Source organism: Balaenoptera physalus (assembly GCF_965194825.1).
Source record: "Balaenoptera physalus genome assembly, chromosome: 2".
NCBI classification, from domain to species: domain Eukaryota; kingdom Metazoa; phylum Chordata; class Mammalia; order Artiodactyla; family Balaenopteridae; genus Balaenoptera; species Balaenoptera physalus.
The window spans coordinates 140457023-140923227 of record NC_138883.1 but is presented as its reverse complement, the minus strand read 5'-3'; the positions used below and the strand labels follow the sequence as shown (position 1 = coordinate 140923227).

At 47.1% G+C, this 466205-nt stretch overlaps 1 protein-coding gene and 1 long non-coding RNA gene across 6 annotated transcripts; one reads left to right on the top strand and one right to left on the bottom strand.

The window, feature by feature from the left end:
- The first annotated feature begins 48957 nt into the window (after nt 1-48957).
- Nucleotides 48958-440037, top strand: NTRK3 (neurotrophic receptor tyrosine kinase 3). 5 transcript variants are annotated; one of them, XM_082450914.1, is made up of 19 exons: nt 48958-49844; nt 123498-123572; nt 124088-124159; nt 161187-161255; nt 170587-170744; nt 171531-171673; nt 172312-172453; nt 172947-173243; nt 181391-181414; nt 182843-182907; nt 183721-183823; nt 276931-277119; nt 367317-367447; nt 374033-374205; nt 377225-377468; nt 415225-415383; nt 418399-419092; nt 419284-420456; nt 433939-440037. In XM_082450914.1, the coding sequence occupies exons 1-17, from the start codon at nt 49597-49599 to the stop codon at nt 418582-418584; spliced, it is 2478 nt and encodes an 825-aa protein (XP_082307040.1). In that variant the 5' UTR covers nt 48958-49596; the 3' UTR covers nt 418585-419092; nt 419284-420456; nt 433939-440037. The 5 variants fall into 5 exon arrangements, with proteins under 5 accessions (XP_082307040.1, XP_082307043.1, XP_082307039.1 ...); XM_082450917.1 differs by adding an exon at nt 390252-390326 and having other exon boundaries at nt 418399-420456; XM_082450913.1 differs by having other exon boundaries at nt 418399-420456.
- LOC309655590 lies at nt 282543-347752 on the bottom strand. The gene is made up of 3 exons (XR_014260902.1): nt 347239-347752; nt 288122-290785; nt 282543-285781 (listed from the first exon to the last, which is right to left on the bottom strand). It is a non-coding gene; the product is annotated as an uncharacterized lncRNA (long non-coding RNA).
- Nucleotides 440038-466205: the final 26168 nt, after the last annotated feature.

Here is a 466205-nt window from a genome sequence, read left to right as displayed (position 1 = left end):
CATGCTGGGGAGAGCCATGATTAGATTTCAGATTTCCTCCATTTTCGATTTCTTCTTTGCCTTCTCTCCTCCTGCCCCTCTTTCTCTCCCCCTCTCTTCCTTCTCTCTAAATACACTGTTCTGTATATATGCAGCTTGAATTTGTGTTTAGATAGAAATGTTCAATGTTCTCTCTGTGAAAATACATTCTGTTGTTTTGGATGATGTGGGACAGAGTTTGGAGACGCAGAATGTCTTAATCTGGCCTGGGGCTACTGAATGTTTTAATTCCTTTAGACACAGCCCTGCCCCAAAGTGCCACAGGAGGTTTTTGGTAGACGGAACCTTTAGTGTGGTTTAACATTCTGGTTCCATTTCCTTTGTCATGATGTTCTGCTTCTGACAGAAACCGCCAACTAGGTCAGAGAATGTTCCCGGCCACGCCGTCACTCATCTACCATTTATTAAGTGGTTCCGATGTATGAGGGTGATGTGACTGTCCTTAGGATGTGGTCTTGGCCTTCAGAGGTCCATAGTCTAAGACAGAGGCCCCCGGCTGGGTGTGGATTCCGCTGGTGGGCACTGGGGATAACTTAAGGTAGGATATGAACTGGCATTGAAGAGCTGAATCACACAGTGGGAAAGAGTGTTCTCTTTTGGACTCTTTTACAATCCTTATGATTATTTTAAGGTGAAAGTCTCAGTGTGGCATCGGTGTACTTTTAACACTTCCCCAATACTTGCTAATCTCCCTTTTAAACAGAGAAAAAAATAGCAAGTCTCAGGCTCAGAGCCTAAGACAGGCTGCAGATTCCAGCTGGACTTAAATAAAATTGTTAGGTCCTAATTGCATTTATCTTCTATTTGTGGCAAGTGTGATGGCTACTTTCATGTGTCAACTTGACTGGGCCACAGGGTGCCCAGACATTTGGTCAAACATTATTCTGAGTGGGTCCAGATGAGACTAACATTTGAACCAGTAGACTCAGGAAAGCAGATTGCCCTCCCTTCCATGGGTGGGCCCCATCCAATCAGTTGAAGGCATGAATAGAACAAAAAGGCTGACCCTCCCTCAGATAAGAGGGAATTCCCACCTGCCTGACTGCCTTGAGCTAGGACATTAGTTTTTTTCTGCCTTTGGACTTGAACTGAAACATCTGTTCTTCTGGGGTCTCGAGGCTGCTGGCCTTTGGACTGGAACTTATACCATTGTCTCTCCTTGTTTTCCAGCTTATCAACTATAGATCCTGGGACTTGTCAGCTTCTATAATTGTGTGAGCCAATTTCTTACACTCAAGCGCTCTCTCTCTCTCTCTCTCTCTCTCTCTCTCTCTCTATATATATATATATACACATACATATATATATATATATACACATGTGTGTGTATATATATATATATATATATATATATATATATATATATATATATAATTGGTTCTGCTTCTCTTGAGAACCCTGACTAATACAGAAAGTAATACTAGTATTCCATTTAAGAAGCTACATAAAGTGTCCTTATTCAATACATTTATTTAAATAAAAAAGGAGTCCATTTAAGGAAAGATATGACATAAATGACAATGGAGGTCACATATGGATTTGGCAAAAATGGTGAAAAGGGTTTGGGAAATGCAGAAGTTAGGACAGAGATGCAAGAGCCACAGACCTAAGCAGGAATGAGGAAGGTTCAAGAAGAGAGGCTGAAGTCCTGGCCACTTGTCCCCCCGCCATCTGGGAATAGGGAGGGAGGTACAGATGACAGGCAGCGGTGCTGGGCTCTGTGTCTAGAGCATTGGACAAGTGAGTTGTGTTGGGGGGTGTTAGGGTCTTCTAACTGCTGTTCCAATCAATCTCAAATCTCAGCAGCTTACCCAGCCAAAGGTCATTTCTTGCTCACTCACATTAGCTCCTGTAAAGGGCACTTGAGGAGGAGGAGAGGATTCTGTTCTGAGCCCTTATTCAAGGGCCAGACTTTGCTCAACAGGGGTTCCATGGAGCGGCACCGTCCTAGAGCTTTCTGTGATGATGAACATGTTCTGTAGCCGCACTTTGATGTTGGAGGACTTGACGTGTGGTCAGTGCAACTGAAGAACTGAATTTTTAATTTTCTTTCGTTTTAAGTAATTTAAATTTAAATAACTACATGTGGCTAGCTGCTACCATATTGGACAGTGCAGTCTGGAGCCTCATCCTTATTTGCAATCATCCAGGGGGGGAGAGAGAGAGGGAGAGATTGCAGAAGAAGTTTTATGGGCTGGGCTTGGAGGCCAAGTACAGAAGTTCATCACTTTCTCCCACATTCCTCTGGCCAGAATGCAGTCATTTGGCTGCCCTTTATTCCTCAGAAGGAAGTCTAGGTGTGTGCCAGGAGGAAGGGGGAGTGGGTTTGGTGAGAATCTAGCCAGTCTGCCGCTACGGATTTGACAGAAGAGAGTGATTTACCTGGAAACACGCAGTCTTGAGGCAGGCACTGGGCAGTGACATAGTCAGAGGGCATCAGACAGGTTGGGTCCCTGGTGGCAGAGTTCTCATCCTGTGACTGCGGTTCAGGGTTGGGACTGTAGTCTCTGGGTAGAAGGAAGCCAAACTGTGGAGGACGTGGAGAACTGGGCCTACAGGTACATTTGAGACTTGAAAAGGGATAGGTTTCAGGGTCAAGGCAGAAGCTGACCAGAACAGAGGCAAGGATCGGAGTGGGCCCTTGGCAAGCTGACCCACCCCTGAGTCACTGCCTATAGGAGGGCTGCCGTAGGCTCCTTATATTTCCTTCCCTTCTGTTGTCACTTAGAGGTGGGGAAGGGCGGGGAGGGCAGGAGGGGCCCAGGGGTTCTAGCAGTGGCGAGGGGCACGGTGGGAGGTGCTGTGAGGGGTCAGGCTGCTTACCTCAGAGTGAGCCAAGGGGGGAGAATACACCACTTATTCAGCAAACATGTGGAAGACATATCACGGGGCAGGCAGAGGACAGGAGATCTTGATGCACTAGTTTCAATGGTGAAACATTTTGATGCACCGCAAAACCAAACTTTTATACTCCCAGCTATTTTCCAACTAAGAAATGTACACATCAGATATCTGCACCTCATCTCCCAACCTCACCCCCTGGTCAACCCTCACCCCTAGGGGGAGTATCAGGGATGGGATGGGAATTAAGATAAGCTGGGACTCTGGGGTTCTAAGCACAAACATGGCTGAGCCAGATCAGTTGCATTGCAAAGCCTGCGTCAGATTGGCCATGTGAAAATGTCTCGCTTTTCCCAGGTGCTAAGTGTGGGCAGTTTTGTGGAGGAGGTGACACCTGAGCTGGGCTTTGAAGACCAAGTGGGATTTGACAGGTAGAGATGGGGGGGAGGACACTCTAAGCTGAGGATTTGAATGAGCAAACTCACAGGAAGGAGGAGTGTGGGTGTGTGAGCAAGAGATGGGGAGTAGACCAGTTGGCCAGAGGGTGTGTGGGTTCTGAGAAAGATCCAGCTGGAAAGATTTGCTGGGACCAGATTCAGAAAGGTCTTGAATGCCTGGCTAAAGGCACCACCTTTATTCTGGGGGCCATGGAGGGCCACTGAAGGGTTTTGAACAAGGCACTGGTGTAACCAACCTGGGCTGGACCAGCGGGGAGAGATGAATGGTGTGAGATGTGATAGGAGGCTGTTGCAGTGGTCTGGAGAGAGGCCTAGACACGAGTGTGCTGGCCTAGGCAATGGAGAAGTGTGTGTGTGTGTGTGTGTGTGTGTGTGTATAGGGGAAACGGGGAGAGGGGTTAGTCATTCAAGGCCCTAATGCAGGATTTGCTTTGACATCTCAACAAATATGCCTTTATGCCCATTCTGTGCTTGCTTGGCCGTCCCTGGCTCTTGGGTATGTGGACGGGTCAAGAGAGTGGAGATTGCCACATAGTGCTATCCTTCTTCTATAAGAAAAACTCAAGGAATGTGCTGCTTGCTTAGGGGGAAAAAGGTGGGTCCCGGTGATTTCTTGTAAAAGAGCCACCTCAACCTGAGAGAGAGAGGCTGCTACTGGGATGAAAGTCCCATGATTCTGTGTCTTGGGGGATTAAGAAAGGGCAAGGATGGAAAGTACTTTCTCAGCGTGGGTCCCCATGGAGATGAGAAGCAGTTGGATGGAGAGGCTGGGAGGGAAACGGAGCAGCAGCCCTGAGCCAGGTGAAAGCACCGTGGTGAGCAGGTGAAATCCTCCCGGCTGCCTTGATGCCTGAAATGGCAGCAGAAACATGGTAGAACTGGGTGTTTTGCATCACATTACTGGACTGCCTGTGCAGGAAGCTGTGCTTTCGAAAGGAGAAATTTGGTGGTTAAATTTGAATCTATGACAGCAACCTGATTCTTTTTACCAAGGCCAGCTGGGGACTCGGGGAGAGTGACTTTCTTTGCCACCAAAGACTTTCAGTGTGGAAACCCAATTTCACTCCAGCAGGAATAACAGCCGTTCCGTACAGGATCAAGAAGGAAACAATTTCCTCATTGTGTGTGTTTCTGTAACGGCTGGGAGAAGCCCACATTCCCGCCTTAGATAATTGCCCAATTAGAGAGATTTCAAAGAGGGAAAAGTCTTCAAGGTGCTTGGTTTTCGGGGCCTTTTTGATTCCGTTTTTCTCTTCTTTTTTTTTTTTCACTGTGGTTTTAATCCCAAATGGAACTGGCACGAAGAGGCAGTGTGTTATCCAGGCAAAGTTTATCTCCTGCTCATTACAGCACAGGGAGAAGCGGTTCCTCTCCTTCTCCAGCGTGAGTGGGTTATAAATGCACCGGTTGGGCTGGAGCCACCCAAGCACCTACTCCCAGATTTGCAGAGAAATCCTGGACCAGTGATCAGCAATGCAAATAATTTTACCTCCAGCTTCTGCAGCACTCTCCCCGCCTCTGGACCCACAGCGATGAGCCCAGACCTCAGGGCAAGTTCCCATAAATATCCCAGTGCCTCTTGCTAGGCCTTCTTCAGCCTTCTGCTGCCACCTCTCAAGGATTGACCAGTCAGAAATCTGTGACTCGTCATCATCCACAGACGGGTCCCTGGAACCCGAGCTCTGCTCTGTGACTTTGAGAAATTTGCTTAGCTTTTCTAAACTTCAGTTTCCTCACCTGTAAAATGGGGGTCTTTAACAAAAATCCAGTTCCTGGAGCTGCTGTGAAAACCAAATTGGTCCTGGGGTGGGGTGGGGGGTGGGCAATGACCTTGAAAGTTGGGCTTTGGCGAGGCTGGAACCTCCTGCAGAGTGACCTTGATGGAACGGGGCAGACACAGCCTGGGATGGCTCTTGTCTGTAGCGCCTATGAGCTGTGGGACTTGGAACAAGTGATCTCAGCTGCAGGAACTTAATTTTCTTCCTCTAAATAATGGAAGTAATAATGGTACCTAAGGCATAGGGAGGTGGGAAGATTGAATGAAGCAGGTAATGAGCAAGAGCAAGGGGAGCGAACACAGGAAGCTTAGCACGTGCGAGGCGCGTTTCCATCACTTCCATACGTGGCCAGTTGACCAGGCAGACATCCAACCTGTATTATGCACCTGTGGCACACCTGGCGCCATGCCAGGTGATCGGGACCGACTGGGAACATGGTGATGTGGTCTCTGCCCTCCCATGTTACAGTCCAGGCGGGGAAACAGGGTGATGGGACGCATCCATGAGGAGTGCTGTAGTGGGGAGCATGGGCGCTGCGAGGATGCAGAAAGGGGACTCACTGTATCCGAGACACACTCAGCCCAGAAGAGAGGTTAGAAGGATGGAGTCTTTCTGGGAGCAGCTGCCATCTGCCTATGGGGTCTGGGGTCCTGCCCAAGGGGAGCTGGCCAGCGAGGGTGGAATGGGGCTGCCTTTTGAGTGCGATCTGAACTGAGAGACAGGAGCACCTGAAATGCCAGAATCTGACGCCAGGAGTGCATCTTGGAGACCTCAGTTTTCTTGGCTCAGGGGGTCTTGTAAGGAGCTGCTAGTTGCCCAAGCCTTGCCAGTCCCAGGGAAGAGTGGGTACAAGAGCACACCCCAACACCCCTGGCTGGTGGGCTGCATCTCTCCTGTTAGCCTTGGGCAGGCGTTTTGTAGCGGACATCTCTTCCCATTAAGTTTTCCCTTCCAGACCTGCATTCCTGAGCAGCTCAGCATATGGGCGGAATCCGCAGGAGGCGGAGGGAGTGGGGAGGGGTGTCCAGCCCCAAGCATGTCGCAGATGCCCACGGAGAGCTGGGGAGGATTAGAGCGAATCATTAATTGCCATTAATATGCTGGGGCTTGACAGCCCGGGTTTATTTTTACACCGAAGCCCAGACGTGCCTTGCACATGTCCCTGGGTTCTGGGCTCTGGGAGAGAAGGGAAAACTGGTTGTACTTATCATCTGCCAGGCTCTCTGGGATTGGACAGCCTGCTTTCAGCTTGGCTTCCTGGTCTGGAAGAAACCATGGCTTCCTAAGGTCCCCTGCCTTCCTTCCCTCCTTGGCTTTCTCCCCTCCCCAGAGAGACTTCCTGCCAAAGAGGACCTAGATCTCCAGAGCTCATGGACTTGTCTGCCAAGACCTTAGGGAGGGGGAGGGAGCCGTTCAGAGAGAAGATGAATGACCTCACAGGGAATAGCATTCAAAAGGTTAAACTGCCACCAAGAAATGCATTGTTTCAGAAAGAAAATGCTGTACAGCAAGACTTCTAGAGATGCTAGAAGTCTATGGGCAAATGGAACTCTACGTTGCCTTTCCTTGCAAATAGTTATTGAGAATCCATGTTTGACTCCAAATTTGATCTGGTAGCCCTTAGGAAAAGCGGATAGTTCTAGTGCAAGGAGCTGGTGGTGTCACTGCAGAGACACTCTGTGAGCCCACACTGTCCTGCGGGGCTAGAGGCCCCACAGGGGGTCACTGTGGGGTCCAGGAAGCAGTGAGAAGCAGTGTTGAGCCTTTACTCTGTGCCAGCGCTGAGCTGGGCCCGAGAGCTAGTCACTCTCCGCAAAGTGAGATGTGAAATGTTCCATCAACAAAGAGCAGTGGGGGCTACTCTCCCAAGTGGTAGGGGACCTGCCGTCTCTCCCCTTTCAATCCTTCTGCCAGCTTTCCTTCCAGTGCTGTTGTCCTTTCCCCTTTGTCAGCGTTTGGGAGAACTTCATCAGTTTCTTGTATTAGTTTCCTATGGCTGCTGTAACACATCACCACAAGTATTATCCTGCAGCTCTGTGGGCTAGAAGTCCAACTCAGATCTCACTGGGCTGAAATCCAGGTGCCAGCAGGGCTGCATTCCTTTCTGGAAGCCCTAAGCGTTGAGTCCGTTTCCTTACCTTCTCCAGTTCCTAAAGACTGCTGCTTTCCTTGGCTTGTGGCTCATTCCTGCATCTCCAGAGCCAGCAATACTGCCTCTCTGTGCCTTTCTTCCATAGTCACAGCTCCCTCTGACTCTACTCTCCTGCCTCCCTCCTCCGCATTTAAGGACCTGTGTGATTATACCGGGCCCACCCAGATAATCCAGCATTGTCTCCCTGTTTTAGGTTAGCTGATTAGCAACCTTAATTCTATTTGCAATCTTAATTCCCATTGCCATGTGACTTAGTATACTCACAGGTTCTGGGTTTAGGGCGTGGCTATCTTTGGGAGGCTGTTATTCGCCTACTACAGTGGTGCATCGATAACCATCACTTGGCAGCATTGCTAGCCCCTCCTCTGTGCACAGGTGTGTGTGGATGCAGAGGTCCTGGCACCGTTAGGGCAGAGCTGGAAGAGCACAGTCATGACCTGGAGAGGGAGTCCTGCACTGGGCAGGGTTGAGAGCTGGTGCCCTCTGAGACCCCTCCAGCTCTAACGGCTATGATTTGATGACCCTTTGCTGTGGACTGAATTGTGTCTCCCCCAGATTCCTTTGTTGAAGCCCTACCTCTCAGTGTGATGGTATTTGGAGATGGGGGCTTTCAGGAGATAGTTAAGGCTAAATGAGGTCATAAGGGTGGGGCCCTAATCCAATAGGACTGGTGTTCTCATAAGAAGAGGAAGAGACCCCAGGGATGTTCATGCACTGAGAGAAAGGTTATGTGAGGACACAGCAAGAAGGTGGCCATCTGCAAGCCAAGGAGAGAGGGCTCAGGAGAAACCAAACCTGCTGACCCCTCAATCTCAGACTTCCAGCCTCAAGAACTGTGAGAAATACATTTTTGTTACTGCAGCCACCCAGTCTGTGGTACTTTGTTATGGTAGCCCTAGGAACCAAGACACCCTGACTGGTACAATGTTCATCTTAGTCAACATCGCCATCTCGCCTGTCTCAGTGCCCAAGGAAAAGGTTTCTCACTGGCGTGCAACCTAATGGCTCCCTGCCCCCTCCCTTCAATCTGTGTTCTTGCAACTTCCTTCCTCCAAAGGTGATTCTTTGGAACAAACATCACTTTCTCAGCCTGCATTCCTGTGGGTTACTTTTCTGGGTTCTGGAAGGGTTATTGTGACCCGTTTGAGGCTAGCCTTGGTGAAATCAAGAACTACACATATCTGGGAGTATCCTGGACATGGTTTATAGTGGGAAGAGTCAAGAGACCATCGTGAAGGTCACTTAAAACACTTACGACACAAATTTACTTTGGATCTCACTTTTCTTACCTTGAAGCAGAGGCAAGATTAGATCAGGGATGGCAAAGATCAGGGATGACCAGTTCTAATGAATGCTGAGTGACTGTGTGGCACTAGTAGGAAAGAATCCTGTAACCAATTAGCCATGTCTGCCGAGGGTTGCTGGAGGAGAGAAAGGTGGTCGGTACGTCAGGGCTGCCATCCCAGAATCAGATGAGTTTTAAGGTCTCCTCTAGCCCCAAGTTTCTAAGACCCTTGTTAATCAGAGGTTCATGCAGACCTAGGATACAAATGTTCCCTGATATTGTGGCTGCAGTCACGTCCCCATCCTGCTGCCTTGGACCACCCAGGCCCTTACACTACTGCCGCTGTTGCCCTTTCGTTGGCTCTCTTTCCCTGCTGGCACCCTCACCAGGTCCCAGGGATGCCCACTGCAAATGTCCCTCTCACTGCTAATTAGGGAATTTCTACTGAGCCCTGTTGTTTAGCAACTCACATTGCTCTTCATCCCACAGTCCCAGGTTCCCACTGGAATCCAACTCTGATTTCATTAAGATTTGCTCTGTTGCCGATGGCCATCAGCTGAAGATCAACCTTTGGGCTGGAACACTGCAGAACCCCTTTGAAGTTTATCTTCACCACAAATCCAGTCGGGGAATGCGGGGGTTGGATTTTTTTTCTCTTTTTTTAAAGGAAAGAGTGATGTGTGTATACGTGTGTTTTTTTCCAAAGAAAGCATTTCAGATGCTCATTAGGCAAAAATATCTATTTTACATACACTGTAATTGTTCTACCTAGGATGAAATATGTTATTTTTCTTAACTAAAGCTACAGGCAGTTTATTAGCAGAGCTAATTAACCCACAATCAGCAATTGGCTCACCTCTAATCACAACCTGCTTGCATTCTTTGCAGGCAACGTGGTGGCGCTACGGCGCTTATATTTATAAATATGTGCAATGCAATATGAACTATATTCATGCAGGTGGCATCCATTTTTTTAGCCACAAAATCTGACCTACCTAAAACAGATGGCAAGAGGACTGGACTGCAGGTCTGAGGCTGGAGGCTGAGGCCCCTCATCTCGTTAGCCAGAGTCCTTCTTTTTTTTAACCTTTCAGCCTGTTAGGTTCCTTTTCCTCCTAACAAGTATTCCTGGGTGAAGGGTTGTCTTGTTCATAGCCTGTTGCGAGCTGGCTGTCTCCTTGTGGGTGGGTGTCAGCCTCTTCCACGCCTCCCTCATTTTCTACTGCAGGGGATGAATAGAGGCATCCTGGCCAGGGGAGTTTGTTGGAGGAATGTGCACAGGTCAGCCGGGGCTTGACCAAAGGTCAAGCCTGAAGGAATTCCTCCAAGCATCCAAGGAACACGGCAGGCCAGGCAGAAGTGTCCCGTTGGTGGCACATATGAGATTAGAGTTTGATGGTATATCTGCCAGAGACCCTGGAATACTCATGTCATGACTTGACAACTATCCTTTTACAGGATTTCAAGGTAATGGATGGGAGTGAAGAGCTAAAGGGAGAGAAGAACCACTTTACTGATGCTGGGCTGATGCCGGGCTCTATGGTAAAGAACGCCTTAAAGCCCAAATGCCCATCTTAGGTGTTTACTACCTGTGGCCAGCTGAACAGAGACAGGCAGTGGAGAGAGGGACAGCCAGGGCCCAAGAGAGGCCGCTGCATAGACCGGAGGGAAGAGAGACCTGAGTGTGGACTCACAACCTCTAAAAACAGTGACCCAATGCATGTGGCCCAGTTGATGCTCTACGCCTGGACCAAGCAGATGCAGATCTCTTTCTGGGGGTGGGGTGGTTGAGAGGCAAGCAGGAAGGAAAATGCCGTGGGAGTCTAATCCCTCCATAAATTATGACTCATTTGAAGAGAAAAGGGAATGAAGGAAGGAAGGAAAGAAGGAAGGAGAGGGGAGGGAGAGAGAGAGAGGAAAGCAAGAAGAAAGTGATATTCAGAACCTACAGCATGTCAGGCAATATGTCAAACACTTCTACACTCACTATGTCACTTACTTCCTCAACCCTTTGAGTAGAGCATACTACCTACATTTTATGGAAGTGGAATTAAGATAGAAGAATCTTAAAAAAGAAAAATCAACCTTTGGACTTGGGTTCATCCAGACCTCTTTCTACTTCTCATTTTTCATGTGTCCACTTAGGTGGGACATGTCCGTTTTATTATCATGTTGGATAATAAAACCACAAGGTTCTCAGTACACTTCTAATCCAGACTCTCATTTTTCACATCAGTGGGGCAAAACTTACCCATCAATTCAATCTGGGGAGTGTCAAGGTCTCACAGAATTTTTAGTTATATCACACCTGGCTCTTGGATGACCAGGCGATTTCACCTAAGTTAAAAGGGAATGTCAAGTATTGCATTGATTTTCTAATAGACAAGTATGGACATACTCGGTCAGTTTGGTTTTAACTTCCTGGCTAAGCCAAGGGGTGTCCTGTAGGGACAGGAGATAGGGCATGGGGGTTTCACTAGCCTTGCGTAGTGGAGAGAGACTTTGGTAGAATGGAATGGGAACATTCCGTAGAATGTTTGTGCCAGGGTTTCCTGTTGTTCCCCTGTGGGCCAGGGTCGGGCAGGTGGGAGAACTGACTCTCTGGCATAGTGTCCATCCCCGTTCCCTGGCCTTTTATTCTGAGAACTGAGACTGGAAGCAGCTGGGCTCCAAGGGTGAATGCGGGCAGTGCATGGGGCCAGAGCAGGAGTCTCAGAAAACTGTCTGAGGGGATGCCGTGTTAGGGCTGCTGAAGCATCTACAAAGTGCTAGGGGCCTGAGACAAGGAGTGGTTCCAAGCTGCAGTAATAACTCACATAGAATCCAGAACAACTGGAGCAAGAAGCAGTGACTCAGAATGGATGATCTGGAAAAGTTTCACAAGTGAGATCCAGCATCCTCTGATGGAGTTTCTGTATGAGTGTGTCCGTGGGTACACCTGGTTTGCTTTTTCTTGTGGGAGTCTTAGGAACAAAAGCTCAATTCTTTTTAAGGCCACATGAATTCACTCAGATAAGGTTTATTTTCTGAGACTGGGGCAAGGCATCACAGTCACCCTGATGATACCTTCTTTAAATCAGCATCCTCCAAACTTATGAGGTTGGTTGGAAATGGGAGGAGAGAGAAGCAAATCAATAGGTAGCTAAATTGTTCTTTGGGTCCTGGGACTACCTTCCTCTATTTGGGGAGGGAGGGTGGTTTTCTGGGTGGAGTCAGCATCTGATTCCTTGTTGTTTATCAGAAAAGGATTTTAAAAGGGAGGCTTACAGCTGTATGAGGAAACAGCAGCTCAGTCCCAGGAGTATTAATTCAGGTCTGCTGGAATTTTAGGGTGCTGGACCTATATTTAGAAATAGATATTCTCTTCTCTGAAGTTCACCTTCCCCAGGTGTGAAATAAAGCAGGTGAGTTGGCCATCCTAGTAAGAACTGAAGCTCCGCAGTTAGTAGGTATGTCCACAGAAGATCTCAAAAGCTGTGTTGCATGGTTGAACCTTAAAAACATGCTCAGTGAAATAAACCAGCCACAAAAGGACAGATATCACATGATTCCACTCATACGAGGTACCTAAAATCGTCAAATTCATAGAGACAGAAAGTAGAATGGTGGTTGCCAGGGACTGGGGAGTAATTGTTTAATGGGCAAAGATGTTCAGTTTGGGAAGATGAAGAAAGTTCCAGAGATGAATGGTGGTGATGGTTGCACAGCAATGTGAATGTACTTCATGCCACCGAACTGTAAACTTAAAAATGGATAAAATGGTAAATTTTATGTTGTATATGTTTTACCACACACACAAAAAGATGAGCTGCCTACAGTGGGGCCACAAGGTCAAGAGACCCAATTTGCAGAACTGAGACACGTTTGTGATTAGGTGCATAGGTCAACCCCTGTCCTAGACAAGGCTAATCATGGCCTAAAAGTCACTTACATTTCAAAAATAGTGGTAAAATCTTTTTCTCTAAAAAACCAAAACTTTCTTATAGTCCCATTACATTAAACAGGGAACAGAGTGGTCACAGCTTAGTAGGGTGAGGCGCCATGCACAAAAGTCAGTTGCACAGAGCAGGATGGGATCAGCATTTTGTGCTCTAGGGGAGTGTACCAAAGGGGAGAGGCCACCGCTGCCATGCGAGGCTGGACCCCAAACACTCAGAGAGTCCCATGTTGGAAGGGGACATACAAGAGGCTTGCGTCTGTAACCCTTGGCGTGCAGCCTGGGCTTCCATCAACTGCGTCTCTCCGGTGACAGGGAGGCAAGACCAGGCGACAAAGATGCAGTGAAACCCCCTTCATGGCCCAGTCTGCTGGCCCCTTTGGCCTCCCATAGGATGCCCTGTGGAATCAGCTCCAGAAATACTCGGGGAAACCTTTCATCTAGCTAATGGCCTTTCTGCTTCCCTAGTAAGGTACCTGGTTGGCATCAGCTAGAGATGACACCCTGTTTGGTCCTCTTTATTGGAGTATCTGGGTGAATCAAGACCCTTTGGGTTGCAAGTGACAGAAACTAAACCCAAAGTGGCTTAAACCCAAAAAAGATGTATCGGCTTGCATAACTGAAATGTCAGGTACAGCTGGCTCCAGGGGTTCAAATAATGCCATAACTCACTCTCTCTCTCTTTTTCTCTCTCACTCTATGATTTCTTTTCCATTTGTCTACTTATCTCTCATTCAGGCCCTCTTCACATGGTGGACCTTTGGTAGCAATAGGCTTATGTCATGCTTTTGGCAAGTTTGTTTTTCTCAACAGGATTTACTCTCAGGCCCATCCATGGAGCTATTGGCATGGGCAGGGGGATGGAATACTCTGATTGGCCAGGCCTGGGCCACTTGCTCACCTCTGAAGCTAGAGGTTGGGGCCAGCATCTACCCGCCTCCCACCCCCCACCCCAATCGTGGGCTGAGTGTAGGGGAGGACTTGTCCCCGAAGGAGAAGGGAACGCCATTACCAGAGCAGGGGGTGGAATCGGACCAGGCAGTGACAACAGACTCACCTTTCAAAGCCCATTCATGATGTGTGTGAGGTGGGCAAGAGAGCTACCCTAGGCGTAGGATTTCTCCCGCACGGCCCTACCACAGGCAGTGTCTCTCCCGGTTTCTGTGCCTCATTTTAGCTTTTCTCCTCGACTTCTGCTCTCTCTCTGGCCCTGGGGTTGGTGACCCCATTTCAGATCGTCTGGTCTGGTCTGTAGCCAACCTCCCTCCAGACAGGCCCCCAGTGCCTGCCCTCTGCATCCGGGGCTGTGCCCCAGTCCAGGCCACCTGACTCAGGAGGGCAGTCCAGCACAGGGCCACAGGGATGGCGCCCTAGTTTGGGGGAATTCACCCTTTGGAGACTTCAGGCTCACCTCCCTTGCCCTGCCAAGACTCAGAGCCTTAAACTTTCTTTCCCCCTTCCAAGTTATTTTCTTCACTTGTCAGGTCCCTGTTGTGATGTATGGCGTTTGTTGTTGGGGGGTGTTGGTTTGTTATTTTCACTCTGCTCTGTGCACTGGCACTTCCCAGAGGTGCGGGCACATTCTAAAATAATGATCTCTCCGTGGTCAGGAGAGCCTGACCCTTCTGCAGGGGTTGTAGCAGCTCTGGTCTGGGGGAGGGGCCAGGGGTTTCACTTGGGCCCCAATATGGGAGGGGCTGGGATAGAAGAGCATGTACAGTGCGGGTGCAGAGAGCCTGGGCTGGAAGGTGGAGGGGAGGGGGAAAGGAGTGTAACAGGTCTCGGTGCTGGGTCTTAGAGATGCTGGTCTGTGGGGACAGTACCTGGTCCCCCTCCGGTGAGCTCAGGGTCATCGAGGGCACCAGGTCCTGAGGAAACCTGATGTCTCAGCTCACCAGCTGGTCCCGAATAGCAAGGCTGATTGACCAAGGAGGGTCTGGGTGGGGAGAATGGGGTGGGGGGCCAGGAGCTGGAGTCCCAGGTCATGAGTGCTCGCAGGTGAGCCCCCATCTTGCCAGTCTCAGGGTTCAGGGGATCACTCTACGAGTCAAAGGTGGCCCAACGTCTGTGCTGGTGGCATCTGCTCTCCCAGATCCAGTTCTTGTTGTGAGCAGTTTCCTGACACCAAGGGGTCCCGTGTGTCCTCGTGTCCTTACCTCAGGCATTTCCACGGCTACCGGCGAAGGGCCTTTCTCCATTCTGGGCCATGTGCATGCCATTCTGGACAGAGGAGGCCCTGGGACTCTTTAAAGACACCCCCCGTTCTTCCTCCCTCCTGCCAGCTCCCCACAAGGCCTCCCTCCCCTGGCTGGTTCTGGCCATGGCAATTCACTCTGTTTATAACTCAGTGGTATCTTGTTTAACATGCTACAAATCCCAAGTTTAAGATGAGGCTTCTTGGATTATGAAGAAAGATAGCAGAGTGTCAGGATGAGGATGGACATGAGCTCTGGAGTGAGATGGACGTGGATGCAAGTCCTGGCTCCACTCCAAGCTGAGTGGCCTGGTCTAAGTTATTCAGCTTCTGCAAGCCTTAGTTTCTTCATCAGCACATTGTGATGACAGAACTGTCTTCCTTTGAGGGCTGCTGGGAGGATTAAATAAAGCAAACATTTATTCCCTCAATAAGTATTTGCTAAGTGCCTAGTACGTGTCAGACACTGTTTTAGCTCTTTGAGACACTGAAAAAATAACAGTTCTAGTGGCTGTAATGCATGTAATGGACATGAACAAACTTGCAGACCAGCAGAGCCTCGATGAAAGAAAGAGGGGCACCATGATCCCACCACACAGCAGGCCATTGCTTTTGGAAGGGTTTCCATTGTTGTGAAAGCTGTTGGAGACCCTGATGCATTCCTGCCCAGAGGCTTAATGGGACAGGCTTGCCCCTAGGCGTGGGACAGAGTCTGCAGCCCTCCCACTCCAGTGTGCAGACAGCCCTGGCTCCCCAGGACTCCCTGAGCCCATGTCCCACAAGCCTTTGGGGTCTTGTTCTTCAAACCAAAGCCAGGTGAAGATGACAGTGAGTAATCCATCAGCTCATGGCTGGGCAGCCTGCTTCTCTCCCAAGGAACGGGCTACAGTTGACTCCTGCAGCTTGACGCTTTGGTGCAGCGCACACACACACACACACACACACACACACACACACACACACCCTATTTCCCACACTCGGGCCTACGCTTCTGTAGTATGGTCATCTCTGTGGATGTAGCACTGACCATGACCTCACAGCTCAGCCAAGGATGGCCAGCTCAGGTACTCCTTGGGGGAAGCCGGGAGGCAGGGAGGGGGACGCTGAGAGGGAAGTGGATGCGAGGGGCCTCCAAATTCAGAGAGAAGGAGAACCAGTTGACTAGCGACTGAAGATTCCTTTTGGGTTCAAAGCAATGGAGCAGGGCCTGGGGGGCTGCCTCCACCTTGGGGCTCCTACAGGCGGCAGGCTTACACCTACTCCTTACCCAGATCGTCCCCACCTCTAAGGCCTTACTTTAGAGGCAGAGTCTCAGGACCTGCCCTCCCCCGCTTCCCACCAGGAAGGGAGCAGAGGTGCTAAGGGGTGAAGGAGAAATGGAGGATGTGTGTTGCCAGCGGGGCAGCTTGGCAGGGAGGGCACTGCCCCCCTGGGACCGGATTTTCCTGTTCTTTTTACGTGCCTCCCTAGGAGGCAAGGGGCAGCCCTCTGACCCAGGAGCACTGAGCTCCTCTCACAGAGATCAGGCCTCTCCGCTGCCCTGGCTTGTTTCCCTGCCATGGTCAGAAATTCAATTTGCAAAGATTTTCTCTGGTCTGGGCTATGACTCCTTTGCCTTGTCTCTCTGGCTACTGCTGAAACCGGCCCCTCCCTTCCCTGTCTCCTTTCAGATTTCTTGGATGAAATTGATTCTCTTTAAGCTTTTCACCCCAATGCAGCTCAGAGCGGTGGGGCCAGTGAGCATTTTCTTCAGCAAACTGTCTTCCTCATCTGATGAGCAGTGTCTATTAAACCCTCAGATCTGGTGTGTGTGTGGGTGTGCCCGTGTGCGCCTGTGTGATGATGTATATGAAGGGTAGGAATGAGTTGAAGGAAGGAGCACAGCTCTCTTAACAGAGGTGAATGTGATGTCCCCAAAGACAGCTGCTTCCCCTCCAGGACTGGCCAGGGCAGGATAGAGCAGCAGGTTCTGCTGTGGTCATCTGCGTGGGCTGCCCTTTTCCCCAGAGATTGATGGAGACAGGCAGAGGAAGTTTCCATCCTCGGAAGACCAGGAACAGATATTTCTAGGCAAAACTCAGGCTTGAAATGTAAAATCCCTCTCCACTTCTCTCCTTCTCTCTCTTTATCCCTCAGAGGTTGTTGATGGGGTATTTCTAATGTCTGTGCCATTGGTGTCTTTTTGGGTCCCATGGCCATGAGCATCTTACGTGCAGGACTCCACATGCAGTTTGTTGCATTAGGCTCCCAATAGGACCCTTCTCCTCTTCTCTTTCATCTTCCAATCCTCCAACCACCCAGGATTTCTACAACCTGCCACCTTCTTGCTCACCTGTGCCTTTACTCACTCTACCCTCCCGCCTCCCCTGTCCTTCCTGCATATCTGAGTCCTCTCCTCATTCAAGATGCTGGTAAAGTTGTGCCCTCTCCATGAAGCCTCTGTGGACCATCTCCATCAAGGTCTCTACTAGTAATTTGCCTCAAGTCTGCAACCTTGAGTTGTCAGATGGGACAGCATGGACTTTGGTGCATTACCACTTACTTACCATGTGATGTAGAGCCAGTTTTGTTTTTTGTTGTTAAGTTGTCTGAGCCTCAGCTTTCTCATCTGGAAAAGGGAAATAAAAGTACTTACCTCATAGAATTATTGTAGGAAATCCATGAAATAATATACATGACGATCCTAGAACAGAGACTGGCACATAGTAGGGGCTCAGTTACTAGAGGTTCCTTTCCCCTCATGGATATGTATCATTTCTCCAATGAGATTGTAAAGTTCTAGAGAGAAGCCACTGGATCCTATTTTATCTTCGGGTTTCCAGTGCCTAGCACAAAACTTACTACAGAGTAAGTGCTATGGACTGAATGTTTGTGTCCACCCCAAATTGTATGTTGAAATCCCCAACGTGATGGAATTAGGAGGTGAGGCCTTTGGCGGAGATTAGGTTATAAGGATGGAGCCCTCATGAATGGGATTAGTGCCCTTTTAAAAGAGACCCCAGAGAGCTCCCTTGCCCCTTCTGCCATGTGAGGACACAGTGAGGAAATAGCCATCTGTGAACCAGGAAGTGGGTCCTCACCAGCCACTGGATTTTGGAGTTTCCATTCTCCAGAATGATGAGAAATAAATGTTTGTTGTCTAAGCCACCCAGTCTATGGCAATTTGTTATAGCAGCCTGAACTAAGATGGTAAGTGTTCAATAAATGTGATTTGCAGTCTTTGATCTAGCTCCTGCCTACCTTTCTGGGATTGTCTCTCACTGGTTCCTCTTCTCTTCACACCAACCATCCTGAACTATCTACTGTCCTTCTAGACCAGATTTCTCAGTTTCTCAACCTTGGCAGTATTGACATTTGGGCTGGATAATTCTTCTTTTGGGGATGGGGGCTGCCCTCATTGAAAGATGAAAGATGCATTGAAAGATGTTTAGCAGCATCCCTGGCCTCTACCCACTGGATGACAGTGACATCTCAAAGTTATGACAATCAAAAATGTCTCCAGACATTTCCAGATGTCCCCGCAAGGGCAAAATCACCCCAGTTGAGAATCACTGCTCTAGAGCTTTGTATTCTCTCATGTTTTTATGCAACACATGCAGTTGCCTCTGCTTAGCACTGATTTCCCTTGTTCACCTACTAAACTCCTAATCACCTTTTGAAACCCAGGCCAGATGTGAGTTCCTAGGAGAAGATCTGTGATCCTCACTCTGATCCCCACAGAAGCCCTTCTGTCCTCCTAAATCCCACATCTCTCCCACTATGCCATCCCTCATTATCCCCTATTGCAGTTGCCTATTTTTGCATCACTCTCTTATCCATTGTAATTTGACCTCTTCAAAGCAGTCTGTGATTTTTTTCCACCTTGTTATCTTCAGCACATAGTATAGGGTCTGGTGGTCAAAATGTGTTGAGTGAATGAATGGAGGAGTTGATGAATGACTGGGTGAGTTGATGGATGGGTGGATGGGTGAGTTGATAGGTAAACTTGTAGGTAGGTGGGTGCGAGAGTAGTTGCATGGAAAAGTGAATTGGTGAATAGAAGAATGGATAGGATTTATGAATACATTAATAAATAGATGACTGAATAGGTGTGTGATTTGATGAATGGATAGGAGGATAGCTAGATGAATCGGTGCATGGAGAGATAACCAGGTGTATAAATGGATGGGTGATTAGATAGATGGGTAAGTAGATGAATAGATGGATGAATGAATAGGTGGAGGTTGGGCTGATGGGTATATGGGTGAATGGCTGTCCATGTGGGTGGATGGATGGAAGGATGGATAAAATTTATGACTGAGTCAATGAATGGATAAATGGAGTGCGTGGTTTGTTGAATGGATGGGAGGATAGATAGATGAATGAGTGAATAGATAGGGGAGTAAATAGTTTAGTGGGTAGATGGATGGGTGTGTGGGTGAATGGATGTATAGGTGGGTGGATAGGTAAATGTTTGAATGAATTAACCTAGTTAAAGGATAAAAGGAGTGTATAAATGGGTGGATGAATGGGTGGAATGAATGGAATGGGAGAATATGTGAATGAATCAATGTGAAGAAGAGAGCACATCCTCCTGTACTTGTCTCCTTATTCAGACAGCCTGGAGGGAGAAATTGAATCAGTGGGACGGGGTGGGGAGGGCATCCTGAGGATCTGGAATCATGAGGGAACCCAAAATTCCAATGTTACATATATAAGCAGTTTTTCCATATAGAATCTACTTTTGAGTTTCCTCTCTTTATAATCCCTTGTACATTGGGTTAAGACAGGCTTTTTTAAGAAGGGTTCTTTTGTCGCGTTTTAGAGATGGAAATTGAGCCATAGAGCAGGTCAAAGCCATTGGGTATGGATTCCAGATTTCTAACTCCCAGGTTGCTACTCCCTGGAAAAGGATTCCCTGCCCTCTGCCTTTGGGGCTCAAGACAGCCTGGCCAGGGACTGGCAAAGTCTCTATGTATAATAAAGAAGAGCCTGAAATAATGGCCAAGAGTACAGTTTCTGAAGTCAGAGAGCCTGGGTGTGATTCCTGGCTCTGGTAATATCTTGCTGTGTGATCTTGCATAAGATGCAGAGTTTCCTCATCTGTAAAACAGGAACAGTATTAGTTCTCACTGATGTAAGGGTGAAATAATATAATCCATGTGAAACACAGCACAATGCCTGGCATGTAACACACTCTCAATAAATGTTAGTCTTCTTTTTTGACATATTTTTATTAATATCATTAGCATCTTGGTCATGGTCATGTTCATTATCACCTCCTTGTATAAAGGATCCATGTCCCAGTGTTGAATGATGGAACTGAATGGGGATATGAGAGGTCATCTGGTCCCGCCTTCCCCATAATGCAGACCCCAAGGCTTAGAGGTGAAATGACCCATCTAGACCCATGCAGCTGGTGAGTGACAGAGCTGGGGTGCTTAAGACTCTGCAATCTCTTTCCACTGCCCCCCACCCCACTACTGCCTCCCCTGAGAGCCCAAGCTGTGCTGTCCTGGGGAGGAGTAGTTACTTCTGTTAGAGTGAGTGCTTCCCCAGGAGTTAAGAGTCCTGAACTACAGTTCTCCCTTCCTTCCCGTGGGGTTTCCATGGTGCTGCAGGCTGAGGTCTCATCCTGCTCACCTCCAGAACGCCCCTTTGGTCTCCTGAGTCATTCAGGACTCAGTTGCTCCTTTTTCCTGAGCTAAATGAGGTCTAGCAAATGAATAGGGGCACAGGTGACCTACTGAACCCACCAGTTTCAATTTCCTCATCTGTGAAATGGTCACAAGGATATTTCCCAGGGTTGCCTCGAGGATAGAGACCTTAGCACAGCACCTGGCACATGGAAGCCGCTCAGCGAATGTTAGTTCCCTTTGCTTTTCTGAGAGGCTGGGGCCTGGGAGCCATGAGATGTCTGGCCGACCATCTCATTCTGGATTCAAACGGGAGGAAAGCTTCAGGACTCAAGGCTGAGTACCAAGAGGTGGAGAAGTGAAGAGACAGATTCTGGAAAAGTCAATGGCAAAGAAGACTGCCCAGCATCAGGGAGCCAGAGCCAGAACCTCGTGCTGGACCCTCTGATGACAGTCTGCCCACCCAGCCAGGCTCCGGTTCGGGAGTGAAGGTGTTAATCTGCCAGAATCAGCCATGCAGGACTCAGATCCATTTGCCAGGCTCAAGGCTCCCAGGAACCAGTTGAGGAGGAGGCTTCCTAAATTAGAATCAGAGTGCAAAGCTGGGGTCACACCTCAGAGCAAAGGTCAAAAGGGGGAGCTGCTTCAGTCTGCAGGCCGGTGGCTCAGACAGGCTGCTCGGGCGCAGCCACCTTTGCCTCTGTTTACAGAAAGCAGGCTGGAGACCTGTGACCCGGAGACCACACGTGACTCAGCCTAGGGACCTCACCCAGGCCTGCCCCCCCCACCCCACCCCCGCATCCCCCTCCGCAGGCCCCTGGGGCGTGGAGCCCAGCCCATTTAGCTTCTTGTAGAGCCAGAGAAGAGGGAGTGAAGGAGGGAGCCAGGGAGGGGCTGAGCTGAAGAGGGAGTGAAGGAGGGAGCCAGGGAGGGGCTGAGCTGAAGAGGGAGTGAAGGAGGGAGCCAGGGAGGGGCTGAGCTGAAGAGGGAGTGAAGGAGGGAGCCAGGGAGGGGCTGAGCTGAAGAGGGAGTGAAGGAGGGAGCCAGGGAGGGGCTGAGCTGGGGGGACAGGCAATTAGGCTGCCTAAGCTGCCAGCAGCTGGGATGCACATCCTCCCCTCCAGGCAGAGAGGGCCCTTCATTAGCTGCTGGGCTGTTGCCCCTCTCCAGCTCCTTTGCGCGGGCTTGGGAGCTGGGGAAGGAAGAGCAGCCTCAGGTGGCATGGTTGCTGATGAATAAAAACACATGGATGCGTCTGCTTCCCACTAGCTATCTATTTTACGTTTGGTAGTGTATATATGTCCATGCCACTCTCTCACTTTGTCATAGCACAGGGAGATCAGCTCAGTGCTTTGTGACCACCTAGAGGGGTGGGATAGGGAGGGTGGGAGGGAGGGAGACGCAAGAGGGAAGAGATATGGGAACATATGTATATGTATAACTGATTCACTTTGTTATAAAGCAGAAACTAACACACCATTGTAAAGCAATTATACTCCAATGAAGATGTTAAAAAAAAAAAAAAGTAGTTAAAAAAAAAAGAAAAAGGAAAGTTGGGGAATACAGATGAGGGATAACTACTATTATGACCTGGTGAATATCAGCTCCATTTTATACCTAGCTGGAGAGTTTTGTTTTTTCCTGTGCCATTAAATATTATTTGACATCAAAAAAACAAAACAAAACAAAACAAAATACATGGATGCCGCGCAGCCGACGACTCCAGACACCCAAGCCTCCTCCAGCGCCGTGCCCTGAACGCTCGGTGCCCGCCCAGGGCAGGGAACAGGCTGTGGCTGGAAACCAGTCCCCTGCCCAAGTCGGTTCCCTTCCCCAGCCCTTTGGCCAGAGCCTGAGGCACCTGGGCAGGCTTGGGACCCTGGGGAGTAGGGCTAGAGTTTGAAAGAGGAAAGGGAGCGCTGGAGGTTCTGGTTCTAATTCCACAACAAAAGACGTCTGATCGGTAGGATCTGTTTCAGAACTGAAGACGATTTTGATTTATAGTCTGTATTTTTGAGGGATATTCAGGTTCGTCTCTTTTGTGCCCATGTGCCTTTATTACTATTCTTTGGCAATCAAGTTTAAAGGATATTAACAGAGCCCTCTGCTTGATATACCAGTGCTGTGATAGGTCTTCCATGTTCCCTTTTATCAGATACCCTGAACCCGACACAGGGACTGGTCACTTGAAGGGGTAAAAAGAAACCTGGCATGATCCAAGGGAGCCTGGGATGTTCCAGAATGGGGGGCTGTTGGCTCTGGTCCCCGGGGAAATTTGGCTGGAGTTTAAACTGCAACTTCACATCTGTTGGCAGACAGGCGACACCCTCTGTGGACAGAGTCTGAAGATGGACTTGTGTCCTCCCAGCCCCCGAGGGAGGGGATGTGGGAGCCTGAGGGCCCAACGCCTCCCTCAGAGGCAGCAGCCCATCCGAGGGTCCTGTCTCTCCAGGCTGGGCAGGGGCATAAAGAAGTGAGCCCTGGGGGCCCTGTTTGAGGTGCAGAGAATCTCAGAGTGGGGTGGTGGGAGCTTCGAGACCTCTAGCTGTTCCTCTCCATTTTATAAACTGGGAACATGGACACCTGATGCGGTAAAGAATTTAGTGATAATCTAGCAGAGCCCAGTGCAGAGAAGAGCCTTATGGTGAGGCCGAGGCCTTTAGGGGACCTGGGAACCCCTGAACATGGAGTACAAAATTAGAATGGGTGTATGCATTTCCCCGGGGAATGGTTCTGGGGAGCTTTCTACGTTTGCAAGAAGCCTGCATCCAGGCTGACCTCACAGTGGACCCCGATCTAACGGGGGGCAGGGAACAGGGATGGGAGGTGTCCACTAGCACAAGGCTGGGTGGGAGGGCACCTGCTGCCTGCCAGGGGAGGGATGGGGGCTCGGGAGGCAGCCCCACGTGGTGAGAGCCCCCCTCCCCACTCTGAACAGCGCCCCACCTGCTCCCACCCTCTGAAGAAACGCAAGGCCCCAACTGATGAAATGTGTTTGTGGCCAGACCAGAGCCCTTTTGTTAAGCAAGCACAGTAGTCCTCCATTTAGCAGAAATAGCTCTGGAGCAAAGAGAGAGTGAGTGTGTCCACAAACCCATTTGCCGTTTAGGTGTCAGAAATAAATTTTACCACTGGAGTCTGTAGCATCTGATTAGTGAATTATTCAGTTGGGATATTGCGTTCCCTCTGACCTCATTAGTAACCCTGAGGTGAGAGGGATGCATTAGAGTAACCACCAGGCTGTCGCGGAGGAGCAGAGTGGGGGCATTAAAGTGGATTAAAGTGCTTTACCAAGAACTACAGCACAACTCATAAAAACAGCGCATTGTTAAACCAGGGCTCAGCAAATAAACAGGCGGACGCCACTGGGAGGGGGGTGGTGGACAGCAGGGCCGGGAGGGGGAGGGTGACAGCTTTGTAGCCGTGTTGGCAGTTCTGCCTGTCTGGCTGATGGCACTGGGGACCCGAGTCGGGGACAGCGTCCTCTCCCAGCCCAGTTGATTTCTGTCTTTGTGTTAAGCCCTTTCTCAAAGCACCTGACTTCTTCCATGGTCATTCTTTTTGCCCTCTTTCGCCAATGGGTCTGAAAGTGCTGGAGAGTTGACAAACTCAACGAGACTTTATTGCACATCTACTGTGTTCTGGCCTCTAACTAGGAGTTTTCCATTTCAGCAAAACCTCCTGTTCCCTCCAGTTGATACACAGTCAGCCGGCAGAGCTAGGAGGCTGGGCAGGTCCTCCCAGAACTCCAGCTTTCCTATTTACCTGCAAAGTGGAGAGATCCCAGCCCCCAGGTTCTGGAAGGTGTGCTAGAAAGATCTGGCTGGTCCATGGATCAAAGGGAGGCATTGGGTGGGGATGGATGAGCCTAATCTTTTGCTCCTGCTGAGGAATTCAGATCCCCTCTAGGAGTTCCTTGAGGCTTTATGTATTCCACACCCTACTCTTGGCTTGCAAACCCAGCCTAGTTGAGCAGACTTTTGGGTCCAGCACCTTCCAGAGTGACTGGAGGATGGAAGGGAACATTGGAGGACCAGCCCCGCTTCTGCTTATCCAAATCAAGGGCTCTCCAGACCTCCTGGCCTTTGTTTCAGGGGGTGGAGCCTGTTGCCTTATCCTTAACACACAGAAACTGTGCCTCCCTCCAGCAAGGGAAACCTAAGCCATGGATGGATTAGGTAAACAGGATCTGATTCTGAAAGCTGATATCTAAACAGTGGCTACTGAGACAGCAGAACCCAGGAACTCATCTCTATTCACGGCGAAGCATTGCTTATGGAGCAAAAGGTGTCGGGGGCTCCTTGGCAATGGGACGGGAACATGAACGGGGAAGGCAAGGAGATGGAGGGCTGCAGGGTTCCAGGTCTGGATCTAGCTACAGAACCCAAGACAGGGCTGCTGAGGGCACATCCTCTCTCCTTTGTTTGGGGATGGGGCTCCGGGCTGGAGTTCAAGGCTGTCTCAGGAGACCCAAGCCCCAGTTCGTGACCGGTGTGTTTGCAATTGTTTGTTCAGCAGCAGTCGCAAATGGATGCTAAAAGGCTTTGTGGTTCATTGATGGTCATGCTCCTCTCCAGCTCATTCTTCATCCATTTCTTAGGTGAGCCACAAGCCCTCCACTGGCAGCCCTCACTGCCTCTTGCTTGGCGCTGGGTCCTAAACCCTGCCTGCTCCCGGCCCTCTGTGCCAGCAATCCTAAGAACTGGATTCCTCCATGCCTGTGTTTTGGAGACCCTCAGCAAGGCTAGGGTCTTGCTGGCTTTCCCCTGAGATCCTGGCCTCCTCTCTGAGCTCGTGGTAACTGGTGGGACAGGTTCATGTGGGAGAAGGTATGGTCCAGTGTAGTAAGTGGTTCATTGAAGACACCCACGGGCACTTAATCACACAGGGAGGGATGCCAGAGAGGGGGCTGTTGGGAGCTCCATTTCTCATTTCGCTTTGGAGTGTGGCCCCCAAATCTGGGATCCCGTTGCTGATCCCGCTGCAAAAGTCATAGGTGGAATGACTGTGGGGGTGAAGGCAGGACCCCCTTTTCACATGCCAAGAGCATATTCCCCACAATTTGCAACAGAGGTGAGGGAAGCTGGAAGGATGTCTTTGGCTTAGTGTTATCTGCGCATCTACTGCAACACGGATGAACCTTGAAACCCTTATGCTAAGTGAAAGGAGCCAGTCATAAAGGACCACATATTGTATGATTCCACTTGTGTGAGATGTCCAGAATAGGGAAGTCGATAGAGACAGGAAGATTGCTGGTCGCCAGGCATTGGGAGGTATGGGGGACTAAGCAATGATGGCTAAGGGGTATTGGGTTTCTGTTTTTGAGTGATGAAGTGTTCTTGAATTGACTGTAGTGACGATTGCACAACTCTGTAACTGTATATACTAAAAATCACTGAATTGTATACTTTAAGTGGATGAATTGTATGCTATGTGAATTACATTTCAATAAAGCTATTCAAAATAATCGATGCACCTTTTTTCCTCTCCCGGTGGGTATTGCCCCTTTCCCTTCTCCCACTGAAGTACGTCCCTGGCTCTGTGCTCCTTTCCCTAGGGGAGAGATGGTGGGAAATGTGAAAGGCCTGAAAGTCTCACAGGCTTTTGTGCTTCAAAAGCCTAAACCCTCAGCAAAGTTAGATGAGTTATGGAGATGATCTCAGGCAGCCTCGGCCTGCAGCCTCTTGAAGCAGGGTTTTGGTTCCCAGCTGAGATTGAGGTTGGGCCACGGCAGTGAGAGCGCTGAATCCGAGCCACTAGACCACCAGGGACCAGTGGCCAGTAACAAGGCCCTGGCTCTTCGGCTTTGCAGAAAAGAATTCCCACAATGACGGAAAGTAGTGAAACAAGTAAAGTGTTTATTAGGAGGAAAAAGGATACAGTACATGTGGAAAGATACACGAGCGGACTCGGAGAGAGAGTCGCGCCCTCGTGATAGTTTGAATCACTTATGTGGGGCATTTCTTCCAGGTTTCCTTTGGCTAATCATCTTGCTTTGCCTGGTTCTGAGTCCATATTTAGTTTATCTCAGGGTCCTCCCCTGTGTGCGGGTGCATCTCTTAGCCAGGATGGATTCCAGCGAAGAGCCCTGTGGGTAGGTTGACATCACCTACTATGGGATGGCACTCCCTCCCTTTTTGACTTTCAAGGACCTGTATAGTTGGGAAGGTCTCCTTGACCTCAAGAATGAGAAATATGTGGTCTCTATCTTTTATCTGGGCAGGGCTCAGCCTCTCCTATCTTCATCTTGGAGTACAAACTCCAGCTGCTCAGCCTGGGGCCCATCTATCTCTTGCCTCACAGACATGAAAGGAAGAAGGAAGAGATGGTTGGGTACAAACCAAGTGTCTTGGGGGAGCAAAAAGGAAAGCTAGGCTTTTCACCCTGGACTGCAAAGAGATCCCCAGGCAGGAGCAAGGAGGAGAGAGGTGTGCAAGTTCCAGAGCAGTGAGGACTCCTGCCCTGTTTTCGGAAGAACCCCCAGCAAGGAGGCATCTGCATGGTGATGTTCTGGTGGGTGTTCCACCTACTATTGATACATAACAAACCACTCTGAATTTTGTAAAACAATCACTTTGTTATGCTCATGGGTCAGGAATGCAGAAAGAGGACATCAGAAATGGCTGATCTCTGTTCCATGAAGTCTGGGGGGAGAGTCGAAGGCTGGGAATGACTTGCCAGTGGGAGACTGGAATCATCTGAAGGCTGTTGACTCCCACGTCTAGCAGTTGCTCCTGGCAGTCGGCTGGGGTCTCAGCTGCGACTGTCGGCTGGAACACCCACGGGTGTCTTCTTTATGTGGCTGCTTGGCCTTCCTCAGAGCATGGTGGCTTAGGATCCAAGAACAAGCATCCCAAGAGAACCAGTGGCCATAGCCACAGGACGTCCACCTCTCGATGGGAGGAGTTTCAAAGTCACACTGTAAGAAGAACGTATGGGACAAGATGGACTAAGATGACATTTCTCCCAGCCAGGAGGAAAGGGGCTCAGGACTGGAACTTAGGCAGAGTGTTAGAATTAACGTTTGCAAAGAGCTTGCACACTTGGAGTTTGTAGCATGAGCTTGGTTCTTGCTCTGCATTCATTCATCTCTACAAAGAGCTAACCAAGGGGACAAGGGAAGACACCCAACATGGAGGTAGGGTTAAGGGCTAAATCAGCCTTTCAGCCTCCCCAGGTTTCAGTCCCTCCCCTCCCCCCAGCATGGCGAGATTCCATGATGTGTGATATGTAACCCATGGGATGCTGTCTCTAGCTCCGTGCCCAGAACAGGATGAAGCTCAGTGTACAGGAGCTGTCGTCACGTGACTGTCCTACAACCCAAAGGAGCCCAAGGGAGTCATATTCCTTCCCCTAGAGCCTCAGAAGTTGTCCAGAGCCACCAATCTCTCCCCTGTCACTTGAAATCAACCTGCCCATTGTCAAGTCAGTGGTCCTCAATGAGAGGCGATTTTGCCCCCCCCCCAGGGGATGCTTGGCAACGTCTGGGGACATTTTTCATTGTCACAACTGAGAGGGTTGCTATTGGCATCGAATGGGTGGAGCTCAGGGATGCTGCTGAACATCCCGCAGTGCCCAGCCAACCCCTCAGCAAAGAATGATCCAGCCCGACATGTAGATCGTGCTGAGACTGAAACCCTGGTCCAGGGTTCCCAATAAGAAATAGATCTTTCAAGGAACTTTGGGAAACATTTGTCCGCTTTTACTCTTCCTATCAGAATGGCATCCCTGCCCTCACCCCAAGGTGGTGACAGTTTTTTTACCATATTCCAGAAGGAAGCCCAGCCAGGCAAAGTTCCTTGGAAGTATGAAATTTGAGTCAGTGGGTGATTTCTTTTTGCCTTTTGCAATCCTTCTTATGCTAAATATAATTCTTTATTTTTAAGGCATCATGAAATCTGCCTTCCTTATAGACCAAAACGTTATCCAAGGTAACAGTGAGTTTTATAAATGGGAAAGATACGGTGGCTGGACAGGAAAAAGATGGCAGGACCAGGGTCCAAGCCACTTTACCCTGAGGTCAGGGATAACGAGTTTGGAGAAACTGAAAGGGAGTGAGTCGTTGATTCTGGTTGCAGGGATTTCCAGGAAGGACTAGTCAGAAGAGGCTGACCGATGGACAGTGCAGGGAGACAGAGGCTTCAGGAAGGGAGAAGGGCCAGCTGGAGGGGGGCAGGCAGTGCTGTTCTTGGGCCAAGTGCCAAGGAGGAGACTGGTCCTGGGAACTGCAGGGACCAGAGGTGGAGAGGCAGGTGAAGGGTGGCTTTGCGAAGCTCAGAGTAGACAGAACTGGAACGTGGATGGGCTTCCTTGGGGATCCGAGCAGGATTGGAGACGGAGAAAGAAAGGCAGAGAAAGATGGAGAAAAGAAGAGAAAGAAAGAAAGAAAGGAGAGGGAAGGATGTGAGGGGAGAGAGGCAGAAGAGGCAGAAGACAGAGAGCGTTGTCTGGAAATGGAGATGGAGCAAAGGGGTAAAGTGGGTGAGCCTGTGAATGACCCAGCTCCCCGTTTCGTTCCAGGTCTCTGTACACATAGCCAAGGAGCTTTGTGTCCCAGACTGGCTGCCAAGGGGTGGTCTTCTTGCAGGGACCCCTACAGAAGGGGCAGAAAAGGAAGCAAAGACCTGAGGTCAAGGTCAGGACATTTGGAAGAGAGCTCCAACCCCGTAGAAGTCTGGGTGCACTCAAGGGTGCAGCCTAGGAGCCTCCTGCCCCCAAAGCCGATTCCTTTGTGTTCAAGGATGGAGCCGTTTTTCTAGGAGACACACAGAGACATGGCAGAACCCACCAGGGTACCCTCCCTTCCCCAGGGGATCGGTTGTCAGAGCCTGTCCCTCCCTGGGCGGAGGGGGAGGGAGGTACCTGCACAGAGGGAGGAGGGCTGGGGGCAGGGAAAGGCGGCACCCCTCCCCAGCGTTTGCTATTTCGGACCCACCAAAAGTCAGTTCCTCCTGGGTCTCTGCTCAAACGCAAGTGACAAGACTCCTCACAGCGATCTCTTTCCTTAACCCCTTTTGCTGGGCCATCTGTTCAGAACACTGATGTGTGTCTCTCCTCGGAGCCGGCATCCCATTATTCAGGCTCCTTGCCTGGCACAGACTCTGTCCTTCACAGCTGCCCCTGCCCCACACAATAAAACCCAGCCACTTGCTCACGTCCCGAGTGACAGGGTTGCTCGCGGGTCCGTGGGCGAGCAGATCACAGTTGAACAGAAATCCCGGAGGCCCGTTCCCTGCTCAGCCTTCCTTCAGATCTTAGCTTGTGCCTCACCTCCATCCACTCCCCAAGCTGGCTTTAAGGAATGTCCGTCCTCTGCGTTGCCGTGGAGCCTTGCGTTCCTCCATCATGGTCAGCGGGGAGCTGGGCCATTTCACATCACACCCTGATCCTGCTGAAGAGCCTTTGAGGGACCTGCCTTCCCCCATGGGTTCTTCAAGCTTCCATAGAGTCTCAGTCTCCTGGGTCTTTAGACACACACTCTTTTTTCTCCTAACCCTTGTCTCCCTTGATAATCCCATCATCAGGACGGGCTTCCTAGAGCAGCATTGTCCAACAGAACTTTCTCCTGTGATGGGAATGTCCTGTATCTGCCCGGTCCAATATCGGAGCCACTGGCCACATGTGGCAATGGAACCCTGAAATGTGGCCAGTGGGACTGAGCAACTGGATTTTTAAATTGTACTAAATTAAATTTTAATTGACTGAAATTTCAACTGACGTAGTCCCAGAGCAGCTGCCGCAGCTGCAAACCTAGGAACTTGCTAGAAATGCAGAATCTTGGGCCTCACCCCAGACCTCCTGGATCAGAATCTCTAGGGCTGGGGCCCAGCAACCTGGGGCCAATTTTAACCTGCCCTCCAGGTGGTGTTTACGCACAGAGGTTTGAAAAGCACTAATCCAGAGCCAACTCACCCACGTCACCTGGGCCTTGGGAAAGCCAGGGGTCTGGAAGTTGGCTCCGACCCAACTTTGGGGCTATGCACCGGGTTTGCTGTCCACACCTCAGGCAGAGAAGGCAAAACTGGCCTCGGCTGGTGCTTCTTACCCACCCTCATAGCAGGTGCTGGGCTGTGGGAAGGTCTGAATAATGAATGCAGCAGAGAGGGGCGCTGGCTTTTTCCGTTCGCTTGCTGCGCGCCTTTCCCCGTGGGTGAGGTGTGCAGTCAGCACCCACCCAGGAGCAACCTTCCCCGTGAGAACAGGCCTGGCCCCCGCCTCTCCCTCCTCGCCCACAGGAGGCTGGGAGCTGGCTGGGGGAGGCTTCAAGCCCTGCCTGGGAACTCCCAACAAGGGGCCCCAAGGTGCTCGGAGACAAAGTGGCCTGGGTCCTCTCTTTCCTTTTTTTCTAGCCAATGTTTATTGAGCTCATCATCTAGGTCCTGTGCTAAGTGGTTGGTAGTGTTTACCCTTTACATCAGTCCTATGAGTTGGCATTATTGTTCCTATTTCTTTATTTTTTGACCGTGCTTTGTGGCCTGTGGGATCTTAGTTCTCAGACCAGGGATAGAACCTGTGCCCCTTGCATTGGGAATGCGGAGTCTTAACCACTGGACCGCCAGGGAAGTCCCAATGTCCCTATTTCTTAGAGGAGAAGCCTAAGGCTCAGAGAGGTGAAATGATTTGCCCAAGGTCAACAGCTGGTCTGTCTGATTCCCAAGCCTGAGCTTTTACCTACAGCCCTATATGCTCCTCCACAGGAAGCAGGTCAGGTGTGGGCCCCTCTTTGGAGCCCCAGGAAGAAGAGGGTGCAGCTTCTGTTAGTGCCCAGGAAGCTCTCTTCTCAGCGGAAATTCCTGAGCCAGTGATTCATACCTGAAGGATGCTTACTTGCAATTTCCTCTTCCATAGGGATCACTTAATATCAGATTGTGTTGAAACCTCCACCCCTGTTCCTTCTCCCTTTCTTGTCTCTTCCCAATCTTTTAAAATTTATTTATTTTTGGCAGCATTGGGTCTTCGTCGCTGCGCACCGGCTTTCTCTAGTTTCGGCGAGTGGGGGCTACTCTTCGTTGTGGTGCGCGGGCTTCTCATTGCAGTGGCTTCTCTTGCTGCGGAGCACGGGTTCTAGGCGTGCAGGCTTCAGTAGTTGTGGCACGCGGGCTCAGTAGTTGTGGTTCACGGGCTTAGTTGCTCCACGGCATGTAGGATCTTCCCTGACCAGGTCTCGAACCCGTGTCCCCTGCATTGGCAGGCAAATTCCCAACCACTGTGCCGCCAGGGAAGTCCCTCTTCCCAATCTTTGTTGCTTTCTTCCAACTCATAAGAGTGGGAGCTGGGCATCAAGAAGGGTGCTTCCTGACTCCAGAGGTGGGCCTGGGAGCAGCGTGGGCTAGTGCAGGCCTGCTTGAAGTTAAAGGCTGGGAGGAGCTGCCCAGAACGTTCTGGGGCAAGAGGAGTGACATTGTCTGGCATGAGGGCACCTTTTGTCACCTGGCCTGCAGTGGCCGGAATGTGACCTTTTCCCGGGACATCAGAATGCCCATGAGAGCTTAGTCCTTCCTTCCCCAGGAAGACTCCATGTAACCTTCCAGCACCTTCCCTGTCTGGTTGTAACCCTTGTTCCCTTTCCTGCTCTCCCTTTTGTCCCCTTTCCCAGCTCCTATCCTGCTCTGCCCTCTTGGTCTCATTTCCCTCACGTTTCTGGACACAGACTGTCCCGGGGATTGACAGCTCCAGCTGTCCCCGTGACCTCCTGTTTCCTTCAGAGTGTCCATGTCACCTTTCAAGGTTGCCTTCTGCCTTTGGGATGGAGGATAGGGGTCGGAAAGTGATCAGGGTGAGAAGGGGTGTGACAACCAGGCCAGGAGTGACTTCAAGGAGCTTTTCCCTGTGTGGCCAGTAGGTGGTGCTAGATGCCAGCCGAGGCCCTGCTGGAGCGTTGGAGCCAACCGCAGCCCTGGCTTACAGGAAAGGGCCCTGCCTGCCCAGCAGCCCTTCTGGATGGGATGCCAGGCACCGCGGGCTGGAGAGCTGATTCGGGACCCCGGAGGGGCTAGGAGAATGTAATTGTGCCCCTTGTAGGCTGGTCTCCCCTCTAGGAATCAGAAATGAGTTGAAAAGAACCTGCCTCACCTTTTCCTCCCCAGAGAGGTTAGAACAGCTGGGATACAGGGACTTGCCTGCACACTTGCTCAAATATCACCCCCTCTAAGTGCAGGTAGGCTCTCTTTCCTCCGGGAGCTCAGAGCAAGCTTTACTTCACCCTACTGGGGCACCTCACACATGGCAAAAATGAGTTGTTTCCACGGCTCCCTTCTCCGGGAGACTGTCACCTCCTGGAAGTCATTTCTAATCACCCCTCTATCTGCAGCACCTATCCAGGGCCTGGCACACAGCACATGCTCAGAATGCGGTGCATGACTGAGGGAGTGAGTCAGTGACAGCACGGAGGCTGTACTGCCCCTCCCCCTTGGAGGTCTTTAGAACATGGTAGTTCCTCTGCCTCGGGGTTTTAGCAATGATGGCCCAATGGAGAAACAGTGGGAAGGATGCTTTGATGGCCTTGAAGGCCATTGGAAGCCAACGCGTAGCTCCGAACTTCACACACCTGTTGAATATGCTTTATTTCCCTTCATCTGATGGACATCTCTCCAAGCAAAGAAGCCTCCTCGTATCTACAAAGAAACCTCCCCACATCCTCAAGAAGAGGAATGACAGGTAACCTGGGCACTGGGGCTCTGAGACTTTGGTCTTAGCTCCCCAGGTGCACAGACCTTGGAGAAATGCTGGACTTTGGGGGCTGGGCAATCAGAAAATGGAAAGAGAGGCCATCCTTGGGAGCTCTGCTGGATAGGAACTGGGCTGGTGGGTGCGTGTGCACATCAGCACCCAGAGGGAGGGGGATACTGTGTAGGCAGGGACATGAACAAGGATTGAAGTGATCCGGGTGGGCACTGGCTCCTCAGACAAAGTTCTTTTTCTCTGGCTGAGACTCCAAGTCGGCAGAATGTGCAATTTGATTGAAGACTTGGATAAAGTAAGCCAAACAGACTTGTAACTGACCTGAAGTGGGAAAGGGGTAGGTGATTTTCTGGATCTGCAAAGATCTGGACGGACAAGAACAGAAGGATGAATCAACGAGGTGTGAACTAACAAAGATAAAAGTCAAGTTCTGCCCTAAAGACCAACTGGATGCGAGAGGCGAGGCTTCAGCGTTGCTCGCAAGAAGGCTTCGGTGCTTCTAATTGATCCGAGTCAGCCGTGGGATGGGAATGCAGCAGAAATGAATTCGTGCTGGGAGAAGGTTCAGAGTGAAGTTCCGAGCTCTGGTCTGCTCTGGTCAAGCACTCTTGGTTGTTCTGTTCAGTTCTAGGGAACATTCTATGTGATCCATTTCATACCAGCTCACGTTGAAACCCTCACCTCTGTTCCTTCTCCCTTGGTCACTTTCCAATCTTCATTGCTATGACCCAATGAAGAAGAGCCAGAGCTGTCTTTTAAAAGACATGATGCACTGAAACAGACACCAAGGGGAACAAGCAGGACAAAGAGACTCAAAACTCGAGAAACCACTGAAGGAACCCGAGCTCTTCATCGTGGGGAGAACCAGGCCGGGGCGGGGGTGGGTGGTGGCGGGCACGAAGCCGTGAATGAGCCAGTCTCCTTGGCTTGTGATGACCGCGGAGCAGACGTGACAACAGGAGGGGTTGAGTTCCCTGGAGGTTTGCCAGCCCAGGATGGGGTTGAGTTTGAAGCCCCTGAATTTCCCTCTGGGCCACAGAGACTAAACAAGTCTCTCTCCATCACTCTGCACCCGGGGCTGCCTTGGGGCCACTTAGCCACAACCTGAAGCAGCTGTAAAGGTCAGTGGCCTCACAGCTCTGTCTCTCCCACTGGCCCTGTGGCTGCACCCAGCTCTTTGTTGAGCCTGGGATTGCTAATTGTGATGAATTCTCTTGGGTCTCAGGATGAGGACAAGGGCCATCAACAGAGCTTATGTGCTCCTAGGTCCCAGAGGCGGGACAGCTCAGATACGAAGGTTTCTGCTGCTCCCCTCTTGCCCCCTTCCCAGCAAGGAGCTGGGGTTCAAATTCTAGCTCAGTGATCTGGGTCAAGGTGACCGCTCTGAGCCTCAGCATGGGCACTGGCTGGGTGGTGGCAGGTACCCCCTACATTGGCCATCCTTAGGAACCACCCTCTCTACCTCCCAGACTGTAGTACGAGGCCCCTACCCAGAGTCTGTTGTGTCCTGGCCCAATAATATCTGCTTGGCTAGAGTCAGGGTGACCAACCTGCCTGGTTTGCCCTGGAAGGAGGGCTCCTGGGATGCAGGACTTTCAGTGCTAAGACCTGGGAAGTCCTGGGCAGAGCAGGACCAGTTGGTTCGCTTAGCTGGAGCCAGTGATTCTCTGAAGGACAGCTTGGGGCCGACGTTGAGGACTGGTGCTCTGTCTCTGCACCCAGCGCTGCCTGAAGTCCCCCCACAGCTCAGGGACCGAGGGCAGCACCTCTCGCGCTATGGGTTTGCCCTCCCTTTCTTGTTTGCCAGCTCTCCATTTTCCCCTGGAATGTCTAATGCATCTGGAAATGAACCTGGTTTTCCCCCTCTGGTCACCCCATACTGGGAAACAGTGCCTTGGGGTGTCCGATGCTGGGGATAGGGGGAGGGGCGGGAGGAGCTACACGCTCAGGCCGACCTTGCAGGGGGGCAACAGCCTCCGCTTTCTGTAGCCCTGTAAACACTGGTGGCCATGTGGCCTCTAGGTGCTGGGGTCTGCTTCTGGCAAACACCCCTTCTTCCGGGATGGGCAAAGTTGACGTTGGACTCAGTACCTGACTTTCCTTGGAGCCACGAAATCATTGTGGTCACTGGCTCTGTTCTCAGATACGCTGACTTCCTTTCAGGTGTCCTGAGGTCCTGTAGGAACGTGAGGCCAGTCTCCCACTGCCCAAGAGACCCACATCTCTGAGGCCCCATCTGTAGAAGCACAGTCTGTAACCTCACACGGAGTTGGGAAGGGCACTCAGCCCCACCTGCCTTCAACTTAAAACTCTGTCAAAAGACCACACTGCCCAGTGTGCAAGTTTTGTCCCTGGGAGCCCAAGAAAGATTCTGCTGGGGTAGAAGATGGGAGAAGGGAAAGAAGAGGACACATTCTTTTCTGGTTTAATTTTCTAGTTTAGTTCAATGCATATTAGATCAACACAGGCTCTGTGCAAATGCAATAGGCCTGGTTTCAAGGCACCTATAGTTCCGGAGGGAGGCAGAAATATGCATGGCTGTCTCGGAGCAGGGAAGGCTCTGATCGATGCTGTAACAGATGCTGAGCCGGCACTCTCTGAACATACGGGGGCAGAGAGGTTAGTAGGAGAACTTGGGGAGGCTTGTTAAGGATGTCCAAGGCTTTGAAATCGAGGCAGGATCTTGACAGGCCGAGGCCGCTGGGCCCCAGGAGCAAAAGGGCAGAGGTGAGTGCGAGTGAGGAAGGTGAGGCAGGAAGTGAGCGGGAGCTGGGCATGGGGACTGGGCAGTCTGGGGACCCGAAGGCAGAGAAGAGAGGAGGCCCAGATCCGGGAAAGCGCTGGGTGCTGGGCGATGGAGCCTTGGAGTCCTGTAGGCGGTGGGGATCCACAAAAGGTTTTAAAGCAGGAGAGAGCTGGTGATCCAGCCATCTCTCAACAAAAGGTCAGCCGCTCTGCCACTTCCACCCCCTGCTGGCTTTGCCTTTTTATTCTTTAATGAGGAGCTGGACCAGCCTTCCCCCAGACCCCAACCCCACCCCCGGCCCTAGGGAGGGTCTGGCGAAGGGCTCTGCTCCACTCCCAGGCCGGGAGCATGAAGAGGGCCCGGGGCTGGAGTTGCCTGTTCTCTCCTTGCATCTGACCCATATGGAATGGAATCCACGCCTAGAGAGACGTGGAGCAGGAAGTCCGACCTGGAGTGGGCAGGGCTCCTGAGCCCTCACCACCCTCCCTCACCGCCTCTGCTCCTGCCTTTCTTCCTCCAGCTTCACCCCGCCTGCATCCCCTCCCTCTTCTAAATCCTCGGCCTTACCTTCCTTCCCCTTATCCTGACAGCAGGGACCCTCCTCCCTGCTCCCATCCCTCTGTCCACTAGATCCCACTGTCCCTAGCCACGTAGGAGGCAGGGCCTTGAGGTCAGACCGACTCAAGCTCGTGCCTGTCCTCACAGCACGACTTCAGTCTCAACCTCTCCAAGCGGTTCTTCACCTGTGGAGGTCGGATCAGGAGAGCGAGCTCCCTGTGTGGTTGGAACTCCGCTGCCGCCTGCACTGTGGGCGTTGATCACCTGCCCTCCCCCCGCTTCTCTCCCTGTTCAGGCCGGCTCTTGGCCCTTCAGGGGGCAGGTCCCTCTGGCCGGGGAGCAGTGGGCAGCTCCAGGTGGTGTGGGACTCCTTACTGGGCTTCCTGGGATGCTGCTGGCCTTTTCAGTTGCCTCCCTGTCTCTCTTACAAGATAACAAGGCCATAAATCAGGATCTGTCAGTGTTCATTTCCATCCTGGGCGTCCTCTCCTAGCGAGGCTCCAGGCCTGTCTGCGGAGGACCAGCCAGGGAGGATCACGGGCCAGGGCTTCGGGAGTCAGTTCAGGCCAGAGCCAGACCCCAGGGGGTCCACAGAGCTGCGTGAGGACGAGCCGGCATGTGCCATGACTCCCACATGTGTCCTCCTGTCGGGCCCACCCGTCTGGCCCACATCAGTCCTGGGTCAGAAACCATGAGCTACACACAGGTGGAGACTAGAACCTTCTCCCCAGAATGCCAGGCTGCCGGGATGAGACCCCTAGGCTTTCCAGGGACTGTCTCTGCCAGAAGTGGAAGAGGGAGTGTCTTCTACCAGGAGCCTTGGGGAGAGAGAGCCCAACAAGGGAAGCTGCCCCTGCTGCGTCTCCTTCTAGGGGCTGGGAGGGGGCCGGAAGCAAGGCCAGCTCTGAGAGACTCAGCGAAGATAAAGAGGGATAACACAGAACTTCAGGACTTGGCAGGAGTGCCCTGAACTTCAGCCAGGCCCCAGCTGGCTAGCTGTCCCAGCTGGGAGGAGTTTGTGAAATCCCCCAGTTTCAACTGGCCCATTTTACAGATAAGGAAAATGAGAGCGGGCAGTACCAGACAAGGTGACCAGCATCTTATTCCCAAAGCAGCTGCAAAGGATCTCAGTACACAGAACTGTGTACAGCAAACAGATGAATGAATGAATAAAAATAAAGGAAAGGACGGCTCTCCCCACTCAGAATTAACCTCTTCTTCATACCCCCTGCTGTTTGCTTCCCACCACAGGTGACAATCTGCTGTCCTCCTTGGCTGGGCTGGCAGACCCTGAGTTGCGTGAGAACAGAGACCAAGTCTGACTTTCCCATGATCTTGCCTGGCCTGCGGCTTGCTCTCTGTCAAGTCTCGGGATGGTCCAGGGTTCTTCTTTATCATTCTCACTGGATCCATCTGAGGTGAGGGATCCTGGGAGTGAGAGGATATTCCCATCCTGCCCCACTTCAGCCCAAGAGTCAGCTGGAGAGAAACAGGCGGCCTTTCTGCTCACTGGCCCCCAGCATGGAGTCAGCAAATTGGCTATCCTTAGGAAAGGTCAGCTGAATCAGCCACCACCCCCCCATCCCCCACCCCCAGCCCCACCCCCCGCAAGAAACGCGCTTGGTATTTTTAGAAGCTTTTGCTCCTGAGCTCAGCAGGAGGCACTCAGAGCCTTTGTCCAACCAACCCCAGCCCCTGCCCAGCCCCTGCCTCAGCCCGCTATCTCACAGCTCAGGCTAGTGAAGGTAGCTGCCTCTGTGCAGAAGCCGATACAGTCATTCAGCGAGGGCTGGTGAGTAAATCCTGACCTCCTTTAAACTGTATAATACGTGCCTGCGATCCCGTCCACGTCACTGCCCCAAATCTATCTTGTGACCTTGAGAAAGTCACGGTCCCACATTATTCCCACCTGTACGATGGAGAGGTCATCATATTTACCTGCAAATCCATTTTGCAGAGGAGGTGAGATAAATAGGAACCCAATAAACACCCAAAATTGCTGTATTCTGCTGAACTCTGGGAGATTGTTGTAAGGCCCGGGTGTGGTGGTATTGGAGAATTTTGCGTTCCTTGGAGAAGGATGCTTAGAGAGATGATGTCATAAAAATCTGTCATAAAATGCTGTTGTGCTAAAAAGGTAGCTATCTGGTTGGGAAGAGAGGTATGTGGTCCAGGAGGGGCCAGCTGCGTTTGGGACATGAGGTTCTGAGAGCTCTAGCCTAGAATCTGTTTTTTGTTGTTGTTTGTTTGTTTGTTTGCTTGTTTGAATGGCAAAATGGATGCCTTTAATAGAAGCCTTTGGCTCTGGTCCTAACTGGCTCTGTGGCCTTGGGGACATAACTTAGTCATCTTGGGCCTATTTATTCTACCTATAAAATGACAGGGATGGGGGAGGAGGGGCTTGGACTAAATATGTGCTTCCGAAAGTGGTAAGTTTCCACAGAGGGTTTTGGGTCAAAACCCCAGGGGTCTCTGAGGGCCCAGGAGTAATACACATGACATGTACCTTCCAGGGTCACTCATTTTATTCCATGGAGAGATTTTAAAACATTAGTTCACAGCAAAACACACACAGACATACTAGGCTGTAGAATAACACACTCGCTCAAATTTTGAAAGTAACGTGAGACTTCAAAGAAGTTTCATGCCTGCTGCAGCCCTTCCCCCAACTCCTCCTTTCCCTCCGCCACCCGTGGTGAGGGGTTCATTTTCCTCTGGGCTCGGGGGTTCTTGTTGGAGAAACACCAGGCTGGTTGATCTAAGGTTTCCTTTTTTCAGATGTCAGCATTCTCTAATTATAAGGTCTGCTTTATTATTATGGTTATTATTTGGGGTATGTGTGCCGGAGGAGGTGGGGTTCATGATAAACCGACCTGACAGAAGATGACTGAATGTTTTCTTTCTTCTTCCCATAGTCCCAGGACTAGAAACTTCCAGTGAACTTAGAAGTTGAAGGGAAAGTGAACTGGCTTCCTCAGGCAGCAGGGATTGATGGGAGAAAAAAGTGGGAGTCAGGAAGGAGGGTTGCTATTTAAGATGTTCTATTCCGCAATCTTCCTATCTGAGAGCTAACAGATTAAAAGCACGGCTTCTAACCCAGTCTGGCACAAGGCAACGAGGATCCCCCCAGCACCCCTTATTAAGCAGCCTCGTCTGCCCGGGCCCAGCAGCTGCCTTTACCACCCACCCACCCAGCCACGCCCCTCGGCCCCCCCCTTCCTCCCCCCCTGCACATATATGTGCGCGCCCAGCACAGTCTAAACGTTCGCCCACCCGCCACCCGGCTCCCCCGCGCTCAGCCTGGCCCTCACAGATGCCCCCATGGGCTGGAGGCTCCTGCGCGTCCTCTCCCGCCCACCCCTCTGTCCACCCCTCCTGGCCCCTTCTCTCCCTTGCTGCCCACAGCCTCCCCGCAGCCTTCAAGCACACACTCGTTCACCTCGTGGAAGATCAAAAATAAACTCTCTCTGGAACCTGTTCAAAGGCTAATGTGCATCCTCTCTTAATTATTGATTTGTTTATTACAGACGCTCGGGTAGGACATTCAATGCGGCCTCTGTGTCAAAGGGTCCACCTCTAGAATCCCTACCCTTTGCCAGGAGAAAGCTGGGGCAGCGATCTCCTCCTGGGAAGGGGTTAGTTGGGCATTAGGTGAACCCACCCATGAGGCAGGTGGCAGACTGATCATCCCCTGCTCCCCCGACAAAGGCCGCCTGAGCCCCGGCCCAGCCCAGTGATCACAGCTGGAGTCTTCCTTCCCTCTGTCTCTTCCCTGTTACTAGGGGAAGACAAGGACTAGGAGAGGGCTGTCAGGATGCAAAAGGGCAGGGTGGGCCCTCTCCCCTGCAGAGGGGCAGCCTCCCCTTTCCTCCCCGCCTCACCAGGGGCCAGTCTAATGTAAGCGGTGGTTCGGTGCAGTGGGTGTGTGGTTAGAGTTTAAAACCGGGCTCATGCCACATACCAGCTGAGTGACCTTGGACGAGGGATGTAACCTCTTCAGTTTGGTTTTCTCATCTGTAAAATGGGGTTTGTGAGGATTCAATGAAACCGTGCCTATAAAGAGCGTAGAAAAATGTTACATGTAGAAGCCAACGCGTTGCGGTTGCAGCCGTCACCATCTTCATGGTCAGCATCATTCTTCTCACCTTCATCCCTGGAACCCCAGGATCAAAGGAGGTGGCCGGCTACGGTCCAGGGTGAAGCTCCCCTTTTAGTATGGGGGTGCAGCCTCTGGGTGGCCCCTGCTACGTGTCAACACAGTGGGGCACGGAGCAAAACCATTAACTCTGCAGGAAGAAGCTGGATCCTTCAGACCAGCGTGCTGGGGAAGGTTGTCCAGCCCTGGGCGAGTGGAGGGCAGAGCTGTCACTGTGTGCAGAGGAAGCACAGCCTCAGGCACACTGGGAAAGGGTCACGGCCATCCATCCACAGTGTTGGGCTCCTGGGCTCTCTTTCTTGGAGTCCTGAGGATGGCTCTAGATCTTGACACCAGGAAGCGGGCATCCAAGGGGAAGACCAAGTGTCCCCGCCTTTAGAGGGTCATCTGGCTTCTACCCGTTGGATGAACTCATGGTGTCCCCCAGGTCTGCCTCCAGGCTGGGTCTCTGGGACCCCCTCCCCAACACCGCACCCTCACCCCATAGCTCTGGGGGTCCGATTCCGGCGCACCAGGGCTGGTTGCACCTTCCCCACACTGTCACCTTCATTCCGTGTCCCACCCCCATCCCGGAACTCCCTGGGCTGGGCTTTTGTTTCCTCGGTTCCCAGGCAGTGCAGCTGGTGCTGTGGGCTGGGGAGGGGGTGGAGGACATGGCAGAAAGCCCGTGGGAGGGAGCTGTCTCTTAGTTTCAAAGGCGAGCCTGGCTCCTCAGGCCCCACCCCCCCATCATAACGCTTCCCCCAAATTCCCACACTGGTGTCTCAGCAAATAAGACTAATTTTTTTTTTTTTTTTTTTTTTGGTTTTCCACGTGCTCTTGATACCGACTTAAGTGTGCGTGCGTGCGCTATTCCCAGTCATCAGCAGCACCAGAGGAAATTGGAGCCAATTTGCTGATTTTTTGCTTTGAGTCCCCGGTATGCTGGCAATCTCTTCCTCTCTGGTCCTGAGGACTTTGAGGGGTCACCTCTTCAACCCTCTGAGCTGCTGGAGATCTGTGCAGCTTATTTAAAGAAATAGAAGCCAGGGTGGCTTCTAGCCAACAGGCAGGGCAGAATTTGTGAGTACCCTAATATGGGGTCTGAACCCCCTGGTAAAGGTTGGACACCCCCCCCCACCCCCGCCAAGGGAGAACAGAAAGAAAAAGAAAGGAAAGGATAGCTACTATATGCCAACCCCTGGGTTAGGTGCTTCACGTACATTTTATGATTGCATTCCCGAAACTACATCACAGGGGAAATATCCATGAACAATACCCAAAAGTACATTTTTTTTAGGTGAGGAAGATGAGGCTCAGCAAGGCGATATAATATGCCCAGGTCTCCAGCTAGCAGGTGCCGGAGCTGAGGTCTGAATCAGATTTGCCTGGGGCCGACACCCAGGCTTTAGTTGCGCCTTTGAAGAGGGAATGTAATGTGTGGTGTGGATGGAAGCTGTTGCCTTGTGTTTCCCTCTCTCTGAGATCATCTGGTTGATAATTGCAGGCGGGTCAGGTATGAAACGCTGAGGGAGTGTGCAAAGGTCCTGGGGTCCTCTGCCTGGTTAGCAGGAACCTGTGTCTGTCATCTGTGCAGTGTTCAATGTTCATGAGCTGTTTTCATGTGTAACATTTTATTTGATCCTTGGGATCCTTGGGCCCCCAAGTTGCAGAGGAGGAAGTGGAGGATCAGAGAAGTTAAGTAACATGCCCAAGGTGACACAGCCCAATAGGCTTTTGATACTAAATGAGCGAATTAGTGCAGAGCTGGGTTTGAAAGACAACGTTCTATGAGTCTGAGCCAGGCCAGGGGAGGGTGTGACATAGGCTGCTTTGGTGATAAGCAGGTGGAGAAAAGGGCACCATGGGAGGTGTTGAAGGCATAGCAGCAGCCTGGGTGCTGAACAGGAGTGGGCTGGATTGGTTAAGAAGGACAATGGGATATAGTGGGGCCCTGGAGCTGGGGAGAAGGATTTGGCTTTCTGCAGGACGGAAGCCACAGTAATGGGGCTGCTGGGCCTGGGTGAGGGGGGCCTGGTGAGGGCCCAGGAAGTCTGGAATTGCCCTATAAGCTGCTATTGCCAACTTTCTCCTGACTTAGGAGCTGAGAACAGGAGCTACTCATATTTCTGTTCCCAGAAGCCTGTTGCTATTTGCCCAACCAGGGACAAGTCTGTAGCCGCAAGTGTAACTCTGGGGTGTAGAGGAGGTGGTGAGCTCAGAACACCCACTTCTGTCCCAAACTTCTCTTGGGGATACACATGGGGTTTGGGGCAGCAAAAGTGTACATTAAATCACCCCCAAAATGTGTGGTGTCTACTCCTGAGCTGGCATTGAGGTAGGTCCTGGCTCTCTCTTGGTGCTTACAATTCTGGGGAAACAGACGCCGAACCTTCATTTACAATGTGGTGAGTGGTTCAAAAGTGCAGGGCGTTGTTTAATAAATATGTACAGAGCATCTATTATGTTTTCAGTGTCGTTTCAGGGGCTGGCAAATCAGTAAATAAAACAGGCAAGGTTCTTGTCTTCAACGAATTTACATTGTAAAAGCTGATAACAGGAAGAACATTCCCTTGGGAATCAGAAAGGCACCAGATGTCTTTGCCTCCCACCTTGTCAATTTCAGCTCACCCCTCTGCCAAGTGAAGGTCATGGCCCCTGGCTGCCCTCTGGTCAGTAAATAGGTAAATGGTTGGGTATTGTGCAGAGTGGGGTGTGATGTAAGTTACTGTGGAGAGCTTATCCGGGAAGGCACGTGAGGGCTGTGTCTATGGTGAAGGTTGGGCGTGAGGGTGCGTCCTGGGGTTGCGGGAGTGCGGTCCTCCCTGCCAGTGATGCTGCCTGAAGCCTCTTCCGAGCACCTTTCAGGTGCTCGCTTCTCTGGCTCCCTAGATGCCTGCTGACTCCTGGCACCTTGATTTTATTCTTGAATCCCTCTGACTGCTCTGGACCCTGCTCTCTGCAGGATGTGCAGCTGCCCTGCCCTGGGAACTCCCATGTGCCAGGACGGGTGCCACACTGAATTCCCAGCCCAGCCCAACTGCTCCCAGCCAATGGCGACTCAGCAGGGGTTACCCCAGTAAGGGCAGACCAAAGCCAGCACCACCCCCTCCCACCTCGCCCCACTCCTGAAGGAGCAACAGGCTGGCAAGGGAACCAGGGAGGGCCGAAGGGTTCTTTCTCAATGGAGACGTACCCCAGCTTGGACCAGCGCCTTCTTCTGCAGGGACCTGGGACTTGGACCCTCGCCATTCACGACTCTGGGGTCTAGGCGTCTGGCTGAGAGCATCCATGGGCAAAGGCTGAGCTCCTCAGCCCAGCACGATGCAGGAACTTGCCAGGGGGCACTGCTCTGCACACATGCAGGATGAGCTTTATGGGGGCAGTGTTTTTGGCTGTGAGTGGACAACCAGTGCTGGGGCTTCCTGGCCAGGGCAGCAAAACCCTCTGGGAACCTCAAAAATGGAAAAATGAAGTTAATACCCACCAAGTACTTACGGTGTGTCAGGCACTGCTCAAAGTGCTTTACTGCATGATCTTACAATAACCTTGTGAGTTAGATGCTGTTAAACCCCTATTTTGCAGATGGGGAAACCAAGGCACAAAGACTTAAGTGCCTTGCCCAGGCTCAAACGCTAGTGGGTGGTAAATTCAGTTCATGACACCCTATTTAGTCCCATTAGAGCTGCTGACTCTCTTGTCCCCAAGGTCAGAGCACCAATAGCCTGCATGATTTGGAGTCATACTCTAAAGGGGCTATTGACAAACCTGAATGCATCAGGAATGACCAGAGTGGGGAAGGACCAGAAAGCTGTGCTTTTGAGGTACAGGGCAGGAACTGAGGATATTTTGCTCAGAGAAGAGGTGGATGTGGGCAGCCTCCTGATTGGCTTGCAGAAAAGAGACAAGATTTTCCCCTGGGCTTCTAGGTGGCAGCACTAGTACCAAGGGTGGAAGCTTCAGGGAGCCTGGCTTCATTCTTTCAAACTGAAGGCTATTCAAGGAATAAAGTTATTTGAGGACAGAATGGGAGGCCTTGGGTGGTATGAGCTTCCTGTCCCTGAAGGTGTTCAAGAGGGAACAGGCTGGATACTTGGGGATGTTGTTGAGGGGATTTCTGCCTCCGGTGGTGTTGCAGGTCGTTGGCGGGAGTCCTTTCCAGCCCAGAGACTCTATGAATCCATCATTCTGGGTGAGTAGAATAAGTGGAGAATCACCTGGGTAGCATCACTGGTCCCCCAAATGCCTCCAGACACTCCAACCAGGGCAGGAGAGGAGAAGCTAGGTATCCTTCAGGGAATCTTTTTTAATGGACCGGAGTGAGCAGTAAGGGGCTCTGACCCCTGGCAGGTAGTTCCAACCCCTGGCAGGTGTGTGCCCAAAATCTTGGGACTTAAATCTGGGTCCTGAGCTGGGACCTCCTGTGGTTGGATTTTCCTGCTTCCTTGGACCACCGTGGTGCTTGACTGTCTCTCTTCATGGGTGGGATTACATTCTCCATGTACAGTTGAAATTCCCTCCTTGGCTCCGGGCCTTCTGGATACCATTACATCTTCTCAGCCTCCAAATGTGCCTTTTCCCCTTGCATCTCGAGTGAAGGCCACCCAGGAAACAGGACTTTCTTTGACCCTGCCAGCACAGCAAATTCTTCAGGGCTCAGTTTTCCCTTTGTCTTCTCCTGTGCTCCCCCCTCCCCACCCAGTCACCACCCAGAACCGCAGTTCCCCTCCCAGCTCAGAGTTAAGGTGTTGGGTCCTATTTCTGTTCAAACTAGAAAGTTCTGCAGCATGGTTCTTGGATTTAGGCTGACATCTTAGGAGTACGGCATGGCAGGTAAATCTGAAATGTCTGGGGTCTGGCCTGCATCCCAATAACGTGGCCACTGACGCGGAGGTGTGGGTTCATTGGAAAAGGGGAGGTGGCTGGGTTAGAAAGGTAGATGTGTGAGCAGCAGGCCAGCAGAGGTGGCACTGGGAGGTGATGATTCCCCAGGCGGCATCTCGTTTGTTATGCCTCCTGAGTCTCCACTCCCTTCTGCCTTTTCGAGGTGGCAGAAAACTTGGCTTTGGGAATATCTTATAAACAAATAGTCAAGGAGAAATCTCAGGTGCTCACGCAGCTGGTATATGCCCTTTGGAATAAGATGTGTTCAGTTTCTCTAGATGTCAGGAAGGTTGGATCACTGTGCTCTGGAAGGCAGCCCCCATTCTGGCCTGACTGGTGGGCGACCACATCCAAATCTTAGTAATGTTCCTGTCTTCTCCATACCTCTGGTATCAGATGGCGACTGCTCAGCTGTAAAAGGTTTCTAAAGCTTTACTTACTGTTCAAAAAAAACTCTGCCCATTCCTGCTTCGTATTGATCAGCATGGGATCCACTGGGAAGTTTCCTCCTTTCTAAGATGCTAGCTGTAAGAGATGGGAGGGATTATCCCCTGATTGGCAGGATGCTGAGCTGGGTCACGATCTCTCTAGGACCCAGTGACGGCTGGAGACTGGGAATCACGATGATGTGACAGCCATTCTTCCTTGTCAACCAGGGCATTCTTGCCAAGCAGACAAGACACCTCAAATGTTCTGTACCCCTACTGACCAAGAGGAGGGCATCTATGCTGGACACTTTCTCCTGCCCCCTCATCCAGATCTGGCTGTTCTCAGAGGTTAAGAATTAATGAAGCATCAGGATATTTCCCTTGTGCTTGAAGTGAAACTTCACAGGTCTGTTTTTTGACAAGGTCCTTGCATCTGAAACACCCACTTTTTGTCACCCTGAATAATATTCTGAGAATCTACATCCCTGAAACCTCTTTTTTTCTCAACGATCCCTCCCACCCAGGTCCATGTAGAATCAGAGACTATTCAAGCTGGAAGCGACTATGGGAGTCATCTCAGTACTTCTCAAACTGTAGTGTGCTTATGAATCACCTGGGGAGCTTGTTAAAATGGATATTCTGGTTTAGTAGGTCTGGGGTGGGGCCTCGGATGCTGCATTTCTAACAAGCTTCTAGGTGATGTGGATGCTGCTGGTCAGAGGGTCAGGCTTTGGGCAGCGTGGACCAACCTAGTCATTTTACAGACGTGAAAGCTAAGGCCCAGAGGCTGAAGTGATTTGCCCGCGGTCCCAAACAGAACTCTGCTCTTGCCACCCCCGGCCCATCATCTGCTTTAAAAAAGGCCTTACTCCTTGTAAGTTGCCACTTCCTGCTCAGGCCCAGAGCTCTAGCATAAACATAACATAATGTCCCATCTTAATTCCCATCTTATTGTCAGGATGGAAGACTGCTTGTCCCATCAGGGCCCCTTGCTTCACAGCTGCATTTGTACCATCTCCAAAGGGGTTTTACAAGTTTTAAAATTTGTTCTGATTTATAGATGCCTCCCCTTCTCTCCTGGAAGTGTTAAAAATCATTTCTTTCTCAAAACAAGTGTGTTGGGCACCTTTAAGACACAACCATCTTAGTTCCAGGCTGGAGAACTGATGCTGGGCTAAATCCACATGGTGTATTGGAGTCTTTACTTGGGCACACACCTGCCAGGGGTTGGAACTACCTGCCAGGGGTCAGAGCCCCTTAATGTTCACTCTTGTGCATTAAAAAAGATTCACCCTGCTTATTGGAGTCTCCCCTGACATGGTCTGAGAAAGGTTCTCTGTGTTTCTCTGCCACCACCTGCCACCTCCTGAAAAAGGCCAAGTGACAGCTTTGACTACACCTCAGTTTCCCTGATTCTCAAACATATTCCAGAGCCAATCACGGATTGGCACTTGCGGTGGACTAAGGCTATCAGAGATGGCCTTGGGCCAGTAGGAACTGGTATGAGAGTCTAAGGAGGTCTCCACTCTCTGTCCCCTCCTGCTGGTGGGAGGGCAAAATGCCAGTCTGACAACAAGGCCACACTGGCAACAGGGGGTAAAAGTCTCACTGAGGCCAAGGGAAGGTGGAATGTAAGGGGGAATCGGGAAAACTGCCTTTTACAGACACGTTCTTTTCTTCCTTCTTTCCTTCCTCCCTCCCTCCCTTCCTTCCTTCCTTCTTTTCTTTTTTTTTTTTTTTGCTTCCAAGTTTACTCACAGCGACAGTGCCACTCGCAGGCGCCCAGCCAGTCTGTGATTGCGCCCGGGGCGGGCCAGTGTCCCCCCCGCATACCCCTTCCCCCATCTTGCCCGCAAGTTGCATGACCTGCATCGGAATCCACAGGGGGGCGGGGGAGAATCCTTTCAGATACTGGATGCAGTTGAATTCAGTGTGTTCGCTTCCTCGCCTGCCCTCCTCCAAGTCGGCGAGGAGAGCTGTGCTTTCTTCTGCGTGTGAATGCTGTAGTGTGTCTGCCTTCTCGGACTTCCCTAACCCTTTCTTTTCCTTTCCGGGAGCGAATGCTTCCGTGTTCTCAGCAAACATCTCACATTTGGCATTCTGACGTTTTATTAAAAAGAAATATCTCTACCACGGCAAAAAGCGGGGACTTTCCTCCTCTCCCGACGGAAACTGAGCTCGCGTAGAAGGCTGCACCTGCTTTGCGCCCCTACCAGGAAGGGGTGCTTGTGTGGGAGGAAAGGAGGGAGGTCCTGCGCCCCCGAATCCGGAGAAAGCAGCCCGCCCGCCCCCTCGCCCGGCAGCCAGCTCAGCGCACCCGAGAGAGCCGAGCCCGAGAAGCCGGCCTCTGACGGTACTGGCCTGGTGCTTGCCAAAAAATGCCCCTTGCATCTCAATTTCCCCGGCGGTTTCTCTCGCACGCGCAGCTCGCCTGGGGCCACCTCGGATCTGCAGCGCAGCCCTTTCGGCGCTAGTTCCTTCCTTCCCCGCTCCCTGTCTGCCCAAGGACGCAAAACCCACCGCCAAGAAGGCGCAAGGGGCGCGGGGGCACCAACCCAGCCGTGCCCCGCAGTCCCCTCCCAGCCGATCCTATCTCCCGGACTCTCGATTACGGGAATGAGTGTCATTTAGACCGAGGACCGCGGTCCGCGGCCCCGGTCCCCGGCTCTGGGTGCCTCTCTGGGGGTCCTGTGTGCTCCCGTACCCCCGATCGCCGTCTTCAAGCCAGTGCCCCCCACCCAGGCTCGGGAACGTTCCCCGATCACCTCGGCCGCGTTCATTTCACTTCCTCTCGCGGTCCGGATTGCAGCAAAACCGGGCAGCGCGAGGGCCAAAAAGTGGAAAGGAGAGCGCCTTTCCGCGTCGCGCCGCCAGCTCTCCAAGTCCCCCTCCCCAGTCCAGACCCTCGCAATCCCAACTGCAACTTTTTCCCTTCCGTCTTGCTTTCCTCTTGGCTGCGGCGAGCGGGCGCCGGGCCGCTAGGCTTGGAGCAGGCGGGCGGACGGCCGCGCGGCTGCGGGTGGCTGTGCGGGCGAGAGCCGCGAGCCGGCGAGTGGGTGGGTAAGGAGGAGGGGAGAGGGCGGGCGGGGAGAGAGAGAGGGATGTGGGGAGGGGAGTGGGAGAGGGAGGGAGGGGGGAGATTCCGCTCTCTTGCCGCTCCCAGCCGGGGCGGGGGACGGGGGGAGGAGGCTTCGAGGAGGGAGGGGAGGGAGGGAGGGGGAGAGGGAGGGAACCGAGGAAGACGCTCGGATAACCCGTGCGTTTCGTAAGGCTCGGAGCACTTGTACATTTCTGCAGGCGCGCAGCGAGCCATTCGCGGCGGCTGCTGCAGCTCAGACCGCTTCTTCCTCCTCCTCCTCCTCCGGGCGCCGGGTGTGTGGATGTGTGAGTGTGTGTGAGTGTGTGTATTTTGCAGGTGTGTCCGTTTTAATTCTGCCCAGTAGGTGGGACTTGGTGACTTTAGCACCATATTTTCCTTTTCCATTTTTTTTTCCTTTTTCTTTTTTTGCCTCCCCACCGTCTGTTGCAACCCTGCAAAGTCTCGGAGTCGGAGAGCGCGGCTCGCTTCCCGAGCCCCCGGACCCGGCGAACCGGCGAGCGCAGAGCCGGCCACCATGCCAGGCAGACCGCGCCACTAGGCGCTCCCCGCGGCTCCCACCCAGCGGCGGCGGCGGCGGCGGCCGCGATGGTTTCAGACGCTGAAGGATTTTGCATCTGATCGCACGGCGTTTCAAAGGCAGAGGGCCCCCTCCCCCTTCCCCCCTCCCTCGCCGTCTTTGTTTCCTTCCCCCCCAGCTCTCCCCACTCCCCCCACCCCACCCCCCTCTCCTCTCCTCCTCCTCTTTTTTAGAAGCAGCGATCGGAGATGGATGTCTCTCTTTGCCCAGCCAAGTGTAGTTTCTGGCGGATTTTCTTGCTGGGAAGCGTCTGGCTGGACTATGTGGGTTCTGTGCTGGCTTGCCCTGCAAATTGTGTCTGCAGCAAGACTGACATCAATTGCCGGCGGCCGGACGATGGGAATCTCTTCCCCCTCCTGGAAGGGCAGGATTCAGGGAACAGCAATGGGAATGCCAGCATCAACATCACGGACATCTCAAGGAATATCACTTCCATGTAAGTCAGGCGGCCGCTCCCCAACCCGCCTCTCCCCTCGCTCCGCGTCTCCCTCTCGCCCGCCCGCCGACCCGCAGGGCGCGCGTCAGGCTCGCTGGCCCTCCGCCCGCCCCAGCTCGCCGCTGCCCGCTGCCCGCTACCCGCCGCCCGCCGCCCGCCGCCCGCCGGGCGCGCGTCAGGCTCGCTCTGGCTCGGGAGATGCTCTCGGGCTGCGTATTCCAGGTGACTCCGGCCTTGGCGAGGCGTGATCTGGCGATGCGTGTGTGTGCCTCTCCCCCGAGAGGACCCCAGCCGGCTGGGGCACGCGGGGCCCGGCTCCCGCCCACGCTCCCAGGCGCTGCGGCTCGTTTCGAGGGTGCGAATCGGGTTCTTTGCCCCCCACTAAATAGCAACAGTTTGGCCACGCTCAAGTGGAATAAAGTAGACGAGATTCGATTCCCCGGCAGCGGTGCCGGCAGCGACAGCGGTGGCGGCGGCAGCGCTTAACCGGGAGGGAAGGTGACAGTTAAGGGACTGCTCGCGATCCAGCCCAGAGGTTTAACTGTTTCCTTTTGGAAACAGCAAAACACGCTGTCAAGTAAACAAGTTGGGAGTTGGCTGCTCGCAGGGAGACTTTGGACATGTCGAGGCCGTCATGGACGCCTATCTCTTCCCTTTCCTTCTCGCCCGCCCTCTCCAACCCCATTTTGGGCATTTCCGAGACACCCCCCCCCCGCCCTTTCCCACCCTCATCTGCATCTGGGCGCCTACAGATCCTGTTCCTGTTTGAGCTTTGATAACTGTTCCAGTAATTCCGAGTCAGGATGGTGAAGGGAGGAGGGAAGGCTTGCGTGTTTCGGGGATGGGTCTTCTTATACGATCGTGCAGATCCGTTTATTTGGAAAATTGAACTCTGACTAGCATTTGCTTGGTTCTGCCCTGTCTGAGTGAGACCTGTGGTGGCCTGCTCTTCCCCCTACCCGCCCCGGTTATTTTTCTTCGGCAGGGATGGGGGTTAGAAGCACGGGCGGAGAGAGAGAGCCTGTCCAGATTTTCTTCCACTGACCTCAGCCAGGTGACCCCCATCCCATTCTGCTATCCAGAGAAGGGTGTGGATGGCACTGGGAGTGTTCAGGGGGTAGCTCTCACCTGTCTCCCCCCAAGGTCCCCACCCCTTGGAGACCCCTGAAGTGGGTGGGATGCTGAAAAGGGCTGGCACTGAAGTCCTGGCTGGGGTCTGAGGCAGGCATTTGGGCAGAGACTCAAGAGGGGCTGGATTCTGCCGTGGGTGCTGCTCTCCCAGGCATCGGCTCTCCCTTCACCTCGGCCCCAGGGCGATGGGGCTGTAAAGCCTGGAGGAATTGCGGTCCTGCTCCCTCCAAAGCCCACCAGCCCTCTTGGCTTAATGGAGACTCTGCTCGCGTTCTTGCAGTGAACAGTTTGAGGGGAGTGTGCAGCCCAGGAGGTGTCCCTGACTCCTGGCCCAGGAGACAAGCTTGACCCATATCTTGGCTCGACCGTTCACCCCCTTACCGCCTTCAGCCCGGCTGGCCTGGGGTGACAAGATCAACAGCCAAGGGTGGGGTGGAGGGGAGGGCAGGAGAAACAGGATGGACCCAATGCAGCCTCTCCCACCTGCAGGCCACAGCATTCCAGCATCCCCAAGGATGCAGCCAGGAGGGTGGGAGTGAGATTGTCAGGGAACCTCTGCCTTGGACATGCACGGAGGGCTGGGGGTAGGGGTGTGTGTGGGACAGGAGGGGGGGGCCTAGCAGTGGGTCCAGGAGCTCAGGAGCTGGACCTAGGGATTTTCAGGGGATCGGGTGGGCCGGGGTTGGAGGGATGGTGCCCCAGGTGCCCAGTGCGGGTCTCTGGGAGCTGGTGAGCCTCAGCCAGCTTATTCTCTGTTCCAAGGATGTGTGTCCCTGTAGGAAGCCGGTGGGAGGCGGGGAGGGTCACAATCTGTAGGCTTTTTATGGCGACGCAGAGGTGTCCCCCCTCTGAAAAGAAAGCTAGGGGAAGCAGTCTGATAAGGAAGAGTTGGGTTGAGCCTTCCAGGCAAAGGGTCCAAGGTGGGGCTGCTGGGACGGTAATGATGGGAGGGGATGGGGTGGCTTCTTGTCTCCTTTGCCATTGAAGGACCCCAGAAGGGCAGCTGGGGAGAGGTAATCCGGGAGTAGATTGGGAGTCCCTCTGTGTGTGTCTCCATCCTTGTTTCAGGACTCAGACGCTTTGCCAGGAAGTCAGGACTCCTTTCCTTGAATCCACCCCAACACCCAAGAGCCAGGGAACTGGATTCCCTCCGGAGCTGTGCCGAGTGGCAGGTGGGGGAGGGTCAGAGGTCATGGGTGGGATGACCCTTCCTCATCCCATCTTGTCCCCAGTGCCCTGTTATATCTATGACTGGTATTGACTTAACTAGGGAAGGTCCCAGCCTTCTGGCCTGGAGGCAGAGCAGAGAAGGAGGGGAGTCCTGCTCGCCCTGGGAAGCAGGTGTCACCATCCCTGTCTTACCTCATGATGGAGGCTCAGGCTGCAAAGTAACTTTCCTGGGGGCACATAGCCCCAGCAGTGAGCCAGGCTTAGACCTTTGTCTGTTGGACCCCAAAACCCAGGTCCCGCACTCTGCAGGGCTACCCATGGAGGCGGGCTGGAAGGAGGGGCTTGAGGACAGAGAGGAGCCCTCCAGGCAAAGGAGGGGGCCTTCCTTTGGTGGGACCGGGAGGTGGGGCTTCAGTCCAAGCCTGGGCTTTGCTGAAAAGGAATGTGTTCTTTAGATTTCTGATGCTATCAGAGATTTGGAGATCAAGGGGTCCCCCAGCCTTCCATCCGCCTGAAGCTCTTGATGCTGGTGTGTGTCTGGGGGTGCAGCTTGGGCAGACTCTGGGGGCCGAGGAAGAGGCTGGGGCAGAAGCTGGAGTTCCAGCGGGCCTAGCTAAGGGAACCTGGGGTGACCGCCACCCAGCTACCCTCCTGTTCTAGGGGCTGTGGAGTCCTGAGGTCTCTCCCTCAGGTGCTGAACTGATCACCTCTGAGTTTTCAGAGGGACCAGAGATTCCCTGTGGTCCTTCCTCTCAGGGGTGGCGTGTTGGGTGGCTCCTGTGTCCCCATCGGAGGGCGCCTCTGATGGGGTAGGTGGGTGCCCCATCAGTATCAGGAGGAAATCGGCTGCAAGGCCTCAGGGCAGAAGTGTGGGTCTCACCTCCGCCCCTCCCAAAGTGCCTTCCCTTTTGGCGTCTTTCTGTTCAGGAGGCCAATCCCTCTGCCATTGGCGCTCTTGATACACAGTAACCTTACCTAGAAGGGTCCATGTGCGGCCGCACCCAGCCAGGCTCTGACGTCACAAAGGCAGAAGGGTGGTGGCTGGGAGGGGGGCCGTCTGGCATCTCTAGGCCAGGCCTGCCTGGTTTGGGTTGGAATAGTACATCCTTGGACTGCTAGAAAGAGAATCCAGGGGGGAAGATGGCATCGCTGGGCTGGGTGTTCCTGGGCTTGTGAAGACCGTGGGCTCTTGGCTGGGACCCTGAGCTGCCAGCTGGGTCTCCACACGAGCCACCACAGGGTCCCTGGTGTTTACAGTACTCTGGTCCCTTGATTTCCCCTGTCTTCCCTGCAGGCCCTCCCCTGGCTGGGTGAAGGATCATCTGGGGCTTTGGCTGCTGTACTGACTTCTTGATTCTTAGCCTTTCTAAGGGTCAAGGGGAGAGCCAGCCTTGACAATTACCAGTGAGAGCTGGGTTGCAGGCAGGGGTGTGATCCAGGCCCCAAGAACATCATGGGGTTCAATCAGGAGCCCCCCACATTGGGGCTAGGCCTGAGGGAGGGAGGTAGAGTTGTGAGGGGCCTTTGAGGTGAGATTTAGAAGGGGAAGTGGTTATAGCCCTGGGGAAAGAAGTACTTCCAGGATAAAAGCTGGGGACCCTGGACCGAAGAGGCCCTGAGATTCTGTATGGAGGCCAGGCTGTTGGTGGGTGGATTCCAGGCCTTCCCTGGAGGACCCTCCCTGGAGCCAGAATCCTCAGCCCAGGTCAGTCTCCCAAGGCACACCCGGAAGCCCAGGGCATCAGCTCTGCAGCTCCAGGGGACCTGAGCACGTGATGGGTTTGGGTAAAACCAGCCCAGCCCGACCCTAGCTCTGAGAGTTTTTGGCCTGGCTACCGAGGGCTGAGCATCCTGCAAGAGGCTGACCACTCTCCTGCGAAGCGGAAGTGGAAAGAATGGCTGTGAAGAGGGAGGGGCCTGACACCCGCTCCCCTGGGCAGCTCTCCATCCTTGCCTTACCTGTCCCTGGCGGCTGACTCCTCTCTGACTGTAGGGCTGGACAAAGCCCTCCCTTGGGCTGGCCTTTGCCAGTATTGTGGCATCTCTGCTGCTGCCTGGGCTGGGGTCCCCATGTCGAGGGCTGCGTTCAGTGGATTGTACTGGGATCACAGACACCCTCTCCAGCCTCCCTTTGGGGCCTCCAGTTGGCCACTGGCAGGGTAGGATTAGAGAAAGGGATGAGACACATGAGTCCCACCCCTGGATTTACCCCTTATCCTCTGTGAGCCATGGTAGAAGACTGTAGTCTTTCTGAGCCTGGAAATTCAACTGTGAATTGAGGCCATGGAGCAGTGTCCTTTCCAGCTCGGACATATGCCATCCTGGGGCCCAGGGAACATCCCCAAGGAGGCTCGGCTAGGCCACTTCTAAGGGCACCATCCTGGGGCCTGGTGCTGACCCTTGTGGCGCCACGCAGAGGAAGACAGCAGGCGCTCCCTCGCTGGCCATTGGCCACTGGCCATTTTCCCTTCATTTCTTCCCCTCCCACCTCTAGAGGACTCTGGGCCACCCAGTTTGGAGTCCACTACCCAGACCAAGTGCCACCCCTAGCAAGAATGCGCCGAGGCCTGCAGCCTCTCATTAGAGGCTGGACACCCAGCTTCGTGGCTCGTGCCCTTGCCCCCCCTGTACCGTGAGCTCAAGGCAGGGAGACGTCCTTCTGCAGAGCTTCAGCTCATTGCCAGAGCAGGGCCTCTGCTGGGTGTGAGAAGAAAACCTTAGAGCTTCTATTTCAAGTTATTCTTGTTGAGAAGAGGGAATATTTAATGTTTAATATATGAATCGAAGAAGTATAAGCATATAATTTAATAAATAGGAGTGTTTGGGGGTTACGAGATGAATTTTTATTGCTAAAGCATGCATAATCAAAAAAGCTTGGTGCCCAATGTTGTCGTGGCTGGAAGGGCCTGGGCTTGAGAGGGAGCCGGGTTGACGGTAGGAGAGGTGGTCCTGAAGCCCCTGGCTCCCCTTCTTGGCTCTGTTCCCAGGAGGGGTTGATGAATTGGGAGTGGGGGCAGAGGCATGTGAGGAGGGAGCAGCCTGGGTGGCAGAGGAGATCAGGATTCCTAAGTCCCAGGGCCAGGCCAGTTCTCAAAAGACGGTCCCTAGTAGCCCTCTGGGTCCTGCCCTTTGTCCCTTGTAGCACATCCTTCACCTCCATGAATCCCTCCCCCCCCAATTCATTTCTTCCTGCTCTCCAGTTTACAGTTGTTGTGTTTATTACTTTTTTAATTAATTAATTAATTTATTTATTTTTGGCTGCGTTGGGTTTTCATTGCTGTGCGCAGGCTTTCTCTAGTTGCAGTGAGCAGGGGCTACTCTTTGTTGCGGTGCGAGGGCTTCTCATTGCGGTGGCTTCTCTTTGTTGTGGAGCACGAGCTCTAGGCACGCGGGCTCAGTAGTTGTGGCTCGCGGGCTCTAGAGCGCAGGCTCAGTAGTTGTGTCACACAGGCTTAGTTGCTCCGCGGCATGTGGGATCTTCCCGGACCAGGGCTCGAACCTGTGTCCCCTGCGTTGGCAGGCGGATTCTTAACCACTGCGCCACCAGGGAAGTCCCTGTTGTGTTTATTTTTGCCACAGCTACTTGAAGTACCTAAGCAGGGATTATTAGCCCCATTGTCCCGATTAACAAAACAAACAAAATAAAGAACAGAACTTGAATCCCAGTGGTTGAGTGTCTCACAAAAGGAAAGATCTGGAAGGGTCTTGAGGCTCCTCCTCTGATGCTCCCTTCATGGCCTCTCTGGTTTCCTGGACTCCATTCTCTCCCCGGCTTTAACCCTGTAGCTGGACACCCTCTGGCTGCTGGGAACGGAGAAGCAGACTATTTTCATCCAGCAAGTTCCTTCTCTCCCAAGGGGCAGCGCTATGGGAGCGGCCCATCCACGAGGGCCTTGTGGAGGGCAGCTGAGGGGCCTGGCGGTTGGGTCTAAGCGTGGCCTGAGTGGAGGCTGGACTCGGTCCCCCAGATCTATCGATGACCAACTGAGCTCTCAGCTCAAGGCATCTGTCATCCCCTGAGCCTTGCTGGCCTCCACTTTGGGAAACACAAACACTCCTGGGGGCCGGGCATGCTGGCAGCTCCTCTTTGATGGATTGGACATCAGACCATCAGGAATGAAGACTCCAGAAGCTCAGTGCCCAGTGGAACCCCCATGAGGATCCTCAAATTTCTGCCTACTACCCCCGAGGGCAGGGCTCCCTGGAATTCAGAGCTGGAAGGGACCCCTGCAGTCAGCTCCTCCCTCACCTTACCTGCGAGGGCCCCAGGAGAGGCGCAGAGAGAGGCAGGGACTTGGGGGTCCTCGGGCTGCTGGAGGACGTCCCTGCCCAGGTGCCAGCACCGCCTTCTCCTACTCGGCTCTGGCGCCCTTTCTGGGCACTCTGTCAAAGCCAGAGCCTCGCCCACGACTGTGTCTCCCTCTGGGGCAATGATTCCAAATCTGGGGTCCCCAGAGGCAGCAACTATGCAAGGCTGGCAGCCCCAGGGCTCTTTGCAGCCTGCAGCCCATGCCAATTAAAACTGCTCTTGGCGAGGTCTCTGCTGAGCTCTGTTTACACACAGGGCTCAGGGATCTGTAGGCGCAGCCAGTTTGGAGCCTGTCCTTTCTAACTTCACTTCTGCCCCTGTCCCCCCATCTGGCTTGTCCCATCGTAAGTGTCCCCCGTCTGGGTGGTGGAAGATTCAGGATTCTGTCCCCAGACAGAATCATCCAGCAGGGAGAGGAACCTGTCCCCAGTAGGTCCTCCAGACCTGGCCTTTTCCTAGCTTTGGGCAAACCCCTTCCCTCCTCTGGGCCTCAGTTGCCTTCTCAGTGAGATGATAATAATAACAACTATCTTTAGCAGCACTCTGAGGGTCAGTGGCCTGTGTCATGCCGGGTAAAGAGAAAGCTGTCGATACATGATAACTCATGGCAGCTGGCGTTTACTGAGCACTTACTATGTTCCAGACACTGTTCCAAGCACTTTGGAGGTAATATAACCCATTACGGCCTCACACCAACCCTAGGAGATAAGTACTATTATTCGTCCCATTTTACAGATGGGGAAAATGAATCCAGAGATGGAATGTGACTTGCTTCATTTCACGAAGCCAATCAGAGGAGTCTGACATTTAATGTTAAGCTCCATTGCCTATACTCTTTCGCTATATTCTTATGCATGTGAATATATACTGTTATACACACACATTCACGAATCTATGACCATCAAGATAAATTAATAATAAAATAAAAGGGTAGACATGAAGGTCTAGGAGGATCCTTTATTTTATAACATTCCAGTTCCCTAGCTGAGAATTCCCCTGGCTGGGTTTGGAGAGGAAGGCAAATGAGACAGTGGTGGGTCTGGTGTTGGCCAAGCAGCCCTGGCCAGCACTGTCAAAGCCAGGCTCTAATGATCGGGAGGCTTGGGGTCTTCCTGACCTGCTCCTAACAGCAGCCTCGCGTGAGGCTCGTCCCAACCAAGCCCTCTTCCCAGGCCTCCTTGACCACCCCATGACGTCCTGGTTTCTGAGGTCAGGTCAGCTCCCCCAGGAGACCAGGTGCCAGCTGAGGCTGGCGAGTATTCAGGAAGCTGGCGGCTGGGCCCCAGCCAGCTCCACTCTGGGCTGAGACACGGTCAGCAGGACTGTGTCCCCAATTGCCCGTGGCCAGTGAGAGCCTGGATGGGAGAATAGAGGGCAGGTTGGCTTCTCCCAGCTTGAGTTTTGGAGTTCCAAGCCTGCCACTGGATGTAGAGTAGAAGGGGGATGTCTGATGTGTCCACCTAGAGCTGGAAGCGGATATTTAGAGCGTCTTTCCTGGAGGGTGAATTCTAGTTCTTCCTGGCCCTTCTCTTGCCTCCTCCTCAAATGAGCAGCCTTTACTCCTCTCTACCCTTCCTCTTGCTCCATCTCTCTTCCCCCCTTGCTCAGGGAAGCTCCATCTGTCTCTCCATAGGGATGAGCATGGGGGATGGCTACAGCTGTCCCTGCAGAGAGAGCTGGGGTACCCAGCAAAGTGCTACGATTGCAGGGCAGGAATTTGTGGAAACACCCCCTTTTGCTGCTTCTTGGCTGGAAGAGTTCACCACATCCTAGAGCCTCTCTGGCCTTGGTTTCCCCTTCTGGGATTTGGCATCACCTCTGGGAATTGGAGTTTATCTCCCTCTCAGGGTCACTGTCAGATCAAGGTGATCACATACTCGATGGGCTCCCCAAGCGGTAGGACCCCATGTTGCTTATTTACATTTCTAGACATCTGAGAGTGTTTTTGAGTTAGGAAAAAGATCAAGACTTTGAACCATAAATCATCTGACCTGGAAAGGGGCTCAGAAATAATTGGGGCCAAACCCAGTTTTACAGAGAAGGAACCCAAGGCTCCAGAGAGGTGAATGGACTTGACTCAATCACCCAGCGAGTTCGTGGCACAGTGAGACCAGAACGCCTCCGAGGCCGCCTCCCCAGCTGGTGTGGCTCTCATCCTCCCGCCCTCTGCAAGCGTTTGCTCTGGGGCTGAGGGATCTGGGCTCTTACAGAGGCAGGGAAAGGAGCCCTTAGCCTCCTGCAAAGAGAGAAGGAGCAATCTTAGATGCGCAGTCCTAATCTGGGCTGCTTCCCGCGGTAAAGTGGGCTGTGTGCGTGCATCTGGAGGCGTCTTTGCGCACCCACAACTGCCATCTCTTCTGTGTTCCATGCACATCACGACTGAGGTCTCCCGTAAACAAGCCCTGAAGCCTTTGGCTTCCTGCCTACAAAGATTGTCTGCGTCTAGACTCCTGGTGACCACAAGAGGGCAGTGCTGCGCACGAGACTGACCGAGGCTGGTGGTGGCTGCCTTCCCTGGGAGCTGGGGATGCGGCTCCCGTGTGGTGAGATGTGCACTGGCTGACCTGGCTTTCAGAGCCTTTCTTGAGCCAGGGCTGAGCAGGGGGATCAGCTCTCCCCTAGGCGGGGCCTCTCGCAGCCCTCATCATGGGGTCCTGCCTCCATCATGTCTGCAGCCCAGACATGTGAGTGTCCTGCACCTGAGCTTCCCAGGAGGCGGCTGGGAGAGTGCCCTGGGTGAAGCCAGAAGTGGGCTGCAGTGCTTTCCTTCCCACCAAGTTTGTCTCAGCAGCAGCAGGAGGGGTCAGTGCATCTGCACGAGGGTCATGGAGATGAATGAACGGGACGTCGTTCCTGCCCAGGAAGATAAGTCTTGATGGGGACACAGAGAAGTTGACAGACGGCAGCTACACTGAAGAGTTAGTGTCATGGGAGAAGGGAGCTTTATGAACTCCCTCAGGCCATTTGATATGCCGGTCCAAGTGTGGAGGCATCTCTCCCCTCTCTCTCCCCGCTGCCCCCAACCCCAGCCATGCCAAGCTTGGTAATTACTTAGACATCAAGTAGCTGCTCAGGAAGCACGGAGTCCTGATATTTACCAGACGTGAGAGCTTGGTGCTGTCTCTCAACCTCTCTAGACCATCTCCGTTCTGAGAGACACGCATCTAAATTGATGGGTATCAAAGTGGCTTGCAAACCAGGGTCCTGGACCCTGCCTGGACTGGCTAGTTTTGACTGTTTCCTTTCTGTGCGTGCTTTGAGCTCTTCTCTGGCTGTTCCAAGCAGTCTCGTATTTGAGCAGGTGCTGTCTTGTTCTTTGCACTAGTTAGTTCATGAAAGAGCCTTGTCCCACTAACACAGCTATTAGTTTTGGAGACGGGATCTCCCTCTTTTGTAGTGGGTCCTGAGCTCTCAGATCTGGGGCCTGCAGCTCTGCCCTGAGGGCCATCCCCTGGCTGCTGGACCCAGGGCTGCAGGTGGGACCCTCTCTGTTGTGGTCAGTCTTTTCCCACCTACTTATTTCTGATACTTTTTTGAGGCTGATCCCTGAAGAACAGGGATGAACATAACATTTATGGCTGTCCTACTGGGCTGGAGATCATTTGCGTAGACAACCTTGCTTATGGATGGCACCTACTAAATGAAGCTTGAGTTCACAACTCTGCCTCTTCCCAGCTGTGTGACCCTGGGCTGGATACTTTTTTGATTTCCATTTCCTCATCAGAAATAATACTGATAGTACTGGGTTATTTTAAGATTTTGATGAGAACATGCACTCCTGTCTGTGTGTATAAAAGTCTTAATGCTTGTCTCTCCCTCTCGTTTTCTTCCTCTTCTCATTACCACTCTCCAGAACATCATTCCCACAGGTGTGGTTACTTTTTATGACCCTCATCTGTTCTTCCTGAGTCCAGCCTCTCCTACTTCCAGCTCATCCTCCACATCTTGACAGATTAATCTTTTAAACCAAGGTCTTCCATTAGAACTATTCCTGGGCCCCAAGACTTTCAATGGTTCTTTTGCCTCAAAGGCAACTCAGTGTCATAGGAAGCATAGTGGCTTCATTGGCCAGACAACCTTCAGTTTAAATCCTGGCTCTGACCCTGTGTGAGCTTAGGCAAGTTACTTAACCTCTCTGAGCTTCTGTCTCTTCATCTGAAAAACTGAGCTAACTAGATCTGTCTTCCTAGAGTAGTTGTGAGGATTAAATGAGATTATAGTAAGTGCCTGGCATATGATGGGTACACAGAGGCCAAACTGGCAAATGGTACAATAGGAGTCTCTCAGACGTGAAGGGCAGGGGCGTTTCTGGGTTCTTGAAGAGTGGGATGAGAGGGGAGCTAGGACCTCCCCTAGGGCCAGAGCTCAGGGAGGCAACAGAAGGACTAACATGGTGTGTATTTGGAAAAGGTGACAAAGTGGCTGAGGCACATGTCTGCCCAAGAACAGGGAGATTGTAATGGTTGTTACTGATAGCCTCAGTTGGGAAACCAAGTGGTAGTGTCCAGGCAGAGCCTTCCTGCTGCCCGCCTCCCCCCCTCCCCAGCCTTGGGAGTTGGGATGCCAGGAACCTGCATGCAGGGTGACTCAGGAGCACCTAGCCCCTTGCAGGTGTTGTTCCATGTGGTTTTACTGCTCTTCTTGCTCTATGTAGCTTCCCACTCACTGGATGATTCTCTTCCGGCTATTGTAATTGACTAGGACTGTCAGCTACAGTTGGGGCTCCAGGACCAGCCCTGGGAGAAAGAATGGACGAGTCCAGTGGGAAGGGGGTGACCACTCAGTCCCTCCAATCCACCCTTAAGAGCCTCCCATGCGCATTCATTCCAGTTCTATGATCAGCCACAAGAGGGCACTAGACCATGATTTCTGCAGGAAAGGAGGTGCTATTTATCCTCCCTATTATGATTGTGCCTTTGAACAAAGCTGCACGTGGTTTTCTCCCAGCACCTCCGAGGGTCATGGCAAACCAACTTGATTTAACCAGAACCCATAGCACAGAGTCTGATGACTCAAGGGAGACTAAAGTATGTTGTGAAAAGGTCATGGAATTTGATGTCAAACTCGAGTTCCAATTCTTGCCCTCCTCCTTGCTTGTTTTGTTTGAACTTTGAGTAAATTGCTTAATTTCTCAGGGTCTCATTTTCTTCACCTGCAAAGTCAGGTGTTGTTGGGAGGTGTTGCTGTGAGGATTAGTTTATATGATGTGTGGAAAGTGTCTGGAACATGATGGATGGATACTCCATGATTGACCATCTGTCTCTTTCTGGAGGAAGGATGGAATTAGGACACAGTGCAGGGGGTATGTATGGGATCCTGTTGGCCTGGTAGGATCATTTTACTTCCCAAGGAGCCCGCTACAGTTCTAGTTTGTTGGGGGCAGCAGTGACACCAAGTGGCCAGAATGGAGAACAGCAGTGTATTCTGATCTGGTGGGGTGGCCATGGTGGGCATTGCTGAGGCAGATGAGACTGACTCGGTGTCAGGCTTCAGAGGATCCGTCAGCTGTATTTCTCTCCCCTTCAAATGTGAGCAGCTAGAGATGATTCTCTGAGGACACGAGTGTGATGATGGCCGTTGGGAGTGTTTGTTGCTGGGCCAATGGCATGAGGCCACAGCTGCAGAACACACGTGTGCACCTGACTGACTTCATTGTAGCCAACCAATCCCGGCATCTAACAGCCAGACCCTTTCTGGTATTTTCCTTGGGTATTACTCTTCTTGAGATGCTTTAATCCCCAGCCTATCTAGTTGGCCTCAGCCATGAGACTCAAGATCTCTGAGGCTCAGTGTGTTTATCTGGAAAACGGCGAGGGGAGGGTTGGGCTGGTCGACGGGGAGGGCTCTTCCAGCTTAGATTTGAGTGTCAGACATCATTTCATATCCTTTACTCAGTGTGTGCGTGTGTGTGTGTGTGTGTGTGTGTGTGTGTGTGTGTGTGTGTGTGTGTGTGTGTGTGTTTGGGGGTGTGGGATCACATAGGAAGGAATTACTTTAGGCTCTACTGGTGCAGAAACTCCAGCCCAGAGAAGGGAGGGGCCTTCCCGCAGCAGAGGCGTGGCTCTGGGGCTGGAATTGGGGTGCCTCTGGCTCCTTATCTTCTGTAGCTTCTTTAGGATCCACCTGAGATCCAGGAGGGGACCTTGGCAGACGTGCCAGGCTCAGGAAGTTATTTAATATCAGTTTTGCTCCAGATTATGTTTCTGACTCCTTGCCACCTCTTAAGTGGCAGTCATTTTAACAAGTGTGGCTATAAGACACCAAGTGGGAAATAGCATGATAGATGCGGAAGGGGGAGGGGCGTGGAGGAGGGGTGTAGTTCTATACCCTTGGAAGAAACCTTGTCTTTGAGGCCCTTGGAGGGAGCTAGGGCCCTTCGAAGCCCCTGGCAGTGAAGGGGAGGGCGTGGAAAGAAGTGCCTGGCTCCTAGGGCATGTGGCCTATGGCTGAAGTGTTCCCTCCTTCATGGGAGGGCCCTGTGTCTTCTGGGGGCCCCCGGCTTCTGTCCCTGGGGCAGGAGTTGAAGGGGAGGCCTTGTATTCCATTTGTTTTCAAAGGATTGTCTTCCAAGTGTGTAACAGACTGCTAACGGGGGCCTGAAGCTGGCGGTGTGTTCCCCCCACCGTGGATGCTGAGCTGCATCTGGCCGCCCGCCTCACTGCCTGTCCAGGCCTGTCCCAGCATCTGGACTATTGGGGAAGGGTGGCCAGAGGCGCTAGCTGGGCTGGCCGGGTCCTTCTCTCTGCAGGACAGGGAGAGGAGGGGGGTCAGCCCTCTTCTGTCCCAGCTCTTGGCTCCAGCCGTGTGCTAGGGATGGTGCTAATCCTTGGGACACGATGCTGCAAAAATAAAAGGCCATGGTCCCTCCCTCCTTCTTGGAGTTTAGAGTCGAGTCGGGGTGGCCAGTATTATTAGCCGAGAGATCTACAGCTGGAAGGGCCGTCTCAAGAGAAGCAGGGACAGAATTTTAGAAAATGTATCTAATGGGAAATTGAAAGAAAAATGTATAGATATGAAAATAGGGCTTCCCTGAGGAGGAGAGGGTGCAGTTTTTTCTAAATGGAGATTTAAAAATTCTAGATTTACCTGCTTTCGAGTTCGTCTGATTGGAAACAGTAGAGCTGGTTGTCAGGGTGTGGTCCTGGCCGGCCGTGACCTTGACTCACCGTCCTGCTGCTGGTCCACAGAGGCCCCGTGGTACCTTAGCAGATGCAGCATATCGAAGGCGAGAGAGGACGATTGTGTTTCTTCTCCTGTCACTTTCCAATTGTAAGAGACAAAGATTTGGGGGCCAGTGCCTTATGGGGAAGGTGACCCCGGGCAGCCCGGAGGAGGGAGCAGTGAGACGGGGAGGGAGAAACCCAAGGAACAGCGGGTTCCAGGTTCCAGAAGATGTCACCGAGTCTCTTCAAGGCCCTCGCTCATTTCCCTATTTCTGCATTTATTCAGCATGTTTATTTGAGAGCCTCTGTTGGGCCGGCCCCTTTGGTGAGAGCTGGGAAAACATCAGCCAGCCGGACAGACAGATCTGTGTTCTCCCCATAGTTACAGGACGTGTAAGGTCAAGCCCCTTTCTTTTGCCACCTGGAATCTACCTCCAGGCTGTGCGGGAGGCGGGCTGGGGTGCTGAAGGTGCAGCCAGATTCCCTGGGTCCCCCAGGCCAAGCTCCTGGGAGAAAGTTCCGTCAGAGGGTGACTTGGGCCGGGGGGTCAGCCTTCCTCCGCCATGTGATGGGGGGGTGAGCGCCTGGGCGGGCAAGCAAAGACTGGCTGCACGTGCTGGTCCAGGGCTGGGCCCGGCTTCCCTCTCCCAGCACCCAGCAGACCCTCTGTCTAGCCCGCTGGGGGCCTGCCCCTGCCCTGGCTGCGACCGAGACAGGCCTACCCTCCCTCTTTTTAGTTCAGAGCAGCGCCCTGGGACCTGGGGCAGCCATGGTGGAGGAGGAGCAACCTCATCCGTCCCTGACCCTCATGCAGGCGTCACTGTCCAGGGTCACGTCCTGTCTCCATGGAAATGACTGGTCACTCTTCCCTGCTTCCCATCCCACCTCCCGCAGTCCTGGGCCGCAAGCTGTGTCCCCACCCAGGCGACTTGCCTGTTACCTGGGCTCTGATCAGGCACCTGGCCTTGAGGCTCCACTCTGCTACCTTCCCAGGTACCTGTCCTCACCTGCCCGGGTGGGTCGCTGGCCAGAGAGGGTAGCTCCGCCAGCATCTTAGTCCAGGGGAGACTCCCTGGGGCTGCAGCCACATGCCCCAGGTGGCGTCAGCCTCCTGGATGTTTTTGTTTTCTCTCTGTGCGGTGTGTCAGAGGCAGAGACTGTGTTTTATCTGGCAGCCAGCACTTCACAGGGACTCCATAGAGACCTGCTAATAGGAGGGGCTGATTTCAACCAGCATATCTCGCAGACCCACCGCAGAACCCAGCTTGGGGACAGTGCATGCACCTGCCCGGACTGCCGGGCACCTTGTTCTCATGGCTCCCACGCCTCTGTGCGCCTTGGCTTTGCCTTCAGTGGAGCAGCTGCTGAAGGAATCTTCTAGGGAACCTTAACCCATCATGGGGACAACAGACGCTGTGCTGTGACCGGGTCCCACGTGCTGTTCTCAGAACAGTCTTATTTTTTTAAATTTATTTTTTATTGCAGTAGAGTTGATTTACAATGTTGTGTTAATTTCTGCTGTACAGCAGAGTGACTCAGTTATACACACATATACATCCTCTTTTATATAGGACAGACTGATTTTAACCATCTTGCATTCTCAGCACAACCCGATGAGGCAGGGACCATTAGCATCCTCATGTTAATGGTGGGGAAACCGAGCACATAGAGGCTACGGCACTTGTCCTGGGTCACGCAACCAGGAAGTGGCAGACATGGGGTTTGAATCAGCAGGTCTGCTCCAGAGCCCCTGCTCATGCCCCCGCCCCGTGTCATAGATGCTCTCAGTTCCTGCCCCCCGCCCTGCAACCTCTCGTCTCTGCTTTTAGTCCTGGGTCCAGCGCCCTCCCACAGCTCCCACAGGGCACAACGGGTTCTGTGCTATTCTGTTTTTGACACTGATAGTGAGAAGGAGGGGGGGGCAGAAGGGGTCCTGGGACCCAGTGGGGTTTGGCATCCCTGAATTTCGTGGGCACAGGTATTTTTGGCCACATCCTGAGAATGTCCTCTAAGTGAGGACACCAGGGCAGGAGGGAGTGACCTGTGGGGTCTGTCCTGTCACTGCCACCGACCTACTGGGTGATTCTGGGCAAGGCACTGGCCATCTCTGACCCTCCGTTTTCTTACATTTTATTTTTTTTTAAATTTTTTTATTTTTTTAAATTTTTATTTATTTATTTATTTATTTATGGCTGTGTTGGGTCTTCGTTTCTGTGCGAGGGCTTTCTCTAGTTGCGGCAAGCGGGGGCCACTCTTCATCACGGTGCGTGGGCCTCTCACTGTCGCGGCTTCTCTTGTTGCAGAGCACAGGCTCCAGACGCACAGGCTCAGTAGTTGTGGCTCACGGGCCCAGTTGCTCCGCGGCATGTGGGATCTTCCCAGACCAGGGCTCGAACCCGTGTCCCCTGCACTGGCAGGCAGATTCTCAACCACTGCGTGATCAGGGAAGCCCTGTTTTCTTACATTTTAAAAGGGGCCTGACCAGGTGATCTTTGAGGCCTCTTCTGGCTCTGACCTCTCATACGTGTAACGTGGTGGTTGGGGACGGGGTGGAAGGTTGGGGGGCGCTGAGGCTGCAGGAAGATGTCTCTGGGGGTGGAGCCTCTGTGGGGGGAGGGGTGTGGGATCAGACCCTGGTGGTCCTCCTACTTGCGTGCATCCCCTTCATCGGGAGGCCTGGCTAAAGCACAGATTGCTGGACCCCAGCCCAGAGTTTCTGACAACGATTTGTAGATTTGTGGTGGGGCCTGAGGATGCCATTTCTAGTGAGTACCCAGGTGAGGCAGGTGCTGCTGCTCCAGGGGCCGCGCTTCGAGCACAACGGTCGCGTTGGCAGCTTTCCAGCTCTACTCCCTGAAGTGAGGTCACAGCTGGTGTGGTATCCTGTGTAAGACGTTTATGAAGTTTCCCAGGCTACAAAACGTTTGAACACCCCCATTCCTGAAGAACACTACCTGCTCCCCAGCACGTTCTGACAGCGCTCGCCCAGGTGCTGAGTTCTCTCTCCATTTCCCTTTTATCTCTTCTCTCTGCACCCCCCAAAAAGATGCCTGGCTCCGTCCTGACCTTGGCCCCCGCTAACCTTTCCCCACAGGGCTGCACTTGACCGAACGTGCTCTGACCTATGTCATCTGATATGCAGTTGAGAAATGAAAGCACAGCTGTTTTTTAGAATGCCCTCCAAGACTCAAAGTTGATTTTAAAAAACTATTTGGGTGGCAGGGTCATAATTCGGTAACTGCAGCTCAAGAAACTTAGTTGGGTCCTAACTGGTCCCGGGGTAAAATTCAGCCTTCGGTGATCGTGTTGTGGCTGCAACATCTCTCTGGAGGCTTGCCTCCCATGATCCCCACCGTGGGAACCCTCTGCCCCAGCCAAACTCATCTAGTGGGCATTCCTGAAACATTCCCAAGCATTTCCCACTCTTAGTCTTCTGGTCAGGCCACTTCCCTTGCCTGGAAGCCGTCTGGATTTCATTCTGTCCACCTGAGTCCTACCTGTCACTGGTCCCATTTCTGAGATGGTGTTTGGTGTCCAGACTTGTGTTTATTGATTGTTCTATCTTCCCAGTCTCTGGAGCGCACAGTAGTAGCAGCGGCTGGTTTTGAGCACTTGCTCTGGGCCAGGCAGTTTATGTGGCATCTCATTTAATCCACACAGTCGTATGAGCGGAGAAGTGCTCTCATTTCACAGATGAGGAAATTAGGCCCAAAAGATGCAAGAACTCGTCTAAGACCATAGCTGTCAATGGCAGGGTTAGGATTCAAACCCAGGCTGACTCCAGAGCCCGCTGTTCCACATTCATCGCAAAATGATTGGGAACCAGCTCACATGTCTTCAGGAGGGCAAGGGGTGAGGAGCCATGTATGCTGATAGGCTGGAATCCTGCATAGCAGTTGCTTTGAAAACCTCGTTCTCTGTGCAGTAACAGGGCTGTACTTTGAAATAAACAGGTTGCAGAATGTCATGCCACGTATGTAAGGTAAAAAACACCACGATCTATATTCAGCATCCTGGGATAAACTATAATGGAAAAGAATATTAAAAAAAAGAATGTATATATAGGTATAACTGAATCACTTTGCTGCACGGCAGTAATTAACACAGCATTGTAAATCAACTATACGTCAACTAAAAAAAACCTCAATGACCAATATAATGCAGTTTATGCACATAGATATATAGTAAAAAGATAAAACCATTGGACTGGATACAAATCAATTTCATGAGAGGCTCCGCTCTAGGAAGAGGGGAGAGGAAATGAAGGTAAACATAAGGCTCTTAACTTCACCTGTGATGTTTTCCTTCCTTTTTTGGAGATCTTAGCATCTGACAAAATGGTAATAGGTATCAATTCCACGTGGTGGATAAATAAGGTGTTCAATATATAATCCTTTGTTTTTTTCTCTATTAGAATAACCCTTTAAAAGCTTTAAGCAACAAAGAGATGACCACACTCACCAGATTTGTAATTTAAAATAAAAACAATGTTAAGCCTTTCTTCTTGGTTTGCAAATGGCCAATTCCTCCCTGTGTCTTCACATGGTCTTTTCTGTGTTTGTTTTATGACCTCAGTCATAATGGATTAGAGCCCGATGACCCCATTTTAACTTAATTACCTCTTTAAAGACCTTATCTCCAAATAGAGTCACATTCATTCAGAGGTACTGGGGCTTAGGACTTCAACTTATGAATTTTGGGGGGGATACATTTCAGCTCAGAACAACGGTAAGACAAAAAATTTGCATGTCTGCTGAAATGAAAATAGAGTCTCTCTGAGTGCAGAAACCTGCAGAAGTTCATCAAAGCTGAATTGTCCTCATGTTTTGGGCTCTCTGGCTGCTGGTGCCTTACACATATCTATCTGCTTGTTTGGCCCTTGTGGGAGGAGCCAAGGAACCCTATCGGGGAGGTTGCACATTCGCAAGAGAAACCGAGGGGTAGAGGGAGGGACACACACAAACCAGTGCAGAGTCTGAGAAGGGCCCCCGAGGACGGCTGTCTGATGGTCTGATGTTTAGGAGATTGCAGGTGGAAATCAGAAGACAACTCATCTCAAATGCACTATGCACTGTCTCTCTTATTAATTAACTAATTAATTATTTCATCAATTACCGGTGAGCATCTGATTTGTGTCACCACCAAGTTAGACACCCCAGTCGCCCCACCGAAAATGTCAGTGGTCTGTGACCACAGCCTATGGGGATCTGGTTAGCAGTGAGGAAGAACTTCCCCAAAGAATGGGCCACAAAATAGGGCTATGAAATTGCTTTCCTTGGGACATGTAAATAAGGAGGATTCTCCCAATTCTGCCATTTCATCATGGAAATTTTCAAGCATACAGAAAAGCTGAAAAATTTACAGTGGACATCCATATACCCACTCCCTGGAATCTGCAATTAATATTTCACTTTCTTGCTCTGTCATAGGGTCTGTCCTTCTCTTTGTCCCTCTAGCCACTTATACCCACCTTGTTTTTCTGATGCATCTCAGAGGAAATTGTAGGTGTTGGTACACTCCCCCTAGACACTTTAGTATGTATATCATTAAACTAGCATTCAGTATTTGTTTTCATTGGAGGTAGTGTTTCCAATCAATGAAATGTGTAAATTGCAAGTGTATATCCTCTGAGTTTTGACAAATGTATACACCTGTGGAACCCAAACCCAGAAAGATCGAGAGTATTCCCATCTGCTCAGAAAGTTTCCCTGTGCCCCTCCCCAGTCTCTGCCCCTGCCCCCCACCTCCCCAGAGGTAGCCACTGTTCTGATATTTTCCTACAATAAATTACTTTTGCCTGATCTACAGCTTCATATAAATGGAAACATACAATGTGTATTTGGCAAAATGTTTTCGAGGTTCATCCGCGTCGTAGATAACAGCAGTTTGTTCTTGTCTACTGCTGAGTAGTACTCCACGTTATGAACTACCCGAGTTTGTTTAGTCTCCTAGCTGTTGGAACCCTGACTGTTCCCAATTTTGGACTATTATGGGTAAATCCACTCTGCACCTTCGTGCACAGGGCTTTTTGTGAACAAACACTTTCACTTCTCTTGGGTCTGTCCCCAGGAGTAGAATTCCTGGATTGTATGATATTTAACTTTACAAGACACTGACAGATCTGTTTCCAAAGCGGTTGCACCAGTTTACACAATAGGGCTGCTTTTGATGAATCTGGATTAGGATAGACACATGTACATGACTCATCGAAACAGGTGCTATTGTATCTTTGTCTTGCAGATGAAGAAATTGAGGGGGACAGGGGTGGCAAGGTCACCCAGCTGGTAGGTGGCGGAGCTGGGCTCCTGTCTGACTCAGAGCCTGTGGGGTTTCTGTTGTGACACGCTGCTGCTTGCAGGACCGGGGCTGAAGCAGGCAGAAAAATCAGGGTGCTGTTCTTGGGGGCACCTTCTGGTGTCTGCAGCCCAAGGATGTTCCTGGTGCTCTCAGAGCGCCCTTTTTCTCTCTGACACTGTGAAGCCAGGGCCGGGGGTGGGGGCATTTGATGCTCTCTGGCCTGGGGTTGGCCTCTTTTCTTTGTGTTCTCCATCACCCTAGTCATGTGGCCCCTCTCAGGGCCCTGGGCTGGGTCCTGTGTACAATGGACAGATAAAGGCCAGACAACAGCCCTGGTTCCGCATCTCCGTCCCGAAATGATGTAACCGAGAGGCCTGCTTGCTGAGTGCTCAGACGTGGCGTATGGGGGAGCCCCAGCCCAGCGCGTGTCCACTAACTCCTTCTCAGTCTGAGGTGGGTGCTGAGTGCAGGGCTGTGGAATCAGCCTGCCTGGTCCTGCCCTCAGAGCCCGAAGTGAGTGGCGGGTGGGGACGCAAACAAGCTTCATTCCTTCGCGTTGGTGATGCCGTGATGCACAAGACAGATGAAGTTTCTGGCCTGGAAATTCAGTGGGCAGGGGCCATCAGTGTTGATATCTGGCACTCAGATAATGTCAGAGAGCCATAAGTCCTAGGAAGGAACCAAGCAGAGAGGTGTGATGAGAAGCCTACCCGGGAGGTGGGAGGTGGGGACTTCTCCTGGCAGGGGGCAGGCTCCAGGAGGAGATCGCAGCCCAGCTCTTATCTGAAGCATGAGCAAGAGGCAGAGCTTCGGGAATATCCCCGAAGGTAGAATTTTCTGTCAAGCACCGCCCTTTTGAGTTGGGAATGGACTAGATGTTGTTGGCATGGAAAGGAGGCTGGAGGAGCATAGGGGGCGATGGAGTGGAGTAAACGAGGGGGAGGGATGAGGCCGGTGAGGTTGGAGAGGTCTGCAGGCCATGGGAAGGGGATTCAATTTTAATCTGAGTGAAATAGGAGGCTCTGGAAGGCTTTTCCTTTTAAACAGGAGATGATTCAATTTGTATCTTAAATGGGTGCAATAAATGTGTTGGAGAAATCTCACTGGCTTATAGGATCCTATAGCTGGGGCACGCGGAGGAGGTCCCTAGAGGAAGGGACTGCTAAGTTGAAACCTGAAGGGTGAATTAGCCCCATGGTGGGGAGCACAGCCTTGGATGCTACTCCAGGGAGAGGGGACAACATGAAGAAGGCCCTGGAAGCAAGGGAACCTTTAAAGAGCTTGAGGACGTTCATTCTGGCTGGAGAGGTAGGGAGGGGCCAGGCCAGGCCAGGATGAGGAAGGTGGGCTTCTCCTCGGGACAGTTGTGAGCTTGTTGAAGATTGGGGTCCCGTCTTGATTATCTTTTTCTTTTGCTTTTTTTTGAAAAATTTTTTTTTATGAAAAAGATTATTTTTTGTTTTTTTTGGGTTTTTTTTGTTTGTCTTTTTTTGATGTGGACCATTTTTAAAGTCTTTATTGAATTTGTTACAATATTGCTTCTGTTTTATGGTTTTTTTGGTTTTTTGGCCCCGAGGCATGTGGGATCTTAGCTTCCCAACCAGGGATCGAACCCACACCCCCTGCACTGGAAGGGGAAGTCTTAACCACTGGACCGCCAGGGAAGTCCCTTGATTATCTTTTTCTTTCCTGTGCTCAGCATCTGCCTGGCTAAATCAACGCTGGGCAACACGTGAATGAATGAATGAATGAGGGGACCTGGGGGGGGTGGGACTTTTTGAAGGTCAGGGGAGCTGAGAGGGAGCCTTGGGTTTTGAGAGGGGCAGATGTGGGTTGGACAGGGGTGGAGCCCATCACCCATGGATGGTAGGTCCGGGCTGCCTGACCTGACTGCCTGGGGAAGGGGCAGTGATCCTGGACCTCATCCACCAACACGTCGGTGGCCCACGAGGAAGGCCCGGTCCCGCCTGGAAGGCCCTGAGGTGTGCGGTGGCGGGAAGAAGCTCCGACTCAGGAATGTCACTTGCTAAAATGTATTTGTTTATTCAGAGATTTAATTAACATGTTTAAATATTAAAGAGTAAACAACGTGTGTCTAGTGGGACTCAACACTTACCAACAGGAGTGCTGACTTATTTAATTATTTGTGCTTTCTAGGCCCTAAGGGTCATGTTTCCAGCTTTGTTCAAGGGAGGCCTTGTTTCTCCCAGGAGGAGGCAGGGAAGTGGGCTGAGCAGGGCTTGAGGGCTGGAGTCGGGAAGGAGGAGCAGGGGGTGGGGAAGGAAGAGGGGGGAGGAGAGAGAGGAGAAGAAGGAGGAGGGAGGGGGAGGAGGAAGAGGAGGGGGAGAAGGAGGAGGGGGAGGAGGGGGGAGAAAGGGGGGAGGAGAGAAGGATGGAAGAAGTAGGGGAGAGGGAGGAGAAGGAGAGGGAGGAGGGGGAGGAGGAGGGGAGTTTTGTGAAAAGGTGGAGTTGTCCAGGCCAAGGAAACCAAGACGCTGGATTCGGTGGTTTGTGCAGAGGGATGAGAGAGAGTTCTGAGTTTCAGGACAGTGAATTAGGGAATCTTTGAGGGAATCTCTATGTCTGGGGGATTGGAGGGTCTTGGGGTTTCCTCTGTTTTTGTGTGCTGATGTTTGCTGGGGGGCAGCTTCTCACAGCGATGCCTAAAGGGCCTCGCAGCCCAGATGGGAGCAGCCCTTAGTTGGTTGCCTTCGCTGGGAGGGACGGAACCGGGAAGGTGATAAGACCCCAGCTGCCACAGCAGGTGGAACTCTGAAACCAGAGGTGTTTTACAAGTGATCTGCATTATAGTATCTTTGCAAATGAAGTCCTGGATGCTGAGAGATTACACTGGGGGTTATTTATTGGCAATGCGCTCTACGGTTTTAATTTTTTCTTTTTACTTATTCAGGCTTTAGCTGCAGAGGAAAATAGCCTGAGGTGGCTCCGAGATAGATTCTCTCTGCCCCATTAACTTATTCAGTGAGTTTAATGGTCCTTTTTCCCCTCAGCCTTGAGCCATCATTAAAAGGCAGAGATTTATAAAAGCAAAGACACTGAGCTTTAGTCAAACTTCCACTCTGGGCCGGGGGAAGGGCAGGGGTGGGGGCAGCCGAGCGCCTCCTGGGCCCCTTCGCTGTGGGTGCTGCCCATGAGTGAGGAGTGGGCAGAATCCTCAGACAGAAGCTCGAGGCTGGATGGATGGTTTCTGGGGGCTTGGGGTAGTGGCATCGCCACATAGCAACTCTTTAAGGGTGAGTGTCCCCCAGCTTTCCCAGCTCTCCCAGGGCTGGGGTGTCTGGGAGTGCTTCTGAAGAGTCACTGAAGGGCTGGGGTTGAGCTTCCCTGGTCCTCAGGGGCCTCTGCGGCCTTTGCGAGATCCGTCCCCCTGCCGCTCGCCGTCTGCTCTGGTCAGTTCAACAGAAAATCAGGTCACTGCATGGAGGGATCAACTTGTCAGAAGCCAGTCCCCCGAAAGCCAAGTGACAGAGGGCCAGTTGCCCAAATGACCGAGGAGCAAATGGCTAATTTGCCTAGAGGCAACTCATTGAAAGCCTTACTGAATGCACAGTTTGCCAAATTTACGAAAACCTTGTATTAAGGAATAGAGCTATTGAATCAAGTCAAGCCAGAGCTGTCCAATTCGGTTCAATCCAATTCGATCCGCTTCACTTGCTCCATTATTTGAGCATCTGTGGTGTGCAAAGCTAGGTACCGCAGAGGCTACAACAGAGGGATAAACTCTTCTGGGGGGAGGTCTGACTAGTGCACCAGCTCTTCCAGACAAAGTGGATATGGGGAGTGGGGTTGCCACAGAACGGGATGTAGTGGCGGTGGAGTGGGGTTTAGGAAGACTTTGGTGAAGCAGCTGATATGGGGGTGTCCCCTGACGCACAGGTCGCATCTGGATTGGGAGGGAAGGGTGGGGAGGACATTTCGGGCTGAAGGTACAACAAAAGTGCCCAGTGCATTAGAGGAAATGCAAGGTTCCCATTCACGAGTATGGAGGGGTGTGAGGGACACAGACAGATGTGCCTTGAGACCCACTTGGGCAGGGCTTTGAATGCTGGACTGAGGCATCTGGACTGTATTGGGTTAGTGATTGGAGTCATTGAAGGTTTAGCAAGACAATCTTAAATAAAAAAAGTTCAAATGGCTTTAAAAGATGATAAGTATGTTTGCTAATGGAAAATTAGAAATAACCCAAAGTAGAAAATAGACAAAGAAATCACTCAGAGTCGCAGCAACCTGGAAAAAAACCCATCCTTTGGGGTGGGTTTCCTTGAAGTCTTAAGTAGGGTTGATTCTAGAGTCTGCATAAGGCAGAAAGTGACCTCTGAAACTCTTTGTGTCCACTGTGAGGGGCACACAGGAGCTGGGGCCAGCCATTGGTACAGTGGTGGATTCAGAGCTTTGTCTGACAGAGGCCTTTATTGAGTGATATGGGGGCAGAAGCACCAGCATCTTAAAAATAGTTATTATTTTCCTTCTCACTCTTTCTGGGTGTGTAAGCTAAATTTGCATAAGTTCAGTGTATGGAAGAAAGCAGGTCATTTTGATGTGTGTTTTAAGAAGAATAATCGGAATGCCACGTGTACCACGGCTTGAGGAAGAGGAGAAGCAGATAGTCGAGAAAAAAGGCAGGAGGCGAGTGCAGTAACTTAGGGATGGGTGATGGAGGCAGGAGGCAAAGGGGATGGAGAGGGAAGGGATTTTGAAGACTCTACAAACATTTCAAAGAACAGATTACACCTGTTGAGTGAGTGATGGAGCTGTTAAGAGGCACTGAGGTTTCCAGAACTTGGGTGAGGGGAGTGAAACAGGAGGGAAGGGGGCAGGGCACAACCTTTAAAAGAATGACATAGCCATAGGACATGACAAAAACTGGTTAGAACCAACTAAGTCCAAGATGGCGGAAGGTTGGACTTCCAGTAGGCCTTGAGCCTCATTATACGCTCATTGTAATACATTAGCATATGCTAAATGACACACCAACCAGCACCATGACAGTCCTAAGGCTGACCATAAAAGGCCAAAAAGAGGGCGGTGGCCCAATTCCTGGAAATCCCCCGCTCCTTCCCTGAAATAATTAGAATAATCCTCCCATTCATTAGCCTATGAAATTACCCAGACCATAAAAACTAACCACGCCATATTTCAAGGCTCTCTCGCCTTCTGAGATGGCCCACACTCTGTCTGTGGAGTGTTTCTCTCTAGATAAATCCACTTCTTACCTATCACTTCATCTCTGAATTTTTTCGCAACAAGGCAAGAACCTTAAATTCACCAGGAACAGGAGGACATTGCTGCCTTGAGCAGGTAGAGGTGAGGGTCTGAGATGGTGACTTCTGTTTGGGACACCTGAGTCTGTGGGACTTGGGAGAGATGATTAGCATAGGTCGGGAACCAGAGCAGGACTTGGTGTCTCTGATCGGGACCCTTCTTTGTGAAGTCTCACCAACTGACAAAGCAGCCAGGATGCTTGTTAAAGAAGGGGCCATGGCCACCAGGCAGCCTTCTTGATGGGTGTCCGACCAACTGGCATTTCTTCGGGAGAGGGGCTTTCACCTGGGAGAGCTTTGTTAAAAACGGTGACTCCAGAAACATCTTACCTTTTTGTCTTTATTTACGAGGTCCTTTTGGCTTCTCTGCCCCTCTCCCCCTTCCACCCCTTGCCTCACCGCTTCTGCAGGTAGGATCCTGCTTCTTATCCCAAACAAGTATAACAAGGTAATAGGAGGAGGCAAGATGTTGGCATTTAGGTAGAATAACAAGGAGCTTGGTTGCTAGATGGGTATTAATAATCATGGGGAAAGTTCAAATGATAGTTATTGACCTACACTCAAATAACTTTTCACAATCACTTTTTACTACTCTATGAGGAAGGCTGGCTAGACCTTATCATTCCATTTTCCAGAGAAGGCAAATGATTTATCCAAAATCCTCTGTCTGTTAAGAGGGAAAAGAATCCTTTCCACAATTTCCAGTCTTACCATGATCATATTCTCTGACTCCCAAATGGGAACATGTGAGCGTACTTACGGGAACAAAAGGATCCCATATGTGAACTTTGAAAATCTGGACATTCTCTTATTCCCTCTGATCAGAAGAAGTCCTTATAAATAATGATGTTGATGTTGATAATGATGATGATAATGACGGTCATAATAATACAATCACCCAACCTTGAGTGCTTACTATGTGCTAGGCTCTATGCTGAGCACTTTTCATTTGATAGCCTTAATCTTCACGACTGAATGAGGTAGGTATTATTGGTCCCATTTTCTAAATGAGGAAACTGAGGCAATGAGAACTTAGTATATATGCCCAAGATCACCCACCTAGCAAGCAACTAAGTGGGTTGGAGCTCAGGCTCCCACTCCCACCTTTCTGGATGACAGCCTTGGCTGGCTCTGGACTCCCCATCCAGGCTACACCCAGGAGTGCTGGGACCACCCTTCACACCCCAGCCCCGTACCTCACCAGCTGCCTTATAACTTGGTTAGATTTTCCAAACAAACATCAGTTCAATGAGAAGTTCTGCTCCATGCTCCCTGGGCTACATTGATCCATTTGCCTCAAATAAAATAACTGTGTGGGGAATGAGATAAAATATTTGTACCATTGATTGCTTCATTTCATGTGGATGGGAGGTGGCGGGGAGCAAGTGCCCGTGAGCAGGTGAGGGAGGCTGCACCTGCCTTTGTGCAGAGAGCAGCTGGGACAGAGCCTCAGGACTGCTGAGGTCCCCCGGACATTGCCTGGTGTACCCAGATCGACTCTGACGAGGGACAGTACTGGTTAGAGACCACATTAGCTGCTGACCAGGGCACCTTCTTTTGGATGGGGAGGGATGAGGGCACCCAGCTGGAGGAAGTTATAGCCCTTTCCCACATCTCTGAGGGGGGTCCTAAGGAGGAGGATTTGCTAAGTGCATAATCTTTTTGCTCCTTGAGTCACTCAACAAACATTGAAATATAGCATGGCGAAGCAGGTCAGAAAGAGACTGGGTTTAAGAATCAGGCAGATTTGATCCTGATTCACTCACTCTTGGGCTCTGGGATGTTGGGCAAGTCACATAACCTCTCTGAGCTTCAGTTCCTCGTGTGAAAAATAAACGACCGCCCTGCAGGGTGGCTGTTAGAGTTGAATGAGATCACATGTATGATCTTGCATTTGGCTGCAAGTAACTGAAAACCGACTTGGGTGATACCCAGATTTCTGTGTGCTCCAAAGGTGGCCAGGGTGGCCGAGCGAGTGAACATGTGGCTCTCAGGCCTCTAGTGAGAAAAGGCAAGGGAGACGGTAGTTGAGAGATGTTTCTGGGAACTGGAGGACGGTGTGTGCCACCATATCTAGAGGGCTTGTGAGCGTGCAGATGCTTTAGTTCTCCTTCTTACCATGCTGAGGCACCACCCGAGGCGTCGTGGAAGTAATTTTGAGCATCACAGTGATGCCCTGTAGGCAGCTGTCATCCAAGGGAGGAGGGGAAGAGAGCCGGGGTCGGGTGCTGTGGGACTCCTGGGGAGGCTCTGGTCCTGCCCAGGGGAATCAGGAAGGACATGAATGGTGAGTCACACTGAACAAGAGGAAGCAGGAGGACCAGGGCCAGCAATCGCCAAAGCTCTCAGGGCGTTGGGTGCAGGCCGGGGGGTGGTGGTTTCTCTATGGACCAGAGGCCAGGGCCGGGGCAGGCATATTGATCTGATAGCAGTCAGAGACGGATGCGGAGCAGCGGACACCTGGGGTGGGCAGACTCATTGGAAGACGGAGAATCTTCTCCAGATGGAGGGATGAAAATCAGACTTAGGAGGAGGGCATTTAGGGCAAAATTGAGGAGGGCATGGGAGAGAAAATGACGTGGAGGTCAGACTGGCAGGATATGGGCCGAGGGGGTGTGGAAGGAGTCAGAGAGCTGGGCTTTCCAGTGAAGAGCCTGGGAGAGAGAGGTGTGATTGTCAAGAGACAGAGGAAGATCAGGCTGAGAGTGGGTTGGGAAGGAGAGGGATGCCTCTGGGTTCACACATGGGATTTGGGTTTGGCTTGGAAAATCCAGAGGCATACATCTGGCTGGTGGTTGGAATTTCAGGGCCGGCCTTGGACTTAGCTGGAGATCTGCAAATTCTGTGCCTAGAGGTGAGAGCTGAAGCCAAGGGTGTGAGTGAACAGTAAGAAGGGACAAGGGCCAGGGAGAGAACCTGGGCTGTCTCAATTTGGAGCTAGGAGTAAGGAGAGAGGCCAGGGAGGGAGCACGCTCGCAGGGAAAAGTGCATAGCAGCCTCCAGGGCGAGAGAAGTCCTCAGCCAAGTCCATGGCCAAGTGAGGGTGGGCTGTAGGGAAGGGAAAGGAACAGGCACGTGAATCAGTGATGCAGATCCTTCCTTTGAGGGCTTTGGTTGCCCAGGGACGGCCAGGGGTAGGTTGGGAGGAAACACATTTTTTTTTTTCAAAGGATGGGGAGACCTGAACATGCCTGTGGCCAGAATGGAAAGAGGCAGTGGAAAAGAGAGGCTGATGGAGCAGGAGACACTGGTCAGGGAGGAGACAGGACTTGCGGAGTTGAATTGAGAGAGTGAGGGACACAGACGAAGCTGTGGTTCCTGGAAGGCTGGACACTGGTTTGTGTAGCTGAGTCTGCCGGGCCTCACACAAGGCTGGGTCCTGAATGAATAAAAGGAAAGGGACCTTGTTTCTCCAGGAAAGAAGGGCAAGTGGAAAAGGTAAATATCCAGATTCATTAGTAAAGTGAAAATAGATGAGAAAGATCAAATCAGATGTCCTAGATCTTCTCAGTGAGTTATGTAACCTCTCCGAGCCTCAGGTTCCTTGTCTCTAAAATGGGGATAATCATAGCACCTTCTTAATGGGTTCTTGGGATGATTAAGTTAGATAACGCCTGTAAAATGCTTGACACATGCTGAGGGCTCTTTAAAAGTTCTGTATTATTATTATTGTTACTAATTTTATTAAAAAATATTTTTTCACATCTTTATTGGAGTATAAATGCTTTACAATGTTGTGTTAGTTTCTGCTGTACAACAAAGTGAATCAGCTATATGTGTACATATATCCCCATATCCCCTCCCTCTTGAGCCTCCCTCCCACCCTCCCTATCCCATCCTTCTAGGTCATCACAAAGTACCCAGCTGATCTCCCTGTGCTATGCAGCAGCTTCCCACTACATTTGGTAGTGTATATACATCAATGGTACTCTCTCACTTCATCCCAGCTTCCCCTTCCCCCTCATGCCCTCAAGTTTGTTCTCTACATCTGTGTCTTTATTCCTGCCCTGCCACTAGGTTCATCAGTACCACTTTTTAAAATTCCATATATATGAGTTAGCATACGGTATTTGTTTTTCTCTTTCTGACTTACTTCACTCTGTATGACAGATTCTAGGTCCATCCACCTCACTACAAATAACTCAATTTCGTTCCTTTTTATGGCTGAGTAATATTCCATTGTATATATGTGCTACATCTTCTTTATCCAGTCATCTGTTGATGGACATTTAGGTTGCTTCCATGTCCTGGCTATTGTAAATAGTGCTGCAGTGAACATTGTGGTACATGTCTCTTTTTGAATTATGGTTTCCTCAGGGTATATGCCCAGGAGTGGGATTGCTGGGTCATATGGTAATTCTATTTTTAGTTTTTTAAGGAACTTCCATATTGTTCTCCATAGTGGCTGTATCAGTTTACATTCCCACCAGCAGTGCAGGAGGGTTCCCTTTTCTCCACACCCTCTCCAGCATTTATTGTTTGTAGATTTTTTGATGATGGCCATTCTGACCAGTATGAGGTGATACATCACTGTGGTTTGGATTTGGATTTCTCTAATTAGTGATGTTGAGCATCTTTTCGTGCATTTGTTGGCCATCTGTATGTCTTCTTTGGAGAAATGTCTATTTAGGTCTTCCACCCATTTTTGGACTGGGTTGTTTGTTTTTGTGATACTGAGCTGCATGTAAATTTTGGAGATTAATCCTTTGTCGGTTGCTTCATTTGCAAATATTTTCTCCCATTCTGAGGGCTGTCTTTTTGTCTTGTTTATGTTTTCCTTTGCTGTGCAAAAGCTTTTCAGTTTCATTAGGTCCCATTTGTTTATTTTTGTTTTTATTTCCATTTCTCTAGGAGGTGGGTCAAAAAGGATCTTGCTGTGATTTATGTCATAGAGTGTTCTGCCTATGTTTTCCTCTAAGAGTTTTATAGTGTCTGGCCTTACATTTACGTCTTTAATCCATATTGAGTTTATTTTTGTATATAGTGTTAGGGAGTGTTCTAATTTCATTCTTTTACATGTAGCTGTCCAGTTTTCCCAGTACCACTTAATGAAGAGGCTGTCTTTTCTCCATTTTATGTTCTTGCCTCCTTTATCAAAGATAAGGTGACCATACATGCGAGGGTTTATCTCTGGGCTTTCTATCTTGTTCCATTGATCTATATGTCTGTTTTTGTGCCTGTACCATACTGTCTTGATTACTGTAGCTTTGTAGTATAGTCTGAAGTCCAGGAGCCTGATTCCTCCAGCTCTGTTTTTCTTTCTCAAGATTGCTTTGGCTATTCAGGGTCTTTTGTGTTTCCATACAAATTGTAAAATTTTTTGTTGTAGTTCTGTGAAAAATGCCATTGGTAATTTGATAGGGATTGCATTGAACCTGTAGATTGCTTTGGGTGGTATAGTCATTTTCACAATTTCGATTCTTCCATTCCAGGAGCATGGTATATCTCTCCATCTGTTTATGTTATCTTTGATTACTTTCTAAGTACAGGTATTTTGCCTCCTTAGGTAGGTTTATTCTTAGGTATTTTATTCTTTTTGTTGCAATGGTAAATGGGATTGTTTCCTTAATTTCTCTTTCTGATCTTTCATTGTTAGTGTATAGGAATGCAAGGGATTTCTGTGCATTAATTTTGTATGCTGCAACCTTAGCAAATTCACTGATTTGTTCTAGTAGTTTTCTGGCGGCATCTTTAGGATTTTCTATATATAGTATCATGTCATCGGCAAACAGTTTTACTTCTTCTTTTCCAATTCGTGTTCCTTTTATTTCTTTTTCTTCTCTGATTGCTGTGTCTAGGACTTCCAATACTATGTTGAATAATAGTGGCGAGAGTGGACATCCTTGTCTTGTTCCTGATCTTAGAGGAAATGCTCTCAGGTTTTCACCATTGAGAATGATGTTTGCTGTGGGTTTGTCATATATGGCCTTTATTATGTTGAGGTAGGTTCCCTCTATGCTAACTTTCTGGAGAGTTTTTATCATAAATCGGTGTTGAATTTTGTCAAAAGCTTTTTCTGCATCTATTGAGATGATCATATGGTTTTTATTCTTTAACTTGTTAATATGGTGTATCACATTGATTGATTTGTGTATATTGAAGAATCCTTGCATCCCTGGGATAAGTCCCACTTGATTATGGTATATGATCCTTTTACTGTGTTGTTGGATTCTGTTTGCTAGTATTTTGTTGAGGATTTTTGCATCTATGTTCATCAGTGATATTGGTCTATAATTTTCTTTTGTGATATCTTTGTCTGGTTTTGGTATCAGGGTGATGGTGGCCTCGTAGAATGAGTTTGGGAGTGTTCCTCCCTCTGCAATTTTTTGGAAGAGTTTGAGAAGGATAGGTTTTAACTCTTCTTTAAATGTTTGATAAAATTTGCCTGTGAAGCCATCTGGTCCTGGACTTTTGTTTGTTGGAAGATTTTTAATTACAGTTTCAATTTCATTACCTGTGATTGTTCTGTTTATATTTTCTAATTCTTCCTGGTTCAATCTTGGAAGGTTGTACTTTTCCAAGAACTTGTCCATTTCTTTCAGGTTGTCCATTTTATTGGCATGTAGTTGCTTGCAGTAGTCTCTTATGATCTTTTGTATTTCTGCAGTGTCAGTTGTAATCTCTCCTTTTTCATTTCTAATTTTATTGATTTGCGTCTTCTCCCTTTTTTTCTTGATGCATCTGGCTAAAGTTTTATCAATTTTGTTTATCTTCTCAAAGAACCAGCTTTTACTTTTATTGATCTTTGGTATTGTTTTCTTTGTTTCTATTTCATTTATTTCTGCTTTGATCTTTATGATTTCTTTCCTTCTACTAATTTTGGGTTTTCTTTGTTCTTTCTCTAGTTGCTTTAGGTGTAAGGTTAGATTGTTTATTTGAGATTTTTCTTGTTTCCTGAGGTGAGCTTGAATTGCTATGAACTTGCCTCTTAGAACTGCTTTTGCTGTGTCCCATAGATTTTGGATTGTCGTGTTTTCATTGTCATTTGTCTCTAGGTATTTTTTGATTTCCTCTTTGATTTCTTCAGTGATCTCTTGGTTATTTAGCAGTGCACTGTTTAGCCTCCATGTATATGTGTTTTAACTGTTTTTTTTTCCTGTAATTGATTTCTAATCTCATAGCGTTGTGGTCAGAAAAGATGCTTGATACGATTTCAATTTTCTTAAATTTTCCAAAGTTTGATTTGTGACCCAAAATGTGATCTATTCTGGAGAACGTTCCGTGTGCACTTGAGAAGAAAGTGTATTCTTCCACTTTCGGGTGGAATGTCCTAAAAATATCAATTAAATCTATCTGGTGTATTGTGTCATTTAAAGCTTGTGTTTCCTTAGTTATTTTTTGTCTGGATGATCTGTCTATTGGTGTAAGTGGGGTGTTAAAGTCCCCCACTATTATTGTGCTACTGTTGATTTCTCCTTTTATGGCTGTTAGCATTTGCCTTATGTATTGAGGTGCTCCTATGTTGGGTGCGTAAATATTTATAATTGTTATGTTTTCTTCTTGGATCGATCCCTTGATCATTATGTAGTGTCCTTCCTTATCTCTTGTAACAGCCTTTATTTTAAAGTCTATTTTATCTGACATGAGTATTGCTACTCAGCTTTCTTGTGATTTCCATTTGCATGGAGTATCTTTTTCCATCCCCTCACTTTCAATCTGTATGTGTCCCTAGGTATGACATGGGTCTCTTGTAGACAGCATATATAAGGGTCTTGTTTTTGTATCCTTTCAGCCAGTCTGTGCCTTTTGGTTGGAGCATTTAATCCATTTACCTTCTAGGTGATTATCGATATGTATGTTCCTATTACCATTTTCTTAATTGATTTGGGTTTGTTTTTGTGGGTCTTTTTCTTCTCTTGTGTTTCCCACTTAGAGAAGTTCCTTTAGCATTTGTTGTAAAGCTGGTTTGGTGGTGCTGAAGTCTCGTAGCTTTTGCTTGTCTGTAAAGCTTTTGATTTCTCCATCGAATCTGAGTGAGATCCTTGCTGGGTAGAGTAATCTTGGTTGTAGGTTTTTCCCTTTCATCACTTTAAATATGTCCTGCCATTCCCTTCTGGCTTGCAGAGTTTCTGCTGAAAGATCAGCTGTTAACCATATGGGGATTCCCTTGTATGTTATTTGTTGCTTTTCCCTTGCTGCTTTTAATATTTTTTCTTTGTATTTAATTTCTGATAGTTTGATTAATATGTGTCTTGGTGTGTTTTTATTTGGGTTTATCCTGTATGGGACTCTCTGCACTTCCTGGACTTGACTATCTCCTTTCCCATGTTGGGAAGTTTTCAACTCTAATCTCTTCAGATATTTTCTCATATCCTTTCTTTTTCTCATCTTCTTCTGGGACCCCTATAATTCGAATGTTGGTGCGTTTAATGTTGTCCCAGAGGTCTCTGAGACTGTCCTCAATTCTTTTCATTCTTTTTTCTTTATTCTGCTCCCTGGCAGTTATTTCCACCATTCTGTCTTCCAGGTCACTTATCCGTTCTTCTGCCTCAGTTATTCTGCTATTGATTCCTTCTAGAGTATTTTTAATTTCAGTTATTGTGTTGTTCATCACTGTTTGTTTGCTCTTTAGTTCTTCTGAATCCTTGTTGAATGTTTCTTGTATTTTCTCCATTCTGTTTCCGAGATTTTGGATCATCTTTACTATCATTACTCTGAATTCTTTTTCAGGTAGGTTGCCTCTTTCTTCTTCATTTATTTGGTCTTGTAGGTTGTTTTACCTTGCTCCTTCATCTGTAACATATTTTTTTGTCGTTTAATTTTTTTTTTTGATGGGTGGGGCTGTATTCCTGTCTTACTGGTTGTTTGGCCTGAGGCATCCAGCACTGGAGTTTGCAGGCAGTTGGATAGAGCCAGGTCTTGGTGCTGAGATGAGGACCTCCAGGAGGCCTCACTCTAATGAATATTCCCTGGGGTCTGAGGTTCTCTGTTAGTCCAGCGGTTTGGACTCGGAGCTCCCGCCACAGGAGCTCGGGCCCGACCTCCGGCCCGGTCGCTGGGGGTTCCTCCCGTCCCTTTAGGTGTCCATGGTCCCCCACTGGTGCCTGGTAGGTGCCCTAGTTGTGCCTATTGTTATTAATTTTATTGGTAGTGGAATGGGAAAGAAGGTCCTTTGCTGATGTGAGTGTGGGAACAAGGGCAAGGATGGAGGTTTGCTGGAGATTTGCATCAGCCACAGGTTGTACACAGAGATGGCTCAGTGCTGCCCTGGGTGCTGAGGGTGGGCCTGAGAGCAGGGAGGAGGGCCTTCTGAGGCTGAACATCCCAGACCCCAAGATCTCCTGTGGTCAGAAGGACCCTGGGCAGCCGACATCCTCTAGGAACTTCTGTCCACCCACTAGGGGCCACATCTGGAACAACTGTGTATGGAACTGATGGAGCCAGATAGTATATTCTGGGATGAGAATGTGGTGAAACTTGCAGTCCTCTTACCTTACGCCAATCCCATGCCTCCCTGGACATCTTAAGGCTAATCACATCCACTCACACCGTCTACCTGGGACTTCCCAAGATCTACCCTGAGGGCTCCTCTGGTGGCTACGGCCTCTGCAGAGGGGAAGAGAGCAACCTTAGTGGTATGCTCAGGGGCCAGGGGTGGGGGGAGGGAGGGAAGGACACGGGAGGGGCGCTGTGCTGCCCTGGGGCAACCCGTGTGCTGCTTGGGTGTTAGGCCTCTCAGCCTCAGAGCTGGGGACCTCGAGATGGTCTGGTTCTCTTCCTTCAGTCCACAGATGAGGAAAACTGGGGACCAGAGAAGGGAGGTCTTGCCTGGAGCTACAGTGCGGACACGACAGGGTGAGCACTCACACCCGTGCCTCTGACTCCATATCCAGTGCTCTCTCGACTTCTAGGTTGCCTCCTGGGGTCACACTTGGCTTGTCACATCTGCCCTTTCCAAGGGCCATCTGTCTGGGGTAGAGGGGCTCAAGGCTGAGGCAGAGGCAGCCGTGTACATCAGGGCAGCAAGTGACCACTGACTGCAGCCCAGCAGGCCCCCGGGGCGGCATCTGGGCCTTGTTGTTCTGGCCCTTACCTCAGCCTTCCAGGGCTCCACCCCCCACCCCCTTGCCTTCCACGGGGTGTTGCGTGCCAGGCCGTCAGGAGCCCTTGCGTTTCTGGAGAGGGCTGAGGATCTGGTCTGCGTGGATCTGTGTGGGAAACACTGGCACTGTCAGGAGAGGGGAAGTGAGCTGCCCCTGGCTGGTTCTGATCTCTGTGATCCTGCTTTATGAGCTGGGACTGTGGGATGACTTACAGCAGAGACGTCGAGAGAGAGGCCTTAGCACACGCTGCAGTGCTGCCCCAGCCCCTCCTGCTTCTTCTCCCTTTTCCTCTCCCTCCATTCGCTTCACACTTCATTCATCTGCAGCTCACTTCGGGGGCCTTCTCTCAATAGCATCCAGGGGTTCCTCCTGCGGAGACCGGAGCATTCTTGGGATTTGCAGAGAGGAGGCGGGGGGCGTGGCCTCTGTAGGTTTCGGATCAGGCAGAGGTGCAGCCTCTGGCCTCCCCAGCCCAGTGGAGAACCCACATCTGCGTCAGCCCCATATTTGACGTTTTCTGTGCCGAAATGGCTTCTCTTACTCAAGTGAAACCCTGACCCATACTGGAAAGAAACCCCGTTGGTGGAGGGGGTAGAGACCCACTGCGGTTTCTTGGCGGGTGCCCCTCAGTTTCATCTTGAGGTTCCGTCCCTCTGATTCCCAGGAGCGTGGCCCCCTACACAGCCCCTATGAGAAACCCCATCTTTCTTGAGTCCTCTTGGTGGTACTGGCTGACATTTAAAAGAAAAAAATAAATGACTAAATACTAAGGGAGAATAACTTGGGATAATTATAGGGAAAAAAAAGAGCAAACATTATCAAAATAGTCAGCGTTTTAAAGAAAAGGGCTGCAGTTGTGTACTTGGTAACCCTGCTCCCCGGGGCTCGGTGTCTTTCTGTAGAGCCCGCCCCCAGCGGCTCCCCCTGGAGCACGGGGGCTCCTGCAAACCTCTGCCTGGCTCCGTGGTGCAGGACTGTTTGCGTAGAAGCCCCCCCAGCGAGGCGGGGACTCCTCAAGGTCAGGGCCAGGCCGGTCTGAGCAGCACTTGCCTTTTCAGCATCATAGCTCTCCTTCCTCGTGGGCGCCTGGGCCTGCATTCCTATTCAAGAAGGGGCGTCACTGGCCAAAAAACCTAACGAGAATAATAGTGACGGTTGTGAGAGCTACTGTTTATTGAAGTCTTTATATGATCCAGGCCCTGCTACGCACTTTACAGAGATGATCTCAGGAATTATTACCACGTTGGTCTGAAGTGGGAATTAATAACGTCATTAGCTCCATTTGACAGATGAGGAAACTGAGGCTCAGAGAGGTTTGTGGGTAACGTGCCCCAGCCAGCTGGGCGGTTGGGGAGAGAGTCCCTGGACCTGGTTTGTTCGGGCCCCAAAGTGCAGCCTGTGAGGGCTTGTCTACAGTACTGGCAGACAGGGGCTTGCAGATTCCTAACTACTTGCTACTGGGGCCTCAGACCCTGACCTCCCAGCCTGCCCTGACCCTCCCCTTCAGTTCTAGGTCCTGAGCTCTGGTGCCCGGCGCAGGGGCAGCCCCCAAACCTTGCAGGTAGAACCCTAATGTGAACTTGGGGCCTCAATCCTCTGAGGCCGGATGCCCACACAGGGGCTTGACACTTAACGCTGCGCGGTCTGTGGCGGGGTTGCTCCGGGGCTGTTGTCCTGCAGTCTCTGCACCTCGGAGAGGCGGAGTCTGAGACCCGAGCTAGGTGGGCACGTGGATATGTGGGTGTTGCCGGTGTCCCGTTAACCCTGCAGCTCCGCGGAGTACACGGAAGGAATGCGCCTGACCGCTCCGTCCTGCTTGCAACTCCACTCCCCCTGCCTCTTGTCCCTCGGCCCTTCTGTCCTCTGCCCATGGGGCATCGCCTCTGTCTCCAGTATCTAGGCCGTAACTTTCCACGCCTTCCCCTCCCACCCCACTGATCACAATAACGACCACCTGTATCAAGCACTAGTTCATGCCCAGAGCTCTTGGTGCGCAACGTCTCATTTAACCCTCCCATGGCCCAAGGAGGCAGATGCTCCCATGATGGCCATTTTACATGGAGGGAAATAACGGAGATGCGGGGGTCTGGCTACCTTGAGAGCACACGGCGGGGCAGTGGGGATGCTGCCTCCGTACACAGGGCCTCCCCAGCCCTGCTGCTGGGCACCAGGCCACCCCACTGCCCCGGCCGCCCTCTTCGTCCCTGGTGCAACCCTCCGCCTGCCAGCTGCTCTTCTGCCTCCGAGGTGTGTGTGGCAGGGGCTCTGGGGAGAAAGGGAACAGGGCTGCAGCAGGGGCACAGCTGTGACACCCCCCCGGGCACTCCTGCCTGGCGACACAGGCCAGTGAACCCTCCTGGGTGGCCTTGCTGTGACACTGTGCCCTGGCCAGCTGGTCAAGGACAGTCCTCTGGGCTGATTCTGGGGAAGGTCACTGTGTGCCATGGGGCCCGTGTTCTGGGGGCGTTCCAGCTGGAGCTGCTGACATCTGCCTTCTGCTGACCGAGCCCCGGCCCCCTCCCCGCATGAGGGCCTTCTCCCCTCCCCTTCCCTCCCCCCCACTGCTTGCTCTGAGCTCAGGGGGCACTGAGTGCAGGGGGTGAGGCAGTCCAGCATCCCAAAAGGATCCCGGTGGTCCCACAGTGACCCTTTAGTCTCACTCGGCCGCTGCCTGGCCATGGGATGTTCATCAGGTCATACCCCCTCCCTGGGCCTCGGGTTTCCCTGTCTGCTCTTAATCACAGCACTGACCTCCCAGAGTGGCGGTGAGAATGCTAGGTGCCTGGCACCCAGCCCTCTAGAAGTGTGTGCTCCAGCTGTAGATTATGACTCTTTCCTCCAAGAAGCAGTCAGTCAGCATCAAAGTGCTGATAACCACTTTTGGTCCCCATAACGGCAGATTTATACAGTTCCAGCCTAATAACTGGACAACCTGAACATTACAAGCAAGTCTTTGAGTACCAAGCGTCTGCCTCCGTTTCCCCACCTATCAAATGGGGTCACAGGACATATCATGAGACGGCAACAGGCAGCTCTGTGTGAAACGGCATGTGAATGTGCTCTGTATACTGAAAGAGATGAGTCCAAGGAAGGGGGTGTATCATTATTATTTTTTAAATTATTCTTTTATTATTGAAAGGCCATTTCAGAGGCAAGAGCACAGGCTGACACCTGCCTTAATTTGAATCCTAAGACAGCTCTTGGCCAGCTGTGTGAACTTGGCCATCATGGAACCTTTCTGTGCCTCAGTTTCCTGGTCTGTAAAATGGGGATAACAGTGGTATCTGCCTCATAGGCTTGTAGTGAGGTTTGAGCGCCGGTTGTGTGCCAGACTCAGGGCCAGGACATGTTGGGAGAATGTGTAGATTCGTGTGTGTGTGGGGTGTGTGTGTGTGTGTGTGTGTCGGAATTGGGCTCTAGGATCCGTACCAGTGCCTGTATGACAGAGGATGTCTGGGTCCCAGCTGGCTACCACGCAGCCCCTCCCTACGGCCCCACCCTGCCTGGGCTCAGAATTTTGCTTTCTGGTTCCTGCTCTGAGGACTGACTGGCCAAGAGATTCCGGCTGCATTTAAGGTCTGCAAGAAACCCTTGCTCAGGTTGCTATCTCTCCAGTGTCACATAAACTGTATTGATAAATTAATCTTATATTGTTGGGACCAAACAGCCCTGTAATTTTTCTATTGTGCAGCCTAATTGGTCTCCAGGACTGTGTCATTAGCTTGTTTGTTTGTAATCTGACTCCCTGAGCTGGCCCTGTGAGACAGCCAATAAGAGGACTCCAGCCTTGCTCGCCCCCTTCACCCATCCCTGGGGGGGCTGATCTCGGTGCCTCTTCATCCTGGCCTGGACTCCTTGATAAAGTGTGACAGTTGGGGGTTGGCAAACTCCTTGGGTGAAGGAGTGAGCACAGAAGTAGGATCATGGTACCTGGGTCCCGGCCCTGCCCTTGGCATTCATTAGCTACTTACCTTGTTTATTTACCATGTTTAAAATCTCTCCATTTTTTCATCTTTATTGATTTTTCCTATGAATTTGTAATGACATTATAAAACACTTAACATAAAATCTAAGTGAAGGAAAGCTAGGGTTCAAGTTGTATATCCATAAGTATCTCATCTGCTCAAGAATGAAGATGAGAGAAAATGCCCCCAACGCCGAGGGTGGTTATCTCCGGGTGACGTGATTATGAGTGACTAATTTTCTTGGTATCTTTTCATTTTTCCTCCAAACTTTCTGTAATGAGTCTCTATTCCTTTACAACCAGGAAAAGAATAATTGAAATTCATCAGTGTTAGGTTTAGCAACGATAGAGTTTCTTCATTTATAAAATGAAAGTGTTGGACTGTGTTCCCAGCCCTGGCTGGCTGTGTACCAGAATCCCCAGAAGAGCTTGCTAAAAATTCGAGGACCGAGCCCGACCCCAGGGACTGTGGCCCCAGGAGTTTCAGCTGTGCATCTAAGGTTTAGAGCCCCGGATGTGTTACTCTCCTGGGCCCTTTCTGCCGTGATCACTCCCTATGAATGCGTTGTCTTAGACCTTGGGCTGGGAACGGAGTCCTGTGGCCAGCCTCGGTCCTCTGGCTTGAGGGAGGTGCCTTTTGAGTGTTCCTGCTCCAGCTGGGAAGGAGCTGGCTCTGGCATGTGTGACCACCGGCTAGAGATGGGTGGTCCAAAAGCTGCGTGAGCTCCCGGCACTGCCCGGAGAGGGGGCCTTCGCTTAGCCAACATCTCCTAAGAGCCTTGCAGGGCTGAGCCATTTCCCATCTCTGGTCATATTTCATCCTCAGTGACTCACACACTGGGGGTTTTCTCCCCGTTTCCCAGGTGTGAGGCACAGGAAAGCTAAGTGACTTGCCCAACATCACACAGCTACTCAGTGGCAGAGCCTGGATTTGAACTGCCATCTGTACCTGCACATTTTTTTCTTCCCGCAGGTGCCACTGAGGGCTAGCCCACGGGTCTCTAGCTTGGGGGTCTTTGAGGTCCTATTCATCCCTCTGGGTAGCAGAAGCTGGGGTTTTATTTGTGGGCTGTCTCCCTTCTCCTTGCCTCTAGCTGGACCCCTGCCTCAGAGATCTACCCCCAGCCCAAATGCTTAAGCTGTTGGCTTGCTTGGGGAGATTTTGCAGTGTCTCTGTGTGTGGCCCAGTGCCACTGTCATTCTCATTGTCATCCCTGCTGCTGGCATTCTTCTTCTTACTTCATTTATTTTATTTTCTCTTATTGTATTTTGGTCTTCTGATGACATCTTCTCTTAAACCCAAGCCTGCTAAATTGTAGCCAGATTTACTTGGGGATTTTCTGCAGGCATTTGAAGCTCTTCTCTCCCGGCAGCATACAGGTGACATTGTAGGCTGGGAGGCAATAGAGTGGGGGAGGAGGTGAGGGCATTCCTGGGTTTGAAAGCAAGTTTCGCAGTGATTGCTGTGTGACTTCGGGCAAGTCATCCCCGGGGTCCTGGTTTCATCGTGTGTGCAGTGGGGTAATGTCATCCATCTCAGAGGGGTGTGCAGAGCATGATTGTAATTTACCCAGTTGCAGGGCCTGGACCCGGAAGTGCTCGATGTGTGTCAGTCACTGTCATCAATGTTCTTCTAGTCTTGATTTTGACCTTAATCACTCCTGGAAGCCCGGACAAGTCACCACCCCAGGAGCTTCAGTTCCCACCAGAATGAAGTGCTCTGTAAATGGAAATGCCCTCACAGTGGGGCTGGTGGAGGCCTGGGCTTGGTCAACCTTGTCCAAGGAGAATGATGACTTCTTGCAGAGTTCCACCCCGGGCGAGGGGAACAGGATTGGTTCTAACTCCTAGGCTTCTGCTGGGTTCCATGGCTGCAGAGCACTGAAGCCAGGAGGCCAGCCTTCTGCCCCGAGGGTACAGCCTCGAGTGGCTCAGGGATCCCAACACAGCTGCAGTGTTCTAGCTGCCAGCCTGGGCTCCTCCTCCCTGCCCGGGATCCGGGTATCAGGGAGCTGTCAGTTAGGAGCAGACAGCACAGTTATATCCGAACAGCCACACAGCTGGCTGGAGAGGATTAAACTTAATTTGCTGCAGATCAAAGGGATTTCCAGGCTCCCCTGTCCCTTTCCCATTGATTATTTCCCTTCGATGTTGAAAGGGAAGTTGAACTTGGCTAATGGGGCTCCCTCTGTGCCCAGGCAGGTGACGTCCCGCACGTGTGTGCTCCTCTGGCCCTCTGCAGCCCTTCCTGCATACGTGGCTGGTGGTTGTTTACAAGTTTCCCATCAGTCTGTGTCCAAGAGGTTGTCTCCTGTCATCGTTGCTAGGGCTGTTGCTATGGCATCTGTCATCCAGGCTGTGTTGTGAGAGAGACCAGGTGGGTGATCTCATGCCCTCTTTGGTATGAACTGTTCTTGCAGCTGGGATGGAGAAAAGCCTTGATGGTGGGGTGCAGGCTGGGTTTATAGACAGGTGGGTTTGATGAGAATGAAGAGCTCTTAGGCCAAGGGAGTCCCAGGCACCCTAAAGCTCCTCCTCTCACAAGGGTTAACAGAAAGTCAGACCCCTGTGTGAGGGGAGCAGACGCTGTGCCGATGCTGGTGGTGACGTCATCGAGTTTCTGGTCCTGGTGTGGGACACAGAAGCAGCACAGTCACATGTGGCCTGGGGGTAACACCTCCCAGGGACCCCAGCCCTGCAGTGGGCTGTGAGCCTGAGAGCAGGCACGTGGTTGCTCTGACTGACAGCACGGGTGGTTAAAACTCAGAGTAATCACCATCAAAATACCACTTATTGAGTGCCTTCTGTGTGCTAGCTACTCAGCAAGAAGCATCTCTCATCCTCAGAACAGCTCTAGTTGATGAGCATTATTTTCCCATTTTACAGAGGAGGAAATCTAAGCTCAGAAAGATCCAGAAAGTCGCAGAGGGTCACAGAGCTAGGAAGTGGCAAGGGCAGGTTCAAATCCAGCTATGGCAGGGTTCCATAGCCTGGGTCTCCTCCACCAATGACCATGGCCTTGTAGCAAAGGCCTGCTTATTTGCTCTGAAGCAGTTTTCTATGCAGGCTGCCTGCAAACGTCCACAAGAGGCCTCAACAAAGGGCACCTGCTTGTACTGAAGGCAAATTCCCTCCTCCTGTTTTACAGGTGGGGTGACATGTGACTTGCCCAGTGATGTGCAGTGGGTTGGGCTAGATTAGAAATGACTCCTTGGGCACAACTGAGTCCAACCTGGGGCCTGAGATGTTCTGGACCCCCAGAGGCCTTTGGGAAGAGCCAGTTTCCTGTCCTCCAAGTGTCCTTCCAAGGTGGCGGCCCCTGAGGCAGCCTGGAGGATGGGCACAGAGTTTTGTTTTTCTTTTTTGCTTGTGGTAAAATACATAAAACATAAAATTCACCATCTTCACCATTTTTAAGTGTGCAGCTCAGCAGTGTTAAAAACATTCACATTGTTGTGCAACGGATCTGCAGAACTGTTTACCTTGCAGAACTGAAACTCTGTACGCATTAAACAATAATTCCTCATTCCCCCTTCCTTACCCCTGGCAACCACTCTTCTACTTTCCGTTTCTATGAATTTGACTACTCTAGGTACCCCATATAAGTGGAATCCTACAATATGTATCTTTTTTGTTACTGGCTTATTTTACTTGGTATAGTCTCAGGTTTCCTCCACGCTGTAGCGTGTGTCAGAGTTTCCGTCCTTAAGGCTGAGTAATATCCCATTCTATGTATACACCACATTTTGTGTACCCATTCATCCCTTGGGTTGACACTTGGGTTTCTTCAACCTTTGGCTATTGTGAATGTTGCAATGAACATGGCTGTACAAATGTCTTTGCAAGATCCTGGTTTCAAATTTTTTTTTTTAGTATCCCTAGAAGTGGAATTGTTGAATCATATGGTAATCTGATTTTTAACGTTTTGAGGAACTGCCATATGGTTTCCATGGTTGTACCATTTTACATTCCTACCAACAATGCACAAGGGTTCTAATTTCTCCACATTCCTGCCAACACTTGTTACTTTCTGTTTTTTTTTTGATAGTGGCTGTCCTAACGGTGTGAGGTGGTGTCTCATTAAGGTTTGCATTTCCCTAATGACTAGTGATACTGAGCATCTTTTCATGTGCTTATTGGGCACAAGAGTCAGGTTTTTGAAGATCTGTCAACTTCGAACCCTAAACTGTTGAGGTTGCCTCACTCCACTGGTACTTTGGAGTCACAACCAAATATAGTTCTTATTCTGAAGGCATTTGTGGATAAAGATAAGTGGAGCTTGAGGCTATTCCACAGACAACTACAGTAAGGCCGGATGAAGTACATTTCCCAAAAGGGGGGCAGATAATGGATTCTGAAGTTCTTGGAGCAGGAGGAAGATGTGCATTTGAGATGAGCCTGGGCTCCCCTAAGAGGGGGTGAGAGTAATTCCCCAAGCAAATAGCCACCACCTTTCTGGGTCACTCCCGGGGATGTGTCTCCTGGCGTCCTTTTCTAGGGGAGGATGGATGAAGTGACAGAAGGCACTTCCAGCCGCTGAGCTTGGATTAAGGAGACAGCTCTCCCTCTGGCTGTGCCCATGTGTTTCAGCCCTCTGCCAGGTCTCCCTGCCAGTTTGGGGCTGGCAGAACTTCTTCCTCTGCCCTGTCTTGGTGCTGATGGGGCCAGGCGCTCAGGCTGGGCTGGTGAGCCCTGGGGAGGGCTGTTTGGGCGCATTTGATTCTGTAACCAGGTGTCTCTCCAGGTACTCGGGATGGCCCCTCTCTGAGCTGGGACAGGTGCCTGGGGCCACCCTGTGCGGGTTTTTAGTACCCAGCCCTGGTGTGACCAGGGTGTTGGACCTTAAGCTCCAGGGTATGCAAATCAAATTTAGGAGGCTTTTTTGATATGCCAGCAGTTTGTTTCTCTGGGATTGGGGATCAACAACTCCTGCCCTCCTTGCCCCAGGTGACCTAGAACACGGCAGCCTGCCCCCACCCGTCATTTGATCCTGGATTAAATGGGAGTGCTGTGAGGTGGGCCCGCTAGCATCCCTGAGCAGACGTGGCACAGGCACCACCCGCTTTGCATACATTTCCTTATTCAAGTCTCACAACCTAATGAGGGCTGGGGTTTGTTTCCTCCCTGTGCTGCACGTCTTGCGGGATCTCAGTTCCCCGACCAGGGATGGAACCTGGCCCTGGCAGTGAAAGCCCAGAATCCTAACCACTAGGCCACCAGGGACCTCCCTCCTCTACTTTCTGATGGAAAGGCATAGAGGAGGGGTTAAGAGCAAAGACCATTTGCATGAATATTTACATTTTTATTTTATTTATTCTTGGCATATGTCACACTTTCTGATTCAGTATTCAAAAGGTACAGTGAAAAGTTGCCCTCCCAGCTGCCAGCTCCCTTCCCCTGAAGCAATCGATGGCAAGTTTCTTACTAGAAGTGGTCCACCTTGCATTCAGTTTGCAAAATGCCTCTGTGCAGTCTATTGCTAGCATTAGAGCTGAAATTTCCCGATCTCTCATTCTAGAGTTCCTTAAGCCTCGTTTCTTCCTCTCTCTCATCCCTGCACTAGCCTAACTCTGCTGACAGCTGCCTCTTGACCCTCTGAGCTTCTCTCCCAGTAGCTCCCTCCCAGCATCGTGGGAGGGAGCAGCCAGCACTGAGCGCTGCAGGGGGAGTGGGGAGGGGTGAGGAAATGACGGTGTCAAGCAGGGTGAATGCGTGCACAGCGGGGAGTAGCAACTCAAAGCGGGAGGGGGTGATGAGGACCAGGAGAAGCTGTGAGGGGCCTGCGTTTACCCTGCGGCCGGGCCTGCCGCTCTGGCCCCTCCCTGGTGACAGCTGCTCTCCTTCCCGACCCCCGAGGGGTATTGCTCCGTTTGAATTTGGGTTTGTCAGGGAAGCTGTGAACAAACTGGGAAGTTTTCCCTCTGATAAACTGCCATCGCTGAACTTCAGAATTGCTTCCTGAGCCTAAATGCTGGATGAGGGAGGAAACCGGCACGGGAGTGGGGAAAAGAGAGGCTCAGAAAGCCCTCTGCTCTGCACCCCTTCCCTGAGCCCCTGTTGTGCACCAGGAGCTGCTCTGGACACCAGGCCGTGAAGGTGAGCCCTGGGAGTCCGTCCTTAAGGAGCTCACCTCCTCGTGGATGGGCAGACCTGTGCCCAGCTGGTTATGAGGATGGGATGGCAAGTCCCTTCAAACTGGGATCCCACGGAAGTCGTGCTGGGGAAGCTGGTCTTACCTGGGAAGGATGCAGAGTGTTCATTGGGGGCTCATTTTCTGTCTTGATTCTCTCTGGCTTCATATTTTCCTGGCTCAGGGAGATCCTGGATCTAGTTACTTTTCCTTCTAGAAACACTGTAGCATGGTGGTTCTACTGGGTTGAATAATGTCCTAAAAGTCATGTCCACCCGGAAACTCAGAATGTGACCTTACTTGGTCTTTGCCGGTGTAATTAGTTAAGATGAGGTCATACTGGATTAGAGTGAACCCTAAATCCAAAGACTGGTGTCCTTACAGGGGACTATACTCAATATCTTGTAATCACCTATAATGGGAAAGAATCTGAAAAAGAATATATATATATTTGAATCACTTTGCTGTACACTTGAAACTAATGCAACATTGTAAATTAACTATACTTCAATTAAAAAATAATAATAATAAAAAAAGAGTGAAAGGAGAAAAACTATGTATTAAAAAAAAAAAAAGAAGGCCATGTGAAGACCCAGACACAGAGGGAGGAAGGCATGTGAGGATGGAGCCAAGACTGAAGGGATGTAGTGACAAGCCAAGGAATGTTAAGGATTGCTAGCAACCACGAGAAGTTAGAAGAGGCCAGGAAGGATTGGCCCCTAGAGCCGTCAGAGAGAGCACGGGCCCTACAGACACCTTGGTTTCAGACTTCTAGCCTCCAGAACCGTAAAAGAATTAATTTCTGCTGTTTTAAGCCATCCAGTTGGTAATACTTTGTTGTGAGAGCGCTAGGATACTATACAGTGGCTCAGAGCATGCACGCCCAGGCCATATCACCTCAATTCAAACCCTGATTAAGCTGTGTGACCTTAGGCAAGTTACCCGGCCCCTCCCTCTGTGCCTCAGTTTCTTCTCATAAAATGGAGATAGTAGTAGTATTTATCTCATAAGGTGTGTGGGGTGACAATAAGTTAATGACTACCAAGCATTTAAAATAGTGTCTGGCAGAGAGTAAGCCTCATGTGCCGGCAGTGATTATTTGAAATCCACCTACACATCTGCTTCTGAACTGCAGAGCTCTCTTCACACCCCAGATGATGCCAAACTGCCTCGTCTGTCTGCCTGGACTTTGCAGTGTCAACTTCTGCGAGAGAAGGGCCAGGACAGACTTGAAAGGAACCTCACGTGTGTGTGTCGGCAGCTTGTCCTTGTCCCTCCCTCCGTTTCATTCTAGGTTTCTTTATGTGTCAAACAGGAAAACAGGAATGATGCTCTGACGTTAGAACCTTGCGGGGATTGTGTGAAGTGAGATTTACTCCCCCAGGTCGTAGGTGATCAGTAAATGTTCCTTGCTCTTCCCTGCGTGTCAGAGGAGGAGCCATGCAAGAAAGCCAGTCCTGCTGATGTCTGGCCCACAGAGAAAAGGCATATTTTTACTACAGTGTAAACCTGCGGCAAACAGGTGCCCAGGGCAGGCCACCTCCCGGCCCTGCGGAGGCTGGCCACGTGCGTCTGTGTGTGTGTGTGTGTGCGGGGGGGATGCTTCTGACCCAGGACGGGGTGAGGATGGAGTGGCGCCCCACCCAGTCTAGGGGCCCTGACATCTGCCCTTCAGGCACTGCTCTCAGCCCAAATATTTGGAGGTTTGCCTGCTGAGTTTCTTCTTGGCCCACAGCAGCCATGGGAGTGCTGACTGTAGGGGGCCTGGTGTGTGTGTGTGTGTGTGTGTGTGTGTGTGTGTGTGTGTGTGTGTGTGTGTGTGAGATGCAGTAATCACAAATAGCTTTGATGAAGCTTGGACCAGGTTGGGAAAGAGGGAAGAGGTGGGAGAGGGTAGAGTCGGGGGCAGCCAAGCGCAGGTCCCAGTAGTAACATTGTTGGGGGGAATTGGGGTTCATTGACATAGAAGCTTCTGGTAAACCCATACCTGAATGACTGCTTTCCCTCTTGCTTGTCTCATGTCTAAGTTTAAGGTGTTCCTTGTAACCAGCTGCATAAAATATCTGCATCACAGGCACGTGTTAAAGAATCCGTGTGTTAAAGAGACGTGTGCTGAAGAAACCAACTGTTAGAGATTTTCATGGATGCTTCAAGGGTTATTTCTTTGGGCTGCTTCACGTTTGCTTCATGTATTAAACTGGGCATTTAGAAAGCAATGTGTCTGGGCTGTATTTTCTTAGCCTTATCCTGCAAAATTGGCTTTACTGAATTACAGTTGAAATGTGGTCACGATCCATATAGAGTTGATTAAAAAGAAAACAAAACCACTCATTTGAAGAACACTTCTATATCTTGCAGAAATATATAGAATCCATTTTCTACAATGTCACAAACAATCTTTTATACAAGGATCCGGATTACGGATGCCTTTCTGGATTTAATATCAGGGAAAAAATGTTTATCTCTACAAATGACTTTTGGTAACTTGATTTGTTTCCCTTTTCACTTTAGCTGCCAGGAAACCCATGGCAAAATTTAGTGCTTGATCGTGGGAATTAGTTCATCTTGGATTCCTGTTAACATACACTCCTTTGTTCCCTTTTAAGTGTATGTTTTGCTTATGTACCCAGATTTGCTATTTCATATTATATCTACATTATGTGGTCCCTCAAATCCTTTGAAAGTTAAGTGGAATTCTGGTGTATATACCCAAAAGACTTGAAAATAGATATTCAAACAAACACTTAAACATGAATGTTCATAGCAGCACAGTTTTAAATAGCCAAAAGGTGGAAACAACCCAAATGTCCATTGACTGATAAAGGGATAAACAAAATGTGGTATATCTCTACAAGGGAATGTCATTTAGCCACAGAAAAAGAATGAATTTCTAATACATGCTACAACATGGATGAACCTCAGAAACATTATGCTAAGTGAAATAAGCCAGAAACAAACATCATCATATATTGTATGATCACTTTTTTTTTTTTTAATTTTATTTTATTTTTGGCTGCATTGGGTCTTTGTTGCTGTGCGCGGGCTTCTCGTTGCGGTGGCTTCTCTTGTTGAGGAGCATGAGCTCTAGGCTCGAGGGCTTCAGTAGTCGTGGCACGCGGGCTCAGTAGTTGTGGCTCACGGGCTTAGTTGCTCCGCGGCATGTGGGATCTTCCCAGACCAGGGATTGAACCCGTGTCCCCTACATTGGGAGGTGGATTCTCAACCACTGCGCCACCAGGGAAGTCCCTGTATGATCACTTTTATATGAAATTTCCAGAATACGTAAATCCATAGAGACAGAAAAGAGAAAGGTAGTTGCCAGGGAGTGGGGAGAGGGAAGAACAGGAGTGACTGCTTATGGGTACAGGGTCTCTTTTTGGGGTGATGAAAATGTTTTGGAAGTAGATAGGAGCAGTGCTTGCATGACATTATGAATGTACTAAATGCCACAAAATTATATACTTTAAAATGGTTAATTTTATGTTATGCAAATTTTTTTTCAATAAAGAAAGAGAAAATATCTCATTGAAATTTTAAAAAATGAGTGGAGTGTAGAAATCCAATTGGAATCTAAGTGAAGTGTTGGAGATCTGGATGGAACATCTGATTGCTCTGGGTCGCGGGCAGGGCATGTCCCCCTCATTCACTGCTCCAAGTCTCCCCCCAAAGCTGTGTCCTTTGCAGATGGCACCTGCCCCTGGTGCCCGGTCTTTGGTTAAAGGCGTGGTAATGGTTGTACTCACTGCTACAATCTCAGGATGAGCTTTCACGGCCATTTGCAAACAAATAAGCCAGAAGACTTTGGTGAGATTGGCTGTGGTGAGGGCAGACCTGGGCTTTCTCCTTGAACTTGAAAGAGATGCACTTAGGGGAATTTCTAAATAAAACCAGAGGCAAGTGGCTCTGGGTCTCGGTGGCCTTCTGGGCCTGAGCAGGACCCGGCAGCGCCCCCTTCAGGGGCACCAGAAGAGTTATTGCTGCTCTGAGCTTTCCCTCTGGCCAGTTTTTCCATTCCAAACCATCATGGTGCAAAGCCAAGAAAGGAATTTAGGGGTCACAGAGCAATAACTGCTTGAGCTACAGAACATTCTGCAGTGCCCCCTAACTTCTTTTTTTTTTTTTTAAGATTTCTTTTTTTTTTTTTGATGTAGACCATTTTTGAAGTCTTTATTGAATTTGTTACAATATTGCTTCTGTGTTACGTTTCGGTTTTTTGGCCGCAAGGCATGTGGGATCTTAGCTCCCTGACCAGGGATCGAACCCGCATCCCCCGCATTGTAAGGCAAAATCTTAGCCACTGGACCTCCAGGGAAGTCCCCCCCTTACTTCTTTCAAAACTTGAGGGTGGGGCAGTTTGGGGTTTCATTTGGAGAATTTCTTCCATCTTCAGGATTCCACGAAGAAGACAGGGCAGGCCATGCTTCTGCTTTGGAACCAGTTCCCTCTTGGAATTGCTTCTCTACTGGTGCTCCCAGGTGGTCTGCACAGTTCAGTGGGTCTGAGGCTGCCTCACCTTGACAGGCTGTCACTGTTCTAGGAGAAGAACTCTCTCTTCCTAGGTGTGGCCTCCCTTTAATCCCTCTTTCTTAACTTTTTCTGAGAGCAGTGCTTCCCAAACATTTGTGCACCATTGCACACCGAGAAACTGATCATACTTGCTAGCAGCGTGGGGATAAACGGGGAGGGTGTTTGCAGCTAGAGGTAGTCGGAGTCTCCCCAGCCCCCGTGTGGACAGTGTCTTCAGGACGTTGGCTGGGGAGCTGAGCTCCAGGCCAAGATGGAGTTTTAAGTGTAGGAAGAAGGGATTGGGTGGGGGGGGGGTGGGTATCCTCAGCCTGCTTTGGCCAGAGGGCCAGAATGAATCTGTCATTTCCCTGTAAGTGCTCAGATCCATTCCCTGCCCTTCGGGGCCTGACCCCTGACGGCTACATCTCCCAGCCTCCTTTGCCAGCTGGCTCTTGGCTGGATTTGACTAGTGGGAGGCACTGATTGAGCCGGGGGGGAGGGGGAAGGGAGAAGGCCGGCACGCCCCCCCGCCCTGGGTATCATCTTTGCGTCTTTGGCAATGACTGCCTCTCTTAGTAGTTCCGGCTCCTGCTGGGCGGTCCCCACTGCTGCCAGCTCCCACCAGCCGCCTCTGACCCTGGGCTTCATGACACCACCTCCTCCTTTCATCCCTTCAGCCTGTGGGCTTCCTGCGGTTGCTCGTCTCTGGGTTGCACTGTGGTTCCCTCTTTGCTTTTTCAGCCACTTTAACATGTCACTAGTTTCTCCATGAACTTTCCTTTATCAAGTAGAAGGTGTGGGCTCTGTTTTCCTGATTGGACTCTGGCTTCAACAGCATCCTGGCCGCTCCCGGCGGCCTTCTAAATAGCACCAGCCAGTAACAGAGAACGTGCATTGGATTGACCTTGTACTTTGGGCTACACCTTCCTCAGGTACCTGGGGCAGCAGTAGGCCGCTGGCCCAGAATACAGGACCCTGGGTCCTGGCCTCACATCATCCCCTTGTGGCCAAGAATGGGGAAGAACAGAAGTTTGGGACAGCTGCTTCCCTTGTCTGCCTAGAAAACTCCTATTCAGGCTTTAGGGTCCAAATATCACTACTTCTTGATCTCTGCCTTTTTTTTTCCCCCTCTAATTTCCCCTAGACTGGATCAGTTGCTTCTTCATCTGTTATTCTCAATACAGCTTAGCTGAATAAGCCTTTTATTACTTTTTCCATTAGAGTCATGAGTGGACCTGTTTCCCGCATTAGTGGACACAGTCACCGAAGGTGGGGACCTGGCTTTGCTCAATTCTTTGTGCCAGTGTCCCACTCAGTGCACGACGCCTGGCTCGGAGCAGGCAACGACACAGTTTTCCTGAATTCAGTGGGACCCTAAGCAGGCTTCATATTAGGATCACCTGGGAAGCTTCAAAAAATTCAATCAAAAAAAAAAAAATTCAAATGTCCAGGCTCTACCCTAGACCAATGATGTCAGAATCTCTGAAAGGGGGGCCCAGGCACTGGCATTTTAAAAGGCTCCCTGGGTAATTTTAATGTGCAGCCAGTGTTGCTAGCCGTTGGTTTAACTACTTCAATTTATCACTTGCTGTTTGTTAATGATTTCTACCATTAAACCCGGGTCCTCTTACGAAGTAATCCAACCTAACAAATCTTTTTGAATGCCTGCCTTGGGCCAAGCTTTGTGTAGACAGACTCCTGCTACTCAAAGTACGTTCTGTGGACCACCAACATCTGCATCACCAGAGCTGATTAGAAGTGCAGATTCTTGGGCCCCACCCCCGACCTGCTGAGTCAGAATCTGCCTTTTCACCAGCTCCCCAACTGGCTTGCATGCATATTACAGTCTGAGAAGCAGTGATGCAGGTATCACACAAACGTCAAATTGCTTGCTCACCGTGCATTGCGCTTCCTTTCTTATCCATCCTGCTTTGCTTCCCTTTACAAGGGTATCATCTTACATTCCTTTCTCCAGTTCAGATGGCACGTCCCAAGGAAATGGAGACCAGGCAGGAGTTAGATGAAGTGATGGATCCCCCCAGTGTGGAGGGGAGACGAGGAATGGGTGGTCTTTGAGAGATGGAAGCCTTTCAGGGCACACTGAGCACCAGTGTTTGGGAGGCCTCCGGATAGGCTGTTTGGAAAGAAAGACTCCCATTTCCGACATTGCCATTTCCTTGGGAATGATCCAGGCGTGCTGGAGGGATGCTCTGGCTGTGCCGGATGGGGGACTGCAGTAGATCCGATTGCCAGGGAGCGGATTGGCATTGATGCAAATAAAGCAGCCTTGCTTGCCTCGTGCTTTTGGGGTCCAAGCACAGTAGGGAGTTTCTGGAGGTCGGCTTATCGAGATCCGCAGGGTTACCTGTTGTTCCGGTTCAGATGGAACACGATGATCTGTGTCCACAGGCGGGGTGACTTTTAAAGGTAACCTGGAGCGGGCAGGACTCTTTGCATATCCGACTACATCTCTGCTGTCTCCCCAGAGCCCGGTGCCTCTGGCCACAGTGTGCATTCAGGCCAGATTGGAGGGTAGTGCTGACGGCGGGGCCAGGAAGCCAGGAGGGACAGTGACCTGTCTGGGAGGGCAGTCTTGGCCGGGAAGCTGCCTCTTCTGCCTTTGTGCTATTGCACCGTCGGTGCCGGGATTAGGTCGTGGCGATAACACATAACGTGCTTCAGAAGGACCGCTGTGTGTTATCTCGTCTTGAGCTCTTCAGATACGTTTAAGAGATGCCCCGAGAGAAACCAGGATTCATTTGAGAAATGATGTAGTACCGGGTGTGGTTGGACTGTGGGCAGGAAGACAGGAAGTTGGGGTGAAGGGCATCTTGCACGTGAAAAATGGCTCCACCGCCTAGCTCACAGGACACAACATCACCCCGGGGACGGGTGCTTGGGTCGTCCCTCCAGGGAGCTGAGGCCACTGTCCCAGCAATCACCCTCCTGTAAAACTATCCCGTGTGGGTCAAGCAACTTGGCCAATTTCGTTGAGCAGACCTCGATGGACCCACAGTCGAGTAGAGGAGATACACGAAACCAGTGAGTACAGGAGGAACTACAAGTGCTCTGAAGAGCATAGGTTTCTGTGATAATGTAGGTCTGGGGGACCTAGCCTAGTCCTGGGGGTCTGGAAGGGCTTCTCTGAGGAAGTGCATGTCCCCTGAAACTTGAAGGAGCTGGCCAGGTAGGGAGGGGTGTGGAAGGATCGTCTCCCAGGCAGGAGGACTAGTACACAGTTGTGAAGGCCCCGGGCAGGAGGGCCCTGTGGCTGCAGGGCAGGGGTGAGGTGAAGCCTGGAGAGAGGGGCTGAGAGACGGGCAAGGTCCAGCCCCACAGTGCTTGGCTGTGTTAAGGAGTCTGGGCCTATCCTCAGACCCTGGGGCCCCCATTGAAGAGTTTTGCTAGTGTGCTTCCGGACCATCTCCCGCTGCTGTGGAGAATGGATGAGAAAGGCGCCAAGCAGGTCCTGGAAGACAAGGAAGGCAGCCACTGCAGCTGGGACACCTTCTTTAAGCCGTCTCTTCCCACGGTGCCTTCCGGTCTACGGGCGAGGGCAAGACCCAGCCTCTAGACTCCTCATGGGAGGCCCTTGGCACGCGGCGGGGCGGGGGTCTGGGCAGGCTCAGCTATGGTAGGTCAGGGTCGTGGGGGACATCTATACAGCCTGCGCACCCTCCCATCCCCAAACTATCCAGGATCCGTCTCTTGCAGTCAGGATCACTCTTATATTTATTCAAGGCCTGGAGAAAGAGGAGGGATCAAATGGGAGTGAGAGGGCTGAGCCTGGGGCCACCAGTTCAGGGGCTTAGGGTGGCCATTGCTCAGGAGGGCTGTGTGTAGCTGAGTCACATGTTGGGGCTCTGGAAATCAAGGGCTCTGGCTGGATACATTTCCTGGATCCCGAGGAAGACTGCCAGAGCTCATGTCTGTGGAAGTTCGCAGCCTCCTATCTTTGGCAGATCCGATAATAAGTGTGAGTCCAAGTACGCATCAACGCCTTGCTGGACTCTCAGTCCCCATGGAAGTTTGGACAAGTGCTTGCAGGAGAGTCCCCAGAGGCCTCACTGACGAGGGGGCCGGGTCCGAGAGCCCAGATCCACGTCAGCCACTCTGGACACAAGACGTGTCTTGCTGTTGCCCATGTGCTTCCCGGGGCCAGAGAGGTCTGTGCCTGCCCCTATTTCTCACCTTACAGGGATGCTAAGTCATCAAAACTCCAGCTGAACCGTGTCTCAGAACCTGCATCAAAATCTGTTGTCTTCCCACCATGTACAAAACCACATGCTAAGTCTAGCAGCAGGGAGAGAAAACCCCTCTTAATGAATGTTCCGTGTCATCCCTGAATTGCTTTCTCCTTTCCCTCAGATTTCACGGCGCTCCTGAGGAATGCTTATTTCCCTGTGGGAAAAGCGTGGGTGAGGGGAGATATCGCCCAGATTATAAACTTAGTTTTTCATTAACAACGAATCTCAGAAATGCATAATCTCTGCCATCACCCCCTCCTCTCTCTCCCCTCACTTCCCATCAAAATGGAGCCCAGAGGGGCAAACTGGGTTTGATCCAGCGGGACAGGGGCTGTGTCTCCTGGCCCAGCTTGTCCTTCTCTGCTGAGAGGTGACTCCTGATGAGTGTGTCAGAGCCAGGGACTGTGCCCAGCAGGTCGCAGGTCCTCGGTGGATATTTGCTCAGTGCCTGCAGGCTGCTTGTCTTTCTCAGCTTGTGGGTGTGTGCAGGGACAGCACCTGGGCTGTGCGGGTTCCCACCATCACACCTCCATATAATTGATCAGTTCATTCAGCCAGGATTTTTAGTACATCCTATGGTGCAGGCAGGGGGCAGAGAATGGGGCCTCCTTAAGGGGAGATGAGATGCACCCACAGAGATCTCCCCCACCAACCGGAATGTGATAAGGCTAGAAAGAGAAGACCGACCAAGGGTCAGGAGATCAAGGCAAGACTTTGTGGAGTGAGCAGCATTGAAGGATAAGTAGAAATGATCAAAATATGACTTCCTGACCTTCCCATAATGTGTTATGGTTTCATATGGTTTTAGATTTTTTAATATTGGTCCTCTTAATAACTGTGAAACAGGCAGGACATATTTTTAGCAAGGAGATGTGGGGAGGGTAGACCAGAGAGAGGGGGAGTACAAGGAACGGCGGGAGGACCACGTTGACCGGGTTGCTGAAAGGACAATAGAATGTCGGGAATAAGAGCAGCTGCTTCAGAATGCAGCCAATGAGAGCTCACATCTGCTTCACATTTCTTAGCTGCAGGACATTTGGGAAGGTCACCGAACCTCTGGGAGCCTCAGTGCCTTTGTTTATGAACAAGAATGACAAAATCATTTTGTTAGGGTGGCTGTGAGATTAAAGTGAAGTCTTGGGGGCAAGTGCAAGGCTTGGCACACAGAAAAGACCAGACAATATGGCTCTTTATTGTTTTAAGTGGATTGTTGGGGTCCGAGTGTTGTAGGAGGGACAGCTGGAAAGGCAGATGTGGGTTCCCGTGTCTAGTGGCTGATGGGCAAAAAGGTGTCTTAGTTTGGGAACCCCTAGAAGCAGACTGAGAAAAATAGTCAAAGGCAAGTAGTTTATTTGGGACACAATCCTAGGAAACCTAAGTGGAGGGGATGGGGAGCTGAGACAGGAGGCCAGAGAGGGTGTGATACCAAGCCAGCAACCACTACGGGATGGCTGGCCTTTAATCCCAGGAGGAAACTCTGGGAGGTGGTGTAGAGGACAGGCCTCGGTGTTTTCCTACCTGAAGGAGAGGCAGGCGAGAGATCTGGGCTATTTGCCCACTGTCATCCCTAGGAGGGTGATTCTGGGATGCTCAGTCCCCCAGACACTTGGCCTGCCCTGGAGAAAGCTCTCAGGCAGAGATGCAGATGCTGGCCGCTGGGAGTCAGCCAGCAGCATGAAGTGGGACGGTCCCAGGGACATCAGGGGGCACAGGACACGTAGTGTAGTGTTTGCTCTGGAAGGGCTGCAGTGTCTTATCCAGCCCGTGCCTGACCGTATTTTTCCTGCTAGCTATTTCCATGTGTATCTCCTAGTCTCTCATCTTTAAGTCTGTGGTCTTGAGCTTTGGCTGTTCTAGGCTTCCACCTCTGAGCTGAAACTAGGCCCGTGGTACCCGCCCAGCCTCTTGCAGACACAGAGGCCCGTGGTACCCGCCCAGCCTCTTGGAGACACAGGTTGCCTCCTGCAGTTGCTAGGCACGCTGCAGGCAGGGACGCTCTCCCTGGCAGCATCCTCCTGTCCAAGAAACATGCTGTTGTGAGAAGGGGGACTGGACCAGTGATGGAGAGGTGGCCCCTGGAGGAATTCTAGGGCAGGGTCAGGTCTGGGGCCCCAGCTGGCCACACCCTGAAGATGAGCTTGGATGGATCTCTTAGCAAAAAGGGTACGTTTAGCTATCCGCACCCCCCCACCTCCCCCACCATGACAGTCCAGAGGGGCCTGCTGGGTGCGTGAGGCCTTTCGGAAACACTGACTCACTCTCTGGGTTCTCTGACGCTTCTGCTTTAGAGAATGGGGCATTCTGTCCGTCACCGCCAAGTATGATTTCAGACTGCACAGATCAGCTGGCTGGGAGAGGAGATGAATGACTAAAGGGAGAGGAAGCCAATGAACTGGGGGCAGGGTGGGTGTCCGACGGAAGCGAGGTGGGGAGAAGCTGGCAAGGCTGCCGAGAGGCAGGCTGGTGGTGGAGAGAAGCTTCCCCCGCCTCCCACCCGGGGTGAGATTAATTAGGAGAGACCCTGGAAGGCGAGAAATGGAGAACCTGGAGGGGAGCTCCTGCAGGTTTGGGGCAGTAGTAGTCACCTGGGGCAAAGCCATTAAGGGGTGTTTGGGAATGCTAATCTGTGGACCCCTGACCCTCTTTGAATGCAGATAGATTTGCAAATTTCGACCCTAGTGTGATCTCTTTTCAGGAATCCAGACCTCTTGGAAATGTGTTATCTTTTACAAAGAAAAGAAGGAAGGAGGGAATAGAAGAGGTCAGAATAATTTAGAGCCCCACTCACATTTATTTTGTAAAGCTGCTATCCCTAAGAAGAGCTTGGTGTGCCCTATGCAAATGTTTACCCCAGGGAAATCTCTCAGGACTAGATCCAATGGACTGGGCCCTCTTTAGCAAACAGGCAGTTTCCATTAAGAAAAAGCCCAGCCTCTTGGTGTCCTGTCCTAATGTTCTGAAGGGTTGGGGCCCCCAGGCACCGTCAGGCAATGGCAAACATCTCACAAATTTAAGCACTGGGCCTAACAGACTCAGCACCATCTCCGCCTTGGTGGGCTGGCCAAAGCCACCCATGAGTCCAGATGGTGTGAATTGGGAGTGTTTGTTTGCCTTGAGCTCATTTGTACCTTAACCCCTCTGTACACACATAGCCTCTAGGAAGTACCCAGGAAGTGAGAGTTTGGTGTCACACAGTTTCCTTGAGGGTCTGATCTGAGTACTAAGTAGTTTTTCTCCTTCAGGAAATGCACAGGCAAGTGCTGTGCTGGCCTGGGACTTGCATTCTTGAATTGCACTTGGTGGTTGTGAGGCTTGAGTGACCCCACCATACCCTCACACACCCAGGGACAGGGCCCTGGGATCCATTGGTGGTAGATGCAGCTACTGGGCATTTCAAATTCCCAGTGCCATGCTGGTGAAGGAAAGGAAGAAAGCTAGGGATAGGGGAGTTCAGGTTTAAGGGAAAGTGACACAGCTGTTGGGCTGGTCCCCAGAGTATAGCCAGCATTCCCTTTCCAACCTGTCATGGCGGAGTAGGGTGTGGGGGCCTTGGGTCTGATCTGGGCTGGTGTGGCTGACCGTGGGCTCTAATATGGGGGGTCTGGGCAGCAAAGCTATTGTTAACAGGAATCGATAATGCTGCGATTCCAAGGGGTCAGACAGGAGTCCACGTGATTTGAAATTGGTCCCATGAGCCGTTAGCAAGGTGGTGATGAGAAATCGTGAAACCTGGGCCCATCCGCTGGGAAAAGGAGGCTGATGTGTCCTTTCTGGGTCGTTGGGGCCCAGCTGAGTGTCTAGAATTTGGGCAGGACCCCCAGCATCTCACTGAAGTACCAACCAGGACCTGGGAAGAGCTTCTGTCCTATTGATGAGACACAGTGGGCACGAGGCGGTGACCACGGCTTGGTGCCACAGGAGGCCTCTCGGGGTACCCCAGATGCTGGGCGGAGGCAGCTGGTGCATAGTGGGTCCTTCATAAATGAGTGACTGCAGTGGAGTTCCAGCCCCACCTGTGCTGAGGTTCGGCTCTGCCGCACCAGCCTGAGAAGAGCCCGCAGGGTAAAGGTGCTCCAGGCAGCCGGAGACATCAAGTCCTTCGTCGTGGTGCGAGTAGCTGGGCATGGTCCAGCCCAGCAGCAGAGGCTCTGGTCAGTGCTTAGTCATGCTGTCAGCTTCGTCACTGTCACCCTCCATCCCGACAGCCACGGGCTCTGTGTTCCTTTGTCCTTGTGCACGGCTTGAGAAGGGAGCTCAAGCTCTCTTGGGGTGTGCCGGGAAAATCCCGTGTCTGCTGCCTCTAGCTCCCACCCCAGCTTGCAGATGTTCCTTTCCCGTACTCACTGGGCATTGCCGCTACTTTCTGTCCTGCGCCATTTCTCCTGGAAGGGGGAGCCCGGGCGGTCCCGCGGCTGAACTCCAGCTGGGGAGCCTGCAGTGCAGTTCCACATTGCCAAGGCCCTTGGTGTCCTGAGCAAACCCCGCTGTCAGCAGCCTGGAAAGGAGGAATGCCTGCAGGGGCGGGGCCAAAGGCTGGCTTCCCGAGATGGTTCCCCCACGTGTTGGAGGTGGAGGCCGAGGCACCACCTTGACCTTGGGATTTCTATACCTCCAATGAGAGGGTTAGTCTCCAGGGAGTGTGCGTGACCAGGATCCCTAACAGAGCACCACTGGTGCCTTTGTGGCGTTCAGTTTTCCTGTCCTACAGGGGACTGGAAAGGAGAGCTCCTGCCGCATCCATGCCACGTTTATGGAGGGCTTTTTAGAGCCGGGCGCCCGTCTTGGTGCTGGGGATGCTGAGATGAAAAAACACAGTCCCTGCCCCCAAGGATCTCAAAGTCTTGTGGGGAGACAGGGGTGTCACAGGGTGCAAGACAACATGGTGAGTATCCTGTGAGAAGCACAGCTTCTGTGTGGAGCTGATACTCTGTCAGCACATGCCAGCTAAGGTCGGGAGGTTGTTAAAATGGTGAAGTGCTTCCATAGCAGTGGTTAAATACCTGCGTCCTGAGCTCCCTTAGTGATCACACCCGATTCTCCAGCCACCCTGGCCCCTCCGGGGTCCAGGAGCTAAGTAAGCATCGGTACCGGCCTTAGGAGGAGGCCCTCGGGGCCCTGATCCAGCCCTTTGGCTGGAGTCCTTTTTGGTCGGAGTTTGTGCTCTACTAGTTGTTACCTATCTTGAGTATCAGCCATGGTTCTGGGGTGGACAGCATAGCCAAAGCGCTCAGGACCTGGAAGGGGAGGACCAGGGAGGGTTCCCAGAAGGAGGGTCCGTCTGAGCTGAGTTTTGAAGGAGGAGCATGGGTCAGCAACATCTCTCCTCAGCCCTACGTTTTGTGCTTTTCTGACCCTTGACGTTGGACCCCAGCCCTGCCCCACACCCTAGGCAGCTCTTCTCTACCACAGGTTGGAGCCCCCCTGGTCCCAGTTTCAAGGAGAAGCTGCTGGGAACCTCTGTGGGCTGTGACCACTTGGAGGACAGAGCCAGCACAGGGCCAGAGGAGGGCAACCAAAATAAAGACTGCAGCGGACTTTGTTGTCAAGGAATTTACGCGCCCCTGAGGGAAGCCAGGCAAATGATGCTTCCACGTGCAGGTGACAGGGTCACACACCTACACCAGCAGCCATGCAGACACAAGTCCCCAGTAACTGACGGGTGAGGGGGGATCACTGATCATTGCAACTGGGTGAGGATGGTTTGATAAAAGCGTAGTGGAGGGAGGAAGATGCGGCATATTGGCACCCGAAAAAAGATGTTCAGCTTCACGGACATTCGTTGGGTACCCAGGGGCGGGCTGGCTGGCAGACAGGAACAGTAGCTCAGAGGAAGCAGGAGGGAACCAGTCCCAGCGGCAAGTGCTTTGTTGGGCTGACTTGTAAAGTGCAGCCTGTGTCCTACTAGAAGGCAGGGGGTGCCGGGGGGAGAGATGGGAAAGAGGGTTTCACACGACATGCATGTCACAGCCTCAACCACTGCAGCTACAAGCACGGTCACTCTCCTGTCCAAGGAGGCCCCAGTTCCTGACCTCAATGCCTGTACAATCCAGTGACGGCTCGAGAAGAAAACAACTCACTTCTTTTTCTCTGCTCTCAATACAGTTCTTCACTCTGGCCATCAGACATGTGATTTGCCCCCATACTAATCAATCCTGTAATTCTCTGTGGTCACTGAGTGGGTGTCCTATGATTCAAAGCAATTCTGACACCGCCTACCTGGAGTGAGTGTCGGATCCCACAGGGTAAGGACTTGGTCTCATAAGACTACATCACCCCACTACTTCTGATGCCAATCACAAGTCCAGGTTGTCACCTGAGCTTCTGACTGACCAGCTATAGATCAGAGGTTCCCAGGACCCCCTCCTTGGGTTTGGTAATTTGCTAGAGTAGCTCACTGAACTTGGGAAAACAGTTTACTTACTGTTTATTATTACCAGTTTATTATAAAAGGATACCACTCAGGAGCAGCCAGATGGAAGAGATGCAAAGGGCAAGGTATGGGAGGGGTCACAGAGGTTTCACACACTCTCCAGATGCGCCACCCTCCCAGCCCCTCCACGTGGTCATGAACCCAGAGGATCCCCGAACCCCACTTAGTATTTGTATGGAGGCTTCATTATGTAGGCATAATTGATTAACTTCTTGGCCTTTGATGATTAATTCAACCTCCAGTCAGGTGGGGCTGAAAGTTCCAACCCTGTAATCACCCAAGGTTGGGTTCCTTGGCTACCAGCCCCCATCCTGAGGCTCTCCAGGAGCCCCCAGCCATGGGCCATCTTATTATCATACAGAAAGACACATCACAAAAAGACACAGCACTGGAGATTCCAAGGGTTTTAGGAGCTATGTGTCTGAAAATGGGAGCAGAGACCCAGTATATGTATTTCTTATGATGTCACATTGCTTTTCTTTTTGGAAGGGAAAATCATCATTCTTTGGGCTCTGGCATATTCCAGACAATGTGCTACGTCTTGTCCAAACACTACTTTAATTCATCTTTATGATGCCTCCATAAAATTGGCATCACTATCCCTATTTTATAGATGCAGAAATTGAGGCCATGGGAGGTTACCCAGCTAGTCAGTGGCAGGCTGGAGATTCAAGTTCATTGCTGACTCCAAAGCCTATTATTTTTTATTGCACCAAACTGCTTCCAAAAGTCTAGAGAAGAACTAGGGAGGAGAAGGATGGTGAAGCTTGACAGGCTGGCTTCTCTTGTTGAGATGAGCACACCTCCCTCATACAGCCTGACTTTTTATTTTCTGTGACAGAAGCATGAGGGGATATATGGAGGATATATATGGAAGATGAGAGTTACAAAAGCCATTCATACAAGTCCAACTCGCAATCCCCCCTTCCTCTCAGCTTTGGTTTGGAGTTGAGCTTCAGGGAAGCATTTCAACAGTGCGATGGGTTAGACACAGGAAATAGAGAAAACGTTGCTTCTTTCCTCAAAGGATCTGTGACCCTTTGTCCAACCCCTTCTCCTCAGCTACAGCTTTCCCTGCAGACTTTAGCTTCCTAAGATGTTTTGGTTTGGCGTGAGAAGCATTTGTTAGCCATTGGAGGGTCTTGAGCCTTTAAGGGACAAGTTCAATGTCATCATTGGGAAAGTAGAGCCTAGAACAGGCTGGAAGCTGAAAGGTCTTCTACGAGGTTGTTGTATCCATCTGGACATGAGGCTCTCTCAGGTAGGGGCTGTGGACATAAAAAGATGAGGGGAGCTACTAGAAATATCAGTGGAGGAGGGATTAGTAGGACTTGAATCTGAAAAGGAGTGAGAGAAAGATATCAAAAGTCTTCTTGGATAGATATGGTTAATAGATGGCATTTATGTTGCCCTTCTGTGTCCTGTGCCCAGGGCAGACATCACTAATCAATCACAGTTCTTTTTTGGGCTCAACCACAGACTCCTAAACACAGCCATCTGTGTTAACTCTCACTAACCCAATGGTATTGCACATAAGTTGAAATCTACTCTATCTCTGCTCTAATGTTTCAAGTCAGGAGGACTCAGCAGAGGTAGTTTGGGAGAATTCAGGAGGTAAGAGTAAGCTGTTCTGTCCATATTTTTGTTCTTAGGTGTCCAGGGGAATGTGTATTGTGAGAACGGGAAGACAGGACAGTGGAGAGGTTAGGCATTAAGGGTAGAGCTGTAGAGCTGGAATTCATCTCTAATTAGGCAGTAATTGAAGTCATGTGAATGGAGAGATGTCTTCCAACAGGGTGAGTAGATGGGGAAGAGAACAGACAGCTTATTGCCAGAGGATAGGAAACTGCTCACGATGCTGAAGCAAGAAAGTGAAAAAAGTTAACAAGAGAAAAAATTGCGTTTCCTTCACCGAGTACGGAAGGCCATCTCTCCAGCCCCCAAAGTGGAATCCTTTGGAAACTTAAGGAACTGAAGTGCTGGTTTCCTTACAGATTACAGGGGTTAATGCTGTTGATGCCTTCCTTTTAGGTCTCGGATATGAGCCAGTGTTTCTTCCAGCAGTGACACTTTAAAGGAGCCTCTCTCCCTGCAGTCTCCCACTCCACATCCTGTTTCCGGTCTTGGCCCAGCTCACCCTTCTTCCTTTGTCCCGTGACTTCTCTCTTCTCTGTAGCTTGGTCCCATCCCAGCTTGCCATGCAGAGGGAAGGCTAGGTACCCCACTTGTGATCTTGTCTTCCTGATGGTTACCTTAACTAATCACTCTGACACCCTTAGGTTCTGGGGATAATTATTCCCACAAAGTCAAGGACTCCCTTTCCTTCCAGTGACCTGGAATTACCCTCTCGCAATGAAAGCACCCAGAGCTTTGGAGTGACTTTTCCGCATTAACTCTGAGGCCGAGTTGCAGCGAGGAAATCTACCCTTTTAATAGGGGAAAATATTGCCCTCGTAAGTCTTTATGCAGCGCACTTGAGCCTAATGCTCTCTTACCAATTCGCCTTTATAACTTCCATATTGAGTGAATTAAGTCCTCCATACGGGTAGTTATTAAAGAAGTGATAAGTGCTTTATAATTCAGTAAAGGGTGGCCTGGCCATTTCAGAATTTCCTAAGGAAACTGGCCACTCGAAGGGCAGCACTTTCAGGACCACTGGGGCCAGCTGCTGTTAGGCACAGAGCTTGCACTATTGGATGACTTTCAAGCCAGCTGCTCTGGCCTAGACTAGACTTTCCTTCTCACTCAGACCTTCTCCTCCAACGCCCATCGGGGGGAAAGGGTCAAAGCTAATGTGTCTCTCCCTGCCTCAGGCTGTTTCTGCTCTTGATCAAAGACCTCCTCTTTCTCTCCTAGTTCAAAGCTGAGATGTCTAGTAGGGGCTGGTGGGTTTATGATCAGCGTGGTTTGAGTCTCATCTGTAGACAAGAGGGGACTGTCTCCAAGGGGCCATAGGGCTGTGCCTCCCTCCCCAACCCCCCAGGCACAGCTTGCTTCTTTACACCTTTGTCTCTTCAAATAGTTGGAGAAAATGCTGGTCCCGTCAAGACCTTGGGAACCATAGCATTTTCATGACTTGCTGCAAGGTCCCAGGGTTCTGAGGAAGTACAGTCATTTATTAATTTGTTCATTTAAATCTTCTACCTTGTACTAAGAACTGGGCTGAGTGTTGTGGATACAGTAGTGAACAAGATAGGTTGCCTGCCCTCAGAGAGCTTGCATTCTGTTGGGGGAGAGACACAGTCAACAAGTAAACACATACATGAGGTAATTATAGATTTTGTCAAATGATATAAAGGAAATACCTAGAGTGACATTTCTCAACCTTGGCACTACTGACATTCTGGAGGGGATAACTCTTTGTTGTGAGGGGCTGTCTTGTGTTATAGGATATTTAGTAACATCCTTGGCCTCTACCCACTAGATGCAGTAGCCCCGCCCCAGTCATGACAACCAAAAATGTCCCCAGACATTGCCAAGTGTTCCCTGAGGGCTTAAATCCACCCCGGCTTGAGAACTATTGATCCAGAGGAAGGTGATATAGAATGTCTTTAGGTGGTTGGTCAGGGAAGGCCTCCCTGAGGAGGTGACATTGAAGGGGAGTCCAAGTGCTTTTAAGGGCAAAGCCAAGTGCAAAGGTCCTGAGAGGGGGAAGAGAGCTTGATGTTTTGAAGACTAAAAAGGAGACCAGTGGGACGAAAGCCAAGTGAACAAGGGTAAGGTTAGTCTGAGCTGCGGAGGGAGGGAGATGCGCCAGACATGGAGGATCTTGCTGGCTGAGGTGGAGTCTGAATTCCATCCCAAGTGCAGAAGCCATTGGAGGTTTATTTTTGTGGGGAGTGGGTGGGGGAGGGGGACATGATCTGATTTATGTTATGAAAAGCTCATTCAGGCTTCTGTGCGAGGACAGGTTTAGTCAGGTGGGAGTGGAAGCAGTGGTCATGCTTTTGAGGCAGTGGTCTTTGTTAGAGGTGATGGTGGCCTGGGTGTTAAGGGGTGATAAGAGTGGAGGTGGTGAGGAGTGGGCAGAGCTGATGATCTCCTGTGGAGGTGGACTTGCTAAGGGGTGGCTACTGGAGGGAAGGAAGGGAGCAATCAATGATGAAGTTTGACTTGGTGGTACCAGTGCCATTTACTGAGATGGAGAAGCCCAAGTGGGAAGACAGCAAGGGCTGGTGTTGGACCTGCGGACGTATCAGGGAAGAGCCTGGAGCTCAGTGGAGAGGTCTGACTAGAGACACCTTTGGGCGCTTGGATGGTGTTCGGAGCCAAGCACCTGGGTGAGATCCCTGTGGCCGAGTGGGGGCAAAACCTGGAGACTCCACCACTGAGGGATCAGACAAAGACTATGGAACCAGCAAAGGAGACTAAGAAGGGCTAGCCAGGGAGATAGAAAGAAACCCGGTATTCTTAGAGAAGAGAATGTTTCCAGAAAGAGAGAGTGGTTAACTAGGTAAAATGCCACCAAGAGACTGGGAAACTGGGTGGCAGAGAAGAATTTACCAACGTGGAAACCACTGGTGACTTGACAGTGTAGTTTCAGTGGAGTGGCAGGGACAGAAGACAAATTGGGGTGAAGAATCAAAGGGAGGTGAGGAAGTGAGGCCTGGGAATATAGACAATCCTTTTGAAAACATTTGTCGTACGGAGCTGGAGAGACATGAGTTGGTAGCTGGAGAACATGGAGTCCAGGAGATTTTCTTTGAAATGGGCTCTCCTAGGATGTGTTTGCATGCTGATGGAAAAATCTAAGAGGGAGAGAGTGAGGGGAGAGAGGAGAGAGGGAGAAAATAGGAATGAGTCCTCGAGAAGGCGTCTCGAGGGGTGAGGGCAGGGGAAGGTCCACAGGGGAGCTGGTAGAGGGCTAAACACTTAAGCTCTGCTGTTGATCACTTCGGGGTTCATTCATTCATTCATTCAGTCAGTCAGATGTCACTGAGCATTTGCATGGCACTGGGGACACAAACCCCCGGTCAGTGCCCTCAGAAAACTCATGTTCTGGTGAAGGTCATCGTCACCTGGGGAAGGGAAAGATGGAAAAGCTGAGCTCAGGGATCAAGAGCATTCCCATCTCATCCGCTGCCATGTTTGGTGAGAGGAGGCCCTGCCCTCTCCCCCACTCCTGACCCCCATGGTGGGCAGTAGACCTGGCATCTGGTCCTGGGGGGGAGATCTGGTCCCTGGGCCTCCTGAGACCTCTGGGATCACCCCGTTTCTGGGCTCTGTAGTGATGCCCCAAGTTGCCTGTCCCCAGTTGGGATGTTGAATGGTGTGCCCTGGGCCACATTCCTCCTCAGAGATCAAGTTCAGGGTTCCTGTGGGATTGGCCCAGGGCTCTGGGCTGCTCAGCTGGGCCCAGGGTGAGGACCGTGCCGGTGCTGAGCCTGGAAAACCTCTGGCTTGAGTTGGGGCATCGAGGTGGCTATTTAGCACCAACCTGGATGGCTTCCCAGGCATGTACTTATCCTGGGGTAACTGCCCTTATTTGAGATTCTGGAGGTGAGGAAGCGGGGAAGAAGACAGATAGGATCTCTGTTCTCATGTATCATAGTTCTAGAGACACGACAAACATGTAATCAAATAATCAAATAAGACAATTACAGATGGTTATGAAAGGCTGTGAAGGACATAAACAGGGGCTTGCGTCAGAGCAGCTGGCAGGGAAGGGAGGGTGGGCTCACAGAGGAGCCGGGGCCGGCTTCTCTGAGAAGGTGACCTTGGAGGGGAGACCTGAGGGATTAAAAGGAGTCAGGGAAGAGCGTTTCATGGAAGTTCTGATTGGGAATAAGCCTGGAAGGTTTAAAAAACAGAAGGCACGCCAGTGTGGCCAGGGCCTAGAAAACCAGGGGAAGGTGTTCAGTGAAGGGACTATGGAAGCAGCTAACAATCAGCTCATGCGGGACCTCGCAGGCCACGGCCCGGGTTTTAGATTTTATTGTAAAGACCAAAGGAAGCAGTTGGAGAGTTATAAGCAGGGGAGAGGATGATCACTCTGGAGGAGAGACTGTGGAAGGAGAAGAGTGAAAGCAGGGAGGCCAGCCAGGAGGCAGTGGCCGTTTGCAGTTAGAGGCGGTGGCTCCCTGGTGTGCGGATGTGTGGACAGCAGTGAAAATAGGGAGAAACAGACAGACTGGTGATGGGCAGCCCAGTCTGATCACAGGCTGGGACCCGAGCAGGGCAGCTTGGACTCCCCAGTGAGCTGGCTGAGTTCCAGATGTGTGCCCTTGACCTTTTCTCTGTTAGGAGACGCAGCATTTCAGCACCTGAAGGGCACAGGTGTGCACACAAACATACCCCGTTCGTTCCTGGCACGAGCTTTGGAATTGATCGGGAAGCCGGCACAGATGCTGCCGTCTTCCATCTGTTCACCGCACGATCTGAATGTTCCTTTCTGCAGTCCCGGGGGTGTCTGTGATGTGGGGCTGGTTCACCGTGGTCCTTGGCGGGCAGCTGCTTGTAGAGCTGGTGTGCTCACGTGCTGGCATGCCGGGGTTGCCAGCCCAGGAAGGCTCCCCAGGCTTCTAGTATCCCCCTTGACAGCTGTCAAGGGAGGGAGAGCCGGGTGACTTGGCTGGTGTGATCCGATGCAGCTCTTCTCCAGCCCCCTGGTGCCTGCGCTCCATGGAGCTGTTGCTCCAGACGGTTTGTTTATAATGCTAAACATATCAGATAATTGAAAGCTAATGCTTCTGTCTGGATCACTAGACATAATATGCCTGGATAACAAATCAATTTCCTCCTTGCCCTGCAAGGCTGGGAAGTCAAACACCCGGCACATCCTTTGTGTGTGTGCAAGCATGTGCGTGTGCGTGTGTGGGCACGCTCATGCATGTGTGTGCTCCAACGCTGACTTATTAGAAAATGAAATTCCAGGCTAGTTTCCCCAGGCACCCAACTCTGTCTTAGAACAGGATTCAGGTGAGAAGGTGATGGGAGCCTCAGGTCTGACAGGGGACAGGGACATCTGGTGATGAAGGCAAACCCGTCGAGCCTTGTTATCCGAAGCTCTTATGTTCTGTGTTGGAGGAGTGGAGTATTCATATACAGAACATCTGAGAAACACCAGTTTCAGCTACCTCCTGCCAGGATACAGCTCCAAGAATGAATATACTGAATATAATATACTAGTGATGGTGCCACCAGGAAAATGTGAATTATGAATTACCAACAAGAATGCTTACTTATCTGGCAAGCTCAATTATCCAGAAAGGGAATGCGAAACAAAGTAAGAAAACAAGGGCAAATATCTACTTCTCTCTCTATGTATGTGTGTGTGTGTGTGTGTGTGTGTGTGTGTGTGTGTGTGTGTGTGCACGCATGTCTGTGCCTGAATTTTTTCATATTCCCTTAAATCCTTATTCAGATTCTTTTTACTCTTACTGAAGGCACAGTTCCAAAGACAGTCATGGAATCAGCTATGCTTTGCACTAGTGCTAGGCGTCACAGCCGAATGGAGGACGTGGGCATGGCCTCATCGAATCCTCACGGCCTCTGGATTTCCTATTAGGGAACTGAGGTCTGGAGAGGCTGGAGTAACTGGCCCAGGGCATCAGGCTTCTAAGCACAGAGCTGGGTGTCATCTCCAGCTCAGCCTACCTTCAGGGTGCCTGCTCTTGACCTCTGTTCTCCAAGGGACTGCAGAGCAGACTGGTCTCAGCATGTTGGAAGGTCCCCAGGGGCACAGCCCAATAGCAAAGAAGAGCCAGAAAACCGTTACAAATGAAGGCAATTGCAATTAGAATTCAAGAGTCATTTCAGGGTAGGACCACTTTGGGTAGGGGCGCAGGTTCTGCTTACTTTGAGAGCCTCTAGGGGTGTCACTGTGCTACAGCTCAGTGGGCTAGGTGGGTTGATCACAATGATCCAGGATCATCAGGAAAATATAAGCTGTGTTCTGTTTACTCTGCTTCAAAAGTCAAGGAGGTGTGTAATGCATTTTCGGGGAAAAAAGAAACATTCAGCAAGGAACTTGAACACGCAGAGGTTTTTTTTTAGTAAATTTATCTATTTAATTTATTTATTTTTGGCTGTGTTGGGTCTTTGTTGCTGCACGCGGGCTTCCTCTAGTTGAGGCAAGGGGGGGGGCTACTCTTCATTGCTGTGCGCGGGCTTCTCATTGCGGTGGCTTCTCTTGTTGCGGAGCACGGGCTCTAGGCACGTGGGCTTCAGTAGTTGCAGCACGCGGGCTCAGTAGTTGTGGCTCACAGGCTCTAGAGCGCAGGCTCAGTAGTTGTGGCGCACGGGCTTAGTTACTCCATGGCATGTGGGATCTTCCCAGACCAGGGCTCGAACCCGTGTCCCCTGCATTGGCAGGCGGATTCTCAACCACTGCGCCACCAGGGAAGCCCCATGCAGAAGTTTTGCCTTTAAATTTAGTTGTCTGGAAAATTTGGTTATGAAGAACAGCTCATTAATAGCAGTGAGGAATCACAGTGAAAATAACAGCCACCTGACAGCAAGGGAGGAGAGAGAAAAGCTTGGGAAAACGAGGAAATACTGGGCCTGCCACATCTAAAGGAAGGAAGGATGTTCCCTTGTCCCACCAACCAGTCCTTGTCTTGCTGATTACCCAGGTGAGGAGGAAAGTTCTGCCAGGTGAAGGGTGCCTTGCCCCTCTCATGGGCCTCCCCAACAAACTTAGTCCCCTGGTGTTGGATGGACTTGGACGTCTCAGTGTTCTAGGGATTTCTGTGTTTAGGATTTAAATATTGGAGGTATAAGCAACTCTTAAACGTATCCACGTGGCGTGTTTTTAATTAAAATAGGGACCACAGTCTGTACCGTCTAATTTTTATATGCTTGGAGATTGCCAATTCATTACCATATTGGCCCAAGCCAAACAGAAGGAGGAAGAAGCAATGGTACAAAAGCACAATTGGATTTAATCTAGCACAGAGGATTTTTACATTCTCTGTGAAAGTATTAATTGATACTTCATTTGTGTCCTAGCTCATTTCCACAGGGGTCCGAAGCAATTGGGGATTGGGTTTATCTGCTCCAGGAATGGTTGCTGGGTGAGCCATTGGGAGTGGCTCCTTTCCTCCCAAGTCCACCTGGAAGCAGCTTGTCCTTTGACCATGGGGCCCCCAAGATCTCACTGAAGTTTGCTGAGCTGTAGCCCTTGGGAGCTCAGTGTTGTCGTGAATTAAGCCTCACTTCCTCCCTCTCTCTGGAACAGTGTTGCATATCGTCTCCTGGCAGAGAGTCATGATTCTGGGGTGTCAGGGAAGGGCAGTGGCGAGAGGGCAGGGACAGGGCATTGCGCTGACTCTCTGGATGGCACATTTCATATTTCCATGCGATGACGAGGCCTTAGAAATGCAGAAGGATAACTTTCAGTGGAGGGACAAGGCACTAGGCAGTGGATTCCAGCCAGAGCTTGGTGAAAAGAGACCATTATTGCTTCTAGAATGTGTAACCTGGCTTGGGCCAAGGTCCGGTGGGCCAAACACCCCTCATTTCCTCTCAAGTAAAGCCCTTGTCACGGGAGTGTCCTGAGAACCATGGCTTTTGATTTTCTTCTCTCACCTGGACCCTGTGACCTAGAGGCAAGCTTTTTGGTGTTGGCCTGGGGCCTTTTGGTGTTTGCTGCAAAACAATCATTTTCAAAATTATGTCTGAAGCCATGAAACTTTTTCTTCAATGGAATTTTCAAATGACAAAATCAGTGCTCCATGAAAACAACCTGGACGACCCAGAAAAGCACACAAAAAGAAGTCACGTGTAATTGTACTAGGCAGAGGGAACCACTGTTTACCACAATCCAAACCAAAGCAGACTGCTCTCATACTTTATCTATTTATTATATGTTTAGAGCCTGCCTTTTAAACTTAAAACTCATGGCCTCCCTATTAGCACAAAGCAGCCAGCAGAGTTACCATAACTGACCCCCCGGGCTGGTACCAAGTGGTGAGTCATCGAGAAAACTTGGCAGGCGCCCTGCCCACGTCAACTGCAAATGTCAGGCTGCACCTTCGCCGCCCTACTCTTCCCTGGGAACCCGCTCTGCACTGCCGTCTGTGCATCCTCTGAAGCTGTTTATAATTTCTGCTTGAACAGTTTTCCTGGAGGTCATGAATGACAGGTTTACTGTCCCTCCACCCTTCTGCCCCCGGAGTTTTTAATCAATGATTGCTGAGAGGTGACAACTTCCAGCAGAACCAGCTTGCCCTTTTTAGCTTGAAAACTGAGAAAAGATTGCTCAGCCTCTACAAAACCCAGGTTTAAAAACAATCATCACAGGCACTACCTGAAGACTTACTGTGAGTCCCAGCTGCCGAAGGGCTTTTTAACATAGCCTTTCAATCTTCATGTCCTTCTTATGATGAAGGTATTTCATTGATATTATCCCCATTTGACAGATGACGAAACTGAGGCACAGACAGGTGAAGTAACCTGGACAGGGTCACATAGTATCCTGGCAGCCTGGCGCTACGCAGGGGTCAGCAACCTTTTTCTGTAAAAGGCCAGAAAGTCAATATTTTAGGCGAGTCTCTGCAGCTCCATCTCACCTCCACCTTTGTGGGGAAAAGTGGTCACAGACAAGAGTAAAAGAGTAGATATGAAAATGGACATTTATATTTCATATACTTTTCACATGTCACAAAATAGGATTCTACTTTTGATTTTTAAAAAAATGTAAAAATGATTCTTCTTTCTCAGGCTGTACAGAAATGAGTGGTGGGTTGGAATTTGTAGTTTGCTGACGCGGCTCTGGAGCCCCAACTCCTAACCACACTGTTGCACCGTTGCTGTAAAAGTGCTATTCCCCCATGTAGGAAAACTCAGACCCAAAAGAGGACGCAGGGGCCATATGCTATTGACCAGGGAGTCCTTTGCACCAAGGACTTCAGCCATTGTCCTGCCATGTCTCGGTGTGTGCCTATGCAGGGGAAGGGTCATTTGTGGGCATAAGAACAGGAGGGCTGAGAGGGGTAAAGTATTAGAATGCAATAATGACTGACAACTCAGCCATAATAAAAACACATTTCTGGAATTCTAATGTGGGCTCGGAAAAATGATTTCATTTATTTAAACAACTTGATGGACAGCTGCTCGTTGGAAGTAGATTCTTGTCTGAAGCTGGGCTCCCATGAATGAATGGCCGCCTGCAGAAACACTGCAATCTACTTGGTGGTTTACATGGACCGAGGGCCCAGTGAATACTCTGGGTGGGAGTGGGGCTGGCCCAGGTCCTTCTACCACTTCTGGCCTTCCTTTTCATCTGACATGGAGCCAGGGTCCCTGCCCTGGCGAGACCAGACCAAGCGAACTGTCCTGGGGCCATGAGGCTTCCAGGGAGAAGGCTTTGGAGTTGGAATTCAGTACTGGCCTGGCCACCTGGTCCATGTCCCCAGCAGATGCCAGTGTGTCTGGCTGCTTAGCAGGGGCTCCGAGAGAATGTGGTACAAAAAGGGCTCTTGGCATACCTTGTCACTGCGCGACTCTGAAATGCTTCCAGAGGCCCTGGCCACCACCTCCCTGTGGCCTTCCTGGCTCCGGCTCCACTTGGTGGCAGATGACAGAGCCACGGGTGGGGTGGGGCTAGGGAGGAGACGTCTGGGGAAGGTGGCTGCCACTTTTCTGTGCCTCGGGTAGCTCTGTCCCAGGGTGAGCTGTCACTTCTTTTCCCTCCTTGCAAAAAGCAGGCTTAGACTTTGGGGGCACTGACAGGAGAGTCAGATCCCAGGAGGGCAGCGGGAAGCCTTTTCCCGTGGCCCCTTGAAGCTCCTTGGGGTAGCGGGTGTGTATGAACGGTCTTTGCTCAGACAGCTCTAGAGCTGGGAAGGACCTTGGTAATCAACAGTCTGATGGTTCTCCACCTTGACACCAAAAGCAGTAACGGAGGATGTTTGTCCCTGGTGTTTTGTCAATATAAAACAAACAAATAAATGAACAAACAAAGGAAATCAAATCCATACCCATGATAAGCCCTTCCATGCTAACAGTACTTTCAAGAATTCATTTGCTTTGGGCTGGAATTTATCCACTGGGTGAGTCAGCGCTGGTTTATGCCTGTTGATAAAAAGCTCTGGTTAACAGTGATTTATATCTTGGATTAATAAATCCGAGAAGATGAATTAATTATTACTTAATAAATGTGTGTGCTTTTTCGACACATGTTTAGGGAGCTAAACATCAAGTCTCTTGGGAGAAAGTTCTAAGAGGAGATCTTTGTGAAGAAATGGGGGAGAAACTGCTGATCTGGTGCAGCCTCTCTCTTTGCAAATGAGGACACCAGAGGCCCAGAGAGCTGAAAGCTCATGTTCAAAGCCACGGCTGCTTAAATCACAGAGATGAAGCTGGAATCAGGCTCCTCAACTGCCAGCCTCATGTTCTTTCCATGACACCCAGGCCTGTGGTCGCCCCTCCTTTGTGGAGTTGATTCTGCCATGTCAAGCCATTGATGTTCTTGAACTCCAGATGGATTGGGCCGTGGTCACCCAAAGGGGGTCATCAATGTCTGGCCCCTGGGGGACCCTGAGGAGGTGTGTATTCCTTCTGGGCTTTTCCACCCCCAAGCTATGTTCACCAGCAAGCCCCCCTACACACCCCCTTTATTTAAACCACGTCATCTGTATTGTCTTTATGGGCAGGAACTTAAGAAAACAAGCCTGTCCTTTAAACAGTCCTATAGATGGAAAAGAATGAAAGAGAATGGAAAGAAACTAAGTCAGGAAGACCCACAGGGAGATTGGATCTCAAGAATTTAAAGAGTAGTTTTTCTGGAGCTGAGGGGGGAACGTTAAATGCTGTCCATGAGTTTGGCGCTTGGGATCCCACAGCGAGCCCATCAGCCAGGTGGCACGCATGACACCACACTGGGGAAGAAACCGGCTCAGAGATAATTGGCGACTTGGTGGAAATCCTGGCTCGTGGGTGGCTGCTCCAGGATTCGAACCCAGGTCTCTGGCACTAAAGCCAGTGCCTTTCCCGTGGCCCCTCTGCTGACCTGAACCCTGCCTTTCCTCTCCCCTGCAGACACATAGAGAACTGGCGCGGTCTGCACACGCTCAATGCTGTGGACATGGAGCTCTACACCGGCCTCCAGAAACTGTGAGTGCACCAGCTCCCGGGGTGTGGGGGGAGTGGGATGGGCTAGGGCTCAGCCCGTAGTTTGGGTTTCAAAGCAGGACCTGAACCCAGGTCTCCTGGGCTAGTGTTCCTTTCTCAGCCCTGTGCTTGGCTGATGGTCCCCGTGGAGCAGGAAATTTGCGGTCACCTCCTGCTTTGGATTCAGTGCAAGTGGCTGTGGGAGATTTGGGGTGGGGGAAGGGAAGAGGCACAAAGCGGGCTGCAGCACAGTAGTCGCTGGACCAGATTCTTACCCACTTGCCAGGACGGGCACATCCCTCACCCTGACCCAGGTCCCAGTGGGGTGTGAGCCCAGATGCCTCCCTCTGAACCCCCTCAGTTGGATCACCCAGTGATGACTGATGATGAAGAGATGCGTTCAGTTCACCGGGCGGCTGCCGTCCAGTCTTGGCCTCACTGGCTGTCAGCCTCGGCCCAGAGCAGAGATGTTTCTCTGCTCCATAAGCTCTGCTGAACATCTTTTTCTCTCTCTCCAGGACCATCAAGAACTCAGGACTTCGGAGCATCCAGCCCAGAGCCTTTGCCAAAAATCCCCACTTGCGCTATATGTAAGTAGAGCTGGGTCCCGGGCCTCAGAGAGTGGGTGGGTGGGTGGGGTCATGGGGCGGGGGGAGAGACAGTCCCGGGCTGTGAAGCCCAAGGCCCGAGATCTGGACCCGGCTTTGCCACTCTGTGTCCTGGGGCAAGTCCCTTCACTTCTCTGGACCTGAGATTTTGCCTCTTAAAACAAGGGGTTTGGATTTGATGATCTCTAAGATTCCTGTTGGTTGGAAGAGCCTAGGACCAAGGCTTAGCTGGAGTGTCTCTTCACTCCCAAGTTTGTTCACTTCTGTGATGAAATTTGCAATTGTATTGGAATGTAAATAAGAGGAAATTCCCCATATAAGTGTAGTGTGTGATGTGAGTACTATACTTCTGAGACCATGTGTAGGTCCATAAGTGTGTGTGTGTGTGTGTGTGTGTGTGTGTGTGTGTGTGTGTGTGTGTGTGTGTGTGTGCTGGGGTGGTGGCGTGGGGTTTGGAAGGGGGAAAGCAGGGCCAGGCCAAGTGTCATGTCGAAATAGATTCTGGGTTCAGTGCAGAAGAGCTCTGAAAAGCAGACACCTGTATATAAGGTTACACAGCTTTGGGACAAGCTGGAGGTGACATGGCCCTGGTGGGATCCCCTCTGTCTGTGCCTCCCTCCTCTCACCTCTCCCCTCCCACCACTGCCATGTCTGATGGTGGAGGGGCCTCCTGACAGTCGGCTCTGTCTAGACCTGTAGGGGTGGAAGCACACGAGCTTGGTGCTTCCTCTCCAAGCCTAATTCTGAGCTGAAGACTCTGGGATTAGACGGGAGGACCACCATTTCCTGGGGAGAGGTGGGCTTGAAAAGAAGCCTAGGGCCAGCGATTAGGGGAAGTGCCAACACGCTGCACCTGTTGGGGGTCCTTGCTGTTCGGTCAAGCCTTCTTTTCGGATGGTGACCATTTTGGACATCTGCTGGGCATGTTCTCCAAGAACAGAGATTCCATAGGAACCAGGGGGATGGAGTCTACTGTATTTGGGGAGAAAATGGAGGAATGGTGTGCAGATGAATCTTTCCTTTGGCCGCTTGAGAGTTGCACTGGCCCAGGCACTTGGCACTTGAAGGGCATCCCGGCTGCATAGGAGTCTCACAGGAAGAGTCACAGCATCCAAGGGAAGTGGAGGGGAGGCAGAGAAAGAGAAAAGTCGTGGAGAATTGTGGTGGGTGAGTTGTTTCTCTTCTGGGGGGTCCTGGCCTCACCCCCGGGCCTCTGTGTGTTTTCCCAAGCACGTAGTGAGTGCTTGGTAAATATTTTTTTAATCAGTTATGGCCACCCCTGCTTTGTGCTGAACTTTCTTTCCTTTCTCTGGACATAGCACACTGTATGGCCATTGCTCAGGGCCTGATGTAGTACCTGTGGGGGACCGAGGCCTCCCCTGCAGCTGTCTCATTTAGCCATTGCCCCCTTGCCCTAATTGAGCCTCTGTGGTAGGATTCTCCTGATGTGTGTTCTTCGCAGCTGGGGGCATAGCTGGGACCAGAGGAGGGCCTTGGACCGTATGTTCCAGGTGTTTATTTTATTGGGGATTTGAGTTTCAATGTAAACTATCCCAGGGGAAGAAGCTTTTGACCTCTGAGAAGTCTCCTTTTCATACTAACTCATACAAGGGTCACAAAGCCAAATGCCCACGGTGGAGCAGGTGGGGAGAGTGGAGGCTGGGGACCACGTGTTCCCCCCGAGGGGCAGCCTGTAAGCAATTCCAGCTGACTGCTGCCATGAGGAGGCGGGGACTTGGGTTGCCAGATTTACTGCTTTTTTTTTTTTTTCAAGAAGAGCTGGAGGTCCAGTGAAACCTTTCAAGTTTTAAATACTGGCAACTAAAAATAAAACCTCTCAACTCATGGGCCAGGCAGAACTACTCTGTGGGCAGAATACGACATATGGAGTGCCAGTTTGTGGTCTAGGGTCATACTTCGGACAGAAGCTGCCAGCATAGGGGAGGCTCTGTCCCTTTTGACGACAGTGGCTCGGTGCTCAGAGCCTGCTAGGGCACTGTGTCACCCGAAGCTCGTAGGGCAACTGAGAGGGCTTCCGGACCCATCATGTTTCCGTGGGCCACAGAGGTGGGGGGAGATGCATCTTGGGTTAAAGGTGTCTCTGAAGTGGGTTGTACTAGAACCTGTCTTTGAATTACCCTTGAGATCCCAGAAGAGGGCTGTGACCCACCATCTCTTCTGAGATGATCTGGGTCTGCTGGCTGGTGACAGTGACGGGCTGGTGGGGCTTTGCAAGATTCCCAAGACTTTGGGGGCAGGAAGGGTCTGGGTGGAATAGGTTCTGATGACACCAGTGAGCCTGCCCATGACCTTGGGCACTGTTTTCTCCTGGATACATTGGCCGGCTCTTGACAAAGTACTTGCTGTTGGCCACAAAGGGATCAAGAGTGAGAAAGATGGGTCACCATCAGTCCAGCCCCAGTTTGGGCCTGTCTGCATACTGGGGGCTAGTTGGATGCTCAGATCAAGGCAAGAGGGACAGGGGCTCTGATAGGCACGGTGGGGCTGCTGGAGGAACCTGAGGATCGCAGAGAAGTGAGTTAAGAGGTCAAGGCATATGCACTGGCTTCATCGATGGGTTGGTTTATTAACTTTTCCCATTTACGAAGACACACCCCAAATCCTGACTGAGTGAATTTCCCAGCAGCTTTGGGACATTTTCTCCTGGCAGATGGGCCAGGTTTCTCTGCTGTCTCACAACATCTTCTATTTCTGTCCTCTACATGCATTTACAAGTCTTCAGGCCCCAGCTGAGCAATCACAAGATGATCACTTACTCCAGCACTAATTGCCGAGCCCTGGCTTGGCGGCTTTTGTTTTCCCCCTTCTTCTTCTTTTTTCTTCGGGTGATGGCTGAGAAATCTTTTCTTCTCCCCTCTGTACCCAATAAGAAGCCGGAAGTGAGATCATTGCCTTCTGTACCAATGTCAAGTTATCCAAATTGTTCTGATTGGTTCAACTGTCTCCCACCTCTAAGCTGCTGTTGCATTAGTCAGTGTAATTCTTTCCTGTGCCAGAAAAGGAGCCAACGATGTGAAGGCCAGGTGGTCTGCCACAGAGAAGGCTGGAGATTAGGACTCTTCAAGGTTTACGAGTGACTGACTATCTCTTTTTGACCTCTTCTGTTTTCTCTGTCTTTTCTGGAGTGTGAAAAATGAAATACTGATTCCTACACATCAAGGGAAATACTTTTTGAGAGACTGGAATATTCTTGACCCTATATCCTTTCCCTGATCTTAAGGATTTCAGATTAAGGATTCTTTGTTTTTTATAATTAATTAATTAATTAATTTTTGGCTGTGTTGGGTCTTCATTGCTGTGCGCGGGCTTTCTCTGGTTGCAGCAAGTGGGGGCTAGTCTTCATTGTGGTGCGTGGGCTTCTCATTGAGGTGGCGGAGCACGGTCTCTAGGCGCTCAGTCTTCAGTAGTTGTACTCATGGGCTCAGTAGTTGTGGCTCGTGGGCTCTAGAGTGCAGGCTCAGTAGTTGTGGCGCACAGGTTAGTTGCTCCGCAGCATGTGGGATCTTCCTGGACCAGGGCTCGAACCCATGTCCCCTGCATTGGCAGGCGGATTCTTAACCACTGCGCCACCAGGGAAGTCCCAGGGATTCTTAAGGATAGGGATTTTCCAGGTGGGTAATTGGAATGGCTATTTGCTAATCTGTAAAATGGGTGTAAAAATGGTGCCTGTTCTGGTGATGGGATGTGATAAAGATTAAATGACACGAGGCACATACAGCACTTAGCCCAGTGCCTGTAAATAATCAGACTTTAGAAATGGAAGCTGCTAATAGTGACGTAATTATTGTTATTACTGGTGGTGGTGATCGTGGAATCAAAGAGGAGAGATTAGGTGGCCTTGACAGGAATTCTGACCACTACTTTATTCTGGAAAAGCTGGATTCCTGTCCTGCATCTCTCTGGTGACTAGAATACTCCTATCTACAATCTCTCTGATGACTTTCTTCTTGAATACTGATGAATAAACCCTGATAGATTCTCTGTGGTCTCCTTTTAGTCCCCCTTGCTCTAGACTGTATGTAGACCCCTCTTAGCCCTGGTAGTTTCAGAAAGGATCCACCCAGAGGCAATTGACGAGCTTACACTTTATTTCCATCTTGGGACCACACCCACTAACACTAGTGAACTTGGATCGTTTGTTGAATCTTCTACCCACCCCCCCCCACCCCCTGCAGTTGACTCATCTCTTCCTTCCTGGGGTTTGTTTTCTCTGGGGTGTCTCACATAGAGACCAGATCGCCACAGTCTGGGGTCCCCATAAGTAGAGTCATGGCGACGTGTAACTGTGAACTGCACTCAAGTGATGGTACTCCCTTTCATCTGTAGAGCGCTTCATGGTTTCAAAGTACTTTCTTCTATGTTATCTCCTTTAATCTTCTTACCATCCTGGGTTGGGGAGTGCGGTAGGTAGCCTTTTTTATAGCCCAGAAGACAGGTCCAGAGAGGGTCTGATTTCTAAGTAGCAGAAATACAACTGCACCAAAGTCCTCTGATTCTCTTTCCAGGAATCTTTCTACTGTAGCTCATGGGCCAGAAGGGACAATGTTTTTCACTGAAACAATTAAAAAATATTCTTAACATTTTTACAGAATTGCATAAAAAATGCAGGTATCTGAGGAGAAGAGGGAAAAGCTAATACTGATTGAGAACTTTACTACGTGCCAAGGACTGGACCTGGTGCTTTGGCAAATATGATCTCACCCCTCAGGGTAACTGTAAGTTAGGGTTCCCCTATCCCCATTTCATAGATGAGAACACTGAGGCTCAGAAGTCATAACTGATGTCCCCCAAGGTCACATAGTAGTTAGTGGAACAGCCAGGATTTGGACTCTGATCCTTTTGACTCTGAAGTCCCTGGACTTTTCTACTTCCTAGGCAGGTTTTGTTTCTCTGTCTAGTTTTCACAGCAAGAATTCCTTATGGGGTGGGTGGAGGAGGGTCTTTAAAGTTTTATTAGAGAGCCGCTATTTCCCCTGGGGGATTTAGCACCATCCATCCTCAAAGAGCTCTGTTGAGAAAACTCTGTTTCATTTCTTTTCCTATTCAGGTCAAATCCTATAACAACAGCTACATTACGACCTGAATATCTTTGCTGTGAGAAATTTCTTAACGTTAGCCTGTGGCCCACTTATTTCCAAGAATATGTAATGTAAGATTCCAGCAAGCCAAGAGAATTTATTTAATCCCTTAGAGTTGTTGTGGTGGGATCTTTCTTGTGTTCAGTTGCTTGATTTCTCTCCCTACGTCGCACTAAGTTATCCCTCTTTGTTGTAAGCAAACATACACGAGGTCTTCAGCTGAGAGAGCCAGCCCAGAGCTTACCTGTGTGGGAGGGGAATGGGGTGGGGAGGGGAGAATGTCCAGATTTGGGCACAATTGTGTCAACTGTGTCATGTTCACAAGGAGAGAAAGTCAGCGACACTGGGCAGGTAGGAAAAGAGGAAGTGGCCAGAGTCCCTGCCCTTTCAGGTCATGACTGAGTCGGCAACACATTTCTCCTGAGACCACTGGGGTGAACATGTGGTGAGACTGATTTATTATGCATTGTAAATTACTTGGTGTTCTCTCTCCTTGAAACAACCACCCCATCCTGGGTTCCAAGACAACGTGTAGATATTGTATCAGTAGACTTTTGCCTCTTCTTGCCCCTTACCTCTGCACTGATTTTTCTCCAAGTCCCAAAGGGGTTGTAACTGGCACACTTGTCCCGTGACCTTTTCTTCGCACGTGCCCTTCCTCCTCTGTCTTATGTGCAGCACTCAGCCATTGAACGCTGTGTGGCTAACAGTTAGGAGTGTGGGCTTCGGAGATGGAAAGGCCAGGGTTCAAATCCTAGATTTACAAGTCCATGTCCTACAGCTTCCGTGAGCTTTGAAGGGAATATAATAGTTCCCACTTCATGAGATTGTTCTGAGCTTTAAATGAGACGATGCTCGAAAAGTGCTTAAGGCAGCGCTTTACGAAAGACTCACTATTTTTGCTGTTATTAATGACTTCGCCCCTGCTCATTGGTCTCTGATTTCACAGAATCATAGATAGTTAAAGGTGGAAGGGACTTTAGCGCTAAACCTGTAAATTTATATTCCTAGCCCTGTTCCCATCCTGGCCCTTTGGACTCATGAATCAAACTGCTTCCCTGGCATCTCTACTTGGGTGGCTAAGACACAAGGCAGACTTGACTTGGCCAAAACAGAATTCGTGGTTTCATTCCACATCCTCACTCCAAACCCTCAGTGTTTCGTGTTTCTCTAAGTGGTACCATCCACCAAATTGCTGAGGCCAAAACCTTAGGAGTCATTTTTTACTCTTCTCTTCCCTTTCCCTGCCTTCCTCCACCCTTCCACCATTCAATTCATCAAGTCCATAGGATACTTTATATCCATCCACTTCCCTCTCCCTCCACGTAGACTGTCTTGATCCAAGCCACCTGGCTCTATGATAATGGCCTCCTAACTGGTTTTATTGCCTCCGCTTTGTCCCCTACATTTTATTCCCAACACAGTTACCAGAGTGATATTTTAAACACATAAATCGGATCGTGTCATTCTGCTGCTTAAAGCCCTCCAGTTACTTCTCACTTTATTTATAATAAAAGCTAAACCTCTTACTGTGGCCACGGGATTCGAGTTGATTTGGTTTCCATCTCCCTCTTGACTTTCCTTGCTCTCTTCTCCCTGGCCCTCTGCGGCAGCCTATGAACCTTTCTTTCAATCCCTTGAACACACCAAGCTCACGTTCCCCTTGGAGGTTTGGTGCTTGCTGTTCCATCCAACCCAGATGAATCCCCTGCGCCAGATCTCTGCAGGGCTGGGCCCTTCTCTTCATTCCCTCCAATGTCTCTCTCAGCAAGGCCTCTCTGGCCTCCCAATCTGAGTGGCCTTTCTTCACTTCACTCTTTGCTACATCATTTCCTTGGCCCTTATTACTTTTTTTTTTTTTTTAAACCATTATCGGTTTATTATAAAGGATATTAGAAGGGATACTCCTTGGCCCTTATTACTTTTGATAATCTGAAGGTATGTCATTCAGTTACTTGTTTATACTCTGTCTCCCCCACTAGAATGAACTTCCTTGGAGCAGGGACTTGGGGCCACTGCTGTGGCTCCAGCACCTAGAATAATGCCTGTCACATGGTCAGTGGTCCTTGGCTATTTGTTGAGTGTGTGAGTGACTCTGCTATGCCATGATCATTCTATGGAGTTTCTTCCCATAAGAATCCTCATACACACATGCATACGTCATTTCTCACGCATTTTCAGGGATTTACAGACTCCCCTTGGACCCTGGGTTAAGAACCCTTTCCAAGGATGTCCTAGAGAGAGGTGTGTGGTTTCTGGGATGTGAGGTATTATACCTAGCAGGTCTTAGCCATTTAAAAATTATTATACCAGATGTGACAAATGAGATTTATATTATGCCATATTCTCATGGGCATAAAAGAATGCCTTCATAGTTTATAATCTCCAGTATGGTAAAGATAAGTCAGGAATATACTGGTATGGGGTTTCTTTGGGGGACGATGAGAAAACATTCTAACATGGATTATAGTGAGGGTTGCACAACTCTGTGAATATACTAAAAACCAGTGAATCATACATTTGATCAGATGACTTGTATCATATGTGAATTGTATATCAATAAAACTGATGTGTGTGTACACGTGTGTATGTGTGTGTGTATCTCACATCCTTCCTTAGCAGAAGCTTTCAGGGCCTGTGTGTGGTCCATCGTGTCTTTTTGCCCTCTGCCATGGGACAGAGGATATTAATGTTCCAGACAGAGGCTGTTCTATTAGCCTGAGTCTCGCTGGGGAGATTATGGGAGCAAAGCCACAGCTGACCTTCTGCGGACATGGAGTATGAGAAAGAAATAAACTTTTGCTGTGGTAAAAAAAGAGAAAAGGGTAAACCAGGAACGACGGTGGCTGTAATCAGTGCATGGGGTGGGTGGGCTACCAAGGAGTGCATACTGTACTCACTCTTGGTGTGCCTTCGCTGCCATCCTATTCCTTTCAATCCTACTCAAGAGAGGGTCTCAGAACGCAAGTGAGAGGGATGCTACTGCAGGATGGCTTTGAACCTTCTCTAATTTATGTGTATAGAAAGGAAAATCGTAAGCAAGTGGCAGTTCTTCATTAGAGCTTGTGGGTTATTTGTGACAAAGCTGTGATGGCTCACAACTTTGAAGCACTGTACCTTCTCCAGTCTTCCAATACAAGGCAGTGGAGGGGCCACTGGTTTAACCTGTAAGTGTGACAATGGATCAGCGGCGGAGCAGCCAAGAAGGCTTCATGGAGGAGGTGGCTGTGGGGTTGGGCATTGTAGGAGGTGTGGGTTTGGATGGGTGGATGGGCTGCTGCTCACCGTGGGATGAGGACAGCCCTTTTCCTATTTTGGAATTTCTCCCAGAGCTGTGTAGACACATGTTCATGGTTCCAGGCTATCTAGTCTGGCCAGCAGGTAAATGCTGGAAGAATTCCAAGGGAGCAGGACTTGGAAATTGAGCCATGTGTCAAGGCGGTGGGAGTTTTGCAATCTAATGATGTGGGACGCTTGAGTCAGGACTACGTGCAGTGGAGTATCTGTGTGGTACTCAGGAAGGGAGAAGATGCTGAACTTTGGGTCCACGTGAGTGTGGGGAGGGGCTCGGGCCCTGATTGGCTGTCAGTTGTGAGAGGTACTATTTGGCTATGACAGTGCTGGATGATCACACCTTACACATGGCTTTGCTCTTTCTCTGGGTTATCTGTGACCCTGGATAAGCTGTGTAGCCCATTTAATCTGTTTCCACATCTGTAAAGTGAGGTCGTGTTACCAAATGGCCCAGACCTGGCCTCATTGGATTTTGGGAAATTCTTCCTGGAAGAAAAGTGGCATCTGGGGCCATCAAAGACGAGGCCAGAGGAAAGCTGTTTTCAGCTTATTTTGGCTGTTGCCTCCCCACTACTTCCCTGGTAAGCATTCCAATGCAGTGAGTTCCAAGGACATCTAGAAAACACTGATTATATGCCAGGCATTAGCCTATATGCACATTATATGTCATTTTATGTTCATAACAGCAAGTGGCCACCATCGTTGTCTCCATTTTACAGATGGGGAATTAAAGGCACAGAGAGGTTAAGTGACTTGACTACATTTACACAGCTACTCAGTGGCAGAGACAGAAGCCAGCCCTAGGTGGGCTGCCTCTAGAGCTCCAGAACCTGTTGTCTTCATAACTCCACTCTACCATCTGTTGACCGTGGCCAACTCAGGTCTGACCAGGGCTGGTGTCAGTTCTCTGGAACCCAGCTGGAGAGGAAGGTCAGGCAATAAGCTTCAGAGCAGCACTTCTCAGAATGGGGGAATATTTTGGCAGAAGGACTGTGGGAGACTACTAAGGAAGTCCCTGAAACCAAGTCCTTTACACGTGGTTGCCAGCAAGGTCTAGGGGAGCAGGCAATGCCCTTTAGCCTACTGGCTGGCACTCATGAGGGCCATTTGCAGGTAGTCACATAGTATGAGCGCTCAACAAAGAGAACAGAGCAGGTGGAGATAAATCCACACTTCTGTGCCTGCAGGAGCACCAGACTTTCAATCTGCCCATTTCCAGGAAGCATGGGGCTGCTTTGCATGTCACCAGCCCTGATTGTGTTTGGCCCCAGTCCCAGGTAGGACCATATCTGTAGGCGGCAGACCCCATTACAAGATCTGGGTATGGGAGTGGGAAAGGAGGGGATGTGGACCAGATGATATGAACTCTGAGGCCCGAGCTCGGCCATCTCGTGATTTCGTGCCAACTTTTGCAGCTTCAACACCTGATACCTCCCAGTGCAGTCAAGTGGTGTTATTTCGCCTGGATCCCTGCATTCTTCCCATATCCCAGCTCCTGTGACATCTGATGACTTCAGACAGGGCCTTTGTTGTCTTTTAAATGGATCCTTTTTGGTCCTATTGAACCCAAAATGTGTTTCGTACCCTAGAATTCACCAAGCTCCAGATTTTCAACTTGGAATTTCTTAGTCTCTACTCATTTATTTGCTGCCTCCAAAAAAAGTCAATTTCCAGCCCACTCACACCCTCAGTCTCCTGGGTGATTGCCCCTCTGGGACCCTGGGAAGGATTTGCTCCTTGGGCCCTAGTGAGGCAGGTGGCAAGCTTCCTAAATTGAGTTTCTTTTTTTCTGTCTTCCATTTGTGTCTCTTCTCCAGACTCCCTGTGGTCCTGGGATTACTCATGTCTTCCTTGATAATTTCTGTTCACTTTGTGTTTTTTTTTTCTGGAGGATCTATTTATTTATTTATTTATTATTTTTTATTTATTGCTGTGTTGGGTCTTCATTTCTGTGCGAGGGCTTTCTCTAGTTGCAGCAAGTGGGGGCCACTCTTCATCACGGTGCGCGGGCCTCTCACTATCGCGGCCTCTCTTGTTGTGGAGCACAGGCTCCAGACGCGCAGGCTCAGTAATTGTGGCTCACGGGCCCAGTTGCTCCGTGGCATGTGGGATCTTCCCAGACCAGGGCTCGAACCCGTGTCCCCTGCATTAGCAGGCAGATTCTCAACCACTGCGCCACCAGGGAAGCCCCTGTTCACTTTGTTTTGTGGACAACATTCTGATCCACGCGGGGCAGACCCAATGTGACCCAGACTGTGTGGCCATGCACCTCCCTTGCCGGCCATTGTCTGTGATATTTATTTTGCATTTTTTGTAGTCAAAGCCCTACATTCAATGTAAGGGTTGTGTTCTTTCTGATTTCAGGTATTTCCATTCTCTAGGAGCCTCCAGACTGAACTTTAAGAGTTTTCTGTAACTTCATCAGCTTTGCCTTTAAAGACTCAGTCTAATGCTGAGTAAACACGCTGGCCTCTGGGCTGCGTGTCTCCTAGCCTTGGGGATTAGACCATGTGCCCGTATTTTCCAGCCTTGATTATCCTAGATTTTCTTTTCTTTTCATCCCCCCTCCCCTAAGGCTTCATTACTTCCCATTTGTCCACATCTCTCTTCTCCGTTTTTCTTGTTAAGGACAAATTTAGAAAATGAGATTAGTCTCGTGGCTATTTTGGAGTCATCATTAATTTTTGTCCCTCTTCATGCTTTAGCAGGCTGGTAGTCTTGTATCTCTTCCTGGTTTCTTCTCGATGGCTTTGCGAAAGTCTCTTTTATTCCTGGGTTAACCCTTTTGTCTCTCGGGGCTTGCCTTGGTTTTGAGGAGCCTCTGCATTTTCTGGGTGGCCTTCTAGGTGATGCCGCCATCGTGACTATTCTGGGTTGGAAGGGCACTGGGTCTACCAGAGCAGGGGTAAGCCATGTGCTACCCCTGACCTAAGCCATGGCAGTCCCCGGCTGCCACTAAGGGCTGCTCCCCACATTCACCTTGAAACCCACCTGAGGAGTCCAGGTTAGACCTGAAATACACTTTGGAGAGGTATGTCTCTCCCCCATGCTGTGCAAACTCTAGGTCTTATTACATCATGCTTCTTTCATATTAATTGCAGGTTTGAAGAATGAATGAACAAATGAATGAATGAGGGAGTAAATGAATGAGTGCAAACAGCATGTACTTTGGAGGTGACACTGAATCTCCAGCTTTGCCAACTCTTTTACTTTGTGTCCTCGGCCAAGGAATTACGTCTCAGTATCCTTCCCAGGACACTGGGAACGAATTCCTACCCTACGGGCCTTTCTGTGAGGATTGAAAGAGTGAACATACAGCACGTCCCCTAGTGGCTGCCCATGGTAGGTGCTCGGTAAACAGTCTGTCCTTATCCTGGAAGCTATTACAGAAGCTCAGAAGTTCAGTCCTTGTTTAAGGCATTTGGAAGCCCAAGCTCTAAACAGGTGGATCTTAGGCTTCTCTGGAATTCTAACCCAGTATGTGGGGAAACCAGAAACTCAAGGGTAAGGGAGTTAGCAAGTTGTGTTGAGATGCTGGTTGGAGCCAGTGGATGCCACCCCAGCCCCTGTCTTCTGGGGCAGTCTCAAGGCCATGCACCCTTGCCAGCTTATAGGATGTATTAGTATAATGTTATTGCCAGGGAGGGGGCTTTATTAGTGTTCTATTGCCATTCTTAACAGAGGAATTGAAACAGAAAAAGGGGTGGTAGTGACGTGGGGTCAGGCACGTGGGGTGATGTAAGAGCCGGATTTAGAGCATGTAACTCTCTGGATCCTAAGTCTCCATTGCTGCTTCTTCAGCCCTGTGTCCCATCCTTTTCCCTGATAGATGTTTCCATGGGTCTGTTCATGTCTCCACTGCAGAGTTTACACCTGCATCTCTTTAATGTGGTTAAGACTCTGGCTTGATTTGTGATTTTGAAGCCTCTGCCCAGAATAACTCCTATCCTATTTGCAGTTATTCTGGCTAGTTTGTTCAGCCAGAGGAGCAGAATTCTCTCGAGCTCTGCCCATGCCTGTGGCGTAAGGCACCCTTTAGGGCCACGTGCTTCTCTCTGCAAGACGGTGGACTGTTTGCATGTGGCTGCATCTGCCTTGCCTAAGCTGGGGCTTTTGCTAACAACTGGAGTTACCCAGGGTTGGGCTTTGGGGAGGTCATTTCAGTTCATTTGACTTTACAGAGTGATGAGGCCCCAGGAGTCCTCAGGGACCCTATGATGGGCCTGATGGGAACCTGAACCCAGAGCCCAAGCCTTCGAGGGTGTGGTGGTCTGGCCCTTCTGCTGCTCCTCATGCCCTGGTGATGGTCAACATATTGCTACAAGGAAGTAGAGCTAGCGCAGAACTGTTCTCTTTAGATAGCAAACAGGAGACCTCCTCTTCTACACCTGTATCTTCGTCTATAAAATGGGTCCAATCCTGCTGTCTGCATGTCCCCCCAGAGGGTTATGGTGAGGGTTGAGTGCATAGTGTTGGGAAAGGACTTTGACGAGAGTGGAACCTGAGCGTCTGACAGGATATTCAAGGGGACGTTGTGTCTGTAATTGATTTCCTGGGTTTGGACAGATGATACTGGGTTGTCGTCTCCTTGCCAACCTCCTGGGAGCTTGGGACCATGAGCAGATGCTGCCGTGGGATGTGGTGAGGGGACCTCACCCAAATACCAAAATCTGGGAAGACATGACCAAAACACTTTATCCTCTTGGGTTTAGCTAAAAATGGAGGCAAAAAAGGAACTCTGACTCGGTTTGGTGATCACGTTATAAGGATTTTGTAAAGAGTGTTGCAGACGCAGATGACGTCAGCCTCATCCCAAAACAAGCGACCCTGAGCCTGGCATTTAACCACTGATGTTTTGTGTCTTAGAGTCCCGTGAAGTCCACTCCCACAGGGTTATATAGCATTTTCCCAAGACATGCATTCATTAATTCCCACCAGATATGTCTGTTGAGGTCCTACTGTGTCCCAGGCAAAGCTGCCAAGGTAAATTACACTTAGGTCTTTGGCTTCCGGGGGCGAGAGAGAGAGGCAAATGGTAGAGGCAGTTACTCTTCAGTGTGATGGGGACTGAGGGCTCCTGAGGAGCATTTGGCAAAGGCAGGTGTTGCATCTTTATGCGGGGCAATTGTATCAGGGAAGGCCCCCTGGGGTGATGACAGACAACCTGAAACCTGAGGGTAGGTGGGAGTCAGCAGCTGAAAGAGCTTGGTGGGCGGCTGGGTGGTGGGGTATTGGGCGAGGACTATTCCAGGCAGAGGGAACTTCGTTCTGTACGTCCAGAGGCTTGGCAGTGAAAGAGGAAGTATGATGTGCTTGCGGGACCACAGGCCCCCACTGAACCTGAAATCAGGCTCACAGCATGACTCCCGCCATCATCTTGCCTTCTGGGCCTTAAGTAGGCAGTACTAAAAGGTTAGAATCTTGCTTCCAGCTCTCCTGTCTCCCAGGGTGGTCCTCTGATCTAGGACCTCTGTCGCTAAGGCAGCAGAGCTCTGGGGAGTTGTTCACGTCAGGGTGAGGCAGAAGAGGAGGGGAAGCCAGGGCTGCAGGACAGACCCCCCCCGCCGCCCCGCCCCGTGTTCCCCATTTGCTGCCAGGCAGTAGGTGTCTGATGCCTCCTCACCTCCTTCCAGAGGGAGGGCTTTGTGCTTCCCTGCCCAGGGCCCCAGTCTCTTTTATACACCAGTGTCCCAAGAGGTCTCCCCAGAGCTATCATTCTTCACCCCATCCCAGATTGTTTAAATATTTCAATCGGATCCTCATGAACGTGCCTCTGATGCTCCTGGGCTAAGAGCCAAATCCCCTCAGTCTACCAGGTGAGCATGCAGCCGGGACAGAGACCTGGGTGGGACAGCGCGGTACAGGCCTGGGACCAGCCTCGGGACCTGTCCCAAGGGCTCTCCACCAACATCTCCCACGCCACCTCTTCTGCTCCCTGCTCCCGCTGCACTGCGCTTCCCTCCAAGCCTCCATCGTGCCACGCTGCCACCCTTCACGGCCTTTGCCTGTGCTGATCCCTCGGGGTTAAAGGCTTTCATCCCACCCCCAGCCTCTTTAGTTACTGCCTACCCCTCCTTCCAGTTTCAGCCCAAGGATCGGTTGAAAGCTTTCTGTGACCCCCCACCAACCGCCGCCACAGATGCTGTTCCCATCACTCTTCTTAGGTCCCTGTTCTTTTTCTTCCATGGCACCTGTCTCACAAAATGTACGTTTGCATTTAATAATTATCTTTCAATTATGTGATGTTTGTTGTCCCTGCTGGGCTGAAAGCTCCCTGAAGATAGGCATCCTGCCTCTCTCCTCTGCCACCCAGTACCCAGTACTTGGCAAGCGCTGGCACGTGGCAGACACATCAGTGGATGAATGAACGGGTGACTCGATGGAAGAGCTGCACGGTCGTTTGTTTCCTTTTTCTCATTGGGTAGATCCGAAGCCCAAAGGCCTTCAGGGCAATAGAAAGTAGGCTTCTGCCTTTGAGAGGTTGGACAACCTCCCCTGATGCTCGTTGAGTTTGGTTCCATACCGTGTCCGTGCCGCTCAGAGCCAGTTGCCCCCAGAAATGCCTGCTCCACAGGGGAAATAAGGGGCTGACCTCACTCACCCACCCAGCCACCCCAGTGTTTTCCTCCAAGAATGAAAGGGCACCTTAGTTCCTCATCCTTTTCCATACCTGGAGAGCCTGGCTGTGGCCCAGGGGGCAGGTAGCTTATCCCTTCCAGGTGGCAGTGGGACTGCCCTTCTGAGTGCCAGCTGTCCGTCTGCGATCAGGAACCTCTGCCGATGCCAGCAAGGGCAGTGTTTGCAAAGATCAACTGTGTGCTCCTTATTTATTGTGAGGAAAAGAAAACAACTTAAGGCCTTGTAATTACACAGCCAGGCATGTTCTTAAATAAAGCTTAAGCATTCAGAACTCCATTTAGAATATTAACAATTGCATTCCCCAGCAGCCTTCTCTGTTTCTACTCTTTCCCTCTCCTCCCATCCTTCCTTGCTCCTTTTCCCCTCTGTCTCTCTCATTGGTGCAGGTCTCTGCTGGGACCCCAGCAATCTCTGGAAAGCCTCGCCCCCCGGCTATGACTGGGCATACTTGCGAGTCCAGTCTTTTTAAAGATCATCAACAGCATTTCTTTCCTTTCTTGCTTTCTTTCTTTCTTCCTTCCTTCCTGCCTGCCTGCCTGCATTGGGTCTTCATTGCTGTGCGTGGGCTTTTTTCTCTGGTTGTGGCGAGCGGGGGCTACTCTTCACTGCGGTGCGTGGGCTTCTCATGGCAGTGGCTTCTCTTGTTGCAGAGCTTGGGCTCTAGGCACGCGAGCTTCAGTAGTCGTGGCACGCAGGCTCAGTAGTTGTGGCTCACGGGCTCTAGAGCGCAGGCTCAGTAGTTGTCGTGCACGGGCTTAGTTGTTCCGTGGCATGTGGAATCTTCCCGGACCAGGGCTCAAACCTGTGTCCCTGCATTGGCAGGTGGATTCTTAACCACTGCGCCACCAGGGAAGCCCGACAGCATTTCTCAAGTGATTTCAAAAGGCATGGGGCTGTGCTAAGATTTTCTTGACCACGCCTCCCCATCCCCATTTGTGTTAAGCCTTGAGAAGAGGGTAATGTTGTGTTGAGGACACGAGGATTGGAGTCATTCGTAACTGGGCTCCATTCCCAGCTTGACTGCTGACCAGCTACAAGACTTTGGTCAAGTTCATCTAATCTCTTTGAGCTGATTCTTTCTCTGGCGATAAAATCATCTCCATCATAGGCTGGTCTTGGGACTTGGATGAGGTCATGCATTTGAAGTCCTGTCATATAGCAAGTTCTTTCCAGATACTAGGTCTTTTCTTTGCTATAGCTCTAGATCATACCAGAATTTTATGGAGTTTATGTCTGTTGTCCTGGACCCACACTTTCACTGATGTACCTAGAACATGCTAGGCACCTAATAGGTCTCCCCAAGTATCTGTGAAATGAGTTGGATCTGTCTTTGTGGGGCCCTGAAGGTGGACATAGAAAAGGGCTGTCACTGTTGTGCACGGTTTACTGTTATGAGAGGCCCAACGACATGTTTCCTCTTATGACTACTGCCCAATTCCTTGAATAGTATGCTCTCATAACCAACATGGCTACAGGGCTTTATAAACCACTTCTCAAAAGTACCATGTCATTTAACATGCAGTGTTAAGGTGAAGTAGCAATTACTGTCATCCTCATTTTATTGCTGAGGAAACAGAGAGTGGACTACCCAAGGCCACATAGCTAGAAGCAGTGAAGTGTGGATCAGGACCTGGGTCTGACTCCAAGCTCTCTGTCTTTCCTGCTACACTGGGCTGTTTCCTAAGTCAACGCTGACCCCCGGGTGGGGACTCACCTGGTTTCTGGACCTTGGGGTCTTGATGCTGCTCTGAGACTTACCATAGATTCATCACCACCTGCTCTTTCTTCTAGTTTCCTTTCCTGTGACATGGGAAATACATACCTACACTGGTTTTACTGGCAATATGATAGTAGTTGGATCATTGCCAGAAACCAACTCCAAAGTAGTTTGAAAACATATAGGTTAAAATATAGGTTAACATATAGGTTTAACATATAGGTTAAAAATCTATATTAGATGATTGTATGGATGATGCTATGAATGAAATGCAGGTAACAGGTGCTCTGGAAATGTCTCCCTGTGGCCAGTGCTGTGACTTGGGGGAGGGAGGAGGAATGGAGATACTAAGACAGGACTTGGTCCAGGGACAGTTGAAATGTTCAATCTAGTTGGGAAGATAAAATTAGCTTTCTTAGGCCAGAGATGCCAAAATGCTAACATCTGCTGTTTGGTGCTGAGCATACCAGGCAGAGAGATTCTTGTGTCCCAGGGATGCTGGGGAAGGATTCAAGAAGGACATGGGTCTTAAATATGTCTTTGAAGGAAGACATACAACATTATATAAGAAGAGGGAGAAAACTCATAGGGGGTGTGTGTGTGTGTGTGTGTGTGTGTGTGTGTGTTTGTGTGTGTGTGTGTGCATTTGCAAGCAAACAGGGAACAAAGCCAAGAGAAAAAGAGAAGAAATATTTATCGTGCTAAACTCTCTACTAGGCACTCTTCCAACAGTAATCCTGCTCAAATAAGTAATATTCTTCCTGTTTCAAAAATGAGAACTCTAGGGCTCAGAGAGGTTATATATCTTGTCCAAGGTCACATAGCTAAAGATATGGACTCATATCTATAAATTGCTTCTGAACTCATGTTCTTTTTGTTGTATCATGGTGCAAAGGCCAGGTCATCTATCTGAGGGTGGCCAGGAGCCCAACTTTCCCAAAAAGAACATAGGAAGATTGTTTCTTCTTGTCAGAGAAACTGGTATCTCACAACCACTCTTCTTGTTTACCATGTTCTCAACCTCCATGTGCCACTCCCTGGGGATTCAGCACCATGGCCAGAGCCCAGGGAGCCCTCTTGGGTACATGGGCTGTGAACAGCTCTCCAGAGAGAAGCTCCCGGTCCCTGGCTTCCCCCTTATCTTCTCTCTAGCAACATCACAGCCGCTGACCTGTGTCCTTAAGAGCCACGTGGCACTCAGGAAGAGCTCAGTACATGTGGTGGACAGGTGGCCTGCTCTCAGCCATCCTGCCCAGTGGGATCCAGATGTAAACGGGAGGGGATGTGAGAAAGGCCTGCTCCTCCAGCCTCCTCCCCTCCCAGGCCCCATACAGAGGGCACAGTGATTTATGACTGGGTTGCCCTCAACTGGGGCATCATCTATGACCATGAAGTTGGGAAGGGAATGGGAAGCTGGAGTGGGGCTCTTTCCTCCAGGGCAGAGCCCCCAGGGTCTGTGGTCCAGGATTGCTGTGCTCAATCCCTTTAGCCAAGACTGTTCTGTTTCTGTTGAATGGGGGCCCTGAGCAAGTGCATTTGTCATGTGCTTTCTCAGAGGAATAGTCAGGGGGGACAAACTGTGGGAGAAACAACAGAGCAGGCTGAGTTATGGTGCTGGTGGGTTTGTCCTTCGAGATGATGTGCCTTCTTCATTCTTGGAAGGCTTTCACCTGAATATACAAAACAAAGTCCCACCTGGAGAGCAGGACAACTTCCGGCTGATGAGTGTGTGGATCTGCACAACTCATACAACACACACACGTGCACACTATGGTAGTGTGTTACAGGCATGGATGCTGGAATCAGACATAGTGATTCAGGCACTATTTTAACATTACCAGCTTTGTGACCTTGAACTAGCTACCTAACTTCTAAGCCATGGATTTTTTTAATCTGTAAAATGAGAACGAATCATAACAATAACGTGGACCATAAAAGGTTTTGGGGAAGATTCAATGGACTAACATCTTTAATATCTAATATCTTTAGTATTAGTTCCTATCAAGCACTCAATAAATGTTACCTATTATTTCTATTTCTCAGAAAATTATTTCTGTATCCCAATTTTCTTTAGTTTATTGACACGATTGTTGTTAATGATTCTGGAAAAATTCCCATAGCAGGGAAAAATGATTAGCAAGTTAATAAATTGTTTGCACTTGTCTTTAAAGCTCGTGGTTTAAATTAAGCTGAGGTCAGCCATAGTAGTGCTGGGATAAGAAAGAATTAGTTGAGTTTGGCACCCTGATCAATGCAAGATTTGTGAAATTCAGACCCTTCGGTGAAATATACCTGCATGCTTTCATTTAACTAACAATGATTGTGATCAAAGTGCAAACTACGTCTTCCGCTTTGTGAAAAGAGCTATCAGCAGAAACACAGTTCACAAATGCTAGTGTGGCTGGTCACCCCTGGGAGTGCCAGCCTTTGTCAGGCCCAGGCACCATGTGCTCTTTCCCTCTGTTTCTCTCTCTCTCTCTCTCATTTCTCTAAGTCTCAATTTAAAGTGCCTCGTCTCTATAGGCAAATGCCCTCCCTTCCCAACTGAGATTCCATCCTCACGCAGCCTGGGGGAAGGTGAAGAAACAGCTCCTTGGAGGCTGTTCCACTCTACGTGAAACCAAGTGGAGTGAGGGGCAGTTCTGGGTTCCATAAATTCAAATGAGATAAGAGTTCTTGTCTCATCTCTTCCTTCCATAAAAGTCCCCATGGACTCGGCCAGGTCTCTGCAGGAGGGAGGCCATGGGGAATAGGAACGAACGCTGCTTTTCTCAAACATTTTGCAGAATTGGACAATAGAGACCAAAAGACTGTGCATGGTATAAATTACAGAAAACAGTGGTGTAATGACATTGTTTGGTGAATAAATTAAAGCCCTGAGTCAGGAGGCCAATAACAGAGAGTGAGCAAGCAGAGAAGTCTAATTAAAAGGAGAAAAGAGATGTTTTCAGCTGATACTGGCAATGAGACCAAGATGGGGGTGGGGTGGCTGGGTGGGGGCAGCTGGCCTCTTCCTACGGCTGTAGCTCAGCAGAGAGGATGTAGCTGTAATAGGTAATCGCACAAGGTGAGAGACGAGGCCAGTGCTTCTGAAACCGAGGAGGAGGGAGAGTGGAGACTCGGAGAATTTTAGTAGAAGGAAAGCCACATGAGCTTTGGAAATAGAGAGAGCTGTAGGTTCCTGAACTTTGCAATGATTTAGAATCAGTGGGGATGGGAGAGGTCTGTGTGAAGACAGATGAGAACCTGGGGAATGAGGAGGGGGATCAGGAGTGAGGCTGGGTAGCTTCGGGGTCACGGGGTTCTGGGTCTCATGTATCTGCAGCTCTGGGCTATCTTGAGAATACCCTCTGACTTGCCCTTTCTAAGGATTAGAAGAAACAAGATACTTTATGCAAGGGCACCCGACCTGGGCCAGCTGACGTACATGGACACGGGGGCCGTGGCCAGGCTGACTGCGTCTCACCACCCCGTGGGACCAGAAAAGGTTTTAAGCAATGGAAAAAATTCAAATTCTGAGCCACAAGCAAACCTTTTCAGACAGGTCCCCTTCCCCAGATTCTTCCAGAAATGTGGTCAATGAAGATGTTTCCATGGAGGAACGTGTCTTGTTACCCCCTGCACCAGTGCCTAGCATTGCCTGGCATAGGCTAGGTACTAAATCAGTATGTGTTGAATGATGGAGGAGGTGGCGTTTGCCTTTTAATAGAGTAAAAGCTGGGATGAGACTAAAACTCATTTTGTTTAGAGAATTTGCTCATCTCTTTTGTTCTGTGCTGTAAACCAACACCTAGAAGAGGGCGTGGCACATAGTAGGAATTCATTAAAATTATTGTCCAAACTGGAATGCTCTGAGAGCAAAAGAGGAACTAACTAGATGGGATTCTGGGACCACAGATATGAACTGGGACTGTTTGGGCACACCTGGCCATGTGGTCGCCTGTCATCAGTACTTACTGAATGAATTAATCTTGTATCCATGCAGATATTTAAGGGAAAGTGAAGGTTTTGTGGGTTTTGCCTCCTTTTAGCCAAATGACTTCCACTTATCCTTGGGTTCATTCAACAAATATTTACTGAGCACCTACCAGGTATATACCAGGTATTCTGCTTGTATCAGGGACACAAAGAGACAGAGGAAAACCGTGATTTTACTCTAAGGATGCCCACTGTCTAAAAGGAAGCCAGACTGTTAACAGACACGTTATTTGACGCTATGACAAGTGTTAAAGTAAAGGGAAGGACAGAATGCTCTGGGAGCCTGTGCGTGGGGAAACCAGTCATCTGGAGGTAGTGGTTAGGAAAGCTTCTTAGAGGAGAGATATTTCAGGGAGTCATGGAGGATGAGGAGGAGTTTGCGAGGCATTCTGGAGAAGCCAGATGTCAAGGAAGGCTGTCCAGGGCAGAGAGCTTATTCCAGATGCTGGGAATAGAATTGTGACTAAGACAGTGGGCCCTTGACCTCACAGACCGTATGGACTGTGTGCCATCAGATAGAATATCATCTAATCCATCAGGGCTGCGACGGGGGAATTATGGTGTGAGATGGGAGGCTGGAGGCTTGCTAGGTGCTGACCCTGGCAGTGCACTAGGTAGGGAGAGAGGCTTCCAGATCCTCAAGTAGACTGTGAAGGGGGTACTGATGTGCCCCTTTCAGCATCCTCCCTGCCCTCCTTCCTCTGCTATTGTTGCCGGGCAAACAGAGTGGCCACAGGGCTGGACCAGGGCAGCCACTGTCCGTGTGCAGAGGTGGGAGGTCCAGAGGTCTCCCTGGGCTGCCTGGAAGTCTCAGGATCCAGAGGAAGAGGCTGGGGGGGGAGGTGGTGGGTAGACAGGAAGCCAGAGCAGGAGGGAGCTGGGGCGTTGCTTAGATAAGGCCCATCTGCCTCCCCATCCAGAGCTTTTGAATGTAATATTAAAATGTTCCTCATTATTTTCCTTGGATGGGTTTGCTATCCTGATATTAATTATTCTTAAAGGTCAACAACGCTCTTTTGAATCCCCTTCTGTTCTATCATGTAATCAGTTAATTAATTGGAAACCATTTAGCAGCGTCTGCCGAGCGCGTTGTTGGGTGCGAGTTTTCTGGTTTTGCTGCTCCCGCAGTGATGGTTCCCTCCATGTGCCTGTTTTCTGCCAAGGATTTGGGAACTTGAGCATGGGCCGCACTCTTCATCCCTCCCTCACCTGATGGACCCCCACTTTGCTCACAGTAGCTTCAGAGGTGTCATGTCATCAGCTTTTGTCTTTGTGAGTCTCTGCGAGTAGTAATAGCTCATTTCCATTGAGGACCTGCATACGCTGGGCACTGCAGGGAGTGTCTGTACGTATTATTTAATTTAATTCTCACCATCTAATGTGGTAGAGGTTTTGCTCCCATTTCAGAGCTCAGCGTGGTGAAGTGAGCCATCCAAGAGTTATATAGCTAGAAAGCGGCTGAGCAAAGATGGGACCTTCTAGAAGCCTTCTATCCTTGTTTGCTAGGATGCTGGTGCTTCAAGCATCTGGGAGAGGAGACTTGGGTTGTTGTGGGAGAGTCTTAGTCGCAGGTGCTGCTGGTTCATTACAGACACAAGCATTTGATATGAGACTGGAGCCCTGTTAGTTCTTTACTGAGCTTCCATTTTGCTTGCTGTCTCTAAAATCTGATGTATGCAGAGGGAATTCCTCAGCAGCTTGAGGGCAGAGCAGAAGTGGGAAGCAATGCTTGTGGGTCAGAATGCATCCAGCCCCTGAACCCTGTCAGCCCCCCAGCACTATGCAGTCACATTGAAAGGCTGACCTGTGCTAGACTCATTGGCAGCTCATGTCTGTTCCAGCTCCGATCTCCTGCCCACGTCTCTCCTGGAGATGGGTTCCAAGGTGCTCCAAGCCTGGGCGTGTTATCATGTGTATGACTCTACCAGCCCCCTCCCTGCCTGGGCTCTGGGCTGCCCCTGAAGGGGGAATACAAAGGTCAGCTCTGGTTGACGGTTCCCCATGCTTTTCCCTGGTGCTAGCAGATGGCTCTCCATCCTCTATGGCTTTCACACATAGTCTCAGTTAGCTCAGGGGACACAATGGGAAATTGGACTCGTGTGCAAAACCTTCAAAAGCGCAGGCCCAGAGCAAGGACCACTGGGCGTGTGAGCTCCTATCATTACTACCGCCTGCAATACCTCAGCCACCCCAGCCAAGCACTGAGTACCTACTCTGTGCCAAGAACTTGTTTTGGGCACATGTATGAATTCATCTTAATCCTCCAAGCTGCTCTTTAAGCCTTCTGCTTATGACTTCTGTGGTTAGGATGCAGAGACTGAGACCTTTTTCAGTAACTTTTTCAGGGAGGGTCACCCAGTTCGGGGCTACCAGAGCCAAGCGTCTAGCCTGTCTGTCTGGCCCCAGAGTCCGGGCTATTTATCCCTACGCCAGTGGTTCTCACACTCGAGCCTGAGTCAGCATTCCCTGGAGGGCTTGATACAGCACAGGATGCTGGGCCCACCCCAAGAGCATCTGACTCAGCAGGTCTGAGGTGGGGGTCCTGAGAATGTGCATTTCTAACAAGTCCCCAGTGATACTGATACTGCTGGTTGGGGACCACACTTTGAAAATCTCTCCCTGCCCGGCACGATGCGGCTTCGCAGAGCAGTACGGCTGGGACGTGATTAGGTTCTCCATCACATAGCCTGACCGGGCTCTTCCTGCACTAGATCAGCTGCCCATGCACTCCTTAAAAATTCATCTGTTACCCAGTTCCTCACATGATCTCCGTGTCTGAGCCTCCTGGCCAGTCGGGGCGGAGGAGAAGGCCCCGAGCGCCAGTGGCATTCATGTGTCCTCCTGGCCTCTGCCAGGCAGCGTCCAGCTACGGCTCTTTATCCCTGCAGACTCTGGTCTGAGAAAGGGGCGGGACAGGGAGGCCTGAGCTGCTCCGTTTCAAAGGCACCCAAAGCCCTCAGGCCACTGTCAGCAAAGTTGGCTGTGTTCTGCCCTGGCTACTCCAGAGAGTGGCCTCAGTTAACCTTTTGGCCCTAGTTGATGACACTGTGCTCCAAGCATCTCGCGGGGACCCCTCCTCGGGCAGCCAGGAGTGTGGCCTTTGTCAGGAGGGCTGGGCACCATCGTTTCTCCCGGAGTGTGGTCCTGGCCCGCTGTTGCCATGTGCCTCCTCCCTCTCCATTCCCAGCACCGCCCTCTCTGCCCTTGCCTGGGTGACCCCTCTACTCGCCAGGCTCCCCGGCCCCAGCCTTTGATCACACTCATTGGTTTGGAGTTCTGGTCTTACTATCTCCATCGCTCATCCGCTGCTCCCTTTCCACAGGTCCGTTTCCCCCACGGCAGCCTGGACTTCCCTCGCTGCCTCTCCCTTTCTCAGATTCCTAACCCTCCTTCATCCTCCGGCCCTCCAGACACAGAGTTCCAAAGGGCCCCCTTCCTGGAGGGACCCCCCACGGGTTTCCCTAAAACAGTCTCCAGGTGGTAACCCCGCGTCCTACACTCAGAAATCCTGCTGAGGAGGGGCCGGGTGGGGTGGGGTGAGGGAAGCAGACAGATTCATCCTGCAAATCCAGGAGGCACTTTGGGCAGCCAGGGCCCAGTTTGTTCACTTTAGTCAATTTCCAGTGTGGTGACAGCCCTTCTCCAGACTTCCTGGTGGTACCTTCCCATTGGCGGTCCTCCACCAAGTTTCAGCCGGGGATTGCTAAGTCCCCTTCCTAGCTATGAATAATGACATTTGTTCCCAGGAGCCGTTGTAGGAATGCCTTAACTCCTGACAGAGTGCCTCTTTACATTTGGACACGTGACTGTTTTATTCTCTTATATATGTAGGATCGTGCAACCTTTTAGGACAGAAGGATTTGATAGGAACCAAAGTAAACTCATTTACTAGATTTCACTAGATCTGTGGTTCTTGAAGTAGGGTTCCCAAACCAACAACATCAGCATCCCCTGGGAACTGCCTAGAAATGCAAATTCTAGGCCAGACCTACTGAATCAGAAACTCTGGAGGGAGGTGGAGCCTGGCAGTCGGGTTTACAAGCCTCCGGGTGATTCTGATACCCAGAGGTGGAGAACCTCTCTGTGATGCTGTCCTCAAATCCACACTTGGCCTGTGTTTCTTCAACCACTCATCTTGAAGGAGGGTTGGGATGCAATGTCGGCCTAATCAGATTTCTTTATAAAAAGGCCCGAGGCAACTTTCTGCTCACAATTTTGTCATTTTTAAGAGAGCCATAGATTTTCCTTGAATCCCAAGAGTAGATCTCAGAATGAGGACAGGTGCCTGGCCTGGCAGACAGGTAATTAGCAGGATTACGCTTTCTGTATCTTGAAGAGCAGCATGGCACTCCTGCCTGTCTCCCTCCCTACCTGCCTTCCCTGGACTCAGGTTTCCCCGGTCCTGACAGCACCCTAGGCAGTTGTCTGAGTGTGGCCTGCACCAGGCTCACCTCTGGTTCCCTCTTCCCTCAATAGTCCCCCCATCACTTTTAGTCAGTAGGGTCGTCTTTTGGTATCCTCTGGGGGGATTGGTTCCAGGACTCCCACCAGATACCAAAATCCAAGGATGCTCAAGTCCTTTATATGAAATGGCGTAGTACTGTCTGCCCTCCGTATGTGCGGGTTCTGCATCCACTGATTCAACCAACTGCGGATTCTATCCACGGTTAGTTGAATTCGAGGATGCGGAACCCGCGGATACAGACGGCAGACTGTCATTGTGGTTTCTCAATTTTCCCACGGATGCTCTCACAGATGGTCTCTGCATCTTTGTTTTCCTCTTGTCACGACAGCTCTGGAGTAAAAAATGAGTGTGAGGCTTTGGTCCCATCACCACATCATCCTTCATGTACCAGAGCTTCTCCCGGGGCGGTAGGCTCCCCGAGCCAGGCTGGCTCACTCTGCCCCTGAGTGGCCACTGCTGGGAACACCCGCGTCTGCCAGGCTGTGCCCTTCTGGGGCTCCAGAGACAGCTTGTGTGCTTCAGGGCAATTAGCTTTCGGTTAATTTGTCTGAAAAGAAACTCCCAGGGAACAAAACCCCCAGAATAATCTCAATAACACTCAAGGTCTGGTATGAAGCAGGCGAGTGAAGGAACAAAGTTAACTTTAAGGACTTTTCTGGGGTTTGTGGCCTGGCAAGTACCCAGATGCAGGTTGATCTCTGACCAAACCTCTGACTCTCAGGCCTCGGGGTGAGGGCTGCTTCTTCCCTGGACCTGTGGGGCCTTTGGGCTCTGCCCAAGCATGTGAAGTGTGGGCTGTGATGGGCAGGGGCTTAGACACCAGCATGTGTCCAGGGGAGGAGATTACCTGTTACCTGTTCTCTCATTAAAATGGGTTTCCATATTATTTTGTTGAACTGAGATTTTGTCAGTGTTGAATTAGGGGGCATTGCCTGGGCCTCTGGTATTTGTTTTAATAGGCTTGGCCTGTTGCAGCTTTGGTGTCTGGAGATGAGCAGATAAGGGGAGAGACGCCATCCATGAATGATGATAGATTGTGTTCATTGAGGGCCAGGCCTTGTACCACCTGCTTTCTGCACCCCGTTTGCCATACCGCATTTAATCCTCACCACAACTCCAAGGACTGAGGCACAGAGAGGTTAAGGAACTTACCCAGGGTCACAGAGCATGGAAGTGGCAGTGGTAGGATTGGCCTCCAGACCCATGTGATGCAGAAGTTTTGTGGGAATTTTCAGGTGAACTTGCTGCACATTTACTGAGCACTCACTTACAGGATTCCAGGTGCTATCAAGGTTATCACACTGAAAAGAAATGATTGCCTTCAAGAAAAGCAGTCTGATGGGGGAGGCTGACACGTGCACAGCTGCCATTCAAAGCTGGCAGTCTGAGACGTGGGCTGTGCTCAAGGCCCAGGAAGAATGCAGTGGGAGAAGGAGGAGGGAAGAAAGGTTTCAGAGTGCATGGCGCTGGCCATACGTAGAGAGAACCACTTAAATGTACCTGAAGCTGGGGAACAAGAACACGAAAGGCGTCGAAAGCACGGGGCAGTGCCAGGAGAGAGGGAGCAGTGCCAGGAAGCTCCAAGGGTACAGGCAGCACGCTGGGTGATACCCTTCTGTTCGTGGTTGGTCTTTAGGGTTGGTATGGGGAGGGGATGAAGGATGGGGGAGGGACTTGGGTGGTGAGAGAGTATATGGGAACAGGAGGTTGAGGTCATCGTCTGAAAAGATTTGAACTTCAACGTGGAGTCTGGACCTGATTAGGTGGGCCAAACATTCTAACAGTCCAGTAATCTGTGCCCAAGTCTGGTCTCCCATGTGTCCTTCTCCACCCCCCTGCCCCCCAGCACGTGGCAAGTCCTGTCCCCTCTTTCCCTTCCTGTCTTGAGCTTCTCCAGCCCGAGAGGACACTGGTAGTCCCTCAGGGATGTCGCCGTGTACTTGAGGACAACCGGAGTGATTTCTTTCCGTACAAGAAGCTATGTGACTGCTTGATTGTGGGACAGATTGGCATCTGGGGAAGAGACACCTGATGACCTCGGTGAACTTACAGTTATATTTCTCCACCTGTTGGCTGCTCCTCTCCACTGAGGACCTCATCAATGCCTGGCTTTTATGGATGCTCTAGGCCTGTACCTTCCAATATAGTAGGCTTGGCCACCCATGGCTATGGAGCACTTGATATGTGGCCGGTCCAAACCAAGAAGTTCTGTGAATGTAAAATACACATGGATTTCAAAGACACAATACAAAAAAGAAAAAAGAATATGAAATAGCTCATTAGTATTTTTTTATATTGATCACATGAACTGATGGTATTTTGTATAGATTGGGTTAAGTTAAAATATATGAACACAACGAATTTCACCTTTTTCTTTTCACTTATTAAAATGTGACTACTAGAAAGTTTTAAAAAGTATGTGTGGCTTGCGTTATTGGCGAGTGCTGGTCTAGCTCAGGGATTGGCATACTTTTCGTAAAGGGCCACATACTAAATATTTTAGGCTTTGTGGGCCATTTGGTCTCTGTCACAACTGTTCAACTCTGCTGCTTTAGTGCAAAAGTGACTTGTATTTGTTTTCTGTTGCTGCTGTGACACATACCATAGACTTTGTGGTTTAAAAACACAAACTGCGTGTCTTACACTCTGTGGGTTAGAGGTCCCACATGGGTCTCACTGGGCTAAAATCAAGGTGTTGTCAGGGCTGGGTCCCTTCTGGAGGCTCCAGGGGAGAATCCGTGGCACCGCATCTTCCAGCTGCTAGAGGTCATGTGCATTTCTTGGCTTTTGACCCTCTTTGCCTCTGTGCTTTCTTCTGTGTCTTATCTCTCTCTGACCTCTCTGCCTCCCTTTTCCATGTTTAAGGACCCCTGTGATTACTTTGGGGCCACAGGATAATTAAGGATAATTTCCTCATCTCAAGATCCATACTGTTAATCACATCTGCAAAGTCCCTTTTGCCATAGAAGTTGACATATTCAGAGATTCTAGGGATGAGGCCGTGGACATTTTGGAGGACTGTTATTCCACCTGGGCCATAGATTTAGACAACGTGTAAATAAATGGACGTGGCTGTCTTATAATAAAACTGTATTTACTAAAACAGAGTGCTGGCCCACAGGCCATAGCTTGCTGACCTTGGCACCCAACGATTAATGAATCTGCACACAATTCCAACGTGAGTTTTTTCCCCACACCACCAAGCAGTTCTGGGACACCAGCTGGGTGTCTCACAATTCAACTCAATTTTGACATTATCTGCCCAGAGATAGCATCAGACTCCGCAGGTTAAGGGCTCAGTCCCACAAGACCACCCTCTACTACAGGTGCTAATCGCAGCTCCAGGTTGTCACCTGGGCTTCTGACCAACCAGCTATAAATCAGAGGTTCCATGACCCCATCCTTGGGTTCGATCAATTTGCTAGAGTGGCTCACAGAACTCAGGAAACTCATTTACTCACTAGATTACTGGTGTATTACAAAGATATTAAAGGATACAAATCAACAACCAGATGAACAGATACAAAGGGCGAGGTCTTGAACAAAAGAGCCTCTGTTCCCGTGGAGTTTGGGGCCTGACACGAAGGGAGGTGTTCTGGTTCCCCAACCCCTGTCCTTTTGGGGCTTTATGGGGGCTTCATTGCCTAGGCACAATTGATTAAATCATTGTCCATTGGTGATTGATTTCCTTTCCCCTCCAAGTAAATCGAGGGGTGGGAATGAAAGGTCCCAACCCTCTATTCATGGTTGGTTCCCCTGACAACCAGACCCCCATCTTTAGGGGATTTCCGAAAGTCACTTTATCCTCCGAAGCAATTTTAGGAACTGAGGACAGGACAACGAGTGTTATAAGAAAAGGTGCTCCTGTTGTTCTTATCCTTCAAGAAATTCCAAGGGTTTTGGGAGCTGTGAGCCATGAACCGTGGATAAGGACCAAATATATACTTGTTATCACCATGATCATTTCTCTAAGTATATTATGTGGGGTGATATTTTTGCTAGAATTCCATGGTGGAGGTTCTGTGAGCCAATAAGCTTGAGAGATTCAATGGGTCAGATCCTTCACTTAGTAAAGGCTCTGAGAAGTTCTGCAGTAAATAAGCCTGTTTAATTTTATTTAGTACCACATTTTTCAGGCAACATGAAACTTCTTCCCTTGTCATACCCATTAATATACGGCAGATCTCAGATTCCTAGGAACATTCTCTGGGAAACCCTGGTTTAGCTCAGCCCAGGGCCTTGTGGAAAAGCTGCCTGCAGCCTCCTGGTCTAAGGTCAAGACACCAGTCACGTCACTTGAGATTTGATTAGAGAAAGCATTTTGGCTTCATTAGAGTTCATTAAATGAGCCATCCAGTGTAATTTAGCTGAATAAAAATGGCTCAGATGGCTTTAACCCACACCCCCTCTTACAGCAATTTAATTGAGGGAAAAGCAAATATGTCAATGATGTAGAAAAATACTTCTTGGCCTCCAAGAGGGGCACAGGGCAGCAGCACCTGCTTCCTTGTCACAGGCGCTGGATTTTAAGGGGTTGGCTCAGGGGGGCCCCTCGGGGGCGGGCAGCAGGCCTTGGTGGAGAGATGGCCTGGAGCCTCCTTCCTTCCCACTGGTTCAACCTGAGGAGGTTGATTTCAGCCACCCTAACTGCTCCTCATGGGGGGCTGCAGGCATCTCCGGTGTGGGCTGATATGCACAAAGTCCCAAGTTCAAGTTCCTGACGTGTAAGTTCCCTGGTTCTTGGAGAAGCGGGGAGGAGACTGTCAGCCTTCCCTGTCTCCATGGTTTGTTCCTTTTTAGCAGCTCTCTGTGGGGTCAGTGCTGCATGCAGGAATTCTCCTTTCTTGACTTTTTTTTCCAGATCCTTCAGAAATTTCAAAAGAATCTTGGCGTGGCATGGCAGGGGAGGGAGTTGGCTGTCTTCAGGAAGAACGAGGAGAGAGTTCTTTCATGGGGCAAGTTAGAAGCGGAGAGACAGACAGCTGAGGAGGTGTTGGGTCTTCAGGAAGGAAGAATTGCATCTTTCTAATGCTGCCTTCGTGGATGGAGGAAATCAGATTTACCTCATGATGTTGGCAGCCAGCAAGCCACAGCCCCCATTGGAGCTTGTGAAAGCAGGAGGGTTTGGACCTTTGTTGTTCTCTGTGGAGCCATGCTTGCTGCTCTGAGCCCATACGGTGCTTAGAATAGCGCTTTCTGCAAGCAGCAGCGTGAATCCTCTAGGAAAAGTCAGCGACCATGCCATTCACCATTAGGATGCCAGCTGAGCACACCCCTGGGTCTCTGTGTTCTCTCATAACCATCTTTTGCAGCAGGAGACTTGCGTATGCCCAGCGGGGAGCTGACTGAGTGGACGGATGCCATGTTGCATCTTCATGGCTGCACCCTGATTGGGAAGCTGGTTCCCTAGAGCGATGGGACATAGGCAGAGTGAGGGAGGGACTGAAAATCATGACTTTGGAGGCTTTCAGGAATCACAGTTGGGCAGCCAACTGTCAGGACCTTGGGGCAAAAGAGGGGCTGAGGACAGGTATACTAGTTTGCTAGGGCTGCCGTAACAGACACTGCAGACTGGGTGGCTTAAACAACAGAAATGATTTCTTCACAGTTCTGGAGGCTGAAAGTCCAAGATCAAGGTGTCAGCAGGGTTGGTTCCTTCTGAGGCCTCTTACCTTGGCTTATAGATGCTGACTTTTCCTCATGTCTTCACATCATCTCCCTCTGTGCATGTCTGTGTCCTAATCTCTTCTTATAAGGACACCAGTTATATCGGACTAGGGTTCATTTCAATGGCCTCCTTTAACCTTAATTACCTCTTTAAAGGCTCTGTCTGCAAATACAGTCACATTCTGGGGTCCTGAGAGTTCAGACGTCAACATATGAATTTTGAGGAGACACAGTCCAGCCCATCATAACAGAAGACAAAACCCAAGTGAGAGGGACTAAGGAGATGCAGAGGTGGAGTGAACGTCCAGGAGCTGAAGTGGGAGCGGGGCCAACCCAGCAAAGGTCTGTGGTGTGGACAGGGGAGATGCCCGACTGAATGGCGCCGGTGGGGCAGCCTGGCTTAATAGCAAGGAATGATGGGGCACCTGCATCCAATAATCACTTACACACTCCTCAGTGTCCTAAGACACTTAAGTCCTAAGACACAGCCTGTCCCTGGGCCTGCCTCCGCTGGTACAAGAGGAGGTACTTCCAAAGTCAGCCGCACCCTTAATCTGGGAAATCCATGGTACCTTCTTCAGGATCACTTTGTGGATGGGAATCAGTGTCTCCTTCTCAACTCTCAGCCCCAAAGGATGCAGTGTGTTTGGGGGAACAGAAGGATTCATCTGGTCGGCTTCTCTTGGCTGCAGGGTCCATCTCGAGTGACCCTCTTGTTGGACGGTAGGGTTCCCAGGGTAGAGGGTGACATCCTCCCCAATTGTGGGGCTCCATCCTGCTGCAGTTGGGCACCCCCTTTAGGAGAGTCATGGGACTGCTTCCCATCCTGAGGTTTCCCTTGTTCACCACAGGGCTAATGCAGGAGGGGCCATCTCAGCCTGTTGCTCCTCAGGTTCAGAGTTTGGCCATCTGTGTGTCTGGTTCCCTGTTTCCAGAGGACCCAGTAGCTGCATTGCCATGGTTCATTACTCTGGGCCCCAGAGTCAGGGCTGTGAATGAGCCAGTAGCGCAGGACAAAATTAATGGCTTTGTTTGGTAGTCTCAGGTGAGGGATACGGGGGCGAGGTCATGGAGCTTGATTTTGGGGAAGTATTTGATGCATCATCTCATAAAATCTTGCTCACCAAATTAATTCCAACGGTCAGGTGACTTGGAAACTGGCCATTGACTCAAGCACAAGTCAGAGACGAGTGATAATGGATCTGTAAGGGAGGAGGCTCAGGGCTGCGGTGAGGCCCAGAGGCAGGATGGTTCTTAATTAAACCTTTGTCTGGTGAGGGGGGTAACGGCCCATCAATAACTGATGACAGGTGAACACAAGTGAGGCATCAGCTAGAAGGAAAATCAGGGGAAGTGAGTTCTGAGTGGGTGTTAAGTCGGTTAAAGCCCCCTGCCTCGTCTTTCCCATCTGCCCAGCACATGAGCATTTATAAATGCCTCTGAAGGCAGGATGGTCAGAGGCGTGCCCGGATTGCCTTGTTGGCGGTGTATGTTTGCCTTTCTCGTCTTTTGTGTGTTTGTCTCTGTGGCTGGATGCTTCTATCGTGTGTCTCTGGCAGGGTGCTGTGTACAGTTGCCCAGGTTGTGCGCACTGCTTTCCTCCTGGGACTTGTGCAGCACAGCGTCTCTGTCTCTGGGGACACACACTGGGTTGTGTGTATGTGTACCTGGGCGTTTACATGTCTGTGTGTTGGTTGCAAATGTTCCTGGGTATGCCTCTTGTGGCCTGTTGTTGGAGTCTTCACGTTAAGGCTACTCAGAGCTGTTCAACTTTCATTGGCCACCTCTGAGCCCCAGTTTCCTCATCTGTTGCATGGAGATAATAGCAATACCCGTCTTGTAGAGTTGCTGTAAAAAGTAAATGAGATCATGAATGCAGAAGTGGGTAACACAGTAGCTGGTGCTTAGTAAGCCCTTGGTGAATGGCAGCTGTTGATTGTGAGATGGTGCAGGGGGGCAGGAGGGGGTGAGAGAAGGAGAGTATCCGGACTGCAGAAGGAGAAGGTGGTCTGTGCACCACTGGGACCGTCAGGGAGGAGGGAGGGGACAGGGCAGTCGTGGACAGAGCCCACGAGTGTTGCTGTGGCCGCTCCATCTGGCCAAAGAACTGGAGGAATCCGGAGGGGCCCTTTCTCCTCCAGGTGGGGCTTGGTGGGTGGGGGGGAGGGTGGGGAGAAGCTGCAGATGAGACACCCCTGGGAGAGCCGGAGCCCACCTCCCCCTTACCAGGTGTCCCAGGCCCCCTCTCCCCTCTAACTTGTAATAAGGAGATAATGCTATTTCTTATTCTTTATTTGCCCAGAATGCCTGTTATTTTCTTTCTTTCAGAATCCAATTTTCTCTTGACATTTCTGCCTAATGTAGCAAAACATGACCTTTGTGAAAGGACATTGCTGGCAACCTGCTCCCTGCCTCGGGCCCCCCAAGAACTACTGGCACACCCCTGGGTGGCTCCTCCCTCGGAGATGGGCAAGGTTTCCACTTCCCCTGGACCGCTCCTGCGTCCCCGCCTCCTCCTTCCTGCCGGGGCGGGGCGGGGGCGGGGCCGGGGGCGGGGCGTGTTTCCCAGGGCTCAGTGCGTCTGGTGTTCCTGGCGGCGCCTCTCACAGGAGCTGCAGCTCAGCTTTAGAACCGGGGCCTTTGTTCCAGGCTGCGCTGGAGTCGGGCAGAGAGGTCAAGGCCCCTGGGCCTTGTCTAACTTCTTCTGCCACTGATGCTGTTGTGCGTAGATAGTAAACCAAGAAAAGCAAAACAAAACAGAAGACTTCTGCCTGGACGAGGCACTCACCTTTATTGAAACATCATAGCGGCTCATGGTAATGGAGACACATAGAGTGGTGCTGTGAAGCCTGTTATCCTTGACCCCGAGTTCCAGCTCCTGGTGTAAGGTCAGCGCCTTTGATGGGCATACGTGTCTGATCCCCTGCTCCTCCCTCCCAAGCAGGAGTTGCTCTGCAGGGAGCAGGGTGCCTGTGTCTTCGAGTGGCCATCATGCAGTTCTTCTGTCACCCTTTTCCTTCCGATCAGGGGGGAAGGAGGCCGTTTGTAGGAGTAAGATGTGCCATGGTTAGGGGCTTTGTGAAGCTGAGCATGTGGATGGGTTGAGGTTTATAGGCTTTTAGTGAGAGCCTGTGTTTTCACACGCACCAGTGCTCTACAGTCCTGCAGAGAGGAAGTGGGTGACAGTATGGGGCTATGGGAGGCTCTCCTAGCAAGGGCTGTGGGCTTAAGGACTCTGAAAGGAGAGAGTGCTGGGGGCTGGGGAGAGAGTGGGACAGTAAACTTGGGTGATACCTACTGGACACCTTCCCTTTGCCCCAGTCCCCTGCACCCCAAGAATGGGGTCTGCCTCCCCCACACAGTCATGGGCTGTCACCAAAGGCAGAGCTGCCTCAAATGAGAAGGGGAAGCCCTATTCCTTAGCTTATCCTTGTGTTTGAATATCTGCTCCTGTAATGATCTGTGTCTACTCTCTGTACCTCACCCAACCTGAACTTCTCCCCGGAGCTCCAGACCCGGGCATCCAACAAGCTATCTCATCTCTCTTTTTTGGACGTCTAACAGGCATCTCAAACTTAGTGTCTGCAAGGAGGAGGCTCTTGATCCCCACGCCGCTCCTCAGCTGGGACCCCTTTGCAGCCTTCCTCGGCTCACTAAATGACATCACCACTCTCCTGGTTGCTCAAGTCTCCCTCCTCTGCCCGATCCAATCCCATAGGAAGTTCTGGCAGCTCTCCCTCCACCACCTAGCTTGAATTCCATCAGCTTAATTGTCTCTACTCTCTCTTTTTGCCTGGAATACTGCAGCAGCTCCTAATTGCTCTGATGACTTCCAGTCTTGGGTTCCTATTTTAAAAAAATGGCAATTAGATGATGCCACGTCCCTACTTAAACCCAGCCAGTGCCATCCCGTTGTTCCTTAAAGTAAAATCCGGGTGGCTTACATTGGCCAGCAAGGTGGGTGTGGCGGGTCCCCTCTCCTGCTTATCCTAGACCACTCTTCTACTTCCTTCCTCACTGGCCCCTTTTCTGGCCCCTAGTCCCTCTCAGGCCTTTGCACTTGCTGCTCCCACTGCCTGGAACACACCTTCCCTGGCGCTAGGCTCACTGTCACTCCTCTTCTCAGCTCCGACATCCCCTTCTCAGAGGGCATTTCTGGAAGCATCTTCTGACGTAGCCCTGTCTCTCTCCCACGTTGGTTACTTGCCCCACTTTGCTTATTCCCTTCCTTCTGCTCATCACAAACTACACTTCTCTTGCTTATTCATTTGTAACATGAACATAAGCTCCAGAGGGACCTTATCTGTCATCCACCCCCTCATTCCTTAGTGTAGCCTATATTTGGCTCTCAACAAATATCTGTTATGGAAGTCCTCTAAATATAGGTGCACCTGTAAGCATATGCATATGTGTATAAGCAGGAGTCTGTGTTTGTATTTATTACCTACATGTTTAATGGACATAAATATGCACGTGCTTATACACACGTGTGTGCATGTGGATAGGTATTTACCTAGGTGCAATTCTTACTGCTCTCCTTTCTCATCACTAGATAAGTACATGGTTCTTGGGGTGCCACTTCAGCTCTAGCCGTCTCCAACGGCTGCCTTGAAGGGCTGTTACCACATCAAATGTTGTTTGTTGAGCCTGGCAAAGTAATAACCGTGGGTGTGTTTCTTCTTTTATTCAGAAGACTAATGACTCCTCCTTTCCCCCCTACATCCTAATGAAAAAAAAAATAGCCATTAGGAGGAGAACAGAAGTGTGAACAAAAAGGCTGATGTCTTGATCATTGATGGACAGGATTGCTGAGGGAGGGACTGGCTTGAAGGAATTGTAGGTGACCTTCAGAGTATTTTCAACTTGTGTGAATGTTAAGAATGTTTGTTGAGGGCTTCCGTGGTGGCTCAGTGGTTAAGAACCTGCCTGCCAATGCAGGGGACATGGGTTTGAGCCCTGGTCTGGGAAGATCCCACATGCTGCAGAGCAACGAAGCCCATGCGCCACAACTACTGAGCCTGCGTGCCACAACTACTGAGCCTGCATACCATAACTACTGAAGCCTGCACGCCTAGAGCCCATGCTCCGCAACAAGAGAAGCCCACGCACTGCAACGAAGAGTAACCCCTGCTCGCCACTACTATGGAAAGCCCATGTGCAGCAATGAAGACCCAACACAGCCAAAAATAAGTAACTCTATTAAAAAAAAAAGAATGTTTGTTGGTAACAGGGCACAATAGTTTCACTTATGCAAGGTGAAGAAGTCCTAGATATCTCTAGTACAGAATAGTGCATAGTTAACAATACTGTGTTGTACACTTAAAAATTTGGGAAGAGGGTACATCTTCCATTAAATACTATCACCAAAAACAAAAAAAAAATAGAGAGGGAAGAAACTTTTAGAGATGCCAGTTAAGTTTATGGCACTGTTTATGGTGATCATTTCATGGATGTATATTATCTTCAAACTCATCAATACATATACATTAAATACATACAGCTTTTTTGGTAAGTCAGTTATACCTCAGTAACTAAAAAAAAAAGGGAGGGATAAATTAAGAGCTTGGGGTTAGCAGATACAAACTACTATATATAAAATAGATAAGCAACAAGGTCCTACTGTATAGCACAGGGAACTATATTCAGTATCCTATAATAAACCATAATGGAGAAGAATATGAAAAAGTATATGTATATATATATATATATATATGTATAACTGAATCACTTTGCTGTACAGCAGAAATTAACACAACATTGTAAAACAACTCTACTTAAATAAAAAAAAAAAAGAATGCTTGCTGGTTTGTATACCTTATACTCTGAGAGTTCTCTGTCCTCCTGTAGGAGGGTGGGTTTAAAAAGGCTGTCTGAAATTTTATTGTGGTGAGAGCATATGGGAGAATGACCAAGAAATTTTTATTTATTTATTTATTTCATTTGATTTGTAAAACCTTGCCTTTTAAAAGGTCTCAGCATCCTCTCCAGACATGATCTGTAGCCTCGACTAACTGTCAGATGTACTGTTAGCCGAAGGGAGCAGTGGAGAAGAACAACAAAGCCAGGCTCCCATGAGATGACCACGCTTACTACGGAGGCATGACATGCCAGATTGTCCTTTAATTTCCTCTTTGTTTGTCAATCTTGCAGAAACCTGTCGAGTAACCGGCTCACCACACTCTCGTGGCAGCTATTCCAGACGCTGAGTCTTCGGGAATTGTAAGTTCAGTTTTGAAGACTATCCAAGTTGGTGGAGTGGTGGTCAAAGGTTGGGTGGAGCCACCTGAAGCTGGGAGTACACCTGAAGGGGCTCCTTGGGTAGGATGATGTGGGTGTACCATGTTCAGTGAGAGTGAGCCACCCCATCCCTTGATTTCTGATGCTCCTTCTGGGCGCAATACATTTCAGAAGATAGGAATCTCATCTCTTAGCAGGACCTAGTTTTGTGATCTGTTGGTAATTAGTAATAACGTTTATATTTATATATATTTATAATAATAAAGATAATTTATCAATTTATAATAACATTTGCAATATATAAATAGATTATTAGGTGTGCTTTCATTTACATGACCTTTGATTTATCATCATATGTCATGGGAGGTAGGTATTATTATACCTCCCATATAAAAGGTATCTCTACACTTTAAGGTGAGGGTTCTGAGCTCCAGAAAGGCACGTGAAACACAACCAAGATCACATTGCTAGGGATTGGCAGAACCAGGACTTGAACCCAGGCCTCTGATTTCAGATTGCAAGTATTTTCCACTTCTCGTGATCTTCTGTCAGCCTATTTGGCTTGAGTATGGGCATCCTGGAGGGACTAAGCCCATATATTTATTCAATCTGCTTGTGGACTGCTTAGATTTGCTGCATTCCGAGGCTGATCAATGTACTCCTACCCCAGCCAGCCATTTTGCACAAAAACACACACTGGATGGATGAATGAAAACTCGTGACCACTGCTGGAAAAAATAAGTCATGTTGATGTGTGAGTCATCAGGCTCATCTCTGTGCATGAAGGACGGCATATTATGTTGAGGGGACAAATCAAGGAATAAATTGAAAAGGAATTGAGGCATGGATGGAGTTAGGGAGTCACGGTTACAGAGACACTGCTCATGTGTCTTCCCTTTTACTTGATGACTCAGATCCAAATTCACTGAATGCAGATTGCTTTCTATCCTTTACCAAGAGGCAGTGAATGGCCTTGGATCCCTGCCCATGCTGTTGGCCTTTCAACTTGTTCTCCCTCCACCTGGTAAGACCTGAGTTCAAGGATGCATCATAACCTTACCTTTTCCGATCCAGTTGGTCAGGAAGGGGAATATTTACATCTCCATGACAGTCTTGTACATACCCTACTCATCCTCATGGACGCAAGTGCCTACATGTTGCTTAAAAATGCCATTCCAAGGATGGGAAGTACAGAGATGGTCTCTGACAGTGTTGGAGAGTTTAGGACAAGACTGTTATGGGTTGCTTTCCTGCTTTAGGATTTTGCCCCTCCCACCAGGCTTCTCCTCTGCTATGAGCACAATAGCTCTAGTGATCAGAGTTCTTTAGTCATACATGGCTGCCATCCAGCTGTACTCCAATAAAAACTCCTGCCTGAGCTTGGAAAAAGGTACATATGTACTTATTTTTTTATAAAACACTGGAAAACTGGACAATGTCACAGACATCTCAATGTCAAACTGCTACACTTGATGCATTGTGTTCATTCCCTTCTTTGTAGGTGGAAAAGACGTTAGAGGTAAATTAACATGACTGCTTTGATCACCACTAACACTGATTTCTGAGATCTTACTCTGGGCCAGGCAGTGTGCCAAGTAATCTATCGAGTTATGAAAGTTATTTAATCCTTACAACAATGCTGTCAGGTCGGAATGGCTACTGTCACTTCAAATTTGGGGACACTGGGGTACTTAGCAAGGTTTAGTATCTTGGTTAAGGTCACCCATTAACTAAATGGTAGCACGTGGACTCAAGATCTTGACCACTATGCTTCGCCATCTTCCAACTTTCTCAATCTGTTTTCAATCCAAGGATCTGTTCTACAGTAATTTTCTATAAAAATGCACAATTGCAGTTTTTCCTTACATTGCTCTAAAACTGACCAGGGACCCTGCCCTAAAGGAGCTAATTGGAGTCTTTCATCCAGTTCTCCTGGGACCCCTGCCCCTTCATCTGTGGGAGGCCAGGGATAGCATCTCTCCAGGGGACATCTGGGTCTACTGTTGGCTGAATTATTGCGAAAATGTTCAGTGCTCCTTCTAAAAAAATCACTGGCTGCGAAATCGATGGTGTGCTGCCCCGGTGACCTGTTTCGTGGAGTTTTAGAAACAGTTGTTCCATGGATATATATTTAAAGAAAATGTCAGATTTCTCCCAGAGGATCATGGGATTCTGCATTCATCTTTGCCTGGGAATCAATACACCAGTGAGCTGGATGTGACTTATGGGGGAATGAAGACGTTCCCTCCAGGGTGAGTCAGTGCGTGAGAGCCACCATGTCCACGGAGTATTTTATTTCTGTCATATTGTTAAATAAGTAAAAAATTATGTTGGAAAATAAAGAAGCCCCCCCCCCTCTAAGGAGCAGTCACCCTGGTAGGGGTCTATTATTTTGAGGAAGAATTGAATGTTGAGAGTGGAAAATTTATCTTTTGGCTGGAGGGGCCGCGTGTTGGCTCTTAGCTGTGGCTGTGATTAAAATCCAAACAATCCCAGTTCCTGGCAAATGGGAGAGTGGGTCATATTTTCTTGTCTGACTTCCTGATTAGTCCACATGGTGCCATCTGCCACGAGCCATCTAGACTGCCAGGGTCTGCCCAGTGGAGCCTGTGGGCTGGGGTGTGGGCATGGGTCGGGTATTTCCAGGAAGAAAGAATTTTGGCCCTAGAGGAGAGAGGCCAGAAGGAGATGGCTCTGTGAGCTGTGGCAGCCAGAAGATCACAAGGGCAGAAGTGTGAGGCTTCGAGCGACCTTCTGCAGGAACAGAAGGAGCAAGCTAGGGCATTCAACAATTTCTTAGCATGTTTTATTCCATCACTGAGGATCTCTGCCTGCCCCAAGCAGCCCCTCCTCTGATCCTTGGTAGAAGAACTAATGCTGTTGGGATTCCCCATCAGAAGGGCTGAGTGTCTACAACTTTTCCAGTAGCAGAGAAGGAGAAAAAAGAGGTGTATATTGAGTATCTAATATATACGAGGTCCTGTCTCACCCCTGGAACAATCCCACAGAGGAGATATGCTTAAACCCAGTTTGACAAATGAGGGATTGGAGGCTTGGCCAAGTGAAATAACTGGTCCAACATCACATGGCAAATAAATGGGAATTAGTATTGTGATTATTAGCATTGCCACCATCCAGGTCTATTGTTTTCAAAGACCAGCTCTTTCCTTACCCAACTCAGCACCATAGCCCTCATGCCTTGTGTCCCCTTCCAGAAGCCACACTCAAGATGGTGGCTCCCCTCAGTGGAATCAAAGGGGGAAAAAATCCGAACAAGTTAGCATCTCAGAGCCCTTGCCATGTGCCAGAGACTTCCTTCACTCATTTCTCATTTACTTTTGTGAGATGAAGGGTGTGGTCTTGGCCGGGCACCTGGCCTGCCTGTCACCTGTCCAGGCTGTGTTTTTCTCTTACTGATGGAACCGGAAGCATCTTTCAAGACTGGCTTCTGAGTAGCCGACACTCTTTCAATGGCACGGGTTTGGAGAAATTTGAGTTGGTGTTGCACAGTGCTCTCCAAAGCTTCTGGTTATGGCAAGATGGTGTTTTCCCTTTACCGAGAAGATGGGAACAGTCTGTCCAGAAAGCTGAGCAAGAATCAAAGAGATTGACTTAGAGGTAAAGAATGAATTGGAAAGAAAAGAAGCTTGGATTCTGAATCCCATGATACCATTTAGGCAAAGGCAAGAGGCACCAAAGGATATAAACTCACAGCACAGAAACCCTCCAGAAATACCCTAAGGACCATTAGTGTATCTCCAACAGGCTTCTCTTAATACCCCGCACGCACAGAGCAGACATGATTAAAATAGATTGGAATATTTCATTTTCTTAAAGCAAAGTGATAATTACCTCTGGTATAATTTACAGATTTAATCGACTTGGTAAAATATTAACTCAGTTTTGGGGATGGGTTTGTGCCGATCCTGTCACTTTCCTTCCCCCATTCCTGGCCCTGACCACTTGCCACGGCTCTCAAAATCACTCAACAATCATGTTAATGATACTGTTATTATAATAATAATTTTGGGCCTCTTTATAGCCCCTTTTACTTCACAAAGCACGTTAACATATATTATCACTAATCTTCATAGTAACTGTGAAGAAGGCAGATTGAGCACAATTACCCCCATTTTATAGACGTTAAAACAGAGCCTTGGAGAATTCAGGCTGAATGAATACTTGCTGTATTCATTTCCTAGGGCTGCCTTAACATATTCCCACAAATCTGGGGGCTTCAAACAATAGAAAGTGATTCTCTCACTCTTCTGGAGGCTGGAAGTCCAAAATCAAGGTGTCAGCAGGACTATACACTCTTCCGAGGCTCTAGGGATAACCCTTCCTTGCCTTTTCCAGCTTCTGCTGGCTCCTGGTGTTCCTTGGCTTGTGGCAGCACCACTCCGGTCTCTGCCTCCATCTTCACGTGGCCATCTTCCCTGTCTCTTCGTCTTTGATCTTTCCCTCTTTTCTCTTATACGGATACCAGTCATTGGATTTAGGGCCCACCGTAATCCAGAATGATCTCATCCATGATCCTTAACTTGATTATATCTGCAAAGGCTGTATTTCCAAATAAGGTCACATTCACAGCTACTGGGGCTTAGGACTTTGACATATTTTGGGGGGCGGGGGAGACACTATTCAATCTACTATAGTTGCCCCAGGTGACACAACTGGCTCAACTCAGATCTTTTGTTTGGATATTTTTTTTTAACCACAGGACTGTTGGCATCTCCAGGGTGCCCTTTGGGCATGTTTTCTTCTGTGACAACAGATTTGGGTCCCTTCCCCATATTTCGCTACCTGGCAGCACTGATGCTGCGGAGGGAAGAAAACCGGAGTGATGACTAGCGGGGAATCAGTGTTTTTTAAACACTCAGTCTTGGCCTTGGCTGTTCAGCAAAGTGTCTTTGTGCGCAAACTCGGATGGGGCTGAGTTAATCTGTGGGAAGCCCCAAGGGCCCTACGATTAGGCCCTGGGCCATCTTGGAGGAAGGACTGGGTGTTGGTAATCTTTGCCGTGAAGCAGCTGCTGCTGTATTATTCATGGGGCCGCCTGCATTATTGATGGAGCAGGGGAAGGCTTGCTTTCGGCTCCTTGAGTCTGTCCCTGAGGCCCTGGTTGAAGGCCCCTCTGCTCCAGGCCTGATTTGATGGGAGAATGGACAGCATCATTTAGACCCAGGACTTGCCCTTCTTTGCTCCTGGTCCACCTCACTGTTTGACCCCTCTTGTCAGGATATGAAGACGAGAGTGGATTTGCTCAGTGAGATGCCCAGGGCATCTGTTCTGAGACTGAAAATGCTTTCTGCCGTATGTATGTCTTGCTGTCCAGGAGGAGAGTCCAGAGGGATGGGGGGAAGAACTCAAAGTTCTTCTGCAGTTTCCAGGAGACTCTGGGTTGGAGGAAAGGACCAGATCTCACGGTGCATGCCTTCTGGAGGAAAAAGACGGAGGGAAACAAACAAGCTTTTAGCATACCCATGCCTGGCAGGGTCTAAGACGCACCCCACATATCTCACTGGATTCCCCTGCCAGCCTCAGGACGCTGTGGCACCGTCCACCTTTCTGGGGGACCCCTGAGATGCTGGGATATGCAGTAGTGCAGGGCTCAGACAAGAGGCAGAACTGAATAAAGCACATGTGGCTTGAAGCAGCCTGGCCAAGACTCTCACTTGTCTAGTATTTTCCACCCAGGTGGGTAATTTGTATTTTTACAGCTACTTAATAATGAATGACCACATCTTGTCAAGTAAGCAACTGGGAAAAATCAGGCTGACCTGGTTCAGTTTGCATGTGTTCCGGCATCTGGACCCTTAGTATCCTTCCAGCAGGGCTGCCAGGCCTCTCCTCACAGCCCCTCCCACGTGACTCCCAACCACTGCTACAACTCCCTTTCCCCAGAAACTCCGGGCAGGGAATTTGACCTCCTGTGTTTCCTAAGAGAGCCCTCAGAGGTTCCCTTCCCCTGCTTCCTCCTTGTTGTGAGGGTCAGAGGGGGTGAGGCATGTAAGGCCTTCAGCATAGTGCTGGGCACAGAGTAAATGCAATGCAAACGTTATTATCCAATTATTTTTATGACTTCCCTCTCATTTTCTCCTGTCTACCTTTTCTCTCTCCTCTCCCTCATTTCTCAGCTGCAGAAGCATCTGCCTTGACCCCAGGGCAAACCCCTCCAAGGGTCCTGGACCTCATCCGTCACTTTCCTGCTCTAGGACCTTACCTTCCCCTCCTCACCCCCAGCCCTGCCCTGACCTGATTCCTAACATGTTTCCCCTCTTCCTTTCCACTGGTTTTTCTCTTCTGTTTTCAACCAAAGATGCTTCTGTCTTTCATTGACTTCCTGTCCCCTGGAGCTTAAAATCTTGGGGTCATCTTTTACTCTTTCCTTTTCTTCTACCTCCAAGGAAGCACCAAATACCACCTTGTCTTCCTTTATGATGTTTGCTCCATCTTCCCCTTCCCTCTCCCCAATTTTTACCTCTCTACTCCAGGCTCTTAGTAACTAGGTAGCCGTTCTCTCACGGTGGTCCAGGGTCCCATGGGGATCCCCAAGACCCTTACAGGGAGACCAAGAGGTTAAATCTATTTTCATAATAACTCTGAGACATTACTTGCCTTTTTCATTCCCATGTGCAGTGGAGTTTTCCAGAGGCCACGTGACATATGTTAACATCATTCCTCTGATGCCTGATGGAGTTTGTGCTAATGCATTCTTGTGTTTTAAAATTTTCTCAGTTTTAATTTCTAATATGGTAAATCGTGATAGATATAATCCACCTAAAAGTTCTTTGAGACCCTCAGTCATCTTTAAGAGTGAAAAGGAGTGCTGAGACCAAAAAGTTTGAGAACATTGACCTGGAGCCTGCCAGCCTATATGGTACCTATATGTGAATGAGAAAAGATGCCTTTTCTGGGTGGATAGAGCCCCATGCCAGGTACCAGGTCTGGTCAAGGGTATGCAGGCTGGATTTCATCCCCCATTCATCCCTTTGGCTGGGTGCATTGAGACATGCACGAACTTCAGCACTGTACACGGTGACCCTGTGTTTATCAGACATCCTAACCGGGGTCCCAGTCTCCGGCTCTCCTCCTCTCTGGTTGATCCTGTTCAGCATTGCTGGATTACTCTTCTTACAGTTTTGTTCACTTCATTCTCCAACTACAAGGGCCTCGGTGGTTCCCACTGCCTCCTGGATGCATTTCAAGCTTCCTGATGCGGCAGTGAATGTCCTCCAACATCTGGCTTCCACTTGCCCTTCCAGCTTTATTTCCCGGTGCTCCTGCTGTAGCACAAGCTTTCTTTCCTGTTTTCACAGTCCAGCGTACCTCATCCCTCTAACTCTTCCCCTAGTCTTTCCCTCCACGAGCTTCCAAAGTTCAGGGATCCTGCTTACTTCTTCTAGAATCTCCCATCTAGCTATGCCTTGCACGTGATAGATGGCGGGGAAAGTGCATGAATTTTGGAGTCCAACAGGCTAAGCTTTGAAGCCCTGCTTTGTCACATACCAGCCGAGGGACCTTGAGCACGTGACTTGACTCCTCCAAACGTAGGAGGGGGTCCCTCTTGTGCATGATGATGAGAGACTGGCTGACTCTGAGTGCAGCTGTGAGAGGCAGATGCTTGATGAAGGTTAGTTCTTGTCTCCTTTGCTGAAAGAGTGTGGTGTGCAGAGCAAAGTCATGGGCACTTTTAGACTAAGAGGATATCATACAGGGGTGTTTGCTGTCCTGTTGGCTAGAAAGCACTGATTCCTCCCCTCCAAGGGCCTCACTTTTTTCTGAAAACTGGTTAATGCTGATGCGTGCTTCACTACTTTGGAATTTGCCAGTTGTCAAAACTATCCTGGGTCTTAGTGCAGTTACCCAAGTGGCCCTCCCTCTGGGCACCAATAGAGTCATCCCCTTACTGGTCCAGAAAGAGAATCATGTTCCCCTGAGTGATCCTGGCATTCAGATTTATCAGGTGCCCTTGACTTTAAGAGTTTTACATCAGCTTATGCCCTTCAATTGTCCCCCTAAGGAGATAACTCCCTCTAGAGGGGAGGTGATGCCCTCTAAGTCACAAGGAAAATGAGTGGAGAAGGAAGGCCTTGAACTTGACTCTTCCTCCATCAGACAGTCTTCTTTACCAAGATGAGTGCTCCTGGAAAACAGGGACTGATTATTCATTTCTGTTTCAGCAACACTCAGCCCACAGCCAGACATGGATGAGGTGCTTATTAAGGATTTTGTTGAATTTATGAAGGAATAAAGCTGGTCCCAAGATGGGCTTTGAGCAGATATTGGAAACAGCGAACCACCTTCTCCCCAGGGAGAATAGCTCTTTTCTTCCTTCTTCCCTCCCTCCCTTCCTTCCTTCCTTCTGCCCTTCCTTCCTTCCTCCCTCCTTTTATTCATTCAACAGGTATTTATGTGCCAGGCTCAGTTATAGGTACTGGAGATATAGCAATGAACCTAATAGGCAATGTCTCTGACTTTGATGGAACTTAATTTTTATTTGGGGAGACAGATAATAAACAAGAAAGCAAATAAATATTTATTTTAAAATTTTTAGATTTATTTTATTTATCCGTTCTATATATACTAATTTGCATCTGCTAGCCCCAAACTTCCAAGCAAGCAAATAAATATTTAAAGTGATGCTGGGCAGTGACAAATACCAGAAAGAAGAAAATAGTCAGGCAAGGGACTGGGCAGTGTGAGGGCAGGGGTTGGTGGTAGCTTTCCTATAGAAGTGGTCAGAGAAGGCTATATGATTCCTTAATGAAGGGAGGGATTGATCTAGCAGGTATGTTCTGAGTCCAAACTCTGTAGGCAGAAAGGACAACAAGTGCAAAGGCCCTGAGGCAGGAGCATGCAGGTCATCCTCGTAAACTTGACACACAGCAAGGTCAGAGTGGCTGAAGAAGAGGAGGAGAGGGTGAGGCAGGCGATGAAGTCAGAGAGGTGACAGAGGGTGGTATAGATCCCGTAGGCCTTTGACTTTGACTTTCAAAGAGTTGGGAGGCCACTGGAGGGTTTTGAGAAGAGGAGCTTCCCAAGACAATGTATCTTAAAGGTCTCTTTGCCAGGTAAGTTCAGTGGAGTGGATTTTTTTGGAATGAGTTTATTTGTTTAAAAACTAAATAAATTCATGGACTTCTATAAGTATTTTTTACTTCTTTGGAGACCTTGCTAAACCCTTCTCTTAAACCCTTCTCTCCTTAGTCCCTGAGGAGCAGGTGGGGGCCCACGCATGGCCTCACAGCCCTGGGAGGGAGCTGGGTCACCTTCGTTTCAGGGGTTCCCTTCCCTCGCTTCTTGCCCACAGGAGGTTGGAGCAGAACTTCTTCAACTGCAGCTGTGACATCCGCTGGATGCAGCTGTGGCAGGAGCAGGGGGAGGCCAAGCTGAACAGCCAGAACCTCTACTGCATCAGTGCCGACGGCTCCCAGCTCCCACTTTTCCGCATGAACATCAGCCAGTGCGGTGAGTGAGCCGCCCGGTCCCAGCTGGCTCCACGCAGGCCTCCCTCAGACACCAGGGGCGGTGCTGCGCATCAGCCGGGAAAGCCAGCGCCTTCCTTCCCCACTGCCCTCCCAGCCTTGAACTCTGCACTGGGTGCAGATCCAGCTCCCCTCTTACCTCCTTGCTCATTCTTGTCCCTTCATGAGCCAGCCGTGGGAAGGTTGGTTCCAGGGATGCAGAAAGGGGTTAAGTGTGCTCTTTGTCATTGGACCAGAGTCCTTTCTCTCTGTCAGTTCCCTGTTAAGCAAACCTGAAGGAGTGTATGTCCAGGTGTGGTCTCTGGATCTCCTGTATCAGGAGCATCTAAGGCACTTTTAGAGAAGCAGATGTCTGGGTCCATCCACAGACTTATGAGATGAGAATATCTGGGGATGAGTTTGGAAATCTGAATTTCTAGCAAGATCCCCATGGGAGTCTGAAGCGGACCAAAGTTTTGAGAACCAGTGCCCGAAGTGGAAGATGTCATTTGATGCCATTGTTAGAGCTGCATTCCTTCAGCAACTGTCCTCCTCACCAATCCCCGCTCCGCAACCACCAAGTCCAACTGCGTGGGCTTACATCTTGAGTTCTACCGTCTGCTTGGGAGGTGGTGTGAAGCTTCTGGGACTTGGGGGACTTCTGAGAGGTCAGGCAGGTTTTGTGGAGTCATTATTGGACAAAGCGAGCAGTGCCACCATTGCCCCCATGGACAAAGTTTTGGTAGCAAGTATTTGCCTATTTTTTCACCCACCCTGTCCTCCCTCCCAGACCTGCCTGAGATCAGCGTGAGCCATGCCAACCTGACCGTACGGGAGGGTGACAATGCTGTCATCACTTGCAATGGCTCTGGATCGCCCCTGCCCGACGTGGACTGGATAGTCACCGGACTGCAGTCCATCAACACCCACCAGGTAGGCGTCCGAGGCTTGGGCCCTATCACCTGTTAGTCTTAATGAGCTAAAATCATGAATAGAAGCAAGAGACGTGAGAATAAGGAAGAAGGAGAGGGGAAGTTTGTGGTCCTATTTCTATAGGAAGAAGCACGTAGACTTGGGTTCCACCCAGCTGCAACATTTTCTAGCCAACTTGATCTTGAACATGCTATAAACATCTCTGTACCTTACTTTCCTCATCTGTGAAATGGGTATAATGCTACCATTCATCTCATGGGATAAGTGTGAGTGTTACCTGAGCTCTTGACTGTAGAGAGCTTGGCCCTTGGTCAATGTGCCTTCACCAGCAAGGCCTCCTTCACCTACTGCTCAGCTTTCCTTTTGATTCCTAAAGGTGTTTGGGGGTTAGGTGGGGGAGCCATCCTTGTAGAAACTGTTTGATTGTTGTCTTTTTTTTGTACCATCATCTAATTTTTCTTTTTTCTTTTATCTTTTCCTAAATTTTTATTGTGGTAAAGTATACATAAATTAAAATGTACAGTCTTAAACATTTTTTTAGTTATTATAAAATATTAGCTCTATTCTCCATGTTGTACAATACATCCCTGCAGCTTATTTTATAGACATGATTATTGTTTTTTTTATTGGGTTTTTAGACAAATCTGAACTGGACCAATGTACACGCCATCAACCTGACGCTGGTAAATGTGACGAGTGAGGACAACGGCTTCACCCTGACGTGCATTGCAGAGAACGTGGTGGGCATGAGCAATGCCAGCGTCGCCCTCACTGTCCACTGTGAGCAGATGCCCTTGTTGGGGGCGGCTGGGACCCTGGGGATCTCAGCACAGGAGGCTGGGGCCGGGCAGAGCTGCTGCAATGGGCCTGGTCCACCAGGAGGGGCAGAAAGACTCCTGTGGGGCAGGACTGAGCAAATCAAGACAGTCCTTGGCTAGTAACCCCAGAAAGGGTGTCCCTGTCCCTCAGAAGATGATGTGCCTCCAACTCAGCTCTGACTTTACTCCTAAGTTGGCCCAAGTCTGCCTTTTGCTAAACCCCTAAAAGGTCATGAGAGGGAACCCTCCAGCTGTAGTGGATCCAGGAAGCTTGAGTGAAGACAGACATCTCTTCCCCTCTTTGGGGGTGGTGTTGGGGGGGAAACCTCTGATTCCCTCAGGTCTTTTTAGAGCAGGGTGGGGAAGAATTGGGTTGCCCACCCCAGCTCCTGGAAGGCTGCTCTGGGACACCAGAGGCTCTGTGTTCTGGGCGTCAGCTGGCCTTTCCCCGGCAGACCCCCCGCGCGTGGTGAGCCTGGAGGAGCCTGAGCTGCGCCTGGAACATTGCATCGAGTTCGTGGTGCGCGGCAACCCGCCGCCCACACTGCACTGGCTGCACAACGGGCAGCCGCTGCGTGAGTCCAAGATCATCCACGTGGAATACTACCAGGAGGGCGAGGTCTCCGAGGGCTGCCTGCTCTTCAACAAGCCCACCCACTACAACAACGGCAACTATACCCTCATCGCCAAGAACCCCCTGGGCACAGCCAACCAGACCATCAATGGCCACTTCCTCAAGGAGCCCTTTCCAGGTGAGGGCAGGGCTGCTCTGGGGTGACTGATCCCCTCCAGGAGCTCAGGGGCACGGGGAGTGGGGGCTTGAGAGGAGAAGCAGCATCAACACAAACGCCGTCATCAACGACAACCAGACACACTGGAACATATTCAGCCATCACCAGAATTTTGTGCAAACTAGATGAAGTCTCTGATTTCCAATAGCAGTCACAGTGAAAACCAAGACCCCCTCAGAAATACACAGCTGTACATATAAGGGCATATGGTGTTACGGTAGAGAAAGTGGGGACTTGAGAGGTGGATAAGAATGGCGGAGAATCCGGACCCAATTCTTTTTCTTGTTGGGGGACTCTGGGCTTGATCGTTGCCTCAATACCCTCATCTGTGAAATGGGCATGATTGTACTTCTCCCATAAGAATCTCGTGACTTTTAAATACCGTAAAGTAGACAAAGCACGTATCACAGGCTTTGGTACCTATCGGTGGTTTGATGACCTTCCATTACAAGGGGCTTCAGGGTCTATCAGGTTCAACCCCCCATGTAACAGACAAGTGAACAGAATCTTTCCACTTGCTGGGTAGTAATAAGGCCTTGGCTGGGTTTCCAGGTCTGTGGCTCTTTTCCTCTAGCTCCGTGGTGAGCTGATGGGTGGAGGGTACCTGATGCTGTCAGCCTGGATGGTGCTGATTCTAGTGGACGGGGTCATTGAAATGATGAAAGAGCTTTGTTTGAGTATTTGGGAGGGGAGTCTGTCTTTCTCTGTCTGGGCTAGGATGTTTCAAATACCTTCCTGAAGTTAGAGGAGAAGAAAATACTCCCAAGAGTTTAGTGAAAGTGGTTGCAGCATCTCTTGGGGATGGTTTTGGTAGCTGATACGTTTCTGTCAGTGAAGCCATGTATCTCTGGTGACCTTGGTGATGTGTGCTGGGAACAGGCTAGATGACCTCTTGGCCTTCAATTCCTGGAAATCCAGGATTCTAATGAGATAAAGGGGAGTGTAAAGACTGATCTCGATCTCTCTGTCTCTCTCTGCCTCTCTCATACACACAGACACACAGGGCAGTGGATGCCTAGCGCCGTGCAGCATCTGCTTATGTGAAGGTGATTTCACAGCATACAGATAATCAGAGGGTAGCAGTTCCAAGAGGCCTTTTTAATCTTAGTGCAAGGAAACTCAAACTTTAGAGGCTTTGAGAGAAACTCTGGAGAGACGTGGCTGCCTGGGAAGCTAAATTCTTGCCACTGAGGGCCAGGGGATGGTGGAGCCATCACTCAGGAGAGGACTGAGAACGTGCCGACGTTTGAGACCCTGGCCATCCCATATGGTCCTACATTTCCAACATCATTCCCAGTATGCCCCGTAAGAGGCCTCAGGACACTTCCCACCGTGGGCCACACGGGAGCTGGAAGAGTCGCGGCTCGCACTGCAAAAGCAGCAGCTTTTAGATGCAGAGATACTTTGCTTTTCGGGGCCAAAGTCAGGCTAGGCTTTGTTGGCATAAAGGGCTGGAGTGGCCCTTTGCCCTGCTTGTGCCCATCTGGTGATTAGAGAATGGAATCTGTTTTTAAAGAGGAGAGTCGACACTCCCCGATGGGCGAGGAGTGAAGCCTTCGCCAAAGTAATGCTTCTGTTTCCAAAGGGAAGCTTCTGGGGCCTGGCGAGAGCAGGGAGCCCTGGAATGCTCGGGAGGGAGGGGGAGCCACCCTGGCTTCTGCACGCAGAGGGTGTCCTGGCCATGGGGCAGCAGGAGCAGTGGGCATGGCTTTTCCTTTGTCCTCCCTCCGCTTGGGAGGGAAGCAGTTCTCTGCACCCTTCCAGCCATGCAGACACCTCCTCTGTCCCCAAGAGACACAGCTGCCCCTCCTCTTCATCTCTGGATACGCCTGTCACCTTTTCAGGTCTCCTCAGGCCAGTGGTTCTCCAAGAGTGGTCTCCAGACCAGCAGCCTCCGCATCACCTGGGCAGGTGTTAGAACTCAAATCCTGGAGCCCCACCCAAACCTACTGAATCAGAAACTGTGGGGTGGGGCCCGGCAGTCTGTATTTTAACAAGCCGCCCGCCCCTGAAAATTCAGACGCTCCCTCGTTTGCCATCTCCTGCCGTGGCATTTGGTGGACCCAGGAGGCCAGAGGGAGGGTGAAGTTACAGAGGAACTTGAAGGGAAACAGCTCACCTGAAGTGGGTCCCTCAAACCCATCTACACCCTGCCAGGGCCATCCTGTGCAAAGGTTTGCTTGTTTGTAAAGGAATCAATGGATGATGGAAAGGCAGTGACAGGGAAAAGATGGGCCAGCCATGTCAAGAGACAAAATATCTAGGCATCAGGAGAGTAAATTATCCAGGGGAGTGGACAGTAAACCTCGGACCTGCTGAGCCTGGATACAAAGGCTCTCGGTGGACTCCTGCTCTTCTCTTGCTTTGGTGTGGGGACGTCGTATTTGTCATCTGTACCCCTCTCGCTCCCAGGCAGCAAAACATAGACATTAAGAGCAAGGGTTCTGAAATCAGACAGATGGAGGTATTATCCTATCTGTGGCCCTACTGGCTCCAAGAATGGGGCTTAGCACATGGTTGGCGTGAGGTGAAGGATGATCACTGCTCAGTGCCTCTGTTTCTTCATCTGTGAAATGGGAATGATAACCAGAGCTCCCGCCTAAATTGCCCTGAGGATGAATGAAGTGATGTCCACCCAGTGTTTAGCTCTGTGTCCGGACAGAGGGAAGGTTCAATAGCTGTTGGCTACGACTAGGATTCTAGGTGGAGAGTTTAGGAGTTGAATTTAGGAGTTGTAGATCTGGTTGTCACTCTCTAATCAAGCTGGTAAGTTCTAACAGACAGCCTTCAGGTAGCTTACTAGGATAGTGGTTATGGAGTCACAATGCCAAGATTCAGATTCTCATTCAATTGCTTATCAGCTCTGTGATCTCAGGCAAATTACTCAATCCCCTGCTTCTGCCTCAAAGATTGTAGTGAAGATTAATTCACACATAGTGGATTAATCTACCTAAAATATTTCCCACAGTGCTTGGCACAGAGTAAGCACAGGATTACTGTTTGTTTTTATTATTATATTTAAAAAAAACCCACCCGGGCTTCCCTGGTGGCGCAGTGGTTGAGAGTCTGCCTGCCAATGCGGGGGACACGGGTTCGAGCCCTGGTCTGGGAAGATCCCACATGCCGCGGAGCAACTGGGCCCGTGAGCCACAACTGCTGAGCCTGCGCGTCTGGAGCCTGTGCTCCGCAACAAGAGAGGCCGCGATAGTGAAAGGCCCGCGCACCGCGATGAAGAGTGGCCCGCGCTTGCCGCAACTAGAGAAAGCCCTCGCAGAGAAACGAAGACCCAACACAGCCATAAATAAAATTAAAAAAAAAAAAAAAAAAAAAAAAACCCACCCAAGGGCAACTGAAAAGAGATTTGTTTTGGGGGAAAAACAGAGATCTGAAGGTGAGGGTCTCCTTTCCTGACTGTTCATGGGCTGGAGACCCACGGGAGAGATTTGATTACATTGAATATATTCAGTGGAGCCGTCTGCAGATGCAGAGGCCTCCATTAGAAGGATTTTTTCAGAGCAGGACACTGAAATGAAAATGTTCTGGAAAAGCTTTTTGTAAACTTCACATGCTATACAAATGTTTGTGTTTCCTTCTGCATTTCCAAAGAAGCACTAGAATGTTCAGCCTGGAGTTCAGCCTTAGTGTAGGAACCAGTCCCTGGAAAGGGAGATTTGCTCTAGGAGCATGGAATCCTCTTTGGTGTTCCAGGGATCTGGGCCTAAGAGTGGGGTCCATGAGGAGTCAGGGATCTGAGTGTCAGGGGAGGCTGGGGATCATGTTAGGGTCGAGGTGGTACCTGGAAGGTCACCATTTGGGGATCCTTAGATGATGATGTGATAGAAGGAGGAATGTTGCCAAGGTATGTGTGTGTGTGTGTGTGTGTGTGTGTGTGTGTGTGTGTGTTTGCCTGCACATGTGCAACAAATATCTGAGAACACTTGACAGAACGTTTAGGAATAAGCGAGCTGCCATAACTCTTGAATTCTCATTTCTTTTTACCTGACTGGGAAGTCTCTTCATCATGATCTTGTGACAGCAGAAACCAGAATTCCGTCAGGGCCCTGGGTACAAACCATGGGGGACACCATTGCCCCAGTGCCCCTAGCCGCATCAAGGCTGGTTTCTTTCCCCAAAAAACTTGTTGAGACTAGAATGTGGTCCCAACCTGCCAGTGCTGGGGGAAAGGAGGCGGCAGCAACGTGTGGCCTTCTGTGCTGGGTGGGCAGAGCATGTGGACGCCTGGCACAGCTCCCTCCTCCCTCCTCACACCTGAAGCCAGGGCATCTCTTCTCGTTATCACGTCTCTGTGCATCTCTCTCTATCTGGACGCAAGCTGCTGCCTCTCTTCTCCATTCTCTGGATCCCACTGGCTTTTCCCACTGGGTTTTTCTTGAGGCATTTTTGGGATCTGGAGGAGACACGTGCCTTGCTTTCATGCCCAGTTCCTGTTCAGACTCAGATGCTGCCTTGGCACACTGGTCCGGTTGTCCTCCCAGCCTGCTGGTGCGGGCTGAGGTGAGGACCACTCTTGGGTACCATCCTTTTCCAGGGTGAAGTTCTGAGTCCTCCCACAGGTTAGAGAGAACCCAGGAGGTCTGGCTGTTCCAAGGCTTGTGTGCTTCCTGGGTGTATAAATGTTTCCAGGCTCTTGCAAAGGAGATAAGCATTCATAGGCTGATTGAGAGATTACAGGGTTTATTTCCAGATTCGGCCAAAACATTTGGCTGACGTGAGCATATTCTCTAATAAATGAGAGCCTTATGAGAAATATGCAAATTGGTGTTAACTAGGAATTGATCTGGCACCTCTCTTTTCTCAGGCTCTGAAGCCAAGGCTAGGGCCCCCTTGCCTCCATTCTCCTCCCAAATCAGCCATTTGGTCACCTGAAGTTTAGAAGAGGGTGGGGGGCCTGAAGGGCACACTCAGGAACCTGGAGAAAGCTGTATTGCTCTCCCGCAAAACAACACAAAGTGAATGATGAACAAGCAACCTATTAACAGTGAATTTACTGTGAATACCTATTAACAGTGAATTTACTGTGAATAAGACTTTCTCTAAGGGACTCCTTCCCAGAAAGCATCCATTTTCCCCGCGGGTAGTTAGGGAAGAATATTTGCTGGCGCATACTTGATAGAGCTATGACTACAATGACTGTGAAAGCCTAGCCAAGGGCCTGATAAATGGAAGACCCGCGGTGAATGAATGAACGAATAAGTTGTGCTTATTTCTCAGGGTGTGGTAGGCTTGTGCCAGGAGGAGACGGAGTAAAATGCAGTGGTTCTCAAAGGGACCAGCAGCCTCCCCATCATCTGAAAACTTGTTCGAAATGCAAAATTCTCAAGACCTCCCCCAGACCTCCTGGGTCAGAACCTCGGGGGTGAGGACCAATAATCCATATTTCTTTAAAAATTTTTAAAGGATTTTTAACTTTTCATTTTGAAATAGTTTGAGATTTACCGAAAAAGTTACCAAATAGTACCGTGAAAGCTTCCTTATACTGTTCACCCAGCTTCCCCCAGTGTTACCGTCTTACATGACTACAGGGCAGTGATCAAAACCAGGAGAGTGACGTTGATACAACCCTATTTCCTAACCTACAGACTTAATCTAAATCTTACCAGTTGTCCCACTGCTGTCCTTTTCTTCTCTGAGATCCAATCCAGGATTATATTGATACATTGTATTTAGCTGCCGTGTTACCTTATTCTCTTGAAATCTGGGGCAGTTCTTCAGTCTTTCACGATCTGTGCACTTCTGAAGGATCCTCACTAGTTATTTTGTAGACTGTCCCACAATTTGGGTTTGCCTGATGTTTTCTCACAATTGAATGCCAGTTAGGCATTTTTGGCAGGAACACTGCAGAAGTGATGCTGTGCCCGTTCAGTACGTTGTGTTAGGGGTACACGACGTCTGTACTTTTTTTTTTATAATTATTTTGAGAATGCTTGTTCCTTTTTTTTTTTTTAAATTAATTTATTTATTTATATATTTTTTGGCTGTGTTGGGTCTTCGTCTCTGTGCGTGGGCTTTCTCTAGTTGCGGAAAGCGGGGGCCACTCTTCATGGCGGTGCGCGGGCCTCTCACTATCGCGGCCTCTCTTGTTGCGGAGCACAGGCTCCAGACGCGCAGGCTCAGTAGTTGTGGTTCACGGGCCCAGTTGCTCCGCGGCATGTGGGACCTTCCCAGACCAGGGCTCGAACCCGTGTCCCCTGCACTGGCAGGCAGATTCTCAACCACTGCGCCGCCAGGGAAGCCCCGTCTGTACATTTTATTACCAGTGATGTAAACTTTATCACTTGGTCAGGATGGTGTCTGCTAGGTTTCTCCACTGCAGAGTGACTATTTTTTTCTCCTCTGTAATTAATAAGCATAATATTTTGAAGCTTGGTAAATATCTTGTTTCTTATCATTCTTTCACACATTAGTTTTAGCATTCATTGATGATTCTTGCCTGAAACAAATATTAGTGTGCCATTTGTCAATGGTGATTTTTCTATTTCTATGCTTTTCCTCTACATTTATTAATTGGATTTAATTGTAAGGAAAAGCTTTCTTTTCTTCCTCATTTGTTGATTAAATTACTTCTTTATATCAGTATAGACTCATGGGTATTCATTTTGTTCTATGAATTATAATCCATGTATTAACTTGCTAGGGCTGCTGTAAGAAAGTGTCAGAGACTGAGTGGCTTCAACAATAGCAATTTATTTTCTCACAGTTCTGGAGGCTGGAAGTCTGAGATCAAGGTGTCAGCAGGGTTGGTTCCTTCTGAGGCCTCTCTCCTTGGCTTACAGATGGTTGTCTTCTCTCTGTGTCCTCAAATAGTCTACCCTCTGGGTATGTCTATCTATGTCTTAGTGTCCTCTTATAAGGACACCAGTCATATTGGATTAGTTCCCACCCTAATGACTTTATTTTAACTTAATTACCTCTTAAAGACCTTCTCTCTAAATGCAGTCATAGTCTAAGGTACTGGGGGTTAAGACTTCAACATATGAATTTTGGGCAGATATAATTCAGCTCATAACAATCTATGACTGTCATTATATTGTCATTATATTTAGTTGCTCAAATCATCCCCAGTTTGGCCATTGGAGACCCCTTCGTACTGGCTCCTGTGTCCCTTCTTCATGCCCCCATTAATTCTTGAGCACCTTCTTACTTTCCAGTACTGCAAGATGTTCCAAGCACATCTTGTACTTTCTCTGCCCCAGCCCTGGAATTAATGCGTTTCTCCAAGGAGCCCTCATTCTTTTTACTGGAGGATGGTAGTGATCACCTCCTGGATGGTTCTGTGGCATGCTAAAGTTTGAGAATCTCTGATAGAGTGGTTCTGAGCCCAGACTTGGATTTGAATCCAGCTCTATCCCTTCTTAGATGAGTGACATTCAATTAGTTACTTAATTTCTATAAGTCTGTTTCCTTTTCTGTTGAAAGGGGATAATGCTATCCACCTCCTAGGGCGGTTATAAGGATTGATGTATTACATAAAGCATTTTGCACAGCCCCTGGCTCATAATCAATGCCCAATAATGATTGGCTTTCATTATTAGGTGAGCCATTTCTAAAGGCCAAAGACCAAATAACACATTTTCATCTGGGGAGTGGGCAGATTCTAGAGGGATTCCCAAGAACGTCTCAATGACCTACTAGAATAAACTCTACATATCGATCTGAGGAATTGTGTCTTGAGATCATAGCTGGCATTTTCCAGGAAGATCCATGGAAGCCCATCCTGCAGCATTTCTTCTTGGCGCTAATGTACCACCAACGTTCCCAACGCTCTGGGCACCTGAGGGCGGGAGGGATGAGGGTGAGATGGTGAGTCTGGATGTAGTTCCTCATCTCATAGTATGGTTTCTAGTCTCCAGGTGGACCAGGCCACCTCCCTTGAAACCAGGAGTTTTAGCTCTTATTCCTCCTCCATTTGGAAGACCACCTTCTAAAGAGTGTGGGGGAGGGGTGACAAGCCAAGGATTTTAGTTTTCGGTTGCCAGGGCAACAGGGGATCATGGTGAGTGGGAGAGATCATAGCTATGAGAAAGACAGAGTGCGACTGTTCTGGTTTTTTATTACGTTTGTTAATGATCTCTTTGTCTTTTTTGCAGAGAGCACGGATAACTTTGTCTCTTGTAAGTCTCTTTTACCTTTTGCTTTGAAAGTGATTTATTCTGATACTTTTGGTAACTACTGAGTCCAAATAGCCCTCTTTCGTATTCTACCAGCATCCTCAGGCTCATGGCCGCTGAGAGCACCTGAGTGAACTGTGAAAGGAGAGTAGAAATACTTGAGCGGTTCCAAGCCCACTCCTCTTGGACAGTCACTTACTGCCTCAGTTTCCCTGCAGTTTTCTAGGGTCTGACCATGTTGTGGGTCTTCCCACCCAGACGGACAGAGGTGGTGTCAGGAAGGATGTGGGGTTCACGTGCCCCAGTGGACCCCTGTTGAGCATCTCAGTTGTTCTTGCAGAGAGAATGTGGAGCCTATAAACATGTTAGTGTTTGTCACCTGCTTTGAGAGCCAGGACCTACCTCGTGTGGAGCTGTGATTGACAAGGTCTCCTGATAGGTTCCCCTGTCCTCAAATGAGATTATTGAGGCTCAGGCTAGAAGTGATTCGGGGCCAGGACTAGACGATCCCCAAAGGATTTGGTGTTTCGCTCCTGGTCTGTGGGGAAACCTATATTTATTTGTTTTCCTTTTGTCCCCTGTGGGAGAGGAACAGGGGCGGCTGAGGCCATTTCTGCTCCCTGTTCGGCCTGAGACAGTAGACAGTCCTGTTTAGAACGCCCCTTGTTGTTTGGCACAGATGTAAATATAACCTGGATTCCTTTGTTTGTCCTCGGTCTTTGAGGACTTGTCATCTCACAGGATGTCCCTCCAGAGAATTTTGAACCGGGGCTGTCTCTGGACAAGGAGGTGATTCTAGAAGTAGGACTAGTGGATGCTCGGCTTCCCATCCAGGCCTTGGGAAGAGCAGATGTTTCCTAGTCAGATAAACTTGCTGCCAACTGAAGCTGCCATTGTGGTCTGAAACCTGCCGTAGGGCAATGGAGAGTGGGTCGTTTATGGGGCCACAGGCCTCCTGGATCTCACTGAGGAGTGAAGAGGGAACGAGGAAGGGCATGGAGAGCCTGGGACAGGATAAGGGGTTCAGAGAGGAGCTGAATGTCAGCAATAGCTACCATCACCCACGAAATTGGCCGAATCCAGACCCTGGCTGTGATCCCATTTTTTTCCCTCTTATCCAATAGCTCATGGCCCACATTGCCCAGGTTACATTGTTTACTCTGGGATGGGGACTGGGGGACGGGAGCGAAGGTTCTTTATACCTATGGAGTCTGTCTTTGGGCCATCAGTACCCACCAGGTAGCCACACGGGGATCCGGTCTCTGGGGACCCCTGAGAAGCCTGGGGAGGCCAGGCAGTCAGAGTCTGGCTTCAAGGGGATGTTCTCCAGCAAGAACTTTCAAGAGGGCTTGGGAGTTAGGCAGGGACTGTGGCTGAGGCTCTCGTGGCCAGGAAGCTAACTGCTCTTCTCTATTTATGTTTGGTTTTCAGTCTACGAAGTGAGCCCCACCCCTCCTATCACTGTGACCCATAAACCAGAGGAAGACACTTTTGGGGTGAGTCACTTCTTGGTCAAGAGGAAGGTGTTTACTGCTGCAGTAGTTTTTCAGTCTTCTGTTTTAGTAGCTAACTTTTCCCAATACTGCCTTATTTGGAACTCTAGCATATGTGGCATAGAGAAGCCGTGATGAATGACCTCCTTTCAGGTGTTTAAAACCTTCCTTGTTTGATGAGAATAATTCATTGTTTGAGGAAGTCTTTGAGGATCTGCTTTAAGCCCTAGGGCTCAGGAGGAGAACAGTTTGAAACTTCCCACTCCATTAGGAGCCAGCTGGGCCTGATTCGAAGGGGCTGCTCACTGTACAGGCTTTTACAAAAGTCAGAGTTGCCCAGGGAATCTTCTTGGGTGGGAGGTGCCCCCACCCCACGCTCTCAGAGCCTGAGGTTTCTCTGGGGAGAAAAGGAAAGGGATCTTTTTAGAATCTCCTGGATAAGAATATTATGCAAAGAATGTCAATGTGAAGATGCAAGATTTGCTTGCTAATTAAAACCACAACGGAACAACAGGCAGAAGCATCTCTGGGCTTCCTCCTGCATCTCTTAGGATGGTCCCCAGGTGAGAGGGCTCAGAACACTGAATCATGGAACTTTCTCTAATCAATCTGGGTAATTTATTTTTTGATGTTCTTAGAGTCTCATAAATTACATCTTCTCAAGACTTTACCCAGTCTGAGAAGTTCTGAAGTTCACTGAAGTTCTGGGAGGGCTACAGTTGCTACTGTAATGGGATGTTCTCATCTGAGCATGCGTGTTACTTCATACTCGGGTTTTCTGTAACTGCTTGACTGTCTGTTTTTGGCTCCCGATAGGTATCCATAGCCGTTGGACTTGCTGCTTTTGCCTGTGTCCTGTTGGTGGTTCTCTTTATCATGATCAACAAGTATGGTCGGCGGTCCAAATTTGGAATGAAGGGTAAGGTGGGATTTTCATTCGCAAGGGTCTCATGGGGGAAACATGGCTCCTTTTGATCAAAAGATGCTGTTTTAATCTCTTTGCTCTCTGAGAGGGCTTCAGGGTGGTGGGCTTAAGTGGCCCTGGTGGAGACTCCCATCTACACGTTTATTATTGGTAATGATGGATTGAAGGCGGTGTTGGTGTGAGGACCAAACTGTGGACCACCTGGTTTTTCCGTCATGACTGAAAACATTGCTTCACTGGGCTGGTACAATGAGGATGATTTGGGAAAGAAGTTGGATTTGAGGGCAAATGAAGAGGACTTACATTTCTTTTTATTTTTGGTGGGTAAAAGGACTCTTTGTTTGAGTAACTTAGTTTTTCTCTTGTCTGCACCCATCCTTGGAGTTGTGATGAGAAGGTATTAGCAGAACTAAATGTAGGATGGTAGACTGTGGCATTGAAATGTTGCCCATGCATGGTATCTCAGCATGTAGCTCTACACAGAGTTCCAGAATGGATGCCAAGAGCAACGTGATTGCTAAATCTGCTGGCCAGTTTCCACGACACAGAGTACTCAACCCCATTACAGCTGGGGTGGGATGTGAGACGTGGCTCTCCGCCAAGGCTTGGGAAAAGGGGACTGGCACAACAGGGGTTAACATGGTGAATTAGCATCCATCTGCCTGGTCCCAGGATGGATCTGACCAAATGGCTCAAGGGAGGCTGGATACCAGTGCTTAAACAGAAACATGAATTTCAAGATGTACTCCCAGCTGGGATTTCCATTTATGGCTGATGTTAATAGGAGATGGGTGGGGAGGGAGTATGAAGTGTTTGACAAGCAGTCAGGTTCCTGAGCTAGGATTCAGGTTGGAGTCTTCTGGTGAGATTATGGGATCCAGAAAGATGAATTTCTATGACTTCTGCGCACGAACTGGTATCTGTGGTTGGGGTCTTGACCTGGGGGCTCAGGAACTGAAGGGGAAAGCATGGATGAGATTCACAGGGATAGTGGTCCCCTGAACTTATATGTAAATGTTTAATTGTTTGTACATGGTGGCAGGGGGCGGGTTTGGGAAGGAACTAATCCATCGCTTCTATTATATTGTCAAAAGAGTCTGTGACCACCCTACAAGTTTAGAACACTGATATATAGCAAGGGATAGCCATAGAGAACTAGAAAGGCAGAAATCATGGGGGAGGACTGTCTGGCTTCCCAGAAGCCTCCTGCCTCTTTCTGCTCTTGGTTGAGCTGAACAAGTCCCAGAAAAGCAAACCAGGTTTTCTTGAAGCATATGAAATATTTTGACCAAGAGAAATACGTGTAAAGGCAAATTATAAAACTTCTCTCTATATTAGAAGTTTGGCCTGAAGCCAGATGACTTAAACAAGAGGAGACCACGGTCAGCCACCTTGGCTGGAGAGGTTTTATCTACCAGTACCCCACGGGCCAAACAGGGCTTCACAGGTCTGGAAGATCAGTGACCACCATGCAAGCTCTGAGCCTTCAGTCTTAGCATCAGCCTTGGGCTCCTGGCTTTGAGGACCTGACACTAGTACTCGTGCAACATTTTCCTACCATGGGAGGAACTTTCCTAACTCTTCTCCCTCCACCTAAGAAAACAGCAGGGCCTTGACCAAAGGGAAGGATGGGGCATCATTTTCCTACCATGGGAGGAACTTTCCTAACTCTTCTCCCTCCACCTAAGAAAACAGCAGGGCCTTGACCAAAGGGAAGGATGGGGCATTATTGCTCTCCCCATCGAGAGGCACACCACCAGCTGAGACCCTGCGACAAGACCGGCACCACCATACGAGCAGATTTTTCCTCTTAATTGTCATCTGTTTTCTGGAACAGCGTGTCCCCGTGTTGGATGGATTAGGCAGCACCCAGGGTGGTGCTTTCCCCTCAGCTGTCCTTGGAGCCTCTCCCAACACCCACTCCCCTCTCCCGGGCTGAGCTGCCTTCATTGGCCCTGGTTGGGCTACAAGAACACGTCCGTGAGTTTGGAAGTGAAATATTCCTTAATTTAAAGTCAGGCGACCTGAAGAATTTGGGCTAGAGTGAGAGGCAAGATGGGATGTTGTATCCAAGGCTGACCCTGTTTAGATTTAAGCCTGCATCTTTCTGATCTTTGTTATGCCTGATTGTATTTAGTTCTCATCTTAGGATGAAACAGCAAATGCCCCAGGCTGCATACACCCTTGATCTTTTATTAGCAGCGGGCCCCCCAGTCCAGAGAAAAGAGCAAAGTTGCGGGTACCAGAAGTCCCCCAAATCTGACTCAGGCGAACCTCCGTCTCTTCAGACCCACCCCTTCCTCACCTTTGAATTTTCAAATCTGGGTTAAAAATCTGTGATGCCACTTAATTGCTCTTTGTTTCCAGCAAAGTTACTTAACTTCTCACAGCCTCTATTCCCGCAACTTCAAAATGATGGAATGATACCACCTCCCTCATTGCATTGCTCTGAGTGTTGAGATCTGTGTGTCGTTGACATTTAAAAGGGTCCCTGTGGTTGTCGTTTTCTTCTTTTCTTTGTGTATAAGCCTTTCCAAGCTTCTTTCATTGTCCTTCCAGGAAGGGCTGCCCTCCCAAGACTTAATCATGCCCTCTTTTGTCCCACACAATATTTAGCAAAAATGCTTTTCTCCTACCCTAATCCTAGGGCACTGTCATTATCTTGCTCACACATCATCTGTCCTGTTAGACCAGGAGTGACTTGTTGCAGAAACCCGCAGTCACTCAGCTGAGTATGCCTGAAACTTTGCACAGTCTTTGACAAATTGTTTCTGAACTTAGAAATGAATGACTTTAGTTTTACTCAGAAAACAAGCACAGCTTGTTAATCAGTAATGGGCTAGTTAGGGCTCATTTGGAAATCTGAGATGTCTGGGCAGTGGAGGTAGAGCAGGGATGATCTGGGAAACTCATAAATAATTCCCACCCTCCACATCTGAGGGCCTGGAACACGGTGTATGGATGAGGAGGACTTATTAAAATGAACTTCCTTCTGAGAAATAAAAATATATATAGAAAAATACGGACATTAGTGTAACAAACACTCATATTCCTGTCACTTAGAATAAGTAGCTGAAGCTGTCACTTCTGTTGCATCTAATGTTTTATTCCTATTACTGATAAAACAAAGATGGCTTTCACTGTCACCCCGGTCCCATTCCCGCTCCCCTTTCCATAGGCAGTCATTAGCTTGAGTTCACTGTGCATCCATCAGTCCACTTGTTTTTGTCTCTCTCCCTGTATCTCTGTGTCTCCTTCTCTGCTGTCTCTGCACACCCGCCCTTCCCGCCATGGCTCTCTCCCAGCTGACCCCATACCCTGCAGACCGCCAACTTAGCAACTGCCTCTACTCTATGGCAATCCTAGTGGCCAAGTCTGGTAACCAGCTCAATTTTATAATTCTACTTATGTATATGTATATATATGTTTTGTTTTGTTTGTTTTTTTCCAAATCACAATTGCATTTATTCATAGACATCTAGAAGACAATCAAAAGTATATTTGTCTCTCATAGACCTTACTAATAAATTTTATGTGGATGAGAGAGCTTGTGTCCCGAGAGTTTTAAACAGCATGATTAAAGACTGTAACACTCCCAAGAGTGGTCACAGATAGGTACAGGATGTGAAGAAAGATATACATATATACATACACATATATATGTCTACATAAGTGAATACATTTACAAGATGCCTTACTTTGTGTATGTTTTAATTTGTACACGTGTTTATACTCTAAGCACCCTTCTGCATCTTCTTTATTTGCTTGTCATGTGTTAGAGATCTCTCCATGTTGGTACATATAGGAATTCCACTGGGGACCTACTTTATGGAAGTTGAATGTATTAACCAGAGTTTATAGAAATGAACTGAAAATGCGTTGTCTCAGACACTATTTTACTGTTATCAATTGCCATCTTGTTGATCAAAATTCCGGCCTGGGGAGAGGTCAGGATTCTGCCCTGTGCAGGCGTTAGGATTCGAGCTCATCTTCTTTTATAATCACAGAGTTTCTAAGATGGGGCTGAGCGTCCAGTGGGCTTTCTTTGGACTGCGGATGAAGCCCCATGCTTTAGAGTGGCAGGATGATCCTGAAGTGTTTGGTGTGGTGTGGGCACTGACCAGTCAGAGCACGTACTACCCTCCTGCTGGAGCTGGCACCCGGGGGCTCCCTGCTGTGCCAGGTGTTAACTCATAATCATGCTGGATCACGGGGTGGTTGAGTGGTGGGTGGTCGGGAGGTTCAGGGCAGGGGTCGTTTACTGGGAGGGACAGAAATATATCAAAATATGTCAGTATCTTAACTAATTATATTGTGCCGGTGCATCCTGGGCCTGGAAGTGACATGGCTTAGAATTTATTCCATGCTCATCCTCATAATAATATTTTAAAATTAGACATCGAAAGATCATGACAATGATCTAGCCGGGCCCTGCAGTGTCATTATTTAGAGATGAGAAACTGAGGCATAGGAAGCCCAAGAAAGGAGGTGACCTGCTGTGGTTTTCAGTCTGGTTAAGCTGAGTTGGTTCCATAACGGACGTTCTACCTTGCATTCTCAGTCACTTCTCATGGCAACTATCAATAGAATGACCTGACTCCTTGGTCTTGGCTGCCCCACCGTGAACATCCACAGTGCATCTGCCATCTTTATTTCACGTGGTTGTTAGAACGATAACCAGGTAGAAGATGCTAGTGTGTCTTTAAATACTTAAACATGTCCTATAGTTTTCATATCAGGTGACTATCATTATTATTTAATGGAGAAAGAAGCGAACGTGTGGGGTTTCTGCAGGCTGTAAAAAGGGCATACATTATTTGGTCTCTCTTGTCTGACTACGTCTTAAGCATCTTTATATGCGTCTAGATCAGAGATACTGTGGGAGTGAACTTCATACTTCTTGGCTCCCTCTTACTGTCACAGAGGAAACAGAATAATGGTTTATTAGAGTTGAAACAGACCTTAGACTTATTAGGCAAATGTCCCCATTGTACAGGTAAGGAAGCAGACCCAGAGAAATGAAATGGCATGCCAAAATGCACGGCTAGCTAGAGCAATGCTGGCCTGCTTTCCCACCTGCATGCTGTATGCAGAGAGCCTGGGAAGGTCTGGGAAATGAAGCCGGATTGTGAATAAATCAGGTCTGCTCTTCCAATACTTTATCTAATTATCTTTGAATGCTGTCCTGCTTCAAAGGGGCTTTCAAACATGTCTCTTATTAATCCTCTTTTCTCAAGCTGGGACGCACCTGGCCTGGGGAAAAGGTGGGAGCTGATGGAGGAGTCTTGCTTCCCAGGCTTCGAGGACTTCCTTTGCCTCTTTCTGGACACGCTGGGGACTTCATGGCAAGGCAGCAGAAGCCAGAAGGCTGGGAAGGACAGGAGTCTGGAAAGGCTGGTTGGGCTTCCGGTGATACCTTAAGTGCTTCTTCTGCTTGCCTTCCATCCTAATGGTTGGACGTGTGCTGGTGCCTCTGATGGGCCTGTGGATGGGCACTCCAGGATTGTTCCATTGTGAATTAGCATCAGCTAATAGGTACTTAAAGTGGTTGCCTGTTTGATTATGATTGGGGGTTATTAACATTTTTTTTTCCATAAACAGATGGTAACTCCTCTCCAAGTGGATTGTCAGAGTCAGATTTGGAGGGACTGATTGGCTCCTGCCAAAAGATCTTGGGGGTGGCTGCCTGCATTGAATGGCCCTGTTATCCCTCTGGTTTAACTGCTTGGTTAACGGGAATGATTAGACTTGGGAAGGAGTCATTTCTGCCCGCTCTCCTAACCTTGGAACATTGGACTGAGAAGGGTTTCTTCCAGCTGGATGGAGGTAGGGCTGGGATCCTGGCCTCCTAATGTTTGATGCTCTAACTGGCATTTCTTCTTCAGCTGGGATAGAGGGTCCCTGTATCTATAGCCGTGAGCACAGAGCCAGGGAATTGATACAATGAGTGTGGGGTAGAAATAGAGAATTCTGAGACTACTGAAAGGTGACCTTGACCCTGGATGAGGTCACCATTAGTGCCACTGATAAGGCAGCTTTTTTTGCCCTGAGAAATACACTTATCTGGCCTTGATTTAATGGGGCGTCAGAAGCCAAGAGCAAGGCAGAAGTGAAACTGAGTGGAGGACTTGGGTTTCCTGACTTCCTGAGATAAATCTATTTTTCCTTCTTGCTTGTTTTTCTTTCTTGACTTCCTTTTCTATTTCCTCCTCTGAATTGAGGTACGCAAGTGAGGAAGGTTACCTCTAGCCTTGGCAATGACCCTGTGCTTGGGATTCCTGGTGGAAGATGCCTCTTTGAACATAATTTTGAGACTGCTGTTATCCTCAGGTCCTTGGATTCTCCTAACAAAAGTTTCTATGCCCTTTCCCTCTTTTCAGACTCCTTGAGAGACCCTCCAAGCCCAAGGAACACTCCTAGCATTCGTTCAGGTCTAAATAAAATAGGTTAGGTGTGTGGCCAACCCACAGGCAGGACATAAAGTAATCAAAGCCAGGAGTCTTCTGCTTCTCTTCTTCTGCTTTGGACTTCATTTCAAATTTCTGGTTGCAGATGCAGTCCCATCCCACTTGGTGACAGAGTTCTAGAATGCGGTGCCCAGAGGGTTGAGAAAGCTGGAAGGCAGTGTGCGTTTTTCTGGCATGCCTCTGCTGCTCTGTCTTTGTGGGATCTTTGCAGGTGTACAGTGAATGGTCCTGGAAGTCCCCGCACTGTCACCGATGGTTGTGTTAAGGCCGCCCTGCTCCGTTCCTCTCTCTCAGGGCACCAGGGAACCAGCTGTTCTCCAACACCGACTCTTCTATTTGAAGAGAAATCCCTGGAAATAGAGTCTGATACAAAATGGTCCTCCTCTGTGGCTACCTGCTCGCGCGCTGTTCCTGGCAGGCCCCTGCCGCCTGTACAGCAGGACCAAAGGTGGCCAATATGCTGGCTCCATAGCCAAAGCCATTGCCCCTGATTCATTTGATTTTGGCAACAGGACAGTTCTTACTAATTCATGCCATTGCAGCAGGTTCCCACAGGGTTAACAGCCCTTTGATACCTCAGGTTAGAAGTTCTCAGCCTCTCGTCCCCCACTTTACATGGGACAGAAGACTACCAGTCACATGCCTTATACACTCCTGCAGGTGTAACCAGGCTTTTAGACAAATGCTGGCCCTTGCTGTAGCTTCGCACCTAAGAAAAATATATCCGCATACAAGTTAGCAAAAGAGATTTTTAAAACTAGGAATAAAATCGAATCCGTACTAATTTTTATTCTTAAACAATTCACAAACTTTAGTATTTCATTATTCATCGGAAGTCCTGGTGACACACTTCCTCACTGACCCAGAAATCTGACTGTATCCTGGCACCAGGATGGAAAACTAAGAGGGGAAGGGGCTGCCGGCCTTGACTTTCTCGCAATGTTCTTGGCCCGATGTGGTTTGCACCCCTGCACAGTCAAGTTGCAGAAACAGCTCCAACAGAATCTCCTGTCTTCTTATGGCACATTCTTTCCATCTCTGTATCTTCTTCTGTGGGTCCTGGGGGCTTTCACTTGCCCAGAGGAGGAAGGACCATGGACTTTGGTTAATGAGAAGCTTCCACATGGCTGCAGCGCCTGAGCCCTGGGTTCACACAGACCATTCTCCCCTGAACTCTGCAGAGGCGTTAGGATGTCCAAAGAGCGGCCCTCGGAACCACAGGCAGCAAAGCAGAGATCAAAACAACTGCTGATGGGGAAACACGATTTTGGACTCGGGAAGAAAAACCACCTGAAAACAACGTCAAACAAGCAAACTGCTGCAAATCCCTGGCCCCAGCTCCTCCTCACCCCGTTGCCCTTTGTGCTGTGCATCCATTGTGAGGGATGAGCTGGATGGGGTGGGGAAGGAGTGTGCTGCAGGAGGAGAAAGGGGAGCCTGCATCCGGCTGGGGCTCAGCCACCAGTGGTGTCTGCCACTGCCTCCGGCCCCAGAGCAGCCAGAGGAAAGACAGGAGCTTCCGGTTAGTCTCTTCCTGGCTCTTTCTCTTAGAGGGTTAGTGACACCCTCTCTTCCTCCCTTCCCTGATACCCCCGTGTGTTTAGTTTAGAGAGAGATTCATGAAGTCACTCTGGTGCACACCCGTTTATTCTTTTCTCTTGTATTAATTCTGCTGCCACAAGCCAGAGAGGGATTTGCTGGCATCCTTGCACTGGTCTCCAAACCAGCTTCCTTCCTGACAGGCCCGGCTGCCTAATTTATGGGACCCAGTGCAAAATCTTCCAAAAGCACTAGAATTACAGGACAACTACAGCAGAGACTTATACCCCAGTCGTGGGGCTCTTCTGAGCATGGATTCAGGGTCAGGCCCGTGAAGCCAGCTCTGCTCCCTGAATACACATTCCAATGTGGTTTCAAGCCCTAGCGCCTTCATTTTTTTCATGAATGGTGAGGAAGGAAACCGATATTTCTATGCTTCCTGTTTAGAGAGGAGCTGGGATTTGGGGTAAAGATAAGAGTATCAGCTGATTTTTCACTTCTAATCATAGCAAGGAAAGAGAATAGGGGGCATTGGGCATTTATTGAGTACCTACTGTGTGCCAGACATATATAGGCACATATAGGCATATCCGGTCTAATATACCTTATAATATTTAGTCCTTATGAGTGGCTGTTCTCCCCATTGTAAAGGCAATAAAGCTGCTCAGAGTGGTTAAATTGCCCCATGTCATGTGGCTGGTGAGTAAGAAAACCAGGTTTTAAATGAGGTCACTCTGAATCAATGGTTCTCAATCTTCACTGCACATTCCAATCACTTGGTCAAATTGTATGACTCCCTCGGCCCAGGCGGCACCCCAGACTGATTAAATCCGATTCTAGAGGCGAAACTCAGGCATGGGCATGCTTTTTTCAACATCTCGGGTGATTTCAATTGTGCAGCCAAGGTTGAGAACCAGTAGTGTAAGGCCAAGATGCAGCTGCACGTTTAATTACTTGCGCAGGTCATGTATGCAGTCTGTAGACCAGTATATCTGGTCACCTTGGGAGCGTGTGAAATGTGTAGATGCCTGGGATCACTCCACACCCACTGGGTCAGACCTGGGATGAAGTAGGGGAGATTTTTGATGCTCACTAAAGTTTAGGAACCACTGCACTGAATCCTGGTGGATGCTGGGTATCTTATGAGAAAATGCAGATTCTGGAGAAGGACTGAGAGTCAGTGTTTCTAACCAGTTTCCAGAGGACGCTGCTCCGGGGCCCAGAGTTCAGGGAACAAAGGACGAAGTGAAAACCTCAGGCCTGTGACCTGGGGACTTAGGTCACATCTCTGTGTTCCATTTCTTCCTGTGCATCATTAGCAAAATCAGCCAGCCTCAACCGCTGACTCTGCTAGTTGGAATAATATGACTATACGATTACAAAATAGAACCACGACTTCTAAGGCAATTTTAGTTCTACCCTCTTTGGGTAAATAAGCCTTGCTTCTTTCCTAAAGCAGTTCTGCAGTGGCTTCCTTGGTTCATACCGAACTGCCACCTCCTTCCACACAAGGGCCCTTGTAAAGCCTGCTGCCTCTGTTGATCTTAGCACAAGCGTGAGGTCCATCAACACAAGGGCTGGGGGCAGAGCCCCAGGGAGGCCAGCAGTCAGTGGGCGGGCAGCATTCCCAGCCCAGAGTCCCTTGTGTAGCTGGGCAGGCATTCCTCTCCTCTTCTAGAAACTTCCACGTCCTGTTTCCTCTTCCTTCCATAGCTGATCTTGGAGGTAACGTTGGGAGCTCCAGGAAATGGGAGCAGCTTGGGCTGGCAGGCCCTGAAGTGGATCAGGGCGTGTTGTTTGGTGGAGGAAGCCTAGTGGGTTAAGTCAGTGGTGGCCCAGGGCACCTGCCAGCCTCAGAGGCACTGCTCTTGGTGGCTGGAATTTTGTTCTCCTCAGTCCTGCTGCCCCAGTGGTATTTACATTGGACACCTGCCCTGCCCTCCCAATTGACTGTGGAATAAGAACTGCATAGTTGGCCGAAGACTGGAACGGTTTCCTTAGCAGTCCCGGAAATGCTGAGCCTCCCTACCTGACGGGGATCTTGAGTTCAGAGGGGCCTCTGTGCTTTAACAGCGATGCACACCTGTTCCCAGGTGGGGGAGAAGAATGCCAGCATCGGTCTGTCTGCCAGCAGGTCTGACATGAAGCCCCGAGGACGGTGCCCAGGTAGTTCCAGGAACTACCTTTCCAGGTGAATCCTTCCGAATCAGTTGAGTTCAGTGGGTTGGCCTTGGGCCAGTGGAGGGGTGCCAGGGGGCACCCCCATTGTTGGCTTAGTCTTTAAGAAAATCAGGCAGGATTTGAGTACTGTTATTGACCATGATATGTGGAAATGGCTCCAAGTGTCCCAGCCACTGCCTGGGCTGGCTTTGCGGGGCTGGAGGTGGGGGGCGTCTGGGGGACACTCTGGCCTGATTGGGCTGTGTTTGGAGCTGGAGGCCTTCTAAAGAGAAGCACAGTCAGAAATGAGGGGCTGTCCGAGGGAAAGGGAAAATGGACACTCAAGTTTGCTGTTGCTGAGTGTGTGGACCGAGCCTCCCTTTCTGGAAAGTGGTTTGGCAAATTTTATTAAAAGGCTGAAATCAGAGGAAGCCCATGTCCCAGAAACTCCACTTCTGAGAATTTAACCTCAGGTAGTGATCACCAACGGCTGCCCATATTGATGTGTGTGGGCGTTCATCCCACCGTGACTTATACAGTCAACTCGATCAACTAAAAATTGCTTAAATATAATAAATGGTTAGTTGAGCACACTGTGGTTCCTACAAATGATGTAATTTCAATGAGGACATTAAAAATGACAATTTTTGGGGACTTCCCTGATAGTCCAGTGGTTAAGACCCTGTGCTTCCCATGCAGGGGGCGTGGGTTCCATCCCTGGTCGGGGAACCCAGATGCCACATGTCGCCCAACCAAAAAATGAAAAAAGAAAAAAAAAAAAAAAAGAAATGACAGTTTTTAAAAGCAAATTTTTAATATTTCTGTAAGGATATGCATGCAAATAGTAAGAAAGCCCAATAATGTAAAAGATAATGGAGTAAAAGTTACTCTCAATCTGCCTAATTTCCTGCTTCTGAGGTAATAACTATTTAGAGGTTCTGTGTATCCTTCCCGAGATAGTCAGTGCTATACAAGGAGAGATGTTTCCCGTTGCTTTTATACAGATGCCAGCTTGTATTCACATTGTTCTGGACCACATTATTTTTGGTAACTATCTTTGAGATTATTTCATATTAGTTCATAGAGATCTACTGCATTCTTTTTTTCTCTTCTTTCCAGCTTTATTGAGATATATTTGACACACAACAATGTGTAAGTTTAAGGTGTACAGTGTGATGATTTCATACATGTATGTATTTACTGCATTCTTTTTTTAACAGTTGAATATCAAGAATGATATTTGAGAGCAATATTTATTGACATGTGAAAGTGTTCATATGTATACATATTTTTAAATTGGGGTATAGTTGCTTCACAATGTTGTGTTAGTTTCTGCTGTACAACGAAATGAATCAGCTATACGTATACATATATCCCCTCCCTCTTGGACCTCCCTCGCACCCCACTCCCCCATCCCACCCATCGAGGTCACCACAGAGCACCGAGCTGAGCTCCCTGAGCTATACAGCAGGTTTCCACTAGCTATCTATTTTACACATGGGATTGTTAATCCCAATCTCCCAATTCATTCCACCCCCTCTTCCCTCCCCACCGTGTCCACACATTCGTTCTCTATGTCTGTGCCTTTATTCCTGTCCTGCAAATAGGTTCACCTCTACCATTTTTCTAAATTCCACATATATGCGTTAATACACGATATTTGTTTTTCTCTTTCTGACTTACTTCACTCTGTATGACAGACTCCAGGTCCATCCACGTTTCTACAAAGGACCCAGTTTTGTTCCTTTTTATGGCTGAGTAATATTCCATTGTATATATGTGCCACATCGTCTTTATCCATTCATCTGTTGATGAACATTTAGGTTGCTTCCATGTCCTGGCTATTATAAATAGTGCTGCAGTGAACATTGGGGTGCACGTATCTTTTTGAATCATGGTTTTCTCAGGGTATACGCCCAGTAGTGGGATTGCTGGGTCACATGGTAGTTCTATTTTTAGTTTTTTAAGGAACCTCCATACTGTTCTCCATAGTGGCTGTATCAATTTACATTCCCACCAACAGTGTAAGAGGGTTTGCTTTCCTCCACACTCTCTCCAGCATTTATTGTTTGTAGATTTTTTTGATGATGGCCATTCTGACTGGTGTGAGGTGATACCTCATTGTAGTTTTGATCTGCATTTCTCTAATAATTAGTGCTGTTAAGCATGTTTTCATGTGCCTCTTGGCCATCTGTATGTCTTCTTTGGAGAAATGTCTATATAGGTCTTCTGCCCACTTTTTGACTGGGTTGTATGTTTTTTTGATATTGAGCTGCATGAGCTGTTTGTATATTTTGGAGATTAATCCCTTGTCAGTTGCTTTGTTTGCAAATATTTTCTCCCATTCTGAGGGTTATCTTTTCATCTCGTTTATGGTTTTCTTTGCTGTGCAAAAGCTTTTAAGTTTAATTAGGTCCCATTTGTTTATTTTTGTTTTTATTTTTATTACCTTGGAGGTGGGTCAAAAAACACCTTGCTGTGATTTATGTCAAAGAGTGTTCTGCCTATGTTTGCCTCTAAGAATTTTATAGTGTCTGTTCTTACATTTAGGTCTTTACTCCATTTTGAGTTTATTTTTGTGTATGGTATTAGGGAGTGTTCTAATTTCATTCTTTTACATGTAGCTGTCCAGTTTTCCCAACACCACTTGTTGAAGAGACTGTCTTTTCTCTATTGTATATTCTTGCCTCCTTTGTCACAGATTAGGTGACCGTAGGTGTGTGGGTTTATCTCTGGGCTTTCTGTCCTGTTCCATTGATCTATATTTCTGTTTTTGTGCCAGTACCATACTGTCTTGATGACTGTAGCTTTGTAGTATAGTCTGAAGTCAGGGAGCCTGATTCCTCCAGCTCCGTTTTTCTTTCTCAAGATTGCTTTGGCTACTCGGGGTCTTTTGTGTTTCCATACAAATTGTAAAATTTTTTGTTCTAATTCTGTGAAAAATGCCATTGGTAATTTGATAGGGATTGCATTGAATCTTTAGATTGCTTTGGGTAGTGTAGTCATTTTCACAGTATTGATTGTTTCAATCCAAGAATATGGTATATCTCTCCATCTGTTTGTGTCATCTTTGGTTTCTATCAGTGTCTTATAGTTTTCTGAGTACAGGTCTTTGCCTCCTTAGGTAGGTTTATTCCTAGGTATTTTATTCTTTTTGTTGCAGTGGTGAATGGGATTGTTTCCTTAATTTCTCTTTCTGATCTTTTGTTGTTAGTGTATAGGAATGCAAGAGATTTCTGTGCATTAATTTTGTATCCTGCAACTTTACCAAATTCATTGATTAGCTCTAGTAGTTTTCTGGTGGCATCTTCAGGATTTTCTATGTATAGTATCATGTCTTCTGCAAACAGTGACAGTTTTACTTCTTCTTTTCCAATTTGGATTCCTTTTATTTCTTTTTCTTCTCTGCCATGGCTGGGACTTCCAAAACTATGTTGAATAATAGTGGTAAGAGTGGACATCATTGTCTTATTCCTGATCTTAGAGGAAATGCTTTCAGTTTATCGAAATGTTAATGTATTTTCCAGTGAGTAAAGACTGCAAACAGTTACACATTTGTTTTTGTTGTTAAATAAAGAGAAAATATTTTCATATATATACCTGGGAAAAATACTGGGACCATATAGACTGATAGGTCAGAATATAAATGGTAGTTATCCTTGGATAGTTGGATTATGGAAGCTTTTTTTATTTCATCCTTTCTGACTGTTGTTTTCTTTGTCTTCCAAGTTTTCTGCATTGAACTTTAAAACAAAGCAGGCAGCTGCTGGGGAAAGGGGGCACAGGCTGCCTGCACCTCCTTACTAGATGCAGAGTGCTGACATTCTCCCCACCTAGGCTCCATCTGCCCCTTCATGGGGACAGCCGGGGCTCTGGTGTCACTTAGCATTGCTGATTGCACAGACCAGGGTTCCTTCCAATGTGTCCTTGGGCCACTTGCATCAGAATCATTGATGGTGGTGGGGGCTGATTAAAATGCAGGTTCCTGGGTGACGTCTCCTGAATCCAGTGCTCTGGTGGTAGGCCCTGGGAATCGGTATTCTTAAAAAACACCCTGGGTGGGCTTCCCTGGTGGCGCAGTGGTTGAGAGTCTGCCTGCCAATGCAGGGGACACGGGTTCGAGCCCTGGTCTGGGAAGATCCCACATGCCGCGGAGCAACTAGGCCCGTGAGCCACAACTACCGAGCCTGCGCGTCTGGAGCCTGTGCCCCGCAACAAGAGAGGCCGCGACAGAGAAAGGCCTGAGCACCGCGATGAAGAGTGGCCCCCGCTTGCCACAACTAGAGAAAGCCCTCGCATAGAAACGAAGACCCAACACAGCCAAAAAAATAAATAAAAAAAAAAACAAAAAAAAACACCCTGGGTGATTGTGATGCTCATTAATGTTTGAGAAACTTTAGTGTAATTAGAAATTGGCAAACTTTTTCATTAAGAAGCCAGATAGTAAATATTTTAGGCCTTGCTGGCCATATGGTTTCTGCTGTAATCACTCATGTCGGCTGTTGTAGACACTTTGTAAATAAATTGGTCTGGCTGTGTTACAATAAAACTTTACTTACAGAAATAGGTAACAGACTGGATTTGGCCTGTGGGCCATAGTTTCAGATCCCTGGTGTAGACTGACCTAGTACCCTGAAAAATTAATCAGAAGATGGAGGAGCCTGCCAAGAACTCTTTATATTTGAAGAAGCAGGTCATGTTATAAATAGGGACCATTAATAGAGTGCTTATTATACGCCAAACACTTTTTCAGACACATGCTAAACCTTAAGACAATGTTGCACAGTAGCTATTATCTGTAGTATCCTGGCAAGGCAATTGAAAGAATAAGGAAGAATAAGAATTGAAAGAAAGTGATTAGCCCGAGGACACGTGGTCAGTGATGGCAGGTCTGCAAAGCTGAGGAGGAAAGTTGTAATGCTACAGTCATATTTCTCTCTAGCCTTTGGGAAAGAATGTTTTCAAAATTTGTTCTCAGGGCTTCAGATGTCCCCAAGTCCCTCTAAATTTTCAAGCTAAGGAAGAATAATCACAGCTCTGTCCTTCGTGGTAGTACAAGTCCTGGGATCACTCTGCACCTCACAGATGCCTCAGTAGAGTGGGGTCCTGAGAAGTCTTGGGATCTGCCAGGTTCTGTGGGCATCAGGAGACTTTTTAAAAAAAATAAATTTATTTATTTTATTTATTTATTTTTGGCTGAGTTGGGTCTTCTTTGCTGTGCGCGGGCTTTCTCTAGTTGCAGAGAGTGGGGGCTACTACTCTTCCGTTGCAGTGCGCGGGCTTCTCATTGCGATGGCTTCCCTTGTTGCGGAGCATGGGCTCTAGGCGCGTGGGCTTCAGTAGTTGTGGCTCACAGTCTCAGTAGTTGTGGCTCGCAGGCTCTAGAGCACAGGCTCAGTAGTTGTGGCACACGGGCTTAGTTGTTCCGCAGCATGTGGGATCTTCCCTGACCAGGGTTCAAACCCGTGTCCCTTGTGCTGGCAGGTGGATTCTTAACCACTGCACCACCAGGGAAGTCCATCAGGAGACTTTCTTGTGGCCCTCCCTCAGTGCAAGTTTCCAGATGGCTAATGCTAAACTTGCTCGGAGCCCATGGAGATAGGCTGGTACCCAACCAGTCTGCAGCAGGGCTGAGCAAGAGGGAACAGTGGTGCTGGCCAGCAGATGGCCTTTTGCCATCTGGGCCATTGCTTTCCTCCTCCCATCTCCCTATCCCAGCCTGCCTGAGCCTCCACCACTTCCCTGACTCAAGGGGAAGCAAAATCCCCTCGGCTGGGGTCAGCCTCTGAGGCTGGTGGTTCAGCCTGATGGCTTTGCCAGTCAGCAATATGGGTGGGTCGGTACCCTCTGAGGTTATTCTAATAAAAATACCAATAACTACCATCTTTTTTTAAACTTGCTATTTTATATTGGCATATAGTTGATTAACAATGTTGTGTTAGTTTCAGGTGCACAGCAAAGTGCACAGTTTTTTGTCACAAACCAGTGACAAAAGCTCCCCAAAGTGTATCTGAGTATCTATTCTTTTTCAAATTCTTTTCCCATTTAGGTTATTACATAATATTGAGCAGAGTTCGCTGTGCTATACAGTAGGTCATTGTTGGTTATCCACAATAGCTACTGTCTTGCGAGAGCCTAGTTTGCCTTGAGATGTTGGTTCATTACATAAAATCTTGAAGGCTTGGCTTATTCACTGGGTGAACTGAGATGATATATATAAAACAGAACCCATAACCTAGAACCCAGTACCCAAAGCATAGTAACTGCTCAACCAAAGAGCTAATTATATAATTCTTGCCATTATTTTGACAATCAGGAATGCTCTGAGATCAATATTATCATCCTGAGTTTTACAGATGAAAAAAATGGAATTTTGAGAACGCTGATAGCGTCACTGGGTCTGTCTGACTCCAAGGCTGCATGCTCTAAGCCACGATTTTGCTTTTGAAAGTCAGAATAGAAGAGGCTCTAGGGCCGCTGAGAGCTTTGGAGGGTCCCCATCCCAGAGAACTGCAGAGACCCCTTGACAGATGGTCCTTTCCTTCCCTCCATCATCTGAGAGCCTCCTGCTTGCTCACAAACCAGTGACAAAAGCTCCCCAAGCTAACAGCTGCATACTTTCCTCTTATCAGTTCATAAGCTGCTTATCCTGCCTCAGGCGGACACTTGACTGCAGGTTAATGGGGTCTTTTCTGGCCCTTTAATCTCAGCCCCCACTGCTTTCTGCTCTCTCTTCCTCTGTCTCTCCAAGTATACAACTCCCAGAAACAGCGTAGCACACCCTGGCAGAAACCCCACTTCCAGATTCTACCTGAGGTCATAGTGGAGAGCTTGGTCCAGGTTCAAAGAGGTGGCTGAGACAGGTGAGAAAGCAGCAGTTTCCGTAGATGCCTTGGCCATCATGCCCCAAACTGTACTCGGGGGCAAACCCCCATCATTTGTGTCACAGTGAATGTCCCATACGCTGGAGATACAGGAGTCATCCATCCTTGGCACCTACCTCTCCTTATCCAGGCCCCGCCATCCACCCCTGCCTGCTCTGACACAGCCCTGGTCCTGTCCATGTCACGTCCTACATAGCCCCTGAAGCCGTCCCCCACCCCCTGTCTTTGTACACTGCCCCCTCCACTCTCTCCAGGGCTCCCACCTCAGCTTTCTAAGCAGACTTCCCACGACCCTCTGGGCTTGGCCCTTTTGCTGTGTTTTCTACACTGCTGTCTAAGGATCAGAGTCATACTTTGCAGTGGAAATTTGCTCGTGTCCCGTTCTCTGCTCCAGACCCTCCAGGCTTCTCCCGGCTCTTAGGAGAGATGCCGACATGCCTGACAGAGCAGCCCAGGCCCAGCATTGCCTGGGCCCTCTGCTACCTCCCCAGCCTCACCTTGCTATGGGATTTCCAGTCCTGCCATGGGGGCCTTGCCTCTGCTTCCTCAATGTTTCACTCTCCCTAAGGCCGCAGTGCCTCCGCCTGGACGGCCTCAAAGCCTCCCCACCCCACAGCTTCATGGGTCCCCAGTTCCACCCCCTTCCTGTTCCAGCCCAGTCTTCTCTGCCCAGCCAGGCCTGCCCCGGCCACCCAGAGCCAGGGGAGCCCCTGTGACCCCCTCTTCTCAGCATCATGTGCTTTCCTTCCGTAGCATCTTGCACCGTTATTCAAAGAACGTTTGGTGATCGCTCGCCTGCCCCAGTAGATGTACGGTGATGGGCTAAGTCACACAGCTTTATTAATGCCGGCAGGCTGCCTCAGGCAGAGGGGCACGTGAATGTCCTCTGGTCCCCCCGAGCTTTGCCTCTGAAGGGCTGGAGCCTAGCGCTCCTCCCCTGACCACTGGCGCCCCCGGTTTTGTGGCTACTGTGATGGGGCATGTGATCTGGATATTTTCTTTCGGTGCCTGTTGATTACGTGTAAGCTAGAGACAGGAATATTCTCCTCCAGCTAACAGCTCTTCCCCTGCCTCGCTTTCCTGCTCCTACCCCATGGCGTTCCATGGGCAGGAGGATGCTGGATGGACCTGCCTTCCCCTAAGATCACACGTGTTCACCTACTCCTCCCTCTCCCTCTGCGTCTCTTCCTTTAACTGCCACCTTGTGTGGAATCAGACCCATTGTATGACTCCTCCCTCCGTCTGCGTCACTGAGACCTCTTCCCTAGCCACGCGCCTGGTGCCCGTTACAGCTTAGAGTCAGACAGGCCCGGGGTCGAACCCTACTTCTGCTGCTTGGGAGCTGGGGCACTTACAGTGACTCATTAACTATCCTGGGCTTCCGTTTCCTCAGCTGACAAATGAGAGGGCTAATTCTTACTGTACAGGGTTTTGTGAGAATTAAATGAAAGTATGTATATAAAGCAATTAGCTTAGTCCCTGGCCATGTAGTAATCACTCAGTGAACGTGGTGAGGGGAGAAATAATTATGACTTTGGCTCCATTCAGACAAGCAGCGAGTAATCCACAGATCCCATAATGGCTGTGGTTTGCAGCCTTGGTCCTACGTTAGAATTAACCTGAGGATCTTTTACAAATTCCAGTGGCCGGGCTGCTTCCCACACCAATTAAGTCAGAATCTCAGTGGACAGGACCCAGACTCTGGTAGTTTCTAAAGCTGCCTAGGTGATCTCAGTGGGCAACCAAGGCTATGAAGCTGCCTTGCGACCTCCCCTGCCTCTTTCTGACAGAGTACGAACACTTTGGGACAGAAGGAGGTAGGGGGATGGAGGGATGAAGACATGGCAGGGAAAGCTCTTGTTTATTGGGCCTCAGCTATGTGTCAGGCGTTGTGCTTGGCACTTTATATGTTCCCATTTGCTTTTCACCGTGAACTTGTGATGCACGAATCCTTGTCAAATAAGACCTGTTTCTTATATGAGCTTTAGGAAGGATGAGTGGCTTGTTTCACGTCAGGTATCATCTGGCTTAAGGATGAAGGACCAAGAGACGAGGGTGGGACCAGACTCTCTCTCCTTCCGTTTTGGCTTCTTCCCTCCCTCCTTCAGTGAGGTGGTGGAGGGGCCCGGTTCTCACCCCGCTGCATGGGGGCCGGCTGCCACATCTGTCCACCTGCAGTATTTAATGACCCAGCCCTCCTGTGGCTCCTCAGGGCTCTCGCAGGTGATCTGCCACCTGTTCTTACGTGTGTAGTCAGTCGTGCTGTTTGCTTAACGGAGAGATTTAACTGCCTCGCAGAGGCTCCCCACGGATAAGGGGAGAAACATCCACTGACTAGAAAGGGGAGCACTGTTGTTTTGGTTTTTATTGCCATCAGTTTCCAGGCCCTCTCTTGGGTTGGGGAAAAGTAAGGAGTGGGCTGGGCACAGAGAGCGAGGGACTCTTTCTTGCCTGACTGTAGATCAGAGGGAGAATTCTCTCGTTCAGAGTGTCTCCAACTTTGCTGTGCATGACAGCACGAGGGCATCTTGGTAAAATGCAGGCTCTGACTCAGTAGGTCTGGGGCAGGGCCTGCGATTCTGAATTTCTCAGCAGCACCCAGGAGAGGCTGCTCCTGGTGTTCCGTCAGCCACACGTGGCTTAGCAAGGCGCTAGCTTCCATAACGGACCCTCAAGTCTATTTTCTGACCCCCGCAATATTTACTTTGGGAAGTGTCATGGGATAGTTTAGAAATCTGTGTTCTAGCCCTGGCGGTACTCTAATTTATCTTTGGGTACCTTATGAACTTCACTTTTCTCCTCCATAATAGGAAGGATTTGAATTAAGTGGCTTCCAAGGTCCCTTGTCCTTGTAACATCCTATGATTTGTCAGTGGATTGGGGAAGGGAATCAGGGTAGATTAGAGGGAGCGTGGAGTAAGGAAGGTGAGGATTCCTTGGGAGATGGGAGTTGAGAGGAGTGTACGTTGCCTAAATTGGTTATTCCTTTAAGATCAGCAGGTCTGAATCATGAGAGGTCAAAGGTTGAGGGAGATGGGCAATGAACTTTCTTTTGTGCTGTGTGTCCACAGCCCCACGGTAGTCTCTGAACTCCTGGCAGGTAGGTGTGGTGGCTCGTGCTTCCTCACTCACATACTTGGCTTCTCTGAATGGCTGGAGTATACTTTGGGACACTTCCCATCCATAGGCAGAAACCCAGGGTTTCTGCCTATGGGGTGCTGTTGGTTTCTCCTGATGCCGTGACGGTTAGCCCCTCGGACCAGCCCCTACTTGCCTGCCATCACATCTCTAGGATGTCACTTCCCCCCTGCATTGGGTTTCCCCACTGGTCTACGCTTGGGATGTTCCCCAGTTGCTTTCCTTTCTCTATCTAGTTGATCTATTGGACCCCAGGTGGCCTTTCCCACTGCCAGCTGGGACTTAGTGATGATACTGCACTTTATTTGGTGAGTTCAGGTCTCAGAGTATGTGATGTTTTCACTTCACTGCTTCCTACAGAAGGTTCTGCACACTTTATCCATTCTTCCCAACTGGACGTGTCCATCTGTCAGTGGATGGACTCGAGCTCCTGTGTCTGTGATTGCTCTTGGCAGACCTGGGATGGGCCCTAGTTGGGTCAGGGAGGCCAGGGCTGCTTTCAAAGCTGGCTGTTGTCTGTGCCTGGCTTTCCCCAGGGAGCCTGTGAAGTTGTGGACAGAGTCTGCTGTGATGGGATGGCGGCTGTCACCTCTGGAGTCTTTCTGGACCAACAAAGGCCCTGGAAACCAGGGATCCCAGTCACATTGTAGCCCCAGGAAGGCTCACACCTTTATTTTTATTTTGTATTTTATATTTTAATTTTTATAAAGGGAGTATAACTCCATCATGGAAAATCTAGAAAATACTGAAAAAAAAATCAGTGACAATCCCGTTGGACGTGAATACACATGCACACACACAGATACACCCAGATCTATGTAACTACCGACCTATATACCTAAATATCTATATTCACATTTATATTTTACACATATATTTCAATGAAATTAGGCTTGAACAATCCATACAGTTTTTTTGACCTATTTTTTCCACTTAATATTTCTTAAACATCTTTCCGTGTCATTCAATAGACCCATGTCTTTAGCTTTTCCAATACTCTGCAAAGCTTATTTTTCTTTCTTGCTTCCTTTCCTCTTTTCACATTGCTTGCTTTCACATTTCATCTGGTTCATTCAGAATTTAATCCACTTTCCCTGGGGCTACATGGCAAAGGGGCAAAGGCTGCATTTATAAAATGTGAATGAGTGTAAGAAAGACACAAGCCAGGCCTTCTCAGTTTCTCAGCTCCTCTCAGCTCCCTCTGTGGGCGTTTCCAGCCTGGCTTTGTCCAGGAAGCATCAGGTATGAGAGGCTTGGCAGTAGCCAAGCTAAGCTTCTTCTGTTGGCAGTGGCATCAGTCCTTGATCATGGGTCCCGCACTGTGGGGCATTTCAAAGGCCTTGAGGGACACGGCTGAAATCAGTGTGGAAGCTGGGATGCACTCAAATGAAACATGTCATCTTAGTGACAGCATCCTTAATCGTATGCATGTACACACTCCAGCAAAGGCTGAAGGGTTGAGATGGGGGCTGCGGGAAGCCATGCCTCAGGGCACAAGCTCTGGGCTAAGACTGGAGCTGGAGTCCCAGACTTGACACTTGATGTGTGTCTTGGGCGAGTCCCTTAGACTCTCTGAACCTCATTTGTCCTCATTTGTAATGTAAATGTATAGCACTGACTTGATACTGTTTTGAGAGCATTAGCTGGGATTCCACGTGGGAAGCCCTCGGTGCAGTGACAACCACGTGGGCAAAAAATGGCCGCTGGCATGTTTTCAGGGCTCTCCTAGGTGGGAGGAAGGCAGTGCTTCTGCGCACGCGCACGTGTGTGTGTGTGTGTGTGTGTGTGTGTGTGTGTGTGTGTGTATTTCCACTCATGAGGTCCCTTTCTTTTGATGAACGTAAAGTACTTGATGGAGTTATTTTTATTCAACCTCTGTGTGAACCACAGGGCAAAGATATAGCCCTGCTCTCATTTTACAGAAAGATAAAGGCAGACCCAGGGAAGCAGTAGCGTGTCAGGGCTGGTGGAAGAGTATCAGACCAGTTTAGGGAGGTGTGGGTCCTCCTACTGCCTCTGGTACCGAGTGGCTGTGTGGCCTGAGCGGTCACTGCTTTCTCTGATCCCCATTTCCATGACTCAGAGTGAGCCAACTGCTTGGGCCACCTCATCGCTAAGGCCTCTCCCAAGCCCAGCCCTCTGGCTCTAAGAGGCAGTGACTGAGTCAGCTGCCCCACCTTGAACGGTTCCCTCATTCTAGGTGGACGTTTCTGAGGCATTAAGAGTGGACGGTCAGGCCAACACTCACTAGCACCCAGAAGAGCCCCGGCGGTTGCCTGGACCTGGCAATGTCCAGCATACACTGGGGGAGCTGTGGTAACCGTCCCTTCCACTGCCTCACTGCAATGTGCTTTCTCATTCTAAGTGTAGCTCAGTTTGAATTACTTATGATGATCCTTCCTAATCATTTGGGAAGACCAATGAAGTCTTAGTAATCAGAGCCCTTGCACAGTCTTCTCTTGGCTAGTGTCCATTGAGACATCAATCCATCCAGAGTGCCAGGACTTGAAAATTTCAGTCTTGCCATTGAGTCGAGTGAGAACCAGCAGTTCTCCCAGGCTAAGCAGTAGCCCAACCTGATGAAGCAGCGTAAGGTTACGGACACATTGTGTTCTAAACATAAAAGGGCAAGTGAGTCGAGAATTGACCCCTTGGCTCTGGCCTCGTGGCCCCTCCAGGTAGATAACTCCCCTGCCATTTTCTCTTCTCATCTCCCTGCCAGTGCCTGTGAGCTGTTTAGGAATGCTTTATCCTCACTGCTGCATCCCAGTTTCCGGCCCTGCATGGAGCTGGCCGTGGGAATGAGGAGACAGTACAGTATGGAGATGCAGGGCCTCAGACTGCAGAAAGGGCTGGGAGAGGACAGTCAACCAGTAAATGAGCACGCACGCGTGCGCGCACACACACACACAACTCAAAACAACTGAATTTCTGTGTTGATAGCTGGGAAGCGATAACAGCATGAGACTGTCAAGGGCAACTCAGCCAAAGTCAAAACATGGTGCTGATGGCAGAGTGGGAAGCCAGCAGATCTAATTTTCATCCTCGTGAAAGATTGTTAAGGAAGGAATAAGTGACCAATCATTATGGAGACACTATCTCAGGTTGCAATAGGGAAGACAAAGATTGTTCTAAGGAAACGCACATCTTCATTAGAAACAATAGAATGGATTTCAAAAGGAGATGAGAAACACCTTTTACGTATAAACTGTAACCTACCCATGTCTGAGTTGGAAAGAATCTCATGCAACAGTTCTCCTTGACACGCCTGCAAGCAACAAAAAGTCGTCATCTTTCAGTGTTAAAGATGAATATGTGTCATACACCTCTCATCAAACCTTGTCTCGTTGAAACCAGCGATCCTAAGTTAGTGTTATTTGTAGCTAAGATATTCTATTGGAGGCAGGCTAGGCGTGTTCCTCCAGATATCTGGCTAGCTGGGGAAGGAGAGGGTCTGTTATAGGAGGCAGGCTAGACTGGGGAGGAAATTCAGTAGCACAACAAACCTAAGTCAGTAGCCAAGTATATAGGAAGTGTGTCTGTAGTCTAGAATTGTCCATTGGTGTCCCATGGCATGGAGCTCAGGGCCTCTGGGATGCATCTAGAATCTCTGTCTGTACTTTGACTCTTAAATGGGATGGAGCCCCTTTTCTCTGGTTAGGTGGGGGCTCCCTGGGGGAAGGGAGGCTGTGGATGGATTTCCACATGCCTGCATCCCTCACCTTCTCGTGGGGAAGACTTATGGCCTGACCACTGAAGACTTGGAGCCTTTGAAAGTCACTGTCTCCTATGATTTACCTCCCAGTGGTTTTATAGAGAGTGGAAGACTGTCACGGTGAGATGGGCTTTTGACGCCAAGAAGGGAGGAGGTTTCTGTCTTTGTATAATCTAAGGTCTTTCTGCCTCTTTAACTCATGGGCAGTATTAAAGCTGCCCCATCTTTTCATCACTCTTTCGAATCAGAAAAATCACACTCTAGTCTGCCTTCCCACACCACTAGGAGATCTGTCTCTCTCTCTCTCTATTCATCCTTGAACAGCATGAGTTTGAACTGCGAGGGTCCACTTATACTTGGATTTTTTTCAGTAGTAGATACCGTAGTACTACACGATCCACAGCTGGTCGAATCTGTGAATACAGAACCATGTATGTGGAGGGCCAACTGTAAGTTGTATGGGGATTTTTGACTGTGCAGAGGGTTGGCACCATAACCCTTGAGTTGTTCAAGGGTCAATTTCTGTGTATAAGTGAGTGCATATAAATATATATATATGTACACGTATATATACATACAGCAGTCCCCAACCTTTTTGGCACCAGGGACCGGTTTTGTGGAAGACAATTTTTCCACAGACAGGGAGGGGGGGATGGTTCAGGCGGTAATGCGAGTGATGGGGAGCGATGGGGAGCGGCAAATGAAGCTTCGCTCCCTCTCCCACCGCTCACCTCCTGCTGTGTGGCCCGGTTCCTAACAGGCTGCGGACCAGTAGCGGTCTGCGGTCCGGGGGTTGGGGGCCCCTGTATATATATGTGTGCATGTATATATATATACACATATGTAATTATTTTAAATAATTGGCTCATGTGATAGTGGAGGCTGGCAAGTCTGAAATCTGTAAGGCAGACTGGTCGGCAGGAAACTCGGGCAGGAGTTAATGCTACAGTCTTGAAACAGTTTCTTCTTCTCTGAGACACCTCAGGTTTTTCTCTTATGGCCTTTCAACCGATTGGACCAGGCCCACCCTCATTATTGAAGAATCTCCTTTACTTAAAGCCAGCTGATTGTAGATGTTAACAACATGTATGAAATTCCTTCAACCAAAACCTAGACTGAGGAGCGATTGAATGAGTAGGTACTAACCAAATTGACACATAAAACTGACCATCGTATTGCCTAACTTCCTTGAACCTCAGTGTTCCTTATCTGTAGAGTTGTAATATCTATAATGTGGGGTTGTTGTGAGGATTAAATGTATTGATCTCTGTAAAGTTCTTAGTCTGTGCCCAGTAGGCACTTACTAGTAGGTAGCTATTGCTTTTAGTATCATCAGCAAAGACCATGAGAGATACACCGGGGACCATCAAAAGGCTCTCCATCACCTGTGACTGGAAGGTGGTTATAACTTTGTGCAGCAGGACCTTTGAGCCAGTGTAGACAGACTTTGAAGGGCTGTGGGATTCTGGAAGGAAATCCTCAGGCAGGTGTTGGAATATCCCTCAGCTGACTGAAGGATGCTGATGGAAATGCAGTTATTGGTGGCATCTTCCTGGAGAGGTGTTGGGGGAATGGCGGTTTCTTTTGGTAGGCTTTACGCCAGTTCTTTATTCCCCAAGTTTCTTTTTGCTTTGTCCTTTCCGGCTGGTCTATTTATAGAAAGATTTTTTTTTTTTTTGTATAACTAAATAGAGATGCTTAATTCAGGTCTAGCAGCTCATGAGAAGTTAGAAGCATCTTCCTGAATGCCTCGTATCCAGAGAACATCATGAAGAACCACTTCTGCTTCCTCTGTTAGCATCCTCTCCCCATCCATCGATAATTCTGTTGCATAGGACCAAGGGAGATGCTGTCCTGAAGCTGGCCCCAGAGGTCACTGTGGTCCTGGGCAGGTCCTTGTGCTGGTGGGTGGGGATCCCCCATCTCCTCTTCCCCTTGCCAGCCACTATCCCAAGCCAGGAGGATTTTCTAACCTGATGGAGAGAGCCCTGGGCATTCATTCATGGGGTCGTGTTTTGCTAGTGAGCAAGTTTCTTGTGCCTCAAAAGTCAGTACCTATGTGGTGTACTCTTCCTTATGACCTTCTTCTCTGACATAATCCTGGCTGGGTGTCTTTTTCTCTTCTACCTGCTTCTGCCTGCTCTCAGGTAGGTAAGTTAGCCAAGGCCTACTTAATTCACAGAGGGTGGAGTTGTAAGCTCTGTTTGGACCATCTAAGATTTACCAGAACTCTCCACTTGGGGCAGTTGGCTGCTGGCTCAGTGATTAACCACATGATGCCTGCTTCCCCTCTGCCCACTCTTTCTTGCATGAGATTCTCTAAATGGGTGCCCTGTGGGGAGCAGGGGTAAATGGTAGGATCAGTCCTTTTTGGCTCCTTGGTTATAATTTACTTACAACAGCACCAAAACCCCTTGAGTTGTTCTCTGGAGCAGTGCTTGCTTCCTGTTTCACCTCTTTGCCTTGTCCTTTCCCAACAGATTCTGGGGAGACCTTGGTGTCTGTAAGGGGGCCAACCTTGGGGCTGGGGATGGTGGGACAGAGAGGAGTGAAGAGTGAGCCTCAGGGAATTCAAAGTTAAGCCTCCATCCTCATCACTAGAAGAATAATTCAGGGGTCCACACAATCCACAGTTAGGCTTTGTCTGCCCGTTGCTGCCTTGGGGGAGTTCCCAGTTGTAGAATTCTCAGAGGGCCAGAGAAACACCCAGTCCTCCTGGCCAACTCTGTCCTCCCCGCCCCAGATCCTGAAGCCTTTTCAGTTGGTGCTTGTGGCATTACATTCCACTTGTGATTTGTCAACAAGTGCGTGGGTCACCCCGTTATAGCATCCAATCTCTGGTTTCCATGTTTATTCCCTGTTCATATGAACACTTAATAACTCTTAGATCAACCTGGTGATAGAATAAGAGACACATGGTTTTAAGTCCTCTCCCCCACCTCCTTTTTGCTGCAACATTGGAGACTTGGAGAGAAATCAAGTGACTTCTTGGAGAACAGTGTTGGTTGGGGCAGAACCAGGCTAGAACCCAGTCTCTTGACTCTTGATGCTCTGTTCCTTCCACTGTAGCATTTTGTACCTCTTTGAGCTTAAATTCTTGGCCTCTTTGTTTCATAAATCTTTAAGAATTTCAGGGAATACTTGGGCAACTAAGGGATGAGGTAAATCAGGAAAATTAAGGACCCAGATTTTGAATTCCTGTCCTTCTTTGGAATATTCGCCTCCAAAGGCTTTTCTCTCATCCAGCTCCTGTGGTTATGGACTGTGTCAGCTTTTAGCAGCTACTGCAACCAAGGCTCCTTGTCTCTCCCATGTACCTTCTCCAGATTGTCTTTTTTTTTTTTTTTCTTTTTATCAGCTGGGGCATGTTTTCCCTTCCACTTCCAATTTCAGTCATGCTTCACATTTTGACTGCTTTCCCTGGTTCTCTGAAGTCCCTCCAAGTTGCTGCCATCTTTCGGCTAACAAGCTGCCCAATATGCTTCCAGTGGTCACCTCCCCAGAGCCTCTCACAGCTTCCTCGATGGTCCTCGGCCCTTATTCTGGAATGTCCAGGGCTTACCCCACTCAGTACATGCTCTGCTCTTTCCACCCTGTACTCTCCCGCTGGCCTTTGCTCTTATACCTTGTCATTCACACAGAACCCCTCCTCTCTCCTGAGTGTCTTTCAGCATTAAAATTAGGTGAGTGAGGCTTTGGGCACAAAATTTAAGAGGATGCCAAACCCCCCAGTAATCAAGGTTAAAAAAAAAAAGTCAGTGTTTTTTTTCTGCATTAACTTACATTTTTTTTAGACTATTACATCATGCTATTATTTCTCTTGATTACTGAGCCTTTGGGCACCTCCTGAAATTTTGTGCCTGAGATGAGTGCCTCGTTCATTTCACCCTAGACCAGACCTGTCATTCATACTCCATCTCACTGTGTTCCTTTTCTCCTGGTTTTGCTCCTAGCCATCCTTTCCTGTTATTCCTCTAGCCTTCTGGTCCTTGCTGATTTATTCCTTGTGAATTAATGTTCTGTTTACATCTTTTTCCAGATTGTTACTAAAGATGTTAACACGTTCTCTAGGCCTAACTCCAACCTCTCCCTAGCCTGTGCACTAACTGGGGCCTTTTGCTCAAGAAAAGAAACTGCATTTTATCATCAGTTCTGTTGTTTACCGTCTCCTGGTGAGTGTTTCCATCTTACCCAGGTCTCTGTTATCCTCATCCAAGTACCTTCATGGCTCATGTTCAAGACTTGCTGAAGCTCCACAAATGGCTTGAGAGATAAACCCCTGTAAATAAAGCTTACGGTCCTTGTGAATGATGGGAGCTGATAGCATGCATATTCCAGCCAGTTTGGTTAATTTTTCAAGGAAGATTTGGGTAGAGGCCACGTCAGTGTCTTCTCTGAAGTCCCACTCTCTCACCTCGGCTTCAGTCTCCTGGGCCACCTGCTCGTTTTGGTCAATCAGGAAAAGACATTGCTGCCGTTGTCAGGTGTGACTTGCTCTTTATAAACCAAGTTGTTCTTCCGTGCTTAAAGGCTGCATTAAAATGTCCTCCTCCTGTTGGCCTGCTTGTTTCAGAAGCACCTTGAACTAGATCTACCTTTGTTTCTTTTTGTCAGAGGAAAAGATAGATTTTATAACATAAATTTGGCAAAATAGAAGGATACTGTAGTCCATGCTTTTAGCAGCTCACATATTAAAGAAGATGGTCATTTTCTTTGTTCTTCATTAAAGCAGAGAATGCCTGTAAAACGAACTTGGGAAATAGAGAAAAACATTAAATCATCCTTGTCCTAACACCCTCAAAATAACCACAGTTTACATCTTGATCCATTTCCTTCTTGCCTTTTTTACATACTTATTTATGCTGTAGATCAGTTTTATATCTTTGCTTTCACCTAGCGTGGTATCAATATTGTCTCCATATCATTACCTGATCATTATCACCATCATTTTTAAGGATTGCCTGCTTTTTAATCCACATAAATCTATCTTTTAAAAATGTAGTCACTTGCCCTTTATTGATCACTTAGGTGATAAACAACAATGAAGTGAACATCTTTGTGCATATCATTTTCCTTGTTAGGATGAGTCGCCTGGCTTAGATTTCTGATGATGGAATTATTGTGTTAAGAGGGAGGATGAACATATTGCTAAAATGCTTTACAGAAGAGTCTGACCAAGCGACAAAGCCACCATCAGCATATGAGAGTACCCCTTCCTAATCCCGTTCTTGTACTGAGTAAAAGTAATTTTTAATCCGTGAGTTACTGTTACCCTGGGAGTTCCTCAGTTAGACATATAAATAATCGTGGCAGTCTTTAGAGTCCTATGGTCCGTTCAGTTTATCATGCTAACAGCATCAATGATAGTAGTAATAACATCCCAACTGTTAGACCTGACACATTCCTCCCGCCTGTGCTGATAGAAATATATTCAAGCCATGTATATATTGTTAAATGTTCTAGTAGCCATATTTAATCAAGGTAAAAATCCAACAAGTGAGAGTAACATTAACACTATATTTTATTTAACCTAATATATTCAAAATATTATCAGTTCAGCTTGTAGCACTAGCCACGTTTCAGGTGCTCAAACACAGCCTTCCACAAAGAAGCCTAAAGGCTCTGTCAGATTTTCTCTTCCTTCATTTAGGTAGGCTGTTAAAGTCTTTTCTGTGTTTTTAGTCTTGAGTCCAGAAGCTGACTCTGAGACAGGGACTTACTGTGCAGGTAGTTTATTTGGGAGGTGATTCCAGGGAGCAGAGGGGACAATGCTGCAGGGAGATGAGAAAGCCAAGAGCTGGTGACAATGAGCAGTTCTCGCTGTGGGTCCCTAGAGCATAACCCTGCTGGGAACCATCTGAGAATCTGGGTGGGGGACATGCCTCAAAACTGCTCCCATGACAGTCGAGGGACTGGGGCATCGACTCACTGACCCTTGCCCTCCCTTCATTGGTTATGCTAGTCCCCAGGGGCGTTCACTCCCCTGCACTTCTGGGTTGTACCTGCTTGGGGCCAAGCGTACTTCCTGGTGCTGGAGAGAGCCCTCGGGCAAAGAAGAAAGATGCAGGCTCTTGAGGGGTATGGAGACTGTCTGCATAATTGCTAGTAAACCCAGGTGGGCCAGGGATGTAGGGTGGGGCCTCAGTAGCATCTGCCCTTGAGTCTATGTCAAGGTACACTGACATCTTCTTGAATGGGCATGACCCCAGTCAGGTCATTCCCAGTTGATAGTAATCATAGGTGACTCAGTCTGCATTCTTATACACAAGCAACGGAAACGGATTCTGGCTAACCAGACAAAAGGTAATTGATAGAAGGATGTTGAAGACTCTCAGGAGGTAACAGGACCAAGGAGGAGGATGCTGGCCAGGATTAGACATGTGATGGAATAAGATTTTGCTCAATAATGTGTGTAGTAAGCTGGCAGCATAGTTAACATCTTGTAGTGGAACAGAATTGTTAAGATGTCCTGTAGTCCCCTTGTTTGTTCTGGGACAGGGAGAAAGGTCACTCTGGTTTATTTTCAGAAGGGCACCATCTAAAATTATCCTCCCACTATACTATACACAGTGGAAGAAAGATGATGCCCCAATAGGAAATCAAGTTGCTATTAGGGAATAAATGCTGGGTAGCTAAAAATGGACAAAGGACACTGCAAAAGGGGATCGGGCTTTCTGGTGAAAGCTGAGTAAGATTGTGCTGATCAATTTCCTGGTTTTGATAATGCACTATGGTTATGTGAGATGTCTCCACTGGGAGAAGCTGGGTGATGGGTATGGGGGACCACTCCTGTACTATTTTTGCAACTTTTTGTGGGTCCATAATCATTGCACAATAACCAGTTAAAAAAAAGAAAAAGGGAAGGGGAATTGGCTTGGAGATTTAGATCCTCCTTTGGAGTAGAATTTGGAGAAATTGGAGTGTCCTAACTTCACCTTTACTCCCAACCTCATCCTCAAGGGTACCAAAATCACCAGAGCTAAATCTTTAGACCTAAGCGTACTCTGCAAGCCTTCTAAACCTAGGAAGAGTGAAGCACCCATTTATTTGGATTCCAATGGGTTTCTTGTCCCAGCCAATTTCTTATGTTTTTTGAAGTTTAACTTTGAAGATTTGATGTTGATCTACAATTAATTGGGTAGGATAGCAGACAGGTCTGAAATGGAACTGAGGGTTTACAAAGCTGGGTTTGTACACCTCTCAGTTCTGCTTCAGTAAGAAGGGAGTGTAGCAAGACCAGTTTTGTTGAGATATTCCTCCAAACAGCAGCTGTTTCTTCAAGTGGCTTCCCAGCCAGAGCATATTCTGAGGGGATTATTAAGTTCTAGAATGTGACCATTGACATGAACACAGTCAACCCCCTAGAGAATGTGAGATGTTTCCATCCTTTCTTCTTACAGTGGTCTAATGTCAGTGGAAGTAAGAGAGTCTGGGCCCTTGGTAACAGGTACACCTAATGCTGGCTCAGAGTGCCATCAATTTGGGGTATGTCCGCAACTCTCAGGTAATGGGTACTGGGGAGCCCATCTTGTCGAAACAAGATCTATGAGACCTCCACCCTCATTTAGCTGTTAAAATTTCTACTAATAATTCTGTAAGAAGCATTTGGCCAGTCAGACTCATTCTGTTATGATGGGTTTAGACATTTAATCTAAACAATAATAATAATTCATAATGATAGAAAACACTGAGCTGTAATCTTCCCACTGTCTAAGTTATCCCCTGGGTGTAAATCAAGTGTTTAGGGAGGTGCATTCATGTCTGCAGGGCACTGGGGCTTTGCTCAGTCAGTGAACACTGCCCGGGGCTGCAGGTGGTCCCCCAGGGCCTGGTTTCCTAATCTGTGCCCCACCCAGCCCTGGAGTAGGGGTGAGGGGCTCACAGTTTCACATCATCCTTCTTCCCGGGAAGGTGGAGTATTTTATGGGTGTGATCTCATTCTTGCTCCCAGCATTCTCTGGAGGCTGGGTGGGATCTGCTTTGGGGTTGCTGATGGAAGATTCCTTCTTTCTCCCAAGACCACTTCCACAGCTTACTTTCTTCTGAGGGCTGCAGCAAGAAAAACCCACTTTACTGGCTTTTTCTAAAGAGTTTCCAAGGAACTGCACAGTATCTACGCAGAGGAACAAAAATGCATACTCTCCTTGTGTCAGGGGATTTGGAGTTGGGGAGGGCTCCCTATAATCCTGGCTCCACCAGGATGGTAACCTTGCCAGGGCTGTTTGCCCTCCCCAGGCCTCAGTTGCCTGTGGAAATGGGAAGAATGGTACCAACTAGTGCTGTCAAGACAGTCAGTGAATGATAGCTATTTACACAAGATAAGCAGAGGGCTCATATTATGTTAACTTTATAACAAAAATACTGAAGCCCAGAGAGGCTTAAAGGGATCCGTGCTGAGTCAGTAGCAAAAGCCCTGCCTTCTAGTGCAGGGTGCCCATAGCGGGTGATGCCTGCACGGTCATGGTCACGGCACTGCCTCCGGGATTGGATTCCACCGTTGCCCTTATGATAATCACTTGCATCACCAGAGACAAGATATACTGTGGTGACTTTTAGATGCAGACAGAGCACGTCTGTTCAAATCCTGACTCTGCCATTTATGAGCTGTGGGATCTGGGGAAGCCACTTGCCTTTACAGGGCTGAGTTTCCTTATCTGTTAAGTAGAGAAGTGGATTCCCACCCATAAGGAGAAGAAGAGTAACTGCAAATAAAGCACCTAGCAGGCTGCCCGGCGTGTAGTAGGTCCTCTAGAAGTGTCCCTTCTAGACTTTTCCCCTTCCCTACTCCCCAGTCATGTTGCCCATCTGGTGGTTATGTGAGAATATCCTCCCTTTTTTCCTCCTTTGTTTCTTACTCCCTTGAGGATTGACTTTTTCCAGGAGAATAGATGTTTGACTTTGTGATCCAAAAGGAGGTTCCTCCTGCCAGAAAATGCTTCCCCATCTGTTTGAGATACCTTATCAAGGGAAAAAAAAAACTATGTTTACACTGAAGTACAGTGACATTTGGTTTTACCTTCTGTGGTAGGCAGAATAATGCCACCTTCACCTCCATCCACTTCCCCCCCACCAAATAACATGTCCTCCCCCCCCCGAACCTGTAAATGTTACCTTCTAAGGAAAAAAGAATCTTTGCAGATGTAATTAAATTAAGGATTTTGAGATGAGGAGATTCTCCTGGAATTTCCAGGAAGGTCCTAAGTGAAGTCATGTATATCCTTGTAAGAGAAAGGCAGAGAGAGATTTGACCCTACGCAGAGGAGAAGGCAATGGGAGGATGGAGCAGAGAGAGATTTGAAGGTGCTGGCCTTGAAGGTTGGAGTGATGTGGTCACAAGCCAAGGAATGCCGGCACCCACCAGATGCTGTAACAGGGCAAGACCAGATTCACCCCTATAACCTCGGTGACCAGAGCTGTGGTCCAGCCCTTAAAGGTTATTTAACACTGCAGGGCAGCATTGCTGGTCGAGTTTCATCTGACCTGTCTGTCCTGATTGCCTGGGGGAGGTTGTCTGTCTGTTGAGGAGCTTGAGGCGGGGTCTGGGCTGCAGACAGGAGCTGCTCAGGTGGCCGTGCCTTGGCTTGCTGTGTCTATGCAAGGCAGGATGTCTTAGATCCGTGGTTCCCACTTGCCTCCTTGTGATGTATGATCCACTGTGAGATGGGATGCACGTGACTTGTTAGCAATATTAAAATGCCGACTTTTGCAGATGATTTACTTTGTTCAGTAAATTACCACAGATTCATGGTGCTTTCACTGGCTTGCATTCTGAGGTGCTCTCTTGAGTAGGGCAGAAAGGGGTGGCGTTTTAGTTAGCACACTGGGAATTGCTCACAATTTAGGGGACATTCATCTGGCAGGTGAGCCATGGAGATAAAAAGAGTCTGGGAGCCATGCCCAAGGACCACTTACCCCTTCCTTCCAGTTCACAAATATGGGTCGGAAGTATGTGATCTCCTCACCCTTGTGCCTGTGGCAGACGTCACTAATTGATCACAGCACTATTAGGTTTGAATTCAGGCACTGAATCCTTCTTAACACAGGGCGTTAGTCATCCACTGCCAGTTGATCTGGGTTTGATGTTTGAGGTGACATACATTTGCCATTCCTGCTAATTCTTTCTCCAATTTTAAGACATCACGAATTTGCCCTAATTCCCAGCAGGCATGCTGTTCTTTCCAAAGTCCCTTTTAGGCATCCATTTAACAAGAAGTCTGGCCTCTTTCTTTGATCAGGAAAAGCTGCAGGTAGTAAAGCCAGTTCCCAATTTACCCCGATTTCCCTTTCGGACCCATGGCAGATGTCATAGTAGAGATCGTGCCTCTGGCTTTTCTCTGGGTCACAGATCATAGAGGAGGCAAGGGCACTAAATTTAGAAATCAGCAGCTCTCCTGTGATGGGTGTTGACTGATTTTTTTTTTTAAGGTGGGAATCTTGGTCAGATGCCTTGAGCACCACTGTGCACCAGGCACCCAGAGGGGCGGTGAGAGGAGGTGTGTATACAGGTTGTCCTGGAAACAATCCTTTCTGCCATCATTTAGGGCTGGAAGCCATGGACTGGCCGCCTGAGAGGAGGTGATAGGAAGGGACAGCAGTAAGAAAGGAGGCTTTGCCAGGGGCTGGTGCCTGGGACTGTAGGTGGGTCAGCTGGCTGTGGGGGTGATGAGGGCCGAGGAAGGAGGAGGAGGAGGAGGAGGACAATGTTAAGTCTGAGTCCTGGACATTAGCAGCGAGTTGGTTTGTGAACTTATTTATCTGTTTGGCATTATACCCCTAGGAGTGGCTGGAGAGAGATCTGGGATATGTCATTGCTAGAGGGAAAATGACCATGGCTGGATTTGCATTAAGGATTTCCTGCTGGGCTTGCCCAGTGATTTTCTGATAGAGATTCTGAGCAGATCTCACTCTTTCCCCTTCTTTAATTAATTTATTTATTTATTTATTTATTTTTGGCTGTGTTGGATCTTCGTTTCTGTGCGAGGGGTTTCTCTAGTTGCGGCAAGCGGGGGCCACTCTTCATTGCGGTGCGCGGGCCTCTCACTATCGCGGCCTCTCTTGTTGTGGAGCACAGGCTCCAGACACGCAGGCTCAGTAGTTGTGGCTCACGGGCCTAGTTGCTCTGCGGCATGTGGGATCTTCCCAGACCAGGGCTCGAACCCGTGTCCCCTGCGTTGGCAGGCAGATTCTCAACCACTGCGCCACCAGGGAAGCCCATCTTTCCCCTTCTTTATGTAGATATGGATGGAAGAATGCTTGTCTGTGAGGTCTAGGGGTCCCTGCCTCCCTCCCTCCCTTCCTTCCTTCCTTCCTTCCTTCCTTCCTTCCTCCAACATTTTTGAGCATCTGCTGTTCACCAGGGTCTACTTTACATATTACGATTCAGCGGTAAATAAAAGTCTCTGCTCTCACGAAGCTTCTGTGCTAGTGGGGAAGGGCAGGAGGGACAAACAATAAACCCACAAATATAGATATAACCTGTCAGGTTGTGATAAGGGCCAAGGTGGAGGAGACTAAGGTTAAGAAGAAACAGCCTGGTGGAGGGGCTGGGGAGCTCTTCAGGGTAGGAAAGCGTCTAGAATAAGTGCCATCTGAGCAAAGAAGGGCACTCCTTATAGACATCTGGGGGAGGAGTGTTCCTGGATAAGGAACAAGAGCAGAGGCCCCAGGGTGGCTCCAGCAAGCTTGGCAGAGGTGACAGGGGGTGATCTAGGGGGAAGTCAGTGACAGGGAGGGCTGATGATGAGACAGGTCTGGGTCTGGGGATGGGGCACAAGGACAGGCCTCCACCCCCGGGAGGATTGGCAGGACAAAACAGGGTCTTGGTTCTGGAGAAACTGGAGACAAGCAGAGATTTTGGTTTGAATTTTATAGCTAAAAACCGACATCACTTTATTCTCTGTTGCGATTCCCCAAGTGATCCGGACACTGACTTGCCTTCCCTAAAGTGCCATGTCTGCTGCGGAAAGAGGAGTTAAAACTCACCAGCCACCATGTGGTGAGGTCTGCTTGTTGTACCCATGGAAAACCAGTGCCGTGGCTTTTCTTCTTCATTTTGAAGGCTAAAGTAATACACAGTCATGGAGCAGTTTTGGAAAATACTGAGAAGCACAAGAAAAGAGTAACAATTCTGTGGTTTTTACCGCCCTGAGATAATTCCTATCACTCAGTTGCTTTATATAAAATCCACATTGGATTCTACTGTGCCTACTTCATTCATTCAACAGAAATTTATTAAGCACCTATTATGTACCAAGAACTGTTTTCAGCACTGGGAACATAGCAGTGACCAAAACAGACCAAAAAAAACCCCTGCCCTTTGGGGATCTCACTTTAGAGGAGGGAGAAAAGGACAACCCGATACATAAGCAAAATACATAAAATGTCATGTGGTGATAAGTGCTAAAGAAAAAAATAGAGTTGGGAAGGGGGACAGAGTGTGTTGGGGGGAGTCTACAATTTTTGATAAGGTGGCTATAAAAAGAAGTCCTGATTGAAAGGATGTCATTTGAATAAATCTGACAGAGGTGAGGGAGGGAACCCTGTAGATATCTGGGGAAGAGCATTTCTGGCAGAAATGCATAGTTCAGAGTGAAAGGCCAGTGCAAAGAATAGCCTGTTCAAAGAACATCAAGGACAGTGTGGCTGGAGAGGAGGGAGCGAGTGGGAGAGTAGCAGAAGATGAAGTCAGTGAGATTACATGGGACCAGACCACACAGGGCATTTTAGGCCACAGTAGAGACTCTGGCAGCCATTATGAGTGAGTAAAGAGTTTGTGGATGGTGTAAAGCAGGGGAGGGACGTAAGCTGACTCGTGTTTTAGGAGGGGCTTCCATGTGGGAATAAACCCCAGGGGAAGCAGGAAAGGCTGCTGTGTCCAGTGGTACAGGTTGCACCCTGCTCAAGGGCAGAGAGTCGAGGCTGGAGATGGTCAAGCGGCAGGGTCCATCAGAGGGGAGCATCTTTCTCGAATTCATCCAAGGTACCCCAAGGCTAATAGTGACCCAGCTAGTTTTGTAAACCACTCTTTCCTCTTAATAAGATGTCACGAACATTTCCCCCGTGTCTTTAAATAGTCTTTGACATGTTTTTTTTAATGGATGAACAGTATTACATCGTTTGGATGCACCATAATGTAATTAATCTCCTATGTTAGACATTTCAGTTATTCCCAGTTATTCACTATTTTAAAAAATGTGCCATTGGATGTCATTGTATATAAATCTCTGATTATTTCCCTGGGCTAAATTTCTAGAAATGGAGTGGTTAGGTTAAATAATATACATTTTTAAGGCTCTTGGTTATTAAATTATTTTTTTAGATAATGGGGCTGAGGTCAGGAAGGTTGAGTAACTGGCCTCCAGGCGTGCAGCCAGGAAGGAGCAGAGTGAGATTTGAATGCAGGCATGTTGGCTTCTGGACCCATCTTCCTCCCATCACATCACACTAAGGAGAGCTCAGATGTCACTCAGCCCACAGCCACGGGCCACGTGGTCTCAGCTTTGATGCTGAGGAGGAGATACAACTAGCCAGCTTTCTTTAATCAACTCTGTGCCAGGAACTGTGCTCAGCATGGAATGTGAATGTTCCCACTGGCTCCTCAGAGGAACCCGGAGAGGCAGTAGAATAGATTTAGCTCCATTTAGCTTACATGGAGACACTGAAGGTCAGAGTAGGGAAGCAGCCTGGCCGAGGACACACAGCTAGAAAGTAAGGAAGCCAGGATTAAGCCCTGTCTAATACCTGCATTCCCAACCATCCTCTGCTACAGGGCCTTCCAAGACAGGAACCACATCCAAGTTCCTTGAATGGTAAATCCTAGCTCATGTAGGCTGCCCGTTCATTTCACAGCCCACGCTTGGCCTGACAGCTTCCATGCTGCTCTAGCTTTAACAATAATAATTGTCACTAACATAATTACTACATTGCTTTTATTTTATTACTGAATTTTATACTATTATGATAGTATGTTATCTATGCTGATATGTGTATAATATTATCTGATGTATACTAACATTTATGTATATTATATTACTGTTAGTACATGCTGTTACGATTACCGCTGTTACTACATTATTACTACTGGTACTGTATTACTGCTATTACCACACTCCATGTTTCTCATCCTGGGGCCCCGGCTGAAGGGACAGAGGATGCTCTTCTCAGGGCAGATGGCAGGGGCACAAGAGGATGAGCAGAAATCTGTCATGCCTCTTAACTCATTGCCTCATGGTATTGCTATACTTATTATTACTATGATAATCTTCATCATTATTATTATTACTATACTTACTAAACATAGGAGCTGGTGTTTCCAAGCCAGTCACTGGGCTGTGTTTTGCCGGCTTTCCTCACAACCACCCCGCGAGGCAGGTACTCTTATTGTCCTTGTTTTACAGTTGGGGCAACCAAAGCCCAGAAAGTTTCAGGACTTATCCAAGGTCTCACACCTCAGCATTGATATTTTTTAAAGCAGCTTTATGGAGGTCTAATTTACACACGGTAATCTGGAAGCACTCACAGCGTGCGACGTGAGGTTCTGGCATTGTACCCACCTGTGAAACCATCACCACAATCAAGGTGGTGATCGTTCCCCGAGTCTGACGTCCCTGGGCTCCAATGATGCTGATGCGGGGTGTCTCCTTTTGAGACTTCCCTGTCAGTCTGTGCACATTGCCTGGTTTGGGTTTTCCTCGTCTGTCCCGTCGATCCCAGGAAGAAGGTCTCGGAAGGGTCCAGGCTTTCTCCCGTCTGTGTCCACTTCCGTTTCCTTCCTCCTGTCCCCACTTTTTGTGGCGCTTTCTGTGGCCAAAGAGCAGAATTCTTGAGTGACAGCAGAAACTTATTTCAGGGATGGTGCCTCTAGCAAGGGGGACTCACAGCGCAAGGAAGATGAGACCCCGAGAGGAGCGCAACCCCTCCCGGGAACGCCCGCACCCGACACTCCCCCCTGCGGCCAGCTGGGGAGTGGAACCCGCCCCTGAGCGACCCTGCGGAGCCTCCCCCAACCTCCCGCTTTTCAGCTGCTGAACCCTGCTGGCTCTGCAGGACCAGCTCTTTTGCTTCCACATACACAAAAGTTTCCTGACTCCCTGGGGCCCACACTTTGCCTCTGGGGAACTTGCTGTGTCCAGTTAATTGTTATATGACCTTTACATGGCTGGCCCTCAGTTAATATTCAAATGAACTGTGTGAGCAGAATGATTGTAAGTTGTGTGTGTGTGTGTGTGTGTGTGTGTGTGTGTGCGCGCGCGTGTGTGTGTGTGCATGCGCGTGTGTGTGCGTGTGCATGTGTGTGTTCCATTGCTGGAAACCTCTCTGTGACCAAATAACGTGATGAGTTGAGTCTCCTCAGGTACAGAGAGGTTAAGAGCCAGGAAGTCGGGGGACTTCCCTGGCGGTCCAGTGGTTAGGACTCCGCGCTTCCAGTACAGGGGGCACAGGTTAGATCCCTGGTCGGGGAACTAAGATCCCACATGCCGCGGGGTGTGGCCAGGAAAATATTAAAAAAAAAGAGTCAGGAAGTCGGGGAGTGCAGGGCTGGGAAGGGGGCCTGGCTGTAGGTGAGCTTAGGCTTGGCCTCTGAAAAAACACTTTCTGGATGGCCATGGACGTGTGTGAGGTGAGGGACCGGGGCAGTCAGCCCACAAGAGTCCCAGGCGAGGAGAGGAAGAGATCCGAGAGGCCAGCCATCTGCCCTTGAGGACCCAGCACGTATTTGTCATAGTCGACGGTGACAGATAGTGACCATGCCTGTGTGCCCACTGGATGACAAGAGGGCTGTGCCTTTTCCCTTGCATCTTGCTAGAACAGTGGTTTCTGCATTTGTCTGCACGTTGGAATCACCTGGGGAGTTAATAAAATACTGATGCTCGGGTGCCACCCCTGACATTTGATTTAATTGGTCTGGGGGGCAGACTAGGCATTAGAATTTTTAAAAGCTCACCGGGGGATTCTCCTGTGTGGCCTGATTTAGGCCTAGAGTCTAGCATAGCACTGTCTTATTGAAATATAATGAGGGTCATGTATGTACTTTTAAGTTTTCTAATAGCCCTATTTTTTTTAAAAAAAGGAAAAAGAAACAGGTGAAATGAATTCTAATAATGTATTTTATTTAACCCCACACAGCCAAAATATTATCATTTCAACAGGTTTCCGATTTTAAAAATTAATGAGACGTCTTAAATCCTTTTTTTTTGTACTAAGTCTTTGCAATCCAGTGTGTTTTTACAATTATACAACACATCACAACTTAGACTAGTCACCTTTCAAGTGCTCACTACAGAATCAGATAGTGCAAGTCTGGCACATAGTAGGTGCTCAAGGAAAGTGTTGTGAACATATGAACAAAAGAAGCAGTCATGGCCAAATCTATACTAGTGAAACTGGGCAGCTGCTCCAAAGGTTTGGAAAAGTGGGGTTTGTTGGCAGAGCTCTGCACAGAGAACAGTCTCTCTTATTTCTTAGGATTCAGGCCTCAGACACCAGTCCTACCATGAAGCCTTCCCTGATCACCCTTTGTCCCCCTCCTGCACTTCACTCCAAACCTTACTTAGGTGTACCTCTTAGATTGCAGAGCTTCAGTATCCTAGGCTTGTTCAGTCATTGCCATTGTCTCTCTACTCTGTGTGACTGTTGTCATGTAACCTATAAGCTCCTTAAGGCCATGGATATGTCCTAATTAATCTCTGTATTCCCAGTGGCCAACCCAGTTTAATTCAATAGACGTTTGTGGAATGATGTAATAAACTAATAATAACACAGTGATCCTACTGCCATGGAGACCAGTTTTAGGGAACGACTGGCCCAGAGCAGGTCTTATATAGAAGGCAGAGCTGACCAAACTGCTTTCTCATAGTCTGGTCGTTAGAGATTATAATCATGTGTCTTAGTCAGCTATTGCTGCATAATGCTGGGTAATTAACATCCCCAAACTCAGTTGCTTCCAACAAGCATTTATTAATAAGGAATAAATGCCTGTGAGTTTGCTAGGGTTTGGCTAATTCCAGCTAAATGCAGCTAAGTTTTGCCCCACACTGTGGGTTAGGTCCTGTTCCGTTCCACATTTCTCATTCTGGGGCCCCAGCTGAAGGGGTAGAGCATGTTCTTCTCGTGACAGATGGCAGGAGTGCAAGGAAACATGCTGTGCCTCTTAAAGCCTTGACTTGGAACTGTCATCATCACTTTCTCTGCATTTCATTGACCAAAGCAAGTCACCTGGCCAAGCCCAGCATCAGTGGGCAGGGAGAGAGAGGGAAGAGAATATTAATAACCCAACCTACCCCGCTGTAATATGCTTCCCTGGCTGTGGGTGATGGTGTTCCTGCTTCTAAAAGCCCCATCCCTTATCTTGGTGATGTTTGACTTTAAGTCCTTTTCTCAATGTAGGAGGAGAAGAGGATTGGGGGTTTTATCAGCCATAGCTTCTCTGCTGCACTAAAGTTGCCTCTGCTTTATTTGACATTGACTACCTTGTTTTCTACCCTTTTGCCCCTAAGAATTAGTTAACATAAGCATTCACTCTAAATTCTCTTCTTGCTCTCTAGGGAAGCAGTCAAGGATTGACAACCCCTGAAATAAAGGTTATCCAACTGTGCTGTGTGTGCAGACCATGTGCATTCCCATACTGGGGTTTGCACATGCTTTGATTCTATGGTCCCCTTGTTGAAGAGAGGATGTGGCTGGCCACGGGCCGGCCAGAGCTTAAGGTGGCCCCCAGCACATCTTTCTCAGGATCCCTGCCTACATTTAAAGGCTTATCTGAGGTTTAAGGAAATCAACCCACTCATTTTTCATCGCCTTGATAACCTTTGGCTCCGCTGGGCCAGGGACGGAGAGACATCTTTGTGTATGTGAAACCGCAGAGAAAACTCAACAAGGTGAGAGAGAGCACACAGAGGGGGAAGGGGAAGCCAGAGCAGAGTGTCATCCTTCCATCCATCTGGTTTGGACCTTCCAAGTTCACTGCCGTTCCAGAGACCTTGCCAAAGCCCATGACTGAGCTCAGCGCCAGGTGCCCCGGGTCATTTCCAGAGGAACGTGCTTGCAGGGATTCTGTTTTGAGTAAAGATGCTACTTCTAATGAAGCAGAACAGAGCTCCTGGCCGGCTTTCTCTCCCTCCTGCAGGCCTGCAGGCCTCTGTAGGCTCCGTGGAGCGTGGCCTTGCTGTGAACGGAACAGTGTGACCTTGACAATAGCCCAATGCTGCTTCTCTCTCCTGGCTTCTCCTGCTTTGATTTGGCTGCTTTCAGGTTCTCTGCCTCCCAGAGAGGTGAGGGGGGCGAGGGGGCAGTGCATGCACTTCCAATTGGTTGGGGTCTCTGGGGAAGCAGCAGCTTTGAACCCAGTTTGACCCTCTCAGGGTTCAAGTTCCTCTTCTCTTGGCACAGTATGATTTCCCGTTTTGAAGAAAAAATCCGGGGTTTTAAGAGCTTTTTTTTAAAAAAAGGCACTTGGACATGAAATGGCTCTTACAAAACAACATGTTGATGAGTTTAGTATAAATGAATCAGAGACGTATGGACTAAATTTCCCTTGCAATCCATAGGGGCTTCAGAATTAGGGGAAGAGTGTTTGTCAAAATGTGTGTCTATCTCCCGCCAGGGTCTGGGGCAGAATCAGAGGCTGTGGAGGGGTTGGAGAAGCCTTGCCCAGCCCCCCTTCCCCATGCGCTTCCCCTCTGATGCTGGGGCTTAGAGCCATGGGTGTTACGGAAGTCTTAGGTTTGCTCTTTTCAATTCTCAAGCCTGCAGTCCTTTTGCTCTTAATTGAATTGTTCCCCACCCCTCCCCTGTGCCTTCAACAGGTCAGTGTCTGACTTCTGCAAAGACCCTGAACTTGTGGAAGGAAGAGAAATTGACATGAGCCACCTTGACAGGTGGGATGTCGGTGCCACTCCTTGACCATGGCCACATTGGCCGTCCTATCTTAACCTTTCTTGGCAACATACGGATCTATTATTGTTTAGATGTGGCCATTAGAAATACCACCCCCCGATGGCCAGGATAGGGGCTCCATAGCAGGGAGTGGGGTGAGGGTTGGCAACCTATGTCTTAGATTTCCCAGATCCCATTCTTGCGGTCGGAAGAGGCTGGGGCTGGAACGTCTTCTGTTCTCATGATAAGAATAAGGATACTTGAAGGAGGATGGCCTTTTTTTAATCACCTGGAATCATCCAGGTACCCAAAGTGTGTTGACCTTGGTGTTTTTATCTACCTTCTATCTCAATTTTTGACCAAGGAGCAAAGAAACCCAGTGTATTTGGAGAGAACCTGAGCAGCTTCTATAGTTGCATTGTTGTTGTTTGGCCTTAGAACTCTGGTAGGCAAGAGAAATCTTAATGGAAGCCCTCTGTGTGAAACAGATAAACAGCTTCAGCAGAGGAACCAGAGGGTAGCTCACTCCCCACATTATAATCTCCTGCCCCTCCCTTCCCTGCTGAGTGGGAGTCATAGGTCCCCTTGGAACACAGCTTGAAAGCACAAGCAATGTTCTCGAATAAGAATCACTAAATTCTTTGCCCTTAGTGCCAGCGGGGAAGTTAATAAATGTCTCACAGACATTATGTTGAGTGAAAGAAGCCAGATGCAAAAGAGAACATGCTATGTGATTCCATTTATATGAAGTTCAGAAATAAGCAAAACGAATCAATGCTGATGGAAATCAAATGGTGGTCACTTCTGGTAGTGATTGGGAGAGGAAGGAATGAAAGAACTTTCTTGGGAAAGGTTTTGTATTTAGACTTGGCTGGTGGTGACACAGGTGTACACCTGTATCCAGATTTCTTGAGCTATACTCGTAAGATCAGTACACTTGATTCTCTTAATTGTATACATATGATGGTAAACTAAAAATCAGAAAAGTCATCATCACCTTCTTCCCCCGCTAAAGTCCGAGGGCACCACTGTCAGGTGGACCTCTCAGCGCAGTGATTGAAAGTCTGGGCTTGTAGATTGTTGGGGCGGGGATGAGGGTAGAGCCCGGGCGGAGCACGGCCTGGGGAAGGGTCAACTCAGAAAGCACAAGCAGGGTCTCCTGCTCCAAGCAGGGCTTGAGTGACAAAGACGGCCATGGTGGAGCTGGGGGAACCCAAGTGGGTTCTGACTGAATAGCCTCAGCCTCATCACAAAGGTGAAACTCAGTGAGGCTGTGGATGGGGGCTTAGCGGGCCCTGAGGGGATTGCAATATGGTGGCCACGTGGGCAGGGGAGCCAGCCCCGCCTCAGGCACTTCTTGGCAATCTATAGGGAGGGATGACCTAAGCCCCTACCTTCACCATCTTGATATGCAGAGGAATCTGGGGGCTCTGAGGATAGGGGGACACTGCCTACACAGCCCTCACCGCCCCACTCTTTCAGATTCAGAGGGACTTGGCAAGTTGGAGGCAGACAAAGAGAACAGAGTGTCCACAACCAGCCTTCCAGGCTTCCAGAAAGGGGCTGCGCCTGTCACAGACAGTTGGAAGGTTGCTTGAAGAGATGGAATTAGCCTTGTCGGGCTAGCATGTCTGGACTCTGGTTGGGAAACTGAACAAACCATTGTCAGTGGGATTGAGGAATGTGGCCTGGACGAAGCGTGGCAGCAGTTTGCAGAGGGTCGAGGCCCTGACGGGAGTAAGGGGGCACGTCGGGCTGTTCCCTGGTGGTCCAGCAGGTGTGGGACACACCTCACCCCACTCTCCCATTCCCTCCCCTCCTGAGCCTCCACACCCATCACTGGATCCAGGCCCTGAGGCTTTCGGTCCCCTTTCTAGGGTCCCTGTGTGGAGGCCTGAACCTCTGCCAGGCCAGGCACACTCGTGCAGGAGGGAGATTTCAGTTCTCTTTTAGAAAACAGTTTTCTTTCCAACCTAAGCAGCTGCCCTCTGCTAACAAGTGCTAGAAGTGAACTATGTACAGCTCTGTTTTAAAATCACCCTCCCGGCTAATTCATCCTAGCCCCTTTTGGTTTAGTGTTAAGGTAGGGAAACCAAACACGGTAATTCTCAGAGACTTATGCTGCCATGTATTGACACTTTCCTTCTTGAGAGATAAGTCCTTTTTTGGAACTTGACTGGTTGGACCAAGAGGGCCAGTTATATCTGTGTGTGCCCACTTCCTTTCCTTTCTATGGAGATGCCAAACGTCTGCCATATTGAGGCCACAAATGCCGTGCTTGTATCCCCCCCACCTGGCCTACTGCTCTCCACCTCTGGTTCCCAGCTCCTCCCTTCACCAACCTGGGGTCCTTTGGCCCCAAGTTTGGAAAAGCCATGTCATTATGGGATTTAGCTAAACATACTGGGACTTGCTCTAAGTGATGTTTGGTTCTCAGGCCCATGGTGGCTTTTGGAGTAACTTTTCCTTGTAAATTGCCTGTGGGTCTAATAAGCTCTCAAAAATCAGCATGAAGAAGACAAACAAAAGGCAGCAACAGGCAATTCCCAGAATTAAAAAGGAAAAAAAAGTAAAATGGCTGATAAACATATGGAAATTTGTTTGGCTTAAGTAGAAATCAAAGCAATGCTAATTAAATCAGTCACAAGATTCTGCTTCCTCCTATTAAATTGGCAAAAATAATAATACATGGTGGTTTAGATGCGGAGAAATGGGGGCTCGCATTCCCTGCTCTGGGGGTATAAATGGGTACCAACTTTCTGGAGGGCTGTTTGACAGTAGTTTTCAAAAATTTATAAATGGATATTCTCTTTGACTCAGCGATTCCGTGTCTTGGCATTTCTCTTACCTTCAGGAAATAATCAGAGATGTTCATGAAAGTTCATGTACAAGGTTTTGTATTGAAGCCTTACTTGTAATGATGGAAAATTGGAAATGACTGAAATGTCCAACAATACGGAATCTGTTATGGAAATCATGGTTCATTTAAATAATGAAACACCATGAAACCATTAAAACATGTCATAGAACAATGTTTGATGGCATGAAAAACATATACAATATTTGCTACATAGAAAAAGTCAGATTGCAAGTCAGTATATTCAGTATGATCCCATTTTTATATCAACAACAAAAAATTCAAATAGGTGCATAGAAAAACAAAGTTAGAACGGTATATGCCTGCAATTTCCTTATGGTTATTTCTAGGTATGGATATTATGGTGAATTTTATTTTCTACTTTTGCCATTTTCAAATTAGGAACTGAATGCATCCTTAATTGTTTGAAATTTAGATTGCTTTCAATTTTCCATTATTGATAATGCTTTGGTGAATGTCCTTTTACTTAAATGTTTTGCACAGACTCCTGTCAATTCATATAAAGTAGAATTTGGGGGTCAAATGTCATGCCCACTAAATTCGTGTAAAACAAAATTGAGTCGTCCTTGGAGGGTTTTGTACTAGAATATCCTTGCCCCTAGTCAGCTCTGTGTCAGCGGGCCATACCCTCACATTTGCTCTCCTTTGAAGCTGTGAGCTGAGAGTTTGTGACTGCCAGTGCTCTGGAGACAGGATTTGCTGATGACATGGGCTCTGTCACTTTTTTCCTCGCGTTCTCTCCTTTCCCGTTTGTCTCAAGCTTCTGGAACCAGGAGGCATCCTGGGTTCCTGCTCCTTGAGCAGCGTGACTGCTGGCAGGTGGGGTCAGGAAGGGAGAAAGGCTTGAATGTGTATTGAGCATCTGCTTTGTGCCAGGTGCTGGCCTGGATGTTATCTAAGCCCTGGGACATCTTTGACACCTTTTCTTACTCCACGTCTAACCCAGTCCTTTTAGCTTCGCCTTCAAACTGTGTCACGAGTCTAACCACTTCTCAGCATCTCCACCAGTACCTCTACCTCCTGCCCCATCACTTCCTGCTACATAGTTGTAATGGCCTCTTCTCGGCCACCCCTGTTCCCCGCATTCTAATCTCTACCCAGCAGCCAGAAGGGCCATTTTGGAACACACTGCAGATCTCTCTGCACTGCCCCAAACCCACGGTGGTTTCCTATTTCATGCAAACACCCCAAGGCCCTACATGTTCCAACCTAGACCGCTGCCACTGTCCCCGTTGCTTGTCCACCAGCCGCCCTGGCCTCCCTGCTGTTCCTCAGACGTCCTGAGAACATCTTCCCTTAGGACCTGTGCCCCGTTTCCCCCTCTGTCTGGAATGTTGCGTCCCCTGCCTCCTCACTTTATCAAGGGCTCTGTTCTGAGGTCACTTGATTGCAGAGGCCTTCTCTGGCCTTGCTTTCCCCTGACCCTGCTTTATTTGTCACTGTAGTACCTATCGTGACTTGCCACGCAAGATATCTGTTTCTTCTTCCCCAGTTAGAATGGAAGTGCCCGACAGCAGGGACTTAGCTGCGTTGCTACAGCTCTGCCCTCACAACCTACCATGGAGGATGAGTTCTCACAAGAGTCCCTGAGCCCCATGCTAGGATGATGAAGCCGAGGTTCGGAGATGTTAATGCACCCACCTGTTCAAGGTCATGGCATTAGCATGTTGCAGATCCAAGCTCTAATTCCTATTAGAGGTTTTCTCTCTCTTCCTAGAGGCACGGCCCCTGGGCTGGGGCTGCTGTCCTGGCTGCCTTTCCCAAAGCAGTGGTAACTGCGGGTTGGATCCCTGAAGCCCAGGTGGCCTGTAAATCCACATCAGGGTGAGCTCTGAGATGCCCCATTGGATTCTGTCTTTCTCCTTCGCAATCCACATGGGTCTGTCCTCTGTCCGCATTGCTATGTGTTTGTTGTGCCACTGTTCCTACATCACGGTTGTCTGGGAAGGAGATTTACCTGCTTTTTATCAATGGGGTAAAGTTCCTTGACCCCGGGTGACAGTCTGGCCAGGGCTCTGGTTTCAGGATGCTCTGAGACACAGACTGAGAATGAAGCCACATCCCAGATCTGCGTGCAGGAGGGCCATTTTTTGCAGTATTTTACCCAGTCTTCCCACTTGCTGCCTCCTCCCCAGGGTTATTTACGATTTGTTGAGTGCCCCCGCTGACAGCGCTCTAGGAGACAAAATTCTTGTTCTCGGCCTGAGACCTTGCCGTCTAATGTAGCCAGACAAATGACTCCAGCATAAGCCACCTTCCCGGGGAAGGTGCTTACCTCTCCAAGGCACTGGGTTTCTCAAGGTTTTCATCTGCACGTGGCTTTTCATTTTTAAACTTCCCTTGAAAGAAGTGGAGACAACTCTGGCAGGGCTGGGAGGGCAAAGTGGAAAATGTTGTCTGCGAAGGGTTTTTGAGAACAAATGGCATTCCAGGAGGCGTTTCCAAGGCATGCAGTTCGTGACTCAAGACAGCTTTGGGGTGGGGCTAAGATGATGTTGAGAAACAGAGAAAATGAAGGCAAAACCCCAGTGAACGGAGGCAGGTACGGGAGTGAGGGACCAGAAGCCAAGTTTAGTAACTGAAGGTGTAGCAAAAAGGTTTACGTCCATACAGCCATCCATCCCTTCATTAATTCAACTAACCCTTAGAACATTTTCCATCTTAGCTGGAAACTCTGCTAGATCATGGGAACTGGTTCTTTGCCTGCCCCTCCAGGAACTCAAAATCTACCTGCAGAAATGCAGTTTCATCTTCGGAAGTATTTTAAAACCTGTGATTCTCGGACTTAATGAGAATCTGTGATTCCCTCTTCTACTTTGGACTCTTCCACCATCGCATTCATTACAATTTTAAATGCTTTTGAGTGTGTGGTGTGTATGCTTATTTGTTAAGTATTCAGCTCCCCTTCTGCAACCTTTATGAGGATAAGGACCTATCCAGTTTCTTCATGCAACCCCGGCCTGAGGGTAGTTTTTGGTGTTTGGTAGGCATTCAGTAAATACAGGGGAATAAAGCAAATGTAGTGAGGAATCAGGAAAGGACTCGATGGAGGAAGTACCACTTAATGATGCCTCCTATATAATAACAACTATTGCACCATCAACAACAAAACCAGTTTTCCCCATACAGTGAGCCAGGCTCTGAGCTAAATTCATCGTATACATGATCTCATGTGAGGTGAGTGTGACTATCCCTGTTTTGTAGGAATAGAACCTGAGGCCCAAGGAAGCTGAATAATTTATCAGTGGGCACGGACATTGTCCATGGGCTGGGATTCTCATATGACCACCCCCCACCCCTGCCATGGTGCTCAAGGTCCCTCTACTTTATTGCCTGTAAATTGGTGTCAACTGTTCTTGCAAATACCTATCACAAGATTGAAGCAAGAGAGATTCCAGCTGGATTGAGGAAGCTTTGGGGTGTATGGATGCTCTTCAAGAGCGAGGGAGGTGTTCCCTTTGGAGACTTTTAAGAAGGGAATGCAGAGCGGTTAGTGTCAAGTGGTTCTGGTGGGGTCCTCTTTAGGGACAGAGAGGGGCTAGGGATTCTCCTGGGGTTCTGTTCAGGGCTGTCTCTCGGGACCATTAAACTGCTCATGGAAATTGATGGCGCTTGACATTTGGTAATTAAAACATCCAGTGACTGGATAATAACTTTTTATTGACACTCTTACTGGTGAAGGCAAAATTAACTTGATTTTAGACATCCTCGTCGTAGACTCGGCTGGACGGAGACCACTGTTGTGTGAATGGAGTTGTTGGCCCTGTGGATGGCAGGGGCGGCCTCTCAGGTGTCCAAGCACGAAGCAGCCGGTGGGGTCCAGCCTGTGTGGGGAGAGCCGGCTGATTCAGGCAGCTAAGGTGCAGCTGCTGGGTCCCCTGGGCTGCGGGTGACTGTGCAATTGCTTGTGGATTCTGGATTCTGACTCTAAAATGCGTTCGGGGAAATATTATTTAAGGCGGATATGTGAGGTGCCTTATCGTCCATGAATAGCCAGAACAACCCCCGGTGGTGGGAGGCTTCTAGACCTTAGAGCAATCATGTAGTGGAGTGTGGGTTTAGGGGGTAAGGATGTCAGGAGATGGAGGAGGTGCCTTACATTATACATCAGCTCAGTTCATTCCAATAACCGTCAAAGCTAATTATTTTTTCCTCATTTTTACAGATGGGGAAATGGAGGTTCTAAGAAATCAGTAGTTTGCTTAAGGCCATCCTCCTATTTAAGGACTAGGGCTAATTTGTGACTAAGACTGGCCAACTCTAATCCTGGGAAACCTTTATGACAAGATGAATTTCCCCAGTGTGATGGTGGGACGGGGATGCCCCAGGAAAAGAGAGATTTGCTTTGTCAAAGCCACAGGAAAGCCAGGTCACGTATGGCCATTGACATCACCATTTACCAGCAAGGGGATGCTGGGTGAAGGTGACCTGGGCAAAAGGATGTTTTGCCACTCTGTTCTGTGACCAGGGCCTGTCCTAGAATTTTGTCACCAGTTTTCTCAGAGCTTGAGTCATCCAGAGGACAAGGATCAACTTGAAATCCGAGATGGGACTCACCATTGGTCTAGAGCTGCAGCCTCCAATACAATGGCCACTAACCACATGTGCTTATTTAAATTAATTAAAAGTAATTAAAATTTAAAAACCGGCTTCTCAGTAACACTAGCCACTCTTCAAGGGCTTAGTAACCACACATGGCAAGTGGCTACCATATTGGCCAAATATTTCCCTTGTTACAGAAGTTCTCATGGACGGTGCCAGACCAGAGGCCACTGGCTGTTTCCGACAGCAAGGTGAGTGTGGGTCCTATTCCTCACTTTCAAGTTGTGAAGCTTTGAGTAAAATGCTTACTTTCTCAGAGCCTCTGTTTCCCCCATTATAAAAAGGGAAGGCGGGACTATCGTGAGATAAACCGATCGTGTGTGAAAAGCATGGCCCGTGGTGCTGGGCATACAATCGGTGGTCATCAGAGTCTGGCACTGACTTCGTATTGATGAGAGACAAAGACAAGCCCTTTTGGTCTGGGATGTTTCATCTACAGACCAATTTCCATTTGGTGAAGTTACCTGAGGTCTTCAGTCTTCCTGCTATTTAATCCTAATTGCTTCTGGAATAAATATCATCAGAAAAGAGAAAAAAAAACCCTCATTGGAGGCACGCTACTTTTTTCTCAATCTTTTCATGTGAGAATGGCCCTGTTTCCATCATGGCAAAGCTGTTTTCCCTTCTGGAGGGCTGCAGCCCTCTGGACCTTGCCCTGGGTCTTGCATCTTCAGATTTTTCTCTCTCATCTCCTTATCCACCTGCCCTCTATGCACCTATAACAGATTAAAATATTTCATTCCTGGAGCTTGTTAATTAGTGACAGAGTGCCCATCATTTTGCACTTGGACAAGCTGAGGGTGTCTGTTTTCGTCCCACTTTGCTTATGAGGAAGAGGCAGCAGAAGGTGAAGTGGTTCTCAAACTTGGGTGCGTATCGGAACCACCTTGGAGGGCTTGTTACACTAGTCCTGGGGGCCCCACACCCTGAGTTTCAGAGTCGGTAGGTCTGGGGGTAGGGCAGCAAGAACTTGCATTTCTAATGAGTTACAAATGCCGCTGGTCTGGGGACCACACTTTGGGAATCTCTCTTTTTAGGCCATGCTTGCCTGTACGCTGAGTGCCCCTGAAGAAATATCCGTATCAGCATTACCTGGAGGGCTTATTGAAACACAGATCGCTGGGCCCCCTCCCCAGAGTTTCTGGATTCATTTCTGGGGAGGTAGATAGAGCCTGAGAATTTGCATTCTTACCAAATTCCCAGGTGAGGCTGATGCCATTGGTCCGGAAACCACACTTTGAGAACTGCTGGTGTCTTTATACCATTGTTAGCTCTGGGATTTGTCAGATGTGAAGTCAAGGCCGGTCTCTGCCATTCTTTTTTTTTTTTTTTTTTTTTTAACATCTTTATTGAAGTATAATTGCCTTACAATGGTGTGTTAGCTTCTGCTTTATAACAAAGTGAATCAGTTATACATATACAATATGTTCCCATTTCTCTTCCCTCTTGCATCTCCCTCCCTCCCACCCTCCCCATCCCATCCCTCTAGGTGGTCACAAAGCACCAAGCTGATCTCCCTGTGCTATGTGGCTGCTTCCCACTAGTTATCTATTTTACATTTGGTAGTGTATATATGTCCATGACACTCTCTTACCCTGTCACATCTCACCCCACCCCCTCCCCATATCCTCAAGTCCATTCTCTAGTAGGTCTGTGTCTTTATTCCCGTCTTGCCACTAGGTTCTTCATGGCCTTTTTTTTTTTTTTTTTTCCCTTAGATTCCGTATATATGTGTTAGCATACTGTATTTGTTTTTCTCTTTCTGACTTACTTCACTCTGTATGACAGACTCTAACTCCATCCACCTCATTACAAATACCTCCATTTCATTTCTTTTTATGGCTGAGTAATATTCCATTGTATATATGTGCCACATCTTCTTTATCCATTCATCTGTCGATGGACATTTAGGTTGCTTCCATGTCCTGGCTATTGTAAATAGAGCTGCAATGAACATTTTGGTACATGACTCTTTTTGACCTATGGTTTTCTCAGGGTATATGCCCAGTAGTGGGATTGCTGGGTCGTATGGTAGTTCTATTTGTAGTTTTTTAAGGAACTTCCATACTGTTCTCCATAGTGGCTGTATCAATTTACATTCCCACCAACAGTGCAAGAGTGTTCCCTTTCCTCCACACCCTCTCCAGCATTTATTGTTTCTAGATTTTTTGATGATGGCCATTCTGACCGGTGTGAGATGATATCTCATTGTAGTTTTGATTTGCATTTCTCTAATGATTAATGATGTTGAGCATTCTTTCATGTGTCTGTAGGCCATCTGTATATCTTCTTTGGAGAAATGTCTATTTAGGTCTTCTGCCCATTTTTGGATTGGGTTGTTCGTTTTTTTGTTATTGAGCTGCATGAGCTGCTTGTAAATCTTGGAGATTAATCCTTTGTCAGTTGCTTCATTTGCAAATATTTTCTCCCATTCTGATGGTTGTCTTTTGGTCTTGTTTATGGTTTCCTTTGCTGTGCAAAAGCTTTTAAGTTTCATTAGGTCCCATTTGTTTATTTGTGTTCTTATTTCCATTTCTCTGGGAGCTGAGTCAAAAAGAATCTTGCTGTGATGTATGTCATAGAGTGTTCTGCCTATGTTTTCCTCTAAGAGTTTGATAGTGTCTGCCCTTACACTTAGGTCTTTAATCCATTTTGAGTTTATTTTTGTGCATGGTGTCAGGGAGTGTTCTAATTTCATACTTTTACATGTACCTGTCCAATTTTCCCAGCACCACTTATTGAAGAGGCTGTCTTTTCTCCACTGTATATCTGCCATTCTTAAGCTTGGACTTAAGCTCTCTGGGCCTCAGTTTTCCCATCTGTCAAATGGAAATAAGGGCTAAGGTTGTTGTGCGAATCAAACAGACCAAGAGTAGGTGCTAAATAAAAGCTTGATTTCTTCTCCCCTAAACGTGAGCTGTCTTGGCTGGGCTGCCGTGAGGCTGCTAGGAAACAGGACATTCGTAGCTCTGGATTTGCCCATCTATGGCTTTCTGCCGTCCCCCAACCAGTGCTGCCTGCCCCTCACCCTGCTCTCCAAGCCTCGCAGTCCTCATCAGCCCCCTCCCCACACAGCCAGGCTGCCAAATCTCCCAGCTTTCAAATGCCCACCACACCTCCGCCCTCTCGCTACCACTTCCTCAGATTTCCCAACCAAATTGTGTGTCCCATCAAATTGTGCGTTAACTGTGTTACAATAAGAATAAATTGTGTTTATTTCCAGATGACCTGGAGTTTTTGGCTGCCTTGCCTGAAAGTAACTAAAAGCAGTTTAAAAAAGGGAGGAAAGAATGGAAAACAACAACAGGAAGGAAAGGAAAGGGCAACTCTAGCCTGAGGCGAGATTTGGGAAAGTGGAGTTTACCTGCCCCCCACCATCTCCCCTCCACCCTGACCCCGCAGTAAATTACTAGCTGCTTTGCAGTGCCCTACGCTGTAATGGATCCAGAGAAAACCCGGAGCATCCCTGAGCTCAGCCTGTCGGGGGCACGTGGCCTTTCTCTGGGGCTCTCCCTGAGGGGAGCGTGAGATGGAGGGTGGTTTTGTCTTGGGGTCTGTGAGAACGAAGATAACCATCCCAGGATGCTTCGTGGACAGGCTACTCTGTGGGGGCAGAAACCGTCAGGAACTGAGGCACGGAAGCAGGACTCAAAAGCCGGGCAGAGGCTGGGAGTATGGGGCCCTGCGGCAGAGCAATACAGAAGCAAGGATTATATGTCTGCCAACGACTGCTTCTAGCACAGCCCTGGTGCTTTGTGCATAGCTCCTCAATCCATTTTTTTCTGGCATCTTCTCATCAGGCGTGTCAGTGCTTTCCAGCTCTGTGATTTGGAGTATGTCATTTAGTCTCCCCCAGCTTCCGTTTTCCTAGCTCTAGAATGGGCCTAATGACCTCTTAACTTGTCCGGTGGTTGCTATTCAGACTAAGTGAGAATATGCATAAAACCAGACAGCATGGAGCCTAGCGTATAGTAGGTGCCTGGTAAACATCGGTTCCCTTTTCTTCATCTCAGCTCTATTGGAAGCCCTGCTCCAGATGTTCAAAGATGAAGGTGGTGATCTCGAATGCAATGGCTTGTGCCAACCCGCACACCTCCCTGGCATTCTGGCCTCGGCCAGCGAGGACAGAAACACCAGAAGAGAGACCCAAGCAGAAGGGACAGGTTGAAATCTTCTAAGCAGCGGGCACTGGGGTTCCCTCAGTCCCCACTGCGTCCCGTGCTCAGGCACAGTGGCAGGCAAGCCGGAGAGGGCTCCCCAGGCAGCCTGCTCTGCAGAACCGGAAGGCAGCGCCCACCCCTCGCCCTCATCCCTAGGAGGCAGCGAGGCCCTGGGCCTCAGGTGCAGGGCGGCGTGTGCAGCCCGCGGCTCACTGGGCACTGGACTTAATCGGAGCCGCCTCGTGCATGACTGAGGTCCATCTTCAGGAGGCAGTTGAGACTCAGTGAAGATGAGTTAGGACATGAAGAATGCGGTAGGATTAAACCCTTATCAGATCATTACTGCAGCGAGAGAGAAAAAAATCATGCCAGGCCAGGCTGATGTCTCTGTCTCTATCTTTTATTTCCTAATAGCCTGTATTTATCTATTTTTCTGCTAGAGGATTAGGAGTCTTCCTTCTCTTCCTCCTTTTTATCTGGTTCTCCTTTTCTCTCTCCTTGACTTTTAGTAGTGGCTTTTCTTCTTGGGTCCCAGTTAAAAGTGGTCCTTACACCCCTGGTTAGTAAACGCATCATTCACTGACTTCCAGTTCAGGATGAGAAGAGACATGTCGCTGTGGCCCTGGTCCAGGTTCCTGCTCCCAGGCAGCCCTGCAGACCTCAGGTGGATGGGCTGGGGTTTCACTGGGCCTAGGGGAGTGGTGGTGGGCATGGGGGAGGATGCTGGTGATCAGGGAGGTGGGGGACAGTGAATACAGAATGGGAGTTAGAATAGAAAGAGCAAAGAATTGTGGGAAGAAAAGGATTAGGGCTGATTTTTGGCCATCTGAATTTCAGCAGTGTCCTAGACAAGACCCTCTTAACTGAAGGGACGAAAGCTGAAGTTCTCCCTCTGCATCCCTTGTCATATTTCTCTGCCCCTCTTGCCACATCTGGATCATCTGTGATGATCCTGTATGTCCCAACCTGCTTGATGGCTAGATGGAGTGCCCACAGCTACCTTAGTGCCCCTTCCTGTGGGTATCACCTTGCTCTCCTTCTGGGCTCAAGTTGGTGGATGATCAAGGCAGGACTCGTGCAGTCTGTGGCACGCCTGGCACAGGTAATTCTAAGGAAGCTGCTCCAGGCTGGTAGACCCCAGGGCACCTGGAACTTCCCAGTTCTCCTTCTAGTATTAACCTTTTCTCCTCCTACTTCCTCAGACTTCTTTTTGGAACAGTATTGCCCATGGAGGCCAGTTTTCTGTTGAATTTGCCGATGGGGTCTTTATTTTTCCCACTGACGGCCCTGCATCACATGGCAGCACTAAGAATGAAGGGAGGAGGGAAGAAGGAAACAGGACAGAAAAAGCTGCAAGATGGGTTGGTGGCAGCTGAAGCTGGTACACGGTCTATGGTAGTGAGTATAGCTCTTGCTATGGCATCCCCGGATTTTTCAGAGATCTCTCTAGACTCTAAACAGTGCCCTGTGACCTCTGGCTTCCTGGGCATGCGCCAGAGAGAAGGCACCTTGCATTTTTTGAACTGTTTGAGTGCTGAGGTCCCTGACCTATTCACCAAACCCACCTGCCTAGGTGAGGTCAGCAAATGTATTTGGATGTGTACCATGTAAACAGTGAAACACTAAAGGAGAGGATGAGAAGAGGTAGATGGAAAGCTGTTGCTGGCATCTGGCAGTTTGGAAGCAAAAGTCTGCAGGTTCTGTGCCAGCTTCCTCCGTGTCGTGGCCCCATCTGTCTGCCAGCCCTGTGAACATGGGCCTGGGCTTCTCTGGGTCCGGAGTGTCAGCATTCTGCTTCTTACTAGTCATCCTCTGCCGTTGGCATTACTCCACAGGGAGCGTGCTTCTTCATGGGAGGAGCCAGTGTGACTCTGCCTGCACCCAGGCTGCCTACATACTTCGCTCCCTTCGATACCACTGCACAGTCATTGGAATGCCAGGTGTTTGCACGTCACCTCAGTTCTCTGCCTAGGCTGATAGATTTGGTGAGCAACTTTTGCTCCCCTCTGGGGAAACTTGTGCAAAGTTGACTGTGACTCATAAAGGTTGTAGCAACACCAGGACTTGGAGTAATCATCACAGATCTTCAAGGTGCTCCGCCATGAGCTCAAGTAGCCTCCTTCCTGATAGCTTCTTACTTGTGATATCATCTTGGATAGAGGAGGCAAGTGGGACTTGCCCAGAGGTTGTTATGATGGATCTCTTTCTGCAAGGTTGTTCTAAAGTCTCACTCTTCTGCTGTAGAACTTGAGAGCAGCACTGAAGTTCTGAGATCAGACACAGTGCTGACGACCCTTGACATTCTCCTCAACCCGTGTCTTTTTTTAAAATTAATTAACTTATTTATTTTTGGCTGTGTTGGGTCTTTGTTGCTGCGCGCGGTCTTCCTCTAGTTGCGGCGAGTGGGGGCTACTCTTCGTTGCGGTGCGCGGGCTTCTCATTGCGGTGGCTTCTCTTGTTGCAGAGCACGGGCTCTAGGCACGCGGGCTCAGTAGTTGTGGCGCACGGGCTTAGTTGCTCTGCGGCATGTGGGATCTTCCCGGCCCAGGGATCGAACCTGTGTCCCCTTCATTGGTAGGCAGATTCCTAACCATTGCGCCACCAGGGAAGTCCCTCTCCCCATGTCTTTGACCCCTTCCTTATCAATGGCCTTCACTTCCTCTCCATTTCAGCCATGCAATAGCAAGGCCACTTCTTGGCTTGCCCTATGGCTTGGAATTTCTCTAAGATTCAGACCTACCTCTATCTTTCTACCTTCCTTCTTCCCACTGTACCTTCTCTTTAGAGCCTATCTTGACGTCCAGTCTCTTGGCCCCCTGTGACCTCTGGGTGCTCTTGGCTCCATTTGCTTCCTCATCCAGACCAACCCCATTGTTAGCCATTCATGGCATCTCCCTGGAACTCTAGGCTTCCCCAACTCTTGTTCTTGCTCTGCCTGCTTTAACAACCCTTACTCTGCTGACCCCCGTCGTGTGATTTTTTTTTTTTTCCTGTCCTGAGTTGCTGAGCAGGACAGCTATAGACTCATACTAAGTGGGTCCACTGCAAATCTGGCATTCACACCCCAGCAGGACCCCCACTGCTTTTTGGCAGGCCTTTGATTTGGTTCCTGCTCACCCCATAGTAGCGGTTCCAGGCCTTATCTACCCCCTTTTAAGCTCCATAGCTCAGCTCTTTACCTCTCAGTGAAATGTCTGGCATACTTGCTTGAGCTTGAAGCTGCCCAGCGCTGGCAACTTGCAGTTTTCCTCCTTCCAAACCTCACTCTTGTTCTGTATCTTCACCTTTCCTCTCCTGTATCACTTAAAGTGCCTGGGTAGGTTTGTTCATTTATTAAATGTTTATCTGTTATCCACTATATTCCTGAGCTAGGAATATACATATCACTAAGTCTGCATCCTAAGACAGTCACAGCCTATGAGGCGTTGATGCTCATAAAAACTACCAAACAAGGTATCAGAGCATATTGAGAAGAATAACAATAATTATAAGAGCAGTCATTTTCACTAATGAGCACTTACTCTATGTCAAGCCCACTGCCAGGAACTTTTCATGTATATCACACTTCATCTTGGCCCCAAAGCCTATGAGTTAGGGACTTACAGGATTCTCATTTTATCAAAGAGAAAACAAAGGGAGAGCTTAACTAAGAGGTAGAGTTGGGATTTGAAGCCAGAATGTGCCTCCAGATTCTTCCATTCTTCCCCTCTTCTATCCCATTCTTCTTCTTTGAGGGTGGACTCACCCCAGGAGGGTCTCAAGAGAGCCTGTAGCCCCCTCCCACATCCTCTGTGCCCTCTTGGCTTTCCAAATCCATGCCTTTCCGCTGAACAAGCACTGCTGCTCCGACCCACCACGAATTTAGCTGCTGAGCACGTGTAGAATCACATCGTGCTTGTAACTGCAGGCAAAATCCATCCCCTTGGGAACTGTCCCAGTTTGAGGGTTAAAAAAAAAAAGGCAGTCATGTTAAAATAGAGATAAATACTATAGACAGAGAGAGACATGAAAATAGATCCAGGAGGGATGGTAGGTACCCTATCTAAATAGATCTCAGAGATAAATACATGGAAACCATAGATAATTATTGTAGGGAGTAATGCTCCATGGGAGGCTCTATGGAGAAATATATAGACCAGGGATAGTGAAATAATTTAGAGGAAGTGAAACGAAAACAGTGCATAGGAGTCCACAACTCTGAGAGCTGTGCTGAATGGGCCTGAGCCCTTTGGAACCGCGCATTCAGTGGAGTTGTTCCAAGATAAGGTCAGAAACCCGTGGGCGGACTGCAGACTTCCAGAAGCCATGCAGCGTCCTGGGTAGAGTAAGAGGGGGATTAATTGACAACTGTGTGATTGGGGCTGGGAGTGGGGTGGGAGATGCTGAGGCCGACTTGGGGGAGTGTGTCATTGGGGTGGGCCTTATAAGCTGACACGGGGATGTTAAAGCCGAGAGGAGCCCAGGAGGAAAGGGGCTAAACTGGAAAGGGGAGTGAGGGCCAGGCTCTTCCCAGAGACCCATGGAGAGAGGTTCAGGGCTCCAGTCCTTGAGGGCGCCCGGAGAGGAGAGCCAAGTTCCCCTTCCAGTAGGTGAATCAGTGAAGCAGGCTGTCTGCACAAGCGTGGGACATATGTCTGGAGGCTGTAGCTCAGTGTCATAACCACACAGAGAAAAATCCATCCCAGGGTAGCACTGTACCTGTGGTTGATGACTGTGGTTCTGTGGTGACTGTATATGGACTCGTCCACAGGTAGCCAGGGAAGATTATGGAAAGCTGGGGTGAACTTGGGACAGACAACCTCTCACATCTTCTCCCCACCATGGTCCCTGCCGTGTTCATCCAGAGCTCTGCAGTTCTGTTGGACAGATATTCCTGACTGTGCTGTTTGGCTGTAGAATTTTCTATTCAAGGGCATACAAAAGAGGCAGGAGGAGGCTGCGATTCAGAAAGGTGGGGCAGTGTTCATCTCTTTATGGACCTTCCGTTGTTTCTTAGAATGATTGACTAGGAAGAGGATCAACAAGCATCAGGTGAGGACTTTCACCCTGGCAGTGATTCCATCTTTACATCCCACCCCCCTTTTCCAGGTAAAGAAGGAAGTAAGTGTTCACTGTCTTTGAGAAAGACCTTGCCTTGATAGTCAACGACCCATGGTTCTCCCATGTATGTCTGGGGTATCCACTGATTCTCTTGCCTTGTTCCAGGGTGGGTTACAGGCTGTGGTGCATAGGAATGTAAGGTTTTTACCTGCAAGGGGTTTGACATCAGAAGAGTTTATGTCAGAAAGCCAAATTGTGGTCCTCTCTGCACTGAGGAGAAAGAGCCCAGATGGTTGTTTCTTTTATATCTGGAGTTTTGCCTTCGATGCATGATTTAGCTGCTCTGGTGTTATTTCAAATGTCATAAGGCCCAGATGTCCTTTCTCAGGGATTAGCCTTGACAGTAGGCCATTCTGGTGAAGTCAACTTTCCTCTCTGAATCAGGGTCTCTCTCCCCCTGTTGGATAAGAATTATGGTGGTGTGACTCATGTGAGGGTGTCAAAAGGATCAGGCAAAGGATACGCTGGAGAAATCCAACAAGTCCTAAAGCTGCCCGATGAGAGAATTTTAGTTCAGCAGAGAACTTGGAGTATGGAACTTCTGTTGGGTTAAAATTCCTGCCCCGTTTGTAGAGGAGAGAGGTTTGCATAAATAACAAGGGAACAGTTCCAAGGAGAACTTTTCCAGTAGGAATTTGGCTAATCAAGTCTCTAGCTGGACTTGTCCCCAGAGGATTCATGAGAATAAAAATTGAGGGGACAGCCATCCAGATGGCATCTGGTAGGGGTGTAGGTTGTGCTCCAGCAATATTCTGGGGTATCTGCCCAGTTCTGGCCGTCTGGAACACCCTTCCCTCCATTCCAAGCAGGGGGGGTGGTGTCCTAGAGAATGGGCAGCCCTGAGCAGCCATCTGGTCACCGGGCAGAGCCTCAAACCACCTGACTTAGGGACAGGGACCATATGGGCTCCTCAGTGTTCTACCTTGCTTACTTTTGACTTTAATCTTAAAGTCCTCTGAACTGGAAACAGGACTCAGTAGAAAGTTTTCTGCTGGAGAGCCAGAGGCTATGATTGCCATGGAATTTTTTTCTCCCTGGTAACGGAATGGTCAGACTGATGGGCAGGACGTTGACCCAGTAGACAGAGGAGCGGGATAGGGCTGGAGACACTGGGCTTCCGTGCCAGGTTGGCTGCTCATCAGTAGTGAAAAGCTAAGATGACCTCCATCTCCTCCCTGTAATGGGTGGAGGAAATACAGTCATGGAGCTTGAGTCTGTCAAATGCATGGACACCATTGAACCATGGCATTAGAGTAGTTATAGTTACGTAGTTTTCGTACCCCCTTGATTCAATACAAAAAACCTTTCTCAAGCGTAGGTTACATGCCAGGTATTGGAGAGCCAAGAAAAACAAGATGAGGTCCCTGCACTTAAAGAGCCCTCAGTCTAAAAGACATTTTTCTCATCCATGATTCCTCCCTCCTGACCCTCAGGAAACCATGTGGTCCATTGTTGTGGGTAGCGGTGAAGGAGACATTGAGTCCCAAAGTGAAGGAGTTACACAGACTCAAGGATGGGACTTGGGGCTCAGTAGCAAAAACCCCAGAAACCTGTTTCGAACTAAGTTTTTGCTCTTCCTTAGGGCTCTGGGGTTCTTGATCTAGACATTGAGTCCCACTGCAGTGGAGGGGAGACCGGGAGAAATGACAGTATAGTAGTAAGGCACATGGAAGCCAGACTTGAGTGGGAGTCCCAACCGTGCGCCATGGAGCAAATGACTCACCTCTCCAAGGCTTAGATTCCTCTTCTCTGAAATAGGGATAATGATAGAAGCTACCCCCAAAAGGCCGGGGGAGTGTTTAACGAGGCAACGCATGTGTCTTCACTGGCATTTTAAAAAAGAAGAAAAGAAAAGATCAAAAGCAGAGGATGTGGAGGTTGTGTTATGTGAAGTTTAGAGCTCGGGTAAGGGAGTGTGTGGCCTTGAGGGACTGTCTGTAAAATCAGCTGGTCCATCCCTAGGTGATTGTATTAGTTTCCTGGGGCTGACATAACAAATTATGTAAACTGGGTGGCTTAAAATAATGGAAATTTATTCTATCATAGTTCTGGAGGCCAGGAGTCCAAAGTAAGGTGTCAGCAGAGCCATTTTCCCTCCCAAGGCTCCTGGGGAGAATCCTCCCTTGCCTCTTCCAGTTTCTGGTGGCTCCAGACCTTCCTTGGCTTGTGGTTGCATAAAACCAATCTCTGCCTCTGTCTTCACATGGCCTTTTTCTCTGTGCCTCTCTGCATTCTTTGCTGTCCCTTATAAGGACACGTGTCATTGGATTGAGGACCCGACCTAATTCAGTATGATCTCATCTTTAGTCTTATCTTTATTACATCTACAAAGACTCTATTTCCAAGTAAGGTCACAGTCTGAGGTTCCAGGTGGACATCTCTCTCTTTGTTTGGCAGCAGGGGATGGGTTTACTGTTCAGCCCCCTACACTGACCAAGGCAGAAGCAAGGGAGGTTCTTTCTCTTTTCATCCAACTCATCCATTTCCTACTTCTGGGTTCCTGGTTACTTGGACTTCCATGACCAGAGAAAAGAAGCTCTAGGGAGCAGTTCATTCAGCCCTCCGCCCATGTCAACATGTACTTGTTGAGCACTGGTACATGTGAGATGGATGCTATGCCAGGCATTGGAGCGTGAATATAAACTAGGAGAACAGAAGCATGCTGCTAATGATTGGGGGTCAGCCAGGGGCTGTCCGAGTGCCTGGTGCTGGGTACAGATGTGAACCACATGCTCCCCACCCTGGTAGGACTCACAGTCTTCAGGGGAAGGGGAGGCAGGTCATGAGTTGAGGAACAGCCAGAGAACTGAGAGTTCTGGCAGCTACCAGCCCAGGGCTCTGGGGACACAGCAGAGACACCTAACGGAGCATGGGGTCATCCATAAAGGCCTCCCAAGAGAAATGGCACCTGAACTCAGGCTTCAGGGACATGGCAAATCTAGTAGCTGGAGAAGCTCTTTCCAGACAGATTGAAAATCTGCAAAATCAGGAGACTTGAGAGAACAGGCCCGTTCAGAGAGCCATCAACAGCTCTGTCTGGCCATGATGTGTTCGTGAGTTGGTGGCAGGGAAGCGAGAGAAGAGGCTGGGCAGGTGGGCCTTATTCTCACCACTGTTGTCATCATTATCATCAACATCGCTGACATTCAGGGAACTATGGAACCTGGCTTTGAGCCCCAGTCTAAGGAATTTGGGCTTTTCCCCCCAAAGCAGTGGAAGTGTGTGTGAGGGAGATGGAAGGTACCTCATTCCCCAAACACCTTTATATGCAGAAAATAAGAAAACAAGAAGTTCTAAATGCCTGAGATTCTGGAAGTGGAGGAGAATAGGGGGCCTTGGGCCTTTGGCACAGGGGGGATGACAGAGCAAGCACATGGAGAAAGAAACCCAGGGCTGACCTTCAGTAGCCCAAGGAAAAGGAGTTTCTTACCTCTCTACCGGATATAATACTGATACTAATGATAGACTTAGTTTGGCTATGAGTAGCAGGACAACCCCCCCCACCCCAAATAACAGTGGCTTTTAAAAAACCGACATTCATTTTTCTCTTGTGAAAAAGTAGTCTGGATGTAGGCAATCCAAGGTTGTCATTTTGGTTCTGTGATCCTCAGGGTCTTTCTGTTGTGCTGCTTCACTATCTTTACCATGTTGCTTCATGGGCTAAGTTGGTGGCTAGGGCTCCAGCCATCACATCAGCCTTTCAGGGGCAGAATTCCTAGTTGTCACCAAAAACTTCTGATTACATCCCATTGACCAAAATGGAGTCAAATGACCATTCCTAGCTGCAGGGTGAGCTGGGAAATATAGTCTTTATGTTGGGAAAACATTTGCCCAGCTAAAAATAGGATAAGAGGTGAGCAACTATTAGTTAATGCCCCATACTATTATCATATATGGGATACTTTCTGTGAAAAACCCTTTCATTATTATAAGACACTTCTTTGGAGATACCCCATATTATTGGTGAGGAATATGAGGCTCAGAAAGGAAATAGAGGCCACACCATGAGGCAGCGGCAGAGCTGAATCTCAAACTCAGCTCGGAGTGTCTCCAAAGACTGCAGGCTTCCCCATCAAGCTCCTCTGCACCACAGCCAACTCCAAGAAAGCGGTTCGGGTGGGGCCTTGAAGCCCTGGAACCAGCCCAGTCTGTGTGACGTCCCCTCTGGCCTGGATTCTCCACCCTGCCAGGCACCAGCTGAAGAAGCAGGAAGTGGGGAGGACTGGCCTTGTGGGCCCTGGCCCTGAGGGGGAGTGAGAGTGAGTGGGCCCTGTCTTTCCCGACCGGGCATTCTGCCATGAATTGGGGCTGCCACTCCTGCCCTGGTCTGTGGCTCTTAGTCAGTATCAACTTGTTCGGATCTGTTGTGGGCGTTGAGTGGAGGGCATTCGAGATGCCACAGGCTGAACCTCCCCATGTGTTAGGGAGGGAGGCATGAGCATTCTGTGTTCCTGTGACCACTGGGGGTCAGGTAGGGGGTCGGTCAGTGATGGGGAGGCCTTGGTAGGGCTTTGTTCTCCGAGCCCAGTTTAATCATCAAGGATTCAAACTTGACCGTGCTATTTTACCTTAGCAAGTGTGCATTTCATGGTCGGGTAAAAGTTAAATTTATTCATTTATTTAATCTTTATTAAAGGCATCTCTAATGACTTATTGATTTTTTATTAGTCGGGGGAAGGGAATGCTCACTTTCTTGGCAAGCAAGCTATTACCTGACACCAGGTTTGAAAGCCACTAAACAAGGGGTCTGTTTTTGAAATATTAAAAGAAATATTTCAACATAAAAATCAATAAAGGGACCTGAAACAATTGAATTGGACGAACAGATTAAGAACAACTTTTTTCTCTTAATGAAGAACATTTGAAATGTTAAAAAAACAACAACAACAATAAAAGAAAGGAAAGGGAAGAGAAGCATCGCAATCATTTGTCTGATACCCAGATGCAAACATAAACCACTGTGAATATGCTGAGAATAAATGTGAAGATGATAGCAGTGGCTGAAGGTAAATATTCTTGAATGAAGATAACTTCTCCTACTTGGGTTATGCCTTCATCTTTTCTTTTTCTTGCATGATTGAGATAGCCTTTGGATGGGGCTAATGCTTTGACTTCTCCTCTGGACCCACAGTCCCTGTGCACAGAGCAGCCCGGGTGATCCCGTGTGAAGCACGGTCAGATTGTGCCAGCCCTGGGTGTCCAACCCCCGATGGCCTCCCAGCATGTGTAGAACAGACAGCACACTCTTCCCCACGATCCACGTGGCCCTGCCTGGCCGGGCCCAGGGTCGCCCCTCCGACCCTCATCTCCCCCTTCACTTCCCAGCCCCACCAACCTCCGTGCTATTCCTGACCATGCTGAGTGCGCTGTTTTCTTGGGGAACCTTGCACATGGGGTTCCCTCTGCAGGAACTTGCTTCCCCCAGCTGGTCTCCCAGCTCCTTCTTATGGTACTCCGGCCTCTGCTCAGATGTCACCTCCTCAGCGAGCCTTCTCGACCACCCCTCCACCATCACACCTGGCCCCTTACCCTGCTTCACACAGAGCTTAGCAGTTCCTCACCGTGTGCTGTGGGTTCCCTCTTTCCTCTTTATCATGGGTTTCACCTGCTAGGATGCAAGCCTAGAGAGGGCAGGGACTCGGGCTTTTGTGTTCCCAGAGCCTGGCGCCTGGAAGGTGCAGCAGCATTTGTTATATGACCTGGCAGGTGTTTCTCCCCATTTTATCATCTCATGGAGCCTCAAGTAACCCTGGGAGGTGGCCAGGACAGACATAACTGTCTCCACTTTTCTGATGAGGAAACTGAGGCCGAGAGCATTCATGGTCAGCAGCTGGGCGGGCCCGGGACTAGACCCAGGGTCTCTGATGCTCAGGCTGGTTCTCTTCCTGCACGCCCTGCTTGGGACGTCATACCAGAGACCTGAAACTTCTGCTGTGCCCGCAGCAGCCTTCAAGGGACAACTTGTGGGCCCACACCCTGTACCTGACGGGAACTTATTTGGCAGGCCCCTGGCTAGAAGCACCAGGCATCTTCCAGCACCTCCCAGCATGGGGCCTGGAAAAGAAAACAAATGCAATCAATATCTGTGCAACCGAATGGAACCTAAATTATCGTAGTGATTAAGTCAGGGGCTTGTGTCCCAGCTCATCGCTTACACGATTCCCTTAAATCTCTCTGAGCTTCAATTTCCTTGACTCTAAAAGAAGGACAGTAGCTGTACTTACTTATATAGATAGGATTGTTGGGAGCATTAAGTGGGGTAATGGATTGAAAGTGCTTAGCACGGGCCTGGCACGTTGAGCGTTTCAAAAAATGCTAGTCGTTGTATCGCTGCCCTTGTTACTGTCCTTCTGTGGTCTTTGGATGCTCTAGGAATGCTCAGACCTTGCTGCTGAGTTGGGCTCGCATATGCAGTAGTAGTTATAGGAGCAGCAGCAGGAAATCTCTGATAGTACGGTCTAGTTGGCAAACCTTTTTAACATCCATGTGGCCTTTGGTGATTACACCATCAAAGACTGGAAGGGTCCTGCAGACAAGTGTCCTTGTGCAGAAGTTGACCAACATTTACTGATATAGGCTGAGCCCCCTCTATGGTGGCTGTGTGACACCCCGAGCACCAACTGCCACCTGGCTTCGTGTGAGCTAGGGCTGCCATCACAAAGTACCACAGACTGGGGGGTTAAGACAAGAGAAATTAATTTTCTCCCAGTCCTGGAGGCTAGACGTCCAAGGTCAAGGATGGTTTCTTCTGAGGTCTCTCCACCTGGCTTGTGGATGGTTGTCTTCTCCCTGTGTCTTCACATGGTCTTCCCTCTGGGTGTGTCTGTGTCTTAATTTTGTTTTATAGGACACCAGTCATATTGGATTAGGGCCCACCCTAATGACCCCATTTTAACTTAATTTTCTCTTTAAAGACCATGTCTCCAAATACAGTCACATTCTGAGGTGCTGGGGTTTAGGACTTCAACATATTTTGAGGGGACACAATTCATCCCATAACAGGCTGTGTCCCGCCCCCCTCCCCCCCCCTCCCCCGCCACTTCTGCTGTAGTTTAGAGTGAAGGCAGTTCTCTGAAGACAGGGTGGGTGTTCTGGAAGATGGGTGCAAGCGCTGGGGTGCTTGTCCAGGGCGTGTGTTTATACAGCTGGAGCTGTGCACAGCATGGAATGTGTGTGAGGCGTGTACAGATGTGGGATGTGCATGGGCCGTGTTTCTGTGGGTCTGGGATAGTGTGTGTTTGTCCCAGGCAAATCACTGGGATTTGTGCCTGTCACTCAGGGTTTATAGGTGATAGAGAATAGCGACCACGAAATGAACACGCAGGACATGTGCGCTGCTTACCAAGTGAAATCCCCAACTCTCGGGAGACAAAATCATTCTACATTCTGGACTCTTGTCTTCCAGCAGAGCCATCCCTGGTCTATCTGAATTACAGATAAACTGGCACTGAGGGGACATCAGAATCCATTTAAATGAATAGCTCTCTAATTTATTAACGGGCTTATGTATGCTGCTGGTATCAGATGCTCATCAAATTCTTGGAGTGGCATGGGCCCCTCTCCTGCCCCCCTGACCCATTGCTGCTGGAATATTTTATCTTCTTCCAGGAGAGCTGTAACAAGCCTCAGACAGAGGGTATGAGTGCAATAAAGGGGCCGCGCACCTTCCGTGGGCTTGCTGGGTCTCTTGTAGATTAACAATTAGCTTGCTGCTCGTGAGGAACATCTGAATCCTTGGGAAGAGGCCAGAGTCCTGCACTTTTCTCTGCTGCTTGGAGAAGAGAATGCAGGGGGCGCTTCCCTGACAACCAGACCCTCCGCTTAACATCATCCTGTGTGTTGTGATGACATAGAGATTTCTGGAATCTGACGCAGAGCTCTCGAGTTGCTCTCCTGAACATGACTCCACTTCCCTTTTCCAGCCCTGTGGTTTAGGTCAGGTTGCAGAAGGATGGAATAGTTGAGGACGGCTGCATCTGAATATGCAGGAGGCCTTCTGCTGGGTTAGCTGGCTGGCTCTTTTCTCAGGAAAGGGCACTGGACCATCGTGGGGTTCATGGTGCCAGGTTTGCTTGGGGGTGGGATTTTGGGAAAAGGGGTAAAAAATGGCAATGCTAGGAGTCCTTCAGGAAAGCAGAGAGTCTCAAAGACAGAACTCCCCATGTTTGACCTTAGACTTTTGTTAACCTTTGACCTTTGGAAGGAAGATATTCAGTTCCACTTATGATAATAACCTAATAAATGTTAAACACTTTTCATTTAACCCTGGGTTCCGCTGTCTTATCAGTACCATTATAAAATGGTACTATAAAGATGGAGAAACGGAGAGAGAAACTCAATAACCTCCCCAAGGCCACTCAGCTAGTAAATGAGAAAGTGGGATTTGAAGCCAAGTTCAAATCTGTCTGATGGCAGAGTCCTTGTGCTTCACTGCTGTGCACAACCCTCAACCTTTCCCCTCTGCCCAGAGCGACCTGAGTTCCTGCACACTCGCTCCAGACACCATCAGAATCCAAGGCCCGGGACTGTGCTCTCTGCCATCTGCTGTCCCTGCCACATGCCAGGGAGAGGGACAGACTTGCAGAGTCGCGAGGTCTCGCCCTGGGAGAGCGAGCTTTGTCATCCGTGGCTTCTGGGGTCAGAGCATCTGCTCAGCCCTTCATCCCTGGCCCTTCCTTTCCCTTTACAGGTGATTCACTGTGTCAGTGGTGTGTCAGCCCCAGGCAGGCAGCAAGCTTCTCCCCAGCACGTCATCAGAGGCAGAGCAAGAGCAAGATGGAAGAGGTCAATCTTATTCTCCCAGAAAGATAGTGGGAGTCATTTTGAGTGGGCTTGAAAAAGGGCTGGGCGGTAGCTCAAAGGTGTCATCTGAGTGAGCCTGGGTGCAGCCCTGGTTTGCTGGAGGTGAGAGTCAAGGTTGTATCAGCATCTCACAGCCCCCAGGGGGCACAGCCCAGTGCTGGGAGGATAGACCATGCTTCCCAGGTGCTCTCCTGAAGTTGTAATTGACAGGAACATAGAAACACCTTTACCTTTCCTTGAAGGTGACCGTGAGTGTCCTGTCCCTCCAGCTTCTGGGACTGGCCAAGGAACTCAAATAAGTGCCCTTGGTCAGGACACTTCTTTCTGCTCCTGATGCCACGTGAAGGAGGCCACCACTCAAGTGAAGGTGATCATCAGAAGGGGCTTGGTGCCTCCCTGAAGCCCATCAGCCCGAAGGCGAGCTCTCTACCTTCTGTCCAGGGAGGCATCGCAATGGGAAACTAGCAGGAGAGGGGCCACAGAGTCTCTTAATTAGAGATTTTCGAACGCTGAGGAAGCATGCTAAGGTTTTGTGCAGGTCGGTGAGGAGTGAGTTTTGCATCTTCGTGAAAATGCCGTCTCTTTGTCATATTTGAAATTTGTGTGAGATTATTTTAATTCTTGAAACAGGTTTCTTCCCAGCTCCAAATTATGATCTCATTGTCAAGTTGAAGCAGTGCATTTGTTCCCAAGCGGAACCAAGGCCCTGAGGCAGATGATAAACTATATAAATATTGCCAACTATAAGTAGAATATTTACTGTATTTATTTTTCTAAATTTGGACCATGAAGAAAAAAATAGAGAAATGTTATCATCTCCCTTCATCTCTAATCTTATGCCCTAAACATTTACTTATTATTAATATTTAAGAGCTGTCACTTCGTATGAATCATTGGCTATAAAAAGATATATATTTTGCTCGATTTCCATTTTATACACATATTTCTTCAACTCTCTACCATATGACGGAGGTTCCACATTAAAAATACATATATAGGAAAAGGGTCTGTGCTTGTAATGTCTCCCGCACCTTGTCTTAACCGATTTGTTCAGTTGAAAGCTCTAGGAAAATTTTACCAATGGAACTCAGGGGCCTGCCACTCTGCTTTTTTTTCCCCCCCCCGTCTGCCTGCTTTCTCTTTAGTTTGACCGCAAGTCATACCTTAACCTACATCTAATGCCCCTCTGCTGCCAGGGCACTTTTCTCTGCCCATTTCTGGCTTCTGCAGTTTGGTTGTCTCATTTCAGTGATGCTGGGGAGATAAGATATGAGCCCCTTTCCGTCCTGTCCTCCCTTTCTTATGGAGGCAACCTGAATTCAAAACTTGTTCCAGCTGCTGGGAGGGGGCGATGTCTACTTTGGGTTTAACGAACTTAGTGACTGCCCTGTTTAATGCCTTACCCCCTATGCTGGGTATTTTGCAGCATGGAATCAAAGCATAGGAGCACGAGGTCAGAAATCCTGGCTTCTCATATTAGCTGGTTGATTGTGCGATCTTGGGCAATTCACTCGGTCTTAGTTTTGTCACTGGTTAGAAGGGCAGGACGTTACCTGCCTTATCTCTGTCGGGGAGTAATTGGAGAGGGAAGCAAATGAGCCAGTGAATGTGAAGGTGCTTGGAATCTTCCAGTGCTGTGCACACGTAAGGTCTGAGACACTGTGATGAAGATTATAAGGACGATGATGATGATGCTTCCAAGGGGCATTGGTTTAATATATTTTGTATTTCCAGGAAGTATGTTATTTGGTTGTTCTTATAAAATTGCATTATGAGAGTCTGAGCTTGAGCCCGGTCCAAAAATTGGGAAGTGCTTTCTCTCCCAGAGCTGCCTCTGATTTCCCCAGTGCTATTGGTTGGATGTGGTCACTGAGACACCACACGTCTCCATCTGCTTACTCCTCCCGCTTTAATTTTTTAAGTGGTACAGATTTCCTTTAATCTCTTTCCTATAGAGAGATGGGGAGGGCTGAAAAGGATGGTTGGCAAAGAGCTTTGAGTTATCTATAGAATTAGGAGGCCCTGGGGCTCCACTGTGGGGCCTGGGATGTGCATTTATAGCCAGAATCTAAGCTCACAGGATGCATCACACCCTCAGCCATCCCTCCTTCCCTGACCCTCTGCCACCTCATGGCTTTGTAAAGCACAGGAAGTGTTCAGGCTCTAGACATATAGACGTTGAAATCCTAGCTCTGTGAACTTCCATCTGCTTGATGTTGGGCAAGGGACTACATTTCTCTGAGCCTCAGTTTCTTCATCTGCAAAATGGTGATATTCATAGTACCTAGCTCACAGAATTGTGGGAATATCCAGTGAGGGGGGAAATGCCTGCAAAGAGCACAGTGCCTGGAACATAGTAAGCACTGCTATATTTTCAGAAGCCAGGGGCAGCTTTGTGTATCCTACTGACCCAGGAGGAAATGGAGCCCCAGGAATATTTTGGCTGGACCCATGTGGTTGCCACCATAATGTCAGCTACCAAGGACTTTGCAGAAACTCCAGGGCTGAAGTATGGAGGTGCCACGCTCTTTTGCAGTATCCATTCATTCAGTTTATTCATTGATTCTAACCATATTGGATGCCTGTTGATGCACTGCTCATTTTAAGGACATGGAAATGGCTCTAACATGTCCCTGCTCTGGAGGGGCCTGCAAAGGCAGGGCACCTAAGGCCCCATAATTAGCTGTACGGCAGGATAGACTGTGTACCATACTCTGGGTTTGGAGGTGGCGATGCATGCCAAAGCAGGAGGGGTCCCTTCCCTTGGAGCAGGGGCTGGGTGAAAGTAGCGAGGGGCTCAGACCAGAATTCACAGAGGATGAGGCTATGAGCTGGGTCAGTAGGATATATAGAATGTCACGCCTGGCTTATATTAAGTTCTCAACAAATGGTAACTGTTAATGTTATTATTTAATGCTTTACTCACAGCTAGCATTCAGTATATTTTTAGGATTGACTGACTGCCTAACTGGCAGTACAAACAAATGAGGCAGGTTTTATTATTCCCATTTCTTTTTGCCCAGAAGGGCCTCCGGCTTTTGCTGAACTGATGCGCCATCAGTTGCGGGGCCGGGGCCTGTGATAGCTCCATGCATTGAATATTCTCAGCCTGATTTCCCCTCCACAGCAGGGCACATGCCATCTACCTTGGCACAGAAGGGGGCAAACCTTCTTCCGTCAACTTCCTGTAGTGTCAAATGAAACAATCAGTGCCTTTCTGCAGAGTTGGATCGTAGAGACGAGAACTCAGGGCAAATTGCTAAAGGACATGAAATTCCAATCCTTAGCAGTTCAGTTAATCACAGCCTCTCATCTCAACATATCCATACATGTATCCCCACTTAATAACGCTATTCATAACAGCTCCCATTTATTTAGCCCCTTCTGGGTGCCAGGTACTGTGCTAAGTATTTTCCTTCATTTCTCCATTTAATTCTCACAGCAATCTTAGAGTCTTGTAAGGTAGGTGCTATTATTTCTCCCATTATTCAGGTGTAGAAACTGAGGCACAGGAGAGGACAAATAACCCACCCAGCTGAGGTCCAAAGAGCCTGGACTTGAACTTGGACAGCCTCCCGCCATAGTCCTTACCCTGAACCAAAGTCCCTTATGGCCTTGCTGGATGTTGGGAGTCAGATTTATGGTTGGCTTGCTTTTGACAAACTCAGGGTGAATGGCAGCACCTGGGGTTACAGGTTTCAAAGATTGTTCCTGAGAAGTACCCTTTGCACGATCTTGTGTATCAGTCCCAGGAAACTGCTTAAGCCCTCCCCCCAAAGCTCAACACTTCCACTATTTACGAGGTTCCAGGCCTCCTGCCTTGCTTACCTCAAGGAGCACGCATGTGCTGACTGCAGGGCAGGCCCTTTGAACCCACTGGATCCTATAACCCTCATGACCATCCCATATATAAAATTAGCTTCCATCCCTCTCTGCCCCCACTTGCATTTTATGGCTCTTATTCCTTCCTGACGTGTATTTATTGACTTACTTATCCACAGTCTGTCACATCCCGCTGGAAGGTTAACTCCCCATGAGAGGGGCTTTGTTCCGCTCACTGTATTCCAGTCCCTAGAACACAGTGCGTGGCACATAGTAGATGCTTAATAAATGTCGAATTTGGTGAGTGGACTGTCTTAGGAGGTAGACTTATTAACTAGTTTTACTGATGAGGACACCAAAGTTCAGAGAGGTTAAGTAACTTATTTAAAGTCACACAGCTGATGAGGCCCCCAGATTTTGTCAGCTGATACCCTTGGGCCCAAAGTATCTTTAATTTCCAGCTCCTTGGTGGTCAGATACCTGGAGTCTGACAAGCTGTTCCAGGAGTGAGTGCTTCTGTTGCTGTGACACCTTGGCTGTCGTGTCTGCTGGCAGCTTTCTGCACGTACACTACCTTCCCTGCCACTTCCACTCCTGACCCCATTACCCAAAGACTTTTCACTTTCCCTTCTCATTGCTCATTGATTTATTAGCATAAGCCATTTTTAGCTCACTATTATAATAAATCTATTAATTCCTAGTGATTACAATCAGCATTAATTACATTTAACCTACAGTATCATACAATGCATGGTTAGAGAGGAGACTCAGCTTTTTGACATGATGGCCCCTGAGACCTCTGGCAGCAGATGCCCATGGGCTCTAATATGTTGGGGTTACGGCAGTCACGTGCCTGCACAAAGACTAGAGATGTGGTTTTTAAGTCTGACAGATGTGGGTTCAAATTGACCTCTCCATTTTCTAGCCATCTGTGCTTCCCTCTTTGCACCACAGTTTCCTGTCATTGGGAGATGAAGAGATGCCCCCTATGCTCATCCATCTCCCGGCCTCTCCCCAGGACGTGATATGGGATGAGGAATCCCTTGTCAAGTTCTGTGTACTTCCTGTCCTGTTCTTTTAGCTATTTCAGATGAACACCTGGAAATATTTATCACATCCCTTACTCTGCACTTCCTCTTTATGTATGGAAATTAGGGAACTATGTCCATCCCGCATAGAGGGCAGCGCTGCCCTTTAACATTTATTGCATCCCTACCAAATTCCCGGATGGGTGAAGAATCAGGCTGAAGTCCATGCAAGCCAAGAAGAGTTGGCCAAACTGTCAATTCAGATCCTCTTTTCTATCTCTAACAAAGCTCATTTCTTTTTTTGCATCATTAAGTACTCTTTCGTTGATCAGAGATGAGAAGCATTGGTTAATTCTAATTCCCTAGCATGGAGTGGGAGACTTTCAGAAATGCAAATGCTATCATTAGCGGCCATATTAAAAAAAGAGGCTCTCAAATCAATAATTAGTGCAGAGGTTAAAAGTATCAACAGCAACATTCTTGAGTTAGCTAACTGCCATCTGTTTTTGTTTTTACTTTATCAGTATTATTATTAACATTTACTGAGCACTTATACCAAGCCAGGTGGTGTACATAAATATTTAATTTAACTCTAACAATAGCCTGATGAGGCAGTTACTATTATTAACCCCATTTTATAGATGAGGAAACAAATACTTAGAGAGGTTAAGTGGCCTGACTAATTTCATAGTAGTTAAGACAATGGTGGGAGTCCGCTCCTGACCTAGACATCCATCATGATAAGCTCTCTTGTCTTTTCTCAGTCGAGAGGAATAAAAAGATGGCATCAGAACCAGCCCCTCCCTTTTTTAAAGCCTTATCCTTGAGTTGCAGAGGATAAGGGTCAATAGAAGGAGACGAGGAGTGACAGGGAAACCTTGGTTTTCAGAAGTGCTGCAAGAATTTAGAGAAGGAAGTGGCCAGGTGGGCTGGATGGGGGGAAAGCAGAGGGAGAGGTAGCTTCAAGAAAGGCTTCAAGGCAGCGGTGGGAGTTGAGCTGGCTCCTGGGAAGTGTGGGGTCTGATGGGTGGGCTGGAGGCATCAGGGCGAGTGGCTTGGGCTGGAACACAGGTATGACTGGGATAGAAATGTAGGTCGTTTATATGGGGAATAACACAAAAGGAATTTTTACTCAATTAATAATAGGAGTTGTGGTCGGGAGATAATTAGATACTGACAGGCTTTGAGAATCAAGCCTAAATTGTATATGTGATGAGTCAGGACACACCTTAATAAAATTTGAGAGTGAATTTGATGGAGATTCTGCAACAGATCCAAGGGAAATGTTAAATATGCTCTCTCATTCTTCATATTGTTTTTTTAGGTTTTCTTAAAATGATAGTGTGTGGCAGACTATGTTACAGGATGAGTACCGGCCTTGGCATGAGATGGTCTTAGATTTGAATTCAGCTTCATCGTTTATCAACTGAGGGACTGTGGACAGGGTGATAAAATAGTTCTGAGCCTCCGTTTCTTTGTCTATAAAATGGAGATGATCATTGCAAGGTTATGAGGGTGAAATGAGGCAACATTTACAAACTGTTTGGGATAATTCTTGGCCATAATAGATACTCATCCAAGAGTAGTTTATTAAATGAGAAAATACAGGAAAGCACAGGCCAGTGCCTGGAGTGCAGCAGATTCTCCATAGATAACATCTAGTTCATTGGTGTGTGTGCGTGTGTATGGTGTACGTGTGTGTATGTATACGCACACATATATGTAGTATCTATGAATCAATCTACCTAGTGAAACTTTGAAAAGACACATGTATCACATCTGAAATCAAAAACATTCCACTTACAGACCCTCTATGAACCCATGGGTGTGCCTAACAAAACTTGTTTACTGTCTAGTGTATTTCGACAGTTTTCTCCAGCCATTCAAGAGATGATGAACCATTGATTCGGAACCATCTTTGATTAGCGGGAACTTCTAACATGTCAAGTTTCTCTGCCCCCAGCCCCTCTTCCAACTGGTTAATGACCTTAAAAAGACCCTTAGCTGCACTACTGTGCCTTTAAAGCGTCTTCTATTTGAAGGTATCTTGGGAGGAATCCCCTGATTCACACATTTGCGTATTAGGGCAATGTTCTGAGTGTGTTTGGGAAGTCAGCAGTTCCAGATAATATTGACAACAGCCTTCTGGCCAAGGTTGACATTATCCAGCTCAGGCTTGCTCCATACTGGTCTTTCCCATATGTCATTTTGCTTTGCATCACCACTTAAGTCAGTGACAAGATCAGCTAATTAATATTGGTGTCCGCTAACCCCATTGACACACACATATTCTGAAATGGACACGTTACACTAAGGTGAACTTTAACTTCCATTATGAAACACTGTAGGGTTTTTAATAGAATGCTAACAAACAATATGGTTAAGCAATTAAAAAAATAATAAAGCAAACCTGCTTAAATAGCTATAATCTCAGGAGCTCAAAATTATGCCTTCTGTCCTGGGACCATAAGCTCATGAGAACTAGGGAAAGTAAACTGTTAAGCCGGAGGATTTAAAATAGTCTAGGCATACTAGAAAAGTAGTTTGACCATCACTTCCATGCTCCTTGCACATGGTTCACTTAGCAGGAGACAAGACTGGCTTTTCTCTCTCTTCAGTCCCACCATCCACTGCATCCTCAGCTCCAGGGTTGCTTCTGTGCGTCTTCTACCAAACACAGAAAAAACAACAACAACAACAGAAAAACAATTTCTGCACACATTGCTGGGTCTTAAAGAATCTCTGATCCCTCTGTTGCCCTTGGCACTCTTGGCATTTCATTTCCTCTCAGTGCTGCCGGGCAGCAGGAGGTTATGGTTGCCCTTATGCGAAGCATTTGAAGCCCCAGAGAAATGACGTGACCAGTTCCTGATTGCTAACTGTTGTATTCACAGCAATGCTGGGCTAAGAACCCGGATTAGAACCTGGGACCCTGTGGCCTCCAACTGTTGCTCCTGTCTTCCTTGACAAATCTCCTCTCCTGCTAGGATGATTTGACTTTTACAGGATCTTGATTTCCATTTTAATAATCCCAAGACATCCCTTGACTCTGCAAAGGAATTAAATTTAAATACATAGGCTACATTTTATCTTGACATTTTCTTTAGAAGGCAGGAAAAAGATAAAAAGGAAAATGAGGGCCAGGTATTCATTCTTCCCATCACGAGAGCAAAATCCTTCTCTTTCGTTAGAATCATTTGCTCAGATTCTCTTGGGACAGGTGTAGGGCCAAGGGCTGCTCTACAAGCCTCCAGCCTCTCTAGTTACCCCTGGAGACACCGGGAAAACTCTGCATCCAGTATTCTAAATCTCTGTGGGGAACGTACAGTGTCAGCATTAAGTGATATGGCTTAAAGATAGGCTTGTCAGTCTAATTGATCTTGAGTCATTGCCTTTCCTGTCAGAGCTGTCTGTCTCCTTACCCATAATCCACATCACTTCGATAGCCCGTCAGGAATATGGGACTTGGCCCAGCCTTGCCTTCATCCAATAACATTATGAAATTGATACTGACACTTCCATTGGCACTAATTTCTCTAAGAGACTGGAGCCAGAGGACAAGTGGTTTAGCTTCATGGCAGTTAAGTTTTCCAAGTAGATCAAGATGGCCTAAGATTGACTGACCTGTACCCTGAGGAAGGGGGGAAGGAGGAGGGAACAGAGGGAGAAGAGGGAATGGAAAATCAATGGCTGCATCATCATTATCATCAAGTGATATTTATTGACTGTCCAAGATGGACAGTGTCCTGTATGGATAGTTTGAAGATACATGCCAGGTCCCTCCAAAGACTGCTTCAAAGGGAGTTTAAAAAGTTAGGAGGGAAGCAAGTTGGCTAGAGTGGTTCACTGCTTCACTTGTGATATCGCCCCCTTGTGTCTGGAGTCTGAAACAGCAATTGATTCTACCCATGACCATCTTTTCTCCAGCCTCCACTCCCATGCACAGGAGGCCCAAGGTACTTTTATTAGGGAGACTATATCATTTATCATCCAAACCAAAGGAGGCACTACTGATAAATATCCTGGAACAACAGGTATAAACAAGGACAGTCCTGGGAAAATCAGGATGTATGGTCACCCCTTTCAGTAATTAAGAACAAAGCATATCTGAGCTAAATGAGGAGATGCTGTCTCTTTGACAGGGTTTAATTCCTTACCTGAACCTCCTTTAAGTTAATGGATTCACCAGGAAATAGAGTTTTGATGAGGAGGTACCGTGAAAATAAGAAGTTTTTATGAACTGGGAGGTTTAATAATATTACCTAATCTGGAAGTCAGTATAAGAATAACGCCTTAAGGTGGAATAGGGAGGGTGAGAGGGAGACGCAAGAGGGAGGAGATATGGGAACATATGTATATGTATAGTTGACTCACTTTGTTATAAAGCAGAAACTAACACACCATTGTAAAGCAATTATACTCCAATAAAGATGTTAAAAAAATAAAAATAAAATAAAGTACTTTTGGCTAGGACTAGGATATGGAAATCTGTTTTCAGAATTCTGTTGCAATAGGATGTGACAGGTAATCACATAGAGGTGGGAGAATCTGACTAGTGAACTTAAGGTTTAGTCAACCATGTCTTTTTTTTTTGACTTCTTTTTATTGAGGTGTAGTCGATTTACAATATTGTGTTAGTTTCAGATATACAGCAGAGTGATTCAGTTATATCTGTATCTATATCTATATATAGATAGATATATAGATAGATAGGTAGGTATATACACACACAACATATATATTTTTTTCAGATTCTTTTCTTTTATAGGTTATTACAAGATATTGACTATAGCTCCCTGTGCTATACAGTAAATCCTTGTTGTTTATCTATTAAAAAAAAAAAAAAGAATAACACCTTAAAAGTGATTTCAGGAAGTCACAAAGTTGAAGAGGAATGTGCGTTTTCAGATTAGATGGTTAGATCTTTGGATTCCTTTTCCTTTGTACCAATCTGGCTCATGTGTCCATCTTTAGAAAAATTAATGGCTAACTCACTACTGCTAGAATCTCCCTCACCACCCCGTTTCGGGGTATTCGGTTTGAGTGCTTGATGTCCTTGGTATATTATACTTTAGTACAGTATATACATTACCCACAGACATACTTTGGTGAGATGGAGAAGGGGTGAAATTGTAAAGAAATGTAGACCTTAAACACCTGTTTAATGACCAATAAACTGGTATTGCTTTATGTGTGAGTTCATACGTATTCTTGCTAGGAGTGCATCTGTGTGAGCACGCATGGGATTTCCAGCATGTTTATGAGGGTCTGGTGGGAAGCATGCATGCGACATCATTCCCTTGCCCTGTGTGACTAAAGGGGCTTCTTAGAGAATGTGGCACTCTGAGTGCTGGCCTGGCCAGTGGAGCCCTTGCAGGGGGCTGGAGGGCAGGTGTGTAAACAGTCACAGATACTACAGTATATAAAGCGTGCCATACAAGGGAGGCGATCACAGAGTTGATATGATGTTATTTTGATTGATTCTGGTGTTGTGTTTATACCTTCACATGCTGGAAATCGATGGATCCTCTGCACCTTCCCCAGTTCCTGCGGCAGCACTGCTTGAATGAAATGCTTATATCATTTTTACGGCTTTGTGAAAGGGATGAGTGAGCCAAGAGATTAATAGGGGCCGCGAGGCCCTTGCTCAACTGCTGCCCAGGCATGTGGGGAGAAGAGGCAGTGGCTGAGGTTCAAGGTGCCTCGGAGGTGATGGTCACCGCACTAGGGGAGAGAGTGTCTGTAGGGCAGGAGGGAAGGGGAGTCCCCTGGGGTGAGGCACTGACTGTTTGCAGGGATGAAGGGTGATGGACCTGAAAGCTAGAGCATTTGTGGGGCTGGGGATCTTCCTCTGGGCTGCCTTCCTTTCTCTCCTGCCCTGGTTTAGTGTCTCCTATGTGCCACCCCACTGCCCTGGGCACATCTGTAATGTGGTCCTCATCACCTGTGCCATGTCCCCTGGTCTATTGTGCGCCCCTGTTGTAGACCTGGGAGTCTCTTCTTGGCCAGGCGGCATCTTCTTTTCCCTCCCTAGTGCATGGCTCAGAGTCTGGCACAGAAGGCAGTATTTGGGAAGGATGTGGGTGGGAAGGGCTGATTCAGAAGGTGTGGCATGAATCAGGAATTCAAATGTTAGGATTCTGGAACTAGCTTAGTGCTAGGATCCCTGGGAACTTGCCCCTGGAAGGTTAAATGCCCGTGACGTGCGTTCCCAACTCAACCCAGAGCCTGAGGTTTCTCCAGTTTTATCACCATCCTTATAATGCCCTTTCGTTCCTTATGCCCGCCCCTGCCATTCAGACCCAAGCTGAGAGTGAGACAGATGGGAGATTTGGTGGTGTGAGTTGAATTGTGTCCTGCAAAAAGATATATTGAAGTCTTAACCGGTACCTGCAAATGAGATCTTCTTCGGAAATAGAGTCTTTGCAGATGTGATTACGATGTGTGTTAAGAGTAGGTGATACTGGAGTAGGGTGGCCTTATAAAAAGAGGAGAAGAAACGTGGAGACAGACACACACAGAGAGACGAAGGCCACATGATGACAGAGGAGTGATCCATCGACAAGCCAAAGAATGCCCAAGGACTGCCAACCACCAACAGGAGCGAGGAAGGGGCAAGGATGGATTCCACCTAGAGTCTCAAGAGAGAGCATGGTCATGTTCAGGGATTTCTGGTCTCCAGAACTCTCAAAGAATACACTTCTGGTGTCTGAAGCCACCCAGATTTTGGTATTTTGTTACAGTAGCCCTAGGAAACTAAATGCACTCGGGGCGGCAATGCTTACTGATGCCTGAGATAGCACGCAGACAACACGTATTTTCTAACTGCCTGCTGTACTAAAAGCATTTTACTAGGACCTCAAAGAAGTTCAAAGACATACAGGAGAGAGTTCTTGACGTTTAGGAGTTTATGATCTAGAGACTTCAGGACCAGCCGAGGAGCTTGAGTTAGGATGAGCTAAGAAATGGGTCAGTGCTGACCCCAGGATAGTCTAACAACAGGACAGTTCAAATGTAAGGGACAAACAGAGATATGACTTCCTCACAGGTTTCTAAGGACACAGTGTTTCTAATGAAAATCATAATACAGATGATCCCTGACTTAACAATGGTTCGACTTAACGATTTTTCGATTTTACCTTCGACTTAACGATTTTTCGATTTTACCGTGGTGCAAAAGCAATATGCATTCTGTAGAAACCGTACTTTGAATTTTGATCTTTTCCCAGGCTAGCCACACTCGGTGTGATACTCTCTCGTGATGCTGGGCAGCAGCAGTGAGCTGCAGCTCCCAGGCAGCTACGCCATCAGGAGGGCAAACAACCGATACACTTGGAACCATTCTGAACCCATGCAGCCATTCTGTTGTTCATTTTCAGTACAATAGTCAATAAATTACATGAGATATTCAGCACTTCATTATAAAATAGACTTTGTGTTAGAGAATTTTGCCCAACTGTGGGCCAATGTAAGTGTTCTGAGCCCGTTTAATGTAGGCTAGGCTAACCTATGATGTTCGGTGTAGTAAATGCATTTTCAACTTATGATATTTTCAACTTATGATAGGTTTATTGGGGTGTAAGTTCATCATAATTCAAGAAAAAGCCATACTGGTCAATGGCATAACTAAGTTCCAAAGTAAAATTTCAAAGGACAGCTCAGTGACTTGTCCGTGGAGATATCCTTGCCAAGGATGCAGGGTGAAAGGCTCCTATCATAGGACCCTGAGTCCCGGGTGTGTAATCTTTTTGGAGTTCCTGCCTTGCAGATAGCTGGACCTGGGAGATGTGCCAACCAAGGCGGGCAGGTGCCAACCCCTGGTCCAGTAAGCAGTAGGTGAGAGGCCACAGAAGGGCCGGCAAGCACCAGCAACTCCCCATCATCTCTGCCTCTCTCCCTGCATCTCTTCCTGCATCTCTGCAAGGGCAGGGGATATGGTCCCACAGTGAGAGGGTGCAAGGTTCAGGGCATGCACAACCTTCAGCAGGTCAGGAACTGTTGACCTCTGTGGGCACCAACAGAGAACCCTGGGTCCCCGTCTGGAGACCACAGAGAAACGTGGGCATGTCTTGACAGCCCTGTGTCTCTTCCAGTGACAACCACAAGAATCTGTGTTCTTTGGGATAGTTTTGCTGGACACTCACAGCGCTGACTTTGACCTTGTACTGCCTTTTGCGAGGCAGGGTCTCCTTTTGTCTGGGTTTATTATGCTTCTCTTTCACGTGCGTTGGCCCTGTGGTTTCTAAGTCAGTCTTATGAGTTTCTAATTTTAGAAGAAGAGATTCACAGCTAAACTCATGAAATCTCTGGTCTTCCACAAAGATCCATCTGGTGGGGAGTCCTCGCAGCTCCCAGAGACGCCACTTTGGATCTTACTCCCTAGATGGAGAATTGCGATTCATGGCCACCCCTGACACTTCTAGAGGAATTAAGTTTGATGTGAGCTCCAAAGAACACTGGATGGGGAGTCAGAAGAGCTGGGTTGAAGTCACAGCTTTCCCCTGAATGTGCAGTAGGTCATTTCAACAGCTCTGAGCCTCAGTTTCCTCATCTGTAAAATGGGCAATGTAGTCTCTATCTTGAGTATCCCATTGGGTTGCTGTGGTAATTGAGTCCATGGATAAGAAGGTGCCTTGGAGCAGTAAAATGTCACACAGATCCGAGGGTTTCCACTGCTATTAGATTATGGAGTTTAATGCACCAAATCATGAGATCCCCATTCTAAAAAGCTCTAGGGTCTGTAACACTCATTTTCCTCACTACTTGGGACTCCTAGGAGGCCTCAGACCTTTCCACTGAGCATTTTCTAGCAAAGGGAGAAATGTCTTTTTGTCTGATGTAAGGCGATGGGCTCTGTACCAAGCCCAGGGAGAGCTGCGTGTGAACACTCAGGGCTTGGGAATGAGTTTACAATCTCAGACTGGTCTCGAAGAAGCTGTTGGACTTTCACGGTTTCTCTCCAATCTAAATTCAGGCCTCATTTCAGCATCTTTGATTTAGGGGCATTGTAGTTCAAGTGTTTTCATTCTAGACCTCACTGATTTGAGACTGTATAATTATGTACCATAAGGTAGGTAGGGGGGTGATTAAGATTATGGTCTCTGGAGTCCAACAGCCAGCTACAACCACGACGCTGTCACCTACTACCTGTGTGACTTTGGGCAGACTACTCAACTGCTCTGACTCTAATTATAGGACCCACTTCCCTGAGCCACTGTGAGCCTTGAATGAGACAGAACAGTGCCCGCTGGTCAGTAAGTGCTCAGCAGACATCAGCTATTTTTACGGTGTTTTGTTTGAGCCTATGAGGCCATCACTCTGCAGAAGGAAGCAGGGTTTTCTATAGGTGGCACTATGCCATGGCATCACTCCACAGGTACTTAGAAATACCAGGCAAGGGGTTTCCTCCTGACATACCTTGGATAAGCTATTGCCTAGAAAGCAGTGTGGCGGGACCAGGCGACTGTGGGAAGCTTTTCTAGTGGGGAAGCCCCCCCTGTGAGCCAGTGCCTGTAAGACCCCAAGTTTCTCCTGAAAAGAGTTTTGTCTTTATCTCTTCTAACTAGTCATGCCTCACTTTAATTTAAAGAACCTCACAGTGAAACCATCCACAGGTCAATGGATGGGGTTTTAGATATTGTTTCCCACTTGTGAACCAGGTCAAGTCAGAGGCATCTGGGCTTAGCCCCCAGGAATTTGGACTCTCATTCTCTTGGTCTTGGTGTTGAAGTCAGATTATGCAATATAGTTAGGGGAGTGGAAAAAGTGACATGAGTGAGTGGGTGAAGGACCTGCAGACATCGGTGATCCAACATGGCAACACCTAGTACAGCATGCTTCCATTCACACACAGTCCCCAAGACGATGGGGGGAATCTATGGATAATTCTTTAGAGGAAATAAATGTCTCTATTTTGGGGTAACACTGACTAGTACAGTGGCTAATGCTGAATTTAGAAAAGTTGAGATTTGAGCTATAATCTTTGGACAAAAACACCAGCATACTGTACTCCATTTGGCTTATACATGCAATCGGAAGGCGACTGCTCACTTCCTGTTTGTGCCTGGGATGTTCTGAAATACTATCTGTATAAAGAGTGTTTGGAGAAAGCTGATGACAATTGCCTTCCCTCCAGGCTGCGTACTTCTACCTTCTCAGGCCCCTTGCTGCCTGCCACTCTGTCTATGAACTCCTGGTTGCCTCTGCCAGCTACAACCTGGTGCATGGGTTGTGGGTCTAAAGTTCCCTGGAAATGTCATGAGCTGCCTCACTCAGTGAAGCCAGTTCTCTTACAAATGAGTCTCAAGGAAGTAAAGATTGAGCATGGAAAGGAGCTGTGGCTGAGCCATCATAACTTGTCCCAATAGCAGAAAAACAATGCTGGAGGATCAGGCAGCATGATGCCGTGAAATGAGCCCAGACTTTGAAGTCAGATAGACGTGATGAGTCTGTCTACCATTTATTAACTGTGTGACCTTGGGCAAATGATGAGACCTTGAGCTTCAATTTCCTCCACTGTGTTACTGGGATAACAGGATCTAACACCAGGGTTGTTGTGATGATTAACCGAGATAAGGGAAATCAAGTATTCAGAGAGCTAGTCCTGCCTTCCCTTTCCTTAAATGTGTGTTCTCTGGCTGCCTATTCGGTAGCGTCATTTTCATTCTCCAAGCAATACCTCCAAGCTATGAATGCTTCAAGGCATGAACAAAGCCTTTGGTCCCTGTAAGAGGCTGGGAGGGAATTGGAGCCAGAGAATAAAGCTTATCTTTTGGGAAAAGATTCAGAGAGAGGAGCGCAGAAGTGAGGAGGGCATGCCTTGTTGGGCAACCTGCAGGACCTGGCGAGCCCCAGAGATCACAGTGGCAAAGACTGTTAGGAAGCTGGAAGAGGCAGAGAGGGGAGGGACCATAGGAGCTGGTCCAGGAACAGACAGTTGGTGACTTGTCCCCAGGTATGCTCTTGGGCACAGCCTATGTTCATTTGGCCTCTGTCCCACCTCTGCCAATAAAAATTAAGAAGCAGATTTTCTTTTGTTTGCCTCTGAGGACTAAGCCCTTTTTATGAGACTGTAAATGGAATCCCTCTCTGAGCATGGCTGGATTTTTAATGGTGTTTGTTGTGCTTTCACTTATTTTGTTTTATGAGTTCCGGCTCTCAGATTTGTTGATGCAAAGCTCTCACCCACCAGGGACACGTCAATGTTTGATTTTTATCAGTAGGAAAAGGTTGAAGTTTTCAAAAAATCATTTTCTTAATCCAAAGGTTGGCTTGTTTGCTTCATTCTGACACATTAAAAAACCATGAGACCCATCCAGGTTTGTTGTTTTCTTATACTTCCCAAGTCAGAGTGAGGTAGGGCGGAGTTTTTTTCAACAAAGGAGGCCATGATCTGGCTCTTAGTGGAACTGTATTAGATTAGATTAGAGCTTAATTTGGGGACAGATAGTTGGGAATAGGCGTTTAAGATGAATCACATCATTGAGGACAATAAGCCCATCCTTTTCATAAGACACTTTTGTAGAGATTTGTTGAGGATGGTGTGAAGCATGCTCATTGTCTGAAGGAAAGGATTAAAGTAAAATTGTTAAACATGAGACGACTTCATTCCTGTATTAGTCAGCATGAACTGGGTTATGCTGATAACAAACAGCACCCCTGCCAATCTCAGTGACTTAAAACAACAAAGCTGTATTTCTCACTTATGTGTACCAGGTGTTGGCTGGAGACTCCAGCTCTATGTCAGCCTCATTCAGGGCTGCCTGGCGCTCTGCCTCATGCTTCCACAATTGCCAAGGCAGGAAAAAGAAAATGTGGCAGATCACACACTGGATTTTTAAAAAATTGAGATGTAATTGACATATGACATTACATTATTATATTAGTTTCAGGTGTACAACATAGTGATTCAATATTCGTGTGTATTGTGAAATGATAACATCCATCACCACACATAGTTACACATTTTTTTTCTTGTAATGAGAACTTTTAAGATGTACTCTCTTAGCAGCTTTCACGTACACGGTACAGTATTATTAACTATAGTCTTCATGATGTACATTATATGCCCAGGACTTGTTTTTGTTTATTTGTTTGTTTTTTATGATTTCACATATAAGTGAGATCTTACAGTGTTTGTCTTTCTCTGATTTATTTCACTTAGCATAACGCCCTCAAGGTATTTTAATGTTGTTGCAAATGGCAGGATTTCCTCCTTTTAGTGGCTGAATAATATTCCATTTGATATACATATCAAATTGGTTGATGTATACCAATTCCATTTGGTATATAGATACCACAGCTTTATCCATTCATTTGTCAATGGACACTTAGGCTGTTTCCATGTCTGGTCTATTGTAAATAATGGTACTGTGAACATAAGGGTGCAGATATCTCTTTGATGTAGTATTTTCATTTCCTATGGATATGCAGTAGTCCCCCCCCTTATCCATGGGGGATACATTCCAAGATCCCCAGTGGATGCCTGAAACTGAAGATAGTACCAAACCTTATGTATACTATGTTTTTTCCTATACATACATTCCTATGATAAAGTTTAACTTATAAATTTGGTACAGTTAGAGATTAACAACATTGATAATAAAATAGAACAATTATAATAATATACTGTAATAAAAGTTATATGAGTGTGGTTTCTCTCTCTCTCAAAGCCTCTTATTATACAAATTTAATGCCTTTTCCATCTTAACTGAGTATTTACCATGCACTGTGGTAGTAACTTTTGCAGTTTGAGGTGCAACAGCAAAACTAGCATGAATTTCTTTTTCCTTCTTCACTATTTTACCGATAGAAGATTGGTTCTTACTGTAGATCTTAGCAACCTCAGTGTATGATTTTTTTCTTTCTTTACTAAGTCGAGAACTTTCACCTTTTCAATTAAAGGAAGCACTTTACAGCTTCTCTTTGACATATCTGAATTGCCAGCATCTCTACTCTTGCATTAGGGCCCATTATTAAGTAAAATAAAGGTTACTTGGACTCAAGCACTGTGATACCATGACAGTCGATCTTTTAACCCAGCGGCTACTAAGTGACTAATGGGTGGGATGTGCTGGACAAGAGGTGATTTATGTCCAGGGTGGGATGGAGAGGGACAGTGTGAGATTTCATCACACTACTCAGATCGGTGCACAACCTAAAAGTTATGAATTATTCATTTCTGAAATTTTCCATTTACTATTCGGACCACTGGTTGACCACCAGTGACTGAAACCACGGAAGGCAAAACCGTGGATAATGGGGGGACTCCTGTATTCTGTGAAATGGAATTGCTGGAATATATGGTAGTTCTATTTTTTAATTTTTTGAGGAACCTCCATATTTTTTTCCTGCAGTGGTTGCACCATTTACAATCCCACCAACACTGCACAAGGGTTCCCTTTTCTCCATGTCCTCACTAGCATGTGTTATTTCTTCCCTTTTTGATGCTGACCATTCTAACAGGTGTGAGGTGATATGTTATCAACACACTAGATCTTCAAGCTTCCATTGGGAAGTGATACAGATCACTTCTGCTCATTTTCATTAGCCAAAGAAAGTGATGGGGCACCGCCTCACCTCAAGGAGTGCAGAAAACTGCCTTCCTACCAGGTGCCTGGAAATACTTGGTGAACAGCAGTCATGATGACCACAATTTCTAAGAGGGTTTTCTGAATTGCTAGGTGAGATTGCCACCTCTCCACCCCCCGCTTTGGAAAGAAGTACAAGGATAAATGAAGGAATATAGAAATGGATGGATTCTGGCTCCAGGATTTTACAATCTAGCCATAAATATTGGCCTTGACTGCCCAAAGTTATCTTATATGGGTTGGTTCAGCCTTGAAAATATTTGGTGATCTGTTCCTAGGTGACTTGATTCAGATGTGATGTTTTGGCTTCTTTAATGGGCTCATGTGTTCACATCGAGTTCTGGCTGTTTATAAAAAATACTAGGTGTCAGCCATCCTATTGAGAAGTTGGGTAGTTTGGTGGGAAGAGGAAGAACTTTGGAGATGAACATAGGTTCAGATACAGGCTCCATCACTTCCTGGCTGAGTGATTTTTGAAAAACCAAACTTATTTGAGTTTTCCAGTTGATTGCATGGGGATAAAAGTATTTTTTGGAGGATCAAATGAGAACAAAATGCCCAGCAATATTTCTGGCATATAGTAGGTGTTTAATAAAAGTTGGTTTATTTTTCCTCCCTTTCCCTTTCATTGTAACCACATCCTTGGGACTCCAAGTCATTCCTTTGGAAATTGGAGACTTCCACTTCCACACATTGATGGGGCAAATGCCAGAGTGTAGACTCAATGACTAGGTGTTCTTGGGGCCAAATTTCTGAGAATTGTTAATGCTTTGTAAGTTAGGGTGTTCGTGGAACAGAAGGGGATTTAGGTGACAAGGGTAGGAAACACTGGAGAGATGATTCTAAGGAGGTTCTTCCTCGGATCTGAAAGAGGCAGTGAGTGTTTCTGTGGTCATGCATTACCAGGGAGGCTGCTTCTGTTTCCTCTTTCATTGTGTGCAGTGCACCGCTTCCCTCCTCCCCTCCCCTTTTGTACTGTGGACCCTGAGTCTCCAGAGGCTTCTGAGGATGCCATGTCCCTGCAGTCCTTGTGGTGGCTTGCAGCCCCCAGCTTCCCTGAGATGGGGGCCCTGCCCACCTGGGTCAGAGCTCACTCTACTGCAGTGAAATTCCACCTGTGTTCCCATCAGAGACCTTTGCTTTCTGGGGGAAACCGAGCCCTACACTGGAATCAACCACTTATGAAAATCCAAGCCATCCCTGGCTCTGCTCCCTTATTTTTTCCTATAGAAGGAGCAGGGAGGGAAAGAGAGAGACTCTGGAAAGACAGTTTGGACCATCCTGCTGGGCAGGACACCTGTCGGGGCCATCAAGCTGTCTCTAATTATCTAATGGTTCTATTATGGTGTGATTGGAGGAACAAAACCCACCATAGGTCTGAAGGGAAAAAAAAGGCACCTATTTGGGACGAGAATCATGTGATGGGAGTGTCTGAGCAGACCTGTCTTCCCTCAGGTCTCTCTCAAAAGCTTGAACTTACCAGAATGGCTATAAACCTGTTTCTTTCTTTTTGTTTATTAGTGCTGCATACCAAAATAAATGTGTAATTAGGAATGGATTAGTGACAGCAGAGAGGCCCATCACAGATACTAGACAGTCTGTGTGTGTGTGTTGAGAGCTCAGAAGACAGCAAGCTTGACTCGTCCTGACCTACCTTAGGGCTCAGAAAATAGAAGAGAGCTCCCCAGACAGCTGAGATGTCCCCTGAATTACTTGTCCCTTCTTTGTATCTTAATAAATTCTTTTCTGTGGATATTCAGGTAAGAAGAAATGCTTCCTTTCCCAGAGGGACCACAGGTCTGTGGGTTTCCCCCTGAGGCAAGGGACAGGAGAATCAGCCTGACTTGGGAAGGGAAATCGATTCTTGGAGTGGATGCTGGTTGCATATAAAGGTATAAAGGTGAAGAAGTTACCTTTCCAGAGCATGATACATAGGAAGCACTCAATAATAAAAATGATGATGATGGTGATGGTGATTTCTCTAGCTCTTCAACCCACTATAATATGATATTTTCCTCTACTGTTCTATGGAGACTGCTCTCATTAAAGCCACCTTCTTATTGTCAAATGCAGTGACCTGATTTCATTCTTCATCTTACTTGGCCTCTGTATATGATGCTCTTCAGCTTCTAGAAGTTCTCCTACTTTGACTTCTAAGACAGCAGCCTTCTCTGGCCATTTCTTCTCATCCTCCTTTTTCAGCTCCCCTTTCTCCACCTGCATTTTAAGTAGGGGGTCCTCCAGGGCTCCTTAGTCTGCTTTATTCTTTTATTTCTGTCAGGTCTTTGTGGGCAGCCCCATCCATCCTCTCCATGGCTTGGGAGACTATGGAAGGACACTTCTACCCATGGCTCTTTCCCCAGCCCTTTTCAGATTCCAGAATAAATAATGTCGAGAAAGCTGACACTGTTTTAAAGCACAGGCTTTTGGACCATTTTGTTGATCACTCGCTTTGTCCGTTGACTCGATGAAAGCAGATTCGAATGTCCAATGTTCTGTCTTCTCCAAACGCCTCCTGATTTGGTGTCCTTCCTCCATGTTTCTGTAACAACCCGTGTCCCGCAATGCTGAGAACAGGAGGGGCCGGTGTGCGGGGGGCCTTCTGTTGTTCGGTCTTTTGAGAACTGGATCCCCGACTCCCCTTTCCTTTTTTGCCCCTTTGTTTTGCTGAACCTTCCGCTTCACGTCACTTCCTAAGAAAGGGTGAGGTAAATTTTTTCATGTCTGCAGATATGTCTCTTTCGCCCTTACTATGAGTGGATACATTTTTAGGTGTAGAATTCTAGGTTGAAACTTTGTCCATCAGAATTCTGAAGGAATTTGCTCAGTTACGGTAACAGTATTATGGTTTTATGGAGAATTAGGCTGTCTTTCTGATTGCTGTTCCTTTTGAAATACAACCTGTCCCATCCTCCTGGAAGCTTTTAGCATCTTCTCTTTTTTTTTTTTTTAATTTTATTTATTTATTTATTTATTTATCTTATGGCTGCGTTGGGTCTTCGTTTCTGTGCGAGGGCTTTCTCCAGTTGCGGCAAGTGGGGGCCACTCTTCATCGCGGTGCACGGGCCTCTAATTATCGCGGCCTCTCTTGGTGCGGAGCACAGGCTCCAGACGCGCAGGCTCAGTAGTTGTGGCTCACGGACCTAGTTGCTCCGAGGCATGTGGGATCTTCCCAGACCAGGGCTCGAACCCGTGTCCCCTGCATTGGCAGGCAGATTCTCAACCACTGAGCCACCAGGGAAGCCCTAGCATCTTCTCTTTATCCTCATGGTTCTGGCATTTCATAACTTTGTGTCTTGATGTGTGTGTGTGTGTGTGTGTGTGTGTGTGTGTGTGTGTATACGTACCCGCGTGCATGCATGCACATGCGTGCATGCTCTCGTGTATGTGTTAATTGTTCTGGGAACTTCATAGATAATATTTTGGGCAAATTTTTCCATGTTTTTTTATTTTGGCCTTTCATTTTTCTCTTTCTGTCCCTCTCCCTCTCTGTCTGTCTCTTTCTCTGTCTCCTTTTAATCAGATGTTGGATCTCTAGATCGAGTCTTTAATTTTCATATCTTTTCTTTCCTATTTACCACCTTTTTCCTTTTTGTTTGACTTTCTGGGACATTTTCTTGACTTATCTTCCATTTTTCTATGACTTTCAAATTTTGATGATCACAATTCTCAAGGATTCTTTCTTACCTTCTAATTGGTCATATTTTAAGTATCATCTTGTTTTCTGGATGCAGTGTCTTCATTTATCTTTCTGAAGATATTTTTTAAAAAGTCTTCTGCTCCCTGAATTGCCTCTGCTTCCTGCAGGTCCCTGATTGTGTGTCTTGTGCCCCTCTTTCATGCTGAAGCTTTGCTGAAGTGTCTGGTGATCCTGGACTGTTTCTTCGTATTTAGGAATTGAACACTAGAAAGCGAATAAGATCCTGCTTTGTGTGCACGGTGGGGCTTGTCAACTGTTCTGCTTCACTAAGGCATGACTGCCATGTAAGCTCGACTTCCTTGTGAGACCCTCACATGTCACTCTCCAGAAGTCCATTCTAAGGCATTTAGTTTCTCCAGAGAAGCATTCTCTAATCTCCTCTGCGGTGGCGGTATTTGAGGCAAGACCGAGGGTGAGATGGCTGGGTAAGCAGTGTTGTTCCTGGTTTCTGTTGTTTTATTTATTATTTTTAAAATATTTATTTATTTATTTGGCTACATCAGGTCTTAGTTGCGGCACGCGGGATCTTCATTGAGGCATGCGGGATCTTTCGTTGCATTGTGCAGGCTCTTCCTTGTGGCATGTGGGCGTCTCTAGTTGCAGCAAGCAGGCACCAGAGCACATGGGCTCAGTAGTTGTGGCGCATGGGCTCTAGAGTGCGCGGGCTTAGTTGCCCCACGGCATGTGGGATCTTAGTTCCCTGACTAGGGATCGAACCCACGTCCCCTGTGTTGGAAGGAGGATTCTTAACCACTGGACCACCAGGGAAGTCCCATTTCTGTTGTTTTAGGAGCAAGAAGAAGGAGCTCTGCCTCGTGCTTCACCCCAGCCCTCCCCTGAACGTTTCAGGTTCAATTTCTCTGTGATGAAACCACCAGACTCTGACGGATGGGGCTGAGGTGATGGCCGGGGTGACTTGTTCCAGCCCCGAGCCTCACTGCAGCCTTCCTCGGTCCCCTGACCCTTCAAGTACTGGGTCTCCCCAGCAGAACTGACTTCCTGTCATGATTCCCTGCCGCAGACCTGGTGGTCCTTTCTTCCCTATCTTCCTCCTCTCTGTAAGCGAGCTTTTCCTCCTTTGGCTTCTCATCTTCCAAAACGTGGTTGAAATATCTCATTTCCTCTTGTCTCCCCTCTTCCTCTTTGTGCGCCAATATTTCTTTAATTCCTTTGTATGTTAATAGCATTTGGGGTGAGGAGGCTAAAGACCAGTGTTCAGCATTCCATGTTTAACTGGAAATCACTGTGAAGTGTTTCAAAAAAGTTTACAAGGTATTTTCGAGAACTGGTCTCTTTTTGCAAGGCACGTGTTGCCTGCGAGTAATTGGGCAACCCCTACTGCTACTTTTTCACATGGTCTCCAAGCACAGTCAGACATTTGTTGTGGATTGAAATAAGCCTGTCTGTGCTGACGGAGTGGAATTCAGCGTCCTCAGTTTGCATTTACCCATCCTCCATTTAGTTCTGCCTCATTGGCGCTTCGCCTTGCTATTTGATGGGAAATATTCTCCCCATAAACTTCAGTAAGATGTAAGTGGATTTCTGCCGTGGAAATATTGTTCAAAAGCTGCAAAACCAAATCACAGCAGGTGCTTTGTCTTGGGACCATGTGTCTTGCAAAGCAGCCATTTAAAATGCCACTTGTAGAAAGCCACAAGCAGTCACAGCTAATTCACTTTACAGGAGTTTTATTTGTACTTATGGGAGAATCACACCACCAAACAGAATCATTTCTCTACCAAGACAGCAGCATTAATCATCTTTTTCAACTTGTGTTCGCAAATCACCTTATTTACTGGTTTTCTTCTTTGGGTTAGAATATGGTGGCGTTAGGGTTGGTGAAGATGCAGATGGTGTTCTCTGAAGCCATCGGGGCAAACATGGAACTTTCAAGAGTGAGTCAGCTGGCCCAGCTGTCTGTAGGCTAATAGTATTGCAGCCTGAGTGCTGTCGCTTGTGAAAGCTGGCCGGAGTTAGATCCAAGCCCACATTGGGCTTATCTGTCTGTGGGCCGAGGAGGGTTGATAGCAGAATCCAGGGAAAGTTACTTCATACTCCTGTGGGCATCTGATGGCTACTCTGGAAAGGTTCTCAGCCTCCAAGGCCCTAAAGAGAGGTTCCAGATCTTAGCTGGACTTGGGACTCACAAGGGAGCTTTTAAATCCTGATGCCCAAGTTGCATCCCCAGACCAACTGAATCAGAATCTTTGAGGGTGGGACCCAGCATCAGTAGTTTAGAAAGCTCTTGAAGAGACAAGGGACAGGCTGCATACTACCGCTAGGTCATTTTTAAAATCCTGTGGTTGTTATATAAGCAAAGAAACTTATTTGAACTTTTAATTATTTGGAACTAATTTGGATTTGGGGAAAGTGGGAATACTTCGTGTCATAATCATTTAGATTCACTCTTATTTTGCAGCTGTTTCCATGGTGTGATGAGGTAGATTTTTCTCGCTCTCGTGAAAGAGAATTAAGGGGTTATTCTCAATTCAGAATCCAGAGCATTCGGGGAATACTCTGCCAATGGATTTTGCTCCTATGGAAAATGTAGTGGGAAAAATAGTGGAAAGGTCTGTGGGCAGAGGGCTGGGCACTGGCTGGATGTGACTTCACCGGGGTCCCGTGTCTCTCCTGGCGTGTGCAGGTCCCGTGGCTGTCATCAGTGGTGAGGAGGACTCAGCCAGCCCGCTGCATCACATCAACCATGGCATCACCACGCCCTCGTCTCTGGATGCCGGGCCGGACACAGTGGTCATCGGCATGACTCGCATCCCGGTCATTGAGAACCCCCAGTACTTCCGTCAGGGACACAACTGCCACAAGCCAGACACATGTGAGTACCGCAGTAGAATGTTGTCCCTTCTGGGGAGGGAGGGTGGCATGGCGATAGACCACGTAGCTGGGGTTCTGGAACCTTCTGGGGTGACCTACCACCTGCTAACCTCCCACTCTCTAAGAGACCCTCCCTCTTTGTTTCAAAACTTGAAGAATAGCCTGGGTGAGGGGACACCACCGGGACAGAGTCCCCTGGGCAGAGCGGGCTCGGGGCGGGGGTGGGGGGTGAGGGAGCAGCCTGGAGGCAGGAGGCCCAGCCCCACCTGGAGAGGTGCTCCCAGTAAGGCAGGGGGCACAGACACGGCTGGTTGTACCTGTGGACCCGGCCTGTGTATTCAGGAAATGTAACCTGACTCTGTCCAGACAACAGCCCCTGAGGTCGTCAGACCCGCTGCCCCAGCCTCCACTAGAGGGGAAGGGAGTGAAGGGCGGTGAGTACCTTTCGAATGGAAACATCTCTCTAGCTGCCCCTCCAGTGCCCCGAAGTGCACGTTCTGAGAATCAGATCATGGCCCCGGTGCTAGGACCCTTCCCCTCCCCGCTACAGATGTCTCCTTCAGATCAGAGGGCTCGGGGCACCTGCTTCCTAATCTCTCTTCCCTCCTGGTGGTTCAGCCCCTCCCTTTGTATTTCTGCTGAGTCTGCTAGGGCCTCTCCCCGTTCCTGGTGCCTCCGTGGCTTGGCCCTCCATCCAGCAGCTGTTTCCCTTGCTGTGCCCCCAGGCTCAATCTAGGCTCAGCGACTACAGTGCACACCCCTCCCCTCCCACTGTTCCTGCTCCCAAGAAACGGGCAGCTGTGTCAGGAGAGGGAACAGAGACCCCTGGAGAGTGCCCTAGAGCTAGAAGGGACAGAAGGGATGGGGTAGGTTAAGGCCTCATCTACAGACAGGAAACCCGAGGTTCTGGGAGGCTGTGAGTCCCCCTTCCCTGCCCGTAGGCTTCTGCCAATCTGTTCTCTTCGTCTGGTCAGCTGGTCCCAGGTCAGCCTAGGAAGAAATGCCTCTGGTCTTGCTCTCCCTCCTGGCGGGGCTCTCTATACTTGGGCTACACTCTTTGTAGCTCACAGAACTCTTGCAGCTCCCACTGGTCCATCTTATAGCAGAGTGGGCATTCAGTCACCCCATCCACCTTTGCTTCTGTGTTTCTGGCTCTGTTTTTAGTGAGAGGATTGCCACAGTGGGAGGGACTGGGCTAGAATCAGGATAAGGTCATCATTTGCCTCCCAACCTTGATGTCCTCCAGAATCTGTCTCAGTGTTTATCAGACTCCCCCCATCAGTACCAGTTAGAGGAAGGGTACTTGGGTTCTGGACCAGGGTTGGGCAAGGGAAGAAAGATACCTGCATTTCAGATAAACAGTGGGGAAGACAGTGCAAAGAATGGTTCTACTCTGGCTAAAGCTCTCACCTCGGATCAGGGTCATCCTGGACTGACCTCGGTGAGGCTGGGAGGAAAGCCCTCCTGTGATGGTAGCATGGGTCCAAGCTCGGTCCAGGGTTGGCACTGCTGAGCTTTCTAGAGTGATGTTGGTATTTGAATAGAGGCTTGGCATTGCTGTTGAATATACAGCTGATTCTCGTTATTCCAAGTATTCTGTAAAGTCACTTTGACCACTAAATTAGCGAACACTGGACCATTGTTCCTAGGGGAAATCCAGGGTTAGGTTCGTGCAAGCATCTGGTCACAACACTTTTATCAGCTGATCAAGACATAACCTGTATTATGTGTGCTTCTGTTTAAAGACACCTTAATACATACTGTTGGTTCCTTAACATTGAACTCATAGTGGCCAATAGCACTATGACTCATGCCTGAACAAAGCTTATCAAACACACCTCTTTTCTCCGTAAGGCACATCGCAGCCTTCTCACTCATAGGAACACTAGACAGAGCTTCAGCACTATGCTTGGGGGCTGCTTTAAACTGAGGTCTCACCCACGAAAAGCACAAATATGCAAAAAAGGTGGCATTGGATAGACCACGAGAAGGACACTTGTTTACAGTATGAGAGCTGAAACGAGAAAGCAGAGCATGGCTTTTTAACCTCAGCTGGGAATGTGCATGTGGGGTGACTCAAATTGGTCACCACTTCTCGAATGTTTGTGAATGACTGTGAAAGCGCTGTGTGTGTGTGTTCTGGGGTTGCACATAAATTGTAGCGAGTAGGTGAATTCATAAAGACAGAATCCGGGAAAAACGAGGATGGGCTTTGTTCCCTGTAGTGGAAGCTACAGGGGATAGAGTAGGGTCCCATGGGCTCCTGATACCAGGTGGTGGCATAGTTTCCAGATGGGGCGAATGTGGCATGTGAGGAGGAAGGTCCCTCTGGGCCATCAGAATGAGTGGGCACCGTGGAGAGACCGGTGGGTTCGGAGTGTCCTTTGATGTCAGGACCCAGCACCTAGCCAAGGAGCTGTCGCCCTGGGAAACGGTGCAGAGGAGAAGCGTCTCCACAGCTCCTTGTGTTTGTGACTCAAAGCAGACGGCCTTTCTACGTCCAGACAGCACTTCTGTGTACACAGGAAGGGATCGGTGGAGACAGAGAGGAAGCAGGTTTAGTGACAAGACTTGAGGGAGTAGGGAACAAACAAGACCTCATCAGAGCAAAATCCCCGGATGAATCCAGCTTATCCAAACCCTCTGATATTAGGGAAGATGCCCTTTTCAGGGAAGCAGTACGTTTTGTCCTGTCAGTAGACAGCGGATGGCTCTTAATTGTTTTCAGAAAACATGTGTGGCAAAAGGACAAACAACGTGCAGGAGCCTTGTAACCGGATTTGGCTAATCCTCCCTCTGTGAATCCATGGCTGACTCACACAGTCCTGGAAGGGAGCGCCTGGCCCTCTCCTCGCTGAGATTTACCGGCTGGGAAGCAGCAGGTCTCTGATTACAAAGGCTTCATCAGTCAAGGGAAGGGACTCCAAGACACATCCCCATGTGCGATGAAACACTATCATAAATAATTAAAACCACATGCGCCTTGGCGGATAAATAAGCAGTGAACGTTTATGATGCTGTAGACAGGGCTGGGGTCACTCCTTTGGCGGTGGGGGGGGACGACAAGAAGCAAGGGATTAAGGGAGGAGAAATGCTCATATCTTGGGGCCCTGGGGGGGGGGTCTCCCATCTGAGTCCCTTCCTCGTCCCATTTAACAACGCGGACTGTGGGGAGAAATCGCAGGGACATTAGCTACCTGAATTTAGGGGTCATTTCCGCACGTCCTCCGGTGATGGATTTAGCACAGAAGTGCTTTTCTTTCTTTACACACGTGTTTATCATAAGTGGTGGGACCTTTCTGGCTGGAGTGATTAAGACGCTGCTCCTCTCCTGGCTTCTCACTTTCTGTCTTCAGTCTGGTCCATAGCATTTTTCATAGTGTGTCAGGGCTGCAAGGATGTTTAGAGCTCACCTGGTACCATCCATTATCAGATGCTTGCAGCCCCTCACCCATGTGCCTGAGTGCTCTGCATTTGGCATTGTCTTTATTCTAAATTTATTTGGCCTTTCCAGGGGTGCTGGAAGAGCTGAATAAAGACGCTGCTCTTCGGGGTTGGATATAGAATCTGCAGTCTAGTGAGGCCGCCCTCATTATTTATTTAAAGCCCCCTGATGCTCAAAAGCATCAGGAAACCGGTACAGCCCTCCATGTCACACAGCCAATTTGAGGCTAGGTCCTTCTGAATGAGACAGCAAGGGGCCGGTCTAGCTGGGTCACTGGGGAGAAGCTTCAAGCTATTTGTAGCCACGTTGGGCACTAGGTGACTTTTGTCCCCCTTGTGACTGCGCTGGGCTGCAGTTGTGGTGCCTGTGCTGGGCTGGACTGCAGGCGGCTGTGTTAGGAGTCATGTTTTGGCTCTTGCCCGTTGCTCGGTTGGAAGGCTGCTTGGCTCTCTTCAAGGCCCTGGGGTTCTCTGTTCATCCCCTTTTCCCAAAACCATTCTCAGAGGACAACTTTGCCTCTTGGTTGAGAGAGCAGAGGCCAGCTGGGGGTGCTAACCCGTGTCACCCTCCCCTCCTGCCCTCTGTCCCCAGGCCAGGCTGTCTGCCTTTATTCTCAGGTTGTTTCTGTCTCAGAGGGGGTGCATCTTCCCAGCGTCAGCGTTCCCAGCTCCCCACCCCTCCCTATGACCTCTCCCCTCCTGGTGGGCCTGTAGTCAGGGACTCTCCCTGACCCTGGCCAACCATCCTTTGCTCTCACCTCCCCTTTCAGACATTGTCCCCTTCCACTCAGCACTATACCTCTTCACGTTCCCTGTCTCGTAGCTCTGTTTCCCCAGGAACCCCTGAGTTCTCTTGGTAAAACTTGAGGGTATTCCTTTGGGTCCCTCCTCTTCGTTAGCATCTGAGTCATTCACTCAGTGCTGATTTTTCTCCCTTTCATCTATTCAATAAATATTCATTGAGGGTTTGTGTCAGGCCTTCCTTTCGGCTCTGGAAACAATGGGGAACAAGGCATGCATGGTCCCTACCCTCAGGGGCTTACTGCCACCGGGGCTGATCTCCAAGATGCAGGATGGGACCCTCTGCCCCCTTGGGGCCACTCCCGGGTCCTCATGTCTTCACCTTGCTCCTTTCTGCTGCTGATTCACCAGCCTCTACCCCTAGTCACTTCTTTCCAGGTCTCCCTCCAAGCTCACACCTCCGACTGTTACCACAGTGTAATTCCCACTTGAAATGCCCATCTCCCTCCCCGCATCCCCTCACTCCCTTTTCTTCCTTCCTGTACCTACTCATCACTGGGCATCTGGCTCACTTCCAACTACCTGTGAGTTCTTCCTAGGCCCATCCTATTGAAAAGTGACCTTTCCCCATGGCTTAGAGGAAAAGCCATGCACAGTAGTCTTGCACGATTTTGAGTGAAATCTTAGGTCGTCCTGTCCCTTCTCAAAGATGTGGGTCCTGTTTCCCAAACCTGACTTTGAACTTATTCCAAGAAGTAGCTCTTATGTGTCACCAGTCTTTTTTTTTTTTTAATTTTTCCTTTATTTATTTACTTATTTATTTTTATTTCTGGCTGCATCTGGTCTTAGTTGCAGCATGTGGGATCTTTCATTGTGGCGCGTGGGCTTTTCTCTAGTTGCGGCGCACGGGCTTCTCTCTAGTTGTGGCGTGCAGGTGTTTTTTTTTTTTTTTTTTTTTAATTTATGGCTGTGTTGGGTCTTCGTTTCTGTGCGAGGGCTTTCTCCAGTTGCGGCAAGTGGGGGCCACTCTTCATCGCGGTGCGCGGGCCTCTCATCATCGCGGCCTCTCCTGTTGTGGAGCACAGGCTCCAGACGCGCAGGCTCAGCAATTGTGGCTCACGGGCCCAGTCGCTCCGCGGCATGTGGGATCCTCCCAGACCAGGGCTCGAACCCGTGTCCCCTGCATTGGCAGGCAGATTCTCAACCACTGCGCCACCAGGGAAGGCCCGTGCAGGTTTTTTCTTCTCTTGTTGAGGTGCGCGAGCTCAGTAGTTGTGGCGCTCGGGCTTAGTTGCCCCGCGACATGTGGGATCTTAGTTCCCCGACCAGGGATCAAACCTGCATCCCCCGCATTGGAAGGCGGATTCTTTACCACTGGACCACCAGGGAAGTCCCCTGTGTTACCAGTCTTCATTGTCTGCGGAAACACAGCATGGGACTAGGGTTGGAGAAGATACCAACGAACCGTGTGTCAGATGACGCTTGGTGAGTGTGTCTTCATTCCAGGCGCAGGCTCTCGAGAGATGTCACAGACCGAGGGAAAGGTCGTTGATCTGCATCGACAGCCTCCTCTGGACCAAGCCCTGGGCTGGGCTTTCCATTTTTTACCTCATGCAATCTTTCGCCCACTCTCTGAGGGAGAGGCTGATATACCCATTTTATAGATAAAGAAACTGAGGCTCAGCGAGCTTAAGGGACTTGTCCCAGATCATACAGCTGTTAAGAGAGAGCCTGAGGTGAAAACCCAGACCTACTGACTCCAGGATGCATCCTTTCCCTGTCAGATCACATTGCCTAGGATTCCAGTGGTCCACAAGCATTTACTCTCCACCTCCTGGACTCAGGGAAGCTGGCTTTTGAGGAATGCTGTATTGTGGAGGCTCGATGTTCTCCCTGTTTCCAGGATAAGGACAGCCCTATGGGGAAGAGAACCTTGGCTGAAGGTCCCTGTAGTCATGAAGCTGGGTCAGCCTTGGTCTGACTGTTGGGACTTATCCTCCTTTCTGAATTCTTCCCCAAAATCAAGTTCCCAAGGGACCATGGTTGCCTTCAGATAAGGAAATACTTGGCCCTGGGGATAAGTCAGTTTCTTAATTTTTAAAAAGTTTTTAGAGCAGGTTTAGGTTTACAGAACAGTTAAGCAGGAAGTACAGAGTGTTCCCATTTACCCCCTCACACTTCCCCCACCAAAATCTCCCCTATTATTAACATCTGGCATTAGTGTGGTACATTTGTTACAATTGAAGAACAAATATTGATATATTATCATTAACTAAAGTCCATCGTTTACAGCAGGGTTCACTCTTCGTGTTGTACAGTTCTATGGGTTTTACAAGAGCATCGTGTCATGTATCCGTCACTTAAGTATCGCACACAATAGGTTCACTACCCTAAAACTCTCCTGTGGTCCAAGATTCATTTCCCCTCCCCAGCCCCTGGCAACCATTAATCTTTTTTACTGTCTTCATAGTTTTGCCTTTTCCAGAATGTCGTTATAGCTGGAATCATACAGTATGTAACCTTCTCAGATTGGCTTCTTTCACTTAGCAATGTGCATTTAAGGTTCTTCCATGTCTTTTTGTGGCTTGATTGCTTATTTCTTTTTATCACTGAATAATACTTCATCATATGGCTCTACCACAGTTTATCTACTCAGCTATTGAAGGACATTGTATTCGTGTCTAAGGGCTGCTGTGGCAAAGTACCACAAACTGTGTGATTTCAAACAATAGAAATGTATTGTCTCGTCGTTCTGAAGGCTGGAAGCCTAAAATCAAGGTCTCAGGGGACTCTGCTCCCTCTGCAACCTGTAGGGGAATCCTTCTTCCCTGTTCTCAGCTTTTGGTGGTTTGCTGGTATCCCTTGGCTTGCCACTGCATCACTCCAATCTTCTGTCCTCACATGGCATCCTCCCTGTGTGTCTGTCTTCACAAGGCCTTCTTCTTACAAGAACACCAGCCATATTGGATTAGGGGCCCATCCTATTCCAGTATGACTTCATCTTGACTTAACTAATTACATCTGCAATGACCCTATTTCCAAATAAGGTCACATTCTAAGGTACTGGGGGTTAGGAATTCAACCTGTTTTTTTGGGGGGGTGTGGGTGGACACAACTCAACCCACAGTAGACATCTTAGTTGCTTTCTACTTTGGGCAATTATGAATAAAGCTGCTATAAACATTTGTGTGCAGGTTTTGCATGGACATAAGTTTTCAACTCATTTGCATAAATGCCTAAGCGCGCAATTGCTGCATCGTATGGTAAGAGGATGTTTAGCTTTGTAAGAAACAACCAAACTGTCTTCCAGGTGGCAGTACCAAGGCAGATTAGGTTCTTTTCATTTCATATTAGACTGGCCTCCACTGCTCAGGTCCTGCCCCAGGGTCTCTTGGACTTGTCAGTGCACACCCACCTACTCTGTGTGCTCTCTCGAGTATGTCTATGTATGTGTGTGTACACACAAGTGTGTGCTTCTATATGTCTTCTGCTCTAAACTATACCAGCAACTGATGATGGTGTAATTCTCATCAGATAGTTATTTGGCCTATAGTGAGCATACTTCACTTCTAACTTGTCATTGGTCTGAGGCCAATTGCCACATTGACTACAGAACTGGCGCCTTGATTTTCTGACCAGCGTGCTCATGCCTTCACAGCGTCTCAAAAGCATTTTGTCACAGTGACTCTCTATGGTGCCCACCCGGAGCCCCCAGTGACCCTCACCTCTTTGGGCATCCAAACCCTTTTCTGTTTTGGTTTCCCAGAAACCTTGCTAATGCCTTCTCTTTCCCCATGTGTCATTTTCAAGCTGGCCCTGGTCTTTCGGACCTCCTTTCAGGCCTTCAGGACTCTGTTTTCCACGTGAGTCTCTACACTTTGAACCATACGTGTGCGTTCAACCTTCAGCCTCTCCTGGCTGGTCACCTCTACATCCTGCTTTCTTAGGCCTGTCACTCGTCCTCCCTGGCTGAGCCGGCAGCTCTGTCCTGGGGTCCCTCACAGCACGTCGTTCTCATTGGGCTGTTGATACCCCATCTGTGTTGGTTCCCTCCAACCCCCTTTTCTCCTTTATTCCTCAGTAAGTCAACAAGCATCCATTGAGCTCTTATTAAGTGCCGGGCACTCTGACGTGGGCCCTGGGTTAGGGTGAAGGACCCACCCTTCCTTACGTCTCTTTGGCTACATTGCAGCTGTTTGGAGGTCCCGTCCTCACTGTCTTTCCTCAGGGCAATTGCTTGATGCACTCCCCTTATCATACCAGCCTAAAAGGCAAGGACGTCCACAAAGATGACCAAAGCTGGAACCAGTAGGTCTGTGAACTGTGTCCCTTTAGCTGGGACCAGTGGTTCCTACATCAGGAGTGAGGGAGTGGCTTGTCTCTTCCTCCCCTTCTGGGCCAATCAGCCACGGACCCTGTCTTTTCTGGAAGAGGAACTGCCAGGGCCGATTTACCAGCTGTGGTGGGGAGCACGGAACCTGTGGACATAATGCAGTATTAATAGTGCATCGGCATGATATAGATTTCTGTCACCTTCTATACTAACAAACATTGCTTAGCGCAGGGTAATGATGGGTGTTTATTCCCAGCCACTTAGCTCAGCGTAATGGACTTGCAGATGAAATATGGAGAATGGGCTCCTTTGTCTGGGAGGCCACGCACCCTGGAACCAGGAACAGAGACAGCAGTCGTAGCTGCTGCTACTGAAGAATATGCCTTTCTAGGTTTTTCTCTAGCAGAAGTCCTGATGGAAGGAAAGGTATCTGGTTACAGGGCTGGGCTAGGAGCTCTTCCTCTGGGAGTGGAGCTGAAGTGGAGGCTGGCTTACAGGGGGTAGGGGGATTGCTGTTTGCTCCCCTCTGGTTGGTTTAGGAGGGAGGCCTGGCTAAATGTGACGTGAAGAGATTAGGACCAATGTGGACGTGGGCCGTTCTGATGCATCTCTTCCTTTATCCTGCTGGTTGGATCTTGATGGTCCCCATTAAGGGAACTATAGGTTGAATCTTGGTGAAGGTAATAGTGATATTTTGCCTTAGCCTTTTTCATCGATTGGGTGTCTCCAGGCTCTGTTTGCCAGACAGTCTTTCATAGAACATTTTAAACAAACAAAAACTAGGATTGTTCCCCTTGGATTTTTCTTCAATCCTATTTTCAGATCCGGTTAGAATAAGTAGCAGACCCCTGAGAAGGCTGTGGTGTTAGGTTTGGTGAGCCCAAGGAGGAAAGGAGCGCTCAGACACATTACCAGTTTCTTTTCTTTCCAGACAAAGCTAGATGATTCCAGAATGGGTTATCTTGAAAGCCAAGGCAGTAAGGAAGTCCTGGGCCCGCATGCTTGAGCTTGTCCTGAGGGTTTCAGTCCCTGGAGAGTAACCTCTGTGGATACTGATTCCCAAATCCCTTAGATCTAGGCATAATCTAAGCATAGCCTATTGCCCTTTCTTTTCTCTATCCCAGGATTTTAAAAAAATCACGTGATTGCATTTCCCCCAAATTTTCTGAAACGCTAGAAATTGCTGAGCATGTACTTTGGAGCTGTAACCAAACTAGTCCAAAGGGACAGACTCTGGTCCATCTCCCTGAGCCAAGACAACCTGCATTCCTATTGAGTCTCATGACCTCATATGTTCTGTGCTTCACCGCCATAATTACATACTCAAAGTTAGTAGCTGCGTGCAGTCATGCTAATTAAGTAATTAGGTATAATTATGCTCACTGTAAATACACGGTAATTGGCTTAAAAAAAGTACTTAGGGGGTAAGCATGTGCTCCGTGGTGGAGGAGGAGGTGAAGAATGATAAGACCCTCAGCCAGCCTGTAGTCATGTCATTTCGTGGGGGAACATGAACGCAGGGGAAGGTGCACCCAACAGCTGAAAGTGAGTGAGATGTGGAGTGGGCCCTTCCCTTCCTGTCCAGAGCCCTGGGAGCTGAAGTTCTACTTGTCTTCTTGGCATGTTTTGGCCTCAGTCTTGTCTCCAAGGAGTGGGAGGATTGACTTCCCTCCAGAGATCCTCTCCAGCTCAAGATTTCCCAGACCTTTGCTCTTTTTTTCCTCCAACTGGACACAAGCATCTAAACTGGATGGGAGTTTTTAAGGGTGATTGTTCTGAACGAGCTGAGAAATCCACACAGCCATCAGAAAGGAATCAAAAGTTGGGCTTTCTTGCTAGACTTCAGGAAGTTGCTTAGAAGTAAAGCCAAAATGGGCTTCTTGATGCCTCTCCCAAGCTTTGAACTTGGGATGCACGGACAGGAGTTGGGTCTCAGAGCAGATGTTGTCTATCTGGTTGCACGGAGGGTCATGGTCTGCCTCATTTTTGCAAGTCAGAAAGCTTAGGAGCTCCTTGGAAAACCACGTAGGCAGGAAGAGTCTCCCTTTTCTGCACTAGCCCTACCTGGAAGAGAATATGATGAGGGATGATGGACTCTGCCCACCTCACCCATCAGGTAAATCACTCACTTCTCACAGGGAGGGACCAAGCACACGGGTTGGGGGAAGAGCTGGGGGTTACTTCCTGTGTCTTTGAGGAGATAGAAATTCCTATTTTATGGGCAGAGGCTAAAAGACAGGAAAAAAGACCCCCCTCCCTCACCATCCATAGAGACAGCAAGGGGTGCTATTGTTAGTGGCAGCCCCCATTAGTATTCTCTTTCCAGAAGCCCTTTCCAGGAGAAAATGGTCATCATCTCCATTTCCTCTGAATGAGCACATGAGTCACACTCCAGATGGGAGACATGCCTAAGAGCTGGGGAGTTCTCCTTCTCATTGTGCTGTCTTCTTAATGGTCAGTAATGAAAAACCCAAGCTCTACTCACCTCTTAGCCAAGAAACCCTGAGTGCAACTGCCCTTCTGTCTTCTCCCCAGCTGCCTTTAACGCAGGATTTCCCAAATGGTGCTCTGGGAGTTTTTCAGAAAAAAAAGTTCCACGGTCAAATAAGTTTGGGAAAACCTGGATTGAATACGTTTTTTGTTTTACTGTGGGATTCTGAGAGCTTCTAATGGTAAAGGTCATTGCAATTTTGTAGGAGAACACCTGGGTCTGCAGCATTTCCCAAATTTATTGGACCCCCCGAACTTGATTTTTGAGGTACACTTGTTAGCATCTCTCTGTGGACGCAGATGTTCAGTGGATCGCATTCTGGGCTGTTCCGGGGGTTTGGGGTTCTGTTTTTGCCTCCCCAGCAGATGTGATAACTCATGTGACAGAGTGCCCAAGTGGGGCTGAACCTGTTTGGCACATGCTCTGTCCCATTTCTTCCCAAGCATCTGGGAGGGACAGGAAGTGGATGAGTTCCATGGTAATGCCCCGAGTCGGGGTGGTGGCATTCTTCAGGATTTCTGGCAGAGCACTAAGTGCCCTTCATGCAAGTGGATCAGGAGTCTTTGTTGGTTATTCTCTGCCTAGAAGCTCTTGCAGGTGCCTCTAACACTTCCTAAACCCCCAGATCCAGAGATGCTGGTCATGGCCAAATTTCACTGCATTCCTTGTTTCCAGGCAGATCTGCCGCTTAGGATTGGAATCTCAGGGAGCTGTCTCTAAGGAGAAATGCACAATCCAAGATGCAAGCTGCTGCCCCCAAGCCACTGTTTCCAAACCATTGGGTGGAAGGTCAAAGCACCTCTTTATTTCAAGAAGGGGATCCCTTTTCATTAGAAAAGAACGTAAGATGAGTGTGGGTGGTCCTAGACCCTGGTCCCAGCCTACTGACTCAGCAGCCACGTGGTTGTGGGCAAGGCATCCACCATCTCTAAACTTGAGATAAGAAAATGTGACCACCTTAGCTGGTATTTTTTGAGATGACGTGGCATGAGAATTTGAAAGGGCTCTGTCAACTTGCCTAAGTGGTATATACATGACCATCCTTGCCTTGACAACGACATTCTTACAACGATAGTTACAATTCCTGCCTCAAATATGCTGTTGGAGGAAACCAGATTGATGGTGTCAAAAATAGAGGTTTGCAAAGCTTGAAGTTATTTCTGAAAAGATAAGAATATTTCCCTCCAATGATTTCTTTCCCCCAGCTCTAAGAAATCGCAGTTTATCACCCAGATCCGCAGCCACAGAGATGCTCTTGGGAGTCAAGACTGTAATATGTTGGTTGTCAGGAAACGATCAATGCAGATGAGCAGAGAGCTCAGGCCAATTTCCTTTTGGGTTTATGAGACTGCAAAGCCGTGGGTGCAACTAGGGGATGGCAGAGAGATTCATGCTGAGATTCTTGTGTTGGTTTTATAGTCTTTGTTTGCCCTTCCCCCTTGTCAGGAAACATTATTTTGTTGAAACTGCAGTGCCCCTGCTCCCCCATATACCTGCCCAAGTGTATCACTTGAGTTACTTGTACGTCTGTGCCCATATGGTACCTTTTATACAGTTAGGGCTTTAATGCCTAGCCACTCAAGTGGCCTCCTTTTTCCTTGTTCTTATACATAAGTGCACAGCCCCTTCATTCTTCCTTAGCAGACCTACACGTGGGACTTTTAGACACAAATGTACATGTTTATGGGTCTTGTTTATATTTGTGCACATATCTCATGTTTTGGACACTGATCGTATCAGTTCAGATCTTTTGGCTGAAAGTACTAGGCAATCCTGACTCGGGCTTAAACAAGAAGGCAGTTGGTCATCACATAACTCAAGTAAATAGGTAGGGAAGGCTCCTGGTTAAGTACATTAGGACTCTAGTTCTGCTTTTCTGAGATTCTCTTGCCTCTGCCTTTCTGTGTTCGGCTTTACCACCAGGCTGGCTCCCCTCATGATTACGGAATGGTTGCAGGAGCTCCAGGCATCACAACCAAACACATGGCCCAGGGACAGCACAGAATTGTCTCTTCTTGTGGGTTGACTGAAATTGAGAAAACCTTTTCCCAAGTTCCCCAGCAGCCTTTCCCTCCTGTCTCATTGGCCAGAATTACATCATCTGTTTATTCTTAAGCCAGTCACCCATAAAGAAAATGGGACTAAGACAAACACCTAGGCTCCTCCAGATACTCCCCTGGGCTTGGGGATGCAACTCACTTCCCCTGAGGCATAAGGCTGCCCGGAGGGGTGTGAATACCCTCCACAGAATCAGAGTCTGTTAGCAAGAAAGAAAGTGAGAAATGACACTGCCCGCCACCCCAGTTTTTCTACGAGGGTCAACTCCTGCTCTGCTAGGATTACGCAGAGGCCTCTTGGGGTAGAAGTGGCAGGAGGAAGATGAGAACGTTGATCTCATGCAAATTTTACTCCCCCTCTGTCTCTCTCCGCTGAGGGAAAGCAAGCTGGTAATTTGTGGTCGTTGTCAGTGGTGTTCTGGTCTGGGAAATTGTCATGCTAATTTTCAAGGCTATACTTATATGCCCGAGCAAAGACAAATTTCTTCATGTGGTTTTAGCTGGATCTGATTATCTTGGTTGAGCAAGCTGTGTGAATTCCTGGGAGCTGCTGTATGATCCTTTGGAAGCATCGTTTCTGGAGAGTAGGTGGGAGCAGGGGCTGGTGAAGAGAAAGAAAGGGGCAGAGTAGTGAAGAGAGGAGAAATCACATTTACTCAGTACCTCTCAATACCTACTGAGGGCCAGGGTCTGATCTTTAAGCAGGTGAAAATAATAATAAAATCATACACAGCGGAGTGCTTACTGTTGGCACTGAAAACTCTTTAAATATGATAAATTGTTTAATCCTTACAAAAACCATAGGTGCTATTACTTCTCCCATTTGGTAGATGGGGAAACCGAGGCACTGGGGAGATTAAGTCATTTCCTGTAGTCTCAGAGCTAGGCAATGACAAAACTGTGGTACGACAGAGCCCGCCACCCTCTCTTCCCCTCATCAGTCCTTCTGTCTATGTTAAATCCGCTTGTCATGTAAGTGCTATGGTCCCCATTTCACAGATTGGGAAACTCAGACTCAGGGAAGTTAAGGAACTTGTCCAAGGTCACTCGCTGGTCAGTGATGGAGTCAGGATTCAAACTCAGGGATTTAGGAACATGCCTCTTGCCCTGGCCCAGGCTGTGTCCTCTCACGATTAGCTGACCTCCACTTCACCTGCACCCCACCTTCCGGGAGACTGAGGATGAGCTTGGAGATTGCCAGACAGATGCTGGCTTGGATGACCCATGGTGCCCACCATCGAGTCAGCAGAAGGGAGTCCCTTTCTAGGACTTTCACGGCTCCCATGTAGGTAGCCCCATCCTCACTCCTACCTCAGCAGGTCATCTAGAGCTTCAGATGCCTGGAAGGCAGGCCTCCCAGAGTGGGGTCCAAAATCGATGGGCAGTGGAGGGGATGCAACAGCTACACTGGGAGGAAGAGAATGAAAGTCCTTGGGGTCAAATTGGCTTCTTTCTTGGCCAAGCTTCCTTTTCTCCTGTCCCTGGTGGCTATGTAGCTTAATTTGTCACCCAGATTGTAGCCAGCCGGGCCTCTCACAAGGCACTGTGTTAGCTTCCGTCCCCAGATCTAGAATTGCTGGTGACACAGCAACTCTTCGCATTGGATTCTGCTACGTCGGGTGGCCCTAATGCCACTGGTAATGAAGAAGTGTTGGGACTAACCTCCTAATGGCTCATTGATTGGTTGAATTATGCTCAGTGTAATTCTGAAAATAGATTTTAAATATGTGCTTGGGGATTTGTGGGGATTTGTTACTTAGGAGCGTTAACTCAGTTGTGGCTGGTTTGACAAAGGTATCAACGCCAGTAACCTGGGTTGGGGCCATACTGTTTGTCTCGGGGAGGCCCCCCAGGACCAAGACAGATTGCCAGAGGGCAGAGCAGGCAGGTGTGGAAAGGTCCCCTTCCTTTCATACACAGCCCTTGGTAGGTCATCTGAGAAGGTCATCTGGTTGACCCAACCATTGCAAACCTCTCAATGTGCCCAAGGTGGGGAGGAGATGCACATATATTCTAGATTCTCCCTTTTACTTCCTCTGAAGCCAGGGAGCACAGAAGTTACCTTCTTTATAATTCCAAGTTTTTGCATTTCTTAGAGCTGCCACTCAGGGGAGGAACCAAAGGGAAGCATTCTCAGAGGATCAGCTTTGCAGCCTCTGGGCATATTCCAGCATCGTCTGGTCTGCTTGGCATCTTTGAATCCCAGGCCTAAAGGGGGGGGTATATGAAGGGTTTCTGCTCAGGGCCTGGGCTTCTAATACCCATACATCTTTTTTTGGTGAATGCCAAATTAATTTGGAAACATTAGAAAAGCTACATGGAAACATTGTCAGTGAGAACCAATGACCCATCAAGAGGGAACAAGTATTAAAAAATGATGGTGCATCTATATAATGGAATATTATGTAGTCATTGAAAATAATAAAGTAGATCAATATGTATTGATGTTAAAAAAAAAAAAAGAAAAGCTAATGAAGGTCCCTCTGTGAGGAAGCAACCAGCCGCAGATGGGACACAGAGACTTCCCAACACACCTAAAATCACCTGCCTTATGTATTTCTTTCTCTCTAGCCTATCAAGGACCTAAAATGCCTTCCATTTTTGATTCAGGGTGGGTCCGAAACAAAAGAAGAATATCATAAATGAGCTTCCATGGGGCAAAATGGGAAGGTTCCGTAAGACCATATTTCTGAGGGGAAATTGGTCAACGGCCTTTTTTGCAGAGCTTTGATTCCACTGCACCATTGTAACCTCTGTCTGAAAAAGCTATATTTCCTGATACCTTTCCCTGGGGTAATTTATACCCAGCCCACTGTGAGAAAAAAACGTATCCTCAGGGAAGGGAGGAAGTAAAAAACAAAACCTGGAAGAAAAGAAAAAAAAACAACTTGCTGCTCTAATACAGAAATTACTGACGTTCTACATTATGAACTGGATTAATTTTTAATGACTGAGAAAGGAGTTGATTTATAATGCATCCTTCTCTGCTGCAGAGCCTGTCCCCAGCTAATAAATAAATGACAGGTCTCTTGTATTAAAAGTATCCGTCATTTCACATTGCTGGAACGTAAAGGGTGAGAGGCACTGAGTGAGAGGCCCGTGGGAGCAGGCGTGCCCTGCTGGGCCCAGTTGGCCACAGCGGTTGGCCTAGTTCTGAAACTAGAGTGAAGCTCATTCCTTTCTCTTGGTCTCAGCAAAATGACCCAAATAGCTCCAGCTCTTGTGGTCCAGGAGAAAGTTCATAGGAAGAGGTGATGGAACGCTTAGGAATACTTAGCCATGCAAATTCAGATTCCTGGTCCTTAAGCAAAACTCTGTGTGGCTTCTCCCCACATGTGCTGACCACGTACCATGGGAGCTACGTGTTCAGTAGTTGGTCCTTTGTTGATGGTGATGTGACTCACAGCTCTTGTTCATCTCTCTTTGCTTCTTAATAAAATAAAATAAAATAAAATGACGCCTAATATTTAACTCCAAAGTAGTATATGCTCATTGCAAGTATTTTAGGAAAAATCTAGAAAAGTACAAAGAAGAAAATAGAAATTACCATCAATACTGTCCCCGGTGATGAATCTATGAACACATTGGTGCCCTGCCTTCCAGTGTTTTTTTCCCCCCCTTTTTTTTTCTACATTTATAACAAATCAGACAGACAGACATACCTACGGCAATACATACACGTGTAGTATGCAAAAATGAGATCACATTCTGCATACGGTCTTAGAATCTGAATTTGTTGTTTAGCAGTACGTCATTGGCCTTTATTTCATCTCATTAAAAATGATGCAGCTATTTTTAGTGGCTACACATGCGTGGCCAGGGCCCTTTTCACGTTGGTGCCCTTGTAGAGCTGGCAATCAGTCAATCAAAATGCACTGCTTTGTTCTCTATCACAATGCCAACTCCAGAGTAAACACAGTGCAGGAGAAAAATTGAGGACAGAAGATGGTTTTTGCACAGAACTCGTAACTATGGAGCAACTACTATGCTGTAGAGTCGCTGCCATGAGGCTGAGGGAGAGGAACAGAGTGGCGTGGGATCCAGGCATAAGGCGTGTATTGGAGATGCTGTCACAGAAACCTTACAAGGAAAGGGCCAGGTGTGCTCAGAGAGTGCCAGCTTGTTTAAATTAGGGGAGCAGAGGCTCGCCACGGAGGAGGGAGGGTTTGAGCTTCCTAGAAAGCTAAGGAGGATTTAGGTGGGCAGAGGTGGAAGGTCAGGCCCCTCCAGGCCACAGCAGCAGTAGTTGGATGCAGACAGGGACCTTTGAAGGGGCAGGGATGGAGGTCATGGGTGACTGGAGAAGGGTCCCTGGGTAGAGGAAGCAGCCTGTTGACCTATTACATAGAACAGGCTTTTGTCCTGGCTATTGTAAATAGCGCTGCTATGAACACTGGGGTGCATGTGTTTTTTGGAATTATGGTTTTCTCTGGGTATATGCCCAGCAGTGGGATTGCTGGGTCGTATGGTAGTTCTTACACAGGATAGGTTTTTGAAACAGCAATGATGCATTTATTCACAGAAGTTGCACTTAAATCGTTCCAATCTTTGTTTCCCACACTTGTCATTGTTATCAGTTTCTCCGAAGTAGGGAGTGACTTGAGAAGTAAAGAAACCACTCATTTTATCATCAAAAAGGTCAAACAAAGTAGGTGATGCTCTCTGAATCTAGGGACAGTTTCAAGCAGACACAGAAAGCCCCCTGTCCCAGAAAGGAGAGAGATGAAACAGTCACTGCATATACCTTTCGGCACAAGGAAGGTTATTTAGAAAATGACAGAGATTTAGCAATTGCTGCCAGCAGGTTTGACTCCTTCTGATTTATTTATATTGTCTTCCTAGGCTTATAAAAATGGAAGTTTTTGCCTGGATTTTAAGACTAGCATTTCTGTCCTTCCACGTATGAATTTATTTCTTGATTTGTTTTGTGCATTTCTAAACATACATAGACCAATGCTTTTTGCTAAAAAAAAAAAAAAAAAAAAAAAAAAAAAGGAAATTCTCTGGAGCTGGTAAGAAGAGGAATCAGAGGCCGTGTTTCTGTGAAGGCTCAGCTCCTGTGTTGCAGGATGTTCTCAGGCAGAATCCCAGAAGCATTCGTTCCTGAAGCACCTGGGAGAGCCTGTGTGTTTGCCATGTTGAAAAGTGGCAAAACCTGTGATCAAGTCATAGCTGGCCTTGGTTTTATAACTAGTCAATTGCAATATAATCCTCACTTACATTTTTGCTTTCAAATTTTGGACCCCAAATCATTCCAGGAATAGGACTTGGCTGAAAGCAAAATTTTTCCTTTCCTGTTCTTTCTCTTTCAACTTAACTTCCTGATAGAACAGAGAATTTTTTTTTTTTAATCTAAAAAAGACCTAAGAGATCCATTAAGACCAGTCTCTTCATTCTACAGATGAGGAAACTGAGGGCCAGAGTCATAATTCTGTGAAATAAAGCCACAGGATTATTTGGAGGCAGGAGGGGGACTCGGTCTAACGGCTCTTCTCTCTTGATGTTTCTCACTTCTCCTGAGCCTATAAGTGGAAATGCAATATTTTCATTTCCCCCACAGAAGTTGATTTTGTCTGGGTCATTTAATAAAGAGTGTCTGACAAAAGTGAACTGTCTGACTTAGGTGCAGTAATTGCTACAGAAATTGGTTTTAGTGACTTCGGGGAATTCTGCAGTTGAACCCAGAAGGCATCCTTATCAAGTACGGTTTGTTCCAACAATTCCACAGATTTAAAGCACCTCAAACATCACCATTTCTCTTTGGAGTGATTCTTTGTTATTTTAGTAAACTTTCAAGGGGTGCTGCCACGCTGCCTCGTTGGATTCCTGGTGAAATACAGTGTCACTATCTTAATATTTTCTGTAGTTTCTTGAAGTCAGGCACTGCTGAGAGTCCTTGCACATGATCTGAAATGTCATTTGCACACAATAGATCTTTTTGAGAAGACTGTCTGAGTTCCTAATGGCATTAAAGAGGAAGCCAACTTGCGGCTAGGCATCTATTTGATTCCCATGCAGCTTTCACATTACTTAATGCATCCGTTCACATAGGGAATTCGTTTCTACTCCTCAGCTTCTAAATGGCCTCACATGATTTGCAGTTGACAAACGGCACACTGGGACGCTTCTTTATTGTTTCTGTGGAAAGCTGGTTGTGTTAGCGTCACCGAGCGTATGGCTTTGTATCTTTAGGTATTCCATTGACAAACACTGGCTGATGGCCCACTGTGTGCAGAACCCATGCTAGGCAAGCACCATGTTTTCATTGCACGTCTCCATTGCCTGGTTAAACTCTGACCCAAAGGAAGATGGTGTTCATGATTTTTAAGCATCCTATCACTCTAGAGTTGACAGTGGAATTTCAGAAGACCTTCCTTCCTATAAGATAATGGTTCTCAAGGGTGGTCACCAGACCACCAGCATCAGCATCACCTGGAAACTTGTTAGACATGCAAATCCTCGAGATTTTTTTCCCCAGACCCACTGAATCAGAAACTCTGGGGGCAGAGCTCATCGATTTGTGTTTAATAAGCCCTCCAAATGATTCTGATACACACCCAAGTTTGAGAAGCACTAAGTAAGATATTTATGGCTGCCTTTTTTCCTTCCATCTAAAATATTTGGGGCTTCCCTGGTGGTCCAGTGGTTAAGACTCTGCGCTTCCACTGCAGGGGACGAGGGTTCGATCCCTGGTTGGGAAACTAAGATCCTACATGCCATGCGGCATGGCCAAAGAAATAAATAAATAAAATAAAATAAAATAAAATATTTGAAGAAGTTGAGATGGGTTTTTTTTTTTAACATCTTTATTGAAGTATAATTGCCTTACAATGGTGTGTTAGCTTCTGCTTTATAACAAAGTGAATCAGTTATACATATACAATATGTTCCCGTTTCTCTTCCCTCTTGCATCTCCCTCCCTCCCACCCTCCCCATCCCACCCCTCTAGGTGGTCACAAAGCAAGAGATGGGTTTTAATACAACTGTTGGCAGTATTTTAAAAATTTTTATTCATTGAGTAGACATTTATTGAGCATCTACTAAGTTCTAGATACTATATTGGGTGCTGAGAACACAAATAAGCAAACAAATAGGTCGTTTTGCTGTGGTTGTTTTGATATGAATGTGTAAAAACACTTTTCTGGGTAATAGTAATATAAACAAAAGACCCTCATCCCTTACCTTCACACCATCTGTGACTTCTGTGCTGTCCTAGGCCCCTCCAAATGGGGGACTTTGTCAAAGCTTGGGGTCAGAGTGTCATGACAGTGAGAAATGGTGTAAGCAAGGTGTGGGGAAGGATCAGGGATGGGGTAAGGATGCCGGCTTTGCATGTTATTTGGAAATAATAAGAATGCAAGTATGAAGATTTTGTATTTTAAATGTTTCTTTTATATCAAATCCACCAAGTCCTAGCAGCCATGTCAAAATGGCTGCATTGGATTGTCCTAATCCACTCAGGCGTCCATTGTTTTATGGGTTTGAGGATGATGTAGAGATGGCAGGATAGGAGTTAGACAGCTGAATGTTGAATTCCTCAAAGAACAGTGGGTGCCTCTCCCTCATGGTCCCCCACGCCTTCCCACATGTAGGCTTCGATGGGCATTGGAGTTTGGGCCTGCTGCTATGTCATCTCTCTAAGTCCCTATGGCAATAATGGGAGCACCTGCCTCATTAGGTCTTTCTGTGTATTAAATGATGGGACATATACAAACAGCTGCCTGCATTTAGAAAGCTATCACTAAACTCTAGCTATTAGGCTATTGGTACCATGATTACAGTCTGCCTTAGTTACACTAAAGAAGGAATTTGAAATGTCATTAGAACACTTCTGGCCTACCAGATCATCCCAGGAGTATTTACTTGGTCATGCAGATTTGGTTTGACATCATTGGCAAATCACACTTTCTCCTTGGTAGAGAAAAGTGTGATGGGAAATGTCTCCTCTTGTCCAAGCCAGGGTCACATTACAGTGACATTGTTCAGTGACCGGCTGATAAGCCCACAGCCAGGACCTGTGTCCGGCTGATAAGCCCACAGCCAGGACCTGTGTATCTCCAGTGCTGGCTTCTCCTCCAAGTTAACCCTGAACCATGACCCAGTCCCAGAACTTCACCTCCTTGCCAAGGTCAAGGAGGTGATTTTGCCAGGAAATATCAGATCAGTGAGAATGTAATTATGATTTCCAAAAGTTCAGAGAATATACCAATACAGTGAATGCCCCTTAAAGTATTGAATTTAGGTACATCTAACCTCTTCCTGTTAAATATGGAAATACATGCATTTTGTGAGTCCTTCATAGAATTAAGAGTAGAGCCACATTCTAATGAGTTCGCAGCTAAACTTTCTCAAATCCCTTTCTATTTTGATTTTTTAAAAGCCAACCATGGACAGAGTTTTTTGTTGGTGAACGCTTACTGATGAGTAGGAATTATAGGCAGCAAGAGTTGAGAGGCCCCGGACAGAAGGAGCAGCACGTGCAAAGTTATAGAGACATGTTCTGGGGAGAGTCAGTAGTTCTGGGTGAGTGGGGTGAAGGGTGTGTGTCAGAAGCCAAGAGGTAATGGCCTGGGTGCCATGCTTGTTTATTTCAAACCATTTGAAGCTAATACTTGGGTACAGAAATATCCCCCAACAAGCTATGGATCAGAAAGGAACAAGAAGAACATTTGCAAAAAAAAAAATGGATTTTTTTTTTCCTTTCTTGGGTAGTGTAAGGGTGACAGTGTGTGCGATGGCATGAACTCTGAATTAAACATTGGCAAACCAGGTCTAGGTAACTACTATTAACCCACAGTACTGTATCAGGTGAGTGATTCAGACACACTAAATTGTGTCTGTGAATGATACAACCAGACCTGTTAACCAACCCAAGTTATTTGGGGTGGTGTGGGAGGTGGGTGAGTGGATGTGTATAAACCCTCGCATTGCTGGACATATATTTTGCTCTTCTTTTGCTCTTACATTTGCAAGTTCTGTTATTGGATCTTAGTGGACAAAAACAGAGTGTGTATCTTTTAAACTAAAACCCTCCTTATTCAATAAGTTTATTAAATTGCTTTTAGGAGTAAAATCTGTTAGCAATATATGCATATTTTCAACACATTCATCATTTAACATAAAAAAGAATAGTGGTTTTTTTTCACATCTTTATTGGAGTTTAATTGCTTTACAATGGTGTGTTAGTTTCTGCTGTATAACAAAGTGAATGAGCAAAAAAGAATAGTTTAATTTTTCTCAACCTTTCCTTTTACTTCAGGAAAAAATATTTAAAAAGCTTGGAGAAAGAACTACCAATTTGTTTTACATAAATTTTTCTCCTTTCCCCAGGATATTCATACCTTAAATCTTGATCGGGGATCAGGGTGGTGGTTGGAGCTTTGAGAGCGAAGTAATGCGGAAAGCATAGGTAAAGCACAGCATAGAGCAAGCATAGATAAAGCACAGAGCCGTGGACTTGGGGTTGTATTTTAGGGAGAGGAAGGGATGGGAGATGGAGACAGAGCGGGGCTTTTGGAAAGGGCTGCTGAATCCAAAGGTAGAAAGAGTTTGCAAAAGAAGGGTGGTGTCAGAGGCAGAAGCAGTAGACAGAGGTCGGGCCACCAGATTTGGGGAAGAGCTGGGTCCTAGAAACCTGCAGCGGAGGGATGAGGTGGGTCCCCCCATCGCAAGGATCAAGGGGGGACTGGTTGGGGGAAACAAACCAGAGAGCAGTGACAGGATGGTGAGAAAAGGACAGGGTGACCACATAACCTTGCCCTCTAGATTTGAATTGGCAAATCACATAACCAGAGAGCAGTGACAGGATGGTGAGAAAAGGACAAGGTGACCACATAACCTTGCCCTCTAGATTTGGCAATTTGGGGCCAATTCCCATGCCTGATTGTTTGAAAGAGGATTTCTTCTTTCTATACCAGATGTTTTGGCTTGGATCGGTTTGGCCACCTGGAGGACAAAGGAGTCCACAATATCATTGGGAAGGAAAATCATTCTATGGTGTGTTCTTTCCTGACTGGATCCGAGGAGGCTCTGAGAATAGGAGCAGAGGTGTCTTTTATAACATTAGTGATCACATGTCCTAGTAGAAAAATCTGGGCTTGAGTTCCAGCCTCAGCTCCAGTACCTACAAGCTGTGAATGCTTAAGTCATTTAACTTCTCATCTGCAAAATAGCACCTTGCAGCGTAGAGGTGCAAACCAGCAGCCCCAGGGCCACGTGCCACCCACAGAAGTGTGTTGTTTGGCCTCCGCAGAGCGTGTGGGTTTTTTTGCATTTGTTGCTAACAGCTAAGACTTTGGAAAGTTCATATAACAATTCTGTGTTTATAGTTTCTCTTGAAACGTGGAAGGGTCTGGCAACAGTGGCTTGCATTCCTGCATGACAATTATTAGCTAGAACCTAGAGGCAGCAGCCTTTTCTAGACAGAGTGTGTTTTCTGCCTTTTGCCAGAGTTCCTTCACTCCCTGTTAGCTTACACCTGACTCTTGCCCTTCATTTACATTGCTCACCTGCTTTTTGTGGTCATTTTAGTCTGTGATTCCCCCCCGCCTTTTTAACGTAAATCATTTATTGAGGTATAAACCAAGTGGGAAAATTATAAATGTAAAGCTGTGTGAGTGCTGGTTACACCCATGTAACTAGCACCCCAGAAGCTGTCTCATGCCCCTTTGAGGGTAAGGCAATTTTCTTACCCTTTGTCTTTGTCAAGGGTAAGGCAATTGTCTTACCAATTGTCTGCCTTCTATCATACCATCCATTAGTTTCGCCTGATTTTCAACTTTAAATGAATGGAATCACACACTGTGTATTCTTGTGAATACTACATTCATTGTGGTATGTATTAATAGTTGGAATTAGTTTATTCCCACTGCCCTGTTGTATTCCATCATGTGAATATACCACAGTTCATTTATTCATCCTACTGTTGGCTGACATTTGAGTTCATTTTTTTTTTTTTTTGCTAGCCAGAATAATGCTGAGTGTGGACATTAAAATGCTAAAGCATATTTTTTGGTGAATATATATATACACATACACATGTCCACACACGCACGTTTCCATTGGAGATGTACTTATGATTGAAATTACTGGCTCTGTGGTTATGTGCATGTTCAGTTATAATAAATTTTTAAAATAAGGATAAAGGAAATGTCTGCAAAGAGCTTGGCCCATAGTCATAGCTCCATAATTTGGAATGTTAGCTAATATTACCGTCATCATCATCATCAGAATTATCCTCATATTTTTAACGACACAGAGAATTAAACTCCTTGAATATGCCACTGGGCCTGAGGTTTCTCCCAGCCCTCTTAGCTATAAAGCCTCAAAAATTTATGGGCAATGACAACTTTTTTCCCAGTAGACTAACCCCTCTCCCTCGACTAGAGGGCCCTGTGAGGCAGGCAGAAAAGAACAGGAGTGTGTTCCCCTTTAGCTGAGTGTTGACAGCCCTCCACTTCGGTCCTACTTTATTTCTTTTCTGGGCCCAAGAAAGGGGCTGGTCTGCAAAGTCGGGGATATCTGAGCTGTTGCTAATGGAAGGGGCATCTTCCAGCAGGGAGAGCAAAGGGAGACGGTGCTCATGGAGGTGGATCTCATTTATTCCATTTCCCGGTAGTGGTCAAGATAATATTTCAGTAATTGATATGACTTTATGAATAATGGAGCATGGATCAAGGGGATTGGAGCATCTGTTTAATATGAAGAATTGCTGGGGACAGAGCCCTGATTCCTCCTCAGAATCCCTCTACTGCCACCAAGAACCTTGAGTGCCAGGAGACTGGGGTAAGGACCGGAAAACAGACTCACGTGCTGGAGGCAGAGAATTTAAAATGTGAAGTGCTTAAAAGTTACCGAGTTCCGTGTATACCAAATATATGTCCTCAGACATCTGCATTGGAATCACCCAGGAGCTTTTAGAAAACATTGGGTCCTGGACCCCATCCCAAGATCCTGGTTGGTAGTCTGAGTGTGGGCTGGCTAGCTTCTTAGGGATTCAGATACTGAGTCCATCTAATCTGTTGCTTTACAGACAAGAAACTGAAGCCTTGAGTGGTTAAGACACTTGTCCCAAGAGATTCTGTGACTTGGTGGCATTGGTATAATTAGAACCAGATGCCCTACCTTCCTTTTTCACTGAAATTTCCTTCCTAACATCCTACACAAGGAACTTCTCCCAGAATCACCTCTCTTCCTCTCGCAGGTTCTGGAAGTATATTCCCTCTCGGTTAGTCTCAGAATTCTGCCTTTGTTTTTTCTCCTGGAGAGGCCCAACTCAAACTAATTTTAGCTTCTTTCTTTCAGGGGACACCTCCCTTCTGAATAGGAACCTCTTTCTTTCTAGTGTATTTTGGTTCCCTTGATTCTCTGCTTCTCTAGAGAGAAGTGGTCGAGTCATCCTAGTAGATAATTCCGTGGCAAATCGTCTCCTCCCGTGAAGCTGCAGAGCTACAGTTGTGAAGGAACATTTGCCTTCACAACCAAGGATGCCTGGAAGTGCAGCATTGTAAGGCAGAAGGATCCTTAGGTGTCCCATTCATCTACCCATTGGACAGATGGGGTCACTGAGGCATAGAGAGGTTGAGTGGCTTGCCCAAGAAATACAGCTGGTTTGTGTGTGGAAGAGAGAAAGAATTAGAACTCAGGTCTTCAGATTCCTCTACCTAATCCTTGCCTTGATTCAAATGAGCACATCTTTAATGTGCTCATTAAGAATTTCACATATCTGGAAACAGGCTGAAGGCAGGAAAAAATCAGTTTCCTAAGTACGTGTCTTTGCTTGTTTCTCAGCAAAGAAAATCTTAGAAAATCTTAGTATTGAAGGAGATTTGAGAGATGTTTCTAAGCCTGGGTCTCCTTCACGTCCCTTGCAGGTGGTCATCCATCTCAATTCCTTCTTTTAGTGACCCAAATCTCCTCTTTCCACGGTGGTCCAGCCCATGTGCAGGGAGTTCTAGTCGTGAGAAAGGCCCCCTTGTCTTGGCCTAAGAATCAGCCTCCCGGGAATATGCTACCCGGACATCATTCTTCTGCCTGGAGACACTCAGCAAGCAGTGCCATGTTGAGAGCAAACCCCGGCTTTGACCTTGGGTTTTAGCCCTGCTCTGCCAACTATTAGTTGTGTGTCTCCGATAATCCCACTTCAGCTTTTTGAGCCTTGTCTGGAAAATGGGGGTAATGAAACCCCACGTCGGAAGAGTTATGATGACTATCACACCAACTATCATGCACAGCACCCACATGGTATAAGGCACATTCTAGCACCAGGCAGGCCCTTGACTCCCCGTGGCTCCTCCCGGTGATGGAGGGCTGGGGCCGTGTCTCCCTCTTTTCGTACCAAAGCTCCACACATCCTTCCGTTGCTTCTCATGTGGCCCCAGTTGCAGTGCTCCACGTGCTTTTTGGCAGTTTTCACATGTGTTTCTCAGCTAAGCAGACTCTCCCAAGATGAGCCTTGGTCACTTTTCCATGCATGAGGAAGGGAGTGTGTAATTTACCCGTGGCGTAGCTTCCTGTCTCTAAGGCGGTGCTGTATTCTGGAATCCACAGTTTGGGGACCGTCTGCATTGGGCTGTGCAGGTGTGAGTCTGTGTGTGCACATGTGTGCAGAAATCCAACTGTGTCTCCGCCTGTTTCTCTCCGAGAGTGTGCACGTGTCTGTGTTCGCACATATCTTCCCATAAATCTCTAATGTTAGAGCCTCGGATGTCCTGGCCCATTTTTCACATCAAGGAGATGCTCCCTGTTTCTTCAAGTCCCAGAATCAGCCCATGTATGCCATGGGGCAGGGCTTTTCGGTTCATCCTTTTTTCCACTTGAAGCCACATGTGCTGTTGCGTGTGGAGGGCTGTTGCCCCCCCGATGGAGCTGTGTTTCTGCCGAGGCCGCTACTGGCCACCAGCAGTCCCTTTTCATGGGACCTGTGGATGCGCATAATGATCGCTCTCTCTTCTCTGTCCACGGGCTCCTGGAAGGGCAGAGCAACGTACCAGGCACTCCACAAGCAGAGCTGTCTCAGTCACTAATCGGAAAAACACTTTACCATGAATGATACCTGAGCCGTGTAAGATATTAATAGCTGCAGAGGTTTCGTCCCTGTGTCATTTAAATCCCTTTCCTGAGTTACACTCTTATGGAAGCAGTGGGAGAGAAGAAGAAAAAAAGCTCAGAATAATTATAAGAGGTGTGGAAAAACATTTTTTTTGATGATTGAAGTATTCTTGTTTCACCACCCACCCTACTGCCTGCTGGATTTGGGGATAAGCATTTTTATTTTCTTGCTTAAAGTTGGGACTATTCGGACAGCTCCAGGGAAATTATGTGTGTTCTGAAGATCACCGGTCCTATGAGAAGCTCTTGAAGAAAGGGTTCCTCTGGGAATAAGTTTGGGAAATGCTATACATCCTGTCTGCCCCCAAGCAAACCTCAGTGCCCCTCAGCATATTCAGGGATGAGAGGTCCTTCCCCGACACACCTGTTATGCTCTGGTCTGCCTTGGATTTATCATATGTATTTGAAGAAAGATCCCTCCAAACGTATCGCCCCCATCTCTGATAGGTTGTCAGTGATATTCAGGGGTAGAAAATCTTAGAAAATCAAGAAAATCTTGGTTGCAGGAAAATCGGGTGCTGTGGAGATTGAGGTGCAGACCGTGCAGTTGTGGTGGGAGACGTCAGGGTCCCGGGCTCATGTCAGTAAGAGGGGGAGGTTCCTACTAGCATCTTTTTCTGCTCTGTCTGCATGTTAGGTTGTAGGATATACAGACGCCAGGTGTCCCAGGATTTGGGGAATACCAGAGGCCCCTTCAGAATGGAAATATTAACTAGAATTGAAGTAACCTATTCTATTCATGAAGTCTAAAGGTTTAACAGATAGAAGGGGGGCTTCCCACAGATTGCAGGGGGAGATCCCATGCAGAAGGTAAAATCAGGTGACTTCGTAAAGGAATTCATGAAAACCAGTGTGACTTTAGGGTAGGTAAACTCTGAGCTTTAGAGACAGGCCCATTGCCAGACCCTTTGATGGACACTGATGGCTGTTTGGGGTGATTAACAAGGGAAACCTGTCCTCATGAGACTTTTGTCTTAACACAAGCGTCCCAGGTGATGACATTATTACCTCATGGGCCTGTCTGGGGCCATCACATATCTTGACTGACCTGGAGGTCAAGCACATAAGGTGCCTGCTTCCTCCTCAGGGACCTCAGAGAAACATCGTGGACTCTACTTAGGCCTCCTCTCTGGTGTATCATTATGTGTCCAGAGGACATCAATCAGGGAAGACCAGTGTGAGTGTGCCCAAAGGGGTTGGATCCAGTGAACAAGGAGCCTAGGGTCCATATAGGGAAAAGGATGCAATAGAAAATCTTTGGAGTTATAAAAATGTAGGTTAAAACCCCAGGTGTACTACCATATCTGCACAAATTATGCTCACTGGACCTCATTTTTTTCATCTGAAAGATGGTAATAATAAATGCCATTGGAAGGGTTAAATGACATTACATTTCATGTATGGAATATGCCAGTGCTGTGATAAACTCCATCCATTCCTTCTGTGGGCCCAGATCAAGAGGAACTGAATGCTGGTGACACCATCACTCACTTGAGTCGATCCTTCCCCTGTTTCTACAAATTCGATATTGTTCATATTTACCCCTGTAGTTCAAGGCTGAGTCACATAGAGCTTTTAAGTTTGCTCTAAACACCTGCTAAATTCTTCTAAATGTTTTCTTGCCCTGTGGAAGGCAGTGGTACACACACTCTTCTTGATGGAAATGCTCCTTGAATTTGCACAAGGGTAGGACAATGTGTTCTTTTTCTAATAGCTGTTTTGATAATGCTCAGCGGTGTGTTGGTATTTTTGGCCAAAGTAGCACATATTGAGACCATATCCTCAAGGAATACTTTTGAATCTGTCCTATGTTTCTTTTCTAGGCTGCCTAATTTAGATTTTCCGTTGACGAGAAGCCACTCCCCTTTTCTTGTCCACATGAAAGTTTACCTGCCCATTTTCTGGGCTACCTCCCTCCTGTTGTTCAAGGCACATTCAAAAAGTCTCATGGCATCTTCCTATACTGTCCCCCTTTTGTTTTAGCATTATATTACCTGGAAGAGCTCAGGATCATTGAAAAATCAGAGGTACTCTGGTGTAATCCCTCTTGGAGATCAAGGGTGCCAGAAGGTACATTGAGAATAGAGGGTACAGGTAAGGAGTGAAGGAGCTTATGATGGATAAAGTGTGGGCATCAGACCAGGTGGAGTATGGCACAGATGCTGAGAGACAAGATAAGGATAAGGTAGAGCCCAGAGTCAAGTCAGGGGCACAGCAAATGGAAGTACCCCAAGAAAGCTAGATAGGCTAGGGAAGATACTTGTTCTCCTGTCTCTTTTTTCTTATGTGGCCCTGACGCAAGAGATTCTGCTCTGATTGAGGAAAGATTTCCAAGAGACTCTGACCAGTTTCCCATCCATGACAGCATATCTCCTCAATTACCATGGAGATTTCCATTTTAAAAATAGCCATGGGGTGGATAATCTTAGTGCCAAAAAAAAAAAAAAATCCAAATATATCATAGCAGTTGGTTCTCCACACCCTTATGCCTATTTACTCCTTTGAGGATTTTCATCAGGTTTAACTTTTCCTTATGGAGAAAGTGTTTATTCCTCCATATGTTCTATTGGCTTAAGCAATGAGTGATTCCCTGGTTGAAGATGTGTTATGTGGTCCTCTTGCTTCCCAGAGGAGCAGAGTATGGTTGTAGTTAAGGTGTGTGGCTTCTGGAGAAATCTCACCTAGGTTCAAATCTCATCTCTGCCTCCTAGGGACAGTGTAACATTGGGAAAGTTACTTAAGCTCTCTCTGCACCTCGGTTTTCTCATTAGAAATTAGACCAATATGGTACCTGCGTCTTGGAGTTATGTGTTGTAAAGGAACTAAAACCTGGCGGGTGCTCAGAACAGCATCTAGTACACGGTAAGTCCCCAGAACATTCCAGTTAAGATTTTTTCAAGGAAGCTGTGAAGCACACGGACTTACAGTTTCCATGAGGTATATGAATGGTTTAGTCAATAGTTCTACAAGTTCATAGAGTTGCTTCAAAGCCCAGAGGTGGCTGCTTTGAGACCTTCCAACTTATCTCCATAGAGTTGTCAGTTAGATCCAGAACATTCTGTTTGTGTTCCACATTAGTCTGCCTCAAAAGACAAGAGAGTGGCTAGCATTTGATTGCCTCAGTAAAGAATTAGTCACATAATTCATTGACTTTATCTCCTTTGCTGCCTTCTCAACCCTAGCCCTATGGTTTGCTCTGTGATTATTGGGTGGAACTAAGGATTCACATGCTGTCATGATGCACTTGGTAGATTTAAAGTCTTCTCCCTGGCCTTGGAGGGTTTTTCAAAAGCCGTTTGAGTGTTGAGGACTCATTTAATGTCTGGTTTGGGCTTGCTTGCCAAGCTCTCTGGGCTTCCTTCCTCTTCTCTTTACTTGGGGAGTCTGCTTTTTTGTTTGTATTTTAAAATATGCTCTAGTTGTTGTGATAGGCTGAGATTTACCCGGTTAGTCATGCTTGTTTTTATTTTTTTGTTGTTGGTTTTTAAGAACCTGGGTATTTTGATTCATAAGAGTCTTGTTTTCTCTGGGCTTCCAGTAAGTTGTTGTTGCTATTGTTTTTGCATAGCCTCTCAGGTTTTTCTTGGGTCTTACTTTTGTAAAACTGTTCCTCTCCGTTTCAACATGAGGTTAACAACGAAATTGTACACCTGTTTGTTGCTTTGCTTTGTTGCTCCAGGATTTATATAAAAATAAAAAAATCTAAAGATTAAAGCAGAGATCCCGTAGATTCCCCAACTGGCAGTTCCTAGTTTGGTGGTAGATGGGTATTGGTTGGGTTAGGGCTCCCCCATCCTCCTGTAATCCCTGGCAACCTCATCCAGCAGGGATGAGTGTCAGCACACTTAAACACTATCAACAGATTCACCATTTCTTTGAGGGCAGTTAGGGCAGAGTCAGGTTGCTAGTGGAAATGCCTTGAACAGGTCTTCCATTATCCATCCTTGACTGAACTTATGTCTGTCCTTTGAGATTTTATGGCAGTATAGTTTTGTGTATGATCCTGAATTCTTTATAGCTTGAGGAGTGGAGAAATCTCAAAAAAATCCAGCTCTTAGATTTTTACTTTGAAAGGAATGATATCCATCATATAGAGGAAATCCCTTTTACACTGCACCTGGCCAAAATTATCAACGTTCTCTGTAAACACTTCTCATAATGGGGAGTTCACAACCTCCCATGGACCATTATTATATCAATGCATAAATATTTATACTTTTTTTTTTTTTGGCCGCATTGTGCAGCTTGCAGGATGTTAGTTCCCTGACCAGGGTTTGAACCCAGGCCCTCAGCGGTGAAAGCACGGAGTGCTAACCACTGGACCACCAGGGAATTCCCTGTTTATACTTTTTAACTTTATTTTTTTCAAATATTATTTTCATTTAACAACCATTGCAGTTTTTGGATTGCAAGACTTAATATTGCTAAGATACTCCCCAAGTTGATCTACAGATTAAACACAATCTCTATCAAAAATCCAGGCTGCCCTTTTTTTGCAGAAATTGACATACTGATCCTAAAATGTGTATGGAAATGCAAGGGACTCAGAATAGCTGAACAATCTTGAAACAGAACAAAGTTGTAGGACCTAAACTCAATTTCAAAACTTATTACAAAGCTACAGTAATTGAGACAGTGTGGTACTTGGCATAAAGACAGACATATAAATCAATGGAATAGACTTGAGAGTCCAGAAATCAACCCTTACATTTATGTTCAATTGGTTTTCAATAAAGTTGCCAAGATGATTCAAAGGGAATATAATAGTCTTTTCAACAATGGTGCTGAGACAACTAGATATTCACATGCAAAATAATGAAGTTGAACCCCCTACCACACACCATATACAAAAATTAACTCAAAATGGATCCAAGACCTAAATGTAAGGATTAAAACTATTAACCTCTTAGAACGAAACATAGGTGCAAACCTCTGTAGCCTTGGATTAGTTAATGGTTTCTTAGATATGACACCAAAAGCATGAGCGACAAGAGAAAAAATATATGCATTGAACTTCATCAAAATGGAAAACTCTTGTGCTCCAAAAGGGCACTGTTAAGAAGGTGAAAAGACAACCCACAGAATGGGAGAAAATATTTGCAAATCATATCTGATAAGGGAGTTATTCCAGGATATATAATGAATGTTTACAACTCAATAAAAAGATAACTCAATTGAAAAATAAGCAAATGATTTGAATAGATATTTTTCCAAAGAAGATATACAAGTGGCCGATAATAACATGAAAAGAGGCTCAACATCATTAGCCATTAGGGAAATGCAAAACCATATTGAAATATCACTTCACACCCACTAGGATGGCTAGAATCAAAAAGTTGGACAACAGCAAGTGTTGGTAAGGATGTGGAGAAATCGGAACCTTCATATATTGCTGGTGGAGGGTAAAATGGTGCAGGCACTTTGGAAAACAGGCATTTCGTCAAAACATTAAACATAGAGTTACCATGTGACCCACCAACTCCACTTCTAGTGATATACTCAAGAGAATTAAAAACATATGTCTGTGAAAAAACTTGTACGTTAAAGTTCATAGCAGGATTATTCATAATAGCTAAAAAGTGGAAACAGTGCAAATGTCCATCAACTGAAAAGCGGATTTTTAAAAATATGGTATATCTGTACAATGGAATATTATTGAACCATAAAAAGGAATGAAGAACTGATACGTGTGACTACATGGATGAACCTTGAAAACATTATGCTACGTGAAAGAAGCCAGACATGAAAATCATGTTTTATGATTCCATTTATATGATTTATCCAGAAGAGGCAAATCCATAGTAACAGAACGTAGTTTAGTGGTTGATGGGGGCTGAGGTGAGAGAGGGGTGGGGAGTGACTACTAATGGGTGTGGATTTTTTTTCTGGGTTTTTAAATTTTTTTGGTGGGAAGATAATGAAAATGTTCAGGAATTACATAAGGTGATAGTTGTACAACTTTTTGAAATGTACTAAAACCCACTGAATTATACAATTTTAAAAAGTGAATTTTACTGTATGTATATTAGATCTCAAAAAAAAATCTGAAAAAAACCCCAAACTTACATGGACGCTGCCCAGTTTGAACAGATGTGTACACCCGACCTTGCGTGGGGCCCTGTTGATGAATTGCAGAGATTCTCAGAGGAGGGACCGGGGCTGGCTCAATGGTGTTGAATGTCTGGCCACTCAACGCAGTGGCTAGTTACCAACTGGTGTGGACATACGTTGCATTTGAACAATGAACATACTGGTACATATCCACCAAATGTTAGTCCTTAGCTGTGCCTGAATCCTGTGACTTCCACTCAGGGCTCCTCTGTTATCCCACTGGGAGCAACAGAAAGCCTATATCCACATGACTTGAATAGGACCATCATAACACCAAGAAGTCTGAGTTCTGCATACTTAGAATCCCCAAGTCTGTGGATCAGCCACTGATAAAAATCAGCATTTCAATCAATATTTTTGAGTAGGGTCTCGGAGAGAAAAGTGTCTAGTTCTATTGAATCATATTATAATACAATATAAAAGTCTCTCTCTCTCCTTCTTTCTCTTTTTCTCTCTCTAAGGGTCATTTGCATTCTCCAGTAAGCCTCTGTTGTCTGTCCCAATGCCATCTTCCTCATCTGAGTTCAGACTTCCATGAGCCAATCCAAGGTGTCAGAGCTATAATCTTGGAGGTGAACTCTCCCAGTTCAGCTACTCATCAATCCCATACCCACAGCAGCTTTATATGATGGGACCACTGTGTCCCTCCCAGAGAAATATCTATATAGCTCAATACATGGGAAATGAAATTTACATGGGAGAAGGGAAAACGTCTACATGTTATTTATTCAGTGATATTCTGTCTCATTGCAAAAAGTGTTAGAGGTGGTTTGCAAAAATATACACAGGCAGTGCAACAAGATGAATGAAAGGAATGATAATATCTGGAAATAGGGGGAATAAGTATAAGGAAATAAAATAAAACTAGTGGCAAGATCAGACTATTAAGTGCCTGATGATGGAAGAAGCTTGCAGATTTGGCTCCAGGCATCCTAATGGCCAAAGCACAGAGGTAAATATTTTAGGTTACAGGCTGCTGTTCAGAGGAAGAATAACTTTTGCAAATGTTGTGGTCTAACAGAAGCTTCTCCCATAGCACCACATAAAGAGCAGAGTGTGGGGTGCAGAATTACACTCACCAGCAACCTGAAAATAGATCCAATGGTGCACCTCTTAGGAATGTTGGTTAAAATATCCCCTTGATTCAAGTCAGTGGCTTCATGCCCAAACCCACTTCACAAAGTGGGTGGGTGGAGGAGAGAAGCTTTTAGAAGCACCCATGGAGCCTGGTCTTACTCTGGGGAGACCCAGCATTGCCTGGAAAAGGGGAGCCTTTGGGGAACTCCGTTGCTGAGGATTGACGGAATTTCCTTCTCCACCCCAGTATATCACACTGGGGCCTTGCAGGTCAGCTTTCACAGCCAGCCAGCACACCTCCCATCCCACCCCCACCTCCCACTAAGGCTTTTCTTCTCAGGCTTATTGGAACTTGATCATGTGAGGCCAGAAATCATTGAAATCCAGAACAAATCTCATTTGACATTTTTATCTTGACTCTTCTGGGGGCCTTAATTAGCATGACTGCAGCACGGGAGATTGCTCCCATGGAATCTGTATTACTCTTGGTTGGCGTAATGGCTATTGAAGGTTCTCTAGTTTCTGTTTCTGGTCATCTAGGAAAGACTCTGATTAAAAGTGATTAAACCCCTTAATATGGTATAATAAGGGGTGGTTGGCAATGAGTTTATGGATTAAAAAAATGCATCAGAACATGAGCTCATATAATTGTACTAAGCTCACTCCTAAGACTCCAATACGGGTTCTTTGCCAGTGGCCGTAGCACACACCACCACTGCGTAGGCATCCGCTCCCAGCGTGGCCACCACCCCACACAGCTCATGCAGCCAAAGGCGTCCTTGACCCCCTTGCCGACAGCCAGGGCACACACCTCACAGCAGGCAGCCATGATGTTCTCAGTCCTATTAATGGTCCATGGCTTTGGGGAGCATCAGAATATGTTATGGCTGAAGACAGAATTTTAGTTGGCATTAAGGATCCTGATTTCTCCAGTTCCTGAAGTACGGGGGGTGGTGAGGTCCTCTACTGGTATAGAACACATTGCAACAGTGGTTTCCATCATGGATGACTCTGCCCCCCACCCCAGGGGGCGTTTGAGAATGTCTGGAGACATTTTTGGTTGTCCCAGTGGGATGGAGGGCGCTACTGGCATCTAGTGAGGAGAGGGATGCTAAACGTCCTACAATACACGGGACAGCTGCCCACAATCTAGAATTATTTGGCCCCAAATGTCAGTAAGGTAGAGACTAAGAAATCCTGTACTCTTTCAAGGCAGACTCCGACAGACTCTTATTTAAAGTTCATAATGGCCTGGTGAGGGAGAAGGTATAAACGTTTTATTTCTATTTTATAGATTGAAAAACTGAAGCTTAGAGAGGTCATGAGCCTTCCCTGTCTCTCAGGGTCAGGCCAGCTGCTTGATTGTCTAGTTCTCATTCTGTTGCCACTGGTACAAATTGCATGGGATGACACGGACTTTGGGGTCCACAAGTGTTCAGAAGAGGTGCAGGTTTTATCTAAGTGCTTATGGCACATCTCTGGAGAAACCATGACGCCAGGTGTCTTACGAAGGAAAAGTACCCCAATTTCATATCTTTCCCCTAGGTGTCAAAGCACACGTCTCCATCAAAAGTACTAGATGTTAAGATAATGGTAAGACTTGATCACATTTGATACTTGGGGAGGAGTAAGGTCTTTACAGTGAGTGAAAACATGATGATTCGTACGGTCTGATTCCAGTTCACGTTCAAATGCTTTGGGAGCCCTGGCGGTTACATAAAGTGTGACATGGCCTGTTGTGACAATAGGGAAGGGTGGTGTTTGGGGAATTAAGAACACATGACCTGCCAAAATGCAGTCATATTAAAACATCATGCACCCCTCAACTCTCTGTGTCTGTCTGGGTGTATATTTGCAGATGGAATACCTTCCAGAGCCTGTTGACTTAGTGGAATAATAAAGCTGAGAAGGGTCACCCAGGATGATAAGAATATAACTGTCCTCACACTCATTGCCTGGGAGTTTTGAAGGATTTGTAGGATTAAGAGATTCTATAACTGAGTTCAAACCCAATGTCTCATCATTTCACTGCCTTGTCTCTCTTCCTAGGGCATCCGTGGCTTCATCATTGCACATTGCCTATGGGTCACATTTGGAATTAGAATCTAATTCATTCTGCTTGTGGCCAGGCACCGCCCTGTGCATTTCACGTACATATTTGTAACCCCCCGGGCCTCCAAGGGAAGTAAAATTATCCTTATTATACAGTGGAAAGCCTGAGCTCAGGGGGTGACATCACTTGTGCGTGACCCACACCTAGTTGCTGGCAGAACAAGAGGTGAAACTTAGGATTTGCTTATTCCCTTTACCACACTGCCGTGTTAAACAATCAGGGCAATTACACCTTTCTCTTTGCTCCTCAAGCAAGAAAGATAGTCTCATCCTCATTAGAAGAGGAAACAGGGCCCCTAAGGCGTTGAATTAGTTGACTATGGTGAGAGTCCAGAGCCTAAAAATCATATCTCCTGCCTCCTAAGCCAGCTGGTGTGCTTGGGGGATGATAGGCACAGGGAGATCCCCAAAGAATTCATCAATGCACAAAGTTTCTGCAATAAATTGACCTAACTTAGTCTCAGTTCTTCCACTGATCTTGTCCTATCTAAAGCAGCTCTACTCTGACTGGAGTAGACTACAGAGCTTCGAGCTGAGAATTACCCTGTGTGCGGTAGTGCATTGCTTGAGGAACATTACTTAAGGACAAGTGTCTTGCTTCCGGTCTGATGAAATAAAGTCAAGAGTGTAAGGTTCCTAATTCCAATTCCAAATGTTGCTACACTTCCTTTAAGGGTTGCAGGATGCTCTTCTGGGCTTGCTCTGAAAGCATCACCTGCTCTCCCACACCTACTCCTTTTCAGGTGCTCTGCAGTGTTGCCAATGGTCCTGTGATCAGTCATGCTGGGGAGCCCTGGGGCTGCCTAGACCCCACCTCCTCTCCCACCTCCCACATTTAATGAGATTCAAAATGCCTGATTTGCATAAGATATCTTTGCATTTCTCTGGCATCCATCTCCTTGATTCTCCTTTCGTGATCCCAGCCCTAATTGACCACTGTCCGCCTGTGCTTCAGTCACCCTTTAACCCAGGGGTCTGCACGCTATAACATGCGGGCCTGGTCTAGCCCACCACCTGCTTTTTTGGACAGCTCAGGAACTAAGAATCATTTTATTTTCAAATGGTAGGAAAATATCAAAAGAACGATCATCTTTTGTAACACGTGAAAATGATATGAAATTCAAATTTCAGTGTCCATAAATAAAGTTTATGGGAACACAGCCACGCTCATTCATTACCTACTGTCCGTGGCAGCTTTTACGTGATGCTGGCGGAGTTGAGTAGTTGCAACAGAGACCGTATGGCCTGGAAAGCCAGAAATACTTACTATCTGGCCCTTGACAGAAAAAGTTTGCAGGCCCCTGCCCTACCTCTCCACTCATCCCCTCTCTCACATTTATCCGAACTCATCCGTTGCTCAAGCTCCTGAAGTTCCTTCATCATCTGCCCCAAGCTAATCTCCATTTATTTCCCAATAGGACCTCCTTGCACTCCGCAGACGTATCTTGTCCCTCCCCACTAAGACCATCACTCAAGTGGTTCTTTCTGCCGGAAATAACTTTTCCTTCCCATCTTCTCAGAAATCTTCTCTCTCACACAGATGTAGAGAACAAACTTATGGTTACCAAGGGGGGAAAGGGGGATGGGATGAATTGGGAGATTGGGATTGACATATATACACTACTATGTATAAAATAGATAACCAAGGAGAACCTACTGTCTAGCACAGGGAACTCTACTCTATGCTCTGTGGTGACCTAAATGGAAAGGAAATCTAAAAAACAGTGGTTATATGTATACCTATAACTGATTCACTTTGCTGCACAGAAACTAGCACAACTTTTTTTTTTTTAATAGCTACTTTATTTATTTATTTATTTTATTTTTATTTTTGGCTGTGTTGGATCTTCGTTTCTGTGCGAGGGCTTTCTCTAGTTGCGGCAAGTGGGGTCCACTCTTCATCGCGGTGCGCGGGCCTTTCACTATCGCGGCCCCTCTCATTGCGGGGCACAGGCTCCAGACGCGCAGGCTCAGCAGCTGTGGCTCACGGGCCCAGTTGCTCCGCGGCATGTGGGATCCTCCCAGACCAGGGCTCGAACCCGTGTCCCCTGAATTAGCAGGCAGACTCTCAACCACTGCGCCACCAGGGAAGCCCACTAACACAACTTTGTAAAGCAAATATACTCCAATAAAAATTAATTTAAAAAAAAAGAAAAAAAAAAGAAATCTTCCCTCTCCTTCCAGCCTCACAGCAAATGCAATCTGCTCTGAGGAGGTCGTCTCCCACTCTAGTTAGTTCCTCGGAAGGCCCTAATGCTCTTCCGGTTCTGCTTTTAAGGCATGAGGTCCTTTCTGTTACACCTGGCTGTTTCAGCCAAGGTCCCTAAGGGCGGAGGTGCCCCACAGCTGTCACCTAGAGTTGCTAAGTGCGGGCTGAGTGTGTCTGCCTGAGCCGGGGCTCCCTGTCCCTGGGACTGCTTTTCCAGGTGTGTAACTCCTGTAAATTTATAAGACTTTTGTTCTCCCAAGCCTATGTGACATTGTTTTGAAAGTGGGAAACAGGATTCAACATTTAGAAATTGATTTTTAACATTAAGTAGAAAGATCATTGTCATTCACTGATACGTCATTGAATCTAAATCTCATATCCATGTATCCACCTATACCATATCTATTGATCCCTCATCAGTCTTTGTTTATCTATCTGTCTGTGTTCAGCTATCTGTCCATCAATTTCTAAATTCTTTCCACAGGGCAGCCCAAGTACCGTCCCTTGATTGGGGGGTGTCACAATTTTATAAGATTACCCACAAAAAGCGCCCAACACTGTTTCCCTAATGTCCCCTGCTGAGCTGGTTCCCCATTTCTCCCTTATTCCTGCTGTGTTCCAGCCAAATTATACTGTGCTTCTCTGGAAAAAAAAAAATCCCTGTTTTTAGTTTCCTAGGGCTGCTATAACAAAGTACTTGCCATCTTAGAACGATAGAAATTTATTGTCTTACAGCTCTGGAGGCCAGAAATCCAAGAGCAAGTTGTCGGCAGGGCCATGCTCCCTCTGAAAGCACTAAGAAAATATCTGTTGTGTGTGTATCTCCTAGATTCTGGTATTTTGCTGGCAATCTTGGGCATTCCTTGTAGACAGACGCATCACCTGAGTCTCTGCCTTCGGGTTCACATGGCATTCTTACTGTGTGTGTGTGTGTGTGTGTGTGCGCGTGTGTGTGTGTGTATCTGTGTGTCCAAATTTCCCCTGTTATAAGGACAGTCATATTAGATTAGAGCCTACCCTAGTAACTTCATCTTTTTTTTTTTAATTGAAATACAGTTGATTGACAGTGTTAATGATTTCACCTTAACTTGATCATCTGCAAAGATATTGTTTCCAAATAAGGTCACATTCTGAAGTAGCGGAGTTATCTTTTGCGGGGGCACAAATCAACCCATAACAATCCCCCATTCGCTATACCTCACCCATGCTGCTCCCACCATTTGCAATGCCCCCCACACATTTCTGCCTAGTGACCATCTTTCCCACCCCCTCTCCTCCTCTTGTATGGGATTGCTCCCCCACTGAACTCCCACAGCTCTGGGTGGGTACCTTTCTCTCAACACTTACTAGAGTAGATCCCACATTATAAGAATTTATTTTAGGATCCTAGTTGACTGTATACTTCCTTTTCTTTTTTTGCTCGTGGAAAATTGCTACTCAGATATTTGCAAAAGTTATTGCTAGGTAAGCTTCGAAAGGTCTAGCCTTCACGTACGTGGCACTGGATTTTAAGTTTCTCTAGGGTAGTCACTGGGTTTTACTCATCTTGGTATTCCCCTTCCCACCTCTGAATATAGTGCCTGTGAGCACAGGAGGCCCCTCAATACGTGTTGGCAATTTGGAGATTTGGAGCACAATGAAAGCAGGGATTTGAATCTGCATTTGCCAGTGTCTGTCATTGCAAAGTGCTGATGCTTTCTGACCTGTATAGCATCTATCTACTGCTCTTAATCTGGATCCTAGCTAGACCATGACACCGCCATTGCCCAAAATGAATGAGCCTTTTTGTGTGTGTGTCTCTGTGTGTATGATGCTTCCCTCTAGTTAAAAAGAGCAAGCCCCAAGAAAGGTTAAAAACCATTGCTCTATAGAGATACACGGTGGGACCCTTCTTGTCTGTCTTCTTTTCATCCTTCCCTTCATCATTATTTTCAATACCTTCATCATTATCACTAATCATAGGAATTCCAAGTCAGAAAAGCAACTCATAGGTTTATATTCTTTAATTGTTAGGGCTATAAATTTAGAATGTACCAGCTACCTGATCCTATTAGCCATACCCTACTCTAAGATAATCTGCTTAAAATTTATACCACTCAGGGATTTGGACTTTATTGATTACATTTCCTGCTAGACTCAGGCCTTTGCCTTTTGCTTATTGGAGCCTAAACAAAATGGCCATGACCCTGAGGAAAGTCAGGCACCCTGGGATAGCAGATAGACTTGAGAACTTGGGTTCTGGGAGGGCCACATGATCAAGAAGGAGGCAGTGATGTTAAGATAATTTTTTTTCTCTTTCCTTACCTAACAGAGTTATTGTAAGGTTAACATAATCATTTAAAGTTTTGGAAGAAGAAATGCTTTGTAAATGCCAAGATACTATAGTAGGACTTCAAAATAATGTGGCATATTGTTATACAGATTCTCACACACACACACACACACACACACACACACACACACGAGTCATATCACACAGTTCTAAAAAATAAGTTTTCTATTCTCTAAAATGCTGGTCTATCAGGTGAGAAATAGGGGGAGCTGTTGGAAGTGCTTCCTGATTTGGTTTCAGTATAGCAGAGGGGTTAATATAGCACAGTTCAATATAGCACAAGAGCTGGAATGAGAAAGCCTAGATTCAAGATGGCGCTGCATCTTATTCACAGGGCAACTTGGCATGAGTTACTGAACATCTTCACTCCTTTTTTTCTTCATCCACAAACTAGGGACCATAACAGTTCTCCCCTCATAGGGATGCTGTGAAGGTTAGATGAGGAAGTCCATACACAATACTTCACTCATTGTCTGGGCATGTGTAAATGCTTATAAATACTAGTTGTTAGGTTTTTTTTAAAAATGATCTTACTGAGAAATGAAAAGAATATATCCATGAATAGTTTCACTGTTGTATATTATATTTAAAACAGTTCCAGATAACAGGAGAAGAAATATCACACAGAAAGTCACAATTAACTGCCAAACGACTTATACAGACAGTGAGATTTGAGCTGGTTATTGAAGAATTCATGGGAATTGGATGGGGAAAATAAGTTAGAAGGGACAGCACAATACCATGGAAGTGAGGACAGAAACTAAAAACTGTAAGATATGGTCAACTTAGAGCTTATCTAAACAGAGATTGTGAATAGGGGAGGGGTGGGTGACAAGGGCAGAATATCAGGCTGAAAACAGGGTGTGGCAAGACCAGGATGGCAGCCTAAGCCATCTGGGATTCATACAAAGGCACTTTCAATCTGTGTTGGCCCCTGAACAGGGTGGTGGATTGGTGAACGTGATGTTTTAGCGACATAATTTGACAATGGTGTGTCAGAAAGCTTAACCTAGGGACTGGAATCAGAGGAATATATTACAAAGCCCCAAAACAGTGGCCTTAAAATTGAAATGGGGGTTGAGGAAGCCTAAACCAATACTTGTTAATCATCTGTTTCATGTGCCAGACTTTGACCTGATCCTTTTTTTTTTTTTTTTAATCACAACAGCACCTGCGAGATAGATAATGATATTTCCAATTTACAGAAAGGGAAATCAAGGCTCTGAGAATTTAGGTAATTTACTTAAGGTTTTAAAGTCACACATACCTGGTAGGTAGTAGAACAGGAATTTGATAGCCAGTCAATCTGTCTCCAGATCTTTCTGCCATGCTTTGCTGAAGTGGGGAATCTAGTAAAAGCATGTGTACGTGAGATACTGCAAAACAAGTATTGAAACCTGATGTTTGATTAGATATGGGAAATTAGGAAGACACTGGCAAGAAATGGGGATGATTCCAATAGTTTGTGCCTAGGTGATTATAAGCATGGTAGAGATTTTAAAGAATTGGCCTATCAGGAAGGGAAATTGTTTGGGACGGGGATTATAGAAATGTTGGGTTTGTGGTTATGATGCACAATAATGGAAATGCCAAGTAGCCAGTTGGCATCATGAGAATGGAATTTAGAAGAAAGTTCTTGGCTGGAGTTAAAGGGTTAGACGTCACACCCCTGGATGTGGACATTAATGATGGATTGTACAAGGAGAGAGAGAGAGAGATGGAGAGAAGATGGCTAGAACAGCATTCCTACACTTTAATCACCTGAGGATTCTGTTAAAATACAGGTTTTGATTCACTAGGTTTGGAGTAAGAGCTTGAGAGTCCTCATTTCTAGAAAGCTCTTAGGTGATGCTGCTGTTGCTGGTCCAAGAACCACTCTGAGTAACCAAGGGTGAAAGGACTGATCCTTGAGAAACCACCATAGGTACAGGTGGAGGAAAAGAAGCCAACAGAAAGAACAGGAGCGGAAAGGTAGAAAGATGACACAGTATTATAAGTGTCATGGGGGATGTGGGATGGTGTTGAGATACCACACTCTGTGGAATGACCAAGGTGAAGAGGAATGGAGAAAATCTAGTTAGGGAGTAACCATTGGTGACCTTCAAGAGGTCAGTTTCTGTGGAGGGAATAGAACTTGGATTATGGGAAGTTAAGCATTAACGATCTGTGAGATAGTGGAGTTATAGTTGGAATTGGATCATGCAAAATGTTGGTATCCAAAGGAACTAAGGAAATGGGATGATAGCAGACGGTATGTAAAGTGGAGGACATTGCTCCATCATTTACTAGGTGAGAGACTGGGAATGTGGGCACACATGGATTTGGTACATGAGCACATACCAAAAGATAGAGATGACCATATGTAGATTTCTGCAGAAAGGGGAATAGAACAGGATTTATGGAAGATGCTGGAGAGATAGGAAATAATTGAGGAAAGAAGTTGGAGATAGGATTGAAGGCACCAGTTAAAGAAAAAAAGAAAATACATTTTTCTCTAATACCGAAAGAAAAAAAAGTAATCGGGCTGTGGTCAAGATGGTGCAATGGGTTCATGCTTTAGTGCACCTCCTCTGCTCCAAACACATTGCAGTGACAGAAGAATATAAGGACACACAGCTGGGCCTAAGACCCAGCTGTGTGGGCCTAAGAGCAAGATAAGTAACCTGATGGGTCAGAAATAGTACAGAAACAAAAGGTTGATGAGCAGAGCTGCATTCATTCTCGGGCTGGGCTCCAAGTCTGGAGGCAAAAAGTAAGGACAGAAATTTAGCTCTCAAGGGTCCTGCACAACTATATGTGGTCCAGATTGTCAAGGGATCAGGGCTAGAATCACTGCTTGAAGCCATGGGTTGGGGACAGGCTTCCACATTGATGAAAAGAGTCTGAAAAAAATAGTGTTGCCAACCCCTATCTGAGAGTACAGCTAATAGGAATCTCTGAACCTAAGGAGGTAGGGGAGAGAGGTAAAGATGTAACCAGGAGATGATGAACTGACTTAAGCCACTCACCTAGCTGAAGACTGTTCTGCTATATCCCATTGCAAATCAGTATGGAAGGGAGAAACTATTCAACATGAGGAATAATAAAGTTATATTATTACCTCATACCAGTCACAAAATAAGTTATAAATTCTGGTTGAAATTTAGAAGTAGAACTTTTTGTTTTCAGCAGCTTTTTATTTTAAAATGGTATCACCCTTTAGGGGCCCCAGGCCATCATTATAGGATGGGTTTGGAATTGAAGTTCTAAGAGCCTTGGTGGAGGCAGCAATAACAACAACAACACCAAAAACGTTAGACAATGATGACTGAGCACAAAAGGAAAAGAGGGAAAAAAACCCCTTCCTACTCAAAATGAACTACAATCCAACATTATGAACCATGTAGAAAAAAAAAAACAGTTAATAATAAAGATGTTTGTTATCCTGACTTTCACTCAACAATGTTCTGGATATTCTACCCAATGCAATAAGACAAGAAAAGAAATATAAGAATTGTGGAAAGACATACGACCATCTTTTTGTGAATGATATGATCATCCTACATAGAATATCAAAAGGTATTTATAAAGCTAGAACAAGTTAGAGAGCTCAGCAATGTTACTAATACAAGATCAGTAAACACAAATTAATATATTCCCTAAACACAGTTAGAAAATTTAACTGAAAACAAATCACACTTACAATAGCAAAAATGAAATAAAACAAAAAAAGGCAAAAAAATATAAATTCTACAAAGGATATGCAATATCTTCTAGAAAATACAAGACAATATTAAGAGTATAAAATAAGAATGAGTAAATGGAGCATATATCTTGTTCATAAATAGGAAGAACCAATATAATGAAGATGTTGATTATCCCCCAAGTTTATAAATTAAATACACTCCCAATAAAAATCCCAGCAGGGTTTTTGAAGACACTTGCTTGATAAGCTTATTCTATAATTTATATGAGAGAATGAAAGACAAAGAATAGCCAAGGTATTTTTTTAAAAGAGGGTTGAGGAGATTTGCTCTCATAGACAAAAAGACATATTATAAAGTTCTAGTAGTTAAGATGGGGAGACAAATAGGCCAAAGTATAATAATATTTTTTTAGCACTCAGAGAACATACATGTGTATATATGTAGATATATAGATAGACAAACAAACAGAAAGATGTCTGGCTATGTGTGTATTTTTGATGTGTCATTTCAAATCAGTATGAAAGGGAGAATTTATTCAATAAAACCACATGAGGAAAAATAATCTCATACCAGCCACACAATAAATTATAAATTCTGGGTGAAATTTAAAAGTAGAACTTTTTGCTTTAAATAAGGTTTTTGTTTTAAAATACTTTTAGATATACAGGAACGTTGCAACAAGAATGCAGAGAATTCTCTTATACCTCTCACTCGGTTTTCTCTATTGTAATCATCCTAAATCACCATGACACATTTGTCACAACTAAGAAGCCAACTTTGGCATGTTATCGTTAACTAAACTCAATACTTCATTCTGATTTCACCAGTTTTTCCTCAAATGTCCGTTTTCTGTTTCAGAATCCCATCCAGAATACCACATTACATTTAGTTATCATGGTTCTTTAACCTCATCTGATCTGTGACAGTTTCTCAGACTTTCCTTGTCCTTGATTACCTTGACAGTTTTGAGGTCAGATTTTATGCAGAATGCCTCCCAATTTAATCTTGTTGGTTGGGGTCATGAGTTCTGGGGAGGAAGACCACAGAGATGCGTGCTGCCCTCATCACATCATATCATGCTTATCACATGGCATCACTGAATATGCTAGCCCTGATCACCTGGCTGAGACCAGGATTCTCCACTGTAAAGTTACGTTTTCCCCTTGCCATACTCTTTGGAAGTAAGCTGATAAACACAGAACACAAGGTGGGGAGTTAAGCTCCATTTCCTTGAGTGAGGAGACTCTACATAAATTTTTGGAATTCTTCTCTAAGAGAGATTGTTAAATATAGTACTTTTAGAGGAAAAGAGTATATCCTTTGACATTGAGGGGGGGAAATCTTAAGATACAGATTATAAATAACATAAAGGGAAAGATTAATGCATTTGTCTACATTAATTTTTAAAAATCTATATAAGATACCATATACAAACGTAAAAGATAAACCATAGACTGAGAGAGCATAATTCCAATGCATACAGCCAACAAAGAATTTACATGCAGAATAAATAACAAACTCCCACAAATAAAAAAGACCAACTTATATACAATGTATGTATGTATGTGTAGATATATATAGTATGGGTATGTACATATTATATATTACTATATAATATTATTATATAGGTAATATATATCCACACATATACACATAATATATATAATGCACACACATGTATAACACACACGCACACACACACACACACACAGACACACAACACAATGAAGAAAGTATAGGAAGAGACACTTCACAGAACAGGGAACTCCAATTGAGATGATGTGAACCTCAGCAGTAATCAGGGAAATGCACCTTAAAGCTACAAGAAGATAACATCTACCACACATCAGATAATATCATATATGGAGAGACAGGGTAAGACGTTCATCCATTTAGTGATCATAGAAATATGAGTTGGTCCCATCACTTTGGGGAAACGTTTAGCAATAGAGTGAAGGATTTCTATACACTAAATTATAGGGATATCCTCTAAAGCCATTCTTCTGAAACATTTTTTTGTGCATAGAAATCACCTGAATAACTTGTTAAAATGAAGATGTTGATTCACTGAGGTCTAAGAGTCTCCATTTCTACCAAACTCCTAGCTGATGCTGATGCTGGTCTACATGCCCATAGTTTGAGTAACAAGCCTCTAGAGGTCAGCAAACAGTGGCCTCTGGGCCAAGGCCCAAATCTGGTTCCTGTCTGTTTTTACCACTGAAGTTTTATTGAAACACATTTGTTTGTTTCTGTGTTGTCTATGGCTGCTTTCAGACTACAATGACAGAATTTAGTAGCAGCAACAGAGACCGTATGATTTGTATAAAGCCTAAAATAGTATTTATTATCTGGGCCTTTACAGGAAAAGTTTGCCAACTGCTGCTCTAGAGAAACTCTCCCACATGCACGTAAAGAGACTTGTGTAATAATATTTATTGCAACTTTTTTTGGAGTAATGACAGAATGGAAATAAGTGTCAGTTAGTAGAACAGACAAATAATTTGTAGTATAGTCACATGGTAGACTCCATCAGTTACAATTAATGAATGAGAACTACAAGTCTTAATGTGGATAAATCTAGAAAAAACATCCCTTGTTTTAAAATTTAAACTTAGGCAATTTTCTTACAGATATATACCTCTGCAGGCAAATTATTAAAAGATGCCTGGAAATGATCCTCATCTATTTCAGGGCAGTGATTACCTCTGGTGAGGGATTAGATTAGGAACAGGATCATGAATGCGTTCATATGGGCTCACAACCATAGGTGTCATGTATTATTTCTCTCAAAAATTTGGAAAGAAGATATCAAAATGTAATAAATTGTTAATACTGGGTGGTGGGTACACAGTTTTGATAATCTCTACGCTTTCTTATTTCAGATATTTCAAACATTGGAAAAGAATAAAAAGAATCAAAAAGGGGAAAATATGCTGAATATAAAGACAAGTATTTTGAAGTGCAGGGAGGGGGTGAAGATAGAGAAAGGTTATTCATACTTGAGGCTCTCTCTCCTCTCAATTAAGCAAGAGATATTCCGGTATTACAAATTGTCCCTTATATAGTTAATTTTGAGAATGGTAAACAGGTTTTACCAGGTGACTAATTTTACTCCATGGCTTGTGAAGTATTTTGATTCTAAGAGGTCACTTCATCCAGGTCCTGGAGTGGAAGGAATTTCCCTTTCTCTGGAATAACATTTCACTCCTTTGATCCAAGCTCAGCTTATTGCTGGGACAATAGTGATACCAAGAGCAAAGCCCCCAAGTACATTCCTCCTCCTTTTGAGTGCAAGCCTTGCAGTATTCCTCAGGGAAGAGTCAGGAGAGCCTTCAAGATTCCTTCAGGGAAGAGCCTTTGGCTTTTGTCTGAGAATCTCAGTGTTCCATGCCCTTTTATCTCACCTAGGTGTGGATGCCCTCCCACCGTGACTTCTCCTGGCATGATTCCCTGAGCTAACTCACATTTGGGTTGCATTCAGCAGCAGCCCCTCCCTCAGAGCATCTGCGCACAGCTGGAACCAGGCTTTGCACATGGACCAGGGCAGTCTCATCATTGATTTTCCCAGCAGTATTGAGGCAACTTTACAGGAAAAGGTGCTGTGTACTGAAGCTGGGGATCTCAGTTCAACAGTCTTAGCCATGAAATATACAAGAGGGACGTTTCAGTTCCAAGTACATTTGCATATCCTATAGAAGCCTTTGTAGCATGTTTGTTGTTGTAAGGATATGGGAATACTTTGAGTCAAATCATACCCCATGACATTTAACAGCTGTATTGAAAAGTCCTGCTAGCTGGCAATTGATAACCTTTGGTCAAGTGCCTTACATGTGTCAAGGAAAATGGAAGCATAGCCAGCTGATGGTACAAATACCCAAAATACCATCTTCTCACGCAACAGTAGCATTATAAGTGGTCTCTAGCATGTTTTCTTCTTGGGAACCTGATTTCCGAACACAATGCCCTCTTACCCATACAGTTCAATTCCTGAACTATCTCCTCTTTCTGAGGTAGGTTTATCCCTCTGATGGAGGTTTCCAGCCACTTATGTATCATTTTTAACCATAACCAGAGGAAGCATAAGTTTGGTCATTATAGGTATAATCAGTGAGGCTTGCTGAGAGGGCATTCCCTGGTCTTTAATGCACTAGTGCTGGCTTTATGTTTATTGTAAAGTTTTCAACTCAAATGCTAAGATAAACCATGCAGGGATTGTAAATAAGTGAAGGGACCAGGTGGAGGATAATAGGGAGTGGTGTGGCATATGGTGAATTAGAGAACACATGCCTTGTCTAAATGGAATGGCCACCACTTTGCTCTAGCTGATTATCATTGTGCAGAAATGCTGGCCCAACATTGACAGAACTCTTGGATTTTTAAGGGAAGCTAGAAATAGGGATATTTTAAATGTGAAATCTTCCAACTTTTAGATGTTGGCAACTAATTCAAAAATTTTTTTAAAAGCACGCTAAAATGAGACACAACCCAGAGCCACAGATGGCCCATTGGTTAGGTTTGCAACCTCAGAATGACAGAGGAAATGATCTGAGAGCTTTAAGTAAGATAGTTTGTGGCCAGCAAGTCTAGGCATTTGGGTCTCACCCACGTGGCTCAGTGCCACCATCTTTTTACTGAATCTGATGGCAGGAAAGAACTTAGATTGAGAACAACAATAGCCACATCAGGAGACAAAGGTACAGAACCATGTAACAATAGTCATCACCCGGGACCACTGGGGCTCTTTGATGACCTTCTTCCCATGACCTTAGAGAGGTCACCATACAGGCCGCAAACGAAGCAAGCAAAATTTATGAGGGACATTTTCTTTACTGTAATGTACCTTTTCCTGTCACTTCTTGTTCACATAGTGACCCAAGGGGAGAGTGCTGGGGAGAGAGCAATTCTGGGCTCCATACTTGGCCTCCCAGGAGGATTCTCAGATTCTACACTCTTGCTCTAGGTGTCACTATGTTCTGAATAATTGCTCTTCTCTACAAATTCATGATTATCTCTCTTTCATCAGGTTTACTTTTCATCCTTCTTAAGCTGAACTCCCAGAAGTAACATCAAAATGAAGGGGTCAATGTCTAGATAGAGTTTGGGATTCTTTACTTGGTAGGTCCTAATACAAACCAAGTGGTAGGTGTGGCTGGCTGACACTTGCAGAAAATGAGGCAGCGTGGGAAAGGGTTGGGCTGGGCATCTACTGGAGGAGGGCAGTGGCGGGGCACGGGGGGTGCTTGGCTCCCTGGTAGGGAAGCTGTTAGTGAGGAAGGAACACTCTAGCCCTCCAGCCAGGCCTTGCAGAAGGAGCCGGAGGTAAAGCCCTGCTTCCCCTGGAGAATGTCCCCATCACTGCGGCCTTGACCTCCATTTCTGCCTCCTTTTCCGTACATTGATTTTCAACAAATGGAAGCCATGTTGCAAAGCAGTTAATTATAAGGAGTTTAAGGTTATGAAAAACTTGGTTCAATGTTCAATATCAGACTCTGCCACAAAGTGTACTTGGTTTTTTTTTTTAAATATATATTACTGAGCCTTAGTTTTCCCACATGTAAAATAGAGTTAATAATATCAACTTTTAAAAGATATTGGAGGGACTTCCCTGGTGGTCCAGTGGTTAGGACCCTGCTCTTCCACTGCCAGGGCCTGGGTTCAATCCCTGATCGGGGAACTAAGATCCCGCAGGCTGCGTGGTGCAGCAAATAAAGTAAAATAAAATAGAGATACTGAATTATCTGTAAGCAGTGCCTGGCACCATCACTAGCTTATACAGGTCTTTGGATTCCAGGGTGATCAGTGATGCATTGGATGGTAGGGCTGTTATAGCCGGGCATTGCTTGAGTCTCCCTTCTTTAGCCCATGCCTGCCCACAGCATGCTTCAAGACATTTCACATCTTCTCACCCCTTGGGGAATGGTGTAGAGGGTGTGGCTAGGATGCCCCCTGACTGGGGTGGGGTACAACGCAGGCTCCCCACCCTGACATCTATCCTGTGGACCCCTCCTGCTCTCACTCTCTCTCTGGACAAGGATCTCAACTGCTCTGTGCCTCTGATTCCCTATGATTAAGCCACCCATGACCTCAGTGCCAGGACTCCTGTGTGTATCAACCTCCTCTTTCTCACAGCCAATGCTATGTAAATGCTAAGCGTTTCTGCGATGTAGCGACTTTAAGAGGATGAATGAATACATTTGACGAGGGAATGCTGGGAAATAATCCAATAGGGCTCCATTTGGTATTGGGCCTTTTATCAAGGTCATAACCCAAACCCACTTTATGGGGTTAGGGAATAAAATTACCATGTCGGATAACAAAAAGGAAGAAGCAGGGACAGAAAGGGAGGCCTTGAGAATCCAAAGTCAAATGAGTGTGTAGACAGAAGATGCAAGGGAAGTTCTCACTGGTGGGTGCCTGGAAAGCTGGTAGCGCTAGACTTCCAAGGCCAGAGCAAGAGAGTGGGGCTGGGATGAAACCCCAGAGAGGGTGAGATGATTAGGATTTACAAGATTGTCAGAAAAACAGAGAGGTGTGAAGGTCTAGGCCATCCTTTGTGTTACACGGCCATAGAAGGCAGCCCTTCTCTTGCTGCAGTGAATATTAAAGAACTTGCCCTTGAAGATTTAACTGGCTTTTGGCCCAATGGGATTGGCTCCGAAAGCTTTCATCCAATTCTCTGGGTGCTTAGCACCCCCTAGCCTCTTCCTTCCCAGCTTCCCTCCCTTCCCAAAACGATCCCAGAGTCTCTGGCTTGCTTCTCAGAAAACATACACCTAGACAGTCCCTGAAGACCAGGCTCTGTTCTGAATTACAGAGGGCCTACGAGTAGCTTTGTGCTGGATGACTCTGGGGACAGCTGTTGACAGATGGAGGAAAAGGTTAGACGTGAGGGTCCATGGGCCACTGGGGGGCGAGGCTTTCTTCAGAAGTATATTTGCTCCTCTTTGGCCTTTCCTCCAGCCATCTCTCCCTTTCCCAGTCCAGGTCCATGGTGGTCCTTGTCCCCCCTGCCCTCCCCCGAGCATATGCCTTTTCCTTCCTGATCTGGGGTTGTTCTGAGTGAAAGGGGGAGGAATGGAGGATTTTGGAGCGGTGCTCTTATGCTATAAGGCCACAGCATTTAGAATCTTGGAAAGGCTCCATCTGGGAAAGAGTTCCAGAGGAAACAAACTTCAGATCCCGGCTCATATGGGAAAAGGCTCATGTTCACGGAGGTGGCTTCAGGGACCTTGGCAGAGGCTTGGCCCCTGCCTTTAATGGATCCGACATGGAGCCTTCCAGGGCCCACGATACTGCATGGCGTTCAAGGGAGATTTCACTCGCAAGCTATCATACCTCTTTCATAGGACTTAGAGTTGTCAGGTCTCTAGGGAACCAACAGCTTTTGTCGTTCTGTTTATGCCCTAACTGAGGCAAGAACGATTTCAAGGGGCCAAACACCCCGTCTCTTCTCCTCTTCATTACCCCTTGTCATGTTGTTCCCTCTTGGAGAGTAGCTGAATTTCTTTTCTAGGAGAGAAGGGGCCAAAAAGGTGGTCTCAAGACCTGTGGGATCATCAGCTCAGTTCATAGAAATCTTCCTTCCAGCCCCGGAAATGGCATTGACAAAAGCAGTGATGGCCACAAGTTCAGGATTCCCCCGGCCCAAGAAGAGGGATGGGGGTGGGTAAGCATGGTAGGGAAAGGTTGGACAGAGTTTATGGTGATCCCCTCATGCGGTTCCTTAATGCCACTGTGTGATACTCAGAGGACCATGTATCTAGATTTTATGCCTAAAATAAAGCAGGTGCCCCTACAGGTAAAGCAGTGTGAGTACAGGAGCTGGGAACACCTGGATTTCTGTTTCTGGCCTTGTGCACTTAAGAAAAATACTTCCCCATGTCTTTGCACATGGGGCTCAATACTGACCATTAATTCCCCCATGTCTGCCTCTTCTGCCAGGGGTCTTTTCAAACATAGACAATCATGGGATATTAAACTTGAAGGACAATAGAGATCATCTAGTCCCATCAACTCACTATATATATGAGGAACCTGAGGTCCAGAGTGGGGAAGTGTCTTACCCAAGGTCACATGGTGAGTTACCTCCTTTGACGTCTTTGTATGCAGTACAGACCCCCTGTCCCCCTCACCAATTTTAATTCTTAAGATCTTAAGACCTCATGAAGTTTCTGTAGGTCCCAGAGGATTCAGGGATGACTAGGTGCCTAGTGTGGGATTGGTACTAAAATCCCTTAGGTGAGGGAACTCTTCCAGGCCAGGATACTTCACAGGGCCTAGGTGAGGCATCTGGGACAAGTGAGAGAGGGACCATGGCCTGGAGAGAAACAATGGAGTCACAGACCCTCTAGACCAATGGCCTGCCTTCCCTCTGCCTCAGACCCAAGAGAGCCCTTGTCCTGGGTTAGCACAGTGATGCTAGCACAGAAACATCTCAAGTTGAAACCAAGTCTCCCTCTAAACATGACCTCATCGGTGAGGAACTTTCCTCCATCTCCACAATCTAACCCCGCTCCCTGCAGAAGGAGGGCACCCAGCATCCAAGATGACTCAACTCTGTTTTGATCGTAATATGTCCTCAGAATGAGGAGGGGAAAGTCTCAGTGCTACCAACTCGATCTCTCCCCGTGATAGCCTCAACGTCTAGCTGCCCATTACGCTCTTCACATACCTGCACACAGCTTTCCTAAAAAGACTGGCTTACTCCTATCTTGTCTGCACATGCACGTAAACACCCACACACTTACTTTATAGACATTATTTTAATCCGGGGTTGACTGTAAAACCTCCTTCTGGAGATTTGATCAGGAACACCCAACGTCTCTGGACATCCTAATTCCGTCCATGGCAGTGTGGGCCAGAGAGGAGCTGAGCTAGCATGGAAGCCCTCCTTGCTTGAGGCTGCCCGTGGCTTGATGGCCACCAATGCTACTCCTCCAGGGTATTCCATCCCCTACGAGGCTTGGAATTATGGGAGGGCTGAGAGATCAGCCATCATTGCACTGACTGGGTGAAATGAGAGGAAAAAGTGAAGGAGAAGGAGTTTATAGTCTTGGATGTACAGTGCCCCCAACCTGGTGCAGTCAAAGGTGGTTCACATTATCCCAGCTCCTAGGATTAGAAATGGCCCTCAGGTATCCCTTAAGAATGTAAGGTCTGGAGAGCAATCTCCTCCCACCCCTTTGCCCCCCAGGCACCCTAGCGATTATGCCCTGTTCCCACCTCCCTCTCAAGCTCATCGTCAGGGCCTCCTCCTACTTAGATGAGGCTGCCCCTCCCCTCCTCTTCCAGGACAATCCAAGGCCAAGCCCCCAAACGTTTTGCTCACGTCCCTTCCTCGGTCCAGTGGAGGCTGCAGCAAAAGTGGAGTGTTTCCAGTTTCTCTGACCATGCTTGGTTTTAAGTTAATCCCCTCCTCCTATCCTTCCCTTTTGCTGAGAATTCATTTGGCTGTTCCCAATATATCTGTATCCGTATCCCGTATCTCCAGTTCTTCCCCCTACCTTTCAGGCTCCCTCTGTGTTTCCCCTTCTAGTTTTGATCTTCTTTGGGGGTTTTGGTTTTTACTTTATTTTGCTTTTTCTGTTTTTCTGTTTTTTTGTTTTTGTGTTTTATAGGTTTCAGAGAAATTATGTTGAATCCAATAAGCCTTCCCGGACATTCCAAGCCTCTTAACCATGGCATCTATGTTGAGGATGTCAATGTTTATTTCAGCAAAGGACGTCATGGCTTTTAAAAACTCCTTTTAAGCCTCCCTGTTTTGATGTCACCTTGGTAGGCTGGGTCCTCTGAGAGGTTGGAAGCTCTAGGCATGGTTCTGTTTGGATCCGGGGAAGCTAAGTAGAAACTACACAAGCCGCCGGTGCCCCTGCATCCTTTATCACCACCAAGACGGGTGTTTGCCCCCATCCGCCACTGGCAGGGTTGCCCTTTCCCTCCAATCATCACTGTGCTCCTTTTTTTTCTGGCCTCCAAGGCAGCTCCTGCCATCATCTTAAGAGCCAATAAAGAGAATTAAAAACCTGTGCACCAGGAACCATCTCTTAAACACACTAGCCATTCTCTTGCTTTCCACAAACAACCCAACCACCACGAGAAAGCCTGATGAAGTCCAGCCGTGCTCCGGCCTCACTTTCCCCGCTTGGAAGCGTGGGGTCTCCCTGGCTCTCCCTAGGATACCAGGCCATCCTCTTAGTGACCTCGTCGCCCTGCAGCCTCCCGTGGGGAAGAACATCTAAGCAGAGGTGGAGACGGCGCGGTGAGAGGAGAGGGAGCCAGGCCCAAGTATTGGCACCAGATTAGGTCTCAGAGGAAAGAATGGAAACCAATCATTTTCTATATATATATATATTTTTTGGTGGAGAAAACCATACCTTTTTTTTGGACACACTTTCCCCCTACTTCCTCTTCTCTCTGGAACGGCTCACAGTGAGTGGTATTAGAAAACTCCTTGGAGAAGAGGATTTCTCCAGGGCTCCTTCTTGGCCCCTAGATCTGCAGTTCCGACAAGCTTTGGCTGCAGGAGGTCTTGCCTGTGAATTGGGCATCCTGCTAGGACCACAAGGGACCAAGGGAATCAGGGACCAAGGCCCTTCCTGCTGTTCCATGATCCCGGGATTGGCTCTCTTCCCCCACTTTTACTTATTCTTGACTCTGAGAACTTTTGGCACCCAATGGAATCACCATTTCAAGGCCAAGATGAACTGAAGGGGAAGAGAAGTAAAAATTGGCCTCCTCCAGCCCCTCTCATGGCTCCAATGGAAGTGTCATCCCGTTCTCTGGTCAATATATGTGTTTACTTTGCTTGCTTTGACTCATGCCTTACTCCATGGCCACCCTCTCCCAAAGAGGGAGGTTCGTTTCCCCGATTTTCAACTTGATCCACTGGGGAGAGGGAAAGGGATGCTTTTCCCCCTGCTTCAATAAGAAAGGTACAGTTGTAGGGCCTGAACCTCTCCCAGATTTGCTGCCATGTTGGCTGAGTGGACTTCGGGCTTGGCCTAGTTCCCCCCCCCACCCCATGGTGCCTCCGTTGTAGGGGGTCAGCACAGGCTGCCCCCTTGGGGGTGGAGCATGGAAGAGGTGGCCAACCATGGGGAGCTCATAGGACAAAATGGTGGTGGTTTTAACCCACTAAGTTTTGGAGTGATGATGTACAGTAATAGATAATAGATCCTCTGCCTTGGGAAATCTCCCTGGGGGTTAGGATTCCCACTTAGGGCTTTAGGTCCTGAGTCCTGTGGCTGGTGGTTCTTCACGTCGGGTTCCCAGCCTGATTCTGCAGACACCTCCATGGGCTTTAAAAATGCAGAGCTTTCCAAGTTCTTGCCCAGTATCTGGGGTGGCTTCCCGGGCACCTGAATGTTCAGAGTATCACACGGGGATTCAGGTTCTCTCCAGGGCCTAGAAGTGTGTTTATTTAGCCCCCCCAAGCTCCCCGCCATCCTGCTCCCCATTGCTTCATGTCTGGCTGTTCCCCATTGTGTCCTGCCGACCCTTTGGGCCAGGGCCCCCTCCTGAGTGTGGCTTTAAGGAGTAAGCTTGAGGATGATGTCTTTTAATTATTGTAAATCATTACCTCATTTCCAGCCTCCCAGGCTCCATCCATCCCAGCATCTTTTATTCTGCCATTTTCCTCACCTTGTGCTATGACCATGGGGCGTTGTGTTTCCACAGAGACATATAGGAGTGTTCAGTGTATAGTTTCTTAATAAACACTTTATTTTCTAATGAAATGACTGGATCAGACCTCTTATTTGGCAATTTTGCAAAGAATATTAAAGATACATAGAAATTTCAGGCTACCCTGTTTTTTAATTCCCCCCTATTTTACTATTACTCTTTTAAAGAAGTTTCTTAGCCAAGTCCTGTTTGCAAAGGATTTTACAGTCTGTTCCATTGGTTGCTTTCACTGAGACCCCTTCAGATACAGGCTGAGTCTATACAGTGAAGTGTTTCCTCATCTTACTGAGAAAGAATTAGAGGCACAGAGAGTTGAATGGTTCACTCAGGGTCACACAGCACAAGAGACAGAAGCCAGGTTCAAACCTGACTCTTTCAGATACAACTCAGGTTACTGAGACCCTTGTCTCCTTGGTGGCTGGAGACTCTTCTACTGTCCAAACAGCCAAGGCTTATGGAGATTCTTTCTTCAGAGCTGATGTGTAAGGGGGTCTGGGAGTGGGGTTGAGGGATCCTTTATCTTTGGTGTACCAGTAAGCCAATGTAATTTTTCCCTTGGTTGGAGTGGTTTTATATCTCCCTTATGGATCTTGGGGAAGTGACCTTGCCCAGAGGAAGACGGGGGGTCTGGGCTTGCAGGCCAACCTGCCGATCATCCAGAGACCAGCCCCTGCCCCTCCCCACCCCAGACACATACACACTAAGGTAGGCCAAACTCTCATGTCAGGTCTCATGTGGGCTACCAGAAAAGGAGAGGCAGAAGAGTCCTGGGGTCCTACTGAGGCTAAAATGCTTAGATGAGCTGGCTGTATCTGTCTGCCCTTGGTTCCTGGGCCCTGACCCAGCTAGAAGGGTCAAAATGCCTTCTGTAACTTACAGTGTCTTCCTTTTAGGAGGAAGGGACTTTGTATGTAGGAGATTTGGAACAAGAGAGGAGGTCGGGGGCTGGGAAGATTTTGACCCTTCCCTTGGTCTCAGTAGGCTTTTTTGGGGCTTCTTACTTAGGAAGTAAAGATGAGGCATGCAGAAGTAAGGTGGGTGAGCTCAAGGTGGAAGTCCAACAGGGATTGATTCGACTAGGTTGGTGCTTTTTCTACTTACCCTTACTCAATCTCTTATTTAAGTCTAGCTTGGTTTGAGCCCTCACCTCACCTCACCCCCAATGGAAGCTCCTTTTCTATAGAGTGGCCTGGGTAAGGGGTTGCCCCAGCTCCACATTCTCCTGTTCTCAAGGGTTCCAGGATTGGACCAGGGATGGCCCAAGGGTTGAGACTGTCTTTGGGACCATCAGGCTGCATGGATTCTAGGGAGAATTTCATTATTAATAACTAGAGATATTTAAGTTTTGTTTTATCAGGATGCGTAGAGCCTGCCAATGCATGGGAGAAAAGATGATGAATAGAAACGGCCCCTGGGAAGATGGGAAAGAAAAGCACCCATCCTCTGGAGGAAGGACCAGCCGCATGGAGGGAGAGCTCTCCTGGTGCAGCAGGAGGAAGAGGAAAAGATGAGGGTTTAGAGGTTTGGGGTGGGCAGGGGAGTGAGAGAGTTCTTGTCTGGTGGCTTCTATTTTGCCTATAAAGTGTAAGGCAAGGCCTTGTGCTGCAAGTGAGAACATCTAAGAGCGCTGAGAAGGTCTAAAGCAGCAGAAGAGACCATGGCAGATGGCAGGGAAGCATGAAAAAGTTGCCGGGAGGAAATGAGGACTGGCTGAGACTGGGCAGCTGTGTTGAGTGTCCAGGACTCTGTTTCCCATGCTTTCCTGCTGGGCCCTGAAGTCCCATGGCATCTACCCCAACGTTAGAGGCTCTGGGGCATCAGAGCTGGCACAGGGGAGGCCTGGAGAGTGGAACTCAGCCCACCAAGGATGCTGGCTTGGACTGGCTTCAGGCAGGGAGGCTCAGGGGACCAACAAGACCTGTAGCTCTGTGTTTGGAATCTCACCCACAGGATTTCACAGTGGCTTTCTTGGACTTGAGCTTACATTTTGGTCCTAGGGGATTTCGTGGCAAAGGTTCAATCCATGAACCCAGCGTGCTTGCCATGTGTTCTCTGGATCTTCATTCTGGAAGGAGTGATTGAGGGGCCCTGGTTCTGAACCCTATTCCCTGAAGCTCAGAGAGTGGGGAACTCACTGTACCCTTAAGAAGCTGTAGGACTGTGGTCAACTCAGTTGTAGGGCCTTCCAGGGACATGCTCTGGAGAGGACCTGAGTCTTTCATTAGGGTTGTGTGGCCAGATCCTGGAACTGGTTGCCAAGCTCCAAAGAATGGGCTTTCCTGGGGAGCATTAGTAACAATCATTATGTTGAACTTACGAAGCACCTATTCAGAGCCAGGCACATCTGACCCATGAGGAAGCTGAAGCTCAGAAAGAGTTAGTAATCACTAGGCCAGGTTTTCACAGCTGTGAGTGGCAGAGCCAGGACTGACATGGGGTCTCTTTGACCTCCTGGTGCTCTTGGCTGTTCAGCTGCCCCCACAGAGCAGCCCATCTTCTGCTCCTGGAAAGCTGCAGCCCTGGGGTCTCCACAATCATAGCCTCCCCCTGACTCCCTAGATGAAGTCCTTCAGGGGTCTTTGGGGCTAGATGCTATCCCTAACTTCCTCCTGGAAACACCCGAACAGGGTGATTTTGAAAAGAACATCTGCCAGGCTCCTTCTTCACCCATTCTAGCATTTAGCAACCCTTGATGCCTGAAAGTGTGGTTGTTCTTACATCTAAGATGAATCATCTGGTTTTCAGTTGGTGAGATCCCCAAACAGACAAGGGTGGCATCTTTGATGTCAAGAAGGACTTGTTGGCTGAGACACACCTGATCCTCAAGTTGGTAGGTGAGGCTGCCCAGGTCTGGGCAAGCGTGAGCAGCTTCAGGCGGGAAGGTAGCGGAAGGAAGATCCTTGCCTGACTTCTGCACCCCCATCTGAACTTTCTTCACCCTTCCTCAAAGACCTCCTGGTGTGCAGAATCTCGGCCATGTGCTTCTCACCCAGGGAAAGAGCAGATGCCAAGCATCTTCAATTTGGAAGCCAAGAAGCTGGGCTCTGGGCTACCCTGTCTCTCCCTTCTTATGTGGGAATTCTTTTCTGTAGCCGAGCTCCCAGTCGCCACATCCTCCCCCTCCCCAGCCGCAGGTGTGACCTCAGCCTAGTGCTGGGCCATGACACTTCCCTTGGCTCCGCCCAGCTCCTGCAGGTCAAGGCCAGGCCTGAGCAGAGGCTCAAGCGTCTCAGATACAGGAGCTAGACGCCAGGGAGGGTTTGATGCGGTGGAGACAGCACGGGAGCCGGCAGATCAATGCAGGGTGACTTCATTGTGTGTAGCTTCCTGGACCGCGCCAGATGCGGATTAGGCAGAGGGCCTATGTTCCTTCAGTGTTTACCGACTCGGAGCTCCGGCTACACTCACAGGTGGCCGCCAGAGTGACTCTGAAATGGAGAGCAAGGTGAGGGTAGCAGTGAGGGACAGACGGGGAGGCTTGAGGGTGAAGAGTTGCTGGCTGCTCTGAGGCTCCTTTAGGAAGGACAGAGGGAAAACTTTTCAGTGTGACAGCGGAGGAGGCGACGGGGCAGCGAGGAGGGTGGGAGCTTCAGGGGAATCTGGTCTGCATCCGAATTTTCCAGGAGGCCTGAAGCTCTACTCCCCCGCACCCCTAGCTTTGCCCCACCCCTGACATCCCCACTGTACTGCTGGGGACGCAGGCGAAGCGGCCTGTGGCCTCAGTTGCCTTGGATAGCTCTGGTTCTGCATTTTGCCTTTAGAAATCCCATACCCACCCCCCCCACCCGCCCTGCTCACCTCTCAAGAAAACCTCAGCCAAGATCTAATCATATATCCCAGAGCTAAATAAGCCTCCTTCCACCCTCCTTGAACCCAAAGTGAGTTGAAGATCTCTTGCTGGCAAGAGATCAAGTTTCTCGTCTGCTTTTGCATGTGGTTTGGAAATTTCATCAGGATTCTGAGGGTAGGATTTTAATCCCAATTCCTCCTTCGATAAAGTGACCCCAGTTTGCCCCTGGGACTTAAGCTCTGCTTGCTCAGGGAGGAGATTGGGTGGGTGATGAGGCCGAAGAGCTCGCTGCCTTTTCGTCTCTTTCCATCAGGACCCTGTCCCCTCCTGGGTGTGTACCTGAGAGCAGTAGCTCTTCCTTCCCCACCCCCTTTGCCTTCCAGCTGGAGGCGGATGCGTTGCTCAGATAGTCTGCAGGTTTGGGGGTGGGGCATGGTGAGAACTGGGGAGAGTGAGGGAGATATTGGGGTTAGCCTTTGACTACAGCCTGTTCGGCTCCCGAGCAAGAAAGAAACAAGAAAGGCAGGAGGATCTCTGAGAAGCACAGATCCTAGAGGGACACAGGATGCTGATGGCTCAGATTCTGTGCCAAAGGCAAGGCCAGGTCCATGCGGGTCCAGTTTGGGAAGGAATATGGAACTACTTGGGTAGAGGAGAAAGGCAGGATTTCCAAGTTCCCAGGGAAGAGCCGAGCTGTAGAGAAATCCTGACTGAGGGCTTTGGTGAGACTTTCAAGCCTGGAAAACAGGGGATGCGTGAGCTTCCTACTCAGACCAGAGGCAGCCCTGGGCTTCTCAGGATCACGTGTCTTCCCACGACCCTCTGCAAATAGGAGCCGCTTAAGGCCTCTCTGATGTCCATGAACCTGACTTTGATTTGACTGAGAGTGGAGGGAGGGGCATGCGGCATAAGGCAGGAAGAACGGAGCTTGGCTTTTCTGAGAGGGAAAGAGCAATTCTCCCTTCACACCCTGTCTAAGAGCGATGTCAGGCGCTGTCTGAGAGTTTGGAAGGTGGATCAGAATGGCCCACATGGCTATGGAGAAGGTTTGAAGACCAAGGGTTGAGGCTGCGCAAAGGTATGAGTTCCAGGGTTGTGTCCGACTTGTGGCTCCATCCAAGTGTGAGGAACAGAGTGTCATGTCAGTTCGGAAAAACCCCACCAAGCCTGACTTGGGTGAGTAATGGCGGAGGCCTTGGTGGCTGACAGTGACACCCAGCTTGTCTGTGGAGCTCTCTTTCCCCCTCCCCGTTTCTACCTCCCGTGTGCTGTTACCATGGCAGCAAAATGAAGCCTGGTTCGGCCTTTGGGGACCTCAGTGGAGCAACCGGCCTATTTCCCTTCAAAAGACAAGGGACAAGGCTTCCCTCTCTTGTCCCTACGTTTACTCTGCAGTGAGAAGGGCAAGGACCTAAGCCCTGTAAAGTGACTTCACTGCTGTCAAATATGGCCTGGTGATACTTCTTTTATAGAGCTCTGAAATGCCACCTACTTTTTTACTCTGAAGCGCACACCAGCTTTGGTCTGGTTTGGTCCTCGTGATAATGTTTTAAAATTGCAGTGCAATGTCCATTACGTTGCAACGTTTGCAACAGCCTTTGGCCAAAGGTCATGTGATCCTGACTCCCAGATGGACTTCTCAGGGGAAGAGAAGGTGTGGGGCTGGGGGGAAGCGGTCCCGGGTGCTCTTGGAATGACATCTGTCTACAGTCTGTGCCATGGTTCTTAGTAGCTGGACAGGCCTAGGGAGATATTTACTGCTCACAGCCACGTTCTCGAGGGTGTTGGGAGCAGGGAGACATGGAATGTCCTTGAGTTTGGAGCTGAGAGCGTTTAGATTCCATAACACAGGAGACCCCTGGACCTACAAATGCTGTCTCACTGCCAACCCTCTCAGCACTGGCCAGACAAACTGTCTCCAAGATCTGCCCTCCTGCTGCCACAGTCAAGAAGGACATGTCCTAAAGTCTGTGTCCCATGGGCCAACCAATGTAGGCACCTCTCCCAGGGCCCTCCTACAAGCAATCTTAGGGAGAAGGAAAATTCCGGAATGCAGGCTAGATGCTAAGTCCAGCCCACGTATTATGTATACACCAACGTGTCAGCCTTCTCTTGCTGTTAATTCTGAGAAAAAGACTCACGTGACAGAGAACCTGAGAGGAAATCTCAAAGCAATTTTTGTCATGAGCGTTAGGTCTCTGAAAACTCACGCTGGCTGAGAGGGCACAGCCAGGATATCTCTTGTCGCTCCCATCTTAGAGCCACAGCTCTGGACCAAAGCCTTTTGCTTCAGAGGGAGCCAGATGCAGAGCTGGCCAGTGAGAACTTGACTCTGAGGGGGAGGGTGGGTAGAAGAGGCACCATGAATAAAGAATATATTCTGAGAATGTCCTTCCTGCGAGAACTGAAATTCTGAGTTCATGTGTGAATGACTCATGGAATCGTTCAATCTTTATGGCTGTCAACTTGACATTTCCCGGTATTATAACAGGCAATTGCTGCATAGTACCTTTGATACCAAATGGACAATCTGTTCATTAAAAAGACCAGAATGACACCACTGTGCATTTTCAGGATGGTATCTTTGGCCATCTTAGTAATTTTGTGGGTCAGCCACTTGACCAACTACTGCCCTACATGGATTGATCAGTTTTCTGGGAAAGCTTCAGTTTCTGCAGTGGGGTCCTGTCTTCATTTGAATGCCCAACTTGTTATTAAATAAATCATGTTGTAAGGATCAAGTACTCTCCTTTTCCCTGGCTGTGGAAATGTTTCCCTCTAGTTTCATAAGATGCTAAGAGCCCATCAAATAACTTTGGAGAGCATTGTATGGTATAGCCAACCTCTTGTAGGTTTACCATGCATGTTAGGGTACTAAAGGCTCTGAGAAGTCCTCCTTTAAATAACCCTTTTTATCCTACCTCTTTCCCAATCTAATTGAACATAAAACATTCTTCACTCTAAATAGACTCATGCATACACTCTAGGTAACACTGGGTCAGGGTGTGGGCAGAAGCTTTTTGAAGAACCAAGCAAGATGGGTTAGTCAACCACTGACCTCTTACATCAAGATGAACCACCACAAAAAAAAAAAAAAAAAATAGAGGAAGAAAAAAGGTGAACCACCACACCCCGACACCTTTGCCCAGCTTTAGGCTCGGTCCCCCAGTTTGGCCCTCAGCTTTGTATGGAGGAAGAAATGATTCTGGCAGCTGGTGGGTAGGTGCTCTTGTGAAGTGCAGGAACCCTTCACTGCGATGCCTCAGAAGAAAATGGTAAGTCACTTCACGTAAGAGTTTAAGACTTAAGCCCTAAACCTGGTCACCCTCCCAGGAGGGTGGAGGTGACATCATCTAGCAGTAGCGCACGGCAGTGAAGAGCTGGCATCAGTCTCAGCACTACCGCCAGCAAAATGACTTGGGTAAGTTACCTTTCCTTGTTCCATATTTGTCTCTGAGCTTGCTGTTCCTCAGGTAAAAGATCCTACCCAGACAGGTGTCCCAAATACCATGTCCCCATGAGTCACTGTTGTCTCCTAGTGGGGGACATCTTTTGGTTCTGGGGTCTGTCTCTCTCTGCTGAGTGTCTTAGTGTATCACGTGGGAAGGGTGAACTCTGCCCCCTCCTGGAGTGCTGGGGAGGGTGGAAGAGGGAGAGGATGGCTGCCCTTCTGGGTGAGGGTTGGTGGATTTCTCCCGAAGAGGAAGGAAGCAGATGCTTGGAGGTTAATAGACCCTCGCTGTCACAGTCGGACAGGGCCAAGCGGGAGTTCTTGGCAAGATTTTCCAACTTTGATCTCAAGAAGGCAGCTCTGCCTAACAAACAGTCTGAAATGTCAAAGAATAAATGTTAAAGCTTGAGGGGTCGTTCTCCTGGGAGTTGCCTGGGCTGGCTAGGGAGGGAGAGGAGGAGGGAGAGAGGGACACAGCAGAATCCTTCACATAAAAATTCCGACTTGGTTTTGTGATATTTAGGAAAAAAGAAAACTCTGAATTATTTATAGCACAGAAGATGGAAGCTGGATGTAGATAAGTGGCTGGGCTTGAGATGGTAGTTCACGATCCATCTGCCCCAGCCTTGAAATGGTAAAGCTTTTCTTGTTGGTGACATGCTCTTGACCTCTCCTTATCTGTTATTATGATTACTATTATTGTTCTTTTAATTAAGAAAATTCATGGCTTTTGCTTATGTGAGTCGGGGAGAGGCAGTTTCTAGAAATGCCCCCATCAGCTTCCAGCTTGTGCCTCTTCAAACAAGGATCTGGGGACCCCCGCTCCAGTACGGGTGGGTAGCATCTTGGGTAGCATTTGGTGGCCTGGCCATCAGTTGGCCATGTTGATCTGGGAAGGTGGATTTCATGTGTCAGTCGTTCCATCTAAAAAATGGAGCCAATTGTCATACGCCTCTTCTAGGCATGCTGGGCGTATGAATGATGCCATGTGGTCAGAACACCTAGGCACTTGGGTGAGGGTGGCAAGAAAAGAGCATCTATGTTACGTGAAGGGGGAAAAGGAATTAAAGAAATTTTAAAAGGGAAAATCAGATGTGATGGAAGGATTGGTGTTAAAGCTAGAGGGAATGGGGTCTTTCATCTGTTTATCTTCCTCAGTGATATTGTTTAGATATTAACAGAAATACTTCTGGTTGATAATACATCCTGATTCTATAGCATGGGTAACTGAAAGCCACTGATAATCTCAAAATTGCAGTTAAATTTAAAATTGCGAGTGTAATTGATGCTCTCAGGGATGCCAACAAATAGAGCCAATCTTTGGACGGGTTGGGGGTGTTTGAGTTGAGGCTGGTCCAGGTGCAAATCAGATCATCGGTAAACCTCCAAACAAGCAATATTGTGTTTAAGATGTATTGCTTTTACTGAAAATATTAATACTTTTGCTTTTTTTCTAGACTTGTTTTTTTTCCACTTCGAAGAACCTAGAGAACATTTTGCAGTTAAAATGTCACAGTGACACTCCTGTTATAAAACTCTGAAAGTGTACTTATTTTTATATTCGGTAACTTACTCTACCTCACAGAAAGGTCTTCCAAATATTTTTTTCCCCACTCCCTACTTTCAATGCTGTAGAAGTATGACTAGCATTCTTGCTCTAGGACAGTGGTTCTCAAACTTTCTGGTCTTGGAACCCCTTTACACTCAAAAATTACAAGGACCTTGAAGAGTTTAATTACTGTAATTTAAATTAAAACTGAGAAACATTAGAAAACACAAGCGCGCACGCACACACACACACACACACACACATTTTATTTAGCCGTCAGAGCAATGATGCCATCACATGTCAGGAAGTCACTGGAAAAACTCCTCATATACCTGTGAGAGAATGAGAGTGAACAAAAGGACAGACCATCTTAGTATTCCTAGGAAAATAGTTTTGACATGTGGATCTCCTGAGAGGGTCTCAGGGCCACCAGGGCTATTTGGACCACATTTTGAGACCTGCCACTCTAGGGAAAACTGAGGCATGAGCAGATTCTGAAATCAAGTCTAGGTTCCCTTGGTACCAGTGAATGGTACCAGTTACGCACTTTGCTCCAAGTGTCGGACTCCATCAGAACTTCATTTCTTCATGCAAACATCACCACTGCCCCTAAAGTGCCAACCCAAACCCAACTGGATATAACCATGTATGCTCGGCTGCTAGCAATGTGGGAACCGTACAAGAAGGAATTCATCTACTATAAAGAAAACTGGGAGGTTGGGTGCGTGCTTGTTCTGGAGAAGGAAAGTGGGCTTGATGCAGCAGTAAATATTATTGGCCAATTGAAGAGACTCAGCATGAACAGGGTTTGCAAAATCCCAATGGTGAGGACAGGGAGAGTGAACGTCAGGGGGATGAAGAGCTTTTGCAATCAGCACCTTGCAGGTCAGAAGTCTCATCATGTGCGTCATAGCCCTCATTGTGCATCGCATTTGGATTTGTCTAAGGGACATGTAGGGCTTAGCAGTGTTCTACCAGAAACAGGTCCCTTAGGAGTCCCTTAGGAGTGTCTCCCTTAGGAGTCCCTTAGGAGTGTCTCCCTTAGGAGTCCCTTAGGAGTGTCTCCCTTAGGAGTCCCTTAGGAGTCCCTTAGGAGTGTCTCCCTTAGGAGTCCCTTAGGAGTGTCTCCCTTAGGAGTCCCTTAGGAGTCCCTTAAGAGGGTCTATTTAAGTTTAGAGACCCTGGCCCCTCCCTCATTCACCTAACCTGGGCAGCTTTGGTGGAGAAAGATTGGACCATGAAATGCATAAGGTCTTAAGGAGCCTCCTCGGGTCAACTCTATACATACGTCAGACAGAGGGAGTGGTCCAATCCTTGGGGTCCTGGGCGCACGACACCGTGTTTATGCTTCCTAACGTTTTTACCTTTATAACCCAGATTTATCATTTATATCTGGGGGATCAAGAACAGCTCTCAGCTTGTTCTGAGGAGTCCTTTGTCCCCAGTATTTCACAATCCTCACCAGGAAAATAGGGTCTTTCAAGAATGCCTCTGAGGTCATGAGTTGATGTTGGTTCATTGATTCATCCTTCAAACAGTTATTGGGCATCTACTCTATACCATGAACTCTGCCACTAAGTGAAGCAGTTGTATTTCCTGCCCTCCAGAGCTTCACAGTCTATTGCATTGGTTCTTACTGGGGGAAGGGGTGACTTGTCTCCCAGGGAGTTTGATTATCACAAATAAGGGTATAGCTCCCATAACTGACAGCCCCTATAACAATGAATTACCTGACCCAAAATGTCAGTAGTGCCAAGGTCAAGAAATCCAGTCTAGTGGGAATACAGATCGGTATCCCTTAATCTTGGGCAAGAGGGTTTTCATACTTTTCAGGGCCCTCCTTCAGCTGCCAGGAGTCCGAGGGCCATGGCATCCACAACCCCTGTCCCACGCCCCTTCTAGATAAAGTTGCAGTTGCCTAAACCAGAATTCCATACCAAAATGGTCCTTAGCCCACTTTCAGGGCACGTACAGGCCTGTCCGTTGGTCTTTTCTCCTAAGGGTGGGCTGCACTGCAGGTGTGTGCCCTGTAAAGCCCAAGAGTTGGCCAAGAGGCTGCTGTTTGGGGGCAGAGGGGAGTGTGAGTGAGGGCGTGAGGGGGTGGTTCAGTCTGGGGCGCCTGGCACTTCTTTGGCTGTGCAATGGAAAAGGGGAGCAAGCCGGGGGCCAGCTCTCTGGCACCGCATGTCCCAACTCCCAGCTCCAAGGAGCCTGAGATGTCTAAATTTGTACCTGGTTCTTCAGGTCATTCTGAAAATATATTCAATAGAGTAGGAAGATAGGATGTACCTTATTTAAGAGCGTGTTAGCTTGATTTATGACTTCTGAATTTTTGAACAGGTGAGATGTGAGCTTCTAATTATTCTATTGTCCCAGGTCCTACAAATGTAAGGGACAGGCCTGGTGCAGACAAATGAGTAATTATGAAGCAATATGATGAAATTGTGAATGAGGTAAACATAGAGGAAGGACACTTAGTTCTTAAATGTAGTTCTGGAAAATATTGAATCATGACATCTGTTTGCAGCTGTATAAATAGAAATGGCAGTTCAGGGAACCCACAATCAGGATGATCAGTTCATACTTTCAATGTTCCATCATTTAGAGAGATGTCTGCCTCTTTGAGTCTGGGAAGCCTGATCCCATTGCCACATAGATAAATACTATGGTCCATTGGCAGCCTCGGGCTGTTCAAGTCAGGTGTTCTTTGTGCTGGACCATCTCCACGCTGGGGCGGTGCTCATATAGTGTCATGCCCTTGTCAGGTTGCCATGGAGACTGATCTTGAGGTCTCCAAAATTGATTTGTATTTATTGGGGATCTGCTGTTTTCCGGATGCTGTGACCAGCATTAAACAGAGAGAGAGAGAGAGAGAGAGATAGGATGCACTCTCCCCTCCCCTGTGTGGGGACTATTGGGAGGGTATCTTTCTGCAACAGAGAGGTAAAGACCTTGGAGAAATTGAATGGGTATGATGGGTTTTTTCTTCTAATAGCATTGTGGTTTGTTTCTGATTACAAAAGTAATTTATATTCACAGTAGACAATTTGTTGAAATACAGAAAAGCACACAAACACATAAATTATCCACAGTCCCATCACCCAGAGACAACACTGTTAACATTTTAGCTTTCTGCCTTTCAAATCTTTTTTATGTTCTTATTTAATTATTAAACAGAATCAAATCATTCTATGTGCATGTGCACACACACACTCATTGCTTTGCTACTTCCTTTTTTATAAGATTGTTTCATGTGCCATTTAACTAATCTTTTGCAATATTAAAGACTTTTTATAGATAATCTATTCACATGGTTCAAACACACACACACACACACACACACACACAACTTGTGCATGAATGTTCATAGCAGCATTTTTCAAAATAGCCAAAAAGTAGAAACAACCCAAATGTGTATCAACTGATGATAAACAAAATATGGGATACACAAACAATGGAATACTACTCAACAATAGAAAGGAATGGAGTACTGATATATGCTACCTGAATGAACATCAAAAACAATATGCTAAGTAGTGAAAGAAGCAGGACACGAAAGATCCTGTTTTGCACGATGCCACTTCTATGAAATGTCCAGAAGAGGCAAATCTATGTAGACAAGAAGTAGATTAGTGGTTGCCTAGGTTTGGGGTTGGGAATGGGGATTACCTGTAAATGGACCCAAGAGATCGTATTGGGGTGATGAAAATGCACTAAAACTGGATTATGGTGATGGTTGTGCCACTGGTAGATTTACTAAAAATCATTGAATTGTACATTAAAATGGGTGAGTTTTATGGTAGGTAAATAATACCTCAATAAAGTTTATTTATTTATATGTAAATATATATGTAAAAAAAGTTTATATGTATGATATATGTAATAAATATATGTAATATGTTGATGTAAAATAAAGATTTTATATACAAACTTTATTGAGGTATTGTTTACCTCAGTTATTATATATATATAATATATATTATATGTATGTTACATATATACATGAATTCTTCCTACACCTGTCCCTCATCTGCAGGTTCATTGTACCACCACCACCATCACCACGCAGGTAACCACTGTTATTGTGTGTCCTTATGAATTATATCTAAACAAATTATCTATAAACAAATATTAATATATGCTCTTGTTTTTCCTCCATTTTGCACATGTAAAACTATATCACACATAGTATCCTGTGCTTTATAGTATTCCCCCTTCAGGCTTTTTGGAGCTCTGAGAGAAATTGCTCATTGTTTTTTTTTTTTAGAGATATATACTATTCCATCGCCTTGGTGTATCCAAATTCATTTAATTTCTTTATAATATTTTGCTCTTACAAGTAACTTCAATAGATTGATCAAAAATATAATAAGCCTAAATAAATGTGGTTGAACCTAAATACAACATTAATACAGGGCCAAATAATCCCCACAGGCTATTTGGTGTACCTATTTTGTACCTATAACCCATATGAGGTCATACCAATGTGTACCCTCAGTAATAATATATGAGAATGAGATTCTCCACAGCCTCAATAAACACAGAGTTGCAGCATGATTTTTAATGGCTGGATAATGTTCCACTGTGTGGATATACCATCTTTATTTTACTGTTTGGAACCTTGGCTTATTTTGTTTTATTTTTCTATTCTTATGAATAACAGCACGCATTTCCATACTTTTGGTAGCTAAGCTGAATGAGGGGGATGGCTGAGCGGCAGCGCCCACCAGAGGCGCTGTGTGTCCCTGCATCCCTGCCTTGTGGCCCACTGCAGACACCCCTGGGTATTTAGGGACTCCCCAAGAATCCCCAAGTGTAGCCAGTGGGCTCTCCTTAAGACAGCTGTCCTCTTGTAACAGAGAGCTAACTTAGGGAAGCCATCTCCTTCTGGAACATGATGTCTTCAGAGCCCAGGATACGAAGTTGGTGAGTGTAGGGGTCCTTACCTTTGCCCAGGTGACTTCAAAGCACTGCCAATATTCCCATAATATTGTTCTCCAAAGGGCTCTTCTGGCCAGAGTCTTACCACATTTTAGGTTTGGGGATTCTGAGCTGCACAGTCCAGAAATGTTAATGGGATTCTGAGTGAAGCCTCTAATCTCATATGTCGTACAGATGGCTGACCAAGCGTGGCAGCTTGACTTTCTCAAGGTCAGGGTGAGTGTTGGGAGGCAGCCCCCATGTACCCTGACCTCCTGCCCTGGCCTTTAAGCAGGTGGCCACCTGGGAACATACTGAGTGGGGCACAGCAGTAGAGATTGAAGCTGGCTGCAAGAAAGGCCACAGACGATTCAGAGCAAGACATTTCCAGCCAAAAAAGAGGGGCCCAAACTGGAGAGAAGTCAACCAGCTGGAGCGGATTCAAGGAAATAGCAACAGGAAAGATGAAGCGGTGGAGAGACTGATCATGAGATTATCTAAATCTGCAGCTTTGGACACCAAGCGATAGCCGTGTTTTCTCTGTGGTAGGTCTCAGTGGTGACAGCAAAGAGCATGCTGGAGTTCCAGTGAGTCCCCTCCTCTTTTCCTAAAAGGGCCCTTAGTGTCCTTCTGGGGTGGGCATGGGACAGAGGCTGACCAGGAGGAGAAACGGACCCTCCCCTCTTCTGAGTTCCTGGGCTCTTACCTGCTGGAGAGGAGGTCCTGGGGAAAGGAAAGGTACATGGACAGCACAGCAGATGGTCCAGAAAGAACCCAAACATATGGGGGCACAGACAAGCATAAGGGGGTGATATTAAGGATTGAGATCGGGTGGTAACAGGGAAGGGAAAGAAAAACTGGGCCTGGGAGGAGCACTGAAATGGAGACCAATGAGTGCAATTAGGTTTGTGTCACTACCTACAGCCCAGGCAAGCTGTTCGTGGGTCATCTGTTAGAGGCGGCTGCCAAGATGCCATGTGTATTCCAGGATCCCTGGGCGCTAGTCCTTCCTCTCTGCCAGGCTGAGGGAGGGGCCGTGGATGCCAGCCCTGGAAACCCACTCAGGCATGTGTGCCCCACCATATGAGGCTCTCTGGCATTCCCCTGGAAGCCAGACTAGCTGGGAATCAAGGAAGTACAGCATGGGAAGGACCTCTGAGAGACCGTCTTTCCCCTCCCTGCAATGGGATTGCAAAGAAGCAGTTGTAGGCGATTGGAGCAGCCACTGATGCCCAGGCCAAAGGGGGCCTGGTGCCCTCACTAACATACTAGTGTCCATTTCTTGCTTATTTCATTCAGTCATGCCCTCGGCAGGACCTACCCCAGCCCAGGAAGCAGAGAGCACAGTGCGTACCCAGGAATCGGCCCTGCCACTGCAGCTGCCTCAGATCTGGCTTGCTTCCTGCCTGCCTAACTCCCCCCTCCCCTTCCCCAGGTCCTGCTGCAGCTGGTGCGCCGATCTGCAAAACTGCTAATGCCACCGTGCTCAGCACCGTGTGTGCTTGATAAATAGCTGTTCATTTTCAAAAGTTGTTAACTAAGGCATTAATTAAATGCTCCTTTCCTTTGAAAGATCTCCCAGGAAGGAGTATTTCCAGTTTCCCTGGAAGTTCACCCATATGACTCACTGAGGATTTTTCTGCCTCAGTGGCACACATTCTCTTAATGATATTCCAGGATTGAATGAGTATCTAAACTTAATTCAAAGCACAGGGCTATGCATCAGGGTTGCAAAGAGAATTCAGCTCTGGTCACTGAGATGGCCATGCACAGTGAAGTAATACACAATATTATGGTAAGTTTCTGTGTGTTCTCTGCTTCCTGGAATTCCAGAATCCTGATCATATCTATGTCTGACAAGATAAGTGAGTGCCCCTAGTCATGGGCAAGATAGCTATTGATGAGAGAGCTTAGGTGAGCTTTGGTCAGACCCTGAAGGACTTGGGATTCATCTTTGTTGAATGCAGACGAAGAAAAAGCTGTTGGATTTGGGTATCAGGAGATCACCATGACTTTGTGACAGGTCAGGGGGTGAAATGGTAAAAGGAAGAGTTTAAAGGCTTGAGAAATAAATAAGGAGCTGAAGCTTGGTAGCCTGCACGAGTAGGTAAACTCCCTATCAATGAATCGGGTGACGAAGCGGGGCAAGGGAGAAATTTCCAGGGGAAGTAGGGTCAAGGAATGCTTTTTATTAGGAATGGGGAAACCTTATTCTGTAGGTGAGAAGTCAGTGGGAAGGAGAGAATTTATAATATCGAGCAGAGGTCAATACTAGATGGGACAATATCTGAAAAGTAGATGGAAAAGACTGAAGATGAAAGCTTGGGTGGAGAGGTTATCCTTGGAAAAAAAAGAACTATCAATTCATCTAAGACAAGAGGGAAAAATAAAAGTGAGATAAGTAGAATTGAAGAGAGGGAACTGAGGGAATTTCTTTTTGTTTCATTAGCGAAATATTGAACAAAGTCACTGAGAATGAGTCAGTTTACACTGGGAAAGTTTTTTCTATGGTTCCCCTGGAAGGAGGTCCTGGGTCAGTCTTGTTTGGGAAGGAGACCCAGATCTTGATGAACTTACATTCATAAAGGACGCAAAATACCGCCTATTTCCGCTACTGGGAGTGTTGGCTGAACTCAATGTCTATGCACATTTGATTGTGGGTGCTTCGTAGCCAAACTTCGTGGCTGCCTAGTAGGGTGCCATGTGGGAAATGCAGTAGGCAAACCCCTTCGTCTTCAGTCTCCCACCCTGCTGAGGGTTCAGCCTGGCAGCTGTGGCAGGAAATGCTGGCCCGTACAAGGATGCCCACCCTGGGTCCCAGAGATGCAGTGAGCTTCCATGCCTGGCCTCCTCCTAGCCGTTACCCTTGGAGAGGTTCACAGAACCCACCTAACTGCAATGCAGTTCCGGACTTCCCAGTTGATGAAATGGCCCTTTATTTTGTCTGTGTCAGTGGTTTAATGAGTTAATGTTGTGATCAAGCCCTCACTTGGGTGCAGGGACTCAGGTTAAGGAGAAGATGGGATTTCAGGGGAGATGGAAAACCTGAGGTTCTGGTTTTCAGTAACTCTGACATTCTTGTGTTTACTGGTGGAATCTATGCTCAGATGACTGCGGCCTTAAGCTTTATATTAACTCAGAGCTGTGATTGCCCTCCTGCTGGGAACTGCCCTGGCTTAATAATTAGCACGTCCACCTTGGCTTCAGAATTTGGTTCTGCTGAAGCCACAGCCACCATGGACGGTGTCTGATCTCCAGTTCTCACTGGAGGTTTTCAGAGTCACAGGAGCCTAGGGAATAATGATAATAAAACCCACCCGTGCGGTCACTCATCTACCCCTTGAGTTGCTGGGGCACAGTTCTGATGGGGACACAAAGATCCTTAGCTCTCATGGAGCTGGCATTCCACTGGGGAGGCCAGTGGATAAACAGACAAATAAGTCAGTAAGACAACTCTCCGATGGCAGCAGTGCTCTGCGTGAAAGTTTAAACAGTGTCTTGTGATAGAAGTGTCCCTTCTGTCCAGTGTCCCTTTCAGTTAAATGGTCGGAAAGTGGGCATTTGGGGACAGGTAGTCAGGACTCTGTCAGGGCTGCTGTCAGGGCTCTAAGGTGGCACTGAGCTTGGGATGTGTGAGGAGAGAAGGAAGGGCAGTGGGGTAGAGTAGAGGGGGTGGAGGAGGGGTCAGTGATGCGATCAGAGGGCGAGCAGGATCAGATCCCATGAGCAATGATAAAATGAGTTTGGCTTTCATCCTAAACTCAGATTTGAAGTAGGGAAGAGATAGTAAATTTCCTACTTTACTTTTTATTAAAGATGACCCTGGCTGGCCGACCGTGTTCCAGAAGGGGTGGAGGCATGGGAGTGAGGGGTAGGGAAAGAATGGAAGCTCAGTTGGGAGACCATTGCCCAGGTGAGGATGGAGGATGGCGGCAACGGGGTGAGAAGAAGTGGGGATGCAGACAGATCTGAGAAATGTTTGGAGGTTGGAGTCAATAGGCTATATTGATGGGTCTGGTGGCACTATGGAAAAGAACCATCAAGTAAAATGGGTGGATTGGGGGTCTGTGCCACTGAGTGAGTGGGAATGTCATTTCCCATGCTGGGGAAAATTGAGGCCCTGGGGAGGGGCAGGGGCAGGGTAAAAAGAGAGTTCTCTTCTGGCTGTGCAACATGTGAAAGACCACTAGACACTCAAGCTGAGATGTCAGGTAGGGATTTGGACAATGAGGATGATTTCACAAGCCAGATGACGGCTGAGCATCCTGCACATGAAACTGTGGGAGCCCCATCCCACATATACATTCCCCCCCATCCTCCAAGGATGCCCAGGGATGGGGTAGACTGAGGGTGTCTTGTTCTTCTCATAAAAACTTCCAAGTTCCTGCTTTCACTGGATGGGTGAGTTTATAGACCTGCCTCAGCATCTACATGGACCACAGCTCTCCTGAATCTTTATCCTTGATATGTGAAACGTGCCTTTCGTTCAGTGTTTTATTCTCAGAACATCACAGAGAGTGGCTTTTGCTATAGTTTTGATGTTACATGAGAAGGTTATATGGAAGCAACACAAATTACCAAATATGAAATCTTAGACATTTCTGTTCCTGAATGGCCCTCCAGCCACCAAGCCACTTCCATGATGCTAGGCCCCCCTTTTTTCCCTTTCAAGTTCTCCTCACTCACCTCCTCCCAGGGAAATCCAGGCACCACATTTCAACGTTCAGTGCAATTTAGTTCTTTCCTTACTCAGCGCTGAGGCTGCTTTTGCATTTACACAGACTAATTACTGTGCTCTGCTAAATAATGGGCCAACTACTTCGGGTCCAACTTCCAGTAGCAGGGAGAACTAGCAGGAGTCTAAAATGTTTTTGTTTTCTTTCACAGTCTCTGAGAGGCCAAGGAAGCAGTAAGATTTATTTCTCACTTATATGAAGTATGTCCCCCCCGCCCTTCTTAAAGGAGAGAGTGACTACAGTCGGATGAGATGTAAACATTGACTTCCTCTGTGTTAACCTAGTAGCAACCCAGCCATGACCATTTACCAAGAGCTCCTTTTGTTCCAGAGGTTCTGCTGGATGCTTTCTATAGGTGAGCTCATTTAATCTGACAACAATACCATACTATGGGTCCTCTTATTAGCCCATTTCACAGATGAGGAAGTTGAGGCTCCAAATGACAACACAGCTAGTGGCAGTGAAGCCTGGGTTTGAGTCAAACCCAACATCTTTTTTTTTTTATTATTGAAGTATAGTTGATTTACAATATTGTGCTAGTTTCAGGTGTACAGCAAAGTGATTCAGTTATACATATAATTATATATATTCTTTTCTTAAAATTCTTTTCCATTATAGTTTATTACAAGATATTGAATATAGTTCCCTGTGCCCTGTGCTATACAGTAAATCCTTGTGTTTATCTATTTTATATATTATAGTGTGCATCTGTTAATCCCATACTCCCACTCTATCCCCCCACACCCAACCTCTCAATGACACTACACAAGGAGGGTGCCGCCAGTATAAATGCTTTCTCTGTGGGACTGTGCTCATCATATGATGAAGATCTTGATGAGGAGGAGGAGGACAAGAGTGATAGTAAAGATAATTAACATTTAATGATGCTTGCCTAATTTAGGTACTTTTCTAAGTAGTTTGCACACACTAACACATTTATACTCAGAACAGTTCTATGAGGCGGGCACTATTATTATATCCAAATCTTGTATAGATAAAGACACTGAAGACCAGAGAAGCTAAGTAACTTTCCCAAGATCACAGAGCAAAATGACTGGTGTAGTCTGAATTTGATCCCAGGCGGTCTGGTTCTATTCGTCATGTTGACCATGGTTGGCTGGAGCCAAGTAGGTAGGATAAGGAGGTGTTAAAACCCTCCTCTCTGCCCCAGCAGTGGGAGATTTTTAGGCACAGCTGGAGGATTGAGGTGCAGTGATAAGAGCAAGGCTGGCTTTCCTGGGTAGCTCTCCTTTAAATGACCTCCTCTCCCCCCACTAAAAAACAGAGCGGCACGGTCTGTGAGCACTTGGAGTAACTTGCAGCATGCTATTCAGGCATTTTTATTGCTATTCTCGGAGGATGACGGAAATGGAGCATTTTCTTGCTGACTGCTGGGGAAGGTCACTTTTACATATACTTTCCCATTTATACGGGAAGCAATGTAGGCTCAGAGAGAAGAGATAGTTTCCCTGCACAGTCTTCCCTGATCCCTCAAGACCCAGTTAGATGTACCTTCCAGGTGGCGCAGGAGGCTTCTCCTTACCCCGCCCCCCCGTGGGGCTTATCACACCGTGTTGAACTTGCCCGTGACTCGTCTGTCTTGGCTCTAGACTAGTGGGCTCCTGTAGACCCAGGACAGTCTTTTGTTCTCCACTGTGTCCCCAGCACATAGGGAGACACACTGTAACTTTAATGCACATTTGTTAACTACATCACAGATTGAATTGACTGTGTGGCCCCAGGAGAGTCCAGGTGGCTAATCCAGTTTCCATCTCTGCCAAAATGACATTTTTTTGTTAAACTGGCTTCTTTTCTGTGCAGGACCACCACTACCATGCAGGGGGCTGGGGTGGGTCAATGGCTGTACTTGGCAGGTAGGTTTGGAGCAAGGGTTACTTACAGGCTCTGTGGCAGGTGGACATTTCTAGCTCTTTCCATGCTCTCCTTAGCCGGGACCCAGACACAGAGTCACTCACTGGCCAGCGTCCCATTCAGCTACTCCTACAGCTCCATAAGCCAAGGTAGAGGCTACTCCAAGTGACTTCCACCTACTGTGAGCTTATCATGGGTCGCCTGCTGCCCTCCAGCTTCCCTGTGCCTTGCCATGTCCCCAGGTCTCCTGACCCTCCTGACAGCAGATAACAAAAGGCCTCCATCAGCCAAGCAAAGTGCCCTTTTGGAAGGCATCTGGCCTGGAGCTATTGGAGTTGTCTCTAGCTGAAAGTGGCAGGCAGAGGCTTCTGAGGACAAATTCCTATTTCAGGTGGGATGGTGGAGTAGGCGTGTACTTAGAGAAGAGAGGACCTTTGAATCCATCCCTCTCTCTGTGTCCACGAGTGTCAGGGTGAGTGAGCATGTGTGAGACAGCCCAAACTGAGCAATCTGGGCTAAGAGAGTGGAAATGGATGTCTTAGCAGTCTTAGTACTCACTAGATGCCTGGTACTGTGCTAAGAGGTTTACAGACTGATATTATCTCATTTACTTACATCGAAGGTGGGTCACACTTATCAGAAGAGATATCATCTCAGAGAGGTTAAGATGCCCAGTGTCACACAGCTAGTCAGTAGCAGAGCTGGGTACGTCTAATGCCAACACTGGGGCCTTTAACCACCAAGGCATAAGAGGTGCTTCTCCATCCCCTGCCCTTTCCACTCCCACAAGACCAAGAACCTGCACCGTCTCAGGTTCATTCTCCCCACCACACTCCTGGGAAATCTATGGCCCCCAAAATTGCACATGAGCAGCGAAAAGATTTATATATATAAAAAATCAGGCCCCTGGAGATCATTGTAGCTGTCAGGGAACTTATGAATGCACTTACAGTTGATTTTATTTATTAATCCGTTTATTTTGAACATCCACGAAACTGAAACAGAACAGACAGCTCAACAGGTGAAGAGCATGACATAGCTTTTCACACATGTTAAATTCGCTGGGCGCTGCACAGCGGATTCTATTTATTAAACTCTGGTCTGCTACAAACTTTTTTGGGGGTTTCCTCATTTCAGTGAGACATTTATCAAGCGGTTTTGCTCTTTTGCAGATAACGTTTTTTTTTTTCCATGACTGGTCTTCCATCCAAATATTTAATTCCTTCCTGATTTTGTAACTTGGATTTCCTAAATCACTCTGCCTAAGTCATGACCTGGAGTAACTGGAGATTCACATAAGTTTGATCCAAAATCTCACAGATATGGAAAAGTTATAGAGGATGACATCCATGTGTAATTGACAAAAGACACATTTGCAGGAGAGGGCCATAGCTGCCTGGCCTTTCAGCTTCTGTACTTTTTGTGCTGAAAGTGAGAAAATGGGTAAGTTCCCAGAGAAGAGACTTACAGGGAAAGGGTAAAAGAGTTGGTGCGGGAAACATCTGATCTCAAATAATTCCTCTGCCTGCAATCAGTGGGGCCAGGAGGGGCTGTGCGGGGGGAGCCCTGCTCAACAGCTGGCCTCTCAGAGAGCTGGCAGGAGGGAACAGCAGCCCAGGCCTGTGGACCCTGCTTGCACTTTGTGCCATGGAGGTTCACTCCTGCCTGGGGAGCCTGCAGTGGAGATCTATTTCAGAGAAAAAGAAAGCACACACATGCACACACACACACACACACGCAAACATGCACACTGAAAAAGTCAGACAGGAGCAGAGCAGCTGCGCAGAGCAGTAAAAAGCAGGCCAGCAATGAAGGCTAATAACCCACAAGGAGAAGGGGCAGGTGGGCAAGGGGTTAGGAAGAGCTTTTTCTCAGAGAACGAGAAAGCAGTGGTAAGGATCAGGAGAGGGAGGTCGCAGTGCTCTCTGGTGAAGGCAGCCGCAGTAGACAGAGGGTGTATAAATGTTGCGACATTAAACGAAAATCTCCTATGAAAACTGAGAGGGGAGGGATCCCCCATCTTGATGGGAAGGGAGAGTTGGGGTCCACCTGCAGGAGATGGGAACATGGCGTCTTGTGGAGCTCTTGAGCGTGTCTTATGTGGATTCCTGAGGCTGATGCTTTTGGGGGCCACCCAAGGGCGTCCCGACTTAACGATGAGAGCTGCCCACTTGTCAGCAACACCGGTCTGGGGTCTGTGATATTCAGTGAGGTCTCTCCTCTCCAGATTTTCCACTGACATTAGTCCCAACAGTTACTTAGCCCCCAAATTCTGGGATCTTCCAAAGGATTGTTAAGAAAAAAATAATACTGACATTGTTCAAAGCCCAAACTTCTATCTGGCTCCATTTCCTTGGGCACTAGGAGAAATAGAAAGAATGAGCTTCTGATCCAAGGCACCCTACGAGGGTTTGCTAAAGCCTTTAGCCAGTGCCCGAGAGGCAGCAAACTTGGAACTTGGTGAACTTGATTAGACCTAGTCTGAGCTACCAAGTGTAGCACCCAGATTTCCACCAGTTCAAACTTTATCTTTTTTTTTTTTTTGGTTGCAGAATTATAGAGTAGGGGGAGGTTCAGGAGAGAGGCCAGGAAACCACCGGCCAGTGCATTTAACATCTGGTGTGGGGGGAACTCTTGGAAGTCAGCTCAGAGGATGTGGTGGGAAAACACCTGGCAGAGCGAGCGGGCTTCCACACGGGAGGCTGGGATTCGGGATCGCAGAGGCTGTGCGAAACGAATCTGCCGGCTGCACGGAGCTCAAGCTGCCCACGCCCAGGGCCTGCGTGGCCGGGACCCACAGGTTCCAGCCTCTGACCTTGAACCCTATCAGATACAGGGCTGAAGAGAGTGCGGACTAGAGCGGGAGGCTTAGAGAGGGAGGGGGCCCGTGACTGGAGGACGCCTTAGCTATGGGAGGGGGAGCTGGAAATGGGAGCATCCCCCTTGGAAGGGGCTCAATCACGAACCCTTCAGGACCCCCGATGACCTCCGCAGTCTGTGGAGGTGGGCTTCAGGGGCCTCCAACAGAGTCTGGAAGAACGGGGTGCAAACCCTGAGGCCAGGTGAAGGGAGGCCTGACTGGGTATAATGGGGTGGGCAGCGGTGAGCCTGCAGCAGAGAACACTTTGTGCAGATGGGGCTGAAAAGGAAACATGTCTGAGCCCAGCTGAGTTGGGCCATGTTATCACAGTTCTCAACTATCAGAACTAAGGTTAAAGATTACCCTGAGGGCACTGACACTATAGGCTAATGTGTATTGAGCACCTACTCTGCGCCCCTGCACTGTTCTAAGCATTTAACACTTCTTATCTCATTTAAAGATACCACACCTCCATGCAATAGGCACTTTTTTCTTTTTTACTCTCCATTTTACAGGTGAGGCAATCGAGGCTCAGAGAGATTAAGTCATCAGGGAGGATCATTGGAGGGTTGAGAAAGGGGTGGGTGAAAGGAAGGAACGTGTCTGTTCCTTTATGAACCTTTACAGCCGTGAGTTCATTCAACGGACTGCAAACACATCACTGTACACACACATAATTTCACTGACTCCTCATGACAATTCAATGAGATGGACACTTTTTTTTTTGAAAAGAAGAAATAAAACTTTATTTGAAAATAACATTAGCATGCATGTAGAATGTTCTAAGGAATTTCCAAAAAAAAAAGGAACTAGAACTAAGTGAATTTAGTAAGATTGTATGATACAAGATCAGAAAACCAAAATTAGCTGTATTTCTGTATACTAGCAAATAACAAGCCAGAAATAAAATTTTAGAAATTTCGTACACAATAGCACAGAATACTCAGAAATAAATTTAACACAAGCTTTGTAAGACTTCTACACTGAAAAACATACAACATTGTGAGATGGACACTTTCTTAATTTCACTCAGGAAAACATCGAGGCTTGAGACTGGTTTAGTAAATTGTCAAATGCTCCTTCCTAAGATGTGTCATTGAATGTGAATCTGTACCCAGTCCTGTCTCACTCCAGAGCCAAGCTCTTCTTCACTCCCCTTCCTCTAATACTGGTGTCCTTTCTTCCTTTTGTATTTGTTTTGTATATTTGGATATATTGTTGCTTCTGACTACACAGGTCTCCTAATGCCCATCTTCCAATGCCCATCCTCTTCCTGTCTGAAGGGGTTCAGTTTTCTGTTGGATCCACGGTCGCCGGTAATTGTCCGGGCCAGTGGCATGTTCCATGAATGGGTGATTGTGGTTCTGTGGTCCACCTTCCTCTGCTTTACCCTGGGGTTCTCATGGGTGTTTCTGCTTCCTGACCTCAAGACTGCCTGTGTGAAGGTGCAGGGCTGCATGGTGCCCTGCAGTCTATGTCTTGGCCCAGAGCTTCAGAGCTGGAAGGAGCAACCCTGAATATTGGGTAACCATGTTTGCTGTGGGAAACCATGACATCACCAGCTGCACTTGGGGGCGAGAGTTAGATGCCAGGGGTGGGAGGCTGAGGCAGCATCCCTGCACTGATGCTGGAGGAGAAGGGCCTCTGGGGAGGCTGAGATGCAGAATGAACCCCTTGTATGGGCATTTCGAGTGAGAGTTTGACACTATCAAGTTGGAAAGGGAACATCCAGAAGAGAGGGGGAGGAAGTGGGAAGCTGGGCAAGTTGTCGGAGGGACAGATTCCCAGTCGGAGCCTGAGCTTCGTCTTTCAGCACCTAACTTCTCAATTCCAGATGCTCTCCTTGGGGAGTTCTTTTGCTTTTTCCTCTTGGCTCGGGCCGTCCACGCTTAATGAGGGCCAGAGGGGTCCTCTCGCCATGGGAAGAGCTGACACGGCATGGAGACGAAGGAAGTGGGTAGGAAAGGATGGGCTTGCTTAGGGAGGCTGATGTCAGGGGCCCCGCGACGCCAGTAAATGTCTGAGCTCCAGGTGACTGAGCTCCGAGGGGCAGCACCTGGGGGCAGAAACACATCTGAACTTTAGCCTCACTCACTGAACTTCTTGTGTCAGGAAACGTGAGCTGGAAATCACCCCAGAACAGACAGTCCTCTGCTGATCCTCTCTCTTCACTGCTTCCAGAAACAGCAGGGTGTCTTGTTTATTTATTCATCTTGGTGGGAACACGGTGTCTTGCAGCCCTAGACCGCTACCTCTAGCCTAAGGGTGCACATGTGCCCTGGAGCAGAGACCTGGTGTTTGCAGAGCTTCGGCAGACGCAGACCTGCAGGGTCTCTTTGCTCAGAAGTCTGCAGTGCCAGAGACTGAGAGGTAGGATGTGGGTCTCAGAACTGTCTTGGTTCCATGTGATTCTGGTTCCTGGGGCCAGTCTTGGAGCCAGCACATAAATAAGTTTGCTCTTTGGAACTTTCTGGTTCCTTTCCCATTCTCACTCATCTTTCTTTTCTTTTTACTACTTCCTCGGCTTCCCTTCTTCCTCCCTCTTGGTAGTGTTTTTCTTGCTAAAGTCTCTAGCAGCGCCCTGGAGGTGTTTTTTGGTTCATTCATTCATTCATTCAATATTTAGTGAGTACCTACTGTGTATTGGGCCCTGTGCTGGACCCAATCTACAAAGTCAATAACACAGGATATTGCCCTTTTGATTTTAACATCTGCTAGCACCCTTCAGAGCCCCTTTGCAAAGCCATCAAACTGAAAATAACGTGGGGTGTGGCATTCAGTGAGAAGAGCCTTGGGATGGGATATGGGCTGGCCTGCAGAAACATCAGGGTCTTAGACAAACAATCCACCGTGGGGCAGCGACAGCAACAGACACTGCTGGTGTTCCTTCAACCAGGAATCCTTTTCCATGTCCTTGTTACCTCCATTTGGTTAGTAACTGGGGACTAATTTAAAAATCTATACCTCCAAGAGAAATTCTGCAGAGTTCTTCTGTTGGCTCTCTAGCCTTGGAAATGTCTTCTCTTGGAAAATCCTTGACATGAACCCAGGAGGTCCTCTTGTTTTCCTAGTCCGTAAATCAACCAGGGATTGCTTTGCAAGAGCAGTTATTGGAACAGTACAGCCATGCTCTGTTCTTCTGTCCAGGGGGAGAACTGGCTGGGTTGACTGCAGACCACAACAAAGGGTCGGTAGCTGGCTGGGAAGGCACATTTACCTGTCATGCTCTTATATGGTACAAAAGGGGAAGTTAGTTCCACTTGTCCTGCCACGCATGGGCATGATGCAAGACGCAGCCAGTTGGGCCAGGAGAAGGGGCTAGGGTAGGTCTGTGATGGCAGGCGGATATTCCCACCACTAGCAAAGGCAGGGGTCCTGCCCCCTCGGCAGTCACCTTCCCCCTCCAAGATTCAGAGCTGGCCTTCTATCTGCCTCCTGCCGCTTCAAAAACCCACAGTTGGAGCTCCGGGAATGTTATTCTTTTCCATTTAAAGACATTCCATTTCATGTGTAATTAAATGTGTGGTATTGCATTAATGTTTTCTTTTGAGCATTTTTGGCAGCCTGAGACCCTGGGTTCTGGCTAGTGCAAAGAAAACACACACTTCTCAGAGATCCTCCCTTCCTCTCCCTGTTCCCTCTTCCACCCTTTCCTGCCAAGAATCTCCCTCCTCCTTTGCACACAGTTGCTCTCAGGACTCACCTTGCAATGCGCGAGCCTCCGAGGCTGTGGAGACCCTCTGTTCTTCTACGGGGCATTGGGGTCTCGAATTTCTGCCTTCTGGCACCACCCTCATCTCCAGAAGGCATCCTCACTGCTCACCTGGACCTCAGGTGGTGACGACCAAGGGTGGCAGGAGTGGGTTCCATTGGAAGAAAATCTCTGTTCTTTTTTTTTTTCTGTTCATCTTTATTGGAGTATAATTGCTTTACAATGTTGTGTTAGTTTCTGCTGTACAATAAAGTGAATCAGCTCTATGTATACATATATCTCCATATCCCCTCCTTCTTGAGCCTCCCACCCACCCTCCCTATCCGACCCCTCTAGGTCATCACAAAGCATGAGCTGATCTCCCTGTGCTATGCGGCTGCTTCCCACTAGCCATCCATTTTACATTTGGTAGTGTATATATGTCAGTGCTACTCTTTCACTCCGTCCCAGCTTCCCCTCCCCTCCCCCCTCCCCCGTGTCCTCAAGTCCATTCTCTACGTCTGCATCTTTATTCCTGCCCTGCCACTAGGTTCGTCAGTACCGTTTTTTTTTTAGATTCTGTATATGTGCGTTAGCATACGGTATTTATTTTTCTCTTTCCGACTTACTTCACCATGTATGACAGACTCTAGGTCCACCCACCTCATTACAAATAACTCAATTTCGTTCCTTTTTATGGCTGAATATATAGATGTGAAATCAGCGCCTCTGTCTGGGGTACGAGTTACAGAGGTGAGGGGGCTGTGACAGAAGGATGAGCTCGGTGGCAACGCTCTGCTTATACCAGAGTTTAGAGTCTGGTGGGCCACTTCTAACAGCTGGGTGATCTTGGGCAATTACTTCATCACCTTGAACTTCAACTTCCTCATCTGTAGCGCTTGGGTAGCAATGCGCTGTGTTTAAGAGAGTTGTGAAGAAGAGGTGTTACTGAGCGCGGTGCCGGGCACAGGGTAAGTGCTCAGTCAATGGCAGTTATTTTTATTATTAATAAGGGCACAAAGGGATAACAGTGAGCTAAAAGACACAGTGCAGAGTGAGATAGAGTTGATGGGGGAAAGATCTGAGGGGTCTTAGCAAGAAGCCTAGGAACCAGTTAGGAGCTGGGTATTACAATGGGCCAGGGAAGAAGGTAAGCCAGGGTGGTTAGGAAAACCCATCAAGGCTCAGCTAAGAGAACTCATGGCCAGCCCCTGGGAGTGCTGGGAGGCCTGCTTCTGCATCCCCTAGGCGACAGCCTTCAGGGAAGGACAATCTCAGTGCTGCATGAATACTTGGCCTCCTAGGACAATAATTAGCCAAAGCACCGAGGTGGCCAATGAATTTCTCTTAAGGAATTTTGAGTGTGACTGAGGGAGCGTGCTGGCTTTGGGGGACTGACTTTCCTGTTGACATATAGCAGAGTCAGGATCACCATTATTTATAACTGCCAACCCTGGGAAATCTGTGTTTTCTCTGTTGATCAATAGCAATCTTTACTAGGTGGCTGTCTCTGCCTTTGGTGTCTTTATTCCACTGTCTGACAAACCTCCCGCAAACTATTCTGGACCTGAAGGAGGAGGAGGTTGGACATCGCGGTGGCAGGCTCAGAGGGGCTGCCAGTGACCCCCGGAGTCACTGTTGGCTCCCCACCACCCCCATGCAACCTCATGTCATTTTATTTCAGGAGAATATCACCCCCCTTCTCCAAGTTTCTTTCCAGGCCACTATTTTGTTCACAGGTAGATTGAGCTTTTAGTTAAAAGCAAAATCTTGCAGAAAGGAAGGAGACATACTGTTGTTAAATGTCCATTATGTTTCAGATATTTTCTATTATCTTTTACCTAAAATTTTTATATCAGTCCCCTTAACAACTCTGCCAAGTAGATATTGAAGGTTTCCATTCTACACATAAGGAACCAGAGCCTGAGGGAAGGTAAGGCACAGTTAGTGGCAGGGTCAGGATGAAAATACCTGTCTCTTTTCCCAAGGTCTCACTCTTTCAGCAACATCATGTTTTTCCCTGGGTTTTATGCTTCTTCTTCATCCCTGGTCTGCAGGGATGAGTAAGTAGTTTATGGCTGCCATACCCCCATTTTCCTAGAACACAGAGGTGAAGCTGACAGTGGTCACCCGTGTCTTGGGCCACATCTATGACCAGTGGGTCTCTGCAGGTCACACTAAGTATTGCAGAAAACCTCTACCTGCCAGGATGAGGCAGCCCAGGTGAGTAGATTAAGGACGAGGGTGTAACCACAGCCTGCCTACCGACTTCTCAGGGCCCCAAGGTCTTTTACACAGAGGTAGCTGGTGACCTCCTTGGATTAGTGATTCTGCCCTAAGTCAAGCTTTCTCCAGGCCTAGAGGACCTCCCCAAAGTGAATCCCACACAGATGGAATGAGTATCTTGGTCCTCAGTATAGAGAAAAATTTGTGGTGCAGTAGCCATTTCATAGAAATCCCCAGTCTGTGTTTGTCTGATGAATCGATTAGCTGTCCTATGGGAATAGGAAGCTGTACAGGTGGCTTCCTCTGGGGGAATCCAGTGGTGGCTCTCCCGAAAAAAGGAGTTAGGGAAGAGCCAGGCCAGAAGAGGTCAGGAACCCTTTCCATTTCCCAAGAACACTCCTTACTGTATACCAGCCCCTTGCTCTCTCCAGCAGCCCCCTCAGTGCCGGAGGCTGGGAGGTCTTCCCACGGCCTGTGCTGTGTATCCACCTCTCTCCTCCTCCCCTGCCCGTGTCCCGACGTCTGAGCCTTGTGACCCAGACTCTGCTGAGCTGGCCGGCCAGGCAGGAAAAGGAGATTGATGCCCTTGCCTCCTAGGAAAATCCATCACTTTGTGGCCTGTGGGTCAGATGGCTTCACCAGAGGCAGCTCTGAGCAGCACACAAAAAAGGCCCCAATAGACATACAGACGTCAGAAATGAAACCGGTTCATTCCCGCCACTCCCCAGGGGCCTGAACAGTCAGTGCCCTTTCCTCCCACACTCTTTCCCCACCCACACCCTCCTCCCCGGGGCCTCCTGGGTGGGTGGGGGGGGGGCTCTTACCCTTTCCCTTGGGAAGATGTTGCATCAGGGTCCAGGGATGGCCAGGGTTAGAGAAGTCAGGCAGGAGTAGAGGAAGGGGGAAGACAGAGGGCTGAGCTTCTGTGGACTGATGGTCTTGGTGGCCACAAAGTGGGGGAGAACAGAGGAGAGGCAGCCTCGGGTAACAGAAAGCACACAGGCTCAGGAGCCAGAAAAAAAAGAGAGAGTCCTTTGGCCACATTCTAGTTCCGCAAACTTTGGAAAGTTACCCGCCTCCCCCCACCCCCGCCTCCATTTTCTCATCTGCGAAAGGGGTACAATCACACATACCCCCCAGGGTTGGCGTGAGAATGGAATGTTGAACAAATAGTAGGATTGGGCACAGATTAATCCCCTTTACCCGTGTCTTCCTATTTAGGTTCAGGGAAAGAAGCTGCTCGAATGGTGCTTTGGAGTCTAGAGTCTTGTTGGTACACGGGGTTCTCCACATGGAAGTGACTTGCTTTATGCGTTTGGCCCTAATCCAGCCTCTCTGTGCTGAAGCCGAAGCTCCCAGGTTACCTTGTGGAGTTCTTATCCCTATGGCTGGGAGGAAGTTCTCTCCTGGGTGGGGGGGGGGGGATTTATGGTGGGATGGAGTCTGTTTTGATTTTCCCTTCCTTCTGCTGCCCCTTCTCAGATCTCACCACCCCATCCGTGGGCTTAGCTCCGGTATTGGTCTCAAAATACTTCTCCCTGCAGACAAATTGAGTGAGCCGCAGCGATTTCATTCGGAGCCACTGGGCGTTTCCACGTCTCTGAAGGAGATCCATTTGCAGACTGGGGGCAGACACTTTGGTCCGTAGCTGGTTCTGCTTTGTGCTTGCAGAGAGCAGACGAGCGTCCAGCATCGTGGCCACCTGCCCCCTGCCACATTCAAGGACCGCAGCTGTCAAAGCTCTGACCTCCTGAAGCTGGGGTTTGGCAGCTGCGCCCAGGCTCTTAACTCCTGGGATGTGGAGGGAGGGTCGAGGAAAGGCCCCCTGTATGCGGCTGCCACGTGACTTTTCTGAACCTTTCAAGGCTTGTGATTCTTGCTGCCGAGGGAGGGAGAGGAGATGGAGGGTTCTGAGACGTGACCCAGGCACAGCAGCTGGCAAACGGAGCCCCACTCTCCTTAGAGGTCCTCCCTGCTCATTCTGGACTCACGGCGGCTGAGAGTCAGAAGCTCTGGGCAGGGGGTGGGGAGCTGGTGACGTCACCCAGCCCGGAGTTGGACTTAGGGACCCAGGAACACATATAGCTCTGTAGCTCTGCCTTTGTAGAGGTGTGTCCAGAATGTAAGAAATCAAGAGAGGCGTGATCTCCATCGTGAGGACGAGGGATTGAGGCTCTGAGAGGGGGCTTGACTCCACCTAGGCCACACGGGTAAGTCCGGGATTGCAGGCCTCCTCCTGGTCTTTGAGTGGTGATGCATGTCTCACGTACCTGTGGCTGTGGCACTTGTTGAGGCCAAGCTGTTAAAGTGAACATCGGTCATCGGCTGGCTAATTCCTCGCCCCACTCATGTCAGCCTGTTCCAGTGGTTCTTAAAGAGGGGTGCCAGACCAGCAGTATCAACATCACCTGGGAACTTGTTAGAAAAGGCAAATTCATAGGGCTCAACCTGGACCTCCTGAACAGAAAGCTCTGGGAGAAGGCCCCAGTGATCAGTTTTCATAAGCCCTCTAGGTGATTTTGATTTTTGTCCTATCGCAATGTCGTGGGAGGCTGGGGTTGGGGAGGGGTCAGGGGCCAAAGAGAACTCTTCCTCAAGTGGCCTGGCTATTCTGGTCTGTCCTGATGCTCTGGATTCGAGCCCCATCTCAACCCAGTTGGCGATTCCCGACTTGGCCCTCATTTTCCCCTCTTGTAAAATAATATCAATAATGGTGAAAACACACACCATTTCAGACGACTTGAAGGTTTACCAACTTTTACATAGAATAGCTCTTGTAGCAGGTAAGTAGAACTTGTATTATCCTCCCACACCCATTTTACAGATAAGGAAGCTGAGACTCCAGATGTTTTGTGAGGTGGGCCAGCCCATAGTGGGGGAGGAGCCAGGTCCTGAGCCAGGTGCCCTTGACTTTCTATCCCTGACTGAACCCAGCGGGCTCAGAGGCGCGGGCATGGCCCTATAAATCTGCCATCCCATCTCCACTGAGGCTGCATCAGAATGCTCATCTCGCAGGAACCCATCAGTAGTCACCTGGGAATGACTGTGCAGTGATGAGCAGGTGGCCTCCCTGGAGAGGTCCTGACATCCCATTTTCTCTCGGTGCGAGACCCTTAGCCTCCCCTTCAAGGCCAACAAATACCATTCCTCAGAGGGCTAGGGCAGAGCAGCAGAGGGTGTGAAAAGGGAACCGATTTCTAATTCCCTTGTAAAGATGGGGGCGAAGCCCTGCAGCAAGTGGCAGCTCCCTGGCAGCCCCGTGGCCTGGGAGCCTGCAGGTCTGTCTTGCTGGGAAGAGAGAATAATGGTCTGTAAATGCTTCCGCCCACAGATCCTGGCCGGCAGGTCATCTGGGACATGGCAGGCCTACCAATAATTCTGATAGAAAAAAAACAAGATTTGTGTAGTCTATTATGAGAAGAATCCCCTGGCCAACCAAAACACTAACCACGGCCCTGCAGTCACACCCCTCTGTCCCTGTAATGTGTTCTCTTGCTCTTGGGGACAGTCTGCCATGGTCCTCTGTCCTCAGCTTTTATTTTTTTGACAAGGTCATTTGAGACAACCCTCTTTCCTGGCTCTGCGATGCTCTTCATAATGTGAATACAGGTATTTAATGGGCTTCTGCCTGTTGAACGATTAATGGAAAGGTCGGTGAGTAATCTCCGGCTCACTCCCCTCCTCACCAGCCCACTTCTTGTACAATTCCTTCGAAGCATTCTTTCCGAATAGGTGGGAGGGTTGAGGTCACATCTTTGCTTTCTCCTGGCAGGCAGACTTTAATTAGGTTGCTAAATTAGCCAAGGCCGCGGTAGCCCTTCTCTTTGCACAGAGCCTGGTTCTGGGGAGGTCTCTGGACTTGATTTTGTGATTTCGTTGTTTTTTATCTCTCACAGGAGAGGGACTTGTCAAGTAGAGGCTTCCCCCAGATAACTGTAACTCCCACTTAGTGGTCTCTATCACGAACCAGACACTGTGCTAGGAGCACTGTAGTCGTTATGTTATAACAAGAGCCAGTGTGGTGTGTCCGTGTGTGTGTGTGTGTGTGTGTGTGTGTGTGTGTGTGCACATGTGTGTCGGGGGGGAAGGCACTGGGCCAAACTCTCATATGAATTATCTCATTTAATCTTCCCAAGAATTCAGAGAGTAAGGTATTGGTGTTAATTCCATTTTACAGATGAGGAAACTGAGGCTCTGGGATGAAATAACTTCCCGAAGCTCAAAAACTAGCAGGGAGAGGGAACCAGGGTTCAAACTCGATTCTTGACTACTCAGTGCAGTCCATGGACCCACAGCCCACAGACATCCCCTGAGAGTTTATTAGCGATGCAGATTCTCAGAGCCACTTGAATCAGGACGTGCACGATGCCCAGGGGATTCCCATGCACAGTAATTGTTGAGACTGCTGTATACTCTCTCCAGCAACTATAGCTGATTATGCCGGAATCCTGGGTGTTAACGATTACTGACTCTGGTTTAGAGAGGTGTGGGGCTAGTCGGGGACAGAGCTGAGATTTCATTCTGGGTGGGACTCTCAAACCACCACGCGATGCCAGTTTTCACGCCCAAGGTAAGGTGCTAGAACTTGCCTGTCCCTGCCGTGGACTCAAAAGCAGAACTCCCTGCTCTAGACCCCTGTGCTCCCCTGTCCGCCTGCGCCTCCAAGGAGGACAAGTGCCTGGGACTGACTTGGCTGCTGTCCTCTGTCCCCTCCTGCAGATGTGCAGCACATTAAAAGGAGAGACATCGTGTTGAAGCGAGAACTGGGCGAGGGAGCCTTTGGAAAGGTCTTCCTGGCCGAGTGCTACAACCTCAGCCCCACCAAGGACAAGATGCTCGTGGCCGTGAAGGTAATTCTCAGAGGCATGTGGGCCCCAGGAAGGAAGAGGAGTGGCTGGGGTCAGGTGGGAGGGAAAGAGAGACTCACTCCATTCTGGAAGATGGTATCAACCAATGTTATCAGATGCAATCAAGATGGTATAAACTAACGTAATCAGATGCCCTTGCTCCAAGGTCAATGAAGTTTCCTTAGGACCCAAATCAATTTCCTTTGGCTTCGAAGGTCAAGAGCTGTAGCACATAAGGGGGATGTGCCCGCGGTGCAGCCGGAGGGACAAGTTATGCCTTTGATGGGCCCTGGTTTTATTCTGGAGGCCCTGGGCTCACCGCTGTCCCCAGCTGGCCCTCCTCCCACCTCAATGACTTTGCAGGATGTGCTGCCCGTGCCCAGAAAGTCATTTGACCATTTCACGGGAGTACAATTGCATGAGGGGCGGGTAGCTCACAGAGGCCCTGGGAGCCACTGCTCAAGTCAGCAGACGTCCCTGGGACTAGGAGATGGGCTGGGGGGTCAGGTACTGAGCACAGGGAGGACAGCGAGTGAGGCTGGAGGACATTCTTAGGTAGCCCGTGGGATCCAGGTTCAGCCCCCAAGGGGCAGCGTGCCTGAGGGTTCCTGCCTTCTGGTAGCTGCTTAGATGCGTCCGTTAACCACAGGGCTTTGGTATTGCTGAGCCAGCCCTGCAGATTTGCAGTTGGAGCCGAATTGCTTGGGGCAGGAGAAAAGGAACTTTGCTACTACCAGTTACCCTCCTCCAGCAGGGAGCAGCTTCTCTCAGTCAGTGTTAGACACGTCTTTGAACACGACTGGCACAGACAAGAGTCAAGTAGCCTCGCTGAGGCACCCACAGGTCTGGGGTGTGGAGTGGCCTCTGTGGGAGTGGGTGCAGGGAGCAGGCCTCTGAGGCCAGCGTGAATTCTGCGCGATGTTCTGGGCTGGGAGCAGGAGATACCCCGTTCCCCACGAGGACTCTCACCTGGGCCTCAAAAGTCCATCCTTAGCACTGAGGGCTCATGACCGAGCCACCTCTTGATGGCAGTTGCATATTTCTGAGACTTTGGGGTATCTGTATTCACAGTTTGTTGTGTCTGCAGAGGGTAAGTGCCCTCCATGGATGCAGGCATTGCTGTGCAGGCTACAGGCATAGGGTAGGAATCAGAGAGCTGGGTGGGTGCCTGGCCATCACTGATTAGCTCTGTGACCCTGTGCAAGATGCTTAACCTCTCTGAGCCTCAGTTTCCTTCTCTGTATAATAGGAGATATAATATCTCCTCTTTAAAATTTTGGTGATTAAATTACATAACATATGAAAAATGTTTAGTACACTGCTTGGGACACAGTAAATGCTTAGTAAAGACTCATTGCTATTTGTTTTTATCAACATCATTATTCTTGATGTTGATATTATCCAATGTGCTTAGACACACGACATGTGACCTGCTGAGCTTGCATTGACCGTCTAGAACAGGGGTTGCCAAACTTCTTCTATATGAGGCCAGATAGTAAAAATTTTAGGTTTTGAGGACCATACACTCTTCCTTACAGCTACTCAACCCTACCCATGTAGTGGGAAAGCAGCCTAAACCATACATAAATGAATGGCGGTGGTGGCTGTCTTCTAATACTTTTTCTTTTTTTTTTCGGAAGTGGGCATTGTCTGTTGACCTCTGCTCTAGAAAATAAATAAGGAACTAGCGTATTGCCCCATAAAAGGCTAATGCTTATTATTGCTGGATATGCTGTGAGTAAACTTGCTCAGTGTGTCTCCATAGACATGGGATGGTCAGATGAGTGAGGGTATCTTTAAACAGTTTGGACCAGGGATGTGGAAAGCTTTCTAATTTTGTCCCTAAACTTAGAATCTACCCTGCCCTAAAAATTTTAATTTATAGGATGACACTAATCGACTGCGTGTTCCAGCATCCATCTGGGGACTGGTGGATGAACTGAATATTTTTGTGCTTTGAGCAGAAAATGAAATGATGGCCTAAACCCTGGGAAACGTTTCCCGCTGAGTGGTCTGACGTTAAGGGGCAGTACCCAGATTGGGTAATGCAGAAAATGTGTTTCTGTTGTCACCCCTTTAAAAGGGTTTCCTTTCCTCCTTTTTGGTCTGGGAACCTTGAGAAGATGAAAGTTCTGGGATTTTACACCATTTGCCTCCCAATGGATCCACCCAGCGACCAACCTCTGGAGGAGATGCTTGTCTTCTCTGGAGAACAGCCAAGAAATGGTGTTTCCTGCTTCTCATCCTCTTCAGATTGTATTCCTTTTTGCAGGCTTCTTCCTCTTGAGTTTTTTCTCAAGTTGACGCAGGGTAATTATGGACTTCCAGAGAACACATCCAAGTATAACCCCAAATTAAGTTTTCCCACAGTTGTGGTTTTTAAAGCAAGATTTTTTTGCCCAGCAGTTGCTATGGTGGAAACAAAGAGCCGAAATCCCAGCCTCTGTTCTGAAGACACTTGCAGTCTGTTGGGGAGACACGAGAATATCCATGAAACAAATGCAGAGCAGGACAAGACAGAGTGTAATTTGTATATATGTGTAGTGTAAGAGTGACATTAAAAGCATGTAATTCATGATATTTTTAAATAGGTGGTGCAACTTTTAAATAGTTATTTGACAAATAATACACTTGCTCAAGAGTCTCCTCTGACAGACAAATAGCTGATAAGACTATGAGAAAGGTGTCCAGCCTAATTAATCATCAGAAATATGCAAATTGAACCATAATGAGATACCACTGTATACCAAGCAGAATGGCTAAATAGCAATGACTAAACCAAGTGCTGACAAGGATATGGAGCAATTGCCACTTTCATACTCTGGTGGAAATATAAAGTGGTCTAATTGTTTTGAAAAACAGCTTGGTATTTTAGAACATTGGCATCTGTGTGACCCAGCACTTGCACTCTAGGTCTAGACCTGACAGCTATGTATCTATCTGTCTGTCTGTCTATCTATCTATCTATCTCTATCTATCTTTCCACGAAGAAATGTGTTTAAGAATGTTCATAAGCATTCTTTATAACAGCCAAAAGCTGCAAACAACCCCAGTGTCCATCAGTAGCAGCTTGGATAAATAAATGTGGTATATTCATTCAGTGAGAAACTTTTCAACAAGGAAAATGAATGAACTACAGCTGCAGGCAACAACTTGGAAAAACCTCAAAAACACAGTGTTGAATGAAAAAAGACAGATATAGAAATATACATATATTTTATATATATATAGCACTATATGTATGATTCCACTTATTTAAAATTCAAAAAATAAGTAAAACTAAGCTCTAGTGTTTATGGATGTGTGTATCTCTGCACATGTACTAAAATGAGTTTTAGTATATTAGTAAAATCTGACGCTAAACATCCGCTGAAATATCTCCGCCCCAATAAAAGAAAAGGAAAATGGAAAGCAGCAAAACCCCTAGACTGGAAATGATGATGTGAAGTGCCTCTGAAGGAGATGGCAGCTGTTGAGAAATTTGAATGTTCTTGCCATCTAGACTGCTTCTCCCCCATCCGACTAAACAGCCCCACTGAAACCCAGGGTTGGGAGTGGACATGAGACCTGATGTACATAAAGGGGAGACTAGAAAGGGCAATGTCTTCAGACTTTGGGGGAAAAAGAAGGATATGAGAAGGGAAAATTCCAGATCTCCTCTTTGCTCTATGGATACCACTGGAAGGGCCTGGACACAACCTCCCTGGCTTAGAGACTCCTTGGCAAGCCCTGTCTTCCTGCACCAGCAGTTGGCAGCGGTGAGGAGCATCCAGTCCATCCCATGCCACCGGCTGGTGACCCATTTTGAAGTTTCCCGGCTCCGAAGAGGTTGAGCATGGACTCCGCTGAGAGGTGCACGAGAGTCTCTGGGCTGATTTTCCTTCTCAAGATTCTTTTCCTGGCATCTCTGTCCCAATTGCATCGATCCCTGGGGACCTGGGCCACTTGCAGCTCTGGACCCCAGTTGCCACAATAGACCCCTTGCCAATTACATAGGAACTTCCGGTTTAACCCAAGAGCTGGAAAGCCCATCATAAAGGTAGAGAGAGAATGGGCAGGAGAAGGGGTGTGGAAAGACCAAAAGAGACAGCAGTTGCTTTGTGCCCCATCTCCCAAATGAGGAACTGAACTCCTATCTGCTCTGCAGAGTAGGGTGCCAGCCCTGGGAATGATGGCTGGGACTGCTCGAGAGCTGAGAATGGAAATATCCAACGGCTGCCGCTGGCAGCCGGACTGTGCGAGAGAATGATTTACAGAGATGGAGAGAGGCCATTCGGCTGGCCCCAAATTTGATCTACTTTTCCCTCTCATAAATCCAGTGTTCACATAAATCTCTATATTCTCATCCCACCCATGCTGGGTTCCTTTTTTTTTTTTTTTTCTTTCCTTTTTATTCTTCACGAAAATAAATAAATCACTGGCAGTCATCCTATACCCATGCCCCAGCCCATGAAGCTGAGGAGCTGGGTCACCGAGAGGCTCCCTCTCACCGTGAGTCTCTGCCTTCTTCCACCCACAGAAAGAAGGCTTTGCAGACATCTCTGTTCTGGTTGGATGTGGACACACGGCAGCCTATGCCTTTATTATCGGGTAGATTTTCTGAGAAGGCAGCCAGAGATGAAGCGGAAAGCACGTGAGATCAGAGCTGGTAAAAATCAGTAATGGACCAGTGGCCCTCCCACTTTCCTTCTGGCCTTGGCCTGCCCTCTAGGCCTGGTATCCTTGCTGGGCCCAGCCATTCTGCTGGCTGCCCACACTCCTCACCTCTCCTGACCCTCTCCTCTGCCCTCTCACATCTTTTAACTTCCTTGCCCACCATTCCCCTGAGGACCTGACCAGTGACTAATTCATCTGATAAATTAATTCAAGCAGGTATGCTGGACAGGAATGTATCCTTGGCTCCACACTCAAGCTATTACTTCTTTCATGATCTTTGGCAAATCGTTTCCCTGTTCTGGACCTCAGGTTTCTCACCTGTAAGATGGGAAAACTGTATTAGACAGCTTCCAACATTTTGGTCAAGAGTGGAATCATTTAATCCAACACTTTTTTGGTGAAACCTCCAAATTTTGACATGATATCTAGGGCCCTTTCAAAGCTATGAGTCCACCATCTCTAATGTATGCTAATGACTGATGGAGGTTTGATGGACCCCTTAGATACAATTTTTGCGCATTCACATTCCTGCAGCGCTGTAAGCCAAGGCAGCCCCGTGGATTTCAGCTAATGGGGATTGCAGTGGCAAGAGGAAGATCTCTGGCTAGGGAGGCTTCTCAAGAGTAGCATAATTTACAGGGGAGCTTAGTCTGCCTAAATAACCAGAAAAGGCCGGATACTTGGCAGAGGGAATGCAAACCAATCACGTCTAGATTTTCACTACCCTGAAAATGATGTGTAAACTTCACACCCATTCCTTCATTGCCTCGTGTCTTGTCTTTTGAGGTTACTAAACTGTGTCATTTGAAGCAAGTGGATGTTTGGCTCCATTTGCCTTCTGACCTCATGGGGAGGATGGGGAAGGCTGAAGACATATGTGAGCTCAACTATCCAGGCTGCTCCTCCTGTAGAAATGACCCTCCCCTTCACAGTTCATCATTCACCATGACCAACATGGCTGCGTTGGTCATTGCTGGGCTCTATTCAAGGTCCTGTTCAAGGACCCTTGCAGGTGGTCTGGTCTCACCCTCCCCTTCTGCTCTACAAAGTCCACCTTCACTGACACCCCTTTTAACCATTGCTCTTCCATTTATCTTCCTGGGTCCCAGGGCAAGTGGCTTGGTCTGGTGCTTCTCCCTCACACCGGGTCTCCCACTCCCACAGGGGCCAAGTTGTGACATTTCTGTGGCCACCAGATGCCCGCCATCCCATCCTACCCTGGGACTTTGTGATACTTTACCAGGTCCTCCTGGGTGGGTCCTAAGCCTTCGGCCCATTAACTGCTGTTCCCACAGCTGTAGTCCCAGTTACACCCCAATACTTCCTTCAGCCCCCTAAAGGAGGACACAGGTGCCTTCTAGAAGCCAAAGTGTTCATGTTTCTCTGCAAATATACACTTTTTCATAATCGAAAATCAAGAAATAGAAAGAGCAAGGAAACTTAATTACATTGTCAGCCTGATTTCAGATGGGCTGTGAGCATAGGCTAATTTACAAAGATAAAGCAATTGGGGCAGTGGTTCCCCCACTGTTTATTTTAGCTGTGAGACCATTCTTTGGGGAAATCTTTGGGGCACGGGCCTTTGTCAGGCCTTCCACCTTCCAGCTCTCTCCCTCCGCCATTCACACTGATCTCTGAGGAAGCCTAGGGCTCTGAGATGAGCAAAGTTTGAAATAACTGGCTGGCGGATGGGATGGGACGTGGGTGTCAGAAAGTTGGTTTCTGTTTCTACAAGGTTCAAAATGCTGAAGGAAGCAGGAGTCAGGTCTGGCTATTGTGCTTTAGCCTCATGGTCTTTAAAGGTCGATTAAGATCTTACTTGTTGGGAATCAGCGTTGTCTTTATTATGGGCACCAGCTTTCTTCCCAGGAGGGGAACAGACAAACCCCTGCCCTCTAGCTGCTAAAAACCAGTGTCCCGTGTTGTTTCCAGGCCCTGAAGGATCCCACCCTGGCGGCCAGGAAGGATTTCCAGAGGGAAGCTGAACTGCTCACCAACCTGCAGCACGAGCACATTGTCAAGTTCTACGGGGTGTGTGGCGATGGGGACCCCCTCATCATGGTCTTTGAGTACATGAAGCACGGAGATCTGAACAAGTTCCTCAGGTAAGCGAGGCTGGCCATCCCCGCCCCTAACCCCCACCGAACCCCTGGGGTTCTCTTGGGAGCCAGAAGCCCTGTCGCTCCTCTGAACACTTCAGTCTGGAGATTAGAAATGAAAACAACCTTTCATTCTTCTACATTACCTCCTGAGCAGTTGGATATAGGCCTTTGCCCCTGATTTCTAGGGGGGGGGAAGTTGAGGATGCTATGAAAAGTAACCTGTACTCTTCTTCCTGATTCTAAGGTAGACTAAGAACAAAGGCAGTGTCTGAAATGGGTCCAAGGAGGGAGATCAGAGGACCTGCCACTTCCAGCTTTAAGATTCTAGGGCCAGCCCTTCCCCTGATGCCGTGAATAGCTTTCTGACTCTGCGCCTTATGTTCTCACTAGCAAAGTGAGGCTAGCACCTTCCACACCTCCTGAAAACCTTTTTGTCAGAGACTTTTTGATGATGAATAAGAAGGTACAAGGTTACAAACTCACTGGGAGACAGAGATGGTTGAATCCAAGGGCAGATTTTCCCCCAGATAAATTTAGAACTGGGCTATCCAGTATAGTAACCATATATGGCTATTTAAATTTAAATTTACAATAAATACATTTAAATAAAATTTAAAAATTCCTCTGTCTCACTAGCCACACTTCAAGTACTCAATAGCCACATGTGGCTAGTGGCTACCATATTGGGCAGTGCGGTATAGAACATGTCCATTAATAGAAAGTCCTGTTGGCTAGCACTGTTCTAGAAGGATTGGATTTTTTGTAAGAAGGGTTTCCACAAGCCTGGAGCAAGATCATCTGGATTTTGAGGGGCTCCTGATGGAACTTTTAAGAGACTGAGACCCCAAGCAGAAGTTCTGGATGGAGTTACAGTGGGGTTTGGGGAGATGTGAAATGTAGAGAAGTTAGCATCTCACTGATAGAGCAGAGGTAGCACTTCTCTGCCTCTCATACCTGTTACCTCCAAGTAGTGCCCAGATTTGGAAGAAGCAGGCATGTGTGAGGGTCTGTGGAATCCAGGGTCCCAGGAAGCACATTGAACACTCGGGCCCTGGACGCTTTTAGGGTGTGGTTCCACTGCTGAGAATGAGATTTCCAGAGCTCAAATGTGGGTTATGGTAAACTCTAGCACACTCCCCAAAACTTGATGAGCATCTCCTTGAAGTGGGACATTCAATTGAGTACTGTGGGGTTTTGAGGAGGGAATGGAAAGCAGGGTTGGTAGCAGGTTTCCAAAATTGGCCCTAGAGGAATTGGAAAGTATCTGTAGGCTTTTCTAAACTTCCTGAACTTGGTTTCACAGTGAAATGTACTCCTTTCCTGAAGAATTGAGTCCTTAGCATAAGACAGACTTGGGTTCATATTCTGAATATGTCTTAGTGATGTAACCTGGAGCAAGTTACTAACCCTTCATTCTCTCTCCTGGAAAATGAGACTATTCATAACTGCTTCATGTGTTTGTTGTGATGAGTATTCAATGACTATATTTGTATAAGGCCTGGACAAGTTTCCCATGTAGCTAGGTGTTCAGTCAATGGTAGCTACCATTAAAAGTATTACAATTATTATTTATCAGAACTGTGAACCATGGTAGTTTCTAATACGGGCAGCATCCTTTCTCAGGACTCGGGATCTTCCTCTTCCTGTGCTTCCATTTCCCTGAGGTCAGAGGGACATGGTCCATTTTCCATCAAGCCCTCCCCATAGATTCAGTGGTGCCTTCAGCCCCACGTGCCACCAGCAAGGCTAAAGAGAGGTCCTGAGTGCCACTCCGTACCACTGTCATGCCCGCTCTAAGGGAACAGGAAGAAAAAGGTAAAGAGAACAGAAGGCCCTTCCCGCTCTTGCATCTCCCAGTTGGTGCGTTTTAGGGGTAGGCTGCAGTGTACTTTCCTGGCAAGTGGGGATGTGGCTTGTCTGCTGAGCCCTCTTCTTTGTGAGCTGATGTAGTAGTTCTCCTTTGGAGGCATGAGGTAGGCAGAGCCCACAGGAGATGATAAAATGAACGTGTTATATTTAACGGTACCTTTCAGTGGAAACTGGAGAAGCAGTAAAACAGGCTGAGGTCTCATTGTACACCAGGGCTCCTTGGCTCACAACTTCATAAATAACGGCCCTGGGTGTGGTTACAGCTGACTGGGCTTTCTAGAGAAAAGAATGAACACTAAAAGTGACTGATATGACAGGGCAAGGTGTTAGGATAACAAATCTAGGCCATGATTTGGGATGGAGCAGGTGCTGTGGCTCCCCAGGTCTCTGCCTCAGGGTCACAGGGTCTCTTCATCCCATCTTGCCATTAACAGAAGTTACCCAATCCTAGACAGTGTGGTGGAGAGGTTAGGAGGTAGACTGAAGAGCGTTGCTACCCAAAAGATGGACTGTATCAGCCCTGGAAGCGTCGGCACTGGGAAATGCAAATGAATGAGCTCTGCCTAGCCAATCAGAATTGTAGGGGCCCAGGAATTGTATTTAACAAGCCCTCTGGAAGCTTAACGTTTAAAACTCTCTTCCAGAGCCACATGTCACCCATGTGGCCACTGTGGGACCTCTGTGACGTTGACCAAGTGATCTGATCATTTCGTGCCTCAGTTTCCTTATCTTCAAAATTGGGGTGGGAAGATTGAGTGAATTAATATATAACATTTAAGATACTTAGAGCAGTGTGTGGAACATAGTAAGGGCTGTGTAAGAGTTAATTGTTTTATTAATTATTCTGTAGTAGACATCAAGAACCTGGGAAGCCCCTGGATAACCATAACATATTCAAAAGAGTAGGTTCATTCCCTGATTCATTAAAGCATGTCTGCTGTCATCTTAGTTGGGAATCTGGTTGTAGAGTTTGACCATATCCATACTCACAGAATATAATTTTGGGTAGATAGAAAGAGTCCATAAGTAGACTGAGAAGAGATTTCATTCATTTCTGTGGTGCATTCCAGAGAACAGGAACTCAAGAAGACATTTCCCCTTGATCTCCTTAATTCTCTCTGCCCCCTCTCTTCTCGCCCTACACCCCCCACAGGGCCCATGGGCCAGACGCAATGATCCTTGTGGACGGGCAGCCACGCCAGGCAAAAGGAGAGCTGGGGCTCTCCCAAATGCTCCACATTGCCAGTCAGATTGCCTCTGGCATGGTGTACCTGGCCTCCCAGCATTTCGTGCACCGGGACCTGGCCACCAGGAACTGCCTGGTTGGAGCCAACCTTCTGGTGAAGATCGGAGACTTCGGCATGTCCAGAGATGTCTACAGCACCGATTACTACAGGGTGAGGTGGCTTCTCCAGATGCAGCAATCCGTGCCAGAGCTAGTGCCTTCTCACATGTCTTTGTCATTGTCCATTAACCCTGTTACTCCGGAGCACACATATACACATCTGTGCCCAGATATACACTTGATGCGTATCCTTTGGCCACTCCTGCATCTCAACATACCTGTCAATTATTCTCTGGATAGCTCACTCCTCCCTTCCACCTGGATAGGGATACTTGACTGTATCCCTACATTGCAATGACATATGCACTGTGTTCTTACTTCCATCAATACTCATTCTTCATGCAAACAGATACATACACACACACACACATACACACACACATATATATATGGACAAGCTCAACTTGGTGCTACGTTTTAACATCTTTCAACTCAGTTCCCTATCCAGCCTCACCCACGACACATTTTATTCTTTAACATTATTTGATGAGCTTATAGGCTTGTTTTCATAGGTAGATCTTGATAAGAAGTCAGAACCCAACATAAAGTAGCAAAAATGGTTAACGTAATGCTGAGCAGAATTATCCAAATGACGTAGGAAAGATGAGGGAAGGAAGCAGGTTCTCATTGCCAACTTTGGAGAGAGGTACATGTGGGCCTTAGGAAAAGCTTTTTGATTGTGAGAGGAGATATCACGTTCAATTTTACCTCTATAAAAGTGTCTACTTTATATTAATAGGTGTCTTATTTTGCTCCCCTTTGTATTTGGGAATCATCTTCCCATGGATCAGAGAGTGGTTCTGACAATGTTATTATTGCCAGGGAAAGGACGGGTGGGCATGAGTGGCATTTATTCCCAAAAGGAGAAATATGGGTGCAACCTGTATACAGAGATAGGATAACTTCTGCAAGTTGATTGGGAGGCAGATGCCTCAAATATATGGAAGATTTACTTTGGGGTCTTTGAATGGGTAAGGAGTTTGGATGGTGTAGAAGGAGAGGGTGGGGCAATGTTTTGGAGGTTGAGAGGCATGGCAGCCATTTCCCTCGTCTTCATCTTCTTTGTACAGAATGAATGATCATATTGTGAATCAAAGGACCTAGATATATGTCTTTTTGGCCTGAGCACGGTGGGTCAGGAGGCTGGGGGTTTGGGGTTGGCATCTGTAAATCAACTCTGTCTGGATGCTCTTGATGGCTTTGCCTAAACAACATTGCCCAGATGTTATAAGGGATCACTCAAGACACTTTATTTTAGCCATAACCTGGAGAAAAATGGAATATTTGAGAAATTCCTTTTGTGGCTAAAAATGGACGAGTTCATGGTACAACCAAAAGATGGCAGATGATAGACCATCATGAGACTATGAAGCAAAGTAGACCAAACAGTAGCAAAGGTAGAAAGTCTGCAGAAAACTGGGCAGTTTCTCTAGCTACCTGCCCAGTCCAACATCCCTAGATATGGAAAAAGGAGCATGATGTAGCAGTAGGCACAGACTGATGGGCAGGGCAGACCTGCCAGGAAATATCAAAGTGGAGTCTTTCTTTCGCATCTAGACCAATTCTTTTTTCAATCATTTCCAAGAGAAGCATCGGTGTGGTTACTAAGGGCCCATGGGTCATAGATTTCTTGAGTCTAGCTGGAGCTGGCACCGTTTAATTGCTTCTGCACTCTGCGTAATGGGGTTTGCTGGCCTGTCTGGCTGAGCTCAGATTTATGTTGGTGTTGATAAAAGCAAGGGATGGATCATTGTTTTTCTGTGTGAGGCAGATGTTTGATTATACCAATCTGGTCTCCACTGGCTTTACCAGGGTGTTGGGAAACAATATCCGACCAGAATGTGTGCAAACTCAACTTTAAGCTTGCTTCAAGGAGTGCAGTTAATATTTCTTGATTTTGATTTAAAAGAGAGAAGAAAAAAAAGATTACATCTCCAAACGATCCTGCTGTGCCCTGACTTGAGCAGTTGTGAACCGTTGCTTTTTGTACCTGGGAGAGCTACAAGGAGTAAATCCATCTCATTTCTGTGGGCTACAGGGCAGATTGGAATTCAAGGAAGGGAGAGTGAGGTGGGAAAATGTTCACATACCAGGTATCCGCAGTTCCCTTTTCATGAGTTCTAAGCCAGGTATAAGCAGAGGCCAGCTGGCTTGAAAATGTGTGTCTTTGGTCCCAAGGAAGTATAAAATAAAAAAAGGATAGCTGGGGCTTCCCCGGCAGTCCAGTGGTTAAGACTCTGCCTTCCAATGCAGGAAGCGTGGGTTCGATCCCTGGTCAGGGAACTGAGATCCCACATGCCATGGGGTGCAGCCAAAAACTTAAAAAAAAAAACAAAAACAAAAACGGATAGCTATTGCAGTAAAAACACAATGCACCATCAGAGAACTGCATATCCACTCATGGTGGGTAGATATTATACTCTGCATATTCAAAGAGCAGCTTGTGTCATATCTTCATGTTCAGTACAGGTGCTCACAAGGTCCTCATGTGTACACAAACCCTCCCCCTCCCTCACCTTCTGTAAAACAAAAGGCAGAAGTAGACTTGCCTGAGGTCATATCAGTAATAAACTGTGAAGTCATTATCCATATTGGAAGACATCAAGGTGACAAGGGAGTTCTGTATTTGGGCCCAATGTTACCTATGTTCACATCCTAACACTGCCATTAACAGCCATGGGACCTCAATGTGCTTTCCTGAAACCTCTATTTAATTTCCCCGTTTTTCAAATGAGGACAAGCATGGTCTCTCAATCAGGTTATTTTTGATGTTAAGCAAGTTGATCTGTGTAAAGAGCCTGGAATACACTACTTACTGGATAAACTATGGTTTATTTTCCTTAGTCCCCTTCACACCCAAGGCAGGAGAACCTCAGGGATAATCTTATTTCCACATGTAATTCTTGGGTCAGAGAGAAGGACCTCCTGACCACTGGAAAATAAACTGGGATCGTGTAGCTGCCCCAAAGGAGCAGCGTCTTTATGTTGACCACCTCTGGAAAATTTCCTTCACAAGGTTTCAACTTAAATAGAAACACTGGGTCATCAGTACTTGCCTGTTCTTCTGGTCTGTGTTTATATGGTCTTGCTCATGAATCTTAGCGCTAAGTCCATGTTCAGGTGATTTATGAAAGATTTTTTTTGTTTGGTACACTGGCTGAGACTGGGGGAATGCAGTGATTTATTAGATAGCAAGAACGCTGAAGGATTCTCTCTGCAAGCTGACACCCGGGACAGGTTTGCACCTCTCGGCTACCATACATTACTGAAATCTGTTGGGCCTTGGAGTTTGCTGATTTCTGGTACCTAACACAGCTAAATGCAGATAATTCAGGCGTGTGTGTGTGTGTGTGTGTGTGTGTGCGCTCATCTGCCCAGTGTAGATTCCAGGGTGTGTATAGGAGGGCAGAGGGGGAGGTGGAGATAAACTCCTCCTTCTATTCTTTCCTTTTTAATTTTTTAAAACAAAGAGGTGCCATCTGACTCATGCACAGGTGATATGAAAATGATGTACAAAGGTGAACTGCCTAATTTCCTGTTACATATTTACAGAGAGAAAACAAACATCTCTGCACCAGAGTGAGTGCCAGAGCGATTTGTTCTCGCTTCTTAAGACTATGCCCCATGACAGATCCCTTTTCCTTGTATGGGTCACTGACTCATATGCTTCTGAGACTGCCTTTAACCTGGCTTTGACAAGGGTGGGGTTTTGGTACCATTATATCTTTCTCAGAATATCAGACAACACTAAGAGTTTAGGGCTCAAATCTGGAATTAAAGAAAGTCTTGAAGAAGAGGAGGTTGGGATTCCAGAATAGAAATGTTTTCAGATGTTTTGATTTGGAGGGGAGGTGGAATGCTGATACAGGAAGAATGGGGGTGGAAGAGATTGGTGCTCTGATCTTACTGATCCAGAGGGCCGGGAGTGCACCTTCCTCTTCACTCTGCGGTTCTCCGTGCCCGGCACAGGACCTAGAACTTGGCAGACACCCTATAAAAATATGAACAAATGCATGAAAGAATGAATGAAGTCAGAATGGGAATTCAGAGTTAGGCAGGAAGTGGATTAGGCCAGACCAAGAGGAGCCTGAACAGGCATCACTTTTGCGGAGGGGCTTCCATGCCCTGCAGGGCCAAGCATCGGGATCCCTTCAATAGGCTCCCCAATTAAGATCTAGGGCAGATCTTATGTGTTCCAGCTACACCTAATGGTGACAGAGGTGACAACCAGAATGGTAGCAGCAGAGAATCAGTGGATGAATAACTCTGCTCTTGAATCCCATCTGATTCTCCTGTCTCCTGGGGCTCCCTGCTTGATCATGTAAGCCCTCACACCAAAACCAGCTGAAGGAGACATGCTCATTTTACACGTGCTGATTGTGGAGCTTTGCACTTTTTCACCAGCCTCTTAGCGCTCTACTGGGGAAGGAGGAGGGTCTTCTGAAATCTTTCAGGTCAGATATTATTGGCCTCCGTTTTATAGTTAAGCCTTGGAGAGGGTTGGTGATGTGTTCAAGACCCTGAGATTCTCCAGCAACAAGTCAGTGTTAGAGCCTTTATACAGCCTTAGGATGAGTGATCCACTTTGTACATTTGCTAAACTTGTCCATGCTGGTTTATTTCCCCTTGTGCCAAATCCCCTAGCCATTGAGAAGGTCCATGTGCTGGGGACAGGATTCAATACAATTCCCTGACTATGTGCAAGGATGAAGAGAATGCGGTCTGTATTCCCAAGGAAATGAAATTTTCATAGGGAATATAAAACAGGATGAAAATTTGTAATTCCACCGTAACACAATAAGGTTACCAATTTCAAAAGCCCATCTAATTAGAGGGATGATTTGGGTCTTGAGGCAGTCAGTGGGTTGAATTTTAGGAGGAATAAAGATAGCTTTGAAATAGGCAAACCAGGAGAGTGATCTGGAACAGTGTGTCACTCAACCAGCCAAACCTGAGGATACATGAAAGATGCATGGAAGGATGTTTGTAAAGGAAGGATGGGACCACTATGGCGGCTCTTGAAAGGCCAACCGTTCTGACGTGGGTAGCTGAAGGACAGTCATGGGAAGTTTGTCATCTGTTTTAGTGTAAATGAGGCTCTGAGAGGACCAGTCATCAGGCAGTGGCGTGTAGGAGAGACGGCTGGGACCCGAGGCCACTAAAGCCATGGCAATGGTCCAGGGAAGAGACAATAAGGCTGTTTGCTGTAGGGTTAGCAGTGGAGTGTGGAAGAGAAGCCATCGGAATTCGTGGGGCTGGGAACTCAAAGCCTCTATCCGTTTTGTATTGTAACCTTGAAAAGGAATAACAGTGAAACGGAGGGTCGGGATGGATTTTTTACAAATGCATCTTTTAGGCCACCGAGTCCATTCTGCATCCCTGGAGTGTTAAAAACAGATGAACAAATGCCAAATCATTCAATTTTAAAGAAACATGAAGCTGGAAGGAGCCTTAAATGTCATCTATTTCACCCCTGTGGCCCCAGGCAGAACAGCTTCAAAATCATTCCCGACAGATGGTTTGCTTGCTCTATTCCGGTGCATCTCCCGGGATTCCACTGGCTCCCCCTTATTCCTTCCAGCTGTGGCAAAGGGAAGCTATCATTAGTGAGAGATTTATCTATATTTTTCTTTCTAATTCATAACACCCTTTAGAAGTGGGAAGTTCTCAGTTATGTCTAGCCAGAATTTTACCTGCTGCAAAATAAGTCTATATTGTCCTATATCCTTAGAGGAGATAAACACAGTTTATATTATAAAACAGACATTATAACACTCAGGAAAACGTGAAGAAGATGCTCAGTGAGACCAAAATAGGTAATTGGTTGTGTTTTATTTGCTGGAGGGGAATCAATGGGATATAAATATCTCCCTCCCTTGACATGCCAAAAAAATAATATCCTCTTTCTGAGAGCAGTTGCCAGGGGTCTCCTAAATTTGGTTTCACTTCCCTGTAATACTGAAATCTAGTTGTTTCCTTTTGTCAGTGACAGTGGTGCAGGCATGGGATAGATGCTATCGTAGTCAGCCTGATCTCCGTGGGGACAGATATTGCGGAAAAATAAGGACAGGGAGAATCCTCATCAGAAAGTTTCAAGAACTTGAGGCATGTTTATACTGGAACCCAACCTCAAGAAAGGAGAAGAGAAGGCAGCAGGGTGTTGATTCACTTTATCCTTCTCTGCTCCTGTGGACGGTGGGGATAGCAGCCTCTTTATAACCTGACAGTGGCGAGTATTATAACAGACCCGGTTTGGGGTCCTCAAGTATAAAGGGCTTTTTTTTTTTTTAATGGCAAACTGAATATATAACCTATAAAGATACATAAATTTCCATACAAATATCTTCTCTACGAGCTGTAATTAAGATATTTGCATGTAAAGAGAACGGTATGTTCCCTTGACTTCCTCCTAGTAGAGGATTGTATTTCTCTCCTAATCCTCAAAGCCCAGGACTTTGTGATCTGAGTCTAAACAGGAGGAGGAGAGGGAGGACTGGGTCAACATAGCATTTGATATTCAGAATTTTAAACACAGTTTTTACTCCCGGTTGTTTATTTTTTAAGTTTAGCCAATCCCACAGGACAAAGCTGAGGTGGGGATGGGGAGAACCCAAGAGAAAATGGGCAAAGTACCCACTAATTCTGGAGTCCAGCAGATAGATATTCCTTTGAATCCTGAGCTTCTGCTTATGAGCTATGTGACCTTAGGAAATTTTCTTAACTTCTCTAAGCCTTAGATCCTCATCTGAAAAAAAAAAAAAAAATGAGAACAATTTCTTCTTTTGTGTGGGTTAAATAAGATAATGTATGCAAATTGCCTGGTACCTATTAGGCACTCAATAGATGGTAGTTATTATTCTATGTAAATGAATAAGGTAGAAATTATATACAGATCTTCCTCGACTTACGATGGGGTTACTTCCTGATAAACCCATTGTAAGTTGAAAATATCCTAAGTCAAAGAGGCATTTAATACATCTAAGCTACTGAACATCATGGCTTAGCCTCACCTACCTTAAACGTGCTCAGAACACTTACATTAGCCTACACTTGGACAAAATCATCTAACACAAAGCGTATTTTATAATAAAGTATTGAATGTCTCATGTAATTTATTGACTACTGTACTGAAAGTGAAAAATAGAAGGATCGTGTTGGTATAGAATAGTTGTAAGTGTGTGGGTTGTGATCTCATGGCTGACCGGAAGCTGAGGCTCATTGCTGCTGCCCAACATCACGACAGAGTATCCTGCTGCATTATCGCTAGCCAAGGAAAAGATCAAAATTCGATGTACGATTTCTACCTAATGCGTATCACTTTCACACTACGCTGAAGTTGAACTATCATAAGTTGGGGACCATCTGTATAAGAAATTTTAAATAACTTAAAGTTACTTACAAGCCAAGGTATTTCCTATTATGGTCTTTGGTGCTAGATCCTAACATTGAAGGGGAGAATAGCCTACATAAGAGAGCTCAGGGAGATATAAACAAAGCCACTCACTCTTCCGGGACTGATGTAGACCACTGGAGTTGGTCTGCTGGAAGCCCAGGAGGAAAAAGAAAGCACTTCTAGTTGGTCAGAGGAAGAGCTTTCCCATTTCGGACCTGGTAGCTCCAAGAAGAAGCTAACTTTTGATAACCATAACCATGAATTCTGTGGTAGACAAAGGCCTTCAGAACTAGAGCTCATTCTCCAGGCCTCCTAAGTGTGTGATGCCCCTTGTTACCCTAGAGGAAGATGTTAGGTTCGTGTGCCCTAGAGCCTTGGGGATAGAGACAAGGCTGGTTAAAGCCCGGCCCTCCCTCCTTTTTCTCTCTTATTATATGCAACTCGATGGCCACTGCTCATTCCTGTGCATAACATGAGATAACGGATATTCAAGAGCTTTGTGAACTGTTGGCTTGGGTGCTGCTGATTTTATCACCACTGCCACCACCACCATCACCACCATCACCAGCAGTATAGTCTGCTTAGTAAGTGATGATGTGCACTCTGGAAAGAAGTTCATCATCATCCCAAACTTGATTGGCAGTGGCTGTCAGTAGGCCATCTCTTCCACTCTGCCAATCACCATGACAGCCTCTCCTCCACTGAGTCATGCTCTCCAGCCTCTGTAGCCAGGATGGACCTTGGAGTTGTGGCCCAGTTTGTTCCTGAAGTTGATCATTTTCTTACTCAATGGGTCAATCCCCAACTTCCTGATCTTTGTATTTATTTAGTTAGTCATGTCCTTGAGTCATTTGGGTACATGCATGTCCCGTAGCCCTCTACAGCATAAATTCCCTTAAAGGCAAAGGAACCCACTCCTTTTTTTTTTTTTTTAAGATTAATACATTTATTTATTTATTTTTTAGCACCTTTAATTATTATTTATTTATTTATTTTTTGGGCTGTGTTGGGTCTTCGTTTCTGTGTGAGGGCTTCCTCTAGCTGCGGCAAGCGGGGGCCACTCCTCATCGCGGTGCGCGGGCCTCTCACTCTCGTGGCCTCTCTTGTTGTGGAGCACAGGCTCCAGACGCGCAGGCTCAGCAGTTGTGGCTCACGGGCCTAGTTGCTCCGCGGCATGTGGGATCTTCCCAGACCAGGGCTCGAACCTGTGTCCCCTGCATTAGCAGGCAGATTCTCAACCACTGCGTCACCAGGGAAGCCCCCCACTCCATTTTTATCACAGTGATGTTTCACATAAAAGGCGCTTAATAAAAGTGCTTAATTTAAAAATATATTACCCTATGCCAAGTGTTTGTGATGGGTAAGGAATAACGGCCATTATTCCTTAACGGTCCTATAATGGTCCCCACTTGCCAGGTACCAATAGTCAGTATGTGGGGATTCTGGGTAGGTATATCTGGAAGATGCAGTGGTGTCACCTAAGAAAAAGCCAGCAGGATCTGATTCCCTACCAAAGGCCCAAACATCTGCTTATCAGTGAAAAGGCCTGAGAGAATGTCTCACAATAATTAAAACACCCATGAGACTGCAGTTAGCACCAGGAGGACAATTTATTAATGTGCACAGGGGACCAGATTATTGAAAGGCTGTGTGATCAAAGCATTCACTCCCAGTAAGCCAGCCTGTGTGGGGTGCCTGACTGCATCGAGAAGGTTACATGAGGAAGAAATCAGAGCAAGGGAGTCAGATGAATCAAATGGTCAGTGTCATCTAGCTAAGAAATTTTGATATATCGCTATTGATCTGATAGCAAGGACTTCTTGGCTTCCTACTCTTCTGCTTAAATCCTCCTCTCTCCCCTGACTGAAGCCAGGAGGGGATGAACATTGCCACCATCAAATTCCATGCCCATCCTTTTGCAGGTCTCTATGATCGTATTCTTTTATTATCTGCATCAATCAGTGTACAACTGAGCCATGATGGCCTGGAAGGCACTCAGGCTTTTTCAGACAACCTTGGATGTAAACTCACGTTTTCATCCATTTTATGCTGATCTTAAAGAGACCAATTGTATTTTCTTCATTTCCAAACACTTGGGAGGGGTCACTTTATTGTCAGAGTGCCTCATGCTTTCCATGTCACTGGATTTCCTTTATACCTAAAAATGACTCCTTTTGTTGCTTTTAAGTCTAATTGCCTTGTTACCAAGTATTATATGCCCCAGGGGTGGCAAGTAGATCTCAGGTACGTGTTCTGATGACTGGTAGTGATTGCTTGAAGTAGAGTGATGAGAAGAGCTAGGTGGGTGCATCTAGAGTCAGTGAAAAAGCATGTGGGATCAGCGGGTATGTCTACCATGAGCATAGGAACAGGGATGCTGGTACCTGGGTCATATTGTTCCAGTCCTAGACTATCCCATCCCAATTAATGTCCTCAATTCAGAGACTCTACTGGACCCTTTTAGTCATGCTCTAACCTTAGCTTCTCACAACTGGAGGGACTGTAATAAGGCATAGGTGTGTGTTTATTGACTGCACCAATCTTTTTTTTTTTTGGCCAACAAAAAGAAAGCTGCATTTATTTATTTATTTTTTTAACATCTTTATTGGAGTATAATTGCTTTACAATGGTGTGTTAGTTTCTGCTTTATAACAAAGTGAATCAGCTATACATACACATATATCCCCATATCTCCTACCTCTTGCGTCTCCCTCCCTCCCACCCTCCCTATCCCACCCCTCTAGGTGGTCACAAAGCACCGAGCTGATCTCCCTGTGCTATGCAGCTGCTTCCCACTAGCTATTTTACATTTGGTAGTGTATATATGTCCATGCCACTCTCACTTCGTCCCAGCTTACCCTGCCCCCTCCCTATGTCCTCTCCATATCAACAGATTCACACATCTGCATTCTTTCTTACTTCCCTCACACCTCACCATCTGTCACCTGCCCTGTTTCTAGCCCACCTCTTGCTGTGACTGTTTGTCTCACTCTATCTTGAAGTCTTTCTTTCGGTCTTCTATGATCTCTTTTACTTTAAAGAAAACTCTTCATTTGACCTTTCTGCCACCTCCAACTTTCATTTGTCTCCTCAACTACTATAATAGGTTGTGTTCATCTTCTGTCTTAATTTTTAAGCTTCTGATCTTACCCCTTCCTTGACTCTGCATTTTGGGGTTCACTAATTATTTCACCATGGCCAAATTCAGATTCCTTTCCTCTAAAGAGTCTAATCCTTTTTTGAACTAACTGTTGAATGACATTATCAATAACTGCCCCATTCCTTCTCCCGCCCATCCACTCCCCCACTGCTTAACATCCTTGTTCAATGCCTTAATGATGCTCTATGATCTATTCCCCTTTATAGCCATCCTTTACCTCTTCCATTGGTTTCTCTCCTTCCCATTGGAAGTTCTAGTGCCACCATTTTAGACATCTACTTTGGAAAGCTCACACACTCACACGCTTATAACCCTTTCTTGCTTTTGTGCAGAAGCTGTTTGAATTTACATTTTTAGCTTCTACCTCTTCTCTCTTTGATTGCTTAACCTGTAAGTCTCCCCTGGACAGTTCATTGGTGATTGCAACTTGTCTCGTTGGAGATACAACTCACCGTGGCCACCTCCTACTTCTCAAATAGGCGCTCCTCAGCAGTCTGTTGGCATGAACAAAAGCTCTTTTGGGAGGTTCCCGGAATGGGAGTCATTTTTGACCTTGTCTCTTCCCCCTTTGTACCTAATTCTTCACCAAATCCTGCTCTATCTTTCTTCATAGCACCTCAGCATCACTTGTTCTTTGAATGTTGGCAGGAACGATCCTAATTCACACCCTGATCAGACCAACACTTGGATCAGTGCGTGCACCTTTGGTCTCAGAGCCCTCCATCCCATACTTCTCAAACTTTTCATCATTCTGCCTGCTTGTTTAAAGGCTTGGGGAAATATAATTTCTCAAAAATATACATTTCTCACCCTGCACTCCGCCAGTCTCCTTCCTGTCCCCTCCCACAAGAAGCCCCCTGACACCTAGCCAGCCTGTTCCTCATTCCACAATGGCACTTGCTCATTCCCATTGTTTCATAAGGACTTCTGCATCAGTTTGCTAGGGCTGCCATAACAAAGTACCACAAAAGTCTGAGATCAAGATGTTGGCAGGGTTGGTTTCTTCTGAGGCCTCTCTCCCTGACTTGTAGACGGCTGTCTTCTCCCTGTGTCGTCACATCATCTTCCCTGTGTACATGTCTGGGTCCAAATGTCCTAGTCTTCTAGGCACCCAAGTCATATTGGATTAGGGCCCACCCTGATGACCTCTTTTAACCTTAACTACCTCTTTAAAGACCCTTTCTACACATCTAGTCACATTCCGGGGTACTGGGGATTAATACATAAGAATTTGGTGGGAGGACAGAATTCAGCCCATAACATCTTCTCTTCCCAACTTCCCATGTGCTCTTTTTCTCATCTCCCCCTTTGTTTTTTCTCTCTGTCTGTTCCTCACTGCCATCAAAACCCAGTGATGCCCATTTCATTGTCCTCACGGGATGGTCTCCTTGGCATCGCCCTATTGGTTTACACACACAGATGTATTGCTTCATGAACGTGCTTTTCTTTTTTGATTCATTCCTGTGCTTCTCTGCCTCTGGTTTGACTGAGAGCAGGGGCTGTGTCTCTTGTCTTCTGTCCAGAGCTCTTGATTTGGGAGGTGCTTGAGAAATGCTATTGCTAAGGTACCGTAAGTTCCTTCTCTAAGGCAGCCTGGCACACAGCCCCTCCTCTGACTTCTCAAGTGGCTTTTTGAGGGAAAACAGTTTTTCCCAAGTGGTAATAGGGAAAATAAATGGTGATTCTGTTGACAGCAAGGAGGAGGGCTGAGGCTCTATACAGATGACGTCCTGTTAGCTCACCTCCTTTCCAAACTGGAAAGGCAGGGAAGGGCATCTGGGAGAGAAACCCCTAAAAGTAGTGATAAATTCAGTGATGTTTCTGCTGAAGACAAATATTTCCTCAGAAGCTTTGGAGAAGGTGCTATTTCTTGACCGAAAGGGATGAAAATTCTAGGTAAAATCTATTTCCTTTCAGAGGGTCAGTTGGCTGGAAGGCTCATCTGGTCAGGAGTAGAACCCTTGGAGGGAAACGAGTTGGATCTTGGTGGCTCACAAAGGAAGAAGCTGGTTGTCGTGTACTAGGAGTGGTGTGATGGTGTGTCTGCCAAGCCATGGACTTCTGAGTGAGGGCAGTTGGGATGAGTTGATGCAGTCAGCCTTTCTCTCTAGTAACATGGGAGAGGTGTTTGGAAGCTGTGGCCAAGAGAGACACGCCATTCAGTTAAAGATATACCCACCTCCCTTCTCCTCCTTGCTTTCGTCCTTCCATGCTTCCTTCCTGTGCCTTCATCCCTTTCTTCTCTCTTCCCCTGCCCCCCTCTCTCCCCCATTCACTGTCAGGAAGGGCTATGCCAGAAGGGCCCGCTCAGCGTGTCATGGCAGCGGCAGAGGCTAGAAGCGTCGGCAGCTTCCACAGTGAGTCTGGATTTCGTTTCTGGGGTCAGGGGGCTGGGCAGTCCACACACAAACTGACAGCTTGCAGACTTTGGAGAGGAACTTCCATGGGCTGGGGCTGCTCCCCACCTCTCTTCCCCTGCCTCCCATCATGGGGACATCGTTTAACATTCATGGAAGTTTCCTGCCAAAGGCTTTGATGTGCTTCGGATGTCTCATGGGCAAGAAGCATGGTGGGGGTGGGGGTGGAGGGGCCGGGGCCATGTTTTGCTAAAATGAGGTGCACATCTGGGAGAGCCGCCGGAGTTCAAATGGCTGCCAGGTATTCTGTCCGGGCCTGCGCGTGTGGTAGAGGCTGGAGGCTCTGCATGGACTGCGGTTTGGCTGCTTTCTTGCGTTTCAGGAAGGGTGCCTTGAGTTTTGAATACACATTGGATGCCTACACTCCCTAAGAGACTCCCTTTAAGGAACTAAGAGTACCACATAGACTTAAGGGTCTGCAAAACTGGAGGTCTCCCCGTTGACTTCAGGTGAAGCTTAGTCTAAGAAATTTGATGTTCAGGATAGTTATTACAGAGCTCCATGACTGAGTCATATCCCTGAATATTGAGGGGAAGGTTTTCCCCCTCCCCATTGTAATTTCTACAGTACTTTCTGGAGTGGAGATGGACATACTGCAGCTTTAGTCAAAGTTCCATCTGTCTTGCCTTGATCATCAGACAGAAGTGGATAGCTTCCTTCCACTTTTTGCCTAGAGGCTGTTTCCTTCTGTTTGGAGAATGGTCCACTTGGGAAAATAGAACCACAAAATTTACCTACCCAACCTCAAAAATCCCACACAGACTAGGAAATACGAGTCCTTCTTGCCATCTCGAGATGCTTTCCCACAGGCCAGATGCTGTTTCCAGACACTAACTGGGTGTGTTGTAGTTCATTTTTAAGAGAGAAGCCTCTGGTTTCTATTACATGACATTATCCTGATGTCAGTCTTCTGGGCAGGTGAACGGGGTTGCTTTTACTATTCCATTCGTTTCTCTCGTGATTTGGTTAGGGAGGTAAATTAAGCATAGCTTCCCAAGTTCTCTCAGGATCCCATTTTTATAGGTATGTCTTCTTGGCACTGTTACCAATAAAGGCATTAACGTGTAGGATTTTTCAATGCTAACAGCTGTGTAGAGCTTGAGTGTATCAGAACATGTTTGCCAGTCTTGTGAGAATTTTGAAAGCAGGACCATTATAAGAGATTAATCACTCTCATGCTTTTAAAACATCATATGCATTTCATTCACATCAAGGTAAAATTCTTGGTTTCAGGAGTTGATGGGCTTAATTAAAGTATCAAATTGGTCAAATTTATGAATTAAGTTCAACAAATATTTATTATTAATCAACTATGTATATTTGACTGGCTAAACTTGGACGTCTCAGAGAATGAAAAGAGAAGCTACTAATAATTAAATAGATACCACAGGCATAAACTGGGACCTTCCCTGAGAAATTGGGACATACAGTCACTCTCTTCATGTACTGTGAACTGTTTTAGGTGCTAAGGATACAACTGTGAATAAAACAGACAAAAATCTCTGACCTTAATAAGGAAGATGATAGAAAATAAAGATAAAGTAAAGTGTATTTCATGTTAGAGAATAATAGGTCCTTAGAAGAAAAAAAAACAGAGGAGAGAAAAAGAAATGCTTGGTGATGGTAATGGTGGTGGTGGTGGTTGTGTGTGTGTGTGTGTGTGTATGTCTGCATGCGTGCGTTTGCAGTTTTAGACGGGGAGGTCAAAGCGATTGAGTCTCCTGAAGACTGTAATGTATTTTAGTTTATTTAATTTAGCCAAGGAAGGCTTTCATGGCTTGGCTTAAATTTTTCTGAAACAAGTCAAATCTGGAAATTCTGAATCCAAAGCAAAAAAAACCTCAAAAACTTCAGAATGACCAAAAAAAATTGAGGAGGCAGAATCAGGGGTGGCCGTGGCATTGGAAACATACCTTGTCTGTTTGATAGGTTTCATCTCCAACTAACATCACTGAGAGGGTGTCAGAAAGTGAATGAGGCTGTGGCTTTATCCACTTGGGGAGCATCTTTGTAGAAAATCCCTCAATCTTTGACTTGCTCTGGCCATTCAGGATAGTTCAAGGCTTTTCTTCTTCTATCTGGTGTCCTTGGGGGTAGTAGGGGATGCCAACTCACATTTCTTGTGCAGCTACACCTGTCAGGCACTTTGCTAGGGGCTTTGAGTATGTTTATTTAATTTACACTGTTCTCACGAAGAAGTTATCAAAGTCTTACTTTACGGATTAGAACACCGACATTTAAACATGGAACTAGAAAATTGTGCAGCCAGGATCTAAACCCTGGTGAAAGTAAATCTGAAAGCCTGCTTTGATCAGTTAGTCTCAGCATCCATCCATAAATACCAGTTGGCTGGAAGTAGTAGAAAGAAAAGAGAAGTAGGACTCCCTGGATTACCACAAGGTCCTGCGAATTGGCTGATGCGCATGGCTGGATCAGGAGCAGATGTGTTGGGGTGATTGTACATGTCTTTGCTGACTGTGCATGACCGTACAGCAACTTCTGCTGCTTCTCCTTATGTTGTTGTCCTTGGGAATGGGGATAGGCATGGACCATTTGGGGGGCATGAGAGCTAGTCTTCCTGTTGGGGCATCCATCCTAGGCAGAGGTGGAGCTTGACTTCAGTGTGTCCTGGGTTCCTGGGTTTCGTGCACGTTGGAAGGAGGGTGGTGCATGGGTCTCTGTATAGATAATAGGGTTGGGGCGAATGCATGCAGACGTCTGAGACCAGACAAAGGTTTTTCAACAGGGGCTTGAGTGAAGAGTTGAGTTTGAAGAGAATCCTAAGTTTCCTGCCTGCCTTTGTGAATGGAACCCAGAGACTGACTTCATCCAGTCTTGGGACTGCTATTAACAAGAAGCAGGAAGTCTCTGGACCACATCTTCTTATGGTTATACTTAACGTTGATATCACTCTGTGACCTTGTGTCTATTTGTAATGTACATTTACATACTTCTCAGAAAAAAAATTCAGTAGACTCTTATTTTATGCATAAGATGGGCTCTTGCTAAAGTGGTGTGGTAAGCAAACCACCGTTTATGTGCACCAGAGAGAGCTGTTGTAGCAAAGTGAAGAATTATTTTGGGATCTCCAATAACCCTCTTCCGTTTTCCTCTTACACTAAAGGAGGATATTTCCACCCGCGATGCAGTTATTTCCTTGGACTTCTGTAACATATTTATCCAGAGGTCTCAATCCACGCCAAGGCAATGTCTCTTAGTTTCACAATATGTGTCATATGGATAGAGAGAAGTTATTACTCTGTCATTTACTCAGGATTTTCTTTACCATCACAATGTCAGAATCACTTAAGAATATACGCCAGGCACTTGAATGTCCCTTACTGTGGTCTTCCAGCTATTGGATGATGGCTGCCCCGTCAAATCCTGGTTCTTTTCTGCTTATAGCCTGTTATCTAGTTTCCCTCCATCACTTTGAAACTCACGAGCTAAGGAGAAAATCATCATTCATCTTCCTCCATAGGATACTCTTCCCTGACTTGTCTCGGAGTCCCCTCCCTGGCAAAAAGAAGCAAGCAAGCAAACTACACTTTCTTCTAAAATATGAACCCGTTTCAACATCAGTTGACTTCTCTCTTCTGCATCCATGTGCTCTGTGGTGTACCAATTTGGAACAGGGGTAAAGATTAGAAATGTCTGCTTATCTTTTAAGCTGACAAGGATATTCCTTCTTTCACTGATTACATACAGCCCACCCTGCCAGTCACACATTAAATGTCTTAATACTAGAAAGGACTTAGTTGCAGCTAGAAAGACAATGCTGGGGTCTTTGACCCAAGCCTGTGAGGGTACATGGTCATAAGTGAGTCCCAGTATGGGAACTTGCTTGGAGACCCCAGGCACACCCTTTACACCAGCATGCTGGGAACCCAAGGGTGTATCTCCTCACCCCAATGAACCCAGTTTTTCTAATTAACCTGAAAACACATACCTGTCTCTTTGCACACCCAAGGCACAAAAGGAGAACTCAAGATGAGCTTTTTTCACCCCCTCTCTGCATGTTAGTGTTTTTCAGCCATCACGGACGGAGGTTGTAGGGTGAATCAAGTTGCGGTGAAGTTGTCTATGAGCTAGAGAGTATTCTAAAACACACTAGGACTTTGACGGAGTCAAAAACCAACATAGTTGAACAGGCTTGAGATTGTGGGATATGATTTTTCACCTTTTTGTTGCTATTCCAAGTCTTGCAACGTAAGAGAGTGAAGACTGGCCTTTTGGGAGGGAGCCTAATACACTGTCCTGTGGGAGATGCCTCTTAATTATGTGGCATCTCATGTCCTTAAGTTCAGAGAAATTGGTTGTGTGTTCCCAGGGTCAGTCCTTTGGGTTCTCACCTGAAGATTTATCCAGAGATAGGAGCTCTGCCCATTCAATGGTAATTAATCTTTGAACTCCTAGTTCTCTTGGCATTGCTCTCTGATGATCTGAAAATAGATGTCTCAGATCAGAGCAAACCCCCAGAAGAGCATGCTGAGAGTTGCTTGGAATGGGGTGGGGCCCAGGACGTCACGTGAAAGGGCTCTGGGGAGCCAGAGGGAAGATGACAGAGAAAAGAAGGGAACCGTCTGGTTGTGCCATAATGCTGCTCATTAGCAAAGGTGCCCTAGAATTTTTGATGGGATTCTATACTCCTTGTTCTGGATCTTATCTTCAAAGTTGGTCAAGTCCATTTGCTTCCACAATTCTTTGGGGACAGATGACTTGTGAGAAATCCATATGTCTGGAAGGATTGTGACAAGACCTCCTGTCTGGAGATGCTGGTGGAAATAACATAAGTTCCACTATCTCTTTTGCCTGGGTTTGCTGGGCTGGTCCCTACCTCTCTTGAGCGTTAGCTAGTTCCTCTGATTTCTGCCACCTCCTCCCATGCTGGCATTTGTGGCTAACCCTAATGGAAACTAGATGTCTGATGCGACCTGCAGCCAGACACACTGCTATTGGGCAGGTGCAGTCATACCAGGAAAGCTTTCAGTTCACGTGCTGGTCTCAGAGCCACATGTGTGTAAACTGTGTCCCTGTGATGCTTTGTGGCTGGTGAGACCCTGGCATGTGGGTACCAGCACACAGAACAGGAAAGAAGAAAAGGACATACAGGGGGTGAGAGAAGGTATATTGCAATTCCATCCTAGCTGGGCAAGTTGGTGTCTATCTGGGCCTCTGGGATCTCTCTGAGTCTTTCTTCTTAGGTTCATTTCTAGAAATCGACATTTTATTCCTAGAAATAAAGATGAACTTGAGAGTTGAATTTTCGACTGTTAGATCAAGATTCTTTTGGCTACAAGTGACAAAAAACTTAATCTATCTTAAGCAAAAAGGCAGTGTATTGTCCCAGTAATCACCAAATCCAGATTTAGAACTTATTTCTGGGGTGGCTTAATTCTAAGACCCAAATAAGTCACCAGGCTTGACATGTGTTGCTAGCTATTTCCCTCCTTCCTTCTCCTCTCTACTCAACCTGCCCATCATCCCTCCATCTCTCTCTGCCTTCCTCTTTCTCTGCCTGAAACGATGATCTTAGAGAAAGAATGGGAAATAGATTTCCAAACAATCAAGGCTAATGAATTTTGAAAATTACGATGATACATGCTGCAGGAGCTGAACAGATTATCTGGGACCTAGTTGATCACTAACAAAGACTTGTCTTCATCGGGGAGGCCTTGCCACGGGGAGCCCAGCTGAAATAATCAACCTCACTTCTACAGGAGTCAGGCCAGGCATCACGCAGAGAAAATCTGCAAAGCAAAGACCGAGGAAGCAAAGCCCATGACTGACTGCTTTTTCCAGTCTGTCTACGAGAAGGAACATATGATGTTTTCCAGTGTCATTTTTATGAGCGTTCTCTGGGCCGATGTTGGCTTCCATCTTCCTTCATTGAATCTGCAGATTTAGATATTTCTGAATGAAAATCCTCTTTAGATTTTATGGGTGTTTTTAGAGAAATCAAATTTTGGGATTTCTATCATACGTCCCCAAATCTGCCACCTCCAGCCCATCAATTTATAGGTTTGAAAACTTTTTTTACAAGTGAGTCTTCCTTCAACTTGAAAATGCATAAGAACTCTGACTTGGGGGTGCAAAAGAACATTGGTTTTGGAATCAGAATAATTTAGGTGTGAGGCTTGAATCTTTCACTCTTCAGCCTTTTGAACTCACATAAGTTGCTTAACCTCTTCCTCCCTCTCCTTCCCTTCCTTCCTTCATGCAATGCTTTTGGTAATAATAATTTCCAGAGCCAAGGCATATTGAGAGGAGTGGATGAAGCAGTGCATTTTGCCTTATTTATCATAGATCCTGGCCCAGTATAAACACTCAGTAAGTTTTTGTTCTGTATCCCTGTTCACTGGGACAAGCCTTCCACCTCTGCCCCAACCTTGAAATACTGAAAGAATCTCTTTCTACCTCTGTTGCAGTGGAGACCAGAGGTTTAAATAAATTAAGATGAGGGCACTATGCTTGCGGATTGCCTACCCCAGACTTAGCCTGGCTCTGCCTCCTGGGGACTCACTAAGTGACCCTGAGTAAGATATTTCATCCCAGTTTCATCAGAAACAAGAAGCCCACTCGCCCTTATCCTCCTTCTATGCTTTTGGAAACATGAATGTGTACAATAGAGTAGGAATGCCTTTGAAAAGAACCATCCAACTGTGATTACTGGCTTAGCATTTAAGACTTTCTCCTGGGTTCATCCTCAGAGCAGTCTTCCCCCTCCTTTTGACCTTGAGGGAGAAGCCAAGAGGTAGGGCTTGTTGATAAAGGGAGAAGGAGCAGCCCACAGCTGCAGGCCTCAGATGAGAGCTTGTGGTGCCAGATGCTGCGTGGAGGGCCAGCTCCTGCAGCCCTTTCATCTGAGGTTACCCTTGGCTCACACCCTTCACTGCAAAAAGGCACCCTGGGATCCAGTTGTAGAGTAGTGGGCTGTGTGGAACTAGTGGGTCTCAGAACTCTAACCTTCTCCCAGGGCTGGGAGGGGCATCCAGAGGTCATCCAGTCTTTGCTTCACTGAATCACCGTGTTTTGGAACTAGATGACCTAAAAGTCAGCTAGCCCAATTCTCTTCGCTCGCCCTACCAATTTTATAAACGAGGACCCAGGGGCCCAGGCATGAGCCAGGTGGTGTGATGTAAACCTAAGGCAGGGCCCTGGAGCTCCCAAGTTCTGGCCCATTGCTCTTCTTCTCTTGCTTGGAACACACACACACACACACACACACACAAACTCTGGAAAGCCAGGCTGCTGAGGCTGCTGATGTTGGGAAGGACCTTGAGATGAGCTTTTGTTCAGTGCTCCTGGTATATTGATGAAGATAAGAAAACCTTGCTTTGGATAATCTCATGCCATTTTCACGTGGAGAAGAAGCGTAGCAATCCTCTGGTCCAATTCTGTCCTTATTGCAGATGTGAACATTGAGACCAAAAGGAAGCACAGGGTGCCAAAGCCACAGGGCGACACCCTGGTAGAACTGGGGCAAGAACTCAGTTGACCTGAGTCTCAATCCAGTTTTCTTTCCACTGGGTTCCATGGCTTCCCTTGGCATCAGATCTTCCTTCCTGCTGCCTTCCTCCCAAGATGCTGGAGGCCACCCGTCCCTGTAAGGGGGGTGGCTAGGTTAACTAATACCCTTTCCTGGAATTTCATAGGGGAAGGGCTAACTAAGAACCTGTGATGCATAAAAATAGTAGTGGTATTAACAAGTTGATTAATCACTTGGCAGTTCGCAGAGTGATTCAGCTTCTATCACCTAACCGCAGGCTTCCCTGAGAACTTAATCCTGTTATTTTTTTTCTAAGTCGAATCCCCACCTTTAAATGAGGATGGAGAATGTTATCCACTGGTTCATGTTTGTGGTCCTGCCAGAGATCCAGCCGGTGATCTGTGAGCTCTCTCTTCTCAGGCACCAAGTGTCCTGCCTTTAGAATTGAAGGGTCTTGTTTCATGGCTCCGAGAAGAATCCCTCTTTCCATTGGGTGAAGAGGAGCATTCCATTCTCCAGAAAGCTTGGAGTGTGAAAAGTTGTGTATTGTTCACCTTCTTGCCCTAGTTGGAGCCGCTCCAGCAACTAGTCCGTGGAGGGATTGCAAGTTTAACTCCAGCTCAGGGAAGCTAGATAAGGCAGCCTCTAGTCTAAGAAGGAGGTGCATGTTTTTTTATGTCAGGCCCCATGATGCTCTTCCAAATTCCCTTTGCCTGGGACGTAGCCATTGATGGTAGGCTTCTGCTGTGATATGAATTGTTTACTGAAGTAATTAAAATATGCAAAAAGTGTTCCCTGTCCCCTATTTTGTGCTTCTTCCCCAGCCACTTCTGGCATTTTTTGTTGGCAGTTAATAAAACAAAAAGGTGGGCCCGAAGGCCCAAGTCTCCCTCAGGTTAGAATGATTAATTTGGAGTGGTTTGGAAGTAGCAGATTTTACCTCTAGCTACAGCCGTGCCTTTCTGGCTGATGTGTTCAACCTGCACTAAGCACTGTAACGGGGGGATGGCAAATGCTTCATTGAGAGCACAGGGCAAGTGGAGGGAGGGGGAGAAAGGAGGCAAGGGTTGGTTTGCTTCTTATGGCAGCGCAAAACCAAAAAAGACTTCTCTTTCTGGGAAGCCCAACACTGAACGAGCCATACCCAAGGACACCTGAAATTTAGTTCCTAATCCAGCCTCAATCTTTACCGTCACCAAATACCCCCATCTACCTGCACCCACAGAAGTTCAAAACCTATCCCCCTATATTATCTACATCCTCGATGTGGAGTACGCTTCTTGCAAATATGTGCTAAGATACCAATGCTACTAGCACAACCATAGTGATTATGGGGACCGTTGGATTGACGCTTGCCATGTGCTGGATACTGTGCCAAATGCTTTACGTGGATTATTTTATTTAATCCTCATGGTCATTTTAGGAAGTAAATACCAGTTGATGTTTAACATATGGAGAAACCGAGGCTCAGAGAGGTTAAGTGATTTCTGGAGGTGACATGGCTATGAATTTGTGGCCTTGTGTCTAACGCTGTATCATGATGTTATACTGCCTTTGCTGTACGATCTGCTTAAGGGTGGGCCACCTTCTGTTCCACTTCTGGGGACCTGTTTCTGCGCCCAGCAGCTTTTTTTTTTTTTTTTTTAACTTATTTATTTATTTATTTATTTATGGCTGTGTTGGGTCTTCGTTTCTGTGCGAGGGCTTTCTCTAGTTGCGGCGAGTGGGGGCCACTCTTCATCGTGGTGCGCGGGCCTTTCACTATCGCGGCCCCTCTCGTTGCGGGGCACAGGCTCCAGGCGCGCAGGCTCAGTAGTTGTGGCTCACGGGCCTAGTTGCTCCGTGGCATGTGGGATCTTCCCAGACCAGGGCTCGAACCCGTGTCCCCTGCATTGGCAGGCAGATTCTCAACCAACCACTGCGCCACCAGGGAAGCCCCAGCAGCTTCTTTAATGGGAGATCTTATGCTTTTTCAACAGCATTGAGTAGAGCATGCAGGGTGCAAAGTTTGTTAGAGGCTTTAGGTCTTACCTTCCACTGGCCCAGAAACAGCTACCTGCCTTTTCCAACCTCTGGCCCAGAGAGATGAGAGATGTGTGAGCCACATGCATCATGACCCGAGGGTTCTCACAATGAGGGAAATGGGAAGACCGCAGCTGGCCAAACCTCTTTTAGAGACAGTTCAGAAGCAGCCCTGAATGACGGCAGGTGTCAGACCAGCACAGAAATCCCTATCATTGTAGGAAATAATACTATACATCAGTACTTTCAAGGGTAGTCTCATGCTACGGGCTAGGCTTTATAAACATTCTCTAATTAGTCTCCACACATTCTGTCTGAGATAAAGACCAGGAGAACCAAACAGAGGCTGCTTTAAGCTGTCTGTTTCTGGGACAGCTGATTTGAGACCCTCGCAATGGAAGGGCAAGAAGGTGTTCCCACGACCCAGGCACTGGGTCTGCATAACAGACATTATAAATGGCGGGTCAAGTGTGCCAGGCTGTTGGAATCTTGAAATTAGAGAAAAAAAAAAGCCTTCAGTTAAGAAGGCCACATAGTCTAGCCTCTCATTCAAAGCTTAAGAGGTGGGGATTCAGACTGAGCTTATTTACAGATAAGGCCTCATTGGCTTTCAAGGGAGGCTATTCCAGCGATTATTAGAAAAGCTCTTTCTCTCATGGAGCCATTGGTGCACATCTGCTGTCTGTTCACCCCTGCTCTTGGATGGAAAGCCCGGGCTCATAAGATGATATCATAAAACTAGAATCGTGATTAAAGAATTCAATGCTGTCATCTTAAGGCTGGTGGGATATTCATTCAATAGGAAGTATTATTGCTATTGTTATTAATGTCTCTGAGAAGATGGCTGGAGGAGACAATTATAATTCGGTTTGCTTTTGGAGGAAAAAGATCCCATCTTAGTCTTTGCTTTTTAAAATTCAAATTATCTTGTTCTTCCTTTTTTCCCCTGAGGCCTCTCTCATAGGCTATGCAGCCACTAACTGGCCGGGTCTTGTCTTCCCTGAGATTCACATTAGTTGCACTTCCTAAGTGTCTAAACCCTGCTTTGGTAAACAGCCAAATATTCCAAGGATCCGGGTTTGGTGGCCACACTGCTCCTGGAAGCTCCTTTTAGCCGCTCCCAGTGCTTGTAGGTCGAATTGTCTTGAACCCACAAAACCCCTAATGAGAGAGATTTGGAGTGTGGCAGTGGATTAACTTTTAGCTTGGCCTCTACCCACCATGGACTTGCTGACATTCCATTCTTGAGCTGGTTTCCTTATCCATAAATCAAGAATGGTGTTGCTTTGTTGTAAGGGTCTCTGAGCAGAATGTCCAAGTCCCTGGAAAAATTGAGAGGTGCTATTCATTCATTAAACATAGACATTGAGAAATTAGCATCTTTCAAGAAAGATTTTGATCGAAAGTCACATGCATGTGTATGTGTATTGAAAACCTGCCATGTCTCTGTTCCATTTAATATCTCATTTAGTGTCTGTACATGTTCTGTGTAGCTGCATTAGTGTCCCCATTTTATACCCTAGAAAGCTGAGTCTTCAGTGGTCAAATACATCCCCTAGGGTTGCTTAGCTAGTAAAGGGTATTGGCCAAGTTATAAATTATCCTTTTTGCTCTGTTGGATCTTCTGTTTCTTCATCCTATACACACATTATCAATAGCAGTTGTTATATTTTTCAGATTTGGGGAGGCATCTAAATATTTAGCAAAGCCATTCTTGCTTGAAAGGGATTATTTTATTTTTGCTAAATAAATCTGAATCTAAACCAAAACCTATCAGTGCCTGAGCTGTACAGGGTAAATTAAAAATCTAGATTGATGACAAAGAGGCTTTATCTTCCTGCCTTCCTTTACCTATTGATGTTTAGCAAGCACTTGGGGTCTGAATGGATCAGTCTGGATCCAGTGTGATCCAAGGATCTGAGCTGAGCTGATATCTCCAGCTTTGTTCAGCAAGTTGGGCCCTTTTAAAAACATCCCTCAAGTTTGTTTCCATGAGAAGATATGAGTGCAGCCAGGAGGCTCATGTCTGGGCATTTGGAAAAGAAAACCAGAGCCAAGTCATTTTTCAGCCCACATCTTTGAACTTGCAATGTAGGCTCTATAAAAATATACATTGGGCTTCCCTGGTGGTGCAGTGGTTGAGAATCTGCCTGCCAATGCAGGGGACACGGGTTCGAGCCCTGGTCTGGGAAGATCCCACATGCCACGGAGCAACTAGGCCCGTGAGCCACAACTACTGAGCCTGCGCATCTGGAGCCTGTGCTCCGCAACGAGAGAGGCCGCGATAGTGAGAGGCCCGCGCACCGCGATGAAGAGTGGCCCCCGCTTGCCGCAACTAGAGAAAGCCCTCGCACAGAAACAAAGACCCAACACAGCCATAAATAAATAAATTAAATAAATTAAATAAATTAAAAACAAACAAACAAACAAACATATATATACATTGTTTGGGGCAGTAAAGGACAATGAGTTCTCAGAATGAGTGCCAGCATTTAGACAGGATTTAGAAAGAGGAAAACAAAAGGGGAAGTTATAAAAGGTATGTGTTCCTGGGGCTTCCATCTGAGAACTTGCTCCCGGCAGATGCAGCTCTAGGTAAGAGAGTAGGGCAGAATCACAATGGGCCTCTTTATCCTCTAGGCTCACACTGCTAAACAACTTGGCTCTTAAAACTCCTTGTATTTTTGGACAACTCCAGTGGTATTTCCTAATCTTGGGGCTAGAGGCTCAGCCTGAAACATCCATTCCACCAAAGTTCTCCTAAACGGATGTTTCTTGCTTAAGCCGTCCTAAAGCCTGCTTCGAGGGAGCAGTGCTATAGTAGTGTCTTTGTGAGTTTCCTCTGCACCTTCCCTCCAAAGAATTCCAAGCACCCATTAGACCTGGGGCCGTGATCTTCAGTTTGTGTCTATAAGAAGTTACATAATAATTTGCCATACTTGATTGGGAAGAGCAAGAGAGACAAAAAGAAGACAAAAGCAATTTTGCCTTATTAAGTCAGAAGTCTGATGTCACTATAGAAAATCTCAGTCTTTTGTGTAAAGGTTTCATCCATGAAATTTCTGCAACTGGTGTGAAGCCACAGACAGACACATATTTATGAATGCACACACACATAGATTGTAGATCTAAACCAAACAAATATTCAAGCTAATATATCCCGAAGGCACACAACATTACAACAGGAGGAAACTCAGAGTTCTGCCAGGTGACCCAAGGTCTATACACATCAGTGAGGAAAGTAGGAGACTATAGATCCAAAATTTAAACTTCATAAGATTCAATCTGTGTGTTTTTGATTTGTACACCTTTATGTATGTATGCTCTTCTCCACTAAAAGGTTCACATTGAGAACAAGACTCTTTGGGACTTTAGTTACGTTTCATTTACTCTCCTTAGTGACCTTGGACAAGTCACTGCCTCTCTTCCAGCCAAGGTTTCTATGCCCTTAAGGAGATTAGATAATTTCCAAGGCCCTTCCCAGCCCTGTGTGTTCATGAACTATAGCTTTAGTGTTGAATCTCTCCTTTCAGACCCTGGATTCTAATGAACTTGGATTTGAGGGGCTGGACAGTGTGCAGTTGTAGGGCAGACTGGTCCCCTAAAGATGCACCAGGAATCCAGATGGCATCTGGAGGGAAAGAGTATAGGTTCAGACACCAAAGAAGCATGCCTAGTGAATGATCAAATTTTAGAGCTGGGCAGGGAGGTGAAAAGCTGGTTGAAAATACAGCATCCTTAACTCAGAAGACCACCCTGGAGAAAGTGAGGGGAGAAGGGAAGAGGGGGAGGAGAGAGCAGTTAGAACTGAGAGAGTTCCCTGAGGGCAGACTGCCATTTCTAAGGCTCCGAGGGCCTCCTATATATGTGGGGAGGGAGCTATTAGGAGAGCCCAGCAGTTGGAGGCGGGCGGGCAGTTAGAAGGGTTAATTCCAGGAAGGAGGGCTCTGCCATTCTGGCGAGTTTTGAGGCTGTCAGCAAAGCTAACCAACTGGTTTAGAGTGAAACCATTTATTTTTGCTATCTTGGAGACAGGATGCAAGGAGGTTGATATATATATACAAAGGACTATTACTCAGCCATGAAAAAGAATGAAATAATGCCATTTGCAGCAACATAGATGCACCTGGAGATTATCATATTAAGTGAAGTAAGTCAGACAAAGACAAATATCATATGATATCACTTCTATGTGGAATCTGAAAAAATGATACAAATGGACTTATTTACAAAACAGAAACAGACTCACAGACACACAAAACAAACTTATGGTTACCGAAGGGATTAGCAGGGGACGGGTAGATAAATTAGGAGTTTGGGATTAACGTGTACACACTACAATCTACAAAATAGGTAAACAAGGACCTACTGTATAGCACAGGAAATTATATTCAATATCATGTAATAATCTATAACAGAAAAGAATCTGAAAATCTACAGGTATGTGTATATATATGTGTGTGTGTGTGTGTGTGTGTGTGTGTATAACTGAGTCATTTTGCTGTACACCTGAAACTAACACAACGTTGTAAATTAACTATACTCCAATTTTTAAAAATGAAAAAAAAAAGCAAAAAAAAAAAATACTTTGGGCCTTTCCTCCTACATTTAGGTCATTTATTTCAAGAGATGTCAGAGGGAGATTTCACCAACTTCATATGATCGGGGCATGAGCGACAGACCTGTGTTTGTATCCATGACTGTACTCGCATGCATGTGATTGACATGCACGTATGTTCATCTAAGCAGTCTCCTTCCCGATGCATGGATGTGTGTGTCTGTATTGGATGTAGCTAATATTGATATGCAGCCCGTGTGGGTGAAGACCCCAGACCCTCGGGAATAAGAGTGGCAGTGATTTTAAAGACTGTGTTTAGCGTCTGGGACTCCTACCCGGGGCATGTTCAAGGTGACTGCCCCCCGCCCGGCTGATAAGCTGCTCAGACGAGCAGAGCTGGGTGTAAGAGGCAAAGCTGCTGGGGCATTTGGGAAACCAGGAGACTTTCCAGGGGATGAAGAAAGCATATATGCTAAGCCTATTATTTTCCATAACGCATATGGAGACTCTTCTATGTGCTGAGACATGCAATTAAGAGAGATTAAAATTGAATAAATTAAAAATAATGACACCATAAATGACAATCTTTATGATAATCTCCTGATTAGGGTATTTTGCCATTAATGTACATTGCAAAGTTTCTATAACTCTTCAGAAAGCATCTGCCATTCTCATCTGCTTTAACAGATTTTGACATGGCCCATATAGATTAGTGATTACAGAGGAAGCTTGAATCCTCCCATTGGTATCAATAATGCCCTGTATTTGCTCACCTTTGCTGGGTCCTGATTTCTTTATCTGGAATATATGGGTCACTTTGTCTCCTTTATACCTTGTCAGAGTTATGTGAGGATAGACATTTTGAACTTCTGGGACAGAAGCGGGCTTCCGTATGTCCTTTGAAGAAGCTGCCTCCTTTTCTGTGTAATTAGATGCAGAGACCTGAGAGCCTTCTCGAGCTCAGCTGAGTTTCTCTTTAACCCACAGCAGTAGGTTCCCTCTGACTGCAGGGAAGCTGGCATCATTCTATGGAAATAAGCAAGACAATTTCCTTGTTCAGGAAAGGCAGGCTGCGAAGAGTAGGGATGGCCGTGGGGAGGGGGGGAGGGGGGAGGTTTGCCTCCCACCAGGAACACTCTGCCCCAGGGCATCCTGCCCCCAGAAGGAAAAGGAACCTGGCAGCCTCTGCAGCCACCCTGCTTTCCACCCTTCAATCCCACTTACTCCTGGCCCTCAGGGCAAGGCTGGGAGTGAGGGCTGAAGGCTTGAATGAAAGAAATGAGGCTGGAGGATTTCAGGCAAGCACCTGAGGCTGGAGGTGAGGCTGTAGTTTTTGCTTTCCTCTTTTCACATCCTCTCCCAGGATATAGCTGCAGGCCTGAGGATGGGTGGCCTACAGCCTTGGGGAAAGATAGAAGTTAGCCAGAGAGATTCTAAACTTTACACCCTAGATGCCCAGCCTCTATACCTGTCATCTTCAAACTTTAATGCCCCTAAAAGAATTTTGAAATACCATGTATGTCCCTTTGCATGTTTTAAGTTGCCATCTAAAATCGTCAACATATATATATATATTTTTTATAAATTTATTTATTTATTTATTTATTTATTTTTGGTTGTGTTGGGTCTTCGTTTCTGTGCGAGGGCTTTCTCCAGTTGCGGCGAGCGGGGGCCACTCTTCATCGCGGTGCGCGGGCCTCCCACTATCGCGGCCTCTCTTATTGCGGAGCACAGGCTCCAGATGCGCAGGCTCAGTAGTTGTAGCTCACGGGCCCAGTTGCTCCGCGGCATGTGGGATCTTCCCAGACCAGGGCTCGAACCCGTGTCCCCTGCATTGGCAGGCGGACCCTCAACCACTGTACCACCAGGGAAGCCCTGTCAACATATTTTTAAGTATGTCATTTCCACAGCGGTTGTAAATATTGACATTAAAAAAATACATCGCTCCTTTAATGCTAATGAACTTTAAATACCAGAGCAATTTGACCCATCATCTATAAAACACATGAACAAGTACTTAAACACTCAGGTTTACATGGTTCCTTTTTCTTCTTGAATTTATACTTTCATTCCAGTTTCCCTACCAAATTTTATCCTTATGGATTCTCGTTTTATGCATGAAAGCCTTTTATTGGCCATTCTGTCATAATTTAGTGTGACAGAAATATGTACAAAGATTTAAATATAATTTTTAATGCCCCATGACCATAAGTTTCTAGATGTTAAGAGATTTGGATTGAGTTATCATTACAATTATTAGTAATACACAGAAATAGGCAGTAGATCAAAATAATGTATATATATCACAACTTTTGATGAATGTGAAAGATAAGGTGTATAATATTTTTGGAAATACATCTTATATTTTTTGATTAGTTTGTATTCATTGATGAATATTGTTTATTGCTAAGGTAAGGAATTAGGTTAAGGTTCAGGATCAATTCTATTACTGTTTTTTCATTTTTATAAATATAAGAAATGAGAAACGTTATTCACAATAAACCGGATGGGAAAGGAAAGAATTTTGTTACTGTAACATGACAATTCTTTGAACTCATATCTCTTTTTTTGCCTAAAATCACATATTGGTCTCTTATCAAAATTTCTTTTTAATCTTCCTTCAGCTGATAATTCTTTGAAGTCTGTCCCCCTTCAGTGGTTTGAAAAGAATTGGAAACCACCAGACTTGCAAAAGAATTTATTTCCCAGTCACTAGAGACATTCATTTTCAACACCCATACCAATATTTCACAGAGTCTATTCATTTGTCCTCTGTAGGTTTTCCATCCTAAGATTTAGAATGAGTGAGAGATTTGTCTTTCCTTTTGAGAGTGGCAGGCATGTGTGTGTGTGTGTGTGTGTGTGTGTGTGTGTGTGTGCGCATGCACAATTGGGCAGGGAAATTGCTGGACCACAGTGGGTTCTCAGTGTTAGATAAAATCCATAAGAGAATTGAGGCTCTGCATAATCCTTCAAAACCATCCTTGCCTGGGTACCCATTGGAAAGACTTCGTGTATCTCCGAAGTTATGTTATTGAAACCATTTCAGTGGGCACTGCAGTCTATCTCTGTCTGTTACACTCCATGGAAATTTTAGGCTATTACCCGCTAGGGGGAGTGAGAACCACCTGAGCTATACGTAAAGAGCGCATTTCCCTGTTGACAATAACAAAAGAATGGAAACAACCCAGTCCTATCCATAGTGGATGGACTGGATAAACTGTGGTGTGATCATGCACGTGGAGTCCTATCTAGCTATAAAAGGAATGAGAGAATCCCAGTGGGGGAAAAAAAGTAAAGTATGTAACAGGTATGGTATCCTACTTTCGTTTATGAAAGTGAGGAAAATGAATATTATCCATATTTGCTTATGTTACAAACAATAAAAGAATAAACTAAAAACAAACATAAAATGGTTGCCTCTGGAGGAGGAGGAGATCAGGGTGAGGAGAGTGAACAGAGATGGAACTAGACTTAGATTTCATGTACCTTGATTTTTTGGTTTGACTTTAAAACCATGTAATGGTTTTTGCATCTTTGTAAAACATTATGTCAAATGGGAAAGAAAAAGCAAAGCAATTCTTAAAAATCAAAAGCAAAATGAAACGGATAAACCTGTGTATTAGGTTGGTGACTTCGTCACTCAGAGAGGAATTATTTCACGTGACTTTAAAAGATAGCAATGTTTTAGGTATGTCCCTAGTAGGTATATCTTAAAGATGAAAAGAACTGCAAAGACTGTAGACAGCTTTCAGCAATCATGTTGTTAGTAATGATACTTGAACTGAATTTGAAATATATATATTAGGATAAAGCAAATAAGTAATACTACTAATGTGAGAATCAAGATTTCCAGCATAAGAAAAAAAATACGGATATAAAACCAAAGTCAAATAAAAGCTCTGTAATCCTAAGTTTGAGTTGGAAAAATCAATATAAACTCCTGAAGTATTTTCTTTTGAAAGAAAAGTTTTTCCTAGTTATTTCCATTATAAGGACCCAGAAATACTGACCAACCCAACAGCAGTGAGCATTCCTGGCTTCCATAGTGTGGTCTCTAAATTCCATTATCCACCAAAAGGATCCAGGGTTCCTTGAAAAAATGACTGAGTCTAGGGCCAGGGCAGCAAATGGACAAGATGAGCCTAGGATATTTTTTCTTGTCAGAAAGCAAGGATGCTATCAAAGACCACTGGGGTTTGGTGAGAGGTGCCAGCTTGAAGAGGCTGCTACTGGCCAAAGATTGAACAGTGAACATCAAAAAGAGCAATTATAATTGATGGAAACACTTCAAATGTATTAACACACACACACACATACACACACACACAAGCACACACGCAAAGAATTGATGATGCTTCTCAAAACCAAACTAAAACAAAACAAACCTCTCTCACTGGTCACCTTTGGAGGATGCTAGGGAAGGGACTCATTATTCTGAGAACTGGTAAATAAAAGGAGCTTCTAATATAAACTAATATCAGTGTAGCCAAATAGTTAGTGAAGGAAAGTTTTCATTCACAGAAGATTTCCAGCTAATCTATGCAGAGGGAATGCTAGAATTAGAATGTCACCCTTTTAAAGCCACTAATGAAATAATGGATTTGGGCAATGATCATCAGTGGCCGCTGACATCGTTAGGTAAGAGGGAACTTTGTAAAGGAAGATCAGGCTGACAGCACCCGAATCCACAATAACAGAGGTGGTGGAAGGCATTACTCAAGGTAGTGTAATCCAAAGATCTCCAAGGACTTATTTTATTTTTAGACTCATTTCTTGGAATTTTCGCCTTATTCCTATCTATTTCCTATTTTAAGGCTCAGCTTTCAGATCCTTAATGTATCTCATTGAGAGCTCGGATCATTAGCAAGAATTTCTCAGGCAGTGCCTAGACAAATTACCTTATCTTCATCTGTGAAATGGGGATACTAGGGAATTCTACCACATAGGACGAGAGAGAAGATTAAATGTGGGGTGTGTGTAACATCCAGTGGCTGATATTTAGTGTGCAGTAATTAGGACTATTCTTATTAAGATTATTATTTCAGCCCATTGCTTGCCTGGCTAGGTTTCACCATGGGGATATTTGTCAGTATTTTTTTTACCAAGGGAGGATTTGACCGCTACCTTTCCCAGACTGGATCTCTCCAATGTGGGAGAAGGACACAAGAATGCAGGTAGCTCTGAAGGAAAATCAGTGTAGTCTAGGTGGATCTATGGGAAATATGGACAATCTAGGAAATCAGGTTTGTTCTGCTGCTCACTACACATAGGGCACAGTCATTGCACTTTATGTGTATTATTTTTTGTATTTAGTGATGCTCAGTTGGTTTTTATATACATCATCTCACTTTAGACACGGCCGTTGCTTGACTCCTATGTTGAAGATGAGGAAACTGAAATTCAAAGAGGTTAAGAGCTTGTCAAAAGTCACATCAGAATACAAGCTTCTGACTTACAACTTATTACTTTTCTTTGTTATATCACAGTTCACTTGAAATGTTTTAGTCCATTTCTGGAGGAATGTCATATAAACTTCACCCACATTGGTGGTGCCGCCCAGCGAAAATCTTGATAAAGTTCTTCTTAGTGGTACCTCTGTGGCCAATTAATACCCTTCTGATAATTTTCTGCCCAGACGCTTAAGCTCATCAAAGTTTACACCAGCACACTCAAATTTCGCTTACGGTAAACTTGGAAATTTCAATTTGGAATGGCTCTTCCGGATTGTGTATAAAATCATCAAATGAGGCAAACAACCAGCATCAATTTGGAGAAATCTGTTATTTACCATTTTTCATCAAGTAAAATGTTCCCATATTCCTAACCTCTTTTTCTTTTTATTCAAGAAACCAGGTACATTAAACCATTCCACTAGATTCTATCAAAAACCCAATTTTTCTTCAAAAGTAATATTTTGATTTAGAACGTAAATAAATTAGGTCCACTGGTTTTCCTTTAGTCATATGTTTATTTTTTTCTTTTATTGTTTAAAATTTTCAAATGTGGCACACGATTATGATAAAATTACAAACAGCATAGAAATACATACTATAGTAAAAAAAAATGGAATTTTCTCTTTGGTAGGTTCTCCCTCTCACTTTCCTTTCTAGAGGAAACCACTGGTTTAATGGCTATATTTCTGGACCTTTTTCTATGCATTTACAGAGTTATATAATACATTATTGCCTTTTAATATATTTGCTTATGCATACACATTTTTACATAAATGAGAATGCTAATATATATTTTTAATGTTTTGCATTTTCATTTACTATATCCTAGACGTATTTACATATCACTCCACATAACTCTATAACTCTACTGTATTCCTTTTAACTGCTGCATATACATTTAATGATGAACAAATTGCTGCCCTTAAAGACAATGAAATAAAATATCTTCAACGAAGTATTTTTGCTTACATGAGCAAGTATTTTTCCAAGACTTCTAGAAGTGAAATTGCTGGATTAAAAGACACTTAACATCTTTAGTGTGGACAGATTCTGCCAGGCTGCCCTCAAAAAAGGCTACCCCAGTCTTAGCAAGGAATAACTCTTTCCTCAGGACCTCTCATGCACTGGATAATATCAGTCTCTTCATTTTCCCCACATAATATTTAAAAAAATGTGTCTTTTATTGTTTTAATTGACATTTCTTCATGTGTTTGTGGCCATTTGTAGCTGTTTTGTGAATCATCTACTCTTACCCTTGATTCATTTCTCTGTTGGATTTCTTGTTTTTAACTAATTTAAGAAGCACTTTATAATATATGGATTTTAATTCCTTGCTACGTATATTGCAAATATTTTCTCTGTCATTTGTCTTTTAACTATGCTTATTTTGTATTTTGCCATGCAAAAGTATTGAATTTTTTACCAGTGGTATCTCTGAATTCTGTCCTTTATGGCTCCTTGAACATGTGTCTTATTTAGGAAGGCCTTCCTCTCCTGAGGTTATCCAAATACTTTTCTAAGTTTTCTTCTAATATGATTATTGTTTTGTTTTTTATGTTTAGCTCTTTAATCCATCTGGAAATGATTTTTGTATATGGTGTGAGGTAGGTATCTAAGTGTACTTTTTAAATGAATAGTTCATTGTCCCAACACTGATTACTAACCTATCATTTCATATATTAAATTCCAGTATTGATACATGGGTCTGCTTCTGGACTCTATTTTGTTCCATTGATCAATGAAATTGTCTATTCCTATGCCAGTAACACAGTGTGTTCATTCCTGTAGTTTGATAATATGTTATGCTATCTGATACAGCAAATATCCCTTGTTGTTCTATCTCAAGTATATCTTAGTTTTTTTTAATCAAATATTTACTCCTCTCAATGAATTTTGGTATCATATTGTCAGTTTCCATATATCATTCCATTGAGGGTTTTATTTAGATTGTGTTGAATTTTTAGATTAATTTTAGGGAAGAATGAGAGCTTCATGATATTGAGTCTTCCTATCCAAGGAAAAGACACATCTTTCCATGTATTCAGATCTTCTTTTATGTGTTTCAATACTTTTCTTTACATAGACCTTGTATATTTTCTGCTAAGGTTATACCTAGGAATCTTAAACATTTTGTTGTTGTTGCTAATATATGAGCATGTTTATTTTCTATTGAATTTTGAAGTCATTTTACTAGTGCATGAGAATAGTCTGATTTTTGTATATTCATTTCATGTCTGGGTAGCTTACTATATCATATAATGGTTCTAATTGCTTTTTAGATAATTGTCTTGAACTGTCATATCATATGCGAACAATGGTGTTTTGACTCCTCCTTTTCAGTATTTTTACCTTGTTTTTATTCCTGCTTTATTGTAGTGGCTAGGGCCACCTGAAAAGTATTGCATAAAATCAGTAATAGAAGATACCTTCTATGCTTTCAATGTTTTATCAGTAAATATGATATTTAGTATATTAAATACGGAAATTACTTTTTATTACTAATGAATTAGGGCTTTTAATCGGGAAAGGGTGTTGGTAATTTTGGGCATCTTTTGAAAGAATGGCTTTTCTTCTTTTGTTTTTGCCTTATGTTTACTTTGTTTCTTCTCTTGGAATTTCAGACTTCCTGTGAGGATAATATGTGATTGGTGTTTATAAACGCCTTCTAGATAATTGAAAATAATATGCAACTTTTTCAGGAGGCTGAAATATACATGCATCACTCATATGTATCAATTAAAACTCATTATTTTTATTTTTTAAATGTGTCTTTATTTTTGTTGTCTTCTTGATCTGTCATTTTGCAAAATAAGTGTTTTAATTTTCCATTGTAATTGTAGCTTTGTTAGTTTTCCTTTATTTATAACCTGTTTTACTTTTTATACATTTTTGTTGCTATCTTAATTGGAGCAAAAAAAGTTCATAATTTTCATAATGGCGAATTTTACCATCTTCAAATATAATATAGACCACTTTGTATCCATTTAGTTCTTGGCTTTCTGAAATTTTTTTATATATGCATTCAATTTTGATATATTCTATATTGAATATATGACATATATTCAATATACTATATATGAATCATATTTTCAATGTATATTACACATATTGAATATTATCTATTCATTATATATTATATATTCAATTATATATTGTCATATATTATTATGTATAATGAATATTATACACATTGTATATTCAATTTTTTTTACTGTTTGTTATATTTTTTATTCTTTCAAAAGTTTCAGTATTTTCAAAATTCTTTCAAAATTTTCAGAATTTTCTGTTATTTCCTTTTAAATATGTCTTTTCTAGATAACATGCATCTTGATTTTTTAACATAAATTTTTCTCTTATTTAAGAGGTACCATATATAGCCCATTAATTCTTATTGTTTATAGTGATATTATTTAAACTTCTTTTTCATTTTGTGCTATTCACTATTATCCCTCCCCCTTTTTGTAGTCTTTTTGGTATTGGTTAGAGATTTTTGGTTCTATTTTCCTGAAACTGGTTTGGAAGCTATATGTACTATTTCTATTCTTTTAGAAACTACTTTAAAATTTTAGCAAGCACCTTTAAATTTAAACTGTTATAGTCAACAACTGATGACTTTCTGTAAGCTCCCTTGCCCTTCCTTCTAAAAGACAGAGCCTTTATCAGGCTTTTGATTATTTCCCTACCTACTCGTCTGTGCACTTATTGTTGAAATTATGAATAAGTCTGTGCACTTTTTGTTGAAGTTTCATTCCAGAATATTGTTAATAATAGCAGTGATAGTACTATTTGTATTATTACTATTATTATTTACTTTATGCCTCTATTTTATGGAAATCATTTATTAGTGATTATATTACATTTTACTACCACATTATATTACATTTACTACCACATTACTACCACATTAAATAATTAGTGACCATTATTTAGATTTAAATTGTGTTTTTGTGGCTTATTTGCTTTGCACTGTTTGTTATATTCCAAGTCATCGTATATTTTAGATTCTTTTTCCGTTTTTCTGGAGTACATCCTCAATTAATTTTTTCTTCTGTGTTTTTCTCAGAGGCTATGAGTGGTAAACATTCTGAGTCTGCTTGTCTGAAAGAAACATCTTAATTTGTCTTTACATTTGATACAGAGCTATCTTGATTATAAAATCCCAGGTTGAAAACAACTTCTGCAAATCCATATTATCATTTATCTTCTAAAATACTTTAAGTGGATAAGGCAAACATGATCTCTTTTTTTTTTTAGAAACAAGGTTGCCCATTGCCAACAAGTCATTCTTTCTTAAGTGTTTATGATTATAATTCCTCCAACTGGCCCATCATAAATATGAGAACTCTGATTAATACCAATAGTTCATCAGGACATTTATAGAGAGCTTTTTCTATCAGTCAAAAGCAGTTTTCTAACAAGTTTCATGTATTAGCCAGAAGTTCCAATTTCTGATGCTCTATTTATGAATGATACAGTTAGTTCCTGAGTTCTAAAACATGCTGTGAATTTTCTTCCACTTATGCTAATAATATCTCTAACCTCCTGGGCAGTGAGGATTTCCCTAATGTTTTTTCTCAGAAAAGTGTACCCTGAATGTCAGTCACTTCCTCTTGCCCTTCACTGTCAGATCTGTAAACCCACAGGTGGCTGATGTCCTCCTCGGGCTATTTTAAAAAAACACTTTCCTTACTGGCCTTTGAGATCTTGATAAGAACAGTTGTGAATTCTCTTCTGGTCCACCTGATTCCTCATTAGCATGTGGTCTTTCATACTTTTGAACTTCCCTATCCCCTTCACTCAAAACACTGAGTTCTAAGTAGCAGTGAGAAATTCAGGATTGTCAGATAAAGCTAAAGTCATAGTAGTACAGATTAGATGCACATGGACCATGCTGTGCTTTAACCTCCTTGGCCAAGGAGTCTAACCTAATTTTTGCAAATACTCTGATACTTGGTAGCCTTGCTCAGTGATTCTGTGACTTCTCTCTGGACTCCCTCTCAAGGTTAGATTTGATTGTAGTATCAGATTCTGAAATCTTCTCTCCCACTTCAAGTCATCTTGTAATCTTTCTTTATATTCCATGCCAAGGAACGTACCTTCTTTAGGTGTTATCTCTAATTGCTATTCTAGCTGCCTGCAGTATCGTAGGCTTATCTCCACTGGTCCCCCAACCCCGTCACAAAAGTTGCATCATGTTTGGCTATCTTAGAATAAGATGCATCAAGAGGGCATCTGCCTATGAAGAGTGCAGACTGATGTGACTGATTCTGGCAATATGGTCACTGTGTGTGCTTCTGTCTCGACCCCTTTTAGGTGGGAGGACACACCATGCTCCCCATTCGTTGGATGCCCCCTGAAAGCATCATGTACCGGAAGTTCACTACGGAAAGCGATGTGTGGAGCTTTGGGGTGATTCTCTGGGAGATCTTCACCTATGGAAAGCAGCCATGGTTCCAGCTCTCAAACACAGAGGTACAGAAAGGGGGCAGATGGGAACCTTGATTTGGGGGAAGGCTGATAAGAGACATCTCAGGCCAGCACTTGGAGTGTGTAAAACATTAGGTGGGGTTTGGAGCCAGCAGAGCAAATGTTGGCAGAAAACAGAAGGAGAGACCTTCTTGGTAGAAAAAAAATTATAGCTTTAAGAAATGTGCTGTGATTGTCAAGAGAGCATGAAATCAGATGTCGAAATTGAGATGCAAGTCACGGTTCTGTTTGCTCTGCTACACTTAAAAATCACAAATGTTTCACTAAGACAGAAAGTGAAAACAAAAAACAGCTATGAGTTTTTCAATTGTGCCATCTTGTGGAAACACCTACTATGCCCAAGTCATCTGGATCCCCAAAGGCTTTAGGTAGACCAGGCCCAGAGGTGTGCAGGAAGGTGAACTGGGAAGGCAAATTTCATGTTACTGATAGAGCTGTGTGTGGACGTCCAGGAATAAGATGAATCATAACAGTAAATGTAATAATATACACATTATGTACTTTTATACTTTTGATTTACAATATTAATAAAAAATGTTAGTCATCAAATTTAATAATAGCTAACATTTAGTGCCAGGCATTTTCCTAAGCACATTAGCCTATATTAACTCAGTACTTTTCACACAAACACTTGTTGAAATTCAGGACAAAGGAAGGGGCGCTGCTTGGGGTTCTGGAATGGACTGGCCAGAGGTGAAAGCATCAGCCTGGAGAAGGCTTGGGCCGTGGTCCAAAGCAAGATGCTTCTCAGTGACATCGTGTCGTCCCAGGGAACTCAGTCCAGTTTGTAGACAGTAAAGGGCTTGGTCTCCCAACCCAGCAGACCTATAAAAGATTGCAGTTTATGGTCTTCTGTTTTCTGGGAAAACATGAACATGAGGACCTTTTAATATTAGAATCCTATCTGAATATTCCAGGAAGTACCTCTCTTCTTGGAAGCTATGTTCATTTTTGCTTTCCTATACCCTGACCGTTTAATTAAGTAAATGTCAAAGACTGAAAAGAAGGCATTTCATTACATTTGTAACTTCTCATCATTTGCAAACTGAATGGGTCCCGACCACATTTCCCAAATAGGACAAAATATTTTGACGACCTTTAAAGAAAATGTAAGTGTGTATATCAGAAGTCATTTGTTATGATGCTTTAAAAAATTATTGTTTTCCCGGGTAGGGGGTAGTGGTAAACATACACACACATACACACGCATGCGTGCATATATACACATGCTTGTGTACACATACTGGCACATTTGCATGCACTCAGGCACACAATGCACCCTGATCAGAGCCCTTATGTAGTTTGGTTGCCCTAGTAAAGAGGGGATTCTGGGCTGAGGGTTCTATTGGTCTCAGCAGATGATCTGTCCTGGATACCTAAACTGGCTTAGAGTAGCTAACGGGGTTCTTGTGGTCATCTCTGACACTGCTTGGTAAGGCATTGGCCTTGAAGATGGGCTTCCTACCCCCAGACACCTCTTCCACTCCACCAACCCCAGCAGTGAAGTCCTGACAGTCACTGATAATGAGTTTCTCTATTGAAATTGACAAACTGGAGAGCCCCACACCGGAGGAGACACCACCCTTCAGTGCTTTTGATCTTAGCACTAGGCAGCGGCCACTGCAGTTTGAACTGGACCCCTTTTCATGGAGGGGAAGGTAATGGAAGGTGGAGACAGGGTTCAAATAAAAACAGGGAACAGAAGCAGCTGGAGACCTTTCAGGCTGGCAAAGAACAGAGCCTAGTGGGCCTTTGCAGACTCTGGGGTGACCAGGACCAAGAAAGTGCTAACACAGTGATTGTTTGACAAGCCATCCCAGAGTCAGAGTGACATGAGCCCACACTCCAGACAAGGCGCTGTTGGGGGCAGCCTAGGGAGATAAGTACTGTATACAGATTAATGGGGGCAAAGAGGGGAAATAACATTTTTCACATACTCTACTAGAGAAGATTCTGTGTGATTTTATCATCACGGTCTGTCTTCAAATGAGGAAACTGTGGTTCGGGGTACATAAGTTGCCCAAGGTTACAGTGGGAGAGTTAGGGAGAAGTTAAAATAACCTGAGAACTGTAAGATAGAACCTTGAAAATTCACATAGTGTCAGCAAAGAAGTCTTTTTGAGGAATTGGAATTGAACTGCAAATTACAGGCGTGGTCCTGAGGGGCCAGCTGGGGATGGTCCAGCTGTACGTTATTTGCTTTCTTCCTACTCCTCCCTATGGCCTCCCGTTTGGTACAGTGGCTCATACAATCCCTTTCCCCGGCCTCATTTGGTCCTTACAGCAGTCTTAAGAGGTGGTCAAGGGAGACATTTGATCCCCATCTTACAGGTGAGGATGCTGAGATCCTATGAGGTTAATTGACTTTCTCTGGACACCCAGCTGGGCAGTGGTGAATCAGGTGGTTAGTCCTAGTGTTAAGGACTTTTCAAGAAACAGGATACATGGTTTAGTGCAAAGAGCAAGGGAGGATGCGCCTCACTGAGGAAGGGACCTGTGTAATGGCTTAGAGGTAAGCATCACATGTGCACCGAGGCTGTGCCTGGGAGGGGAGCTTGTCAGGAAGTGGGAGCCATGGAGGGGCAGAGCTCCTTCAAGGGGGTTTCCAAATCATGCAGGCTCCTAAGAGGGGGTGGGACAGGTCAGATGCCAATCCCCACTGCCAAGTGGGAAATGAATGCAGCTCAGTCATCTAGATAAGATTCAGGACTAGAGAGGAAGAGAGAAGTGAAAGGAAGAGCGTCTGTGGGAGTTGGAGGCCTGGCCTAAGAGATGGAGAACAGAGGGCAGCAGTGGGCTGGACCAGCCGGTGCTAGATCATGGCCCTTGGAACCCATGCACAGGACAGACGAGCATCTCTGGTCTCCAGCCCAACCTCAGGAGGGTACCCCGCCTCTGCACTGAAGCTCATCAGTGAAGTCATTGCCTTCTGCTGCGCCTGAGCCACAGGACCAAGGCTGAGCTTTGGTGATAACTTCCCTGTTCTCCTCCCTTTTTCAGGTCATTGAGTGCATCACCCAAGGTCGTGTTTTGGAGAGGCCCCGAGTCTGCCCCAAAGAGGTGTACGATGTCATGCTGGGGTGCTGGCAGAGGGAACCGCAGCAGCGGCTGAACATCAAGGAGATCTACAAAATCCTCCATGCTCTGGGGAAAGCCACCCCCATCTACTTGGACATCCTTGGCTAGTGGTGGCCAGTGGTCGTGAATTCATATTCTGTTGCCTCCTCTCTCCCGGCCTCACACCCCTCCTTTTCCACCGCACAGACTCTTTTCTTCCATCCTTGACTGAAGCAAACATCTTCATATAAACTCAAGTGCCTGCTACACATACAACACTGAAAAAAAAAGAAAGAATAAAAACTCTGTAAGGCAGTTTGGCATATATATATATATATATATATATATAATATATATATATATTTATATATCTAACTATCTATCTATCTATATCTACAGAGAGATAACCTCTTCTCTAATGCACAGAGAAGCTGCTGATATACAAACCATAAGACTGTAACAACAACTCAGAAAATCTTAGTATTATGAATGCAGTTGAAACTTCCCTTAGACGTAGGCTGTGGCCCGTGCTTCTTCAGCTCCGACTTCTGGGAGCAGAAGACCTTGACGATGCACAGAGACAGTCTTCGCGTTGGGACGGAGGAGCTGGGGTGGAGCGCCAATCACTGCTGCACAGGTGATCATCTGCACAGGGGTGTTAGCTCCAAGCTCTGCATATGTGCATGGGCAGACCTCATCGACAGGCTCAGCAAGGAAAGAACACCGAACCAGGGGGCTCTAGGACGCCTCACATATCCCCTGACCACCTCCTCCATGCCTTCCTCCTTTCCTCCACCTCAAGACGATTTTCTAATCTGTCTTTTCTAGAAAATATAGTCCTGATGCTTTGGGGAGTCAACCATGGCGCCTACAGGTAAACACTGAACAAACAACAACGACAGCAAAACATAAAACCATGGCAACAGTGGACTACATCCGTCTTGTAAACCATGCTCAAGTTCCTTCCTAAATTTGAAAGAGATGTGTCATCTCTCCTCTGAACTTCAAGAACTGGACTTTCTGGATTTCAAGAACCACAGAATTAAAAGCTGAAATCTGAACCCTGTCAAGGCACTGCCTCCTGTCTTTCCATCATTGGAAAGTCTCCTTGGCCGTACCCCCGACATTCAGGCTATTGGGGAGTTAAGGGGGGGTGTCAGACATCCCCCATGTTGTCTGCACATGTGGGCACAGCAGGGTTCCAACGGCAGGAGACTTCATTCTTCGCAGGTCTTATAAGGTCTGCCCCTCTGGGTCGTCTATTTCTCAACCCGCCTTCTCTAGATTCTAGCTCCCACTTCCTGGGCCTCTATGAAGTCCCAGGTAAAGCCCACTGCCGAGAAAGGGGCCCAGGTCCGGCGAGAGGCCGGGGCAGTGCTTGCTTCAGGGAGCCAGGCAGTGGAGTGGGCAGGAGCCGGGGGGCGGGGCGGGGAGAATCTGTTTGGCACCTACATCCGGCCCCTTGTCATTCTCCTCACGTTTCCAGCCCCGGGGAGGATTGATGCATTTGCCTTTGAGTGCTGTGAAAATGCAGGGGCTGAGAAATCACTTCTGTGGACTGGGGGCAGGGGGAGGGGCCGAGGCTGTTTGGGGAAGCATCCAACGCCTGGCCGCTGCCGCAGGCTTGGCATCTTAATGAGGACGGAGCCCTGACCAGGGAGAGAGAACGAAGCATCTGGGCTGGGGCCAGCTCCCTCTGCCCCGACACCAGGGGAATCACTGCCTTCCCAGCTGCCGCTGTCAAAGACTGCGACAGGGGCGGATCTCCGGGCCCCCCTGACCCATGACAACAAAATGCCCATGGAAACCGACAGCCTAGCCCCACAGAGCCCTCCCGCTGGGGAGAAGAGGATGTGCTTCTCCCAGGCCACCGGTCCCTCCGCCTCCCCCAAGCACAGAGCTACCGAATGGACTGGGCTTTGCCCAACTGGAGCCTCTGGGTCCCCCGACCTGCACCCCTCTTGGCCAGCTTAAGGGACCATCAGCAGCCTGGATGCGCTGGTCAGCTGCAGTGCGGGCATCCTGTGTGGGGTTTGGGACTGAATTCTGTGTTGGTGGTTTTGCTTCTTTTTTTAGACCCACAAATATTTTTATTCCGAGCTGTGCTCGGACTGTAGGCCAAGGTGGCGGGGGTGGGGGGTGGGGTGGGGGGGTGGTGGAGGCTTGCTTCAGTGATGGGTGGGGCTGCTGAGCGGGGCTGGGAGGGGAGGGAGAGGAGTTGGAGTTGGGTGTGGCTTTTCTCTCTGTGCTGCGCTCTCCCAGCCCCGAGGACTTTGGAGGAGAGCCCTTGGGATGGACCCCCTCAAAGGAATCCTGTGCTATCCTATGGCAATCGCCCCCCTTGTCTTTCCACCTGGAGGCCCTTGGTCTCTTCCGGGGCTGTTAATGCTGGGTTGAACTCTGCAGTCTGCTTTGGCCCTAGCTAACTAAGGGAAAGTTGTTCAAGGAGGGAGCGATCTGGGGCGGCTGCGGGGAGGTGTCTCTTAGTCAGAGATAAGGCTCCAAGGCTCCTGTTGCTGCCACACCCTCCCCCATACAGACACTGTGTAGCTTCCATCTTCTTGGCTGTGTGTTCCTAGAACCTCAGAGTCCCTGATAGTCTGGAAGAAAGGGAGGGTGGGGAGGGATCGGTGGGCAATTGGAAATGCAGAATGTAGTAGGGTTTCAGCACAGGGCGCTGCGTCATCATGGCCTAATGGAAGTAGGCACTTCCTTTGCGGACAAGGAGACTGGTGTTGTCAGACTGCCCTTGTCCTAGTCCCTTCAGCCTCTGCGAAGGCCTTGGGGTCACACCCTCGTCACGTCCATCGTAAGCAGCTGTCTCCTGTAAGAGTCCAAGACGAAGGGTACGGGGTTGAGGAGCAGAGGGGGAGGGCCTGCTTTCTCACTGCCCTTGCTGTGCTCTCTGTGTAGACAGTCTGCATGTTGACTTACTAACCTCAGCAGGTGGAAACACTAAAAAGTCTTTTTGGAGAGTGAAGGAGACAGAGAATGGGGCCGTGGAAATGGAAAGGTTACTCAGGGCTCTGGGGTGAGCAGAGTAGGTGGTTTCTTCTGTAGAGGGAGGACTGAGAAGACTCCCCCGGGTCTCCGTTTCTCCATCTGCAAAATAAGAGGTGTGTTTGCTAATCTCTGGCCCCTTCTACATTCTGGAGTTCTTAGACTCTAACAGCACCGACTCTCTGTGTCCCTTTTCTCAGGACCGCTCTAGAATGCCAGGGCAGCCCTCTGCAGGCCTTGCGTGGGTGGGGGCAGTTGCCTCAGAGGGCTTGTCGGCCTGGGCACAGGTGGGTTCCAATAAGACTGTCCTCTCCTCCTTTGCAGTCACAACGATGCAGGGGCTGAAGTGCCCGAGGTTACTTTACGCCTACAAGGAGCATCTGGTCTCCTTCTCCCTCCTAGACTTCCTACACAGGCAAAAGGCCCTGGTGAAGTGTTATTTATTTACTTATTTATTTTTAAAGAGCCTGAGGTAGTTAAATGGGTGTTGAAATGACATCCCACTAGCCAATATGGCCACTCCAGTCTACTTCAGTCTCATCGCCCCCTACCAAACTCCACGGTTTAGAAGTCCATGTCTGAGCCACCGGGAAGGGATGTAGCATCATGCAAGCTCCTTTGTAGCTGTGGTGGATGCTGCAGGTTCCCCAGGCTGGTCTCCCTGCCATGCCATCCTCACCTGGTCCCCTCCAGGACTGGGTGTGAGTGACCTGCTGTTGGATGCCCACCTTGGAGTAGGGTGCCATGGCCAAGGGTCCTTCCGGTTCTTTACTTTGGATGTGAACCAAATGCTGCCCTCTAATTATATCCCTGACCTCTGGGTGGATCTTGAGGGTCACTAAGCCTCATTTAGTTAACAGACAAAATCTTGATGCTTCCTCCACTCAGAAGATTGTGCACAAATCATCCCTGGGGAGAGGCTTCCCACTGGAGACAAAGGATCCTTGGTCCCTCGGGGTTCAGGTTGAACATGACTCTTTTTCTCTGGTGATGCTTACTTTGCAGACTACACCAGTGCAAGTATTTTTGGTGCTAAATACTACAGAAATCAACACCAATGGGAGAGCAGACTGCAAATTTCTGGGGTTGCACGAGACTCAACTCAGAAGCAAAAGGGGTCAGTCATGCCTGGAGAGCGCAGGATACATGGGAAGTTAGGTGGCAACATGGAGCGGTGGAAAGACCATCGAAATTCCTGGCTTTGCTCTAGTTACTCAGGTGGCATTGGCCAAGTCAGCTAACTTCTCAGATTATCAGATTTCTCATCTGAGACATTTAGAAGGTGGAAATAGATATCCTTAAGGTCCCTTTCAGTTAAAAAATATTATGTTCTGGTCTCACTTTTTTTTTTTTTTTTAACTTGCTTGTTAGAAATAAGAGAGAAAATAAAAGATCGGTAAGGATGGGGAGGAGGGACAGTTATCAATGGTAAGAAATTGATTATAGAAGGCAAATAAGAAAGGCTCAGTGACTGTTAGATTTAAGGGCTGTTGGTGGAGGGAAGCCAGGCAGACAAGCCCAGGACCCGATTTTCATGCTCTTCAAGGAGGCTGCCACCCGGCCCCTTGGCTGACTGTCACCAGTCTGTCCTCCTCAACTGGCCATCCTACTCCATTCAACACCAACATACCCAAAGTTGACAGAAACTATTCCAAGATGTGGAGACAGGCCTGTCTACTGCTCAGGCAGGCCACTGGCCATCTGCACTCTGGGTCAAAATCCAAGAGGTTTTTACCTTCACCTGCTATTGTGAGGAGCTAGGACGTTGGAAAGAGGGCAGCATTTTAAGGTGCAGACTATTCACTAAAGTTCTTCTCCATTCAGGAGTGGTGAGCGGCTTCTTTGCCGCACGTTTCCAAACTGAACAGCAGCACTATTATTTTGACTCGAGGTACGGTTATTCCAATGGACAGTCTTGAGATCTGGGGTCTTCCTTGTGCTTTGCTCAGTGTCTGGAGCAGAGAAACATCTGTAGGTGTTTGTCCCATGAGCCCGTGTGTGTTGGCAGTCTAGACAGCTGCCCTCTAATGCCCCTGGGATGTCTATTGTCAACTTTGGGTGAGAGCCAGCCTGCTAGAATACTCCATGCCATTTGCCTGAGAGCAAAAAATGCTGCTGTAGCCACTATGTTTTTGGTTCCTGGAGCACCAATATCTTCTTTGATACCATGTCTTTTTTTTTTTTTTTTTTTTTTTTGGCCAACACTTACTAGGTTTCAAAGGAAGATTCCACGTTTTTGTATCATCATTAATATATCAATATAGGCTTCAGAACATGTTTTGGGATGCTTAACATCACCGGGAATGTCATCGTAAGGAGAGTATAGGCCTATGTACATTGTATGCTTATATCTATATATTTAATTGGGATGGCTTCATTGAAGGTCCCCTTGGAGTCAGCAAATTGATTCCATCATTCTTCATCTCTTTGACCCTTACATTTCTCAGGGATGAGAAATCCAGAGATGGACTGGCCTAAGACATTCAGAAAGGTCCTGATGGGAAATCTGGCATCGTGTAAAGTTTCATCATTTGGTGCTCCCTGAATTAAATTATGCTGACGACAACATTCTGAGCATCTGAAAAATCACTCTTCCTGGTTGATAGATCACACAAGAACTAACCGTTTCTACCACATCACATCCCATTTGGACATGTCCCAAATGGACATCACATTTCGGGGTTGGTATTGAAATCACCAGCACTGCAGGTGAAACCAGTGCCTAGGAGGGATGGGACAGAGAGAATGTGAGATGATGATCATTGTTTACTCTTTCTGAAAGGCATTGCTGACTGTGGGAGATGTGGTGAATATCTGAGGCCCTGCCTTGGGTATTAGGACTTTTGCTGTGAACATAAGCTGTTTCACCCTAAGGATCTGTGTCTTGGCTTCTGACAGAGTCTCTGTTTTCCTAGTGCATTCCTCCTAATCATAGTTCTCTTGACTGTCTAAACACATTCTGTACTTTGCAACAAGAGATCCTCTGGCCCAAGTCTTGGTATGCCAACATAGACACTTTTCTATTTCACGAGGAGATCTAAGGGGATTGGGGGCCTCTCTCAAAGTACTTGGAATTCTTGGGCAAAATAAGAAAATTCAGATTCCCCTTCGTCTTTAACTGACCAAGTTCCAACTTTAAAACAAGGCCTGGTCTGATATTTGCAGTATGGATGGTGTCTTAAGCCAGTGAGCTGGGCTATCTCCCATCCTACAGAGGCAGGACAGTGAGCTCTATTAATTTTTCCTAATCACCAAGGTAAACGATGCTTTGTGTGCAGTGCCATGGCCCAAGCTTGTGGCTTGCAAGAGATACTTATGGCCAACAAATCTAGAAGTTTCTAATAGAAGATGTATCAAGATAGTGTAGTTGAGGAAAGGCCTGTTGGATTCTCCTTCTGAGAAATGCCTTGTCGCTCAAGTCTTGCTTTTCAGTTTAACATCTCACGAGAGAAGTTGGTTTCTTCTCAGTTTCTACTGTGACAAATTTATGTATCCTTCCTGAACGTCCGAAGGTAGACTGAGAGCCTGGACAACCACTCACCGTGGTCTACGCTGACATTCTTATGGATGAACATCTCTAAAGCCCAGTGAGAAATATGAGTACCGAAGCTAAGTCTGGTAGCTTTTCCTTCATTTAAGAAGAGTACATGGGAGCCATAAAAACAAATTTTGTAATCTGTTAGCAGGTAGGACATACTCAAATGAATAGCTTCCTGACATCTCTTGTTTTCTCTTGGAGAAGAGTTTATGTTCCATCGCCATTTAACAGCTTCCCGACATTACCTGGTGCCTCTGAGCTCACGTTCGGAGTGAATAAATAAACCTGGTCCAGATGATTTGATGCCTGCTTTCCACAGTAGAGAAGTATATCTCAGTAAAGAAACTGGTCTTTCATTTTTGTCCTTTTTTTCTTTTTCATTTTTTCTTTTGACTCCTATCCTCCTGCTTCCATAGGACTGACAATCCAGTTTCTTAAACTTCATGATGGTCTTAATATGAGGTGAATCCTGGGACCACAAACAGTTTGGACTTCAAACAGTGAGAAAATTGGCGCAGAATGATTCGGCATACAAAGCAGAAAACTTTCATTTCCTGCAGGCAGGATGGAAGTGACTGTTATATTAAGACTTCTGAAGGAGCCCTGCCCTGGAGTAATTTCAGTGCTGTCAGACAACATTGACATCTAGATTAACCTTTGTGCAGTGAAGTTTACTGCAGAGCTCATTGAGATGCATGCGGTGGATCTCTGCAAATCCCATCTGGAACCCTTGGTGGATCTCTGCAAATCCCATCTGGAATCCCATCAGCCACACCCCCTGCCTTCACTCCCCACCCACTCTTCTCTCTATCTGGGCTCTGACCCCAGGAGGAGGTTTGACCTCTCTCTGACCATGGTGCTGAACCAGGCTTTCTGCTCAGAGTGACGATGGTTGTCATCATATTGGTGTTCCCCTGAGGGGACTACAAATCAAGGCACGAAAGCCACTCTGCTGATGACAAACAGCTTTGCCACATACCCTTATGCTGCACAAAGTGAAATGGTTTATAAAGAATTAGTGTGCCCCGAGTCCGCGAGCCCTGCTCTGGGCTCTCCGGTCCTCCAGCATTTCCAGGTTCAGATGTAACAGGTCCTGACTGCAGCCCGGTGGTCAGGTGGGGACAGTGGGTTCTGATGGACAAAGGGCTTGCCCTATGTCTGAGTAGATGTTTCCTATGGTCCTAACAAAAGGGACAGCCCAGCTCCTTTTTCTCCTGGTAGTTACAAAGAATGCAGCTGTCCCCTAAGCTCCAGCTTGCCAGCTCTCTCCTTATGGGATGGTGGGTTCCAGAATGACCCAGACCCTTTCTAATTCACTCTGTGGAACCACACAGAGGTGCAGCGGCTGGCAGAAACCTCAAAGCTGAAATCACAACTTCCCTACAAACTGGGGCCATTCATCACATCAAAAAGTCTTGAGAAAAGTCCCTTAGCTTAGATGCAACCACCACAAATTTCCCTGGGGTTTTACTCATTTCTGTTTCTCCCTGAAATCGTTTTTCCTACTTTGCCTCTTGTCTTTAATATGAGTAACAAGAATCTCCTTGTATTCTCTTAGATATTCCTTTAGGAGAAATGAAAGTTGCCAGTCAAGGACATTGTGTTTATTGACTGGGAAAATAGATTTCTGGGCCAAGTAGTGTCACAACCATAAAGAGGCAAACCTGATAACTTTGTTTAAAAGCAGTTATCAGTGTTGTATTTTGTTCTGGGTGCTCAAGCTCACATAGGGCAAACTACATTCATCTTTCTATTTTATTACTTAGATTATACTTGTTCGCATGCACACACATACACACACAAATGCCTCTACACTCCCCAAAGGTCCCAAAAGGTCCAACAAGCAGTGTGCCCCATTTGTGTTTCTCCCACCAATCTCCATGCGTATGGATGTGCAAACAAGTGTGCACCAAGCCTGTGGTTTCTAGAGCTTATTATGGCTCACCTTTTCTTATCAACACACAGACTTTGACTTTCTAACTTTTTGTACTTTTTGATCATTTATGAAATTAGGGCCTTTTCAAGGGCAACTAAATCCTGAGTTTTCAGAGCCTTCATAGTTAAAGGCTGGACTTGTTTTCTCAGAAACACAAAACCAAACTGAACCTTGATGCAGATTTTATTTAATTAATTTTTCGGGGTTGGGGAGAAGCACTGATTTGGGGCCTGTAGTACATATTAAGTATAAATATAAATGTAAGTTAGTTCAAGCAGATTACTGAAACTCTCTTGGGGCTGAAACAATGAGATATCAAACACAAACATTCAAATAGAATGGGAACATGAAGGGGAAGGGTTAGACTTTCCTTGGGAAAGTTCAACATCCCAGAGGACAAGAACAGAGCACCGGGCAGGAAGTCAGCTGGCTTCACTGGGTGTCGCTTGAGTGACTGTGCCCAAGTCACTTCAGTTCTCTGGGCCAATGTGCAAGTGTCCTTAGTCTACAGTGGGCAGCTGGTAGCAACTTGCAGACCTGGGGGCTTCTTTGATGGCAGTGATGGGGCAGAGCAATCTATGTTTCATCTGTTGTTCAGATCAGTTCTGAGTGAAGGCTATCTTCTCCAGGTCTCACCTAGAACAAGTTTGCAAACGTCCCCACCCTGAAGTCGGCCCCACTTTCATCCTGTGTTCAGTTCATCTCTTGCAGCTCTTCTCTGAAAGCTCTTGAAACTCTGAACTCTTACCGTCCATCCACCATCCCTTACATCCCCCCTTGAAGTCCGGGACTCTTGTCTCTGCAAAGGCAGGGAAAGCCCTACCGGCCCATCTCCCTCTTTCCTAGTTTGAGCATCAGCCATGCTTGTGGTTTAGCCCAGTTTCCAGAGGAGAAAACGGTGTGTTCTCAGCCATCAGTCTCTTTCCAGTTCCTTGGACCAAGTGATCAGCTTCTCATTATCACCTCCTCAGTTGCTTTTGCACACTAGACTCTAGGACAACAAGCCTATGATAATGCCCTGTTCCGTCTTTTTGAGGTTCTCCATTCTTTCTGTCTTGGCTAAGAGAGGCTTGCCTTGCTACAAACAGCTTTTCCTTCAAATTTCTTTGGCTTTTTTTCTGGCTGTTACATATACTGATAAATGGTAAATGATGGTTTTCTTCCTTTCTTTTTTTTTCCCTACACTCCTATCAGCGTGGGTGTACTATGTCCTTAAGGAATAAGAGTGCCACATGTCAGCAAAGTGTTCATTTATTTAGTGGAAAGGCTATAATATTAACACACAGATTGCAGCAGCATCCAAATCTTGAAGGGGTTAAAAGAGTCTTTTTCAATCAGATGAGATCTTTACTGGAATGGCATCAGAAAGGCTTATACCTTAAGAACAGAATTGAATCTGGTAACATGCTCTCTTTTTAGGGAACAATAAGGTGGAAGAAATTACCCCAGGAGCTGGGAGACTAGATCCTCTATCCAAATAAACATGATGTATCAATAGATACTTCCACTCTGTCCCTCAAATGGCTCTGAAAAACAACAATGAACTATGATCAACTATCCACATTTACCATTAAAAACAAATTCTTTACGTTTAAACACAGCCCCATTTTTGAAAAATACAATGTTTTTCCTCGTAACTCTGAGGATAGTTCAATATTGTTTCTTTTCTTGGTCCCTCTTAATATTTTCAATGAGATTTCTAAATTTTTTCACGTTCATTTCTTTAGGAAAGACAGGTGGTCTATTTAAAATTCTGTCTATGATAAAACGGCGAGACAGATTGGAAGTGAAGTGGAGGGGCAGACATATGACTAGCAGGCAGAGGACAGCTCAGGTCCTGTTTCCTGCTGGGTGATCTTGGAAAAAGCACTAGCCCTTCTGTGCTTCTGACTCTTAATCTACAAACGAAAACTGCTAGGAGCCCCCTGCCTGCACCGAATGAGATCATAGCTGTCCAAGTGCTCTGTGGGCTCCACAGCGCCCCTCAAAGAAGTAGCGCCCACTCTCTGGGGAGTGAGTGTTGCAAACAGTCTTCCTGGGTGCTGAGCTGTGAGCTGCTTTGGGGCTGTGCCGTGTTTTGAGGTGCACCTTTCTTAAATCCCTCCTGCGGTCTGGTTTCTAGATTTTTGTCATTAGCATTTTCCTCTTTGAATCGCCATCGAGCCCGGAGGGCCAGAGAACGCCTTTACAAAAATCAAAGCAGAAAGATGTTTTACCCATTTGGCTCTGTCACTGAAAAGGCAATGATGGTAGATTTTGTTTTCAGGCCTGGAATCCTGAACATTTTGTAGCAAAATGGCATCTCCTGCCGTGTTTAACTCCGTATTATCCATTGTTGCTTTCATGAGGTTCTGTAGATTTAAATGTAATTTTTTTTTTTTAAAGTAGGACTCTATGAAGCTTCCTTGATAAATTGGCTAGAGAAACCAATCTTGAAGGAAAGCACCCAATGCGATAATGATCCTGAATCAGTATCACGTTCATTACGGGGCCAGCATTTTGTATATGGAGAAATAAACTTAAGATGGAAAAAAAAATAACCGCTGGAGTGAAGACCAAATGCCAAATCACATTTCCAGTAGCCTTGAGCACTAACAAATAAGTGTGATTGGGATTCCCACTGAGAAACACATCTGATTGGAAATGAAACCCCTCACAGTACTTCCTGAGGCCAGATTGCCAAGGTTACAACAGTGATGTCATTTACAGCCCCTTAAAAAAATCCCAGGTGTTTGTGACACCAACCACTATTTGCAATGGTGACTAGTTGGTATGTTGAATCTTTCAAATGTAATTTCCTTTAGATCTCCAAGAAATGATCAGGTGTGATGCAACTGACTAAATGCTGTGCATGCTTCCTTTTTTTTTTTTTTTTAATTTCTTACTCCAGAGAGAAATCAGAATAGCACTGAGTAACTGAAATCCTAAGAAATTCACAAATCTTTTGCTCAAGTTCAGACTATCTCAGCTTGCCTTTTCTCTTTTTACCTGGGGCTCAATTTTTGTTTGTCTTAGATAGAAAAGCAACACTTTTGCTCTGAAACTCTGTCCCAGTGATTTTTCCCCTGCAGCTGTCCAGCAGACAGAAAGCATTCTAGCTTTCTTTGAAATGAGAGTCCGAACTGGGTTATGACTAGGAGTTTAAATTATGATGTGAGATTGGAGAAGGCAAGCTGGTTCAGGGTGATGTTCCATAATTCATTCTGATAATCCCAAGAGATGACCGCCCTCACAGCACTGTTTAAGGCCTGCCTTGAACAAGGCATTTCCCTATGTAACTTCTTAGTGACAAGACTTGATTATTTAAGGATTTCAGAGGTATCATGTGAGAAATAACTCACCGGATATGGAAAATTTGATTTAATATATTAACAGGAGCAACAAGAACTTGTTTTCATGCTTTTTGTCTTCCCTGTCTCTGAGAATTTAGCCTTTCTTGAGGCCATTGGGCTATTTCCTTTCCAAGGCTGGAAAAGATTGATTATAGTTCATGTCTATAACAAAGGCTCCCCCAAGCCCATAGCAGTTGGAAGCAACCCAGAACGACCCATGTTAATCTTTTGTTACCCTACAGAATCAAGGACTCTGGTCATGTATGTGGGCCAAGGCAGGTGAGTTCAAGGGTATGTCAAAATAAAATGAAAAGAAAGCAAGTTGGGACAAGAAATTCTCTGTTTGAATTTGAGAGAAAACAGCAGTCCTGCTCTCTCTGGCAAAGATTTGTGTACTGTTAAGGGAAGAATCATGTTCTTTCTCAAGTAGGTTTTACTTTCTGAGATTTCGTGTATGTATGTGTGTGTGTGTGTGTCTGTGTGTGTGTGTGTTGGCTGGGAGGGGAGCTGGGAACATTAGGAAGTAGTTGTTCACAAGTTTAGATTTTCTCTTGAGCATAGTAAAAGTTCTGCTCGGTTTCTCAGAATGTGACAATGAAATTAGGGGTGGAGAGGAATTCAGAGGCCCATGTTTCAGTATATGGTAAATTTTTACCCAAATACTTCTTTCAGAAACATGTAGTCCTAGCAAGCCAAATCAATCCTATGTCTGCAAAGGTATCAGGAAAAGGAAGCAATAGGTAAGCACTTTCTGTAGACCCCAATGCTGCATCCACTTATAGGCTTCTTTTCTAAGAGTTTGGGGTCCTTGACTCATATGAGAGAATATGCCAATAGGGCCTGAATGGGGAGGCGGTTTGGATGAGCTACCCCATTGGTATTATGACAATGAATTAACTCTGTCCATTGGTATTATGTCTAACAATGAATTAACTGGCTAAGAAAACTAGGGTCACTTTAGAGCTGCTTTCATTTGGAATGGCATAAGAAAAGAGGCTTTTAAAACATGTTTTGAGTACTGTCACCCAAAGTCAGCCTCTGTTGAAAGAGTTTTCAGTTTGATAGGCAGAGTTTCTCACTTCTCCCATCTGTCAGTGATCTTGGGGCATCTGTTTTCAGCACCAGGGACAGCAAACACCTCCCTCAATTGAACCAATGACTGCTGTCCTGATTGACCTGCCAGTCAAGAAGGGGTGGGGTTTTTCTTTTACTTCCATCCTTTGGGACCTCAAGCTGGAAGACTTTATTCTTAAGTTCAGGTGCCTACACCTTTTATTTATTTCCAAGCCTGTTTGTGTCACGTTCTCAATCTGCTAACAAATAATGGGTGTTGGACTAACGTGCCCAGGTCTTTTGGCTCAAAGCTGTGGAAAGAAAGACACTTAGACATCAGCGGAGGACACACTTTGGCACAGGGACCCACTGCAATGTCTTCGCAAGGCGCCATTGACTTGTAAACTCCCAAGTGGAGGATAGCTTATTGGCAATCACTTTGAAAAAAAATTTTCTGCACATCTCCCACGAAGTACAAGTCTATGTTTTACTCCATGTGCATTTGGAGGCAATATTTCACAGGAGTTGAGCAGAAGCTATGAGCTTTGGGGACAGAAAAGGGCCCAGTGATGCTGTTGTTAGCATTGTGAAGACTCAGGGTGGCACACAGCTTTGAATGCCAGGAGCCACCCTTCAATCCTGAATGCTGTTCAGCAGCTAACTTAGCCTTAAACAATCATAGTAAAAATGCAAATGGCTCCTTAAGGCCTCGGTCAGGCTAGACTGAAGGGTTGCACTGAGAAAATGCATAGCAGAAGCACATTCTGTCTCTTTGCTTTGTGATGGGACAGTTGTCATATAGCACAATCATACATAGATGTCACTTTAGAGACAACATTGCTTTCTCTTAACTAATTGGCAGCATTCACCTCACTCATGTCAGGATGGACACTGTACTGGGAAAGCAAGAGAGTCACTGAGGATTTCACCTTAAATACTGTCTTCTATTTCACAGATGTTAGATAAATTCCACTTTGCTTGCCTCTGAACGATCCAGTCCAAGGCTTTGAACACTCCACCATACTCTCTCCTCCACTTTCTCCCCCTCTCTTCAGTGTTGCTTAGCATAATTCATAACACTTGGTAGTGTAAAACTATAAAGGATTTTTTCTAAGGATAAATGAGGTGGTAGAACCAGACCAGAGCCAGACCTCAGAGCAGCGAGTTCAATGGAGCTGTGATTTTGAAACTTGGAATGGGTCTGAGGAAAAAAATCCATCCTTTCCCTGCATTCCTTGTCTTCCTGAGGGCATCTCATTCCAGTGCTCACACTTGCCATGCAAAAAAGGCCATGGCAAGAGTTTCTCTTGATTATTTATGTGAGGATGGTGGGAGAGCAGGGTCAAAAATTCTCTATTGGAGTCCTTTAGAATAGAGGAGCTTTGTTTTATATTGAAATCAAAGAGCAACCCTAGTTTAGAAAGAATATGCACATGAATGACCAACCGCTGTAATAGAGTTTAATAAAACAAATTCTTTTCCCTTAAAACAGAGAGGAAGGAGTTGTAGATTGACTGGTAGGAAACAAATGACCCACTGGTCGGGGGGGGAAGGTGGTCTGAGATGGAGATACGGAAGTAGTCATCTTTACAAGTGGAGGTGATGCCCAGGGCAGCCTCAGGAGAGAACAGGCCAGAGAAAAAAAATCCTATAGAGGTTCTCAGTACTTTTTCTGCAAAATTCCTAAAATTTCCAAGGGCACTTCTAGCCCTCTGCCTCCTTAGAGGCGAGCTCAGTGCTACTTCTGGGTTCTTAAGGCAAATGCCCTACAAACACCAAAGTCTTGTATTTTCCACTCTCAGCCGACACTGGCTGTCCAGAGTGGGATTTGCTCCCCTTCCCTATGTGAAAGGGACTTGTTTTCAGTAGAAGTGTCCTTTAAATATCCAGCTAAAACTGGAGGTAATTTTTTGCATGAATGGCTTTTTACAGCTAGGTCTAAAGCAGAACAAAACTTGTATTAAACTAAGTGCTACTTTACATATCTTATTTCAAGGGAAATGAAGGATTTATTGTGTGTAAATGATGTACACTGATTTGTTTCCTACTGGACATTACATGTCCCTTTATCTTTAGGCTGAGGTTGGGCAGCAAACTTTCAATATCTGGAAAATCAGCTGGTACCTACTTCAGTGCACTAGTTGAAGGAATTTTGCAAATGAAGTTTAGGTGCTCTTGTAACTGATTTCCACCCCCTCTCTAAGCTTTCTGTATTAAATATATGTAAAGTGATTATATCTTGTCTGATTCCATGGGTTTGTGTGTGTTTCCCAATGTCTGTGTAAAGATAGTAGCCATCTGAAGTGTTCGATGGATTATGGCAACTGCTGAACGATGGTGTCTATGGCGTGTGGACATATGATCCATCTAGGCACTTGTTCTGAGGCCAAGTTAATCTTACAGAGTTTAGAAAAGAAACTATGTAGCGTGGCTTGGGAAAAGTTTAATGAAGGATATAATATTGCCAACTCACCATTCATTGGTGGAGACCTTGGCAGCAGCCGAGTTGAGGTGTGCTCAACTGGATTTTACATCATTTATTTTAATCTCAATTGATTGTTCCTCAGGTCTATTTTATGACTTAAAAATATTCCTCCACAATGCTTGTTTCTTTTTTTTCCCAGGCTACTGGAAATTGCTGATCATTCTTGCTTCTCATCATTTGGATCCCAAAGTCGTTGACTTAAAATGGGTGGCTGAGGTTTTAGTAAAACTGGGTTTTACTCATAGAGCCCCTTCGTTGAGGTACTATTTCTTCCATTCTTTTCCTTTCTAACAAATACATCCATTGGCCATGCTAAGTTTATTTGCATCCTGGCAAGTCTTGGAGAGTCAGTTTAGTTAAAGTGATGATTGTATTTGCCTTTGGAGGAGAGGCTTATCATCTAAGTAAAATTCTTGTGTAAAGGTGTGTTTTATGCAAAAAAAAAAAAAAATCCACAAAAACAGATTCTAAATTTGGTAAGATGGCCCCAGGGTAGGGGGATGTATTCTCAGTTAATATTAAGGGATGTGTTGAAAAGGCAAGTGCCCTCCCTTTCTCTATTCCCCAGCCCACCCTTCCTTCCTCCCCAACCTCAAAAGAAAACAGAAAATTATTTTTTTAAATTGTATTAATAATTTATGTTTAATACAAAAGGATGATTTAATGGTATCACCAAAGGTCATTCTCCCATTGTGCATGTCCTTCACTCTTGGCCCTGTACCCATCACCCCGTTCTTCACCCTCACGCTTCCATCCCAAGGCAAACGTGTCTTCATTGGAATCTATCAGTGTTGGAGTTCAATGTGGGGACGGAGGTTTAACACCATGACACTAATGAAAACCAACCATTCTTCACTTTCAAATGGTTAATTACTCCAAGAAGACAAATTCTTTTCTTGGTTTTTGCTTAAAAACATTTTATACATATATATGTATATATGTGTGTGTATGTATGGACATATGTATGTATATGCACATGTACATGTATATATGTATATATCCATCTCCAATATAAATATAGCATATGTGAGAGTTGTAAATACTCCTTGGTCATACTTCTGTCTTCCTCATGCTATCATATCTTCTGTGTTATGTTAACAACTCCATTTATTGATTGATGAAATCGTGTGTAGACCTGTATCCTCCTGACATAGTTTATGTAGGGTATCTTCTCAAATAAAGTATAAAACATCAATGTCCTTGTTTTATTTGGATTCATATTCAGTAGGGAAGTGTGTTGAATTTAAAGGTAGGTTGAAGTTGGGGAAAGTCCAAATGTGTGCAAAGATTGTGGGATTCAGTATCATCTTGAGAGCTGGGACCCTGTTTTGCTGAAGGTCAAATAGCTTGCACAATGCTTAAGGTAGACCCTGAGTTGGATATTGGGTTGAGATGAATGTTTCAAGAAGGACATACATATATTTATAATTTGAGGCAGGGCACAAGGAAAGGATTGACGACTTCCAGCTCTATGTCATGATGTCCTGTCATTCCACATATGTTGTTACTCAACTTCCTAGTTACAATAATTTTAGTTCCTAAGATGGGATAAAATATATTCCCTTGGATTTTTTTTTACCCTAAAGATTTTACGATTCTTTGGCATAATTACATTAAATCTCGTTTCTAGTCTCTCTTTCTCTCTCCTTCCCTCCCTCCCTCTCTCTCTCTCTCTCTCTCCTTCCCAATTTCCCTTTCTCCCCTTTTTTCTTCTTTACAATATATAATGTGATTCCTTTAATGAGGAAGACTTATTTCCATTAATTTATTTCAAAAACATCAGTGGATTGTGGGGGAGAGACAGGGAGGCATAGGCTGTAATGTCACTCATGGGGGTTCACCAGAGGTGTAGGAAGCTTTAAGGCAGGGCTCCCTGCCTCATCCCTATCGACATTTTGGACCAGAGAATTCTTGGCTGTGGGGTTTGTCATGTGCATTTTCTGATGTTTACCAGCATTTTCATCAGAGCAGTAGTACTCCTCCTCTGTCCCCCTCCCAGGTGTGTCTACCAGAAATGTCTCCAAACATAGCCAAATGTCCCCTGGGGAAGGGGAGGGTGCAAAATTGCCCTGGTTGAGAACCACTGGTATAAGGGTTTAGACATTACCATGCAATATCACACAGTATTAAAAGAGAAATTTCATTCAGGAAAATCAAGAGCTCCAGGTGTGTGTGCCCCAGCCCTTTCTAGACCAGCGGCTTGTCTGTACCACGTGGTAAGCTTGTCTCCTTTCTCTAAGTGCATCTCCCTTCAAAGCCTGTAGCTAAGGATCAAGTTACAACACCATGTTTGGGTTTCAGACAGCAATGGAAATATATCTTCCTCATCTCCATATATCAAACACGTTGTTATCACTAGAATACCTGTTCACACCACCTTAAAAAAAAAAATGTGTAATTCGTAAAGCTCTGAGTGGGAAGAAACCCAAATAGGCTTTTTGAAGGTTCTATCCCAGTGAAGGAAGTTAGCGTACCTAAAGGGCAAAAGACTTTTGTTCTTCAATTGTCCCTTGTAATAAATTACATTTTTCACCTGGCCCTTGCCTCCTGGCCACATAAAACTACAAGTTCATGGGACTTCCCTGGCAGTCCAGTGGCTAAGACTCCAGCACTTCCACTACAGGGGGCACGGGTTCAATCTCTGGTCGGGGAACTAAGATCCAGCATGCCACGCAGAACAACCAAAAATAAAAAATATATATATATAAACTAAAATGTCATTAGAGTTTAAAAAAAAATTACAAGTTCATAATTAGGCCCCTTGCAGGCATGGGACAAAAGTCCTCAGTGTATAAACTCTTTTTGATGAGTAAGTGGAACGTGCATTAAGTCTTTCCAGACAAGGGCTAATGTTCTCTGTGCAGTGATATGTATATAGTACGTACTTAATAGACATTTGTTGCGTTGAACTGGATTTCTCATTCTCCAAGGCCCAGATCATTTGTACTGAATTCAAAGCGCTACCACTATGCCTCATGAGCCTCATATGTAAAAATTCTCAGGATCCAGAATTCTGAACCACCTGACAACATGGAAGTTATGAGTAAATCTCTCTCTTCCCCAGCATGTGGCTGCCTTTACGTTAGTGTCTTCCTGGGCTGCCTGAAGGCAAAAGTAATGTTTCTCAAAGTAGGATTTTTAAATGCTCTCTGAAGTCCAGGCCTGGTGGCTTGGCCTATTTATTGCCCAGTCCAGTGATGGCAAATGATGGAAATGCAGTGAGAGACAGCGGGTCCCACGCCACATACATGAAACCCCCAACCTCATCCTTCTGCAGGGGACTACTCCTTCCTACTCCACACAAAGTCCAGGGAGGCCCTGGGGTCTTGCACTTGCACTTCAGAACGTCCTCACATCCTTGTGACCCATTATTTGGCATTTATTTTGAAATGACATTTCAAGGACTGGATAAGGTTACAGACTTCTAGGTCTGGAAGATCCTTGATTAATAATCTCATTCAACTACTTGCCTGAAACCAGGGTTCTAAGGTAAACAAAAACTGAGACAAACTATTGATAGCATCTTCCAATGCCTGAGGGCAGGTCAATACTATTGTCTTATAAAGACAACATGCTCCTAAAAAATCATCACCCCAGTGGTGACACAAAGAAGCAGTGGTCTAACAGGGAAACTTCAGAAATAGCAGCTGGCCATCCCTGAACCTGAACCTGGAGACTGCCTATCATGGCATCGACCACAGACATGCCAGGAAGGTACTCATTAGACACAAGGTAGATTTATCAGACCTGATGTCCTAGGTGAGGGGGTAATTTTTTGGCATGGATCATGAACATATATATGAGGGAGCTCCCAGGAATTCTACTTGAGCTTCTCAGAACCCATTCCTCTAATGTTTCAGGGCATGGAGGGGCACCTTGCCCTGAGCCATGCTCTATTCCTTGCTCCTGTTGGGTTGCTCAATGTTACTTAGCTATTAACTAGGGAGATGTTCTATTTTAGCCTCTCTTTTCCCCCCATTACCAAGGTTTGCAATGTTCTCAATTATTCAAATCATCAGTGTAGGGCTCAGCAGAGGGTCTAATTACTGCCCTGCTTGCCACTTGCTGATGAGCTGCAAGGGCCAGGGAATGGCTTTAAAGCAGTTAAGTAGGGAAGAGCAGCTTCTTTGGAAAATTCTCTGGGAGTCTGGGTCTTATTAGGGAAATCTAGATGGTATAGCGTGGGAGAGTCACTGGATAAGGCCATCTTCTGACTGCAGATCATGGCCAGACACCCATGCCTTAGAGGAAAGCACAGTACTTGTATTAAATCAGCCAATCTCTATGAGTGTCTTAATCATAGTCCTTTGTCCTCAGACTTTTGAAAACATTCTTAAGTAGTAGCTCAAGTAGGCTTAGCAGACAAATGCTCAACTATAAGGGAGAGAGGCCGTGGAAGAGAGAAGTGCCAAGACATGGTTATGGGCATTCATATTTAAGCCATATGTCACTATTTGCCCAGCAAGCTGTCTGCAAGAGCCCTGAATGAGTTAATTCTTTTAACGAGAACATATATTAATATTTCTATTGTATAGGTGTGCTAATCAAGCCTCAGAGGTTTAGATAACTTGTCCAAGGCTTCCCAGTTACTTGAGGCAGAGGTAGGGTTTGAAACCAGCAGTTGGGTTTAGTACACATGGTCTTAATCACCATCTTATCCTTCCTATCACATGGATTGAAGCTGCTGTCCAAGACCACAATGGAGGGTTGTAAGCCAAAGAGCAAACAAACAAACAAAAACAACGGGGAAAAAGCAGTTTAGAATATATCACATTCAGGATAGACTTTCATTCATTTATTGATGTAATAAATTTAGGAGCAGTCTTCTATTAGAGGTACTGTAATGTGCCAAAGCCTGAAGATGTAAAGGAGATTTAAAACCCTCTCCCCAGACCATACCCCTCTTTATCCCACACTCTGGATCCCACAGTGAATAGAAGATCGTCTGTGTTGCTAATATCAAGCCTATAAGAAGATTCAGAGAGAGCGCAACGGAGGACAGGATTTCAGTTATGACTTGGATGATGAGTAACAGAAGAGTTTTTGATAAAGAGACTTCCCCAGCTTCTCTTAGTATAGAGACAACTTCTCACTCCTTTTGCCCTTGTGTTGTGGATGGAAAGGTCTAGGGCTTTGAGATCTACCAAACCAGAATTCCGTGGACGCCTTGACCTTCTCCTGGATATTACTCCAGGTGGAAAGCCAGAACCCTTCTCCCAAGCCCTTATGCAAACATTGACCTAGAAAGCAGGGTAATGTCTCAATCATAGTCTGACACCCTTGGGTCGCTGTTCCAGGGACACACTGCCTCTGCTCATTTCCATCTCTATGAGACGCAACAAGCCACTGCCTCCTGCTACTTAATGGAAAGCCCCACTGGTAGAGTTATGCGCAATGGGGCTGATCATAAACGTGATTTATGGAGCTAGTTTATTTACTGCCTCTGATGCCGGCCCCAGCTGCCAGGAGTTTGACCGACAATTTCTGTTTATCTATTTTTCACTATATAATATCTGAATTCACATTATAAATTCTTCTGATTGGAATTTCATGACATCTGCTCTGGTATTTATTGATGGTCTACTCATCAGGGACTCTGTCCTTTGGGGGGATGAGGTAGGCTCTGAGCCCCTCGTTCTGTCGGTGTGAGGCTAGGACCCTGACACCCTAAGGTGAGAGGACATTACTGTTACCTCTTGTACCTTGTGACAGATACCTGAGTATGTGTTAGAGATACGGTCACCTATGACAGAAGTCTCTTGTGATTCAAAACAAGTGGAAATAAATGACAGAGAGTAACTCAGAGTCAAAGTGGCGTTTGACCACTTGAAAGTAATCTGGTAGGGTAGGATAATCCGGATCTTGTCTGGATTATGGCTACTGTGTCTTTTCCTTTTTCCTCTTTTCTAGTCCACAGGTAGAACCAAATGACCACTAATCTCCAACCTTTGGATGGGGCTTTGGTTCATGCAGAGAGAAGAGAGTTGGACTCTCTCACCTTGAGTTGATGCTTTCCCCATGTTTAAGTTCCCATCATTCAAGCATAATCAGAGGAGTAGGGGTGAGAAGTCATTCTGAAATATCCAAGAAGACTCCCATACTAAATCAGGAGGCTTCAAAGTTTGGCTAAAAGACCCAGGGAGAGTTATAATAGTGTTTATTCTCCTTCTAGAAATGTAGGGTTTTCCATCCAGAAAGAATGGATCAGCAAATTTCCTTGAGAAAAATGTTTTTTTTTTTTTAAAAAAACAAGGCTGCATCTCTTTCATAAGACCTTTACATTTTTTTCTTCCAGAGAAATGAGGCCAGTTTCTACCATGTTTTTTCTTGCTTTTTGGTCCCTGCAGTGTTATACTCACAGCTGGAACTTCCCTCAGTTTTACTCTCAGTCAGCCCTGGCTGCCCAAATCCTGTAGTCCAGCTTCAGCAGAGCTGATATGGGCTCCAACCCTGAGCTTTCCCTGTTCTGGTCCCTCACCTGGGTCCCTAGAAGGAAGCTAACTTTCGTTAAGCCCATAATATGCACCAGATAGGCATCTCGTTAAACCTTCACTGAGCCATCATAACTATCCCCTATGAATTATGTATTTTTATCTTCATATTTCTAGATAAGGAAACTGAGGCTTGGAGAGGCTGAGTCTCAGAAAGATTAATTTTCTTGTCAAATGACACAAACAAGTATTAGGCAAGGGCAAAATTCAAGCTTTTGTCTGACTAACTGCTCAGCAAATTTTGTTTCTGTTTGATACCACCTGTGATGTTTGTCCCCCAAACAGCGAGGAAGGAAAAATACGTCTCACTCTCCCAAAGTTTTTTTCACCCATTAATCAACTGGGGACCATGGCCAAGTCATTTAACTTCTTTGGGCCTCAGTTTTCTCATATGTAAAAGACACATAGTCATACTATGATCTGTTCTTATAGGATGGAGTAATATGAGGACATGCACAAAGTGCTTGGTACTTGGTCTTGCACTTAATAAGCCTTACATAAATGGTAGGATCATTATCATAATCATCATCACCATCATCATCATTATTACCATTGTCATCACCACCACCACTATTATCACCATCACCATCATTATTATCATTGTCATCCTCACCATCACTATCATAACCATCACCATCATCACCATCATCATCATCATCATCATCAGTTTCATCATCTGCTTGAGAGTGGTCTCCATATTCCCCTCCTCTAAGAACTAAATGCCTCTCTGACTGGCCTTAGATGCACTTTGGGAGGCTTTCTCTCTATTGAGGTAGACAGGAAAGCCCCTGACAGCATGGAATTACATTATTGATTTGTGCCTCCCAAGGCCAAGCCCTTTTGAGATCCATTAAATCAAACAATAAAAGAAAACCCCAGGAGTTAGACACTTTTCCAAGTATTATCCAAATTCAGTCCATCTCTCCTCAGCTTCCCCAGCTTGGTCATGACTATTTGTTTCTGACTGTTACACAACAAGAAGGTTACTGGCAGCCACTAATGGATCCAGGAATAATAACAACTCCCAGAGCTTCAAAACTAGAATATATTTTATGAAAGTAAAAATTGGCCCTGCTGTCAAAAACTGAGTGATAGAGAGGGACAAGGGAAGGGCAGAAGCTATCATTTAAGGTTCATCTGTTTGTTGCTTAGCTGGACCTTATTATTCCCATTTTCCAAATAAGAAAACTGAGTCTCAGAGAGGCTGACTTGCCTAATGCCACCCAGCTGGTAAATGACAGAGGTGGAATTTGAACATAGGTTCATCTGATTCTGAAGGTCATGCTAGTTCTATAGTGTTCTGCTACTTTTATAAACTCACAAGAACTTGTAGACACGTATACACCTGCACATGATGGAGTATACATTGCAGTTTTCCAGAAGCTCCTCTGGGCCAGCATTTCTGAGCTGGTTGGAGTCCAAGGCCAGAGTCACCACTCCCCTCCCATCTGTAATCTTTATGGGCCAGGGGTAGAAGATCTTTCCAAGCCCTAAGCCGTCTTTATATTGCTTTGAGACCTTGAGAACAAGCAAGAAAAATCTGGAAAGTATGGCTGCCTCAGTGTTAGACCATCTTATTCCTGTGCAGGTATCTTACACCATCTACTTTACAGGTCTTAAGATAGGAGCATGGCAAGGTGATGTTCTGTATTAATAACCTGAATATACAACAGACAACCAACATTGGGCGTATTTAAACCATGGCTACTTTCTACCAATAAGACAAGGCAAAACATTCTGACTTTCGTTTCACAGTATCAAAGTCAGAATTATTACTAGGGCTCCTCTGATCCAATGCCTAGGTCAATTCTCTGGCCGTGGTGTTAGAAGGTGTTCTTCTCTGACACTTTTATCTGGATACCAGAGTCTCCATGAACTGAGACTCAGTTTTCCTACCTGTAAAAGACAAGAACAGGGTGCTTTCTAAAAATAATTCTATCTTTAACCTCCATGGGCTGTCTACTGCTCTATAGATATAGCTGAGTGAGTATAGAGGATGTGTGTAATATGAGGCATTTACATAAAAAGAGGCAAGCAAAACACACCTTGCAATTTAAAAAAAAAAAAAAAGCAAGAGGAAGCTGCTTTTCCCATAAAAGGCTGATAATTTTTTAAAAAGAAAAAAATAAGATCAACAGTACAAGTTAAAACAACAACAACCAAACAATCAAATAAAAATAACAGTTGAAACAGTAGGAGTTAGTGAAAGACAATGTCACCCCCAAAGTGAATTCAACTCTGTCTGCAATAATTAAAGGTCAGAATAGGTTAGGTAATTGTTTGCATTTTTACAGCTGTTTAAAAAATGGCAATTTTACTACTACTAATAATGCCGATGATAGTAATGAAAAGTATTATCATTATATTATTATGGTGATATTAAAATCTGCCACCTAATGATGTCTTAGACAGGTATTATTATGCTCATTTTAAAGACAAAGTTAATAAAGTTTAGGGAGGTTAAAAAAATTGTTCAAATGTACTCAGCAGGGTTTTTCAATGTCTACGCTGTTGACACTTTGGGCCAGGTAATTCTTTGTTGTGGGTGGCTTTCCCGTGAGTATGTGAGCTGGAGCCAGATTGTACCAGGAAGGGTGTTCAGCAGTATCCTTGACCTAGATGCCAGCAGAAAACCCCAGTCATGATAATCAAAATTCCCAGATATTGTCAAATGTCCGTCGTGGGGACAAAATTGGCCCTGGTTGAGAATTACTGTCTTAAAGGATAGAGTTGGGTTTCACACCAAGGTCTGCAGACCTACTAAACTCAATGCCATTATGCCGCTTAAAGGAATAATAATCTAAGAAGGAGTTTTTTTGTAAAGATGGTGGAGTTAAGCACAGGAACAGAATGTCTCCCTCCCAATAATTAAAAAGGATCAGAGAAAGAACCTGAAAACAATTTACTAAGTAGGAAACAGATAAGGACTGGGGCGTAGCCTCACGACATAAACTTCAAAAAGTACTGGCTGTAAATATAAACACTCTGGTGGACTTGGTTTGGTTCCTCTTCCTCCCTCAGCCCCTAGAAGTGATGCTGGAGAAAATGTGAGTTGAAAAAAAAAAAAAAAAGCTGATATTTGCAGATAAGTGGCTGAGCAAGTGTTGGAAAGTCAAGGGCAAAGCCTTGTGTGTAGAAGCCCCTGGTTACTTGTGAACATCTCAACAGAGGCAGGAAAGTCGATTAGAGCTCCCCAGGGCTCAGGGCTCCACTCTGTCTGGGGAGAGATCCAACCACACCTCCCGGGTGTCCAGCTATGGCTGGGCTACCAGCCAGATATTCTGTCAAAGTACGTTTGCACCCCACTGAGTCCTTCAAAACTAGTTCCCTGCTGGGCAGTACCTCTTTCCTCTCTGGATTTTCTCCAGCTACAGAAAACTGATGACACACATTACTCAACTCTCAAACTCCTGCTGGTGGATAAAGGCTTCTGTTCAAGTGGGAGGAGTGTCAAAGAGAACTCACCCAGTCTAGATCAGAATAAATAGAAGGTCTGAACATAACTGCCCATGTTAGGAAACACCTAGTAAAAATGCAATATATTTACATATTGCAAATATTGCAGTATATTGTAAGACATTGCCAAGTGTATATATATATACATATATACACATATATATGTATGTGTATATATATATGTGTATATATATATACACACACACACACACACACACACATATATATATATATATATATATACTTGGCAATATAAAACATAATGTAAAGTAACAAAAGGTGGTGGAAACCATTGCAAGTATTTCTCCATTTCTCCTAGTGGGATATTAGTCAATATGATAGAAAATGAAACAGGCAATTTAAGAATGACTCCAACATTTTAATGTTTTTCATATTTGTGTATCAACCATAGATTAAGTTTTTAGTAATTATTGTTTCTTATGATGAGTAAACACTAATGGGGAAAGCTTAACTATTACTCAATTCAATAATTTTATCTAAGATAGAAAGTATACTAGAGTGTATTAAAAATGTTATTTACTTACTGAATATGTATAGATGATGGCTTACAATAATGCTTATCTAGTTGGAGTGTTATTTGTAGGTGGTGAGGTATTCAGTGAAATTTTTTACATCCTTTAATTTATTTCTATATTATTTAAATGTTTATAGTGTGCACATATCATATTGACAAATAAGAATAAAGTTGTTTAAGAAAGTACAGAATCAAGAGAGAGAAAGATGGAAGGAAGAAGGGAGAAAGGAAAAGAAAGAAAGGAAGGAAAGAAGGAAGGAAGGAAAAGAAAGCAAAAGAATGTGAGAGAAAGAGAGATAAAGGGAGAAGGAGGAGTGGGGCTAATATAGGTGGGAGGAGGCACAGGAGGATATGGTCCATTTCTTCTGCTTGGGGGAGCTAGTAGAATATAGTTGAAAGTGTAGAATATGTAAGGGCTTTGGAGTTTTAGAGACCTGGGTACATCTTACATCTGCCACTTAACCAGAGGGTCCCTAGACAAGTTCCTTAAACTTAAGTCTGAAGTTTCCTTATCTGTGAAAGGAGCAATCACGCTTGCTTTTACAAAGGTTGTTTTGAGTTTGTAATGGACATATGCCAGCACAGTGCCTAGCATTGGATAGTCCCTTAAAAGATGCCAGCTTCCTTTCAAATTGCCTCTGGTAATTCTTTTCCTATCCGTCCATCCATCCAATTATCCATCCATCCATCCATCCATCCATCCATCCATCCATCCATCTATCCAACCAACCATCCATCCATCTACCCATCCAACCATCCATCAAGAAGCTTTTATCAGACAGGTGTTTACTAACAGCTACTAAACCTCAATAGAAAAGATTCAGTCCCTGTCCTTGGCAGAGCAAACAGGCCAGAGAGAATGAGAAGAGGGAGACCCTGATGCTTTGGAGTCAGAAGATGCAGGTGCTTCTGCAGAGAAGCCCCGATAACTGTTCATTAACCATTCGCTTCAGAGGAGGTCTCCTGCACCTTTGCTTGGCACATCTGAGTGGCATTTTTCTGGGACCTCAGGAGACAGATGGAGAATGTGTCATTTTCATTTCACTTCCACCACCTCTTCTACCTCTGTTCTGACTCTCACCGTGAAGTCCTCTGGCTCTTTCTCATGGCTTTGAAATCGAGAAAGACATTTTGGAATTCAATTAGCCACACAGTTGCCACAGCAACGAAAACATATAAGCTTAAATGATTTATACGCACAGACAACACTTCAGAAAGGAATAAATTTAATCCTGCAGCTGGGAATGAAATGGACTGTACAATAAGAAAAGTGTATTCTTCTCTCCCCCATGAGAGGCTTCCAGGTCTTAATGTGATCTCAGTGAGCACTGAGGCTGAGGGAAGGAGGCAGCCCGTGAGCAGCTCATGCCCACAGCCAAGGCTGGGGTTCACATGGAGCCTTGCTCTACAATTGCTGGGACATTCTGGGCCAGCAAAGCCAGGCGTGAGGGTGTGTATTAATCCATGGACCAGAAGCATGTCTCCCCTAAGGTCATCTTCCTCTCCTACCGATGCTGTATGTGGGTTTGTACACACCCACGCCCATAAATCCTGAGATTGGCTTCACAGTAAAGTGAGATCCTTCGCAGAGGCATAGAATCGAAGGAGCTGGTTAGAAAAAATAAAAGAAAAAGAAAAAGAAAATCCCTGCATATCAGGTATTTTGCAACAATTTCTGCTTTACTCCTGTATTACTCTCCCGTTACAGGTCGCAGGACCCATTGGTACCATTGGGCTAGGAGCACTTTTTAAAGTGGATTAATATCTACCTGTTCTTTATTTCTGCTATAAGAGAATGTTTAGTCTTTATGGGCCATATGTGTGAAAACAAATGAAAGCAGACAGTATCTTGAAGTAGCTATCTTTTATTTTTCATTTATTTTCCTATTTTGCATATATATTGACCCTTTGGAATCACCTAGAACAGGAGTTTATTAATTTTCTTTCATTGTGCACTCCTATTAGTTGAACATATACATATGTATTTACTTATAAAATATGCACATGCACTATGATCCATCCATATATATTCAAAGCTAATAAAGCATATTTTTTAAAGTTTTTTGAAAAAATGTATGGAAGTCAATATTTTCTCTCAGACCTAAATGAATTATCTTCACCCCACTTTGGAAACTATTGAGCAGGGGGCACCTGCATTGCTTCAAGAAGAATTAGGGTGGTTAAAATAGGAGCCGTAGAGAAAAAATAACTTCAACTTCCAGTACAAGATCTTGAGGATCAAAATGGAAGATCACGAGGGGTCTAGGCACCGTGGGCTCCATAATAATAGTGGAGAAGAATAGAACCAGGTGCAGACGATACTAACCTTCACGTTCTCCACCCACTCAGAGAACTGGAGAGGGGAGGGGCGAGGAGCTCGTGGAAAGAGCCCCGTGGCTCTTGGGAGCCACTGAGGCATCAAGCCAGTCTCTCCTTCACTCCCCACCAATTGGACGGTCACTGTGGCACCTGGGCTGAGGGGCTGTGCTTCCAGTTGTTCCCTCCCCCTTGAGGGCTCTCCACAACAGCACCTGCAGGGGGCCACTGAGTGGTCCAGCTGATGGAGACCACCCCTGCTCCCAAGACTTTGCTGAGTCCGTCCAAACTGCCCCATCTGGACTACTCCATCCTCAAGTGCCCAGGACATGTAGAATCACTCCCGCCTCACACTACCCAAGTGGAAGATGGTGCAGTATCCCTGACACTCATAAGATGATGGTGGCGGTGTGCAGGGGTAAGCCCAGCACCGCTCCTTGATGGCACTGGAAAGTGATGAAACACATCACTAAGACCCCACTAATTGGTATCCACTAATTTAGCATTGTTGGATTTCGGTTTTTCCTTGCAAATATTTTCTTTTCCAGTAGTGAACATGTATGCCACAAATCAGCACACAGAAGCTCAAATTCCAGACAAAACCTTAGCTTGCAATTTCTGTGTAATGCTTAACATCTAGGAAAATCATGAAATATTCCATTTGCCAGTTTTCGTTAATGTATTTGGGGAAAAAAAACCGGCAGTAATTTTTTCATATCGTATAATTCGGGATTTTCCCCATTTCAGACAGTTCTTCCCCTAGGTATGCATAGACCTTCAAGTTGGATAAAGGGTTTGAATTCTTGCTGTACTACATAGACACAGTGTAGTCTCGGGCATACCACTTAACCTCTGAGAGATCAGTTTCCCAGTCTGTAAAATGGGGTTGGCAATACCACCTTTGCTGAATTGTTGTAAAATGTATATGTAATCAAAAGCACCTTGCCTCGGACCTAGCACACCAAGACCACTCAGTTTGTAGCTGTTCTTGTCATGGTAATTAGTATAAATGAATGAGATTTTCCTGTTTGCCCATTCATATATGTTTCCATGTATTCATATGTATATATGCATCTCTTTCCTGCATTCATATGTGTATGTTTCCATGAATTCAAGTAAGGTAGGACAAACTCTGTGTGTGTGAAGGGTGGTTAGTTTTTAAAGGGACAGACTCCCTTTACCACTGCGCATTCATTGGGGTTGGGTTATTCTAGGCCTTCAGTAGAACTTTGAGCAGGGCTAGTGATAGAGGGACAGAGCATTAAGGAGCTTCTGTGGATGTCTGCGACTGCTTCTCCCCCTGCAAGTGGGGACAAGACCCCTGCTGGGCTATCAAGGTAAAAGTGGATGATATTTTAAAATTGTTGTATTTTTTTATTGTGGTAAAATAAATACACATAACATTTGCTATTTTAACCATTTTAAAGTGTACAATACCAGGTATTAAGTACATTTACGATGCTGTGTAAACATCACTGCTATCTAATTCCAGAACTTTTTCATCATCCCAAGCAGAAGCCCCATATCCATTCAGCGGGAACTCCCTATTTCTGCCCCATCCCCCCTTCCTGACTACCGCTGATCTTTCTGTCTCCATAGATTTGCCTCTTCTGGACATTTCATATAAATAGGATCATACAGTATGTGGCCCTTTGTGACTAGCTTCTTTCGTTTAGCATAACGTTGTCAAGGTTCATCCGTTCCGTAGCATGTGTCAGTACTTCATTCTTTTTTATGGTTAATGATATCCCATTGTGTGGATATATTGCCTTTTGTTTATCCTGTATTTGTTGTTTAATCCCATCAGCCCACATGGCATCCTGATGTGGTAGACTTGAATCATGCAGGCCTCACGTTCAGTGACATGGTCTCAGGCACTCATGTGTTCTGACACTTTTGGTATGTGCCCACTTGTGAAGTGAGGGTAATGACGATTGTCAGGGTTATTGGGGCAATTGAATGAGATGAGCATATGCATATGAGCGTACCTGGCACGTGGGCGGTATCTTAATCCATTTTTGCTTTTTGTTTTCCTCCAATTTCTTTAGCTTCATAAATGTTCTTGATAAAACAACCGTCATGGAAACTGAAGGCTCCCAGTGGGGTGCACAGCAGGCAGGCTAAGCCTCGGTTCTGGACCTTACTCTGGCCCCTGGGGCAGGGCTGGAGCCCCTGCTGTGCCGCTGGAAGCTACCCCCTTCCCCATCAGTCTAAGTCATGCTTGTTCTTCCTCTCCATCCCGCTCCTAGAAGCTTCCTGAAACTCTCATCAAACATCAAGTAGCAACACCTACAGGCTAATATAGGGTGAGGGGAGCAGCCTCAGCCCCGGAATGTCAGATGAGCCCACAGAGCTCCCGGGAGAGTCAGGAGTGTCAGTGTGTTAACATATGTAAAGTAGCTCGCACTTAGCAAGCCACAGGAAGGTTATTCCCTTTCCTTGAAAACAGTGACTAGGTCTTATTCATCTGTGGACTGAGGTCTACCTGGTTTGTTCTGATGGGGGGCTGGCGCTTGCGCCAGTGGGGTCTGCAGATTCACCTCAATTCCCCAAATTGCTGCTAATTAAATTACGAAAAAAGTTTCCATTTTCTGAGCTCTTTCGGAATTGCAGATAAGGAATTGTGAGCCTGTTGTATTTGCTAGGGAAATACCAAGCTCTGTCCACAGAGCCAGCCGGAAAGAGCTACTTGCCCCATGATGCCTGTCCCCCTTGGGAGATGCATACAGGTGAGTAAACCTAATAAGGCAATGGCCTTGGGAACGAGGGAGGGTGAGGCAGCTCCAGGAAGGCCCAGGCTCCCACAGCAGGCAGTGCTTAATGAGGCCCTTTGGCACAAGGCCAGTGACTCTTGACCAGTTCCCTGGGGGCTGGATTTGCTGAATCTTGTGAAAAGAGGCATCGCTCTGCTGGAAAGTCAAGGGAGATGAGCGCACATGGACGGGCAGTGAGTCACCAGAGCCCTGAGCTCTCCAAGCCAGGCCGGTGCTGCCAGCGGGGTGTTGGCCACACTCCAAGGCCTCTGGCTGCTTGCTGTGTAGCCATCACCTTGACGGCCCAAATGGGCATCCACAGGGCCTCCTTGTTTTGCTTTAAAGAAGGCCCCAGACAGTGAGCTTGGTATTTCCCTGGCAAATACAACAGGCTCACAATTCCTTATCTGCAATTCCGAAAGAGCTCAGAAAATGGAAACTTTTTTCCTAACTTAATTAGCAGCAAAACCTGACCTGATCTGAACTCACTTTGCTGCAAAAATGTGACCTTATCTGACGCGAGGTTATCCATGTAGTGTGAATATTTATGTGTTTGATTACAGGTGCTGCCTTTGGCCCTGCTGAGGGTGCTGGAGGACATAGAGTATATGCACAGATTCTTTTCCTCAAGACGGCAAACATCTGCACCCTGAAATGCAGCCGGCCCTGAGGATTCCGGAAGAGGCACTGGGCACCAGGACTTACGACATTCCGTAATTTTCCAGCACCGGGGGAATGGCATGTTCATCTTCTAGAGTCTGCTTTAGTGCGTGCCTTCTGGATGCAAGGACCAGAAATCTCAGAAAAGGGAGTTAGTAAAGCTACGTGGTTTTCTCCCTGGGAACTAGAGGAAGAAATGAAGGCTCATCATAGATGGAAACAGCTTTAGGCCTCTCTCTCTCTTCCTCTCTCTCTCTCTTTCCCACTTTCTCCTCTCATGGGGCTGCGGCATGGTGCCTCTTCTCTTTCCTTCCTTCCCCCCTTCCCCCACCCCTCTCTTGTCCTCTCTCCCCCTCCTCCCTTCCCTGCCCTCCTCTCCCCTCCTTTTTTCTTCCTTCTTTTCTCCCCGACCCTGGCTCCTCTCTGGGCATCTGCTCCTTTCACTCTCCCTCGCTTCTTCTGCTTCCTCATCATCGCTGGGGCCTCATGAGTTTGGCTTGCACAAAGCTCATCGATCATCTGACTGTATTTCCACACTTCATTCCATCCTGCTTTCTGCTGTGATGTGCTCCATCTTTCTGTGTGTCCCAGTTGGACAAAAAGAATTCTAGGGCTTCCCTGGTGGCGCAGTGGTTGAGAATCCGCCTGCCGATGCAGGGGACACGGGTTCGAGCCCTGGTCTGGGAAGAGCCCACATGCCGCAGAGCAGCTGGGCCCGTGAGCCACAATTACTGAGCCTGCGCGTCTGGAGCCTGTGCTCCGCGACAGGAGAGGCCGCGACAGTGAGAGGCCCGCGCACCGCGATGAAGAGTGGCCCCCGCTTGCCACAACTAGAGAAAGGCCCCGCACAGAAACGAAGACCCAACACAGCCATAAATAAAATAAATAAATACTAACACGTCATAAGCTTGTTTTAAGGATTAAATGAGTACCTGTACATTGATTAGAACAGCACCTGGCACCAAGTAAGCCCTCCATAAACATCGGCCATTATCATCATCATTGTTAAAAAAAAAAAAAAAAGAATTCTAATTGTCTCAGCTTATTTTTTCATTCATGCCAGGTGTATGGAAGGACCACCCTTGTTAGGTGCTCGCCCTGGAGCAATCTGCTGTGTTAGGGGAAGGGATCGTGTGATACAAAATATGGCTGCCTAACCTGACCCTCGAGTGGGTGCAGGCGTTAATTTCACTTAGCTGAGACTATGGCTGGTCAGGCTCGAAAAGGCCACTACATGGTCCAGACTCCAGCATTGCTGGTGGATGCCAAATAGGACCAGAGACTGAACAATATCTTAGCAATTTTTAGTACCCTTAGTTGGCTCCTTCCCTTTTTGCCATCCCTATCCCTGCAGATACACAAATACTCTGTTCTTTCACGTTGCCCTGACTTGACAGGGCTCCTCTTTTGCGCTGGTGCAGAGTCACATGCCACCAAGACTCACCATTGCAGACATTCCCCATTCCTGGGTCAGTGCTTGTCAATTCTATCCAACCCTAATGTACTGGTACTTCCCATGGCAAAAGACATTGAAACCAGAGCAAACTCAAAATAGGGCTTCTCTATGGTAGGTGTCTGATACACATTAGTTACAGTCATTTGGATGAATACACCAAAGAGTCAAAGAATCAATGAATAATGATGCCTCTGTGAGCACATCTATTGTGTTGCAGCGCAGTAAAGTGGGGAGAATGGGCTTTGCTGATGGAGTAGACATCAACGGAGTCCTTTAATAGCACATCCAGGGGTGGCTCCTTCTGCATCAATGTGGAAAGTCAAAGCCAAGGAGACTGGGATTGCTGGAGTCCTAGGCAGTCTGATCCTAGAGTCCCATGCAGCCCCTTCCCCGCCTCCCTCAGTGCTGGCAGACATGGGAGACCATGGGCTGGCAGGGCTTGGACGGAGCAAGGTCAGAGGCCAGGCATCTTGGGATCCAGCTGGGCAGGACCCCACACCCAGCCATGCCATTGTCAGAAGCAGAGAGACTCCTCAATGGAAGGGGAAGCCTTGCCGTGTCAGCAGGAGCTGTTTAAATAGCTTTTCTTGCTGGCAGGGTGCTAATGAAGTACTGACATGGGGGGTGGTGGTGGGGCGGGGAGGGAGGCAGCAGGGGCTTTCTGGGAGAAAGAGCAGATCTGAGCCGGCTTCAAAGGCGCTGAGTTAGGAGCCAGAGAAGGCGGCCCTGCCCACCTGCCCTGTGTCAATTGGGGCCCTTCTTAGAGAACAGAAGAGGACCGCTCGGGGGTTCTGAGCATAAATCCTCTTTGTCTCACGACTTTCAAGTCGTCCTCCTCCTCATTCTTTAGAAGCCAAAGTGCTAACTATTGTTCTGGGCCAAATCTCATGTTAGACCACCTGGACGCGGAGTGTCCTCACTCCTGGGCTTGTCTCCCATCATACAGAGGGGCTCTGGGACTTATTTCCTCTCAGAGGGACTCCATTCCCTGGGGGCCCACTCCCTCCTTGCCAGGGGAGTCTGTAAAGGGCATGCAGTTCTATCACTCTTTCCAGCTGGATTAAAAAATTTTTTTTTAATTATTTAAAAATTTCTCTTCTAGAAAGCTAGCAAGGTACCTTTGTTTATGTCTCTCCATTTTTTTTTTTTTTAATTTTTATTTATTTATTTATTTATTTATGGCTGTGTTGGGTCTTCATTTCTGTGCGAGGGCTTTCTCTAGTTGTGGCAAGCGGGGGCCAATCTTCATCGTGGTGCGCGGGCCTCTCACTGTCGCGGCCTCTCTTGTTGCGGAGCACAGGCTCAGTAATTGTGGCTCACGGGCCCAGCCGCTCTGCGGCATGTGGGATCTTCCCAGACCAGGGCTCGAACCGCGTCCCCTGCATTGGCAGGCAGACTCTCAACCACTGCGCCACCAGGGAAGCCCTCCATTTTTTTTTTTTAATTAATTAATTTATTTATATTTTTGGCTGTGTTGGGTCTTCGTTTCTGTGCGAGGGCTTTCTCTAGTTGCGGCGAGCGGGGGCCACTCTTCATCGCGGTGCGCGGGCCTCTCATTATCACGGCCTCTCCCGTTGCAGAGCACAGGCTCCAGACGCGCAGGCTCAGTAATTGTGGCTCACAGGCCTAGTTGCTCCGCGGCATGTGGGATCTTCCCAGACCAGGGCTCGAACCCGTGTCCCCTGCATTGGCAGGCAGATTCTCAACCACTGCGCCACCAGGGAAGCCCATGTCTCTCCATTTTAAGGACAAAAAGAGTTGGCATCTATGAAATCAAACCATATGAAAGTCCCATATTTTGTAGGTCGGAAACAATTTTATGTAGGCAATGTCACGTTATTCAAACTATAACTTTTGCCTGGAGTTGGGCATCATGCAGGTTGGAAGTCAAAATGCTGGGTGTTCTCAGGATGGTGTGTGTGTGCACCAGGGTACAGGCTGGGGTGGCCTGGACTTGGAAGCTGAGAAAAAGCATAATGATGAAGATGCTACAGAACTAATGATCACATGTATTGAGCCCTTATCACATTCCATAATAAGAGATTTCTCTGTAATAACTCATTTAATTCTCACAACATCCCCATGAGGTAACTATTGGGCAGGTGAGGGACTTAAGTCCCAAGGAAATTAAGTAACATGCCCAAGATCACCCATGAAGATCCCAGAATATGGTCCAGGCAGAAGCACCCCAGAAGCTTAGCTGTCTCCCCAGCTGTGAGGGAAAAGGAGGAACTGCAAATATGAGAGGTATTCTGGAAGCCTCCCACCTTCTCACTGGCTGTAGGAAGTCCAGGTAGGGTGTGTTATGGAAAGAACAGCCCTTTAGATGTTAGAAAAACTTGGGTGTATTGGGTGTGGATACCAGCTGTACTTTTACCCAATCAAAAGACATTGGGCTGGAGAAACCCTTCCACCCATTTCTTCAATAGCCCAGAGACATATCTTGACCCTACATATTAGTTGCCTAGGGCTGCTTTAACAAATTACCATGAGCTTCATGCCTTAAGACAACAGAAATTTACTCCTTCACATTTCTGGAGGCTGAAAATTCAAAATCAAGTTGGCTGCAGGGCAGTGCTCCCTCTGAAAGGTCTAGCGAAGAATCCTTCCTTGCCTCTTCCTTGGCATTTCTTGGCTTCTGCCTGAGTCTTCACATGGCCACTTGCCCTCTGTGCATGTGTCTTTGTTCAGATTTCCTTCTTCTTATAAGGACACTGGTCATTAGGTGATGTCCCATCTCAATCCAGTGTGACCTAATTTTAACTTGATTCTATCTCTAAAGAGCCTATTTCCAAATAAGACCACATTCTCAGGTTTTAGGTGGATATGAGTTTGTGGGGACACTATTCAATCCAGCACACCCTGCTTGGCCATCAGCTTTAGCTTAACACTAATTCATTCATTCATTCAGTCAGTCATTCACAAACATTTACTGAGCACCTAGTGTCAGACACAATGTTAGATACCAGGGAAACATGTTGAATAAGTCAAGGTCATTCTGCAAAAGGAGCTCAACCAACTAGTTGAAGAGACAGATGTGCCCACAAGAAAGCTCAGTAGAGGTTTATGGAACCCATGATCGGACCCCTGTTCATAAGTCTTGGGGGAAAGGTCAAGCTGGCTGTGAAAGGGCATTGGTCAGGAAAGGTTTCACAGGTGAGGTGGTGCTTGTGCTGAGACTTTTCTGAAGTCAGTCTTTCCTGAAAGGGGTTTGCAGAATGGACAATGTGGGAAGGTGCTCTGGGTGGTGGGCATGGTATGTGCAAAGGCTGGGGCACCTTGAAACTGCCCCTTGGGTTTGGGGTTCTGCAGATGTTTCGGCACTGATCCCAGAGCAGGGGTACAGAACCCACTCACACGGAGAAAGGACATTGCCAGGGGAGGCAGTGACTGACCCTGAAGGCCAGCAGTGGGTCACATGGTGATGCCAACAAGTCTCAACTGGGGACAGGGCAGCAGGTGGTCTAGGAACACCCTGTCCCTAAACAGCGCTGGTTACTTTTAGCATCTCTTGCCTGGCCAGTTTGCCTTGAGAAATAAAAGAAAGGACAAGAGGAAAAGAAGCAGGGAGCCTCTGTAGCCATTTGATCATCACGACAATCCCATTTTACAGGTGGGGACATCGAGGGACAGAGCTGTTAAATGATTTACCCTAAATGACAAAGCAAATAAATGGCAACGTTTCATACCTTGATTACTGGGATTGACTCACTGTATTGTTCCAGTGTACCCCACTGCCTCCCAAGGAAGGGAGAAAAAAAAAATCCACAGTTACCAACAAGCCAATTAAAAGGCAATTCTTTTTATTACATAGCAGGTCATAGGCTTACCAAGGGATTTGGCACCATCACAAAATTATGTTTAAATAGCAACCATCTAATAACAGCCCTCGCCCCACAGCTTCCCTCCTTGGGTATTTAAATGTGCCCTGATAGATCACAAACTGCTTATTTTAGGGAAAGAGAAGAGGAAACCAAAAGGCCAAAGTGTTAAAAGCTACCACCTATTAAAGATCAATCAGAAATGAAGAGGCATTCATTAATGCTTCCTGGGAATTATAAGTCAATGAAAATGCGATTTCATTAAAAAATCCTATTGTATTAACTGCAGATGCCTCCTCCAGCAAAAGCTGCCACCCTGGCTACCACTCAGTGGGAATTTTTAAAAAGGAGATTTGGACCCAGAGCACTTATGAATCAAGTTTTCACCAGATGTACAATTTTTTCAGAAGCACACCTATCCTTGTAAAGCAAGATGGACTGTCCCAGCGATTGAAACAGCAATAAACTCTCTGTAAGAATCTGGCAGCTGAAGACACGTGCTTGTGTTGGCAGAAAGAGCTTTGGCTGGAATTGCTGACATGTTGGGGTTACCCCCAGCGTGGTCGAGCCCTTAAAGACCCCAAATGTCACTCAAGTCCCTTGGAATACGCAACCAAATTAAGAGCGCTGCGTGTATTGTGGCAGCCCCCAGATTATTCCAGAGTAAACAGGGATCTTTGTTTCCAAAATGGAATGAAGAATAGAGGAAACTGTTCTAATGTGAATCAGGCATAAAAAGTCATGAGCTCAAGTCCTAGCTCTGTACTAACTATCTGGGTGGAACTGGGCGGCACTGGGCAAGTTCTTATGTCTCTCTTGAGCTTTATTTCCTCACCTGTTAAATGAGCAGGGAGAATTAGATGCTTCGGTTCTGCACTTCCGGCTCTGCCATTTTAGGATCTCTGACCAGGCAGGTATGATGTCAGAGGCCTCCACGTGGAGGACCTGGCCTGGGACGGAAGCCTGATCTATCAAGGTAGGACTGCTATTGAGGCCGTGGGCCAGGATGGGGGACACGAGCTACTGCAGCTTTTACAACTTCAGGACCGGGAGGAAGTGATCGATACAAGTCAGATGGAAAGGACATAAGCAGCAGGGGAAATGTTATTGGCAAAGGGAGACACTTAAACCTGTGACACTGAAACCATAAGGCAAGGACGGTGAGGCCTTGACACATGGCCATAGCATCCGCGGTGTGACCTTGAGCTGAGCTTCAGCAAAAGAGGGAAACGTGCCTCTGGAGGTGCAGTGGGTGTTAAATTTTTTCCTTGTTCAATTGGCAGCCTGTGCTCCCCTTAAAACCTCCCTGCCCTCCGACCCACGGCTCCCTGCCTCCCCCCTCCTCTCTCTCTCTCTCTCTCTCACACACACACACCCTCAATAGGAATATTATAGAATATATTACTTTCTGTCTTAAACAGAAGACATTGTCATTACTGGAAACTCTGCTTCCCTGGGATTCTCAGCGATGCAGGGATGGAAGGAGAAAGCTTGCTTTTAATGAACCGCCCGCCACAAGCCAATTCCAGAGTCAAGAAGAACTGACTCAGACCCTCTTCGAAGGGCACCCCGTAGGATAAATGAAGAGGCTGATGTACACGTATGACCACTGTCAGATCCAATGCCAACGGTCACGGTGTTGACAGCCGTCATCTGCAGAGGGCTGCTCTGTGCCACACCCTACGCTGGGTGGTTTCCATTGGCCGACGCGGATGGGAGAGCTATGCTACAGGCAGCCTGGGTCTGCAGCTCACAGCTGCACAAGAATTCTGTTGAAGAGGACAAGGGCTTTCTTTCTTAGGAAAACAATTTGATGGGGTTGCTGATCATGAAATATGGGCTTGTCTGGGTAAGAGTGGGCAGAGAGTAAGGAAGGGTGAAATTACTCTACTGAAGAAAGCAACAGGCTGGAGCAGAGAGAGATGGAGGGTGTGGCTTACACGGGAGGAGGGATGACAAAGAGGTCAGAAGAAGCGTCCAGGGGCTCAGGGGGAAGAGCCCTACTACTTAATAGTAGAAGATACTACCATTAAGTATCAACCTGTGTTAGTTTTCCCTTATGCCACAGTCTCAGCCCTCCACTGTTGCCTCCAAAGAAATGGTTTTCAAGGGGGAGGCGATTTTGTCCTCCACGCATTTGGCAATGTCATCTGGAGACATTTGGGGTTGCCGTGACTGAGCGGGGGAGCGCTACTGACATCTAGTGAGTCATGACCCAAAGATGCAACTAAACATCCTCCATGGCACAGGTCTGCCTCACAACAAAGGGCTATTCAGTCCCAAATGTCACCAGTGCTAAGGATGAGAAGCTCTGCTCCAAACTCTTAGTCGACTCTGTGGCACACCCAGACTTGAATTAGCCGAGCTGTGGGAATGAAGGAAAAGGGGGCTGTTTCAGGCTGAGGTGGAGCTGGGTAGTGACAGGACAGCAGCCACTGGTGTGGGCTGCCCAGCAGGATGACTGGGAATTCACCCAGAGGGAGGACCCAGAAGGAGCAGAAATAAGAATACGGTGCAGGAAGTGACAGCAAAATCTAAGTGTCCCCCCCCCCCCCCAGCTCCCAGGATCCTTAAAGCTCTGGAGGTAGCCCCGACTTCCCTCTCCCTGTGGGGTGGATGAGCTTTGACTCTTTTTTCTATGTTAATGGGAAGGGTGACTCCTGCCTGCTACAGGCCTTGAGGACACTCGGTTAAACACACATTGTCTCTTTACCTTCACAAAAATCCTGTGGGTAGATCTATTGGCCCCATTTTATACTGGAGAAAAACTGAGACTTAGTGTAGTTAAGTAGGTTTGTGATCACTTGACTTGTCTGAGTCAGAGCTGGGATTTGATCCAGGTCAAGTGGACTGTGGACCCGAGCTGTCCACTATTCCACATGGCCCCCTAGGCACTGGGGGAGGCGTACCTGGGGCCACACATGGGGCCTGAGCCATGTTCCGGATGTGAGGGCACACTGGTTGGCTGTGAGTTTCCAAACTACTCTCATGTACGGCAGATGATTTGCCAAGATTTTTAGGAATATTTCCTAAGTGGGATTATTTAAGTTTCAGGTGTTATGAAACCATCTGATTGATTTTACTCTGATATTTATGTGAGGCTATTATTTCCAAATCTAGTTCCTTTCTTTCCTTCTATCTCTAAATTAAATTCTCACCTTCATGTAGTTGGGGGCAGGACATTTATTCCCAGGAAATGAAGGCTCCTGCCAGGGAATGGCTAGGAAGGCCATTTCTCAATGGGGGAAGATGCTGCATGTGCGGACTGGGGTCAGGGTTGAGGTTATCAGCCAAGGTGGGGTGCAGCCCTTGCTCTCTACCTTGCAGATTGGGCTCAGAGTTCTTTTGAGAATCTGCAAAGCCAGCCATTTAAAATTCTCAAACTTGGTTATCGTCCCAGAGTCTAATTCGATATCAGAGTTAATCAGAAAAAAATGCTCCACTAACTAAAATCAACTCTGCTCTCTCTTTCCTAGGACAGACACAGCTATCAATCTCTCCAGGACTGGTGATGGTTTCCATATTGGGTTCAGTGACATTTCAGGCACTACCCTGGTCGTATACTTCTACCAAATGCTTGTAGGTCAGTAGCAGTCACCCCTGATCTGCTATCATAATAATTTAATTATTTAATTCACTGACTAAAAAGATAAACAATGCCAATGCACTCAGTAGTGTTTTTAAGTGAACTTGTGTTTTACCGATCACGACATCAACTCCAACCATTTGGAAAACTGTAGCGTAGGTATATATACATTTGGATTTTCAGCTCTCTGGCAGTAAGTGTTTGCCATGGCCTTCTCCCCTCACTGTTCACCCTCGGGCTTCACAGCTTGCAGATTGGGAAGACCATGTGAGTTTTCAACTTGGAAACTCTGCATCTCTGCCCTTCCCCAGGCAGAACCTGGGTTGCAGGACCTAAAAGTCGAATGGCTGGTTTGCATTGTTTATGCTTTGTAACACCAGTGATATATGATTGTCTTCAAACTTTGATTCTTCTTAATTCTTCTTGGTCTGGGTTAAAAAAAAAAATAGCATGGAAAGGAAAGAGAACATCTATAGTCAAGTTTTGTACGTATTAATTCAGATGGGTTCCTCCTCAACCCTTCCCTTCTTCATTTCCCATCTCCCTATACCACAGCGTAGGGTTTCTCGCCCTGAGCACTCTTGTCGTTTTAGCTCATATAATTCTATATCGTGGGGGCCTGGCCTGTGTGGTGAAAGCTGTTTAGTAGCACCCCTGCTCTTTCCCACTAGATGCCAGGAGCACCTTCCCAGCAGTGATAACCAAAAATGTTTCCAGACATTGGCAAATGTCCCCTAGGAAGCAGAATCTCCCCACAGTTAAGAACCACTACCATACTGGATGGGCCTTCTGTAATCACTTGCCTTATATATAAGTCATGAAAAGCAAGCCCTTTAAATAAGAGTTTGAAATTTCCAGAGTTTGCCCATTTAAAGGCAAAGCTTTATGGTATGTTAGAGCATTGGGCTTGGAGTAAACCCTGGGCCTGAACCTGGATGCTGCCACACCTTAGTTAGGTAAGTTAAATTCTCTGAATTTTAATTACCTTATAGTAAGATGTGGATGATACTCGTCTTGCAGAGCTGAATTTGTAACTGGATTTATGCCACTGGATATGGTGCATGCCACCATCTTTGTCTCCAATAATGTACCAGATGCAGCTTGTTTAACTAGTGTATGTTTCTAGGAATTTGCTAAAATAATTGAGAGGAGTTGAGTTCTAAAGACTATTATTTCGAAGTGAATATGAAAACTCCTCCCTCTCATAGATGGGAGGAAACTCAGAGAAAATTTAGTTGATTAAGTCAGTTCAAGTTAGACTACGTGCCTGGGGAAATTCTTTGCATGAATGGCTGACTGACTTGGGGATAATATCCAGCCCTGCAAATAACCATGACCTTGACCTGCATCTCACTGTATATTCAAACCATGGAACTGTGGGCAGTATGAGAGGGGAATGCTTTGTGGAGTGATTCACTTCACTCGTAAGAATCTCCTGGAATATGCCCATTACAGCTAGATAGCTCCTGTTTCAGCTCTTACTCCAGGCCTTCAACGTACAAGATGCATCTTGTATTTTCTGGGGTTTGGAGGTCTCAGTTCTGCCCTGTAACCAGAGGAGGCCATGTCTCTTGGGTTGGCTTCCTGGGCACAAACCTGGCCTATTTTTGGCCTGAGGTGGCCCTCAATACTACAACTGTGATTTACTTGGTGCTTCTTTCAACAGTGAGACTGCCTGAGTCTCTATTCTGCAGTTGATGGACAGAGATATGGTGTGGCTGCAAAATAGTCAGAGAATACACGAAGAAGATGAAATGGAAGGAACATGGATTTTGTAGACCAGCAGAAGTAACTCTGATATTGACCCCACTGCTTACCAGCTGGCGACCACGAGGCACTAACCCACTCTGACCTTTGGTTCCCTATGTGCGAAGCTGACATTTAGGGTGTGTTTTGATGCTGGGAGTTCCTGTAAGCATAGCATGTGACTCAGCATGTGCCTACAGATAGTAGGCACTCACAGTAAGTAGAATTTCCTAATACTGTTATTGCCATATCCAGGGATTGTGTTCGAAACAAGAAAATGGCATGAAGCTTGCTCAAAAACTCTTTTCATGATATGTTTATGTCTTAATATGAAAGACTTTTAGCAAACACATCTAGAGGAATATGTAGCTGTACATTGACTGGGCTGCCTTTAACCGAATGAGCAAATTGCCCAACATGGAGCTGAGCAGGAAAATCTGGGACATGGTGGACTCCTACGCGACACCAACACAAGACTGAGTTAGCCTTTGAAGTCAACTTTGTGGTGATCTAAATCATGTTAGCTCTCAACTTCTGTCTCAGTGCAGCATTTCCCTTCTTCCTTACATTTCTACCTGCAGCCCTCGTGTCAGCGTCTTCAGATCCCCTACTGCAGAGAATCCTTCTACAGAGACTTGTATCTCCCAGAAGTGGATTGTTCAGTCTGGAAGCATTAATAGAGGGATTGCAGGTAAACTCCGGCTTTACATGTACATCTGATATTTTTTTAATGACTGCAGGTTATTACTTCTGAAAATTGTAATTGGCTGGTTCTGTCAAAGCACACAATACTGCAGGCTCTAGCTTCTCCCTTATTGTTGACAAAAAGGCATTTGTCAAATTCCAAATATGTTTGTTTCTCAGCTTTTCCACTACTATCCCTCTTATGAATTTGAAGGCATAAATGAATGCTTAAACATTTGAGGAAACCATTGTATTCTAACTCATTTTACAAAGGAAAAGGGCCCTGGAAAGGAAGAGACCTTTTTGTCTGACTTTATAGCAGACTTTGGAAGGCAGCTGAGCCCTACTTCTTCTTTTGTAGGGAGAGCCCTGGTGGGGCTGGTACAGCCAGGGCTCCTACAGGGTTCAAGCTTAAGAAGTTTTTGCAGTTGGGAGTCTCCTTCTTCTTCTCCTCCTCCTCCCCTTCTCCTTTCCCCTCCCCTCCCCCAATCTCCTCCTCCTTCTTTTTCTGTTTATAGCATTTGATTATGAAAGATTTCAAACATACAGCAAAGCTTAAAGAATTTTGCAGTGACTACCCATATATCTACCATCCAGCTTTTACCATTAACATTTTTACCACATTTACTTTATCAGATACCAACTTATATTTATTTTATGATATCTATCAACTTATCCATTCTTCCATTAATTTATCTACTTTTTGATGCATTTCAAAGTAAATTGCAGTATCTGTGTACACACCCCTAAGTATTTCAGCATTCATGTCATCAGCTATAGTTCAGTATTTGTTTATAGGATTTTTTTTCTTTGAAATAAAACTAACATACAATGAAATGTGCAACCGTTGAGTGTACATGAGTTTTGACAAATGGTTATCCTTGTGTAGCTCAAATTCCTATAAAGATTCTGAACATAACATCATCTCAGAAAGTTCCCTTGTCAAGTCAGTCTTTGCTCCTACCCTCCAGAGGCAACAACTCTTTCTAGTCATTTTCTACTGTGGATTGATTTTGTCTCTTCTTGGACTTCATATACGTGGAATCTCACAGTGCGCACTCTTTTGTATAAGACTTCTGTCATTCAGAATAACATCTTTGAGATTCACCCATGCTGTTGGGGGCGTACATAATCAATTCCTTTTTTTTGATGAGTGTAACTCCATTGCATGACTGTAACCTATGTATTATTCACTCTCTTATTGATGAACACTTGGACTGCTTCCAGTTTGGAATTATTATGAATAAAACTACTATGAATGTTATTGTACAAGTCTTATTGTGTACAAATATTTCCATATCTCTTGTGTAAATAATGGAATTACTGGGTGGTAGAGTACATATATGCTTACAGGAAACCGATAGACCTTTTTCCAAAGTGATTGTACCGTTTTATATTCCTGCTAACATTGTATGAGAATTCTAGTTGTTCCACAATCTTGCCAAAATATGGTGTTACCAGTCATTTAAAATGTAACCATTTGGGCAAGTATGTAGAGATATCTAATTGTGGTTTTAATTTGCATTTTTCTGATGCCGAAGGATGCTAAATGCTTTTTCATCTGCTTTTTGGTCATACAGAGGTCTTATTTTGTAAAGTATCTATTCAAATCTTTTGTCAATTAGTAAATGAGTTGTTTGCTTTTTTGTTATTGGTTGTAGAGGTTCTTTATATTCAGGTACCAGCAGTCCTTTGTCAGATACACAATTTAGAAATGTTTTCTCTCAATCTGTAGCTTGCTTAAGCATTTCCTCAATGATATCTTATGATAAGCAGAAGTTTTTAGCTTTGATGAAATATAATTTATTATTTTTTCTTTTGTGCCAATATTTTTCTGTAAACTAAGAAACTTTTGCCTACTCCGAAATCTATTCTTCTATGTCTTCCTCTAAAACCTTTACGTTTTATCTTTTACACTTGTGTGTGTGATCAGTTTTGAAATGATTTTTATGTTTGGTGTGAGGCAGTGGTTGAAATCCATGTTTTTCCAGATGGATATCTAGTTATTCTGGAATCATTTGTTAAAAAGACCTATCTATCTCTATTGAATTGCTTTGTCACCTTTGTTAAAAACTAAATACTTGTAAAATGTGGGTCTATTTCTGGGCTCTCTATTCTGGGCTCTCCACTGGTGAGGCATGAGTTGAAGTTTCTTTTTTTTTTTTTTTGTTTTGTTTTTTTGCGTATACACCTCCAAATATTCCAGTACCATTTGTTGAAAAGACTATCCTTTTTCCATCAAATTGCCTTTGTACATTTGTCAAGTCATTTGACCATTTATGTGTGGGTCTGTTTCTTGATGTTCTGTTCTAATCATTGATGTAATGTGCATTCTTTCACCAATACCACACTACCCTTATTACTGAAGCTTTACAGTACGTCTTGATATCAGGTAGTATGCATTTTTCTTTTCAAAATTGCTTTGGATAGTCTAGGTCTTTTGCAATTCTATTTAAATTGGAGTCAGCGTGCCAATTTCTGAGAAAAAAGAAGCCTGCTGGAATTTTGACTGGGAATTAATATTTATAGATCAATTTAGGGGGAACTGACATCTTAATAATGTTGAGTCTTCTAATATATGAACATGGTATACCTCTTCATTTATGTGTCTTCTTTCATTTTTCTTAGATTTTTTTTTCTAGTTTTTAATGTACAAGTCTTGCACATCTTTTAAAAAATGTTATTGCTAAGTATTTTGCTTGTCTTAATTCTTTTGCAGTTGGAATTTTGTTATTTTGATGTTTGCAGCTAGAATACAAAAATACACTGGACTTTGCATGTTATATTTTATTTTGCTATCTGTATACATTTATTTATTAGTTTTACTAATTGTTTTTTTAATTAATTAATTAATTTATTTATTTATTTTTGGCTGTGTTGGGTCTTCATTTCTGTGCGAGGGCTTTCTCCAGTTGCGGCGAGCGTGGGCCACTCTTCATTGCGGTGCACGGGCCTCTCACTGTTGTGGCCTCTCCCATTGCGGAGCACAGGCTCCAGAAGTGCAGGCTCAGTAGTTGTGGCTCACGGGCTTAGTTGCTCTTTGGCATGTGGGATCTTCCCAGACCAGGGCTCGAACCCATGTCCCCTTCACTGGCCGGCAGATTCTTAACCACTGCGCCACCAGGGAAGCCCATTACTAATTGGTTTTATATGTAAGAGATTTTGTATGTCACCTTGAGATTTTGTGTATACCCAGTAATGTCATCTACAGTAGAGGCACTTTGACTTATTACTTTTTTTTTTATGCTTTTATTTATTTTTCTTGCTTTAGTACAATGGCAAAGACATCATGTTGAATAAAAGTAATGTGAATGGTCCCCTTTTGCTTGTTCCTGATTTTACAGTAGAAGAATTCACTGTTTCATCATTAAATATGATGTCAGCTGTCAGTTGTTTTGTAGATGACCTTTATCAGACTGGAGACGTTCACTTCATGTCCTAGATTGCTGAGAGTTTTTACTGTGAATGGCTGTTGAATTTTCTTTCTTTCTTTCTTTTTTTTTGGCTGCATTGGGTCTTTGTTTCTTCACATGGGCTTTTCTCTAGTTGCGGCGAGCGGGAGCTACTCTTCTTTGCGGTGCGTGGGCTTCTCTTTGCGGTGGCTTCTCTTGTTGCGGAGCACGGGTTCAAGGTGCTTGGGCTTCAGTAGTTGTAGAATGTGGGCTCAGTAGTTGTGGCCCCTGGGCTTTCGAGTGCAGGCTCAGTAGTTGTGGTGCATGAGCTTAGTTGCTCCGCAGCATGTGGGATCTTCCCGGACCAGGGATCAAACCCGTGTCCCCTGCATTGACAGGCAGATTCTTAACCACTGCGCCACCAGGGAAGTCCCTGTTGAATTTTCTGTACACATTAACTTTGAGGTTGTACCTCTCTCACACTCTCTTTTCTGGGACTCCCTCTTTGCCAATCTTTTGGATGAGAAAGGGTTTCATGCCATTGTTTTTATTTTCATTTAACTGATTATTTGGGACATTCAACATCTTTCTCTTGTATTTACTTGCCACTTATTTTATTTCCTCTTCTGTGTAATCCTGTTAACATCCTATGTCCAGTATTATATTGAGTTATTTTTTATTGATTTATAGAAACCAGTACTATATTATGGATATCAAATTGTTCTTCCATGAAAAATAAATATTCTTCAAGTATCTTTTTGTCTTTTAACTTTAAACTTTATACTACTTTAACATGGATGTAGTCAAATTTACCAACCTTTTCTTTTATGGCTTGCCCAATTTGTATCCTGTTTAAAAAGGATTTTTGCTTTGCCAAGCCTAGAAATGAACCATAACAAGAGTATTCTGTAGAAAACCTGTGAGATGCAGGTAAATAAAAGCCAGAGGAGAATCTGTAGCTTTAAGTGCATTTGTTTGTCAATGGTAAACAGCAAATGTTAATAAACAAAGTTTCTCACTCAAGAAGCTAGGAAAAGAACATCAGAGTACCAAGGAACCCCCCTTCCTCATTGACTAATAACTTAATTGAAAAGACAAGCCACAGAAAAAATAAATGTGGTCAATAAAACCATAAGTTCTTTCTTAAAAAGACTAATAAAAGAGACAAATCTTCAGCAAATTTACTTAATGAAAGATGGGATAAGACATAAATAAATAACTGAATTAAAAAGGGGACAAAGCTACTGATGAATTGAAAATTGCAAGTGATGAAAGAAATGAAAATATAAAAATATTAGAAAAAATATTCATATAAATCACCACACTAATAGACAAAAGAAAAATTCTTTGTTTATCCCAATTCATGTAAAAAATGTACTTGTTATAATTCAACATTCATACCAAACAAACAAAAAACCCAATAATCAAAAGAACCCTCTTAGAAAACCAGGAATAGAGAGCAATTGCCTTCCTGGGATAAAGGCGTCTGCTGGAAACATCAGCATTGTAC

What these genes read in the sequence shown, in the direction of transcription:
- NTRK3 (XM_082450917.1), top strand. Translation starts at nt 49,597, where the DNA reads ATGGATGTCTCTCTTTGCCCAGCCAAGTGTAGTTTCTGGCGGATTTTC. An exon ending in AGTCCATCAACACCCACCAG is followed by an intron (nt 171,674 to 172,311) that starts GTAGGCGTCCGA and finishes TTGGGTTTTTAG; the next exon opens with ACAAATCTGAACTGGACCAA. An exon ending in AGATGCTCGTGGCCGTGAAG is followed by an intron (nt 367,448 to 374,032) that starts GTAATTCTCAGA and finishes TGTTGTTTCCAG; the next exon opens with GCCCTGAAGGATCCCACCCT.